The 576,716-nt window shown below is 44.6% G+C and overlaps 9 protein-coding genes and 2 long non-coding RNA genes across 33 annotated transcripts; 6 read left to right on the top strand and 5 right to left on the bottom strand.

The window, feature by feature from the left end:
• Nucleotides 1–34,379: 34,379 nt before the first annotated feature.
• Nucleotides 34,380–138,251, bottom strand: CDK15 (cyclin dependent kinase 15). 3 transcript variants are annotated; one of them, XR_014778553.1, is made up of 15 exons: nt 138,039–138,251; nt 137,221–137,370; nt 136,684–136,778; nt 130,703–130,782; nt 120,148–120,242; nt 119,356–119,418; nt 108,980–109,103; nt 106,706–106,826; nt 89,725–89,818; nt 81,831–81,894; nt 65,878–65,926; nt 60,441–60,580; nt 43,532–43,674; nt 38,294–40,732; nt 34,380–35,066 (listed from the first exon to the last, which is right to left on the bottom strand). XR_014778553.1 is itself a non-coding variant. In XM_084778710.1 (14 exons), the coding sequence occupies exons 1-13, from the start codon at nt 138,162–138,164 to the stop codon at nt 43,565–43,567; spliced, it is 1,311 nt and encodes a 436-aa protein (XP_084634836.1). In that variant the 5' UTR covers nt 138,165–138,251; the 3' UTR covers nt 37,826–40,732; nt 43,532–43,564. The 3 variants fall into 3 exon arrangements, 2 of the variants coding, with proteins under 2 accessions (XP_084634836.1, XP_084634837.1); XM_084778710.1 differs by lacking the exon at nt 34,380–35,066 and having other exon boundaries at nt 37,826–40,732; XM_084778711.1 differs by lacking the exon at nt 34,380–35,066 and having other exon boundaries at nt 37,826–40,732; nt 137,221–137,320.
• A 30,576-nt stretch (nt 138,252–168,827) lies between these two features.
• On the top strand, nt 168,828–243,278 carry ALS2 (alsin Rho guanine nucleotide exchange factor ALS2). 8 transcript variants are annotated; one of them, XM_084778653.1, is made up of 34 exons: nt 168,828–169,232; nt 187,154–187,230; nt 190,187–190,344; nt 191,572–192,491; nt 196,229–196,586; nt 197,978–198,146; nt 199,290–199,386; nt 201,364–201,441; nt 205,053–205,235; nt 208,182–208,353; nt 210,749–210,929; nt 213,254–213,319; nt 217,219–217,381; nt 219,752–219,883; nt 220,210–220,338; nt 221,128–221,198; nt 221,557–221,623; nt 222,142–222,344; nt 222,447–222,512; nt 223,680–223,778; nt 224,428–224,592; nt 227,852–227,963; nt 228,318–228,395; nt 229,104–229,237; nt 230,780–230,947; nt 231,511–231,628; nt 232,736–232,893; nt 234,644–234,766; nt 235,191–235,367; nt 237,440–237,485; nt 237,660–237,721; nt 238,216–238,365; nt 238,575–238,671; nt 242,017–243,278. In XM_084778653.1, exons 2-34 carry the CDS (start codon nt 187,211–187,213, stop codon nt 242,053–242,055), a joined length of 4,959 nt encoding a protein of 1,652 aa, XP_084634779.1. In that variant the 5' UTR covers nt 168,828–169,232; nt 187,154–187,210; the 3' UTR covers nt 242,056–243,278. The 8 variants fall into 8 exon arrangements, with proteins under 8 accessions (XP_084634779.1, XP_084634783.1, XP_084634778.1 ...); XM_084778657.1 differs by lacking the exon at nt 168,828–169,232 and adding an exon at nt 169,511–169,632 and having other exon boundaries at nt 230,783–230,947; XM_084778652.1 differs by lacking the exon at nt 168,828–169,232 and adding an exon at nt 169,511–169,632.
• Nucleotides 239,979–242,008, bottom strand: LOC311595739. The gene is made up of 2 exons (XR_014778559.1): nt 241,801–242,008; nt 239,979–241,738 (listed from the first exon to the last, which is right to left on the bottom strand). It is a non-coding gene; the product is annotated as an uncharacterized lncRNA (long non-coding RNA).
• A 524-nt stretch (nt 243,279–243,802) lies between the features above and the next one.
• Nucleotides 243,803–284,362, top strand: MPP4 (MAGUK p55 scaffold protein 4). The gene is made up of 21 exons (XM_084778679.1): nt 243,803–244,985; nt 248,284–248,373; nt 249,633–249,754; nt 253,775–253,852; nt 255,939–256,019; nt 256,618–256,749; nt 257,346–257,427; nt 259,283–259,368; nt 260,773–260,844; nt 262,261–262,457; nt 262,858–262,928; nt 264,473–264,490; nt 265,361–265,399; nt 267,697–267,717; nt 272,584–272,625; nt 274,621–274,791; nt 276,218–276,298; nt 279,636–279,729; nt 280,611–280,719; nt 281,762–281,896; nt 283,836–284,362. The coding sequence occupies exons 2-21, from the start codon at nt 248,298–248,300 to the stop codon at nt 284,052–284,054; spliced, it is 1,926 nt and encodes a 641-aa protein (XP_084634805.1). The 5' UTR covers nt 243,803–244,985; nt 248,284–248,297; the 3' UTR covers nt 284,055–284,362.
• A 532-nt stretch (nt 284,363–284,894) lies between these two features.
• Nucleotides 284,895–305,783, top strand: TMEM237 (transmembrane protein 237). 2 transcript variants are annotated; one of them, XM_084778718.1, is made up of 13 exons: nt 284,895–285,311; nt 287,787–287,818; nt 288,329–288,339; nt 289,844–289,900; nt 291,688–291,825; nt 295,698–295,815; nt 296,703–296,860; nt 299,170–299,293; nt 299,531–299,722; nt 300,926–300,999; nt 301,999–302,089; nt 302,999–303,120; nt 305,112–305,783. In XM_084778718.1, exons 1-13 carry the CDS (start codon nt 285,270–285,272, stop codon nt 305,171–305,173), a joined length of 1,221 nt encoding a protein of 406 aa, XP_084634844.1. In that variant the 5' UTR covers nt 284,895–285,269; the 3' UTR covers nt 305,174–305,783. The 2 variants fall into 2 exon arrangements, with proteins under 2 accessions (XP_084634844.1, XP_084634845.1); XM_084778719.1 differs by lacking the exon at nt 284,895–285,311 and adding an exon at nt 285,728–285,884.
• Nucleotides 305,784–311,574: 5,791 nt separating this feature from the next.
• C2CD6 (C2 calcium dependent domain containing 6) lies at nt 311,575–408,060 on the top strand. 4 transcript variants are annotated; one of them, XM_084778651.1, is made up of 21 exons: nt 316,725–316,781; nt 318,962–319,074; nt 327,610–327,696; nt 329,278–329,329; nt 330,865–331,007; nt 333,962–334,087; nt 335,384–335,428; nt 336,459–336,527; nt 338,746–338,825; nt 342,251–342,385; nt 346,141–346,246; nt 347,405–347,474; nt 351,988–352,025; nt 354,073–354,369; nt 365,429–365,500; nt 374,908–374,944; nt 381,452–381,513; nt 390,433–390,495; nt 393,377–393,451; nt 395,064–400,403; nt 404,322–404,969. In XM_084778651.1, exons 2-21 carry the CDS (start codon nt 319,069–319,071, stop codon nt 404,655–404,657), a joined length of 7,239 nt encoding a protein of 2,412 aa, XP_084634777.1. In that variant the 5' UTR covers nt 316,725–316,781; nt 318,962–319,068; the 3' UTR covers nt 404,658–404,969. The 4 variants fall into 4 exon arrangements, with proteins under 4 accessions (XP_084634776.1, XP_084634774.1, XP_084634775.1 ...); XM_084778650.1 differs by lacking the exons at nt 316,725–316,781; nt 318,962–319,074; nt 404,322–404,969 and adding exons at nt 311,575–312,041; nt 405,101–408,060; XM_084778648.1 differs by lacking the exons at nt 316,725–316,781; nt 318,962–319,074 and adding an exon at nt 311,578–312,041 and having other exon boundaries at nt 404,322–404,817.
• On the bottom strand, nt 369,323–383,515 carry LOC311595738. Its single transcript, XR_014778558.1, has 3 exons — nt 382,032–383,515; nt 375,403–375,487; nt 369,323–373,266 (listed from the first exon to the last, which is right to left on the bottom strand). It is a non-coding gene; the product is annotated as an uncharacterized lncRNA (long non-coding RNA).
• Nucleotides 407,692–430,883, bottom strand: STRADB (STE20 related adaptor beta). Its single transcript, XM_084778717.1, has 12 exons — nt 430,673–430,883; nt 427,654–427,754; nt 424,924–425,004; nt 420,305–420,404; nt 415,310–415,431; nt 414,150–414,258; nt 412,617–412,740; nt 411,278–411,449; nt 410,881–410,985; nt 410,524–410,768; nt 409,461–409,503; nt 407,692–408,501 (listed from the first exon to the last, which is right to left on the bottom strand). Exons 2-12 carry the CDS (start codon nt 427,663–427,665, stop codon nt 408,358–408,360), a joined length of 1,257 nt encoding a protein of 418 aa, XP_084634843.1. The 5' UTR covers nt 427,666–427,754; nt 430,673–430,883; the 3' UTR covers nt 407,692–408,357.
• Nucleotides 430,183–489,078, top strand: TRAK2 (trafficking kinesin protein 2). 3 transcript variants are annotated; one of them, XR_014778550.1, is made up of 17 exons: nt 431,092–431,282; nt 455,557–455,830; nt 461,277–461,471; nt 463,750–463,826; nt 466,086–466,202; nt 468,028–468,237; nt 468,744–468,822; nt 469,983–470,113; nt 470,516–470,590; nt 473,706–473,843; nt 478,218–478,294; nt 478,612–478,812; nt 479,644–479,942; nt 481,003–481,269; nt 482,963–483,068; nt 485,208–487,684; nt 487,735–489,078. XR_014778550.1 is itself a non-coding variant. In XM_084778674.1 (16 exons), exons 2-16 carry the CDS (start codon nt 455,740–455,742, stop codon nt 485,884–485,886), a joined length of 2,742 nt encoding a protein of 913 aa, XP_084634800.1. In that variant the 5' UTR covers nt 430,183–430,376; nt 455,557–455,739; the 3' UTR covers nt 485,887–489,078. The 3 variants fall into 3 exon arrangements, 2 of the variants coding, with proteins under 2 accessions (XP_084634800.1, XP_084634799.1); XM_084778674.1 differs by lacking the exon at nt 431,092–431,282 and adding an exon at nt 430,183–430,376 and having other exon boundaries at nt 485,208–489,078; XM_084778673.1 differs by having other exon boundaries at nt 485,208–489,078.
• A 4,368-nt stretch (nt 489,079–493,446) lies between these two features.
• Nucleotides 493,447–525,433, top strand: FLACC1 (flagellum associated containing coiled-coil domains 1). 7 transcript variants are annotated; one of them, XR_014778551.1, is made up of 16 exons: nt 493,450–493,862; nt 498,659–498,810; nt 499,628–499,693; nt 500,495–500,543; nt 501,747–501,886; nt 503,796–503,889; nt 505,849–505,910; nt 508,488–508,585; nt 509,528–509,580; nt 511,033–511,132; nt 512,534–512,637; nt 516,427–516,489; nt 521,700–521,789; nt 521,907–522,016; nt 522,648–522,861; nt 524,398–525,433. XR_014778551.1 is itself a non-coding variant. In XM_084778707.1 (16 exons), the coding sequence occupies exons 3-16, from the start codon at nt 498,698–498,700 to the stop codon at nt 522,772–522,774; spliced, it is 1,269 nt and encodes a 422-aa protein (XP_084634833.1). In that variant the 5' UTR covers nt 493,450–493,862; nt 495,124–495,269; nt 498,655–498,697; the 3' UTR covers nt 522,775–525,433. The 7 variants fall into 7 exon arrangements, 6 of the variants coding, with proteins under 6 accessions (XP_084634835.1, XP_084634831.1, XP_084634833.1 ...); XM_084778707.1 differs by adding an exon at nt 495,124–495,269 and having other exon boundaries at nt 498,655–498,810; nt 522,648–525,433; XM_084778708.1 differs by adding an exon at nt 495,124–495,273 and having other exon boundaries at nt 522,648–525,433.
• Nucleotides 525,434–525,572: 139 nt separating this feature from the next.
• CASP8 (caspase 8) lies at nt 525,573–567,805 on the bottom strand. Of its 2 annotated transcripts, none has more exons than XM_084778695.1 (9): nt 567,396–567,805; nt 548,191–548,514; nt 541,890–541,995; nt 540,411–540,549; nt 540,276–540,329; nt 537,662–537,726; nt 531,938–532,079; nt 528,344–528,842; nt 525,573–526,909 (listed from the first exon to the last, which is right to left on the bottom strand). In XM_084778695.1, the coding sequence occupies exons 2-9, from the start codon at nt 548,484–548,486 to the stop codon at nt 526,774–526,776; spliced, it is 1,437 nt and encodes a 478-aa protein (XP_084634821.1). In that variant the 5' UTR covers nt 548,487–548,514; nt 567,396–567,805; the 3' UTR covers nt 525,573–526,773. The 2 variants fall into 2 exon arrangements, with proteins under 2 accessions (XP_084634821.1, XP_084634822.1); XM_084778696.1 differs by lacking the exon at nt 567,396–567,805 and adding an exon at nt 559,730–559,868.
• Between the last annotated feature and the right edge of the window lie 8,911 nt (nt 567,806–576,716).

The following is a 576,716-nucleotide window of genomic DNA, read 5'->3' as shown; positions in this document are numbered from 1 at the left end:
ATACAAGATTACAGTGAGGGTAAATTGGAGTCCATAAACATGAACAGCGACGCACCGAATTGCTCCATTTAGTCTCCATCTTTTTTACCCATCTCAGCCCTAAGCGCTGTCAGTGTTGGCCAGCGAGGCACAGTCCGTGGGAGTATCAGCCTAGATGAGGATGGTTGTTCTTTTTGTCTCCTAGGCTTGCCTCTGCCACAAAGCAAGACCTGCTGCTGAACCATCTCTTGTACTTGGGAACTCTTTGGGTTCCCCTAACAAATGACTGCACCACCACTGTGTTGCCTAGATTTTGCTCAACATGACCCAAGGTAGGATCATCTGGGAGGTGCAGCCGCAACTGAGAAAAATGCCTTCTTCTGATTGGTCTGTAGGTATATATGTGGGGTATTGTCTTGATTAATGATTGATGTGAGATGCTGCAGCCCACTGGGGGGGCAGGTAGGCCTTGGTGACATAAGAAATTGTGGGGAGCCAGCCAGTAAGCAGTATTCCTCCATGGTCTCTGTTTCAGGTCCTGCCTCCAGGTTCCTTCCTGGTGCTCCTGCCCTGATGTCCCATCATAGTGGACTGTGAACTGTGGGCTGAAATAAACCCTTTCCTTCTCAAGCTGCTGTTTGGTCACAGTGCTTTGTCACGGCAACTGAAAGCAAACCAGGGCGAGCAACAATGTATGCATCAACAGGGGGGAAGAATGACTGGAAATGTGGAATCATCTCCACCTCGCTCAGACCGAGCTGTCGGAAGGACGCGCTTTCTTGGAGGCCATAGAGGAGATCTGCCATTGACCTTTACTGCTTTTGGTGGCTGCCTATATCACCGGCTCTTTTGCAGTTAGTCCTTCTACTAAGGACACTTGTGGTTATGATCATATGTGGCCCACGTAGGTTAATTGGCTAAGATTGTGAAGTTAGGGGTGGTGGTGCACACCCATATGCCCATCATGAGAGAGCAAAAGCAGGAGGATCAGTGTCAAAGCCAGCCTTGGTTATGTAGTAGTTTGAAGCCAGTTTGGGCTAACCTCCACCCATACATCCATTCTCTCTCTCTCCTCCTCTTCCTCCTCCTTCTCCTCTTCTCCACCCCCCCTTCCCCTATCCCCCCCCCCCAACCTTTCTGACTTGGTCAGAACTAAAATCACTCAGAAGTCAAAGCTCTGGACATGTCAGTGATAGAGTTTTGCTAGACAGGGTAAACTGAGGAAGGAAGGCCCACTCTAAATGTGGGCGTCACCATGTGGGCTAGGTAGGTCCTAGACTGAATAAAAAGAAGCTAAGCAGAGACCTTTGTTCACGTCTGCTTCTTCCTGGCTGCAGATGCCATGTGATGAGCTGCCTCACATTCCTGCCATCATAACTTCTTTGCCACAATGGACTGTATTTCCAGCTGTCAGGCAAAATAAATTCTCCCTCCCCCCTCCCCCAAGAGTCAGGGCTTCTCTGTGTAGCCTTAACTGTACTTTATTTGCCTTGTAGACCAGGCTGGCCTCAAACTCACAGAGATCCGCCTGCCTCCGCCTCCCTGAGTGCAGGGACGACAGGCAGGTAAATTCCTTTTGTCAGATTTTTTTTTTTTGTCATAGCAACAAGACAATAACTAATACACTATTCCAGATCCTTAACATGATATTTGCCCAAGTCCCTTTTGTCATTAGAGGTCGAATCCCAGCCTCCCTGGATTAGGACCTGGGTGTCTTTGGGGTGTACTATAGAGCCTATCACTGCAAATCATGGGGAAACCTAGTTGTTTTTAAGACTCAGGAGCCTATTTTGCTTTGCTTTGGTGATGGCTATGCCACCAGAGATGACCAAGGGCTCCATGACTGCCTCCTGTGTTGTTTTTGTTGTTAGTAGACTCATTCTGCTAACCGCTGTCATTTGTCAAAGGCAGCAGGCAATAAAAGTCCCTGCCGCTTTTACCTCCCTCTCCTCTCTAGGATGTAGGCTCATGTACATGACTGCTGCCAGCCTGGAGTAGCCTTCAGTCACACACACACGCGCACACACACACACACACATACACACACACACACACACACACACACACACACGGAGCTGGTGAAGATGTACAGTTGTTGGACTTGGCTCTGCTCCATCCATCCATCCATGGAAAAGGAGAGCTCTCCAAGTCATCAAAATCATTTCCCTCCTTGTTCGTTGGGACAGGCAGTCATCCCAGCCTATGATAGGTGTCCAAACTCCAGGAAAGTCTCTCTCACTCAGCCTGTGCTGGACTCCACCAATGAAGGGCATCCTGGGAAGGAAAACAGTAAAACCATGGTGCCTTGTACGCTGGGGCTTTGTTCAGCCAAATCCCTCAGGCCCGCCAGGGCTCCTTCCTTGCTGTGCCAGGGCAGTCTCCTGGGAGTCTGCAGGAGCAACACAGCTTTCTCTCTCAGAGGAGTGACAGATGGCTTCAGAGAATCTTCCCTTCTAGAGGACCAGGGAAAAGAAAAAGAGGAGATAATTCTGCTTAAGTGGTGAAAAAGGAAGGTAGCTCTTGCTGGGATCAGGGTTAAATTGAGATGTTGTTTTGGATGTTATTTTTGGGCGACTATGTGAGCTAGCATTAATTTTTAATAGCGAGAAGGATGTGCATAGTCTAACTACCTCTAAATAGAGTCGAGGAGGAATAACTCGAGATGCTGGAGAGTAAATGTATTTTTGGTGGATATGGGTAAGTTTGCAGCCTCAATATAATGTCTGCATGTGGGTAGAAGTAAGCTGAGCACTTTAGTGATTCACACTAATTAAGTGGACTCCTTAAGTGAGGTGCCTGAGTTACTATTTATTTTAAAAAGCGTGGTTTTATTATTTTTAAGAGCTTTCAGTAATGAAGCTAAGAAAGTGTTACCTAGGACACATATTTATGGATTTATTCTTGAGGTAGCAGAAATGGCTCTAATTTAGAATTCCAATTCTGCTATTGGAGGGGCAAGATCTGTAAATTGAAGGTATGCTCTTATTGAAAGCGGGGGTGGGGGGGGTGGGGGGTGGGGAGGAACACATTGTGGGGCACTGAATCCTAGAAAACAGAAAGTGCTAGTTTGTTTGGTGTTAATTTACCTGGGCTTTAGTGTTGAGCATTCAGTTAGACACACACACACACACACACACACACACACACACACACACACACATATATATATACACAGAGGGGGGTGGGTCACAATCATGACATACAACTCTGCAGCCATCTGGTCAACCCAGAGACTCAGAAGCATCTTAAAGGCTCTAGTGGTGAAGTGACTTATTGAGGAGTTCACCGTAGGGTGGAGAAAGGGAACTGGGATGTGATTCTCTGGCCCCTGTTGGGCATTCATAACCACACTGGGAAGGGGGAAAGAAACAGGTAAGTTAGAACAGGAAGGGTAGAGATTTGGGGTTTGGAGTGAGATATTGTTGGCCCCCTGCTAATGCAGCAGTAACAGCAATTGTCATTTACCAAGTGCTGTTCCACACCAGTCTTTCTAAGCACTTGGCGTGGATTGACTTCAGGACAGCTTCTTCAGGTAAGTACTATGATTAGTGCCATTACCACAAGTGAGGAAACTGAGTCAAGGAGTCAAGAGTGACTGTGCCTAAACTCAAATCTAAGTGTTTTGACTTCAGAGGCCCCTCCCGCCCAGCACCATTCTGCCATAGCCATTTTCCTCAATGTCAGAGCCTTTTTTAAAAAAAAACTATTTTTTAAAGATTTATTTATTATATATACAGTGTTTTTCCTCCATATACAACTGTGCTACAGAAGAGGGCACCAGATCTCATTACAGATGGTTGTGAGCCACCATGTGGTTGCTGGGAATTGAACCCAGGACCTTTGGAAGAACAGTCAGTGCTCTTAACCTCTGAGCCATCTCTCAGAGCCTTTTAATGGGTGGCACAAAATATTGACCCATCAGCCATTGCATGGCCAGGCAAGGTGAAGAGTGGCTGAAACCATTTGATTAGTTACAAAAAATGGAAGGTGTTTATCCTGAGGGGTGGGGAAATCAGACGTATTGTATTGTCATTTGCTCTGGGTGCCGTTATATAAGAAAGCCTGGGAACTGAATTTCTATTCTGTGTACCAGTCTTGATATTGATGAAATCTGTTTCTATATCACTTAGGCCATCTGACCAACAGGGTAGTGACTTAGCCTCCTACATCTGTCTTTTCATCTCATAACCGTAAGAGAGAGGTGGCCAGAGTGCGCCTAGCTACACACAAACCCATCACCAACCAGAAAGGCCTCCGAAGCTCACAGCTCAGAGTAAGTCAGCAGCTCCATGTGCACACAAAAGCTAGGACTTGGGCTAGTGAGATGGCTCATCAGGAGAAAGCTCTTGCCACGCCAGCCTGATGACCTGAGTCTGATTCCTGGGCCCTACTTTGAAAAGACAGAACCAACTCCTGAAAGCTGGCCTCTGACCTAGACACACACACACACACACACACACACACACACACACACACACACACACACACACCAGGAGGCAGAAGCAGGGGACTCCAGAGTTCAAGTGTGGCCCAGACAACATAAGACAAGGCAGTGAGAGCCTATCTCTACAAAACAAAACACAAAAAACGTTCCAAAGAAAGCGTCAAGGCTGTGAGTTACAAAACCTAAAATGGAAGGTCAGTTGCTGTTCAAATGAACTGTCATTCAGGGAAGTTGGGTTTTGTGCCGGGAAGGCCGAGATCTCTTCCTTGACTGAGAATTACCTACTCTGAGATGTCAGGGTGTAAGGAGTCAGCACTTAAGAGTTTATGAGATAATGACACGTGTGTTTAGTGCGATTGGCAAATTATACCATAGGAAACAATTTTTTAAAAAGATTCATATTGAACTATTTTCCCATATAAACTTACTGCCTCAGGAAAACTGTGGCTAAAATTATAAATTACCAGGAAACTTCAAATTTGCCCTAGAGAGCCAAAATAGAAATATAACAAGCATTGTTGAAATCATCACAAATTGGAAGCAATGGGTTATTCAATTAAAAATAAATTAGTTACATTTTGTGTTTATATATTTTCCGTTGGCTGGAGGCTCAGAGGGGAGCTCTGGTGATGCTGGCCTTCAGTCTCTTCTATTCAGAGCCCTTTGATGCTTTACTCAGTAGCTAATCATCTTGTCAGTTGTTTTGTTGCTGAGACAGGGTCTCATCCTGTATAGCCCAGGCTGGCCTCATAGCCCAGGCTCGCCTCAAACCCATGATCCTCTTGCTTCAGTTTCTGGTTGCTGGGATGATAGTGTGAGCGACCATACCCAGCTCAAAGCAGCTAATCTTCCTAGCTATCTTGGAAGAGACAGCGTCTTTTTGTGTGAACCTACTTTAGTCGACCTAGGTTTCATAATCAGGAAAGCACCTTCTAATGTCTACTCAGAATTTTCTTGTTGGGATCTAAATTTATCTATTATTTGTCTGTTGATTGATTGTGTATGTGTGCACACGTGCGCCCATCGTGGTATGATGGGTATATGGAGGTCAGAGGGCAACTCTGGGGAGCCAATTCCCTCCCTTTCACATGAGGACCAGGGATCTAAAACAGGTGTCCAGGCTTGCCAGAGCTGTTGAGCCATCTTGCTAAGCCCCAGTTATGACTGTCTAAGCTTGATCTTTCGCTTTGTTTTGGGGAAATGGCAGGTACAGTTAGCCCTTCACAGGCATATGAGAAACCAGGTCAAGCCCTGACCTCAGGTTAAACACTGACTTCCTTCCTATAGAAACAGGCAATCTTATGCCAAACAGTTTCCATCTGGGGAGGGAGAGGCCCACAGGGCCCACAGGCCCACAGCGCCCACAGACCCACAGCGATGATGCAGGGTTATCACTGGGATGCACTGTTGTCTCTGGACCCTGCTAGTTGCCACCGGTCACTGTTCCATCTGTAGAGTCATGGGTTGGCCAGTGTCTAGCCTTATGGGATCAAAAGTTGACTTTTTTTTTTTTTTGCCCATCATCCAGGAAGTAAGGCATCTGCAGGAAGAAGAGTTCCCAGAGAGTTCCCAGAAGACTGAGATGACTCTCACACACTGCAGGCTTGTCTGGTACCTTGGGCATCTCAGTGGACCCTTCTGAGTGCCACAGTGTCCCCCTTTTTATAAGGATACTGTCTGTCTCGCTGAGCCTCACAGAATAACGCTAAGATATATGGCTAGTGGTGTAGCTCAGTGGTAGAACACTTAAACCTATGGTGTGTGAGGCCCTGGCTCTGGTCCTCAGCACCAAAGAGGTGGGGGAGCAGGGGTAAGATTAAGTGGAACAAGATGGCTGACTCTAGCTGAATGAAAAATGAGGTTAAGTCTAGGATATGGCCACCCACTGGTGGGCTGTTTCCTACAGGTTGAAAAAGTGCTGTGCCTCCTAACCTTGCTACCTTCCCTTTGTTGGATGTCTCCGTTGTTTCATTGTATGCGGAAGAAAAAGATGATTGCCCACTAAGCTAACGCAAGTCTTCAAAGTACTGAGTGGAAGTTCCAGGAGGCCAGAGCTCTGGGCTATGCTCCTACGCTATGCCCTAAAGACCAGGTGAACATATGACAACAGTCACTCATGCCGAAGTCCTATGCCAACAGGATGAAGCTAAGCCATCTATTTCACCTTTGAGAAGTCAGGACCAGGCGATAACAGCTGGATTTCCTAAGCGGGACCAGTTTCAACTGGCAGGCTAATCGGATTCCCTCTGTCCTAATCCTACAGCTAACCTCAAGTAACCTGCTTGTTATGCAGCAGTTGTTTCCTATTGTTCTGCCCATCTACCCCCCACCCCCACCCCACCCCGCCTTACAAGACAAATAACATTGGTTGGTTCGCAGGGACCGCGCATGCACACTCTATTTTATGGAAGGAAGTGTTGCTCAATCCTAGACTAAGAAATAAAGGTTCTGTGTTATCATAGGTCCATTAGGGAATTCCCTCTCAGATAGCTGGGCCCAGCGACTGGGGAGGGGGTCGTAGGGGATGGGCCCAGCGACTGGGGAGGGGGTCGTAGGGGAACAGGCCCTCCAACATCTTCATAGGTTGGGCACCAGGCCAAAGGGACTTTTGGAAAGGAAGAACTTGGAGTGAGTTGCCATTTGTTTTTTTGTTTGTTTTGTTTTGTTTTAAGGTTTATTTATTTATTATGTATACAGTGCTCTGCCTGCATGTGAGAAGAGGGCACCAGATCTCATTATAGATGGTTGTGAGCCACCATGTGGTTGCTGGGAATTGAACTCAGTACCTTTGGAAGAGCAGTCAGTGAGTGCTCTTAACCTCTGAGCCATCTCTCCAGCCCCCATGAGTTGCCATTTGTAAACCATCTATCTGCCTTTGGGTCACCACTGTTGATGCACCTCTGCTTGCTTTTCCTCTTTTCCTGAAAACAAGGCACAAGGCACAAGGAACTCAGCTGAATCCAAGGATAAAGCAGCAGGCTCTTCACCTCTACACGCCAGGAAAGGAAGGCAAGAGTTGGCTAGCGTGCTGCTACTTTGATCTCTGCCGCCTGTCTCTGGATCCAGGGCCAGCAGAAAGAGCCGTAAACCTAGTCAGTTTGCTGCTGACACCACTATGGCTGCTGTGTCTTGGGGGTTATGTGCTCATGGTACCCTATGGCTGCTGTGTCTCGGGGGCTATGTACGCATGGTACCCTATGGCTGCTGTGTCTCGGGGGCTATGTGCACATGGTACCCTATGGCTGCTGTGCCTCAGGGGCTATGTGCACATGGTACCCTATGGCTGCTGTGTCTTGAGGGCTATGTACACATGGTACCCTATGGCTTCTGTGTCTCGGGGGCTATGTGTGCATGGTACCCTATGGCTGCTGTGTCTCGGGGGCTATGTGCACATGGTACCCTATGGCTGCTGTGTCTCGGGGGCCATGTACGCATGGTACCCTATGGCTGCTGTGTCTCGGGGGCTATGTGTGCGTGGTACCCTATGGCTGCTGTGTCTCGGGGGCTATGTGCACATGGTACCCTATGGCTGCTGTGTCTCGGGGGCTATGTACGCATGGTACCCTGTGGCTGCTGTGTCTTGGGGGCTATATACGCATGGTACCCTATGGCTGCTGTGTCTCGGGGGCTATGTGTGCATGGTACCGTTCACACAGGGAGTCTGGTAATAGTTCCTCAGCTTTCACTATGGATCTCTCATTGGGACCCAACACTGTGCTAACGACCTGCCTCTCTTTTTCCCAGCCTTCACATCAACCTGGTAGTAGTGATGTTATTCTGGCACCATTACTATTTATGGGGAAAAGAGGCCAGAGGGATCAAACAAGAGCTCAAGATCACATAACACTGACAAGAGTCCCTAAGATTCAAACTGACCTGGAGGACCCCAGCGCCCAAGTTCTTGGTCTTTGCTTCCATATAAATTTTTTAAGTATGGCCCCCTAAAACCATCACCATGAAGTTCTGGTTTAAACAAGAGACGATCAGATCCCCAGTGCATCCAGCTCAGTTTAAAGAGACAGCTCAAGGCTGTCCACTGGGAGGGCTAGTAGTTCTCAAATGAGAAGTGAGCATTCATCTCCATGGTGACGTCATCCCAAAGCACCAGGTCCTCATTTGGGCCATTAGTTGTTGCAACAGAAATCATAATATTTCTTTTTTTCCTTTTTCCACTTTGTTTTGTGTTCAAGACTGTTTAGCTCTGGCTATCCTTGAACTCACTGTAGACCAGGCTAGCCTCAATCTCAAAGATCAGCCTGCCTCTGCCCCGGGAGTGTTGGGATTAAAGGTGGGCATCACCACAGCCCAGACTTAGAAGTCATAATATTTCAATAAGAGTAATTAGTGGGGAAAGAAGTCAGGGGCAGCTCATGTCCATGTCAAAGGCCTCTGGTCCTTCCAGGCACCGGGCCGTTCCCTCCCATTTCAATCCTGTGCTTGTGCACTGCATGGCACCCAGCCAGCAGAACTGTTGTGACCCACACCTCTTCTAACTCAAAGGGCTTTTACTCAGCTTGCACAGGAGAAGAGGGAGAAGACAGACAACGGGAATGCAGAGTGAGTGGGATGCAAGGGCCCACTCGGACGGAATTAACTCCTTTGGCCCATCCGGTCCCCAAAGAGTAAGAGGGAGCTGAAGGGGTGGGGGTGGGGGACCAGAAGGAGACAAGCACTTTGGAGGCCCAGACATCTATTTTTAAACTCTGAGGTCTCAAGCCAGCCTTGATCTGATGTCACACGTTTCATTTAGCGCTCAGCCATCCGGCAAGTGTGACTTCCCCCATCCCCAGGAAGTAGAGACACTGATGCTTCCCCTCTTGAGGCCTCCAGAACCAGAAAGCCAACATTGTGGGTGTGCAGTTTCACACCCTAGGCGTCTACCATAAGGGGAGTGAGGGGCAGACGGGAAGGAAAACACCCCCTTACTCCGCAGGGGTTGCCTCCTGCTCCGTGGGAGGCTTGGGAACCAGCCAGGGTGGAGGCCAGAGCCAGGGGAGAGATGGGTGTTACTGAGCGGCTGGAGCCAAGAACAAATGTGGGTGAAGTGGAAGAGACCTAATTTGGTAAGAGCTGTGTCATAACTGTCTCTTCAGCAACCAGGAGGTGCAGGTTTTGGGCAAGATGATGGTGTATACGCTCAAGGTCAGTATAGATCCATATTAACAACCCAAGCAGGTTCAAGCAGGACTTCTGTTGTTACTGTTGTTTCCGTACTAAGATTCTTGGTCTTCAGATCATTACTTATGTTTAAAAATTTATTTCGTAGCTACTCGGTAAAACCCCAAATTAAAAATAACACTCTGCCTGTATCTTCCTGATTCCTCAGCTCATTTTACCACTCAGTCCAGTGGGATAGATAGTGCAGGTCCCCTTTCCTTGGCTAGAAGGGAGACGGAGGTTGTGTGAGCAAGAATGATTGTCCAGAGGTTTATCCCTAGGAAAAGGCTAGGTTAGAACTAGAACTTGGGTCTTTTGACTTCTGGTTCAGCGTTCTTCTCCACCTTCCTGCGGCGGTTAGCCACCAGCCAAGACGGGGCCTTCAGAGGCGGAGGGAGCGCCTGCAAGTGCTCACTTCACTCTGTAGTCCAGGCTGGCCTCCAAGTGATCTGTGTGTGTGTGTGTGTGTGTGTGTGTGTGTATGTGTGTGTGCGGGGGGGGGGGGGGGGAGGAAAGGGGCCGCATGCGTGCGCATCATGACACATATATGGAGTTGAGGGGACAACTTCCCTCTGTGACTAAGGTTCTCTTTCCTCTATGGGTGGTTCCATTTTGAGAGGCTTCTTCACCAGGCCTTTATTGTTTGAGCTTGCTGGTCCCATCCTTTTCTGTTTTAAGTTAAAACTTTAAAAAAAAATTGTGGCTGGAGAGAGGGCTCATTGGTTAAGAGCATTGACTGCTCCTCCAGAGGTCCTGAGTTTGAGTCCCAGTACCCATTTTTTTTTTTTTAAATTGAGACAGGATCTCACTAGGTAGCCCTGGCTGGCCTAGGACTTGCTATGTAGACCAGCTTGGTTTTGAACACACAGAGATTTGCCTGTTTCTGCCTCCTGTTCCTCCTGTTTCTTCCGGGAATACCACCATACCTCAGCCAAAACTACTACAGCTATTCAACTGTCTAGAGGAAGCTGAGTGTCTCCAGACGCACTCCTGTTCCAGCGTTGCTCATCACGCCTTGAGGTGTTTCTGGCCACCATCTTAACCTTATAGACATGCGCTCTCTGCCCTTGAGCTCAGCTTGCCCAAAAGTGTGTCTGTCGTCTTTCTTCTTTGAACTATGACCTTGACCTGAGCATGCTCAGCAATGTCCTCACTGGAGTGCTTTTCCATGGTAACTGTGGGTTGGTTCCTCAAACGAAACCTTCACCCTTCCTTTGGAGTAGCTCGGGCACCTTCCCTTCTTCACTGCAGTAACCCATCTCCCTGCCCCCCACCCCCGCCCCCACCCCCGCCCCCACCCCCCCATCACTTTTTGGCTGTTCTTGCTTTGGCTTCTCATCGAAACGAGACGAGAATCCGTTGCAGTCAGTTGCACAGGAGTCTGCAGTCACCAGAAAATTAAAGCGATTCTTAGGGCTGCCTGACTTGGTCTGTCTTTACCAGAGTCCAAAATGCTCTAAAGCAGCCATTACCAAAAACAAACAAACAAACAAACAAACAAACAAACAGAACAAAAGCAAAACACCAAACCAACCAACCAAACAAACAAAAACCCCTAAAACCACGTTTCATTGCATCTTAACCGTCACTGTGCCCACCGAGGCATCTCAGAGGCCCTTGGGGGTCTTTTCCCACAGTGATTCTCTGTCAAAGTCCTACCTCTTGCCCAGGCCTGTCTTTCTCTCTAGCTCTGGTTTTCTTCCACTCTGCGGCCCCAGATCATTCACAAGAATCTGTTCTCCATCCCAGATGTAGCCTCTGGCGTCCTCAAAACCCCAGAGCAGCCTGGAAGGACCTGCACATTTGGGGTGGATGGATAACCCGACAGGAGCTCCCCTCTGATTTCTGGGTGCTGCCCCCAACTCCTTTCACTCTTACTTGGGGGTCCGTATCTTTCTGGCAGAGGCTTGAGATGGACACAGAGTTAACACAACTCATCTCCGGCGTGTCTGTGAAGGACGGCTTGGCATTCGTTAGAAGCCTCCTTGTTGCCAGGGGCCCACTCATCAGCTTCTGCTCCCTCTTGCCAATAAAATGACCCATTTAAACCAGATTTTTCTGATTAACAAGCTTCTGAGTAAATGGCTTCAGCGGTACTTGTTGGTTTGTAAGGCTCAGGAGTGTGGCTCTGCGGCAGCCCTCCTCCTTTGTCCAAGGTCCTCCGTGAATCACTGTTGCCCTGGTGACATGGTGGCAGGACACAAGCACCCTCCGAGAGGCATCTCCAGAAGGTTTCTCTTTTCTTTCTAAAATTCTAATTGTGGACATATCCAAACAAAGAAAATTCAAAAATGACTTAATAAAACCCTTTATAAACCTGGGCGGCGGTGGCGGCGGCGGCGGCGGTGGCGGCGGCACACACTTTTAATCCCAACACTCCTGAGGCAGAGACAGAGATCTCTGAGTCCGAGGCTAACCTGGTCTACAGAGTGAGTTCCAGGACAGGTCTACACAGAGAAACCTTATCTCAAAAACAAAAACAAAGCAAAAACAGCCCAAATCCTTTATAAACCATCACCTGCGAACCATGCTTGATACACTGGCCCCTGCTCCCTAAATGGACAGCATCCTACTGAGACTATCTGAAGCATTCATTTAATCCCTGGATGTTTTAGCGTGTTTTCTAAATATGCCATCTGGACATTAACATGTTACAATACTATTACTACATCTAAAGATACCAACAATAATTCCTGAATACTATCTGATACCCACCCAGAGTTCAAAACATCTTGGTTGTCTCATCAGTGTCTTCTTGCATTTAATTTACTTAAGGCAAGGTCCATCCAGCTGTGAGCCTGAAATCCCAGAACTAGGGATGTGGAGATGGAGAGCCTGGGTCTGAGGACGGCCAGGTCTTGTCTACACATAGAAAATCCAGTTATTTCACAATTAAATTTAACTAATGCGATGACTCATGTGGTTTCTGAAAGTAAATAAATAAATAAATAAATAAATAAATGAAAGTTTCTCTTTTCATTTTTCTTTCTCTTTTGCCTCTAGGGTCATCTTGATACAGACGTTCCCAAAACATGTGTTGACTGTGTCTTCAGCAATAAGGAAACCCTGAAAGACCTTCCCGGCAGGAGACAGCCTGATACTGGGATGGCAGTATTCCCATAGGCATTGCCCTAGGTCACAGGCCTGGTACCTGTCATTCCCAGGGACTTTGTAAGAAGGCTGAGTCACTGTATGCCAACACTGGTTGCAAGGGCGGGGTCCCTGAGTGCTGAGTACTTAGTTACCCACCCACTCACGACAACTACTCACTTTTATTAACGCACAAGTGTTTACCACAAGTGCGTTAATAAACTTGCTGTGCAAGTTCTCACTTCCTGCCGGGGCCTTCCTGACGCCTCCAGGTTCCTCTCAAGCGAGGCCAGCAAGACCCTTCATGGGAGGGATCTGCAGGAGGCGCCTTTAGTCCTCGGGAAAGGCCGTGACAAAGAGGAGGCGGAGAGGGGCGGCCTCCAGGGACCTGGCGGTCTTCTGTGGAGCCCTTCGTCTGTGCTGGCCTTGCAACTAACCGGAAGGAAGGCCGTGAACAGGTTTTCCCTCCTCTCCCCTTTCACAAGTCTCCACAAATCTTCATGGCTGCACACTGTCAAGCCTACACAAATACCATGTCTACATGCCTTCAGATTCACTATACACAGTCAACATAGCTCCTTGGCTATAGGCCAGCCCCACTAGTGAGCACCCTACTATCATAGACTTGCACATACACATACATACACCATACACCACACACACACACACACACACACACACACACACAGAGGCATGCACACACACATGAACCCACACACACATATATACCACTCACGGACCCAGACACAGACACAGGTACACACAGAGACATGCATGCACACACACAGAGACATGCGCGCGCGCGTGCGCACACACACACACACACACACACACACACACACACACTTTTCTGTGTTGAACAAACTCAGACTCTAGAGAATGTGGGGGAAGGGAGGGAAGAGGAAGACTAGTGTTTGTCTCTGTGCTGGCCACAACATAAGGCTTTCTGACTTCAAGTAGAAAGGCCGTCCATCTGTCTGTCCATATTTCTGTCTATCCAGCCATCCAATTTGACATATTTTATTTTATCTTCTCTTCTTTTCTTTTCTTTTCTTTTCTTTTCTTCTTCTTCTTCTTCTTCTTCTTCTTCTTCTTCTTCTTCTTCTTCTTCTTCTTCTTCTTTTGAGACAGGGTTTCTCTGTGTAACCTTGGCTGTCCTGGAACTCACTCTGTAGACCAAGCTGGCCTCGAACTCACAGAGATCCACTTGCCTCTGCCTCTCCAGTACTGGGATTAAATATGTGTGTCCAGCAATGGTTTAAATCCTGGAAAAGAGAAACACTTTGGAGCACCTGGTGAAATACCTGGGGAGTCTGGCTGGGGCCCTCAGTAAGCCAAGCCGAGGAGCCAGCTGGTTAAATTGCACTGAATCCAGTTCTGACTATGAGAGGCTCTCATATGTGGTTCGTGATAGAAAAAACACCAACTGCTAGCAAGATAATCCAATTTCCTCCCTCCTTTGCTGGAAGAGGACTGCCTTGGCCCTCCCGCTCCAACTTCCTGCTGGGTCTCAGTCTGGCTAGAACCCTTTACCCCTCCAGCAGAGTGCATATCAAAGCCCCAGCCCCCAGGGTTCATTAGGAGGCATTTATTTCTGCATATTCTTGGAGGGGCAGAAGGCAGGATAACTCGATTCGCAATGCAAATTGCCCGGCTGTAATTTCAACTCTCCCTCCCTTCTCACGGGGAGATTTTTGCAGGTCATTAAAAATATATGATCGCCTCCAAAATAGCGGCGACAGCTGCTCTGCTGTGCTGGCCAGGTGCTGGTGTCGAAGGCCACTGCGCGGTGGAGGGTGGATTCTCTGGGGGGGCGCAAATGGTGCCAAGCCCTCACTGCCTGGTGTGCCAGCATCTGGGCTCCAGATCACAGGGCTGGTGGCCTGGCTCAGGCCGCGCTGGGATTCACCCTCTTCAGGCTTCAGTTCTGCCTTCTGCTGCTGTGGGACGCAGGGCGAGGGTTTTCATCCCGGAACCAATGGTTTCCTCCTCCACAAGGACCGGGGGTGGGGTGTGGTGGTGGGGGTGGGGGGGGATGGATAAGGGGCTGGACATAAAGTGGCTGGCACAGAGTAGGTGGGTGGTCTGCTGTGAGGGCTCGGTGCTCCCCTCCACAGGCTTGCTACCACAGCTTAGTAACCTTTCTTTATCCCTGAATCCCCACCACAGTCTCGGATACTGTAGCCCACCTAGGGGAGAAAGAACTGCTTAGGTCTTTTGGTCACTTAGTCTTTTCTTCCCCATGCTGCGTGTGGAGGGGCAGTGGCGGGGAGGGGGGCATGGGGGGGGTGCGGGAAGGAGGGGGGGAGGAACTCCAGAACTGTTTAGGCCTTTACCCTAAACCTAACTGATTCTGTAGATACCACTGTACTGGGAAGAGGGGCGGGGCTTTGTCTTAATTACTGTTTCTGTTGCTGTAACAAAACACCATGGTCAAGGCAATTTATAAAACAAAACAACCACATTTAATTTGGGGCCTCACAGTTGCAGAGTATTAGTCCATGGCCATCATGGTGGGCCACATGGCACAGCAGCAGGTTTTGGGGCACAGTTTGGAACTTACATCTGATCCACAAACAGGAGGTAGAGAAAGAGAAAGAAAGGAAAAGGAGACAGAGGGAGAGAGAGAATAAGAGGCAGGCTAACCGGGAATGGCATGGCCTTCTGAAACTGCCCCCAGACACACTTTTTAAAACAAAGCCACACCTCCTCCAGTGAGGCCACACCTCCTAACCCGTCCCAAACAGTTCCACCAAATGGGGACTAAGCGGCCAAGTACACGAGCCCACGGAGGCTGTTCTCACTCAACCACCACCGGCCTTATGGATGAGATCACTGATCACAGCCAGTAGCAACAAGTAGAGATTGCAGGGAGGAGACGGTTTCTTCCTGAGTCTGCGGGATGAACCTGGGATTCAGTAGGGCCCTTTAAGTCCAGGTCAGTAGAGTCCCAGAATGCCACAGCCTGAGCATCAGGGACGTGGCGCTTTGCCTCAGTAAGGAATCACAAAAATGCGTGAGCACATATTGCTGTGTGCAACTGTAAGATGGAAGCCAGACATTTTGAAGAGTTAATGTTACTTTTTTTTTTTTTTTTTTTGGTTTTTTGAGATAGGATCTCTCTATGTAGCCTTGGCTGTCCTGGACTCACTTTGTAGACCAGGCTGGCCTCGAACTCACAGCGATCCACCTGCTTCTGCCTCCCGAGTGCTGGGATTAAAGGCATGCGCCACCACCGCCTGGCTTAATGTTACCTTTTTAATTTCATTTTCATTTTGATTTTTGGTGTTATAAGATTAAACCCAGAATCTTATCCACATTAAAGTACTCTATTTTCCAGGTCTAATTCAGATTTTAAAGATATATATATATATATATATATATATACCTTTATATATCTATCTATCTATCTATCTATCTATCTATCTATCTATCTATCTATATACCTGTGTGTGTGTGTATTGAATAAACTGATGTCAACTTGACACAAACTAAAATCATCTGAGAGGAGGGAACCTCAATTAAGAAAATGCTTCCATGGGGCTGGTACAGTGGTTAAGAGCGCCACCTGCTCTTCCAAAGGTCCTGAGTTCAATTCCCAGAAACCACATGGTGGCTCATAACCATCTGTAATGTGATAGGGCACCCTCTTCTGGCTTGCAGGAGTACATGCAAGCAGAGCACTGTATACATAATAATAAATAAATAATTTAAAAAAATAATAAAGAAAATGCCTCCATAAGATCTGGCTTTCGGGCATCTTCTAAATTAGTGATCAGTGTGGGAGGGCCCGACCACTGCGAGTGGAGCCATCCCTAGGCGGGTGGTCCTGTGTTCTATAAGAAAGCAGGCTGAGCAAGCCATGAGGAGCAAGCCAGTAAGCAGCACCCTCCATGGCCGCTTTCGCAGCTCCTGCCTCCAGGTTCCAGTTCTAAGTGAGTTCCTATTGTGGCTTCCTGCAATAACAGACTACAGTGTGGAAGCATAAGCCAGACAAATCCTTTCTTCCCCAAGAAAGTGTTTTATCACAGCAATAGAAACTAGGGCAACATGTATAGAAAAACAGGTTGGCAGTTCTTAAAAATGGGAAACCCGGGCCGGGCGTGGCACATGCCTGTAATCCCAGCATTCAGGGAAGCTGAGGCAGGTGGATCTCTGTGAGTTTGAGGCCAGCCTGGTCTACAAAACAAGTCCAGGACAGCCAGGGCTACAAGAGAAACCCTGTTTTGAAAATTAAAAAAAAAAAAAAAAGGGCAAATACAGAACTTTCACATGAGTCACTTGTCACTTTAAGAAAATTATTATTTTATTTATTCACTTTACATGCTGTTCATAGGCCCCTCCTCCTCCTCTCTTCCCATACCTACCCTCCCTCTTTCTTTCCTTCCCCCCTTCCCCCCTATTCCTCAGAAAAGGGGAGTCCCCTCTCCACCCACCCCAGCTCATCAAGTCACACCAAGACTAAGCTTGTCCTTTCCCTCTGTGGCCTGGCAAAGCAGCCCCACCAGGAGGAAGTGACCAAAAATCAGGCAAAGGAATCCCTGTCAGGGACAGCCCCACTCCTCTTACTAGAGGATCCATATGAAGCCTGAGCTGCCCATCGGCTACACCTGTGTAGGGGGCCTAGGTCCAGTCCACGCAGAGTCACTTTTATATTTATATCAAGAGTCGGAAAAAAAAAGTCTCATGAAAGTTTGTCCATCAGCTGGGCATGGTGGCGCCCGCCTTTAATCCCAGCACTCGGGAGGCAGAGGCAGGCAGATCGCTGTGAGTTTGAGGCCAGCCTGGTCTACAAAGAGTCCAGGACAGCCAGGGCTACACAGAGACACCCTGTCTTGAAAAGAAAGAAAGAAAGAAAGAAAGAAAATTTGTCCATCAATATCCATAGCAGATTATTCAGTAGCCCCAAACTGAGGAACATCATGTATGTCCACCAAAGGACGAAGGAATGAAGTATAGTGTACTCACAAAATAGACAGTGTTCAGCCATGAAAAGAAATGAAAATCTAGAAGACAATACAAGATAAAATCTGAAAGTCTTCTATGGCCTGAAGGCCCATGACGAAGGCCACAGGTTATACAATTCTGTTAGAAGCAGTGCCCAGAATAAGCAGAAAGCAGGTTAGTGTTTGCCTAGGGTGGAGGGCAAAGGAGCAGGGGGAAGAAAGAGGGCACCACTGGAAGTGGGCATGCCCCTTCCCTGGAGGCAACGATTGCTAAAGCGTATTGTTCTGGTAGCAGCATACTGCATGTGAACTATATTAACGTGTTAAAAAACCCCTGAGCTGGGAGCAGGGGGTGTAGCTCAGCTGGTAGAGTGCTAGCCTAGCATGCATTCACATCCTTGGTTCATTCCCCAGCCTTACATAAAAGTGGGCGAGCTGAGGTGGGGTGCACAGACCAGCCCAGTATTTGGAGGTGGAGGCAGGAGAATATAAAGTTCAAGATAACCTTCGGCTACAGAGCAAATTTGAAGCCAGTTTCGTCTAAAGGCCCTTCTCACAAAAAACAAAAAACAAAAAACAAAACCGGAAAAGCCCCCACTGAATAATATACTCTTTTTGTTTTTGTTTTTGTTTTTGTTTTTGTTTTTTGTTTTTTGTTTTGGAGACAGGGTTTCTCTGTGTAGCCCTGGCTGTTCTAGACTCATTCAATAGACGGGGCTGGCCTCAAGCTCCTGAGATGCACCTGCCTCTGCCTTCACTGTGCTGGGTTTAAAGGTGAGCGCCACAACGCCTGGCTTGAATCATATACTCTTAATCCAGCAAACTCTGTGGCATGTGAACTTTATTTCAAAACAACAAAAGCAGGAAGGAAAGAGGCGGATAATGCAACAAACCGGTGGTGCTAACACCTTGCTCGGGCTTGTCTCTTGTCCCCTGATGAGTTCTTGGCTCATGACCACAGAGCCGGGGACCACTCGCTGGCCTGAGAGGGAAGCAGGGTTGAAGTAGGCAGAGAGGGGCAGAGTTGGTGGGAAACCTACACATTGCCGTGACATCCAAGAGATGTGAATTCTGAAGAAAGAACTGTCACATTCACAAAGGTTTCAACAAGTCTGGCTGACAGAGGCAGTCCTCACCTTTGAGGGGATGCCGTGAGCCTGTCAACTTAAACCAGTGATAGCTATGCAACCAGCGATCAGAAGGAAGGGCTAAACAAGAATTCCAATCTTTCACAAATGTATTCCTTACAATCTCTGGTGTTGCATTCATGCGTGTGTGTGCACACACATGCACACACATGCGTGTTTTGTTTGGACAGTTTCCTGAAGAGATCCAGGCGCTTCTGGGCAGCAGGAATGTGGAAACACAGGAGGAGAGATCCCTCTTTCTACCCTATCCTCTGGCTCTTCAACTTTCTGTAGTTCTAGAACCTTCTATCCTATTCTTTGTCCAGAACTACTTCTCTAGCCTTGTCTCCCCTAGAGGCAGCTGTTCTCTGTCACCATCTCCAGGCTGAGGAACAGCACATGGCTGCCCCTTGGGTAGTGAGCAAGCACTGGCCATATGGACTTTGAGCTCCCAGGGGTGGGAGGCTGGGGGGACTAGAGTTTCCTTATAGGATTCATAGAAGTAAATACTCAAGTAATTACGGGATGGAAGGAAAGAAAAAGAAGACAGAAGGACAAAGGAGCCTTTTTAAAAAGTTACTATTTCTGTGTGTCTGGTTGTATATGTGTGTATATGGTGTTTGTGTGTGTTGTGTTTATGCATATGTGCGAGAGAATGAGTGTGTATATATGTGTGAGTGTAAGACTGTGTGTATTGTGTGTGAGTGGGTGTATTGTGTGTGTATGTGTGTGCATGTGAGTGTGTATTGTGTGTTTATTTTATGTGTGTGTGTGCTGTGTGTATGTGTGTTTGAGATTGTAAAAGTGTGTGAATGTGTGAGTGTGTGTGTGTGTGTGTGTGTGTGTGTGTGAGAGAGAGACTATAAGATGGGGGGCAGAGGCTGATGTTGGGTGTCTTTCTTTATTGCCCTCCACATTATTTTTTGAGGTGATGGTCTCTCAGGAAACCCGAGGCTCATTAGCTCTGCTAAACTGACTGAACAGTGAGCTCCGGTCACCCACCTGTCTCCCGCTGGGGTTACAGCAACAGCAACGTTTGACCAACCCAGCTTTTCATGTGGCTGCTGGAGACCCAAGCATGAGTCTTTCTGCTTGTGCAGTACGCACTTAGTGAGCCATTTCCCTTGACCCTCAGGGGCCGGGCATGGTGGCACACACATTTAATCCCAGCACTCGGGAGGCAGAGGCAGGTGGATCTCTGTGAGTTCAAGGCCAGCCTGGCCTACAAAGAGTCCAGGACAGTCAAGGCTACATAGAGAAACCCTGTCTCAAAAAAACCAAACCAAACCAAACCCAATAATAGTTAAGAAGAAATAGTTTCTGTGAGGTATGAGTTCTGGGCTTTTGTTGTTAGTATATTGGTTCATTTGTGAATAAGACAGAGAAAGAAAGGCTCAGGCACATTTTACATGCTAAACAAACTCAAAGAGATTTGATGAATTGAAAAAGACTAGAGACTGCAGACTAGACATGGTGGCGTCTGCCTAGAGTCTTAGGTACTCAGAAGTCTGAAGTTAGCCTGAGCAACAGCAAGATTTGGATCTATTTGCTAGTACAATATGCAAATAGATGAAATAATATGTGAAGCACACATAACAAATGTTTACCGTCTTAACCACTTTCAGGTCATTGCTCTTACATACATTGACAACATATCTACTAATAGCTACTTGTATAGGCAATATTCATTTCTTACCTATAAGAAAAGCCACCTTTCTTTTTCTAGAATAAGTCCAGTTCTTACTGTTTCTGGGAAATGGGGCTTGGTTAATCTACAATCCAAGTCATGATTTCTTTTTCTCTCTGCTTAGATGGGAAAACACATACTCAAAGCTGTTTCCTTCAGAGCAGAAGGGGCTACCACTACCACTAAGTTTCTTCTTGGTCCAAACCTATCCTGCTCAAGGCTGATTGTGTACAAATGCACAAAGTATATACATTTCAGAGGGCGTTCCACACGAGTGCTGGAGATGTGGAGATACAGCAGATGGAACTGGTGCTTCTCAAGGAGCGAGCATTCACTCAACCTTTATAATCATTTACTAGTTACCCTGGTGGAGCAAGTCCCACAGGCACAGAGGAAAGTTGTTTGAACCCGGCAGGATAGAAACTGATCTTCTGACTAGGTTACTCTACTTTCTTCAGAACTGGTCAATATGAAGGGAAAAAAACCTCTGAATGGCTTCCAGTTCCATCTCTGTCATGAGGTTGCTATGTGAGCTTGGATGCTTAGGTCACCTGTTTCCTTGGCAGTTTTGTGGCTGGCTCCAATCAGGGGGATCAAACAGGTATCAGATGTGCTACCACTGCTACATTCCCATCATCTTAGCAGACATTACTAATCAATCCTAGTTCTTTTCCTAAGCCTGTCGAGAGCTGACTGAGCTTGTGAGCCTTTGCCAGTTCCCATGCCTGGAAAAATAAAGCCTTTACTGTTTCTTCCAGGGCCTCCTCCAATTTTAAGTATTGTAGCTACTTATTTTGTTGTGGAAACAACCATCAACAGACCTTATAAAACTGCACTCTTCCATTGCAGGGATTGCCAAGGAAGTTCTTTCCTTTAAACACCAATACAAGGACAGAAAAATAAGTATTACACTTTGATCCTCCAGAGGGTGAGTCTTCCTAGCTACTCTAAAAGTACCAGTCAAGACTGAAAGCTGTGGCCACTGCTGCAAACCAATTCCTAGTTCTTGCCTTCGGAGGAAGAGGCAAGTCTTTACTTGTCAAAGGGAATTCATATGGTGTGAACTTGGCATGAAAATTAATAGGGCCTTGGACATACCCACAGGAATATAAAATGGTGCCCATGGCTTGAAAAAACAGACTGGCAGTTCCTCCAAATGTTAGATGTGGGCATTCCATATGACCAGAGAGTTCATTCCTAGGTGTATTATATTAAAGAGAAATAAAGGCAGATAATATATATATACACACGCACACACACAAAAAAACAAACAAACAAACAAACAAACAAACAAAAAACCACTTGCCCAATGTTCATGGGAGGAGTCATAGTCACACTAGCCCTGAGCTGGAAAGAACCCAGAACCTGGGAGTTCAACAGTTGACCAGCAGATAAAGACTGTAGCCAGGCGCGATGGCGTACACCTGTATTCCTAGCACTTGGAAGCTGAGGTAAGAGGATGGACCAATCCAGACCAGCATGGGTTACATAGCAGGGCCCTGGCTGACAAATCAAATAAAAAAAGGTGCACACAGGATAGAGTAATATCCAGCCACAGAAAGGGGTGAAGTATTGTCCGTTCCTTATCATGGACCACACTTGAAAATACAGTGAACGAAGGAATCCAGACACGAAAGGCCACACATTGTAATACTTCACAAGTATGAAGTGTCTAGAGCAGGCAATATGAAGGCAGAAGGTGGTTGGATGAGACTGAAAGGGATAGAAGACGGGTGGTTGATAAAAAAAAATATTCTGAAATTGGGGCTGGAGAGGTGGCTCAGCAGTTAAGAGCACTGTCTGCTCTTCCAGAGGTCCCGAGTTTAATTCCTAGCACCCACATGGCACTTGACAACTGTCTGTAACTCCAGTTCCAGAGGATCTGACACCATCTCTCAGACATACATGCAGGCAAAACACCAATGCAAATAAAATAAATAAATTATTTAAAAAATTCTGATCGTGAGGTAAACCAGGACAAATCTCTCCCGCCACCCCCTCTGTGTGTGTGTGTGTGTGTGTGTGTGTGTGTGTGTGTGTGTGTGTGTGCGCGCAGTACTGGGATTTAACCTAGAACCATGTGTATATTGGGTACTTGCTACATCCCCACCCTTCAGATATTATTTAAAAGAAATTCTCAAGGGTTGGAGAGATGGCTCAGTGGTTACGAGCGAGCATTGACTGAGTTCAATTCCCAGCAACCACATGGTGGCTCACAACCACCTATACCCTCTAATGCCCTCTTCTGGCACACAGGAGTATCTGCAGATAGAGCACTCATATACATAAAATAAATAAAATCTTTTAAAAAAATTCTCACTCTGAGATTAGTTGAATGTACAGATACCGAATCTCCAGACATGAGGGCTATTTAAGTACCTACACATCCACATATGAATGTACAACCTTTGCATACTTTTAGATTGATGCATTTATAAAATTATACTTATTAATATTGAGATAAGGTCATATAATACAGCAACATTCAACCTTTTTCCCCCAGTACCTTTAAAGTATTGTTCTTCCTCCTCCTCCTCTTCCTCCTCCTCCTCCTCCTTCTTGAGATGGGGTCTGAGGTGCAGCTCAGACTACTGTGGAACTCAAGTTCTCTGGCCTCAGCCTCCTGAGTGGTTGAGTTACAGGTGTGGCCACCACACCTACTCCTTATGGGTCTTAGCCAGTGTTACCACTCCCTTCTCGCTCACCCATGTTGGAAGATCAGCCATACAATGGAGCACAGATCACAGGAAGCTCTGCTCATGTTCTCTCAGGTACGGATGGAGAAAATTAGTATCCAATGAGCTAAAGGACAAGTCCCAAGCAGACCCTCCCGGCTAGTGATTTGCTTGGGTCATCAGCAGAAAACACTTGGAGGATTTCTGTGAGAGACCAAAAGGCAGCTACAGGTTGGGCACAGCTGACTTGATGCCTAAGTTCGTACGGAGCAAATAGAAACCACCTCTCAGCCGCCTTTGGAAAATACTAGAACATGCTAGAATAAGTGTTCTGGCGGAGCACTCTTGCCTCCTTCAGTTCCTGGGCCCGAAACCTTGCACACAGCAGGCTGTGGGTTACCAGTGACCCAGCCTTCTGTGTATACGCAGAATAAGTGATGGCCCCATAAAACATAGATTTCTTTAATCTACTGAGGGAGCACCCCTGACAAGACACCACAAGGGCACAGCTGTGTTTACTCCGATGTCACCTCGTGTTATTTATAATAAGTGCTTTTGCCTTTGCACTTTGGATATGAAGTATGTTACCCCAGAACCAGACGCCGTTAATAGGCCCACATGGCTATGCACACACCAGCCGGTCCAAGATTTTATAGCATCCATCACAGGACACCAGGATCCTTATTAAAGAGGAGAACTTTTACAGCATTTCCCAGAGCACCATATTTTTTTTATTTTAGAGTCAGCCCACAGGGAGACTGCTATGGTAGAACGTATTGCACTGTAGGCCGTTAGCCGGGGTCTGAGGACATGAATTCAAGGGGAAAAAAAGTCATCAAATGGTATTTATTACGTGCTTTCCTGGGTTGACACAGCGCTAGGAGCCATCCAAGGAAAGTTAGAACACTTGACACTTTCCCCCTTAGGAGCTTCTATTTGGAAAGAGAGAGCTGAAACATAAGTAAAAATTATGACTCACTTCTCCATGTGCAGTATGGAGTAAAAATGTAATTAACTTTGATTTATAGTGTGAGGTACAAGCCCTGATCTTTTTTTTACCCACCCCTGGGCCACCAGAAGTTCTTTTTCATTTCAACCCTTGCGTAATATCTTATCAGCTTAGTCTTGGGCCCCTTTTCCTATTTAGGAAGGCGAGTTCACCAAATATAATCTTATCTCTCTCTTCGGGTCTAAAACCCTCGCCGTATCCGACGGGTGTTTGAAGCTGGCTCATGTGCTCTGTTGGTGAACTGCAGAGTCAATGGGCCAGCTTTGATGTTGAAACCTGCCCTGCCTCTTTGCTAGCTGGGTGGCCTAGGACAAACCCGCTCCACTGGTCAAAGCGATGTGAGCCCTAGTGAACTGTCTGTGCAAGGGCACTAACAGCAGTCACTCTCCTGGGACAGGGTTGGGTGATGGCGAGCAGAAAGCCCTTTCCATAGCGTGTGCTCTGTGCCAAGCACCAAACAGACGATCGCTGTTATCGGTCATATCTAGACAGAAGGGAAGCGCAACATAACATGTCAGGACATAGCCCAGACATCTCGATGGCTTGCAGCAGATGCTTTGGTTCCCAGGCAGCTCCCTGTTTGGGGCTGGTCCATCTGTAACCTGTAGCTGGACCTGTCAAGAGCCGATAGCCCGCAGCTTTGCTACGCCTGAGCGCTGCTCTCAGCCACCAGGAACTGCCCCATCAGAGGCTATGCTCTCCCCAAACTGGTAACTCAGACAAGGAGCGGCAACAATTTTTTTCTTGCTTTGGGGGCAACTAGGAGGGACTATGGCAGCTCCAGAGTTGCCTGTAAGCCTAGCTACAGCCTTAGAGGACACCGCTTTGCAAGCTGATGTCCCCTCTGTTGTGTTCAACAGTTCTTACCAGACAGACGGCTCTCCCCAGTAAACCCGTGGCCTCAGCCTGCCGGGTCAGAGTCAGTTTTAGAAGAATCCAACTTAAGCTGCGGCATAAAAAGTGAATTGCCAACTTTAATTTTTCTTGCCATTTTTATCATTTCTCCCATGAGTGATGTGCGTAAAAGCTGGTGGCGAGGAGCTGGCTAAGAGTATGCGCGGCTTTTCTATAGGCCCCACGTTTGGCTCCCAGTACCCATGGCAAGCAGCTCAGAGACACCTGCCATTCCAACTCCAGGTGATCCAAAACCCAATTTCTGGCCTCTGGGGCATCTCTACATCTGACTCATAAATAAAGATAAAATCTTTTAAGAATGCTGGTGACTATCTTTTCTGGTTGTTTAGATTTAATGAACCGTCGTCACTCGTTTCTGCTTGCTGCTATAGCAATCCACCATAAATATAATGGATTAAAACAATATATATTTACCGTATTATAATTCTGAAGCAAATCTAAAGTAGGCCTCGCTAAGCTAAAATTAAGGATTCTTCCTTGTGTTCTGAGGGTGGTAGGGGAATTAATCTGTTTCCGTACCTCCCCCGGCATCAAGTGCAGCCCCATCCTGTGACGTGTGGCCACCTTCCTCCATCTGCCGAGCCAGCAGCAACAGGCCCAGTTTTCCTGAACAATACTTTGCCTGTTTCATCTGCTTCCGTCTTAATGGTTTGTTTACTTTTATATTTTTGTACACGGGGTGTTTCACCTGCACGTATGCATGTGCAAGGGTGCTGGGTCCCCCTGGAAACTGGAGTTACAGACAGTTGTGAGCTGCTATGTGGGTGCTGGGAGTTGAATTGGGTCTTCTGGAAGAACAGCCAGTGCTCTTAAGCCCTGAGCCATCTTCCCATTTCCCCTGGCAGTAATCTCAACTAATTCCTCCTCATCAGATAATGGGACAGGGCCACAGGTGTCTAGGATGAGGACATGGGCATCTTTGGGGACATTTAAATATTTAACTGATAAAACAAATGAAGCTGGGGGGCTGGAGAGATGGCTCAGAGGTTAAGAGCACTGACTGCTCCTCCAGAGGTCCTGAGTTCAAGTCCCAGCAACCACATGGTGGCTCACAACCATCTATGATGTGATCTGATGCCCTCTTCTGACCTGTAGGTGTATGTGTGGGCAGAGCACTGTATACATAATAATAAATAAATCTTTAAAAAAAAAACAAAAACAGAAACAAATGAAGCTGATTAAAAAAACCAAGCAACAACAGCCAAGAAACCAAAACTGACAGGAAGTTATGTGAATGCAGAAAAAGCAGGACTGTGAGCAAAGAGGCCCTTACCTAGGTCCTAAACCTGGCGAAAATGCCAGTAGGCTGGGTTAGCCAACACTGCCTAACGCACTGTGTGTTAAGAGCCGAGATTGGGAAACAGTGATCGCATGTATCTGGCATCAAACCGATGACTGGGGGGCTGGAGATGTAGCTTTGTGATAAAATGTTTGCCTGACATACAGGAAATCCCGGGTTTGATACCCAGAGCTTTGTAAACCTCAGTCAGGCGTGGCACATGCCTGGAATTCCAGCACTCAGGAGACAGAAGTGGGAGGATCAGGAGTTCAAGGCCAGTGTTGGCTACAGAGCCAGTTCTAGGCTAGCCTGGGCTCCATGAAGCTGTTGTCTCCGAGGTTGTTGGGCGTTGCCTAGCCTAGGATGTCTCACAGGTTTCAGGCAACATGAGATGCATTTCATCAAGGTCAGCCTGGGGCCATGAATGAGAGATGGATGACTTCCTAAATATTCATCTCTTCAGAGACCCAGAGAACTTCCATTTCCAGCTGGGGTTCAGCGCTGGGAAACAGAGATGGGACAATAGGACGCATAGACAGCATCTCTGTTCAGGTGGGTCCCTTTCCTTAGGGGGAGCCTCTTGCTCAGGATTAATTAATCAATTAATCTTGTAGTATTGGGGATTGAACCTAGAGTCTCGCACACCCTAGGCAAACATTCTACCCCTGCGATACATCTTTGGCCCTTTTATTTATCTTCATAGTCCTGAATGAAAGTTCAAAAGTGCAGGCAAAACACAAGTCCAAAGGACGTGGCAACCTCATCCATCCCCCGGAGGCCCTGGAGGCCCCGGAGGCCCTGGAGAAGTTCCTCGTGAATCTATGTAAGGACACTGAAGGTATGTTTTAAATAAACATACCAGACGGCATGCATCCCGCGTGAGCCTCCCTTCAAAGCAGTCTCCTTGGAAGACGAATCACTTGGTCCTGAGACGCTGTTAAGCTCCTCGTTCCTCTCCTGTTAGACGCTGCAATGCGCTCCTTGGAGTGCCCTGATGAGAGCACATATCTAGCCTTTGAAGGTGGATTTGATTTTTAACAGCAGCCAAAATTCATTCAGATCAAAGCCTGGGAACTGAGGTGTACAATCACGTTGAGGAATAATACTGTTTTGAAGTAAATGATGAAGATGGTAAAATTAAAGAAGAGTCTTTTTCTTAGGAGGTTTGCATATACCTATGGGAACCAAAGAGCAGGGACAGCGAAGGTTTGGCTAGGACAACCTGGTGGGTTTTGAAGCAATCTCTTTACAAGACAATACACGTGTGAAAGCAGCGAGGTTTTGTAATTTCTTTCTTTCTTTTTTTTTTTAAAGCCGTCCTCTCAATATATCTCACTATATCATAGTGTTTGGAGACATAAGCTCTAGGGTCAGCCCTGGAACCTGTGTGTTTCCAGGCAAGTCGCCTCACCTAGCCAAGTGCTACCATCGTTCTGTGAAAAGGACAATTGTAGCATGAACCATCTCACAGGACAGCTGCATGTGACACATAAAGTCGTCTGTGTGAGGCAGAAGGCCATGTATGTAAAGTACTCAGTCTATGTTACATGACATTTAGAGACTGTTCCATCAATAGTGCTTTTTTTTTCCTCTCTCACAGTCATATTACTATGTACATATTATATACGTAATAATATGACTATGCCGTCGTGTTAAGTGTATTTGTGATATATATCCTAGGCCTAGTAACGATTGTTGACTGAATCCCCTTGGCAGGTCGGCTCCTCTCGAGTCTTACTATAAGCCCTTAGAAGTAGGTACTATTATTGGGCCCATTTTACAGGTGAGAAAGTTGAGGACTAACCCGTGCAAAGGCATTCAGCCGAGAAGCAATTGAATCCTACACTGGTGCTTTAGTCCCTCCCACACAGTGAGTGGCTCCTGATGCCTTGTTTCTACTCTTCTGTAGGGGCTAGGGGACCTCCCCCCCAAGCATGATTTGAGTGTGACTCTTGCTTATATCTAATGTGGCCCACTGATCTGAAGATGAGAAACCCCCATGTAACAGCACAGGACTGATCCCTGGGCTCAGCTGAAACCAAATGCCATTGAAAGCCTTGAGTAATGAATGGCGCAGGCTGCATGGTTTTGGTCACCCACCACCTACTCGTGAGACACACACACCCGATCGGGTGCTGGGAGATAGCACTGAGGCTGCTCTGAAAGCCTTGGTGATAACCTGAGTATGAAACACAGTCTTCCCGATAGCGGAGCGTTCTCCCGAAAGCAGGAAAAGTGCTTCTATCAGATTGTGGCTGAATTCCAGTGGGAGTGGAGGAGGTGACAGACAAGAACACTTTATGTTGCTCCTCCACCTACAAGTTGACACTCTGATCACGCACTTTTCCTAACACACGTTCCTGGAGAGTGCCCGTGTTATCTGCAGCTGGGGGGGATGCCTGCTGACCCCCCTGCTAACCTGGGACAATCCCCACCACTGTGCTTTCCCACGTTGCCATATTAGATCTGAATGGTCAAAGAAAACCTAAGAGGGTTTGTAGTTTGGTGTCTGGCTGGTCTGCAGTGTTTTTTTGTTTTTTGTTTTTGTTTGTTTGTTTTTTGTGCACATGCATTTCTCTTCTCTGTGTTCCTGGACAACCTAGTGCTGGGTTGTTCCGGGAGTAGCCCTCAGACTTCCTGGGAATGACTCGGATCTCCAGGACATGTGTCTATTGACGTCACTGGTTTTTTTTTGTTTGTGTGTTTGTTTTTTTTAATAAATTTATTTACAAGGGGTCATCTGCTGCACGCTTTTATTTGTTCTTTGCTACTGTTGGAATAACGCCTGTTGACAGCCACCCGAGTGCCTTCTGCCTTGGGAGGGGGCAGAGCTTCAGAAGTCCCAATGGGTGTTAGATACAAGGTGCCTTCGCAATGACAAGATCTGGAATTGCCAGCGTCCACAAGTGTGTCTCGAGGATCTCCCCCCTGACCCCCCCCACTTCCCCCCATCCCGAATTTGTCTCAGTCTCCCAACTTCTCATCAGGAGAAAGTCCAGGTGCTTCCTGGTTGTGTGCCACTGTGCCCTTACATCACTGTCGGTGCCACGTTTTACAGATACTGAGTTGTTGCTTTGTCAGCATCAGTCTCTAACTCAGAAATAGCAAGCTACAGCTACATGTGCAGCCTGAGGCTAGCCTGTGCTACTTAAGACCTTTGCTAAAAAAAAAAAAAAAAAGCGGGGGTTGGGGGGAGATGTTGCTCAATTAGTAGGATGTTAAAATATCTTTTATTCTCTTGATTTAGTTGTTGACTCCAAGGTTTACTGCCTCCATCTGCTAACCTAGGCCTAGTCCTGGCAGTTTTTAGCCTCCATACAATCTAATGTAGGCCTAGAATGTTCCCAGCCTCTGAGACTTACTGCTGAATAAGCTCATCCTTTCCAGATCTCGTTTTGTTTTGTTTTTTAAGACAGGGTTTCTCTGTGTAGCCTTGGCTATCCTGGACTCGCTTTGTAGATCAGGCTAGCCTTGGACTCACAGCAATCTGCCTGCCTCTGCCTTCCTGAGTGCTGGGATTAAAGGCGTGCACCACCACGCCACGCTAGACGTCACTTTCAAACATGGATGCTTCCTTCTACAAACTAATTTTACCTTCCTTGTTTGGGATTAAAAGTCTGTATAAGAGTGTGTTTGTATCCCAGCCAGAGTGGCCACGTCACTGGATTAAAATCCCTCTACAGCAGGAAGCTTGCTTAGCTAGCACAAAACCCTGGGTTCAACCTCCAGCCAGTTTCGGTTCTAGTTCAAGACCAGGGATATATGAGACCCTATCTCAAAGAACAAAACAAAAATTTATATATATATATATGGGCTGGGGAGCTGGCTTAGTGGTTTGGAGCACTTCCTGCTCTTGCAGAGAACCCAGGCTTGATTCCCAGCATCCACATGATGTCTCACAAACCTCCCCAAGTCCAGTTCCGGGAGATCCGATGCCATCTTCTGTCCTTGGGCGCGTCCTAAGTACATGTAGGCAAACATTCAGGTAGAGCACTGATACACATAAGATAAGTTAACTAAAATTTTTACATTGAGGTAAGAAGATCTCTAAAGCTGTAGCCAGTTGCCCCTGGGTGCGATTCCTAAGAGTGCCAAATGCATTCGTCCTCTACGCCTGCCCCCAAAGCACCAGCCTCTATCCTAACCCAAATATCATTTATTGATTTCATTAACATAATAAACGCTTGTTGGATGAGTGGCTGAACTCACTAATGAATTGCCTACTGTGTCCCATCCCAGGGAGCGCCTTTGTGCAGTTGACAATCTGGAAGAGGAGAAAGACATAAACTGAAGCGCCTTTCTGTTTAACTCTATTTTCATTCACTTTTACTTATTGCCATGATTAAATTTTAATTTACCTAGGGCTAGCCTAGCGCAGGCAATGAGTGTGCTCCCTTACCTTGCCGAGCAGCTATCACTGACCCCCTAATAAAGCTTATGAGAAGGCAAGCAGAGACAGGAGGGGCATCAGTCTGTCACTTATGCAGATGGGATCGCTAACTCAAAGTTCATTTGCTTAACTAGCCAGACTCTCTCCGTGTTAACTCTACAGCAAGCTAGGTATTATCTGGCAGACTGTGCATGGTTTGAGATTACATATCACCTTCTGTTAAATACTTTGTTGTAACGTGTTTAATCAGTAAACGGCTACAATGATGTCTTTTTAGCCTCTGCAATATATTACATATAGAAATATACATACTATATATTACTTACACCACCTCTCCCTCACACACACACCACTGAATATGGTTAAGTGCACTTGTGTCAGAATATTTAAACTGCCTCTTCCCGAGTTCGTCCATTGAACTTCGCCCATGACTTTTGAAAGAAAACAAACATTTTATTTCTCTCTTGTATTGACCGCTATGTTTTTTCCTCTTACTGGTGAGAAGTGCCTAAGTGACGTGCCCTAGCCTCAGTTTCCCCACGGGGTTGGGTTTAGTGACCGTCAAGGACTCTGTGACAGCTGCACGCTGAGTGTTTGCTTTGATCCTGAGCCCGTTTGGCCACAGAATCTCCAGAAGTTGGTAACACCAGGAAAGTTATTTTTTGGCCTGGTTTAATTTAACTTTCTCAGAGTACATTTCTATCAGAAAGTAGTCAGGCCCTGTCGCCAGAGATGTGTCTTAAAGGTGTTTCCAAACTTGTTTCTTATTCTCCGCTTGACAAGGGCTGTCACAGGCTCCATCACTCCTGGGCTAACAGCTACCAATAAACAGAGAATCATTTCCCACTAGCTAACACACTGTTTACTTTCCCGAAAAATTGCACTTTCCAATCTGACAGTTGATCAAGGGCGTCCCGCTGCTGTCAGCAGGAAGAAATGTTTAAACACAGAGATGGGAGTTTAAACATTTTCTCATTATCACAGAATAAGAAGAAAAACACAAATAAATAAATAAGTAAAAAATGGCAGCCAGCCTCTCTGGCCCCCTGCTGGGAGCGTAATGAAGCTGTGTCATGTGACCAGAAGGAGTGGGCTTTTATCTCTGGCCTCAGTATCTTACTCAAGTGACACCTGTCACATGACCCAACTTGGGTCTTTTTATCTGTCTTCCCCAGGCACCCTTTTGGGGAATTGTCTTTTCCACAGCCTCGTGGCCTTTAACAGCCATTGTCCTGGGCTCTATTAGAATATCTTAGATTCCCCAAGTTTAGTTTTATCATTAGTAAATGATAAAACTAAAAGAAAACCCCAAAATGGTCTGGTGGGTGGGTCAGGGAAGAAGCCGTTGTCCTTCTATTTCCTGTGAGCTTGCAGTGACTGGAGCCTGTCTGTTCAAAGTAGCATCTGTATTTTCAGATGCCGCTCATCCATTTTGAATCTGTTCATTAAAGCAGGCGTTCAGGCAGCAAACTCTGCCCGAACTGCATCTTTCTTCATCGAGGCCACACCTATTGAGGTCCATGGAGTAAACCCAACCACAGAGGCAGAGGCAGGCAAGGGGACCACACCCTTCACCCCAAAGCCCAGCCTAACTCTGGAACCCGAGTTTCTTTTTCTTTTTTCTTTTTTGAAATTTATTCAGATTACAACTCAGTTGTTATCCCATCACTTGTATCCTCCCATTCCTCCCTCCCTCTCGATTTCACCCTATTCCTCTCCCTTAGGTCTATGATCGAGGGGGACCTCCTCCCCCACTATATGGTCATAGGCTATCAAGTCTCATCTTGGTAGCCTGCTTATTCTTTCTCTCAGTGCCACCAGGCCTCCCCACCAAGGGGACATGGTCAAATATGGGGCACCAGAGTTCATGTCTGAGTCAGCCCCCGCTCTCCATGTAACTGTGGAGAATGTCTTGTCCATTGGCTAGATCAGAGTAGGGGTTCGATGTTTACTGCTTGTATTGTCCTTGGTTGGTGCAGTAGTTTGAGCAAATCCCCCTGGGCCCCGATCCACCCATCACGATGTTCTTCTTATAGAACCTGGGTTTCTTATTGTCCTCCTGTCTGTCTGCCTTCCGTGGTCTTGCGTACATCTCACTTCCTCTGTGCCCTTTATCTTCCACTTTCCTGGGCCCCTGGAACTGCCTGTACTACCATTACCACCAGCAGTTTTTATAGAGCCCGCTATGCACCACACAGTGTTTAAAACAACTCTGGGGCACTAGCTTGTTTAATCACAGGCAGCTCTTGGAGAGATTCTGCCCCTATTCATGCTTTACAAAAGAGGAAGTGAGCGGACTTAGGGCTCATGCCTGTAATCCCAGCACTCAGAAGGGTTAGGCAAGAGGATGGCCGCAAGTGTGGGGCTAGCCTGGAGTACATGGTGATATCTGTCTCTGGAAAATAAAACAGAACAAACAAATAAGAGGAAGTGGAAGTGCAGAGGCACAAAGCCCTTTGCACAAGCAGTAAGTGGCAAAGCCAGATCTGAACGAACGGAATCAGATTCTGGATTCTAAATACAGCTTAGCAGCTTAATGTCTTTAAAAGTTTTATTTTATGTATTGACATTCTGCCTACATATGTGTCTGTGGACCACATGCACGTGCCCTCAGAAGCCAGAGGGGATGTCAGATCCCTTGGAACTACAGTTATAGACAGTTGTGAGGTGCCAAGTGGGTGCTAGGCATCCAACTTGGGTCCTCTGGACAAACAGCCAGTGTTCTTAACTGCCAAGCCATCTCTCCAGCCCCATTATTAGTATTTTTGTTTGTGTACTTTTTTCCTTTGCCCCCTCCTCATAAGTCACATTTCTTTTCTTTGCTTTTCTTTCTTCCTTTCTTTCTTTTTTTTTTTTTTTTGTTGTTGTTTTGTTTTTTTGAAACAGGGTCTTTCTGTGTAGCCTTGGCTGTCCTGGACTTGCTTTGTAGACCAGGCTGGCCTCGAACTCACAGTGATCCTCCTGTCTCTGCCTCCTGAGTGCTGGGATTGAAGGCGTGCGCCACCACGCCTGGCTATAAGTCACATTTCTTAAACTTTTGTTTTCTTTTTCTTTTTGTTTGAGAAAAGGTCTCACTATGTAGCCCTGGCTGGCTTAGAACTCAATATAGTCCTGGCTCCTTCAAACTCTCAGAGGTAAGATTGCATCTGCCTCCTAAATGCTGGGACTAAAGGTTTGGGCCACCACTCCCCAGTGTTCTTAAATTGGTCCCCTTCAAACTCCAGTGCTCTAAAATTGGTCCCTTTCAGACTCTGAATCCTATTTATTTCTTATACAATTATCTTGTGAACATGATTGTGCACCAGGGAAAGTTCTGGACACTTGGTGAGGGGTGAAGCTGAGAACACAGTGGAGGCCAGAAGTGGTGGCATGCATTGCATTGATCATGCCAGCACTTGGTCTCAGCTGAGGCAGGAGGATAGTTACAGGACCCCAGCAACATGGAGCAGGTATCCCGGTGACATCACCCTAGCTGTGCTGTGACAACACAGCAGAAAAGTGGAAAGAGATTAATTACCTGTAAGCACGAATGGTGGCTCACTCTGTAACGACCTGTCCTTGAGATCAGCTTTAGTCCCTTCTGCTAGGAAAGCGGTGACCCCAAGCCCAAAGACCATGTGCCAGACCCTGCTTTTTTTTTTTAAAGATTTATTTAATTTATTTGGTGTTGGAGACATGTGTACCACATGAATACAGGTGCTCTTACAGGCCAGAAGAACTCACTGTGTTCTCTTGGAGTTGCTGTTACAGGCAGCTGTGAGCCACCCAACACAGCTGCTGGGAACTGAACTTGCGTCCCTTGGAATAACAGCAACCATCGCTCCTAACCATTGAGCCATCCGGCCTCCTAGGCCCCACTACTTAGAGTTAACATGGCACTGGGGATGAAGCCTTTCACACATGAGCCTTTGGGTAGAAGTGGGCTGGCATTCTCCTTTGCCAATTCTTCTTTCTCTCAGGCTCGTATGAGCATCTAGCATAGATCTGTGTGTCTGTCTTCTCTCTGTGCATCTTCTCGTGGGCAGCCACATCCTGGTGATTTCAAGGACCACCAATATCAGGTGATACCCAGACATGGAGATTTTATCTAATGTGCAGAGTTCTTCTTCTTCTTCTTCTTCTTCTTCTTCTTCTTCTTCTTCTTCTTCTTCTTCTTCTTCTTCTTCTTCTTCTTCTTTTCCTCCTCCTCCTCCTCTTCCTCCTCCTCCTTTCTTCTCTTCCTCCTTTTCTTCTTCAGTTAGGAGTCATCCCTGTGGTAGAGCTGCACATCTGTTGTCATGATTCTTCAGAACCTTGCCCCTCAGAAAAGGTGGGTCCCCCTCAGGTCGAAAGGAAACTGAACACTCTACAGTGCCACCACTGGCTGCACTTCAGGCGTGGAGATGAGACAGGCCAGCCACAGAGACATAAAGAAAGGCACAGACAAAGCAGGACGAGGTTGCTCATTCTTATAATCCCAGCACTCAGGAGGCTGAGACAGGAAAAGAACCCTGAGTCTCAGGCCAGCCCAGGCTACAGAGTGAGCCCCACCCCCACCCTCACTCCCACCCCAACTCCTACCCCCAACCACTGCCGCCCCTGTTTTAAAATTTAAAAAGGCATTTGGGCAGTGGTGGCACACGGCTTGTCTTTAATTCCAGCGCTCCAGAGGCAGAGGCGGGTGGATCTCCGAGTTTGAGGCCAGCCTAGTCTACAAAAGGAGTTCCAGGACAGCCAAGGCTACACAGAGAAACGCTGCCTTGAAAGATAGATGTTCTAAGTTGATAATGACGAGATGTGATGGAGATTGATTTACATTCAGAATTTTAGATGCACCAAGTTAGGAAAGATATTTTCTTCAAGGCTGCCAAGTACAAATAGCCAAAATATTAGGAATCTACATGATTCCTGATTATCTCATGGTTCTTCTTGCTGTAGGTAGTTTACTGTATGTATGTAATAATATAAATGTATATGTAAAAATATTTAATTAAAAAAACAATGATAAAAAAAGAAAAAATAATAACAAATAATAAATAAATTTAAAATCACAGTGGAGGAGATACCTCCTTGTCCCACTGGGTAAGGATGCTTCTGATGTAGCCTGGGAATGTGGCAGCATCTGAAGACGATGATGTGGACCAGCCTGAGGCCCCAGGCACTAACAAGTGCTGGACTAAAGATGCAGAGCGGAAAGAGGCACGTCCTTGTGTTGTTGGCTCACTAGTTAAATCCCACTTCTTGACTAAGAAAATGGCGATTTATTTTACATATGGGGGAGGGTAGTGCATGCATGCTGTGTGTGATGTGTGTGCGGCCATCAGAGGATGGTCCACAGGCATTGGTTCTCTTCTTCCTGATGGACTCTGGTCATCAGGCTTGCTGATGATGGCCGCCAGTCGCTGAGCTCTCCCATTCTGGACTTTCTTTTTTCTTTCTTTCTTTTTTTTTTTTTTAAACTTATTTACTTTTATTTCATGTGCATTGTATGTCTACGGGTGACAGATTTTGGAGTTACAGACAGTTGTGAGCTGCCATGTGGGTGCTGGGAATTGAACCCGGGTCCTCTGGAAGAACAGTCAGTGCTCCCAACCACTGAGCCATCTCTCCAGTCCTCATTCTGGACTTTCATGAGAGATGATACACTTGTAGGCTATGCCACTGGATTTCAGGTTTCACTTAGTCAGAAACACCCTTTTCTCCTGCAATGTCTCTTGCACAGAACCATCTTCTCATTCAATTGACTGCCTTGTAGATTTCCTCAGGACAAGGTTAACTGCCGTTTCCTCGGAGCTCTGCTATCACGGAACCTTGTGTTGATTCCGGAGAACTGTCCATTGGACTATGGGATGCTCCAAGGTAACATGTAGTTTGAAAAACAAAGAGAGAGAGAGAGAGAGAGAGAGAGAGAGAGAGAGAGAGACGGAGGCACAGAGAGTCAGAGACTCAGAGAGGCAATGTGGTGCGTTGTGAAAAGGAATATGAGGAAGTCCAATGACACCTGGAGTCCATCTTCAGGGTACTGACATGAGAAAACATGTGCTGGGGATGTGGCTCAGTGGAAGAATGCTTCCCTAGGATGTGTGGGGCCCTGGCTTTGGTCATCAGTGCTGGAGAGAGAGAGAGAGAGAGAGAGAGAGAGAGAGAGAGAGAGAGAGAGAGTTGTGAGGGTAGAGGGAATGCCTCACAAATGCTATCATTCTTGTACAGGGACCATCTTATTTCATGATCTTCTCTATATTATTCCAAATTTTAGCATCTGTGCCACCAAAGCAAGTCCCCTGAGGGGAATGTTGATTATTTTGTGTTTCTAGTTCTTAGATGTTTGTTGAACAAGTCAATAGATAGACTTGGATGAATATTTTTATACCCTGGATCATTTTGGGCTCCCACAATACCTTCCTGTATTATCCAGTGCTAATACTCACAGTATGGAGAGTACACTTGAGGTAACTCACCGCTGTGCACACCAGGTCCTCTCAGAACACACTGTCCCTCTCAGAGACAGAGAAGACTTAGAAGTACAAAACACGGGCCTCAGAGGCTCAGAGAGAATGGACTGAAATAGATGTATCTTGGGGACTCATTTATGAAATGTGTCAAGAGTAACCAAAAGATGTCACCATCATCTTCAGGAAAAGACCTTCTTGGACTGTTTGGCTCTAGGAGGCCTAATTACTCAGGGTTAGCGGTTTTCTTCTAGAAACCTCTCCACAACGTTCTCCCAGAGAGCTCACCTTTGACATGGCAGAAGTTTACAAACTAACTCTCAGGTATTTTTAGATGCACTTAGCTAAAACATTAAGACATGTTAGTAGGTATCATTACCAACTTTCATAAAAACCCTGACACTCTGCCAGCTCTGTCCAGCAGACCTCCCTACAGTAACGGAACTGTGCTTTGTGCACAAGAGGCATAAGCCCTGGAAATGTTGAGACTGAGGGGCTGGTGTTGTAGACTCGGTCACTTAAGTATTTAAGGGCTGGGGATATAGCCCAGTGGTAGAGCACTTGCCAACTATGCACAAGGTCCTAGATTTCAACCCCCAGAACCGAAAACAATGGCAAAAAGAAACAAAGAAATAGATCGAAATATATACTACACCCTGTCTCAAAAATACAAAACAAAAATAAAAGCCAAGTGTGTCACTATCAAAGGAGTCAACAAAAACATGGGAAGAAAAATGGACAAACAGCAGGAGTGCTTATTTTACGAAATCAAGGAATGCAGGAAAATTGCAATGTGCATGTGCATAATTTTTATTAATATTTCCAAAAGGCAGATCAATTTAAGGAGGGGGGGTAGCACAAACATAATTTACCTTCCACTTAGAATTAAAGACTATAAGGTTTTTTTTTGTTTTTATTTTCAAGACAGGGTTTCTCTGTGTAGCCCTGGCTGTCCTGGAACTTACTCTTTAGGTCAGGCTGGCCTCAAACTCACAGAGATCCACCTGCCTCTGCCTCCTGAGTGCTGGGATTAAAGGCATGCTCACCTCATGGCTAAAGAGGATAATTTAGTCCATTTAACAATAATAATAATAATAATAATAATAATAATAATAATAATAATAATAATAATAAATGTTTCATAAAAAATAAAACAAGTCTACCTACCCCCTCAACAATAGGATCTTACAGAAACCCGTGCAGTCTGTCTGTCACAGAGGCTCTGACGTCATGCTCAAGAAATACAAGTGCCGCTGTCCTAAGCTCCAAGCAGAATCTTGGCTATAGCTCTCCCATCATCCAGGAGGCAGAGGACGCCACCACTGTAGTGGGCTCAGTCCATACTCATGTGTGGATGGATGAGCCAGTTCAGTGAGTTTTCCTGTCCACCTAAAGCCGAGCAATCTGTGCCAATCCTTACGATGGCTGCAGCAGCCCGCCTGCCCATTTGCTTTGTGACAGTTTGTACCACAGGAAGGAGGGTCTCTGGCTCCTGTGTTTTCTCTTACAGCAGCTTGCCCCTCCTCGTGGCTTGTCCCACATGCCTTGCTCTTCCTGTTAGTCCACTTTGGAGTGTGCGGCAGTCGGTGTGCAGGGGGGGGTGTGGGAGGATGGGAGGGGTAGGTGGCAGGGGGGGCGTGGGGGGAGATAGGGTTTGTGCATCAAATCCTAGAGACTTACATCTGATCCTGAGTGTTCTCCTCTGTAAACTCTGTCTTAGTGTTGGTAAGAAGATTATGCAAGATTAGCTCTGCAAACTAATAGGCGGGCAACAAACATCTATTTCATAGGATGCTTCCTTCAGAGCGTCGCGTGTGAGATGAGGAGCTGAGCTTAATGATTTAAATGTGCCCCGATCAGAAGAGACTCTGCTGTTTTTCTTCTTGTGGGAGCATTGCCTAAGTCTTTCATTTCTGTAGCCTGAAAAGATTAGCGTTATCTGTTGGGGGGCAGCGAGATTATATAATTAACTCACCTTGTACTTAAAAGCGCCACTTTCCCCCAAGTCACAGACAGCCTTGCTTAAGTTATAGGCATTTTAAGCCTAACGTGTAAGAATTCAAACCAGATAAAAAACTGACAGGAATAAGTATTGTTTTGACTTGCAGCTGATTAGCCAGGTCTGCATCCTCTGCATCAGGACCCAGCGGGAAACATCAGCTGTCTCTTCAACAGTCGAAAAGTCTACAACTCTGACAGCCATGTGAGCTGGAAAGATCTCGGACGCTGGACACAGCTAGACCTGAGGTTTGAATCTGAACCCCGGCAATACTGCCTTGGAGAAATTACTTAACATTGCCGAGCCTCAGTCTCCACTCTTATACAGTGGAATAATAATAGATAGCGGTAGTTATTACTTCGGTGAGTTGTATGAATAAGTTATATTTCTTTCCCCTGATTTATTCAAGTAATCACTAAAAAAAAAAAAAAACTCTTTAATCAGAACAGGACTGAAGTCTGAATCCCATTCCACACCACTACTGGCATTGTTCTAGGTTGAATCGGATCTATTATTTGCACACACACCCTACCAGCCCTATCCAGCCCACACTGTTTCATCTTGCAGGTGCAGTGGGCAGGCTTTGTCAATGGCTTGTTCACATACACAAAGACAGCTTTTTGGGGGGGACTACCTGCATGCACTTTTTTTCCCCCCTCTCCCTCCTTTCATCTCAGACCCTGGGTGGATAGTTACCATTTTAAAATTCTCTCTTAATTGGTTCTTCCTTCTAAAGGATCCCCCAGTGGTCTCTGGTTTCTCGGCTACTATATTGCCTGAGATTATCCCTTGATGAAGTAATTTGAGTTTCCCGGGCTTCCTTTAGGAGGCAACTGTAAAAAGCGGTCCACGTGTCAGCTGGGCAGAGCCCCTGCTGAGGGGTCTGTGTGTGCATGCATGTCGGATGGTGCCACAGAGATCAAATTGCATCTCTGGAGCTATTGTATCTCCGCCATCAGTGAGAGCTTGGGTTGCCCGTCACTTCAGTAGCGGGTGACAGAGAGCCTGAGAGACTCAGCTCTAGCCGGCTGCTCCGTACGGACTCCTAAAATCTGGGTGGACTGAAGTGGTAAAGCACCCCAATAGCCACCAAAGGAGGAAGAATACACCCCACCCCCTCGGGGACCATCACAAATAGTCTCAAGCAAGTCCATTTGTTGACAACTTTATCCAAGAGACCACCTTCCTGGGAGACCTCTCTAAGCCAAACTAATCCTCTCCTTGCCCCAGAAGACTTTTGGTTGGGAGGAATTGTAAGGGAATACAAGCGTGGCAGGCTTCAGCAAGCACCGGCTCTGGCTCTAGAAATTTCCAGTTGTCTGTCTCCCAATCTGTCCTGTAAAGAAATGGAGCTTTTGGCCCAGGTTGAAACTGTTATGAAGCGCTCTCCTCATACCATCTCAGTTTATGTCTTTTTTTTTTTAAAGCAGCAACAATAGCAAGAACTTCCCATTGCGTTCTCTTCATGTATGACGTCATTGCCGAGACCATGATATTTTAAATATTCCAGGCAACAGGAGAGAGACAGCAGAGATCTCCCATCTAGTAGGAAACAGGGTGTGACGCATTGTAACAAGCTGACACAGTGAGACAGCATGGCTATAGCCCTGAAAGGGAATAAAGAATAAACAAATCGAAGCAATGAGAGAGAAAGCACAGAGTGAGTAAAGAGAACACATTAAACAGTGCCACAGTTACCGATGGAATCGCACATTTTGGTTTTTAAAAAGGTGACGGTAAAGGATTACATAAGCAATATCTTAAAATATTCATTTTTTTAAAGTATCTGTTATGTGCATGGGTGTTTTGGTTGCAGGTGTGTCTGTGCACCATGTACATACAGTGCCCAAGGATGGCAGAAAAGGGTGTTGGATTCCCTGGAACCTGAGTGGTAGATGGTTGCCAGGCACCATCTGGGAGCTGGGTATCAAACCTGACCCTGGGAGACAGCAGCCAGCACTCTTAAGCACTGGACATCTCTCCAGCCACAAGAGGCATCATCATGTCCGTCCTAATAAGAACCAGGAAAACTTTAATAAAAAGAACGCACTGTGGTGGTGCAACCTTTAATCCCAGCAACTGAGAGGCAGAGGCAGAGCTGGGTGGATCTCTGTGTGTTCCACGGCTACAAAGTGAGACCTGTCCAAAAAAATATTTTAAACCTCTCTCTGACTTTACAGACTATAGCTGTAGCTGACCCCATCCGTGGGTGGAGCCACACCAAGTTCTAAAGCGACACAGGAGACGGCTGTAACAATGACTGGTGTGTGTGTGGCTTACACCCAGAACACTTCAGTTTTTCTCCACGTCTTTGCTGTGGACATCAATATCTATTTAAAGGCCCCACACTGATATTTTTGTGGCTCTACCGAGAGTCTTGATTTTGAGGAATTGCTGCCAGTTGCCAAATCCTAGTACCCCACCTTACGTCTCGACTCCCCTGACAAGTGAATATTTTACCATACATCGGATTCAGAGGAAAAGATTTACAGGCCCCCAGTGTCCATACGATCATGGCTCTTAGTCTCCTTAACTCCAGCAACTCTTCCATTTTACAGATGCCAAGCCATTTATTAAATAGTTTAATTGCTCTGGCTTTTCCCAGTTGTGGTCCATCTCCAACAGGTTGCATCTCTGTGTTAGGACAGAGGTCCCCGGATTTCACGGGACTGCTCCAAGAGAGGCTAAATCTGCTCCCTCCCCCCCCCACCCCCCACCATTGCTAGCACTGAGCCATGCTATACCAAATTGCTTTTCCATTGGGGCCAATTTTACGTCTATCGGTAGCAGTTCTTAGTAAGCGTCCTCTGTAGATCAGAAGAGGAGGGTTCTCTCCCTCCCTCCTGGCTGCTTAAGAAAGACAAAATCAGGGGTACAGTGACAGCTAGGTGGCATTTGCTGCTCTTGCAGAGGACCTGGGTTCCATTCTCAACACCCACATGCCAGTTCACAACTGTCTGCCACCCCAGTTTCGGGGATCTGATGCCTTTTTCTGGCCTTCTCAGGTACCAGGTGTGCCCGGGATACACATACTTACATGCGATAAAACACTTGTGCAAAATAAAACTAAATTTTAAATAATTTCGTTTTTAAAAAATTAGGCCGAGTCTGAAACAACAACAGAAGTCAAAGCAACACTACGGTAGGCAAGCGTTTGAGGCCATTTCCTTAGTGTTATCTCTGACAGGGCTTGGGCTAGAGTGTTTGCCAAGCCCACGTCAAGGCCTCGGGTTCAGTCTATAGTTCAAGAAGGAACTTTGATAACGGTGTGAAGGATTAACCCTTCCCGTCAGACACTGCAGTTTGTTTGAATTCACCCTGCTCTCAACTAGTTAGTCTGAATGGGGAAGTTTTTAGTTTTATTTTTAGTTCTACGCGGGCAGCAGCACGTAATTGCATCGCCAATTGTAATTCCAAATTAGACATTGTCAAGACACAAACTTAAGCATCTTATAAAGTGCCCTGGTGGGGTGGAGGGGAGACACCTGTGATTCTAAACTTCCCTGTTGCTTAAAGACAAATCATTGCTGAAGAGCCAGAGGGCAGGCATCCTTGATTTGTAGCTGCCTTTACATCGTGACAGACCCGAGAGAAAGTCACAAAGAACCAGAGAACGCCAGGTGAGTGACACTGGGGTGCACACGGTGGGGGATGTGCCATGGCTTCCACTGGGAGACACGGCCAATCTGTGGCTGCCAACTGGGCCGCCCTATCATAGAATACTGTTTATGGTTTGGAGTCTGGCCAGGGACACCTAAAGGGCTGGCCGGCCCCCGCACGTGGTTTCACTTTGACTCTATCTGGATTTCTGTCCCTTCTACTCATGGCAGAAGCTCAGTGTAGGAAGAGCTCCTGAGAGGCACAGCCATGACAGCAGTCGGCTTTGGGAAGTGTCCCACCAGCCTTCTGTGCGTGCTAGCAGAACCCTTTTAGGGCATGGTGGACTGGGAAAATCTACCATGGTACCCTTCACTGCCTGAGACTGCAGGGAGAAGATCATTCACCACTAAGATGACAAAGCACCCTGACTTAGGAGCCGTGTCACTTCAGCACTCAACATCCCCGCACCCCAGGAAACGTCTCAGCTGTTGGGAAAAGTGGCTCTGTGGGTCAACTTTAGCCCTGCTATGTCTTGCCAGTGAACACAGAGGTCTAGCTAGTTAAACAATTTTACTGAAACTCTATTCCACCGGTGTTGGTGGAAACCCTCCCGGGCTGTGTGACTCGGGAACCCACCGCAGCTCCGGGGAGAAGCTGCTACGCACATCCTCATCTCTTCCCCAGCCTAGCAAGTGGGGTTCTGCAGAGGCTGCCCTAGGAGTGGGAATGAAGCGTTAGACCCAGACAGGGGTGAGCACTGTTCCCTCGAGCCTGCAGCTGCCGCTCGGGGATCTGGGACCACTCACCTGCAAGGGTCTAGATGACCTCACCTCTTTCTTTCACCAACATTTGTTAACCCCGGCTAGGCGGTGACCCCTCCTGTAAGAGGCAGAAAGGTCACACATTTCTGGCTTTAGCTTCACCCCCGAAACTGCAAACAGAGACTCCTCTGTAAGGAAGAAAAGAGAGAAATCATCACTGTATTATTTCCTGAGATCTTCCACAGTACATATATTTTTGTCTGCCTGTTTGTTGTAACATCCCTTACCCAAAGAGATGCCAAGATAGGCAGACTATTTATTCCGACTCAGGGTAATTTACCAAGTCTGTAATAGTTGTCGAGCGTTCCCCATCTAACTCAGTTTAGTGCATCATGGCCAGACGAACACTAGTGCATCAAACCGGGGAAGGGTCTGGCACCCACGGTGAAGAGTTGGAATGTCATGCCAAAGGCTAGACAACATTTCCATCAAGTCAGGCAAGGAGCATCATGTGAGGCTAGATATACTTTGGACAGCTTAAAAACATGCCAGAGCCAGGTGTGGTGGCACATGCCTTTAATCCCAGCACTCGGGAGGCAGAGGCAGGTGGATCGCTGTGAGTTCGAGGCCAGCCTGGTCTACAAAGTGAGTCCAGGACAGCCAAAGCTACAAAGAGAAACCCTGTCTCGAAAAACCAAAAAAAAAAAAAAAAAAAACCATGCCAGAGACATTAGTCTCTAATGAGAGTCTAAATAAATCCTAAGACATGACTCTCATAAATTAAAAAAAAAACTATCTTTATGTAGTACCTTCATCCTTACATATAGACTGATGTTGCTTGACTAACCACAGGACTATATCCTGGTAAGTGACTGGAAGTCCTTGGGTTCAATCCCCGGCATAGAAGAAAGACAATAAATATCACAAATCAAAACGTATTTTTTCATTTACTTTTTGTTTTATACACATGGGTATTTTGCCTACATGTATGTCTGTGTATTATGCATGCAGTGCCTGTGCAGGTCAGTGGGTGTCAGGTCCCCTGGGACTGGAGGTACAGACAATTATGTGCTGTCGTATGGGTGCTGGGAATTGAACCTAGGAATTGGTCCTCTGGAAGAGGAGCTGCTGCTTTTAACCACTGAGCCACTTTTCCAGCTCCGTCAAAAATGCACTTAATAGGGCTGGAGAGATGGCTCAGTGGTTAAGAGCACTGACCAGTCTTTCAGAAGTTTTCAATTCTCAGCACCCACATGGTGGCTCACAATGGTCTATAACTGTAGTCCCACAGGATCTGATGCCTACTTCTGGTGTGCAGACAAAATACCCAAAATAAACAAATAGAAAAATACATTTACTAAGACCCTATCTCAAAACGACGACAAGAACAAGCATTGAACACATCTAACTCATGAGACAATAGCTTAGCAAAACTGTACACTATAGAGTGCTGGTTCTTTCCTCTGCGACTGTGAGACTGGGAATATGTAACAATTTGCCACCATCCAGTGCAGAGAGAGTGCATCACTAGACCCCAAAACGACCAAAGCTTGAAATGAAGGCATCCCTTGTGCCCTGGTTCCAGGACTACTGTATGCACAAGATGCTAAACCTCTCATGTTAAGCAGTACCATACTGCATATTACACACACACACACACACACACACACACACACACACACACACACACACAGCAATGTCCTTTCAATCATCTCTAGATTACTCATCACAGTTAGTGTGGTATGTACTGTGTAAACAGTTACACAGCATCCTAAAGGAAATAAGACAAGAGGTAAGTTGGTCTATGTTAAATGTAGACACACTTTATCTCCCCTGAATATGTGGGGCTGTCTGAATCTGAAACAGTCACAGAACCCATGGGCATGCCAAGTCCATCCTATGGTTCATATGGAATGTGTATGGCTTTCACCTCATTATAATGCCAAAACAATTCTTAAATGAAAGCACTGCCCATCAGGGATAGTCTGTAGTTGATTGAGGCAGACAGATCGTTGTGAGTTTGAGGCCAGCCTGGTCTACAAAGTGAGTCCAGGACAGTCAAGGCTACACATAGAAACCCTGTCTCAAAAAACCAAAAAGAAGAGAAAACCAAACCACTGCCCATCAGGGATAGTCTGTAGTTGATTGGCTGGGCACCCTGGCAGTTTGCAGTTGCACAGATGCCCATGATTGTTACACATCCACTGGCTCTGCGTGCACTCAGTAGGGTGATGGGCCAAGCCCTTCCAACCTTAATGTTCAGCTAAGGGGCTTGTCTGCGTGAGAAGAAAATAAAATTTCCCAGCAGACTGCTGTGAGTTAAACACGAACGTGTGCAAGACGCCTTACATGTTTCCCAACACCATGTAGGCACTGAACCGCTGTCATCGCTGAGGGGAGCCTCAGGTCACGGAGGTGTGTGCACAGAACTTGCTCGTACATCCTTCCTGCTCGGGCATTGCTTTTCCAGGCTCAGTCTGAAGAGCTCATAATTTATTAGAGACAGAGCTTCTATGTTTGGCACACCAAAGGCTTAAAATAGTGTAATAAAATTGTTTGCTTGAAGATGCTCACACCCATGGGGAAGAAAGAAGCCTGTACCGACAGTCCTGCCTTGCTTGGTCTGGGCTTCTCTGCTTCCATGCTGTGGGAAATCTGTGCTTCTGACATCTTGGGTTTAAACTTAGAGATTTGCTAGGCTGGAATGGGGAGAAGGATAGATTTTTGCTGATCCAAATAAGACATTTTTTTTTTCATAGAGATGCTTTAATATGCCCTTCTGTGCTCTCCTTTTGTTCACGTCATAGCGTGAACAGTTAAAGGGCTTAAGTGAACAGTGTGTGGACTTTACAGATGACTCTTTGTCATCTCCAGGAGAAATCTCTTCTTGCCTTGGAGACAGTGGCGCGAAAAGGTAGCTTGGGTTTCCCTGAGGCTTCCTTGCCCTTCAAAAGCAGGGATAGAGGGGGAGGGGGAGGGGGAAGGGGGAGGGGAGGGGGAAGGGGGAGGGAAAAGGGGGGGAAGGGGGGAAAGAGAGAAGAGAAAGAAGGGAAGAGAAGAGAGACCGAGAAGTTAATCAAAAGGATTCAAGTCGGCCTGCCAGATTCTCCTTCCTAACTCACAGTAAAAAGTAACCGATAAAGCGGGAAAGGAGAAGATAGAAAGGAAAGGAGAGAAGCCGGGGAAGGCGGTAGACGCTCGCCCTCCCTCAGTGAGCTCAGCAAGGCAAGCCTTCCACTCCAGTGACTGCTCATTAGCTTAGCGAAGCTGACAGCGTAATTATCACCGCTGCTTTGCGCTTAGAATAAATAAATACGAAAGTGGGTGCTTAAAAGTTTTGTGTGTGTGTGTGTGTGTGTGTGTGTGTGTGTGTGTTTGAGAAGGGAAATTCAGTCATCTAGGCTGTCGGTAAGACAAGTTTATTTAAAACTTTTAGATTCTTATGTATTTAGATCATTTCAGAGGAGATAATGAGGTAGTTGTCTCTCGGGCCTAATTGAGTTCCTCAGCTCCTGGCAGCTGGCTGTCACCCTTTCAGACTTTGCTTTGACTTTCTTCCTTAGAAATCCGATCCCAGTGTCTCGGTTTACTCTCCCTGTGCTGATAACCTGGGGAAAGGCCGGTGCACTGGAGTGCAGAAAGTGATTTAATGGGATTGGGGCGCTGAGTAACCGTCACAGGAAACCAGATAATCAAATCTCCCTTGTCTGTCCTGGCTAACGGAGAGAGCGCGGAGTTACAAAGAGCTCGGAAATTAAACCAGCCTTGCAAAATGTCTTGCTGTGGATTTTGTGCTTTTCTTACACGTCATCAATTCACCGGCTAGAGCGGCTTCGTGTCTGCAATTAGACTGTTCAGAGTGCACGCTTCTGCACAAGAAGGCCAAAGTCCTGGCTCACGTGTATACATGGCAACTTCGTATCTTCAAAGCCTAAGGGATCAGAAGCTGCTGACTAGCAAGGCTCCACTCAGGCCTGACACTAGGGGCACAGCACTCACACGGCTCCCATTAAAGCAGATGATCTCTCCTTTCTAAACTTAATTAGTGCGTATTTGCTTTCCACTCCATCTTGCCTCTAGTCTCCCAGAACCACACTTACTTGTAGTCGGTGAGCTGAAGGTTTCGTAAATATTCCATTCATTCTGGGTTAAAAGAAACTAGAAACCCACTGTGCAGATGGGAAAATCAAAGCCTAGGAAGGCCTGTGGTGCATCTGGGTTTTGGGAAAGGAGGGTAAAAACAACAACAACAACAACAACAAAAAAAAAAAAAGAAAGAAAGAAAGAAAGAAAGCATAGACCTTTAGTTCTCAGTCCAGAGCCCAGAACCCTGTTCCATTTTTATTTAATTCATTTTTTAAAAATAGTTATTTATGTCTGGCGGTGGTGGAACACGCCTTTAATCCCAACACTCAGGAGGCAGAGGCAGGCAGATTGCTGTGAGTTCCAGGCCAGCCTGGTCTACAAAGCAAGTCCAGGACAGCCAAGGCTACACAGAGTAACCCTGTCTAGAAAAAAAAAGTTTATTATGTGTACATGCCTGCACATCAGAAGAAGACACCAGATCTCATTATAGATGGTTGTGAGCCACCATGTGGTTGCTGGGAGTGGAACTCAGGGCCTTTGGAAGAGCAGTCAGTGCTTTTAACCTCTGAGCCATCTCTCCAGCTTGATTTAATTCATTTTTTAAAAACAGAAAATATAGTATCACCAATATTAAAGAAAATTCTGAGGAAGGAAAATTACCTGTAATACTCTGGAATATTTTTATTCTCTATATTAACTTTCAGTTTTGTTCACATGCAAATACTTTTCACAAGCATATTAAAATATGCCATTTTGTGCTCTCATTTTTTTGTTCGGTTTTTGAGTCAGTGTCTCACTACATATTTCTGGGTGGCTTGAAATTTGCCATGTAGACCAGGCTGGCTTTGAACTCACAGAGCATCACTTGTGTCTACTTCCTGAGTGCTGGGGGTAAAGGCAGTTGGCTTTTCTCTTTTCCCTCATCTTCCTCCTTCCCTTCCTTCTTTTCTATCCTTCTCTCTCCCTTCCACTTTGAAAGATGGCATCAGTATGTAACCCGGGATGCCTCCAGATGTGCAAGCAGCATCTCAAGTCCGCTGATTAAGGCTATGTACCCTCAGTCTCATGTCTCTGGTCTTATGTAGCTTATGGCTGAGCAGAAGAGCTCCCATCATGCTGCACGCCCTGTGAGCTGTTTTAAATGGTGCACAGCACTGTGTGTCCAGGCAATACATTAACATGTAGCCAGCCATTTATAAAAAAATTAATTTATAAAAATGTATAAAAGTACATTTATAAAAAATTAATAGTCTATTTTTCACTTTGTAGTATTTAAACCATTATATGTACCACATTTGCATATATCTAGTTTTTTGTTTTGTTTTGCTGGTTGGTCGGTTGGTTGGTTGAGCAGGGTTTCTTTTGGAGCCCTGGCTATCCTGGAACTCACTCTGTAGGCCAGGCTGTCCTGGAACTCAGAGATCCACCTGCCTCTGCCTCCAGTGCCAGGATCAAAGGCGTGCACCACACCGCTCAGCTTGTTTGCTTATTTTTTAAGCTGCTCACTTGTGTAGCCAGGCAATTTAGGGATAAATGTAGCTTGATTAAAATCTACGAGCAGTTTTTTTGTAGCTCCTGATATTGATGGAAGCCGCAGTGCCTACACTTATGTCAGCAGAAAATCATTTGATCGCCACCTTACTCACCTGCACTGGGCTAAAGGAAAACTAAAAACAAAACCAAAAGACCTGGCTTAACAGTTACATGGTGTCGTCTAGCCCCCCAAAAGCTATCTTCCACGTGACGGCATGCTTCTTTCCTTTCCTCTTGAGGCAATTGCTATTTTATGCCTTTCTCCCATTTTCACTTGACTCTTGTTTTTCTTGCAAAACAGTTATGAAGTAAAGCAAAAACAATAAGTGCCACCGAGTAAGCAATCCTAAGACCCAAGGGTGTTTGTGGATATTATTATAAACGGGGAGTAACCCCTACCCAGATCTAGCCAATGGGCAGAACATTCTCCACAGTTGAGTGGAGAGTGGGATATTACTTTCTCACGTACTCTGGTGCCTCACCTTTGACCATGTCCCCTGGAGGGGGAGGCCTGGTGGCACTCAGAGGAAGGACAGCAGGCTACCAAGAAGAGACTTGATACCCTATGAGCATATATAGGGGGAGGAGGTCCCCCTCAGTCACAGTCATAGGGGGGTAAGGGAAAAATGGGAGGGAGGGAGAAAGGGGAGGATACAAGGGATGGGATAACCATTGAGATATAACAAGAATAAATTAATAAAAATTAAAAAAATAAACGGGGATTAAAAACACAGATGTGCCACCGGGACAGCGCAGCACAGGGGAGGGGCCCAGGGTGCAGGAGTGTGGGCTTCTGTGACATACGACATTGGGGACCATGGAACCTTTCCCAGAAAGACTTTAATGTAAACAGAGTGGCACAGGCATAGGGGCTGGGAATGAACCTGGACCCCAAAACAGTTTTGCTACAATGTCTTTGTGAGGTCTGTGCGTGGAGTGAATATTGGGCGAGAATGGGCTGGAAGTCTCAGGCAAAGCCAGACCGTGGGTCTGCCTCTTCCAGCTGTGTCACCTCTCTCCATCCCAACGCCTGCGTCCTAGGCTCGCACTTCTCATCCTCCTGCCTCGGCCTCCGCAGCGCTGAGATCACAGGCATGGCCCCACTAACTTTCTTTTTATTTATTTATTTATTTATTTTTTGTTATAAAATTTATTTATTATGAGTATTCATTACCATACCATTCTGAATATGTTCTACTAAACACAACTTATGCACATTCAAATGTCAGGCTAGTAATTCTTTTCTTTTTTTTTTTTTAATTTTATTAATTTATTCATATTACATCTCAATGGTTATCCCCTCCCTTGTATCCTCCCATTCCTCCCTCCCTCCCATTTTCCCTTTACTCCCCTCCCCTATGACAGGGATGAAGGAACAAATAGGCTAGGTGGGCCTTGATAGTCCTTTTCCTGCCTGAGGTCTCACTCTTTCTTGAATGATTTATCTTTCCTTAGAGACTCTTTTGGCCGGTGATACCAGTAAATTTAAACAACGTACAGGCTTGGTGGGCTGCGGGACTGGCTGGCTGAGGTACCTCCTAGCCACACAAACCTACGCAACGCTCTGAGCCACATCCTCACTCCTAATTGTGGGAATTGTGTCGAGGGCAACTTAAAAGGAAGAAAGTGACTAAACGGGCTACACTAGACTCTTCCTTATTTGCTTCTTCGATGTTTTTTTTTCCATTTTCATTACATTTGTTAATTTCGTCTGTGTGTGTGCCTGAGGGGTGTGCCTATGCCACAGCACTTGTGTGGAGGTCAGGGCACAACCGGAAGGAGTCAGTTCTCTTCTTCTCTACCACGTGGGTCCCAGGGACTGAACTTAAGTCCTTGGGTTTGGCAGGGACCGCCCTTACCTACTGAACCATCTTCCTGGCCCTCGATTGGCTTCTTAATTGATTGATTTAAAAATACTGCTCATGCCGGCTGTGGTGGCGCATGCCTTTAATCCCAGCACTCTGGAGGCAGAGGCAGGCCGATTAGCAAGGGCTATTATTACACACAGAAACCCTGTCTCGAAAAACCAAAACCAAAACAAGACAAAAACCCTGCTCAATAAAAAAAAAAATTTAAAAAGTGGAGGAAGGATGGGCTGGAGAGACGGCTCAGAGGTTAAGAGCACTGTCTGCTCTTCTAGAGGTCCTGAGTTCAACTCCCAGCAACCATGGTGGCTCACAACCACCTTCTGGTGTGTAGGCATAAATGCAGGCAGAACACTGTATACATAATAAAAAAAATTTTTTTTTAAGTGGAAGAAGGGGGCTGGCAAGATAGTTCAAGTCTATAAAGTACTTACTGTACAAGCATGGTGACCTGAGTTTGATTCCCATATCCGACATAAAAAACCAGGCATGGAGCTGGAGAGATGGCTCAGAGGTTAAGAGCACTGATTGCTCTTCCAGAGGTCCTGAATTCAATTCCCAGCACCCACATGGTGGCTCACAGCCATCTATAACATGATCTGATGCCCTCTTCTGGCCTGCAGGTGTACATGCAGGCAGAGCACTGTATAAAAATAATAAATAAATAAATCTTAAAAAAAAAAAAAAAAGCCAGGCATTAGCTGGCCAGTGGTGGCTCACATCTTTAATCCCAGCACTCAGAAGACAGAAGCAGGTGGATCTCTGAGTTTGAGGCCAGCCTGGTCTACAAAGTGAATCCAGGACAGCCAAGGCTACACAGAGAAACCCTGTATCAACCATACAAAACTAAACAAAACAAGCCAACAAACCAAAAAAGTCAGGCACAGTGGTAAAGGCCTATAATTCCAGCCCTGGGGAGACAATGCTTGAGCTTTGTTGGTCAACCAGACCAGCCAAATCTAGAGCTCCAAATCTCAGTGAAAGGCCACATCTCAACACACACACACACACACACACACACACACACACACACACACACACAGAGTGTGGACACACAAATGAATGAACAAACGAATGAATAGTGGGCAGAACAGCCTATGTTACACTGGTTTAGTTCCTGCTGTGGAGGCACCTATCTATGATCCTATCATTGGGGGGTTGGGGCAGGAAGATGGCTCACAAGTTCGAGGCTAACCTGGTTTAACATAGCAAGTTTCAGGGCACCAAAGCTACACAGAAAGACCCTGTCTCAGGAAAAACAAACAAACAAATAAAGAGATGGCGGGGGCAGGGGGAAGCCCACAAGTCTTGCTTAGAATCTCTCTTCCTTCTTCCCCACATCCGCAAACTTTTGAAACTTGCCCTTAAACATATTTTAATTAAACTTTGAGTAAACTGGATACAAAAACAATGGAGAAATGGCACCGTGGTTAAGAGTCCTGCTCTTCTAGAGGACTCTCTGGAACTCCAGTCCCAGAGGATCCAGTGCCCTCTTCTGGCTTGTATGAACACCAGGCACACACATGGCACGCATGCATCCACACTGGCAAAACACTCATGCAAATAAGACAAATATAGTTTTTTAAAAAGCAATAAGCTGGGGGAGGGGCTGGGAGGAGAAGAGGGGGTGGGAAACTGAAGTCGGAATATAAAATAAGTTTTAGGTATGAAATTTAAAAAGTCAACCGAAATAACATCTCCACTTTTAGCTGCAGCAAATTCATTGGGAGAATAAGATGGGGTCCTGGGGACATGCGTGACAGTGGGGTCTGCTGCTGCGTCTCTAATCTGCTAAATGCAAGAGTCTCAAGTGATAAACAGAAGCAGCTCCACACAGAAGCGAGCTTCCTTGGTGCATGCTTAAGCCGGCTGAGTTGTGTGAGAACGTGTAATATAAAGAGAGTGAAAGCTGTGTTGTGTCAGCTTCAAGACCCTGCTACTGCCACACAAAGAAGGCAGCTCCAGAGCTGAAGCTACTGAGGGGCAGGACAGGGGCGGGGACATAGGAAGCAGTGCTTGAGGGGCAGGACAGGGGCGGGGACATAGGAAGCAGTGCTTGAGGGGCAGGACAGGGGCGGGGACATAGGAAGCAGTGCTTGAGGGGCAGGACAGGGGCGGGGACATAGGAAGCAGTGCTTGAGGGGCAGGACAGGGGCGGGGACATAGGAAGCAGTGCTTGAGGGGCAGGACAGGGGCGGGGACATAGGAAGCAGTGCTTGAGGGGCAGGACAGGGGCGGGGACATAGGAAGCAGTGCTTGAGGGGCAGGACAGGGGCGGGGACATAGGAAGCAGTGCTTGAGGGGCAGGACAGGGGCGGGGACATAGGAAGCAGTGCTTGAGGGGCAGGACAGGGGCGGGGACATAGGAAGCAGTGCTTGAGGGGCAGGACAGGGGCGGGGACATAGGAAGCAGTGCTTGAGGGGCAGGACAGGGGCGGGGACATAGGAAGCAGTGCTTGAGGGGCAGGACAGGGGCGGGGACATAGGAAGCAGTGCTTGAGGGGCAGGACAGGGGCGGGGACATAGGAAGCAGTGCTTGAGGGGCAGGACAGGGGCGGGGACATAGGAAGCAGTGCTTGAGGGGCAGGACAGAGGCGGGGACATAGGAAGCAGTACTTGAGGGGCAGGACAGGGGCGGGGACATAGGAAGCAGTACTTGAGGGGCAGGACAGGGGCGGGGACATAGGAAGCAGTGCTTGAGGGGCAGGACAGGGGCGGGGACATAGGAAGCAGTGCTTGAGGGGCAGGACAGGGGCGGGGACATAGGAAGCAGTGCTTGAGGGGCAGGACAGGGGCGGGGACATAGGAAGCAGTGCTTGAGGGGCAGGACAGGGGCGGGGACATAGGAAGCAGTGCTTGAGGGGCAGGACAGGGGCGGGGACATAGGAAGCAGTACTTGAGGGGCAGGACAGGGGCGGAGACATAGTAAACAGTACTTGCCTGGCATGCACAAAGCCCTGGGTTCACCCCCACACTTCACACCTCTGTGAGTGGAAGACTTGCCTGTAATTCGGGAATATGAGGATTGGAAGTTCAAGGTCATTCTTACATAATGACTTCATAATGAATTCAAGGCCAGCCTGGGGTACATATGACCCTGTCAAAGAATAAAAAGAAAGAGGAGGAGGAGGAGGAGGAAGAGGAGGAAGAGGAGGAGGAGGAAGAGGAGGAGGAGGAAAAGAAGAAGAAGAAGAAGAAGAAGAAGAAGAAGAAGAAGAAGAAGAAGAAGGATATTTCTCTTTTGATTATTTTATTTTGGTCCTAGCCACCCAGACTTATCTATTTGTTTTTTTAATTTTAGGGTGTGTGTATGTGTTGTATATTCCCATATGTACACATAAGCCAGTGAAGGATGCTGGGTGCCCCAATCAATCACTCCCCACCTTAGTTTTTAAGGTAGGGTCTCTCATTGAACGTGAAGTCTTTGGCTAGGCTGGCTGGCCAAGTCTACATACGCCCAAATGATGAGGTTACAAGCCATGCCCCATTTTTTCTTTTTCTTTTTCTTTCTTTTTTTTTGGGGGTGGGGAACACTTCGAGACAAGGTTTTACTGTGTAATTCTGGTTGTCCTGAATATCACTTTGTAGGCCAGGCTGGCCTAGAACTCAGAGATCAGCCTGCCTCTGCCTCCCGAGTGCTGGGATTAAAGGCGTGCACCACCACTGCCTGACCCAGGCCCGACTTTTACATGAGTGCAGAGGATTTGAACTCAGGTCCTCATTCTTGCACTGAAAACACTCTTGCCCACTGACCCATCTTTCCAGCCCACACCCCCACCACACCCCCCCCCAAACTCATCATTGTTCAAGATCCACCCCCAGTTATCACTGCTCCCCACAGCGGCGTTAACCTCACTTTCTCTGCACATTCAGAGCACTTTGCGTATGCTAGCTGACCTGTAGCTGTTTGTGTACTAGCCTCATCGCCTTACGGACTACGCACTCTTGGAAGATAAGGTCCAAGCTTAATTCATTGTTCTGTGCTTCAGCATCACACTTAGTGGAAACTCAGTACTGTGGCATTTTTCAGACCATACAACGCACTTTTTCCTCCCCCAAAATGGGAGAGGAAATTTGGGTGCGCCTTATGGTCTGATTGCTGTTTTTACTGTTTTTCTTGTTTTACTGCTTTAAAAACTGGGTGGGTCTTATGGTCAGGTGCATCTTAAAGTCTGAAAAACACAATGAATCTTTGATGAGTGAATTGAAACATTATTTGCTCACTATGTTAGAGACCTGACGCTATGTTGGGTTCAGAGTCTTAGAGATAAAAATTGGAAGAATTTCATAATGCAACAGTAAGATTTAATGACTAAAAAAATGGGATAAACAGAATTTATATTTGATATGTATGTGGTGGGGTAATTAAAGAAACTTAACCTAAGTTCAAGTAAGGCTTGGTGGTAGAATACTCACCTAGGGTGTGCTCCCTCTTTTCTTCTCTCTCTCTCTCTCTCTCTCTCTCTCTCTCTCTCTCTCTCTCTCTCTCTCTCTCTGTCTCCCTCTCCTGGAGGAGACTGAACCCAGAGCAGCCTTGTTCTGTAGGTTAAAATCCCTCTATAAGGACTTGGGAGGCAGAGGCAGACAGATCTCTGAGTTTGAGGCCAGCCAGCTATACAGAGTGAGTCCATGAGAGCCAGGGCTATACAGAGAAACCCTGTCTCAAAAAACCCAAACCCAAACCAGCCAAACAAACAAACAAAGAAAGAACCAAACCATGGCCTACCCTAACCAGTGACCCCAAAATCCCAGTGAGAGGCCCTGTCTCCCATCTCAAAAAACAAAGTTGACAGCTTCTGAGAAATGACACCCAGGTCAAGTTCCAAAATGCACACATACACATGCACACACACACACACACACACACACACACACACACACACACACACGTTAAGAAAACCTAGACTAGAGAAGTGACTAGAACACTAATGTCATAGGATCATCAAATGTTTAATGACATGATGTTAAAAGAAGACTTGAATTTTTTCCTTTTTTTTAGCAAAGCGAACTACGGCTGTAATGTTAATGAGGCAGTAAGAGTGAGCTCAGAGTTCCCAGGATGGAGGGCTGGGAGGATGGACAGAAGGCTGAGGTAAGTGCTGCAGGCTCTTCTACCCTTGTGCAGCCTGTAGAATATTGTTTCTACAAAAGTATTTTGTAGAATATATGAACCATGGCAAGCTTTTACACTTCAGGATTTTTTTTCCTAAGATGCCAAGGCCTATTTTAAAGGAGAGGGGGATTTAGTCCAGGAAGGAATGGTAGAGACTAACTCAAACCTGGATTAGGAGAGAAAATGAGACCAACAGAGAGAGAGAGAGAGAGAGAGAGAGAGAGAGAGAGAGAAAGAGAGAGAGAACCTTTGATGTCTTGATGATCAAGAGCTGTGGCTTAAGGACCAGACTCTTAAATCATGTGGCATTTACTGGCCCAGATTTAAAAAAAAAAAAAAAAAAAAAAACCTCTGTGGGTCAGTGTATGTGCTCAAAATGGCAAGCTTCCAAAGTCAGGCTTAACATTCTAAGGGTGCCCTTTGGAAGGAAGGCTTCCTGTAAGAACTCAGGGAGCCTGTTCTAGAAGGGGCAGCTTAGTGAGTTTCTCCTCCCCCGCCCCCAAATAGTTAACCAGTGTTCCTTTCGTGGAGCCCAAGTTCATGCTGAGGGCAAAGGGAATTAAGCAAAGAAGTTGAACCTGCAGCTAAGAGAGCTGCCAAGAGCCTAATTTTAGGCACTTGCTGCCCCAGCTGACACCCTGCATTGCTGGCTCGACCGTGGGGACCACAAGCGTGGCCGGCGACCTGGTGCTGGAGTCGGGAGAGCCGCTCCCTGGCCATCTGCAAAAGCAATTAGCTTGCCGATGGGTGTGTTTTGAGAGGGACTACCAATAATTTCTCCTTCAACAAATGTTTCTTCAGGTGTTCGCGAATCTAGGAGGGAAAGCGTCAGAGCTTGGCAGACGGTCCCACAGGCTCTCCGTTCTCACATGGCCGCTCTCCCCCTAAGCAGTGATCTCCACATGGGAACCAATCCTGGAATTCCTGGGTTTTCATGGCAAACCACCCTTGATCAATTTCCTCTGGCTCGAAACTGACTGCCACAACCCAGGGCAAGTGTCGTTCCGAGACTCGGCTTGATGAAAATCGGCATAGATTGATGGGAACCGGTCTTTGATTTTTGTGGGGGAGTTTGCACCTCAGCCTTCTGTGGGGATTTGGGCTGTCCTCTGGTCTCCATATATTTTCCGCTTACAGTTTTCATGCTTAATTGTCTTCTTCAGAGGCCAGACAATAAGAGCTGGCATCTTCCAGATCAAAGGGGAAACAGAATATATTTTAAAGTGACAACTCCGTTATCCTGCGCCCAGAATAATAAGCTGATGTAAATATAAGGCCCTAAACGAGACCATGCTGAAATGCTACCAGGGAGCAAAATCTTCCTCTTAATTACAACAAAGCAGCTCTCCGCACACATCACTCATAAGAGCACGTCTTATTTATGCAATCGTGTTGCCTGCAGCAGCCCACCTCAGCAATGGAGATTTTTCTGTCCCTGCAGGTTGGGAGCTCGGCTTACCCACTGGGTCTCTCTTTCTGCAAAGCAAGCTGTTAACAAAGGCGCTTTGCCGGGGGCAATGAAAAAGCAGGCTGGCGGTGGTGCCCAGGCCTGGGAATGCAGTCCTTAGAGGAGGAAGTGCCCTTGGCCAGGGCCACCGTCGTCAAGGTGCACAGACACACACACACACACACACACACACACACACACACACACACAGAGCTCTGGGGGAGTTGGGGGGGTGTCTCTCCATTTTCGCAATACCTTCACTCTTCCTACCCTACTTGCTTCATACTCTAATGTCATCTCTGTGTGTATTTCTACACCTGCCTGAAGCACACATGCACACACACACACACACACACGGCACACACACATGCACGCATGCGTGCACACACACACATACACACACACACACAGTCTACCCCTCGTCCCTGTCTCTTGGCACTGCCCCTTTCATCTTCTCCCTCAGGGATTCGAGATGTCGCTGCAGGAAGTGCTTGTCCGCCAAGGCAGCAGCCAGCAGAGCCCTGTGGCTTTGACAAACCTCATTTAATTGGGAGGAAGCCAGGAGAATTTGAAAGAACTGAAACATCCACGAAACTCCTTTTATCAGGCATAATTTAAACTCTGCATGGAAAAACCCCTATATGTATAAAGAAAAGTCAACTCCCCCCCTGCTGTGGGCACTCCTCGTCTCCCCCCAGCACAGGCAGGCTCCTGCAAGATTCCATCTTTTCATTTTTCTCAAAGTGTCAAAGTAGATTTGGGCTCTGCAGCAGGGTGAACAGAGAAGGAATACAGATTGTTCTCTCTCTCTCTCTCTCTCTCTCTCTCTCTCTCTCTCTCACACACACACACACACACACACACACACACACACACACGCACACACACCCCTTTAGATGTTGGATGCACCAGAGTCCAGTGGTTGATAACTTTGCTTCAGGTTTCTAGGGAGACGCAAAACCCAAGTTGCTACGAGTGCATCCGTTTGGACAGTGATTACTGCCTCTTAATTAAAAAGCTCGGAGCCCAGAAAACCTCGAAGATCCCAGCAGTTCTCAGAAAAATAGCCTCTGCAGGAAGCTAACGGGACATTTCTTTAAGTAGAGAGGTGCGAGCAGGTGTGCATAGTCAAGCATGCATGCGAAAACACACACACACACACACACACACACACACACACACACACACACACACACACGGGATGTGGTAGAGTTAGGTGTCCTGAGAAGGAAGGATCTTAGGTACCGAATGGGACGAGAGGAGCGTGACAGAACAGGCAGGCTGGACCCACGTGAGGCATAGGTGCCAGGAAAGGTGGGTGCCTCTCGTTTGACCCGCCAGCCTAACCCCATCCCTCACCCCCTCGCAAACCCTCGCCAGATTCACCTCCAGGCCCACTCATCTCTCTCGGATTATCCCCGTTTCGCCACAGAGCCGCCTTGAGCACATGTAGTTTCTGAACATCTGCAGCTGATTATACGCAGATTTTAGCTGTTCTGATATGATTTGTGCTAATACGTGTAGAGGGCGCCCCGTTTCCTCTTCTTCGCCTTCTTTTCCTCCCACTCCACAAGATCCTTGAGGCCAACGACAAGCCTCTTGTTTTCCTCAACTTTTTATAGCACTTCATGTGTTCTCGACACTTAATGGCAGCTTAATAAAATTCTAATGGCTGCCTCTCCTTACAGGGTTAAGTAAGATATTAACCTCAGATGTATGATGATGGTTATTTTTAGAGGTCTTAAGTGACTCACTCAGTAGTCCCAAACTAAGAGATTTGTCCTGTTTCACAATGTCTGACATCCAGGGAAACTGTGTTTACAGAGCCTGGCAATTGGGCCAAGCTTTGCCTATGCACCCCACCCACCCCACCCCCACCCACCCCACCCCCACTCCCACCCCCACCCCATCCTCACCCTCAACCTCACCCCACCCCACATCAGTCTCCTGTTCCCAGGCTGACCCCTTAGGCCTTCCTACTTAGTTTTCTTTTCTTTGGCTTAGGACTTCAAACAACGATTTTCCATTGAATGTGGATCTTTTTAAAGAAACCTCACCTAAGGATACTGTCCCCAGCCCACCCTGAACAACCCAGGCCTTGACCGCGCCACCCACATCCTCCTCATAGCCCTTCCGGGCCACATTCTAAGAAACCCAAGTATAGCTCCTGCCACGTGACGACTCCCCCCCAACCCCCCCACCCCCGCCCCACCCCCGCCCCACCCCCGCCCAACCCCCACCCAGCAGATTTCAGATTTGGAGGATGACTCAGGCGCAGACAGCAAAGGCCACTTTCAGGGTAACCTGTGTTTGTAGTGGGCGGCCAGCCTGGGAGGACATGCCCCTTCCCCCGGCGCCCATCCTCCGGGCTTCCTTCTGCAGCATTGTGTTACCAATCAAGAAGTGCCCATCTCTCCTTCCTGCCGTATCCATGTCACCTATCGGCTTACTCTCGGTGGAAGAGGAAAGCGGCTTATTAGAAACTTTGGTTTCGTTTCTCCTGGCAGATGCTAGCTAAAGCAAACACCTCAGAGGCAACTTTCATCTCCGAGGCATCTAAGCTTACGTGTGTGTGTGTGTGTGTGTGTGTGTGTGTGTGTGTGTGAGACAGAGAGAGAGAGAGAGAGAGAGAGAGAGAGAGAGAGAGAGAGAGAGAGAGAGAGAGAAAGGTTTGCATCATTACAAGGAGGTCCCTGTCACCTTCCCCACTGGTGTTTTAGAATTTTAGAGTCTTACTCAAAGCTCCGGCGAGACTGGATCCCCGTGCTTCTTTCGGGAAAGCAAATTAATCTCTGACTCCACTTCTGGTTGCAAACTCTATGACTCTCCAGTGTGGAAGGAAAACATGTAAGATGAGACTTGATGCATATGTGTGCACGCACACGCATGCGCAGTCGCATGCACACTCACCATCAGGAAGCTGGTACAACTGGGGAGGCAGGACACTGAAGTAATCATGAACCAGTGCTTCTTGAGCTGAGACGCGGTCCCTAGGGAAGCCTTTCAGCATCTGGGAGGCCAAGTCTTCAGCTTCAGGAAGTCCACCCAGCCTGGAAACATGGAAGGAAGAAACGAAATGTCTCTAGAAGCTGCTATTGTGTGTGTGTGTGGGGGGGGAGGCGGGAGGGAAATGAGAGGGTAGGGTGGATAAAAACTGAAGAAGAGGTGACAAAGCTTGACGTATCTCAAAAATAAAAAATAAAAAATAAAAAAAAGCCCTTCCAGGGGCCACAATGACAAAGGAAAGCACCAACACACTTACACTGTCACTAGGAGGAAGGGAGATGACATCAGCCCTCACCTCCACCGTGTCACTGGGCACTACGTATAGAGGCAGAGATACATAATTAAGGTTTCTCCTTGGAGGAATGCTGCGGCCCCAAGCAAGCAGAAAGGCCTACTTGGAGAATGTCCTAAGCTCTGGGTAGCCAAGACAGAAAACATGGAGTCCTGGAGGAGAGGAGCTGGGGAGGCAGTTCTGGAGAGTGGAGATTGGGTAGAAACGTCCCTCTTAACAGGGTTTCTGAACCTCAGTCCCCGGCGGGTTATCAGCTAGGAAGTTTCCTTGGTTCCCCTCGGGATGGAGCTGGGTAGTTGCAACAATCAAGTACCTAAATTCCAAAAATGACTCGTCCTCAGGCTGCCCTTGTGCGTATTTATATATTTGGAGACGAGCAACTATTACATGTTAACAGATGGCTGGCTGTGGGAGGAGCAAGGCGAAACTGACCCCTAGTAGAGTTCAGGCACTCCCCAAGCTATCACGCAAGTGCACAGGTACATCTGTGAAGGAAAAGGCCCTACTCTGGTCTGGAGCTTTGTATTTTTGGCCTTGGGGAGCGTAGGTTATGGAGAAGGGGCCTTCATCAAAGGAACTTTGGGGGAAGCCTTCTGTTTCTTCCACCTGTGAAGACATGCCAGCAAGGCATCATGTATGAAACACAGGGACCTGATCAGACATTAAATGAGCTGGTGCCTTCACCTCAGACTTCCCAGCTTCAAGTGATCTTCTTGTGGACTATACAAATTATCCACGGTATTTTGCCATAGCAGGCCGGGTTATCCAGGGTAAAATGGTTTATTCTAACAGCATCGATCCCTAACCTAGAGTGGGAGGCAGAGGTCGGGCCCGAAGCCGGACGTTCTGCATTGAGTTGCGGGGCCACGAGTGAACCCGTCGGAAGACCCTGCTATGAAGGTCTCAGGCCACCACCATGTCTGGATAGCTCTTCCAGCTCAGTGCAAAATGGAGGACTCCGTCTCCCAGCTGGGCTTCCTCTTCTCTGCCTCACCTGACCATATGAGCAGCTCTAGGCACAGACAACTAACCTTGTTTGGAGGATGACCCTGCAGAGTTACGTGACTCAATTCACGAGTCTGGCTCCTTTGCCTGCCTGTGTGATAATTAGGTGCTGTGCTATGACCAATCAGTCCTTCCCACCTGTAACCCTAAGGATCTTTATACACCTCACCCCTAAAACAATAAAATGAGCTGCCACTCTGAAGCTGATCCCGGAAGTCTTGTCCATAGTACTCACAGGCATCCGAACCCCATTTGTTGATTCTGCTTCCTTTGTCCTCATGGGCCAGTGTCCAAGGGGGGGAAGGAGAGCCACATGAGCCAATCAAACAAAACCTAGAAAGGCTTGCTTAATGTCAAAGCCACCCATCAGCATAAAGCAAGGAGGAGCGAACGTTCTTCTTGGACATGCGCAAGGAGGGATGCAGTTGCAGGTGTCTAATTTTCCTATGAGATTTGCACAAGAAACTTCTAGAAATCTGATTTTTATGATCTAGAACTGCTTCTGCAAACAGGTTATTAGTCTCTAACTGCAGAGTCATTGCCTCATAGACAGGCTAAGGCCATTTGGGAATCCCAGGGTAGGGGGCCTGCTTACTTGCTGTGTATGAAGGATAACTGCCCTGTCCAGGCTCTGTGGCTGCATAAAGCAGTAGTTACTATCTCATCGCTGAACATGTGTAATGTACGGTTGCTCTCAGAGGAGCGAGACAACAGCTCCAATTGCTTAGCATCCCCTGGCTCTGAGTTATAAGACTCCCTTACCCCCACTGTTGCCACTGACCTTCACAGTAGGGGCATGAGGCTGCGTACCCTGCCTTCACTTGGCCACTGAGCTTTCCCCTACATCCATAGAAAGGAGTAAGCGTGTGGATAGAGTGGCCACTCTTCTAATGGCGTCAGTTGAGGACGCGGTAGACACCCACCGGAGGAAGAAACACTCATCAGGAAAGCTGTCCTACAATCGCCTGTCAGTCTGAAATGTGAGTCTATACTCACTAGGCCCACCTTAAAGGGATCACAGCAAGGCCCGTTTCTAGCCCCGTGCACAGTCCCAGTGCACCCCTGTAGGAGTTGTGCAGAAGGCTGGAGACACCTCAGCTCTTCTGGCTTTACCACACTTGCAGACTGAGTCGGCTGCCACCCTGTGAAGCGCATGACTCTCGGTTCCTCCACTCACCTTCCAGCTGACCCGGGCCAGGTGACCTAGCTTCCCCAAGCCTCAGTTCTTTCTCATTTGACACCAGAACATTACTGTTAAGAACCAGAGAGATGGCTCAGAGGTTAAGAGCACTAGCTGCTCTTCCAAAGGTCCTGAGTTCAATTCCCAGCAACCACATGGTGGCTCCCAACCACCTATAATGAGATCTGGTGCCCTCTCTGGTGGGCAGGTGTACATGCAGACAGAACACTGTATACTTAATAAATAAATCTTTTTTTAAGAAAGATGTATTATTTATTAGTATGTATACAGTGTTCTGCCTGTGTGTACTCCTGCATGCCAGAAGAGGGCACCAGATCACATTATAGATGGTTGTGAGCCACCATGTGGTTGCTGGGAATTGAACTCAAGACCTCTGGAAGAGCAGAAAGTGCTCTTAACTTCTGAGCCATCTTTCCAGCTCTTAATAAATAAATCTTTAAAAGAAAAAAACCTTAATGTCCAAATGGGCACAGTGGCGCACGCCTCTAATCCCAGCACTCAGGAGGCAGAGGCAATCGGATCTCTGTGAGTTCGAGGCCAGCCTGGTCTACAGAGTGAATTCAAGACAGCCAGGGCTACGCAGGGAAACCCTATCTTGAAGAAACAAACAAAATATCCCAAAACAAACCAAACGACCAAAGAAAACCTCAACAACAACAACAAAACGGATGCAACAACATGCAGCCTCCGTAAGCACACAGCAGGCACATAGCCTTAGCCCTCTGCAGAGCCGAGAATTTTCTCATATGCTAACACAAGCAAACCCTGTCCGGTAGAACTTTCCACAGTGGTGGGAATAGTCTATTTTTGTTCAGTCCAATATAGCAGGCCCTGCTGAGCTCTAGGAATATGGGTGGGGTAACTAAACAACTAAACTTAAAGTTGGGAATTATTTCAATTTAGATAGCTGTACACGGCTAATGGCAGCTCCAGATGCTGCTCCTTGCTCCAGAGCGGAGCCAAGCAGAGAAAAAGGAAGTCTGAGCAAAGGCCAGGAACTCAGGAGTGGGCAGAGGCAGTAGGTGATACGTGGTCAGGGGAGCCAGGTGATGCAGAGAGAGTTCAAATCCTGTTCAGCTCTAAAAGAAAGAGGTGGGGGTGGGGGGAATGTGACAGCGGGAAGCCAGTGGCAGGACTGTGGCAGCAGCACCCTAGAGTTTTGGAGTTTTAAAAAGCCAAAAGGAGTGAAAGGACACTGCATCTCTAGGCGAGGCCTAGGGCTCCCCACCCCACCCCCCGCCCCTCCCCCCTACACCTGGGAGAGGATGGTGGTACCTTTTGTGGTTACTGTTTTAGCAAGTTTAAATTGGTTCCAGTCTCGAAGTTGAAACAACTAAAATCGGGGCTGCTGTGCCTAGAAATTAGAGGTGACCTGGCTCCTACTTTAGGAGCTCAAACCACGTCACTGACATCCTAGGGACTCCAGGGAGCACTCAGGGTTAGACCGGGAGTTCCTTGGCTTTCACGTAGCTTTTGAATGAGTATCTTAAAATCATTGATGCCTAAACCTTAAAAAGTGTGTTTTTATTTGCCAGTACCACTCAATTAAATGGCTTGTAGTAGCCAGATGTGCTGGAGCATGCCTTTAATCCCAGCACTCAGGAGGCAGAGGCAGGTGGATTGCTGTGAGTTGGAGGCAAGCCTGGTCTACAAAGCGAGTCCAGGACAGCCAGGGGGTGCACAGAGAAACCCTGTCTCAAAAAAACAAAAAACAAAACAAAACAAAGCAAAAACAAACAAACAAACAAAGTCTTGTAGTAAAGATAACTTCTTATTGTAAAATGTCAGGATAAATTAAAGTGCGAGTCTACAGATTGCCGTGTTTGCTTAGCAGCGATTGTGACCAGAGGTTGTACATCCCAAAGTATATGATAAACGGCAGTTCCTGGGAACGCGCCTCCGAAATAATGGGGGATCCAAATCATCCCGAGCAGAGCGTGTGGGCATCTGGGGAGCCTTGTCTCTCCCAAGAAAAGCTCCCCTGGCAGCCCATGGCTCTATGCTTACTCCTTGTACCCTCTTTTCCACTCTACATGGTGCCTTTTAGAAGCACACAGATGGGACACATGGAACAATCAAGCCACATTTGGTTAGATTAAAGTGCTCTGCGTATTCCGGACCAGCGTTCCAGTGTCCACTTGGGGTCTCCTTCTCCCCACCTGTGAGAGTGTTCTCCTTTGACATCTGAGCTCCTTTACACGGTCTCTGATGTCCCCCTCACTGCCCTTTTGCCTCCTCACTGAAGCAAAAAGAACAGAGCCTCCGCCAGTTACTCTCAGAGCAAATAATACTGGTTATTGTAATTGGTCATTGTCCGAAAACACTGAGTTCTTCTTCGCCCAGAGGCTGCCTGGCACAGCATAGTTAGCTAGCTATTCCTGGAATGTCTCTATTATCTGTTTTACTTTGCAAAAGAAACTAGGGATTTGCTGAAAGCTGGTAATAAAAGTGCCTTGGTCTGAGCCGAGACCATGTAGAGAGGGCCTGGGAAAGCCTGACCTCCATGAATCAAGCTCCCCTTCCAATGGCCACTCAGCGATGTCATTTGGTTTCTCTGTGTCAGAGAATAATAAACCCACTAGGTTTTCTCGAGGCCAACCCTACCTCTCTCAGGGCCTGGGGCATGGCTGAGGGGCACAGAACAATTTTAATGACCCAACTCACTGAAAAGTAAAATGGTTCATAAAGAAAAACCAACACCCTACCAGGGGGCTGGCTTGCTCAGAGGCATCTTTCTCGGGCTCGGATGGAAGTGCTGGGGGCTGGAGCCCAGCAAGCTGAGCACTGGACAAGCATGTCTCTCTTCTCTGTGTCTAAAGAAAGCTTGCCGGCATAGCGCTTACCTGCTCCAGACAATCTGCAGGCTTTGAGGTTTAGGCAGCAGGAACCATTCTGGAAAGCACACAGAGAAGCATTAAACCCAAGAGTAATCCTCTAGCCTATTGCCAAAAATAGTATTAAAATTCCAAATACTTAGGCCGGGCAAGGTAGTGCACACCTCTAATCCCAGCACTCTGGAGGCAGAGGTAGACAGATCAATGTGAGTTTGAGGCCAGCCTGGTCTACAAAGTGAATTTAGGACAGCCAAGGCTACACAGAGAACCCTTGTCTCAAAAAACAAAAACAAAAACAAAACAAAAAACAAACAAACAAATTCAAATACTCTTCTTGGCTTGGGGGGTAAAGAAGATTCTAGAATCAAGCAAGCTACCTACAGACTTTCAAGGCCTCTCCTTGAGTGGTTATGAGTCACTGAAAGGTACTGTAAGGCATGATTTCCAAGTTGAAGTCCTAACACAAAGTACCATAGACTAGGACCTTATATGGAGAGAGGGTCAATAGAACATTCTCACTGGAGTTGGTGGGTCCTAATATAAGTCAACTGGCATCCTCATAAAAGGGGAAAATTTGGACAAAGAGATACATATTAGAAAACATGGCTCACTCTCCAGCCCAGCGAGATACCCAAAGGGAAGAAGGCCAAGAGGAAGGATGTGGCCCCAGCCCCCTCCGCTGTGAAGAAACAGGAGGCCAAAGTCAGGCTGAAGATGGCTCAGTGGGTAAACTGCCTGCTGTGCAAGTCAGACAACCTGTGGTCCATCCAAAGGCTCTTGTAAAAAGTTGGGCGTGGTAGCTCTCATCCATAATCCCAGCAGTCCTCCAGCGAGATGAAAAAAAGGAGGCAGGAGAAAAGAGCCGGCTAACCTGCAGTACGCAGAGAGCCCCTAGATCAACAAGATGGCACTCCAAACCCACTCTCCAAAAGGTGCCCTCTGACCTTCGCCCGTGTGCCATGGCATACGTGCAGATGCTCCACTACAGATGGTTGTGAGCCTTAAGGGGTGTGGGTGGTGGGTGTTGCTGGAGAGATGGCTCTGTGGTTATGAGTGATTGCTGCTCTTGTAAAGGGGACCTGAGTTTGGCACCCAGCACCTATCCTGGGTGGCTCACAATGGCTGTAACTCCAGCTCCAAGAAAACTCGCGCTCTCTCTTCTTGCTCTCTCAGACACCTAAAAACATGTGGCATTCATTCACGCACACACACACACACACACACACACACACACACACACACTCACACCTGCATATAAACAAGAATAATAAAAATAAATCTTTAGGGCTAGCAAGATGGCCCAGTACCCACATCAGATAGCTCATGACTGCCTGTAACTCCAGACACAGTGGACCCAATGCCCTCTTTTGGCCTTCATAGTCACCTGCATGGGCATGGTAACCTTCTACACATACACACAATTAAAAAAATAGAATAAATATTTTTAAAAATCTTTTTAAAGCTTGAGAAGTTCTAAAGTGGATAATAATAGATAGAATATTATTTGGAGCGTGCTGTACTATTTATATTTGGACTCACATTTTTTTATTCATTTTCTTATGACATTAGTGTCGACCACAGTGTAAGGGTACTTTTTAAATTTTAGAAATAATAATTAGGCTAGTTGAGTTAGCACCCAGCTCTCCTAGCTCTTGGGAGGCAGAGGCAGGAAGGTCACGACAAGTTCAAGGACTAAATACGGAGACTCGGTTTCAACAAACAAACAAGAACTCATAATTGACGTCTGGGTGTGGTGGCATATGCCCATGGTCCTCACACTTGGCAGGCAGGAGCAAGAAGATGGAGAATTCTAGGCCAGCCTAGACTATCTATGGAGCCCAGAAAAACAAGCAAACTAAGAAATAGTTGTCGTCAAAAGCCTAATGTATGTAACAGCCACAAAAGAAGCTGAGGGGGATGCCAGCTGATGGTGCCCATTAACCCCTCCTCCTTCCCGCTCCCCTCACCCCCACCCTGCTTCCCAGTTTCTTCCTTGAGATGAGGAGCTCAGGCTGTGATCCCGACTGAGGATAGACACCTTATCTCTAATTTAAAATGGCACTTCTGGCCTTTCCTTTTCTTGGACCTAAAATATGATCATCTTGGTTTTAAAAATCTCTTCTTCCAGGTTCTATGCAAATGGGATGAACCAAGATGGTGCATCGTGGCTAAGGACTGAGTTGTCCTTAGGCAACAGCCACTTTGATAATCCTGACATGTGCTTGTTGGTAGGTGCACAGAAAGATCTAGAAGACTACTCATTAGTGACTGGGGTTAGATGGGCTCACTCTTCAAACTTATGTACGTATTTTCTCAAAAAAAATTTCAAATAAGGGGTCTAAAGAGATGGCTCAGAGGTTAAGGGTATTGGCTGCTCTTCCAAAGGTCCTGAGTTCAATTCCAGAAACCACATGGTGGCTCACAACCCTCTATAATGAGATCTGGTGCCCTCTTCTGACATGCAGGTGTATCATGCAGGCAAAACATTGTATACGTAATAAATAAATCTTTTTAAAATTTTTAAATAAAAAGTAGATAAGCTAGCCTTCCATATCTGAAGATTTCTGCCCACAAATTCTCCATGGATTCAATCAATCATGAATTAGAAATGAGCATAACTTTTAATTGCTAGCCCAGGCATAGTGGCTCAAACTTATACTCCTGAGAAAGGAGACTGAGGCAACTCTGGGCCAGCTCAGGCTACATAATGATACTACTGTCTCAAACAAAAAGTTAAAAAGTAAATTGCTAGGGCAATTTGTAGTGAACACATTCAGATTTTTTTTTAATCTCTGTTCCCTAAGCTATGTGTTATAGTAATTATTCACATAGCACTTTACTCTGTGTTAGGCAATGGATTGGGGCTCTGAGGGTTCCAACAGATAACACTATTATTTTATTTCCAAAAATTAGTTCAATTAGAAGCATATTTATAATGCTGAGTTGTAGAGTAAAAAGAATGATTTTAAAAAGCTGTAGTCCTGGGTGACGGTGGAGCACATCTTTAATCCCAGCACTGGGGAGGCAGAGGCAGGCAGATCTCCAAGTTCAAGTCCAGCCTGGTCTACAGAGTGAGTTCTAGGACAGCCAGGGTTACACAGAGAAACCCTGTTTTGAAAAACAGAGAGAGAGAGAGAGAGAGAGAGAGAGAGAGAGAGAGAGAGAGAGAGAGAGATGTGGAAACTGAGTTTCCAAGGTTAGGTGTCACTAGACAGAACCATGCAGTTAATAGTCCTTGGTGGGTACTAAGGGGTCACTTAGTATAAGGTTACTCTGGTTACTAGCCTGAGTTTACATTCAAAATAACTAGTAAAAACAAGATTATTTGGCATTTGTCTAGTGTTTATTTATGAACTATTTCCAGCCTGTTTGCTGTTCTCCCCAATCAGAAAGAAGAAGAAAAAGAAGAAGAAGAAGAAGAAGAAGAAGAAGAAGAAGAAGAAGAAGAAGAAGAAAGAAGAGGAAAATGATTCCTTGTTTGATTACATCCCAGTTTCCAACCAACAAAACAAAATCACTGGGACTCCCAGCAAGTTACTTCAACCGTGGTGTCTTCGTCACTTTTCTATTGCCATGCTCGCCACCATGACATTGGCAACTTATAGGAGAGTTCCTTGGGGGCTTACTGTTTCAGAGGGTTAGAATCCGTGGTCCTCGCGGTGGGGAACATGGCCACAGGGAGGCAAGAAGGTTGCTAGAGCTGAGAGCTCACATCTTGAGATACAACCACAAGGCAGAAAGAGCTAACTGGGAATGACATGGGCTTTCAAAACCTCAAAGCCCCCTAGGCCAGGCGTGGTGGTGCATGCCTTTAATCTCAGCACTAGGGAGGCAGAGGCAGGCAGATCTCTGTGAGTTCCAGACCAGCCGGGTCTACAAAGTAAGTCCAGGACAGCCAAGGCAACACAGAGAAGCTCTGTCTCAAAGAACAAAACAAAAGAAAAACATCCTCAAAGCCCATCTCCAGTAACACATGTCCTCCAATGAGGCCACACCTCCTCCAACAAGGCCACACCTCCTCCATTGAGGCCACACCTCCTCCAATGAGGCCACACCTCCTCCAGTGAGGCCACACCTCCTAACCCTTCCCAAACAGTTCTACCAGCTGGGGACCAAGCATTCAAATACAGAAGCCAACAGGGGTCTTTCTCATCTAAACCATCACCCATGGTGACTGTCTGCCTTAATTTGTTTTGAGTATGCAATGTAAGAGGTGTTAATTTTTTTTTGTCTGTGTGGTTGCATACGTGTGTAGGTATAGCATGGTACATGTGTGGAGGTCAGAGAACAGCTTTCGGGAGTCAGCTCTGTCCTCTCACCACAGGCTTCAGCTGAACTCAGGTGGTCAGGCTTACACAGCAAGTGCCTTTGCCTGCTAAGCCATCTTGCTGCTCCAGAGATTTCTTTCCTTTTTGTTTTTGTTTTCTTTTATGTGGATGAGTTTTTTTTTTGCCTGCACATATATGTGTGTATCTATTGTGTGGTGCCTGGTGCTCACAGAGGCATCAGGGGAAAAAAGGCATCAGATTCCCCCGGAATTGGAGTTACAGACAGTTGCGAGCTGCCCTGTGGGTGCTGGGATTTGAACCAGGGTCCTCTGAAGCCAGTGCTCTTTTTACCTCTGAGACCTCTCTGGAGCTCTAGGTTATTTCTTTACTGTGTGGCTTAGTAATGTGAACACGAAATCCCAGCTCAACTCTCTCTGCCATTCAGGTGCTCTGGTACTTGGGGGTGAGAATTGCTTAACGTATCTGGTGAAGCAACAGAAAGTTTCCAGAACTGTTAATTGGGAATCATTTCCAAGTTTCCGGCAAGATTAGATAAGGCCTCTGGCAATGTAGCAGGAACTCAAAGGCTGTTGGCCTCATTGCCTTTCTTTCTTTTCTTCCTTCTGTTCTTGAACACTGTTTAGGAGAGGGAGCACAGGCCAACCGGGTCGGGTGGCCTCACCTGCAGAGCTTTTGAAAGAAGGCAGCCTGGCTCCACCCCCTAGGGAGCCTGATTTAACAGGTCTGGGAGGGGCCACACGTTCGTTAGCTGTTGTGCAGTTATTATGTCTTTAATAGGCTCCAGATGCTTCTAGTGAGGTTAAGATCGGAGGGCTGCTGACCCAGCCAAGAAAGCGGGGGTCTAGCACTTGCCAGCAACTCGACATGCTTCCCTGAACCTCACTTCCTCGTCTGCGACAACTCAAGGAGGCTGTTGTGAGAACTCGAATCATCCGTGTATATATAAAAACTGCAGAACATAGTAACATCAGACCCTGCTGAGGAAGTTTTTCTCAAAACTAAGAGGGGATGGTGACAAGGGCCAAAGAGGCTCTCAGGAATCCTTAAAGGCTGCCCATAGACCCAAGGAGGCCAACACTTTGAACTTGAGTCCTGTAGTTCCACACACACTGAAATCCTGACTCTTCCCCGTCTGTCCGTTCTGTAGCTACATCAGCAAAGTGGCCAGGGTCCATGGGGAGCGGCTGGAAAGCAGAGCCAAGCCCACAGCCTGCATGTGACCTACCCTCCCACTTGGATGCAGATACCCACACGCCAGCCAGCTGACCTTGCCTCTCTGCCATTGATTTTTTTCCCAGTAGTTAAGTTTCGTGCAATCAATGAGAGAAAGGCCTACAGACAAACAGGCATCGCACACTGCACCATTTTCCAAGAGGGTCTGTTTCTCTGGCTTCAGCAGCCTCTAAAAATAATAGGTGTAGAGGCCTTCTCCTTCCAAGGAAGATAGTAAATCATTAGGAAGGCTTTTTCCTCCGTCTCCTCCTTCAGCAGTGGCCTTAAAGAGAGTCAGCCCTTATTGGAGTTCAGATGGAACACTAGGCAAAAGTGAACTGGAAAAGCAGAATACTTAAATTTCCAAAAGAGGTCAAATTCAAATGAGGGCAGAGCAGCTGCTGCCATACTAAAAGATTAGCACAGGGTTTTATTTTGTTTTGTTTTGTTTCATCAGTGCTTAATAAAACTCATTTCACAACTGACTCAAGTATGGAACCCTTTAGTCCCCAGACATTTGTTGATGGGTCAGTCGATAAAACATCACCTGGATGTTTTTGAGCCTTGGCTCAGGGTAAAGCATTCTCTGGTTACTATAGCCGTGCTGCCGTCCTGAGGTTATCTTATAGTGCAGTCTATTGAACTACACCCCTGGAATTTCCTGAACACAATGCATTCTTGAGATACCACATATTTATATAGTTGATAAGGCTGTTAGCCTGATCTCGCTATCTCAAGCAGTAATGTTGAGCATGCACTACAAACTTCTGGGGCTCTTTCTCTTCCATCTCTGCTGCACTCGCATCCGGGTCCCCCCCCCCCCATGTCCTGGGCTGGCTGGTTTCACTCTTCCGCATGGAGCTGGCACGGGAACTTGTTTAGTCTCTGACCTCCAGGATCTCGGGGAGGGATCACCTTCCAGGCTCTAAAAGCCAGGCCACTCCTGCGTGAGGCTCCCTGGCATCCGAGGCTCACACAGGTCAGCTCTGATGCACAGCTTGTCATTCATGGAAGCCTGCATCAAAGCTCCCTGTGATTGCGAGACCACTCCCACTCTCTGAGGCGAAGAGAGAGACGTCTGACTGCTGGGGTTAGAGACCCTGAGGAAGACCCCATGCTTGGGGGCCAACTACCCTGGCTACTGTCTATCCACTCTCACAAATGGCCTTTGAGCTTGAGCACACTTCTCAGCCTTATATACCAGATTTCACAACGCGACGGTGGACATTTTCCACTCCCCGGTAGCCTCTACAAACACTTAAGGGCCTCTGAGTGCTCAGCATTGAGCACATGCCTGGCCGTCCCCAGGAAGCTTATGGTCCTGTGATTTCTGTGGCATTGTTATTAACAATTCCTTCTTGGTCCTCTCGGCCCCTCCTCCACACTCCTTCTCAGTTTCCAGAGACTCCTTTTCTGCCTTTAGCCCCATTACTTCTGGTCAGGTTCAGCCATGGCCTTTTGTTTCTCTACACCGTTGACCTAGGTATCTCTCACAGGGTCTCTCTGTGTAGCCTTGGCTGTCCTGGACTTGCTTTGTAGACCAGGCTGGCCTTGAACTCACAGTGATCCACCTGCCTCTGCCTCCCGAGTGCTGGGATTAAAGGCATGTGCCACCATGCCTGGCTGGACCTGGGAAGGAATGAGGCAAGACTTAACTTTATGTTTATTCTTTAATATTTGGCATTTTATCTTAGTTAATAAATACAAACTATAATCTATGTATAAAAGTACACTCCCGTCATCCCAGCACTTGGGAGGCTAAGGCAGTAGGATTGTGAGTCCAAGGCCAGCCTGGGCTACAAAGTACACAGCAGGCTACCCAGGGGTACAGAGCAAGACTTTGTTTTGAAAAAAACAAAACAAATAAAATACTGTATATACACACGCTCATGGTTTTATAGTAAAAGTATTTTTTACCTGCTTTCACTTGTGAGTTTTCAATTCTTAATTACTTTAAGATGACCTACTCCCACTCCATAAAAAAACCAATAATTGCTACCAAATAAATTAAAGATGAGAAAACCAAAAATAAATGTGGAAACTAGAAGAAACTATTAATTAAGATCAAAGTGGGCTGTGTATATAAATTGATTTCGCTGACTGGTGTGGGGGGCCGGTGGATAAAGATGTTAATGGAAGTCCCCAGGAGCTTTCTGCAGCGCTCCTGAAGTGATGCTGGAATGAGCATGTGCGCGGAGCTCAGAGACCCCAGGAATGCCTGTGGCTTCACTAGAGGTAGCAAGGGAGGGATGCTAGAGTTCCAGGAGAGGGGACTGCACTCAACAGTACATTCCAGAAGCCACGCTCAGCTTCAGAAATCCAGGCTTGGTGGGATGACATCATCCCAAAATGGGCCTGGAAGAGTATCGTTAGCTTGTCCCCCGTGTAGGGCACTGTTTAATTACCAAACAATTTGTACAGCTTGACAATAGTCCATGTGGAATACTGTGATGAGGACCGCCTTAGGGTCCAATGAGTCTGGATTTTTCTGGGTCAACTGCTTCCTGGCTGGGTGACCCTAGAACAGATATCTACTTCTTAAAGCCACAGCTCTCATTTATAAAGTATGGTCGGGGGCTGGAGAGATGGCTCAATTCACAACCAAAACATAAAATATGAGTGGTAACATTTGATAAGGTGGTTATGAATCAAAATAAGATGATTTCATTTCACAGTTATCTATTGGTTAATACTGTGTGTCAGCTAAGGGTCATACATAAAACTCTACTAGCAGGACTACAAGTCGCTGGCTTAGCCTCTAGCAAATTCTAGAAATCTCTTGTAACATATTTGAGCAAAATAAGCAGAGAAGATGCCGATATAGCTAATGTATCTGCCCTACTGTATTCCGCAGTAGACAGGTAACAAGGGTTCTCCTAGGGAGGGCTCCACGGGCACAGGGTGAGTAGGCATCTGATGGCAATTTAGATGTGGGGAAGAGACAGGGACAGGTTTAGCAGGCACTCAGAGACAAGTAGGTAGGTGCTCAAAAACCAAACATCAACTTTAATGACGTGGGAATCCAGGCAACATTTGGGCCCACGCAAGCCAACTTAAAAGTCAGTCCTGGTGCCACGAGGTACACCGGACAGGATTTCTAAGGTTCTAAGTATAGAGATAAAGAGGCAGTGTGTTCTTACACGCCTGTCGTGGTGTCTGTACCACGGTGGATCACGGAAGCAGCTGAGCTCCAACACTGTGACAAAGAGGATGGGGGGTAACTTTGATCAGGCTTTTCTGAAAAGGTAGGCTCTGTGGCAGATGCAGGGCAACAATTTTTCAGCACTGTGCTCCTACGCGGGACAGGGAAACAGCATGATTAAATAGAGACAGCAAAGCTGGCTGCTGACTCCATCTGTTCCAAGGAGGAAAAGCCTCTCTGTGAGCCTGGGAGAGAGTGTCCTCATCTGTAAGATGGCACAGCCTCTTCCCACCGTGACCTAGGCAAGCAGTAGTAGAGAGTAGCAATCGCACGTAATTCATTATATATAGCATATAATGTACTGTATATGCATATTATTACATATGCATACACTTATGTTAATTGCCCGCTACATAGGGAATATGCTTTAAATGATAGGATTGCTCCCATTTCATGGCTCAGAGAACTGAGAATAAATCATTCCCTCAAGTTCTCCTGGACAATAAGTGGAGGACATTGGGGCTTTGCATTCCAAAGGCCGCCCCTTCCTTCTGAGTCCAGCCCAGTGAATAAGTCTCTCAGCAAATAGCTCATGGGTTAGAGCTGATGCCAAAGCAGAGACAATGTTAGCCTGGGTTCACAGTGATTTATTTGCTCTGAGCTCTTTGAGACCCAATGCATAATAGCTCTTCGCCATGCCGTTCAGGGGGAGGGTCGTTTTAAGCCCAATCTCTGTGTCCTGCATGACTCCCACAGTGGTGAGTGGTGACAACTGCAGCTGAGCTCTTACACTATCATATATATATAGAGGGACATATTCATATATGCATATTAATGGCATATGAATAGCCAATATGCATATATATACATATATACATACATATATGCATGCATCTTCCCCTTTCTCTCTCAAAGTCATGGTCTATCCCTAAATACATAAACATAACCTGCTTAGTCAATATAACATAATGTTACATGTATATACAATCAGCCCTAAGATCATATGCATGCAAGGAATATCTTAAAGTGGTTTTAAAGTCAGAAGAAGAAATCCGGAGTGAGGCTGGGCCACTTGACTAGACAGCTGCTGTCTGTAGTCCATCCCAGTTATTTCCTGCTTCCACCTAGTGGTCGAAAGTTGCAACAGCAGGCTTACAGAAAAACAACAGGGTGTTGGCCTGTTTACCCTCGGGTCCCTAAGGCACAGATTCGGATGCTTGGGGCTTTTTTTGTGTGTGCTGCTTTCTTGCCTTTTGACTTCCACTAAGTCCCTCCAGAGGGGGGAAACCACCCCAGATGAGGTGCTCTTTCCTGAAACCGAAAACCAGCCTAATCCCGGATGCTTCCCTGTGGCTGAGCTCATGAGGCAAATCAGCCGGGCTTTCCAGCAAATATTTCTTTAAAAGTCCTAAGGCCTTGGTGGACTCTGTTCCCTTCTCTATGGGAGCAGGCATCAAAGGGACAGGAGTAAAGTGCTTTGCACGCACATCAGGAACTAATTGCCAATTTGGCAAATGCATTGACTAATGTCACGCGCTGTTATTTCTAAATCCTCTCCTGTCCTTGACCCCCAGTATCTAGATGTAACCTTGGGACCATTAGTGAAGGAGAAAGTCTTCTGGTGCCTCAGATGGAATTGAGAGGGATTTAAACTCAGCGCTTTTGAGTGTGGTGAAATGAACTCAGCAGTACACTAATGCTAGGATTTGAGCTCACACAGCATGAGAGCTTTCAAAACCCGTGTTTAAGGAAGCAAACAGAGCCCTGACAGACCCTTTTCAGGGGAGCAAAGGGAGCTGGACGGAACAATCAATGACACATTAAAAACCACAACTGGGCTGTGACCATGTGGGCAGAAGGAAACGTTCCTCTTTATCACGAGATCTTTGCATCTAACGAGACAGCCTGGACAGCCTCCAGAGGAGCGGGCCTCTGTTTACTTTAACAGAGACACGTCTAAATATTTAGCTGATTCCCTGAAAAGCCCAACGTGATTTTTGTAGCAAACAGGTCTCCAAGGTACTAGGACCTTGTCGTCTGTTGCCGTTGAAAACCTAGACAGGGGGGACTTGGAGAAGAAAATTTTAAAAGAAGATTGTGATCAACAGCACAAATGCTTAGGTTTCTTTTCCTCTCAGAATGAATTACATTTTAATGCCCTTCAAGTACTTAGAACCAACACCATGCTAGGTGTCTCTTATCTTTAACGGAGTCTATTTCCCTTCTCCTGTAGGCTTTATTCGTAGCTGAATGGGGAAGGCTCCACGGTGTGGGTGGGCACATGCCTGCTTAGTTGGCCCCAGAATGCTTGAGGTCCCCGAATGGCCCTTAGTGCATTTTCTTGTGAATGGAGGTACCAAGGCTGCAGGAACTTAGTGGGGAAACATCTACAGGCAACTGCTGCTCGAATTCACACTGCTGTCTCTGTATTAGCAGATCTCAGCCAAGATGAACATCTGGTTTGCTCTAAGCCTCTGGGATCTCCTGTGCCACAAACCCACCACAGCGCAGATAGCCCATCGGCCGGGGCTTTAACCTCTTCAGGCGCTGGGCTTGAAGAAACCCCTTCAGGACTCTATCTTTGCTTTAGGACGCTTAGGGAGGGTCACCAAAGCCTCTCCCCTCCCCCACTGCAAGAGGCCAGCAGCCTCGGTGCCCCGTCAGTTTGATTAATGTGTTCTTGCCTAATTGTGTGAAAGAGAGCGGGCCCTTTAGCAAGTGTGACCAGTTTATTGTTCAGCCAATCACAGGCACCTCAGTTAGCATGTGAAAGGGGGTGCCTTGCAGGAGGAGGCGGGTGAGTTCTGGCGGCGGCGGCGGGGGTGTGCAGAGCAACACCCACTCCTTTGAGGGGAAGTTACTGCACTCTACTAAACCTGTAAACTTTGTAGTCAAAGGCCTTTTCCTCCTCCCTCTTTTTTTCAAGATCCTTTTCCCCCATGGTACGAGCAGGCGAGGCCCTGGCTACTCTGCAGATGGAGTTCACGTTCCAGGGTTTTTAATATTTCACTTTTATATTTCTGTTAGAGGATGATCCTGCTGAGAGTCTGGGAATCCAGGCTCTCGTCAGAACCCCCTCACTGACACTTGGATATACAGCTCTGAAAGCCATCCCAGGAGGAAAGATTAAACAACAACCAAAAAAAAAAAAAAAGGCCTATTTTTCAAAGCCTACTTCTCAATCTGCCCACATCAAAATAAGACAACTGGCCCTTTGAAGGGAAGGATAGAGAGTTCTCAGCCAGCTTGCTTCAAGTGGAGAGTGGGGAAGGAGAGGAAGGAAGGAGGAGGAGCAAAGGATGCAGTCTTGAACACGATACACCCCTCTTGCCTTCCTGATTTAATCAGGCAAAAGTGGCTACAACCAGCTACAGCCTAAAGCTGGTACTTACTGGAGTCCGCAGTGTGTGTGTGTGTGTGTGTGTGTGTGTGTGTGTGTGTTAATGTCCCCACCAGAATCAGTATGGTTCCTCAAGACAGAATCCAGACAAGGCCTGGCAATGGCAGCCAACGGGGATGTAGACTGGACTGTTCACACAAGTTCAGAGCAGCCAAACACCTTTGCTTGTGTCGAGTGGAGAGTATATTAGGAATGTAACTCAGTAGCACGTGGCACACAATTTTCTAAATGAGCAAATGACTAAAGTGAATATTTCTCAAACAAAACAAAACATGTGAATGGCCAAGGAACACACACACACATACACACACACACACACACACACACACATACACACACACACACACAGTAATCAGTAATCATCAGAGAAATGAGCATCAAAACCAAGAGACTGCATCCAATGTCATAACAGACACTATCCACAAGACAAAAAGGAAGCTGGGTGTCGTGGTGCATGCCAGCTGGGAGGCTGAGGTGGAAGGGTCACTGTGAGTACTAGGTCAGCGTGGGCTAGTGAAGTGGATTCCAGGCCAGCCTGAGCTACATAACAAGATCTTTCCCTCAAAAAACAAAACAAAACAAAACAAAACTCCATACACAGATGATGATGATGATGACCATGACCATGATGATGGTGATGATGGTGATGGTGATGATGGTGGTGGTGATGATGGTGGTGGTGGTGGTGGTGGTGATGGTGGTGATGGTGATGGTCATGTGGTAGTGGTAGTGGTGGTGGTGATGATGGTGGTGGTGGTGGTGATGGTGAATGCGGGTAAGAGTATGGGCAATGACAAAATCTCACTATTCTTACTATTGGTAGGAATATAAATGAGTACAGCTTACAGCTGTTATGGAAAACAGTACAAATATTTATTTAAAAAAAAAAACCAGGACTCATTCACTACTGTGCATATATCCAAAGGAACCGACAGCAGTGTGTCACGTACACAGCTATACTCGATGTTGGCTGCAGCACTGTTTACACTAGCCAAGGCATAGGTTAAGGTAGGCATCTATTGAAATAAAAATGAAAGGAGGAGCTTGCTATACACTCATAACAGAAGACTATGTGTCCATAAAAATAACAGGATTCTGTCATTTCCAGTAACATGGGTGTGGCTGGAGGACAGTGCTCACTGAACTAAACTGAGGACAGGAAGATGAGCCTCATACGTTCTCACTTCTATGCAGAAGGCAAACGTTGGCTTCAATGGAAGGAGAGTAAAGTAGCAGCTAACCAGAGCCTGGGAAGGCCATGGGGGAGGGAAGAATGGAGGAGTGGTTGATGGGAACATGGGTACCCCAGATAGAAGGGTAAAGTTCTAGCACCCGCCTCCACCTCAGTGTTCCATAAATTATTGCAGTTCAAGTCTGTGGAAACCGTGGCAGTTCAGGAAGTGCATAGATGGACATGCGTCAAGAGAGACTTGCTTATTCATTAGACTCGCTCCTGGGACAGGAATCTCCACTGCCACTTTAGAGCACAGCCCTTTTAACTGAGTCGTTAACACAGGGCCCAGCCATGCCCAAGATGCGCTAGACTGTTAAGATTTACAAAGGTGGGGCTCGGAATCCCGGCTGTGATTAAGGTTACAACTTCTGCCCCATTCTCAGCTTGACCCACGGCCATAGACAGGAAGGAAGCAGCCCTCACTGGTGAGCACTGCAGTTAACAGCGGAGAACCGGAGAATGAGTCCAGCTCCATACTCCGGAGACTCAAGAACACACCACCTCCATCTGGGAACTGTAGCACCCTGCATGGGTCGAGCGGATAGCAAGTGCTCACAAACAGTTTTACTTCTCTGAATTAAACAGAAGGTGACAACAATGTTGACACTGGGACTGGAGACCTTTCTTTGTAAAATTTTCTTTGCGAATTTGCTTTGACGTGACAGCAAAGTGAACAGTGTGACATATTTCTCTCGTTTTTTTTTGCAGAGCCCAGTTATCTTCTTTGCATGGCATCTGGCGAGGAAGCCTTTGGCGATGTTCCTAGCTTTGATGACCATCTGTCGTGGGGCTATCTCATTATTGCCTGCACCAACCTGCCCCCCCCCAAGCATGTGAAGTCTGGGTAGCTGCCTATGCTTACCACAGCAACTTGGTGTGCACATGCGCCTAAGTGGGATTCTAAGCTTCTGCTTGTATCTGTGTTAGGGAGCAGAGGAAGGCAAGTGGGCCCATTTCCACTCAGGCAAAGGAGAGTGGATGGGGAGGGATAACAGGCTGGCTGGAAAATGATGAGGTTCTTCTGGAAACCATGACAACGAGAGCCAAGAGCTACTGCAGATTGGACCATAATTGCCATAAACAGCTTTTCTTTCTTATCTCCATCTCACACCAATGGAGAAAGATGCTATTGTACACCTCAAGACCAGAGTCTTATGCTCTTTTGAAAAAATTAGGTAGAAATAGTAAAACTGTTCTAAATGACTCTGAGTATTTCAGCAAGGAGTGCGGTCATTCACGAAGAGACTGAAAGGACTTTGCAGTTAGTCTTTGGCTTTCCATTAAGTTTTGTTTCCTGACTAGTTCACAACAGAACAAGACAAAACAAACTGATGGCTGTGCATGGCTTTTTGTGTGAAAATAACAGATGCAGAATAAAAAGGGGAAAACAGCCTTCTTTTCTCATCTCTCCTTAACTCTTCTTCTTCCTGCTTTTTATTCTCTGTCTGTCTGTCTGTCTGTCTGTCTGCCTGTCTCTCTCTCTCTCTCTCCCCTCCCACCCACACCCCCCCCCTCAGTTGGCCTTTTAGACCCAGGCCTCTCATTCTTTAGCCTCCCAAGCGCTGGGATTATGGGCTGACGGTGCCACACACCTGGATTTTTGTTTTTGTCCCTTATCACCTTTGAAGTCTCCCTGCAATGTCTTGCTCTCATGAAAGTCTTCCAGAAAAACCTCATACCAAAGTCTATAATGACAGTTTAGGAAGACTTGGGGTTTAGTCGTGGACTGCGTAAGACAGTAGAGAGTGTGTAGTCTCGAGCACTTTCCTCATCTGTTCACGGGCACCTCCCCCTTTAATCCTGCCACGGGGGAGGGGGGGCAGTAGGGGGGGGGAGGTCAGCTCCAGCAGGCCTTCGCTTGCTTCCCTGTTTCCCAGGGCTTCTGGGATGGCCCATCTTCATCCTCCGGCTCCCTGGGTGTCTCCTCCCTTCTGTCTCAGTGCCTTGAAGTGGCTTCCTGGTTATCTGACCATCGGCCATGGCTTGTGGAACCACTTCTCAAAGAGTTTCCCTGTTCACAGTGCTTCCAATGTTTCCTTATCTATGCCAGAAGCTATTCTTGAGAGACAACGTGTAACAGATACAACCAGTTGTCAGGCAGAAAGACAACTCTTGAGTGGCTTCTCACCAGGCTTATCCTAAGTCTAGTGTGCTGCTAGCTCCCTCTGTTGCTTTAGCTTTCCTTTTATACAAGGCCCAACCATGTAAGAAATATACTCAGTGACGGTTATGGGCTCAAAAGTGAGAACAATCCCTTGCTCGTGGGATTCAAAGCGTGCTGTTCTTTGGAGCCGTGAGGTCCTTGGGAATGGATGGAGACTCCATGGCAACAGTGCTTTCTAATTATTTTCACCATGCTACCTGGGTTTTATAGCATTGGGAAACGGATTTAACCTTAATTTACATATATATATATATATCACATTAATTTCAATATCTTTTTAATAAAAGGATTAAGTTGAACATGGTGATACAAGTCTGAAATGCCAGCACTTGGGAGACAGAGGTGGGTAGTTCTCTGTAAGTTCGATGTTAGCTGGCTGGGGTTGCACAGGGAGACCCTGCTCTAAACAAATAAATGACAAACAAACAAAAGAATTAGTTGGAAAACATACGCATCTAGTCGTCTGTCTTGTTAGGTTGAATGCCTGGCATTGTCAGTTCCTGGACTGTTTAGCAGCTTACCTGGATTGTAGTTGGGCAGCTTGGAGACTCCAGGCCAGGTGTCTTCTGTGGGCACACCCAGTATCTACACCATCCAGAGAAAGAGAAACAACAGTGAGAGGACACCGGGCATATAGAACAGGCACAGGCATAAAGGACAGAGCAGGGGCCATGAAGAGTTCAGTGACATCACATGGCACCAACTGAGATACAGGAGAAAAACAAATTTTTAGTAGTTCCAACATCTTTTAGTTTATTGTGCAAAGCACCGTATCTCCTCGGTCCTGAGCCTGTGTCTCCACCAACTCAATCTGCATGGCTGCCAAGTGCTCAGGCTCTGAAGCCACAGGAGTGACTGTCCTTCGTCTTCCATCACAGGCCTGGAGCTCATTGGCAGGCGATGCCCCGCTGGCCTGAGCAGTGGCTCAGCATAGGCAGTCAGCTGTTCCTGGCTGAGGTCAAATCAAAGCCGACTCAAGTTACTGACCTTTAGGCAGTGGAACGCTGGCTAAAAAAAACCGACCCCGCTCCCACCTCATCTTTCTCACTAAATTTATCTCACTTTCTTGTTCTCTCTGTGTCCAGCAGCTCGGATTGTAATTTAGCTCTTTACTGGCCGATTGTAACAGTGACATCATGTGAGATAGAACCGGTGTGTGTGTGCCGGTGTGTCAAGAGCATGGAGGGTGGAGGACAACTCCGTGGACAGCTCCCGTCATATTTATGGGGTTTCCGGGCATCAAATTCAGCTCTCCAGGCCTGCACAGCAAGCCTTTACCCACCAAGCTATCTTGTTTGTTTGTTTGTCCTGACCTATACTTTAGATGTCCAAATTTAAGTTCTTCAGGAGTATGAAGCGAAATAGAGTTTGGATGGAGCCGTGACTGAGGCCCTCTACGAACACCATCCTACCATTCTTTAAAGGTGACCATCAATCCCATAGCCAGCTGTGTGTGGGAGACTGACTAGCATGACGTTCGTGGCGTGTTCTAGTAGTTTGCTTTTGCATCACCACAGTGTGACTGTTCTGTGAAGTGTATCACAATATTTTTTTTTCTGTAAAACATTGAATTAGAGACACTGGCCCAGTTTTTATGACAGGAAGCTAATTGTCGGGCTCAATATAATTAATGAGGAATGTAAGACCTTAAGCTCACCCGTGTGGTGACAAGGTCCCTGGTGGAGAGAGGTGTGCTTGTAGGACCTTTTGTACTTGCCTTTATACAAGAGACACTAAAGTGCTATTTTCCCTCCCATAATGTATTTTGAAAAGTCATGCAACCCAGTAAAAGCTTCCAGCTTTGATCCGCTCCCTAAACAAACTGAGAAGTGACTGAGAGGATTACAGCCTTCTCCTATCAGCCAGCCCAAGCCTGAGGGGAGCACTGAGGATCCTGGATTCCATTCTGAAAAACCAACTAGACTAATTCTTCTTTTGTGGGCAAAGCCCAGAGGAGGGGAAGCTAATTCTTTCTCAGCCTACTGTCATCTGTATTTGTACAGATGCATGTGTAAACAAGTGGGTGTGACTCATGGGTACCCATTCATCTTCTGGTAGTTGGCAAAGCACAGTGGAAAGAAAGCAAGGCCCAGGAGGAGGAAACAATACAGGAAATGAATAGCAACCACAGCCATGGTTTCTGGGAGGTGAAAGTTACCAGACTTCTTGATTACTTTGTACTATGTTTAACCGAGGCCAGATGGATACCAAATTTCCTGGAAATTTTTGTGCTAAAAGCTTTTTAAGCTGAGATGTTAGAAATTTAAGCAAAAATTCAATTATTCACTTAGTAAAAAAAATTCATTTAGTGAGATACAACTTCAGAAACTTTACAATCTTTGATTTTTCTAACTTATTTCACAGGCAATGAAAGCAAAAGTAGATGAATAGGAGTACATAAAACTAAAAAAGCTCCTAGGAAAAGAGATAATGGAATGAAGACATAATCTGCAGAATGGCGGAAAACACTTGCGAATTGTGTAATTGGTTAGGGGTTACACAGCAGTTTAAGGGACTCAGGCAGCTCAGTAACAAGCAAACAAGTAAACCTCATTTAAGAAAAAATGGACAAAGAACTCCAGTAGAAATTTTGTATTGTTTTGTTTTTCGACAGGATTTCTCTGTGTAGCCTTGGCTGTCCTGGACTTGTTTTTGCAGACCAGGCTGGCCTCAAATTCACAGCCATCTGCCTGCTTCTGCCTCCCTAAGTGCTGGGATTAAAGGCGTGCACCTTGCTCTTTCTTTCTTTCTTTCTTTCTTTCTTTCTTTTAAGATTTACTGATTTATTTTATATAGGTGAGTGCTCTATCTGCATGTACACCTGCAGGCCAGAAGAGGGCACCAGATCACATTATAGATGTCTATGAGCCACCATGTGGTTGCTGGGAATTGAACTCAGGACCTCTGGAAGAGCAGATAGTGCTCTTAACCTCTAAGCCATCTCTCCAGCTCTCTAATAGACATTTCTTGAAGGAAGATACACAAATGCCCATCCTCACTAACCATCAGAGAAACTCCAGTTAGGACAATAACTACTGTTAGGGCTGTGGAACTATCACAGAAGAAGTGGACGCAGGCAGTCCTGATGAGACTTGGTAGGTCAGCTGGGAGGGGAGAAGGGCTCCCCCTCTTTGAGGACTAGGGGGAGGGGGAGGGTAGGTGAGCCGAGAGGAGACGAGGGAGGGGGCTACAATCAGGATATAAAGTGAATAAAATTTAAAAAATAAGTTTAAATGTAAAAAAAATGAATACATATTACAAAACACCTATTAGGGCTACAGAATGCCTCAGTGCAGGAGAGTATGCGGAGCATTCAGGAAGCCCTGGGGACCAACACTGAGGAAGCTGAGAACTGATTTCCACAGGTTTTCCTCTGATCGCCACACACATGCTGTGGCACTCACAGTTGTATACAGGAATGAACACGCACCCATAGACAATGCAGCAAATAAATAAATGTAATAATTAAAAAAACAAAACACTTGAATTCAAAGTCATATAGTCTTTTCCCATCTGTTCTGTCTGCTTGTACACTTCAAATACTTCCTTCCTGCCTTAAATACATACCAATTACAGCCCCATTTTGCATAAGGAGACCAGACGATTATTACTGTTGCCTAGCATTTACCATTGATTGCATATTGCTGAAAGGAACAAAGAACACCTCATCTGCTTGAGATGTAGAGCCATCATAAAGCAACCAAGCTGAGCCATGGAGCTGGCTCAGCAGGTAACGGAGCTTGCCGCCACACCTGGTGACCTGAGGAGCTTGCTGCCATACCTGGTGACCTGAGTTGCCGCCACACCTGGTGACCTGAGTTGCTGCCACACCTGGTGACCTGAGTCGCCGCCACACCTGGTGACCTGAGTTTGACCCCTGGGAACCCCCATGGTAGAAGGAGAGAACTGGCTCCCTCAAGTTGTCCTCTGACCTTTACACGCATGCTGTGCTCACATACTCGCCCCTAAACTACATGTAAAAAACAACAAAGTCACTTACTGTAATAAGTGTGCCCAGTTTCCCTCAGAATCTGGAACTATAGGTGCAATAGAGAATGCCTGAGTTAAGTGAGCCAGGCAAGTCTTCCTCGAGACAGTAAGACCCAAGAGAGCTCAGGTATAGCCGTGGTCTCTGTTTTTGTTTTATTGTTTTTTTTTAAGATGTATTTATTTATTATGTATACAGTGTTCTCTCTGCAAATACACCTGCATGCCAAAGGAGGGCACCAGATCTCATTATAGATGGCCGTGAGCCACCGTGTCGTTGCTGGGAATTGAACCCAGGTCCTCTGGAAGAGCAGCCAGTGCTCTTAACCACTGAGCCATCTCTCCAGCCCAGCGTGTTCTTTGCTATACCCAAAGTTAGAGCTGTGTTCAGAACTCATGAGTTCTGACTCCAGGCCGGTATTACTTTTGATTGGCTTGCTTGATGTAAGTTTGTAATAAGTTGTCATAAATGCCAAAATAAAGTCTCTGGTTTGCTTTAGCATTCTGAAGATAAAGACGGGCAGGAATATGGCTTTCCGGGCAGGGTGTGGCAGGCTAACTCGTCTTCCGGTACCTTATGTCGAGATTCGAGCATGGACAGAGCCTTCCACTTATGTACAAACGCTCTTCGTCACGTGGCCATGGCAATCACCAAGGACCAACAATTAGGGAGCCAGGGAAACATCCGATTTCTGAGTGTTGCGCTAAATGCAAAGAACTGGACTGTTTTCGACGCGTGTGGTTATTTAAAGAGTACCATATATCTTTTTTAAACCAGGTTTACACACAACACTAATAGAAGCTGGGACCAAACTTACATCCTTTCCGCATGTGACGGTTTCCAAGCACTCTAACAGCACACCTCACGTCAGCACTAGTTTCTGTTGGCCGTCTGCATACACATCCTCTTACCTCACACTCAGTTTGCACTTGCTCACCTATGCTGCACTGGCACAGCGGGCATCACTCCAGCCTGACTGAAAAGCACAGTCTTCATATCCCCCCTTTCCCGTTACCTTATGCTTCTCGTTGTCTCCAAAGAATATTTATATATGGCTAATGTCCGACAAATAGTAAATAACTAGGTAGAAAAAAATTTCTCAGCCATGCAAAGGGCCATTACAGGGTGCAGCCTAGCAATACTAATTGTTCTCCCGTGGTTACAGACAAGGAATAACGGAAGTGAAGGAGCAGAAGAACTGCAGCTGAGTTACTGAAACATGTCTATAACATCATATGACGGAAAGCAAATATTTACATATATGTACATACACACATATACATATACTTGAGACAAGGTCTTGCTGAGTAGTCCTGGATGAACTGGTACTTGCTAACAGCCCAGGTTAGACTCAAAATTCATGGAAATCCCTCCCGCCTCAGCCTTCCAACTACAGGGGTCATAGGAGAACTCAAGAAAGCAATTTCTTGGGCCTGGAGAGATGGCTCAGAGGTTAAGAGCACCGGCTACTCTTCCAAATGGTCCTGAGTTCAATTCCCTGCAAGCACATTGTGGTGCACAGCCATCTATAATGAGATCTGGTGCCCTGTTCTGGTGTGCAGGTGTGCAAGTGTGCATGTGGGCAGAGCCCTGTATACATAATAAATAAACAGATCTTTTTAAAAAAGAAAATAAAGCAATTTCTTAAAATTTCCCCCCCCCCCACTGCACACACAACCCTTAGGTGACTCCTCCACCATGTGGTCCCAAGGATTGAACTCAGCTGTCAGCAGCTTGACAGCTTGACAGCAGGGGCCTTTATCCTCTGAGCTATCTCTCCAGCCCTACAAATATTAACCAAGCACTCACAGTCAACTGTTTTGCTAGACATTTCATCTTACAGAATTCTCATAACAAGGTTACAACGTCATACAACTAAACTCACTTTGTACATGAGAAAACTAAAGCTTAAGAGGTGTAAGCTGGGTGCCGTGGCGCACACCTTTAATCCCAGTGCTTGGGAGGCAGAGGCAGGCGGATCTCTGTGAGTTTGAGGCCAGCCTGGTCTACAGAATGAGTTCCAGGACAGCCAGGGCTACACAGAGAGGAACCCTGACTTAAAAAAACAAAACAAAACAAAACAAAAAAAACAGTAACAAAAAAGAGGTGCTGTATGAGCTTTGTCCATTTTCATAGCTACCAAGTGGCAAGAAAATGTATCACATTAACTACCTCCAGCTTAGATGATATTACAGTAGCCATTGAGATTATCCAAAGTGGTATTTATCTCTCTTTCTAAGAAAAAGTGGTGATGCACACCTTTAATCCCAGCACTCAGGAGGCAGAGGCAGGTGGATTGCTGTGAATTTGAGGCCAGCCTGGTCTACAAAGCAAGTCCAGGACATTCAAAGATACACAGAGAGACCCTGTCTCAAAAAATCAAAAATAAAAAAAAATAATAATAAAAGAAAGAAAGAAAGAAAGAAAAAACTCTTCTCACTAGGGAAAAAAACTTTGTTTTTTGTTTGTGAGAGTTCCTATTATGTCCCATGTTTCCCATAATATCCCCCATGTGGCCAAAAGATAATTTAATGTTGTTAGTGGTCAATTTATATACAATGTCTTCATTTCTCATAGTATATTTTATTTTCACCAAAAGACAAGGAGCTGGACTGAGCATAGCAACTGATAAAAATCCCAATGTAAAGTACCTTGATGCTTATACAGTATGAATGATCCTTGAAAACATTGTGCTAAATGAAATAAGCCAGACCCAGAAAGACCAATGTTATATGCCTCCACTGGTGTCAGGTATGTGATATTTCACAAATTCGTAGAGACAGAGAGTAGAGGAGAGATTCTCAGGGCCTGAGCTGGGCAGGCTAGACAGGACCGTCTAACTAGACAGGTATCTTTCCTAGGGAAGATGGGAAGGTACTGGCAACAATCACAGAAGTGCTGACCCCACAGTGCAAATGTCCTGACTGCAGTGAAAATAGCAACATTTCCCATCTCATTTTATTTTCAACGTTCCATGGTGCTTATTGGGTGCTACGTGATTTTTTTTAAAAATTCCATTTATTTATTGTGTGTGTGTTGAGGGGTGGCACACATGTGGAAGCCAGAGAACAATTTGTGGGAGTTCTCTCCTTCCACAATGTGGATTGGAGACTGAGTTCAGGTTGTCAGGCATGGTGGCAACCGCCCTTACGCAGTGAATCATCTTGCCCTTCCATGCGATGTTTTAACATCTATGCACTGTGTAATGCTATTATCAGGGAAATTTATCTATCTTTTCAGACCTTGGCCATTTTTGTGATTTAAAAAAGCATTTAAAATTCTTCCTTGCATATATATTTACATATGATTATATATGTAAATATACATACATACATATGTATATGGAACATCATAGTTACCTACAATATACTGGGCAAGAGATGGCTAGACCTAGTTTATCAAACCTGCTGGTAACTTGGAGACATTGACCAACCTGGCAAATGTTAAGTATACCTTACTGAAATAGGAAAAGCATCATCACCATCAGAAAAAAATAGACAGTGTGGCAATATCGCTGTCTATAAAGCACAGAAAGGCAGAGCATATCAGAGTGCAAATGCAGTGAGACAATAATAAGGAAAGAAATGAAAATATACATATGCATATGCATACATACATTCACATACATGTATGCATACACATGCACACCCATTCATACAGATGTGTATGCACACACATTTGTCGCACACTTGTACACACACGCACACACATTCATATACGTGTGTATACACAGAAACACTCATACACACATATGCACGTACTACGGACACCCATGTTCACACACACATTCATACACATGTGCGCACACACCACCAAGGTTCTTAACACCTTAGGCATCATGCAGTAGCATGACCAGTTCTATACTTACCCTACGCTAACATGGGAAGTCAGTTTTATGGAGTTCTAGGAAAATTTGGTCTCTTGTCTCCTGTTGAAGATTCAGGGCCAAATACATGGTAGAATTAAAGTTAAGTAAGGCTAACGGCACAGGTAGGGTCAAGAGGTATTGGCAGAAAAGGCTGCTGGGAACAGAGAAAATCCTAATGATAAGAGGAAGCAGGAGACCCACGTGTCTTTGGTGGGGTGGGCTAAGAGGCTGGCTCGGGACAGCAGGAGTTTGTGCGGCACACTTCACACTTTCTACCAGCTTACGTACAGCTCAGAATCATTTTTTCCCCCTCCGAGACAGGGCTTCTCTGTGTAGCCTTGGCTGTCCTGGACTCACTTTGTACACCAGGCTGGCCTTGAACTCACAGCGATCCACCCGCCTCTGCCTCCCGAGTGCTGGGATTAAAGGTGTGCGCTACCACCGCCCGACTACAGCTTAGAATCTTGAGCAGATGGCTCGCTTCATCTCTGAAGGCAAATTTGGCTCCAAGCTTGTGATGAAGGGCTTTCTTTTTTCTTATAAGGAATTCTTGTCTTACCTCCCAGATCTTCTCCAGCTGTTCAAGGATGTTGGAAACCCCCGGAAACAAAGGTTGACCCTGGAACATTTCAATAAAGATGCAGCCTGCGCCCCTAGCAAAGGAAACAAGATATTTATAAGGCGGTTGTTCGCATGAAACTGAACCTCCACAGTGTCTCCTTCTGAGACAGACTCGGGATACTGTTAAATAGGGACCACGTGCTATTAAAAACCCAGAGCCAAAAAGTTCCTAAGTGAGGACAGTAAAAGTAAAGAGATCTTGTTCAAGTGGAACAAAGCCAGCGGCAGTAAGGCACTCCCTCCAGTTATAAACCTTCAGTCACCTAAGTTCACCAGCTCTCTGTTCTGTGGGGTGGGAAAGCCCCAAACCCCCAATTTAAATAATTAAACTTAAGATGCTACCACCATAAGATGTTAGGGTGTGTGCCATTAGGAGGGGCGGGGGGAGGAAGCGCATTGCTTCATAACTACATACAATTATTCTGTGTCAATTAAAATCTTAAAAATGTTTTTGAAGACTGTACCCTGGCCTTTGGTGGGCTGAAACTGGAGGAAAAAAAAAACATGGCAATCCTTACACACACACATACACACACACTCTCACACACGCACGCACACATACACACGCATATACACACACATCCTTTGTAAATACTATTATGGTGAGGCCTGTTTTATCCTTACTGGAAGGGTTGTTATAAATGCAATTAGGCATAGGTTACTTTCTAATATGACGTACTTGTACATGCAGAAATATGGGACACCAAAATGAAATACATTGGTTTAAGCGTTCCTAAAATGCCTGCACGCTCAGCATCTGGTTCAGAGTCTCTGATGTGCTAACCCGTGCTACCATCCTCTATGTAAAGAGCTGATGATGCAGCAAGTCTTAAAATAAGACATAAAAGAGCTAAGAGGCATTGGCGCTGAGCTCCTAAGTGGCTCTACAATTATACAGCTAGTTGACTTTAGACTCCTGCCTGAAGAATGTGGCTAAACGTGTCTGATTGATTCACTTCTCCCAAACATTTGGCTCCTAGAGGTTTAAAACAAAGCAAGCCTTCTTGTTTGCAGAAGGCTTGTCAGCCACTGACATTCATTCTGTAAGCTTTTCTTCTTTGAGGATTTTTTTTTTAGTTTGTATGTGTGAGTGCCTGCATACATGTATGTACACCAAGCATGTGCCTGGTGCCCGTGGAGACCAGAAGTAGGACATTGGATCTCCCGGGATTAGCGGTACAGTCAGGAGCTGCCCTGTGGGTGCTGGCAACGGAAGCCAGGTCCTCTGGAAGAGCAGTCAGTGCTTTTATCCTCTGAGCCATCTCTCTATCTTCACCCTTACTTATTCTACCATTGTTGTGTGACGTAATAAGGAAGAAATCTTAAGTAAAATATTTTATTATAAATTATCATAGTGGGCTGGAGAGATGGCTCAGAGGTAAAGAGCACTGTCTGCTCTTCCAAAGGTCCTGAGTTCAATTCCCAGTAACCACATGGTGGCTCACAACCATCTATAGTGAGATCTCGTGCTCTCTTCTGGTGTGCAGGTGTTGCATTCAGGCAGAACACTGTATATATAATAAGTAAATAAATCTTAAAAAAAATAATAAATTATCATAGTATTAAATATTTATTACAAGGTTTCATGTGAAATATAGTCTTTTGTATTATTCATATATGACTTTTTAATTTTTTTTCTAGGCATACACAGTCTAATTTATTTTTCAATGATTATGTAGGGGAAGGCATATTTCTCAACCATTAAATTTAAAACTATTTCTTATCTTGTGTTTTATCTAAGGAAAGAAAATGTGTTAAAAGAAAGGCTGAAGCTGGGCGTGGTGGCGCACACCTTTAATCCCAGCACTCGGGAGGCAGAGGCAGATGGAGCTCTGTGAGTTTGAGACCAGCCTGGTCTACAGAGCAAGTTCTAGGACAGCCAGGGGAACCCTATCTCAAAAAACAAAATAAAACAAAAATAGTAAAAAAAGAAAGAAAGAAAGATTGAAATGTAACTGTATCTGACATTAAAATAGACAAAACTATTTTTATGGTTCATTGTTTGAGCTTAATGCACTCGATTATTCTTAAGATTTTGGGGGGCCGGACATGGTGGTGCACACCTTTAATCCCAGCACTCGGGAGGCAGAGGCAGGTGGATCTCTGTGAGTTCAAAGCCAGCCTGGTCTACAAAGCAAGTCCAGGACAGCCAAGGCTACACGGAGAAACCCTGCTTGAAAAACCAAAACCAACCAAACAAGAGTTTGGGAGGAAGTGGATTAGCCTGATCTTTGCAGGCTTCTCTCCCCTTCAGAAACAGATTATTATTTTTTTTATTCTGATTTTTTTTAGAAATCAGAATAATTTTTCTAAATCAGTTTTTGCTGTACAGAAATATTTTAAATACAATCAAAATTTTTGACCAGAGAGATGAAGCCTGAGTCCGGTAAAAAAATTATTGTCATTTTAAAGCTTCTCATTAATTTATGTTTAAATATCTATGTTCTTGAGGGGCGTGGTGACTCACACCTATACTTTCTGCACTAAGAAGGCTGAGACTGGAGGATTATTGCAAGTTCAAAGTACAACCAGAGCTATGTAACAAGTTCCGTGCCATTCCAATCTCAAATTAGAAAAGAAAAAAAGAAAGGAAGGAAGGAAGGAGGAAAGAAGAAAGAGAGAGAAAGAAACATTTATCCATGTTCTTTTTGTTTCTTGTTTTTTGAGACAACAGATGTGAAAGGCCAGCAGACAGGAAAGAGCAGACATATTGGGGCGCCTGCGGCTTAGCTAAAGCCATTGCTAGCATTGGTTAAGTAGGAGGTGGGGCAGCGGAGAAGCATAGCTAGCCTCCACATACCTGCCCTAAATGAGACACCTATACCAAAGTCCCCCTCACCCTAAGGCTCAGGAAACAGCGAGGAGGAGGAGGCAGAAAGAACGTTAAGAGCTGCAGGGTGAGGAAGAATGCTGCACAGCGCCATTTCCTGGACATGACGTGGCAGTGACGCTCATAAAGCGCAGCCGCTGTGGTATCCTGCACCGGACCTGCCGGCTGAATGAGAGAGAGGACGTGAAGGTGGGATGGGCATGTTGGGGGCTTCTGGAAGAGTAAGAGTTGGAGGTGGCTACGATAAAGACACATTATATGCAATATGAGGCTGTCAAAGGTAAATTATCAATTGTTTAAAACATAAACAAAAATCAAGCAAACGAAATCCACCAACACACACACACACACAACCCTCTCAAAACCCAAAATATCTACCACCACCACAAACAAAATAACCCAACATAGTTATTCCTAGGTGCAAACCTACAGTTCACTTATTTTCCCCCGTCCTCCCAAGCTTTCATTGCCTTAAAACACTGTCTCTTTTTCATGGTATCCGCCCCACCCCCACCCCCACGCCCGCCCGCAAAGTTTCTCTGTGTAGTCCTGGCTGTCCTGGACTTGCTTTGCAGACCAGGCCGACCTCCAACTCACAGAGATCCTCCTGCCTCTGCCTCCAAGTGCTGGGATTAAAAGCGTGCGCCACCACGGGCAGCTCATGATGTCATCTTTTTGTGGTGCTGGGAGTGAGCCGTGGGCTTCTTCAGTGTTAGGCACATCCTTCCCCGACCACTGAGCCTCAGCCTGGACTGCCCAGTTTTTTACACTTATGGCTGTGAGATACCAAGAAAGAGGTCTTTCTATTAGACAATTTCATGCTATCCTTTATCATCTACCCAAGGATGATGTACAAAGTTACAGAAAGTGTACTTTGGAAAAGCCTAGAACACTTGGGCTATTATGTAAGCACTACAAAATATCACAGGGTCTTAGTGTCCTAGAGGGAAAAAATGCTAATATTTAGCTAAAATTTTCCATTTGCATTTCAAGGCAGCTTGAAACCTTAATTGAACAAATCTAGACTCTAAGGATGCTCATAAACATTATATGTTGTATATACATATTTATGTATCTACACATGCGTCTGTTTCTGTACATGCTTTACAAAGATAAGGCAAATCCTGCATCAATTAATGTTTTAGTACTTGGAAGACCCATTAAGTACCATCAGTACTTAAATAAATATATTTTTAAAGATTTATTTATTATGTATACAGTGCACATTAGATCACATTATAGATGGTTGTGAGCCACCATGCAGTTGCTGGGAATTGAACACAGGACCTATGGAAGAGCAGCCAGTGCCCTTACTGCTGAGGCATCTCTCCAGTCCTTAAATAAATATTTAATTATTTTACCTAATGCTTTCTTTAAAACAAAGAGGCTGATACTTAAATACTTCAACGAGTGCTGCGCTCAATGAGTTTGCGCTAAAAGTTTTAAAGCTGAAACATATTTCTGGATAGAACTTTTGTTTCTGAGAACAATCCAGTCTATCGTCGTCCTGTTACGCAATTTGGTTTTCAGCATCGTGTTAGTTTTTAATCTGCTTCTTCAGTTTAAGAACAATGGTCTCAAAAGCCAGCTGTGGCACCTTTAATCCCAGGATTTGGGAGGCAGAAGCGGGTGGGTGTCTGAGTTCCAGGTTAGCCTGGTCCGCAGAGAGTGGAGTCCAAGACTGTCAAAACTACACAGACCGCACCCCGCCCCCGCCCCATCTTAAAAAACCAAAACAACAACAACAAACAGAGCCTCAAAACCATCAGCTATTTTGCCTACCCTAGACTCCCCATGGGAAAGGGGGAGGGCTTTAAAATTCAACCACACCCAGGTCCAGCTAAGGAGCCAGCTCCTAAGTCCTTTTATTCTTCAGGCTTGTTTTCAGTCTTCATTCTTGTGTTCTGGTGGGTTTTCAGTCTGTGGATACTGAGGGCCAGATGGGGCGGGGTGGGAGGAGGCAGCCCCTGTGATGGGAGCGGAAGTGGCACTCACGGTGAAAAGCAAAGAGCAGGTGGCCCCAAATAGTGCGTCCCTGAAGAAGGGCGCGTTGGCAGGGGTCCGTTCATGGCTCCAAATGTGGGTCTTCAGTTAAGTTAAAACAAATAGCTTCAATGTTTTCTGTATTTTCTGGCTATCTTCCGAATTCTTCCTCCCCTCCCCCCTTCAATTCTAAGCATGAACAAATTCTTCCAGAAGAAAAAGATTCCTCAAATTCCTTCGGCAATCCCCTAGGGAAGAAAACTATCTCAGGAGGTTTTTTTTTTTTTTTTTTTTTTTTTTAGCTTTTCAGAGATGTGAGTAGTGTATAAAACTTCTGCTGGGCAAAATGAATCTATATTTCATTTTTTACTGTTGAAGTTAATTCAGAGTGACATGATACATGGCAATAACACGACATTTCCAGTTACTTTCCTTGGGCCACATTTTGTATTTGAAAGTTTTCCGAAAGAAGCCTGACAGCAGACAATCGGGCAAGGATTGCTTTCTATCATCAGAAAGGCCGCAGCCACCTGAAGTCAGCACTGAAGACAGGACGTCAAGCCGTCCTTCAAACTCAGTGGGCGGGAGATATGGCTCAGTGGTTAGAGGACCCGAGTTCCCTTCCTAGCACTCACGTCAGGGTGGCTCATTAACACCGAGAATTCTGGCTCCAGGGGATCAAAGATCCTATTCCAACTTTCATGGATGTGCATATGTATTTCTCTCTCTCTCTCTCTCTCTCTCTCTCTCTCTCTCTCTCTCCTTCTCTTTCTTTCTCCCTCTCTGTCTTTCTCTCTCTCCCTGTGTGTGTCTTCCCCTCTCTCTCTCTCTCCCTTTCCCTCCCTCCCTCTCTCTCCCTCTCTTTCTCTTTCTCCCTCTGTCTTTCTCTGTCTGTCTCTCTCTCCCTGTGTGTCTCCCTCTCTCTCCCTCCCTCCCTCTCTCTTGTGTGTGTGTATGTGCGCACACAAAGAAATAAATACACAAACAACAAATCCTAATTAAGACCTCAGTGCAGTAGACTAGGAAGATGAACCTTTAAAACACTGTGCTAAATGAAAGAACCCAGACATGCAAGGGCAGGGAAGGCTGTGGTTCCAGCCATGTGAAATACACACAACAGTCGAATTCGTAGACGTGCTGAAAGTGGAGCAGTTTCCCAGTGGCTGATGGGAAAGCCCGTGGGCACTGACTGTTCAGTGAGTACAGTGTCAATATGGGATAATGAAAGTCTCCAGAGAAGCAGGGAGCTCATGGTCACACGACACAAACCTACTGAATGCCACTGAATTGTAGTTTTAAATGGCAAAATACGTTGCTTTGTGTTATATGCATTTAACATAGCCCCACCACCACCAAAGCAAGCAAGCGAGCAAGCAAACGAAAAACCACCACATAGAGTTGTTATGATTTTAAGACATCCTTTCTCCCAACAGTCCTTAATGAGGGACTGAAAAGGTCTGAAGGGACAAAAAGAAGGACAAACAGGAGGAAGAAAGTGTTAGGAGACCAGAGCACACTGGCTAAGAACCGTTGTCACAATCCACCAGAGCCTATGCATTTGCTTTGGGCCTCTTGCTGACAGCGTGGCCACCTGTGCTCCCCCAGAGGCATGGATTGCTTCTCCTGAGACAAAAGCATTGGCTGCCTGACATCTCTTCCCTAGGAAGGCAGCTGGAGGGCTGCTCCCCGGCACCTAGCAGCTTAGAACCTCCTCCCCTCACCTCTTCTTCCTCTCTGCCCCTTCCTTCTGTTATCACCCCGCCAAGGAAAACAGGGTCTCTGTGTAAGCCCCAGTTTTCAGCAAGGGTTAACAGGAAAGCCAGGGGCAATGCCGGCCGGCCTATTTCGGTGTTACATTTTAGTTTTACTAGGCAAACAACAATAGTAGGGCGAGTAGAATTAGTGGAAGTGTTCTTAATTTATAATTTAATATTTATCTTACAAGTAGGGGTGTGTGTTTGTGTGCCATGGTGCACATGTGGAGATCAGAGGACAGCTTTGTGGAGTTGGGTCTTTCCTTCCATCTTTGCAGGGGTTCTGCGTTTCTGGATGTCAGGCTTACGTGGCAAGTGCCTTTGTGTGCTGAGCCATCTCGCTGGCTGGATAGAATTCTTTTTTTTTTTTTTAAGATTTTATTTATTATGTATACAGTATGATCAGATCACATTATAGATGACTGTGAGCCACCATGTGGTTGCTGGGAATTGAACTCAGGACCTCTGGAAGAGCAGTCAGTGCTCTTAACCACTGAGCCATCTCTCCAGCCCCTGGATAGAATTCTTTATCGCTCAGTTTCTCTGAAGATCCTGTCTAGGGCTACGGGCCAGGTGCCGGTGAGACGTCTCTGAGGCATCTTTAATCTGGAATAGTACTCTCGTTTTCCTTGGCTGTGATTCCACAGGTGGGGGCACCCAGTGCACCAACAGACTGCTTGCCAAGCATGTACAAGGCACGTGCAGGGTTTGAGTCCCAACACTACCAAAAGAAAATTACTTGAAACACACACACATACACCAGACCAAGAGCCAAAATCTTTGCTCTTTCAAAGATTACAGGCCCATTGCTTTAGTAGACTGTGTCTTGAGTTGGGCCTCTCTAATAATACTTGCTTACGGTGAGACTTGGGTAGACTTTCTTCTTGCAGGAATACCACATAAATGGCATTGGGCTCTCCTGCACCCTAATAGGAGGCACGGGTCAGGCTTTCCGTTATTCATTATATTCACTTTCATTGCTGCTGAAGGCATCTCTGCCATGGAGTTACTATTTTCCCTTTGTAACTGATAAGTAATCTGTGAAGCCGAGCTTTGTGGCTATGTAAATGTCTCATTCTCCACTAACCAGGGCCCTTTTAGTTACGCATCAATGGATCTTGTTTCAACCTAGTGCTACTGTACTGGTTGCAAAATAGTGACTTGCCAATTGTATCTTCTCCCTCTCTCTCTCTCTCTCTCTCTCTCTCTCTCTCTCTCTCTCTCTCTCTAGTTCTGTCATTAGTTGGCATTCTACTGAGGGGGTGGGGTGGGGTGGGGAGGGAAGGGAAGGGGAGAGACTTGTCTTCCCAGCCCTCTGGCTAGCTAACCAGCTGTCTCCTGTATGGACTCTTCTTTTCCTCACTAGGCTATAATTAATTTCTCTCATAATTTACTTTGATGTGAAAAGTGTCCCAGTTTGGGGCAGAGGACGTGTCTTCAGAGGGCTTCCCGTGTCCCTTTGGCACGTCTCCGTTTATTTTGTTATCATTTTGTAAGGAAACGTTTTGGCCCAACAAGCTGTTCCGAGTCCCCTTTATACTCCCCTGCTCCCACCTGAAGTCCAGACGGTCCCTCCAGGAGGCACAGTTCTCTTTCGTGGAGGTCTAGATGGGAAACCGACACCTAGGTAGGACGCATTAATAAATACCAGGCTCCCAACAAGTCTAAAACATTTTTTGGAGAGACGGCTCAGCAATTACATCATTTCCTGCTCCTTGCACAAGACTCAGGTTTGTCTTCCAGCACCTGGGCTGGCCTCGAACTTGCCATGGAGCTGGAGGTGACCTTGAACTCTTGTTCCTCCCATCTTCACGCCCTCCCTAGTGCTGGGTGTACAGGGATGCACCGCCTCACCTGATGAGGCACACAAGATGAAGGCACCGGTTTTGTGCCTGTTATAAGTAGGTTCTCTACCAACTGAGCTGCGTTTCCCACCCTAAATAAATGTCTTTAAAAAAACCATCCCCAGGCTGCATTCCAGAAGAATCCAACATGTGCTATTCCTTTGAGTTAGTGGTTGTGAAAACTGGGCTTTTATTCAATGTCGCTGTCTGTAGTGCACTAGGAATTAGACATGATGTCACTGAATATATTTGCTGTATTAACCCACTTAGAAAAATGTGGTTTGGGGCTGGGCGTGGCGGTGCACACCCTTAATCTTAGGAGACAGAGGCTGGTGGATCTCTGTGAGTTCAAGGCCAGCCAGGTCTACAAAGGGAGGCCAGGACAGCCAGGACTACAAGAGAAACCCTGTCTCAAAAAGCCAAGAAAGAAAGAAAGAAAGAAAGAAAAGAAAGAAAGAAAGAAAGAAAGGTGATTATAAAAAAAATTGTCTTGAGGGGGCTGAAAAGATGGCTCAGTGGTTAAGAGCACTGTCGGCTCTTCCAGAGGTCCTGAGTTCAAGTCCCATGTGGTGGGATCTAATGCCCTCTTCTGGCATGCAGGTATACATGCAGATAGAGTGCTTATATAAAATAAATAAATATATCTTTTTAAAAAATTCTTTTTGAAAAGATGGGTGGTGTGGTGGCATATATCTTTAATGCCAGCACTTGGGAGTCAGAGACAGGTGGATCTCTGAGTTCAAAGCCAGCCTGGTCTACAGGACAAATTCCAGGACAGCCAAGGCTACACCAGGAAATCTGTTTCAAAAATGTGTGTGTGTGTGTGTGTGTGTGTGTGTGTGTGTGTGTGTGTGTGTGTATGATAAAATAAAATTTAAACAAAATCTTTAAAATTTAAAAATTTATATTTTTAAAAAGTGTTATGTGTATGGGCATTTTGCCTACATGTATGCCTGCATACCATATGCATGTCCAGTGCCTGAAAAGTCTAGAAAAAGGCTTTGAATCCCCTGGAACTGGAGTTCAGATGATTGTGAGGTGCCATGTGCATGCTGGGAATCAAACCTGAACCTCTGGAAGAACAGCCAGTGCTCTTAATTTCTGAGCCATCTCTTCAGCCTCTGGGGTTGTATCCTGAAAATTTTGCTTCTTTTCTCTGTTTGAAACTATATAAAATCATGAAACTATAATATTATATAATGCATAAACTATATTGTTATACATAAAGATTAGTTTTAATTTTAAAATTATATGTATGATCTCTAGCATTTTCAAATGCAAACCCACTCCATCTCATTTAAGGCCACAAAAAATTTGCACAAACGGCCTTTGAGGGTCTCCATTCATGTGCCCTGATGATCTCCTGCAGATGATGTGCCATGATGCTTTCCTGCGGATGATGTGCCCTGATGCTCTCTTGTGGATGATGTGCCCTGATGCTCTCCTGCAGTGTACTCTGACCTTCTCTTTTCTATTGCTTTGCTTTAAATAAAATTTCCTTGCCACTTTTCACACACAAAAACATTACAAATAGAATTCCAAGAAAATTAACATATAATTATCAAATACCACATACTTGGAAAAAGATACCATATGCAAGGACTAAGAGAAACATTCAACAATAAAAGAGATTCATGTAGACTTTGCCTTAGATATGTAAAGCCTTAGACAAAAAGCTATAAAACTTTACCATAGAATATATATATATATATTCTATGCAATTCTAATGAACACACCATTAAGAATTTTTATGTAACTGGAAACAGAGTCTAAAATTATATAAATATATCAGAAAGGAATGGGTCAAGACATTCGTGTGTGTATGGTATTCACGTGTGTGTGTTGCCAGGGGTGGTAGGGTGGCGGGGGGACAATAGAGTCCATCAAATCTGAAAGGGGCCAAGGGGGATAGCTCATCATATCAAAGAACATGCTTCTTTTGCAAAGAAACTGAGTTCTTCTCAACACCTACATTACACTGCTCACAAGTGCCTATAGCGCCGGTTACAGGGGATCTGACACCCTCTTCTGGGCCTCCTCAGGTCCCTCGATTTATGTACATATACACACACAGACACACAGTAAAGAATACAGTAAATCCCCAAAACTTGAAAAGAAAAAAAATAAAAGGCCTTTAAGAGAATATATTAGATTGTTTTATTCTGTCAGGGAGACTTTTTAAAAATAGGAAATAAAAAAGGGGGAGCAGCAGGAAAAATATTAACAAAATCACCAATGTTAAAATTAACAACATGTAGCTGGGCATGGTGGCTCACGCCTTTAATCCCAGCACTTGGGAGGCAGAGGCAGGTGGATCACTGTGAGTTCGAGGCCAACCTGGTCTATAAAGCAAGTCCAGGATAGTCAAGGCTACACAGAGAAACCCTGTATCAAAAAAAAAAAATTAAGAATGTGTTCAAGGGCTGCAAGATGGCTCAGTGAGTAAACATACTTGCTACCAAAACCCCCAATCTGAGTTTAGCCCCAGAACCCACGTAGCAGGAGAAAACCAACCCCGGCAAGTCATATTCTGAGCCCTACATACTCACCGTGGCGTGAGCATCTACACATGCAAGCACATACAAAGCAAATAATTCCACTAAAATACAATTTAATTTTTAAAAAAATCTTTTCATTCGAAAGGATGACATCAAGATTGGAAGACAAAGCTCCTGTATTGTGGTATAAGTAGCCAATCAATTACCTAAAATATCCAGCGTATATGAAGAACATCCCTATCTACCAATCAAGACGCAGATAAAGGGAGAGGGAGAAACCAACGGAAAGTAAACAAATGACACAAATAAACAGGCCACGGGGAAAAATATGAATAACAATCATCCAGGAAAAGATGTCCAACCTATATTAGGGAGTGACCATTTAAACAGCAACATGACTACTCTGATTTACACGCTCGACTGGCAAGTTGAGTACTCTACACGGAGAGGTGAAGTTGGTGCAGACGTCTGCAAGATGCTGAGCTACGATGCTGGTGTACTGAGGACCACAGCTCCTGCAGAACACAGCTATGATGCTGGTGTACTGAGGACCACAGCTCCTGCAGAACACAGCTAAGATGCTGGTGTACTGAGGACCACAGCTCCTGCAGAACACAGCTACGATGCTGGTGTACTGAGGACCACAGCTCCTGCAGAACACAGCTACGATGCTGGTGTACTGAGGACCACAGCTCCTGCAGAACACAGCTAAGATGCTGGTGTACTGAGGACCACAGCTCCTGCAGAACACAGCTAAGATGCTGGTGTACTGAGGACCACAGCTCCTGCAGAACACAGCTACGATGCTGGTGTACTGAGGACCACAGCTCCTGCAGAACACAGCTAAGATGCTGGTGTACTGAGGACCACAGCTCCTGCAGAACACAGCTAAGATGCTGGTGTACTGAGGACCACAGCTCCTGCAGAACACAGCTACGATGCTGGTGTACTGAGGACCACAGCTCCTGCAGAACACAGCTAAGATGCTGGTGTACTGAGGACCACAGCTCCTGCAGAACACAGCTACGATGCTGGTGTACTGAGGACCACAGCTCCTGCAGAACACAGCTACGATGCTGGTGTACTGAGGACCACAGCTCCTGCAGAACACAGCTAAGATGCTGGTGTACTGAGGACCACAGCTCCTGCAGAACACAGCTACGATGCTGGTGTACTGAGGACCACAGCTCCTGCAGAACACAGCTAAGATGCTGGTGTACTGAGGACCACAGCTCCTGCAGAACACAGCTGACACTGTTCTGTGAAGTTGAACACTCACAGTCTCTGGGACAAAACACATATGTCCGTAGTAAGCATTCTAGCTGTGCACACCTGTAATTCTAGCACTAGGGGGTGGGGTGGGGCGGGTGATGAGGGATTAAGGTGGGAGGATCACAAGTTCAAGACCAGCCTCAGTTACATAAAAACATCAAGACGAAAGTCCCTGAAATCCTCAAATACAAACACCAGTTCTGCTCAAATGAGCAGAAACAAGAGCAACAGATGTATCTCGATGGTAGCGGCCTTGCCCAGCACACAGAAGCCTCAGTCACAGCTAATCACCACCACCACCACCACCACAACAACAACAACAATGACACACAAAAGCAGAGCACAAACAACACTGAAAACCAGCTTACACAGCAGACATGATGACGGACAGGAAGTGGATGAGCCTTAGAATTCACTACTTTAGGGGGACAGAGCAAGCCACAGAAGACTGACTACAACCTAACACTGGTTTTTTTGTTTTTGTTTTTCAAAGCTCAAAATTAAGCCTGGCAAGATGACTAACCTGGTAAAGGTAGTTGCTGCCAAGCCTGGTGCCCTGCGTTCAATCTGGAGGACTCAAACAACACATCTCCCACCCTCAATAAGTAATAAATAAATAAATGTAATTTTAAAATAATTTTTTTTTCTGAGACAGGGTTTCTCTGTATAGCCTTGGCCGTCATGGAACTCTCTCAGGCTGGCCTCAAACTCACAGCGATCCTCCTGCCTCTGCCTCCAGAGTGCTGGGATTAAAGGTGTGTACCACCACACCCAGCTTAAAAAATATTTTTAAAAGATCAAAAGTAGGGCTGGAGAGATGGCTTGGTGGTTAAGAGCACTGCCTGCTCTTCCAAAGGACCCAGGTTCAATTCCCAGCACCTGCATGGCAGCTCACAACTGTCTTTGACTCCAAGATATGACACCCTCACACCAGCACACATAAATTAAACAGAATATTTTTTTAAAAGATCAAAAATAGTTAAAAGGTTTTATTTTTGTTTTTGTGGTTTTTTTTTTTTAAAGAATACAAACAAGGGGGCTGGAGAGATGGCTCAGAGGTTAAGAGCACTGACTGCTCCTCCAAAGGTCATGAGTTCAATTCCCAGCAACCACATGGTGGCTCACAACCATCTATAATGAGATCTGGTGCCCTCTTCTGGCGTGCAGGCAGGATATTGTATAGATAATAAATAAAGAAATCTTTAAAAAAAAAAAAAAAAGAATACAAACAAGGCCAGATATGGTGGTGCATGCCTTTAATCCCAGCACTCATGATGCAGAGGCAGGTGGATCACTGTGGGTTGGAGGCCAGTCTGGTCTACAACGTGAGTCCAGGATAGTAAAGGCTACACAGAGAAACCCTGTCTCAAACCCCCCCCCCAAAAAAACCCCAACAATAACAACAAAAAACAAAATGAAAAATTATTGTTTTTAAAGAGGAAAGGGGATGAGGACCAAAAATTAAGATAAAGTTCCAGTACACTGCCCTTCCGTGGAGGGCAGGCTGGCAGGGATGAAGGCACACACACAACGGGATGGCATTGGACTGGGTTGTGTGCGTGGTTTTCCGGTCGAGCCTATGCTTCTGACGCTGCCTTCCTGTTCTTGGGTGTGACGTCACCGACATTTGGTGCCGGATAAATGTTTTCCTTGGGACCTGTCTTTTGCCGTACAGGACCTTAAGAAGCATCCCAAGTCCCTCCAGCTGCCAGTGCCTTGCACCAGCTGTGACACCAAAGATGCCTCAGCACACTACCAAATGTCCCCTGGTGGGTGAGGGGTGGGTTGCCCGGTATGAGAATCTACTTATATGTGTTACGCATGTCCCCTTGTTTTAAATATTCTGTAATAAGACAGTGTTTAAAATGGATGGCCAGAGGGTCCCCCACTCTGCTGAAAGGCGTCCTACAGAGCAGAGCTCGGGGGGAGCCTGCCGAAGGCCTTTGATGTTGAGCGTGAAGAGCAGTGCAGGCCGACAGCTCCCGATCGGTTGAATTGCAGGCGCCGGCTCTAGCAATGGCGCTCGGCGCTCGTTATCAGAAGCCCACAACTAGTTACACTGGGTGAGAATGTCTTACTTCTTTGAGTAATCTAAAAGTTTAACCCTGTTTTAAAATTACCTGCTTAATTTTTTTAAATATCTATTATTGGTATGTACTGCAGATATTGGACGCAGATGATCTGAGCTGGTCTGACCTGAGAGCTTCCTTTGCCGTGGAGGAGCTTTCCTGGTGGTGGTGGGTGCTATAGAGGCTGCTGAGGGAGGAAGCAAGGGCAGCCCTGCCCAGCTGGCATTCCTGTGCCCATGGCAATGACCAACAAGTCAAGCTACCCCTAAAGGTGCCACAGTGTCACGCATTACTTGCAATACGGAAACCAACAGCTCTCTGATTGGACGGAAGGCCTGCTTAACCGGAAGGAAATCCTGCCTAGCCAGCTCCCGAGGCTAGTGAGGTCATGGGTCTTAGAGGAGAGCTTACTAGCCAGCACCACGCTGAGCCGCATTCTAAATATTTATCTTGCTCGTCACAGATAACTGTAGCTCTCACCCCTCATCAAAGAAGTTTCTCTTTGCAACAGACCGAGCATTACCGAAAACCACAACCGTAAAAATGTAGAGAGCAAGCCGGGCGCGGTGGCGCACGCCTCTAATCCCTGAGTGCTGACTCAGGAGGCAGAGGCAGGTGGATCGCTGTGAGTTTGAGGCCAGCCTGGTCCACAAAGCGAGACCGGCCAAGGCTGCACAGAAAAACTCTTGTCTAGGAAAGAAAACAAAAGGGCAGAACGGCAGCTCGGGGGTGCCTGTCCCCAGTGGCTACACCGACAACGCAACTCTTCCACCTCCAGCCTGGAGGAACGGAGAGCAGGAAGACTGTGAGAGCCGGAAGCCCGGAAATCGGCTGTGGGACTGTGCGTCTCCTAGAAATGACAAGGAAGCTTCACCCGACAATGCTTCGGCAATATGGCTGCTCAAACAACACCCGAACAGAACAACCACGATGGAAATGCTAACACCGAAGAGGTAAATTTCACAGGGCCCCACTCCTAGACAAAGGACTACAGGCAACTAAGCAAGGCTGCTGAAGGCTGGAAAATCAGCCTTCCCCTGGGATTAGCCCCCTAATTGGTTATCCGATACCAAGTGGTCAGCCCAGAAGTCATGTACATACAAACAATACTAAATAGACTCAACAGTATTTATATATTTAAGATATGTATGTGTGTGTATATGTATAATACATATATGCATGCTCTTACATATATGTAAGGACAATTAAAGAAAAAGAGGCCATGCATTTGTGAGGGAGTAAGGAGAGAGACATAGGAGAGGTTGGAATAAGAACAGGGAAAGATATAATTATATTTAATAAAAATTTTAAAATCTGTTATTGGCCAGGCATGGTGGCGAACATCTTTAATCCCAGCACCCCGGAGGCAGAGGATCTCTGTGAGTTCAAGGCCAGCCTGGTCTACAAAGTGAGTCTAGAACAGCCAAGGCTACACAGAGAAACCCTGTCTTGAAAAAAAATCCAATAAATAAATAAATAAATAAATAAATAAATAAAAATTTGAAGAAAAACCACTATTATTAATTTTTAAAAGTAGAGCCCATGTTTCTATAAAGCCTTGGAAAAGGCCCACATGTTTTATTACCTCGGAGGAGCTGGCTAGACCTGTGAAGAAGTCACTACACGTCTGTGGCCCTCACGTTCCTGGGCTAGCTCAAGAAGTAAGAGCAAAGTAATGGGGGCTGGCAGATGGCTCCGTGGGTAAAGGAGCCTGCAGCTAAGCCTGATGGCTTCAGGTTGATTCCCCAGAACCCGCATGGGCAAGAGGGAGACCCGACTTACAACGCTGTCTTCTGACCTCCTTACACAAACCTTCCAAAAAAATAAGTAAAATATAGGCCCCACATAACGTGGCCTCCAGTTCTCAGGCTTGAATTATGGTTCCATTAAACCTCTGATGGGGAGAGTTTATTACTTATTTTTTTATTTTTTTATTTGATATACATTGGTGTTTTGCCTGCATGTATGTTTGTGTGAAAAGTGTCAGATTCTGGAGTTACAGACAGTTGTGAGCTACTATGTGTGTGCTGGGAATTGAACCCAGATCCTCTGAAGAGCAGGCAGCGCTCTTGCTTTTGTTTGGTTTTTTTCCAGACAGGGTTTCTGGATGTGCTTTGTAGACCACGCTGGCCTCAAACTCACAGACAGCCTCTGCCTCCTGAGTGCTGGGAATAAAGGCCTGCTCCACCTTGCCCAGCTGCAGTTATGCTCTTAACCAATGACCCATCTCTCCAGCCTCATTATCCTTAATTTTTTAAATATTAATTTTTATTACATTTGTGTGTGTGTGTGCGTGCGTGCGTGCGTGCCTGCCTGCCTGCTTGTCTGTAGTTTGAGGGTGTATGTCTGCTTCTCTGAGGAGGTCAAGGAGGGAAAGGCCAAGGAATCAAGGGGAAAGCTAGGAGGGGGCGGGGGGGGGGGCGGTGATGAAAAGAGCACTGAGGACAGAGGACACCTTGGGCAAGTCCTCTTTGGACCATTGTTTCTCTAACTCCAAAAATCCACAGAATGCAAAAATCAAGCGAGACGCGCATTACAAAGTGCCTTATGCTTCAACATCTCAATGCACAAACCTTGGCCATGCTTCTTAGAATAACCATTGAGGTGGGACACAGGCGGCAAGGCAGCCCAGCACAGCTGTCTCCACCCTTTTTGCCTCTCGTGCCTACCATATGTCCAGCTCCGAGGAGTACTCCGTGGCTCCCAGCAGTGCGTCCGGTGGCCGGTACCAGAGCGTCACCACTTCTGAAGAGTATGTCTGGCTGGGAATGGACTTGGCTCGGGCAAGACCTGTCCAAACAGGATGAAGATAGCACCCATTATACTGGGTCAAAGAGGATGGAGATAGCACCCATTATGCTGGGTCAAAGAGGATGGAGATAGCACCCATTATGCCGGGTCTTTTGGGAAGATGACACACTGTACTGAGGGAGAGTACAGACAACATTCAGGGTGACATGCTCTTACCAGAAGCTTCCAACTCTCCTGAGGTTTGTGTATATTGCATCAAGAAGATCGTCTTTTTAAAAATTTATTTATCTATTTATTTATTGGCAGGATTTCTTCATGTAGCCCTGGCTGTCTTAGACTCACTCTGTAGGCCAGGCTGGCCTTGAACTCAGGGATCCGCCTGTCTAGGCCTCTGGGGTGCTGGGATTAAACATAGGCACCACCAAGCCCTCAAGAAGATGTCTTACTTTTGGCCCACACTGTAACTAGATAAGGCAGCCCCGTGTGGTCAGGTGACTAAGTTCTTGCCTACTGCTATGAATTGAGGTGACGCTGAACTTTCAGGTCAGGCCCTTAGTAGATGGGTTGTGGCTTCCGCTTCCTCCACTGGGGGTGACAACTACTCAGAAGTATGCCTTTTGGGCAATGTCTGAAGGATGGTGGAGGCACAGGACAGGCGACGTCTGGGTAAAGTCACTACCGGGCTACCACAACAGCTCCAACTGCTCAGATGAGTGATGGTTGTTTTTAGAACACTGTACCACTACACTGTGGGTCTCTACAGTAGCAGTGAAATTACTTGATTCAGGATGAATGTCTCTGTTGTACATTTCTGTACTCTATGACCCTCTCTACCAGTTTAGCAGAAAAAGAGAGAGGACTGTGGTAGACCCTGAGGCCACTTCCTCTCAAGTGTTTCTCTGCAAAACAAGAACACGATTATGAGCTGGGCGGTGGTGGCACATGCCTTTAATCCCAGCCCTCAGGAGGCAGAGGCAGGTGGATCGCCATGAGTTCAAGGCCAGCCTGGTCTACAAAGTGAGTCCAGGACAACCAAGGGTACACAGAGAAACCTTGCATCAAAAAAAAAAAAAAACCAAAACAAAAACAACACAATAGTGAGTCAGTGGCCCATCTCACAGCAGCACCGCAGCTGGGAAAATCTTAGCAAAAAGGGCAGGTATTGTGGAGAATTGGTAAATCGTTCTCTGCTAAAGGCCCAAGTGTTGGGATGAGAACCATCACCACAAAGTCCTCCAGATGCCATTTGACATCCTCCAACAAAGAAGGTTGGCCTTGTCTCAGAAGAACCAGTGTGTCAGAGCTGGGGAGATAGCCCAGTGGCTGAGCAATGTCCTAGCATGCGCAAGGCCCTAGGTTCAATCCCCAGTATCTAAAACAAACAAATAAAAAGACCCAACCAAACAACAATAAAATACTAGAACTAGCATGTCAGCCCAGTGTGGTCGTGCAGACTTGTAATTCCTGTACTCGGGAGACAAAGCCAGGAGGATTGCTGTCAGTTCACAGCCAGCCTGGCCTATACAGTGGGGTCTAAATCAACCAGAGCCACACGGTGAGACCCTGTCTCAAAAAAAAAAAAAATTAATGAGCATTTAGTACCACAGTAGGAATACAATGATAAGCAAAAGCAGACTACCTGCTAATAAAGGAATAAAATCTAAAATTCATATAAGTGTATATGTATATTATGCATTTGTGCATCTCTGTATTACAGACCTGTGAATAGAAACTACAATACATGATAAAATGTAGAGGGAGCCTGCGTCCATTGGCTAGGAATATGCTCAAGCTGGCATTGACGTTTAATGGCGCAGAACCAAATGTCATTTCCATTTACGCAGGAGGCCATATCGCATCTGCTCTGACAGAGTTGTCATTATCCACTTAGATACGGGAACACTTCCTAAGCACAGCCTGCTCTACAGACGCCACTACATCAAAAGTGACCGTGGGATAATATGAGGACCTATTTTAGGCTTCTGGCTAGTCTTAATGGAATTCGAAGAAACTTCACACTCTCCCTCCCACTTGCCTCACGTTTCCCGTCTGTGAGCTTGACATCCACGCACAGCATCGCGCTCTTGGGCTCTGCTTTTCAAAGGCCATGCCGAGTCAATGCTTCAAACGTAGTGCGGACAAACGAGTCATTGTTCGTAGGCCAGAAGGAGACCTGAGGGGCAGCAACTCACCAAAATCAGCCAATTTGAGCTCTCCCAGGTGACTGATGAGCAAGTTCTGAGGTTTCAGGTCCCTGTGAAGAACACGCTGGTGGTGGATGTACGCCAGGCCCCGCAGAAGTTGGAACATGAAAAGCTGGAAGAAATGAACACCATGCCTAAGGACACTCGAGCCACTGTGTGTTGATTTGCCTCTAAATCAAAAACACTCCTCTAAAAGAATATAGTGAAAGTGTCTCTTGAGAGATGAAAGAAGAAGAAAAAAGAGAGAGAGAGAGAGATTTTTAGAATCATTCATAAAGAGGGGACTAGATCAAGGGAATTAAGTGGACTGTTCCCCAAACAAAGGATTCTGCTTTTCCTGCCGTCCTGTTCCTTTGATACTGAAGGGTTTGCCCTTCCTTAGAAATCTAAAGTGAAACCTTGCCGTCTCTTATGAGCACTTGTATTGACTTAGATGTGAAAAATAATTATTTCCACAGAATGAACTCAACATGGCAGGTCCAAGTTGACCTGGAAATGACAGTCTGGAGTTTACAACCACTTTGTTTTTTCCGGGCTCTGATATGAACCCTTTTACGTCTATGACACCAAGGAGACACAACTGGGAAAGGTATTTAAATGGTATTAAGAAAGAAAGGGGACAGGGTGAGATGGCTCAGTAGGCAAAAGTGGTCCCTGTGTGAGCCTGGAACCCTTTGTTCAATACCCAGAACCCACAGTCAGGAGGAAGGAGAGAGCTCTCACCTCCTGCCTCCATAGCACACACAAGTGATGGCTCGTTTTGTTTAAATAGAAGGAGGAGGAGGAGGAGGAGGAGGAGGAGGAGAAGAAGAAGAAGAAGAAGAAGAAGAAGAAAGAAAGAAAGAAAGAAAGAAAGAAAGGAATCATTGTCCTCATAAACTATTTTTAAACTCTTAAATTCAAAGTTGAAAATAAGGGAAGTACATAGTACGTGTTAAAAGGGAAGGGAGCCAGGTACTCGAGGCAGACGGAGATTCTTAGTGGGTCAGTGGAGCGCCTGAAAGAAGAAGACACTGTGCACTAATTAGTCACCTCCCACCTCCATGCTGCTCCTCTCTGCCCTTCTCAGGCTCCTCCTAGCATTTATAAGTGGAGAAGCCCAGGGGGGTTTAAGTATGATATTTCACAGCATCTTAAAATGCTGGGCTTGCTGATCCTCACCACCCCCTCACTCTTCCACCCCCTCAAGTCAGGTTCCTCCTTCAACAGTTACAGCATGGCCCAACCTGAAGGTGCTTGTGCAATTAACGTCAAGCTAGATCTTGGCTACGCTTTCCGGAGCAGCTTCCCACGCGCCAGAGTTTGAGAGTAACCAAGTCACTCTGGTGAGTGTGTGCCATCTGGGCTAGACGCCTCTTAAAGCCACAACTGGGGTCTTGGCACTTGAGAGCTTGAGGCAGGAAGAGGGCATGTCTATAAATTTGAGGGTAACCTGGGCTATCTATTAAGACACTTTCTTTTTTTCCTTTTTATTAATTCATTCATATTACATCTCAATTGTTATCCCATCCCTTGTATCCTCCCATTCCTCCCTCCCTCCCACTTTCCCCCAACTCCCCTCCCCTATGACTGTGATTGAGGGGGACCTCCTCCCCCTGTATATGATCATAGGGTATCAAGTCTCTTCTTGGTAGCCTGCTAGCCTTCCTCTGAGTGCCACCAGGCCTCCCCATCAAGGAGACATGGTCAAATATGGGCACCAGAGTTCGTGTGAAAGTCAGTCCCCACTCTCCACTCAACTGTGGAGAATGTCCTGTCCATTGGGTAGATCTGGGTAGGGGATCGAAGTTTACTGCACATATTGTCCTTGGCTGATGCCATAGTTTGAGCAAGACCCCTGGGCCCAGATTCACCTGTCATAATGTTCTTCTTGTAGGTTTCTAGGTCCCTCAGTAGAAGATTGGATAAAGAAACTGTGGTACATTTACACGATGGAATACTACTTAGCTATTAAAAATAAGGAATTCTCGAAATGTGTGGACAAATGGATTGAACTAGAAATGATCATAATGAGTGAGTTAACCCAGAAGCAGAAAGAGTCAAATGGTATATACTCACTTATATCTGGACAGTAGCCCAAGGGGCATGTCCCATGAAAGTCTTCACTTATCAGGAAAGTGGGACAGAGGGGAGGGCATCCTATTGGGACTTTAAGACACTGTCTTAATAAAAAAGACTGGACAAAGAACAGAGCAGAAAATACACACACACACACACACACACACACACACACACACACACACACACACACACAAAGCATAAAGATAGATTACACATCTGCGCAGGGAAGGCCAAGGCCCTCCTTCTTCTGAAGTATCTGTCCCTGAGCCTTGTGCCATCAGGAAGCAGAAACAGGGCCTGAGGGCAATGGCTAAGCCAGCAAAGTGCTCACTGTGCAAGCAGGAGGGCCTGAGTCTCCAGCACCCATGCGGACGCTGGGTATGGCGGCTTGCACCTATGATCGCGGTGCTAGGCAGGCAGAGACAGGAAGATTCCTGGAGCTCACGGGCAAGCTAGTCTAGTCGGATTGTGGGCTCCAGGCTCAGTGAGAAACCCTGCCTCAAAGAAATAAAGTAGAGCATGTGGCCGGTTTGAGTAACAAGGGGCCCCTCAGGCTCATACATTTGAATGCTTAGCCACCAGGGAGTGGCACAATTTGAAAAGATCAAACGGATTAGGAGGTGTGGCCTTTGTTGGAAGAAGTGTGTCACTAGAGATGGGCTTTGAGGTTCCAAAAGGTGCATTCTCTCTCTCTCTCTCTCTCTGTCTCTCTGTCTCTCTCTCTCTCTCTGTCTCTCTCTCTCTCTGTCTCTCTCTCTCTCTCTCTCTCTCTCTCACACACACACACACACACACACACACACACACAAAGATCAGAAACAAGCTAACTCCATAAGCATCCTCCGCCTTCCTTGGTCATGTCTTAAAATAACTTGAAGGTTTTCTTTTTCCGCCTAGAATCCATCTCCAGATCACTCTGTGTTTTTTTCACTGGTTTAGTATCCGTTGCTCTCTTCTTTCTTCCCTTTTCTTTGAAGACACGGTGCCTCCGCACAGCTCAGGGTGGTGCTGAACTTCCAGGCGTGAGGCACCACACCCGAGTCCTTTGCTCTTCTCTCTTGCAAGCCCATCTGCTCCGTCACGCTGATCCTGGTCCAATCCCCTCCAAAGGCTAAGCAGATGCCTCCCTAGAACATCCGTGAAGGAACATTCACTCTTCTCCAGCTTCCTCATAACTGCCATTGCTAAGACGTAGGATTAAGCTGTGATAGTTGCTCCCCTGGTCCCACTTCAGAGCTATCACTGCTCCACCCTGAATTCTGAGCATCCCTTAGATTTTTATGCTCCCTGGATGCACACTCCTCCATCCCTCTTTTCTGCTGACATCTGCTGAACTCTTGTCCTACACTCACTGAAGACGTGGGTGTCTGGACCACCGTTGTTCCCCGTGATGGCCATGTCCAGATCGGGATGCCCAGCCAAGCTTCTCAGCTCCCGGTGTCTGCTTCCCCAATCATCTTCAGCCACTAGCTCTCACGGCCATGGGCTGGATCGTATGAAACTGGACTGCTTGTCCTCTGAAATACAAGCTCACATTCCCTTAAAAAAAGGCATCTTCATACTCATTTCATTCATGTTTTCTGTCATTGTCATGATGCCTTCCGCTATGGAATTCAATGGACAATGCTCATTCCTTACCATTGCAGCATCTCTGCCTGTCTCTTTCTCTGTCTCTTTCTCTGTCTCTCTGTCTCTGTCTCTGTTCTCTCTTCTCTCTTCTCTCTTCTCTCTTCTCTCTTCTCTCTTCTCTCTTCTCTCTTCTCTCTTCTCTCTCTCTCTCTCTCTCTCTCTCTCTCTCTCTCTCTCTCTCTCTCTCTCTCTCTCTCTGTTCCACACTCTTCTAATTGTTTCCATCCACCAGTCTCTCTGGCTGTTTGTTTACAGGGCCACTTCTAATAGTGTCTAGGTTGGTGGCCACTGGGCGCTATCCTTGGCCTTCTCTCAGCATTCTTATCACTACTCTCCCTTAGCCACCTGATCCCTAGCATGGCCTCAGTTGACAATTGTATTCAGAGTCGGAGATAGTGGTTCACACCTTTAATCCCAGCATTCAGGGAGGCAGAGGCAGGCAGACTGCTGTGAATTCGGGGCCAGCCTGGTTTACAAGCCTTGGACAACCAAGGCTACACACACACACAAAAAAAAACCCCTGTCACCTGGTCTACAAAGCGAGTCCAGGACAGCCAAGGTTACACAGAGAAACATTGTCTTGAAAAACCAAAACCAAACCAAACAAACCACAAAAACACAATTGTATTCAGATTATTTCAAAACCTTTAACTACAAATCAAATTTCTCTTTTTAAATATGTGTGTGTGCGTGCATGCATGTGCATGCTCGGGTGTATGTGTGTCATGGTGCACCTGTCAGAAAATGCCATAACATGTCAGAACATAGCTCCTGCACCCTCCACAGTGGGTTCCAGGATAGAACTCCGGCCCTCAGCTTTAATCCACTCAGCCATCCCACTAGCCCCTCCACTCCATCTTTTGACACAAGGTCTCTCACTGAACCCGGACCTCGTTGCTTTGGCTAGACTGGCTGGCCAGCAAGCCCCAGCGATTCACTTGTTCTGAGTTCTCCACCACTGAGGTTACATGTGCTCACCACCACGCCTGGCTTTTACACGGCTGCAGGGAATGTGGACAGAGAGCCCCGTGCTTCTGAAGCAAGCACTTTACTCATTGAACTGTCTCCCTCAACCGCCCCAAATCCCCTTTGACTTTTAGACTCACATAGTCTGAAGTTCACTCCAACATCCCATAATGCCCCCACTCGGCTAAAGCGTAATTCACTCTATCCCTCCAAAACCCACTTCCTTCCTGTTCCTCCCGGGCTGAGCCCACCACCATCCATCTTGTTACTCAGAGCCAAAATACTCTTGCTGACTCTTCCTTCCCAATCAGCTTTGGCTGATTGATCACAGACCCAGCCACTTTCCCAGCGTCATCGACGCACATCTGTAACTGTTGTCTTAACCAGCCTCGCTGTCAAGGCTGTAGCCCAGCATTTACGAGTCAGCAGAGGAAGAGAGCTGCCAGCGTGGGAGTTGGAGGTGACCGTAGAAAGCAGATGTCAAGTCAAGGGGATAAAACACGCACGCACACACACACACACACACACACACACACACACACACACACACGAGGACTTTGCTCCTCTGACCCACATGGCACACTGTTATTAGAGCAAACTATACTGAAAGAAAAATGGAGTTCCTCTCTCCTTGCCTAATACCATTGGAGGACACAAATATTCTTATAAGGACATCACAATGGGGTCTTTCATTTTGTATGCTAACAAACTAAGATCATTCGGTGAGTCCCTCATGGAGAAGCGGGCACGGGGCCTTCTGTGCCTTCTGCTTCCTGGAGTTTTGTCTTTGACTGCCCCTAATTGCACGAGTTACAAACTCCAAATGGACTGATTAGCTTCAGTTTGGGGGTACTTTTCCCAGCACCCTAGTACTTTCACAGGTGCTTCCACCTGGGGAGCTCATGCTTGCTCCCACCTTAGATTGGACAATGTTTTGCATCCACACCCCACCCCCAATAAATCCTTCTACTTATTAATGTATTGCTAACAAACTTACAAAGTCTTTGTGGTAAAGAATATGAATTTTAATGGTATTTGTAGAGGTGGGACACAGGGACACTAAGGGACAGAAGAAGAGATAGGAACCCTCAATCTAGAGTTTGATTGGGAGAAAAATTGCTTACAGTCTTGCTCCCTTATCCAATGGTATATCTGAAATTCTCTAGAAATGTTGCCGGAAAGCTCACATAGAGCAAAAGGACCTACCCTAACCATGTTTTAAAAAACCTTAGTGCCTCTGGATTTTATCTCATCAAATTTTAGTACTATTCAAGATACTATAGAGCCACTTTATAATCTCAATTATTAAAAAAAAAAAGAGAGAGAGAGAGAAAGAATAGAGACAGAGAGGGGAAGGGCTTTTAGAAACCTGGTAATAAATGAAAAATCCAAAAGTGCTTAAAAGCCTATGTAGCTGGGCGGTGGTGATGCACGCCTTTAACCCCAACACTCGGGAGGCAGAGGCAGGTGGCTCTCTGAGTCCGAGACTAGCCTGGTCTACAGAGCAAGTTCCAGAGCAGCCAGGGCTACATAGAGAAACCCTGTCCCAAACTCAGCATACACACACCCCTTTTGGTTTTGCTTTTTTTTTTTTTTTGACACAGGGTCTCTCTGTATAGCCTTGGCTGTCCTAGACTCACTCTGTAGATCAGGCTGGCCTCGAACTCACAGAGATTCTCCTGCCTCTACCTCCCAAGTGTGTGTGCCACCACCACCCAGCCACACAATTTTTCAATAAACTCCAACACTGCCACTTGCTGTCTCAACCTGAACTTCTTTTCTGTGGCAAGGCCCAGGACCTGGTTTTACCCAAGAGGTAAGACCTCAAAGATGGAAACTAACAGTGATAAGTCTCCAGCCGCACCACTTCTGATAGCCATGATGCCTTTAGCCGTGCCCTCCTTGAAATCGTCTCCTGATTTTCACAACCAAGTGTCCCCATGGATGTCTTCCAGTCCAATAAGCAGCAGCTTGCTTTTATGCACTTCTTCTCTTACCCCTCAGCACAAGAATCCTACCACGAGAGTCCCCCTCTCTCAGTGCTCATTTGATCATCTGCTCTCAATTTGTATTCCAGACCCCACATGGCAGCAGGCTGAAGACCTGTACTTCCAGCTCCCTGCCTCCCTCCCCAGCCTCAAAAAGTCAACTCTGCTTGCTCACCCAGCCCCTTTCCTCTTCGTGGCCAGCTGGTCACCAGACCCTCACTGAACCCTCCGTACTGTTCTCCATGTCCCTTCCCGCTTCTGCCATCACTACCGTACTTTAGGTTTTCAGGGTCTTACTCGGCTCCTTGCCACTCAAAGTCAGTCTCCCCCAGAACCTCTGCATCACTGTGGATAATGCCAGAGACTCATCTAAGCGTAACCCCGGATTCACCAAACCAGACCCCCAGCCATCCATCGCCTCACCTCGCTTGCGTTTGACAAGCACCAGGCTGGTGGACAGCAGACACTTCCAACTGGGATTCCTTACTCTAGCCTCTTCTTCCTTCTGAACCTTTTTTTTTCCCCACAAAATATATTTTGGTCACCTTATTCCCCCTCCCCACCCAACAGTTAGAAGCTTGCTGCCAAGCCCGACAACCTGAGTTCAATTCCTACGCGTTCTGTCATATTGGTGGGAGGACAGAACCAACTTCCACAAGATGTCCTCCACACCTGTGCCATGGCATGTGTGTATTCCCACCCCCACACACAAAACTAATAAATAAAATGTAATGGAAATAATTAGACAAATAAGCAATCAAGAAAACACTTACTTCTTTGCATAGCTACAGGACTGGGTCTTACTTTTTATTATACTGTAAAGACTTTTAAACTTTTATTTTATGTGTATGAATGTTTTGCCTGCATGTTTGGTTTTGTTTTTTGTTCTGTTTTGTTTTGTTTTTGTTTTTGTTTTTTGGTCTGTGTACCACTTGCATGCAGTGCCCGTAGACACCAGAAGAGGGCAGCAGATTCTGTGGAACTGGAGTTAATGAGCTGCCATTGTGGGTGCTGGGAAGCAAACGCAGGTCCTCTGTTAGAGCAACAAGTGCTCTTAACCACCAAGCCATTGCTAGGCTTGCTTTATTTTTATTTATACATACATACATACATACATACATACATACATACATACATACAACATAATAGTGTCAGAGTTTATCCTCATCTCATTTAGCAGTAAGGATCTTAGGGGCAGGAATTATGTTTTATGTGTCTTTATCCTTTTCAGCATTTCAGTGTCTGGTATGTGAGCTACTCAAGCCTCAAACTCTGCTTTTCTTCAAGAGTTCTTCATTTACTTAATCAGCCTCTCTATTTCCTTTAGCAGCTCACACTCTTCTTAGTGTCCTGCTTATCTTAGCATAATGACCTGAGGCTAGACCCAGTCTACAAGCCAATGGCCCTTGCTTTAACTCCTCTCTCTCTCTCTCTCTCTCTCTCTCTCTCTCTCTCTCTCTCTCTCTCTCTCTCTCTCTTTCTCTCTCTCTCCCTCCCTCCCTGTTTTTTGAGACAGGATTTCTCTGTGTAGCCTTAGCTGTCCTGGACTCACTTTTGTAGACCAGGCTGGCCTCGAACTCAAACTCATAAAGATCTGCCTGCTTCTGCCTTCCCGCGTGCTGGGATTAAAGGCGTGCGCCACAACACCCGATTGTGCTTTAACTTCTCTTGTTAGTTTCTTCTAGACCTTTGTTCCACTGGCTGTTCCTCCCATGTCTGGCAAAACTCCACTTGTGAGTCAACCAGATTGTCTGCTTTCTTCCACCCCTCAACTGGAATTGTTAAGTATCTTTTAAAAAAAGAGCTGGCTCAGCCAGGCGTGGTGGCGCATACCTTTAATCCCAGCACTGGGGAGGCAGAGGCCTACAAAGCAAGTCCAGGACAGCCAAGGCTACTCAGAGAAACCCTGTCTCAAAAAACAAACAAACAAACAAAAAAGAGCTGGCTCAGTGGTTATGGGCACTGGCTGCTCTTGAAGAGGACAGGAGTTGAGGTGCTCAGCTCCCACACAGCAGCTCACAACCGTTTGTAATTCCAACACCAGGGGATCGAATTCCCTTTTTTTGGCTTCTGTAGGTAGTTGCAATTACGAACACACACACACACACACACACACACACATACACACACACACACACACACACACACACACACACACACACTTCAAAAAATAATAAATCAGGCAGATGCAGTGGCACACACCTGTAATCCCAGCACTTGGGGAGGCAGAGGCAACCTGACCTCTGTGAGTTCAGGGCCAGCGAGTCCAGGACAGCCAAGGCTACATAGAGGAACCCTGTCTCAAAAACCCCAAAACCAACAACCAAAACAAAATAAACAAAAAATAATAAATCTCCTAAGACAACAATAACAAAACCCCCACAAAACACAGGCATGCAGACGATTTAATATGTTTTATCCTCATGAGGGTCCTTGACCCTACACATTTCTTTTCTTTTCTTTTTTTCTTGTTTCCCTGCCTACTTCTCTTTCTTGATACCTCCCTTTCTGACACCCCTTCCCTACCCCCCCCCCACACCCCCCACACTCCCACCCCGTGGCCTTGGACTCACTATGTCAGGCAGGCTGGCCTTGGACTCACTATGTCAGGCAGGCTGGCCTTGGACTCACTATGTCAGGCAGGCTGGCCTTGGGCTCACTATGTCAGGCAGGCTGGCCTTGGGCTCACTTTGTCAGGCAGGCTGGCCTTGAACTCACTACGTCAGGCAGGCTGGCCTTGGGCTCACTACATCAGGCAGGCTGGCCTTGGGCTCACTACATCAGGCAGGCTGGCCTTGGGCTCACTATGTCAGGCAGGCTGGCCTTGGGCTCACTACGTCAGGCAGGCTGGCCTTGGGCCCACTATGTCAGGCAGGCTGGCCTTGGACACACAATCATCTTTTTGCTTCTGTCTCCAGGGCATTGGGATTACAGGTGTAAACCACTCTAACCTGGACCATCCTCCTTTATTGTGTCATGGACTTTGCTCTGTGATGCTTCTGTTGTGGGCAGGGCCAGAGGAAAACCAGACTCTTATTGTTTTTTTCCCCATGCCTCATTTTTTTTCTAAATTATTTATTTTATTTATTTTAATTTTCTGTTTTGTTTTATTTTTTCAAGACAGGGTTTCTCTGTGTAGCCCTGGATGTCCTGGTCTCACTTTGTAGACCAGGCTGGCCTTGAACTCACAGAGATCCACTTGCCTCTGCCTCCCAAAGTGCTGGGATTACAGGTGTGCACCACTGCGCCCAGCAATTTAATTATTTTTCATTTGTTCATTTTACATCCTAACTGTAGCCCCCTCCCTCATCTTCTCCCAGTCCGACCCTCCTTCCCTCTCCCCTCCCCTAGTCCTCAGAAACGGGGAGCCCTCTTCCCCTACCATCTGACCCTAGCCTACCAAGTCTCATCAGGACTGCCTGCCTGCACTCTCTTCCTCTGTGGCTGAGCAAGGCTGCCCCACCAGAGGAAAGTGATCAACAGTGGCCATGTCAAAGACAGCCCCTGCTCCCTACGTTAGGGGACCTGCATAGAGAGTGAGTGGCCCATCTACTATATCTGAGCAGCAGGGTCTAGGTCCTCTCCATGCATGGTCCTTGGTTGGCACATGGGTCTCTGCAGCCCCCCCTCCCCCGCACCCCCTCCCCTACCCGTGCCCTCCGCACCCCACCCCACCCCCACCCCACCCCAGGCTCAGACTTGTTGGAGAGCACTACTCACCCTGACATTGTGAGGATGAAGCCCTCCGGGATGCTGAGACATGTACTGGGCCAGGTCAGTGTGCTAAACAAACCAGCAGAGAAAGAGAGGGCAGAGGAAGTCAGTGGTGTTTGGACCACATCCTAAATCACACCATAGGCCTGACGGGGAGGTACAACAAAACTGTGAGCGTGTTTTACACTACAGTGTGAAGGGAATATAGCCAGATTTTTCTCATACTCCATCGTTAAGGTCACATACAGTGTGTCCTTCTAGTTGGCTGCTGGTACAAGGGAGCCTGTTTCTTGGCACAGAGATGCTCATTTGAGTGACTGACACGAACATAGCAAAGGAAAATTTTACTTTCCACATGTCCTTGAAAGCAGGGCAAGTACACTTAGCTCAGGATTTCTTTCAGTTCCTTTGACTCTTTTTGTTCCCTTTCCAAAATACAAACTGAGTTATTCTTTAGTAAGCTTATTATATGGTTTTTAAATACCTTGTGTCTTGTATTTACCCGTTTAGTCAAAGGGAAAAAATCAGGTTCTATTAATAATTAAAATAGCCTTTGAAAAGTGCAAAGTTTTCTGAGAAAGCAAATGCAAAATCCTAGTTTATTGCTGGCAGTGAGGGGACAGGACAGACAAAATCCAGGTAAGGAAGTATGACAGCTAATTGCCAGCCAGAGCAGCAAGGCCCCACTTAGCACACCAACGATCCATCATGCCTTCCACATCATAATGAAAGTTTTATCGTGCCATAAAATATTAACAGGTTCATTATTCATGCATTGTGAGAGTCTGGAGAACTCACCATGTATTCAAATACGAATGTCAGAGTCTCTTTGGTGTGAACAATGTCATGCAAAAGGACAATATTGGCGTGCTTCAAACCCTTCAGGAGAGATGCTGGGAAGATTTAAACGAGATGTTACATCAATCACTGATAATAAAAATGCCTCTTTAAACCTATTAGCCAATATTTTAAAAAAAACAAAACATTTCAAATCAGTCTTGGGTTTTTACTGCTGGAAATGAATCTCTTCTGGAAGAATATTTGAAATGACAAAGATCCTTTATTGTTTAAAAAAAAATGTTGAACCAAGCTGGGCATGGCAGGCTCATGTCTGTAATCCCAGCACTCAGGGAGGCAGAGGCAGGTGGATCTCTGTGAGTTCGAGGCCAGCCTGGTCTACAAAGCGAGTCCAGGACAGCCAAGGCTATACACAGGGAAACCCTGTCTTGAAAAACAAAAACAAACAAACAAAGCCGAGAGAGAGAGAGAGAGAGAGAGAGAGAGAGAGAGAGAGAGAGAGAATAGAGAGAATATTGCAAACCTCCTCTATGGCAATACAAACTTAAAAGAGCACCCCAAGCTTGCGGAGCCTTGGGGAATAGGAGCCCCAACAGCTCTCTCTTGTCTATTTAGTAACAGGTCATTGTTAGGTTTTTTGTTGTTGTTGTTTTGTTTTGTTCTTTGAGAAAGGGTTTCTCTGTGTAGCCTTGGCTGTCCTGGACTCACTTTGTAAACCAGGTTGGCCTTGAAGTCACAGAGATCTGCCTGCCTCTGCCTCCCGAGTGCTGGGATTAAAGGTATGTGCCACCTAGCCTACCTAGGTCATTGTTAGGTTTCTAAAAGTAACTATTCTTATTTGTTTGTTTGTTTGTATGTTTGTTTGTTGATACTAGGGATTAAGCCCAAGGTCTTGCTTCAGACATTTAGCAATGACCTGACCCCATTGCTACCTCCACAAAAACACCCAATTAAAGAGGAGAGATTGACACAAAAGCCTGGGGAAGTCTGTCTTTGGGAGTTCCAGAGAGATGGCAGACCCATGACTTCAGAAAGATGAAAACAAAACAGGAGTAAAGAGATCATAAGTCTCAGCATGAAGGAAATAGTGTCTTTGAAACTCAGGGCAATGCCCCATATGACAGATCTTGACTGTAGTGCCAGTGAGCGGGCGGCTGGGCCTGGAGGCTTACTGCAAACTCAAGGGCAGGTTAGGCTGCAGAGTGAGCCCTTGTCTCAGAAACAAACAAAAGGCTCGAAAGAATGGAACAGTATAAAACTCAAATCACAAATATCAAGGTGTGTGTATACGTAGGACATAAAAAAAAAAAAGCAAAAATATAAGGTGGGAAGATCTCAGAAGGCAGAGAAAAGGAGAACCAGGATACAGGAGCAGAAAGACAAAATATCACATATTTTTTTCCTCACGTGCAAAGTCAAGATTTTAATACACAGAGGGCTGGTGGCTCAGAGGATAAAGCGCTTGCCATACAGGTGTGTGGACTGAGACTCAGAGTCCACACTGAAAGCCAGGTAGGAGTGGCAGTCCAGCTGAAATCCCAGGAGGCAGGCAAAGAGGAGCTGGGGAAACCACCCGCATAGACCAGCTGAGTCGGTAAGCACAAGATCATCAGTGAGGGACCCAGCCTCCCTAAATACTGTGGGTGTGATCAAGGAAGGGAGCTCGGGGCTGGAGAGATGGCTCAGTGGTTAGGAGCACTGCCTGCTCTTCCAAAGGTCCTGAGTTCAATTCCCAGCAAGCACATGGTGGCTCATAACCATCTGTAATGTGATCTGGCGCCCTCTTCTGCCTTGCAGGAGTACATGCAAGCAGAGCACTGTATGCATAATAATAAATAAATAAATTTTAAAAAAAAGGAAGGGAGCTCAGGTCAACAGGCCATGCGTGGAACCAACAGACACGCACGTACATAAAAACATACATACATACACACATATATACATATCATACATATAAACATACGTATGTATTTGAAATGGGGACCGTTTGGTGGGAGGGAAGGGATCAGTGATGGGGAGGGAGGAACAGGAGAGAGCAGTGGAAAGAAAGACTCTAAGAAGACATAGTGTTATACAGGTATGAGACGGTCAGAGTGAAGTCCATTCTTTTATCCTCTAGCTAAAACCATTAGATGAAAAAGAAAGATAGAGCTGGGTGTGGTAGTGCACACCTTTAATCCCAGCCCTCAGGAGGCAAAAGCAAGCGGATCTTTGTGACTTTGAGGCCAGCAGCCTGGTCTACAAAATAAATCCAGGACAGCCAGGGCTGCTATACAAAGAAACTTTTGCCTGAAAAAGCCAAAAAAAAAAGAAGGAAAATAGTAGGCTGTAACATAATTAGCGAAGGATGGTGGGATCTGGTCTCAAGATGTAAGGATACAAAAGTCAACCGAGAAAGAGGGAATATACTAAAATCGGCGTGGGAAAGTTGTTTTCTTATTCACACCTGTCAAGCGAGTTGGATGTGGTGACTCATGCTTGCTATCACATAGGAGATGTGTCCAGTAGGACGGTCATCCCCAGCTACGTCGGTCAAGGCCAGGCTAGGCTCCATGAGACCATCTCAAAACAAAACAAATGTCCCATATGCCAACATACTTACTTTTGCTTTTCTTCAAAGAAAAAACATAGAGATAAACTGGGGCTCTAGATGAGTCTCAGTGGGGCTACTTGTTATGGTGAGGAGGAGGCTGGGGTCAAGCCACAGCCTTAAGCGTGTCTTCCACTGAGCTGTATCTTGCTCCTAAAATAATGTGATGACGATGAGGGATGGAAGCAACAAAAGCAGCTAACATTCCTACATTATTTAAGATATACCAGGCATTGCTGTAAGAATTTCACACACACTAACTTGGTTTGATCATAAAAACACCAGAAAATCAAATAAGAAAGATGAATAAAACAACTTGTTCCAAAGGGTAATGGTCAATACTGATCTTTATACACAGTGTAAAAGATAGCTAACATATTTAGCTATAATGTAATATAGTTTAACATGTTAATATGTTAAATATTGTTAGACAACATTTAGTATTAGTAATATCATAATTATCAATATATAATAAATAAATATTGAGTATATTTAAAATATATCACATTTAGATATAATAGGAGATATTTAATAATTCAGGGAAAAGATTTCCATTTCACAATGGCATACAAATATGTAGTTTGTTGGTTTTCTCTTTTGGTTTTTCGAGATAAGGTTTCTCTGTGTAGCCCTGGCTGTCCTGGACTTACTTTGTAGACCAGGCTGTCCTCAAAATCTGCCTCCCGAGTGCTGGGATTAAAGGCGTGCGCCACCACCGCCTGGCTAGTTTGCTGGTTTCCTATACTTCACTGTGACCTGCAGTTGAATGAGTTTTAGGAAAATTGATGTTTTACCACCATAGTGGTTTAGGATTCTTCGGTGTTTCTATTTAGTTTAGAAAAAGATGTGAAAGATAATAGTCACAGGTAGAGCAAGCCTGTCTCCCAAAGTCCTAGGGTATATCTGTATATCCTGGTAAACAAAGTTCTCCATCACAGGTTGGCCCAACCCCTGACTTTGCGTTTCCACCACTAACATACTCCTGGCACATGGTGCTTGTAAATGTTTGTGAATCAATAAAGGCAGGCCACTTCTAATGAGTCTATGCAGGAGTCAGTAATGGAGCCCAACCCAACTCCATTAGACACTGAACAATAAAGGATTTGCAATTCCTAATGTTTTATCTTCTCTGGCATAAGAGCCACAAACCAAGATAAGGAGTCAAGTTGTGCATCCCAAGAACCAGTATCATTTGGAGACATGTTTGGTAAGTATTAAGGCAAATGGCAGTTGAGTAGTTCTGATTTCTTCGGAAGCTAACCCCTCATCACACTGTGTCCTCTGGTGCAATAGTGGCATACTTGGGGGGTAACCAATCACTTCATGCTAAGGTTGGAAGCCTGCGCCACAGAAGGGAATTCGTATCTGGTACTATAAACCCCACCAGAAGTCTGTGGCTCAGGTACTAGGCCCTAGTGGGAAAGCCACTGTGGGTTCGCTAGGTGAACATGAGATGCCTGTTAAATTGCCTTTGAATATTTCCATTTCTATTCATAGATTAATGATGCTGTCAGCTTTGATTAGAGAGACTTCTCTTCTGTGTGTGGTGGTCAATAGTCACCAAAGAGGCTCATTACTGGTCAAAGTGCTAAGAGTAAGTGCCTATTGGATGCCCTTCCTTAAATAAGACATCTACAGTACCCTCTCCAAGGCTCAGAGAGCATGAAAGAATAGGAGAATGGAAACAAGGTAAAAGCTGGGAGAAGAATGTTGTGGAATACTGTCTTCAGGGCACAGCATGGCATGGCATGGCCACTGAACTCTCAGCCACTGTGATCACCTGGAAGATATTGGGTCTATCAGTATCCCACATGGAGGAGAGGAGCTCACAGGTCCCCATACCTCCCTGAGGATCTATGGGTAATTAATTGTTCCTAAGGGACCAAGGCACCTCTTCCCTGGTCTAGCTACTGGTAATTTGTTCATATTCCTGTAAGTGGCCTTAATTAATTTCACCAGTTCCTTCCCCCCAAGATGACATGAAAGTAAGTGTGTGTGTGTGTGTGTGTGTGTGTGTGTGAGAGAGAGAGAGAGAGAGAGAGAAATACTAGTAGGGGTGAATATGATCAAAATATATCCATGTATTAAAATGTTATAATGAAACCCATTGCTATGTATAACTAATATACGCTAGTACAAGTCTTTTAAGGTCAGTGAGATGGCTCAGTGGACAAGGGTGCTGGCCACATAAGTCTGGCTACCCCGAGTTCAATCCCTCTGACCCATAAAAGGTTGGAGAAGGGAAGAGATTGTGCAAAGTTGTCTTCTGACCTCTACTTAGGCATCATGGCACAGCTTTGAGTGTGTACACGCACATGTGTGTGTACACGCACACGTGCATGCATGCGTGCGCGCACACACACGCACACACTGAGACACACAGAGACACACGCACACACTAATAATTTTAAATAAGAGAAATCCCTCCTCTATGCCGTTACCCTGCGGTTACGTCTCAAACGGCCATAAGTGCAATGAATATGCTACGTCCTTGATGTGATCAGACTGTACGGGGGCGGAAGTCCTGCCAGCCAGGCCTGCCCTCATCCATCTGTGCTAATAGCTGACTTGAGATCCTAATCAGACTCTCTGTTGATCTTATTGGATGACCCCAGCAAGATTCCTGAACCTCTTTTTGGTGAATCCCACCCCCCACCCCGGCAAATGGATTAGGAGTAATTACTTCACAATGATCTCAAAAGGGTTTTGGCCGCAGCTGTTTCTAATTTAAATGCTGCCATTACCGGTTCTGTAGCAAGGACGGGACGGGCTGCTGAACATGCACTGTCAGATTATTTTTCTGGAGCGTGTTTGTTTTTTACACAGAGAGCATTACAGAGCAGATTTCTAATTTTCACTTGTATTCTTGCTGTGGGTGGGGGATGCTTAAATCAAGCAAGCAAGCATTTGCAGTCTTACGTAGTAAAGCAGAGAGAATTTAACTATAACGGACTTTAGTTCTAATACCCCCCCAAAAAAAGCTGAATAATAGATCTGTGACTCCAGACTAGTTACCCAGACTCTCTGGGGCTTGGATGCCTTCATTTCTACAGCACTCTGTACTTCCGGGCACGAGTAGAAGGGGTTAACCAAGATTGTGTGGGAAGAAGCAGGTTATATCCTGGTTGTCAGGCAAGGGTGGATGTGTGCGTTCTTCCTTAAAGAAGCACTGTAGACAGGCTGAAGGGCCTAGTCAAACCAAAAGCTTGCTGCTTTTAGAAAGGTATTGAAAAATAAGATCCATTCTCAGGATGTCAATATAGAATTCAATAAAACTAAGGCATGTTCATATAAATCCATTAAAAAAAACAACCCACTCAATGTCTTCTCTCCCAGTTGTAAAAGTAAACATTTTAAATGTCATTCTGAGCCAATAATAAAAGACTCTCTGACTTGCTATGAAAGTATCCCCATCCCCCCCCCCCCTTTTTTTTTTTTTTTGGCTTTTCAAGACAGGATTTCTCTGTGTCACCTTGGCTGTCCTGAACTTGCTTTGTAAACCAGGCTGGCCTTGAACTCACAACAATCCACCTGCCTCTGCCTCCCAAGTGCTAGGATTAAAGGCCTGTGCCGCTGCTGCCACCACCACCTGGCCCCTGATCTTTTTCTTTTTTTCTTTTCCATTTTGTTTTGTTTGAGACAGGGATCCAGCAGGTAGCCCTGGCTTCCCTAGAGCTGGCTCTGCATACTCTGCTGGCCTTGAGCTTGGGGTCCTCCATTCTCTGCCTCCTAAGTGCTGAGCTTACAAATCTGTATCACCACAGCTAGCTCCTTCATCTTTCAATTAGCAAAAGGATGAAGATAATATGGCCTGACCCCACCTGCATCAGGAGACCAAGGCAGGAAGGTGGCAAGATCGAGGCCACCCTGGGCTACTCCGTGTGACCCTGTCTCAAAATAAAAATTTAAAAAAAAAAAATGAAAAAGAGAGCTGGGCAAAATAGCCTAGTGGTAAAGCAAGTGCCTAGCATGGGTGAGTCCTTGGTTTTGACCCTCAATATCACAAAGAGACACAAACGAATGCCGCAGGGACTTGTTTGTGTGCTGTTGTGTATCCAGTAGACAGCAGCGTGCCTGGCCGTGTCAGACTCCCAGCACATACTGTAGTGTGGATACACTTAAAGTTACCAGTGTTGGTTTGAAAGTTTGGCTGTATGCCATAATATCTCTAAAGGTGTTAAGAGGACTGAAGGATGCATGAAAGCTTATTGAGATTTTCCCCTTAGTGCTGCTGTGCAGACTTTTGTCTGACATTATGTATCAATGACATATAATATGATGATTATCATATATGAAGATCCAATGATAACAAACATGTGTTCTATCTATTTAAGAAACTGTCCACACAAGGAAAATCCTACGTGCTAAATCCTGGGCTGCCACAGCGTCAAAGCACGCAGGCTGCTCAAGAAAAGAATTCTTGCTTCCAGCGGCTTAGAAAGAAGGCCGCCTTACTCCAGGTTTCTCTGCGCATGGCTTTGAGTTGCCTTTTTAAGCTAATGACCCTGGATTTTAACTAATGAATCCCAGCTGTTCCTGTCTTGCTTCCCAGCCCCTTCCCATTTAACCTCCGTCTCTGCTCTCGGGTCCACCGAGATCTTAACCAGGGGAAAAATGAGCCCGTGCCAAAGTTCTTAGGAGAGGCCTTGCTCTCAAGGCCGCAAGCTTTTCGAACTAGAAGAAAAAGAAGCAACCATTGTTGGGAACAGGAAGTCAAACCACCTCCTCCGATGTGTCAAAATCCTTCTGTGGTTTTTTTCCTATCGTACAAGCTAAGCTTTCAGTAAGGGCCAGACCATAAAATAAAGCAAGGACGTCCACGGTGGAATGCTAACTGTAATTGTGAACACCTGTGTGCGAGGCAGCACGAGGCCAATGCCGCAGTGCAAGAACGGCTGTGCCGATGTAGAACAGTACACACCCGGGGGCTTTGGGCCAGGCTGGGAACATCTGTTAGCAAAAACCTGCTGCAAAAAGGTGACCGCCAGATGTGGACTTGGAGAATTTAGCGATGGGGAAAAGCCTGGGGTGAGCAACCAGGGGACTCCAGCTTACAGTGCAATGCCCCGAGATGGATGAGAGGCCTGGCCCAGACCTGGGGGTTTCTACTGTGTTCAGAAATACTCTTTGGCCTCTGCACACATCTGTCTCCAGATGTGGTCATCCTCTCATTTGGACCACTAATAAGTACGCTGACTAGTAAGTGCAGCTTCCATCATGTTGACGGCTTAAAACCACGTGTTCCCTCTTTTTGCACCTGATCCTACCAAGATGAGTCTCCACTTAAAGGGATAGCCTTTTGGCCTTTCTAGTTAAATTAAAATGTTTCCCAGGAGGCTCCCGAGACTTTTGAAAATGGCATCGAATTGAGTTATAAACTCATTTTCTGAATTGTTTTTTTTTTTAATGCCCGATTGCGTAACCTTCTAAGTTCAGTCTAAAATCCGCCTCCATTAGCCACACTGGTTCGTTGTTGTCTGAGTTTACAACAGCCCCTATACACTTAGTACTTGCATTGTCTGCCCTGTTAAGCCTGAAAACAGCAGAATGAAGAATGGGGCTTTCTCTGCTCTTCTCTCAAGCGTTCGTTCGGCACTCTCCTTTGCATGCAGCGTTTACACGGAAAAAGAAGGGAAGACAAATAGCTAAGAGGAAGAAAGTAAGGCTGAGGAAGTAAGGGCCCGGTCTCTGGATTTTTTTTTTCCAGAGACAGGATAGCAATCCCATCATTCAAATGGCTCACAAGGGGCTCAGTTGTGAGCTCAGTTGATAAGAGTGCTTGCCTAGTGTGGTGACCAAAAGAGAAATATACCCCCTAGGCTTGAGTATCTGAATATTTGGTTCCCAGTGGGCGGCATTGTTTGGGGGCAGGGCAGTTTTGCTGGAGGAAGTAACAGTACTGCAGGCTCCGTTCTGAGCCCGCAGAATCGCCCACTTGCAATTTGCTCTTTCTGTTTCACGTGTGTAGTTTTGAAGGCGCCATCTCTTGGCTTCCTGTCCCTGCAGCCTTTCCCAGCCCCTGCTAAGATGAACTCTTGCTGCTTTGGATCTGTGAGCCAGATAAACTCTTTCTTTCTTTGTGAGATTCTTTTTACATTTTATTTTATGTATATTAGTGCTCTATTTTGCATGTACACCTGCCTGCCAGAAGAGGGCATCAGATCACATTGTAGATGGTTGTGAGCCACCAAGTGCTTGGCAAGAATTGAACCCAGGACCTCTGGAAGAGCAGACAGTGCTCTTAACTGCTGAGCCATCTCTCCAGCCCCAACTCTTTCTTAAGTTGCCTTTGGTCATGGTATTTTATCACCACAACAGAAAAGTAAGTAATATCCTAGCATGCTTGAGGCCCTGGATTCGGTTCCCAGCAGGAAGTATAAAATTGAGTGCTGTGGTGTAATCGTAGCTCTTGGGAGGGACAGGCAAGGGGGAGGGGTCGAGAGTTCAAGGTCATCTTCAGTTACACAGCAAGTTTGGGGCCCACCTGGGCTCTATGGAGACACTGTCACAAACAAACAAACAAACAGAAACCTCAGGTGAACTGTTGATAAACTGTGTTCTTCAATGAGACACTGTCACAAACAAACAAACCGAAACCTTAGGTGAACTGTTGATAAATTGTATTCTTCAATGTCACTATGTTAGTTTTAAGTTTATAAGTTATTAGTATTAAACTCTGTGGTATAAATCTTCTCACTGATCAGTAAAGTATAACCAAAAAGTAATAAAATAAAACAATAATCAAGATTGAAAATAAAATAGCAGGGTTCATTGAGCCCTGAAAAGAGACTGTGTTAAATATTCTCATTTGATCTTCGTAACAGCTCTGTGAACTAAATCCTATTATCAGCTCCCCCGCTGCTTCTTCTTCTTCTTTTTTTTTGTTTGTTTTTGTTGTTGTTGTTGTTGTTGTTGTTGTTGTTGTTCTTTCAGACAGAGTTTCTCTGCATAGCCCTGGCTGTCCTAGAACTAGCCTATAGACCAGGCTGGCCTAGAACTCACAGAAATCAACCTGCCTCTGCCTCTCAAGTGCTGGGATCAAAGGCGTGAGCCGCCACTTTTGAGGTACACTCCATCTTAGATAAGCAGTCAACCCAATATTACATCATTCGTACCTGGCAGCCAGATGATGCAAACTTAGATCCATTCACCTCCTTACTAGGCTGCCCAAGGTGCAAAGAAAACACAGGAAGCTAGATTTGGTGAGGCACACCTTGTAGTCCCAGCTCTTGGAAGGCTGAGGCAGGAGGACTACAAGGTTGAAGCCAAGGTGGGCTAGAAAGTAAGTAAGCAAATTATCCAGACCTGGTATAAATAAATTAAATGAGTGAATGAATGAATGAATGAATGAATGAATGAATGAGACAGCTCCAGAGGGAGAGAGAGAACACTGAAAGAACATGTCTTCTATCCACGGGCTAAAGGAGAAGAATTGAAAGTTCAAGGCCTGCCTGGGAAACTTAGTGAGACCCTGTCTCAAAAAGAAAAAGTGTGTGTGTGTGTGTATGTGTGTGTGTGTGACCTTGGACGCTTGGCTCAATCCCTAAGTACTGTAAGAAAAACAAAAACAAGAAAACAAGCTATGATCAGGCAAATTACCATCAAGAATTAGTATGCAGTTCCACTTCTCCCTCTTTTAAATGGGTTTCTGTGGGTTGTATAAACGTGGCTTAACCATGAATCCAAACCTGGAAAACGTTTAGTTTACGCTCATAGAGATCATAATATGGACAGCAGCTTTGAGCTTTAGCTTCAAGAACAAATAATAAAATAATAGTGTAAATAATCTTGGAGGATTGGCAACAAAACCAAACTTTGAAATTACATTGTCAGTTCTAGAGATAGCAGAGACACGTGCTGAGAGGGCAGATGGGCTACTTCAACAGTGTTTTTACCACATCGAGTAATCAAAACAGTCTCTGGGGGGTCTATTTCCGCCCCTCCCCCTGCCCCCCCACCTCTTACCTTCCCGGATGGCTGTGAAGGGGACCCCCTCCTCTGCATTCATGCTGATGACTTTGAGGGCTACCAGTTGTCCATTTATCCTAGAGAGGGGTGGGGCAGACACACACCCTGAGATGGTTTGAAGCAGGGAAGCAGCAGCTTACAGTGGAGACCATCGAATACGAAAAGCTCCCTTTACCACGCATTCTAGCGTCCGCTCAAAGCACAGAGCTCTTCCCTAACGTACAAAACACGTTACATACATATGTCAAAACATTCCTCTCTCTGCTAAGCTGGTGTGTTTCTTTATCGAACATCCAGAGAAAGCGGGGGGCACCAGGAGACCGCCTCCTTCACAGTGTTTGCTGATCCCCTCGGTGCCCTTCAGCCAGCCTTGTGTGTCGCCTAACTTTGCCTGTGGCTTCATAACAGCCCCCTTGCTTGAACACTTGTACACCTTCTGTCCACTCTCAGTAGGGTGGCTGGGGCATCATTCTAAAGTGAAAGGCAACTTGTCACTTACTGCCCCAAACCCAGCGTGTCTCCACATTTCGTGTCAGATTACAGCCAATTTTCATTTCCTTCCTTCCTTCCTTCCTTCCTTCCTTCCTTCCTTCCTTCCTTCCCTCCTTCTTTCCAGAGGAAGAGGAGATGCGAGTTTTCGTTTTGTTGAAATGGGTCTTGCAATACAGCCCAGGCTGGCCTCCAACTTTAATTATGGATGAGCCTGATCACAGCAGCTTTCAAAGCACAGCTGGTTTACCCAGGGCTCACCATTTTCTCTCCTATCCCTCTCCCTCCCTCCTCTCCATTTATTTCTCCAAGAAAATTTTATGCCTTTATGAAGATGTTGTCTCTGTTTCTCTCTCTCTCTCTCTCTCTCTCTCTCTCTCTCTCTCTCTCTCTCTCTCTCTCTCTCTCTCTCTGTGTGTGTGTGTGTGTGTGTGTGTGTGTGTGTGTGTGTGTGTGTTTCAAGAAAGGGTTTTTCTGTGTAATAGCCCTGGCTGTCCTGGATTCACTTTGTAGATCAGGCTGGCCTCGAACTCACAGAGCTCCGCCTGCCTCTGCCTCCCCAGTGCTGGGATCACAGGCGTCTGTCACCACGCCCGGTTGCTCATATTGTTTCTACTCCTACTTTCTTGGTTTCACGTCTTCTTTTATTGTTCTTGATATATTCTAATACACAGACTGGCTTTGAATTCATAACTATCTTCTTGACTTAGCTTTTCAGTTGCTGGGGTTACAGGCATAAGCCACCATGCCTGGCTTTTTCATTCACTCTTACAGAACGTGATATTTAATAATGTTATTTTTTAAAAGATTTACTTATTATGTAGACAGTGTTTTGCCTGCATATATGCTAGAAGAAGACACCAGATCTCATTATAGATGGTTGTGAGCCATCATGTGGTTGCTGGGAATTGAACTCAGGACCTCTGGAAGAACAACCAGTGCTCTTAACCTCTGAGCCATCTCTCCAGCCCATGTTATAATGTTTTATCACACAAATACATCACAATGTTTCTTGTCAATTCCAAATTCTTATAAATTGCAGTTTAAGGTTATTTTCAGAATGCTGTGCTAGGCATGGTGGCGCCTATTGTAACCCTAGCTCTTGAGCGGCTGAGGTAGGAGGAAGGTTGCAACAAGGTCAGACTAGGCTACGTGATGAGTTCCAGACCAGCTTGGGCTAGAGTGACACTGTCTGAAAAACCCAATCAAATGAAAAACTATGATGACCATTTCTGCAGTTAAATATTTTCCCATAGCCCCCATTATTTCCTTAAGGTAAATGTGGAATTGCTAAATCACAGGGTAGAACAGTGCATGTGTCTTTATTAATGTGAACCCCTATCCCAAATTGCTTCTCTAAAGCACTACACTGCTTGCTGAGCTACAGTCTTAGCACTATTGTTTTTAACTTTATTTTTTAAGGAATGATTTTCAAATTCTAGAAAAATTACAAAGACAGCATAAAAAGTTCCCATATCATTGCTTTCTGTTTCTTGGGTTTTGTTTTGTTTCTTTTCCTTTTCTCTTTTCTCTTTTTATTTTTTGTTTTTGTTTTGTTTTGTTTTGTGAGACAGTGTTTCTCTGCATAGACAGCCAAGGCTACTCACTTTGTAGACCAGGCTGGCCTTGAACTCAGATCCACCTGTCTCTGCCTCCCGAGTGCTGGGATTACAGGCGCGCCTGCGTCACCACCGTGCCTGGCTTGCTCTCCGTTTCTTGTAAGGCACAGTTGTTACAACTAAAGAGCCAAGCTGGGCATGGTAACCCACACCTATAATTCTAGCCCTTGGGAGATGGAGGCAGGAGGACCAATGAGTTCAAGGTCATCCTCACCTACGTATGAAGTTCAGATGGCCTGTACTACATGAGCCTGTCTCAAAAAAATCAAAACAAAACAACAAAAACCCTAAACAAAAAAAGGTGTACAATAAAAATACTAATTAATGAGCCAATATTGACGCAGCTCTTAAAGCACATACTCCGCTAGGATTTCCTTAGCTTTTCTTTCATGCCCTTCTTACTGTGCAAGCTCCTGTCAGTAGGTACCACATTTATTGCTGAGTGTTGCTAGGCGCCTCTTGCCTGCGCAGCTGTCAGATTTTCCTTGGGTTTGGACACCTTGATGGTTTTGAGGAGTGAGGATGAAGAACTTTGAAGGCTGTTGCTCTCTTAGAGCTTTTTCCTCCCCTGATTCCTCACTTTTATTTTTTTTTCATAATATTTTTATTGATTATCTGGGCACTTCACAGCATGCGCCCTGATGGCCCTCCCTTCCCAGTGATGTTTCTTTCTCTTACGATTAAACTGGAATTCTGAGTTTGGGGGAAGGGCAAGAGCCATCTTGACCATCTTGTATCATGGGAACACTCTTTCACTGTCATGACTTTGGATGTGGACTGTAACTTGCCTGTCCCAGGTAGCACTTGTTGAGTGACTGTCCCCCACCCCTAGTTCAGGGTCAGCATCACCAAGTGTAACCTTCACTTCGGGCATGGATCCCATGAGATCCACTTCTGAGTGAGTAGATCAAGTGAGTAGATACCTGGAGTTCTTTTGCATGGGAGACTTATTTCTTCTCTCTTATTTATTAATGTATTGAGCCATTCATTCGCAGCAGCAGGAACTTGTGGATATTTTATTCTTTGGGTTATAACTCAATACCACTTAATTTTGTGCCCCAGTTTTGTCAGGTTTACCCCTTGGAAACTCTTCCCTTGATGCCCATGCAGCTTTGCCAAACTCTTTGTGAGTGCAGACTTAATTTTAGTTTTGGGTTTTACCTTCACAGTTTGGTCTGTGCATGTATCATATTTTAATTTCAACTTCTTTACTTTGGGAACTGCATTTTCCCCAGTTTTTTAATACTTATTTTGTCCTTCCTTCACTTTTTTGGGTTTTTGTTTGTTTGCTTTTTGATTTTTTAGAGGCAGAGTTTCTTTGTGTAGTCTTGCCTGTCCTCGAACTCACTCTGTAGACCAGGCTGGCCTCGAACTCAAAATCTGCCTACCTCTGCCTCCAAAGTACTGGGATTAAAGATGTGCACCACCAACACCTGGCTCTTTCCTTCACCTTTTTATAGGGACATTTTTACCTAGGTGTTTTACAACTTACTCTTATTTGTCTTTCAAATTTTGAGCTTAAAAATTTTTTATGATGTTTAGTAGTTCCCAAAGTATTTTATTAAGAGCATGACTATAAAATTTTATTCCACTGATATATATATATCCCAACCCTTTTTGGTCAACTAGGTTTAGAAATGATTTGTGCTTTCAGAATTATCCCTGTCCTTTGATAATCATGGTTCACATAGGCAGTTTTGAAATGCTGAAGGCATCTATGATAAAAGATGAAATATGATTTTTGTCTGGTGTTGCCAGCATTGATTTGACTACAGCTGTTTCGATGAAACACTCCTAAAACTGTCTTGGAGTTGGTGCTCTCTGGAACATAGGTGGATGGATGGGTACCTTGGCCACTCCCACTCCCATATGGATTCTGACCTGAGTGTTATATGCATAAACAGACCTCCCAGCCTAAAGGCTGCACAAAATTCACCTTCCTACCCAGTTACTCCAAGTTTTCTTGTCCGTTTGAATCTTCACGCCACTGTATTCTTATTCCACATCCAATTTTCAAAAATGGTAAACTGTCCCAACTCTGTTTGTGGGAGTATTTTCTGTTCCCTGATGACTTGAGATGTCACCAAGTTTATATATTAAATTTTACTAATTATTTGGATTTGTACATATTTGGGGCTCTTTAAAATCCTATTTCTGCCAGGCGTGGTGATATATGCTGTAATCCCAGCACTGAGGCAGAGGTAGGAAGATCTCAAACTCAAGGTCAGCCTGATCTACATACTGAATTCCAGGCTAGCCTGGGCTATATTAGCAAGGGTTGATTTTTTTTTTTAAGAAAGTGTTTGAGGCTGGATGTGGTGGTGTATACCTTTAATCTCAGCACTCCAGAGGCAGAGACAGGCAGATCTCTGTGAGTTCAAGGTCAGCCTGGTCTACAAAGGGAGTTCAAGTCAGCCAGGACTCCACAGAGAAACCAGTCTCAAAAACAAAACAAAACAAAACAGCCCCCCCAAAATGGTTTGATCTATCTTTTATACTACCACAATTTTAATTGTACTTAGATTATACAACCAGCTCTCTGTGTCTGTGAGTTCCATGTGTATGTGTTCAACCAATCACAGTCTGAAAACATCTGGGAAGAGTATTGGCTGTGTACTGAGTGTGAATCGACTTTTTCCTTGCCATTCCCTACACAATACAGCACCCAACTATCTGTGGAGCGTTTACATTGTATCGGGTCATATGCAAATACTATGCCTTTGTGTGTGTGTGTGTGTGTGTGTGTGTGTGTGTGTGTGTGTGTGTGTGTATAAGTGATTTGAGTATCCATGGATTCCGGTTCCTTGGGGTCAGTGTGAGGCTTCCTTAAATATTTCAAGGGGCACCGTTATTTACTACACATCAAAACCTGAAGTCAGAGAGCCACGGGCAACCAGTCCTAGATTTGCAAACAGGTTGGAACACACTGCAGCACACACATTCCCACCAGCTCCTCCTACCTCACCTCCTTCCAACTTCCCCAATGATTCTGACATAGAAACTTTGTGTGTGTGTGTGTGTGTGTGTGTGTGTGTGTGTGTGTGTGTCTGTGTCACACACAAATGCTTCCCCCTGGTTGGAATTGTCCTCTGTGTCCCTCCATCCGGTTCATCTTCGCCTCCCTCAGAGTCCCTGCCCAACATCTCCTCAGCGAGGCCTCTTCTCACCTGTCTATTTGGTTTTTTGGTTTTGGCTTTGGTTTTTCGAGACAGGGTTTCTCTGTGTAGCCTTAGCTGTCCTGGACTCATTTTGTAGAAGCCACTACCGCCTGGCTTCTATGGTACTTTAAAATATGCTTTTACATCATAAATGTTCTGCCTTCATGGCAGCCTCCCGTTTTAACCACTAAAAGTAAATCTTTTGTCCTTAGACTTTTCTGTGTACATTTCAATCTGTGTAAGTACTAAGTGTTTTGTTTTTTGTTTGTTTGTTTGTTTGTTGTTATGATCCTGTTTGTTTTCCCTGAACAGGAGCCTAGAGTACACACTGTCCTGTAGGCACCCTCATCACTCCACTCCCCACTCTTCAGAACTGGGCTTTAATGGATATTTGAGGCCAGTTTTTCATTTTTATTTATGCTATTATAAACTTCTTTCCTATTCCACTATATTATACATAGTGGAAATACATTGTTCTTTTATTATATACAATACATATATTATACTTTTGTGGCAAGATCTCACCCTGACCCTGGAGGGTGCTTCTTTGTTTGTTTGTTTGTTTGTTTGTTTGTTTGTTTCAAGGCTGTTAAAATCACCACATGTACCTCCCTGTTGGCCCAGATGTCCTGCCACAGTTCCTGCGTGTGCTGTGTCACCTGGCTTTATAATGTGATGGGAGATGCCCTAAAGTCTCCAAGGAGTCACTCACCTGCTAATGCCCTTGTAAACTGTGGCGTAAGAGCCTTCGCCCAGCTTCTCCAAGTTCAAGTAAGATGAGGCTGCCCCAAAAGGGAAGCTCTTCTTCTGTTTACAGGGTGTGGGGAGAGATGGAAAGACAGAAAGAACATTTTAAAAAATGTTTTTAATGTTTTATCTTTCCCCCAGGTGTAGTGTGTGTGTGTGTGTGTGTGTGTGTGTGTGTGTGTGTGTTCTTATTTCTGTGTGTGCATGTTTGTATGTGTGCATGTACATGTGGGTCTGTGTGTGTGTGTGTGTTTATTTCTGTGTGTGCATGTACATGTGGGTCTGTGTTTGTGTATGTGTTCTTGTCTCTGTGTGTACAAGTGTTTATGTGTGCATGTTTGTAGGTATGCATGTACATGTGGGTCTGTGTGTTTTGTGTGTGTGTGTGTGTGTGTGTGTGTGTGTGTGTGTGTGTGTGCGCGCGCCTGCACGTGGAAGCCCACACAGGCATCCCTAGACACACACCCATGAAATTCTTGATGCCTGGCAGTGGCTCACTCACCCATGGCAACCCCTGCTTCAGATTCTCTTCCTGAAAAGAATCACTGTTGCTCCGTGGCCTTTTAGTCTCCAACTTCTGGGCACTGACAACCTGGAGTCCCCTGGGGTGAAAAGAAGACGTGGAACACGATGCTTCTTTTAGGTCCGTTAGCTAGAGGAGAAAGACAGTACAGGAGTCAAACTACGGTGGCTGGCAAAACCCTTTCTTTGTTTTATTTGCCTGTTTTTTTCTAGGCTTCCTCTGTTCCACAGAGGCATCTCTCCTGAAAGTCGGATCTCTTAAAGGCTACCACAGTACCAATTGCGGGAATACTAAATTTCTCCTTCACCTGTACCGTTTAGCCCAGTCTCCTTGATGGGTGTTCTCTAATTTCTCCGCTTTAACTCAGTCTCCCCATGCCTGCCCACCTTCCTACATACTTAATGTAATGTCTTAGAATAATCCATAAGACACTGCTAATAATCACGAGCTAATTACCGAGACTGAGAATCCACAGCGGACCCACCAGGACGGCAGCTTGCCCTCTGCAGTTCAGCCCTGCAATTTAGTGGCTCAGAGACGTCCAGAGAAGCATCACTTTCTCTATTTCAAGTCCAAAGAGACCGAAGCCAAGGATTATTCCCCTCTTCTGGTTTACAAGCACATCCCCAAACTTGATAACTACGTCCATAAATCCCCCATGACTTTAATAGAATTTTTCTTTTTATGAGTTTAGACCTACCGCAGAGGAATCAGACCTTGCTACAAAACAGAGTGTCTGCCTGAATTGCTTGGTTTACTAAGAAAGAAAGATGCTCCTCCTCCGGGGATACAGATACCTCGAACGCAGCAGGCTCAGCGCTCCCAGGCTGGCTTCTCGGACAGCTGTGTGCCTCCCCTCCCTCCGGACGGTGGTAGCAACTGCATCCCGGCTGTAGCCTCTTTGCACACAGCTCCTGACCCATAATAGTCCAGGTTCAAGGAGAGAACCGGCACTTGAACCTCTCCCCATCCGCCTCTTCTGTCCTCACTCACTCCCTTTTCTGCCGGAGGTCAGCAGAGCGGAGCTTTTGCATGACTCACACGAGGCCTCCGCCTGGAGCAGCCTCGTGACTTGAGCAGTTTTTGCTTATCAGTGCAAGGAACTACTTATGCATCAGGACCGCAGCGGCTGGCGTTCGTATGTGCACACCCGGAAACCAGGACCCTCTTACTGGAGAGAGTACAACTGGGTACCCTGACCGCTCTTACTCCAGCCACAAGTCAGTGCTGTGGCTACATTCACTTTTTGCAAATTTGCGTTGACACTGGTGTTTATTGGGCTCCCCAACCCACCCCACCCCCCCACCCCACCCCCCATGCTAACGTGGCCATGCTGAGGGATATTTGTCCCTTGCTTTCATCTGAAAGACTCTTGGTTTTCAAACTTTTTTTTCCCCCTCCTTTGGAGGCAACCTCTCTCACCATAGCCCAGCCAGCCTCGAACTGCAGGTAATCCTCCTGCCTCAGACTCTCCAGTTCTGGGATTGCCGATGTGAGCCAGCTGACTCTGGTTGGCTTTCCAACATTAAAACAAATTTGCAAGCTGGCCAGCTTTTAGAGTCAAAGAAACTGCAGCATGGTCGGATGGAAGGACAGCTGGGGATCCCTATTCCATCTTGGCCTTTCAGCAAAAGTACATTGGTTCAGTCATTCAATCAGATACTATTTAGTAAACTCCTGTGTTGCTAATACTCCATGGACAGTGGTGAGAGTCAGTGGTGCAGAGAGGCATCTGAGCTAGGTACGGTGGCATACGTGTAATCTCAGTGCGTTGGAGGCTGACACGGGAGGGTGGTGAGTTCAAGACTAGCCTAGACTACATATGAAGATTGCTTTTCAAATTTCTTTTTCTGTTTGTTTGTTTGTTTTTTTTTTTCAAGACAGGGTTTCTCTGTGTAACAGCCCTGGCTGTCCCGAACTCGCTTTGCAAACTAGGCTGGCCTTGAACTCACAGAGATCCAGAGTGCTGGGATTAAAGGCTTGCACCACCATGCCCGACTAATCTTCAAATTTCAAATAAAGAAAAAAACAGAAGTAGTATGTATCTGTGTGTGTGTGTGTGTGTGTGTGTGTGTGTGTGTGTGTATGCACAGGTGTAGTGGCACACACCTTTAATCACAGCACTTGGGAAGCAGAGACAGGTTCAAGGCCAGCCGGGTCTACAGATCGAGTACAAAGACAGCCAGGGTTGCACAGAGAAGCCCTGTCTCGAATCACCTCCCTCTACCCCTCCCCTCGCCAAGAAAGGTATTTCCTCCTCATTTCCTCATTCTTTCCTTCCTTTCATATAAATAGAATTACTGTTTAGTGTATGTAAATACCATATTAGTACTTGGCATTTCCAGGAATCTGGATCAAACACTTTGTAGTCTGTGATCTTGGGCGGAACTCTTTTTTTAATGTGAGAGACTAATAATATTATTGTCATTGTAATATGCCAATCTCAGGATGGAGCCTACATGTACACATATACCACGATTTCCATAGTGGCTAGGTCTGTTATCACAACAGCACTGTAGATATTTAACATCTGAACTTTCAGACATTAAATCTTAACTTATGTAATTTAACCATGGTGGTTTGAACAGGTATGGCCCCCATAGACTCGTGTGTTTGAACGCTTGGCCCATGGGGAGCAGCACTATTAGCAAGAATGTCCTTGTTGGAGAAAGTATGTCGCTGTGGAGATGGGCTTTGAGGTCTCATATGCTCAGGCTAGCCCTAGTGGGCTAGCCTCCTGCTGCTGCTTGTGGATCAGGATGTAGAACTCTCAGCTCCTTCTCCAGCACCATGTCTGCCTGTGCGCTGCCATGTGTCTCACCATGACAATAATGGGTCTGACAGGATGGCTCATTGGGTAAATGTCCCTGCACCAAGCCGGCTGATTCACCTGCAACACTGGGACTCACAGGTGGGGGAGTGGGGTGGAAAGTATTTCAATCTGTAGCCCAGGCTATATTGGAACTATGTAGCTCTCAGTAGCCTCCACCTTGTGGCAAACCTCCTACCTCTGTCTCCTAAATGCCAGAACTACAGGCGGCATACAATGCCAATTAAGTTTTTAAAAATTGGGGTTGGAGAGAGGGCTCAGAGCTTAAGAGCACTGGCTGATCCTCCTAAAGGTCCTGAGTTCAATTCCCAGCAACCATCTATAATAAGATCTGGTGCCATCTTCTGATGTGCAGGTGTACATGCAGGGGAAACAATGTGTATATAATAAATACGTCTTATTTTAAGTTTTTAAAAATTAAAAAAGGCCACCATTTGTATTAGCTGAAGGAGTTATGTAATTAACCCACAAATATGCTTGGATAGAATACCTGATTATTTTAGCTAATTAATTTCTTTTTGTATGTGTGTGGGTGTAGCTGGCTTATTTCTTAAGGTTTAAATTACTGTTTACATACTAGAGAGGATACTGAAGGGAAACTGTAAGATATTCTTTAGAATTTTCAAAAATTGAGTAATTTATGGTTTGCTGAAGGTCAAGGAAAAACATCAGATGACTTAAGATATTTTGTAGCTCTGTGTCCAAAATGGTCATCTTTGTTACCAAAGAATTCTGAATAAAGACAGAGATTGAGATGATTTCCCTGAAGATTGTGCATCGTAGCAGTCCACGCTTTAGGCCAACTAGGCTGCCGCCTTTTGCTATCCCTAGAGCCAGCCCTGCCTGCCTCAGGCATGCGCACTGTTGCTGTTGCGCCTGCTGAGAACCTTCAATACGAAGCTGATTGACAGAAAAAGACCCCTGTGCCTGCCAGCAGCCTAAATGGACCGATGGACAAGGGCTGCAGCTAGAGGGCCATGGCTGACCCGTGCAGCAAGACCCCTCACTCCTGACTGCATCGCCCACCATCCATCCCCACCCCCACCATGCATCCCCGCGCCCGCGCTCCCCCAGTTCCCTGGGCGGGGCTTGCGTTCACTGCTCCTCCTCATTCTCCTCAGTTTCTTTCCAGGGAAGCTGTTAGTTAGTTGGTTGGTTAGTTAGTTAGTTAGTTAGTTAGCTAGCTAGCTAGCTAGCTAGTTATTGATTTTGGTGTTTTGAGAAAGTCTCAAATAGTCTAAGCTGGACTTGAACTTGCGTTGTAGCCAAGGATGCAGATGAATTCCTTGTCCTCTGAGTGCTGGGATTACAGGCGTGAGCACCACACCCGGTCTGCCTTTTTGTTTTCTCTTTCCTTTCCTTTTCTTTCCTTGTCTCTTTTTTCCTTTCTTTTAGTTAGTGATAAAAGTATAGGCTGTTAATAATTTCAGGTTAGTTTCTCTATGACATTTTGGCAGTCCCCTTCTCAAATGTTGTGAATTCAAACTACTGCGTGTGTTTGAGAGTTTACACATTTCTCCTGCTCCCATTATTTTTTAAAATTAAACGTAATAAATTGGGGGTTTATGATCTAACAATTTTCCCTCAATACGGGGGTAATCACATATGTTCCATAGGGCTAACATGAAAAATACAGTCAGAAATGTTGAAAATAATCTCTAAAACCCACATAATGGAATACGAATACTCAGACATTAATAGAATGAGATCTCAATGACAAAGTGACCATCAAGGTATGTTGTTAAATGAAGAAACAAAACAAAAAACAGTGGGGCTGTCATGACTTACACCTTTAATCCCAGCACTTGGGAGGCAGAAACAGGCGGACCACTGTGAGTTCGAGGCCAGCCTGGTCTATAGAGTGAATTCCGGGACAGCCAGGGCTCCACAAATAAAACCCTATCTCGAAAAAACAAAAAACCCCAAACAAAACAGAAAACCCAAAAGCAAGGAAACAAGCATCAACAACAACAAAACAAAAAACAATGCCTGTAGTGTGTTACTCCTGTCATAAATGAATGAGACAAAAGACCCTGAGGCGGTAGCTTGTGCCTGTAACCCCAGCACTTGGGCACCTGAGACAGGAGGATTGTCATAAGATTGATGACAGCAGGGATGAATAGCAAGACCTTGGGTGAGGGATGACACAAAGGAGCTGATGGAATAAGTTTGTAACACACAGGAAAGCTGAGGCAGGAGGATTTCCAGTTTAAGGGTAGCTTGGATTATATAGTGACATCAGCCCTCTATCAAAACTAAAGGGAAAAAAGAAAGAAAGAAAGAAAGAAAGAAAGAAAGAAAGAAAGAAAGAAAGAAAAAAAAAAAGAAAAAAAAGAAAGAAAACCCAGAAATTTAATAAGACACAACAGACAAATGTAACAAGATTGATGCCACTTTGGATTCTGAGGCTAATAAATCAGTTGTAAACTGACATTTCTGAAACTAGCGTGGGAATTTAAACATGGCGCTAGATTCTTCTGAGAATGTATTTTTAATTGGCATGTTGATGAAGAACAATGCTGTCGTTAGAGATGCATCCTAAAGTACTTATGAGGGGATGGGAATTCCTAGGCTTGCTTTAAAATATTCTAGAAAACTAATGCTGGGAATAGAAAACACAAAATTGTACGGAGGATGTTCAGTGTACATGACACACTTGTCTGAAAATGTCCCTATGTGTCAGTACCATGTACAATGAATACGTGGAATGAAGACTTTCTTGGTGTGTGGGGTACATACCTGCTGATGTGCATATGTGCATGTGGGTGCACGTGTGACGGGAAGCCAGTAACCTGAAGCTCCCTGACGTGTCTGGGCTGGCTTTAATCACAGGGCTGTCTCCCTTCCTCCCTCCTCCACTCCCCCCCCCCCCCCCGGCTGGGTTTACAGGCGTGAACCACCATTTGCGCTTTTTTATATGAGTTCTAGGAATGTGAATGCAGGTTCTCGTGCTTTTAAAGCAGGCATCTTACCAGACTGAGTGAGCACCCCAACCCCACAAAAAAAAATTTTTTTTTAATTAAAGTAGATAAATAAATAAAATATCAGTAGCCAATACAATCATAAAAAGTAAGACAAAACAAAAATCCTACAAAATTGAGCAGGCAGAGACAGGAAGGTGGCCATGCCACATGTTTTAGGCTAGCCTGGTCTACAGAGAGAGTTCCAGGCCAGCCAGGGCTACATAGTGAGACCCTGTCTCAAAAACAACAAAGCCAACCAACAACAACTTAAAGAAAAAAAAAATTCAGAATACCCTGAATAAAAAAGTAAAAAGGCAATCTTTCTTAAAGTGCATTCACACAGAATCTACACATATCTACACATATCTATCTATCTGTCTGTCTGTCTGTCTATCTATCTATCATCTATTTATATTCCTGCCCATTTCTAATAAGAATGAGTAGGCTTTCAATAAAACTACAGCAGTCGCCATTGCTGTGTGTGCCCTACTCCCCAGCCCTTCCTATACACACAAAATAAAGAAAATGTAATTAAAAAAAAAAGTTACAGTCAGGCATGGTGGTGAAAACCTTTAATTCCAGCACTTGGGAGGTAAAGGCAGGTGGATCTTGGTCAGGATTCCTCACTGTCTTAGACAGCGGTCCTGTATAAATGCACTGTTGCGGAAACCAAGCCATCCATCACTTGTAAGCAGACTTCCCTGAAGTGATGGTTTTCAGGTCATTGCTTCCCAGTCATTTTAGCTTGCGGATGTACACATACGGCATCACTTGGCACTCCCAGGCATCCCAGTGTGGTTGAGTCCTGATCCACAACTGGCAAACTGTTGTTCTGGAGGTGAAGACCACGATGTGGGAAAATCCAGAACATGAGGCAGGAATCTGTTAGCCGGGCACGGAACATGGAATATGTTTTTCCTGTGCTTTCCTTGTGCATGCTAAGTAAGAGCCTATCCCAGACTTATATTTCTAGCCCCTGAGAAAATAGAATTTAAAGGTAGAAAGCTAAACATAGTCATTGGATATTTGGCATTTCTGTGCAAATGATGTCCTGAATTGAGGAACATGCTTCACATATGCTCTTTCTAAGTATTTATCACCAGTTGGTATCTTTCTCTTTTCTTTAAGGCAGTGGAAATAGAAGACAGCGAGGAACATGGCAAAATCAAGCAAATTTTTGGTCCAGCATGTGTGAAGAGGAGGGTCTTACAAGGCTCCACCCCTAAGTCAGAGAAGTCGGGGTGAGACAAGAGAATTGTCTCAACTTCAAGGCTAGCCTGGGCTACGTAGCAAGACGCTGTCTCTTGAAATGAAACCAAACCGTCAGCAGTTGATGGCCACTGGGCAAGGGAGGGTTAGTTTTCTTCAGGAGTGGCTGCTGGTAGGTTGACCGCCCCCTACCCATGAGTTTATGTGAACCATAAAGATGTGAGAATGGGAGGGGCACATGTTGTGGGGGTCCAGGAAGAGATTAAACGGGGGTGGGGGGGTTGGGGGGGGAATAGGTGGTAGATAGGATCAGATACATTGTATACTTGGGTAAAACTGTCAAAGAAGAAACAAAAAGAATTTTTGTTTTGTTTTGTTTTTCGAGACAAGGTTTCTCCTTGTTACCCCTGGCTGTCCTGGACTCACTCTGTAGACCAGGCTGGCAACGAACTCACAGAGACCCGCCTGCCTCTGCCCCCAAAGTGCTGGGATTAAAGGCGTGCGCCACCACTGCCCAGCCCCAAAAGAATATTTTTTAAAGGAACAGGAGCCTTTTCTCTCTGTCGCTGTGGATTTTGCTGATCCCCAGGTTGTGGCTTATCTGGCAGTAGGAAGAAACATTTTTTCCTGCATGAACCTGTGGGAGCAACACATCTGCTAATCTGAAAAAAGGCTAGCAACACATCGTGAGATGCTTACATATCAGGTAGACAGTGGTCGAATAAGTTTACACTGTTCAGCACAAGTGCCTGGTTGTGTCAAACAGGTGCCAGTAAGCCTTGAAAACATACAGCTTCGTTCCACAGGGTGATGACTCAAATGGTATGAACACACACGTGCACACACATACTAAATAAATGAACGAATAAATAATGTGAAAATTTTTCAGACAAACAAAACCAATAATGTCGATATGTTTGTACACTTGTTAATTGCCGTTCTTTAAGATGCTCCCGTCATCTTTGGCGTTGTCCAGAGGCTTCTGGCTCCGTGTGGGTAGAGTAATCTAGCCTGGAGCCTCGTCCCTTTCACACTGACGTGCTCGGTCCAGTCTAAGCAGTAGGGTTAGGACTGCTTTTTTAGAATATCCACTGGAAGTTATTGCTACTTTCTAAGATACATGTGTTATGGATATATAAAAACAAATAAAAGCAAATTACACACACACACACACACACACACACACACACACACACACACACACACACACAATCTAATGCAAAAGCTGCCCACCAGGGACTGTGTGTGAGATCTTTCGAGGCTGCCACTCCCATCTCATTCCCTAGGCGCCTGAGCCCCTTTTGACCCTGGTTCCTGGACGAGCACAGCCTTGTACCAACAGCGCCACTTGGTGGCTAGAACAAGAATGGACCAAGTCCAATTCTAAACTTTGTGATGTGCAGCTGACTTGATGCCACGGCAGGTAGTCCTTTTCCACATTTGTAAGAATCTACTTTTTAAAAAACAAAACAAAACTTTTTTGCTTTACTCATTTGCTTCATAATTTTTTCTGACTTTTTCAACTATCTTTAGCATGTGCAGAAGCCTGGCAGTCACGAGTGTCAGCCAAGCCAGCAGTGGCTGTAACGTTGTCTATGGCCACACCGTGCGGATGCACCCTACCAGGCCTGAAACGTTCAGGCATGAACAACGACCCTGGAAAGCAAGAATTTCAAAGCCTTGTGCAAAAAGTTCAGTAATCTTCCCTCTCTTCAGAAATCCAGCCCCTTCCAGTGTGTTCCTGCACGCCGCAGTCATCTCTGATAGCTAAGGAGGGAGACGGCAGCTCCAAATTAAGAGAAGATACAACTTGAGAGGAAGGGAGAGAGGGAAAGACAGACAGACAGACAGAGAGGAAAAATAAGGGGGAAGAAGAAACAAAACGGGCAAGAAAGAGGAGTGTGCAGAGGAAGACCGCTGGTCTTGACAGCGGGTGGAAGGTGTACTCCGAGGCCTTTCCCCACGCTTCCCAGTGCTGGAATTCTGTCAGGAGGCAGTGACACCCAGCTACTAAAGTGACTAAAAATAAACATCCAGGAGGCTAAGGCAGAAGGTTTACAGCTAGCTCCAGGACAGCCAGAGCTCCATAGCAAGATTATATCTGAATAATACACACATACACACATACACACACATACATACACACATACATACATACATACATACATACATACATACATGTTAAGCTAGGTGTGGTGGCTCACAGCTGTCATTCAGCATTTGAGAGGCAGATGCAGGAGGACCAGTTTGAGCTGAGCTAAAAAGCTACATGAGACCCTTTAAAAAAAAATCTACCAACAATACATACATACATAATCTGTGCATATATATGTACATATACAACTAATAAGCAATGTGTACCCTTTGGGAAGGCAGATGGCCAATGGCAAGGCAGACAAATGAGAGATGGTGACAGGCAGGGTGGACATGATGTAAGTGTATCACACGCATACATACACGAAAACGTTATAACAAAACTAGTTCTTTTCCACAACTAATGCATACTAAGAAAAAATTTAAAAATAATACTACACTGAAAAAGAAAACCTGTACTTTAATCTGAAAGAAATAGGTGTCAAGGTGGTTTCTGTGAAGAAGCGGTGATTTTGTAGCCTACTCCTTCACCTTAAAAGGTGACTATGAAGCTGTAGACAGACCGGCACATCACCGCTCCTCATAGGATGTGAGGCGCCTGGTTACTTTATGCTCTGGAAAGGAGAAAACCGCACACCATTTCTCTCTCTCTCTCTCTCTCTCTCTCTCTCTCTCTCCCTCCCTCCCCTCCCTTCCTCTCTCCCTTCCTCCTTCCCTCCCTCTCTTTGGTTTTGCAAGACAAGGTTTCTCTGTGCAGCCTTGGCTGTGTTGGACTCGCTTTGTAGACCAGGCTAGAATCAAATTCACAGTGATCCGCCTGCCTCTGCCTCCTGAGTGCTGGGATTAAAGGCGTGCACCACCACCACTCAGCTGGACTCATTTTAGATGTCTGTGTTTTTGGTGTCTTTTCTTTTCTTTTCTTTTCTTTTTTTTTCAAGCTATGGAGATTGAGCCCAGGGCCTTTGAATATCAGACAAACATTGTACCACTGAACTATATCCTCTTGGATGTAGATTTTATTATGTGTGCTGTGTATCAGCGTCTGATCTTTTTGCATGCATAATAAAACTTCAATGTGGAGGAAAAATAACATATGGAGGTCACGGTACGATTTTGTGAAGTCAGCGCTCTCCTTCCATTTTTACGTGGGTGTTGAGGATCGAACTTGGGTTGCCAGGTTGGTGCAGCAAGCACCTTTGCTGGCTGAACCATCTTACCAGCCCCTTAGGAGACAGTTTGGTCCACACTGAAGGAAGCACATTTTTTTCCCCTTTGGCCTCAGACTACACGGGCACTGTTCTCTGTCCCTCATCTTGTCTTAAGCCCACTTTTCTCTAAGTATGAAAATTCATGAGGAAAAAAAAGACAAATATATCACAAAACACTGCTTAGAATGACATGATAAATTAAAAAAAAAAGAAAAAAGAAAGAAAAGAAAAGAAAACCCATGTTAGCCTGAGAACGAACCGTTATTTACCTCACAGTTCCAAGGGAAAACATTTTCCAAGTTTCAAATAAGTTCACTTACCAATAAATCTTTGAGATGTGATTTGTTCTTGTTGTTGTTGTTGTTGTTAATACTTAATACTTTATACTTTAAAGTATTTCTGAAAGTTTACATGTCTAAACTTTATAACTTCAGAGTGCTAGGTATAATGTGGATTTTGTAAAACAAACAAACAAAACAAAACCAAAAAAACCCTAAGGCATAAAAAGAATAAGAGAAAGAAGTACAGATTGTATAAAAATATTTAGATATAAACTGGGCATGGTGGTACACACCTTTAATCCCAGCACGCTGGAGGCTGAGGCAGGTGGATGTCTGTGAGTTCAAGGACAGCCAAGGCTGTTACACGAAGAACCACCACTCCAATCAGATGGAACATTTTATTTAAGCACAGATATTTAAATGTTATTAAAATATACTATCTCTACTATTTGACTGTGCATATGTCATAATATAGACCTTTTGAATATAAAGTACTCTCATACAGCATATACTTCCTCTAAGGTGACACTAGCCTCTGCTTACCCACTAGTCACTCCACCCACTGATTAGACTTCAGTCTGAGATGACTAGTACTGTTTCTGGTTAAGTCAGTCCCGCCCTACCTTGAGTGTTTGCTTCTTGTCTTAGTCAGCATCCTCCTGCATAAAGTTCAGCCAGGAGGTGGGCACAGTGGCACACACCTTTAATCCCAGCCAGCACTTGGGAGGCAGAGGCTGGTGGATCGCTGTGAGTTCAAGGCCAGCCTGGTCTACAAAGGGAGTCCAGGACAGCCAAGGCTAACACAGAGAAACCCTGTCTTGAAAAACCAAATAAATAAAATAATAAAATAATAATAAAGAGAAAGAAAGAAAAAGTTCAGCCACGGGGAAAGTGCTTGCTGATGTCAGTGAGAGGCAGGTGCCCCTTGTCTAAAGTCTCTGCCACTTAGAATCTCTGTATCTATATAAAACAAAAGTCTACATTAAAAAAAATATGTTTATTTATTTTTAGTTTTTAAGGGGTCTTTTAAAATTACGAGTGTGTGTGTGTGTGTGTGTGTGTGTGTGTGTGTGTGTGTGTGTGTGTGTGTTGGGGATGTTGGGATTGGGCTATGTACATGAGTAAGTGCAGGTGCCCACAAAGTCAAAAAAGGGCATCAGATCCTCTGGAACTGGAGTTACAGTTGGTTGTAAGCCACCCAGTGGGGTCTTCTGGGAGAGCAATATGTGCTCTTAAGCCCTGAGCCATCTCTCCAGCCTTTGCCCCCGCCCCCACACCAAATTATTCTTAACCACTTTTCTTAATTAAAAAAGAATGCAACCTAATTCATTAAGAATAAAAAGTGGGCCAGGTGTGGGATCACACCCGTGATCCCTGCACTCATGGAGGCAGAGGCAGGTGGATCTCTGTGAGTTCAAGGACAGCTTGGTCTACAAATCGAGTCCAGTACTGCCAAGGCTACACAGAGAAACCACCCCCAAAACAAAACAAAAACAAACAAACAAACAGAGAATAAAAGGTGAAGCACCCAAGTAGACTCAACTATATTGAGTAAGAGATACATATGTTAGGGTCCAGGGGATCTGCTGAAGACCCCAAGGCAGTATCCAAAAGCAAAGAGCATTTATTCCAGCATGCTGGATCGCCTCTCTCCTCTAGAGGGCGACACTGAAAGGAGCACACAGGCTCAATTTGTAGACAGATGGATTTGTGACAAACTTTCATTGATTGGTCCAAATTGAGTCAGAGGGGATTCAGGATTGGCTGCTTGTTGGGTTATAGGGCGGGGGGGGGGGGGACCTTTTGAGTCATTGAGGTTCTGGCTCTTACTCAGGAGTTGGCCTTTAATTTGATTGGATGGGGCCAGCTGTGTTCTTTACCAAGGCCATGATATAATAAAACCATGGTATCTGGTCATTTTGACCTATAAGCTGATTAGGTGCCCATGAGCTGTCCATGAGTTGTGGGTTTCCCAGGAATTTGCTAGAAACTTGGCCTAGTTTGGCAGAGTGAAAAGCTGAAGCCTGTCATGGAGTTAGACTAGTTAAGAAAACTGGGGTCTTCAGAGGGTCTGGGGTCCCTGGGGGAGGGTCCCTTCACATAACCACAGTTCTACAGTAAAACCCTAAAAGATCTATGGTATTTATTCTATTTATTCACTCACTCTTGGTTTTTTTTTTTGAGACAAGGTCTCCCTTGGTAGGCCAAGTTGACCTGGAATTTACTATGTAAGCCAGGCTAGCCTAAAACAAATCTCAGCAATCTTCCTGTCTCACCTTCCAAGAGTCCTGGGATCACAGGCATGGGCCACCATGCCCAGTAACTTCTGCACCTTTTATTTTTATTTTATTTCATTTATTTATTGACACAGGGTTTCTCTGTGTAGCCCTGGCTATCCTGCACTCACTTTGTAGACCAGGCTGGCTTCGAACTCACATCAATCCGCATGCCTCTGCCTCCTGAGTGCTGGGATTAAAGGTGTGCGCCACCACTGCCTGGCCTCCTCTGTACCTTTCCAATCCTGGGTGACATATAATATCTGCTGTGAACCTTTCCTAGCTTTGCCTTCCCCTCCCCCTTGCTCAGCTCCCTAAGGTTGAACTCCTCAATCACTTCCTGGTTGTTTGGTCACTGTTTTTAGAACCAGTTGGTCACTGTGGTCTTTCAGGGTCTGATTATATATATAATATATAATAATATATAATATAATATAATTAATATATATAATATGAGCATGAATGCACATCACAAATATAGATACAAAAGAAATAGGATTGAACCCAGAGCTGGCTTTTCGTTTGGTTGTTTGGTTGTTTGGTTTTGGTTTATCAAGATGGTGTGCCATCACCACCTGGCTAGCTGTGTTGTTTCTCATTCTGACCTCTCTCTGAGACACTGCTCTGCTAACCACACTCTTCCCTTCTGTCTGTCTCATTCTTGGTTTTGTGTTTGCATGTTCATGTGTGTATACATATGTCTGGAGGGCGTCCCGCACACGCATGTGAAAGGCAATGGTCAACAACTGTTCTCCTCTTTGTGTTTTTGAGACAGGGCCCCTCACTGAGCTGGCTGATTTAGTTAGATCAACTGGCCGTCGAGTTCCAGGTCCCGTCTCCACCCCCAGAGCTGGCATCGCAGCGTGCAGCTGCTCTGTTGACCCTTTTCACACGCTACGTGTGCAAATCCAGGTCTTCATACCTCTGTGCAAAGCATTTTACCAAAGCACTGAACCAGCTAAGCCATCTCGACCCTTTCTTAGTATTAGTTCATTTTGTTTTGGTTTGGTTTTCGAGACAGGGTTTCTCTGTGTAGCCTTGGCTGTCCTGGACTTTCTCTGTAGACCAGGCTGGCCTCGAACTCACAGCACAAACCTTGAGGGTTAAAGTAGGAAGGAAACTGTAGTTAGGGAACTGGGAGAATGGATTTGTGTTCTGCCTCTTAGAAAAGTCGGACTGATTTAACAACTCATTCAATTCCTTCTGTATTTTAGTAATAAAATGTGTATTATAATATTATTAAAATTAGTCCACAAGGGGCTAGAGAGATGGCTCACCAGTTAAGGCACTGGCTGCTTTTGCAGAGGTTTGGATCCCAGGACCCATACAGTGGCTTCCAACTTCAGTTCCAGGCACCCAATGCCCTCTTGTGTCCTCCTTGGGTACCAGGCACACATGTAATGCACATATGTACGTGCAGACAAAGCACTTATACTCATAAAATAAATATATCTTTAAGATATATAAATATATAACAAAAATAAATAAATCTCTGAGAACACAGATACACACACTAATTTTCTTTTTTTAAACTGACTTATTATTTATTTTTTCTTTTATGTACATTGATATTTTCCTCCCATGTGTGTCTGTGTGAGGATGTCATAGCCCCCAGAACTGGACTTACAGACAGCTGTGAGCTGCAATGTGGGTGCTGGGAATTGAACCTGGGTGCTCTAGAAGAGCACCAAGTGCTTTTAACTGCTGAGCCATCTCTCTAGCAGCGCCCCCACCCTCCCCCCCCACCCCAACACACAGTGATTTTCTTCTTCTTCTTCTTCTTCTTTTTTTTTGGTTTTTCGAGACAGGGTTTCTCTGTGTAGCCTTGGCTGTCCTGGACTCACTTTGTAGACCAGGCTGGCCTCGAACTCACAGCGATCCGCCTGTCTCTGCCTCCCAAGTGCTGGGATTAAAGGCGTGCGCCACCACCGCCCGGCCACACAGTGATTTTCAACTACCTTTTCTTTTTCCTTTTGAGGTCAGATTCTTACTAATAGGAGCTCGAGGCATGCTATTATACTACCTACCTATTTTTTGTTGTTTTGTTTTTTTGTTTGTTTTGTTTTTTAGTGCTTGGGTTTGGGCTGTTACTGTTTCCTGGGCTCTAGAGCAACACACTTGCTGGGCAGGCTCTCTGCCACCGAGATACACTCCCTGTTCCACACTTTGACCTTACATCCTCTCCATTACTACTACTCCATTAAAAAATTATACTTTCTGCTGATCTGGGGCACTGAGTTTCTTGGGGCAAGTTCAAATTTTGTCATCAGGATACCTCCAAGCAGCAAGCAGCAAGCAGCAATCCAGCAGCCAGCAACCAGCAAGCAGCAAGCAGCAACCAGCAGCCAGCAACCAGCAACCAGCAACCAGCAACCAGCAATCAGCAATCCAGCAACCAGCAATCCAGCAACCAGCAAAATCAGCAGCAGGGGCAGCAGCAGCCACCACAGTCCCTCTCATGGGGGCTATCTCCTGATAGCCAGATTGTGCCCACTCAAGATACTGGGACAGCGTCCCATCCTGCTGCTTCCGTTGCTCAGGCCTGTGCAGCAGCAATACAAACAGAAGGGGCTCGCTTTAAGTTTGGTGAAAGGGACACTGGAAATGAGGATGCTCTAAAGGGCCCCCCCCCACCAGGAATGCCACCCTCACCCCCATCCTAACCCCTCCTCTCTTCCCCCTCCCACCCCTCCCCATCTGTCCTTGATGCCATAGGGGTTTCCACTGGAGGAGACCATCACTCCCATTATGACAAAAATGGCGAACTGCTGGAGCCTTTAAACTTAAACCAGGGCAGCCCTCAACCCCCACCCCAACCCCCACCCCCCCCCGCAGTAAGAGAGAAACCCGCTCCAATAGAGGCTTTATGGGTTTCCCAGCATCTCAGAGGACTCCCACCCAAAGATAACCATGAAAATAGGTGAAAAACCACTCAAATGCCTCATTGATATTGGAGTAAGGAATTTAAGACGAAAGGCCCAACAAGACTAGGAGCTAACTCCCAGGCCTCAGCTTCTAGGCACAGGAGGTTGTTCTCACGCCTTTACCACCGAACAAGTCTCCAAGTGGGAGGACCCTGATGGCTTTACAGGCGGGATGTGCCCTCTTGTGGCCGGCAGCAGCAGCACCGATCTTCTAGGAAGAGAGATCCTGGGGGCTCTGGAAGTTACTCTTGCTAGTGTGCAAAACGATGATGATGATGATGATGATGACGACGACGACGCTCTTAAAAACCCTCCCCCATGTTGCCCCCAATTCTAAGGGCCACTGTTAAATACAACACTCCCTGCCTTGGCTGGCTTTCCAACGAGAGCCTATCTGGGTTGACCAGGTGGCCTCTGTCAAGGGAGAAACTTGAAGGACTCACACAGTTAGTAGAGCAACTGCAGCCTCATCATGTTCAGCCACAGTCTGAGTTCAGGGGGGTGGGGCGGTGGAGACTGCTACAAGATTTAAGGGTGATTAACAAAACCATGTGGGTTTGGGGGTTCTCCCAAAGGCGGCTACCCCTCATCTCCACCAGTCCCACCCACAATCCCTCTCTTAGCAACAGATATTAAAGACTGCTTTTTCCTCTATCCCCCTCTTCCAGAGGGATTGCCAATGCTTTGCATTCTCAATACACCCCACCCTAAACAATTCTGGGCGGGCCTTATGCTATAAATGGACAGTCCTCCCCCAAGGGATGGCAAACAATGCCGCCATCTGCCAGGAGGCCCTCCTTAGAGAAAGGTCCCCACATTTATTATTTTATGGATGATATTTTGGTGTGGGGAGACTTTCCCCCTTCCTGCTCCCAACTTAAGCATCAATTAATACCATCCCTGCCCTCCCTAGAATTTAAAACAGCTCCTTGCAAAATACAGCTTATTCTGTCCATCGCATTCTTGGGAACAGAAGTTTTCATCACCTTAATACACCCTCTTACACCTGCCTTTTCCTTCCCTCAAGCCTTAACTCTTGCCTCCTTCCAAAACTTTTTTGGAAAAACTTAATTTGGTTTGATCAAGGCTTTGCCTCCCCACCGGTAGTACCCTACAGCCTCTCTTTGATCTCCTAAAAGGGGATAAAAACCTCCTCCTCCCTCGAGCTCTCTTCTGAGGTGGTTGAGGCTTTAGGTGCCATTAATTCAGCCCTAAAAGACATGGCACTCACTAGGTGTGGTCCAACAAGGCCCGCATAGCTTCTTTTCACTGCCTCCCCTACTCTTGTGGGAACACTGTATCAGCCCCAGGGAGCGCTGGAGGCTCCACAGCCTGGTGGGTGCTGCACTTAGAATTCCTAACAAGGTTGATGCGCTCGCTGTTGCCTGTTGCGATTGGAAATGGCAGGGATAGAGCTCTGCAAACGTTAGGGGAAGAATCTGATATCTGTTTCACCCCTTTTTCTCTCTCTGGTATCAATGGCTACTCAGAAATTACTCCTGATTTGCTATTAGCCTAACTGGATTCCCAGGACAAACTGATATCATTTCCTTAATAAAAGGTGAGTTTTGGGGCCTGGAGAGATGGCTCAGTGGTTAAGCACACTGTCTGTTCTTCCAAAGGTCCTGAGTTCAAATCCCAGGACCACATGGTGGCTCATAACCATGTATAGTGAGATCTAGTACCTTTTTCTGATGTGCAGGCATACATGCAGGCAGAACATTCTATCTTTTTTTTTTTTAAAGATGAGTTTCTGCCCTACTTCTTTTGCAGTGGCTACACCCTACCCCCAGGCTCTTTGCAAAGAAGCACATCATGGAGGCTCCTCAGTATTAACTGAGGGAGGAAACAGGGGAAGCCAAGGCAATAGTACTCCCCCAGGGATGAACCCTTCATTATTCAATTAAGAGAATGACCCCATCACTCTGCCCATATAAGGAACTATATGCTATTTTTTAGCCCTCAAAGAGGCCAACTGGCTCTTTGATTTTTTTTTCTTGGACAGTATAGGCTATTAATTTGCTTCCTTGGTTATCAAGATAGATCCTTTGTCAAACTAGAACCCAGCCTACCATCCACCCTGCTTCTCCATGGTCCACCCTCTTTCAGGAAGGGCCACTCCCCTCTTCAGCCAGCAAGTGAGCTCTCCAGTCCCCAGCCAAGTCCAATATCTGAGGGAAACCGCCCTCGTTGATCGCCCTCTGCAGGAACAATCACAGCCTCCATTGAGCAAGCAGATCAATTTCACTCTCACACACGAACAGATATAAAAATGCTTCACACCCATTTCCTCCATGTACCACTTGCTCAACCTCAGAGGATAATAAAAACATGCCTCTCAGCCGGGTGGTGGTGGCGCATGCCTTTAATCCCAGCACTCAAGAGGCAGAGGCAGGCGGATCACTGTGAGTTCCAGGCCAGCCTGGTCTACAAAGTGAGTCCAGGACAGCCAAGGCTACATAGAGAAACCCTCTAGAAAACAAAACAAAACAAAAACATGCCCCTCTTGTGCTGCCCTTATTACTACCCCAGTGTTGCAGCCTATGGGCACTAACCCCTGAGGCCTCAAACCCAATGCCCTCTGGTGAATTGGTGTCACCCACATTTCCCAACTCAGCAGCCAAAAATATGTCTTTGTTACTGTTGACATACACTCAGTTCCTGTGGGCTCCAGCCCAAACTGGAGAAAGCTAAAAAAAAAAAGATTAACTCTCCACCTTTATCTTCATGGGCATTTCTCAGCAGATAAAAACTGATAATGGCCCCAATTTTACTAACTGTCAATTCAAAGCCTTCTGCTCACAATGGGAGATTTCACATCTCATTGGGGATTCCTTACACTACCCAGAGCCAAGGAACCATAGAAAGAACATATCAAACTCTAAAATCCCAACTTTAAAAAAAAAATCGCCTATCCCCCTAACATGAAATTAGCAATGGCGCTAGCTACCCTAAGTATATTTAATATTTGCAAACGCTCCAGACATTCTTCTATCCCTTGCACTGGCACACACCAGGAGTTACCTCCTCCTGTCATGTTGGGTTTCAGGAATAGCCACACACTGACCACTCAGACACCAGACTCAGAATGATGAAAATTTATTGAACGCTGAACAAGAACTGACCAATCAGAGACACAGAGTGGATCAGCCAAACTGGGATGCTGAGCTGCTTCCAGAGGGAATTTTTTACTAATTTATTCATATCACATCTCAATTGTTATCTCATCCCTTGTATCCTCCCATTCCTCCCTCCCTCCCATTTTCCCCCAACTCCCCTCCCCTATGACTATAACTGAGGGGGATCTCCTCCCCCTGTATATGCTCATAGGGTATCAAGTCTCTTCTTGGTAGCTTGCTATCCTTCCTCTGAGTGCCACCAGGTCTCCCCATCCAGGGGACGTGGTCAAATATGGGGCACCAGAGTTCGTGTGAAAGTCAGACCCCACTCTCCACTCAACTGTGAAGAACATCCTGTCTATTGGCTAGATCTGGGTAGGGGTTCGAAGTTTACTGCACGTATTGTCCTTGGCTGGTGCCATAGTTTGCGCCAGACACCTGGGCCCAGATCTGCCCATCATAATGTTCTTCTTATAGGTTTCTAGGATCCTCTGGATCCTTCTATTTCCCCATGCTTCTCTCACCTAGAGACCCAATAGGATGTCCTCCCCTCTGACCCACTTTCCTGGTGAGTAAATACTTTCATGGGACATGCCCCTTGGGCTAGTGTCCAGATATAAGTGAGTATCTACCATTTGAGTCTTTCTGCTTCTGGGTTAACTCACTCATTATGATCATTTCTAGTTCAGTCCATTTGTCCACACATTTCAGGAATTCCTTGTTTTTAATAGCTGAGTAGTATTCCATAGTGTAAATGTACACAGTTTCTTTATCTATTCTTCTACTGAGGGACATTTAGGCTGTTTCCAGGTTCTGGTTGATCAAATGTTCTTGTTGTGTGCTAGAGCATCTTCTGGGTATATTCCAAGGAGTGGAATAGCTGGGTCTTGAGGAAGTCTTATTCCCAGTTTTCTGAGATAGTGCCAGATAGATTTCCAAAGTGGCTGTACTAGTTTGCATTCCCAGCAGCAATGAAGGAGTGTTCCTTTCTCTCTACATCCTTACCATCATGTGGTGTCACTTGAGTTTTTGATCTTAGCCATTCTGATGGATGTAAGATGGAATCTCAGCATTGTTTTGATTTACATTTCCCTGATGACTAAGGAGGTTGAGCATTTCTTTAAATGTTTCTCTGCCTTTTGATATTCCTCTGTTGAGAATTCTCTGTTTAGTTCTGAACCCCATTTCTCAATTGGGTTATTTGGTTTGATGGTGTTTAGTTTCCTCAGTTCTTTATATATTTTAGATATTAGACCTTTGTCAGATGTTTTCCCAGTCTGTAGGCTGTCGCTTTGTTCTGTTGACAGTTTCCCAGAGGGAATTTTTACAAGGAAAGAACCATAACCAAGCAGGAAGAACCAATTCTCCTCTAGGTAGATCGTGTCTAACCAAGGAAGAAGAATCATTTCTGTTCCAGGCACATTGTATCTAGGTAGCTAGACAAAGCATTTTAAGCTGATTGGCTGGGATTTAGGGTAGGGAAACTTTTGGGAACTTTGCAGCATTCCAGGAGAAAGGAACATAGCAGGATGTTGCAGTTTAACACTAACAGAACATACATTTATCTATAACTCAAGCAGAACATGCATTTATCATCTATTGTTTTATTCTAAGCAGCAAGTACTGAAGTACTCAATTGTAAGAAGAGGCCAGTCTTCTGTCAGGCAGGTAGAGCCCGAGAAGTTGAACTCAGTTTCACTTTATGATCAAAGGGAGACTAAAGATCAAAATGGCTTCAGTTGTGCTATAGAAGATATAGTAAGGGTATTAACAGAGGAACTACAGTTGTGTTAAAAACTAAAGTAGGTCTCAAATAAGGGGCTATAGTCATGCAAAAAGTTTAAGTAGGCTACAATATCCCCCACTTCTTGATTCTGTATCACCTTCTAGGTCTATTGGATTATGGTGAGCTCTTAGAACCACAAGTTTGATAGCAGACATCATTTTACATACAAAAGACATAAAAACATTAATGAGACAACATCCACAAATTAAGGCTAGCAGTAGGATACATAATGGGCCAATGAGAGTGATGACTAAAGATGTTAACCATGGTGACCTGTTGAATGATCTTTCAAACCAGTTGTTTGATTGCTCTCTTTCTTGTTCTCTCTTAAGAAGGTTGGTTTTAACTTCTGCCACCATGTTTCTAATTATCCCCAATTATACCCAATTATACCTATGATTGGCGTAGAAACAACATTGTTCACCTAAAGCTATGCATAGTCCACCCTTCTTGAGACATGGCAATGTTGAGGCCTGCTCTTTTTGGGTAGCATAACCATAGATATTTTTATTTCAGATGCACCAGCTCCATCATTTCAACTTATTGCTGATGTAAAAGAATCTCTATACAAGGTCAGGTTGACCGTAAACTATGTTTATCTTCAGACAAACTTATGATTCTCTGAACTCATTACTCTGATGTAGTCGCTATGGAAACTGAATCAAGGATTTGGTTCAGGTACCACTTCATAGGAGGGAATGAAGGGACCACATTAACAGGGGCCACATTAGGAGCAGTCTGACTCCATTCTGTTAAAGGGCTACCAGACTCCACTGTAACACAAAAGACCTCCGACTCTGACCCAGAAAGAACTCCCTGGATGAGGTCAAGCTGACTAAGAGCCAATGTTTATGTTCTAAGGGGAAAAAAATGTTATACTTCCATCTCTGGGTAAAAGTCTGCACCAGGTTACCTCAACCACAATTCATGTTTACGACTAAGCATATCTTTTTTCTTTTTTTCTTTTTTTTTTTTAGTTTTTTTGGGACAAGGTTTCTCTGTGTAGCTTTGGCTATCCTGGACTCACTTTGTAGACCAGGCTGGCCTCAGGCTCACAGCGTTCCACCTGCCTCTGTCTCCCAAGTGCTGAGGTTAAAGGCGTGCACCACCGAGTCCAGCATGACTAAGCATATCTTACAGCTTTGATGATCAGCAAGAATTCTCCACCCACACTTGCAGCTGTCAATGACCAAACTGGCCAGATTAGGGGTCAACAAAAGTTGCTTTGTCTAAAAAATAAAAAACAACGGCCGGGCGTGGTGGCGCACGCCTTTAATCCCAGCACTCGGGAGGCAGAGGCAGGCGGATCGCTGTGAGTTCGAGGCCAGCCTGGTCTACAAAGTGAGTCCAGGACAGTCAAGGCTACACAGAGAAACCCTGTCTCAAAAAAAAAAATAAATAAAAATAAAAAACAAAACAACCCCCCCCCAAAAAAACCCCAAAACCTAGTTCAAGTTATAGCCAACTACCCTGCTGACCACCCTGTTCCCTTGGCGACCCCTTGCTTGAGCAAATTGTGGTTTTGCCTATATAAACTAACTCTGGCAGAGGCTGGTTGTCACAGTTTCCGTGCTCTTACATTGGACTGTGTCCCCGATGTCAGTGTCTGTGTCTCTTTCTGCCTGGAAGTAAAGTGGGTTTTTTTTTTTCCTCGCCCCTCTCAGATGGGTGTCTTCGGTGCTTTGTTTGCGTGACCCCAGACCCAACAACAGTCTAAAGCCCATCTGTTTTGCGGCACCACTTCTGCCAAAGAATCTATTTGATGTTCTAGGAAGATGGTGGCTAAATGTAACTGGGCCAAGTCCTTATCTACTTGTTCACTGAAAAGTTGGAAGTTTTGTTGCCCTACACTTAGGGCAACAGTTAGGGCTGTGGTCTCCAAAGCTGCTGACCCTGCAATGTGCATCCCGATTAGTATTGGCACCGGGATGGGTACAGCTCTTTGTTGGCGAGGGAGGGGCAGGAATCCACCCCGCAGTGCCCTCATAGTAAGTTATTTGTGGCACTACATGGACAAATACACATAGCTCTGGCTGTTGATTGTCCGTAAAATGTGTGACATTGAGGCAAGGGGTAAGGCCAGAGGTGCAGGTACACCGGGTACCCCTAGGTGCAGCTAGGAGATTGTCCTTTGTCATCCCCGGGGAATTGGAAGAGTCTATTAGGTGAGTGTTGGAATTATGACACCCGCCTGAATCCGAGGAGGTAGTTATGGGATGGGGGTAAGACTTAAAACAAGTTCCATTTCCGTGTAAGTCCCCTAAAGTAATAGAAGTTAGCCAGGGTCTTGGTCTATAATTACCAGCCCTATGTATGATAGTGCTCTCAAGGGGCCACAGCAGATAAATAAAACAAATCAAGATGAGCTTTGTGTCACCAGTCTTAGCTTTAGCGGGTCTCAAGGGTAAGGTTGGGCAATCCATCGTCGATCTGGGTCCTGATGTTTCTGAGTGGTGAACCTCAAGTAAGAATGATGTCCCCAGGCTCAAACTCTGTCCACTTTCACCGCAGTGGGTGTAGTCAGGGTCGTGATGTAGAGTCCTTTCCAGCAGGGAGTTAAAGATTCTCTCTGATGTCTTTTAATCAGGACCAGGTCTCAGGGATGGAGCCCATGGGGAGTGACCAGAGGTGATTCCCAGATATAAGTATGCAATCCAGGTCGCACACTCTGGAGTGCCTGAATTGACTTAAGTATGGCATGATTAGAGAGATCAGCTAGCAGCTTTTGTGTTGGAAACACTTGGAAGGGGCCTCCTAAACATGATGTTACATGGCTTGTCCAGGGTGTTTCTAACTCTCAAGAGGGCAAAGGGACGGAGGAACACCCAGTCATCGCCAGTTTTTACAGTTAATTTAGTCAAGGTCTCCTTCAAGAACCAATTCACTCTTTCTACTTAGCCTGAACTCTGGGGACTCTAAGCACAATGTAGTTTCCAATTTATCCCCCAGGCCTTAGCTAAGCTTTGACTAACCTGTGAAATGAAAGCTGGCTCACTGTCTGACCCCAAAGCTGCAGGAGTTCCAACTCAAGGTATGACTTCTTCATTGAGCTCTTTTACTAATGGTTTGGCCAGTCTCCTTCTTGGTAGGAGATGTTTCAGTCTATCATGAAAAGGCATTATGGCACACGCCTTTAATCCCAGCACTTGGGAGGCAGAGGCAGTTGGGTCACTGTGAGTTCGAGGCCAGCCTGGTCTACAATGAAAGTCCAAGACAGCCAGGACTATTACACAGAGAAACCCTGTCTCAAAAAAACTAAAAACAAAAAACCCTAAAAGATATTTGAATGCAAAATTTTTCAAGCTTTATCTTGGTGAAGTCTGTTTCCCAATATAGTCTGGGAGGGAGCAATTCTTCTTTCTCTTTTGTTCCTAGTAACCGTCAGTGCAGGGCTAGTCAGTTGACAGGACTAACAACAGGAGGGAATGTCCCATATTTCTTTTATTAAGTTTGGAATATAAAAGTTAGGAGATATGAGTTCAGTCATCTTATTGACCCCTAAATGGACACTGTCGTGAAGTTGTTTAATTCAAGTCTGTTCTAAGGTTTTTGGCAGTATCTTTCTTCCGCCCGGAATGTGTCTCCGTTGGTCCTTGATGTAGATGTCAGGCAGACCTTGATAGATTCCATCATCTTCTTTTGAATATGCTGGTGTTTCTGATAAAATTGGATCTGGGAGAGGCAGGTGGATTGCTGTGAGTTTGAGACCAGCCTGGTCTATAAAGCGAGTCCAGGACAACCAACACTAACACAGAGAGACCCTGTCTCAAAAAACACAAAACAAAACAAAACAAAAACCCTGGGTCTAGGAGGGCTATTGGCAAGTGAGGGAGTGGCTGTCTGTCTGCCTCTTGAGCCCGTTGATCCGCTCTGCAGTTGCCCCATAGCCTCTAATGTTTGTCCCTTTTGGTGTCCAGGACACTGTAGGATAGCTAGTCTCTTTGGAAACCGTAGGGTGGAAAAGAGGCCTGAAGTCTCTTGTTTGTTTTTAATCGTCTTTCCTTCTGCTGTTAACAACCCTCGTTCTCAGTATATTGCTCCATGGACGTGGGTTGTGGCAAAGTCACAGCAGCTGTTGGTGTAGACGTTGGCTCCTTATCTTTCCCCAGTTGGAGTTGCCCTTGCAAGTGCAATTACTTCTGCTTTTTGAGTCAATTTCCTGCTCTGGAGGGGAGAAGCCCACATCGTGTGCAGTAAGTCCACCCCTGCAGCCTCCACATACCTGGTTCTATCCTCTATGAAGCTGTTCCCATCCGTATTCATGGTGACGTCTGTGTCAGGCCAAGGACGATCGGTCACACCTGCTGGATTCCATGGATCTGTTACAGAATCTCCAAGCAGTCATGTATTGGGGGAGAGCCCAGGTCGGGTGCAGGCAGCAGGGTGGCAGGGCTTAAAGCCATACTGGAAGCGAAGGACACTCAGGGGTGGTTTTAGCAACGACTGGTAATGTGTAAAAGCCTTGCATTTGAGATCCACCTGTCAGGTGGGCTCTTGAGAACTCCTTGGATGGTGTGACGAATGGTAATTGTCAGGGTTTGGCCCAGTGTTATTTTGTTTTCAGCCTTAACTAGCCAAGCAGTAGCTGTTATGATTTTTAGGCAGATCGGCCAACAGGTGGCCACTGGGTCCAATCTCTTAGGTAGATAGGCCACCGGGTGGTGCCAGGGGCCTAAATTTTTGAGTCAAAACTCCTTTTGCAGTGCCCAGGCCATGTGCCCTCCATAGGCCATTTTCTCCTCCGTTTAAGTAATTACTTTATTATTAATTCATTCATTTGTGGGAAGGTATTGTAAGCTTTATGAAAGCAGTCTTGGCAGGCTTTGTCCTTGGACAGACCACAGATTCTACCTGAGATTAACCTTGAGATAGACTGGATGGAGCCGTCCTGGGCCTGGAATTGAGGAAGTGGACCTGGGGAATCCACTTGGATTATTGTTTCTAATCGACTCTCAATGGGAGAGGGAGACCACCCCTTGCACAAACAGACAGACAGGCAGGCGGAGAGGAGAGAGGAGCAACAGGCTGGCCGGGCTTGAGCGCACATGGATCAAGGATCAGCGAACAGCCTGGACTAGCGCACCGGCCAGAGACACCTAGGGACCCGTCCTGTGGAACGGACACCGGAAGGCTCACTCTTTTTTCCCTTTAACCTCTTTTCCCTCTTGTGAAAACTAGTAGGGTTGTATAATAAAAGTTTAATTGTTACGAAAGAGAGCCGACATTCATTCGTTTTGTTTTTTTCAAGACAGGGCTTCTCTGGACACACTTTGTAGACCAGGCTGGTCTTGAACTCACAGAAATCAGCTTCCCTCTGCCTCCTCAAGTGCTGGGATGACAGGCGTGCACCACCCACCACGCCTGCTCTCCTCCTTTATTATGGCTGTCTTTGTTATTCTCCATCCTAACTCCACTGCCCAACCCATCCCTAAGCCTCCCAATTCCCACCCCCGAGGGCTTTTTGGTTTTTTTGTTTGTTTGTTTTTGTTTTTTGTTTTATTAGAGAAACCTATTACAAACACAACAAAGATACAGGAACAGGGGAATGCTCTCCAGAGGGACCCTAGAAGCCTTTGAGAACCCCAGCACATCCAGACTTTTCTGGCCTTGACCATCCCTTTGCCTGCTTTCCATATGGACAAGCAGACAGGGATAAATCCTGTCTCCAAGACCGTGACATCTACGGGGTCTGTCACTATTGAAACTGCAGGATAGAAATGGCAGGATCTGATATACTTGAAGCAACAACCAAACCCATAAATGTACCCCAGACTCCTGGAACTAATGATGGAGGACAGGAGGATTTGGCAAAGTTTTACTCCCACCTATTTGCCTGATACCCCGCTGCCAAGTCTTATATTTCTTGACAAATTTGTTCTGGTTCCACAACTAGGCCTGGTTTATCAACACGTCATAGACCAAGAAATCAAAGTCACCAAGTAGGTCCGAGTCACCCTCTCCTGGTTACAATACATCCAGTACATGGCTGACTTCCTCCTCGTAACAACCCACTCCAACTCCTCGTGGTGCTTTTTCCGTGTCTCTCTCTCCCAGCCACTGTTGGCAGGTGCTCCCATTAACATCTCCCTTCATAAGCCCCGTGGGTCCTTATTCACATGAAAGTTACAAAATATTCCTCTTTTTAATCTCTCCTTCCCCCTTTGCCTCGTAGGTCCCGTCCTGCATAACTTCACTGCGTAACATCACTATCACCAAGCCAATATGTGTTAACTACCCCCTTCTCTGGTGCAATAACATCATGGGTCCCTGTGCTAACTCCTCCCTTCAAGGTTTTTGCACCCCCATAACGATTACCCCACAGGTCTACCTGTATGAGTCGGAAGAAATTGCCTCACAGTTAGGATGGGACCAGAGAAAGAGAGAACTGAGGATCTTCCTACTTGTCAGATTTGGTGTGGCCATATCAGCAGGAGCAACAGGTGCTGCTGGGGAAGCCTTGGTACAGACAACACCTGGCTGCCGACTTCCAGAAGAAGCTTGACCAGGCCATGGCCTCCACCTCAGACAGCCTCGAGTCCCTCTCAGGGGTTGCCTTACAAAACAGGAGAGCTCTTGACCTGTTGACAGCTGAGCAGGGAGAAACCTGTGTCGTACAGGGGTGTGGGATTGACAGAAAGGGAGAAATGCTGTTTCTACGTTAATCAATCTGGGCCAGTAGAACAACACATATAGTTACTTAAGGATCTCCAGAAAGATCTTCGAGCCTGCTATGCTCTGGCTACCTCCACACCATGAAACTCAAAGCCTCTGGTAACCTGGCTTCTTCCTCTCCTTGGCCCCGTACTGGTTATTGGGGCCCTCCTCCTCCTGGCCCCCTGTTTCATCCAATCTCTAAAACAGTAAGTAAGGAACATTGCCAAAGTCACTACCAACCAAGTTCCGGTTCAATACCAAACCATTTCCAACTTAGAGGTTGATGGCTGTAAATGATGCATCCCCTTTATAAGTGAAAAGGGCTGGGGAGCTGTGGGACTGAAGGAAGGGGGCGGCTGGAGCAAGTGTGTGCTCAAGGCCTGTTCAAACCTCAGAAATCTCATCCTGAGATCATCAGCAGGAGTAGGGTTTCTCCCCATCCCACAACCTGTGTATCCCTGTGCCCCCTACCTCCCCTCCCCCACCAGGAGGTCACACTGCCAGGTTAAGCTTCCTCTCCCCTATAAGGCCATGTCTGACAGCATCTGGAATTCCTCCTTATGCAAATGAGGCACCCCTAGCATTCTAGCCCCAGCCAATGATGTACACTCACCCCAAAAGCTCCTACCCACACTCCCAAAGGTTTTTTGTTTTTTTGTTTTGTTTTGTTTTTCCAGACAGGGTCTCTCTGTGTAGCCTTGGCTGTCCTGGACTCACTTTGTAGACCAGGCTGGCCTCGAACTCACAGTGATCTGCCTGCCTCTGCCTCCCAAGTGCTGGGATTAAAGGCTTGAGCCACCATGGCCAGCTTATCCCCAAAGGTTGAAGTAGCCTTTGTTCCCTCCATTAAACAAGCTGTCTCACTGAAGCTGCCTCCCGAGAGTCTGTTCCAGTTGCACTCACAGCCTCCTGAGATCTCTTCAGCTCCCAGCTGTCCCACCTCACTTCTGTTCTTAGGATTCACTGGTCACAATTGTGGGCCAATTGTGCTGTAATGGGCAGGGAAATGGAGGCCGAATGGCAACCAAACTGTGGCTATGATGCCAAAGAAGATTAACTCTCCCTCAGCAGCCATCAACTTCTGATAGATCTCAGGCCAGGGGTGGAGCCTATGTGCTGCTTCCCAATCTGTGCTAAAATTGCTAAAAAATTTTTGTTGTTGTTTTGTTTTTCAAGACAGGGTTTCTCTGTGCAGCCTTGGTTGTCCTGGACTCGCTTTGTAGACCAGGCTGGCCTCGAACTCACAGAGATCCGCCTGCCTCTACCTCCCAAGTGCTGGGATTAAAGGCATGTGCCACCACACCCGACAATAATTTATTTATTTTTACTTTATATGCATTAGTGTTTTGCCTGCATGTACGTCTGTGTGAGGGTGTCAGATCTTGGAGTTACAGACAGTTGTGAGCTACCATGTGGGTGCTGGGAATTGAACCTGGGTCCTCTGGAAGAGCAGTCAGTGCTCTTAACCACTGAGCCATCTCTCCAGCCCCTGTGCTAAAATTTTGACTGGTTTGATCTTGTGCAGAGAGCCACGGGTTCTGTAAGTTTGTGAATGCAGCCATATGTCCAAAAAGACAGCCTTTCGCATCAGTCTTCCCCATCCGCAGACTCTTACATTCTTTTTGCCTCCTCTTCTGCACCTTGGGGTGATACAGACATCCCATGTAGGGCTGAGCACTCGATAGTCACTCATTCTCAGCACTTTGACAACCTGTGTGTCTCTATATTAACTCCTTCCCATTGCGAAGAGAAGCTTCTCTGAGAGCAGCACTGATCTATGGGCATAAACACAAATATTTGGATGGCAGCTTCAATATTTTAGCAATCAGAAAAACCACAGTAGTAGATTCCCTTGGGGCTTATGACCCCTGCAGCCCTGGGCTTTATAGTATTAGAATGAAGTCCATCTTTTTGGAGTTGACCTCAACTCAAACCAGGAAGCAGTTGGTTATACCCTAAACAGTAATGCCACTGCTATATCAGGGCCATATCTTGTCTGGCAGGTCTGTATTGAGCATGGTGGTCCAGAGATGAGTAAGACCACTGAGATCAGGGCTGGAGAGATGGCTCAGTGGTTAAGAGCACTGACTGCTCTTCCAGAGGTCATAAGTTCAATTCCCAGCAACCACATGGTGGCTCACAACCATCTACAATGTGATCTGATGCCCTCCTCTGGCCTGCACATGTACATGTAGGCAGAGTACTGTATACATAATAGTAAATAAATGAATCTTTAAAAAAAAAGACCACTGAGATATTTTCTCCTGAAGTGAACTGTACATAAAATAAAATAGTATCCTTCTGACACTATGAGAGCTAGTCACCAGGGAATAAGTTTCCTGAAGAGTTCCACATTGGTTTCTTCCTGTCTTGCAATAAAAGTGCTTAGTGTCTTCAGCCATAGGTTCTTCTCACCTAGCTATAGTGGGTGGGCAACCAAGAGCAACGCCAATAGCCTTGCTCTGGGGGACATTCTTCAACCTATTCTTTCAGAGATAAGATTTATGCTTTATAAATATGTCTTATTTATTTACCACCCTACCTAGATATCTCCCGAAAGACCACATAGGTTACACATAACTTGTAAAATAATGTAACTAGGCAGCTAGCGTCTCCTCCCATCAATCTAACTTGCAGATTAGTACATATAGGTTATCTTCTTTCTTTCTTTTTTCTTTTTCTTCTATGTGCCCTGGTGTTTTGACTTCATGCATTTCTGTATAAGGGCATCAGGGTCCCTGGAACTGGAGTTACAGACAGTTGTGAACGGCTACGTGGGTGTTGGGAATTGAACCGTGGTCCTCTGGAAGAGCAGCCAGGGCTCCAGCCCCCCAGCCTCTTACTTTCTTTTCTGTTTCTCTTCTTTTGGTTTTTCAATACATGGTGTCTTAGTTAGGGTTTGTATTGCTGTAACAAAACACCATAACCAAAAAGCAGGTTGGGGAGGAAAGGGTTTACTTAGCTTACACTTCCACATTGCTGCTCATCACCAATTGAAGTCGGGACAGGAACTCAAGCAGGCAGGGTCCTGGAGGCAGGAACTGAGGCAGAGGCTTCCCCCACCCACCTTCTTACAGAGCCTAGGACCATCAGCCCAGGATTCCTTAATACTGGGGAAGGATTCGCTCGAAAGGACAAAACATCCCTTTCCGGGAGACGAAAAGGACGGCTTCAATTGCAGGTAGATTTTTCGACAGCAACTAAGAAGAATGAAGGAAATTCGTCTCCAGGAGGCTCACTTTCCTCAGAAATGCAGATGAAGATTATTTTTATTTTTCGTTTTTATCAAAAGGGGTGGACAGGATAGAGTTTATAGTGAGACATTAGGAGCACATGAGGGTGGGGCTACCTGAGAGAACTGGGAGAGCACTTTGTGCCTCTCTCTTTGACTATTGGACTTTTAGGATAATGGACCCCAAAGAATTATAATTTCCTCAAGCATCTCTTGCTGGGGAAGGAAAAGATTGGGGTTCCCGATGCCAACCAGGGGGAGAGCTTGTTTCCTGGCTCTTTGTTTCCTAGGTTCGCTTTGCAGGACCAACCAAGAGCTGAGGTGTGATGTGTTGATAATGGGCAGGATCACACGTTGAGCATATTTCTTGTCTTCTACTTACACCTCACGTCAAGACCCCGAAGACAGACTCGGGGGTGCGACAATGGACCGACCCCTTGTTATTCCTTTTTAGTTGGTTTATCGAGGACAGGTACCCCAGGCCCACCTGTTAGGGTGGTCAGGACCCAGGCTCCGTTAAATACAGGACAGCTTTCGTTTGCGCCATTTGGTGGCGCCATTCTCAAAGCTGTGCTTTTATTTTATTTTATTTTATTTATTTTTGCTCTGGCACTGAAATGCATAACGTACTAGAGAGGCCGCTGAGTTGAAGGAATCAGTTAGGGTTTTGTACGCAGGTGTTTTAGATCCGGAAAATATAACGATCTCTACTGAGGTAAATGCGAGCTTGTAGGTCCAGCGACGCACACTGTCTAGCAGCCGATTGCGCTCTTGCTTGTGTTCCAAGAGCAGCTGTTACGGAAAATGTTCAAGGAAGGAGGACTTAGGAGTACAGCCGGAGCACTGCAAGCGCGACAAGTATGGATTGTTGTGAAACTGTGAGGCAAGCAAAGCAATTTTAACGTTGTATATTGAGGCGTATCATGTATAACATGATTCCCGCCCCACGCCGAGGGTGGGTAATTTATTTCATCCTCACTCCTCCCTATACTCTTTGGGGTGGGCTCGCGGCAAACGCACACTCTCAAAGAAATGACGTCATTCGAGAGAAAGGAAGCAATCTTCGTTAGGGATCAGTCCGTAAAAATTCAACTAGAAGCCGGGCGTGGTGGCGCACGCCTTTAGTCCCAGCACTCGGGAGGCAGAGGCAGGTGGATCACTGTGAGTTCAAGGCCAGCCTGGTCTACAAAGCGAGTCCAGGACAGCCAAGTCTACACAGAGAGACCCTGTCTCGAAAAACCAAAAAAAAAAAAAAAAAAAAAAAAATTCAGCTAGAAGACGTTTCGTATTTTCACTTTTGTTTTTCTTGAAACAGGGTCTCTCGCACAGCTCAGGCTGGCCTCGAACTGGCTATGTGGCTGGCCTCGAATTCCTGATCTTGCTGCCTTCTCACAAATGCTGGGATGCTCTACGAGGTAAGATTTTTTCCCCCCACATATCTCGCAGTTAGGGGAGGTAACAAAACTTGCAGCAGCCTCCATCTACAAGCGCAGCCTACCGCCGTTACCGTGGAAACGCTTATGCAGCTCCGTCCGTACACCAAGTCTTCGGTTGCTGCTAAAGTTTGCCCTAGGACAATTGGCTAAGTAGCTTGCCTGCAATTGCTGATACGTTCCGACTAATCTTGATCCCTGCCGGACGCCGTCCCCGGCTTCTACTTAGCCCCACCCATTTCCCGGGCCCGCCTCTCCAGCCCGCCTCTGCGGCCCCGCCCCTGCCCTGGAGGCCCCGCCCCCGTGAATCAGCTGATCTCGCGTACCCGCGGTGCAGTCGGGCTCGCGCCGGGCGAAGAGCGCGGAGCTGCGGGAGCGTCAGGTGAGCCCGCGCGGGGCCGGGCGGTCCTGGGGTTCGAAGGCGGGTCGGCCGTGGGGCGGGAGCGCTCTGCGCTGGCCTGCGGGGACGGCGGCTGCCTGTGGAGGAGCCCCGGACGCGGTGGCTCGGCCCGGGTCCCACCCTCCCCGTCCTGGCGCCACTGCCGTGGTGGTCCGGGCTGTGTGGCATTGCTTCAGGTCCTCTCTTCCCGCCTCCACCCACGCTGCTTTCCGCCCCATTGACTCAGGAGGGTTTCTTGAATGCCGAGCCTGGCAAGCCGGTGGACCTTGCTGAATGTCCAAGGTGGGTTTGCCCCAGGATGCAAGTCGTGGTGAAAAGCGGACGGGGGCTTTTGGTGGCTTGAAACAGCGTTAGCAGAAAACGAAAAAGGGCTTTGATGTTAGTAATTCGTTGTAGTTTGACCAAATCTTTTAGTGTATCCAGTGATCCATCAAAGGAGAGAATAAGCATCGTGAAGACGGGGACGAAGACAGGGGCGATCCTGAGGAAATGATACTCATGCTGATGTTGGTAGCTGTTGAGACTTCTGTGGTGGCCAAAGAGGAGAGACACTGGTTGAATTGCGGTGGCCAAAACAGCACTTTCTTTTTGGTTTAGGATGGAACAGGGACATAACTAATTGCTGTACCCACATTAAGGTTTTTATTCTACTGCTCTTAGGTTTGTAACTGTTATTTAAGTGGCTGTCAAGGGTAAACTTGCTTATTCTGAGCAGGTACAAAATGCAACAAAGCCTTAGGTCGTACCTGTTTTGTTTGTTTGTTTTTGTTTTGTTTTTTTATCATATACATGTGTTAACTAATGAGATCGGTGAAAGATTTGCTCTTTAATTTATTCATCGACTCACTGGGTAGCACAGTCTGGCCTGGAACTTCTGAAGCTCCTCCTGCCTCAGCATCCTGAGTACTGGGATTACAGGCGGGCGCTGTCATACAGAGTGAGTTGTAATAGAAGCACAGTGGTTAAGAGTCCTAGGTTTTGGATCTAGAAATACCTCAAGCACATCTTTCTTTGAGCCTCTTTGCCTCTGTTTCCTTATCTCTACACTCGGCTTTCTTGCTTTTAGTACCTTTACATGTATGGTTCACACATCACTTATTACTGTGCCAGGACCATGGGAAGTGACCAATATATATTAATTCTTTTTAGAGTCACTACTTTGATTTAGTGTATCATGAACCAGGCTACATTGTGACCTTTTGTTTTCTTTTTTTTTTTTTCAAAATATGGTTTATTTTTGTTTTATGTACATTGGTGTTCTGCCTGCTTGTATGTGAGTCTGAGGGTGTCAGGTCCTCTGGAACTGGAGTTACAGACAGGTGTGAGCTGCCGTGTGGGTGCTGGGAATTGAACCCAGGTCCTCTGGAAGAGCAGCCAGTGCTCTTAACCACTGAGCCATCTCTCCAGCCAGAGAGCTTTTGTTTTTTAAGAGTAGGAAAGATATTTTGAATGAACCTTGGAGTTTATAAAGGAAAGGTTATAACAGATTTAAGCACTGGCATTAAAAAAGTGGGAGAGAGACATCTATGAGAGTGGTGGCAAGCCCCTAATGAGGGCACAGACTTTGCTGTCTACAGTAACCAATAGATAATCGGATTCTAAAGTGGACACAGGCTTCTCTATTGACAGTTTCTGATAGAACAACTATAGTTCATTTTAAGAAATAATTTTGTAGCCGGGTGGTGGTGGCGCACACCTTTAATCCCAGCACTTGGGAGGCAGAGGCAGGTGGATCGCTGTGAGTTCAAGGCCAGCCTGGTCTACAGTGTGAGTCCAGGACAGCCAAGGATACACAGAGAAACCCTGTCTCAAACAAACAAACAAACAAACAAAAGAAATAATTTTATGATTTGTATTTAGAAGAAAAATGATTTCAAGTTGATCTTAGTAACTTTGGTATTTCATGAAGGCATTTTAATATGGAAAATATGCTGATATAATCTACACCTAGTCAAAATTTATTCTTTAAAGAAAAACATTTGCCGGGCGGTGGTGGCGCATGCCTTTAATCCCAGCACTTGGGAGGCAGAGGCAGGCGGATCGCTGTGAGTTCGAGGCCAGCTGGGTCTACAAAGTGAGTCTACGTCAGCCAAGGCTACACAGAGACCCTGTCTCGAAAAACCAAAAAAAAAAAAAGAAAAGAAAAAAAAACATTTTATAAACATTTATTTATTTATTATGTATACAATGTTCTGCCTGCATATGTGCCTCCCCACCTGACAAGGGCACCAGATCTCATTATAGATGGTTGTGAGCCACCATGTAGTTGCGGGGAATTGAACTCAGGACCTCTGGAAGAGCAACTAGTGCTCTTAACCTCTGAGCCATCTCTCCAGCCCCTCAAAATTTATTACTTCCTAAATTATGCTAGTATTGCATATTTAGAGTTCATGGTTAAATAAGAAAATTCAAAGCTGTTTCATAATGTTAAAATTTGAGAACATGGGCCAGAGAGATGGCTCAGTGGGTAAAGGTACTTGTCACCAGGCCTGATGAGTTTAGGTCAGCTCCTGAAACTCATGTGATAAAGAAAAAAAACTGAGCTGACTGCCAGAAGCATGCATGCATGAATGCGTTCACGAGAGAATATTGCTGAGTTCTGATTTTAGTTTTTGTGTAATTAGATGAGTTGAAAACAAGCAGCAGTTGTTTCTAAGTCTGGCGTCTTAGGTAGCCCAGGCTCCCCTCAAATGTGGTATAGTTGAGCAGCGGGGGTAAGTCTTGAACCTTTGGTCCTATTGTCTCCATTTCTGGAGTGTAGGGATTACAGGCCTACATCCGACGATGCCACGTTTCTTCTGACAGTAATTCTAAAATATGCCTCCATCCTATAAATGCTTTCTGTAGTTCTTACTTCTTTTAAGGGAGCAGAGGTAGCGTTTGAGAGAAGGATGCTTTGTTTTGTGACAAGCTGGTTTGTCCTGGTTTGCTCTCCCTCTCACTGTGATAAACACCATAACCTTTAAAAGCAGCTTAGGGAGAGGAGGGTTTGCATGGTTTACATCACCCTGTCGTCACTTGTGGGAAGTTGGGCAGAAATGGAAACAGGAGCCTGGCACTGGTGGCATCCTGCAGAAGGAAAGATGGAGCAGGGACAGGGGTAGGCCTGGATCGCAACACTGCAGAGGCAGAAGCTGTAGGACCCACGGAGGAAAGCTGCTTACTGGCTTGATTTTAGGCTCACCCTAAGCTACCTTTCTTTTATTTACTTCCTGGGTCCACCTGCCTTGGGCTGGCACCACCCACAAAACCCAACAAGTTCAAGGTCTCAGTCGGTTTCCCAGGTTAGCCTGAAACTCATTCTGTAGCTCAAGCTGGACTCAAGTCTCCCAAGGCTGGATTGCAGGCATGGAGCACCACTCCCTGCTCAAGAAAAGGTTTTTGTTTGGTTGGTGTAGAAGACTATTAATTCAGAACATGGCTGTTCTGGCAAGAGATCACATCCAAAGATCTTCTAGGTCTGTGTGATCCAGCTGGAGTGCAAACATGTCTTTAATCCAGGTGACAGAGGCAAACAGTTCTGAGTTCAAGGCCAGCCTGTTACAGAACAAATATCAGGTAAAGAAAAGCTTAGATCCAGGCATGGTGATACAATCCTTTAATCCCAAACAATGAAGGTAAAGTTAGTTTGTAGAAGGAAGCACCCATGTTTGAAAGTGACGTCTAATTGAGTGGCAGAAAAGGTGATGAATCAGAGAAGATCTGACAGAGCAGGATACGCCCAACTCTCACGAGAAGAGAGAGGAAAGGGAAGCTACTTAAGAGGCAGTTTTTACCAGGACAGTGATGGAGAGATGGGTAGCAGAGAAAAAAGGTGAAACAGAACAGGCCAGAAAATGAGAAGAAGCCAGAAGATTAGAGCAGATTGCTGAATTAGCTTAAGGCCAAGCAGAGCAATTCTGGGCCAAGAGAAGCCAGATTAAATAAGTCAGCTGGGAGAGGAGTTTAAGCCAGAACAGCTGAGTTGAACCAACCAGCCAGCCCAGAGCTCAGAAAGAACAAGAAAGGGTGAGCTTATTAAGCAGTGAGTCTCAGAGGCTGAAAACATTCTAGGCCTAGGTTAGATTGTATGGAGGCTAGAAGCTTTCAGGACTAAGGCCTACGTTAGCAGATGGAGACAGTAAGCCTCCCAGACAACAATTGAGCCAGAATAAAAGTTACATTTACAGGTTGGTTTGGTTTCTTTGGGGCTAGGTTTCTCTGTGTAGTCCTAGCTGTCCTGGAATTTGCTCTATAGACCAGGCTGGCCTCGAATTCAGAGATCTGCCTGCCTCCGCCTCCTGAGTGTCGAGACTAAAGGTATGCGGCATTACTGCCACCTTTAAGAAAAGATTTAGTGGAGAATCAGGCACAGGTGCTGAGAGAAAGATACCTTAGTGAGTTCAAAGCCAGCTCAATCTACAGAGTTGCAGGGCAGCCTGGTCTACATAGTGAGTTCCAGGACAGCCAGTGATACATAGTGAGACCATATCCCCAAAACAAAACACACACACACACACACACACACACACACACACACACAGAGAGAGAGAGAGAGAGAGAGAGAGAGAGAGAGAGAAGAACGAATGAATGAATGAATGAACAGGCAAGCAAGCAGCTTCTCAAGCTGGGCACGTGGTGATGCATGCTTGCAATCCTAGCACCTCAGAGACTGAGTCAGGGAGATTGCAAGTCGGAAAATAGCCAGGGCAACATAGTTCTAGGCCAGCCTGAGTTGAGCTACAGAGTAAGGACACCCCCCCACACACACACACAAAGACTTCTCAAGAGGGTTGTGTTTGTGTCTTAACTGTATCTGTAATTCTTTTTTTTTTTTAAAGATTTATTTATTTATTATTATGTATACAGTGCTCTGCCTGCATGTACACCTGCAGGCCAGAAGAGGGTGTCAAATCACATTACAGATGGTTGTGAGCCACCATGTGGTTGCTGGGAATTGAACTCAGGACCTCTGGATGAGCAGACGGGGCTCTTAACCTCTGAGCCATCTCTCCAGCCCCTGTAATTCTTTATATATTATGATATCACACACAGACACACACACACACACACACACACACACACACACACAATCTTGGTGGCTTTTGAAGTTACATTATTCAAAGGGTTAATATTGTTTTTTGTTTTTCCAAGATAGGGTTTCTCTGAATCCCTGGCTGTCCTGGCTTTGAACTCACAGAGATCTGCCCACCTCTCCATCCCAAAGTGCTAGGATTAGAGGCGGGTGCCACCACATCCAGCTGGGTTTAAAATTTTAACCCAGGCACACCTGTAATTTTAGCATAGAAGCTTAAAGGCCAGGATTTCAAGGTTAGCCTTGGCTATATAGCCCTAGGCTAGCCCGAGGTTTCAGAAGACACAATCTCAATTTCCTTGTCCCACCTCCAAATTTAACAAAAAAAGGAAGAAAAGATTTTTAATTAAGTGAGTGCATTTCCATATATTACTTATTTAATTAACTTTTTTTTTGGGGGGGGGGTTTCAAGACAGGGTTTCTCTGCCTAGCCTTGGGTGTCCTGGACTAGCTTTGTGGTCTAGGCTGGGCTTGATTTCACCAAGATCTGCCTGCCTCTGCCTTCTGTGAGCTGGGATTAAAGGCGTGTACCACCACCATCGGCCTACTGAACTTTTCTTTGGTAAATGAGATTATAAAGTGGTTTATGGTAGGTTAGCAGTTTGGTAATATAAAGAAGTTAAAAGGATCCTTTCTGTAGGCACAAAGCTGTCTAGACACATGTTTTAAACATTTTAAAATTATGCTTATTTATGGTATGCGCTTGTGTTTGCCAGTGCGAGTAGAGCTCACTAGGCAAGCTCCATTTTCTAGAGCTTCTTAGTATTGACCAGGGTTGAAGATCCTGCTCATCCAAAGATGGATGGTCTCTGCCTATGTGATCTAAGGGACTTGGAGCTCGGAGATTGGAGGACCACATCTCAGTAGGAATTTGGAAGACAAGAAGCCATTCATTCCCTGAGACATCAAAGTGTTTGAGCAACACAGCATTCGTACATTGTTGTACCTAATCCCACATCCTACCTCTGTGCGAGCTGAACAGGCAGGGAGGAAGGTAGGTGAGAGGCCGGCTCTGGTGCAGTCCCTGGGAGGAGGGCTGGGAGTACTTCCCCGGCTTCCAGACCAATTAGCTCCTTTTAGGACTTTTGCAGACTTACATCTACCACAGATTCCAGTTGTATTAAAGACAGGTTTTCTTGGTAAGATTTTTTTTTTTTAAAGACAGTCTTGCTGTGTAGCACCATGACTTCGAACTCCTGATCCTCCTGCCTCCACCTCCCAAGTGTTGTGATCATAGGTATATGCAGCGCACATAGCTTGGAATTGTGTATGTGTGCGTGCACCTGTGTGTGGGTACCCATACATGTGTATGGAGGCTGAAGGTCAGTATCTGCTGCCTTCCTCCATCCCTCTCTGCTTTATTTGTTTGTTTGTTTATTTATTTACTTATGCAATAAGGTCTCTCATTGAATCTGGAGCTCACTATTGCAGTTAGACGGTCTAGCCCCAGGGATCCCCCTGTCTCTGTGGTATGCTGTCTCCCCGCCATCCCTCCCCAGAGCTGGGTTGTGTTGCTGAGCTGGTTTCTGCATGGGTGTTGGGGATCTGAGCTAAGGCCCTCGCACTCATGCAGTGGGCACTTTACCCACTGAACGCTCTCCCCAGCCTGGCATTTCTTTTTTCAGACTTTTTTTTTTTTAAATAAAAAGTTGCATTTTCTAATGTCAGTCCTTAAAAAAATCTTGGTGACCAGCAATTTACAAATATAACAGCAACAAAGCATGAGGTTGTTCTATTTGGCCTTGCACTCACTTCCCTGTCTGGACCCCGATTCCTCTAGGCATACAATGATGATGTGCTTAACTTGTGCCTTCTGTTTGATTTTGTTTTGTTTTCGGATATGTAGTCTAGGCTGACCTAGCCTCAGCCTCCCATGTGTTGGGACTGCAAGCATGCAGCACTGCACCTGGCTAAAAAAAAGAGTTCAATCAGTAAGTTATTGAGAACTCTTTTTGAGTATATGTAATTCTTTTAAATTTAAAGAAGATACACAGGGGTTTTTTTGTTTGTTTGTTGTTTTTTGTTTTATATTCTTACAAGTAAAAGATGGAATTTTGGGCGGTTCATTTTGCTTCCAGTGAGTTATACACGGAGAGAAGATTAGCTCTAAGTCCACAAGTTGACCGACTCATCTTTCTCTTATTATTAAGTATTTATAGTTTTCTCTGGATCATCCAATTTCTTGTTCACATGACCCCCGTTAAGATGCTGATGGTGGCCCTGACCAAATGATGGCCTCTGTCCAGTGGTCACCCCAGTATTATTTCTCTTCCACCATCTAAATATTATTGAGCCAATGTTTTCAACTTAAACCTGGGGCAACTTTCCAAACAAACATGTAACAAGAATGATGGTAAATCCTTTAAAATAGCAGTGCAATAGAACAGTCCAGCTGTACACCAATAGGCAAACAGATAACCTGGTTTATTCATGCAGTTGAATGTACTTATGCCCTGATAAAAAAGTAAGTGAATCAGGTCTCTATGTGCCGAAAGGACATCATATTGAGTGAAAAGAAGCAAGGGTAGAAGGTATTTACACACAATAAGATATGTTTATGTTCTGTTGAAAATAGTAGCATGTTTACTTACGTGTACATAGCTAACTTGACAACATAAACTCTAAGAGTGAACATGGGCTGTCATTTTAGAGATAGTGGGTAACTGCCTTCAGCTCCATGAGTAACTTTCTTCTACTGTGAAATGAAGCTGACTGCGCATGAACCTCTAGGCCCAGCTGCTGGGAGGCTGACACAGAATTGCAAGTTCAAGGCTCTTCCCTAATACTTTATTTTACTTTGTAGTTTCAAAGCAGTAGAGTCTGAAACAGCGCTCCTCTCCCTGCAGGAAGTCAGGAACGTATCAGGGCAGCCCCTCTGCACAGAGCTGTTCTCTGGAGAGGAAATAGACCCTGGGTCCTGGAAAGTACTTTCTCCAGGGCTCCAGGAATGAGCCCTGTGTAAGGCTGCAGAGGAGTCACAGTGCTGGGGATTCTCAGGAGAGTGGAAACAAACAAACAACAACAACAACAACAAAAAAACAAAAACAACATCTTGAACTCTTAAAGTGCTGGGAGAAAATTCACTCACAGTGCCCTGAAAGGAATGCGAATACAGACGGAGTTGGGACATCACCAAGGTCGTGTGTGGCCATGGGGCCAGGAGCTCTTTATTTAACAGTCTGGCTTGGTTACATGGGTTAGTAAACGCACCATCCTGAGACATTGTACTTCTAATAGCTACACATCAAACCCCTAGCTGCTGCAACGACCTATGCCTCTTATCACCATGGCAACATTTAAACTACTTCATAGGGATTTTACTAAAACGTGCAGCAGGTACGAAAAGGAACTAGATGAGCATTCCCAGGCATTTCTTGTGTCATGGCTACGTACATGCCTTCACTTCCTAGAGGACTCTGACAGTCAGAGGCGTGTCAAGGGTTAGTGGGTCTAGGTTAACAGCAGCAAGCCATGAAGGGGGAGGCTCAGGGAGTCCCTTCGACCCACATGGTAGAAGGAGAACTGGCTCCCAAATTTGTCCACTGATCTCCACGTACCGCCCCCCCCACGTACACTAAATAAACAAATATTTAAAAAGTTAGCAAACAAACCATAAACTGAGTATTGGGATGACCACCTGCAACTTCAGATCAAAGCTGGTGTCTTCCATTTAGGGTCTCCCTTAATTGTGGTCAGCTTGTTTGTAATGGTTTCTGTGGCTGCGAGGTATTTTTTAAAAAAAAAGTCCGTGTGGTCTGACCTCCAGGAGCTTTAAATGAATTGGGACTTAGTAAGGGCATTATCCTATTAGTACAAAGTTATAAATCATAAGTAGGTTTCTAATCGAGGTTACTTACTGAGCTGCCCTAGTCTGGGTCATTTTAAAGGGTGTCTTGAGGAGAGGTTGGGATTTGAAGCGGCCTTGACAGTTGCAGTTGGTCAGTTCTTGCCGGCGAGTTTTCCTCAGCTTTGCATGCCCCGTAAAGGGGTCAGTGGCAGGGTATCTGGAAAGAGGCAGCTGTTGGTGTCTAGGGTATTTGTAGTCAAATACCTGTGTAAAATACCAGATTCTATTAAATCACTGGTTACTATGTCCACAGTGTGAACTCTGGTTCATTTCATCATAACAAATTGCACCTAACTCAAAAAGAAAACACTAGTCAGATGTAGCGGCTCGTATATGTGATCTTGGATTTGCAAGGTTGAGGCCAGAGGATTGCAGAGTTCAAAGCAACCTGGACTACACGGTGAAATTCTGTCTCCTAACTTCACACCACCTGTGCAGACAAAAAGAAGTAAATTGTGGATGGCTACTTGAAAATCTAGTAATTTTGTGTCCAAGTCACCAGAGCCATTAGTTAGTCTGTGAATTCCTTTTGGAGCTTATGATACACTTTGGGTTTTTGTTTTATTGCTTTGCTGTCTCTGGTTTTAATTTTTTTTTTTTTGAATAAGGGTCAAGAGGCATGTGTAGGCATAAGGTTATTGTGTAATCCAAATGCTGATTTCTATACCCGTTCCCCCCCCCCCCCAATATCTGGTTGCAATCCTTGTTCTGAGAATCTCCTGTTTCAATGTTGTGTAAACACTGCTCCCCAGTTGTCCCCTAGTATGCCAATCAAGCAGTTTGCAGCCAATTGCTGAGCAGGGGAGAGAATAGGGCTGGACTTCCTGCCAGCAGGGGGAGGAGGAGTGAGAGGAGGAAGCAGAGGATTCAGCCACTGGAGATGTCTCTGACAGCAGAAGGAACTGCATCAGGAAAGCTACAAAGTGCAAGTATGTCTGGGATGTACGCTAGGAAGAGTCGAATTAGCCTAGAGGGTTAAGACTAGAGCAATAACTGCTCAGTTATTGTGCTGTGTTGCTTATTGTTAAATATAAGAGTCTCAGTTATTTGGTTAATAGCTGGGTTAAGAGAGAGACCAAGAGTCCAGGCTACACAGAGAAACCTTGTCTGGAAAAACAAAAAACAAAACAAAACAAAAAAAGAGCAAGAAACAAGCACAGTTTTATAAAAATAACTTTAGCAGTCATATGTAGCCCAGGGTGGCTTGTAACTTGCTATAGCTGAGGCTGGTTTTGACTTTTGATCTCCTGTCTCCACCTTCCATTTGCTGGGATTAAAGGAGTATGCCACCATGCCCAGTTTACCTTCTATCTTTTTTAAGTAATTAATTAATTTGCTTTACATTCCTGTCCCTCCCTCCTTTCCTTCAGGCTCCACTCTCTCTCCCTTTCCTCCCTTCCCCCCTTCCCTATTCCTCAGAATACCTTCTACCTTAATGTATAGTCATTTTTAAAAATTAAATTACAGTACATTTATTAATTTGTGTGGGTGTGTGCATGTGTGCACATATGACATGGTGAACATGCAGAAGTCAGACGACAACCCACCTAGCCATCTCCCTGGTCCTGTTCAGTTTTAATCACTAATTACCGTTACTCTATTGTTATCATCTTAATCAAAATACCCTTTGCAGGGCTTGGGGTCAAGCCCATGGCCTCGGACTTATTAGACAAGTGTTCTACTTTGGAATTAGACTCCTGCCTCCAAACACCCACCTTAAACCATGTGGAGAGAAGCAGCATGGGATGTGGCACATTCTGGTACTCTCCAGGCAGAGGTAAGAATTGCTTCTAAAAATGTGAGGATAGCCTAGTCTCCACAGCCAATTCTAGGGCAGCCAGGCCTACACAGTGAGGCGGTCTTAAAAGTGGAGAGGAGATGGGGGGAGAGAGAACACAGCTACTCTTCTTCTGTCTTGAGGAGACTGGACTGTCTTCTCGGTAGAGAGCTATCACATTAGAAAGACATACGATAGTACAGTGGACCCTTGGGTGCAGGCGGATCACTTGAGCCCAGGAGTTTGAGGCTGGCCAGTGCCTCATCTGTCCTCATTCCTTATCCCAAATAAAACCCAGGCACATTGAAGAAGCAGAGTGAAGGCTATGGGAAGTTAAAAGTTGGGAGGCATGTACTAAAAATTATCGTGATTTTATTTCTTTCTTTGTTTGTTTGTTTAGAACCCAGGTGCCAGGTCCCTTATTTGTAGCTGTTGAGATATGTTTAAGAACTGAGATTTTTCTCTCTTCAGCAAGGTGTGTAAACTGTGTATGATGTAGCCCCTCCTCTGGGTCTGTGCCAGCCTGTGGTCATATTGATATTGATACTGCAGCAGGAGGGGTGGGGCACTGTTTGCCCTAGAGACATAAAACATCAATCCATTATTGGTTCAGGTCGGATTTTACAGTTGGCTGCATGTTGGACTTTTGCTGTGAAAAAAGAAAACATGGTAGCTTTTAGAGTTTTTGGACTTTGGATATCTGGTTCTCATATAACGGAAATACAGATGGTCCTTCTTTTTAAAAACAGGGTATTGCATTATTCAAGCTGGCCTCAGACTCAAGGCAATCCTCCTGTCTTAGCCTCCCAAACTGTGGGATTCTAGGCACGCACCACCAAGGGTGCCTATAGCTCCCCCGCCCCACAACTAGGACACTAGACCATATTCTTCTTGGACATTCCCGGATCCTGATACTAAAATAGCGTCTTAACTGTACACAGTCTGTTTCTCCCTCACTGGAAGCTGTGTAGCATCTAAGTGTCGTGCCACCTCAGTAACAACCAAGGTTCACCCTTAGTTTTAATGTGCCACCTGAGGGTTGAGTCTGTCGACTGTGAAGGAAGTAATAGCTTGCAGAGTTGTGTCTGGTGAGTCTAGCTTTGGCCTTTGACTCATAGAACTTAACAGCTAGAGCCATTGTTGTCCAGGTTGCTTGCTTTGTGGAGATCCTCTTGATCTGTGGAAGGGCCTTGAGGTAAAAGGACTCCCACAGTTTCTAACTTCAAGTAAGTGCTGTTTGTATAGTGTCTTTATCAGGGTTAGTCAATACGGTACCGCCCAGTGGGAGAGAGATACCGTGAGCAGAGGAAAGCAGCAGGGCACAGGCCTCCTGCCTCTGTGCAGCCCAAGGACCTTAGCCTTCACTGCAAGAACCAGCTCTGAGGAGCCGTTTCCACCACTTTAAATGCTTTGTGAATGGAGAGGCAACCAGAAACATCAGAGAAACTTTTTGGGGTGCGCGGGGCTTCCCCTTTTTTACTGTGTTAACGCATAATTGAGGAGAGGTGCTGATGGAGTTGGTAAATACCAGCTTTCCCTAAGTATGTGAGCGTTGGACTGCAGTCTTCTCCCTTAGATGCCACTTCTCTTCATTGTTCTGCTGGAGTTTCAGGCAGATGTGTTCCTGAAAAATGTCAAATACCTTAAAGCTATTAAAATAACATGAAGTCAGGTGTGGGTTGCACACCTATAATTACTACTTGGAAGGTTGAGGTAGGAGAGCACCAGTTTGAGGCTAGCCTGGGCTACATAGAAAGACCATATTAAAAAAAATAAAAAAGGGAAACTGTTGTAGGATATTTGATCCCATTGTGAACCCTGAGATTGTGAACTATAAAAACCTGTTTCTTGTTTGGTGTGGTTCAGCCCTAACACAAACCTTTAATCCAAGTACTTTGTGTTTATTGTAAATAAGTGATTATGGTGTGGCCCAGGCCTAGCATAAACCTTTAATCTAAGAGCTTTCTGTACACAGGGGTAAATAAAGTTAACCCCAGGTCAAAAGGCAGAACAGATGGCAGGGATTAAGTAGAAAGGAGGGACTTTGGGTGAAGAGTATTTAAGGCAGTGTGGAGAGGAAGGAGCACTTGGCCTTTTCCTCCTGTGCTGTCAGGTGAGCAAACTTTAGGCCTTGGGCTGCTTTTGGCTCTTTGGCTTTTTCCTTCAAGACATGAGCTGAGTGGGAAGGTGGGCGGGGCAGGTTTTCATCTCAGCATCTCGCTCCTGAATCTTCACTGGTAAAATCAAATGATTTGTGATTTTCATTTTTATAACAACAGGAAATGTTTCTTCAGCATTATTCATAAAGACAAATATCTATATAATAGAATTTTCTCCACTCCCCCACCTTTGAGGAGAGAGGGTCATGTGTAACAGGTAGTCTCACACTCTGTTTGTAGCTGAGGATGACCTTGAATTTCCTGTCTGAGTGCTTGGATTACAGGCATGTGCCCATTTGTATGCACTGCAGGAGATAGAACCCAGGGTTTCATGCAAGCACTTTACCAACCAGGCTATATCGCCAGCCCTATATTTTAGTTTTCTACTGCTGCTCTGACATGTTGCTACAAACTCTGTGGCTTTCAACGCAGATGTACTGCTTTACAGTTCCATAGGCTATGGGTTTCACTAGGCCAGAAAAAGTTGTTTGGCTATCTTTTTCTGTACGGTTTTAGAGTAAAATTCATTATTTTTTCTTTGCAGTTGGCAGGCACCACTCGCTCCGTCCTTGGCCTTTGCACATTTTGAGGGTCAGCAGTGTAGCATCTCTTACCCAGCTTCCATGATCACTTCTTTAATTCCTTAAATTTTTTTTGTGTGTGCTCTTCTAATTTGTTTACTTTGTGTGTTCATGTTCATCCATGCAGTGTCATGCATGCACATGTAGGTCATATGCACGGCGCAGTGATTGGACTCAGATCGAGTCAGACAGCCTCAGCAGCAAACACCTGTACCCACCAAGCCATCTTATCAGCCATGTGTGTGCGCGTGTGTGTGTCTGTTTGTCTGTCTGTCTGTCTGTGTCTGTGCATGTACGTGCAGGCAGGTGCCTGCAGAGGCAAGAAGTGTCTGGTCCGTGGAGCTGGAGTTAGAGGCAGTGGTGAGCTGCCTACCATGGGGAGGTCTGGGAACTGAACTTGGGTCCTATGCAAGAGCAGTATTTGTTTTTAAAACTTAACTGCAGAGTCATCTCCATTTTTGTTTGGATATTTTTTTGAGACAGTTTCTTACACTATACCTCAGGCTAGACCAGGACTGTGAACTCACGGCAGTTCTGCTGCCTCAGCTTCCTCATAGGTGGGAGCATAGGTGCCCTCACAGCCACTTCACAGCAGTTCTGGTTGTCAGGTAGTAGGACAAAATTCAGTCTTTATATGGCGAATCTGTTTCAGGAAATGAGCTGTGACTGTACACTTCCATGCCCTCCTAGAAGGCTCCTCTAGCCCCTGCCAGCTATTGTTGACATGTAATCAGAAGTGTACTCCTTGACCTCTGCCGAGGGCGCAGGGAGCATTTCACTGCACACCACACAGTGGACATCTTACTAAAGCTAGTCACCAGCACGAGCAGGAAGTTAGTATTGGATAATAATTCTGTTCATTAAATTGCATTATGTTTATTCAGATTTACTTTCTGTTTATTGTACCTCTCATCCAACTTCAAATGATCCAAAACCGTTCTAAATTAAGCACTTACAAAATAGAAAGTAATTTCCTCCGGATACACACATGGGAAGCAGTGAGAGCTCCAGGCAGTCTAGAGTGAGCAGATGGCCCTAGATCAGCCCGCCTGCCGTGTGGGCTGTTGCTCAGCAGTGACCACGCCATACCCTCTGCAGAAAGTTATTATTTGGTACCAGTATTATAAGATCCTATAAGAAATAGGGCTTTATTGTTTGTATTTTTAAATGAATTTTGATGCCTTTAAAAACATAATTAAAAAAATTGAAATACAGTCAACATTTCCTTTGCTTGTTTGTTTTTTTAAACATTGATTTTTAAAAAACTAATGGGCCATTATTTTCTTACAATAATTTTTATTTAGCTCTTTTCCACTGAATGATTTTTGTTACTGTGTTTTGAGACAAGGGTTTGTATTGTTTTTATTTTTTATTGTTTTTTATGTTTTGGTTTTTTGAGACAGGGTTTCTCTGTGTAGCCTTGGCTGTCCTGGAATGCGCTTTGTAGATCAGGCTAGCCTCAAACTCAAAAAGATCTACCTGCCTCTGCTTCCCAAGGGCTAGGATTAAAGTTATGCTAAAGGCTAAAATGGTAAAAATCTTTTTGTTTGTTTGTTTGTTTTTGAGACAGGGTTTCTTTGTGGATCCTTGGCTGTTCTGGACTCTTCTTTGTAGACCAGGCTGGCCTTGAACTCACATCGATCCACTTGTCTCTGCCTCCCGAGTGCTGGGATTAAAGGTGTATACCACCACTGCCCGGCTTAAAATGGTAAAATCTTAATTGTTTGATTTTACCAATAAAGATTCAGGAGCTAGATGTCAGGGTGAAAGTCCCCTAGCTCAGAGAGGCAGGGAAAGCACCCAGCTGACCTTCCTACTTACCTAGGAAGGTCGCAAAGGGAAAAGCCAAAGCCCTTCTCCTTCTCCACACAATCTTAAATACCTTTCAATCAAAGTCCCTCCTTTCTGTTTACTCCCTGTCAGCTGGTTTCTTGTTCCACCTCTTGACCTGGGTTAACTTTATTAAATCCTGTGTACAGAAAGCTCTTGGATAAAGGTGTGTGCTAGGGCTGAGCCACACCACAACCACCTGTTTACAATAAACAGAAAGTTCTTGGATTAAAGATGTGTGTTGTGGGGGCCCCGGGGAGCCACACCAAACAAGGAACAGGTTTTTCTAGTTCACAATCTCGGGGTTCACAGGGGATCAGAAATTCTGCAACAGGCTTGTTGTGTACCCAGACTAGCCTTGAACTTTGTCTTTATTACTAATTAATGTATTTATTTATTGTGGTAATGTTCGTGTAGCCCAGGCTGGCCTTGAACTCATGAGCATCTAGCATCCACCCTCCAAGTGTTGGGGTCTGAGGTGTGTGCCACCACACCTAGCTTGGCTTTGAACTTTCATTCTCCTGCCTCAGCTTTCTTAGAGCTGGAATTGTGGTCCTATGCTACTATGCCTAGGTTTTGGTGGAGGATTTTATTTTCTTTATTATTTGGGAGTACAGATACTAGGGAACTAATCCAGAGCCTGTTTGTGCAAAGTGCTCTACCACTCAACTAACGGGGACTTAAGGCGCCAATCTGAATGGAGAATTACCCCTAGATACTTAAGATTTTTTTTTTGTTTTGTTTTACCTTTTGGTCTTTCGTGTGTGTGTGTGTGTGTGTGTGTGTGTGTGTGTGTGTGTGTGTGTGTGTGTGTTGACTTGTCTCGGGACCAAGAGTTCCACTTCTCCTTAAGCTGCGTCATTGGCATTCCATGCACTTCCGGCAGCTATGTTGGAAAGAAGTAGCACTGGGCGCTGGGGAGCGGTCAGCCTGTGGCCACGGGTCCCCGGCAGACACTCCTTCCCCCAGCCAGCATGCTGGGCATCAGTCACATCACAGAGATGCTGAGCTAGCTGGTGACTGGTTATGGTGAAGGGCCTCTGCCATACCCATACTCTTAGCCTGTCTGGATCAAATGGCAAGTGGTGGACCTGGAAACAGCTCATGTAAAACCTAGATTTCTTCTACTTTTCTGGGTGTGAAACTTGTTAGTTTTGAACTGAGATTGATTTGGGGGAAATTACCATGAAAGTTCCAATAAATGGAAAATGTTGTATTTTAGTTAAATACAAAGTAATTTAATAATTAACATTTTTGTTTGCTACTGAAAATTAAAATGACTCAGATGTGGTACATTGCTGAGATTTTTAAAACTCTTTCCCAGTTGGAATTTAAGTGTTTATATGTCCCAAAAGTACTTTCAAAGTAACCTTAATCTGGGCGTTAGTTACTTTTCAATCCCTGTGGTGAAACACTATAACTAAGGCAACTTAAGTGTTTAACTGGGCTTAGGACTCAAAAGGGTTAGAATTCATAACAGGAGAGCAAAGGCTGAGAGCTGACCTCTGGACCTGTGAACAGAAGGTAGAGAGGGCACTGGCATGGCACTTGGCTTTTGAAACCTCAAAGCCTGCCCCAGTGACACCCCCAACAAGGCTAAACCACCCAATCCTGCCCAAATAGTCCCTCCACCTGGGGACCAAGTGTTCAAATAGACGGGGACAGCTCATTCAAACCACCACAGTCTATATGAGATTGTGTGCTGAACACGTAGACTTGCAGATTCATTTCCTCCTTTATAATATTTTTAAAAATTTAATTTTATGTATATGAGTGCTCTGCCTGCATGTATACCTGCATGCCAGATGAGGACATCAGATCCCAGTATGGATGGTCATGAGCCTCCATGTGGTTGCTGGGAATTGAACTCAGGTCCTCTAGAAGAGCATGCTCTTAACCTCTGAGCCGTCTCTCCAGCCCCCTATAGTAATTTTTAAGAACCTAAAAAATCTGTTGCCTGGAACAGTAGCATCTTTGCAGCTGCCTTTTCTTCTTTGATGTTACATTTGTTGGTCAGTGGTCATTTTATAAGCTCAGTGGGCAGGCTCAGTCTTGATATTTGGCTTTGGGTAGGCAGGCTATGAAATAGTTTGAATAGTTTCTCTGAATATGTATTACTCAGTGAATGTCCACTTGTTAGAGGCCTGCCTTCCCTCTCCTCTGAAAGGGCTACAGTGGCAGAGTACTCACACAGCCTCCCCTACTCTGTGTACTTACCTAGTGTTTTCTGTTTAGGTCTGAGAGAACTTTTGCTAAGGGAACGATTTGGTGATGGAGTGTTCCTCCTGACCGATGGACTCAAAGAAGAAAAGGTAAAAATCACTTTTCCTCCCTGTCCTTCTAGGAAAGCACAACAGACAACTCCACGTGGCTGTAATGAATATTTCTTGAGTTTGATTTTCTGTTCAGTGGTATTAAGTGGGAGCACATGTAAGCCCAGTTATAATTTATTTTATTTCGAGACAAGGTTTCTCTGTGTAGCCCTGGCTGTGCTGGAACTCACTCCTCCAGTTCAGAGATCAGCCTGCCTTTGCCTCCTGACTGCTGGAATTAGAAGTGTGTGTCACTGCCATGCAGATAGCCCAATTATAATTTAAGGGAATATTGTTTAGCCAAAGAAGAGACATTAAAAAAACAAAAACAAAACTCTGGCTTCCACTAAAATAGAAGAATCTGTGCTTTCTAGAAACAAGCAAACAACCACGTGTAGCTGGTATGGCAGCACACATCATAGAAGGCAGGAGGCAGAGGCAATCAGATCTCTGAGTTTGGGACTAGCCTGGTCTACATAGTGAATTCCATGCCAGCCAGGCTACACAGAGAAACTCTTTTTTCAGAGTGGCATGGGGAGAGATTGATTCATTTTCTCTCTCTCTCTCTCTCTCTCTCTCTCTTTCTGTTTGTTTTTAGAGATAGAGTTTGTGTACAGCCCTGGCTGTTCTTGCCTCTCTTTGTAGACCTGCCTCTGCCAAGTGCTGAGATTAAAGGTGTGCACCATTATGCCCAGTGAGAGATTCTTTCTTAACAGTAATAGGAAAGCATAGAAGACTGTTGCCAGTTAGAAATTTGATTCTTGGTTTTTTTGTTTGTTTGTTTGTTTGTTTTTTGTTTTTTGAGACAGGGTTTCTCTGTGTAGGTTTGGCTGTCCTGGACTCGCTTTGTAGACTAGGCTGACCTCAAACTTACGGTGATCCATTTGCCTCTGCCTCCTGAGTGTTGGGATCAAAGGTATGCATCACCAAACCCAGCTAGAAATTTGATTTTTAAAAAGGTCTAAATAATGGAAACTAATAGAGGTTCTTCAAAAATCTTGAAATAGGCAAATATGGTGTTATACACTTATTATCCCAACACACAAGAGGTTAAGGCCTGAGCAGTATGAGTGTGAAGTCACCCTGGCTACATGGACCCTATCTCAAAAAACAAATCCTTGTAAACACTGCGCCGCACCCCCACCCCCTTTCAAATGGAATTGCTATATAACCCAGCCAGCTCACTGTGGAGCATATATCCAAAGGGAAAGAAATCCATATCTTAAAAAGAAATATGCACTCCTCTGTCAGTAGGCAAAATATTGAGTCAGGTTATGTATCCATTGATGGATTACAAAAGAAAAAGAAAGAAAGAAAGAAAGAAAAAAAGAAAAAAGAGTGTATACAGTCAGTGGCCTATATTCAGCAAATAAAAAAAGCGTTAAATCTTGTCATTTGCAGCAGCATGCATGGACATTTTGTACATGAAATAAGTCAGGCATAAAAAACCCGACATCACATCTCCTTACTTACATGTGGAAGGTAAAAAGTTGATCTTTTGAAACTAGAGGGCAGAATGGTGATTTCCAGTACCTAGGAAGAATGGCCATGGTTAATGTCTATAGGGTGTCTTTGTATAGGATGGATACCTTAGGATGGTCTGTCAGACTGTAGGGTGAATGATGGATGGGCGCGCTCTCTCTCTTTCTCTCTCTCTCTCTCTTTCTCTCTCTCTCTCTCTTTCTCTCTCTCTCTCTCTCGCTGTCTCCCCCCTTCCTCCCTCTCTGTCCCCTCTCTTTCTCTCGTTCTTTCTTAGAGACACAAATCTCTGTAGCTCAGACTGACTGTAGCTCAGACTACCCTCTAACTAACTAATAGTGCTTGAACTGTAGTAGCCCCTGTGCAGTCAGGTGTCACCATACCCAATTCTGTTTATTTCTAAATAGCTAGTAGAGAAGATTTTGAATGCCCTAAATAAAAAAAAAATAATTTATGTTTGAAGTAAGGAATATGATTGTTACCCTGACCATTACAAATAAATACATGTATAGAATTAACACATTGTTGTACTCTGTATATGTTCAAGTACAAATTATAGTATTTAAAAGCTTGGTATAGCAGTGGGCTGAGTATAGAGCTCATTTGTACAGTACTTGCCTATTATGTGGGTTTAATCTCCAGCACCACAAACAAATTTAAATGGTAGTTAGATTTTTTTATTATTATTAATTCATTCATATTACATCTCAATGGTTATCCCATCCCTTGTACCCTCCCATTCCTCCCTCCCTCCCATTTTCCCCTTATTCCCCTCCCCTATGACTGTGACTGAGGAGGACCTCCTCCCCCAGTATATGCTCATAGGGCATCAAGTCTCTTCTTGGTAGCCTGCTATCCTTCCTCTGAGTGCCACCAGGCCTCCCCATCCAGGGGACATGGTCAAATATGGGGCACCAGAGTTCATATGAAAGTCAGTCCCACTCTCCACTCAACTGTGGAGAATGTCCTGTCCGTTGGTTAGATCTGGTTCGGGCTTCGAAGTTTACTGCATGAATTGTCCTTGGCTGGTGCGATAGTTTGAGCAGGACCTCTGGGCCCAGATCCGCCCGTCATAATCCAGGAGCTGGAGAGAGGCGGAGAGGTACCCAAGCAGGTATGTCAGTTAGATTTAAAGTCAACATAAAGTGCAAGATTTCTACTCCTTATATCTTTTTTCATCAAATTAGAAATTTTGTGCTGTCAAATCATAAAACATAAAATAATCTTAATCCTATTTATTGCCTAGAGGCAGGTAATTTATGGGTTTAGATTATCCTGTAGCCTTTTATGTAAATAGTTGTATTATCTTGGCTCCTGTGTCATCACCACCAAAGTGTAAAGCAAATGCTAATTAGGCTACTTGTCCCAGCTGTCTGTGCGGGAGAGGTGCAGTATTGCAGTCATACCCTTCCCCCAGCTTTGCTTTGAGTTGTGGGAATAATTGTCTTGTTTTCTTTTCCTTTCTAAATGTTTGTAGCTCAACAGAGGCAGAAGGATCCAAAGAAAGAGGCCTGGTCCATGTCTGGCAGGCAGGATCCTTTTCTCTAACGCCAGAGAGGGCGTTGCCTGGCTGGGGAGGGAAGACAGTTCTTCAGGCGGCCCTAGGTGCGAAGCATGGCGTTCTTCTGACTGAAGGTATTTGAAGGTGGCTTAGTGATGCAGCCCTCCCTGCTTGTGCCTGTGTGTGAGCTCAGGAAGGGCACCTGCTCCTGCAGGCTCCTCTTCAGCTTCGCTGTAGCTTGGGCCCTTTTCTTCTCAAAGTGTATTCCAACTCCTAGTAGACATTTAAGTATTAATGATGTTTTACATTTTCAGTGTAGGAACCAAGAGGAAAAAACCTAGAAATAGTTTAAACCTGGATTTAGAGGTGTTATGAAAGAAACATGGGCACATAATTCCTTATTGCTTTTATTATGATAAATGTTTTATTAAGATTTTAGGAGATACTTACTTGAGAACTGAACTTTTAAGTTCACTATCTGTATTATAAATCTCAAGGCTTATGATTCTCAAGAATATGGCAGTCTTTCTCTTTTGCAGTATTGAGGATTGAGCCTGAGGCCTTATGTATGCCTAAGCAAACTAGAACTAGCCCTTGTTGTAAATAAGATATCTGAAATATGTTAAGATACCTGAAGATCTGTATTCATAAGATATTTGGAAACCGTTAACAAGGTGCCTTTAAGATCTAGAGTTAGACTACTGAGGCGGCTCAGCAGGTAAAGGCACTGTCCACGAGCCAGGCACCTGAGCTTGGCCTCCCTCGTCCACTGAAGGCGGAAGGGGAGAACCAACTGCTTGGAGTTGTCCTCTGACCTCCACACATGGGCTGTGGAATGGGGCTCCTCCACAGTAATAATGATGTTTTGGGGGGGGGGGGAGTCAGTCATCTCACAGCATGTGCCATGCTTCAGACTTATATCTTCCAGGCAAGGAGATGGCACACGGTTGTAATTTTGCCTCACTATTTGCTGGCTGCCTTTGTAGCGGCCTATGATGCTGGCTCCTGGTGTGCCCTCTTCCATCCAGTTTGAAAATTCTCCCTTCAGTCCAGAATGCCAAAAGATGTACAGAGCAAGCCGGGCGTGGTGGTGCACACCTTTAATCCCAGCACTCGGGAGGCAGAGGCGGGCGGATCGCTGTGAGTTCGAGGCCAGCCTGGTCTACAAAGTGAGTCCAGGACGGCCAAGGCTAACACAGAGAAACCCTGTCTCGAAAAACCAAAAAAAAAAAAAAAAAGATGTACAAAGCAAAGATGCCGTGCCCTGTGCCAAGCCTCTGTGGTCTGCTTCTGAAGGCATCTGCGGATGGAAGAAGGTCTGGCTGGTTCACTAACCCTCCCCTTTCTCTTTTGAACCTTAGGTGGTGATGTCTACAGCTTTGGGGCCCTTCCCTGGAAAAGCGAGTCAACAGACATTTGTCCAAGCAGCCCCCTTCTAGAAAGTGCTTTGACTGGGCATCATGTCATTACTGTGGCAACAGGAAGCTTCCACAGCGGTGCAGTGACAGAAAGTGGGGTGGTGTACATGTGGGGGGAGAATGTTGCCGGCCAGTGCGCAGTAGCTAACCAGCGGTTTGTGCCGGAGCCGAGTCCTGTCAGCATATCTGACTCAGAGACCAGCCCTTCGTTAGCAGTTAGGATCCTGCAGTTGGCATGTGGCGAGGAACACACGTTGGCGTTGTCAATCAGCAGAGAGATCTGGGCATGGGGCACCGGCTGTCAGCTGGGTCTCATCACCACCAGCTTCCCAGTGACAAAGCCGCAAAAGGTGGAACACCTTGCCGGGCGGGTGGTGCTCCAGGTTGCCTGCGGTGCGTTCCACAGCCTGGCACTTGTGCAGTGCCTCCCTCCCCAGGATCTGAAGCCAGTCCCGGAGAGATGCAACCAGTGCAGCCAGCTGCTCATCACTATGACAGACAAAGAGGACCATGTGATAATATCAGACAGCCACTGCTGCCCTTTAGGTGTGACACTGTCGGAATCCCAAGCAGAAAGTCAAGCCAGCACTGCCACCAGCCCTCAGCCAGAGACGCCGCACGGGCAGGGAGAGGTATTTGAGGAGCCTCCGGTAGAAGCCGAGCCGAATGTGGAAAACGTTCAGACCACGAGTGGCAATGCCATTTCCTGCCAGCAGAACATCGTGGGCACCGCCGAAGTGTCTTCAGCCAGGACAGCCCCCTCATACCCCGACACCCAAGCAGTGACTGCGTACCTGCAGAAGCTGTCCGAGCATCCGGGGAGGGAGAGCCGTGAGCATGGAGAAAAGCCACCCCAGGGCCAGGTAGCTGCTACGTTTTCTAACAAAGGATTATGGAGTTGAAGTATTAGTGTTTCTTTAGGAGCTGAATTCCTGAGTCTTGGCAGCATGTTTTTTGTTTTTAGTCAGGCTGCTATAATTCCGTTTTGCTGGGCAAACCTAGAGAAGAAGGAGTGGATGTTAGTTCAGAATCGCTCCTTATTTGACCCTTCACAATGCTGAAAAATGCAGTGCTGGGCTTGCTTAGAAGTGGCCAAATGCTGTCTGTCTGTTTCATTGCTTGTATTTGCCACGGTGGCTGCGACCTCATTCTTTGGTAGTCTCCAGAACTTAACCAGTGTACAGTGGCCTCACAGCGGCTTCTGGATGGCACCGTGCGTCTCTTCATAGTTTCATAAAATTCTTTTTCTGCCTAGGGAGGGTACCGGGTTGCAGGGTATTTTGTTGTAGGCAGACATGTAACAACTCACAGTTTCTAGACATGGCGGTGGGTATCTGTAATCCCAACATGTAGGAGGCTGAGGCATGAGGGTTTCGGTGAGGTTGAGGCTAACCTGTGCTACATAATATCAAGCCAGCCAGGCCTACAATTAACACCCTGTCTCAGAAAATGAAAGAAAACAAAAACAGGAAGAAGAAGGAAAAGAAAAGAAACTTAAAGGTTTTACATTATGTTTCAAGTTTGTTGTATATTTAATTTTTGTTTTCAGCTCTAACTGGTCCTTACTAGGCCTTATTTGAGGTGGGGAAATGCTTTCTTTTGTCTTGTTTGGAATAGTCTCATTAGGAAATGGGTGACACTACTGCTGGAAACACATTGTTTCAAAAGGACAGTTTCCGTTTTTTTTCTTGTGATTACCTTTTGGGTAGCTTTGTGCCAAAGGTGGGGTGTGGGGGAAGAAAACAAAACCCTCTAATCATGAAAGACCTGTGTCTGCTTTCTTTTTCACTCAGGGTCTTTAGCCTGACTGTTTTCGGTTCATTATTCCCAAGCTACTCTGTCAGAGTGAGAAAGTGGGATATTTTTAGAAACAGCTCTGTTTCACACAGTCTCCGAACTTGGTGGGATTTGACTTTTTCCCCCAATTAAGATTAAGCTGTTTATAAGAAAAAATCCAAACAAAGCAACATTAATTTATCAAGAATGTTGGCAGAAAATTCTTAGACCGCACATGTTTATAAAAAATTTGACTTTGCCTGATCTCAAGTGTGACCTCAAGGCTACAGAGATCTGGTCTCAAAAATAAACACAGGAGACAGAAGAGTTTATCCTTTTAGAAGCCATTCCTCTATTAAATTAAAAGTTAAAAGCGTATTGTGTATAGTTCATTTGGCTATCAAGTTATTAAAGACTATTAAAATCTGTCTTCTAAAAGAAACAAGAGAAAATTTCCTTTGAACTTATTTTGATAAATGAAGTTTTTATTATGTATGTTGGTCTTGGCAGTATGTGGTCCTATTAAATTTAACTTAATCTTTGTAAGTAATATTTTAGCCTTACATTGAGCAGTGAAAAATTTATATGCTGTTCTTTGTTATTGGTTGACTGTAAATTCTAAAATTATGTCTTCAATCAAAATGGCTAGGAATTAGTTTTCCCTCCTTTATTCATTTAAATACAGTTAGATGGCTAGAGTGTAGCTCAGTGGTAGAACACTTGCCTACCGTGCTTTCAGCACTTCAAAATAAGGAAAAATGTAAAACCATACATACATACATACATACGCATATACATGTGCATACATGTGTGCATGCACATATGCACATATATAACACATCTGGAACAGTAGCTTAGATTTATGGGCAATGATTTCTACCTTTTCTCTACTTGTGTTAAGAGCTTCCCATAGCAGTCCCTGTCAGATGCTATCAATGCGCCTTTTGGGAGCAGTACAAACATAAACAAAGGGTAGAGGCCACAGTACTACTCTGAGCACCTTGTCATGAGAGCTGGATCATCAAAATACCGACCTGACTTTAATTGTATGTAGTTTTCAAGCCTTTGCTGACTATTTTAATTACTCATTTGCATAGAAGTAACTTCTAAATGTAATATGTGATTTGACAAACTATATTGAGTACCTGCTGAATGCCAGACGCTGTGCTAGGCACTGGGAGTTACTTGAAGATTAGAAGCCAATGTTACTCCTTTCTGTTTTGTTGTTGCTGTTGCTGACAGCGTCTCAGCGCCCAGGCTGCCTACAGCCGTGCACGTGTGCCTTGCTGGATTTGGTTCTCAATTCAGGACACATTAAGGAACAATGTGCATATATTTGGGGTCTTTGGGTATAAGAAACAATTCTTATAAAAATTATTTTTATTGTTTTAAATTGTGTGTAGGTATGTGTGTCTTCATGTGGGTATGTGCATGTGGGTGGAGCCAGAAGTGTTGGGTCCCCAGGAACTGGAGTTACACGTGGTTGTGAGCCGCCTGGCATGGGCCCTGGAGGCTGAACTTGGTCCTCTGAAAAAGCAGCAAGTGCTCTTAACTGTTGAGCAATCTTTCCAGCCCTCAGCCCCTGTAAGAAGCAATAATTTGCTGGGTGCAGTAGTGTACGCCTTTAATCCCAGCATTCAGGAGGCAGAGGCAGGTAAATCTCTTACAAGTTCGAGGCCAGCCTGGTTTACAAAGCAAGTCCAGGACAATGAGGGCTACACAGAGAAACCCTGTCTTGAAACACACACACACACACACACACATACACACACACACACACACACACACATACACACACACAAAGAAGCAATAAAATTTCAATGTAACTGCTTATATGTCAAAAGCTTTATGTTTATTAAGTATACTTAATGTTTTTTTTCTTTTTAGTAAACAGTGGTATTTGGTATTTCAACCCATTTTTCACTTGATATAGGATATTTTTGTTGTTATTGTTGTTGTTGTTGTTGAACTTTTTATATTCCCATGAAGCATGCTAAGAGCACTAGGTCCATATATTTAATTATTAACCTGTCACTTTTATCCTCTGTGATAACAGAAAAAAGGTTGTAGCATGCCCAGCTACTGTGTTGTGGGAGATAGTTACTGATGGGCCAGCCTAAGAATGTAGTGTGAAGGATGGTAGGTCAGAGCCATAATCTTCATTATAAAGTATTTTAGAAAAAGCCTTCTTTTCTTAAATTCTGATTTCCTCTATTTCTTAGTAGCAAGCAATCAGTTTAAATTTTCTTAAAAGTATTTAAGTACTAGAGATTAGAAGTTTTCCAACCTTCTACCCAGGACACCCTGTATTTTTTATTTTCTTCTGTCTGTCCAGTTTCTGGAGACAGGTGTCACTGTGAAAGGCTGTACTTGCTGGCCTTGGCCTTGGGCTCCTTCCTCTTGCCTCCCCCTCCCAAGGGCTGTAGCCAGGGCCCTTCACACCTTCTGTGCCTCGCTCTCCCTTTCCCATGCTTGGTTTTATGGAGCAGCTAGAGATCATTTTAACATCCTACTAAACAACATGACACTAAGACAAGGGGAAGGCATAGGTCAAGAACTATATTTCAAGTGCCATTTCCACATAGTGTTACCTCTGCAGTCGGGAGGGGATGGCTGGAGACTGAAGCCAAGCGGTTCTGTTGTTGTTGGCCTGGACTTCGCTGTGTTGCCCAGGCTGCCGTCATTCCTCCTCCTCCTCAGTCTCCTTAATGCTAAGGTGAGGGACAGGCACCTCTACTGGGTCTGTTTTAGATGTTTTTATACAGATAGCTATGAGCATTAAACTCCTATTAACAACTTGAGTTTTTCTTACTGTGCGTGTTAGCCTCTTGCAGAAGAAGCAGTTCCGGATCTTCACAGTCCACCAACCACAAGCACATCAGCCCTCAACAGCCTGGTGGTCTCCTGCGCATCTGCTGTTGGTGTGAGAGTGGCTGCCACATATGAAGCCGGGGCCTTGTCTCTCAAGAAAGTTATGAACTTCTATAGCACTGCCCCCTGTGAGACGGGAGCTCCGTCAGGCAGTGCTTCCACAGGCCCAGAAAGTCTGAAAGATCTCAGAGAAGAGCAGGTGAAACAGGAATCGATGCAAGGGAAGAAGAGCTCAAGTCTCGTGGATATCAGAGAGGAGGAGTCCGAGGGAGGGAGTCGACGGCTGTCTCTGCCAGGGTTGTTGTCGCAAGGTAAGGAAGGGTGGATTGGCTTCCGGTGAGCCCTTGGTCCTCCCGGCACCACATGCTGTATTCTGATTCTGGAGTGTCTATAGTGGTGGTTTACTAAAGTGGCAGCTTTCTCTTAAAAAGCTGTTTCTCTGCTCCAGAAATAGTTACAAAATATAACTCCAGTTTCTTAGTGACTTTATTTAAGGTTTGTCCTGGCACTAAATTGATGCCGGATTTACATCATGTTACATATTGTTTTCAACACCCTAAAAGCTAGTGGCATTTTTTCAAAAGTCAACCTGGAAGGGTGTAGTGACCCACACCTCTAATCCCAGCACTCGGGAGGCAGAGGCAGGCAGATCTCTGTGAGTTTGAGGACAGCCTGGTCTACATAGTGATTTCTAGAGCCACATAGTGAGACTCTGCCTCAAAACAAACAAACAACAACAACAACAAACCAAGAAAAGCAAAAAACAAAACAGTAGCCAATGATCTTAACTGCTGAGCTGTCTCTATGAAAGTTGTTTTTTGTTTGTTTGTTTGTGTTTGTTTTAAGACAGGGTTTCTCTGTGTAGCCTTGGCTGTCCTGGATTCACTTTGTAGACCAGACTATCCTCAAACTCACAGAGATTCGACTGCCTCTGCCTCCCAAGTGCTGGGTTCAAAGGCGTGTGCCACCACGCCCAGCTTTTCATGTGAAAGATTATTGATAACTCTCCTTTAGAGCTTTCTTCCCATCGTAGAAGTTTAAAATTTTATGCCTTAAAATTAATCCTTTAGTACAGTTATTTGTTACATATTTGAAATAAAGACTTGGCTTGGAAAGCATTAACTTTTAATTATGTTTTAAAACAGGAATGGTATTTGTTAAACTTGTATTTTTTTTTTTTTTGTAGCATATTCTGTTTTTGGTTTTCATTCATTTTCTTGAGACAGGATCTTCCACTGTAGCCTAGGCTGGCCTTGGAGCACTGTATAATTCAGGATCTGAGACTCTTAGCAGTCCTCTTGTCTCAGCAGGCAATACAAGCACAAGCTACTACACCCGTTTGTTTAGCATATTCTTTAGGCTATAAGCTCTCTAGGATGTTGATAAATGTTACACAGAGAAGGGTTCTGCAGCAAACTTTTGGCAGTGTGACAGATTAAACTTTTAAACAGGCTTCTAACTGCAGGTCTCATGAGCATTTTCCTCAGGCTAATGTGTGAGACTGTGCAGGTGGAAATGGCAGATGCAAAGTAGTAGGGTGCATTTCCCAGACTCCTTTGACCAGTAAAAGCCACGTTTGCAAAGACGCTAGAAGGTGTTTTAAAAGACAGTGTTAGTGCATTGCTTTGGGATGTGCACTGTGACAGCATCACGTCTTCTCCCTTGCACCTTGTCCCTTACCCCATCTCGTCTTTGTTTACAGTTTCCCCTAGGCTGTTAAGAAAGGCTGCAAGGGTAAAAACTCGGACAGTGGTTCTGACCCCTACATACAGTGGAGAAGCAGACGCCCTCCTGCCTTCCCTGAGAACAGAGGTGTGGACCTGGGGGAAAGGCAAGGAAGGGCAGCTGGGGCACGGAGATGTCCTGCCCAGGTGAGTGCCACCAGCAGGTTCTGATGGGGGTCAGCTTTTCCTTGAGGTCTCCACACACCCATTTCTTCCAACAGCATAGATTGTTGTGTGCCGTTAGTGCTGATAAAAAGCTGTCAGCTTAGTCCTCAGTGCCTAACAGTGCAGGGCTGGAGACTGGGCATGGTGGCACATGCCTTTAATCTTATCACGAGGGGTGGGGGGCAGGTGAGTCTCTATGAGTTACAGTAGACCAGCATGGTCTGCATAACAAATTCTAGGCCAGCTAGGGCTATAGAGAGAGACCCTGTTTCAAAACAAACAACAAGAAAAACAATATAATGTGATCTGATGCCCTCTTCTGGCCTGCAGGTATACTGTATACATAATAATAAATAAATCTTTAAAAAAAAAAAGAAAAACAATAAAGGATTGGAGTATCTGTGCACACTTCTCCATGTCTGCTCTGATGTTTGTTTATCTGGGGATGCAGAAGATGATGTTAGGGATAAGGTGGTATCTCATGGAAACATTTGATAGTTACATTTTAACTTACAAAGAGGAGCAAGATGTAGCCGTGTTCCTTAAAATAACTATCACTAAAGCATTAAAATCTGTGTAATCAGGGAAAACTATCCTTCTGTTTACTAGGCCTTCTCAGAATATTAATATGCTTGATTTGTGAAGTTTGAGGCTGTGTAAATAGACTGTCTAAAGCAATGAGCTGGAAGCCTCTCAGCAGAGTGAAGGGAACTGAAATTCAAAATTACCTTACTTCTCCCTGTGGTCCTCTCTGTTTTACTGACCCATTCGTAGCTTACAGTTTTTATATTTGTATTTTATCTTCATATGAGATAGGGTTGTACTGTAGGTCCTAGTTAGTGACCCTCCTGTCCCCAAGCCCTGGGGTTTAGGCCTGTGCACCACTTCCGGCTCAGTTTTATGGCTCTTAACAGATTCTGAGCTACAGGGCTTAAGTAGTGATGATAGACAGCAAGGAAGAGCTGACGAAACTTAGGGACAGTCTTTAGAAGTATTTTGAGCATATGCTCATGATTTTTGACATTTCTTTTTGTTTAACAGCACTGGCTATATAACTTGAGAAAGGCCGTGATTCATACTGAAAATCCTTTGAGTTTATGTGTGTGCGTGTTTGTTTTCTTTAAGGCTTCAGCCACTGTGTGTCAAGTGTCTGGATGGTAAAGAGGTGATCCACCTGGAGGCAGGTGGGTCCCACTCGCTCGCACTTACTGCGAAATCTCAGGTAAGAGGCAAACTCTGGAGTGCTACTTTTGCTCTGACGGGAAGCACTTCCGGTCAGATGGTCTCTGAGCGACTCGCTGTGAGGGAAGGCAGCTGTCTCCTTTGAGCTGTTCGGTTTCCCAGGGCTGTGTTTTCATTATAGATGAGGGGAGGAGAGAAGAGAAGTTAGCCAGCTCTCTCAAAGGCGCTCCTTTGACTGGAGTAAAGCTTCCATTGAGCCCTAGCTGCCAGACGAGGGCCATTCTTAACTGTGTTCATCTTGAAACAGAACTCACGCCTCCAGGTAGTAGTAGAGCCTCAGCTCATTGATGAGGAAGATTCTTAGTGTGACACTAAGGAAACAGGCCTTTTTTGTTCTGAAATCCAATGTATACAAAAACCCTAAGAAAAGAAAATGCCTTAAGGTATTAAGATTTCAGTTGAACAAAAATACCTGTATATGATGCTTTTGGTTGCCATCAAGACAGGTGTGTCATGACAGTTTAGGAAACAAAACCAAGTATTCGGTAAATGCTGTTGGAGTCATTGGCTTTTTATTTGTAGGGAGAAAATTAGAACTTTGTATATTCTATTTCATTTTGTTTTGTTTTTTTGTTTCTGTTTTTGTACTTGAGCTTTCAATTTTTCTTTATTAATTTATTCAGATTACAACTCAGTTGTTATCCCATCACTTGTATCCTCCCGTTCCTCTCTCCCTCCCACCCCTACCCTATTCTTCTCCCCTAGGTCCATGCATAAGATGTGCGGGTGTCTGTGTGATGTTGGGGTGTCTGCATGACATAGGGGATTCTTTGATGTGGCTGTGGGTGTATGATGTAGGGCTTTGTACATGCTATGGCATGTGTGGAAGTCAGTTCTCTCCTTCCTCCTGTACTTGGGTTCTAGTGAGCCATCTTGCTGGCCCTGTTCAAGGATTTACAGTAGCATTTACCATTATTAGCCCACCAGTAATCCTGTAGTTATTTAGCCAAGGCCTGCCCACGATGGAGTTTTATGTTGAATGCACTGGAGCTTTATATTGACAATACTGGGATGCTTCTGCCTATCTCTCTGCATCAGGTCAGAGTGGAGTCTCACTCTGACCCACAGCAGTCTGATTCAGCCTCCTGAGTGCTGAGAGTACAGGTGTGAGCTACCACAAAACACCCGTATAGCCAGGGTGATGACACAGTGCCGGCAGTGTCAGCCCCCGGGATGCTGAGGCAGAGCTGCCTCGACTAACGAAGAGAGATGGTTTTCTAAATATGTAGATTTTGGTTTGTTTTGTTAACATATTTTATACAATAATGGGTCCTCGACATTTTCATTGGACAGAATGTATTGCTCCCACTCCCATTAATCCCCCTCCTTTTGCCAACTAATCTCCCTTCTCCTTTCACATACATATGTACATACCTACATTCATACATAACATCATACATACATACATACATACATACATACGTACGTACATACACACACACACACACAGATCCCAGTGTGTTTCAGTAGGGTTGTCTACAGGAACACATGCACCTTACTGGCGGCTACACCACTGAGGAAAAGGTGTCTGAGGGTGGACCCTGTGGCTTTCTCCCCATTCTGTGAACTCTGTGCAGGTAGAATAGTCTCAAACTTGAGATCATCCCTCAGCCTCCTGACTGTGCCACGCTTATGTAAGCTTGTACCACACCAGGTTTCATTTCTGTTTTCTTTTTCTCCATCTCCTCCGTCCTCCTCCTCTCTTCTTTTGCAATAGGATGAGACAGGCTCTCACTTTGTAGCCCACACTGGCCATACTGACAATTTAGTTCAGACTAGGAGCTTCTGCCTTATCCTCCTGAGTGCTGGGATTTCCAGGGCGAGCCACTGTGTCCAGCTAATCTCTGTCACTTTAAAGAATGGAAAATTACTGTGAATAATTATATTCTTATAAAGACTCAGAGTAAGCATACAAGATTAAATTCACATGCCTTATGTATTCTGTTGTTTCTGATAGGTTTATTCCTGGGGTAGCAATTCCTTCGGTCAGCTTGGGCATTCTGAGTTTCCAACAACAGTTCCTCGACTCTCAAAGGTACTTTTGTGAAATTAATAGCAATATATTCTAGAATTCTGTGTTATAATAGTTTATATGTTTAGGAAAATTGTTTTGTAGCCATATTTAGTTTATAAGTATAATCTTACTAAAAATTTTTGATTTTTTTTTTAAAGGTTTTATAACATGAAGCCACTCCTTTTCTAGCTAAATGTAGTGAGGTTTGTTTTTGTTGTTGTTTTGTTTTTTGAGACAAGGTTTCTCTGTGTAGCCCTGTTATGGACTTGCTTTGTAGACCAGGCTGGCCTCAAACTCACAGAGATCTGCCTGCCTCTGCTTCCCAGAATCATATGCCACCACACCCAGCTTAAATGTAATTTTTAATAATATTTTTACTTGATAGTTTAAATGTTCATTGTTTTTAGTATTTCTGTATTTTTTTAGCCCCCCCCCCCCAAAAAAAAAGGAAAGAAGAAGACAAGTGCCTTCATTTAAGCACATTTTTATTTCTTTGGCATGTTTTAGGCTATATGCCATCAAATAATGTCTACTCTGGCTTCTCTTAAGCTTGATTTTTGACTAACCATAATTTTCTGGTGTTGTATGTGTTTATTTTAGAGCTTACATCACAGTAAACCTTGTGTTAACCCTTTTCAAAGCCAAAGGTTTAGGTGACTCTGTTGTATAAATTGGTTTTCATTTATGTAACACTGTCAAGAGAGTCGTAGTTTCTAGTCCCTTCTATTTCATTCTAGGTCAGCATTTCCCAACCCTTCCCCTGCTCTGACACCTTGAAGACATGCCACTGGGCAACCAATACTACGGTTCCTGCTCTGGTCTTTAGAGGCAGGATGGATTGAGCCAGGAACACATGAGCTTGGGACATGGTACTGGGGCTGCCCTTTCCTGTCCAAGACAGACCCACTGCTAAGAGTGACAGAACAAGAGGGGGATAGCTGCCTTAAACCTGGGATCATGGTTCAGGTGTAAACTACAGCAAATGAGCAACAGAGAACCCCTGCATCGCTGCCTACAGTCCACACGGGTGGCTCTCCCTTCCGTGACTTAACTCTATCTGAGCGAAGAAACTACAGAAACCATGTTAAGACATTACCACTTCTAGTTTCAGTAGTCACTGTTTTCCCTTTTAATTAGAAATTTCTTCATTCTGCCCCCAGAGCCCACTGGGGCCATCTCATCTCCTGGGGCTTAGTTACAGTTAACTGTGAGGTGTCTGACATGGGTGCTGGGAACTCAGGTTGTCTGTGCACGCTCAGTGCATCCTCGGAGCTGCTGAGCCATCTCTCCAGCGCTGCACGTAGCATATAACACTTTCTCCATATGTGGCCCAGTTACTGTCACTTAAACACAAAGATTCATTTGTTTGCCATATTTAAAAATAAAGTGGAAAGCCCCCTTACTCACATGTGGGAAGGGTTTTGAAGCCAGACCTGGTGGCACAAGCCTGCAGCACCAGCACCTGGGAAGACAGAGGCAGAAGGATTGAAAGTTCTGCCTTGGCTGTAGAGCAATTTCAAGGCCAACCTGCACAGTGCAGGAAGACCTTGTTTCAAAATGTGCTCCAGAAAGGGCTGGGGCTCTTCCTCGTTGTTAGGTCACCCAGCAAGTGTGAGGAGGCAGCCTCCATCCCAAGATTGTGACACAGAGCAACAGCGGGAATCCTACTGAAGAGAGCGCTGTCCTGTGGAGTCAGAGAGCCTGAAAGTCAGGCTTGCGCTCACCCTTTGGCACCATCCCTGTTGCAGGCTAGACCTTCCAGCTCTGAGCTATACCCCTGCCACAGCCCGAGCACAGATGGCTTTTACATCATCTTCAGTTATCTGTGAAAGCTACAAGTTGAGTGAGATTTGAGTCAGAGTTTTTGTTTTGACTTGACTGAGATGTACTCTTACAGATCCCAGGCTGCCTTAAATGCCTGATCCTCTTGCTTCAGCCCCCAGGCTCTTGGGGTTACTACTGGTGTGCGCCACCATGCCTAGTCCACAATTGGGTTTATTTTTATTTTTACTTTTATTTTTAAATTTGGTTTCCTGGCATTGAGCTCAGGTTGTCAGGCTTTGGGGGCAAGCACCTTTGTCCTCTGAGCCGCTGCACAGGCTCTCTTCTCCAAGTCTCTTTAAAATTAGTTATTTTATGTTTTTGAATGTTTTGTTGGCACATATGTAATGCATCATGTCTCAGATCCTCTGGAACTGGAGTTACAGATGGTTGTCAGCCATCATTCAGGTGCTGGGAATTGAACCTGGGTCTTCTGCAAGAGCAGCAAGTGCGCTTAACAGCTGAGTCATCTGTCCAGCGCCCTAACTTGGTTTTGATTGGGAATTATGTGGTCAACACTTGTGGGCTTGTTGGATTTGATAGTATCCCCCTGAAACCTGGCACTCAGGAGGGGGGAGGCATTACGTCAAGCCTAGGCCACATAGCAGAGACCCTGTCTCAAATACAGGCTGGGTGATTCTTTTTGTAAATGTTTTGATTTATTCTTCTCACAGTGAACTGGAAGTTGGTTATTTGGACGGCTTGATTTTTGAGAACAGAGTGCCATGTCACAAGAGGGTAGTTGAGAAATAGTGGAAATGTGTGCGCGTGCGCGCGCACACACACACACACACACACACACACACACACACTCTCTCTCTCTCTCTCTCTCTCTCTCTCTCTCTCTCTCTCTCTCTCTCTCTCTCTCACACACAGTCACCTGCTGTATAAGCCTGGCTAGATGCAAAGGGCCTCTAAGTCAGAGGCTTTGTTTATCTGCATAGGGGTTGAAGGGAGCTGGAGGCCAGGGCAGTGTTCTGCTGTAGCACTCTTTCTTAATGAAATCGTAGGAGGAATGCTGTGTGTGTGACAGGACAGTGGGGAATAGTATTAAGTGGTGGATTGCAGGGTACCTAGAGCCCTGGCTACTGCCTGTTGATGGGAGCTCCTGGATCCCTCTGTGGAGTCCTAAGGTTTGAAAATCAGAAGTTTACAGCTTGGATGGAAAGCATTTGCGGTTGTCAGAGCCACCTGGAGGGCCTTTTGAGACAGAGAGCCAGATCCCTCCTGGGCGTTCTGTGGCTGAGAGTTGCATTTCTAACATGTTTCCAGGCAATGCTGCTGCTGCTGCTGCTGCAAAGACCTCTCTTTGAGAGCCACTGGCCTAGGCCCACATAGGTGGCTTCTCAGATGTTTCAGCATTCCTGGGAGTTGGCAGAGTGAAGTCACATCAGAGAGATAGTGAGTTACAAGTGGGAGACTGAGTCTCAGCACCCGAGGGTTTAGCTGGCAGCAGCGGGCCTTATGGTGCACAGCTGAATGTGGAGGACAGAGGTGCGTTCTAGGTGCTGCTGTTAGAGTCACTGAAAAACAGGCTGCTTGTAGAGACCTGGAAAAGTAGCCAAGCGCTGGGCCTTTTCCTTTCCATATTCTACTTGCTCAGATTTTTATAAAAGTCCAATTCAAGTTTAAAAGCTGAACATTAGGCTCCTTCACTTCTGTTCTGCAGTAATTGGGTACATTGCTGGGTGAGGGTCACTCTTAAAGGTATGGCTGGTTGGCCCATGCCTGCTTAAGTAATGTGTTCTGTTCCACACAACCCGAGTTCTCCTCGGTCGCCTTGGACAGAAGGCATCGATCTGTTGTTTCAGGTTAGCGGTGAAAATGGAGTCTGGAGTGTAGCTGCAGGCCAGGATTATTCCTTGTTCTTAGTGGACACTGAAGACTTCCAGCCCGGGCTGTATTACAGTGGCCGACAGGACCCCGCAGAAGGTGACCCCCTGCCAGAGAACCTCAGTGGTTCAAAGATGCCAGTGTTTCTACCCTGCGGTAAGGTGAGCAGCGCTTGGGTCCTACAGCCCATGTTCTGTAGCATGAGTCTTTGAATATTGCTGTGACTCTAAGTGAACCTGATTGGATTATGAACTCTGACTACCTCATTTAAAGTTGCAAGCCCCTTCTCATCTCTCTCTCCCGCTTTATTCTCCCCACGATCCCCTTTATTCTCCCCACAATCCCCTTTATTCTCCCCACAATCCCCTTTATTCTCCCCACGATCCCCTTTATTCTCCCCACAATCCCCTTTATTCTCCCCAGGATCCCCTTTATTCTCCCCACGATCCCCTTTATTCTCCCCACAATCCCCATCACCGTGTAATATGTGATGTTCTTGTCAGCTCTTAATGGAGGTCATGAGTGTAGGGCTTTTTGACTCCCTCATGCATCGATGTGTTTGCATAGTACATATGCTGTTGTCATTATCTCCTTGAGGCCAAGTCTTGATAGGCCTGCAGGCCAGGCCAGCCTGGAACCTGCTGTGCTGACCTCCTGCCTCCTTCTCCTGAGTACTGGAATTACCGGTGTGTGCTCTCCAGCATAGTGCAGACCTTACAGGCAGTTGCTGAGGCAGCGCTGTCATGGAGGGTACGGTGCCTGTGCTTTCTGTAAACGTACTGTGGGCGGGTGTGATGCTGGGTTTGAACTCGGGGCTTTGAATGTACTGGATAAGAACTCTCCCACTGAGCCACCCTCCAGGCCCCAGAGTCCTCAGGTGAATTATAAAAGAATGATTTCTAACTGAGGTGAATAGTGCTAACTTGAGGGTCCTGAGGGCACTGGCAGGACTTACCTCTGCCCCTACTTCTCGGCTTTTCACTTCTGTCAGCTTAGCTGCTTCTCTCTCTTGAAGATCTAAGTCTGCTTTTCTAACTCCTGCCTCAGTTTTTATACACTTAGACTTAGCTTGTCTCTCCCGCCCCCCCCCCCCCATGAAAGTAGCTCACGCCCTCGCAGAGCCGTGTCAGCAGGGGCAGCCCCCAGTGTTGGTGCACTCTAGATGTTCCGTTCTCATGGAAAAGTGTGTTTCATGGACTGTAGTCAGTCTCTGGCTCCCTGCTTACTACACTCTGAATGTACTGAGACCAGGCCTTAACTGCCAAAGGCAGCATTGGTCAAGGTTTGGCTCTTGACCTCCATGTAGCTTGTTTGGGGCATGCTGATTGGCTCTGGGCAGGAGCTGGCCCGTCACCGCATGGCCTGTGAAAGACTGGAGGCTAGGTAAGGGATGAAAGGGCTCTGCCGTGTGTCACTGATTTCCTTGGAAGGTTAGTATCCATAGAGTGTACAGCCCGCCTGCCGGGCTTAATAAGGAAGTGTGAATAAAGACAAGGAGTGTTTTTGTTCTCAGTGGGAAGAGAAAATGTAAAGAATAGTTCTTTTCAGAACGTTCTTTCCTTCTTTCCTGTTGCACCTGTGTGCGCTCTCCATCTCTCCAGCCCCACCCCCTTTACGGTGGTTTGTGAGGTCACACTTTGTGTTTCTTCACCTGACTTTGTTCACTTTCTGCCCTTTGGTTCCATCCATGTTGTTACGAATATCAAAAGTTTGCTTCTGTGTCTGAATGGCGTTCCTTTATATACACGCTACCTCTTTTCTTTACGCATTCTTCTGGCAAAGGGCACCTATGTGATTCCATAGCCTGGCTGCTGTAACATGTGACTACAGATGTCATCTTGACCTAGTGACTTTGGAAATGTTCTGAGTAGTGAGGTTGCTGGATCATGTGGTGGTTCTGTTTGTTTGTTTGTTTGAGGGACCAGCATTCTGTTTTCTTTGCTGGCCATACCAGCTTACATCCCTATCAGCAAGGTGTAGGGGTCCCTTTTTCTTCATATCCTTGTAAGCACTTAATTTTGGTATTTTTGGCCATTTGGGTATCCTCTTTGAGAAGCCCTACTTAGGTCAGTTTCCTGCTTTTCAGTTGGATTACTTGGGATGTTTTGCTGCTGAGATTTTTCAGTTCCTTTTGCACTCTGGGTATTACTCCTTCATTGCTTGAAGAGTCCGAAGGCATTGTCTTCTGTAACAGCCTCTCATTTGTTAGCTTTTCTTTTGCTGCTTGTGTTTTAGTTTGTGCAGACCAATATCCTGACGCATTTCCCTTGTGTTTTCCTTACTTTGTTTTTTTATTTTGATTTGTGAAAGTCTCATAGCCAAAGCTAGCCTCAAATTGATCTTTTGCTTGGGATTGCAAGTGTAATTTTTGTTTTTTTAATCCCTTGGTGCAAGGTCTTACACTGTAGCTCAGACTAACCTAGAACTCACTGTATAGCCAGCATGGGCTTGAATTCCCAGCATTCCTTCAGCTTCAGCTTCTGAGTTGCTGGAATTATAAGCATGAGCTATCGTATCTGGCCCTATGCTTTCTTAAAATCTCCTTATGTTGTTTTTTTTCCCCCCAGAGACCCCTAAGGGTTTCTCTGTGAAACCTTGATTGTCCTGGACTCACTTATGTAGGCCAGGCTGGTTGGCTCTGGTTTTTCGAGACAGGGTTCTCTGTGTTAGCCCTGTCTGTCTGCCCTGGAACTTACTCTGTAGGCCAGGCTGACTTTGAACCCACAGAGATCCCCCTGCCTCTGCCTCCAGAGTGCTGGGATTAAAGGGGTGCGCCACCACCGCCTGACCCTGAGATGTATGGTGTTATCATTTGGGTCTTTGTATGTCTAAGGTATCTTGGAGATAAGTACAAGCAGGTATATATAATTATTCACAATTACCAGTGGTTTGTGAGTATACCAGCCCCAAAATAAACAAAGAGCTCTGACGTGCAGTGCTTGTAAATCTTCACTTTTAAGCTACTGGTAGTTAGTAACCTGCTTACCAGCTCCTGGGTATCTTAACCTGTGGCCCCTGCCTGCCACCCTAAGCCCAGGCAGTTATACTAGATTGCTGCTCATAAATTATATTTTATCTTTAATCTTTTTATTTTTCTCTCTTTTTAGCTTGGATATATAAGCAGAATAACAGCAGGAAAAGATAGCTATCTAGCCTTGGTGGACAAGAACATCATGGGGTATATCGCCACTCTCCATGAGTTAGCTACCACGGAAAGACGGTTTTACTCAAAACTAAGCGAAATCAAATCGCAGATACTTAGGCCTCTTCTCAGTTTAGGTAAGTTGACCCTCCATCACCCACATCCCCAGATCATCAGAGCTCTCGTTTTAGCTGTTCTTCCTGTATTGTCAGGAAGCCTGTGTGTTTGTTTTTTAGATAGGGTGGGCCCAACTCGCTATGTAGGTGAGGGAGATCTCGAACTCTTGATCCTTTTGTCTCCACCGCCCAGCTGCTGAGACTGCAAGTGTGAACTACCACACCTGCTGCTGCTGCTGCTGTTTGTTTCTTTAAGGCCCAGGCTGACCTCAAACTTCTGGGCTCAAACAGTCCTCTAACCTCAGTCTCACCATGACTTACATTACTATAGGAGTGTGCCACTGTGCCTTGCTTAAGAAAACTGTTTGCGCTGATGGCTTATTCCTTCCCTTCCCTTCCCCTCTCCCTCCCTCCCCTCCCCTCTCACACTCGCATTCATATTCTCTCCCACCCCAGCAGTTCACACACTGTTTGCAGTTCTTTGGGAGCCTGGCTGCCCCAACCCTGTCTTCATAGTCCCCAAGCTCCTCCTTCCTGCACTTGTAGAAACTGGATGTGGCCAAAGAGAAAAGTATATTCTTTGGGAAAATTGTCCCTGGAAACTACACTTGAGCAATACTTCTGCATCCTGGTCCTTAGATATTGTATAACTTCCATGGGTTTTTTTCCCCTCATTTTTTTTTTCTGACAGCTCTTAGAATTGTATCATCCATATGTGAATGAATTAACCAAATGTTTATTCAGCCACAGAGAGGAGGGAAGTGAGCCAGTAAGCCAGAGGAAGTAGTCCCCATGGTTCCCAGGGGCTGCCCCCATCTCTGTGTCCAGGGTATCTGAGGTCTCGAGGACATTAGCAAGGACGACAGAGTGGGGGGTGGGGGCTACAAAGTAAGACCCTGTCTTAGAAACACTCCCCTCAAGCAAGACACCATCACCCATCCTTGCAGGATTTCTATTTTGGCCCTGGACTCGGAAAACAGAGATGGGATTTTTTCTTCTCTTCTTTACTCCTTGGCTACTGTTAGGGCTCAGGATTTAGCCTAATGGCCTAGCACATTGCTTTTACCCTGGGCTGTGTGGTGAGTTCAAACACCTACTTTAAACAGCTAACTTAGCAACTTTTTTTTTTCACTTATTTGGATTTTGTTTGTTTGTTTTCTAGTTTTTGAGTTAGGGTCTCATGTAGTCCTGGTTAGCAGTCAACTCTCTATGTAGCTAAAGATGACTCTGAACTCCTGTTCCTCATCCCTGCCCCCAAATGCTGCAGTCACAGGCTTGGACCACCAGTCCTAACTAATTTAACCATGTTTGGGGATACAGTCCCTATGTAAGTTGAGGCTTTGCATTTTTTGTTTTTAATCTGTTTTGCTTTGTAAGGGTTGTGGAGCCCTGTTGTGTAAATTCTCCCCTTACGATGGGCTCAGAATTACGGAACTTAGGCAAGAGAAGGAAGCAACTGCGTCTTCCTTCGTTGTTCTGAGGGAAAGTGGAGTCTGTCATCTGACCAGGTCTTGCTGGCTCTCCTCCTTAGCCTCCCTGCTAGAAGTGAAGAACTGCAGGCTGAGAAAGGCAGGTGGTCTGCTGATGCCCTCTAACCTGAAGCTTAGGTTCCCCGCGTGCTGACGAGTTGGGCTTGTCCATGGCAAACAGCAGCCAGTGAAAAAAGTTCAAAATGCTAGATAAGGGCTGACTCTGAGCTGGGCATGTAGCTCAGTTGCTAGAGTGTGTACCTGACATGCTCAAGGTCAGTTCCAGCACTGCAAAACACATGGCATGGTAGCACACTCTTGTACCTAACTCTTGGGGGGTAGAAACAGGATATGAAAGGTCAAAGTCATACTGGGTTATAAGAAGACCTTATCACTATTTGTAGAGATGAATTTAATTCCTGGCTGCTATCCTGTTATTGTTGTGTCAAATTAAATAATTCGTTTCCCTCTTTTTGTTTTACATTGCCTGTTTTCAAAACTTAGCAGGTATTAGCCAGTCTCCAGTTTGGTTGTTACTTTAAAAAAAAAAAATCACCTGGGAAACTTTTAAAAGACACATCCATTCTGAGCTGGTACTATCAAACCTACTGGATCAAAGACCTGACAGCTTCTGTAGATAAGGTTGGGAGTGTGGCTTGTGTGTGAGCGCACGGATCCAGGGAAGAACCCTGGCTTCTCCATCACTCTCCACCTCACTCCTTTGTTTCAAGGTCTTGAGCTGAACCTGATGCTTACCATTTTTTGGCTAGGCTGGTGGCAGCAAGCCCTGGGCTCCTCGTGTTTCCCAACACCCATCCAGGTTTTTGTAACATTTTTGGAAGTGATTTGGGTTCCATAGATGAGAATGCCAACAGAGTAAATGTTCTCAGAAAGGGGAAAGTCATAAGAAAGCACTTGGTTTTCATGTTATTATCATTTTGTTGCAGAAAATTTGGGCACTGTGACTACTGTCCAGCTGTTACAGGAAGTCGCAAGCCGGTTCAGCAAGTTGTGTTACCTCATTGGGCAGCATGGAGCCTCACTGAGCAGCTTCCTGCAGGGAGTGAAGGAAGCCAAGAGCCTGGTCATCATGAAACACTCGAGTCTTTTCTTGGACAGTTACACAGAGCAAGTATCAGTCCTTTGTTATGTTCAGTCTCAGCAAGGTAATATTGAAGGGGGAGCAGCTCCTCAATCAGAGAGCACACGGGGAGCCCCTCACTCGAGGAGACACACGGGGAGCCCCTCACTCAGAGGAGACACACAGGGAGCCCCTCACTCAGAGGAGACACATGGGGAGCCCCTCACTCAGAGGAGACACACGGGGAGCCCCTCACTCAGAGGAGACACACGGGGAGCCCCTCACTCAGAGGAGACACACGGGGAGCCCCTCACTCAGAGGAGACACACGGGGAGCCCCTCACTCAGAGGAGACACACGGGGAGCCCCTCACTCAGAGGAGACACACGGGGAGCCCCTCACTCAGAGGAGACACACGGGGAGCCCCTCACTCAGAGGAGACACACGGGGAGCCCCTCACTCAGAGGAGACACACGGGGAGCCCCTCACTTAGAGGAGACACACGGGGAGCCCCTCACTCGAGGAGACACACGGGAGCCCCTCACTCAGAGACACACGGGGAGCCCCTCACTCAGAGACACACAGGGAGCCCCTCACTCAGAGGAGACACACGGGGAGCCCCTCACTCAGAGGAGACACACAGGGAGCCCCCTCACTCAGAGGAGACACACAGGGAGCCTCCGAATTAGAGGAGACACACAGGGAGCTCCTCACTTAGTGGAGAGCACACAGGAAGAATAGCAATGTTTAATCTTGGCCAACCATAGATCTGTAGTGCTGAAAGTCAGTTTTCCTTAAGGGAGAAAGGGTTAACAATTACGAGTTTTCATATGCCTTTCTGTATCCAACAGATACATACTTTATTTACATACAGTGTCCTGTCATAAGTCTGGTTATTTTGTTTACTTAAGTAAATTCTACCAAAATATGAGGAAATCGAGAACACAGTGATTTAAAGAGCAGCTGTAAGTATGCAGCTGTTTTTCCTGCTGTGTGATGGAACACTAGCTACATTTAACATAACAGTGTCTTTTGAATAGCACCACAGATGATTAGCAAAGTTCTTTTCATGTTTTGTAAGTAAAATATACCAAGTTTATTTGTAAGCTTAAACTATTTCTTTTTCTTGATTTGTATTTTGGTATCATGTTTCAAGATATTAATTTAATATTAATATCAGTTTAATGTAGACCAGGTGGCACTGTTGATCTGAAGTATGCGTTGTTTTCATGTGTAGTTTATTCTCCATCCATCTGGCAGGAGTTGACTCAGTGCCACCAAGTGCCAGGCACTGTGGAGAGTTACAGCATGGGGCGGGCCAGGAGGAGACACCTGTTGCCAGAGAGTTCCTGCCATGCCTAGGGCCAACCCAAGGACTAGCGTGTGCTTATTATCACAGGCTGCAGGCAATGCTCACCAAAAGGATATTTAAGGTTGCCCTTGTCCCCACCAGTCAAAATAAGCTCCTGCAATCACTCTAGTGTTTTCCTTTCAGACTTAGTATGTGACTTCAGCCCCAGGCAAATTAAATATATTGGAAACTGCTGTCTAGGAAGAAATACCTTTGCTTTACTCTTCTAGCTCATCAAAAATGAAGACTAATGAGAGGGCTTGACACTGGTTTATTTTAAAAAATAGATTTTGTTATTTGTGTGAAGGTTTCAGCTTTTATTAATGGAAGTTGCCTCATTTGTCTTATATTTACCACCCTACCTCCATTTAGTTTTTTCTCTCTCTCTTATTCATGGCCTTTTGCTTTCAGATGCACTGTTTGATGTGTTGGGCTACTACTTTAAATCGAGTAGTTATTCCTATAGATAGGGTAAAGAAAACTACTTTACATTTTTTATAAGTCTCTACCACTATGGTTCTTTTTAAATAAGAATTCCCTTTCTCTATCAGTATCAGTTCTTGCTAGCCCAGGAGTATGAAAGGAGCATTTCTGCCCAGAGCAGTTTGTCTGCGCTTGCTTCAGAGCACTGGAGCCTTAGTAGGCATGTTCTAATCACAGTCTTGCTCAGCCACCTAAATGGTTTTTTAACTTTCCCTGTTGGTTTTCTGAAGACTTAATTGGAGAGCTTGGAATGATTAAGTTTTCATTAAGAATCCTACAGTCTGAACCATGCTTTCTCCAGCTCCTTAGGTTAGCGAGCGCCCCCGCCAGGCAGGCCACGTGGACAGGGCCTTTGAAACCCCCTTTATGCTAACATCCCTCCCGTACATGCACCCCACTCCTGCTGCGTCCATCTGTCCGTTCTCTTCCCCGTGGCTTCATTAACCCTGATGTCGCTGAGTTCTGAAATTCAGAAAGTGTCTAGCTATGCATTTGCAACTTCACCACTGATGCTTCTGTGTCTGTTTTTCTACCTAAGGTACTGCACATCAGTTTCAAATTTCCTGGTCATGGGAGGATTCCAGCTTCTCGCCAAGCCTGCCATGTAAGCAATCTACACCTTCCAGTTAGCCTTCTAACAGCCAGAGAGCAAAAGTTTTGAGTTTTTGTTTTGTTTTTCCGGTTTTGTTTTTTTCTGCTTTTGTTTATTTTTTGAGAATTTCATACAAAACATTCTTACCATATTCTTTGTTTTCTACAAGCTCCTCCCAGATCCTTCCCCCAAACCTATTCATTTCATGTTCTTTTTCTCTTAAAAACAAAACAAAACATGCCAGGCGCACGCCTTTGATCCCAGTACTTGGGAGGCAGAGGCAGGCGGATCTCTATGAGCTCAAGGCCAACCTTGTCTACAAGGGAATCCAAGACAGCTAAGGCTACACAGAGAAACCCTTGTCTCGAAAAATCAAACAAGCAAACCTAAAAAACATGAAGGTTTTTGGGTTTTTGTTTTTGTTTTGGTGGTGGTGGGGAGGGCGTTCTACTTCTGAGCACGAGGCCTACCATGGGGTGTGGTTATATACCCAGTGTCACTACATTGGAGGAAACGGATTTTCCCTCTCCCAGGAGCTGTCTATTGCATATAGCTTCTTGGTCAGAGGTATGACTTGTGTCTACCTCTCCTTCTCAGTGTTGTGATTTTGTCTGCTTTGAACCAGTCCAAGTTGTGTACATGCTGCCAGACTCTGAATTCATGTTTTATCAGTCCTGTTACACCTGGAAGATAGTGTTCCCTTGATGTCGCCACCCTGGGCTCTTAAAATCTTTGTGCTTCCTCTTCTGCATAGATGCCTGAGCCTTCAGGGTCGGAGTGTGCTAAAGTCATCCCACTTAGGGTGGAGTGCTCCAAAGCCTCTTATTCTCTGCACACTGTCCACTTGTGGGACTCTAGGTTACTTCCCATCTAGTGAAAGAAAAAGCTTCATTGATGAGGGCTGAACAACCCACTGATCAGTGGGTACAGCATATGATGTCTAGTTGAGGTATTGTCTCCCCCACTATATGGTAACTTCACTTAAACTCCTTTTATATATATCAGGAAGCTTCTACAGCCATAGGTTTCCATATGGTTTTCAAAGGGCCTTAGATATGTTACAGTGTGGGTATTCGAGAATCCACGGGAAAGTATTGGCGTGGCCATTTACCCATGGATCAAAGTGTAGAGGTTCATTAACTCTCTGGACACTGGATGACTATCACTAGGTGCAGTAGGGTTCTGAAAGAGATCTAAAGTGAAAGGTGCAACATCTGGATCCTATTCAGTACTACTTTTCGTTAGACCTGAGGCTTTGAGCAGCTCTTTGCACGGCAGGAAGCCTACTTTGTTTCCATCTGAAAAAATGTTTTCTCCTCTGTTAGTAAAGAACAGATAATGTCTGCAGTGGCCCCAGAAAAGTATACCTCACACAGATAAAAAGTATCTGCATCTAGCTTTTGGATGGATGTGGAACATTGACCTAATAACAAAGGCAAAGTGAAAACTTCCTTATTTTGGCCAGGCTTGATTTTTACTCTTCTATGCTAATAGGAATGGTGGGTTTTGTTTATCTAGTCATTCTTTTCTGAACTTGGCCAGTTTTTAGTAAAGGGTTGCACTAGAAGTTCTGAAGTGAGTTGAGGTGCTTTCCGTCCTGTTGTGTTTCCTGGAGCAGTGTTCATGAGTCGGGGATTGTCTGTATCTTGAAGATTGGGTAGACGTAGCTGTAAAAACCTGTGCGCCCTGCGGTGGCAGAGTTCCTGTGGGATTTCAAACTCCTGTTTGGTTCTGTAGTGAGTGGGTCTGCCTGACCTTATTTCTTATGGCTTTAGCCGTTATTTGTTTATTTGGAAAGTTGTCTATTTCATCTGTTTTCAGTTTTATTAACATTTCTAGTACTGTCTTCAGTTGTTTTCATACAGTTATTCCCTGTATGTTTAGTGCGCTTACTTATTTGGGCCTTTTTTGTCTTTTATTTATCTGGGTTTGTTTTTGTTTTTGAACCAATGCTTTTTATTGGAATTACTTACAGGAATATGGCTGAGATGTTCCTTACAGGAGCAGAAACAACTCAAAGACAGCTGCATCACCGAAGCCCATCCCAGCATGGGCGACAGCTCACAGAACTGGGAACCTGGAGCTCACTGCTCCCAGGCTGGAGAGTGTCCCTTCCAAGTGACTCTGGTCTAATTTCTTCCAGGCAGCCAGTCTGCTCTCAAGAGTCCACTTCGCAGCTCGTCTTGCTTGTTCTTAGGAAGAAGGGGCCTGGAGATGCGGGCAGGTTTCAGGACCTCTTGAAGCTGCTAAAGAGCTTCCTGCAGGATGGACTGCTTTTTTGGTTTTTGTGGGGTTTTGTTTTTGTTTTTGTTTTCGAGACAGGGTTTCTCTGTGTAGCCTGTCTGTCCTAGAGTAGCTTTGTAGCCCAGGCTGGCCTCGAACTCACAGCAATCCGCCTACCTCTCCCTCCCAAGTGCTGGGATTAAAGGCATGTACCACACTTTTGCACAACACTTCACCTCTTCTCCCAGCTCTTAGAGTCTTCCTGCCCCCTCTTCCTCAAAGAGCCTGAGCCTTGGAGGATGGCTGTAGCTGTCCACTTGTGGGTAAAAAGTAGGCCACCATGGCTCATGTCCACCTGTGGGTAAAAAGTAGGCCACTGTGGCTCATATCCACCTGTGGGTAAAAAGGCCACTGTGGCTCATGTCCACCTGTGGGTAAAAAGGAGGCCACCGTGGCTCAGCAACAGTCTCAGGAACTTCACCAGTGCCTGTGAGCTGAGGTTGACAACAACAGCCTCTGCTTCCCTGGCTGGAATCTGGGTTATTTATCTTAAACTTATAATCAGTCCTGTCAGCACTTTGCTGCCTTTTAGTATTTTCAAAGATTGATTACTGTTTCTCATTTTATATGTTATATTAGCATATATTAATTATACATAATAACAGCTCAATTAAAGCATTTACATACATGTCTAGAATATATTTTGAGCCCTCTCTCCCCACTTCCTCTATCCCTTCCTCTTTCGTGTCTTCTTTCTTTGTTTGATGTCCCAGTGTTGTTGTTAGGGTTGCTTACAGTATCATGGGTAAGGGGTTATTTACCAGGAGCATGGTTATTTCAGGGCATCATAATACTGCCCACACCACTGACGAAAATGCCTCTTTTTTCCCCCATTAATTATTAACCTCTTAGAAGTCCTTAGGGAAGGTGGAGACTCTTGTTTTTTATTTCATCAATTCCTGCTGTCTCATTTGTGTTCAGCTATTACTTTTTCAGATTCATAAGTTACACATTTCATTAATTTTTCTTCTTCATCATTATCATTATTATTAGAGACAGGGTAGCCCAGGTTGGCTTTCAATTTTTTGTATAGCTGAAGTTCTTAAGCTCCTGACCTTGCTGCCTCTACCTCCTGAACACTGGGATTATAGGTGAACGCCACCACACTGGCTTGTCTTATTCCTGAAAGTAAAGTTCAGTGGTTGGCTTGTGTTGACAGTCGAAGGGAAGGAAGAACTTAGAAGAATCCAGTTCCACACTATTGCTTGGAGCAAGGAGCTCTGCTTTTCCTCTGGTGTTTCTATTCTGCACAGCTTAGCAGAGTGGCCAGACCTGCCAGATTCCTGTGACTTTGAATTGTGAAAATAACAGAATGATGTCATTTATCATTTATCCCTTGAAAGTGAAATGCCTAATCATTTCCTAGATCACGAGGGAAGGTCTGTTACAAACCATTTCTATTACAGTTACTGGTGCTACCATTGCTTTATCTTGCACTTTAAAGTCTTTATTTTATAGGTTAAAAATTATAATTCTGTTCATTATACCTGGGTCATTTTACTGTATCTGTATTCGTTTTCATACCACCTAGACTGTGCATGCTGAACAGTCACTGCAGTGAATCCTTCCGTGTAATATCACTCACACTGTCCATACCACATGACCAACTGCGTCTTTCTTTTTTCCAGGGATTTCCTAAATAAACACCAAGAACTCTTGCAGGCTTTGTCAGACGTGAATGATGAGAACGCTCAGCTGACGGAAATCCTGAATACGCTGTTTTTCTTGCCCATCAGACGTCTTCATAATTACGCAAAAGTTTTGCTAAAGCTCGCCACATGCTTTGAAGTGGTAGGTTCCCTTCGTGCCCCATCGATTACTGGGGAAGCCAACAATCAAAGCCGTTGGTTTGGACTAGGTCGCATTACGATGTTGGGCCCCATTAAATTAATATTTATGTGTCCAGCTAAGATGTCATTCTCTGTCAGGAAGCAGAAGGAAGGGAAGGTGGGCTAGAGCGAGCTTGTTTTTCACTCTGGATTCTGTTTCCACCAGGGCCTTACTCACTCAGACCATATTCATTCAGTTGTCTGGGCTAGAGCGCCCCTGTGAGTAGTGTCAGGGCTTGTGGAGTGCCTGCTGAGTCTGGGTCACATAAATCCTGGAGAGTGGCTCATACAACCACGGCAGTGGAGCTGCCCAGCTCCTGGGTACTCGGTAGACTCCTGCCAGGAAACGTGATTTCCTTTTGTTTCCAGAGAAACTCTGCCAACCCCAGAGCTCCTCAGAACCTTCAGATCTTGGCCTGTCTCCTGATGTAGGCAGACTTCAGACCACAGAGTGAGGCCCGGCAGGGTTTTCCATGTGATCTTGGTGGGTTTTGCTTTTGTCTAATGTAGTTTTAGCTATGCAAGTTTGAGCCCCCAGAAAACAGTGGGCTACAGACTTCACCTCAGTCAGTGAAGGAAACAAGCGTTCCCAGATCAGACTAGAGTTGTTTGGGGAAAGTGGGGCTTGGGGGCACACGTCTGCAATTCCAGCACATGGAAGGCTGAGAGGAAGGAAGATGAAAAGTTTGAGGCCAGTCTGGGTTCACCTCGCATCCCCCCCTCCAAAAAAAGGACTGTATCCGGTGTGAAGGGCCAGTTCTGGGGAGTGATGTGGGCCTGCCCTCTCCTGGCTTTAGTCTTTGCCCTCCATCTGACACATGGCTTCCCATCCCAGGGAGTCATGTTCAGTGCCTGGCCTTTCCCTCTGGAAACACAGCGAACCTTGTCCTCTGTCTGGAGGCCTCCAACGCCTGAGTCCACGAGCACTGCTCATGAGGTCAGGGGTGCCGTCCACTGCACGGTCTCCTCCTGCCTGCCCGCCCCCGGGTTACCTCCCTCCTGCGCCTTGCCAGCGCTTCACTTCCTCAGTTTCACTCATGCTCCATCCTTGGTCTTCGTCCTCATCATAAATCATCAGCCACCTTTGGAAGCTTTGTTAGCACACAACACACTCACATTCCATCACTGTAAATTATAATTTCCAAGTCTGAGGTATAAAGTAGATGGTATGTATGTATGTATGTATATGCATATGTGTGTATGCATTTTTATCTAAAATCAGTTCAGGCTGGCCTTGAACCCGGACATGTGCCTGCCTCTGCCTCCCCAGTGCCGGCATTAAAGTCATGCACCATCACACCTAACAGTCCAGCTGCTGTTCTGAGCATGCTCCATACTTTGATTTGATCTACACAACAGCTCTGTAGAATAGATGTGGCCATTCTCTCCCTTGTGGATGAGAGGGTCGAGGCACACTTGAGAAGTGACGGGCTAGAGTTCACATCCAGGCGCTCTGACTTCAGGCTCTGTTCTTAGCCACCCTCCTTACTGTCTGGTTTGTGTGTTTCTCTTGTGTAAGTTACTAAGAAACAGTTGCATTGTCTTGGTGTGTTTCCTGTCTCTGTGTCTTTATAAGTTCCCAGAAGACAAGGACCACGGCCTTTGGTCACTTAGGGACTCATTAATCTTTCTTAAGTGAATACTGTGAGGACTTTGGGCCGTAATTATCACGAATGGGGAGAACTGGCCTTTCCCCTCTGCTCATTTACTCATACACAGCAGTTATACTTTCACACAGTAGTTTTCCTGTTTTCTTTTGATGGTTTTGGTTTTGGTTTTTCAAGACACGGTTTCTCTGTATAGCTCTGGCTGTCTTGGAATGCACTCTGTAGAGCAGGCTGCCTTCAAACTAAGAGATCTGCCCGCCTCTGTGCGCCACCGCTGTCCGGGGTTTTATTTTGTTTTTTAATTTAAAAATGATGTATGTGTATGAGTATTTTGCCTGCATGTATGCATGCACACTGTGTGCCTGACTGGGAGCTGTGGAAGCCGGGAGTGGGTGTCAGGTTCTCTGAAACTGAAGTTACAGATGGTTTGTGTTGCTTGTGAATAGACCCTGAGATCTTTTTGAGAGTTCACAAGGTCAGAATGTTTTCCTGACACACGAGGACGTTTGCTTTCTCTCCATGATATGTACACTGGTGCCTTTTCTCCACGGTTTGTACTGTAGTGGAGTATGAGATCAGCGTGTGTGTTCCCCGCTTCCCTTCAGTGCGCCGCTGTGTTCGCAGGCTGATTTTCTCCCTGCGGTGACTGTGACATACCTGAAGCGCTCATAGCTGCAGCTTGTGGACAGTGTTTTATGCCCCCTCCCTTGCTTATTGGTCTCTAGACGTCTCCAGAATATCAGAAGCTGCAGGATTCCAGTTCTTGCTATGAGTCTCTTGCTCTCCATCTCGGCAGGAAGAGGAAGGAAGCAGAGTACACACTGGGCTTCTGGAAGACCTTTCCTGGAAAAATGACGGTAACCCTGCCCTCTGTCGCCGGCCCCAACAGCCGTCCTTTCTCCGCTCTTCCCTTTATTTCATAACAGTAGCATTTCAGTGGTGCCCTTCTGACGACTGTAGCCGTGAGTGTTCTGAATCCTAGCGCCTTCCTTTGTTCCCAGGGCTCCTCTGCAGACTTCAGCCTTTGGTTTTAGTCTCCTGTGGGCTCTAATTTTAGGAAGTGTCTAATGCCACAGTAAGCCATGACTAAAAGGCTCCCCTGACTACACCCTGAGTCCAGTTCATCCGCCTTCGCACGGTAGGGTCATGTCGCTAGTTCACTGACGTTTGTGTTCGCTCGTAGGATTCCTTGAGGAAGCCAGAGCGCCGACTGCTGTGTGAGAGCAGCAACCGAGCCCTCTCGCTGCAGCATGCTGGCAGGTTTTCTGTGAACTGGTTCATTCTTTTCAATGACGCCCTGGTCCATGCTCAGGTAGGCTGAATTCCTAGCTGAAAAGAAGCTTTGGAAAGCGGACAGTTGTGAGCTGCGTCATGATGGGTTGTGTTGCAAGAAATGTAGTGCCGGGCAATTAATTTCGTTGTTATGTAAGTGTCAGTGCACCCGCAGAAATCGAGGTCTAGCCCAGTGTATGCCCCAGCTGTCTGGTATGACTTGCATAGTGGGTTACTGTACTGAAGACTGTTAGCAGCCATAGCATAATGGTAAACATTAGTGTATCTGAATAAACAAACATGAGTGGACCATAGTACTATGGTAGCTATGAGATCACTAGGTGAAAGGAATTCTCTGTTGTTGCTTTGGGGACTCATTGTCTTGTTGACCGATAATGTCACTCATAGCACATGACTACGTACTGTCAATTTCTGTTAAGCATTGTTGCGATTTCTTTGTAATCACTGAATAAAAGAGAATGTTAACTACCGCCTCTGGTGTCAGCTGCATTTGAGAGATTATTTTCTTTCTCTTTTGGTTTTTGTTGTCGCTTCTCTGGGGGTTGAATCTAGGACCTCTTAACTGTGAACGCCTCCTCTCTCCTATTAAGCTGCACCTGAGCCAAGATTCTTTTTTTCTAGCTTGAGACTGAGTGACAGCCTTGTGAAGGGTCCTTGTAGCAGAGATGGGAAGGCCCACCAGAGGCGGCAAGGCTGTGGTGATTGTAGCAGAGATGCTGCCTCCCACCTGGCCGTAACCATCTCAAGGGGCTTGTGCTGAGGCTGGCCTGGGCTCCTCACAGGTGTGCCTTCTTGTTCTCTGTTCCAGTTCTCCACACACCACGTGTTCCCTTTGGCCACACTCTGGGCAGAGCCACTTTCAGAGGAAGCTGGTAGCGTGTAAGTGTGCCTCCTTTTCCTACTCCTTTCATTTCCTTAAGTGGGGTGGTGGGAAAAGTGGGAAGGGGCTTAGGAAGCTGCCTTCTCATCCTTAACCGCCCAACACACTGGATAGGAAAGTGCCGTGTGAAGGCCATGGCCAGTGGCAGATGGGCATCTCCGCTGCTCCTATGCCGCAGTGACACTGAGCTCTGTACTGTGCATCTTCTCTCTGACACGGAGCTCACATTTACACTTAGGCTAATTGTCTTCAGTGTCCCACGAGGAGATGGGTGGCATGGAGGCATGGGGGACAGCGTCTGCTATCAGAATGAGCGGTTGCCGTGTCTACTGGTGTTTCTCTTTGTGAACATTTTAGGAATGGCTTAAAGATAACCACACCTGAAGAGCAGTTCACGCTCATTTCTGCAACACCCCAGGAAAAGGTTAGTTCTCTGTGTTTTCTTTCAACTTCGGCCTTGTTTGTCTTTTATGTTAGTAAAGAAAAAAATAAATGTTGTTGCTTCACTAATAACCCTTAAATCAAAACTAGGTTTTGTCTTTTTCTTATGTTTTTCTGAAAGTCTTGCCGTGTAGCCCTGGCTAGGCTTGAACTCATAGAATTCTTTCCACCTTAACTTCTCAAGTGTCAGGATTGCAAGAGTATAACGCCTGGTTGTTCTTTGTCATTCATTCGCTCATTCATTTGTAGGTAGAGTCTTGCTCTGTGTTGCTAACCTGGAACTCACTGAACAGAGCAGGCTGGCCTGGAACTCTCACAGCGCTCCTTGCTTTGTAAACCGTGACTTAAACCAGAAGCGATAGATTCTAAGAGCTGCGTCACATCCGTCTGTGTGAAAAGCCATAGGCAATAGAAAATCTACAGCAGAAAGGCCAGCTTACTCAGTGCAGTGCTGGATGGGTTATTGCCCTAAGCTTGCTGACACGGACTGTTTGCTTCTAGACCAAGTGGCTTCGGGCTATCAGCCAAGCTGTGGATCAGGCTTTGAGGGGGACATCCGATTTCCCGCTTTGTGGAAGTGGTACCAGTGTTCAGAGGCAGGAACCACCCATCTCAAGAAGTGCCAAATACACTTTCTACAAGGATCCTCGCCTAAAGGATGCCACTTACAATGGGCGCTGGCTTTCAGGGAAGCCTCATGGCAGGTGGAGAGTGCTTAATATTTGTTCCCGAGTAAGGAAGGGTGACAGTGACATTATGGAAAAGCATGGTTATCTGACAGTTTGACTTTTCGCTTATATTTACAGAGGTGTTTTGAAGTGGCCCGATGGAAAGATATATTCTGGCATGTTCAGGAATGGCTTGGAAGATGGGTAAGGACGTTGTTTAAAGTACAAAATGAGTTTCAGTTTGGTCACAACTTACTTCATGTTGGTTTCTCATGTGTAGCGCTCGGGGCTACTTTAGGATTCATGCAGAAGACATGGGCGGGCTTGTAGACAGCGAGGATAATACTTGCGCGAGTCACATGACAGTGCCACCCTCACACACAGGGCATAGAGCAGTTTTATTTTCAGTGGTTTTACAGAAATAGTTCCACCTCATCCCCACCCAACTTGCCATGTTGAGGAAGGACTCTAGGGCCTTGGGAATGCTGGGCAAGCTCCACTACAGCTTTGCAGCCTCAGGCGGCTTCTCAGTAGTTTTGGATTTGTTTCCCCGTAAAAAGGGAAAATTTGCAGTGATATAATTGTAACAATAATCTACTGACATCAATTTTGGATAAGCTTGTCCTATCTTCTTTTTTTATTTCATTCATTCAATCATTCATCAGTCATTCAGTATGTGTGTTTGTGTGTGTGTGGGTACACATGCACCCCATGTGTGGCCAGAGGACAGCTGTAGCAGCCAGTTCTCTCCCTCCACTGTGTGGATACTGAGGATTTGAACACGGGCCACCAGGCTTGACAGCTTTTACCCACTAAGCCATCTCATTACCCATCTCGTCATATTTTCTAACACTGCAAACATATTTACAAGAAAATTTTGTTAAATATTTTTTATTCTATTAAAGAAGAAATTTGTCTTTATACACACACACACACACACACACACACACACTGAAGAAGTTAATGGACATGTGTGATAATGTCAAATTTTGTGATTCAAGCTCATAAATAGGTTTAGAATAAAAGGAGACATTGTACAATCTGCTTTACCCTACTTACTAGAGAGGTGTGCATGAGATGTTGTATACTGTGACTTACCCAGAGAAATGTTGTGAATTAGTGACAGAGAGAGGCGAGGGCACAGATGCCCTGCTTCCCTGGCTCTAGAGTAAAGCATCACCAGTGACTCTGGAGCAGGCCTGGGCTCCACTCCTCCCAGGCTTTGCAGGTGGCTTAGCAGCCGCTGCCCCGCTCAGCCCTTTGCTGTAGGTGAGCCCTCTCTGCGTCCTCCTCATGGCAGCGCTTGCTGGCTACTTACAAAAGGGGCGCGTGCCCTCTGCATCTCCTAATGCTTCTTATTTTTCTTTGTAGCTATGGCGAATACAGAATCCCAAACAAGGCCCTGAACAAAGAAGATCATTACATAGGCCATTGGAAAGAGGGGAAAATGTGTGGCCAAGGAGTCTACAGGTAATGACAGGCACTGGCAAGCCTGCAGCCTCGTGTTGCCTCTTCAGAGAACTGTGTAGAGCTAAAGCTTGTGTGGACAGGACTTCTAAAGAGTACATTTTATTTGTCTTTTTTAGGGGGTAGGGGTCTTAGAGACAAGGTTTCTCTGTATAGCCCTGGCTGTCCTGGACATACTTTGTAGACCAGGCTGGACTCAAACTCACAGAGATCCACCCGCCTCTGCCTCCTGAGTACTGGAATTAAAGGCGTGTATCACCATACCCAGCTTATTTGTCTTTTTTAATAACCAAAATTGTGTGCAAATTTCCTGTACCTACTGAGTAAACCCTGACTTTCTACACAAGTCTCACCTACAACTCTAATTTTTTTTTACTTGACTTTAATTTGGACAAAACTTTTTTGCATTCTTGCTTCTAATTGATAGCTCATTATTTCATTTCCCATAAGAGACTAAACACACCGTTGTTCATGTTAACACAAAATATTATTCATGTTACTTTAAATTTTTGTTAGTCCTTCAAACTAGAGGATTTTCAATTTTTCTTAATGTTCGATAATAATAAACAAATAGTTATAGCTACCCGTAAAGGCTAGCTCTGTGTTTCCTGCTCTTTGTAACATAGCTGTTACCTTTGTTCTTTCCCCACAGCTATGCCTCTGGTGAAGTGTTTGAAGGCTGTTTTCAGGACAACATGCGTCATGGGCATGGTCTCCTCCGCAGTGGGAAACTGACGTCGTCCTCTCCCAGCATGTTCATTGGCCAGTGGGTGATGGATAGGAAGGCAGGATACGGTGTCTTCGATGACATCACGAGGTGTGGTGCTCTGCCTCTGTCTCAGCTTGTCTAGTGAGAAGACCATGTTCCTACCCCACCATGCTATTTCTTCAGTTTTAATTATTAGAGCACAAGCACACACACACGTGTGTGTGTGTGTCTGTGTGTGTTTGCATGTGTGTATGGACATGAATGCAGTGTCTGAAGAGACAGAAGAGGACATTGGGTGCCCTGGAAGTGGAGTTGCCAGTGGTTGTGAGCTGCAGATGTGGGTACTGGGAACTGAACTTGGGTCCTCTATAAGAATAGTACAAGCTTTTAATTACTGAGCCATCTCTCTAGCCTCCCAAATCATAATACTTTCATGAAGACTCGAACATCTTACACTTAATCTTATCCAGAAGACCAAGAAACATCTTAAGTTGACGTTAAGAAAACCTTTCAGTGTGGGATGGTGGCACTCAGAGATGTGTGCCTGTAATCCCAGCTGAGGGAAGTTGTGGCAGGAAGATTGAAGTTTGAGGCCAGCCTGAGCTACATAGTGAGACTTAGGTCAGTTTACCCAGCACACCAATGAAAAAGAAAGAGAAGTTACCATAAGGAAACAGTTGTCAGAAATCTTTGTTTTCTTTTTCTTTTTTCCGAGACAGGGTCTCTCTGTGTAGCCTTGGCTGTCCGGGACTCACTTTGTAGACCAGGCTGGCCTCGAACTCACAGAAATCTGCCTGCCTCCTCCAGTGCTGGAATGTGCCACTGCACCCGGCTTCTTTTTTTTCTTTATTTTTATGGACCAAACAATAAGCTACTACTTAACAAAGTCAGGATGATTCAGAATTCACATGGGTACTGTTTTTTCTACATTTTTATACATACAAAGGTTTTACTACCTCAAAAAAGCCTAACAAGTATTTTAATTATTTAATTTATTTAATTTGAGATCAGCCCTATAGCCCAAGGTGGTCTCAAACTCCTTATATAGTCAAGGACAGACCTAGATGTCAGATTCTCCAGTGTGTATCCTCTAAGTGCTACCATGCCTGGGTTATGCAGTCCTGAGGCTCACAATCACAGCCTTGTATATGCTGGGCACACACGGCTTTGCATACGCTGGGCACACACAGCCTTGTATACGCTGAACACACACGGCTTTGCATACGCTGGGCACACATGGCTTTATATACACTGGGCACACATGGCTTTGCATACGCTGGGCACACACAGCTTTGCATATGCTGGGCACGCACAGCTTTGTATACGCTGGGCACACACGGCTTTGCATACGATCGGCACACACAGCTTTGTATACGCTGGACACACACTCTGCCAACCGACTTACATCCTGTGCTTGCAGATCTTTATCATACAAACAGAACCTTCTATGAACGTCAGCAGAAGGTGGGAGGAGCTGCAGGAGAAGAGTGACAGATAGTGCTCTGGGAGCTGGAGATAGAATGGGGTTACTAAATACAGGACAGCTTCCTGTCATGCCCACAAACCAGGAATTAAGGCTAACTATTTAAATTCTGGTAATCAAGCCTTAGAGAGCAATATCATGTATTTTGCTCTCATACTGGATTTGGTCTAGTTTACTTTAGATTTAATGTACTACTCCCCCTTTTATGTTATGCACCATAGCTTCCATGATATGGGGTGTGTGTGTGTGTGTGTGTGTGTTTTGTGTCTCTTTGTTTGTTTATGACACACGGTCTCATATAGCCCAAGCTGGCCTCCAGCTCACTATGTACTTGAGGATAGCCTTAGAGCTAGGCCTTGAACTTGCAGGCATGGTGGACCTTGCCCCCTGTGCAGCATGCTCCCAGGAAGGCCATGAACATCAAGTCACCACAGCATACCGTGGGGCACTGTGGGGTTGACAGGAGGGATGAGGAGGGTAACCCGAGTCCAGGCTCATGGTACTAAGTTTCCTCGGGCACAGTCTTCTCTTCGATGCTCTCCTTCTGCCTTCTCTAGTGTGCATGCCGCCATCACTTACACGGTGATTGGAATGGGTTTGAGAGTCATAATTTATAATAAAGAGATGATGGACTCTTAAAAAAAAAAGAACGAAAAGAAAGAATAAAAAAAAAAAGCTGGCCTGGAGTTCCTGATCCCCTCTCCCCTTTTCCTCATGTGCTAAGACTAGAGGCATGTGCCACCAGGCCTTGTCATATGTGAATTTTTTTTTTAATTACCTTTATGGTCCAGCAAGATGACTCAGTGGGCAAAGGCATTTGCCACTGGGCCTAAGGGCCTAGTTCTGCCCAGGTGATGGAAGGGGAGAACTAACTACAAATTACCCTCTGACCTCCTAACACGTGCTGTGGGATTCATGCACCTTTCTCCCCCACCCCCCAAACACGCGAGTTGAATAAGTGAAATGTAAAAAATTTTATGTATTTTATCTCTAAACTATAGATTTTTTTTCTGTTTTCAGACAAGATCTCACTATGTAGCCTTTGGTGACCTAAGACTTACTTTGTAGACCAGGCTGGCCTCGAATTCACAGATTCTCTGCCTTTCCAGTGCTGGGATTAAAGTTGCGTACCACCATGCCCAGCAAACTGTATGATTTTCTCTGCCTCCTTCTTACCCTGTCTTCACTCTCTACCTGGGGCTTTGAGCATGCTCCATGAGCTACGCTCTGCCTTGTTTTATCTTTTCTTTTCTCTTTGAGACAAGATCTTGCTCTCCAGCCCAGGTCTGACTAATGTGACCCTCCTGGCTTTCTTTCAAAAGGCAGGATTGTAGTAATGGACCACCATATCTAACTCAGATTTTATCTTTTTGGTGGCGATTGTAAGAACATCCTGAGTTTAAGTGTGCAAAAATTAAGCCTTTTGTGACAAACTTTAAGGAAGGAGGTTTGATTCAATTATAGTTTAAATTTTTGGTATTCTTTTTTTATTACACATTTTATTTTGAGACAGGGTCACACTGTGTAGCTCTGGCTCATCTCGATCTCCCAGATTGGCCTTCCTCTGCCTCCTGAGTGTTGGGATTAAAGGTGTACTCCCCCATACCTGGTTTAATAACACATCTTGAAGTTATCAAGGAAGCACATAGAGTGTGTTCAGTCTGGTGGCTAAGGCACAGCACCAGATTCCTGTGTGAATGCTGCTCTGACTGAGATATCTTTCGCTATCACACTGTCTTCTGTTTGAGGAGATGAGCCACTTTGACTAGAGTAATGGAACCAGTTCAACCCGAGGTATATCTCAGGTCCCGTGTAATAATAGTTTTTCTTCACTTTGTCCTTGTTTTATTAGGGTTTCATCTTTCTTTTCTTACTTCTATGCAGGGGAGAAAAGTACATGGGAATGTGGCAGGATGATGTATGCCAAGGGAATGGGGTTGTAGTTACCCAGTTTGGGTTGTACTACGAAGGCAACTTCCACCTTAATAAAATGACGGTGAGCACAGTGTTTATGTGTGGCTCATATGGGCTTTTGCAACCTCCTCCATCTTTAAAGTCTCTTGACTAATGTCGCACTTTGTTTTGGCTTCTTCGAGATGAGGTCTCACTCTGTAACCCAGGCCAGGCTGGGATCCACGGTGTAACTACCTGCCTGGCCTGGAAGTCATGGAAAAACTGCCTCTGCCTCCTGATCCAGGGATTCCAGGCCTGAGCCACCATGCCTGGCCCTGTGCGACTTTCTTAGTACTGTTTTCCTTCCTTGCCAATTGTGGGAGGCTTTGGGGGTGTGGTTGTGTGCACATTAAGGTTTTCTGCAGTCTGTTGTGATTTGTTTTGCTTTTTCACGCAGGGAAATGGGGTTTTGCTTTCAGAAGATGATACTATCTATGAAGGAGAATTTTCTGATGACTGGACTCTTAGTGGAAAGGTTGGAAAACCACTTTGTTTTTTCTTTACACTCTTTCTCACTTATTTTTCTTGACTTTAAAAATCTCCTAAAGATGTAAATTAGTATTCAGTTGCCTCAGCACCTTCTCCATTAAATCTCTGATGCCTCTTGGAACTAATGAGCCATGAACTCATTGTATAGCCCAGGATGACCTTGGACTTCTGGTCCTCCTGCCTCCATCCCCATGTGCTAGGATCAGAGGAATGTACCACGGCACTCAACTTAATCTTCTGTGTGTTTCCAAGAACACAACTTTGATTCAATGCAGTGTGTGTTTCCCCTCAGTCCTCCATTTTCTGTTTCACTGATGTCTGTCCTGGTCTTCCTGTCCTTCCTTCTTGTGTTGGGTTTAATTTGTTCCCTCAGCCTACTTTCCTAAAATAGAATTTCAGATTACTGACTTAGGCTCTTAAGTATTTTAAGACAGATGGTAGCAGCCATGCTGTCCCTCATATGACTGAAAAGACTTCCCACTGCCCTCTTAATCCTTGCTCTTTACCCACACATTGTTTTCCTACATTCTTCCTGGGCATGTGCGTGCGTGCACTTTTTGTTTGTTTATCAGACTTGAGGCTGTCAAAGAGCAAGTTAAAAAGGAAACTGTTAAAAGTAGTTAGTGCTGGTTTTGCTCTTAATTTTGTAAGTTTAAACACTTTTCTAATTTCACTTCTTTTTTGCCCTACCCAGGGAGTGCTGACTATGCCAAACGGAGATTATATCGAAGGTTCCTTTAGCGGAGAATGGGGATCTGGGATAAAGATCGCTGGAAGCTACTTCAAACCTAGCCTGTATGAGAGCGGTACAGACAGACCCAAAGCCTTGTGAGTGCTCGCTCTGCAGTAACGACTGAGTGTTCTCAGTTGCCTTGCTTTCATCAGAGCAAGTTAATATTTTCAAGCAAATTTAAAATGTAAGATCGTTCTTTATAATCAAGATATAATGAACTTAGGTTGGTTGTCACTTATGTAGATAGATGATGGCCACATCTGTTGCCCTGGCTTAAAGAGTATGCCTTAGTCACAGGTGCTTAAAAGTTACAGGTGTGGAAATAAATGATCCTGCTGGGCAGGATGCAGATGCAGGGACAGGAAAAGCATTCTGAATTGAAGTCTCAGGTAAAGCTCAGACACACACACACACACACACACACACACACACACACACACACACACACACACACACACAGTACAACCTGCATCAGTGAAGAGAAAGTAGAATCTAAGTATAATTTGTTCTTCCAAATTTAGGGTTGTCTTTTCCTTACTGATTGCATCTTAAGCTTTGGGTTTTTGTTTGTTTGTTTGTTCATCTGGGACAGGGTTTCTCTGTTTTAGCCCTGGCTGTCCTAGACTTGCTTTGTAGAATAGACTGGCCTTGAGCTCACAGAGATCCATTTGCCTCTGCCTCCCTGAGTGCTGGGATTAAAGGCATGTGCCACCACACCTGGCTAAATTTTGGGTTCTTAATCTTCCTGCCTCAGATTCGTGAGGACTAGAATTACAGCTATGACAACACATTGTGTTGCTGGTTTTTTTGTGTGTCAGGTGGGGTGGGGTAGGGATGGCTTTTTTAAAAACTTGCTTTTATATTTTGGTGTTTCCCACTGTAAAGGTGGTAGGGCCTGGGAGAATGGAGCCAATAAATGAGGTAGCCCACTTCATTCAGCACATCACAAGGACAGGCTGTGCATGGCAAGAGCATGGTTTTCCATAGAGGCATGCACACAAATAACAACAGCCCAGTTGTGACGAGTGATCTGAAGTAAGCTCGCTCCTGCTCACTACACCTGGGAGAGGCACTAAAACACATTCCAAAAACAATTTTGTGTTATTTTCTTGGAGTTTTCTCACAAGCACCCAGAATGCTCACACGTCTCCATTCTTGGGCCACGTTCTGACATTTTGGTGTCATTTCAGTTTTTCTGTTAATCTCAACAAGAACTTACTATATTTCATGTTCTTGTTGGCTTTTTGTTTTTGTTTTTTTTTTTTTTTTGTCTTCAAAGTATTTTTAGACGCTCATGTGTAATGCATTTCACATTTCTCAGCATAAAATGTTTGAAGTACAGAAAACCATTTTAACAGGAGTCTGTTTTCCAGAGTTGGTTCTGTGGAAGTGTGGACAGCAGGGTCAACATGCATAACAACCCACACATGCTAGTACCTGGTGAACACAGCAAACACAGTTAGCGGCAGGAAGTCCCGTCTAGAGCGCCCTCCAGATATTTCAGATAGAACTCCCACTGGTGTGTTGGCAGTTTGGCTCTCAAAAGCATCTTTCGTTGTGTATTAGAAAGTTTTTATTCTTGGGGATCATTTTTCACAAAAGTAGTGGTGAATAAAAGGTTGGCGTGCCTTTCTCAGCAGGAAGCTGGGGAGCCTGGCAGTGGCCGCAGATGAGAAATGGAGAGCAGTGTTTGATGAATGCTGGCACCAGCTGGGCTGTGAGAGCCCAGGCCAAGGGGACGTTTGGAAAGCGTGGGATAACATTGCTGTGGCCTTGACCACCAGCCGACGCCAGCACAGAGACAGGTGAGCAGGCAGTGCACAGCACATGGCAGAGAGTGTAAGTCAGAAGCTCGAAGCCACCTTTGCTACATTCAGCTGCAAACATCATAGGTAATATGATTTGAAAGCCAATGAGCTGGGAAGCTCCTAGCCAGAGTGAATTGTGGGTAGCTCGGACTGGTTTGTCCCTAGCAGAACTTCATTTAAAAGGAAGGAAACGGTGTCAGTCATGCTAAAGGTGATCTAGGGAAGGGGGCACAGTATGGCCATAGATGTTACCTAGAGCTGCTTTGCTTCACTTCGAGTTCGTGTTATGGATTGCCCAGTGCTGTTCCTTAGGTCCAGCAGGGTACAGTTTTCATATTTCTTATAGTTGGCGTGAAATAACGTCCAACGCCATTTTGAATAGAGTTACGTAATAACAAATCAGCTGCTATTGATGAGTGGTTGGGCCTGGGCTAGGTCAGCAGATGCTCTGAGGAGCAGGTCAGCCCTGGTGAGCAAGATGGGTCTGTGCCAGGCGCATTTACAACTGTTGTGCTTTCTCACGCCCCTCTCTCCCCCACCCCACCCCACCCCACCCCCAGCCCAGAAGTCCTCAGCCGTTCACAGACGCAGACCCTGGAGAGTCTGGAGTACATTCCCCAGCACGTCGGTGCCTTCTCTGTGGAGAAATACGACAACATCAAGAAGTACTTAATAAAGGTCGGCAAGTCACAGTGACCAGTGCTGGGGGTTAGTGCTGGAACGGCGGGAGAGCTGCTCACGCTCACCTCAGCTCTCAGCACGTGGGAGGCCCAGGGCTTCACTACTAAGAAGTGTGAAGTGAGCCTGAGCTACATCAATCCTATCTCATCCCCACCTTACCCCCAAACCTTCCGGAACAAGCAAAATCATCATTCAGATGTTAAACTAATCTTTTTCTTTTCTTTCTTTCTTTTTTTTTTTTTTTTACTTCTCTGATTTGTTTGCTAAATCTTTGGCTTTTTCTTTTTCTTTTTTTAACTGGCCTCAGTGTGTAGCCTAGCTTGGCCCTGAGCTGAGGGCAATCCTCCTGCCTGAGCGTTCCAAATGCAGAGGTTATAGGCTTTAGCCACTACACTTGGCTCTAGTTTTTTGTGTTTTTGGTTTTGTTTTTTTTGGTGATTGACTGATGATAAAGGACAAAACAGAATTCCTGATGTAGACTACCAGCACATCATAAACTTAAGAAAAAACCAGCCAGGCACAGTGGCTGGCACACTTCTGTAATTTTAGCCCTGGAGAAGCTAAGGCAGGAGGATCACACGTTTGGGGCTAACCTGGGCTACATACCAAGACCTCACCTCCAAAACAAACAACAGTAAGAAAGAACAGGTGCTGGCGAGCTGGCTTCCAGCACCCACTCAGGCTGCCTGCAGCTGCAGCTCCAGGGCTCTCAGGCGTTGGCTCCATGAGCGTCTGCACTCAGACGCACACACGTAGCTTTTAAAAACCTTTAAAAATATCTAAAAAGAAAAACAAAAATAAAGCTGTCACAGAATGTATATGGAATGCTACGTTGAAGGAAAGCAAATATTGACATTGCTCTTACTGGGCTAGAGTGTCAGGCCTGTCTCAAAACAAGTACTCACAACCCCAGCTCCTTACAATTCAGAGAGACTCATGGCTTAGAAAGTTAAGGCATTTGAATTTTCCTGACTCCCAGTGGACTCCCAGTGGACTCCTGGCGTCGTGGACGTTGTTTGTTGTTTGTGAGGGTTTATTACAGACTGTTTCTGCTGCTGTTGTTCTTGCTGGACATTGACCAGCCTCCTTGCTTCTGCTGCTCAGGCCTGTGACACCCCTCTGCACCCACTGGGCAGGCTGGTGGAGACCCTGGTTGCAGTGTACAGGATGACGTATGTGGGCGTGGGGGCCAACCGCCGGCTGCTGCAGGAGGCCGTGAAGGAGATTAAGTCCTATCTGAAGCGGATTTTCCAGCTTGTGAGGTAAGAAAGCGCTCACTGATGTTTGAAAGCTGTAGAATGTCCTCTTAATACAGGGCTCTCTTCAACCTAAATCTAAATGCCACAACTTTGTGAGGTGCCTAAGTGTCCCCCTTTATCATAGCAAGTATTCATCAAGAAAAAAGGCTTTATAAACAGACTAAATTGTAGAAGCACATTTTTAATTTGCTCCTGCTTAGACATTTAAAAAGATAAACTCTAGCCATTGACATTTACTACCTTGGATGTGTTCTCATTAAGTGCGACTGAAGGCCAAAATAAATTTTGGTTTTCCAAGTCTAACTTGCTGTAAAATATAGTAGTCTCTCTGATGTGTATTTAACTTCTCGGCTAAATCATGTCTCCAAAGCCTAAGCAGAGAACAGACAGAGTTCACTGTGAGGTTTGGTCTCTGAGGCTGTGTCCAGCCCCGCCCCTTCACAGCAGCGTGTGTACACTCATTTACTCAGCAGGAGCCAGTTGAGCGCGCCCGTCTCTTAACCAAGCAAAACACTGAAAAATGAAAGTTACTTTCTTCAGCTTATGAGCTAGTGTAAGGAAGAACAGACAACACATTCGGTACATTAACATGATTCACTCTTTAAAGAACAATAAGGAAGGACGATAAGGCAGGAGCTAGCGTGAGGTGCTTGCTCTCTGTGCAGGTCTAGATGCCGGACTGACCAGGAAGAAGGGAGAGACTAGGAGAAGGGGTTAAGTGAGCCAGCAGCTGTCATAGAGGAGACAGATTCAGGCAGCAGCCAGTCGGAGCTTGTGAGCGGGGTTTAAATCAACAAATGAATCTCCTATTGAGTCACTTGAGGAATTTGCCCCAGAAGCTTCCTTATGTTACTAAGCTCACAATTGCTAAGCGCACTTGCAATGCTCAGGTTTGGAGGCGCAGTGTGCCTGCTGCAATGGGAGTGTTTCAGCCCCAACCAGAGCTAGGTAAGTGTGATGAAAAGAACTTCCTTTACTTTGTTTTGTAGTATTCCCAACTACAAAATTAGAGCGTGGTTGGGGGAGGAGGCAAAATATAACTTTGCAAAAAAAAAATAGACAAAATTACAAGCTGCCTTTGAAAGGTCAAGATTTAAGTCTCTGAAATAAACAGGACAATAAACTTACTTATGACAAACCCCATCAACATACCAGTGGTCACAGAAAAAAATCCTAAGCAGTGAGTGGTTCCCAGCCTTCCTAGTGCTGTGATCCTTTAATACCGTGCCTCATGTTGTGGTGACCCCCAACCATAAAATTATTTTGTTACTACTTTATAACTGATCTAGAGCAACAATCAAGGTATGGAGGAAAAGCAAAACCAGGAAATGTTCAATAATTCAGTCCCTTATCATTTGAAGAATTCACTTTCAAAAAATCTGCATTTTGGAAAAGAGTTTTGAAATTCACATTGAGACCTCTAGTTCCCTGGGGGTTCTGTTCTAAGACTCATGGTCAGAGTCACTGCAAGTTCCCGGTTAGGGTCGAGGCAAATTGGCCCCAGGTAGATGAAATTCCTTAGTCGCTGGACAGACTGTTGCCCTGCCTGGGGCGCTTTTGGAAGTGTCCCCCAGTTGCCACATTCCCATTCTGTGGGAAGCCTCACCCGAGACTCCCAGGGAGCTAACATAGTTAACTATCGATAAAGTTTGCTTTCATAGGCCCTTGGGTACACCAGCTGCACAGGTTGGTAAGTACTCCTTTAGCTGCTCTCGACTTAGACCGGTACAGTTTGTTTCCGCTTCTCACCTAGGTTCTTGTTCCCTGAGCTCCCTGAGGAGGGCAGCACAGTCCCTCTGTCTGCTCCTCCACCCACTGGCAGGAGGTCCTTCTGCACTGGGAAGTCAGATTCCAGATCTGAGTCGCCAGAGCCGGGGTAAGCTGAGCTGCGTGAGGTGGTGAAGAGGTGGGGTGAAGGCTGAGCGGACTCCTGAAGAGCCTCAGAGATAGCTGCTTCCCAGGCCTGGTTCCTCAGTTCTTCAGCGACCTCTCTCAGGTTGCTCGCGGTTCTAGCCGCGCTCCAGGAAGGAGCCACCCATGGCCAGGCACACAGGCTGCCGAACAGAGGCGACTTGTGCTGAAGTAGGTGACCCTGCAAGAGCAGCCTAAAGATGGAGGCAAAAGAGAATGTCAGTTTGATTTCCAGCATCCAATAGAATCAGCAGTTGGTTCAAGACAGTCAGTGCCACAGTGTATAGAGTATCACTTTGCGAAAACATCTGGTCAGCCTTGTGTCTAGAAGAGGAAGCTGCGTCCCTGACTCCCACTGATGGGCCTGCCTTCTCACTGCTTGCTCGTAGTTACGTGGTAACAAGTTGCGGCTTACTGCTTCCCGTGCTGCTGCCTCGGCTCTACCCGCCGCTGTTCATGCTCTACGCCCTGGATAATGACCGGGAGGAAGACGTTTACTGGGAGTGCGTGCTTCGGCTCAACAAGCAGCCAGACATTGCTCTCCTGGGCTTCCTTGGAGTGCAGAGGTGGGTGCTGTGGTCATGAGCAGAGCCAAAGTGTGACTTGAAACTCTTTAAGTACTGCCAAGAACTTACCGTCGTGTGTGTGTGTGTGTGTGTGTGTGTGTGTGTGTGTGTGTGTGTGTGTGTGTGTGTGTGTGTGTGTGTGTGTGTGTGTGTGTGTGTGTGTAGGTTCCCAACTTGTTCATCTGCCCTGTTAGCACAATAGTGGTATTAGTAGTCTTCATTTCTGAGAATATTCAGAAGTTGCTTATTCATCTTAAACATGTTTTTCTTACACTATATATAAACTTAAATGGCCCATCCTACCTAATAAAGATGTATAATTTATATTCCTATTCATTAGAAACAGTTAGTTGCTTTAGATCTTTGGTGTCCCTTGCCTTTTTATCCTTCCCTTCTCATTTGCAATTTAAATTTCCAGACTTTTATCTTGGGCCGTTGGCTCTGGTCCTTAGGGACCCTGGACCATCCTTTCTCTCCAGCGTAGTGTTAGAGCTGATCCACAGCCCAAGAATTTGCATTCGTGCTATTAAAAAAAATGTAGGCACTTTTATTGGGAAGTTTTTTCCAATAGAATAATTTAGTAATAAAAATGTGATAAATGTAAATGAAGGAAATATTCTGGGCTGTTTTTGGGATATGGAAGGACAAAACCCCCTTGGGATATAGTAGATGCCATTGCCAACATAAAAACCACAGCTTTCATCTTAAGGTAATAAGAGTGTTTATTCTGGAGCCACGAGTGACCGTGCCTTAGGAACACAGGTTTGGGTGACCCCAAATTCCATGTTACAACACAGAAGCAGCTCTATAGGGTTTTTATAGTTTTACGAACGAAGAAGGTCGTAAATCAAGGCCAGTTTAAAATGCACTGGTGAGGACACCAGAGTGGCACATACATTAAGATTCTACAGGCTCCAGATGCTATTTCATGACATCCTTAGCTCTTGGATTGCAGGGAAAGTGTTGTTCTAAGAGGTTTTATTTATTATCACAGGGTGTTATTTCAGATGCAGAGCAAGGGGTGGCTATTCCAGAAGGCTAAAACTAGTCTGAGATAAGGTAATTAGCCATTGTACCTGCAGCAGCACTGAAACCCCAGTCAGCCCATCACTCTCTGCAGAGACTGACTCCTTCCAGGAGTTTCCCTTCACAGCCAGACACAGCTTCTTTTCAGGCATTTTCTTTTTTTTTTTTTTTTTTTTTTTGTTTTTTTATTTTTTATTTTTTATTTTTTATTTTTTTTTTAATACATTTTTATTAATTTATACATATTACATCTCAGTTGTTAGCCCATCCCATGTATCCTCCCATTCCTCCCTTCCTCCCACTTCCCCCCTACTACTCCCCTCCCCTCCCCTAAGTCTGTGTCTGAGGGGGACCTCCTCCCCCTGAATATGCTCATATGGTATCAAGTCTCTCCTTGGTGACCTATTATCTTTCCTCTGAGTGCCACCAGGCATCTCCGTCCAAGGGACATGTTCAAATATGGGGCACCAGAGTTTGTGTGAAAGTTAGATCTCCTTCTCCACTCAACAGTGGAGAATGTCCATCGGCTAGTCCGGGTAGGGGTTCAAGGTTTTTACTGCCTATTTTTTCCTTGGCTGTCGCCACAGTTTGCAGAGGACCCCAGGGCCCAGACTCGCCTATAGTTTTCCAGGACCCACTGGATCCTTCCATTTCCTCTTTCTCCCTTTTCAGGCATTTTCATTCACACTATTAAGCCATTTCCAGGATGTTTACTAAAACTTGGGGGGGGGGGGAGGTAGAAGTAGCTAAAAACATGAAACTCAGAACCAATTTGTAGAGAAGTTATTTTTACTGGGAACAAGGAAGCCAAGATAACATCACATTTTTTTAAAAGATATGGTATATCTACCGTAATGATACCTTATATTAACAATCTTTTCTGAGACAGGGTTTCTCTGTGTAGCCTTGGCTGTCCTGGACTCACTCTGTAGACCAGGCTGGCCTCAAACTCACAGAGATCCACCCGCCTCTGCCTCCTGAGTGCTGGATTACAGGCGTGAGCTACCGTGCCCGGCTTCATGTTAACATTTATGGTTTCATTGTAGGAAATTCTGGCCAGCAACCGTGTCAGTCCTTGGAGAGAGTAAAAAGGTATGGTGGCTTTAGTTTCTCATCAAGCATGCTTTTCCTCCCTGTAAAGTATCCCACGGCAGCAGCGCTCACGTTAGTGTCAGTCACCCTCAGCCATCTGCGTCACCAGCAGGACCCTTCATTTCTCGTTGCCGAGGATGTCTCTCTTCTCTGACGTGCGTTCTCCTTCTGCAGGTTTTGCCGACCACAAGGGACGCTTGTTTTGCATCTGCAGTGGAATGTCTGCAGCAGATCAGGTAGTGCCTCTTGATGAACAGTCACACGAATGTAAGCAGTGGTTAGCGCACCGGGAGAGGAGGAAGAACACACGCCCCTCCCCCTTTCTCTCCGTGTGCCCCAGACAGGATCTTGCTATGCTAGTTTCCTTTCTACTCCTAAATGTTGTCAGAATTATTTGTGAAGCTCAGACAGTCTCTCTGGAAACACTTGGCCTGTTTTACTCTAAAGTGCTCCTGTGTTTGCCAAGGAGTAGAGAGCCTGCCTGGAGATTTATTGATGTCCAATGGAAATTAACAGACTCCAGTGGGTCAAAGGAAGCACTCTGTGAGGCTCCTCCTGTGGGAGCCTCGGGCAGCTGCAGGACCGCAGGCCACCCCCTCCACACTGTGGTTGCCTCGTGCATCTGATTTGGGGCATGTAACCAAGAGGGACTGCTTTTTAAAAACCAGTAAGAGATGGCTTTATTAGGAAAATCATAGGATATCTTTTTTACACTTTGTTTTCACAACAGCACAACATTTACCCCATCAGACAAACTTAAAGTCATCCAGCAGACCTTTGAGGAGATCTCCCAGAGCGTCCTGGCGTCGCTGCAGGAGGACTTCCTTTGGTCCATGGATGACTTGTTCCCTGTCTTCCTGTATGTGGTGCTCCGGGCCAGGTATCCAGTTGTTCCTGACGTCATTGTTGTTGTTAATTCTGGCACTGTTTGCCAAGTCTGCTTCTCTTGACTTGATGATCGTGGGATGCTACCACCAGAACAGGATCTCACTTGGTTAAGCTATTCTTTCTCTGCCATCATCAGTTGGTTCACAAGGAGGGTCCATTTGCAAGCAGAGTGAACTTCCCATCTTTTTCTGTCTGGGACAGGATTCGGAATTTAGGCTCTGAAGTTCACCTCATTGAGGATCTGATGGACCCCTATCTCCAGCACGGAGAGCAAGGCATAATGTTCACCACATTGAAGGTGGGTGTAGCGCTGAAGAGCTCTTAGTAAGTCTGTCCTACCATGTTACAGATCACTCGGTAACCACTTTTCTGCACTTTCTTCTTTGTTTATTTGCGGGGGTTGCTTTATTTCCAGGCTCACCTGCCACTCTTAATCATCTGCCTGCCAAGGACTGTAACTGCAGGTGTGAGCCACCATGCCTGACTTGCTTTCTTCTTTATGGAAACATTCAGTGTAGACTTTTTCTTTTATTGGAGATAGATTTTTTTCCACACAGTATATTATGATTCTGGTCTTCCCTCGCCTCTTCCTTCCAGGCCCCAGCCCCCTCCCATCTGGATCCACACCTTTTCTATCTCTGATTAGAAAACAAGCAGGCCTCCAAGGAATAATAATAAAATACAATGAGATAAATAAAAAGCAGGTAACTTGGAGGATGCCAAAGCAACCAAACAAGGAAAAGCACAAGAAACACACACAGACGAAGAGACACACTTGTTCACACACACACTATCCTATCAAAACACAAAGCCAGAAGCCATAATATTACTAGCTTTGGCCAAGGTCATATTAAAAATCACCTGTAAGGTTTTTGTTGTTTTTTTGTTTTGTTTTTAAAAAGATGTGACATAAAATTATGAGACAAAGAACCTCCAGTGATACTATGGCATTTGTTTTGTGTTGACCATCTACTTCTGGGCATGGGGCTTGCCCTTAGTTGTGGTTTGTTTTCCCTGTGAGACTGCCATGGAAAAAACTGATTTTTCTTTGGCAAGTGGCTCTCAATTGGAGTCAGCCTCTGGGTTAGGGATGGAGGCATGTGACCACTTCTCCTTTCAGCTCTAGGACCCCATCTAGTGCAGGCCTGTGCATGCTGCCTCAGTCTCTGAGTTTATATGTGCATCGTCAATGTTCTGTGTAGAAGGCCTTCGTTCCTTGGTGTCTTTCATCTCTCTGGCACTTAGATGCTTTCTACCTCCTCTTCTATAGAGTTCCTGGAGCCCTGAAAGGAGGCATTTAATGGAGACATCCCTTTTATGGCTTAGTGTTCCAAGGTCTCTCACTCTCTGCACATTGTCTGGCTGTGGGTCTCTGTATTTGTTCCCATCTGCTACAGAAGGAAGCTTCTCTGATGATGGCTGAGCAAACCACAGACTTTATTGCTACATTCCTTTAGCAGAGCAGTTGCATTTGGTTTTCCCCTGGGTCCCTGGCCTATGTAGGCTCAGGTTCTTGGCCATGTTGTGTATGGATTGGGTATCATGGAGTGGGCCTTAACTCAAATGAGATATTGGTTGGTTGCTCCCACAAGCTTTATGCCACTGTTGCACCAGCATATCTTACATATGGGTCACTCTTGTAGATTAAAGGCTTTGTAGGGTTTGGTGTCTGTCTTTCTCCATTGGTAGCATGCAGAGTACCTTCCAGTGCCCTGAACACCAGTCACAGGGGTGAGGGCTCCAGCTAGGCACCAGCTCAATGTCTCCGTCCATGTTCAGTGGCTTATGTAGGTGTTATCTTCAGCATAACGCATTACCATCCATTTGTGAGGAGTAGCCAATAGCCTTGGCAATAGCCTGAGTTGTTTGGGGGCTCCCAAGGGTGTCCCTTTGGCTAAGAGTTCAGTTAGATGTAACCCATTCCTGGTTTTGGAAGCTTCACTTGGTGACAAGAAATGTCCAGTTGGGTGTGTGTCTCCCCCCCTCCTTTTCCCTCCCTCCCTCCCCCCTATTATTTGATGGTTTCATTTAAATTGCATACATGTATGTTTGGGGAACCTTCTGCTATATTAGGTTTTTATATGACTCTTAAACGGCCCTTAGCTTTAGCTGTCCTTCTCCATGTCCCTTTCTCGCTCCCTTCCATCCCCTACCTGCTTGATCCTCCCGTCCCAGTCCTTCCCCACCCCATCTACCCACAACTGTTCTATTTCTCTTCCCAGGGAGACCCTCCCTCCCCCTTGCCTCTTCCTCTGTGGCTGTGTGGATTGTAGCTTGTTTGTCAGTCACTTAACAGCTAACATCCACGTATAGGCAAACACTGTATTTGTCTTTCTGGGTCTGTATAGCCTCGGTGTAGACTAAAGACCTTTAGAATACATGTTGTCAGTTCTAAAAGCATGGCCATGTGTTAAATTAGGGCAAGTCAGACCTACACTGTGAGGTGATAAATTGTCATTTTTAATATGAAGCAGTGTGCTATGGTCACATGACTAGACAGCCCCCCGTGGAAAGGATAGTGTTCATAGTGACAATACAGCAGTACAGTTTTCACATCAGAAATGAAAGATGCAAACTAAAATTGGAAAATAAAAATTATTTATTAAATGGATTTTTTCAAAAGTGTTATTGTAGTTGGTAGCAGTTTTGGAGATAGGCTGAGGTTGAAAGTATAAGGATTTGTAGAGAGAAGATGAGCAAAGCAAAGGCCAGCCTGTTAAAATGGGCAGAAACCTTAGAACTGAACATGAGGTTGTGGCCTGAGTTAACTTTTTAAACTTTTTAACATTAATATTTCTGTTATATAAACTGAAAAAGAGAAGAAACTAAAGATTAAACTGGTAGTAACACATCTACAAATTACTCTATCACTATTTCTGTGAAGAACTTTAAGCGTCCCAAGGGGAGATTAATAAATGTACTGAGGACAGATGCTCAGACTCACCCACAGTCATAGACGTCGAGACTGAAGCCCGTGCCTCAGATGGCAGCAGAGCTGTTCTGGCTCTGCCTGGTGCTGGCGGGTCTATAGGGAGGCCCCTTTCCCACAGTGCGGACAACTGGTGGACAGCGGCCAGGCTGCTCTTGTAAGAACGGTTATTAGAGGTTCTTACTCACGTGGCAGAGGCTGGCGTGTTTGGCTCAGGATCCCGCTCCCTGGAATCTACCCTAGAAATCAAGAGTGGGGTGCGTGCATCAGCCTGGCCTGGCGTTCATTGCAATTTGTCATTCCTAAGCACGCGAGCACATCAGGATCACTGAAGACGCTTCTCAGAAATGCAGTGTTGGGAACTCTGACTTGTGTGTGCTCGGGTCCCTTGCCTAGGGAGCGTCTGAGGAGCACTGGGCATGGCTGTCCTTGTCGCCTTCTCACTTCCCACGCTCCAGTGAGCGTCTGAGTAGCGCTGGGCATGGCTGTCCTTGTCGCCTTCTCACTTCCCAGGCTCCAGTGAGTGTCCCACTCTAACCAGTAAAGACTAGAGCACAGCTGATGACATAGGGGCAGTATGGGAAATTTGTTCTTGTGAATTACAGCTCGGTGACACAGCCATTGGATAGAAGAACCTGGGAGGCCATCTAATACGGGTGTGTTCTTTTCCTGGTCTTTAAAAAAAAGGATTTGAATTTGTTTTGCCTTTTCCAGGCATGTTACTACCAGATCCAGCGTGAGAAGCTTAACTAGGGTCGCTGGCAGCCTGAGAACTGGATGATCTGCCGAGGACGCTACCATGCCATCTGGAACCGTCTGACGGTGGCAAAAAGGAACCGTGTTGACGCTGGAATGGCCTTTACGTTGTCTTGCTTGTGATTTCTGAGCCTTACTAATAATTAGAGCCCTGAGCCCAGGGTGGAAAACATACTGTATCGTTCAAATGGAGACTGGAAAAGGAAATAGGAATCAGACTAGACAGTCTTTGGCCTGTGCTGAGGTCCACACACCTACTTAGAAAAGGAAACCAGTTCCCTCCCCTATAGGGAAGGCACTCAGCTTCATGAAGTTACAGGAATTTTTTTCCAAGAAAGCTGCCTATGGGCAGGAACTTGGTACTGACTTTCAGTTCCTGGTTTGTCCAAATCCATTTGCGGTTACCCCACATCCCTTGGCAAGGAGCAGGTTTCACTTGAACCTGAGGTAGCCAGCTATACCTTGCCTTCCTAGACCCTCTCCAGCCACATGGGCAGCATGCTACTTTGCTGGGGGTGGGGCAGGAGAAGTTTTAAACTGCATTTTAACCTTTTATAAGCCAGGGCATTTGTGGTGGGAAAGAGCCCATGGGGTGACTACAACACCCTGGTCCCAACATGGAATGCGTCCAAACAGGATCTTCTGCCTCCTGATTTAAACGAACATAGGAATACACTGGAATGCAAACACTGAGCTGCTACAACCCTCACTGGTGCGAGGCAAACTCTTCCCAGGAGGCCCCTGAGCTTCTAGCACAAGCTTTGTGGGGAGACCGAAGACTGGGAGGTGTGGGAGGAAGCAGGGAGCTGCAGCGGCCCCCAGCCCGGTGTGCAGGTCTTCCCTGTACCTCACCCTGAACTCAGGACGGAAAGAGAGACTCACTTCAGCATTTCCCACCTCAAAAGTATTGTGACGCCACAACATTTTCACAGTTTGCTTTTTTACAGACATCCTGTTCTAGGTTGCTGGTTTATGCTGTAGCAGTGACACTTGTAGCTGTTTGGATAACACAGGTGCTCCTCCCGTCTCATCCGCTGTGCTCCGTGCTGAGCACAGTGTCCTGATTCGTGGGAAATGACTCAGCAGGTGTCCGTTACTTTTGCAAAGGATCATGATTTATGAGCTACTTTATAATCAAGACAAGCATTTGTTAAAGTACTGTTTTGGAATGTTGGCTGTAGCATAGCAGCAGTTTTCATAATAAACGACACTCATCTCTATGAAGTGGCTCTATGACTAGAGGGGGTGGCATCGGGCAGACTCAGCTTTAAATGGTGCTCAGCTCACAGGACTTCTTCGTCCACAGTGTAATCCACACTCTGACCTCAGGGCCCCCTGGGGTTTTAGTTCACTTAGCTGCAGCCTGTTTGCTGACAAAGAGCAAGTTAGCTCTGACCCTGGTAACAGGAGACAAGAGTCTTAAAGGAAGCCTTTCTTTGCATAAAAGGCATGTGGTACTTGTTATGTTTGTTTCTCTTTAGGGAAGGGTAGAGCGCGCATCCTCAGACTGTTTCCATCCTTGCACTCACTGCCTTGTGCCAGGTGAGCCCGCACCCTGTGGGAAGGGACCAACCTCACTTCCTTTTGAGCATTTTCCATGCCTGATACTTCTCTCTTTGTGGACCAACACACAAATGCCACATTTGGCTAGTAAAGACAAAATAATTGAACATCTAGCTGGGAAAGAGGGAGGGAGGGAGGGAGGAAAGGAGGGGGGGGATGATAGTGGCAGTGGATGAAAACGCAGATACTAGAACCGGAGCATGCCATCACGGCTCTGCTAGCACACTGCAGCTCATCCTTCTCGCCCGGTCCTGAGTGACGCCGTCCAACCACTTTATGTTCTTCATTCTATACACTTTTTGGGTTGCATGCATTATTTTTTGTTTTTGTTTTTGGGAGGGTTTTTGGTTTGTTGGTTTGGTTTTTGGTTTTTCAAGACAGGGCTTCTCTGTGTAGCCTTGGCTGTCCTGGACTCACTTTAAAGACCAGGCTGGCCTTGAACTCACAGAGATCCACCTGCCTCTGCCACCCGAGTGCTGGGATTAAAGGCGTGCGCCACAACTGCCACCATCCCTCCCCCCACCCAAATGAGTTGCGTCTTAAAACAATAAATCTTCAGGTTGTGTGTGTATAAAATCCTAGTCTCCAGGCCACTGACTCAGACTAGAAATGCCCAGCACCCGTGAACAGGTAATGAAGATCTCCACAGACGCTCACGGCAGCCTCACAGGCCAGTCAGTCCCAGCTCTCCCCGTCCTCAGCAATGAATAGCCGCGTTCCGCTCTGTGTCTGAGCTGGGACCCCAACTCCAGGCTTCCTGATTCTCATCTATTCTTTCCTAGCACAGGTGACCCTTCAGAGCTGAGTTCTGCGTTAAGACTTGAAAAACTGCAGTTTAAAAGAAAACTAAAAACCTCAGATGGCTGTGGGGCACACCTTTGTAATCCCATCCCTTGAAAGGAAGGCAAAGGCGGGATGAGGAGAAGTTCAGTCACCCTTGGTTACACACAAAGTTTGAGGCCACCTAGCCTACATGAGACTGTCCCCCAAAAGCCAAAAAGCCAAACACAAACAGCAAACAAGCAAGAGCCCAAAGCAACAACAAAAGATTTGAAAAGCAGAAAGGAAAAGCTCATGTGTCTGTTACTCTGAAACAGCAGAAACATTAATGACCTGAAGTGGAATGTGGTGGCAGTGTGAGAGAGAAACTGTGGGGTGGAGCACAGGGCAGATGAGGGCAGCAGGGGCTGGTGGGGACGCTTAGGAGTGGCTCAGCCACTGGGCAGCAAGGTCAGGATTAAATCAAAGAGGATGTGCAGAGATTTTTATCTAGCGCATCAGGTGACTTTGGCAGCTGAGGCCGGCTGGCGTTTCCTGCTTGCTTTTCTTGACAGGAGTGACGCTGTCCGTTTCTACCCTTGAAGGTAAGAAACTCCTTGCCCCTGTAAGAAGCCTCCTGCAGCAGGGTCACATACAACTGAGGGTCGTGGGTAGGCTATTTCAAAGTGGTTGACAGTCATACAGGACCATCTCAAGTGTGGAGCAGTGTGGTGTTACAGAGTTCTGGGAATCTGAGTGTTTGTCCTATGGTCTCTGAGGGCCTTTGATGCAGAGGAAGCCGGCAGGCTATTTCTCATGGTTGCAGGATTTCCATACTGGAAAGTATTTTAACAGAAACATAATGGATAGGAGATCAGGACTTTGATTAGCAATTTGTTCCTTTTTTTTTTTTTTAAGCAGAAGGAAATACTGACTTAAAATATTTTAATTACGTGTGTGTGTGTGTGTGTGTGTGTGTGTGTGTGTGTGTGTGTGTGTGTGTGTACGTGCTCGTATGTTTGTGGGAGCCCTTAGAGCCACAGGCTGCTTGTGGAAGTCACAGAACAACTGAAAACAGTTCTCTCCTTCTACCATGTGGGTTCAAGATCAAGCTCGGCAGCAAATGCCTTTCTCTCCCTGCTGAGCCACCTCGAAGCCCAAAGCTGACTTACAGGATAATTCGCAAGTTCCAGGTATCCATTGTGACCACTTGCTTTGATAGCACAGCTTTCAATGGCTTTTTCATATTCCCTGCCTCCTTACCCTATAGATTACCTTTGTTTGATTTTGGGGAAACTCAAACCAAGGCACTTATAAGGTTATTTTTTAAATCTACATAATGTCCAGCCAGTAATAAAAAGGACAAGTTAAAGAAAAATACAGCGCTGGGCAATAGCTCAGCTGGTAGAAGGCTTGCCCAGTGTATGTGAAGCCCAGGGTTCAATCCCCAGCACCCATAAACCAGATGTGGTCACACAGGGCTGCGATCCCAGCATGTGGGAGGTAGAGACAGGAGGCGGAGAAGTTCAAGAGCACCTGCTCATCTTGACTACATAACAAGTTTGAGGCTGGCATTGGCTACATGGGACCCAAAAACAAACAAATGCAGAAAAAAAAAAATCACAATCATAAGATACTGTGTGAATGTGAAAACGTCGCCTTTAACACACAGTTGAACCTACACAAAACCCTGAAAGGATGCAGCAACTTTGCATGCAGGCGCAGATACAATGCAACAGTCGTGTGTTGTGATTCCCTGAGTCACAGCAGGATTAGCACTTATGTCCTGTTGGGGTAGACTACTTGGTAAGATTTAGAGTGCAATAAATTAAATTAATTCTCCCCATTATGGCTTTTATGTTTAATATTAGATAATGATAAGAGATGAGACATCAGATATTGGATTATATGAGATTTATTAAATGAGCATGGGGGGGGGAGAGAAGGAAAAAGGGGAAGGGTACCCCAGAGAGAGGGGTACGGGAACAGAGACAGAGGAAGAGAGAAGGGGTAAGAGGTAAGAGAGGGAGGGGTGAAGCAGGTCTGTCCTTTTGTATGCTGGGCAAGGCCACACCCTCATGGCAGGTAGGCAATGACACCACAGGTAGGCAGACTGAAGCAGAATTCTAACTACGGGTGGTAGCATCTCCTCAAAGTCAGTGGTTTCAAAATTGCAAACTATTTTGTGATTATAAAAATAAAAGTTGAGTTGCTTGTTTTATTTTTTGAGACAGGGTTTCTCTGTGTAGCCCTGGCTCTTCTGGACTCACTTTGTAGACCAGGCTGGCCTCAAATTCACAGCGATCCACGTGCCTCTGCCTCCCAAGTGCTGGGAGCATGTGCCACTGTACCCCACTTGGAACGTCGTGTTCTACGTTCAGATCATTCTGGGCTTGATTTGTGTTTGTTTCTCCAGTGACGTGAAAGTCCAGAGAAACACTCACAGGACTGCTGCAGGCGTAGTGCAGAACCTACACTGTTTATCATGTAGAATAACTTCTAAAGCTTTCCTGAAGATCCCACCTTCCCTTTGGCCTGTTGTCTTAACCCTGTCTTCACCTTGCTGCTGAAATGGAGATGGGATGTGGATGTCACCATGCTGGCATCTCGGAGCAGGTGGATGAGAGTGTGTACACCCAGGGGTGGGATAGTGAGCTGCTAGGTCCCTGCAACCTCAGTACGTGAGTCTGACCTACTAAGCCTGGATTGCCTCTGCCTCTGAGTTGCCAAATAAGCAATGCAGAAACTTCTACTCCACTAGGTCACTGTTTGGATTTCTGGTTTCTGAGAGTAAATATATTGAAAGCAATGCTTTTTTAGAAACATTAAATTAGGGGCTGGAGAAGTGGCTCAGATGTTAAGAGCACCGGTTGCTCTTCCAAAGGTCCTGAGTTCGATTCCCAGCAACCACAGGTGGTTCATAACCATCTATGAGATCTGGTGCCCTTCTGGTGTACATGCAAGCAAAACACTGTGTATATATGATAAATAAATCTTTTCTAAAAAACATTAAATTAAGCAATTCAAGTTGGATGCTAAAGAGTGTTGAAACTGAAAGGGTTAAGATACAATGAGCTACCACGATTTGCACCTATGCAAAATCTACAAAGGACTGTTGTCTAGGATTTAGACAGGTTATAGGGTGGACCAGGAAGGCTGTCTGGAAAAAAAGCCAGATCACTGTTATATTGTTTCTAGGTCAGAAGATACAGTAATCTGTATCACACAGTTCCATCCCATCTTCTAATAGGGATTGTGCGAGGGATCTGTGAGATCCAGGAAAAGCTACAGTGTCCAACATACAGAATGGAACATCAGTGTGCATTCAGGCTGGGGTGGAGGTGGGGCTCTGTGCACCCAACAGTGGGTAGTTAACCTAGGCAAACAGATCGAAAGCAAGTAAATACATCATGAAAGGACGGCGAGGCTGGTGAGATGGCTCAGTGCCTAAAGGCACTCCCCATCAAGGCTGTCAACCTGAGATTGGTCCCCATGGCCCACATGGTGAAAGGAGAGAACTGACCCCTGCAAGCCATCCTTGGACCTCTAAACCTGAACTGAGGGGTGTGTGTGTGTGTGTGTGTGTGTGTGTGTGTGTGTGTGTGTGTGTGTGTAAACACAATATAAAAGAATTTATTTTAGAAAAATGAAGAGCAGAGGACTGTCTTACAGAATAATAGCTTTCTCTTTCATACAGCTGGTAGCACCCGATTTGGAGAGGAAGTGTCCCAGGACAAGGGGGTGTGTATCTGATGTGTCCTAGTGTGCGTGGCCCAGTGGTTGGCCTGCAGAATAACTGCTGTTGGAAATATAGTCGAGCGTGCTGAGCGCTGTGTGGTGGTGTGGCCGAGTGACGCATGCCATCTGTTGACCCACTTCCCATTCCTGACTTCCCTTCCCAAGCTCCAGCAGGGAGGATGATACAGTCTGACAGAGGAGCAGAGCCGACGGACCAGGACAGGCCTCTTCCCACAGCACCCAATCCTGAGAATGGTACGTGTCACCGGAGAAGACGCAGAGTAATATCTATAATATCTGAACACGTGACCAACTACACAGGGTGACTTGCTGTGATCCTTACAGGGCCTTAGTCTACGTCTTTGCCCACCACGCTAGTATTGATGACTCTGAGGACAGCTGTCAGTGAAAGGGAGACACGGCCACGGAGAGTCGGAACCCCACCAGGCCACCACGTTATATAGAAAACCCAGAACTTCCACAGCATGTTCACATCCAGAGTAACACTTGGAAGAGGTGTTTGTTTGTTTGTTTTTGGTTTTCATAATGAAAAAAGCCAAGGATTTACTGTGTATGTATTTCCTTTCCTCAGTAGAATATTGAAACTTATATTAGGAAATCTAATGGGGGTGTGTGTGGCAAAACTGCTCAGTGAGTGAGGTACTTGTCATTAGAGCTGGTGACCTGAGTTAGAAGGAGAAAGCCAACTCCCTCAAATTATCCTCTGATCTACACACATGCACACACACACACAGATGCACATAGATGCACACACATGCACACACACATGTGTACACACACATAAAATGTAAAAAAAAAAAAAAGTCTAATGGGAGGGCCATCCAGATGGCTCAGTGGATAAAGACTCTGGCTGCCACAACTGACCCCAGTTCTACCCCTGGGACCCACAGAGTCAAAGGAGAGATCTAACTCCCACAAGTCAACTTCTGACACTCACCTAAACGCTGTGGCATGCGTTCCTCCCTGCCTCACACGAATAACTCGATGTAATTTTTAAAACTCTGAAGCTTAATGGAAGAGGTTTTCAGTAACACTTTCAGTAAATCTTTTCAGAAAAGGGCAAAAATAACCAACTGTGTTGGTTTGAGATGGAGAAAGAAGGTCCAGAAAACAACTGGATGGTCCAGGGATAAAGTCCCGTCTGCTAAGGTGGGAGAGGGAAAAGCAATTGCGTTATTTTCATGCTGTGTCATGTCTGCATATGACCACTATTTCACCTAATGTTAGTCACAGCCCTGTGCGAAAGCTAGCTTATATGCAGTTTGCCAAAAGGAGTTTGTTGTTGTTGTTGTTGTTTGTTTTTTGTTTTTGTTTTTGTTTTTCTTCACATAGTCACGTTGGTCTTCTAAAGTTTGTCACATAAATGATGAGACAGGGTATAGAGCCAGCCTTAGGCCTTAAGTCCAGTGCTGTCCCCACTGGTACAGAGTGTCTAGCAAGCCCAGCAGTTCCGGCTGCCCCAGTCACGCCAGCTGGCCTCTGTCCTTCCCTAGGCCTCTCTGGAATCCTGCGGCTCCTGCTGCAGGAGCTGAGTCTTTTCTACAGCCGAGACGTGAGTGGCCTGTGTCTCTTATACGACCTCCTCCACTCCCCGTGGCTGCAGGCCCTGCTAAAGGTGAGTGAGTGCTCAAAGCCTTTGCTTGCTGTGGCTGCCAAAAGCCAGTGTCCGGTCCATCCGGGTTTCTGTAAAAGCATGCCAAAAGTGTCGGGGTGTTTTTTTTTTGCTTTGCTTTAAAAAAATAATCAAAATGACACCTTCTTTATTTTGCATGCTCTTAATTTGAGAAAGAAAAATAAAACCTCCATAAAACCCAAATTCATAACGTCCGACCTTGCTGTCAGGGAGGGGAGGATTTTCCCCATCTTCATATACAAGTACAGGAGAGGAGAAAACATCAGCAGAGCCGTGGTGAATCAAGGCCAGTCATGGCTGCCTGAGGAGCCATGGGAAAAACTCTGCCAAGTCACAGGCTTCCCAGGAGGACTCTAAACTGCTTCCGTGTGCGATGCTTTTGCAGCATCCTGAAGTAAGATGCTGGACTCCTCCACTGTCGCTCCTTTTCATCAGTGCTCAGGCCCACCGCGATCCCTGCTCGAGTGGCTCTGAGGATCCTCAAGTGAGAAGCCAGAAAGGAGAAGTGCAACTTCTAACAGCCGTGCCACCAGGTCCTTGATTTTGCCAGTCCCAGTCATTTGTGGTGTCTCCACAGTTGGGTGGTCAGGGTTGGTTTCCGAGTGCTTCTTGGCCATGACATCATCTTGTTAGAGTTTCCTCATAGCGCCTGGGCCATCATGAACGGCTCTGTGTTTACTGTGCAGTCACCGGTGCTCATCACAGTGCAGCAGAGTGAAAACACACGCTTAGCCAGGCGTGGTGCCCTCACCAGTGATGCAGACTTCTGAGGCTCCTTCATGTCAAACGTATCCTCTGACTCTGAGGTCATCTCTTCTCCAGACTGAGAGGTGTGGCAGCTCAGGGAAGCACCATTGGTGGCTGGAATCTTCGCAGACTCCAAGTTTTCGGATTCTCGGAGTTTACCTCATACAATTTCTTGTAGCTTTCATTTGCCTTCAAGCACTCGAGGTTCTTCTTCACAAGGTGTTTTGAGGATGACTTTCAAGATTTTGCTCAGCTGGAGCAGTTTTGGAGGCCTTCAAGGGCAGGTCCTCAGAACCAAGCATGCTGCAGCTGACATTGAGATTCTTGGGTATCACCTCACTGTGGCTGGCCGTGGTGAGCTCATGACGGACGTAGTTTGATGTCATGCCTCTTGTTCTCAAAGCGGTCAAAGGGAGCTAGCCAAGGAAAACAGCAGCGTCCTGGATTCTATCTAGCCTTCTCCAGAGAAGTGCTTGATGTCTAAGTGTCTTCTCCGTCATTGGCAAGGCTTTTACAGATTTCCGCATATTCCTCCTGAGTGACGTCATCAGTGTTTCTGGTCCAAATGGGGTTGGCCTTGTTCAATTCTTCTGATCAAAGTATTTCTCCTCAGTGTTCTTCCCCCCCCCCCCCTTCCAGTTTCACCTTCCTCACCTGATCCCACATTTTAAGCTCAGGCTTTTTTTTTTTCTCTCATCATTCTTATTTTTTCTTCTTTCTCTTTATCTGCCTCATTGTCACTAATCTCCTCCTCCGACAGAGAGTGATGGGGTGGCATCTTTGCCACTTTTGACTCCTCCACTCTCCCGTTTGGTGTAACGGGAGGCGAAGGATCACTGTTGGTGCTACGACAAGCTCTGTAACGTGCCTGTCTGACATGCGCAAAGCCGTGCGTTAGATCCCGTTGCTGTGTGTTAGTCACTGCTCTATTGCTGTGAGGAGACGCCATGACCGAGGCAGCTCGTATAAAGAAGGCACTTAACTAGGGGGCTTGCTTACAGTTTTTAAAGGATTATTCTAGCATCTTCATGACGGCAAACAGATGGGCACGCCACTGGAGCAGGAGCCGAGAGCTTTATATTCTGATCGGGAGGCAACTGGCAGAGAAGGAGACCCTGGGCCTGTCCCATGGGAGTTGAAACCTCAAAGCCCACCCCAGGAACACACCTTCTCCAACAAGGCTACACCCACTCCAACAAGGTTACACCTTGTAATCCTTGCCCCAAAATACTGCTCCCTGGTGACTAAACTTCAAACACATGAGGCTATGGGAGCCGTTCTCCTTCAAACTGCCATAGTGGGCGAGATGACGCAGCCCTGTAATCCCAGCACTCAGGAGATAGTGGTAGGATAGTCATTAGTTTAAGGTCATCCATGGCTACAAGGTCAATCTGAAGACAGCCTGGAATCAATGAGACCCTGTCTCCAAAAAAAGGAGGCAAGAGAAGAGAAGAGAGAGAGAGGGAGGTGAGGGGAGTGGGGGGAGGGGGGGACAAGCAGGCAGACAGGCAGACACACATACACGCAGAGAGACAGAAATACACACAGACACACCCCTGTTAGCTTTAGAAGCATTTAGGCATGTAAAACTGTGTCTACTCCTTTCTCTACCGTCCCCAACTTAGTTTTTCAAAGGCCCCTAGTGTCACAAACCAATCACCACAATGGCCACCAACAACTCCATATCAGCTTCCCACAATATCCTTTGTCCTTAAGTCCAACAAGTCTGGACAAATAGAATGCTTTTATAAAAAGCCAATCGTAGCCCAGCGTGGTGGCAGGAAGCAGAAGGGTCTCCATGAATCAGACAAGTGAGTCACATGTCTACACAGTGACAGTCAGGGATACCGAGTAAAACCCTGTCTCAAAAACCATGACAAAACAGCATTCCTCTCTCTCTTTTTTAATCAGAAAGTAAACTATGCACAGTTCTGGTTGGAACTTTTCCTTACCCTCATAGAACCTTCTTTTATTTGTTTTGTTTTTTGAGACAGGGTTTCTCTGTGCAGCCCTGGCTGTCCTGGAACTTGCTTATAGACCAGACTGGCCTTGAACTCAGAGATCTGCCTGCAGGCCTCTGCCTCCCAAGGGCTGGGATTAAAGGCATGCACCATACAGAGATGTTCTGAACAAGGGTTCTTAAGAAAGATTCTTTTGAAGTTATTTTTGGGGACGTGGGTGTTTGAACTGAGCATGAAATATGGCCAGCCTTACGATACATGACAATATTATATTCTTTAGAATTGAAGGGGTAACATCTTCTGTATAACCAAAGACACATCACTTGTTTTAGAGCTCTTGGATCTCACTATTAGGCCTGGCTGGCCTGGAACTTGTTATGGAGACTGTGCCTAGTGAGCCCTTCACACCTGCACCCCATCCCACCGCAGCCCTCACCCAACACCCGCCATGACTGGGGAGTTTCGGTTTCATTATAAAAGTACTTTGTGCCTAGTGCTCCCGACAGCCATCAGCCAGCGTAGATCACCGCCACATACCCTTGAGTACCAGCCCTCTGTACAGCTGGAAACATGCTCATCACACACACAGATGGGAAAGGCTAAGCTGCTTCTTGGACCTCTTTTCTCCATCTGTTAAAAAAAAAAATTTGATTCCCAAAATAAGGTGACAGGCAGCACTGTGAAGCCAGGCAACTTGTGCTTACTCAGCATGATTCTTAATCCCATGTGGAAGAGTCCCCAGGGGCCAGGAGAGACGAAACTGGAGTTTGCGCAGTTGAATTTGCTCTGGAGGATTGCCTGAGGGAGGAGGAGTGACCGGCTTCAAAGATCAGAGTGTGGATGAGCATGCTTCGAATGTCTGGCTTCTTCCTCAGGGCCCTTGGTGGGCCATGAACCACACAGTTCATGGCCTGCATGGTTGCCCATCACAGAGGTCCTAGGGGGTCTCTACCCCACAGACCCTCCCTTGAGAGGCCCCACGTGCACTATGTATAGGTAGAGCCCTGTTGGTGTCGACCCCAGAAATCTTCCCTTTACTTCCCTCACTTTAACAAGAGAAACATTTGCATACTTTTTATTAATGAACTTGCTCTGGGGCTATTAGCCTCCTGGTAGCAGGCAGAAGTGAAGGAAGGTTCTAAAGTGCAGGGCCCTCCAGGGGAGAATTCACACAGTGCAACCTCGCACTGCTGCCTTAGGGTTGCCTCGGCTGTTTCTTCCTGTGACAGCCTTTGCTTTCAAATGTTGGTGGTCACATCTTCCGTATAGTTCTCCCACTTTCGCCCATCTGCAGGTCTATGATTGCCTCCAGAAGTTTAAAGAGAGGAAGCTGGTTCCTGCTACAACCCATGCACAGGTCTTATCCTGTGAGGTAAGCTGGCTCCATCCAGAAGAGCCATAGAGCCCCCGCTGATGTCCTCTGACCTCTAGTGTTTATTTGAATGAATAGAGGTTTCTTCTATGGAAACTTGGGCAATAAACGTTCTTAATTGAACTTAATATAAAAAAGAAAAATGTTTTCCAAAATTACACACACACACACACACACACACACACACACACACACACACGCATGTGCGCACACATTTCTAGCACATGACCATCTTTCCTTTTTGCCCATCTGTCTTTTACATTCAACTGACCTTATGTAAAGAGTCACATTACAAATGATTCTCCAGTTTCTAACATGGATCCTGTTTGTAGTCCAGACTTTGTTCCTCAGCTTCCTCCTCCCCATCTTACTCAAAGTTGGATGGCCACCTGGAACTTAGCATGCCCCCAACATGTCCCCTTCAGCTCACCCCCCTCATGGCCTTTCCTGTCTCTGTTAATGGCAGCTCTGTCACTGCAGTGCCACTGCCAGGCCAGAATCCTGGGGGTAACCTGTGAGTCTATGCTTTCTCCCACATCTCACCCAGTCTGGATGTTCGCTCCTGTCAGCTCCACTTCCAAACACATCTGGACTCTCACCAGTCCTGTGCCTCCTAACACACTGCAGAAGAAGCCATGAGCATGCCTCACATAGGTAGCTGGCTGTCACTTCCACTAGCTCTCTCAGCTCCACGTTAGCTCCCCCGTGCCTGCTTCCAACAGAGAGGCATGTCAGACCATGTCATTTCTCTGCCCCAGTCCTTCTTATGACCTCCCATCTCAGGACAAAATACCAAGGTTGTTCTACTCCTGGGCATGACGGGGCCTGTCTGGTGGCTTTACACCTGGGCATGATGGGGCCTGACAGGTGGCTTTACACCTGGGCATGACGGGGCCTGTCAGGTGGCTTTCTTTCACACTTATTTTTTTCCACCTGTTCTTTCTGCTCCAACCATGTTGGTGTCATGGCTGGCAGCCTCCTGTGGCATCCTTTGCCTATGCCCTCCCCTGACCCACTCACGAGCCACCTGTTCCGCTCAGTCACAGGCCACATTCCAGGAAGAGCTCTTCCTGGCCACCTGTTTAAACTTGGGTTCCTTCCTAAGACTCCCTGGCCAACTTCCTTGGTTTATTTTCCCTCTTAACTCTTTATATCAGACGAAATCAGTCTTCTCTGTTTTATTTATTGCCTAAGGGAGTGACAATTTATGCCTGCCTGTTAACTATGCTACTATCAACTGAAACAGTGTCCAATTTCTAAAACGTGTTCAAAGTCATAGAAGAAATCAGAAGTGGGGGGAGTGAGGGAGGTGAGAGGGAGACAGAGACAGAGACAGAGGAGAAGAAAGAAGAGACTGCACCCCACCCCACCCCAGCAATCAGCAGTTCAGACTGTCCCAAGTTGTCCGCAGGATAACATGGCATTTCGCTCGCTTGGAACCCAGTGCACAGTCGTGAGGCCTGTGGCCCAGGTGTTTTATCTGGCTGTGTGCAGTGAAGCTGGCTGCCGAGCGGTCATACTTTGGAAGACATCACGTCTTCTGGGAGAGGGGGTACAGTTCAGCCCAAGCCATTTTACATTTGCAGCAAGCCTCAAGAACCCGCTGATAAAGTGATATGCTTTTAAATAAAACTCAGCATTCCCGTTTTCTAATCAACCAATGGAGCTTCTCATGAAGCCTGAATTCTGAGGTCACCTGTAGCTCAGCCTCAGCTCTTATAATGCATTGATATTAATAAAGAGCCATGTCAGCAATACCAGAGGAAAAGGGCTTTGCTACACAGACTGTCGGGGTGCAGGGAATCAGATATGGGTCCTCTAAAAGAGCAGCAGGCTCTCATAACCCCAAGCCATCTCTCCAGCCCCAAGGCAATGAAGATTTTAAGCATTTTATTTTATTTCATTTCGCCTTTTGGAAACAAGATCTCACCTGCAGGCCAGGGTGGTCTGTAACTCACTTTATAGCCAGGCCAGTCTCAGACTTTTGGTGACCCTCACATCTCAGGCTCTCAGGGGCTAGGATTGCAAGCGTGAGCCACTTGGCTTCAAATATTTTATACTGTGTATTTTTCCCATCATGAATCAGGTCTTGGAGCTCTTACCCAAAGCCTCCAGTTCCCCTGAGATCCAAGAGCTAAGACAAGTCCTCCAGGCCCCTCACTGGAAGGTAAGTAATTATTAGGGTAAAAGAAATGATCCCTCTAGAATTGTGAGCAGTCATCAGGGTACCTTCTGGCTACAGAGAAATAATCTATATGCTTTCTCCCATATAGGAAAGATTTCAAATTTTGAATACAGTGTATGAAATTATTTGGGATATACACTTATTTGCATATATGCTTGTGCCTGTGTGAGTTTGTATGCAGTTGCCTGTAGAAGCCAGAAGAGGGCATCAGATCCCCTGGAACTTAACAATTGTAAGCTGCGTGATGTGGCGGCTGGGGACAGAGCCCAGGCCTACTGAACTAGCAATGAGTTCCTTCTTACCCTGTTAAGCCCCAAGGTATCTCTCTGAAAGAGATTACTGTAAAAAATTTTAACCTCTGTATTCCTGACCTCTAGTTTCCTCGTCTATAAAAGAAAAAAAAAAGGGACAATGAATATACCTATCTCACAAAGTGACTGATTGAATTTGCTTAGAACTGTGCCCGACATGCAGGTGTGGTGTTTTCTGGCTACGTGTCTTACACAATATGGAGTCACCATCTCTGGGATGCACGTGTGCCGCATGTGACATGTGCTCACCTTTTCTTTTCTGTCCCCAGGCTTTGCTCAGGACTCATGACACAGTGGCTCAGAAGGATTTTGAGCCCCTTCTCCCCCCGCTGCCAGACAACATCCCTGACAGTGAAGAGGCACTGCGGATTGTCTGTTTGGTGAAAAACCAACAGCCCCTGGTAAGGAAATCCTTTTATCTTTTGTTAGGGGTACACCAGGGTTCATTGCGATGTAAGTTATATCTAATAGTTACTTGAATGGCAATTTTGTCTCCGTCACACTTGAAGCAAAAATAGAGGTATAATAGTATAATTTTCCCTGTGGCTCAAGTACACTGCTGGTCATAATGTTTTCATCTTTGAAAGGTTTATATTTAGTACTTTGAAACATTTATATTTATTATTCTTTATGAGAATATAAGATATTAACCTTTTTGATGCCAGGCGTGGTGGCACACACCTTTAATCCCAGCACTCGGGAGGCAGAGGCAGTCGGATTGCTGTGAGTTCAAGGCCAGCCTGGTCTACAAAGCAAGTCCAAGACAGCCAAGGCCACACAAAGAAACCCTGTCTCAAAAACAAAAACAAAAACAAAAACAAAAAACCACAAACAAACAAAAAAAAAGTATGGTGAAAACACCACACCTGTATTATTTATTTTATTTGCCCTTCATATATTTTACTCAATTCTAGTACACTGGCTAGTACATCTTTCTCTTGTTCTACTAGGAAGCTGGTAAGAATTTAATTGATTCTCTGTTGTGTTCTCTCCTCAGGGAGCTACCATCAAGCGCCACGAGATAACAGGGGACATCCTGGTGGCCAGGGTCATCCATGGTGGGCTGGTGGAGAGGAGCGGTAAGCTGGGGTGGCAAGATGTAAGGGAGACGCAGAGAACACTGGGGTCTGTGGCTTTTCCAGGGGCACAGAAATCCCTTTCTGCACTTAGGTCATAGCCTTCAGTTGCCCCTTCGCTTGGCTAGAGTAGTAAAGAATCAAGGAACAGATGTTCATAGGGACTCCAGCACCCTTGTTTAGAGAGCCCTACATGCTAGGCTCTACAAGGATGCGTTCTTGGTAGCATTCTCAAGGCTCCCAAACCAAGCAAGCATTATCACGCCGTTTTGCAGATGGAAGAACCCAGCTTCTTCCGCTTCCAAAATGGCAGAGCTCTTGTTCGTCTTGAACTGCCTCTTGTTTGTGTTTTCCACCTGCCACGCACATCTTCCTTTTATATCTGTGCATTCACACCTGCCTCATGTCCTTGGTCCCCACAGCCTCCGGGAGCATGTGGCTGGCGCCCTGACACCCTCCTGGAAAATCCTAAGGAGTCTCTCCTTGCAAGTCCCCTGGCCCTTCTTTCATCTTTTCATCTTTGGCTCTTTCCCGATGGGCCAACATCATCCTCAATTTCTCTCTGGATGGTCATCCTGCTTCTGCCTCAGCTCTCTGAAATCTCTTGTGCCTGGAAGATTCTGTTTCCTTGGCGTCATCCATTCCCTCTGGCTCACACTATGCTTCTGCCTCCGGTTCCTTAGGTTCCCTGAGCAGCCCTGAGGGGCGGGGCCTGATGGAGAAATCCCACTTAAGACCGCGCTTCAAAGCCTTGCCCCCTGGGCACATTACCCGGTGGTGGTGGGTCTCTCTATGGTTCCCATCCATGGCAAGATGAAACTTTTCTGATGATGGCTGAGCACAACACTGACGTGTGGCTATAGGCGTCATTTTTATTGCCTTCTTCCTTTAGCAGACTATATATTTGGTTTTCCCCGAGGCCCATGGACAATTTCCTCCCAGGTTCTTGGTTACCCAAGCAGTGTCAGGGATGATATTTGAATTCTATTTGTATTGGGAATCGAATAGTTCTCCTCTCTAGTTTTTAAACTAAAATGCACAATCCAGTATTCTGGAGTACAAACATCCTAGATAGTGCTTTAAAACATGAAGGGCTTTAGCTTTGTCTGTATACATGTGTGTATGCATGTATGTTTGTATGTATGTGTGAATGTGTTTGTGTATGCGTGTGTGCATGTGTGTGTGTGCATGTGTGTGTGTGTGTGGTTAGGGACCAAACTCAGGCTTTGCACATGGTAGGCAGGTGCTCTACCATTGAACTGTGACCCTGAGCTTGCCATCCCTGGCTTCCACCTCTCTGAAGCTGGCATTATAGATGTGTGTCTCCACACCATGTTCAAAGCTTCATCTTATCCACCAAGTTCCTCCACACTGCATCTTTTTGTTTGTTTGTTTGTTTTTTGTTCTTCATAACAGGCTTTCTCTGTGTTATCTTAGCAATCCTAAGCTTGCTCTGTAGACCAGGCTGGCCTTGAACTCACAACGATCTGCCTGCCTCTGCCTCCCGAGTGCTGGGATTAAAGGCGTGCGCCACCACACCCGGCTTCAACACTGCATCTTTTGAAGAACAGCCTACTCCTCCTCCTTTTCACAAGTCATTCACCTGCCACTCTGACGCCCTTAGTGTTCTTATGGCCAGCACTTGGATCCGTTTTACATCAAAGTAGCAAAACAAACAATTCGCTCTTGGTTAGGAAATGGGGTGCTCACAGACAGTTGTGGGGGTATAAGTTGTGGTACACATTTTATTTTCTAATTTAAAAATGTTCAAACATGTTTGGGGTCATGAGCTTGTGGTTGAAATAGCAGCCTCTGTTTTATTCCTCTGGGCCCCTCTGTTTGTGTTCCTGTTACCTAGGGCTGCTGTACGCTGGAGACAAACTCGTGGAAGTTAATGGAATTTCAGTAGAAGGGCTAGAGCCTGAGCAAGTGGTCCATATTCTGGTAACTGTCCTACCTCTGCCTTTTGTTAGTGAGTTAGTGCCATGCTGTGCCCCAAAGTGTGTGTGCTATGATGTGATGGCATTTGAGTCCCTCCGGCGGCTTTCCATCTCTAGCCCTAGACCTTGTCTGCTGCCATGTAACTCATCAAGTTTCCTGTTAACCACCTCTCCTACCCCCGGAAGTTCTAGGCCAGGCTAAGAACTGTCCCCCCCACCCCCTCACCCCCTCACCTCCTCACCCCTCCCTCATCCCCTCAACCCCACCCAAGTCTTTCATGCTCTGTGCTCAGTAGGAAATTGAGCCTGGGGAGAGTGAGGTTTTGGAGACAGTTTGAGCCTGAGAAAACCTCCCCTCACTCCCTAATATGGTTCTACAGACTTAGGTCTGCTCAACCACTTTCTCAGAGCAGCTTCAGGTGCGTAGAGAAGGTCACCGGAAGGCAACAAGTGGGCAGGAAGAATCCTTGCTTTGCCTCTGCTCTTGTTCCATGGTGGCCGGCGCTCAGAATTTTAGAAATCAACTTGGTTCAAGCTGGCTCCAGCATCTGTCCAGCCTGGATGCCTGCGTACCAGCCTTTTATCCCCAGCTCCCATTCTCATCTGTCAGGCTCTCCCTAGCACCAGCCACTCAGCGCTTGCTCCCCACTGAGGCACAGCAATGCCCATCTCCCCCACGGACACGCCAGGTAGTTTTCACAGTGATGGCTGGGAGACCCAGGTGAGAAGTAATAAATACAGCCAGGACTCCTACTGCCCCAAGATTCCATGTGCCATGGGAGGGTCTGCAAAGGGAATTTGGAGTATGTCTATCGTGGATAGCAACCACGCAGGTCTCTAGCTCAGCCTCCTGGCCTCGGTTTTGGAGTGGTCAGGATGATGCTCATGGGCTCAGAGCTCAGCATTAAGCCCCGAGGGTCTCTTTTCCCCACTCATGTGAAGGGTCCCTCATTTCCATTTCTAGTTTGGAAAGTTCTGGGGTCTACCAGAAGACTTGGGGGAGCACTTTGTTCTTTCCATCAGGCTTAGAAACGAGTGTTCAGGAAAGGCTCACCGGGTGATGGTGAGAAAGGCAGTCAAAGATGTTGTCTTTTCCCCAGGGTGTGTGGGAGAAAGATCTTGCTGGTGAGGTGTCCATCAGGAGTACACTGAGGGTCCTGGGGAGAGGCCACCTCAATGTAGGCTTTTGCAGCAAGTGACCCCGTTACTGTGGACTGAGTCAGAGATAAATTGCTTCCCAGTTTCCATTTTTGGGTAGTGACAATTATCTGTTGACACCCCACTACCCCACCCCCACCCCATGGCAGTTGCTGTGGCAAATGTTGTCATTAGACCTGAACATGTTCAGATGTTAATAGATCTGCTGCATCTTGGAGCTCATGCTTGGCTACTCTTTGCTGTCCTCCAGGCTATGTCTTGTGGGACGATCATGTTCAAGGTGATCCCGGTGTCTGCCCCACCTGCGAGCAGCCAGACGCTGGTAAGAACATGGAGGGACAGTGGCTAGATACGTCAGACAGCAGTCCTCTCCACTGGATTGTTTTGGACAAGGGTTCAGTGTTCGGGGTAAAGGAACAGAACAAAGGGGGCGGGACACCATGGGATTAAGAAGTGGCGTCAAAAATGGTGGAAATGTGAACAAGAATATTTCAGAAGTAAAAGACGGTTTTGCAACACATGTTAAGATATTTTAGTAGCATGTATTAACTATACATAATAATAGGTTTTATTGTGATATTTCATACGCATATATAATGTGTTTTGATCATCTTCAATCCCATACCCATTCATCTTGTTATCTTTCCAACTAACCCCATTTCTACCTCCATATCTTATCTATGTCTATGCATGCATGGTGTGTGTGTGTGCGTGTGTGTGCATGCATGTGTGTGTATGTATGTGTGTCTGTGTGAATGAGATTCATCAGAGTTCTAAACAGGAACACGGAAGCAAATATCTCAATCTTTCCATCCACCACTGATGTTTTTAAATGCTGAGGGGATAGTAGTGGGGCTCCACAAGCCCTATGACAGAGTGTTGACCTGCCCAATATGTAGGTGATCATAGTGGCTGTGAGTTCAAGACTGCAACAGCTACATCAGGCCTGTAAGTCAGTGTCTACACTGCTCTTCCCACTTCGTCTGGCTCCTACACTGTTTCTGTCCCGTCTTCTACAATGTTCTCTGAGCTTTGGAGTAGATAATATAGCTATCCCATTTATGACTATTCACTGAATAATTATCCATTCTCAATACTTTGACCACTTTAGAGGCTTTGCAGTAACTGCAGGCCACTGCAAAAAGAAGCCGTCTGACCAGAGCTGAAAGCATCACTAATCTATGGGTATAATAAGCAGTTATTGGGAAAGCAGTTGGACGGGCAGATCATGCCCATTTGGTAAAACATTATCAGTAGTTTCCCACCCGGGCCTATAACCTCCTCGGCCACAGGCTTTTGACGGTGTTCACAGTACCAAATGTGAATTCCCTCCTATGGAGTAAACGTCATATCCCACTGGAAAGCGTTGGTTATGGCCCGAATAGACTTGCCACTGTTGCAGCAAAGAGCTCATTTTGCCTGGCTGGTTGGCAGATAAATAAGGCGATTTCTTCCCCAGCAGCCTGCATCGCACCTTCTAGCGCTAACCAGGAGGAGGAAGCTGCCAGCCTAGTTCCAGGCTGATTTCTCCGTACCCTGCGGCCAAGACGCCAGCAGCAACCCGCCCTCTGGGCCCCCCTCCCCCCAGCATTTAGATTAAAAGAACAACTCTCCTTCTTGGTGAGGGTAGACAAGGAAGATGAGAGCAGCAGTCGGAGGAGAAGGGGGCGGCGGTTTTGAGTTGTGATGGCTACGGACAAGCATCCCTCTGACGGTACCCTTATATACCTGCTGTCAGATTTATGTTCGCGCCATGATTGATTACTGGCCCCAGGAGGATCCCGACATCCCCTGCATGGATGCTGGACTGCCTTTCTTGAAAGGGGACATTCTACAGATTGTGGACCAGAATGACGCCCTCTGGTGGCAGGCCCGGAAAATTTCAGACCTTGCTATCTGTGCTGGGCTGATCCCTTCTAACCACCTTCTGAAGAGGTAAGAGGTGGGGTGGGGAGGTGGGAGATAGGAAGGTGGGAGGTGGGGAGGGGGGAGGGTGAGGAGGTAGGGAGGTGAGGGATGAGGGGTGGGGGGTGGGAAGGTGTGGAGGTGTGGGGTAGAGGGGTGGGGGTGGGGAGGTAGGGGGTATTGGGGTGTGGGGTAGGGAGGTGTGGAGGTGGGAGGTAGGGGTGGGGGGTGGAGTGGGGTGAGGGGTGGAGTGTCACTCTTGGCATCAAAATTAGGCCACCAAGCAGTGCTTGGGACACCAAGTTTCTGAACGTGTGATAAAAACACAAGCAGATGGAAGAACATGTGCACCCTGGTTCCCAAAACACACCATCAGTGCCGCAGCCCTGACTAGAAAAGTCAGCCCATCTTTGCTTTCTTTTCTGCCTAGGAAGCAGCGGGAATTCTGGTGGTCTCAGCCATACCAGCCTCACACCTGCCTCAAATCCACCCGGCACGAATGTGCGTATGTGAACGTGCACAGAGACCTCAGACTCGGCATGCGCATCCAAGAAGGCTGCTCCCCGCCCCTCAGGCTAGCTTCCTGCCTGAGAGACGGGCTTAAATGTCCTCTCCCACCAGCAGCCATCAGAACTCCTACCATAGGCAGTCATCCCTTTAGTTTTCAGTTGATGAAAAGGAGCCTTAGCGAGCACACCCATGGCCAAAAGCCATGTGGCGAGGAGAGGGTTTATTTTGCTCACACTTCCACACCACGGTCTATCATTGGGAAGTCAGATAGGAAAGTGGAAGCTGGTACTGACACAGAGGAGGAACACTGTACCGGTTAGTTTTCTTATGGCCTCTTCAGTGTGCTTTCTTATACAAGCTGGGACCACAAATCCAGCCCAGGGATGGTACCACGCACACTGAGCTAGACCCTCCCACAGCAATCAAGACTATACCTCAACAGACTTGCCCGTCTGTCTGATGGAGGCATTTTTCTCAATTAAGACTCCTGCTTCCCAGATATATTTAGGTTTATGTCTAGATTACAGAAACCAACCAGTGCAGAAGGCAAACACATCCTTTGGTTGAGGTCTGCTTAAGTCACACACACGCCACTGCCACTACCACCACCAACGTCAAGTCCTCTAAGACCCCTGCCGATCTGTGCGTGCCATACCTAGACAGATGCTTGCGGCTGTGCAGTTGCACAATCTCCCTTTGTGTCTTTTGTTTTGTAATGTTAGGATTTATTTTCTTATTGTTACGTTGTGTGGGGGGCGGGGTGCAGGGGGCGGGTGTGTGTTTTGCCTGCATGAAGGAATGTCTGTGTATCACATGCATGCAGTACCCCAGGAGGCCAGCAGGGGGGTATCAGGACCCCCTAGGACTGGAGTTACAAATAGTTGTTAGCTTCCTTGTGGGTGCTGGGAACCAAACTCAGGTCCTCTGGAAAAGCGGCCAGTGCCGTTAACTACCAAGCCATCTCTCCATCCCTCATTTCTTTTGTTTTTTGTACCGGGGATCGAACCTAGGACTTGATACATGCTGAGTAAACCGTCTCCCACTGGGCTATACGCTAGCCCATCCTTGGCCACCTTGACTAAGTGTGAGACTGAGTTGTTTCTTAAGGAATCCAATGTGATCATTGTGCAGTGTTCTTCATATGGTGGTAGGGGGTGCTTAAAAGAGGAGTCCTTGGCCCCTTGGCCCAAAGTGCTTGTAAAGTGCTTAAGGTCTTAATAAAGCTGCTGACAGTGGAAGACAGTAGTCAAGGAATGATGACACACAGCAGAAGGCAGCTGGAGCCTACTGAATGGTACCTTCAAAAATGGCCCTCTGACAGCCCTGTAGGGGCTAAAGCAGGGGAGAGAGGGGACATAGGGAGACAGGAAGGGTACAGAGGAGACTCAATATAGGCGGTTGTTAGGTGTCTCCATGAATCCCCAGGATACTAATTTGCAATGTTGGTGCTTTGCTCTCTTGATTGTAAATTAACCTGAAAAAAAAAAAAACCCGCAAGAATATGAACCACTATTTCCTTTTCTCCCCATCTCCAGCATTTTCTATGGAAGAAGGTAAGAAACAGGATTCAGGAAAAAAAACACCCTTACTTCCAAATACTCCTAGGAATTTCCTCTAAGCTTCAAAATTCACTTGGCTCTGCTCAGTGATATGAAGCTGTTCCTATGTATGTGGTCACACGTTAGCATAGGAAGGGTGTTTACCTTCTTCTAAGAGATCAAAGAGGGGGGTGTGATGTCTATACGGAGCTCCAACAGAGCACAGGCTAAGAGCTCAGTGGGAGGCAAGTCAGCGGGCTTTGTTTTAACTGTTTTATATAAATCTTATGGCATTGTAAAATAGCATTATTATTATTATCTTATATATGAAAATTTGAGGTCCAAAAAAAAGAATTATTGCCTGAAATTGCATTATGTGCATTAGTCTTAGTGTATAAACATAAATATTTAGGAGGCAGTTTGGCCACATATCAGTAGTAAGTCATGCCTGAGGACCTATGGCATCCAAGCCGTAGGTTTGGTCTAGGTTGTCAATATTCGTTTCGTACTTCTATCCATGGATCGGGCTTCAAATCCAATCAGAAAGGCATTGCTTAACCCCAAAACAACTGTGCTGCTGGCTCAGCAGTGGGGCCGCCTTGCCAGGCTGGTGAGGACTGTAGTTGCCTGGGTCCCCAGTGGGGCAGCGCTGTTGATGCCTTTCCAGCAGGCTGCACACTTTATCTGGCACCGTGAGCACTAGCCGGCGCCTCATAGGGTCCATTGTTCACAACCTGCATTTTTCTCTGATACAACAGAATTTATCTTCTCTCTCCAAGTGAGCAGTAATTCTGAGAGTAATACTGAAAGGAGGTCTGAGTTTTAGTGACATGTTCCCAAAAGGATTTTGCTAAGTGCTAAGCCTCCGCCTATGCTCTTTTGTAGAGGATAACATGAAGATTGACGAGAAGTGTGTGGAAGCAGGTAACAGTCCCTCCTCCTGATTGGTTAGCACCAGAAGCAACACAGATGACTGGAAGCAGAGGTGTCAAGGGGCCACAGGCTCTTCCTCTGGAAGACTTCCATAAAACGAGCCCAACCCGTGTGCCTTTATTGTGGTTCCACAGTGGAGGGAGAAGCAAAGCTGAGGGGTGTGTCTAGGGTTCCCTCTTGGCAATTAGCTCAGGACACGGAGAGAACCAGTGTTTCAGGTCGTGAGATGACAGGAAACACTTGTGCTTTTTGTAGTATAGATGAAAAGGTTATGATACCAAATATTTAAAATGCAAAATACATTTTTGCTATTACATTTAATGATTCCAGTCCAGGCAGATAGTAATAGGTTCTAAAGCTTGGAGAAATAAATAAGATTATCTTATATTTCTCCACTTAAAGGTTTTTGTAAATTCCAAAAAGATTTATCTCGAATGCAGAAGAGATACTAGGACTGGCTCACGGACCGCTAGGTTTTGTGGGGAACTGGTCTGATAGGTGGGTTTGTTTGTTTTCTTTTGAGACAGGCTCTCCTCTAGATCCCCAGGCTGGCCTGGTACTCAGCACATAGCCTAGGCTGGCTCCCAGTGCTCAGCAGTCCTTATGACTCTGCCTCCTGTATGGGCCACCGTGTGCAACTCTGGTGGGTGACTTTGTTGTGACGTTATGGGCTGTTGTAGTGTTCGGAAAGGAAAGAGCTGTGCTTGAAAGACTCACTTCTATATTTCTCAGACCAGCTACAGAATAATGTGGGCACTTTTTTTTTCTTTTTTAAAGCTGGGTTTTGCAATCTTTCTTTTTAGACTTTCAGTGTTATTCATTATCCTACAGTTTAAGTTAAAATTAACAAATACATTGCCATAGCTCAAACCCCACAAAAGCATATTCATTTCCTCTCTGTGTGTTTGCCTGTTCAATTTACTTCTTACAAAAATGATGGTGATGATGTAGTATTTGTGAGTGTGTGTGTGACTACTCGCACGTGTATACCCTCGTGCATACACAAACATTATACGTAGGGGGCCACACATGCCGTGGTGCGTGTGTGGAGGTCAGAGGGCAACTCCTGGAGTTCTCTCCTTCTACCTTTAACAGGGTCCCAGGGTTCGAACTCAGGTTGCCACGCTTGTGCAAGCGAGTTTTACTTGCTGAGCTGTCGCGTGGGCCTCAGTTTCTGGTTTCTGTTCTAACCCTCCAGATGTACTTTTTGAAGATGTAAACAATAGTGTGCATTCTTCTTCCTGCCTTCCCCTCCGCTTTTCCCCGCCCCCAAACACAAATGCACACATCCTTTGACTGTGTGCTGTGTACAGCTCTTTGTGCCCGGCCTCTTATCTCTGTATATCTTGAAGATGATTCTGCCCTACGTAAACAACCTCTCTGTGTTTTTTTTTTTTTTGACAGCTTCCTGAGTTTCCATTATATGCACTGTTACAGTGAATAACTCTACAATGTGTACTCCAGTTGTGTGGGCATCCTTAGCGTCAGCCTTGCCTGATCTGAGGGTACCTAGTGGGTCACACAGCTGTGTGTTATGGTCGTGCTATCACACTCGTGATAGTTTCTTCCTCTTTAATTCCCCTTTTAAAAAGATAATAAGAGGGTAAGACGAGGTGGCTCAGCAGGAAGAGTTGCTGCTGCACGTCCTCTGACTGCCACACGTGCCACGGCATGTGCGTGCTCGAACATTCTCCTCTCTCTCTCCCTCTCCCTCCTCCCTCACATAGAGCACTAAGTAAATGCTTATGAGGTGTTAACTTTAGGAGAATGACAGAAGTTGTTTTAACTACTGAGGGAGCTGGTTTATGTCAGTTCTCTCAGTCACTTGAACAGCCTACTCAAGTCGGCCATTTGTAAATGAATTCTCCTTGCCCCACCCTCTGGTGGGGGGTGGGGGGGTGGGGGGGTGGGGGGGGAGGACGGGGGACACCCTGACTCCTCAGGGAGCACACACCCCTCCACACTGAGGAGGCCTGGAGCAGCCCCCTGCGCCACACCTGACGGTCTGGAGGAGATTCCTGTGATGGTCCTTTCTCTTCTCTCCCATTATTTACTGTATTGATTTGGTGGTCCTGTTGGCAGTCACAGCCCAGCTAGTGAATGGTCTCATCTCACGGGACAGATGTATGCCCTGGAGCTAACACTGGCTTGATCTTGAGCTAATACAAACATTTTAAAGGTAGTGTACGGACAGATGCATGGACCAGGCTTGCACTGCGGAAAAGTAGGCTTGCTGTAGACAGTCATGTAATGATAATTTTGCTTTTCACCTCCACTGAAAACCACAGATGAAGAAACTTTTGAATCTGGTAAGTTTTTTTTTTTTAATGCTTACTTAGTAATAACTTTTAAATGTATACTCCATGTTTTAGTATAATATAAACTTATTTAGAGGTATAACAAAGTCATTGTTTAAATTAGATAGTAAGATAATAAAAATCAAAAACATGTGAGATGACAGTTAGTCTCAACTGCTTTACTACAGTAGCTTTTTACTAACTATGCATATCTCCAAATATGTTTTAGACTTCAGATATGGACCAATACTATATTTACTTAGGAGCTGCTATAACTTTCATTTAACTAGTCACTTCTCTTAGGACACGGGATGTGCTGGGTGGTGCGGGAGAGGGGTATTTGGATTTCTGTGGGTCAGTTTTGGATCGCTTCATATACTAAGAGTAGTAGTAAGCTGGGCGTGGTGGTGCACGCCTTTAATCCCAGCACTCGGGAGGCAGAGGGAGGTGGATTGCTGTGAGTTTGAGGCCAGCCTAGTCTACAAAGTTAGTCCAGGACAGCCAAGGGTACACAGAGAAACCCTTTCTCAAAAAACCAAAAAAGAAAAAGAAGAAGAAGAAGCACAGCTCTAAACTCACATATCTTCCTACTGGGCAAGAATAATTGAAGATACAAGTAGGTAGCTCTTCAATATATGATAGTGATGTAAACTTTTATAAGCCATATATGGAGAAGGCTCCATGGATAAAGTACTTGCCCTATAAGTGTGAGGATCTAAGTTAGAGGCCATGTAAAGCCAGGTGTGCACAGTGGTGTGCGTCTGCAATCAAGGGCGCCTATGCTGAGGGCTGAGGCAGAGGCAGAGCACCAAAGAAGCTTGCTGGCCAGGTAGCCTGGACGGACAGTGGAGAACAGCAAGGAGACTTGGCTTCAAACAGGGTGGCAGGTGAGGACCTGCACCTAAGGCTGTCCTCAGACATTCACACATGGCTGTGGACACACACACACACACACACACACACACACACACACACACACAGAGAGAGAGAGAGAGAGAGAGAGAGAGAGAGAGAGAGAGAGAGGAGAGAGAGACAGACAGACAGACAGACAGACAGACAGACAGAGCAGTTATTCTGTTGGAAGACACATAGAATAAAGACATTGTCCTGTGGTTTCTGAAGTCCTTGTTTCCACACTCTATTCCACGTGGATCGTATGTAAGATAGAAAGCCCAGCGTTTATGCTGAAGAAGCTTTCTTTTTTGTTAATATATTACTTGTTATCATAATGGCACTTTTCCAGTGTCTACTCTTCAAAATATCATAGACTTCATTAGTAGCAGAGCAGATTCTATACCATCTCTGGTTTGCTTGTTCAAATAGGAACTTGTCAGGCATGCTACTAGATTCCCAGTTCTCTTCAGTTTCTCCATTTTGTAGTCTGAAGTTTAGAGTCTCAGTGCTCTGGAATATTGTCTCTACTGTGAACGAGGCAGTTCTCTTCTTCTTCTTCTTCTTCTTCTTCTTCTTCTTCTCCTCCTCCTCCTCCTCCTCCTCCTCCTCCTCCTCCTCCTTCTTTTCCAAGACAGGGTTTCTCTGTGTACCCTTGACTGTCCTGGACTCACTTTGTAGACCAGGCTGGCCTCGAACTCACAGTGATCCACCTGCCTCTGCCTCCCAAGTGCTGGGATTAAAGGTGTGTGCCACCACACCTGGCTGGCAGTTCCCTTCTTTATCATGTATGCACAAGCTGCTATCGCTCAGCCAAGCACTCGAGTGTTAAAGTCCACCTGCCCCTTTGCTCTTCCGGGTCTCTGTACTTCTATAAGGAAACCCTCCTGGCCCTCTCAGTTCTTTTAAACCCAGTTCCTCATCATGGGAAGTAATGTCTAGTAATTTCTTCTATCTTCTAGAAAAGTCATGCCTAAGAATTTATATTTTGATATGTGTACATTTAAAAAAAATATCAATCTTTTAAAATGAAATGCATGATATGTTATTTATCCCATGAATTCATTTCATTGAATAGAGAGATCTGAGAGATCTAGGGCGAGAGAGATGGTTGCTGCTCTTGTAGAGGATCTGGGTTCAATTCCCATCACCCACGTGATGACCCATGAGTTCCAGGGGGTCTGATGTCATCTTCTGGCTTTCACATTCACCAGAATTGCACATGGTGCACATGCATACATGCAGGCAAGCAATCATATACATAAATAAGTAAATCAATTTAAAATAGCGAGGTCACTATAAGTATTCGTCATTAAAAGACAACATGAAGACTGATGACGTTGAGACCACTCAACATATTTATACTTTTTTTCGCCTTAATGCCTGCTTCCTATGAGATGGTTAGCCCATTATGGATTTCATTGTCTGTACTTGGCTCAGCATTTGTGGTTGGCTTCTTGTTAGTATTTTTAGATTATACCCATCTTTCTTATTGTTGTTTTTTGTTTTGTTTTTTCAAGACAGGGTTTCTCTGTATAGCCTTGACTGTCCTGGACTCGCTTTGTAGACCAGGCTAGCCTCGAACTTGCAGATATCTGCCTACCTCCGCCTCCCTAGTGCTGGGATTAAAGGCATGTGCTACCACTGCTTTGTTCTGATCATCTCATCATTTCTCCGGAAAATGCTCTGTACTCCACACTGATACCTGAGAACCAGAGATACTCATGGAGGGTCTGTGAAAGGAGAGGCAGTGAGTGTTGTGCAGTGGGTGCACTAAAAACGAGCCCCATGGTCCAAGTATGATTGTTGGCTCTGTGGCCCTTCACGTCTTCCGGTCCCGCATCTCTAAAATGAGTAACACCCACCATACATAAGGTGTTCAGAACAGAGCCGGGCATACAGTAAGCACTGGATGAGCATTAGCTGGTGGTGTGGTTATGAAATGGCTCATGGCGGTAGCCAGCTGTTGGCTCTCTAAGCCAGCCCTATTGAGGAAAGCACGCAGCCAACCCAAAGCTCTCAAGAATGTTTTTAATGCGGCTCTCTTAAGAGCTCAATTAAGGAGTCGTTAGTACCCAGCTGGCATGTTTTCTGAGTAGATAAGCCTTGGCAGTTGTTCAGGATGCTTACTCCTGTTACTTGGACAACTTACTGAATGGTTAAACGGCTCTCCAGTTTCCGTCTCTGCCTCGGAGTGAAGTATAATAATGACCTTCTTGAGTTTCTCCAGGGGCCACTGATACAATCTATTTAACTAGGAAAAGACATGTGACAACAGCAGCTGAGAATCCAGCCTCTTGAGTATGTCTAGATAACAAAAAGGAAAAAAATCCCCAAACAACCGCCAACCCCCACCCCACCACCTCCAGTGTTCCCAGGACCATCTGGAGAAGAAAGTGTGCATGTTAGGCCAGCCAGTGGCAAGCAATGAGGATGTACGACTGCTGTAGAGTGTGCCCACCTGCATAGCATCCTTCCCAGGAATGTGGCAGCATGGCTCTGGGAGAAGAGAGAGAAGGCCCAGCCATTATTCTGAATTATATAAAAAGTCTTCCTTCATTTTCCTTCAAGCACAGTTTCGTGCCAACCAGTAGTCTTCACGGAAAAGACCACCCCAAGGATGGTCTTGTCACACAACTTGCAGGACAAATTACTGTCCCCCAACAGTAGAGTCAGATCAAATATGTTTCTGAGTCCCAGCTGTGTGGTTTTCATCTGCCATTGCCGAGTTACAAGCTTTGCCGATGGTGGCATGGCCTCCCTGCTATGCCTTTGGCATTTCTTTAATGGTTAATTGGATCTTTGCCAAAAGCAATTTTTTTCATGTCTCTTTTTGTACTTGCTCAAATGTCCAGAGGAACTTGCAGAAGGTAAGCGTTCATGTTTATCTCCTGTGTATATCACTTAGTGCTATGCTCAAGGTCCTTCACGGTCACAAAGTGGCAGCAGAACGTTCTACAAGAGATGACTCTTTACACAGGAACTGGTCTGTTTCATAGAAAACATTTTTAAATGAGTGATGAAGGCAATTAAACTTTATGAATCTACATGCTAGTGAATATTTCCTTGTGAATATATTTACATAGCAGAAAAATGTAATTAAGTACTAGAAAACGGAGTTGATACTGGTACCTTAGTTTTTGCAGATTTATTTTAACTTTTATTTGTGTGATATTCCTGTGTGAGTGTGTGCCACGTATATATTGGGAGCTTTGGAGGCCAGAGGAAAGCATCAAATCCCTTGGAGCTAGAGTTACACAGGTGCTGGGAACCAAACTCACGTCCTGTGGAAGAGCAGCAAGCTCTCTTACCCACAGAGCATTTCTCCAATGCCTGGAATTTTCTTTGTATTTTCAAATGTGTTCTTAAAGCCAGGTTCAGTGGCTTATGTTATAATCTCAGCACTTGGGAGGTGGCGGCAGGAGAGTCACCCTCAGCTACCTAGCAAATTTGATGCCGGCCTAGACTGCATGAGACCTTGTCATAACAAACAAAACAATTCTTCAAAATAAGGTCACAGAAAGCAAGTTGTACATGTGAGTTCATACTACAAACAAGTGTTTGTTATTCACTGTATCAATAATCAGAACAGATCTGTTTAAATTGCAAGGGGTTTAAATAAAAATAATTTGAAGCTGATAGTTTATAAAAATTCCCAGAGTTTGTAATTGTATTTCTGAGTTCCAAGTAGAAGCAGAAACAGGAGCCTTAACTAGCCCGAGGGCCTATGAGGGTTGGGCATTGTCCCCTCCTTTGTCTCAGGGGTTCTTGGCCACCTTAGAGCAAGTGCTGTCTGTGTGTGTGTGTGTGTAAAGGGACTGCGTAAGAGCAGTGGGATGGAAAGTGCAGAGAACAGGCCTGGCAAGCAGCCAAGGGTAAAGTCGGCCTTACGGAGAGCATCGCCTGACACTGGAACGTGATGCCAAGCATTTGCTTGTTGTATTCCTGCCTTCGTCCTCACATATTCTCCCATTCTCTATGTTCCAGCTAAAGAGGACTTCGTTGGCAACGGGCAGAAGTTGTTTATCGGTAGGTGGCAATTGCTGAGAGTTGTGCGTTTGCTGCTGTTAAGTGCTGTTCCTACTATCAATGTCTTGCCCAAGCTGCCTTTGCTGATGGATCGCTCTAACTTGTATCTTGTTCTCGCTTCCCTCTGTCTGTTTTTCCTCATTGATAATCTTATCCATCTAATTTCACTTGGATTTCTTCTTCTTCTTCTTCTTCTTCTTCTTCTTCTTCTTCTTTTGTTTTTTCGAGACAGGTTTTTTTTTTCTTTCCTGTATAGCCTTTGCTGTCCTGGTCTCACTTTGTAGACCGGGCTGGCCTCATATTCACAGTGATCCGCCTGCCACTGTCTCCCTGAGTGCTGGAATTAAAGGCGAGCACCACCAGGCCTGGCTCACTTGGGTATCTTTTAATTATTTGTCACACATACATCTGAGACTGTTCTATAGTCCATCTGTCTTCATCTCCTATGTCCACATTTCCATAAGCTGTCACCCGAGCAGAACTCTCTAGAGGAGCAGACCTCCCTGATTAAACTCACCCAGGACACCCCCCCTTCCCCCCCCCCCCCACCTTTCTCCCAAGGCAGGGGAGAGGCACAGAGCTGCAGTCCAAAAGCTAGAATGTTGGCCCCAGGCCTGGGTGTACTTCGGGATCACTGGAGGAGAGTTCAAACGGAAGGGGCTGCCTTTGTGCCTTGCTTTCAGAATTAGTGACTGCAAAGCCATTCAGTAAGGCTGAGCAGACTAAGGGAGTGCACAGCGATGGTGAATAAGGACCCCAGGCAGGGCCACAGGGGATTCTGTGGGCAGTGGTGGCCTAGTGGTCAGGGCCAGAGGAGACAGGGAACGGCAGATGCTTTGTACAGGCCCTAATACCCAACAACCTCCACCAAGGGGCGCCCTAGCCCCGCGTCTGCCGCGTGGTCTAAGTGACTACATTAAGGACAATAAGAGCCGGGATTGGGAAGAGAGCTGTAGATAAAGGGAGGGGATGTTTACAGTGAATCCATAGAGTAGCGATTATATTGTAGGTGCCGGTGGAGGCCCGTGCTTTTCAGTATAGATAGATACAGAATAAATGTGTTGTGTGTTTATGGATATATATATATATATGTGTGTATATATATATATATATATATATTTCCCCCCCCCCCCGGCTCTGCCGTCAGAGAGGACTTGCAAACAGCTGCTTTTGATTCTGTCAGGATAAGTAGACTAAGAATTCAGCCAGAAACGTTTAACTTTGCAGAAGATGCCACCATCCCATGTGACCACCTTAAGCCGTCTGTACCCTTCTGAAAAATGGGAGCGGTAGGACTACCCAGTGTTCCTACCGCGGCCTGAGAGCTGCTGCAGGAGGCTCCGAACTGCTCTCGCCCAGGCTGTGTTCTCCTGCTTTCAGTTTGCACCCTCACTGCAGCAACGCAGGGAATTCCTCAGAAGCTGGCCGGGCCACAGCCTTAGTTATAGAAAGGCCCCTTCACACATGGGTCACCACCCGGCACGGCATTAAGGTCCTGTGTGATCCGGCTTTGGCTTCTTCCTCAGCGCCGGGTTTCACCACCTTCCTTGCCGCTCTTCAGAGTTCTTGGTCCTTCCTTAAACACCCATTCGCTGTATCTTGCGTTTATCCTATTCTGCAGATGGCACCGTAGCTGGCGCCCTTATGCGCTCAGGGAACAGCTCCTAGCCGGCTTTTCAGGTCCTTTCACCAAACTGCCCATCCTAATGAACTACCGTCGCCCTCTCTGCCTCTCACCCTTCTCCTGGGTGTTTACATTTACTGTTCTTGTTGAGCTTTTGTGTTTCCTCCTGCGTGAATTGTACATTTCATGAGAGGATGTACCTGGGTTATTTGATTACTGTATCCCCAGCACCCTCGACCTCCCAGGCGCTGGGATTAAAGGTGTGTACCACCCTCCCCCCGCCCCCCCCCCCCCCACTCACTATCTGCTTCTTGAACCGGTTACGTGTCCTGTCCTGGCCCTAAAGTTTTGTGCGTTTCCTTCTACTTCAGCTGGTTTCCGCCGCAGCATGCGCCTCTGCCGCCGGAAGTCTCACTTCAGCCAGCTGCACGCCAACATGCGTTGCACCTGCAGCTGCTATGGCGCAGCGGGTGCCCCTTACGAAGAGGTGGTGAGGTACCAGCGGCAGCCGGCAGACAAGCACCGTCTCATAGTGCTCGTGGGTACGGCCTGCCATGCTCTCTGCTCGGCTCTGGGAGGTTATCCTTCAAGATTTAATGTTCTGTGTTGGCAGTAACAGCAAAAGTAGGACTCCTTATCGATCTCCGCACAGATTTTTTTTAAAGCCTGTTTGTTTATGTTTATAAGGCAGCTTTCAAAGACAAACATTCTTTGCCTTCTCTGCCTCCTCATCTCCTTTGACCTGCAGTTGACCCTGGGTTGCCATGACATGAAAGGACCCGTGTATTAGCAAGCTCTCATATGATGAGGCTACACCCGATTTTTACTTCTCTCTGTTTAGAATGTGGTCTAGAAGCATGCGCGGTCTACCGTAGCCTGCATCACTAGCTCATATTAGGAAAACATCCTTAAATTTCATCTTTCTAAGAAACAGTTAACCATTTACTTTCTAAAGTATCTAAATCTTCTGGATTTTATATATATATATATATATATATATATATATATATATATATATATATATATATATATATTTTTTTTTTTTTTTTGGATTTTGTATTTTTTAAAAGTTATTTCTTTATGTGAGTTCTCTATTTGTATACACTCCTGCATGAGAGAAGAGGGCATCAGATCTCATTATAGATGGCTGTGAGCCACCATGTGGGTGCTGGGAACTGAACTCAGGATCTCTGGAAGAGCAGCCAGTGCTCTTAATCATCAAGTCATCTTTCCCCGCCCTTGAATTTAATATTGTTGGCACTAAAGAGATTGAGCGATTTGGTTTTGTGAGCCAGGTCTGTGAAGGCGGCTCCCTGAAGCAATAGAAAATTATAACCTGCTGCCACCGTGGCTTGTTGAGTGGTGAGCAGGTCAGGTCCATGCAGAACGAAACGGCCCGTCAAGCAGCCCAGCTGCATCGCTTGTGGCAGATGGTGCAGTGAAATGATAAAACCCTTGACTTCCAGGCGGAACAGCAGGGCACCATTCTGAGTACAGAGTCCTTGTAAGCGTGGGCTCTGCATAACTGCGGGTTCTCTGCCCATGCAGGAAGTCCCGCCTCCAGACGACATGAGGGTGCTTACTCAGTCGTCTGTTAGAAATGCTCTGTCATCCACGGATGACAGAGCTGCATTCCAACTGAGACTTTGTTTAAAGAAGGGCTGTGTCCCAGATTATCCGAGGCAAGCCCAGGGAAGTCTCAGGGCACCAGCCGTAGCGGGATTATGGGGGGGGGGTGAGGAGGGGGTGACAGATCCCTGCAGCTTTACACCTTGTCTACTTCATGGGTCAGCTGCAAAATTCTCAAGAGTTTTCTGGGTTTGTTCCAACCCATAAGAAGGGTCGCTTCCGAATTTCCCTAAAAGCGCATTATTTGCTCTGAAGTTCCTGCGTGAGGGACGGGCGGTCGCGGCATGTACTCCTGTGCACTCCTACCTAATTCCTTCTGCTGCGTCTTTCTGTATTCAGGACCTTCTGGCGTCGGGGTCAATGAACTCAGGAGACAACTCATTGGATTTAACCCCAGCTGTTTTCAAAGTGCTGTGCCACGTATGTTACCTTTTCTTTCAGAAACATTGTCTCTGAATGATTAACTGCCATGTAGTGTGCTCGGCTAGGTTTTTAAAAGATGATTCTATATCCCTTCCTTTTTAAGTGGAAGGCAGTGGACAATGTGTGGGAATCAGTTCTCTCTGCCTACTCTGCTTCTGAGAATCAAACCCAGAAGACCAGGCTTGGTGGCAACTGTCTACACCCACTATGCCATCTTCCTGGCTATCTTCGTTTCTTTCTTTCTTTCTTTCTTTCTTTTTTTTTTTTTTTTTTTTAGATAGGGTTTCTCTGTGTAGCCCTGGCTGTCCTGGACTCCCTTTGTCGACCAGGCTGGCCTCGAACTCACAGAGACCCACCTGCCTCTGCCTCCCTGACTGCTGGGATTACAAACATGTGCCACTGCATTTTGTTTTTCTTCCTTTTCTTATTAGCCATATCCATGACTTTTCAGGATATGAAATGTTTTGTTTTGTTGTTGTTGTTGTTGTTGTTTTGTTTTTGCTTTTGTAATAATGGCCAACACTCATTTAGTATTTATTATCTTCCTGGCATTATGCCTAGCTTTTATGTTATTTCTTTTTATCTAAAGCTTTAATATTTCCATACATAATTTTAAATAAATTTCTAAGTATTAGTATGACATGCCTATGGCCTTTTAAAGTCATACATTCTTGTTTATTTAAGATTTATTTATTATGTGTAGTGTTCTGCTTGCAGTTGTGCCTATACTCCAGAAGAGGGCAGCAGATCTCATTATAGATGGTGAGGAGCTACCATGTGGTTGCTGGGAATTGAACTCAGGACCTCTAGGAAGAGCAGTCAGTGCTCTTAACCTCTGAGTCATCTTTCCAGCCCAAGTCATACATTCTTACTTCCTTTTACTCATAGTTGCTTTATTTCTACTAAGTTTCCAGTTTGCCAGTACTCTAACGTCTTCAAGATGTTCCTCAATTACCCATGGAGAGTTGTATGTGTTTTTAAGCTTTAAGACATTGGAAAGCTGCAATTCTAATATGTTAATGTTTATTTTTTAATGATTTATTTATTTTTATTTTTTGTACATTTCTATTTTGCTTGCATATACATCTGTGTGAGGGTGTCAGATGCCCTGGAACTGGAGTTACAGACAGTTGTGAGCTGCCATGTGGGGGGCTGGGAATTGAACCCAGCTCCTCTGGAAGAGCGGCCAGTGCTCTTAACTGCTCTCCAGCCACAGTATTGTGTATTTCTACTAGGACTTAATTTTCCTTAATTTAAAAAACCATACCAGAATGCTTACTTTATTGTAAAATAGAGAAGATCTGGCTCAAGATCCCTCATTTTTGGGCAAGATGGAGGGTTTATAATGATGCACAGTCTGTGTTTAAATTTCTGTCAGATCTAAGGAAGTAATTGGCGGCTTTGGGAGCAGGCAAGGAGAACACTTCCTGCCCTGTGCTCTCCTCTCCTGCCCTCTCGTCTTAGAGAGGGAAACACTGATGGAGGAATGGAGGAAATGAAGAAACGGAAAGAGGATCGTGGGAATTGTTAGATGTTCGTAGGGAGGAAGGTGGAAGGGGCTTGCCTGAGGGAAGGAAGGCCGCCCTTGTTGCGTGTGACCCCTTCCGATAGCCCGTGCTTCTGACGTACGGTGCACATACACAGTGATGAACATCTGTGTCAAGAGGAAAACTATGAGTGTTATCACCACGCTTAGCAGTCTAGTTAAAAGTAAAAACCCACAAAATGTAGACATTGGTGGGCATAGATATCCATCATCAAAACTGGCTTGTATTCTGGGTTGGTGTGGTCTTTTTTTTTTTTTTAAGTCATTCGAACAGTTTTAAAAACGGACACCAGTTCACACAGCATCCTACTTTAGGAAACAGCAATCCAACCAGGACAATGAAGGCATCACCCCAGGCACACTAACATAATCACTCCTTAGGGGACTTTACATTTTGCTGCTTTTTCTTGTTCTCAGTAGGAAACTGCAGGAGAAATTGCATAAATATAGATAGACCCCTAAGGACACAAAGAGGAGTTTATATAAATAAAAAAAACAAAGATGACCCCAAGGTGATACCTGCTTCCCAATCTCGTTGGAGGTTGATCACTGAGGGCCTGTTTCAAGCTCCTTGCATGTCATTTTCGTTGCTCTAGTTCATCCTTGAACTTTGCCAAGTGCAAGAACAGATTTTTTTTTTCTTATTGATACGGGGGACTTTAGAAACAGAGACTAAGGAAGAGCAAGCATCTCGCATGTAGAATAGAGACTTAGAATGGTGTGTTACTCCTGAGTTCTAGAGCCCAGGCTACTCCCTGGAATAGAGTAGGCTCATAGCATGTGTTAACTGAATAAATAGACAATAAATAAGTCACTTTCAGGTATTTGGGGGGATTTGTGTATTTTGTACCAGATGCCATTGAAAGATAAAATTGAGGAGTCTAAATCTAAACTAATGATTCTCAACCTGTGGTCAAGATCCCTTTATGGGAGTTTGTTGAATGACACTTTCACAGGGGTTACCTAAGACTATCAGAAAACACAGATACTTGCATTGCAGCTCAAAACAGTAGAAAAATCACAGTTATGAAGTAGCAACAAAAACAATGCTATGGTTGGAGGGGGGGTCAAGCCAACATGAGGAGCTGTACTAAAGGGTCACAGTGTTAGGAAAGTTGAGAACCACGGGTCTAAATTAAAAGGGCCAAATCAAAGAAATCAAATCGAACACAGATTTGGCCAGTTTTCCATTTTCTTTATCTCTAAACCTCTTATTTTGGTGTTAATGCTTTGCAGAGTGCAGAGTGACATGGGCTTTCTCTCTCCTTCAAATCTGAGACATCTCATGCAATCCAAAGCCATCTAGGAGGAATTGTTAGCCTTACAATGTGAGCAAGTTGCTGACTCTCCAAAAGTGCGGTTACTGATCAGCAAAGCAGTAACGCGCCTGGCGAGCAGTGTAGGATGTCCAGCGATACAATCAGAAGTGCAACATCTAAGCAAAAGATACTGTTGGCACTGTTATGAGGAAGCGTACATGCATTTTGGGCTTCACATTTAATCAGTATTACCTAAGTAACAACAGACGTTCTTCTGTCTGATATTTACGATACACTCTTTCTCACACTGTGAGCAATCAATAAAGGTTTGTAATTAGTGGGATTTGACACAGGGACTCTCAATTTCTTGTCACCGATTCGGGGTTCCCCTCTTTGGTCCCAGTGTCTTATTTGTCTATCTACGCGCTCATTTATTTGGTTTAGTAGGGAATCTACATCCAAGGATATATTCGGTATCAAATGAAAACATGTAGAAGATTCTGAAATGTTTCCTTCTCTCCTTCGGTAGACACCACCCGTTCCCCAAAGAGCTATGAAGTTGAGGGGCGGGAGTACCACTACGTGTCGAGGGAGACATTCGAAAGCCTGGTGTACGGGCACAGGTGAGGTTCAGTTCTTAGTCCTGCTATTTGACAGTAGTCCATTTTCACGCAGTAGCCAAAGCTCTCGGCAGCAACCCCTCATTTCTGAAGACCTGAGAAAGGAACACGCATCAATGAACTAGAGCCAAGCAATTAGGTTCAGAGAAATTAAATCCTTGGTTTTCTGCTTCTTTTCTCTCCTGAATACCCGTGCATTCTTTTTGCGCTGGCAGGATCGACACATCCCATCCTTTCGGAGTTCACATTTGTGGCCTAGTTTGCTGTCTATTGCTATGAAAAACACCATGACCAAAAGCAGCTTGGGAAGGAAAGAGTTTATTTGGCTTACACTTCCATGTCACAGGCAAATCACTGAGGGAAGTCTGGGCAGGAACTCAAGACCTCAACTTGGAGGCAGAAGCTAAAGGAGAAGTCATGGTGTGTGTATGTGTGTGCGTGTGTGTGTGCATGTGTACATGCGTGTGAGTGTGCGCACACACATGTGCGTGTGTGTGTGCATGTGCACATGCGTGTGTATGCGTGTGAGTGTGTGCACACACATGTGCGTGTGTGTATGTGTGTGTGTGTTTGTGTACGGAGTGCGTACTGGTTTGCTCCTCCTGGCTTGTTCCGCTACCTTCTTACACAATTCAGGACCACCTGCTCAGAGGCGACACCGCCCATAGTGGGCTAATCCCTCCTATACTGGTCATTAACTTTGAAAACACCCTCCCAGAATTGCCTGCTGGTAATCTGATGGAGGTCATCCCTCAGCTGAGAGTCCCTTTCCCCAGGTGACTCTAGCTTATGTCAAGTTGACAAAAAACAAAACCAAAACAAAATCTACCATGCCCAATTCCTAAAGGCACTGCTAATGTTTGGCTTGTGTCTTACTCTCACAGGATGCTAGAATACGGCGAATACAAAGGCCATCTGTATGGCACCAGTGTGGATGCTGTGCACGCGGTCCTAGATCAGGGCATGGTCTGTGTCCTGGATCTGGAGCCTCAGGTGGGTCTGTGGTAGGCTATTTCCCATCACCCTAAGGTGATGCACATAAGTGCATGTAATGTAATCTATGCCCTGCTCATGCCCCAGGCTGTAACTGAGACGTTTTATTCAGCTAGATTTTTAGGAGTAAGACCACCTCACCTATCTCCTATCTCCCTGAAATGTAAATTGGCAACATTTTGCTTTAGTTGGGGAGGAGGTTTTACTTTCCACACTCAGAACCAGAGCTTGAGTGGCTAGCCACAGAACGGTTCCCGTCTTTCCTGCTTTGACACTGAGCGCAAACTTGTCATGGTAACTCCTTGTGGAGGACATGCTCTATGTAGGCACAACTGTGCTGTGTGCCAGAACCACGTGTGGAAAAGAGCAGGGGTGAGCTGGCTAAGGTATAGCTAATAGTATTTGTGTAAACCCAGTTTTTCTGTTCCATGCATTATGTATATTTATATGAGTGTACTTGGTGTGCTAAAGAAAATGAAGGGAAAAGCGACCTGTTCTTCCCCGAGTCTGAGTCCGTGGTCACGAAGACGGAAGTTGTGCTGTGAGGTGCTAGCTACAGGAAAGGGAAACAAAGACAAAACAGAGCTTTCCTGGGTTTTTCTTTGTTTTTGTCCTATGAGGTCATGTAGAGGAGTTGACTCTTAGTAAACAGCATTTTGTCATATATAAGACTAATTCCAACATTTTAGTAGCTAGTCATATTGAGAAACAGGAAGGAACAGTACTCCAACTTAATTTTGAATTCTAGGACCGTATTTATTAATGAAATGTTTAGATGTTATAATTGAGACCACAGGGGCACACGAGACTGTGATCCCATTGACTATAAGAAGCTAGGACTTCTGTTTTTAATTTTTAAAAACTGTATACTGTATATGTGAAAGTGCTTGTGTAGAAGCCGAAAGAGACAGCTCTCCTCTACTGTGGCCGCTGGGGATCGGGCCGGGCTCCTCAGGCTTGACTGGCAAGCGTTTCTACTAGCTGAGCCATCTTGCTTGCCCACTTTTGTTTTTTAAATTGTGCGCTTAATTTTCCTGTGCAGGATATTCAACTGACTCGAACCCATGACCTGAAGCCCTATGTCATATTTATTAAGCCACCTAACATGAGCTACATGAAGCAGTCTCGGAAGAACGCTAAGCTTATTACTGACTACTTTGTGGACATGAAGTTCAAGGTAAATCAAGTCAGATCATGGGACTACTTTCAGTTATGGCTAGGTGGAAAGTGGCCAGGTCGGCCTGGGCTGGGGACCTTTCATTCTTTTTTTCTTCATTTGACCCTCTCCCTCAGGAGCACTTCAATAAAATGGTTTAAAAAAATAAAAATCATTGTTATTTCCACAGATTCCTTTGAAAGCTTTGTGGATTTTTTTTTCCCCCAAGATAGGTCTTCTCTGTGTATCCTTGGCTGTCCTGGACTGGCTTTGTAGACCAGGCTGGCCTTGAGCTCACAGAGATCCAACTGCCTCTGCCTCCCGAGTGCTGGGATTACAGGTGTGCGCCACCTGCTGGCTGGAGGTTTTTAATAAGCAATGTCTTTACAGTTTATCTTTTTTTTAGCCTGGCAGTGGTGGTGCACACCTTTAATCCCAACACTCAGGAGGCTGAGGCAGGTGGATCTCTGTGAGTTAGTTTCAGGATAGCCAGGGCTACACATAGAAACCATGTTGAAAAACAAAACAAAATAAAACAAAAAAGACTCCAAAAACCACCACCAACAAAAACCCCAACAATTTACCTTTTTTTATTAGATGTCATTTACAGATATTAAAATAAGGGTTAGTAAACACTGTGATTCTATTTTTTCTTAGCTTAGCAAAAACAACAACAAGAAACAAACCCATAAGCCACAATTTGCAAAGCCAAGCAAATTGTTGTTTGTATATTTAAAATTACTTTTACTTAAATACTTATTTTTAAAATGCTGTACTGGGTATATCTCATTTATAAGATATTTCACAGAAAATGTTTATTAATAATGATACAAAAGAAGAAAGCCAGATGAACTTATTCTTGGTGAGTTTTTCCTTTTATGTGTGGATATGTGTATTTAGATACATATTTCTATTTTAATATGTATTCATTCATTATTCTGCCTGCACACCAGAAGAAGGCACTAGATCTCATTATAGATGGTTGTGAACCACCATGTGATTGCTGGGAATTGAACTCAGGATCTTTGGAAGAACAGCCAGCGCTCTTAACCTTTGGGCCATCTCTCCAACCCTTAAATACATATTTACATTAAGCCTACTTTAGAAATTATAAGCCACAGCACATGCCTTACTAAGGTGTATAAATCTTTAGTGCAAAGCTCAGTGAATTTTATTTATGCACCCAGATAATCGTCATCCCCCAGACATTGCAGGTGTGTGTGTGTGTGTGTGTGTGTGTGTGTGTGTGTGTGTGTGTAAACAAATAAGATCTACTGTCTTGGGCCAGTGAAATGACTCACTGGTAAAAAGTACTTATCACCATGCCTGATGACATTTGATGCCCTAAGACCCACGTGGTGTACTCTTACCAGTTGTCCTTTGATTTTTGCACACACACACATACACACGTAAATAGATGTACTTTTAGAAATGAATTACTATATTAAGTATACAGTTCAGTCGTATTGACGTTTATATTGTGAAATAGAATTTTTGCCTTGAAAACTAAATAAAAATATGACTGTTAAGCAAATCTGTGCGTCGCTCGAGCACAGCGGCCATGCTGAGATCCGTATTGTTCGTTTTAGGATGTCCTGTCAAATCAAGCCTAAAACACCCTTATATTATCCCCTATCTCTACGTATTTTTCTTTTCATACTTTTCAATTACCATGGGCACAATAGTGTATTTTCTAAGTCTTTGAGGCTTTTAAGTGTGTGTCCTTGTTGGGCATGGTGGCACACACCTGAAACCTCAGCCCTTGGATGAGTCGGGAAGACCACAAGTTTAAAGTCAGCCTGGGTTACACAGCAAGACTCTGACTCAAAAATCCAAAATAAGGAAAAAGGAGGGGAAAGGGAGAACACAGTTTTTATAAACAGCCTCTCACAACTGTCAGTATAACACCTGATATCTTATCGCCTGTGCCACTCATACTTTTTCCATCTCTCTCCTGAAGGATGAAGACCTACAAGAGATGGAGGAGTTAGCCCAAAAGATGGAGAGTCAGTATGGGCAGTTTTTTGATCACGTGATTGTCAATGACAACCTGCAGGGTGCATGCGTCCGGCTGCTGTCTGCCATACAGAATGCTCAGGAAGAACTACAGTGGGTACCGGAAGCCTGGGTTTCCCCCGGCGCCGAGTCTAAAGTCTCCCATTTAAAACTGGAGGCTTAGTGTTGTGTCCAAAAGATGCAGAGCAGCAGCTGCCATTGAAAAGAGCAATATTCGATCCATTAGAACAGCAACCGTGAAATGCAGCAGTTCATTCTGCGGCACCACTGTATAATTATATGGAGCTACTAATTTGGCTCTTTAGCAATTTTTCTGTTTCCCCATATGAGCTAATGGTAGGAACATGAATCATGTTAAGTCTCTGAACATGAGAATATTCATGTAAGAAGTACAGATTTCATATGGTGTTTGTAAGATTTAGCTTTTAAAAGTCTCTTTCAAATAAACCAGACAATAGTTAGTGACGAAAATGCACTTTACTTTGTAAGATATTTTATTTTTACAAAAGCGTCTAGTTGACCAACTCAGTGAGAATGGTTAACGCACACATCTTACAAGGAAACCTATGACGCTGTTACTTCCAAACCAGCGAAGGGCAATGCGCTGGTCCTGGAGGCCTGTCTATGAGCAAACTCCAAACTGGGGACGTTGGGAGAGACTTCCAGCGGTGCCCCCTGCACCCACGTCTGTTCGTCTTCTCTATACCCACACTCCTCTCCGTTCTACCTATTTTTAACTATAAAATGATTCAAAAAGCTTGTTCTTTCTTACAGTGAACACATTCACACACACACAAAACAAACGTGGTGAAAACGAAGTCGTTTTCCTGATACTTATATGAGCAGGGATTTGCGCACAGGTTGTGGTTGTGAAAACTTTTGTGAACCCGTTTTTTACAATGACCCGACTGAAGAAACTATCAGAACTGCACATAAAACTTACACTCCTAGCAGACAGGCCCGGTGTGCGCACGCCTGTGATCCCAGCACTCAGGAGGCAGAGGCAGAGTTACAAGGATCTCTTTTGAGTGCGAGGCCAGCCCCGTCTACATAAGTGAGCCCTGGACAGCTAAGGACACAACGGAGAAACTTGGTCGTGAAAAATCAAAAAAGCTGCACTCCTAGACCAGCAGGGTATCTAGGAATCTGGGCCTGTCAGTGAAAGAAATCCTCTCTACCCCAGCTGTTGGGATCGCCCTCCTGGCAGCGTCCTGGCAGGCTGGAACCAGGCCACGGGGTGGTGGCCTCTCCAGGCTCCGCAAAGCCGCCGCCGCCGCCGCCGCCGCCGCCGCCCGCAGGTCCCCGGAGGCCCAGGCGTCACGGGGAGCTGGCCTCGGGATCGGACGGTTGCGCCTAGGGAGCCCCGCAGGAAAGCATCATGAGGGTTGACTCGGGGCCTCCGCTGGAGGAGGGCCATGCGGTGAGCGATGGGGGTCGCACGACCCGGAGTGGGGGAAATGGGGGTGCCCTAACCAGTAGGGAACACCGCCGAGCCAAGGATCGGGGGACAGCTCTACCCGCGGGGTGCGGCGGGGCCGGGTCGGTGAGGTAACTGCCTCCTTCTCCCAACCGGCAGAGTCCAACCCAATAACCCAGCGCCTTAGTCTGCGTTGCCATGACAACGTCTCCCCGCGAAGCCAGAATGGAGGCTGTTTCCGGTGGGGAGTTTGCCATCCCCCGCGCAAGCCAAGATGACCTCCCGGGAAACTGTGGGTGAACCCTCTCCACTCCTGGACGTCCGCCGACGCTCAGGCTTTCTCATTAAGCTTAGTTTGAAAGGACCAGGCCGGGTACGGTCTCGGTCACCCCAATACTTCCTGCGCGAGGAGTAGGGGCGCTCGGGGCCCAGCAGCCCGGGAGGCAGGCGCAGCCCGATGACGCTCTGCGCCTGCGCCTGGGAGGCGGGAGCGGGCGGGTGCCGTGCGGTACCCTGCGCTCCGCCAGGGCCCCTGGAGACGCGATGGGGAAGAAGCAGGTGGTTGGCGATCCTCAGGTACCGTTGAGCTGCTGGGACTTAACTTAAGCCGTCCTGTTCTTGAGGGGCTTAGAGTTGCAGTTTCTAGATGGGCGAGAGGGGTCGTTTTTGCAGGACCTTTGAAATACCAAGTGGACTAGGTCCACTTCGTAGCATCTCGAAAGTAGTAGCGCGTTCGTAGGACCACCGTTCTTTCCCAGCCGTCTTTTTTTTGACTGCTGGGTAGCATTGGGACATCTTTCAGTTTCTTAACTTTGTAGCATTCTCACGAATCTGTTTGAATAAATACAACAGTGGATTGCTAAATGGGACAAGCAAGAGTATCTAAAATGTAAGCCTTCGCAATCAGTGCCTTCTATAAGGCGCGAGACACTTGGGATGTTGAATTGACTTGTAGGCACCGCTGTTAGTATTCAGTTCTTTTTAAAAGATTTATTTGTTTTATGAGTGTTTTGCCCGCATCTATCTATGTGCACCACTTGTGTGCCTGGTGCCCACAGAAGCCAGAAGGGCCTGTCCGTTTTCCTGCAACTGGCTGTGAGCTGCTTTGTAAGTGCTGGGAGCTAATCCCGGGTGCTCTTAAATGGCCAAGCCATTTCTTCAGTACTTACTATTCTATTTTGAAAGATTTCAGAATGCTTCTTAACTAATGCTCCCTGCACTTGCAAGCATGACTTTTCTTACTTAGGTAGAGTGGTGTAAGTTATACCCCACCCCTCCCCAATACTTTCTGTTCCAAAATATGTCTTCTATTTCTAGTTAAGGTAACTTTTAAAACAGCATGTTACTTGGTGGTGCGAAACCTTAGTTGGCTTCCTACTTAATAAAGCAAAACCCATATCTGCCCTTGGTCTGCAAGGACCTAATTAACCCGGCTTCTGCCCTGCTGTCTCTTGTCACTGAGCTCTAGTCTTGCAGCTCTTGTTTTACCTGGAGCACTTCGTGCCCATTCCTTCTTGAAAGCCTTAACAGTTGCTCCTCATTTCCTGTCATTTTTGGTTCCTTTATCACGAAGGTCTCAGCTCAAGTAACCTCAGAGAGACTTTGCATAACTAAAGTAGTACTTTTCATTCTTCGTATGTAGTTATCATATCTACGCACACGTGTATGGGACGGTCTAGCTTTAAATGCATATGTAACACTGTCTTCCAATACTTAACCACTAATGGGAGGTCTCTGAAGGGAGGTGAGCTGTGTTTCGGTCACAATAGGCCAGACTGGTTGGCTGACATGTAAAAAGAAAAAGAATTTTACATGTGTTGGCGGGTGGTCTGATGTATTTTGGTGCTAATAATTAATAAAAAGCCATCCCACCTGGGCAGGGCAAAGGAGGTAGGCGTGGCTAAGGGTCCTGGGCTTGGGGGAGAAAGACAGAAGAATCCTGGGAAGAAGGAGACCCGAAAAGAGGGAAAGGAGAAGGAAGGTGTCCATGGGTTAGATGGAAGAGAAGCACGTGGCCGGCATTAATGGGGATTTGGTCCAGATGAAGAACATTAGCAAGTATGAGGGATTATGGACGGAAGGTAGCTTGATAGAAATTATTAGAAGCAGATGGCATGGGAGGTGGTTTAGAGGATTGATATCTGCCCTGCCCCAGGTTAACTAAGGCTATTTTAAAATATAACAAGTGTCTGTGTCTTGATTGATTGCTAGCCAGGCCTACAGATAATACAGATAATTCAATACAACACATGTGGGTTGTAGAAATGACAGACCAGCTCAGCAATCAGCTTACGTCATCACCTGCCAGGTTTCACTGATAAACAGATGTAAAAGGTCTGAAGATAAGTACTGATCCATGTGTCACAGCTGCGCAGTGGGCTTTTAAAAGAGTCGCTTTTTGGTACTTGACGTAAATGAAGGAAAGATGCACCCAGCTTTTATTGATGAGGTTTTTGCTTCCCCCCCCCACCTCTATAGCGTCCTCCACGAGCCCTTCCACCTGTGCCAAGGTAAAAACGATTTAGTCATATCTTTTTTTTTTTTTTTAAAGAAAAGTCTTCCCAAAAATTTAGAGGCAAAAATTGAATTTGAGTCATGGGAATAATTGTTATAAGTCATTATAGAAAAGCTTTAACCCAGCATCATGGGAATATTGGGTGTGTTGTGAATGTGCTAGCTTTCTGTGGGCCAGAATTCTCCCGAGGCCCTGTGTGTGGGGGGATAGTTCTATCAGAGTGTTGGCGGATTATAACCCCTGACAAAGATGAGGTCTTAATCTGCTCAGTCCCTTTAATTAATAGACAGTAGAGAATATGTATTTGTGCTTTCAAAATATTTTTAGTAGTGCTATTAAACAGCATACTACTTAAAATAATAAGTTAATTTATAAACTAGCAGAGAGTATACGTAATGATGTTGTAATGATGTAAGTAGATTTTCAGTCAGACAGTAAGATATCTAATTAAATTTCTTTCTTCCTTTTTTCCCTCCTGACTAAATTTGATCGGGGCCATGTGAAGTGCCATTCAAGGTGAGTTAGTTTACTATTAGTGCCCCCCCCCCCCCAAAAATCCTAAATGTAGCATTTGGTGTTCTAAAGTAAGTGTGAAGATAAATATAGTGGCACATACCTCTAGTTCTGGGCAGGCGGAGGCAGGGAGGCTGTGAGTTCGAGGCTTCCCTAGATCGCATATGGGGAAAGGCAGGATCTGGGGCAGTGACTTACGCCTGTAGTCCCTCACGTACAGGCTGAGGAAGGGGAGCTGCTTGAGTCCAGAAGGCCAGCATGGGTAACGGTCACTCCTTGTCTCATTGTTATTATTTTATTTGATTCCTTAGTTCTACTTAGACTTGAACCTGAATGTATAGTCTATAAAGTTACAGTACCCACTTGTTATCACAGTCCCCTGTGACTGCCACTGTAAAGTTATGTGTGATATACAGTAATAGATTGCTGTTTGCTGTCCCCAAAGTGTAACCCTTGACTCGCTTATAGCTCTATAATAGACTGTGTGTTTTCTCTTCTCCTTTATTCAAGGTAGGCAAGGCTTTGCTACACTACCAACTCCACAATTTTTATTCACTTAATATCTTGCAGGTTTGTTAGAAATAATGTAAGATTGGCCCAGCACACTCACACAAACACATATACCAAATAAATAAATGTTAAGTTTTTTTTTCCTTTGAAGAGAAAAACCCAACTAGGTTAATTGCAGAGTGCACTGGACAAGAGTCCAGAGCAATTGTTGTTGTGTGGTGAGACCGAGGCTGCTTTTGTCACATGGTTCTGCCATCTTAATATGTAGGATGTGCAGCTGGCACAAATGTGACACATAGCACTTCTCCCATCTAAGTACTGGTGGGGCGTCACCCTGCTTGGCACCTTCAGTGTTGCCAGAATGAGTCTAGAGCGTACCTCAGTGCCAGGTGCTGGAGACAGCACTGGACCAGGTGGACATTTCTTCTTTCTTTTTTTCTTTCTTTTCTTTTTGAGACAGGGTTTCTCTGTGTGGCCTTGGCTGTCTTGGACTCGCTTTGTAGACCAGGCTGGCCTCGAACAGCGATCCACCTGTCTTTGCCTCAGAGCACTGGGATTAAAGGCGTGTGCCACCATTGCCCAGCTTCTTTTTCTTTTCTTTTTTTCTTCTTTTAGGTTTTCAAGACAGGGTTTCTCTGTGTAGCCCTGGGTGTCCTGAATTTGCTTTGTAGAGCAGGCTGGTCTTGAACTCATGGAGATTCACCTGCCTCTGCCTCCCAAGTGCTAGGATTAAAGGTGTGAGCCACCACACTGGGCAAGGTAGACATATCTTGAGCCCACTTGGTAAGTCACAGTTGTAAACAACACTGAGCAGCAGTTTACCACTGACACCATGCTGTGACCAGCAGTGGCTGGCTTTGGCCTCCTCGGTTTCTTACTTTTCCTCCCCTCATAGGCAAACACTGGTTGACTCCAGAGAAGGGAGGGAAGAGCCTTCTTCATCGAAAGTTGTGTTCCAGCTGACTCTGCCTTTGTGGTTGTCCTTTTTGTTTTATAGATGATATTCCGCTTAGTCACCCTAAGAAAAAGAAATCCAGAACGAAAAGCACACTAGGTAAGATGCTGTGTGTGACAGGAGGTCACAGGTTTCCCAGGAACCTTAGCATGGTCAGCATCACAAATTACAGAAGTTCTAGGGCATCAGATCACTAAGATGCTGGGCACAGGGATCAGGGCCATGTGTTCAGAGAAGAAAGTCCTGTGACTCCTTTGACGGTAGTGCTGGGCTCTTCTGGTCTTTGTCCCTAGATAACAAGTGGTTTGGAGCTCCGCTCGGCTCTGGACCCGTGAGCACATGATGGATTTAGAGACCTGGGATCCTTAACTTCCCATTCTGGGTTAGAGCGAGACCCTGAAAGCAGGGTCGCGTCACCCACGTCTTCCAGCTTTAATCACAAGCAGGCCCATGAACCCCTGTTGCCACAGTTGCCTAACGGGTCGCCCTGGGTGGCCTGGGAGTAACTTAGACTCAACACATGGAGAACTCATCAGTTTTTGGTTTTCATTTTTTTCCCCCGTGGGCTTGATGTCTTAATTTTACTCTTTCCTTAGCCCCGATCACAAGCCTAAAAGGTCTGTGCAGTGTTGTTTTGTTTTCTTGTAAAAAAGGAATCATTCTGTAGGTACTGCCTTGGCTCTTTATAGAGCATTCTAGGTGTCCCTAAGTAGTGACTTCGTAGTATTATAATATGATTTAATCTATCTCAATATCATTTAATTTACTTAAAGATTTCATTCCAAGGAGGGTTGTAGTTCTGCATACAGTAGTAGGTGGTGGGGCAAAGGTAAAGCAAGGCTTGCTAGCAATGGGAGGATTTGTACTGTTGATAATATGGGTCCTGAGCTGGGTGCGGTGGTGCACGCCTGTAGTCACAGCACTCGGGAAGGCAGAGGCAGGCGGATCTCTGTGAGTTCCAGGCCAGCCTGGTCTATAAAGCAAGACCTGGACAGCCAAGGCTACACAGAGAAACCCTGTCTCAAAAACAAAAACAAAACAAAAAAATGGGTTCTGTTAACTTGCCTTCAAGGAGGTTTCTGTTATTTTCTGCCATCATAAAGATTGGGAGTGTCACCTTCTCTAAATCCCTAATAAAGCATGACAATGTCAGTCATTAATTCACTGAATTATTTTCTATGTACATTTCTCAGCCATTTTTCCCAGCGCTAGGAGAACCCAGGCCCTCCCTACAGGCTTTGCACATGGTCTTCCACTAACCTGCATCTGGAGCGCAGACTTAGCCTCCTCTAAACACTAGTGAGGCTGGGAATATCCCCCCCCCCCCTTGTTTTTCAGCTTTTCTTTTTCTTTTGCAAGGAGTAGCAGTAGGCAAGAGAAGATCGTCAAGAATGATTCAAATTTCCCAAATGATGTTGAAATTTGGTTAAAAGATTTCATTGGGGGGGGGGGGAGTTGAAACTCCCAAGAGATCTGTTAACCCCAGTTAATGATTCCCGATGACGTCACCATGTGCTGACTGACTGTGAAGGAATAGACTGTAGAAGCTGACACAGTTCTTAGGGCAGGGACAAGAGCGATGTCTGTATCAGTTTTAATTTCTTTGCACTTTGCTGAGTGTTCTGAATGTCCTGAGGCAATCTCCCCTCTGTTATGTTGGTCTTCTCTTTAGCCCTCCTCTTTTCCTCAGCTTTCCTATTTCCATGTTATTTCTTTTCAGCATAAAGCCCAAAGTTAGAGGTGAGGGGGTGTGAAGTCGTTACTGAGGTACACTTCAGAAAAGAGAAGGTGGTGAGACGCAGAAAACAGTGCAGGTACCCCCGTCCCATCTTTCTAACTCGGTGGTCTCTGCTCAAGTTGACACCTTTCCCCCTGTCCTCCTGTAGCTACGGCTTCTTTGGAAGGTGTTGCTGAGCCTGTTGCCGCCAGGCGGTCTGAGAGCAGTGAGCCACCAGCTGCAGAGCCCAAGGCGTACCCAGAGGCTGCTGGTCAGAGGAGACAGAAGAAGATAAGACCGCCTCCTGGTACGTGAGGACACCAAGGTTAGGCTGCGACAGGGCCTGTGGTTCTGAACCTTGTGCCCGTAGGCAGGTTCTGGCTTTCTTCCTTAAAATACCCACCACTTCAGCCCCAATGATGCAGACCCCTGTTCAGGCCTCTTTGGTCATGTATATGTAGTATATGAGAGGAGAAGGAAAAATAAATAAAAAATTAGGCCTAAAGCAGGAAGCTCAGATCTCAGTGCGTGAAAGAATTTAGCAAGTGAAGTGGACATCTCTGATGAGTAGGATGAGCTTTGTACTAACAATTGTCAAATAAAGCAACAGCCACCATTTATTGAGTATCTGTGATTCAGGAAATGCTCTCAATATAAACAAGGATATGGGGTGTGTGTGTGTGTGTGTGTGTGTGTGTGTGTGTGTGTGTGTGTGTGTGTATCAAATTGGCAATGCTATTTGTTTTTTTAAATCTGAAACTCTAGTGTTGAGCTGCGCACAGTACACATACCTGTAATCCCAGCACTTACAAGGCTGAGTGAGGCAGGAGGATTGCAAGGTGTAGTATTGCATAGTGAGTTTCTTGTCTCAGGAAAGACCAAAGTACCCAACTGAAGTCCAGTGTTGATGGGAATGGGTCACTCATACAGAAACAGGAGCATAATTGCCTCAGCCTGTCCCAATGTCTCGGGGTAGAAGCAGCTACAGTAATTGATACAGTCAAAGGATGTTAGGCTAGAAGTAGACACGGGCACCCACCAGAGCACTGTGATCCTGGCCAAAAAAGCCCAGTGTCACTAAGTCAGTGTGGAGCAAGTGCAGGTTAGGAGGCTAGGATAGTTCAAATGAACCAGGGTCCTGGGAAACCATCCGCAAAGTGTTGTTGAGTTAGCAATGGCGATTATAAAACAGTACGCATTGAGGGGGGGGGGGTCTCACTTTTATAAAAATATACTTTCTTGATTTCCTGTGGCTGCTATAACAAGTTGCCATATGCTAGGAGACTTCAAACAACCAACTTTTGTTTCTCCATGGTTCTAAAGGATAGAAGGCCAAAATCAAGGCGTCCACGAGGCCAGCCAGACTACCTCCAGAAGCTCTAGGGAGGTGCCTTCCCTGCCCCTCGGGACTTATGGTGGTGGTTGCTGGTCTTCAGCATCCTTGGCAGTGGGCGCCTAACGCCAGGCTCTGCCCATCTCCATCTTTTTCACTGTGTCTGTTTCCCCAATCCTCTTTGTGTAAGGCACCAGTCATTGGATTTGGGGTCCATCCTCACCCGGCACAACCGCGTCTTAACTTCTTTATGTCTGCGAACACTCCATTTACAAATAAAGCAATGTTGGCAGCTTCTGGGGTTTTTGACTTGCATTTCTGCAGCGTAATTCAACATAAGTCTCAGCACAATAAGTCTCAGCACACATACACAGTGAAAACACTGGAAAACTTAGTAGTGCTAACAGGGATTAGAATTTTTTTTTTTAAACAGGGAAGAACAAAATGAATTTTTTTCTTCACATATTACTTTTATAGTAATTAGAAAAGGACAGTGGACTGTCTTTATTAACATAAAACAAAGGGAAGGAGTAAATACGAGGTTAGCTGTGCACTCTTAACACAAATTAGCCCTTGAGGAGACTCTAACTCGAAGCGTTTTCCCTGAGTGATTAATTACTGCGTTCCTGGAGAGCAGCAGGGACTGGTCATAGAGAAAGACTCCGGGAGCAGAGCGGCAGGAGTGAGAAGCGAGGAGAACACAGCGCAGTTCTGGGAGGCACCGGAGTGGGTGCCACAGTGCCTGGGACACTGGAAGGGCAGAGGGAAAGCCCCGATGACACCCATGAGCTGGGCTCGCTCGATGCGACCTACTTAATCACCCGAATTAGATGGACACTGATGAAAGCAAGGCTTTAATCACATGTTCAGGATACAGATTTGAGAGTCGAGATGATACTAATTCCTAGTTTGTGAAGGGCATCTGTATGAAGATGGCTTAGCCATTTTCAGAAAGTTCTGGGGCCAGCTGGCTGCGGTGGCATGTGCCTGTCTTCTCATCACTTTTGTGGCTGAGGCAGAAGGACCATGTGGTCCAGGTCACTGTGGGCCAAGTAGTAAGACCCTGTCTCAAAAAGACAAAACAAAAGAAGAGAAAAACAAACAAACCAACCCAACCAGCGGAAAGCCGAAAGTAAAACAAAACCACCGAGAAGAGTCGGACCAAAGGAGCGGTCCACGGGAAGCTGTCGCTGCCGTTTCTCAGATGCACTCAGCCCTGCGGGGCCCGTGTTTTAGTGCTTTCTTTTCTTCTGAGACAGGGAGTTGGGTAGCCCAGACTCGCCTCGCTCTGTAGCTGAGGGTGGGCCTGACCTTGTGGTCCTCCTTCCTCACCCCCTCTGGCTGCTGGGTTATAGTCTCCACACCTGGTTTTTGCAGTGCTGGGGACTGAACCCAGGGCCTTGTGCATGCTAGGCGAGCACTCTACCAGCTGAGCTATGTCCGTCCTTCCGTAGTCCTATATTTTTAGGACTTTACAGCTCTGGTTCTTGCTTTGTTTGACTGAGAATGACCACTGTGTACTGTTCTGCCTATATTGCCTTTCTAGCCTAGGCTTTTGTTTTTCCTAAAACAGAATTTGAGGCGTTTAGTTCATCTTGGGGAACTAGTATTTTCAGATGGGAAGAAAGCTAGCGGTTAGATGACCCCGTAGTTGACTTGTTTGAACTTAATGGCTCCGCTGGATGGAGACAAGGTAAGGCCGTATGACCTCTGCGCTCTTAGAAAGAAAGCCTGCTTGTCTGATTGGCCCATTGCTTTGGGAAACTTGGATGATAAACAGTTCCCCATACTCAACACAAAACCGTACTAGCCTGTAGGGGTGGCTCACTGTGCCTTTGTGCCTGTGCTGTAATTTATGGTGGGCACGTGCTTCCCTTCTGGGACTCTGAGAGTTTGGTGACTCTTAATTTGTGTAACTAGTTGTCAGTAAAACCCTGGGTACTGAGTCTGTAGTCAGCTTCCCTGCAGAAACTGCACCTCCTGCGCTGTGAGCACTCGCTGCTGGACTAACAGGCACTGTTTGGTTCCACTGATGGAGGACTGTTGGGCACTGGGCCTGTTTCTCCTGGGTCTGCTCCACGACTGGTTCCTTTTGCTGATTTTGTTTTTGTTCTTTTCCTGGACTAAACTGTAATTGTGAGTGTGATAACTTCTGCGTCCCATGGGTCCTGTCAGCAAGTTGCCAAACCTGGAGGTGCCACAAATCTGGGGAGTAGTGTTTTGGTTTGTTGGATATTGCTTGAGACAGGCTCTCACTATGTGGCCCTGGCTGGCCTGGGGGTTTGCTATGTAATCCAGGCTGGCCTCAAATTCACAGAGATCTGCCTGTCTCTGCCTTCTGAGTACTAGGATTAAAAGCATGCACCGCCACACTGGCCAACTTTTTCAGTAAAATAATTCTGTACTAGCTGGGCATGGTGGCGTATGCCTTTAATCCCAGCACTTGGGGAGACAGAGGCAGGCAGATCTCTGTGAGTTCAAGGCCAGCCTGGTCTATAAAGTGAGTCCAGGACAGCGAAGGCTACACAAAGAAACACTGTCTCAAAACAACAACAAAATGTACACTTCTGTACTTTAAATATATAATGTCAAGTTTTAATGCCAGCCAATATGGGAAAAAGTTAAGAAATCTAATCCTAGCTGGGCATGGTGGGTTAAGGTTAACCTGATCTACATGGGAAGTTACAGGGCAGCTGAGGCTACATAATGCCACCCTGTCTCACCTGACTACACTGCCCTTAGAAAAGAATGGGTCCAAGTGAAAGTCTTCAAGTGCTCTTGTCTCACAAAAGTCGTGTATTGCTTTTATTTCTACCCTGTGATCATGTGACACATCTTATTTTCAGAGTTGGAGACTCCCTTCACTGAAAAGCCGTCTGGTCCATCTTTACTACAGAATGAAAATGGCATTGACGTGGAGCCCCGTGAGGAGGCAGTGCTTCCTAAACCGCGAAGGAAGGCAAAGTAATGGTCCACTCACCATTGGAGCTAGTCCTCGGAGCTAGTGCAGGGGTTGAATTTGGAGATCCCAAGCAGTAGCTCCTCACCGGGTCTTAGAAGACGCTGGATAAGTAGGGTTACAGAAACAAACCAGTGTGATGGGAATTTGACAAGACTAGAACACTAAAGAGAAAAGAAGAGTGTGCGGAAATAGCCTATCTCTAAATCACCATTAGGCAGAGTATTTTCATATAAGTGGTCAAATGTGAGAGAAAGATTAATCACTAAAGAGGAGATGTGATTGTTTTTTCATTTAATGGAATTTGAAGTATTTTATAATAAGCATCACCACTGTTTTCATATAGGAAATTAGGTCTCCTATAAAATACAAGGGCATACTTTAAAAATATTCTGCAAGTTATATAACATTAATGTTTGTACTTAAAAGTGACTCTACAAACAATAGTTACATTTAGAATTTTATAATTTTTTAAAAGATTTATTTATTATTATGTATACAGTGTTCTGCCTGCATGTACACCTGCAGGCCAGAAGAGGGTACCAGATCTCATTATAGATGGTTGTGAGCCACCATATGGTTGCTGGGAATTGAACTCAGGACCTTTGGAAGAGCAGCCAGTGCACTCCACCTCTGAGCCATCTCTCCAACCCAGAATTTTATAATTTTATGTGAGGAGAAATCTAGTCCAGCCAATGACTTTTCTAGATGAGATAACCGAGGTCCACAGAAATGTGGGTCCTTAATAACAAGTCTATCTGAGTAGACAGCATATCTTTTTTTTTTTTTTTCTTACTCCACGTTCAGTACTCTTTCCATTATAGTCATGGGTAATTTCTTATGTGGGTCTTTAGGAATTACCAGTTTTTCTGAAGATTGTCCTTGATTTCAGGAGAACCCAGCCAGCAGAACCACAGTATGCTAATGAGCTAGGAGTAGAAGAAGAAGACATAATTACTGATGAACAAAGCACCCTAGAACGTTACTCTAGGTTCACGGCACCCACTGGAGTTAGCCAGCCTGTCGGCAAAGTGTTTGTGGAAAAAAGCCGTAAGTAATTTCTGGTTTTGGAATAAAATTGCTCTAAATATTGTACATGGATAGATTATCTTTAACCTGGTGATTATAGTTTTGATGGCCTAAATGAAGGAAATAATAAAAATATCAATGCAAATTGACACATAAAACTTATCATTACACTATTTCTTTCCAACTGGATTTTCTTTCTTTCTTTCTATCTATCTATCTATCTATCTGTGTTGTGTGTGTGTTTGTTTTTAATTGAAAATATATATTTTTTCTAAACAATACATTCTGATTTAAGTTTCCTCTTCCCCAGCTCGGTGTAACACTTAAGTAATACCCCCTGCCTCCTTTGAGACAGGATCTCTCTTTGGGCTGGAGCTCAGCAAACTAGACTAGCTGGCCACCAGGCCCTAGTAGCAGCCTCTGAATGCTGGGACTCCAGGCATGGCCAGCTGCATAGCAGTTTTAGGTAGGCTCTTGGGATTAAAGGGTCGGGTCTTTGTGCTTGCAAGGCAAGGAGTCTGCTAACCAGGCCGTCCCCTCACCCCCTACATGCTTTTTTAGAGCCACGTGACCCAGTCAGTCTTATTCTTGTTTCCTTTAGTGTAAAAACTTTCCTATTTTAGTAACTGATCATTTTTGAGAAAATTAATTACTCTTTCGTCCTTTAAAATATCTGCGCGATGGGCTTTGTGAGGGTAACTGAAATGCAGTCTGGTCTGCTCCTGGTCCAGTCCTAGATCGCTGCCCTACAGAAGAAACCGCCCAGCCACACTGCAAGTGTGACGTCCCACCCCCACTCCGAACCTCAGAACCTTGTGGAGTGCCCCACTTCTTCCCTCCAGGACAGAAAGCTGGGCTGCACACTCCAACATCTTCCCCAGAATTCCAAAGACTTTCTTCAAATAATAGCTTGCCTTGACAGTATAATAAGTATTTAAAACACTAAAACATGACTTATTTTTAAAAACCTATTTATTTTTTATTTTATGTGTACGAGTGTTTTGCCTATGGGTATTGCATTTGTATCTTGTGCCTTCAAAGATCAGAAGAGGGCATCTAATCCTCGGAACTAGCATTACAGTGGCTGTGAGCCACCATGTGGGTGCTGGGAACTGAACCCAGGTTCTCTGCAAGAGCAGCCAGTGCTCTTAACCTCTGAGCCATTTCTCTACTCCCAAACATTCTAATGTTAATATACCTAAAGTCTTTAAATTACTTTTATAGACTGTCATGCTAGAGGCTTTTAAATTTAATTCTGAGTTGGAAGTTTATTGTTGTATTTTATTAAGTACAGTTAAAGTATTAAATACAGTTGATTCCTAAACTTGTTATTTTAACATTAGCTTTGGATTGAGAGGAAAGCTTATTGGCATTGCTTTTTTTTTTTCCTTTTATTTCTTTCATTTATTTATTTATTTATTTTATTTTTTCAAGACATGGTTTCTCTGTCAGGATCCACCTGCCTCTGCCTCCTGAGTGCTGGAGTTACAGGGGTGTGCCACTATCCCTGGTTGCATTATTTTTTTTTTAAGTTGAAGAAATTATATGTCTAAGTGGCCAAAGAAAAAGAAGAAGAAAAGTCATAGTGAAGAATAATTCTTAAGAGTACAAAAAATGAGCTGGGGGTGGTGACACACGCCTTTAATCCCAGCACTCGGCAGGCAGAGGCAGGCGCATCGCTGTGAGTTCGAGGCCAGCCTGGTCTACAAAGTGAGTCCAGGACAGTCAAGGCTACACAGAGAAACCCTGTCTCAAACAACCAAAAATAAATAAATAAATAAATTCAACCTTACTGTCATGCCTCCTTTTAATTTTTTTTAGGCATGTGTACCTTGTGTGTGATGTAGATCAGTGACACGCACGTGAGTTCAGGATAACTTTGTGGAGTCAGTTCTGCCCTTCTGCCTCTGGGTGGGTCTAGGGACCACGCTTAGGTCAGCAGGCTTGGTCTGAGGCAGCCCTTTACCTCAGTAGCCATCCTGCAGGCTCCTTTTTTTCTTCTAAGATTTTATCTTTTATTTCAATTAATTATATGTTGTGTGTGAATCTGTGTGTGGGTATGTGGATGTATGTGCAAGTCCCTGTGGAGGCCAGAGGTGCCAGATCTCACTGGACCTAGAGTTGCAGATGGGACCTGAACAAAGGCTCCTGGAAGATCACTCTTACCCATGGAGCCCAGCGGCCTGGAACTCCCGACCCTGCTGCTGGTGCTCCCCGTGCTGGGGCGACAGGCTCGCAGCACTGTTAGCCTGGCCGAGGCTCTTACATGCAGAGTGGGTTCTTTCTTGCTGGCCATTAGTAATTGTGTTCTTTCTGCTCTGCACCCCCAGGGAGATTTCAGGCGGCGGATCGTTCAGAGTTGATAAAGACCACAGAAAACATAGAGATGCCGATGGACACGAAGCCATCCTGGACCACCCGTGATGTGGCCCTTGTGGTACACCGAGCTTTCAGGTGGCCTTCTGTTGACGTTCATTAAGCAAATGTTAATTGGATTTCACTATGTAAAACAAAAGGAAGAGTCTTGGCCATTACATACGTTAAACAAAATTAAAATGTTACATGGATTTGTTTTTGTAGAAGTTCTACTTGTTCTTTCCATAATATATTAAATTGTATTATATTTGAAGGGATTTAAAAAATACGTTAGCATTTTCTTTTAGTGGCTGACACATGACTTTTTGTGTGCAGGATGGTCGGTCTGTTCTCGCACGGCTTCTTGGCTGGCTGTGCTGTGTGGAACATCGTTGTGATCTACGTTCTCGCGGGAGACCAGCTGTCTGACCTCCCCGGCCTTCTGCAGCACTACAAGCCCTTGGCATACCCGTTCCAGAGCCTTCTCTACCTGCTTCTGGCGTTAAGTACAGTTTCGGCATTTGACAGGTGAGGCTGGTGACCGCGGGGCCTTCTCACCTTCCTTCCTGTAGAAATGGTTCTCACCTTCCTTCCTGTAAAAATGGTGAACAAAATGTGTCGCGAACTCTGACTTTCCCAGATAGGTCGATAGAATACTAATGCTGTCAGTTTTTAACCCAGCCTTTGGGTTAGCATGGCCTTGTCTCGGCTTCACTGTGTCTGCAGAGACCCTGATTCCAAGTGACGTCACGTTCACCACTTATTTTGGGGAACCCAAGTCAACCCTATTTTTAAAAACTCGCCAGGGCTGGAGAGACAGCTCTGGGTAAAGAGGCCTGCCGTCCTGAGCTTGCTACCCAGGACCCCATGGTGGAAGGAGACAGCCGATTCCTACAGTTGTCCTCTGCCTGAACATGCACACCATAGCTCATGGTGTGGGGGTGGGGGGCGTACATGCGTGCGTGCACACGTGCCCATGTGTATACACTCACCTGCCTACATTAAAGTCACACACACACACACACACACACACACACACACACACACACACACACCACGCACACCCTTCCTAGTTATTGTCACAGTTTGCTTCTTTGTTTCTGTGGTAAAACCCTGAGCAAACCACACCCACAGCAGGAACTCAGCAGGGCGGGGACCTGGAGTCAGGAGCCTTGCTGCCTGCCCCAGGGATGCCTGCCCCAGGGATGCCTGCCCCAGGGATGCCTGCCCCAGGGATGCCTGCTCCAGGGATGCCTGCCCCAGGGATGCCATCACCCACAGTGAGCTGGACCCTCCCGCATCCATTCGAGAAAATGCTCCCATAGGCTTGCCTGCAGGCCAGTCCTATGGAGTCATTCATTCAGAGTGGAGTTTCCCTCAGACTCTAGCCAGTGTCAGGCTGACAGAAAGCAGCCCGCACTGCAGCCTAACAGTCTACTGGGAGGAGGAAGAGGAGGAGGAGGAGGAGGAGGGTAATGATTTTGCAGATTAGGGTTAAATTGTTTATTCATGTGTTGTAATACTAAATAGTCTTCGTGTTAGACTTGTTTTTCCATGGCCTTTGTAAATAAGGTAGATGGTCTTTCATGTTTAAGGTTAAACTTGAGCTTCTTAGAGACTGGTAAGGGACAGCGGCCCGGCTGCCAGAGAGCAGAGGAGGGAAGCCAGCGCGGGAGGTAAAGGTGTGCTGTGTTCCAGCCGCAGTGACAAAGCTTTCACGTCTCATCCTAGGACCGACTTTGCTAAAACATCAGTAGCAATCCGGAATTTTTTGGCCCTGGAACCAACAGCTTTAGCTTCTTTCTGTAAGTAATACTTTGATAACTATGGTAAATCTTTAATTAATTGGTTGATTGTTTGTACAGTGGTCTGCCTGCAAGGCTGCCTGCTCGCCAGAAGAGGGCAGCAGATCTCTTCATAGATGAGCCACCATGTGGTTGTGGGATTGAACTCAGGACCTGTGGAAAAACAGACAGTGCTCTTAACCTCTGAGCCATCTCTCCAGCACCTACTATGTTAAAATTGAGGAACAGTTCTGTCATTTTGAATCAAGAAAACTATTTTTACAGAAGTTTTATATTATTTTTTTCTTATAAACCATTATTTACAGATCAACAAATTTGCAACTTAAATCATGGTAGGAATAATTTTGATAGCGCTCTTTTTGCTTTCATTTTGAGGCAGGATTGCTTACATAGCTCAGTCTGGCCTGTGTGGCTGAGGATAGCCTTGAACTCCTCATCCTCTTTGCTCTCCCTCGAGTGCTGGGATTTGCAAGCGTGCACCGCTCTGCCTGGATTACAAGTCATCTAAACGACTTTCAGACGTTGAATTTATACGTGAGGTCCTGGGTTTAATGTCCTGCACCCAAAATAACAAGTACAGGTTGTTGGCCTTTGTTACGTATTTATCGTCTGTGTTTTCAACTTGCCGTTAGGCCGACGTCGCTGGCGTGGCCAGTTAGTAATGAGTACCACTGTTTGTATTTCTGGCAATCTACAATACATCTTGTTGTAGGTTATAAGAATTTTATTAAAGTTAGTTTGAGGACCTTGAACAACTCATTTAACTCCTTAAAAGACCTTCTAGGCTCCTTCTCGCCAGTTCTAATGATCAGGTGGTGCCCATCTGTTACACTCTGTACCGTAGTCATGCCCAAGTAATAAAAAGCTGCCGATTGAAGTTAAATGAATTTCTTTTACATAACCATTCACCAAAGTGTGGATTATTTTGACCTTAAAGGACTTATAAATTCAGTATAAGCAGGAGTTAACATGATTTGTAATTTTACTTTTCCTCCTCAGTGTACTTTACTGCTCTCATACTTTCTCTGAGTCAGCAAGTGACAAGTGACAAAATCCACCTTTACACACCTTCTGTTAATGGGAGCCTCCGGTAAGAATTCCTAGTAATATTAGCAGTTGTTATGGTAACAGTAGCAGTGGGGGTGGGGGTAATGATACCTTTCCATATTTTCAGCCATAGATCATAAAAAGGCCACATTTCTGTTTATAATGAGCCATGACAAGAAAATACCTGTTCTGTTGGCTAATGGATAATGACCTTTTTATATCCTTGCTTTTTTTTCTTTCTTTTTTGGTATGTAGTTCAAGTAGCTCAAACTCCGTATGTAGCTGAGGCTGGCTTTGAACCCCTGATCTTACCGCCTGTGCCTCCTAAGTGCTGCGATTACAGGCACAAGCCACCACACCCAGCTTATGCCTGGATGTCTACATGAAGTATCTTCTTTTCAAACATATTTTAAACTCTTCAAGTCATCCTATGATGGACTGGAGGTGTTCTCTGCCTTTACCACAGGCCGAGAGCCAAATACCACCGAACGGTGGTGGAGAATAGAGCCCAAGAAATGACTAATGCTAGGAAGAGAACGTGGAAGAACTAGCATCCACAGATGAGTGGCCAGCTGCTGGGTTGACCAGATGGCTGAAAGTCCAGTTTAAATGAATGGAAGTCTCTTTTGAGAGAGTGGCTAGAAGTGGGCTAGGAGAGAAACAAGTGTGTCCATTGAAGAATATTGCCATGACATCGTGAGGGAAATTGTTGGGACTCTTGCAGGGGATACTTACTTGGCTTTCACACAGATGTGCAGAGGTCTGTTTAGACTCTACAGGCGAGGGCAGGGTTTCTTCTGTTGTTGTTTGCTTGCTTTTAGGAGCATCACACTTTATTTTGTATTTGCTATTCTCTGGGAGAGGACTGCTTTTTGAATGTTTAGAAAATATTTAACATTTGGGCATGGGAGCAAAAATGAAGGCATTTCTAATGAGCATTTCTCTTCTCCAGGGCAGCAGAAGTTGAGGAACAGATTCTTATGCCCTGGATCATAGTAAATCTGGTGGTGGCCCTTCTGGTTGGATTATCCTGGCTCTTTTTGTCTTACAGGCCAGGCATGGATCTTAGTGAAGGTATAAACTAAAAAGATATAAGTGTGCTGTGGCTTCTCTCATAATTAGTCTTCCAATACAACAACAACAACAACAATAATAACAATAAATTTAAAATAAAATACTAGGACAATGGAAACAACCAGGTCTCAGAATGACAGAAGAGACAGACCTAGAGAGTTGGAGCCTGGCGCCACTACTGAGGGTCCTTGTCCTTCTGGAAGGTGTGCCTTCTGGCAATGCTCAGATGTTGCTGACTCTGCTTTCGTCACACTCAGTCGTCTTCACTTTGATGAAGGCAGATTCATCAGTATGGCTCTGTCACACACTAGTGAGTGAGTCTCATCTCCTCAGCGCAGACTCTTGTTTCATCAACTAATAGTGTTTTCTTATTTTACCTTTCATGTGCCCAGTGCCCAGTGAGGTCACTAGTCCCTAGACCCAAGGCTCTTTCTAGAACACCCAAAGAAGGACGCCCCTGATAGCAGACAGCTGGCGCATCAGCAAATGCTCCAGGACATCGGTACCTGCGTGATGTGGTACTTTCTTGACTGGGCATCCACATTTTCACCCATTCACCCCTGAGCACTGTAGTTACAGCATTTCCACCCTTTCTTTCCCCCGCTAACTTCTCCCCTGTCCCTCCTTCCAAATTTGTGACCTTATGTACATTTTTGTTACACTTATAGATGTAAAAATATGTATATATGGGTATTACATAAATACGCAGCCTATTGGCCCAGTTGTGTTTTCCATATGTCCGTGTTACCATAGTCTAACAATCCAGAATATATTCCTCTGTATTTGTTCAGGAATGCATGTTTCTGCGCTGTGAGTCTCGTGCTGTTCCACTAGTTACCCTGCTGCTTTCTTCAGTTTGCTGTATCTTGGGCTCTGGGCCTGGGAGCTGGTCAGTTGCCCGAGGGCTTGTTATACAAATGCGAGGCACTGAATTTAGATTTCCAGGACCTGCAACCTGCGACCTGCATCGCAGCACAGGGAGGCAGAGGCAGGTGGACCCCTGAGCTCACGGCCAGCCGGGCCAGCCGGGCCAGCTGAGCTGACAGGATCCTGGTCCCCTAAGAGACCCTGTCTCAATAAGAGACCCTGTCTCAAAAACAGTGTGGGGAGTGACAGAGGAAGACACCCGACACCAACCTCTGCTGTCTGCATGTGTGTACATACACGCATAGGAACATGGACATACTACACATCTACTCATACACAAAATGTTGCACGTTATGTATTTTGCTGGTTTTGTTTTTCTCATGAGATACAGTTTTGGACATTCAAATAATTTTTTTTATCTAATGTCTTATATCTGAGGACTTTTATTTTCTGTATTTTTAAGGTTTCCCTTTTTTATATTTCTTAGCAATTTAATAATAAGTTCTATTTCTTTGTGAAATAATAGTTTAGTTATGAAAATGTCAACTGGTGGCACTCTGTATCGCTGCTGGGACTGACTACTGGCCGTCTTGTGCCGGGTTCTGTCTCCATCATACTGTGTATAATGCATAGCAAGAATTCCAGGAACCTGCTGCCTTTTAAGGGTATAATCTAAAAAGTGAAAACAAAATGACGTCATACCTAGCTCATTGGGCCTTCTGGGGGTGAAATGGGGTAGCCCTAGTAAAGGACACACAGTGTGAGTTCTGGATCCTTCCACTTCTCCCCTGCACTTTAAACTACCTGATCATTAGAGACTGAGCTCTTCTAATGGCCCTAGTTGACTTAATTTTCTTGGTAAGATGTGTTGTATTGTCTTATGTGTTATGCATATTTTGTTTTTAAGAGGCTTATAATAAATTTAAAACTTGAATTTCTAAAATTATAGAACATGTGCATTTGCTACCAGCTTAGCTTTTAGATTAAAACCTCCCTGAATAATTCGTTCTTGTACTTGAGTACTGTGCATGAGTCAGTATTTCAGCAGACGGTGGCTAAGCTGCAAAACTGTGTGAGGAGCCGGGGAAATGTTTTAAGTATAATATGTTCATTTTCTTCTCCAGAGTTAATATTCTTCTCTGATGTGAACGAGTACCCTGACAAGAGAATCCAAGCACCCTCATAGTGCCGACCCCTTCGCCTTAGTAAAGGCCTGGGAGCACCCCAAGAAAGGAACCGCGAGCCTCTACCACAGTGACCATCCGTATTTCCCCACTTGTGTTTTCAAGTGTATTTTTATAAGATATGTGGGTGTGTTTATAATTGAGCTTTTGTTATATGATGCTGAAATGCTTCTGGAGATTATGAAAAGCGTTTAACTTATGTCTTGTCTTTATAGCAAACATTACACTCTGTTGTTACCACCTTAGTGGTCCAGGGATACTGGGCTGAAGGAAGCAGCTGAAAGCGCTTGTTTCCTGTTCTCTCCAGTCTGCTGTGTTCATAATCATTAACTAAAAAGCACCAATGTAGAAAAGCCTTAACTCCAGGGTTAAAAGATATACATCATGTTTGAATGTAAATCTAGAGACTAGGGTAGAAGGAAAAATGCCCTTGTTTTATATTTTTGACATCTCCTCATTGAACACACTGCAGCATAGAATTCATGATCTCTGAATCTGGCTAGTGTTGTGTATCATGTAATAATTATGTTGTAATTATGCTGTCATTGACAGATATTTTACTTTATGGCTAATAAAGCAAATATATCTCTTTAAGAATGTTTATACACTGAAGGTGTTTCCTTTTTAAAGTCTGTGCCATCTGGTTGCACATCAGAGTCACATAGGGAGCTTTGGAAAAGCATCTGTAACAGCTAGGAGTGGTGGTGTGTCTCTGTAACCCAGCACTTGGGAAGTGGACACGGGAGAATCAGGAGTTCAGTGCCACCCTCAGCCACTCAGCAAGTTCGAGTCTAGCCTGAGCTACATGAGAGCCCATTTTAGAAACCAAAAACAGTAATAACAAACTCAATGTAGCATGAGCCATGAGCTAGCTCAGGCATGTGATTTGGGGCTAACCTCTATAGGGTCTCTCCCAACCCCTGCCCTTTCTATAGTTGATGGATTTAAACCTAGGGTTATTGAGTCACACCCTTTAGTCCTTCTGTTTCTGTTGGTCTGCTGAGAAAGGGTCTTGCCCAGTCTCCTGGACTGACCTCAGACGCCTGGTCCTCCTTCCCCAGCCTCTTGAATGCCGAGATTGCAGGGTCCTAGTTCTCCTTGTGAGCCACAGGAAACGTGGGTGGAAGTTCGCCATTCTCACTCTCACACCCTGTCAGATGTAATCAGGTCTCTGGGAAATTCCACTCTTGGCATGGGCTCTCCACGGAAGCTTGTCTCCACACACTTCCAATGGTTCTTCAGCTAGCATCTGTGAGGCCTGACAGCTTACGTCAGTGGGAAGACCTGTTAGAAGAGAAAGCTGACCCAGAGCCTGTTGGACACGTCCCTAAAAGTACTGGGCTCCCCAGATTAGCACACAGCCGAGTGTTGTAGAGAAGGTGATTGACACTCTGATGATTGAGGGGTTGTTCGTGAGGATTAGGCTATGCCAGCACCGTATTAAAACCTTTTACTGTCTCTAAGGCCAGAGTTGCTAAGCAGGTAATCACTTGTGCCATAGGATTTAACTACAGGCGATTCTGATTGGCTGTGATTCTCATGTTGGGGGCAGCTGGGAGTGTAGGAGTTCACAGTCTGCGTAGTGGCCCCTAAGGACATCCATATTCTAATTAAAAGTGGTGATTAGGGATAAGAACTTTGAAACGGGAGGAGTGTCCTCCACTATGCAAGTGGCTAAGTGTGGCCCAGTGACAGTCTATAAAGAACTGAACCTTATTCTATCTCATCAAAGAGCTGTTGGTTCATTGTGACTCTTCTGCTTATGAAGATGGAGGGGCCTTCAGTGTCACCGAAAGACTGGGAACAGACTCTTACCCAACAGCCAACAGAGACACCACCATCCTGGCCCCATGAAGTCTACCAAGGATAAGCACGGAAGCAATCCTCTAGAGCCACCAGAAACCAATGCAGTCTTGTGGTACCTGGATTTGGACTCAGTTATGTCTCTACCAGACTTGAACTACGGACATGTAAGATGGCAGCATTGTGTCCACTCAGTTGTTTGCTCCAAGCAGCACAGAGATGGGGAAAGCTAACTACGTTAATATCATCATAACTGACACTGGAAGAGTGGTGTCTGAATTCTGTCAGGTCTGGGAGTATGACTTGGATTTCAAACCCCCTGATGTACCCCAGCAGGGACACAATCCCTGAGCAGCTGATGGGACCTACAAATCTTTTCATCAGCAACGACCCAACTACGCATGTCAAAGATTCTTTTGATGATTAGGAAAGTTCACTGGAAGCTCACTGCAAATGTCTCGGTGATTAACTCAAGGCAGATTGCTAAGGCTATAGGTGAGAATATCAGACCTGTCAAGTCAGAATCTTTGAGGATGAAGCTTAGGTTTATGGGAGCAGTTGGTAGGGAGGCGGAGTCATACTGCCTGCCTCCTGGAGATCTGGGAATGGAAGGACCTAGGAAAGGTGTGTAGGTGAGGTCAGATGTGAGCAGGAGCTTTGTAAAATGGATACAGTTTTCCTGGTAGAGATGGGCACAAAAAGAGCACTCACTAAGGTGAGTGAGCTTAGAACTTAAAAAAAAAAAGTTCCTCCATCATCATCATCATCATCATCATCATCGTCATGTGCGTGTAAATAAGGGGGGAGGGGCTCCTTGCCACAGAGTAAACGTGGAGGTCAAAAGGACAACTTTGTGTAGTTGGTTCTGTCCTTCCTCATTTACATGGGTTCTGGGTATCAAACTCAGGTCACCAGGCTTGTGCAAGGATCTTAACCTGCTGAGCCAGCTTACCCAGCTCAGCTTAGCATTTAAGAAATGAAAATTTTATCTTTTATTTACATGAGTGTGTGTCTATGTCACAAGCATGTGGGTGCCCGTGCAGGCTAGAAAAGTTATCAGACTCTTTGGAACTGGCGCTATAAGGAATTGTAAGCTATGCAATGTCAGTGCTGAGAACTGAACTCGGTTCCTCTGAAAGAACAGCAGAGCTTTTTGCCGCTGAGCCATCTCTTCGGGCCTTTAGTGTAGCATTTTTTGAGATTTTAAGACTCAGTGTTGTGAGGTATCAGTCTAGGTTTAGCGTTAAATTTTTACCTCATTTGTTTTTTCTTTGTATGCCTCCTTTTTTTCTTTCAAAAACCTCTGAAGGAAAGTTTATTCTAAGAATTAAAGACATTTGTCTAGGAATGCACAATATCGTTAAAGCAACCAGAAAACATAATTCCATAATATCTAATATCCAGTCCATTTTTGAATTTTACTAGCTGTCCCTCAGATGAAATAATATTTCATTTGGTTCTTATCTCTCAATGTAAAATATGTATTTATGCTTTAAATTTAAATTTCTTTAACATCCCTTTATTTTTCATGTGGATGTGTGGATGTGCAGAGCAAGGTCAGGAGAAACTGTGGAGATCAGTTCTTCTTTCACCGTGTGGGTTTTGGGGGGATGTTCTGCTGCATTCTGAGCATCATGTCCTGGCCACGCCTCAGACCCAGGCAGGTGAGATTCCTGTAGGATGCACAGGATGTCATCAGTCTTGCCTTCCGCCCTCTGTCATGGGAGCGCAGTGTTCCTCATCCAGAGGACTCTGTTCAAGGCTCTAGTCAGGAAGCATAGACCGTCAGCAGACAGTAGTCCTGCTGGCATTTAGATCTTGAGCTTGCCAGCCTCCAGCACTGGGGGAAATACATTTCTGTTCTTTTCAAATTGTGTAGCACTAATAGACTAAAATACTTAGAGATATGAATTCATTGGCAAGACTTCACTTCCACCCTGATAAGGACCATTGCTAGTTGCCACCATCATTAGGTTCAAATAAATTTTCAACCTTGGTAACAATTCAGAAGAGTCAGACTTTCCCTTGTTTTTCATCTATTTCACTGTAAGCCAATAATGCCATTATTTTCTGGCAGAAAGTGTTTCTATACTTAACCAGAGGTTTCAAATCCTGACAAGCTTGTCCCTTACTGCACAGGCCCAGGCCAGAAACATTAAACACTCTGGAAAACGCATAGAACTCATTGCTAAACTGTCCTGCAGACTTGGACTCTCCTAAGGAGCATAAGGAACCAGGAAATGGAACATGGTAATAGGTTTGGGGTTTTGTTGTTGTTGTTGTTTGGTTGGTTTGGGTTTTTTGTTTTTTTAAGGCAGGATTTCTCTGTGTAGCCTTGGCTGTCCTAGAACTCACTTTGTAGACCAGGCTGGCCTCGAACTCAGAGATCCACCTGCCTCTGCTTCCCAAGTGCTGGGATTAAAGGCGTGCACCACCTCTGCCCAGCAGTCATAGTTTTATAATACAAGCAAAACCATCTCTCATTGTGTAATGAAACAAACAAAACTCAAGACTGCTTCCTCTATGGTGCTAGGTATACTTTATGCTGCATTACATGAATCCATCCTCAGGAGGTCAGAACAATCTGGCAAGACAAATTTCATTGGAGTGGTGACTAAATACCGTGTGCCACAGACCCGCACTGACAACACATAGGAATTAGGGATCTTGGGATTTTTGTGTCATGTAGACTGAAAGGGAAAGGCAAGCACCAAGTTATTGTCCTAAAGAATTCTGCTTACAAGGTGTGCAGGGATAAAGATGGAACAGAGATGGAGAGAAGGGCCCAATAATGACTGACCCAACCCGAGTCCCGCCCTACGGGAGTGGGCCAACCCCTGAAATTATTAACAATACTCTATTATGCTTGCAGACAAGAACCTAGCATAGCTGTCCTCTGAGAGGCTCCACCCAGCAGTGGATCCAAACAGATGCAGAGACCCACAGCCAAACAGTGGAGGAGCTCAGGGAGTCTTGTGGAAGAGTTGGGGGAAGGAAAGAGGGACCCAGAGGGGACAAGAACCCACAAGAAGACCAACAGAGTGAACTAGCCAAGGACCATGAAGCTCACAGAGACTTAACCACCAGCCAAAGAACATGCATTGACTGGACCTGGGTCCCCTACACATCTGTAGCTGATGGGCAGCTCATGAAGAGGAGGGTCCCTTAGCCTTTACAGCAGGGGCTGTCTCTGACGTGGACTCTGTTGCCAGCTTTTGGATCACATTCCTCTAGCTGGACTGCCTTGTTGGGCCTCAGTGGAAGATGATGCTCTTCGTCTTGATGCGACTTGATGTGCCTGGGTGGGTTGAGGAGGCTCCGCTTTTCTGAGGAGAAGTGGAGAGGGGGAAAGGGAGAAAAAGGAAAAAGGGTGGGAGGGCAGGACTGGGAGGGGAGGAGGGAGGGGGTACGACAGAGATTTAAAGTTAATGATCATATTAATAATAATAGCAATAATAATGACAGTAATAAAGAATTCTGTGTAATGTGAGCCCAGCATAAGGGATGTGCTGAGCAGTAGGTTAAAGACAGCAGTTAGCTGTGTCTTTGGGGCATATGAGAGCACATGGTAAACATACTATCTGCCTTCTGGAGGCGCTTAATCTGCTTAGAGAGAGATGGAGTCGAGTGTGGTAGCACACACTTTTAATCCCAGCACTCAGGAGGCAGAGGCAGGCGGATCGCTGTGAGTTCGAGGCCAGCCTGGTCTACGAAGTGAGTCCAGGACAGCCAAGGGTAACACAGAGAAAACCTGTCTTGAAAAAACCAAAATAAATAGAGATGGGAGGCGGGTAGGGAGAGAGAGAGAGAGGGAGTGGAGAACCGAGGACAGGTGTACAGGTGAGATTGGACGTGAGTGGGCAGGGGCTGTGTGCAATGGGGTTTCTGGTGGTAGAGATTAACTAAGGACCAAATTGACTTTTGAGCGGACTCTTGCTGAAAAGAAGACTACACTTCAAATATTATAGCAGTAAATAATGGCTCTGAGGTAGGAAAACATTTAAAATGTTTTATATTTTTGTTTTTAAATGTATTTATTATGTATACAGTGTCCTGCCTGCATGTACAGGCCAGAAGAGGGCACCAGACCTCATTATAGATGGTTGTGAAGCAGGCTGGAAAACCGTATTAAGTCACCTTACTTTTCTGCATGAGAGATGTCCTAGAATAAAGAGAAGTAAGGTTCTTGTATGAACGATACAATTTTTTTTTTAAGGGTCAGAATTTTGTGAGTGTGGCATTAGTACATCAAATGAATTTGGAGCATACAGGAGGTAAGATCAATCTATGAATGTGTCTTGTGTTTATGGAACAGTCAAGTAGGTTGCTGGAAATATACATTTGGCACACAGGCGATAGCGCGCAGGAAGTGGCATCTGATACTATAAATCTAGGAAGCTCTGGGGTGCAGAGAAGATGGTTCCCGAGACATAAGTAGTTATTATGTGGAGGCGGGTGCCCACCAGCGAGCTCTGACTTCCAGAGGACACGGAAACTGCCTGACAAGTAACCACAGCAAGTGACCCAGCTTGCTAAACCCTCCAAACACAGGCGACAGAAACAGTCCAGGCGTTCTGCACGTGGTCCAGGAAAGCGCGGGAAAGGCAAAGGTGCGCGTGCGCAGCAAACAGCGGTTAGGTTAGTGGCAGACTGGGCCCCGAAGAGAATGCAGCAATGGAGTTACCGCCTCCTCCGGGAACCCGGAGGGTTTCCATCAGTAACCCTCAGGAGACATCTGGCAGTCTTTCTGTCACCCAAGCCGTGCTTCCCAGCCACCCACCTAGGCTCTCTGTAGACCCCTCCAAGGTCTCCGCCTTTCGCGAGAACTACAGGCCTTCCTTCGTCAGCAGCGGCCACAGCGGCGTGCGGGGGCCGACCTCCATCCTCCAGAGGAGCTCCCTCAACCCCCCAGAAGGCCTGCAGGGCAAAGGATCCAACGTCTCCTCGGTCCATTATGCCGAGGAGGAAGGCAAGACACTCTCGGCCAAGGACAAAGATAAGGACAAGGAGAAGAGCAAGGGCAAGAGCAAGGGCAAGAACAAGGGCACAGGCAACCGGCTGCTGAACGTGAGTGGGCGTGGGCGTGGTGGGGTGGGCCGAGGCTGGGAGGCTGGGGTGCCCCAGACCTCCTTCATTTGGAAGGTGGTGACCCTAGGCAGGTCATTTATCTTCCTGCGGAGTCGTTGTACCAACTAGTACATGAAAGACTGATTAAGGAGATGAAATGTAATTACTTTTTTTTTCTTTTTTAATTTTATTTTATTTACTCATATTACATCTCAATGGTTATCCCCTCCCTTGTATCCTCCCATTCCTCCCTCCCTCCCATTTTCCCCCAACTCCCCTCCCCTATGACTGTGACTGAGGGGGATCTCCTCCCCCTGTATATGCTCATAGGATATCAAGTCTCTTCTTGGTAGCCTGCTATCCTTCCTCTGAGTGCCACCAGGTCTCCCCATCCAGGGGACGTGGTCAAATATGGGGCACCAGAGTAAGTGTGAAATGTAACTACTTAACTTAGCAAAGAACAGTCCCTTCCTGCTCCCGGCAGTCAATACCATTGCTGAGAGGTCATTTATCTGGATGTATACTAAACCCCAGAAACTTTATTTATTTTTTTATTATTTGGGTATTTTGTTACAGAGGATCCTTACTTGGTTTTGTTTTGCCTTACTACATAAGCCTTGGCTGACCTGGTACTTGCTTTGTAGCCCCGTCGGTCTCATACACTTGGCCATCTAAGACAGGAAGCCTTATATGCTTAAGTGGTGGGATACTGGGGCGTGTCACTACATCTGGATGTTCCCAAGGCCCTTAAGTTATAAGTCTGGAGGATTCATTCAAGTCTCCAGTGTTTAGAGGTACCAAGGGCAGGGCCATGTAATGGCAAGGGAGAACCAAGTTGTAATTGCTTTTTATATAAAGGTTATTAGAGGGTTACTAGGAAATTTACATCCTCTGTTGGCTTTACATTATTAAGAATAAGTGCAGTTAAATTATCCAGAAACATGGTAATGGTGGCATGCATCTTTAATCCCAGAACTTGGGAGGCAGAGGCAGCTGAATCTCTTAAGTTCAAGGCCAGCCTGGCCTACAGAGTGAGTTCTGGATGTCCATGCTTACATGGAGACCCCTGTCTCAAAAAACCAGTAATAATAATGATGATAATAATAGTATGAAAATAAAAACCCATAAACAAATGGTACATACAAAGAGATGAGCTCCATCTCTGTAAAATTAATTTGAGCCTACTAATTCCAAAATTTAGCATGCTTTTAGCACATCGTTACGACAAATCGAAAGTACATGAAAGGTTAACTAAAGGAAAAGTTTTTAATGTATACTAAGTTTAAAATCACAAAGATTTGTAAGAGATGTGCTTCGAAATCCAGACCATGGCCTAAATTTATTGTTTATGATCCTAAGGATTTTGGCCTTTATTTCTCAGGATAGTGGTTTCTTTTTGTTTGTTCTTTTTGTTTTGTTTTGTTTTTGGTTCTCCAAGACAGGGTTTCTCTGTGTAGCCTTGGCTGTCCTGGACTACCTTTGTGGTCCAGGCTGACCTTGAACAGACAGAGATCTACCTGCCTCTGCCTCCCCAAGTGCTGAGATTACAGGCATGTGCCCTGTGACTGGCTGTGGTTTCTAATATGTTTTTAACATGCTGATTCCTTTTCAATGTAAAATTTTCCTTTGCATGAAAATAACTGGTCCTGGGCTGGAGAGATGGCTTAGAGGTTAAGAGCACTGTCTATTCTTCCAAAGGTCTTGAGTTCAATTCCCAGCAACCACATGGTGGCTCATAGCCATCTATAATGAGATCTTGTGCCCTCTTCTGGCATGTGGGCAGAATACTGTATAAATAATAAATCTTAAAAAAAAAATAACTGGTCCTTATTATTCACTGATTGGGTAATTATATAATCACAAAAATGAACAGATAGGCCTGGTATTATTGATAGAGTTCTCTCTAGGTTGTTCTGTTTGTTTGTTTCTTAGTTTCTTGTTCATCTGTATCCAGATCTTCTGAGGTGCTCCTTAAGATGTTGATTTGGGGGTGCTGGGTTATGACTGACTCAGGAACATGTACTGCTCTGACAGAGGAACCCAAGTTCAGTTCTGTATCCGTATCGGGCAGCTCACAGCCACCTGTGAGGGGATCAGGCCTCCAAGGTCATTTACACTCACATGCACACACACATCCACAGACATAAAAATAAATCTCTAAAATGTAGATTTTTGAGCCTCCACCACAGTCCTCCCGAGTGAAAAGGGTAAATGTAGGAATGTGCTCAAATGTAAAACAACTTTAACTGATTCTTAGCTGAGAGCTTGGGGATCATTGCAGGGGGAAAAGAGAAGCATTGTTAGGGTGACTGGAGATTGAAGGTGCAGCAGGAGGAACTGGGTAAACTGTGGGGCGTGGCTTAGTGGGGGCGTGGCTTAGTAGGCGTGGCTTAGTTCATAGAGTGTCTAAGGAGTTCAAGCCCCAGCACTTCAGAAACAGTGACTCATGCCTGTAGTCGCAGTATCAGGAGCTAGAGGCAGAAGGATCAGAAGTTTAAGGTCACCTTTGTCTACATAGTATGTTTTTTATTTTTTGTTTTTGTTTTGTTTAATGGACGAGGGGCTGGAAAGACGGCTCAGAGGTTAAGAGCACTGTCTGCTCTTCCAGAGGTCCTGAGCTCAATTCCCAGCAACCACATGGTGGCTCACAACCATCTATAATGAGGTCTGGTGCCCTCTTCTGGCCTGCAGGTGTACATGCAGGCAGAGCACTGAATATATAATAAATAAATCTTAAAAAAAAAAAAAAAGGAAAAGAAAAAAAATGGACAAATTGACTAAAAGCAGATGGAAGGATTAATGACTGGAAGACTCAATTATTATTATTTTTTACTTTAAGTTTTTATCTATTATAGTACCTATTCTTTTTTATCTTTGTCAACTAGAGGCACTAGGAAAAAAAGGAACCTCCAGAAAGGCCAGTTTGGAAAAGCAAAATAATAAAAGTAATAATTACAAGTATCTAATTGTGACACAATAGGGGTGATTCTAAATTTCTGTGATTACACCCTTATCAGTAGAAAATATATGAGCACCTACAACCAGTGTTTGTTGTGTATTTATACATTGTGTGTGTGTGTGTCAATTTATTTCTAAATTCTAAAACTCCAAATTTTTAAAATGATAGACTTGGTGACACAGGCCTATAATCCCAGCTTCTCTGGAAGCAGAGGCAGGAAGTTCACATATTCAAGGCATGTCTAGGAAATTCAAGGCCACACTGGAGAACGTTGGGAACGTGGTATCAAAACACAGAGTAAAAGTATGGCAGTTATTAGGCTGGAGGTGAAGAAAGAAAGGAACAAATGAAGGAACAAAAGAACCGAGGGAAGGAGGGAGATTTCTAATAAATATATTCCAATATAATATGACATAATAGATTCTAATATATTTTATTTATTAATACAAAACCAAACCACTACCATATTTGAAAAGCATGTTTTGAAAGTCCAGTTTTAATGTCAGTTTATTTCATTTAATTTTTTGGGTATATGTTTCTGTGAGTATGATGTTTGCATACACACATAAACATGTATGTGTGTGGACACATGCAGAGGTCATAAGACATTGAGAATACTGGTGTTTCCGCTCTCTTACTCTCCCCCATAAGAAAGAGCCTCTCACCCCACCTGGAGGCAGGATGACAGCCAGCGAGGACCAGGCATCCTCCTGTCTTTCCACCCTTGCACTTGCTTTTTTTTTTTTTTAACCAGAATATATTATATTTTTCCACATATGCCACCTTAAATTTTTCCCATGAATTTTTTTTTTTTATCATTCCTTATCCATCTGTGAAATCAGACTTAGTCCTCCAGTAGATAAGGCCAAGCAATTGACTGGTCCACTTAGCTGGCAAATACAATACTCAGGACTCAAATGCAAGCCTGTCACCCTGCTGTGCCCACTGAGTGCTTCGTGCTTTCTAGGATGTTCATCTGTTCCCCAGAGTCAGTCGTTTATGTCACCGCCTGCCTAAGGAAAAATGGCAGGTCATGATATTTTCTCCTGCAACTCCAGAGATAATGCCTGGGGTTTGCTTTGTTTTGTTTTGTTTCTGTGGTGGTCCTTGTTTCATGGGGACAAAGAACCCCAGAAGGTAAAGGCAAGCCATTGCTCTTAAACTTGGCCAGGAAAAAGAACATTAAAAAAAAAAAAAGACACTTTGAGTTAGCAATTCCTTGCGCAGTGAAGACTAGGCTGATGACAAAAGTCGAGTCTGCCTGGTGATGATGGGCTGGAAGGAGCACAAAGATGAAGCCTTCCCTTCTTGGGGGCAGTGCCACACATGTAGATGTGTCACCATATGGGTCATCACTAATAATCAACGTAAGGATAACGGGGGTTCGATTAGGACTAGGAAGTAAAAGTATTCTGGGAAAAGGTGACTGTGTGGGTTAACGGCTTTCAAAGAGATCCATGGACTGGAAGAGAGTGGGTAAGAAAGTCTCGCACCAGAAGACGGAGTGTAGACATGGGAAGACTGTGTAGACTTTCTGGTAGAAGTGTCACAACGGCTTTCTCAAAGCGGGGCTGAATTCACCAGGTGACAAGCCCACTGGAATTGTCTGAACCCCAACTCTCCCCAGGCTCAGCAGAAATTCCAGATCGTATCAGAATTTCTATGTGATGTATTTAGAACCTTTGCCTAAGATTCTGATAGGAATTCGGCAAATACATATTTTGCTCATATTGCTGCTGTTCAAGACAGCGGTGCTCTGTTGAGGGAGGAAAAGCCCAGAGGTAATCATGTGAGGAGGGCCAGGGTCACTGTCAGGTCTGAGAAGAAGCTGAATGCGAGCAGTCAGTACAGAGGTTTCTTAAAGGACCCAAATTATCTTTTATCTGCTGAAGCGCACATTCAAAATTGACTTCCCAGCCAGGCATGGAGCGCTGCCTGTAGCTGCAGCCTTTGAATGCTCCGGGGGCGGGGGCATTCCTGTAGTTTTGACAACTGCTTAGGCTACATAGTAAACTCTACAGTAGGCTGGCTCAGAGCAAAACAAACTGCCAAAATAAAGAACATAAATATTATAATAAATATGAGGCTTCACTTAACTACATGCAGAATATATCATAGTTTGACATATTTTATGATATGGTAATTGTAAATAGTTACCTTAAACTACAGTTAGGCAACAGATGATGATGATGATGATGATGATGATAATGATGTATGTTAGATATATTGAATACTTTTTTTCAATCATTTATTGATACCTATTAATTTTTTATGGAAAAATTTGGCGGAACCAGATTCCTGGGTCCCATGAATACCAGGCACTTTTGAGATATACAGTATATTATTATTAGCTATATTGACTATGCTATTCAGTAGACACTTAAAAGTTACTTAGCTTATCTAACTGAAACCACATACACTGCAGCCACCATCTATCTGCCCTACCCCGCAGCCTCAACGCTCTAATCTTTATTTACAAGGGCTTGACAGTCTCAGATTTCATATATAAACGAGGTCACTACAGTCTTGTCTTTCTGTGGCCACCCTGCTCACCTAGAATAATAATCTCTAGATTAACCTATGCCAGGCAAAGGACAGCAAAATATCCTTTTTTAAGGCGGAAGCATATTTTATTACGAGTGTAGACTGGATTTTCTCCCATCAGCCATGCACATTGAAGTTACTTCTTCCTTAGTGACTCAGGATGGTACCACAGTAGGTCTTCAGCATGCCACGTATGTGTGAAAAGCCACAGCGGACTTCTTACTCAGCTGTGGAAAACAAGAAGCTTTCCTTGTGAGGTCAGGAGCATGTTTAAGATGCCTGCCCTTAGCATTTGTATTTAAGGCAGTACTGGAAATCCTAGTCACCGCAATTAGACAAGAAAACAGAAATCAAAATTCAAATATGAAGGGAAAGAGTGAAATTTTCTGTGTTTGTTTTACACATTTAAAATTTTTTGTGTGTCTTGTTTTTTTGAGACAGTATTTTTCTGTGTAGCTGCAGCTGTCCTGGAACTCGCTCTGTAGACCAGGCTGACCTCGAACTCACAAAGATCCTCTTGATTCTTCCTCCCTAGTGCTGGGATTAAAGGCGTGCACCACCAATTCCAGGAGTAAAAGAAAAAAAATAATCGTAATTACAATACCAGAAACCTGTTAGAACTGATAATGTTGTAGAATATAAAAATCAATGTAGAAAAGTCACTGTGATTGTTAAATGCCTTTTGAGTATGACAGAGCACCATATAGCCCAGGACGGCCTTAAGCTTGCTCTGTGGCTGAGGTTAGCCCTATATTCTTTTTTCTTTTTTAAAATATTTATTTATAATGTACACAGTGCTCTGCTTGCATGTGCACCTGCAGGCCAGAAGAGGGCACCAGATCACATTATAGATGATTGGGAGCCACCATGTGGTTGCTGGGAACTGAACTCAGGACCTCTGGAAGAGCAGTCAGTGCTCTTAACCGCTGAGCCATCTCTCCAGCCCCCAACCCTATATTCTTGATCCTTTCGCCTCTGCTTCTCAAATTCACGTGGGAATTACACGTGAATGCCGCCACACCCAACTTTTAAGAACTTTAATTTTAAAAAGAAATCAACCAAGAATCTGTTGTACATTTTAAGAGCTGAACAAGTAATTCTTGAGAAAATATCTGACCCTAAGCCGAGAAGACCATGATTGTGAAGCTGTACAGAGTCAGCAATGGTGGGCGTGCAGACAACTGCCCTTTAGGTTAGATTTCTAGCCGACAGCCTTTCCCCGTGCTCCTTTGCCAGCTCCTCCCCGGAGCTGCTTGACCGTGTCCAGGTGCGGGCCAGCCGGTCAGAAAGAAGCATGTTGTTTAGTTCCCACGTGTTGCTACTGCCTCTAGTTTTAGTTCATCGCAGTAAGAAAATGCAGTTTGCATCAGAGTTGCCTTGTAACTGCTGGGTGATGAAGAAAGTTCTCGCACTCCAGCAGGCCTCCTCAGATACCACCCCAGCAGGGAGGCGAACTGTACTCCAGTACTGCCGAGTGTGGGGTGGAAATCCACGCCCTGCGTGTGCTCAGTGTGCACTGATGCCATGTGGGTAAGTAGGCTGTCCTGTGTTGTTTCTAACAAAATCTCAAATGTTCAATTGTACCAATAAAGCCAGACGTTGGGGTGAAAGCCTGCTAGCTTAGAGAGGCAGAGAAAGCACCCAGCTGACCTTCCCCAGCCAATGTCCCTAAAGAAAACAACCTCAGAAACCCCTCAACCTCAATGTCTGTCCCTTCTACTTCCTGTGTGTCTCCCTATCCAGCCTCCTGACTTCCTGTTACCCTCAATGGTTTTCTCCTATGTTCACTCCCTGTCAGCTGGTTACTTGCTCCACCTCTTGACCAAGGGTTAATTTTATTTAATCCTGTTCACAATACTCAAGCAGAAAGCTCTTGGATTAAAGGAGTGTGCTAGGGCTAAGCCACACCACAACTAGAAACAGGCTTTTCCAGTAAAAAAAAACCAAAACACAGTCTCAGGGTTCATAGTGTGATCAAATATCCTGCAACTTTTTTTGTTTTGTCTAACTAAGAAGGAAAGATTTACTCTCTAACACAGCAAAACTTTTTACAATAATAAAGCTATTTCTACCAAGATTTTCACAATGTCAAGCTTGGTTGTATTTGGCAATTTTAGGGTTAAGTATTTTTTGAGTTTAAAGTTCTGTAAAATGTTTGTGTCAGTCTCGTATGAACTCAGCAGTTTGAATGTCCTGGAAAGTCTGTAGTCTGCAGCTGATCTTTGGGTGGTGTCTGTCAGCTCAGCGGCGATCCTGGCTAGGGAGAGCATAGTAGTCAGCCCAAAGGTGTCCACTGTTTGCGCAGAGCCTGACAGCAGACAAGGCAAGGGGCGGTTTCCCCAGGGGTTAGCGTTACCTCATTCCAGATGGACTTGTCATTGCAGGGCCCCATCGTCTCCTTGGACACCTCAAAGGTTACTGTTAGGAGTGGTAGAAAACTTGAACAGTTTAAATGCCATATTTGGCAGATGTCCAAAAGGCTTGAGGACCACGGTCTATTAAGTACAACTGAAGCACACAAATTTTGTTCCTAGTTACCTGCTTCAGACTCAAACCTGAAAACTCGTACAGGAAGCTAACTGAAGCTTACTTCTAGGTAGTTAGTACTCTATACGACTACTAGTATCACAATGGAAGGCGTATATATACACAATAATCTTATAGTTTTGGAGATAATAATTATGCCTTAAAGTTTTAGAGTGTAAAATAAAAACCAAAAGATTATGAGGTCAGTGGCAATAGAACAATCCCTTATGTTTTGTTTTCTTCTGCCCCATACCAGGTAGTTCTCCTGATATGAGACAGAGATTTTGGATTCTTCTTTAATAAGCACACGTGGGTTTAGAGAAGGAAAGAGCCATGCTCCAACTCCAAACCCAGCTTTAATTTTTAATTGGATTTTAGGCCAGTCAGCCTGGTGGCTGATACCACTTGGCCAGTTTACTCTCTTTCTTGGGACACTTTCTCCTGACGATCTGTCCTTTTTCTTCAGATTCATCACTTGTCCAGTGGTCTCCAGATTCCTTAGTTGGATGCTTTTATTCTCTGGAAAGATCACAACAAAACCCTGCTCCACCTCTAACACTAGAGAATTCCTTTTTTTTTTTTTTTGGAAGGCTATAACTTTCCTAAGGCAAAATGATTTTTGGTAACAGAAAAAGTATTATGTTTCACTTGAAAAATTTAAAATGTTTTTGAAAATTTGAAACTAAATATACCTTAGAATGTGCAGATAAGTAATTCTATACTCCCTTTCTCTTGATATAAAAATTCAAGGTTTAAGCATTTTTTTTTAAGATTAATTTATTTTGTTATGTATACAATGTTCTGCCTGCATGTGTGGCTGCCCACCAGAAGAGGACATTATTAGATATCAAAGGACATTTACTTTGAATTTCAGCCTGCCTTTAGCAATCAGACTTTAAATTTAAATCACTGTAATTCCTATGTGCCTTCCTCTGCCTCCCAAGTGCTGAGATTAAACGTGTGAACCACTGCCAATATGTCCACTACTTCATTATTTTTACCCATTTTGTCTGTCTTGCCTGTATGAACTACATAAAAATTTAATGTCTTTGCTGGGTTTTTGCCATTTCCATCCATGCCTGCCATGACCAGATCTCTTTGCCATTTACCTGCCAGTTAGTGGTTTTCCATTTTGATGACCATGTAGCTATTCCACTGCACACGCACCGTGAGTTGGAAAAGATGGGGATTTCCCCTTTTGCTTTCCTGGATGTCTGTCCTATGCCCAACAGTGCTGTGCTGACTCTGTGCTTCCTTCCTCAGTGTTGGCTGCTCCATCCCCGGCCTATTGGCTCCTGCTCTCCATCAGTTTTGTTTCCATCAGTGGTTGATGAACCATCAGTAAACTATTACTAGCCAAGGGTTGTGACCATTCCTTTAGTCCCCACAATTCGATAGGTCCCTTTTTGGGGAGAGGGGTGAGCAGTTTAGGGATGGGGATTATAGGCAACTGAGCTATTGCCTCATTGAAGGAAGGCACAGACCTCTTTGTTGCCACACCCTGCAGTTCCACTGTAACCCTCTCCTTCATGGCTAAGCCTGCGAAGGACTCTGCCTTTGAAGGGATCTAATCCATCATTACAAGAGGGGCCCTTATCACCATAGGGTGGCTGGCAATGACTGAGTATGAGTCTTCATGCCTCGTAAATTGTCCAGATTTGTTTCTCAAAAAGAAAAACAAATATTTAATCTCCATATATGGAAAGTGTTTGCAAACAGAAGCCAACAGGCAAAGGTTGGTGGACTCCCTTTTGCTTTATGAAGAGTCCCCAGTTGCCAATTCACCAATAAATATGATCACCATGATTAGAGTATCATCTGGTTCAGCATCGGTCAGGGTTACACGCATGGAGATGACATTACCTGCAGTCGCAAAGGATTCTGTTTGCTCCTGTCCCCACTGGAAATTAGCTGCCTCTCTAGTAACCATGTAGAGGTTTGTTTGTTTTTTTTTTTTTATAACAATCTGTAAATATGGAATGTGACTTCTCTGGTGTGCAAACATACCAATTAAGAGTTGTATCTGAGTGCCGGGCGTGGTGGCGCACGCCTTTAATCCCAGCACTCGGGAGGCAGAGTTGGGCGGATCGCTGTGAGTTCGAGGCCAGCCTGGTCTACAAAGTGAGTCCAGAACAGCCAAGGCTACAAAGAGACCCTGACTCGAAAAACCAAAAAAAAAAAAAAAAAAAAAAGAGTTGTATCTGAGTTTTGTCCCTGGGAGGTAGGATTAAAGGTGTGGACCACCACCACCTTGTTCACTGTAACTTTAGAATTTAGGAAGCAACTAACCTGTAGAGATCTACTTGTCTCTGCTGGTATTAAAGGCACTGGGCTACCACCATCCTGCTCCAAATCACTCCAACTCTTAGAGATTTAGAAAATAAGTTTGAATTGTAGTAAGTCTTTGAATTTACTTAAAACATTTTAAACCAATCGACTGTGCTTTTAATACCAAACAATGAAAATATCCTTTTTATTTAAGAAGAAAACTCAAAAGCTGATGTCTAAGATGGTGTGGGCCAAGTGGCAATCTACAGTCTAACATTCTAACATAGAATTAAGACTGTGGTTCTTATTTTATTAATTTATTCTTATTACATCTCAATGGTTATCCCATCCCTTGTATCCTCCCATTCCTCCCTCCCTCCCATTTTCCCCTTACTCCCCTCCCCTATGAGAGAAGCATGGGAGAATAGCAAAGTAGAAGGATCCAGAGGGTCCTAGAAACCTACAAGAAGAACATTATGATAGACAGATTTGGGCCCAGGGGTCCCGCTCAAACTATGGCTCCGGCCAAGGACAATACAGGCCTTAAACTTCAAACCCCTACCCAGATCTAGCCAGTGGTCAGGACATTCTCCACAGTTGAGTGAAGAGTGGGGTATGACTTTCACATGTACTCTGGTGCCTCATATTTGACCACGTCCCCTGGATGGGGAGGCCTGGTGGCACTCAGAGGAAGGACAGCAGGCTACCAAGACTGTGGTTTAAGAAAACCCAATTTTATTTCATGCCAGTAAGGCAAGTATGCCTTTGTTAAATTATCATTCAAAAATATTGTTTTTTAATGCCTGGTTAACCATTTTAAAGGTAGGGCCGTTGGTACCTTTGGAAGACCAACAGCTGTTGTGTCCTGCTTATGGACAACCTGGACAGTTACTTTTGTTTGTTTGTTTGATTTTTCCAGACAGGGTTTCTCTGTGTACTCTGGCTGTCCTGGACTTGCTTTGTAGACCAGGCTGGCCTCATAGTCACAAAGATCTGCCTGCCTCTGCCTCCTGACTGCTGGGATTACAGGTGTGCGCCACCACACCCGGCTGTGACTGTTCTTGATAATACTCTTTAATATTTTTCTCAGAAGCATTCTTTATTTTATGGTTTGTTTCTGAGATTAGAGGAATATTAATCTGTGTTTTCCATTGCTGCAACAAATCACCTCTCCATAAATTCATAACGATATTAGTCAAACATGGCTTGAATTTTCCTATTTGTCTTTCTGGTTTTACACCCTTGACCCATCTTGCACTTTGCTTTACCTGAGATAAAGTTCCAATCCCAGCCAGTTATGGTGGCACACACCTGTAACCCCAGCACTTGGGAGGCAGAGGCAGATGGACCTCTGTGATTTCAAGACCAGCTTGGTCTGCAGAGTGAGTCCAGGACAGCCAAGGCTACACAGAGAAACATTGTCTGGAAAAAAAAAGTTCCAATCTCTAGAAGCTGAATATTTACCTCCTGAAGAGGCCAATATGGATGCCAAGATTTTGGTGAAATTGTTGTTATATCTGCTCTGTGTCTACTAAATCTTCTATTTTAATGCCACTTATTTGTATTTTCAGCTTTTGTCTCTGATCATTTATAAGCCATATGTCAAAATACTTGTTTTCTGGTCTCTCCTGAATTTTTTGTTTTATCTCCTGAAGCTGTTCAGTACTTGATATATCCAGAGAAGTATTGGTTTTTTTGTTTCTGTTTGTTTCGTTTTTGTTGTCTGAGGTATCGTTTTTAACAATAGGCACTAACTATTTTAATTGTTCTGTGGATGAGTTTCTCTGGTGCTGACAGGGAATGATTGAGTCACATTTGACTTGAAAACCTTTGGGAGATCCCTAGGACATTTCCTGAGAGCAAAGGGTTGCCTTACCTATCCCTGTTGATCTGCATTCGTTAGCTCAGTGCAGCCTTTGCCATGCTTTCTGCATCCTCCAATGCCTGGGGCCTTTTTGTGGGGGATTATTTCTAGGAATGCTTTGCCTACACTTGCTTTCCAAATGACCTGGTTTAGCACAATTAAAGCATCTGACATTTTGATTTTTCTAGAAACTTTTAGATATTACTTCTGTCAGAGAATTATCATAAACGTGAGATCTAATAGCAGCTGTATTTCTCCTCTATTGGTGCTAATCTTGCCTTTAAAGGTCTAATCACTCTTTTGCATTCTGAATTAGCATTTAAAAAAATATATATATATATATATTTATTTATTTATTTATTATGTATATGTGTATACGTGCAGGCCAGAAGAGGGCATCAGATCTCATTATAGATGGCTAGGCATGTGATTGCTGGGAATTGAACTCAGTTTCTCTGGAAGAACAGCCAGCGCTCTTAACCTCTGAGCCATCTCTCCAGCCCTGAATTAGCATTTTAAAAAGCCAACAATTTGCTTAATATTTGTCTAACTTCTGAATCTGATATTACTCTATTTACAGCTGAAGTCAATCTTTGCAAAAACTCAGTGAAGGCTTCTTTTGGGCCTTGTATAATTTTAGCAAACGACTCAGACCTCTTTCCTGATTCTTCAACCTTGTCCCAAACATTTAAAGCTGCTAAATGACATAAAGCCAAGGTGTGATTATCAAATTCTAGCTGGCTTTGTAACTCAGCATATTGATCCTGGGAAATATTAATACCTCTCGCCTTGTGTCACTGTCCCATGGCCCTAGCCTCCTCTGCCCATTGTGTTCACAATTGTCACTGAGGACCAGCCTCCAATATTGCTGCTGCCAAATCTTCCCAGTCTTGGGAGATGATTCTGTTCTGAGTTGCTCATGAATATAGGGTGAATGCCTACCATAGGGAATGATTGCTTCCCTAAGTCTCCTCAAATCTAATAAGTCTATAGGCTTCCGTTTAACTTTGTCATAGCCTTGGGGGTGCCTGCCAACTTCTGGCAGGTCTTGTATAGTGACTGGATAAGCTAAGGTTGGTTTGTGCTGCCCTCTTCAGTTTCATCATGCGGTGATGAAGGAGGTTTTTTGTCTAAGTTCCTTTGTCTGTGTCTGAGTATTTTTCTCATTTTTATTTATAAGTCCCTATTTTTGTTCTAAAGCTTATATCTTATCAATCCACTTTTCATATTTTTCTTTTTCCTGTATCTCTAAAGCTTTTTTTAAAATTTGAGTTCACCATTCATCCACAATTTAAAAAATCTCAAGAAATTCATCCCACGAGGAATATGTAAACACAGTAAAGGACATATATGACAAACCCACAACAAACATTCTGAATGAAGACGAAGCTGAGGCCTTTTTTCTTAGCTATGGGATGAGGTAACGACGCCCTTCTGATTCACACCATACTGAAAGTCCTGGGCCAAGCAATTGTGTAAGAAAAAAGCATCCAGACTGTAAAGGGAGACATCAAGCCATCACTATTTGCAGATGACATGACCCTACAGATGGAAAACTATACCACAAAACTGATGGAGCTGCAAGCACTACACCACAGACCAGAACCTCAGTATGTTTGTTACTTACAGCATAGGGGACAGGAGTTGTGAGGCTTGGTAGGAAGTCTCTATACAGTGAGCAGTCTCAGGCTGTAAACATTGAGGAGGAGGAAGCTACAGTTGCTAGTGTTTACACATATGGCAACATTCACACTCAGAAGACAGGAAGGTCTTGCCCACCCTCTCAGCCTGATCCAGGGTAAGGCTTTGCTGGATTCCATGGGTCTGAGGCATCCATTGGTCCCTGACATGGCCATGTCTGTGCCAACAATACAGATTCACTCAGGATTTCATCTGTTCTTTACTCATTCACTCAAGGCCTCCTCCGCTCCTCAGAAGGTGTTTTGGTCCTCGGCTTTATCAATTTTCTTCTCCTCCGTGATTTCCCCTTGGGTGTATGGTGGCACTGCAGATGTATCCGTGAGTTCGGGTAGCCTATTTTGACCAGTTGTGCATCTCTGCAATAGGCTCCATCTATTGCAAAAAAGAAACTTCTTTGATGGGGTAAGAGATACATTCATCCTGGGTATAAGGATAGATATTTAGATTATAGTTAGAAATTATATTAGTGTAAGAAGATGGCAGCTGTAGGTTCTCCTTCAGTGTCCGTGACTTCTCCAGCTACAGGCAGTTGGCTAGGTTTACAGTGCTGGGCATGAGTCCCCTTCCATTAAGCCAGCCTTGGTCCAACTAGACAGCGGCTGGCTACCTGCGAGGTGGAAGCTGCACTGCTGACCTGGGGCTGTCTTGCTCGGCTCGTGATTACTGCAGTTCACAGGCGTCAGCTGGGTAGGACTGATGCCTGCTGTTCTCCCCTGGCAGCTTGCACGGCACCTCCACATACTATGAGAGCCAGAGGCTCTCCAAAGGGGGCTTTCCAAGGGGGAAGGATGACCACCGATGAAAATCTCTCCCAATTTCCTTCTTTTTACACATTATTCAAGTGTGCCATGCTTTTAAAAAAGCATATTGAAGTGCAGTTTATGTGAGGTGGGAGGTGAAAGGATGTGAGTGTGATTAGTGACTCTTAGCTGTTCTTCCGATATCATCAATCCCCACCCCCTGCAGCGTCTTCCTTTCTCCTCACTGTCATGCGTTCAGGGGACCCCACTTCTCTGTCTTCTTTCAGGAGGATCAGCTTCTCTTCTTGGGAGGCCACCCCTAGATCTAGTCCGTCACCGTAAGGGCTCTTCTCTCAGCCAGCGTGGTCAGAAGTTTTGCAGTATTGGACTTTCTCCTTGACTTTGTCTCATCTGTTGTCCCTATTCCTCTCTGCTATTTTTTCAGTCTCTTCAGATTTTTTTTTTTTTGTCTTGATTTCTGTTCCCACAGGTCTGTGCTGGAATTTTTATTTTAATTCTCTCCTTATAGGAAACCTGGAAATTGTGATGCCTTTCTCTAATGTATTCTGTATTTCACCTGTGTTTCTCATTTTGACATAATTATTTTTTAATAGAAGTTCTGGCTCAGGTGATTGTCATACAGGTGGCAACTGGATGGAGTGATTTTACAAGTGTTCCAAGGTACTCTGCTTTGTCTTCAACCCATTAACAAGCCGATGCCCGTTGCTCATATGCGTATGTGCTTCTGTTTCCAATTTCCTTAATAATCCGTATTTGATTATGTACATTTTTATTTCTTTCCTACCTACTGAAGATAGAAATGAGTCTCTTATTCACAGTTATGTCCACTGCCTAGAGCACCGGCACTTAATAGACACCCAGGAAATACTAAGTTGAAGTAATGTCTTATTCAGTTACATTCTACTTTTTCTTCTGAAATGTTAAATTTGTTTATCTTTATTGTAGATGCTAAAAAAAACTCTTCAAGGGTCTGAGAGTGAAGAATCGTCAGTATCACATGAAACAACAAATTTGATACCATTTGGAGATGTGGTATGTATGACTTCACTTTCAATAAGCCTGTGCAAATTGTTTCTAATTTGCTTTGAAACAGTTAATATTTATTATCTGGTAATTTAAAAGTATATGAAGGAAATAGTCCTCTATGATAAACATGAACATGATTTTTTTATTTATATGAGTCATAAAACCATTCAATATTTGCCAAAATTATGGCAAACATTGTAGTTCACAGAAGTAGTGTTTCCCGTAGCGCAGACTCCCCGTTGCCTTACAGCACTGTGGGGCATTGATTGGGGCCTCGTCTGGCATCTGCTAATGTTGTCTGAACTGGCATTTTTGTTGAGCTCGTCAAATGGTTATACTTATTTCCAGATTGACCTATGGCTTGAAAATTGACCCTTCCTCACTCCTTCACGCCTCCCATCCCTGCCTCCACCAAGCCTCAGAAGTAGCAGGGTTCCTGCGGCTTCGTGGGAGTTCTTAGAAGAACCATTGCTTGGGCTGGTGAAGTGGCTCAGGTGGATAAAAGCACGTGTCATCACTACTAAGCCTGAGAGCCTGTGTTTCAATCCAAGACCCACATGGTGAAAGGAGGGGACCAGCTCCTGAAAATTGTCCTCTGACTACCACACATGTGCCATTATGCACATGTCTACACACACACACACACACACACACACACACACACACACACACACACATACACACGCACCATTAGGCACATGCCGTCTATGCACACACACAGTCACACATATCCATTATGCATATGCTACACACACACACACACACATGCCATTATGCACATGTCTGCACACACACAGACACTCATGCCATTATGTGCATTTCTACACACACATCATTATGCATATGTCTACAGACACACACACAGACACACATACAGAGACAAGCATACACACACAGGCACACACACATGCCATTATGCACATGTCTGCAGACATACATACACAGAGATAAAAACGTATACACACATTCCATCATGCCCATATCTACACCCACGCAGAGACCCACACACACATGCCATTATGCATGTCTACACACACACACACACAGAGACCCACATACATGCCATTATGCACATGTCTACACATACATACACACACCTATGCCATTATGCACATGTCTACACACACATGCCATTATGCACATGTCTGCAGATACAGAGAGACACAGACACACATGCCATTATGCACATGTCTATACACAGACACACACAGAGACAAACAACACACTTTTAAACAATAGTTTTTGAAGCTTTTTCTATTGTATGTGTGTGTTTCAGTACTTACATGTATGTATGTGCACCACGTGTGCACCTGGTACCCTTGGAGGCCAGAAGAGGCCATTAGGTCTCTTGGACCTGGCCACCTGATGTGGGTGCTGGGGTCTGAATCTGAGTTCTCTGCAGAGTAGGCTGTGCTCCTTCCTAATCACTGAGCCATCTTTCCAGCCCTAAGACTTTATACTGCTAATTAATATGTCTAAAGGGAAAACCCAACACAAACGTGTTCAACAATGTAAATAACAGTTCAGTGCAAAGTGTAAGAAAGTTAACATAAAAACCAAACCGTGTTTGCCTTGGTGTTTTTGCAGGTTGGCTGCCTGGCTGTTCACATAAGGAGCTGTAGACAGTTTTCTCACAGATGTATCCTTTCACAGAATCACCAGATCTTGCTGTTTTGGCTGCTCCCAGCTGAGTTACTAACCACTGGGAAACGTTGCTGCCTGCAAAGCTAACCACACTATTGGCAAAGCCTCCACGCCCCATTGAGTGGCCTCCTGCTCCCCAGAGTCTTCGCTGTGGCTGCAGGTTGCAGCTAAGGGGACTAGGCCCTTCAGCGTGGGCTGGGCTGGGTGCTGGCGGTTACCGTGATTACCGTGAAACCACTCATCTTCAGTGTAAAACACTGTTAAACAGCGTAAAATGTTTTTTTTTTTAAATCTTGATTACCATAGTTTCTATGTTCACTTAAGTTCTTCACTTTGGTGAATGTCTCTCTCGTCCATAGTGATGCTATTTTTACTTACATTCATTGAATTTATGTTAAAATGATCATAGATGCCTGCTCAGACTAAAGGACAACAAAAATAACCCCACTCTTTAGTGTAGAAGTGAAAAAAAAATTTAAAGCTCTCTGTGAATTTACCTCAATCTCCATGTAAGTTAAAGGAAAAATATGTCCATAAACATAATGCTAATTTATTTATAAGCAATAAACCTCCTTCCCTTAAACTTTTTTTAATAAGAATTTTCTTAAGTGGGTGCCTTGTCTTTGGTTCTTTGAGTCTGTCTTCCTATGTAGCCCAGGCTGCCCTCAAACTCTCAGCCCTCTGGTCCCAGCTTCCCAAGTGTGGAGAACTACCATACTCCTGTATTCTAATTTTTAAAGCAATCTCTCTCTCTCTCTCTCTCTCTCTCTCTCTCTCTCTCTCTCTCTCTCTTCTTTTTTTTTTTTAATTTCTATAGTAATGTTTTAAGGTACTTAAACCTTGAAAACAATATTTTTAATTCATGAAGTACCATGAAAACAACACAGTACAGTGAAAATGAAGACATAGTGAGGTGAACTAGAATAGACCACTTTCCTGTAAATTCTAACTTTCAGGTATCTTTTAAAAAATATTTATATTTTACATACACTTGGTGTTTGGCCCATGTGAATGTCTTTGTGATGGAATTGGATCCACTGGAACTTAAGTTACAGACAATTGTGAGCTGCCATGTGGTTGCTGGGAATTAAACCTGGGTCCTCTGGTTTAGAGCAGCCAGTGCTCTTAACCTCTGAGCCATCTCTCCAGCCTGTATATTCTATCTTAAGATTCAATTATTCTCAATTTATGTGCTTATTTTAAAACTTTTATACATAATTACACACAGAAAATAATGTTGACTATATACTATAAATCTTAGTCACCTTAAAATTAACATGTGGAAAACTTGTGGAGGAATTATGGTGAAATGTGAGAATAAAGCTGTGGAGAAGACTAAGCATTCTGTTGACATTGCGCATAGCAACGAGAGGCAAAAAACAGAATTTCTATTGTTTAATATGCTCTAAGATTACCTTCCCTGTCTACTTGATTGACTTTTATACTTTGGCCTAGATTGCTTAATAAATTTTACAATGTGTTATTTGATCAATTACAACACAACTTATTTCCTAAATATTTTCTTTTCAGTCATTATACAGCAACATATTAATTTGTTCATTCGAATCTCTGTAAACAACATTATAAAATGCACAAAACTTCGTAACTTGAAAGCTATTAGTGAAAAGAACTATGTACTTAGGTTTGATGAAGTGAAGTATTTTTCTGTACAGGTAATGTTAAAATTCTCTCCTCAATATGATGATGTGTCTTTATAGTTTCAAATATTCTAACTACTTACCTCTTTTGGGGGGAAAGGTAGATAAGAACCGAAAACTTTTTCGTCTGGGGTTCGGCAGTGTTTCACTCCGCTGCCATGGCCTGTGGTGTGCGCTGAAGGGCTTGGCCCCAGCACACTGCTCCTGGCATGTTGGTGGGTGAGACTCTTAAGCATTTATCATAAATAAGGTTTTCTCCCTTGTGTTGCCTTTTCTATCTGCCTTCTTCTACCCTTTCTTTTTTCACCCTGTTTCTTCTCTCCTCTTATATAGTCCCTTAATATACACTCCTCTAATTGTTTACACATAGATTGCAGTCTTTGTAACAATCCCACATATCTCCCTCTCACCCCCTCACAGACAGACAGACAGACACACACACACACAGCACAGACATGCACACATGAGTGTGCGCACACACATGCGCATGCACTTGCTCACACAAACACACATGCACACTTATCTTTTTGGATGAAGAAAGTGAGTTACTATGAGGTTAAAGGACTTTGCTGTGGTCATAGGGCTGGGACATGGACGAGCTGGGGGTGTGTACACACTGACTTGAAACCCTCGTCCATTCAATTGCCACTCAGCTGGAACTTGCTATGCTCCTGTTTACAGTTAAACCTGTTTGTTTGTTTGTTTGTTTGTTTGTTTGAGACAGGGTCTCTCTGTGGTAGCCTTGGCTGTCCTGGACTCACTTTGTAGTCCAGGCTTTGAACTCACAGTGATCCGTCTGCCTCTGCCTCCCAAGTGCTGGGATTAAAGGCGTGTGCCATCATGTTCAGCTATAGTTAAATCTCTTAAAAGCTAAAATATATCTCAAAGATGTCACTGGTCAAGAGTACCTACTGTTCAGATGGCCCTCCTTGGCTTCTTTGCGTCTATGGGTTGGTTATCCTGTACATTATGGCTAATGTCCACTTCTAAGTGAGCACTTCCATGCGTGTCTTTCTGGGTCCGGGTTACCTCACTCAGGATGATCTTCTTTCCTTCCTTCCTTCTTTCTTTCTTTTTTCTTTCTTTCTTTTCCAAGACAGGGTTTCTCTGTGTAGCCTTGGCTGCCCTGGACTCACTTTGTAGACCAGGCTGGCCTCGAGCTCACAGAGATCCACCTGCCTCTGCCTCCCAAGTGCTGGGGTTAAAATGCACCACTATGCCTAGCTCAGGATGATCGCTTCTTTTCTTCTCTTTTTTAATTTTTAAGATTTATTTATTTCTTATGTATACAGTGCTCTACCTGCATGCACACCAGAAGAGAGCATTAGATAACATTACAGATGGCTGTGAGCCACCATGTGGTTGCTGGGAATTGAACTCATGACCTCTGGAAGAGCAGACAGTGCTCTTAAATGCTGAGCCATCTCTCCAGCCCCCAGGATGATCTTTTCTAGTTCCATCCATTTGTCTGCAAATTTCATGATGTTGTTGCTTTTGATAGTTGAATGGTATTCCAGTGTGTAAATGTACCACAGTTTATCTATTCTTCAGTTGAGGGACAACTTCCTGAACAGAACACCAACCCCTCAGGTTCTAAGGTCAACAGTTAATAAATGGGACCTCATGAAACTGAAAAGCTTCTGTAAGGTAAATTACACTGTCAATAGGACAGAACAGCAGCCTACCAAATAAGGAAAGATCTTCACCAACCCTACATCTGACAGAGGGCTAATATCCAAAATATAGAAAGAACTCAAGAAATTAAACACCAATAAACCAAATATCCCACTTTAAAAAATGGGGTACAGAGCTAAACAGAGAATTCTCAACAGAGGAATCTCTAATGGCTGAGAAGCACTTAAACAAGTATTCAACCTCAGAGAAATGCAAATCAAAATGACTCCAAGCTTCCATTTTACACCTGTCAGGATGCTAAGACCAAAAACTCACGTGGCAGCACATGCTGGCAAGGATGCGGGGTCAGTGGACCACTCCTCCACTGCTAGTGTGTGCACTTGTACAGTCACTCCGGAGCTGCCTTTCCTCCTGCACGGATTGGATGTTTGTGCTGGCTCCTCTGAAATGTATCTATTCAGCTCATCCGCTCATTTCTTGATCGGGTGATTTGCTCTTTTGGTGTTTACTCTTCTGAGTCCTTTATATATTTTGGATACTAATCATGTCCTGCCAGATGAGCACCAGGCAAAGAGAATTTTTTTTCCTGCTGTGCAGAAGCATTTTCCTCAAATCGTTCCTGCTTGCCCGTTCTTGCTGTTGCTCCCTGAGCAGCTAGAGCTCCGTTCAGAAATGATTGCCTAGAAAGCTGTCTTGAAGTGGTTTCTTCTAGGCTTTTTAAAGTTTCGGCTCTTACATGGACTTCTTTGTTTTTATACAGGGTGAGAGGTCAGGATCTTAATTATTCTTCTACATATGGGTATTTGGATTTTTCCCCCTAGCACTGTTTAGTGAACTGTCTTTTCTCCAATGTGTATTTTTTGTGACTGTGGCTGTGTGGGCTGTGTCTGGCCCTATATTTGATTCCACTGCTCTGTGCCTGCTTTGCTCCAGCGCCATGCTGGTTTTGTTACTATGGCTCTGTTAGAATAATTTGAAATCAAGTACTATGATGCCTCCAGCACTGCTCTTCCTGCTTAAAGTTCCTGAATCGCTTCATCTGATATGTAACTTCAGTAAGTGTTGAGGGCAACTCTTTACGTATAATTAAAAAGACAGGGCAGGGAATAGATGATTCAAAAGGTCATAATTAATATTAGACATAAACACATCCCAATGTTGTTGATATTAGAATATGTGGAACGATGAAGTTGAAAACTCACAAAGCTAACATAAAAACTAACAACCAGTGACACCCGTGATCTAGTGTAACTTACGGATACATTTACATAGAAATCATGTCTGAAATTCAGACTGAAAACTTAATATTTCTTTTCCTATATTTTGATATTGAGGTTCCCAGACGTCAGGATGATGAGCGGAATAATATTTTCTTGGAATTAATGAAGGATGGAGGAGACGCAGCCAGGCCCGCTCATGCCTTAGGCAGTGCCGAGTCACATCTTTATGAAGTGATACAGGTAGGTGCGCAAACACCAGGGCTTCCCAGCTAGGTGGGGACACGGGCCTGTAACCCTAGTGCTTTCAGGGGACAAAGAAGACAGGAGCTCAAGTTCATCCTCGGCCACACAGCGATTGCAAGGCCAGCCTGGGCCACACAGTGAAACACAGTCTCAAAAAGACAGGAAGTAAAGCAGAACCCAGTGTTTGTGTTTTTAAACCTTAGCACCATGCTGTCTGGCCTGTATTGTCAGTGTGGTTCCTGCTACCTAATGGGCTCCTTTTGTTTACCATGTGCATAGCAAACTAAGTGCATTCTGAACATATGAAAAATATTAGAATTGCCAGCATGAGGCTTAAAATAAGAGAATGCTGAGTTCCCAGACAATATCATGTAATTTGGAGCAACCTAGGGAACGGAGAGGAGTCGGCATTACTTTCTGACCTTGGCTGGTGTGTGGGCTCATGTGGAGCGCCTCTGCTTCCATAAGAAACACACTTCATGGTCATGGTGAGAACTAAAAAGAATGCCCACTGGGCTGCCTTGTCTGCCCTCAGTAGGCTAGGATGCACTTAGTCCTTGCTTTCCATCCCTTGGTACAGCTTTTAACAGTCCTGCTGGGACTTGATGTGCCAGGGTATGTTGGACCCATGGAGGTGAGGACCTCCTCTTTTCTGAGGAGAGAGAAAGTGGAGAATGTGGGGGGAGGGGTACCTGAGGGGTGGGACTGGGAAGAGAGGAGGGAGGAAGCTGCGATTAGGCTCTAAAGCGATTCAATAAATAAACTAAGAAGAAAAAAAGGATGCTCACTGAAGTACATATGGTGTGCGAGGTTCCTAACTGTGAACTTGACAGTAGTGAAAGTGCTGGAGGGTTGGGCGTGAATTACCCATGGGTGTTGGATTGGGTGTGATAACTCACAGCACAGCAGACGTCACCATGGCTGGGAGCCAAGGAGGGAAGGTCTCAGATCTGGTCCACACCCTTGGGCTGTGAGGACCTTCCACCTGACTGGGAACTTGCTTTGGAGACTTATGCTTAGCCCTCAAGACCAGAATGGGGGTGGATTTCTGGAAAGGGAAGTCCAGCCAGCCGAGCATCTCCACCTCTGTTAATGCTAATGTCTCCAGTTGCCTCTGCCACTCACAACTGCACTTCTACTGAACCTTCACTACATTGGTATCTTCATTAAGTTAAAACTATATTGCACTTGTGTTTTAGCTATTGAATCCATGCGTAGTTTAACTTGACTACCCCCTTTAGATAAACTGCAGATGTATACACGAATAATTCATTTAAAACTTTTTTTTTCTAGAAAGGCTGCTTTACCGAAATACTGCAAATGATGCATAGAAACAGTGTAAGCACTCTATAAACCTTCTTAAGATTTATGCATGTGTGATAGTTTAACACTAAAAAGAACTCATTCTATGGTCTATAGACTAAATATTTAAATTTTTATTAACCTAACCATAGCTGTTTGAATTATCAAAACTATAACATATAGAAAAATCACAATGTTTGCTCATAACTTCTTTACTTGTTTTATATAAAAGTTGGTATCATTTCCAGACTCAATTTAACTTTTTTATGTTTGTTTTTATGATACTTTTAAAATTTCAATATATTATTCCTCTTTCCACTTTCTCCCTCCAGGCCCTCCCATGTTCCCCCTTGTGCTCTTCCCCCCCCCCCATTCATAGCCCTTTTTCTCTAACTGTTATGTATACGCATATATACATATTTTAAAGCTTTGACCCTTCTAGTCTATTGTGATAGGATTAGAAATCGCTGGATGAGACAGTAAAATGTCTTGGCTGCTTTCTCCAGCCTTGCTGGAGAGTCTCTGAAGAGGTGTTTACACTTTCTAATTCTGAATGCGCTTAGATGTTAGTAATTTGGTTAACTGAACAATCCACAACACTCCTGCTAGCTCAAGTCCAGAATGGGGTAAAAGACCATATAGTCATTGACTTTTCCCTCCACACCTGGTCATCCTAGGGTTGAGAGGTGGGATTGCTTGTTGCAAACAAAATTTGATCTGGGGTGGAGATGAAAAGCAGACAAGTAAATAATTTGAAATATATGCATATATACCATATGTATGTGTGTGCCAATGCCTTTGCATCATCCTACTAATAATTCTAAGTTACAGTTTTGCACATTTGACCATTATCACTGTTTAATTTTAAGCTGAAAGGGTTATAACTTCCTGGGACTTGAATAGAACCCTCTTTTGGAGTTCTTGTGTAAACAAAGCTTTGTTGTTGGTGGTTTGTTTTTTTTTTAACTAGAAGATTCATTCTGTATAGATTTATGACGTTATCACTTTGACACTTTTATAACAACCTCATTCTAATCAAGTGATGAAATCAATCCGCTGCGTTTAGGTCATCTGCAGGGTGGAAGTGGAATTTATGTTCTCCTATGGAAGCTTTGGTTATGGATTCTCACATCAGGTCAGTTCCCTTCTTTAAAAAAAAATGTGTTCTGCTTTAGCTTACCAGTCAAATTATTGTCCTTTGAGCCTGATGACCCACCTTCAGTCACCAGGGCCCCACACAGTGAGGGAGAGAACCATCTTCCACCAGCCGTCCTCTGGCTCATGCAGCTCCCTAAAAAATGGATAACGTGTTTAAAAAAATAATCGTTTCAAAATAAATGCAGCTTTACATTCTGATCTTGAGATATAAGGGCTTTTTTTCCAGAGACAAAGTAAAACAAAAGGCTTCACCATGTGTTTGAGTATACATTTTAAATGATGATATTTTATTCAAAATGCCTTTACTGTCTTACTCGTCTCTACACACTTGTATTACTAAAACAATGTTTTCCTAGGTGTTTCACTGAGTATTTTACATCTAGAAATACTCATCGGAAATGGGACCACTGATCATACACGCATGCCTGTGATCCCAGCATTCAGACCTAAGAAAGCATTGTTCTAGAAAAATATTTCAGTATAGATAAACACTGTCACCTGGTGAGTGACAGAACCCTTGATATCCCTGGATCATCAGAACCAGGCATGTGTTAACCTGGCCCCATTAATGCTGCTGCTGCATCGGGGACCTCTCATTTCAGAGTCTTTGATTAACAGATTTTGGGTGAATTTTGATTAGTAATTGAGAAGAAGGGGATTAATCTTCCTAAAGAAGTCTACTTCTGGGTTAGTTAAGAAAAAATCCCTACAATACGTTTAAATTTTTATCCAAGGTAGTCATGATTGTTAATATATTTGCAGATGATAGCCACAAAGAGCAAGCCTTTTTTCCTTACCTGACTTTACTGTTGTTTCCATTTGTTTACTTATTTACTTACTTATTATAATGCTGGGTGCTAACACAGAGCCTTGGGTACAGTAGGCAGATGCTCTGCACTGAGTTACATGCCCAGCACATGGCTTTTAGAAACAGAGACTTCGTATGTAGCTCAGGCTGGCCCTGAGCTAGCTGTGGGGCCCAGGCTCCCCTCCCTCAGAGTAGTGAGTGCTGAGGGTACTACACTAGTGCACTGCCATGCCCAGTTCTCTCATTCTCTGTGTGTGCATGTATACATGTTAGGGTACATGTGTGTATACATTTGCACATGTGTGTTGAGGGTCATTTCTCAGGAGCCATTCACTTTGCTTTTTGAGACAGAGTCTCTCACTGGGACCTGGGGCTCACCAGTGAGAATAACCCAGGGGCCCTCCTGCCTCTTTCTCCCCAGCACTGGGTTTACAAGCACACACCACTGTGCCTGGCTTTTTGTATGGGTTTTTGGCTTTGAACTCAGTTCCTCTTGCTTGCATAGAGAGCACTTTGCTGATTGAGCGATCTCTCTAGCCCTTATATTCTTTTCTTGTGATGAATTTTGCTTTATTACAATTCCCATTGTCATCGTTTCTGCAAGTTAGGTTTAGCAGTCATAGCTTATGAGTATCAACTATAGAAGTCGGTTTGTGTCCAAATATAAGCATGGCATTTAAGAGTAACTATCCTTAAAGAAAGAGGTTACTTTAAGATTTGTAATCCCAGCACTGGAGAGGCAGAAACAAGATCCTTGGGGCTTGCCAGCCAGCCAGTATAGCATACTTGATGAGTAATGGCACCTGAGGTTGTCCTCTGGACTACACTTGTGCACACACACATGACACGAGTGAGCACATACATGTCCACATGGAGAGAAAGTGATAGCTTATTTTCAGATAAAACTAGGCAAGCATTGTTTTATGTAGGTAGACCTTACTGAAAACATAAAACAAAGCTATTATATGGGGGGAAAAACCAGTCTGTTCAATAAAAGCGCAACTTGACCACTAGTCTTTCAGTCTTTCAGGCCCCTACTCACCTATCATGATGATGTGAAAAGAAGAGGCAAAAGTATCTACACTCATGCCCCCATGTTGCACACTCATTCCTGATGTTGCACACCATTCTGTAACTTTGAATGAATCACTGATCTTTAGTGTGGTCTATAAAACATGCACACTTACATCATGTTTGATCAAGAGGATTAGAGAGAATTAACGGTATATAATGCGTGTTACATGTTAGTACCTGACAAATTAGGTTTCGGTCTTCATTACTCTTCTCCTTATATACATGACTTAAGAACTGTATCGGCCTTCAGGGGCTGGGGGGTGTTAGTCCTATTTCAGTCCGTTATAACTAAATGTACTTATATTTTTATCAGTTAAAACCTCTTCAAAAAATCATTGAACCATCCATGTTCATGAATATTGCACCTCCTCCAGAAAGAACAGATCCTGTCACGTAAGTGTCGTTACTATATTAAGGTCAAGTGGCATCTTAAAGGGGTGATGGAACATATTATTTATCTTAAGGAACCCTGGGAATGTAGCTGAGATGGACTAGACCCTAAGACAAGGGAAGCACCGAGTTCCTCTGCTTGACAAGACGAGAGAGAAAGAGCCAGGTGTGATGGCTCATGCCTGTAACCTCAGCACTTGGGAGGAAGAGGCACAAAGATGGAAAACTCATGGGGTTACACAAGGCCTAGTGATGAACAAGCAAGCAAGCCAAAAGAGGCATTGGCTTTCTCTGTGTCACCCTGGAGAAAAGCGCTGAAGTCTAGAGAGGAGAGGAGAGGGGTGCTTAATGAGGAACTTAGCCAGCAAGATCCTCCTGACGGAATGAAAAAGAGGGCTTCCAAGACCTCTGTGTCTGGTGGTCGCCAGTCTCCACTCTGTAGGACGGCATTGTTAGTCTCCTCCACACCACCCCAACTGTCACTTATAAATGGGCTGTTAAAAACTGTTATTAGTGGGCCTGGGGGGTAACACTCTGCCAGCTGTATTCAGTTCTCAGCATCTATGCACAGATGTGGCTAGAGGGACCTGTAACCCCCAGCTTCGAGAGACAGAGATAAGCAGACCCCAGGAGTTCACTGGCCAGGCTGGCTGAAATGGTGCACTTCAGGCACAGTGAAAGAGCCTGTCCAAGGGACAAAGGCAGAGAGTGATAGAGTAAGACACTTGCAGGCTTGGGGCAGGGTTCTCCAGATGGTTCGCCATGCTCTGAGTCAGTCACCAGTGTCTGATTCATCTTCTCCCATAGCCAGTATTGAGTGGTCCATGAATCAAGGCATGAACATGAAAACTGCTCCTTGCCATCACTCCCAGTGATTCAAGAGCAATCCTTTCTCTCCTGTTCTTGCAATCTTATCTCCTGCTGGCCTAGAGTTATTTCCAAAAAGGTAAATGCTTCCGCTGAGAGATTGCACTGAACTGGAAGTTAAGACTGCTACACACCACTGGGCTCCTCATGACCCAGAGTCAACAGGCGAAGGAGGAGTCACTGCACTGGTAAATAATTGATCCAGAAGGCCAAAGAGAGCACAGACGACTCCTTACAATGCACAAAAGGAAGGGCGTGTTAAAACACAGCAGACACTTTAGGTCATCTCATAATACTGCCATTCCCCGTGATTAAGGTTGGATGGGGTTTTTTTTTTTGCATTAAAAATTATTTTGGGGGCCTAGAAAACTAGTTCAGTGGCTAAGAAAACTGACTGCTCTTCCAGAGGACCAAGGTTCAGTTCCCAGCACCCACATGTGCCTCACAACCATCTGAAACTCCAGGTCCAGAGCCTTGGCACTCTCTCGGTTTCCATGGGTACTGCATGCACGTGGTGCACAGGTACACATGCAGGCAAAAGGCAAATACAAATGAAACCTAAAAAAAAGTGTAAGGAAAAAAATGATTTCGGGTGGGGCATACAATGGCATGCATGTGGATGTCAAACAACAGCATGTGCAAGTTGACTGTCTCCTTCCTCCATATGATGCTGGGGATAAAACTCAGGTTCAGTTTTGGCAGCAAGTACCTTTACCTACTGAGCCATCTCACTGGCCCTGAGTCAGAATTTAATAGAAAACCACACCTTAACCCGCACGGGACTGTTCATGGCCCTGAAGGATGAAAGGATTAATCACAGCACCAGGTAAGGCACCAGCTAAGGTGATTGCTAAAGCAAGGAAGGGCAGAGTCAGCAGTGGAAGGAAAAAGGATGGCAAGTTCAGGGTCAAGGTTGTGCTTGCTCTGAGTGTTTCCTCACACATTGCTTATGAATATGTTCGTGTGTATCTATTCATATATGTAAATGGCATGGTTCCCCCTCTATCCCTGTATCACACAGCATCACAGTATTGGCATTCTGGGATATTGAGAAGAGTAAACATCACCTGACACTTTATTTCCTCTTCTGGTCTGTTGGCAGAGGGCAGTCACATCACATTAGGTGGACTATGATCATGTGATTGTCTTCATTGGAGGTTAGCAATGATCGAAGGAGATGCTATGTTGACAGGAAGTGGATTTGCGATTATTGTTCATGCATGTGTCAGCTTTCATGGAGAAGTTTTTGATGAGGTTTAAATAGATATTATAAATAAAGCATGCCCTAATGTGGTCACTCTCCTCTAATCAGCTGAATGCAGCAAGACGCCGACCCTCTGCCCAGAAAGGGCATTCTTCCTGTCTAAGCACCTTCAGTCTGAAGTACCAGCGTATCCCAGCTCTGCTTTGTTCTTGAGCCTGTGTGCTTTTAGCAGGAGTTGGGCAGCTGCCTCAGTCATACTATCGGCAGATCCGGGTCATCGGCCAGCAGACTCACTCTACAGATCTCAAGCTTTGATAGCTTCATGGGCCAACATAATACAACAATCTATTTTTACATGTGTACACCCCACTGTTTCTGTTACCCTAGACAGCCCAGGCTGATACAATGGGAGAGATGACTACATTAATTTGAGAAAAATGTAGGATTGTTTAATTATATTCTTGAAAGTTGGGAATAATAGATCAGAGATGGAAGGTGACAGAGAAAGGGGAAGACACGATGGTAGCTCACATTTCTGGACCAGTGGTACCTATGTGTTGCTTCTACTCCCTGAGCCAGGGAATACGGGAAAGAACATATGTAGGGAAAAGTCATGCACTCTATTTTGGACATCTTAAATTTAAGGTGCTCTTCATTATATATAACGAAGACTAATCAAAAAGACACTTGCTAACTGTTAGATGTGTTAAGGAATTTACACATCTTTCTTGTACGTCAAGTGAGTTCAATATTCCCCCTTTAAAATTATTTTTCTTTCATATATTACATCCTAAGCATAACTCCCCTCCTTCCTCCCCTTCCTCCTCCTCTCTGTCTTCTGCTCTCCCCCCACCCCTGCTTCCAGTGCCTCTCCCCTCCCTCCCCTGATCCACTCCTCCGTTTTTCTTCAGAAAATGATTCAATAATTCTTATCCCGTGGGTTTGCCTTGACAGTGAAGTAAGACAATCAATGCAGACAGACACATGAACATAGTGCCTGGCACAAAATCTAATCCGTAGGATTGGTTCTTTGAAAGAATGAGGGAGTCTGAAGGCGGATTTGCCTATAAATGGCTACTAAAAGACCAGGGCTCAAATACTTTCTATTTATCCTTCCTTTGGGACTCCCTCTTTTCCATCCCTGCTGCCCACCATCTTGATAGGACGAGTAACCAAGAAAGCACTTCTCCCAGGATTCTGAGTCCTGCCTTCTTCCTTAGCTCTGTCTCCGTGATGGCGCATGGTAGTGGGTGAGCTGGAACAAGAGGAAGAACAATTGAAAACAAGAGTCACCACACTGCCCTTAGCCGTGTCCTTTTCCATAGTGTTGGCATTTAACTCTATTGCCATTTTTCAGAAATGTTATTACTCCACAACGAATAGAATACCCAGCGTTCCTGTCTCCAGAATTTAATGTCACCGTCGGGGCTGCTGAAACCAGCCAGGCAACCGTGGTGCAGCTTGAAAAACTCCGTGAGAAACCCCGGGAAAGGTATGGGGTTCCTTTTATTTACTTGTGGTTTAGATCATTTCAAATTCCTTCAATTGAGCCACGAGCTTTCTGCTGGCCTAGGAATGCTCACTGTGACATTGTTCCCTGTGTTCATATGTCTCCATAAATTAGATACTTTATCACAGCCAAAAAGGAGGGGAAAACGCGTTCACAAGAAGGAAAGCCACTTCCTTCACTCGCCTGCTCTGTAGTCTCTAATGCTGTTTTTCCTCGTCATCTTTTCTCTGCCAGTCTATGTGTTTCCTTCTCACGTATAGCCCACCTTGCTGACTCTTTCTTTCTTTCTTTTAAATCTGTTGCTGAACTAATTCAAACTTGAATTCTAGTTATTTTCTTTCTCAGCTATAGTTTCCATTTATTTGTATGGCTCCTTCCACTTTGCCCAAATCCTCAGCCATGTCTTCAAATTCTTCAATCATATATGAATCTTTGTGTTAAGTAGTCCAGAGCTTGGTTTGGTACAGGCAGCATGGCTTAATCTGTAGATGTTTATTTCTTCTCATTCTGGAAGCTAAGATGCCCAGCAACATGACACTAGCTGAAGCCATTTCAAGATTTATAATTTAATACGTATTTGTTTACCCTTTTCAGTCTTTAACCATTAGATTCTTATGGTCTTTGAGAAAAGATAGTATGGTTCTTAAGCCATCCCATTGTGTAGTTGGTACTTAGAGAGCACCTGGCATAAAATGCGAATTTGACCAGCCTTTGTTAATAGCAGGCTGTCCGATGGATTACAGGACAAAAGTGTGCTCCCTGGCTGCCCAGCTCACACTAGTGAGGAGACGGAGATGGAGAGCTAACATGTGCACAGACTCACTTCTACATAGGCTCTCCTAGATTACCTCAGACCATCACACTGCACAACAGCAGCCAAGTCTGGGGGAAATATGTCTTGAAATTTTCTTTGAAGGCAATGTCATAAAAGCAGCTAGCATTCACTGATACCAGATTCCAGGAAACCCAGAGGCCCAGAGCTGTTGAGTCCACTGTCCAGTGCCATATTTTCAAGGGACTCAGTGGTAGTCAAGGTGGTCAACAGCTGAGCAGAGCTAAGATTGATGTACAGAAAAGAAGAAACAGAGTTCATTGTACCCCAAAGTACAGTGTAGTCCACGGATGGCAGGCTTCATAAATACCCAGCCTTCTGCTGGGTCAACCACGACCTATGACAGAGCAGCTGCATCTTTAAATACATGCCCTAGCCGCCATGGGTGCCTACTACTGGCTCTCTTCTGCCATTAGATGAGTTGACTGCCAGACGTAAATGCATGCTTTTTCTAGAGGGAAAAATACACTAGAGCCTCAAATTAATTCTACAAATTTCCAAATACAGTGTCTTGTACCCAGAAAACAGCTATATGCAAGAGGATGTAATATTTCACACACGCACGCATACAAATACACACACACACACACACACACACACACACACACACACACGAGCTCAAAGTGAAAAAATACACTAGGCACAGACTTAAGGAGAACCAGGTAGCAGAGATCTAAGCTCTGAGCAGCCATAGTAGCTACAGATAAAACATTTAGGCTTCCCACTTTGATATCACACGTTGACGCCACTACTCCTTATGTGATGGAGGTTCAGGGCTGGACCTTGCGTTGTGCTGACTATATCCTCATAATGAAAGTTAATGTGTTCTGTCATATGTGTGTCCCCAAACTGGATACACGATGCAAGAATTGGTTCAATTTCGTTTAATTTCTTTGGTAAGATTCTTTTGTCATAGGGCATATGATATTTGCCTTTGCATGGTTTTAATTTGTTAGTTTTTGTTAGCATCTATACTGCATTTCTGGGAATATAATATGAAAATGTTATTCTAATTCTACCATTTCATTTTCATTCATTACGTGGAGTAATTTAGTAACTCTCCTTCCTGACTGCGCAGTGTTGCATCCCCTATCGGGAAGAGAGGCGAATGACTCTTTCTCCTTCAGTCACCTAGTTTTCAGAGTTGGTTTCCGATTATCCTTCAAAAGCCATGCCACTACTTGCCTGTTGCTGTATTAAAAATCACCCTAGCCTGGTGTGGTGGCACATACCTTTAATCCCAGCACTCGGGAAGCAGAGGCAGGCGGATCACTGTGAGTTCGAGGCCAGCCTGGTCTACAAAGCAAGTCCAGGACAGCCAGGCTACACAGAGAAACTCTGTCTCGGAAAACCAACCAACCAACCAACCAACCAACAAACAAAAAAACAACAAAAACCCACCCTAAATGCAGGCATATTGCATATTTCTGTAGACTGACTTTTTATTTTTTGCCTATTGGCTGGGCTCAGCTGTGCAGTCAGATGACAGCAGAACTAGAGGAAGCACGGAAGCCTTTGCCCGTCCACATGCCAGCTGGTGGCAGCGGGCAGCTAGGAGGACCTGAGTTTCCCAGGTGGCTCCTGGTAGGCTGTCCTGGCTTCATTACAGAACGCCATTCTGAAAGCAGCAGTGATGGGGGGCACGCGCCACTGTGCAAGTGCCCCTCATACTTGTGTTTATGTCACACTGATGCCCTTGGCCAAGGCAAGTCTCATGGCCATCACTGGGAATGCCTACCTGAGTTCTAGACTCAGACTTGTGAGGAGAAAAGTAGCTAAGACATTTTGTGGTCAAAACAGTGCTCCCTGAATTCTTATATGTATATGGACATCCTCATTTCTGATGTTTTGGTTTTAAGGGAAGTTTTACATACTTTGCTATAAGGTTTGTTATAAAGACCACCCATTGGACTTTTGGTTTCTACTTGTAGTCCATCACTTTCTGCAGGGATTTATGCATCACCGTCTTGAGCTCAAGCAATGCATTGCAATTTACCAATATAACATGCATTATATAAGTTAAGAAGCAAAAATCTTTTTAAAAGAAAAAAGTGCATTTTCTTGATAAAAATGTTATTTATACATCCAGTGACAAAAAGTATGGCTATCTAGGGCTACAGACCAGGTGTGTCCCCACCACCCCAGGCTTTGTTCCTGTTATCTGTGTTGCTGGGGGTTGAACACAGGCTCTCAAGCATGCTCGGCAAAATCACAGCCTTCTCCATGAGTATGTTAAAGTGTGACGTAACAGCGTTAAAGTGGGAAACACTGGGGTTAGATTAGGCTTGAGGCTGAGGCCCTCATGATGCCATGCGTGCCCTTAGAAGAGCTACAGAAAGAGGAGAAGACACAGTGTCCAAGTGTGTCTGTCCCTCCACTGTGAGGCTATCACATGATGACCACCTGAAGCCAGGAAGACTCTCAACAGGATCTGGGTCTCAGACAGCCCAGCCTTGAGAATTGTGAGAAATAAGTGTGTGCTGTTTAATCCACCCCATATATTCTGTTCAGTTATTGCAGCCTGAACCAACCAACCAAAACCAGCGATTTAAAACACAGAGAATAATACATGGTTGAATACTTCCTGTAGTATGTTTATAAAGCTTAAATAGTGATAATGGAGCTATTACCTGATTAGGATATACATCATCATCCCCAATGTTAGAAATGCATGTGGGTGCCTTTGTGAGATGGATCTTGTCCCTGATCACTTCCCATAACTGTGGCCCTTATTTCTGTTGTAATCATTTCTTTTAACTGTATCCTTAGATAACAAATTGTTACTTTGTCACTTTTGAAACTTTATATGGATGAATCATATTGTATTACTTTTCTGTGAATTTTACCATACATATTCTCGCCTGTTACTTGCTTTTTCTCATCTCTAGCTCATTACTTTGTTTAGGTTGGAAAAAATGAAAGAAGAATATAAAAATCTGAACACGTGGATAGAAAAATCCGAGTATTTAAAAAACCTTATTAATCCAAAAGTGTCAAACAAAGATTCTAAGGTAATTGAAAAAGATACATTTTTTCATATGTAGTATGCAATGCATATGTTTAGTAGAAACATGCACTAATAATTAAAATGTTTAATCAAATAATGGCTTAGTACGTTAAATAAAATGCAATTCACAGTTCATATTCTTTTCTATATTAACAATGTACCATTCAGTGTTTATCCATGACTTATAAGGTTCAATTAATTGGGCTGTTTAAAGCTGGCACACAGTGGCATTCAGCCTGCCCACCAATTGCATATCCATTCCCACAATCAATTTTAGAACATCTCCACTGTTTAAACACAGGGAGCCCCACAGCAGGAGCCAGTGGATTTTCAGTTCTTCCTTTCCCTCTAGCCCTCTGCAGCAGCCGATCTATTTTCTTCTGTATAAGTCTGCCTACCCCAGACGTGTCTTAAGAATGGAATTACGTAGAGACACGTGGTCCTTTGTAGCTTGCCCCTTTCTCTCTTACCACAATGTTTTCCAGTTGCAGCATATGCCAGCACTTTGTTTCTGGATGCACCTCTGTTGTATGTATATACCCCATGTGTTTCTCTGCTCAGCTGCTGATGGCAGGCAGTTCCTTTACGCTCTTGAGTTAGGGGGAAGGGTGCTGCTGTGAGCACTCGTGCGCAAACCTTTGTTTTTCTTGAGAAGGGACCTCTTGTTAGTGTTCCATAGTGTCGTTGTTGCTAGTGCTGATGCTCCTGGCACCCATGTGAATCAAAGGGCTGACTCACTGCATTCTGGGTTTACATTTCTCTAATGACAGATAGTGTGGACATTTTTTCATACACTCACTGACTATATGTATATCTTCTTTGGAGAAATAGTTATTCAAATCTTTGGACAATTTTAAAAGTGGGCTTTTTGTCCTATGGCTGAGCTGCAGTGGGTTTCTCTGTGTAGCCCTGGCTGTCCTGGACTCGCTCTGTAGACCAAGCTGTCTTTGAACTCACAGAGATCTGCCTGCCTCTGCCTCCCCAGTTGTGGGATTACAGGTGTGCCACCACTGCTCCTCTTGAAATCATGCTCCTTGCATTAATTTTCTCACCAACTCTTTCTTATCCTCTATGAAAAACTATGAAAGCAGAAAAAAACATTTTAAAATATTTTAGTATTTTGCCAAATATGTTTTCTTTTTTTCTTCTTATGTGTGTCTAGGAAAGTAATTCGAGTGAACTAAGTGAATCAAGTTCTAATTCACTGGAAGACCAGCACAGTAAAACACATGGTAAAAATCAAGTTAATTTTCATGTTTATTATTAAGATTATTAAAACAAGGTGGTATATTATAAAAGTTACTTACTTGCCGTAAATGAATTTCTCTTTTGTCATAGATCAAATACACAATTTATTGTTGCACCAATTACATTTGTATTTTGCAATAATCTCAAAGAAGAGGCTTGGTCCCTATTAGGACTTTTTTTTTAACTTTTAAAGTAGTATTTACTTTATGTGTTTAGGTGTCTGTATATCAAGTGTAGTCCTAGTGCCCCCAGAAGCCATCAGAGAGCATCACTTCCCCTAGGAAGAGAGTTAAAGGTGGTTGCGAGCTGCCATGTGGGTGCTGTGAACTGAACCTGGACCCTTTGCAGGAACAGCCAGTACTTACTGCTGAGCCATTTCTCCAGCCCCAGGAGTTTAAAAAAATGTTTTTTTTTTTTGCTTCTTTAAAGATAAGACAAGGTTCAATCTTAACTGTGATATTATAGAGATATTTTTGTTAAGCACTTTGAACTGTAGAACTATTGAGGTAGAATTGTGTGTGTGTGTGTGTGTGTGTGTATGTGTGAAATAGAGAGACAGAGAAACAGAGAGACACAGAGGGAGGGAGAGAGAGAGAGAGAGAGGGAGTGAGAGAGAGAGAGAGAGAGAGAGAGAGAGAGAGAGGAGACAGAGAAACTGTAGTAGAGGAAACTCAATTAGTATCTAATTTGAGAACGTACTTATTAATTATTAATTACTCCTTATTAATTGCTTATCAGTAAGAGATTTAAGGAATGAAAAGTGGTGTTCACACAGTCTCCTAAAGATCTCTCTCAAATTTACTTAGAAAGCAAGTTGAAATCTACCACTGTACTGTAAACACATGCTTATATATCTTGAAAGTCCTTAATTCAAGTATGTAATATAATTTGTTGCAATATTTTTGCTGCAACTTAATCAGCTTTTCATGCTATTTCCATTTCCCCGGCGACATCAACCATCTATACATATGTGTATCTCTGATATTTCTGTGCTAACTTATGTAGCCAAGCCGTTATATCCTCAACCTACTCTACATGAAACACACACGCTTCTCTTTAGTGCTGTTTTGACTGTTTGGTTGCCAAAGATCAAACCTAGGACCACACATAAACCCGCAAGCACTCTGCGGCTCATCTCCCTCCAGCGTTCCAACCCTCATGCCGTAAGTAAAAGACAGCACAGATCCTCTCCTCAGAATCCCACGCTGGGAAGAAGTAGTAGCTCTCCCTCTGTCTCTCTCTCTCTCTCTCTCTCTCTCTCTCTCTCTCTCTCTCTCTCTCTCTCTCTCTCCCTCTGTCTCTCTCTGTCTCTCTGTCTCTCTCTGTCTCTCTCTCTCTCTGTCTCTCTCTCTCTCTCTCTCTCTCTCTCCTTTTTGTGTTCTCTTTTACACTTCTCCACAGGGTTTTTGCATTCCATTTTTTTTCACATCTCCAGTTTGTCCTCTAATGACTTGATTCTCTTTTGGTATTTTTGAGCCTCCAGTGTCCCAGCACATACATGTCCCAGAACTATGTTCTGGCACTTTTCTATCCAGGACTTTTATAGACAAGTAAGCTGAAAGCTAAACAGATTAAATAATCAGCTAATTAGTGTTCACAGTCATTAACTGATAAGAGTTGATTTTGAGCTCAGTCGGCTTGACCCTAGAGCTCAAGTATTAATATTGCTATTTATATAATATCTTATGCACCACATTCATAAAATAATCTGCTATGACTTATTTTATATCTGAGACAACACATCTAGGAAAAACAAACTCAGGGAGGAATGCCATCAAGACATAAGTCCTGAGACCTTTCTGGTCATCTACACGTACTCCAATTCCAACAGTAGATAAAATAGTTCGTTTTATATGAAATCTAGAAACTCACTGATAGGCTCTCGCATCCTGCTATATTTTACACTTAAGACACATACGGTGGAAGTTAGGAAAGGATAAGATCATCAGCTAATATTATTTCCCTCAGGGCATCCTAAGACATGGGCTTCTGTCCTGCACTTAAGACTTAGCACACTCTAGATGCTTGAGGCACACTAAGAAGAAGAACAACAACAACAACAAATGGAGCCGGGATGCTGGCGCATGCTTATAATATGGTCATTTGAGTGGATAAAGCAAGAGGAATCAAGAGTCTGGAACCAATTTCTGAGGCCCTGTCTCAAAAATGAAGCAACACAATAACCCCACCCCCACCCTCCGGACAAGGAAAGCATGTGGCTTAGTCCCACTTCAGGCTCAGTAGAGAGTGACTGGCAGCAGCAGTGAGGGGATCCAGCTCCCAGCTTCTCCCTGAAGAATCAAGTGATGACGCTGCATGTCCCAGTGCTCTGATCCTTCCACAGGACAGGCTAAGGCCCTGGCTTTTACCTTGCTTGTGTGGCTGCACTGATGGAACCTAATACTTAGGGTCACTGAGAATAGAATCTCTGACCAGGCCTGTTGGTGAAGGTCTGCTGTACAGTGTCCGTAGTTAACTACAGAAAGATGCGACTGTTTGGTCTTATGTGAAAATCAACTCAAAGTCGCATGGAAAATGGGCCCATCAAGATGAGTTACCAGGGAAAGGTGTTTTCTGTCATGCCTGACAAGAATCTAAGCTATGTTTGTATCATAAAAAATATTAGTCAAAACTTTAATGGAACTAATAAGTTTATTATATGATGACAAAAGTGTCAATACACCGATAAGTAATTGTAAATATATGCAACCAGTGTCAGAGAACTTACCTATATGCAAAAGGAAATAAAAAGAGAAACAGATAGCAGTACAAAAATAATGGGAAACTGAGCTCTATAATAAATAGAATGGGGCTGGAGAGATGGCTCAGAGGTTAAGAGCACTGTCTGCTCTTCCAGAGGTCCTGAGTTCAATTCCCAGCAACCACTCGGTGGCTCACAACCATCTATAATGTGATATAATGCCCTCTTCTGTTGTGCAAGTGTAATTGCAAACAGAGCTATTGTATACATAATAATAAATAAATAAATCTTTAAAAGCATAAATAGTATGGCAAGACAGAAATTAACAAAACAGAATTTCATAGCACTGTAGTCCAAATTGACCTAATTTTAGCCCAAATGGGTATATGTACAAGATTCTACATAGCAGACATAGACTATGCATTCTCTTCAGGAATACATAGAACATTCTTCAAAGTAAAGGTCACTAAACAAGCCAACAAATTTGCAGTGGCTTACACCATACCAAATATCCTTTCCAAATACAATAGTTGCCTTCTTTTTTCTTATTTATTTATTTACATTTTATTTATTTATTTATTGGTTTTTCAAGACAGGGTTTCTCTGTATATCCTTGGCTGTCCTGGACTCACTTTGTAGACCAGGCTGGCCTCGAATTCACAGAACTCCACCTTCCTCTGCCTCCCAAGCGCTGGGATTACAGGCGTGCGCCACCATGCCCAGCTCCAAATACAGGGGAATGAAGGTAGAACTGATAGCGGAAGAAAGTGAAAATTCTCAATATGTAGGAATTTAAATTTTCATTTTTAACAACCAGTTAACCGTTAAATTTAGGGTTTTTTTCCCTACACCTGCCCTAGCTCCCAAATAATGAGATGGAGATCTGTTACATTTATTAATAGGCTTTAAAGCACTATAGCTGGGCAGATTCTTATCTATTCTAACCTGACTGTGCTGGCTTGGCCTACTTCCCAGCCACATGCCCTTTACCTGCCAACTAGTCTCATCCTGCCTGCTCCTGCTTCATCTTTTTCCTCCTGGAGACTCTCTCGTGGCCACTCTTCACGCCCTGTGACCTCCCTCTGCCACCCCCACCCCTACCCCATCCCCCACCCCTGACCTCCCTGGTGGGATTGCAGGTCCCACTTTAACTCTCTTGCCAGCTATAGGCTCTTTATTGACCAGAGATGATAGAGAACAGTTTTAGACAACATTGAGACAGCAGATTCTTCAATAGTAATGACAATATCATAACGTCAGCATTTAGCTCACGGAGGGTTCAGCAATTAACAATGGAATATACAGAGACAATAAGAATGAAGGCCACCTCTACAGTAAACCGCAGGATAAATGCAAAGAAAGATTAGAAAATGCCCCAGATACATTCAGTGAAGCAAAAGCAATGTTGAAAGGGGCATTAATAGTAAGAGGTCAGTTTTCTGCAATAAAGGCTGCCATAGGGGAAAAAGGAACTAGAAGGAGAATAATAATACAAAAATTGTGGGGTTGTTGGTGGAATGTAGATTGCCCTCAGGGACTTTGGGGACAATAAAAAGGCTACACAACAACTCCTACATGCTCCAATCCGTCATCTTATTTTTTTCATCTGCTCCCCTCATATTCCCAGAGACTTGTCAGCATGTTTTCACTAAGGTAGTGTTCATGTTTGAATAGCTGCTTTAAGTTACCCTTTATTTGAGAGGAGAAAAATGATAATAATAGTTTATCAATGTAATACATGTAAGAATTGCAATGTTATTTAAATAAAACAGAGTACTCATTATTTTTTTAAACAGATATCCATCACAGAAAATCTGAATCTACTTCAAATGAGGTAAGAGAATTTCTTTAAAAAAAAAAAAGATTTATTTAATTTTGTGTTTTGCCTGCATTTTCCAGACACATTCATGCCTGATTCCCACAGAGGTCAGAAGGCAGCATAGGCAGTCTCTTGGAACTGGAGTTAGAGATGCTTGTGGACCACCATATGGGTTCTCTGCAAAGGCAGCCAGTACTCTAGCCACTGGGGCCATCTCTCTAGCTCCAAGACAATTTTAATAGCTACCTGGGCCTCCTCTTCCCTGGGGAGCTGTTGGCCACCAACCCACGAAGGCAGGAGAAGCAGAAGGCAGAGTGCAGGGTGTGGAAGGCTGTGAGCACGATGGAGAATGACCCTCCGGAAACCACTTCAGGAAGATAGTTCAACTTTATTATATATATGGCCCTTGGGATGTGGGGGTGCACATAATTGGGGGGTGGGCACTTGCAGTTGACAGCATGATCCTATCATATGAATGGGAACACAGTACCTAATCATCCTATAGGTGCAGGAAGGGGAGAGCTAGCAGGGAGCTGTGTCAAGGGCCGTATGTCAAATGTGGTTAGGAGCATCTATGCCTAAAGATGCTCTCCAGATGAGATCAGGCAGAGAGGAGGAGGCCCGGCTGGGGAGAGGGAATCCTGCATCTATCGCCGAGCTCAGAGTGGCTATCCAGACTGGGAGGACTGCAGCCTCAAACGGCAGGGTCCTCCAACACTCATTGTTCTACGAAGGATGGAAGGACAGAGATACAAATTAAAACGTATCCCTAAAGCTAGTAAATTATCTTTGTTATGATAATATCTAGCCGGGTGGTGGCGGCACACGCCTTTAATCCCAGCACATGGGAGGCAGAGGCAGGTGGATCACTGTGAGTTCGAGGCCAGCATGGTCTACAAAGCAAGTCTTGGACAGCCAAGGCTACACAGAGAGACCCTGTCTTGAAAAACCAAATACATAAATAAAAATAAAAGATAAAAATGACAATATCTATACTGCTAGTTTTTTTAAAAAGATTTATTTATTTTATGCATATGAATGTTCTATCTGCATGTACACCTGCATGCCAGAAGAGGGCATCGGATCCCAGCATAGATGGCTGTGAGCCACCATGTGGTTGCTGGGAATTGAACTCAGGACCTCTGGAAGAGCAGACAGTGCTCTTAACCTCTGAGCCATCTCTCCAGGCCTGTTAGATATTTTTAAAAGTTAAATTGCTCTATGGAAACAAGCTTGAGCACAAAACAGTAACAATTTAGAGGGTATAGCAAGGAAGATGGGTTAACAGTGTTAAGGAAGAAAAGGAGAAAACCCTTTGAAATTTTACATAAGGTTTGAAAAACAGATGGCCTAACCACACTTTTACGTTCACCAGAATTGATTACCATCATGTGAACATTGTCCATGTACTAACTATACATTTCATAACAGAAATCAGTAAAAAAATGGAAGTAACTTACTATAATTTTTCATTCTATTAAGGAATAAATCCCCATGTAAATCAGTAAAAGAATAAAAGCTTTGTCTCTACTTTTTGATGCTACTCCCAAATGCCATGTGAAGAGACAGCACGTGCTGTTTTCCCCAAGGCTGGGGAAGTCAGATAGAGACTTTTATACAACACTGAATGCCTTTAGCTTGAGAAGCTAGCCTTCGTTTCCCCCTTCTTTGTATCATTTCACTATTACATTTTCCTTTACTTTGTGATGTAGTTGTGATGTTGTCCCCTGTGTTACTTTGGCACTGAAGTTTTCCTAGTTTCATGACATTGGGGATAGTGTGATGGTAAAACCTAACCCCGCAGATGTCCTCAGCGTGCCAGTTTCTGCAGTCCAGACACATGCAAGCCAGTGCTTCACAAACCGCCGCTTTATCGCATTGTGAATAATGGGCTGTGTACAGGCCAAGCAAGATTTCTCCGTGCCTTATTGAGAAACGTAATAACTTACAGATATCAGTGGTAGTATATAAAGGAGAGACATACCATGGATTTTAATTTATTGACTTTACTCACTAGTGAATAATGACTAATTAGGTTTATTCTGTTGCTCTTTTCTTTTAGTGGGTGCAGAGTGGTGAGAAGGAAGGCCTGGTAATCCCAGTTTTGAGGCTGCTGGACCAAGGTTACACAGAGCCTGCTCTTTATAAGGGTGGTGAATCGGCACAGCCAGCAGATGCTCTGCTGCCCCCTATTCATACCCTGCAGATAATAGAAGAGGATGAAGTACCACGTTTTCAAAGAACTTTTGAATCAGAAGACATGTTATATGAAGACAGGAAAAGTGTATTGTTTTCAGCGGATGAAAACCTAATCCCCAAATGTCCAACCATTTCTAAACTAGCCTCATCTCTACAAGAGGTAAAGTTGAGACGTTTACCCGTAAATCCTGAGCAAATAAGGAGGAGGAATTTAGGTTTTTTCTCCAACACAATGAGGTATCCAAGCAAATATTTTAACAACAACAAAAAGTAAGAGGGCTAGTTTGGGTTCCTGAGATTTGAAATGAAAAGGTGGCTTTCAAAGGCAAGATCCAACAGAAACTTAGCTAACTGTGTCTCCCCACAGCAAAGCTTCAGACAGAAAGACCCAAAATAATTATCTTTTAAATAAATTAAATACCAATAAATTCAAGTTTATTCAAATGCTTCTAAGTAGAAATGTGTCTAAATATATTAAATGTTTCTACTCTGTGTCTACTTATCAATTAAGGGGGTGGGGAATCTTTTGAAAGGAAAGCTGTCAATAGTATCTATTAATCTCCTGGGTTAGTGTATGATCTGCTAAAAAATGTAACCATTATACATATAAACCCAAAGGACATGTAAAAGCCTGAAAAATTATTTTAGTAGAATGAAACAAAACATTTTGCATCACAAAACACAGCACTCGTGTCCCCTTGTTTCAAACTTGTGTAAGAGTAAGGCACACTAGGAGAGCCTGTGTCACGTGGTGCCTCCTTTGCTGCAGTCTCTTCTCTCTGTCCTGTTTGAATCACTGTTGCTGACAGCTGTTTTCAGAGGCCTCAGTCAGGCTCTCTGACCCTGAGCACTCCGACAGGCTTTTGACATCCAAGTGTCTAAGCTGTGTCTCTTTATCCTTGATGGAATCAAAACATTGCTAAATTCCCTCTGAAATTTCAAAAGGTATTGATTGTATTAAATAAGTCTAGCTGGGAACTTATTCTTAATTACTTTATCAATAGCTTAAAGGAATATAATTTGAACAATGTTCTTCTTTACTTGCTGTGAAGGTAGAAGCCAACAGTAATACATGCTCATAAAAAAGTTTGGGAAAATGGAAAGCATCAAAGACCAGTTAAACTGGGTGGTGGCGGCGGCAGTGCACGCCTTTAGTCCCAGCCCTTGGGAGGCAGAGGGGTCTCTTGAGTTTGAGGCCAGCCTGGTCTACAGAGTGAGTTCTAGGACAGCCAGGGCTATACAGGGAAACCCTGTCTTGAAAAACAAAACAAAAAGACAAGCTAAATCCAAGTAGTTAGAATTCCTGTACTATGCTTTCTTTCAACCTTAGTTATGCATATATACTTTATTTTTCATACTTGAATCAAATTTATTTATTTCATTTGTATTCCTTCTTTGAAAATTTCATATACCGGACTTTGAGCATATTCACTCCTCTCCTAATTCCTCCGAGATCTACACCCCTTCCCTGCACACCCAATGCTGTGGACTCTATTCTTTTAAACCCGTTGAGTATAATTTGCACTGCTAGTGTACTCCTGCATGTGGCCTCCTACTGGAATGGGGTCAGCCTGTCAGGGCTTAAAAGACAACTGCCTCTCAGCGGGTGTTAGTGTCCAGCAGCTCTTTAGGTGAGGTGGGGCTCCATGCTTATCGCCGCCTAGGATGGGATGTTGTCTGATTGGAACTGACCTAAGTCTTCTGCATGATGCCATAACCTCTGTGAGTTAATATGTGCAGCTTCCCTGTTGTGCCCTAAAAACCACTATTTCTCTGTGTTTATCCACTGCCTCTGATTCTTACTCTTCCCACCTTCCCTTGTACAATGAGCCTTGACCCTTGGGAGGAAGGACCTGTGGTAGAGGACTGAACAGTCCACCGTCTGCTGGTCTTTGCACCTGGTCAGTTGCAGCTCTCTGTGTTAATCACCACACAGTGGAAAAAGAACCTTCTCCAATGAAGACGGAAAGATATAGTAATTTATGTGTATAACAACAAGACGTGGGGGGTTAGTTTAACACTGTGTTCACTTGGCAGACTGGTACTGTTAGGGTCTCTGCTAGGGCCTATGGACTCTCTCGGTGACTTGGTCTGAATATTAGTACCTGGTTTGAGTTTCAATTTATGGATCATTTTTTTTAAATCAGAAAGTTGGTGGTTACTCGTATAACATTGATGTCACTATCTTCCCAGTGGGCATGGCTAGACAGCTGCTTGTTACTATAGCTCACAGGGTTTACAGCTAGTTAATATCTCAATAACACTTCGTGTGCACAGTACCTTCTAACACTGAAAAGGAGAACATATACACGTACACATGCACACACTCACGCACATACACGTACACACACACACACACATGTACATGTGCATGCCATGCTTTTTATGACTCAGCACTTTCAACATGATGCTTGAATTTAGTCCCAGAGAATTTTAAGATGGATATTCTGATGATATTTTACATTTTCACAAAAAGCACATAAATATTAATGATCCTTTGAATAATGATGAAATTTTTGTGCTTAATAGTCATTCTTATTTTCCTACTGTGAATAAATAGGTCATGTTCTTTTTCTACATTTCACTTTTGAAGACTTGGAGGTTTTTCTTAGATTTTAAAATGAGTCCTTTTTAACTAAAGAATATTAACCATTTTAAAAGTCTGTAGCTTTTCTGGATGGCAATGGTGGCACATGCCTTTAATCCCAGTACTGAGAGACAGAGGCAGACAGATCTCTGTAAGTTTGAGGCCAGCAAGTTCCAGGACAGCCAAGACAACACAGAGAGACCTTGTCTCAAAAACCAAACTAAACCAAAACGAAAAGTCTGTAGTTTCCCATGATTCATAGTTTTCTCTTTGATTTATGTAGTCTATTCAGTCTGACTCCTAAAACATTCAGTTTGTGTGATAAGCTAGTCAGTTACTGCCGCGTGACAAGTCACTCCAAACATCAGTGGTTTAAAATAACCATTTCCTTATCTCTCACTGCTCAGTGCACTTGACTGGGCTGGAACTCACGGTGGCTTGCATACATGGCTGACACTCCAGGGGAAATGTGTAGGCTGTGGAGTCCTCTGCTTTGGTAGTCTCTCATATTCAATACTCTCTCCCTCACTGGCTCCCTCTTCCTGTACCATCAGGAATTACCCCTCACTCTCCCCAGGTGCCTGGTCATATGGTGTTTCTACATAGTCTTTTAAGAAGGCAGTTGAACTTATATGGCAATGCAGGCATTCTAAAACACAGAGGCAGAAGCCATAGGACTTTATAAGGTCTAGGCTTAAACTTAGTCTAGATTCACTTCTTCTGCATCCCAGGCTGATGAACCTTGGGCAGCACTGTCACCAGGGATCACATTAGAATGTGTTGCCATAGATTAGCTTCCCAGGAGGGAGCATCCCCTTTCCATGTACTCTCCCTTCCCTTCCCAGACCCTCACTCTCATGCTATTACTCTGAAGAGACTCAGGCTTGGAATACAGAATTTTAACATAAAAACCAGAGACACATGACAGGGTCCTCCCATATGGCTATTCTCAGTTATCTGCCTACCACACACAGTAGGGAATCAGGAACAGCAAGCCAGAAGACCCTCCGTGTCTCAAAGGTAGAGTGAAATGTGATGCACAGACTAGCCAACAGGTTAATGTTGCTCGTGTTCTCAATTGTATCCTTGGGTCTTGGCTGTATGATTTTTAATAAGAACTGACTTTTTTATATAGGTCAATGTCTGTGTTCAGTGTCTTTTTTGGAGGAAGTTGTTGGTTTAAGTTCTTCCATTCACTTTAAACTATTTCAGTTTGAGATACTATAATTCATATAAAGTGTGGGTTTCTGGGGTAGCAAATTATTTTCAAGAGTCAAATACCACACCCCATGTGTTTTAAGACAGGCCAGCATTTCCTTGGGCTGAGCATTCGGTTGTGGCAAAGTAGCCTGTGTTGATGAGCCTGTCTGGCAGACAGGGCCTGCGTAGCCACTTCAGAGCGTCCAGATAATGTCTGTTAGGCATCCGATGGCATCTTTCTGAGGTTTTAAATAGCATTAAAGCCTCATTGTCTTGGTTTTGACATCAGATTTCACCAGCAATGCTCTGGATTTGATCTTTGCCATGAGATCATTTCTTACTTTGAGACTCATTGACTGACTAGAAGTGTAAGCGCAAAACTCTTTTATTTTCCAAAACCAGTGAATTATGGTTCAGGGTTGTCTTCTGTGGATGTTGCTTCAAGAAGCAACAGTTCATCTTCTAGTTCAGTTATCTGAAGAATTTCGTAATGCACTTTCAGTATGAAACCTAGAGCTCTTAGGCAAATACTTCAAGTCTGTTTGTCACGTGACCAGGGTAAGCAGTGTTACCAGACTTGCTGCCCCTATGAAAAGTTGGTCCAGTAAAAATTACCTTCATATAATTCTCTTATCATCTAACTATTTTCTTGGGGACCTTTCAATTTTTTTTCACTAAGATGTACCCCCCAAATAAATTCCACATTTTGGGGCTTTTGCTATGTATCAGCAATCCATCTCTTGGTACCCATTTCTAAATAGTTACCTAACAACTATCTGAAAATTTAATGTCTGGAACCATTTTTACTGTCAAGACTTGATTTGTACTCTATACTTACCTGGGAAGTCATGTTTCGCCCAATGTCAGCTGAAGGAATGGCATCCTAGGGTTTGTCATCCCCGACAGGGCTGTTCCCTTGTCTGGTCCCTTATTGGAAATGGCTAGAAGATTGGCGCACTTAGGATCCTGGCATGGCTGAGCCCGGAACTCTTATGTCATCTCAGAGTCTCTCCCTTTCCACAAGTTTGTTTATAATAGGGAAGGAAGGCTTCTGCCATAACAGCTTAACTTTTTTTTTATTAGAGGCAGCTCATCCATGTCCATAATATGAATATTAGTCATCCTTCCATATGTGTATGTCACACCTGCATTTCAGCCAACTGCACATTAAAAATGTTCTGCAAAATGTGTCTGTATGAAGTGTATATTTCCCCTAAGCAATGCATATAACAATGATCTATATCTTAATATTTTGAGTGTTATTAACTGCTTAGCAAGATATGCAGAGGTTATATGCAAACACCATCCTATTCTGTCCAAGAGACTTGGGTATTTGAGGATTCTAGTATTTTGTGAGGGTCCTGGAACCAATCTCCTATGGATACTAAGGGACAATCATTTGGGTTTAAATATGCTGTAGTAAACTGACTAGTAGTCCCTAAAGATAACAAATCTTGATCTTTGGATCCTGTAAATATTAATCTTATATGACAAAGACTTTGCGAATGTGATTAAGGATCCTAAGGTGGGAAATAATGGTGGGTTAACAGAGTGGTCCCTAAATGCCATCATAACATCCTTCTAAGAGAGGTCAGATGGAGCCTGACACTCAAAGAGGAGGTAATGTTAAGGTGAAGCAGAGGGATTTGGAGACATCCTGTATCAAGTCAAGGAACACCTGTGCTAACCAGAAGCTGGTTGGCACGAGAATGGATTTTCCCTGCACCCGCCCTCCCCAGCTTCTACAAGAAGCATGACCCGCCTTATCTTGCTTTCAACCTTGAAAAACTGATTTTGAACTTCTGACCTTCAGAACTGTGAGAAAATAAATGATTGTCTCAAGTCACCGAATGTGTGGTAATTTGTTATAGCACACAAAACAAGTAGTGTATGTGTTAGTCATGTTTTCCATTGCTCTGACAAACTACCTGAAAAAAAAAATAGAGAAACTATGTACTTGGCTTATAGTGTTGGAGGTCCACAGTTGACTGGCTTCATTGCTTTGGTTCTGAGTCTCATGTCATTTATGACACTGCTCATCTCATGGCACAGCCAGGATACTAAGATGGGGGATGAGTTCAGGGATAAGATGCACCCTTCAAAAGCATGCTCAGCAACTGTCTTCAGTCAGACCCCAATTCTCACGGTTTCCATCACCTCAAAATAGTTCATTCAGCTGGGAATCAACACCTGGATGAGTTCACGTATTAGATCAGAGTTCTCATGACATAATCACCTCTCAGTGATGGGAGCTACTAGCTGAAGACCACACCTCAAACATTAAAGCCTTTTGGGAAACACTTCATAGCCAACCCATAACAGTGCTAAAGAAAAACCTTCTCTAGAAATATGTGCTAGAATTCAACCTTCCCTTCCATCTCTCCTTTCTTCACTTTGTTTACATAGAGAGCTTTTAATGTCTATGGTCTTTGGTTTTAGTATGACTGTGTTCATAGGTCACATCTTGGCTGTGTGGCAGATTGTAACCACCTTTTGACAATAATGGGTCTCTCAGGTACCAGTTTTCTTCAGTCTAAAAACAATCTGACTTTAAAGAGTTTTCTATAACGCTAAAGTCTTTATGACCCTACAGGATTTGGGAACTTGCTGAGTTTGGAGAGATTGGTCTACCAAGATAATTAACCAGGATAAATGTTAGTGTTTTGTCCTTTGTACCTCTGGTACGGATACTGATGAACCCTACATTTTTACATGTCGATAATTTCCTCTCTTGAGCGTCACAATAGTAAAGCTATTAGTGAAGAAAGGTTGGGCTTCTATCCAATAGCCCCCTAGACATTGCCACTCGACTCTTTTGTAAGCCAGAAGATTCTATCTGCTGTTTATTGATTGTAATTTATCTTTGTTTTTAGAAATTTTTTCTTTAAAAACATTTTTTTGAGTTTATAATTACATCATTTTATCTTTCCTCCTTCTCTCTCTGGACACTGCCATGTATGCCCTCCTTTATCTCTCTTAAATTCCTGACCTATTTTTCATTAACAGTTATTACATATGGATATTCTTATATATCCTTAAATATAACCTCAATCAGTATAGTGTTACTTGCATGTATGTTTTTAGGGCTGACCATCTGGTATGGAGCAACCAATTGATGCGCTGCTCCCTGGGGAAGACTGTTTCTCCCACGCAGTATTCCTCAGTATTGCCTGTGGTAGAAAACATTCTCAAGTTGCCTAGCCTAACCTAGGGCTCTTGTCACTTCACTTCTGAAATTCTTGAGTAGGAATGTGTGTGAGATTAACTTTTATTACGGAACCTCTACATACATCCTCATTTTCTTTTTATATATCTTGTCTTCTGTGGTCTTCAGTTTTAGTATGACCTTTCACATAAGCCTAAATTTCCTTCCCTCTTTATGTTTTTGAACAAACAAGTATAATAAAGCCCCATTTTGGCTTCTTTTAATCCATTGTTACAAAACTCTATCACGTAATTATTATTATTATTTTTCCCCTCTCCTCTGTGCTTCAATCTCACCTTTCAAATTCTTCAGAAAACCAGGTTTACTTCCTACTTACAAATCTTGCTGTACTGCACTTTTTCTTTGGGTTTGGCTGGGTGGCTTGGTGGAATGCTTAGTCCCATGTGGCCTTTAGACTTCATTGAATGTTATTTTTTTTAGGGCCTTCGGATAAGGTTCTCTGTAATGTGATCACAGCTCTTGCTTTGGGGGCAGTATCTCAAATTCGGATTTCATGCCAGTGTAATTTTTTTTATCTGTGCGCTTCAACACTGGTCAACTAAAAGCTGCAGTGAACCTAAGAGATGGCAGTTCTTAAACTATATTTTGTCTACAGTGCCAAATGCACGGAATTGCAGCTGACCTTCACATACAGTGAGGATGTGTGCCTGTTTTTTGGGTGAGGGGTTTGTTGCTGTTTTAAATCTAGGAGTATGGTTTTTTCACAATTTTTAAAGGATATTTTTGCTACATATTTAATTTTTGGTTGACAGTGTTTGTTTCCACTCTATTGCCCCTCTGGCTACCTTCTATTGTAGTGAGAAGTCAATATTAACTGTATTTGGTTCCTCATATATTGAGTCATTTTTCTCACCAAAATTCTCTTCTCCTTTCTGTCTTTCGATAATTTTCCAGCTTTACTAAGTTTGGGCAACAACAAAATGTTTATATGCTTATCGCATTTAAGGTTTTCATACATGTATAGTAATTAAACCAGGCTAATTAACATGCATGCCATTATTTCACATATAGCTTTTCATTGTATATATTTACAGTATAGAACCTACTGTTAAAAAATTTTTTTAAACCAACCAGCCAACCAACCAACCAAACAAACAAAAAGAACCTACTGTTATGGGACATATAATAGAAAGTATAAAGGTTATTGTTTAAAGCACTTAGCATACACTTACATAATTATCTTTTGTGGCAAGAGTAGCCACTCAGCATAGATTTCATGTGCAGTATCATATTTTCAAAGGCATATGGGGTTTTTATGTGTATGAATGTTCTGTGTGTGTGTGTGTGTGTGTGTGTGTGTACGCCCGCGTGCGCATGTGCTACTTGTGTGCCTAGTGCCTGCTGAGGTCAGAAGAGGGTGTCAGATCCCCTGGAACGAGGGTTAGGGTAGCAGTTGTGAGGCAGCTTGTGTATCCTGGGCGCTGAACCTGGTCTTCTTCAAGAGCAACAAGTGCTATAAATCCGCAAGTCATCTCCAGCCCCTGCAGCATAAGCTGATTATTTGCCTCTTGCGCTGTACTTTAGATTCCTAGCCATGTCGCTCTTCCATATCTACTACTATGCGTCCTCTCCTTACATCTGCATTTCCCATTCCCCACAGCCACTGCTTTATTCTCTAACTCTGTATATTACAATTTTTATTTTTTAGATTTCACATTAAGTGAGATCATATGATACCTTTCTTTGTGTGTTAGACACATTCAAAACTATGTATTTTAGGCTACTTCATCATATGGCAAGTGAAAAAACTCTTTTCTCAATGGGTGTGTGTGTGTGTGTGAGAGAGAGAGAGAGAGAGAGAGAGAGAGAGAGAGAGAGAGAGAGAGAGCACAAATCAAGTTGTTCATTTGACAGAGCCTTGGAAACTATTTTCCAGGCAAAATATGCCTTAAATGTCCAAAAATTTATGAAAGGACTCCTTTTAAGTTTGTGTGTGAGAGAGAGAGCAGGGAGAGGGAAAGAGAGAGGAAGAGGGAGAGGGAGAGGGAGAGAGAGAGAGAGAGAGAGAGAGAGAGAGAGAGAGAGAGAGAGAGAGAGAGAATGCACATAAGCTTATGTATACTTGGGCATGCATGTGTAGAAGTCAGGTGATCTCAGAAACATCATCCACTTCCTATAAGACAAAGCCTTTCTTTGGCCTAGAATTCACCACGTAGGCTAGGCTGGCTGGAAAGCAAGCCCAAGCTGTGCTTCCCCAGGACACAGCACTGTGCCCTGAATTTTTCTTGGGTTTTGAGGACTGAAGTCAGATTCTCATGCTTGTGTGGCAAGCAGTTTACTGAATGACCCATCCTCCCAGGGCCACATAGAACTCTCCAGGCTTCTATACGGGCGCCCTTCCCACTGTGCCTGGCTGCCTCAGTGAGAAGCAGCATGGGGGGCGGGGGGCGGCCTTCTTGCGTCTTCCTATATGATAAAGTCCTAAGAGGACATACTATATTATTTCCATTTTGCCATTCTTTTAAAAGTAAAAATAAAAACTACATAACATTCAGGTTTCTTTTCTCTCTAGTATATGATTGCATTTACCATTCTTGACCCAGTGATAAACACTATTATGAATTTTGTGAGGTTTCACTGTATAGAAACCTGTGAGAGGCGGCAAATATCCTGGCAAGCCAACCAGGAAACCTTGAAGGGAAAAAATATTAGAAGACAAAAGCCAAGGAGGTGTGGGAGTAGAGACATGTGGACGGGGCACAGCGGAATGGGCACAAAGTCTAACGGTAATGCCCATTAGCAGCCGTCTACCATAGAAAAGCCATTGAGCAGCCAGGTATACAAAAGACAGCCAGCTAATGGCACCTCCCTTCTGTCATCAGATACTGCAAGCACGGCCCCATAGAAGAAGCAGTAAAGTGGCAGCTGTGCTGGCTACAATAAAGACCTGTAGTGCTCAGTAGCCTGAATTCCCACTTGCCAAGGTTGATTGAGCTACTAACTGTCTAATGTCTGATCTGCCAGCAACAATGATCAGTGCTGAACCTCTCAAGACCGTGCCGTCTGATGAGGCTACAGCTGGTCACTTGACATAGGTTGATTATTTGAGAACTTCTTCCTCCTTAAAAGTATTGATAATTTAACACATGCAAATACTCAAAGAATGGACTTTCCTTTAGTTCCTAGTGGACCTAATCAGCAATGTTATTCAGGAAATTGCTGGGTGTGATCAAGTAGCTCATAATATCATAAAAATATTTAATCAGACCCAATTTATGGTGAAGAAGGTACAGAAGTGGGTACCATGTCTATAATCTAAGCACTTGGGAGGTTGAGGTAGAAAGATCACAAGTTCAAGGTCATACTCAGCTATAAAGCCTGCTAGAGGTGACCATGAGCTACATGAGACCCTTATCCTAAAAAACAAAACAGTGAACAATGAAATGTGAAATGACCTGTTAAGACAGTACAAATGCCAATTCATAGACGTACCTCGCCAGGTACACTTTTCTTTCTATAAATCTGTAACTACAATCAGTAGAGTACATGAGTCTGAGAATGAAAACAAAAGTGTCCATTTAGAATCATTCCCAGTGGCTCACTTGTTGAGGCTGTGTTAGAATTAGAAAATAGAAATCTGGTTGCACTTCAAATGGACAATTTGTCTCATACAATATTTAAGACATACTTATAAAATAATGTTTACCTGAAATTCATTTTAGTTAACCTTCCCACGTTTCATCTAGCAAACCTATCATCCGGATAATTTTTACTATCCCAGGACTCTAGAATCTGTAGGTTTAAAGTTCTTGGTTCCCAAATGGAGGACACTCCCCTCAGGAGATGAAAGAAGAGCTCCATTAAACTATAAGTTATGGCCACTACTTAAGCAATTCTATTATGATAAAGTGCCAGCAGGCATGGGAAATAGTGTCCGTCTTTGATATCAGGGCAGTGAAATTGACTAGCCAGAGCAGACAAGGCTGCTTACATATAGCGGGAGTGTAGAGGAAAACGTCAGACCTAGAGGAGGCAGGCTTTAATGTCCAGGAGCCTGTGCTCAACTGTGATAACAGACGAGCCGATTTGCCTCATCCCAGAAGGAGTCTGGCCTGAGGAGTAGATGGATGAGAGTGAGGTGACAAGAGGAGCGCGAGGCGGAGGTTAGGGATGTTAGAACAGCTAGCAAAGGAGACTATGATTCTGTTGAATTGGGACCAGCTGCAATGGCGGGAGCTACAGTTACTCCCACTAACTTTCTTCTAGATCTCACCTAGGAAGAAAGATCCTTTGGACATCTTGAGGCTCTGTACTCAGTGGATTCCCAAAATAAAAGAGGTAAATTTTTGTTAGATATTACAATTTGCCATCTGCATCTGCCTTTAGGAATGCAGGACTTGTTGCCAAGCTGATGGCATGCTTTGAGAAGAAAGCCTTCATCTTTCAGCCCTCTTTGGGAATTATTTTAGCTACAGAAAACCACTTTGTTCGTGCATTTGCTTATCCCCCACCATTTGCATTGTTTCTGAGGATCTACCCTATCTGAATACTTAATATAAACAAAGCTATTCAGATATTTAGCATTTTGTTTCTGGCCTTTAGCATTTTTATATGCAGATAATTTTTAATCTAGGTTCTTCATATGAGACAAGGCATGTCGTATGTGTCTTACTGGGTCTGTCTTATTGCATTCAGCCTAAACAATTTCCAGTTCTATCCATTTTCCTGTGAATGCCACGGGTTCATTTTTACTTTGTGAGTGAACAAAGTTCCATTGTGTATATATGTACCACATTTTCTTTTCGTTATCGTTGATGGGCATCTTGACTGGTTCCATTTCCTGACTTCTGTGAACAACACAGCTGCAATAATATCCGCAGATAAGCAAGACTTTTGTGGTATGCTTATAGAGTCTTCAGGTGAGTCCCAAGACAGCATGTAATGCTCAGTCGGAAGGTCATTCTGCTCTTCAGTTTTTGAAGTTTGCGTTTCTACAGAAATGTATACAAGGTCCTCTCTCCCCATGTCCACTGCAACAGTTTTGGTTGTGGTTTCTTGGCATTTACTGTTCTCATTTGAGTGAAGCTGAATCTCAAACTTGTTTTATTTTGCATTTTCCTGATGGCAAAAGAGCATGATTGCGCTTTTTCAAGTATTTGTTGGTCACTCATGTTTTTTCCTTCCTTCTTTCCTTTCCTTTTTTCTTTCTTGCTTTTTGTTTTGTTTTGTTTTGTTTTTGTGTTTTTGAGAACTGTCTGTTTATTGATTGGATGATTTGCTTAATATAAAATTTTAAAAAATACATTTCAGCTGTTGGTCTCCTGCCTTGTATGTAGTTGGCAAAAACTACATGCAATCTCTTCACCCTGGTGACTGCTTTCTCTGCTCTGCAGACTTTTCTGTTTAATGCAATCCCATTTATCAATTCTTGAGGTAATTTCCTGAGTGATTGGAGTCCTTTTCAGAAAGTCCTTGTCTATGCCCATGTCTTGAAGTATTTTCCTATGGTTTTCTTTAGTAGGTTCAACATTTCAGATCTGCATTAGAGTCTCTCATCCTTTTTTATTTTATGCAAGATTAGAGGGCCAAATTCCATTATTTTCCATGCATTCTCCCCAGCACCATTTGTTGAAGAAGCTGTCTTGTATGTTTTAACACCTTTGTCGAAAATTAAATGGCATTTGAGCTGGAGATGCTCAGCACTTAAGAACTCTTGTGCAGAGGACCTAGATTCAACCCCCAGCACCCACCACTGTCTGTAACACCGGGTCCAGGAATCTGAACTCTACTTCTGGTCTCATGAGCCACGCATATATGCAGGCAAAACACACACACAAATAAATAATTTTTTAAAATAGGTGACTATAGCTATGTGTTCATTTCTGGGTCCTTTGTTCTATTCCATTAGTCTTCATGTGCGTTTTTGTGCCAGTACCATGCTGGTCTTTCATGTAACATGTTGTGATAACTTCATCCTTGGTCTTTTTGCTAAGGATTGCCTTGGGTATTCAGACTTTGTGCTTTATGAATTTTAGTACTTCCCCCCACTTCTGTGACTAATGGTATTGGGATTTAGACGGGGGCTGTGTTGAATCTATAGATCACTTTTGCTGATATAGCCATTTTTACAATATTAATTTTACTAACACGCAAGCACTGACAGTCTTTCCAACTTCTTAGTGTCTTCAGTTTCTTCTGTGTCTTGAAAGTTTTCGTTGTGGAGGTTTTTAACTCTTTAGGTTTATTCCTAGATATTTTTAAGCTATTGTAAATGAGAGTTTTCGTCTCATTACTCTGCAAGTTTACTATTGGTATATAAAAGGCTACAGATTTTGTACGTTGATTTTGTATCCTGCTTTTTGGCTAAAAGTGGATAACAGTTCTAAAAGTTTGTGGTGGACACTTCGGAGGTTTTTGGGGTTTTTTTTGTTGTGGTTTTTTTTTTTTTTTTTAGAGTAGGATCATGTTCTCCACAGAACCGATGCTTTGACATCTCCCTTTCCTATTCATAACTATTTTCTTTGTTGTCTTACTTCTTTAGCTAACACTATGAGCACTATATTGGATAAAAGTAGAGCTGCTGGGCACTCTTCTCATCACAGATTTTAGAAGTGAGGGTCTCAGGTTTTCTCTGTTTAGTCATAATAGCGTTGTCCTATGTAGCCATTAGTATGTAGACCTGTGTTCCTTTTATTCCTACTTTCCTGTATGAATGGTGAGTCATTACAGACATCACAGAGGATACCTGAAAATTCTTATAATCACATGAAAGTAAAAGCAGAACTTAGTAAACCCCTTGAGATACAGCTTCTTTCTAAAGTTCAATGTCCTTGTTTAGACTCTGTTATATTTGCACAGTTACAGAGCTTTTTTCCTTTTGGCCTCTGGTGTTATTTTACTGTACTTTGATAAGATACAAGAAACCGTTTCAACTGCTTTGTATATGATCTGTAGCCCAGGGTGTAGGAGTTTAGGGAAAGTTCCATAGGGTTCTGAACAGAATGTGTATTTTATGTCTGTTGGTTAGAATATTCTGTATACATTTGCTAAGTCCATTTGATCTGTCATTAGTATACCTCTGAGGTTTATTTGTTGATTTTCAATTTTCAAGATGAGAACTGGGGAGTGAAATCACTATTATCATGTCAAGAACAATATGACCTTTTGTGTCCATTATATTTTTTTTATCAAAGTGAGAGCTGCAGAATTTGGTGCACAATTACAACTTCTTGAGAGTTATTGCCTTTGTTACTAAATAGTTGTCTTTATTATCTCTCCTGATTTTGAAATCTACTTTATTGGATATTAGAATAGGATAGTCACCAGTTTGTTTTCGGATGTTATCTTTTTTTAATTGAAAATACTTTTTTCTCATACAATTTGTTCTGATCAGTTTCCACTTCCTTATCTCCTCCTAGATCTTCCCCCATCTCTCTCTCTCTCTCTCTCTCTCTCTCTCTCTCTCTCTCTCAGCAAACAAGCAAAACAAACAAGAATAGATCTAGGTGGTGGTAGGACTGGAGAGACAGAGGCAGAGGCAGGTGGATCTCTCGAGTTCAAGGCCAGCCTGGTCCTCAGAGTGAGTGCCAGGACAGCCAAGGCTACACAGAGAAACCCTGTCTTGAAAATCCAAAACTGAACAAACAAACCTACAAAAGTATTATTTTCCCCAAATCAGCCAGGAAAAAAAAAACCTTAAGAGTACGATGCCCCATTTCCCCTAAGGGGGATTGGGCAGGTTTTTGGTTGCTTTCTTGGGCTACAGATGTTTCATTGGGAGTTGGTTGTAAGTTATTATTGATCTTATTCAGAGAGCAAATGAGGTTGGACTCAGGGATGCCTCTCTTTTTCTTTATCTTTCTTTGTTTATGTATGGAGATATGGGTTAAAAAGAAGAGGGAATATAGAAATATATAGGCATGATGGGACAAAAAGTAGATTATTGAATATACTACTCAACTTAAGGTCTTTAAGTTTGTTACTCACAGCCGGGCGTGGTGGAGCACGCCTTTAATCCCAGCACTCGGGAGGCAGAGGCAGGCAGATTGCTGTGAGTTCGAGGCCAGCCTGGTCTACAAAGTGAGTCCAGGACAGCCAAGGCTAACACAGAGAGACCCTGACTCGAAAAACCAAAACAACAACAACAACAACAACAAACAACAACAAAGTTTGTTACTCACAAATAAGGTTATTTTGAAATCATTGTTATAGAATTTTGTATGATGCAAAATAAGTTTAATTTTGATACATTGGTATAGAACTCAAATTTAAGATTATTCTTCATATATATTATATATATTTCTACTCTAATAGATATTGTATACATACAATCCAATTATAATACAAGGTTTACTTTCAATACTTTGAAAGTGCTTTTTCAGGATAATTAAGTAATACAAGCTAATTATTGGTTGATCAAACCATGGCCATATCAAATACTAATCTATTTTTATCACAAGAATATATATCCTAGGTTTTAAAGATAGATATGATTCTATAGATAAGGTAAAATAGTTAGGTTAGGTGTTCAAAATCCTCAGAGACCTACAGAATATGGCATTTAAAGCTGTTCTTATTATTTTAAAGATTCTTTCACTACAAGACAGGTTAACTCCTGGCAACACCCAGCCTACCTCAAAAAAGATGATGAGCATCAAAGAATCTCCTTATGGAGATGGCTTCAAACGTGGCAAACCAGCCACTGGGCAAAATGTCCTCATTTTGGCCACAGACAGAATTCTGTCTAAAAATGGGCAAGCTTAGATGCAGGCAGAGTTGACGGCCAAACTCTGCCAAGACAGGGTAAGCAAGTCCTCACTAGTTCCTGCCTCACAAATACATGTCAGATATACTGGGCCAGAAGGCTGAAGATGATGCTCCTACGTTATTGGGACAGCAAACTGTCTCTGCCATATTTTCATTTTGGAAACTGTTAACCTGAACTTCTGGTTTACTCAGGTAATTAACTTTTATTCCTTCTCAAGTCTCTGATGGGGTTGAAGACCAGATAGTTTAGTTTTAAAATTAAGCTTAGCTGTTTAAGGGTTAAGATGTTTTTAGGTCTAGATAGATGTTTTAATTTGATATAGATGAGACATGATAAATACTGATTTACATTCAGAATTTTAGACTCACAAAGATAAGAAAGATGTTTTCTTCAAGGTTGCTAAATTCAAATAGCCAAAACATTATGCATGTAACATTTTATAATTCCTGATTGCTAAGTGGTTCTTGCTATATGTACTTTATTGTATTTATGTGTAATAAGATAAATGGATATGTAAAAAAGAGAAAACTAATAATTAAAAAAGAGGAGAAAAAAGAGTAGGCTGCATGCCCAGCAGTAGATGACCAACAGAAAAAAAAAAAAGAACTAAACAAACAGATAAAGCAAGAGAACATATACATGCAGAAACATATGTCCACACAAAAAAACTCATAAAAGCAAAAAAAAAAAAATCAGAGAGCATAATAAATAAGAAAAAGACAAAAATCTCCCCCCAAATCATTGAGTTCATTTTGAGTTGGCTACTCATGCCTACTGCTGGCATGGGGCCTGACCTTGAGTGTGGTTTGTATACCCAGTGAGGCTCCATTGGGGAAAAAAACCTAATTATTCCTTTGCTAACAGTTGTCAATTGGAGGTACCTTCTTGGTTAGGGGTTAGGGGATCATGTTTACTTCTCTCTCTCAGTGCTGGGACCATGACTGTCTTGGGCCTGTGCAGACTGTGTACATGCTGACCTCATCTCAGTGATATGTGTACCAATTCTGCTGTGGCTGGAAGGCATTGGTTTTTTGGTGTCTTCCATCCCCTCCAGCTCTTAAAATCTTTCTGTCTCCTCTTCAGCAAAGTGTCCTGATCCTTGAGGTGAGAGGTTTGATGGCGACATCCCTTTTATGGCTTAGTATTCCAAGGCCTCCCGCTCTCTGCATATTGTCTGGCTGTGCGTCTGTATATTTGTCCCCATCTGCTGTAGGAGTCATTTTATGGCCATGTTCTTTTAGGAGAACAGTTGTGTTGGCTTTTCCTCTAGGTCCATGACCTCCTTAGTCCCAGGTTCTTGGCTACCTGGTCAGTGTCAGGCATGTCACTCATGGAGTGGGCCTTAAATCCAACCAGATAGCGGTTGGTTACTCCCACAAAGTTTGTGCCACTATTGCACCAGTGTGTTATATAAGCAGGTCACCATTGTATATGTTATAGCTGGTTTGGTGTTTACCTTTTTCCTGGTAGCATTCAAAGAAAGATAAGAGCTTGACTTTTCCATGTTCAATCATATATGCAGGTGTTGTCTATTAAAACAGAGCCTTGCCACCAGTTTAAGGAGAGCGACCAATAGCCTTGGCAATACCCCGAGTTGTCTGGGGTTTTCATGGGGCCTCTTTGGCCAGCAACTGGATTGGATGTAACCCATTCCCAGTACTGGAGGCTTCCTTTGGTGGTGAGAGATTTCTAGTTGTGTCTTTCCCCTGTTCTTTGATGATCCCATTTAAGTTTCGTTCATTTGTGCATATGTAATAAGAAGCCCCTGTAGTAGATTTCTATGTGGCCCCTCAGATGGCTCCTAGTTTTAGCCATCCCTCCCCTTATCCCCCCTCCCTGCCTCTTTGTACAATCCTTTCATTACAACTCTCCACTCTACACCATCCCTTCATAACTATAAACTCTATTTCACCTTCCTTAGAAATTCTTATCTGGTGGGTGGTGGTGCATGGCCGTTCTTAGTTGGTGGAGCGATTTGTCTGGTTAATTCTGATAACGAATGAGACTCTGGCATGCTAACTAGTTACTCGTCCTCCAAGAAATTCTTATCTGACCTTATGCTAAGGTCTTTGATCCATTTGCAGTTGAGTTTTTTCCTAGGATGATAAATATGGATCTATTTGTATTTTTCTACATGTAGCCATCCAGTTTTGACCAGCACCACTTGTTAAAGATGCTGTCTTTTTTCCCCAGTGTGTATTTCTAGCTTCTTTATCAAAAGTCAGATGTCCATTGGCGTGTGGACTTATGACTGGGACTTCAATCCAATTCCATTTACCAATGGGATTGTTTTTTATGCCAATACCATGCTGTATATAAGTTGTTAGTATGAGATCTCACCAATGTTTAATATAGGCATTTAGTGCTATGAACTTGCCTCTTAGAACAACCTTCATTGTGTCCATAGGTTTTTTTTTATGTTGTGTTTTCATTTTCATTCAATTCTTAAAAGTTTTTAATTTTCTTAATTTCTGTCTCGATCCATTTTTCATTCACCACTGAGTTGTTCAATTTGCATACATTTATAAAGTTGCTGTATACAGCTTTAATCTGTAGTGGATGCAGGGTGTTATGTTAGTTTTCTTGTAAATGTTGAGGCTTGCTTTGTGTCCAAAGATGCAGTGAATTTTGAAGAAAGCTCCATAAACTGCTGAGAAAGTAAGTCCTTTGATTTGTGACATTATTTAACTTCAGCATTTCTCTGTTTAGTTTTTGTCTGGATGGCCTAACCTGTCTATTGGCAAGAGTGGAGTAGTCACTATCAATATGTGATTTTTAGTTGTAGTAATGTTTCTTTTATAAAAACAGATGTTTTGGGGTGCATAAATATTTAGAAATGCAGTATCTTCTTGATGAAAATGTAGTACCTTTCCTTATCTCTTCTGATTAGTTTGGTTTGAAGTCTAGTTTTTCAGATACTAAAGGGGCCACACCCACTTGTTCCGTTGGTCCAATTGCTTAGAATAAATTCTTCCATCTTTTACTCAGAGGTGATAGCTATCCTTGTTAATGTGTGCCTCATCTGTGTTGCTGACTTCTGTATACAGGACCTGAACTGCCTTTCTTACTTTGTTTATCTGTTTTACTCTCCTTTGAAGTAATTGGTTATTTTTAAAAATAGATTTAAAAAATTTCTTGTTCAACATTTCAACACTATCATTGATTTCAGTTATCGGGGAGTTATGAGCTTGCTTTTCACATTTTCTTCTTGTGTGTTTTTCTTCATTGTAATTTGTTCATCTGTTGCAATGGATATGTCTATTTTTCCCATACACTTTTGGTGGTGGTGGTTGTATTATATTTTCTTAGTGGTAGTCTTCTTTTGGACTGATGCTTCCTGTCCCACACAGAACAGAGAAAGATGTCAGAAATAGTGAAAACAATGAGATGCAGTAAATTAGCCACTGGGTACTTTACTTACAACCTCCCAATGGTGTGGATCTAAACAAACAAGAACACTAATAGGTTAAACAAGGATTTTAAAGAGTATTAAAGTAAACAGTATTCATAACTACGAAATAAAAAGAGACTGAAGAGTGGGAGAGATGGCTCAGTAGTTAAGAGTACTTGATGCCTCTTTAGAAGACCCACACTAGCAGCTCACAACCTTTGTAACTCGAGTTCCAGGGAATCTCCTAGCCTCTGGGGGAAACACCTGGACATGCACAGATAAACATGCATACACTTAAAAGTGTTCTGGGTTTTGTTTGCTTATTTTTTATATTTTAAAGAGAATTAGGCGGGGTAAAAGAAAAAGGCAAAGCAAATGTGAATGAGAGGAAAAGCATATGTAATGAAGGCATAGGAAAGAGCAAGGCTGGGCTCAGTGGCTGTAATCCAGGACTAGGGAGGCTGAGGCAGGTGGATCTCTGAGGATTCCAGGCCAGCCTGGTCTACAAAGTGAGTCCAGGACAACTAAAGCTACACAGAGAAACTCCATCTCAAACAAACAAAACAAAACAACAAAAAGAAAAGAAATAGCAAGAGAGAACTCAATAATACCAAACCCAAGCTGGCAAAAAAAATTTAAACATGTAAAAATAAGAATAAAAGTAGCATACTGCTGGTCAATATTTATTTTCTTTCTGGGATGACTATGGGATTCCTCGTGCCCAGGCTTTACTGGGATGTGGGTATGTCTCTACTTTGCCTTCTCTGAGTTCCTGGTTCCTTTGAGATTTCTGGGCATCTTTAGAAAAGCTGCTCTAAACCACATGCCTATTAAGCTCAAAGCTTGGACTTCCTCACAGCTGTTCAATTTTTTCTTTGGGTTATATTTCACATTCCTTTCTGATTTATTATTTTATCTGTTTACTCACTTTTCTTGTGTGGGCCATATTTCATACATATCTTGTAACTTTTTGTTAAAAATGGGTATTTTAAATATACTGTGTTAACTCTAGGACCTAATCTCCACCTTCTTCAAGAGTTGCTGTTGTTGACTGTTGAAGGATATGTTTACTGACTGATCAAAAGTAATTTTGAATTAATTTTGTAGTGATGATTTCCTGAAACACCAAACTTGTATTTAAGAGCCCCTCCTCCCCCGATAGCAGTCTGTTACCTGCTGTAAGTTTTGGGTTATATTCTAGAACTCTAAAATAGTTACTCCATCAGGGTTTGACTGCCTCATTTCAGTGGAAGGATCAGCTCTGGTATATATTCTATTTTCTATTTTGTTTGTTTCTAGTTGTTTTTAAAATTATTGTTATTTTTGTTTCTGAGACTTGGAAAAATAAAAATATGTAAGAATAAATGTAATATCATTTATTTTCTTTTAATGCTAGGCATGCTAATTAGCAGCCTATTTGTACATGGCATGTATGTTACAACCCCTAATTGCACTAGTAAACTTATTTTAATATAACATAGAGCCAAATGTTAAAAGTTTCATTTATTGCCATCAATAATGCTATTTTTTAAGTTATATTGATATTTAATTGCTTTTCTACCCATTTTCTGTTCATTTTTATTTTAGGTTAAGACAAAAAAAGAAAAAGTTCCTCATTTTTCAGGTAAATTATTATTTACAAATTATTATAGTTTTCAAATATTGTGTTATTGAAGTTTGGAACACTAATTCTCATAAAATAATGATGATCACAATTTCCTTCAAGATATAAATTATACTATTTTCTCCTTAATATAAAAAACACAGCCTTCCAGTAATGGTGGGAAATGAAAACAAAAATATAGAAGTACTTAAAAGTTGGAGTCCAGAGCCAGGCAGTGGTGGCACCTTTAATCCCAGCGCTTGGTAGGTGGATCTCTTTGAATTTGAGGCCAGCCTCGTCAACAGAGAGAATTCCAGAACAGCCAGGGCCACACAGAGAAACTGTGTCTCGAAAAACAAAACAAAACCAACAACAAAAAAGTGGGAGTCCCAGATGGTTTTCATTGAACATATATATATGTTCTGATGTAACTAAGAAATCACTTATTACATGTGTCTGTTTCTAAAGTTTTTGTCTACCTTATAGATCTTCCTATGAACACATTTTCCTACTCCAGAAGCTTCTTTTCTCAGTGGTATCATTAAGAAGACACAGCCAATATATCTGCAAACCAAAAGCAATAACGATTAGCAAGTATATTATTATAGACAAAAATATTTAACAAGTAAACAAAGAAAACTATGATCATACAATACTGGTGAATTAGAGTTCCAGAGGCCTCCTGAGGAATTATGCCGAGTTGAAGGAGATGGAAGATTCCCAAGGAATCAAGGTACCCAACACAATGTATATTAAAAGTGGTACCCGGACATCACCTAACAACCCAAACAGTCAAAGTTGTACAGTGACTACATATTCCTTCAGAAGAGACAACAGTCATTAATCAGACTGAAGATAAAATAACAAGATATCTGTAGTGCATGCTACAGACAGAAGATGAGCAAGTAATTGTGTCTCTTTATACATTTGTGGGGTGCAAACAATAGCCTTCATTTAAGGGCTTGTGGAGGAAAGAATTAAATCAAAATGTGATTAACAAGTTGTCAAAGTTTCTATTGCTGTGATAACACAACATGATCACAAAAAACTTGGGAAGAAAAAGGTTTATATTTCATCATCCAAGGAAGTCAGGGCAGATACGTTGGAGGAGTGCTGCTCACTGGCTTGCTCCTCATGGCTTGCTCAGTCTGCCTTCTTACAGCACCTATGGCTGCCAGCCCAGGGATAAGCTGGGCTCTCCCACATCAATCAAGAAAAGGCACTCCGAAATTGCCCACACACCAATTTTCCAACTGATGTTCCCTCTTCCAAAATGACCTTGGCTTGTGTCAATTTCACAAAACACTAGCCAGCACGCAGGTATATTTCTAGAACAAATATAGCAAATGGGAAATTTTGTTTGGCTTGAATACCAGAATGTAGTAAAACGAAGGCTTTAAACATGGTTATAACAGTGATTCAGCCATGTATGTGTTTATACATTTGTTCTAGGCAGGAAGCTATTATAGAACACAGGATATCAGTTAAATAAAACTAATTATTTTACATGATGGTGAAATTTTAAGGTACATTTAAAGTGTTTATTCTAGAAAAAAACCAACTGTTTGAAAAATCATTCAGAATGAATAAGACATCTCATCTCGGGAGATTTGGGTATTTGGTTACCTGTAACATGATACTGCTATGACTTGAATGTGTCTCCCCCAAAGCATGTGTTGGTAGCTTAATCCTCAATGCAGCAGCATAGAGGCCTAAAGCAGTGCGATACACTGCAAGGTGAGGTGAGGGGAGCAATGTTATTACCTCAGGAGTGGGTTGGTTTGGGGAGTCTTTTCTCTGTGAAAGGGAGGAACTTAGTTTCCTTCTTTCCTCTCCCTCTTTCTTCCTTGCTTTTCTGCTCTCAGCCATGGGATGATGTAGCAAAAAGCCTTTTCACTAGATGTGGGCCCCTTGACCTTGGACTTCTCAGTTTCTAGCACTGTAGGTTTCTGTCCCTTATAAATATTACTCAGGCTTGCATGTTTTATTATCATAGTATATGACAGACTAAGGTTTACTATGGATATTGATGAGTGGGCTTTTATTCCAACAAGTACCTGAGAATGTAGAAGCTGCTTTAAAAGGGACAATGGGAAGAGATGAAGAATTTGGAGTAGCAAGCTATAAAAGGTCTAGACTGTCAGAGAGGGACTAGTGTGGGTAATTCTGGTGAGGGCTCAGAAGAGGAAAGCTGTTCAGTAAGTCTGAAGCTTCTAAGGGCTTTACTCGAGTGGTTGTGATCTGAATAATTGGTAAAGATAATGATGATAAAGGCAATTCTGAAGAAGATCCTTATGAAGACAGGGAGCAAAACAGTAGGACAAGAGTAAACCCCTTGGCTGAGTAGTGTTGCAGCCCAGCAAGATGTAAGAACTAGCAAACCAGGATATCTGACACAGTTCAAAGCAGAATACTCAAGCTGCTGCATAGCTACTCTTAATAGAATATAGCGAAAGTGCTAAAGAAGAGAAATGAGTTAGAGAACTTATCCTCACAAGGGAAGCCGACTGGCAAGATTTGGAACATTCATAATCTGATCATGTCAAGGATGAAAAGGCATGCTTGTGAGCAAACGAGATCATAGCAAACATAAAGGAACTCTTTCTCTCCGTCAGGATAATGGGGTGAGAGCTCAAAAGGCATTCTAGAGAATTTCGAGGCAAGCTAGGACCTTGTCAGCAAGGTTTCCAGAGAGCCACTTGCTTCCCTGTGCCACCACAAATGTCTGTTTCCCACCATGTAGCACAATGCTCCTCAGTCACTCCAGTCATGAATGACTCAACCATCCTGAGTATGGTCTGTGCCAGCGCATCAGAAGGCCAAAATAACACCCTGGTAGAAGCCACAGGATGCTGATTGTGAAGGCACACACAATTGGCAAGCTAGCTGGGGAGGGGAATCCAGGCAGGGACTTGTCCTAATGGCAGCAACACTGACTGCAGAGATTCCCCCACAGTAGAACTGAAAGAACCAGCACGCAAGATCAGCCCAGAAGAACAGAAGGCACAAAACTGGGGGTGCTGATGTGTAGGCTGAAGACAGGCCTCGGGGTCCCAGCACTCCCTCCAGAGTACCCAGAGAACAGGGCACGAAATCAAAGACTCTTTTGGGACCTTAGTATTTGATGCTGTTTTTCTTCTTGGGCTTTAGGGTGACTAGAGACTCATGATCACATTCTTGTGCTATCATTTTATTTATTATTTTATATCATTTGTTTCCTGGGCTTACAGCTAGAAGGAAGTTTGCCACAAAACTTACGTCTTACGTCTCACCCAAGTCTGATTTAGACAAGGCCTTGGATTTTAGACTTTTGAGTTGCTGGTGAAAAGAAGTTAAGACTTTAGGGCTAACTGGATAGAATAAATGTATTTTTCATGTGAGCAATGCCTGCATTTTGAGGACCAGGTACAGAACACTACGGCCTTAATGAGTTTCACAGAAAGCATGTGTTGGAAACACTATTCCCAAGACAGAAGTTCTGGGAGATGGGCCCTAAGGAGAGATGATTCCGCCATGAGAATAGGGTGAACGATTTAATGCTGTTACTCAAAGAGGGAGCTTGCTGCAGCAGGCACGGCTCTGTCGTAACAGAGGGAGCTTGGTCTGCTTTTGTCTCTCTTCATTCCCCTCTCTTGCCCTTCTGCTTCCTGCCATGAAGTGATGCAGCAAGAAGACCCCAACTAGATCCTGGCCCTTTGATCTTAGAATTCTCAGCTTCTGAAACTACGAAATAAATTTCTGTTCCTTATAATTGTTCCAGCCTCAGGTATTTTGTTCTAGTAGCACAAAACTGATGGATATCTCAAAAAGCTCTATTTTGGATTCTCCTAACCATAGAACTTATGGAGCAAATTGGAGAAAGCAGATTTCATAATCCATTATTTTCTACTGCGTCAGAAAGAGGATGTTATTCTTTTGTATACAATGAGATTATGAGGTAGATTTTATCTCAGCTTTGCCACTGCGACTATAATCTTAATTTTGTAAATACTATACTTTTTCAGGGCCTCAAACATGCTAAGTCAGTGCTTTATCACTGAGCTAAATCCCTATCCCCTCAGTTTTTCCATTTTTAAAATGAAATAGTGGGTTAGAGATGATGACGTAGGTCTACAGTCCTAGGTAAGTGGCAAAAGTAAAAGAGCTATAAGTCCAGGCTTGGTTACAAGGTGAGTTTCAGGCTAGCCTAGGCTACCTAGCGAAATTCTGCCTGAAACAAGCAATCAAAGCATGGAGCTATATGCTAAGACTTCTATGTTTCTGTTGCCTTAAACTGACTCAGTCAGTATCCTGAGCTCTGTAAGCACTTCACACGTCTATCTTATCTACTGAAACCCGTGAAGCTGACACTTATGTTTTCAGGTAAGGTCACTGAGGCTGGTGATGGAATCAGTTTGGTAGAAGGCTTACTGAGCATGCAGAATCTTGAGTCATTAAGATTCCTGAGTTCATAACCCTGTGCTCAGTCCTCAGCACAGCATAAAATGGGTGTAGTGACACACACCTGTGATCACAGCACTTGGGAGGTAGAGGCAGGAGAATGAGAAGTTCAAGGTCAGCTTGTTCCATAGGAAGTTTAAGACTAGCCTGAGTTACATAAAAACTTGTCTCAAAACAACAACAACAAAACCCTGCTTAAGTATGACTTCTAATTATGTGTTAAAATTGGCTTTAATAGGGATGGAGAGATGGCTCAGCAGTTAAGATCATTAGCTGCTCTTCCAGAGGACCTGGGTTCAATTCCCAGTAGCCACATGGCAGCTCACAACTGTCTGTAACTCCAGTTCCAGAGGATCTGACACCCTCAAATAGACATTCATGTAGGCCAAATAACAAATGTACATAATAAATAAATAAATAATTTTTTAAAAGAGGCTTTAATAGCTGCTGGGTGTGGTGGTACAGATACAGCTAGTTAAGGTAGAGGCATGAAGATCATTTCGACTGTTCTCAGCTATGAAGCCAATTGGAGACCAGCGTTGGCCTACATAAGAGTTTGTCTCAACTCCCCACCACCACAAAAAGAAGTAAATAAAAATTTAAAAATCAACCAGTTGTACTAGGCATGGTGGTACACACCTTTGATCCCAGTACTCAGGAGGCAGAGGTAGGCAGATCTCTTTAATTTCCAGGTCACCCTGGTCTATGTAGTGAGTTCCAAGCCAGAAGAATGGTCTCCATAGCATGTTCCAGGACAGCCAAAGCCACATAGAGAGAACCTGTCTCAAAAACCAAAGACCTAACAACAACAAAATGTGGCTTTGCTATACCTTGTATTATATTTCAATTTGTTCATGCAAACCAATCTTCTATAATTATCCTAATAATGTGCATTATTATTTAGTAAAGTTCACAGGACACCCTTGTTAATTTCCTTACATTATCATCACCTGTGGATAAATTAGAAGCGTGGAACTAGCTCATTACTTTGTGTGTTTGTGTGTTTTGTTTGGTTTTGTTTTTTTGAGACAGGGTCTGTCAACAAAGCCCTGGCTATGCTGGTACTCATTGTGTTGGCCAGGCTGGCCTGGTCACACAGACCCACCTGCCTCTGCCTCCTGCGTGCTGGGATCAAAGGTGTGAATCACTATGCTAGGTTGGGCTGATTACTTTTAAGCACTTTCCCCTGAGAGCTCCCGGTTACTGGCTTCTGTGCACAAACGTTCCAGGCAAGAGGGTAACTCATTGGAATTCACGGTCAGTCCACTCCCCACTTGTAATTTTCTTGGTTTCTAAAGAAGATGCTTCTCTAGCACCACAAATTGAATTATTAAGGAAATACATTATCGTTCATAAACTGTATCTGGGATATAGATGGTCTGCCTAGAATTGAGTATGGACAGCAAACAAGAATGGAAAATTACCCAAATGTGTGTCAGAGAACAGGACACAGCTCCAAAGAATGTGTAAGGGCTGCCTTTTAAACAAGCCATGCAGCACAGCTGTGTATCACGTGCCTCGTGTCTAGTAACTAGTATACAATGGTATTTTAAATTAAGTTAACTAATACTTTTGAACTGCTATCAAGAGCCAGAGTTAAAAGTGGAAATAGTTAACATAAACATTTTCTATAAGCTAAATTCATCTCTTACAGATGTACAGAGCATGGTGATATATAACTTCTGTTTCTCAGCACACACACACAGAGTAGTAGGTGAAGACCCAAAGGTATGGATGTACCCAGGAACCAGGTACAGAGGGCGCTAATGATGGCTAAGGATATCAGTAACACATTACTTTCATGCTTCTTATACGTCAGGCACAGGGTTAGATGTTTTAGACACTGCATCACAAGACACTCCTCCAGAAAAGGTCTCAATCCCTTCGCAGAGCAGGACAACAAGGCCCTAGGAGGCCAGTTTACTTGCTCAATTAAACAGCTAGTTGTACAAATTTGTGGAGCCCGAGTCCTGTACTTTTGACCACTATGCTTTCATTTATGGCCAAGAGATGTATTTGTAACGTCCACTTCTCAAATGCTACAAGTGCCAAGCAATGTATATGACTTTTTCCCCCATTCCTTTTCAGATGCGTTAATAATACCTGATAAATCCTTAGGACAAGAAAACACAAATATGAAAGGGAGACCTGTAAGTAGATGGGCATATCCTTAAAAACTATCGTCATTTCTATTATCTCTAGATAATTAATTATCTAATTAATATGTATTGATATTCTTCAATATTTATTTTTAAAGCACACATTCATTATTAGTTCTAGGGTTTTATTTATATATTTATAGCACAGTATAAATGTTCCATTAACTTCAGCAAGCCCTACAATTCAACTCATTGTTTCTGCCTTGCTATTTTTATAAGTCAGCCACAGAGCTAGTAGATGGTATTGGCCCATCTTTTGTGATGTGAACATTTTAAAAGGCCATTTTCAGAGCCCGAGAAAGGCTCAGCAGTTAGGAGCACCTCCTGCTCTTGCAGAAGAGTTGAGTTGGGTGCGTTTCCAGCACCCACAGGGGGGCTCACAGCTGTCCATTATTCCAGCTCCAGGGGACTTGACAACTTCTGCTCTCCCTGAATGTGGGGCACATGCATGTATACATGTGGGCATAAATAAAATAAATAAATCTTTTAAAAAATTTAAAGGGACATGCCTGGTGGTTGCAGTGGCGGACATGTCTGAGAAGACTTTGCAGGTGTGGTTCTAGCGGCTTTCCCCTTTGGAGTGGTCCTGGGCTGGCAGGCGAATAGGCTGTGGAGGCGTTGCCTGGACTGGAGGAAGCAGAGGCCGCAGGACAAGCTGGTGATACCGCAGAAGAAGCCGGCCTGAGCTCACACGGCAGCCAGAGTCCGCAGGGTTCTCACTCCCCAAGCCCGGATTGTGGTGAGCCCCATGACCACAACAAGCCATTTGTCGAAGACAGATATAAAGCACTGGAAAGAAATCATTTCTTGTACTTTATGAATCTATTCTTAAAAGTAAAAAGAAGTATATAAACATCTTTGAACCTTTTCCCTCCTCATAAAGGAAAGGAGTATTTTGCTGCTGTAAGAGATCTGGTTCCCGAAAACAGACTTCCTCGTGCAGCCACGCACATCCTTGTTACAGCTGGAGGCAGACTTGGTCATTATGGATTATTTTTCTAGACATACTTAGAAAAGCTAGGAACTGAACTGTGTCAAATGATTGAAGTAAAAATATAAATGTAGGATATTTGCACTTTGAAGAATGAAAGTTTACTGCAAATGCAGAGAGTAAAAACCAACCAACCAAACAAGCGATTTAAAGGCCATTTTCTTATCCCAATTGCCCATTTACACTTAAAGTTCTCCATTTGGATTTCTCTTATACACATGTCAGACTAACAGCAACAAGTATTTAGAAATAGAATAGGAACTGTGTGGCTTGGAATAAGGAATAAGAAATATCTAGATGAAAGGCTGGCACAGTTCAGGATACATGTATGGGAAAACCTTCTGTGTAGCAGGCCCTGGAAGCTAACGCTTAATGAGATTATACTATAATACAGGCACCGTTTTAAGCTGCTGCTGAGCACTACTATTATTTAATGGTCACCAAGTAGGAATCTTTACTATTTTTAGTTGCAGGCAAGGACACTAAAGCTGCCTTTAGATAAACTGCATAGGGACTTGGGGATTTGATCCTAGAGTGTATATGGCTAACCACCTCCTGCCTGCCCACCTTGAAAAGTTAAAGATACTCAGTCACATCCCATCTAATGATGAGTATACACCCTAAGGAATGCAACTTGTTGTAAAAACAAAAACATGTATGAAGGAGAGATAAACATGTTTTTGTTTAGATCCCCAGTGTGGCATGAGAAACAGACTTGTGAGAGAACAGGTGATGTTTATCCCCTTAGAAGTCAAACCACTTTGTGGGGGAGCTTGGCTGTTACCAGCTGAAAAACATCCTTGAACAAATCCTGAGAGGAGATATAAATGTGAGCCAAAAACAGGAAGCGTGGTCTTTGGAGACTTGGGATTCAGTAGCTGCTCATCGCTGGCTTTTGATGCTCCTCAAGAGAGCCACTCCAATGAAGGCGTTGGGGCTCCAGGCTTCTACGGTTGCTGCTCTGGGCTCCGGCTGAGGTTCAGGTTCCAGTTGCTCCAGGTTCCAGCAGAAGAAATCCTGAACTAATACCCAGAAGGTTTCATTTTTGTGTTCTGTAATCTTATTTTCCTTAGGTTTATGCTAGTCAGGTTATAAGGGAGGTACACTCATTTGAAAAGTTCATAATAAAATATAATTGTTAAGAAAATTGAGCCTACACCTATAGAGTATACTTATAAAGACAATGGCATTGCTGGGATATATAATCTTGAGACCACTGCTGTGTACATGGTTAGTTACTGAGCAAAAGGTGTAGTTAACAACCATAATGCCAGCCACAGCACAGAAATTAAAACGAGTCATCTCCACCAACTGATAGATAAGCCATCAAGGAAGAATCAGCAGTGAAAGGGAGCAAATTATTGACACATAAAGTAATTCTGTTATTGTTTACTTTTATAAATGTGTATGTGTCATAGTTTCTCTCTTAACCTGGATAACATCCAAATAATCTAGACTGGACTAAGTTATTTATTTGATATGCTTTACAGATACAACAACTGAGCAATATAACTCTATATTATTAACACTCTAAGCTAATCTGGACTTCTCTTTGTCTCTTCTGCTTTCTCTCCTGATGTCTCCTGGACCTTTGCTCATGGCTGAATCTCCACTTCCTCTCTGTCTTTTCTTCTCCCCAGGCTGGCAGAAAGTTCAGCCCTGTTCCCTGTCCTCCTTGGTAATTGGCTGTTAAGATGCTTTATTGATATATCAAGGGACAATTGGGGAGCAGTGTTTACACAACACTGAGACAGGAGCTTCTCAGAACAAGGACTGCAACCAGATATGCAGGGCACAGAACCCAGCATTTGAATCTTTACACAGTATGCAATAATAGCATTACACCTACAGCTCCCCCTTTTAGTCAAATAAAAGGCTATTTTTCTTACCATAATAAACTACATGCAATAAACAACTATGAAAATTATTAGGATTTACATTTATGTATTTGGCACCCTTGGATAAAGTATTCTATTATCTATCCTACCTTGGTGACTTTAAAGTTCTGTACTTAAATCAATGTCGTCTACCATCTGAAACACTTTAGTTGGGAGACTGTTAACTATCTAGTCTTCAACCCCACTAGAGACTTATGAAGGAATAAATATTACCTGAATATGTAGGAAGTGTGGGAAAGCAACTTCTAGAACTATAGAAATGACAGACATAGTTGGCTGCTGGAATAGTGCACCCAAGTTTCTCTAACATTGGATGATCATCTTCAGCTTCCTGGCTCAGAATATCTGACAGACTTTTCTTTGAAGCAGGAATTATGAAGGACTTGCCTACCTTGTCCTTGAAAAGCTCAGCAGTTGACTTTCCTGCATCTAATTTGTCCAGTTTAGACAGTATTCTGTCTGTAGTAGAAGCAAGGACATTTTTTCTCTAGTGGCTTCCTTGCCACAAATGAAGCAAACTCCATATTCAGATTCTTTGATGCTCTTTTAAGTGGAATGGGGGTTCTGCCAGGAGCAGACCTGCCTCGTTGTCAAAAAAGCCTTAAATTAGTAAAATATCTATAAATACCATATTCTGTAGATCTCTGAGGTTTTTGAAGACCATCTATCTATCTATGGTATATCTGAATTGTTTGTTTTTAGCTATTTGTTATCTGTTCATATTTTTGTAATTAACTAAAACTAGTATCTAACATGGCCAAGAGTTTGAATGTCTGATTGCTAATTTGCACTTCTTAATTATAAGAAGTTTGTAATTGCAACTTTCAAAAGGACTAGAACATTGCATTTTTAATAATTACAAATACCTTAGTATGCTACATCAAAATATAATTTTAAATCTGTATTAATACATAAAGATCTATACCAGCATAAGATTTTGGCTTATTTATGTTCCTTGGTCTAAAAGTAGATTCAATAATCTACCCTTTTACTTATCATTTCTATAACCAACCACCTTAAAATTATAAAAATATCCAGCAGCTATAGAACAAACAAAAACCATCCACCCCAGCTCTTGGGAATGGGGTATAGTTCTCTTAAAATTGCTTCCTGCTGATTTGCGGTGTTGTTTTCCTCTTGGGGGACCAAGAAATTTGGCATATTGTTCAGTCTTAAGAAAGCTAGATGTAACATTTGCTGTCTAGTCTCTGCACGCTGAGAAAAGTTTAGGCCTTAATTGGAAGTCCTTACTGGAATAGTCTGTGAGGCTGGATGATCTAGCTAGCTGTATTGAAATTGTCTCAGATGCAGATTTTTGAGGAAACAGTTATTGAAGCCTTCTGTTGAGGTAGGATCACCTGGGATACTTGTCTTTTTTGGTGCCTGGTCCTCTTGTTCGGCAAACATATAAACTTTCAAAGATATTATACATTTCTGCATTATTATATGTATGGAATGTGCAATGAACACAGTTCAGTTAAAGATGATTCTCTGTTCTTTGTTCAAACAGATAAGGCATTTGTTTTTCCTTATCAGTTAGTTTGGACTGTAATTTAAATTTTTATCTATGCCATTTAAAAGCATGGCATAATAAGTCATGCCATGATAATTTTATAGCCAATGGTTTATTGGCCATGCATAGCTCAAGTTGTGGCTGGAGACATCTTCACATCCCATTTAGTCTCAGAGCTGTTCTCACGTGGAGGATTCGGTAATTTATGTTACCTGTCTTGATTAAAGTATAATATATATGACTGTCTATATTCAGGCCTTAATTTTTCTGTTTTATCTTTTGGCCCTATGCATTTACTTTGTTTTACCCAAGACAATGCCCCATCTCTTAGGTGCTGCATAGATACCCTTTGGCGTTGCCAAGTTGGATTCCAGGAGTTTTATGACATTATTACATTGGCTCCTGTATCCATTACATCTTTTTTTCTCATCTGCTTGTAATTTTAACTTTGGACTCTTTTATTTTATAGCAGTCTCCCAAAATACTTGGTTTTATTTTGTATTTGTCTTTCCTGAGTTTTCTGCTCTATCTATTGAAACTGCTCTGGCTTTGGTAATTTGGGTCATTAAGGTCAATATTCAGAGCAGTGTTGTTTAATTGTTCTCTGGATGAGTTTTTCTCCTGTTGACCTGAGATGGCTGATTTGAATTTGGTATCAGGGCTTTTTGGAACTTCTTGACAAGGGGTTACCTCATTTGTCCCTTGTTGATCTTCATTCATTAGTCCAATGTCAGCCTTTGCCACACCTTCTGCACATTCCAGAAACTAGGAATATATTCCACATATTCCAGAAAGCAGGCCCTTCTTTTTGGATTATCTCTAGAAAAACCATTGTTTCTAGGAACATCTTATCTACAATCCCTTTTGAAATGACCTTGCTTACCACAATTAAAACATCTGGCAGTTTGAGCTTTGCTAAAGTTGTACTGTTATAATTTTTTAAATCTAGGCTTTTAATAAGATGTCATTTAGATTCTTTATAACGTTGGGAATGTCCAGCATCTGCTAGCATTTGTTGCACACTAACAGGATAAGCTAAAGTTGGTTTTCTAGCAACCTGTGGCTGATTTCCTCTGTCTCTATCTTAGTTTCTTCCTCATTTTTGGTTACAAACTTTTCTAATTTTTCTTCTGCTTGTTTCCATATTTCTATTATTTTAGTATTCTCATTTTTGGTTACAAATTTTTCATCTAATGTTTGTCTCCATTTCTCCTATTTCTCCTTTTCGTCCTCATTTTTAATTATAAATTTCTCTATTTTCTTCTAAATCTGTTTTAGTTTGATGTTTCTTAAAAAGGGATACATAGAAGTACACTTATTATAATTTGTATGTTAACAATCAAAACAAAATTATATGGGGTCAAATGCCCTCTTTTAAAGTGTTTTCCATCTTTAATATGGAAAATATTCCTTTTTTAATTCTAAGTCTTTCTGTGGAGACTTTTATCATTTAACTCTGCTATTTTTTTATACTGTAATGTTGTTTGTTTATTTATGTATCTTTTTTAGCATCTATTTATCTTTGAAAACATTTTTATCTACTCTTTTTCTCTCCTTTAGAGACTTTATTTTTTTACATGCTTTTATTTCTCTTGTGCCACTTCTGTCTTTTCATCATTTAAAAGAACATTTTATAGAATCCAGACATTCTGTGTTACTATGCCTCTCATACCATCTATCTATCTGTGAAATTTCACCTCCAGTCTCTTTTGCTTTTTAGCATTTAAAATATCAGAAGTTTTGCTCTCTGGCATGTCTGGCTTTGGGAAGCTTGCTTGTGTTAAAGAGCCAGTTGTGGTTCTTTGTTTTCTGTTTGTTTATTTTCTCAGCAGGGGTCTCTTAAAAGAACTCCCTCTGCTTTGCCTGGTTTTGTTTTGTTTTGTTTGTTTTTCTGCAGCAGACTGTGGGTCTTGCCGACCATGGTGGGTGGGGTGGGGAGGAGGGAGGGCCTAATCAAGGAGCCGTGGGCTGTTGACTGAGAAACTGCAGATGCTAAGTCACTGTTATTTGTTTTTGTTTTGTTTTGTTCCTCTTTAAGGAACAGAACTAAGAAAATGATCTAAGTTTAGATTCTATGTAAGTTCTTGACACACTTGGTATGCCAAAATGCTAGTGTTAGTTTTAAAAGTGTGTGTGTGTGTGTGTGTTTTGCAGTTTCTCTCTAAACCCAGTCAGCACCCAAATAATTGAGACTGGACTAAGTTATGTATTTAATACACTTTACAGGAACAACAATGGAGCAATATAAATCTGTAGCAACCTTCTAAACTAGTCTGGCTTCCTTTTTGTCTCTTCTGCTCTCTCCGATCTCTTCCGGACCTCTGCCCGCGGCTGAGTCCCATACTCCCTGTCTCTTCTTCCCTGGCTGGCAAGTAGTTCAGCCCAACTCTCTTCCCTGCTCAGTGACTGGCTGCTAAGCAGCTTTAGCGCCTACCAGGGGACAATTGGTGAGGAGTGTTTACACAACACGGAGACAGGGGCTTCTCAGAACAAGTAGTTCAACCAGATATGGAGGGCACAGAAATCAGCATTTGATCTTTACACAGTATACAATAATTATGCCTCCATAACTTCTTCGATTTTTCTGGAATTATACTAAGTAAAATAGGCTATTATTTCTATGATTCCACCTTCATAACATTCTTGAAATAATACAATTATAACATGAGAACAGCTAAGTGGTTGTATACGGAGGCAGGAAGGAAATATGAGTACAGAAAAGACTTCCTGTGGGACATTCTATATCTTATCAGTATAATGGTGATGTCTTCATTGTAAAATTATACTGTAGTTGGGTTTGATGCCACTACTGGGGGACTCTATTTCAGGGTACACAGCCTTTCTGTTACTTCTTGTAACTGTATGTGAACCTACCATTAGCTCAAACGATTTTTTAAAAGGCTTTTTTTAGGTAAAAGAAAACTTACCTTAAATGTCTTTCTTAATGATGATAAATCTATACACTCACATAAAACTAAAATAAAACCAAGAGAAATTCAAGTGATCTTTATAAGACAGATTACATACCTCAGATTTAGAAGTTTGAAAGACTCCATCACCGGGGCAACAGATTTATAAATTGAAGACATTTCAGAATTCTAGAACAAATTTCTAAACAGCTAAACTTCACAAGCAAGTTGCAAAATCCTCAGAAGTCTATGGAAAAAATACGCTTTGAGTAATTTGAAGTTGAAAGAGGAGGTTTTTATGAACCAAGGTGGACGGTGTGTTAAAGAAATGCTCTATTTTGAGACCAACGCCTGGAGTACAAATCTGAACTGGGAAGGACTGACCGCATCCCTTTCCACGCCCAGCTTATCCAGGTGGCCATCTTTCAATAACCTTCATGTTTTTTTGAGCCATTCATAAATTAAAACCTTGACAACATGGCTCAACTAAATTCCATTTCAACACTGCCATTAACTGGTCCTAAAGCCTTCCCCAAAAGTCAGGATGCATGAAAGGTCGGGAGGGATGGAAATATGTCTTACTTCACCAAGAGAGTATTTGGTAATGACGAAGAAATTGGCATGGTGTGGTGTAGGATAGTCTAAACAAACGTAGAATAAAAAATGTATAGTATATACTAAGTATACACAGTGATTGATGTCCTTATATTTCCATTCGCATCTATAAGGTGTTTTGATCATACGCACTCCCTGGTCCCCCTCCTCTTGCTGACCTCCTGCTCCTCCCTCCTAGTCCTCTTCTATTTTTCATGTCTGTGAATATTTTTTGGTGGCTCTGTGAGTTCCCTACAGGAACCAGTGTGAGGCTGTTTACAGGGGAATAAGCACCTTACCAACCACGACACTGTTGAAGAAAATGTCTCATCTCCAGTGACCACTAACTTCCCGTCTCCTTAGGAAGGAGTGCAGCTTCACAGATGTTGGCAGGCCCAATATTTTTAAAAAAGAGTTTTATATTCAGCATCTTCAAAGTGAAGGCATAATATATTTTACTTTCAAAGCAAAGAATGACTATTTAGGCATATGTTTCAGTCCATAAAGTCTTGTATTGTCAAATGATTCATGATGGCTGCAAATTCTCATCTAATTAATATAAAGTAATATGAATGGGCTGGTACAAACAAGCATTACATGAAGTATGTTCAGTATGAAAAGAAGAACTCTACAATTTTAAAGGAAAGACCGCAGTCCCAAGAACTTCTTATTATCTGAATATCTGCACATACTCAAAACCAACCAACAACAATAAAGCAGGTAGAGAAGTCAACAAGAAAGTGATGGTCTTATGTCATTCTTACTAGCCCTTTAGTCTTTTATCTTCTAACTTAAATGGTCTTTAAATGGCAGTAGACTTATGCTTTGATCACAAATGTAATATAAGTATGAGTAAATATACACATATCATCCTCCCCTTCGTTGTCCCTTTTAAGTAGAAAAAGATGCTAAATGTCTCTTCATGGCCTGCAGGGCCACAGTTGTCCCACCTATGGTTTTAAACAGATTGTAACTTGATCTTCTGAAACCTTTCTTGAACTACAGTCCATCCAGTTAAAGAAATCTTGGGAAAGACGTTCTACTGACTTTACCGGTGGCCTCCGAAAGGTAAGGATGATAACTGGCTGGAAGGGGTCTTCAGCAAAACGCTAGCGACGGGAAACTATGCCGGCGCAAATCTTGTCTACAAGACACCACCAGCTCCTTCAAGTCAAGCTAGGGGAATGCATTGAAATGGACCCAACCATGGCCACCAGCGCTTTTCTTGCTGGCATTACATCTCGTGCTAAGGTACCACTAGAGATGGAATCCCAGGGGTTCTCTTCTCTCCATGGAAAACAATTCCCTCCAAATTTCAAAACTACCCCCATTAACTGTAGATCTCTCATTTAAATAGCTGCTAAACTCCTTTTAGTATACTATTTACAATTAAGAATTTGAAAACCAGGTGGGCGTGGTGGCACATGTTTTTAATTCCAGAACTCAGGGAAGCAGAGGTAGGCAGGCAGATCATGGTGAATTCAAAGCCAGTCTTTTCTTGTCAAAGCCAAGACTACACAGAGAAACCCTGTCTCAAAAAAACCATAATAATAATAATAATAATAATAATAATAATAATAATAATAATAATAATAATTTTTGAAACTTCTGATAGCTTTAAAGATACAATTGCCATGGTGTCCCTGGTAAGAGGCCACACTGCAGCCATGCACGTGTTATCAGGGTCAAGGCTCCCTTATACCCTTCCTCCAGCTCGGCTCTACTCAGAGATGTCAATAGGTCTAATCTTGTGCAGGTTTTGAACAAGTATTCACAAGGAGCTTGGCAGAAATACCTAGATTCAAATCCACAGTTTTCTATTTTTATGGTCTTAAAACCTGAGTAATTTATGCCATATGCTACAACTTATTTCAAGGGACTTCAATGGACTTGGAAGTTGATAGGCATTTGTTGAATGGTTAGTACCCTCTGTCCCTTGTATGAGTGTAGAGCGCAGGACGGGAAGTGGGAGTGCTGTACCAGAGAATACGTGCATATTTAATGTTAATAGGCACTGCCACATTTCCCTTAAACCAGATGTACCAAGGCACATGTATACTCAGTGGTGGAAAATACCCACTATACTCCACGTTTTAGTTCTTCTTCATTTGATGAACACAAATAATATTCTACCAGTACTTAAATTTCATTTTTGACTATTAGTAAGAGTGAAGTTTTCACATGGGTGTTGTCTTTGTGTGTTTCTATTATCTGATTGCTTATAATTGTCCTCGTTTGTAAATAATGTTATATGCTTATTTACTTACATGTGAAATGGTTTTTAATTTTATTTATTTTTATCTTTTAAATGTACATTGGTATTTTGACTGCATGTATGTCTGTGTGAGGATATCAGATCTTGGAGTTACAGTTGTGAGCTGCCATGTGGGTGCTGGGAATTGAACCCAGGTCCTCTGGAAGAGCAATTGGTGCTCTTAATCACTGAGCCACCTCTCCAGCCCCTGTGAAAATATTTTTATATTCTAAAATACAATGCTTTGTTATCTATGCTGTTTATTGTTTATGGTTTTTAATTTAAATGTTGGCATGGTCAAATTTAGTAGCTTTTCTTCTGTGGCTGTTAGTTTATAGTTTAGAAAATATTTCTAAGATGACATCAGTATTTTCCCAAGATGACATCAATATTCTAGATTTTCTATTGTGTGCTTTTATGTTTTTTTCCTTGTGTGTGGTGCTGGGGATTGAACCCAGGGCATTACACATGCTAGGTAAGTGCTCTACCAACTAAGCTGTGACCCTAGCTCATGCTTATCTTTCAAACAATCTGTATTTTTCTGTATAACAAAAGAATATCATGTCTCAATGTTATTTAAAAAAATTGTCCATGTAGCTGACATATGTTTTGCCTAATAACAACTAAAACCCCAGTCTCTAATGGAGTTAGCAATCTTTGACCCTTTCTTTATGCTATCACCAGGACAAACTGATGGCATATAATTTATACAAGCATGTTTAAAGGGCTGGAGAGATGGCTCATCTGTTAAGGCTAGACTCACAACCAAAAAAAAGAAGAAGAGAGAAGTTTAAGAGCCTTATTCTTTTATATCAGTAGCTAGTGGTGATTGATTTCCTACCCAATAAAGAGAGAATGCCTTTAAGAGCCAAAATGGGAAGACATGGATAGAGATCTGATTACATGGGGTCCCTGCAATGAGCCATGCTTAACCCTTAGAACTCCTAGTTAAAGGAACATTTCTCATTTTTAATGAAGTATATTGTTTGAAAGCAAGAACCATAAAATTCATTTTTGTCTTCAAAGTCATATATAGATAATGTTAAAGTTAGTTAATACTAAAACATTATCCCACTGTTAGAACTTAGGAGAGTTCCTTATTGCTTAATGTTTGAAAATAATTAAGTTAATGAATGACAAAGTAATAGATTCACAAAAAGTCAGTAAGAAATATCTGAAGGGAGCTGGAAAGATCGCTTAGTGTTTAAGAGCACTTGTGCCATCATGAGCCAGTTTGAATCCAAGGACTTATTTAACAAGTCAGGTGCCTTGCAAACACCCATCACCCCAGCTCCGGAGTTAGTGCACACATTTTAACAGCAAACCTAGGGGTAAATTGCCTTAACTCTAATTAAAATATGCAGACTAAGTGGTTTGCTATCTTCCAGAAAACTCACCTCAGTGGCAAAGACATACACAGATAGAAAGTAAAATAATTGAGATTGAAAGTAATAGTCCAAACAAATAGAATATAAAAGCAAATAAGAGTAGCTATATCTGACAATTAAACTTCAAGCCAAATAAAGAAGGTCACTGTATATCTGAAAAATCTCTAAAGCAAAGTAATTAGGAGACACAATTCTTAGTTAGCTTTAAGCAACTTTTATCCCTTTAGGGACTACTGAGAGTAAAATGATCTTGGAAAATATTTCTGTATTACAAATTGTCTAAAATTAAAACTTCCTCTTTTACAAGGTGGCTTTTGCACAAAGGGAGTACACAACCCCAGTTTTCAGAGCAGACTCGACAGAATTCAAACCAAAACACCAGGTAAGTCCTGTTATCCTAGTCTGGTACTAATTATATTCTATTACTTACTAAGCTTCTCCAATATTACACATACATGTATATGTGTATGTATATATGTGTGTGTATACATAAATATTATATGAATTTCCCAATAATTTCATTAGAAATGCCTGGCTACCTTTAAAAAATATTTCCAAGCACATCTGACCTAACAAATTTCAATCTGAAAATGAAATCATGGAATATGGTTTTCTGAAAAGCAAAAACAAGCAGAACCCCAGGAGATTCTTAATATTTTACCCGAATATCTCTTACCATCTGAAGAGAAATTATAATACATTATAACCACTAAAATACACTTTGAATTGAGTTGAAGTGAAATATTAGGCTGATTATTTCAGATGTTGCATTTTTTCCCAATTTGACAATGTAGTAGTTGCACAGAGACTAAATAAGAGGCTGTATGCATAAAGCTTTAGAAAGTAAAGCTTTTAACAGCTGAGCTATCATTCCAGCTCAATAGTGAAGAATCCTTGCTACTCTCTCAGAAGACCTGAGTTTGGGTTTGGGGTACCCTCATCTGGTGCCTCCCAACCATCCATAATGCCATCTCCAGGAGAGCTAGTTTCTCTTCTACCCTCTGTGGGCAACATATACAAACAACAACAACAACAAAAAAAAAAAACCCCAACTAAATATATATATATTTTTAATGGAGACATGTTTCATTTTAAAGATAACTTCAGTGATTGACTACATAAATCTCAGTTTAGTATGACTATTATCCTGAAATTTCACTGTAAACCAGAGATTTTTACATTATTCTCTTAACTGTGTCTGAGTCATAATACTGTATACTCAAAAAGCAAGATTCTACTGTGGCATATTAAGGATTGAGTGGATTAAGGATGCCCCTAAGATTCCTTTAAAGAGTAATGTCCTGGACATTTACTACTTGTATGCACTTTTTAAATTTCTGAAATTACTACTAAATGGTAAATATTTTTAGTAGATGAGATTTTTGACCTTGCGTTTTATCACTTACTGTTTATGCAGATACAACTAAATTTAGCATACCTGTAATCCCAGCCCTTGGGGAGGCAGAGGCTGGTGGATCCCTGTGAGTTCAAGGCCAGCCTGGTCTACAAAGCAAGTCCAGGACAGCCAAGGCTACACAGAGAATACATGTCTCAAAATAAATAAATAATTAAAAAATTTTCACTGTAGACAGGGTGCATAAGATAAGAAGATGGATCACTTGAACTCAGGAATTTGAGGCCTGCCAGGGCAACGCAAGAAAATGTCATCTCAAAAATAAGTAGGTAAATAAATAAGAGAAAGAAACATAATTTTAAAAGCTAGCAATGCCAGTGCCCCACTAGAGAAATTCCATGTAGCAAAAAAACAAACAGATAATAAATAGTATTAGAATTAGGAATTTAAATTTTTTCACTAAAAATTTTCACTCAAACTTAAAGCAGTTTAAAATAAAGTTGATTTTTCTCCCATTATCAAATAGGTGGGAGGATGCGTCAGTTGACAACGTGCTTTACAAAAGCTGACTAGAAACATCATTATACTTTTTTTTAAAGCGCTAAGGAATTTCTTTTTTTCTTTTATATTGCAATTTCAGAAACCCAGCAAGGGTGGTCTTGATCCTTTTCTAAGGAACATAAACAGCAAAATGTCATTCAAAAAGAAGAAAGACCAAGATGCATGCAGATATTCAAGCGCTTTCAGTACAGAGGTTTTAGAGCATGAAGATCAAGATCCTCCTTACCCAGAGCATTTAAGATCTGCAGAGTCTAACATACCCTGGGCTGAAGAGTCTAACCTTATCACAATCCAGACGGCAAACAGGAAAACTAGCCTGCCTTCTGACCCTATTGCCAGCGCAGTAATGATTTCAGACAGGAAGAATAAGTTGTCACATGATCCTACCATCAACACACCTAACACTTCAAGTATAAAGAATATATTTGCAAGTGATAATCCTGTTGTCACCTTAACAAAGCTTTCAGATTCTGATAATAAACTGTCAGCTGATTCTCGTTTTAATATAACAAAGCCTTCAGATAGGAGGCTGTCCAGTGACCTGAGCTCCAGGACAACAAAACCTCCAGCTTCTAAGCTGTCCAGTGATTCCAGTTCCAGTACAATACAGCATTCAGATAGGAGGCTGTCCAGTGACCCGAGTTCCAGGACAGCAAAGCCTTCAGACACTAAGTTATACAGTGACCATAGCTTCAACACAGCAAAGCCTTCAGACACTAAGTTATACAGTGACCATAGCTTCAACACAACAAAGCCTTCAGACACTAAGTTATACAGTGACCATAGCTTCAACACAGCAAAGCCTTTAGACACTAAGTTATACAGTGACCATAGCTTCAACACAGCAAAGCCTTCAGACACTAAGTTATACAGTGACCATAGCTTCAACACAGCAAAGCCTTCAGACACTAAGTTATACAGTGACCATAGCTTCAACACAACAAAGCCTTCAGACACTAAGTTATACAGTGACCATAGCTTCAACACAGCAAAGCCTTCAGACACTAAGTTATACAGTGACCATAGCTTCAACACAGCAAAGCCTTCAGACACTAAGTTATACAGTGACCATAGCTTCAACACAGCAAAGCCTTCAGACACTAAGTTATACAGTGACCATAGCTTCAACACAGCAAAGCCTTCAGACACTAAGTTATACAGTGACCATAGCTTCAACACAGCAAAGCCTTCAGACACTAAGTTATACAGCAACTCTAGTATCAACAAGTTGTCCCAAGATCCTAGTAGCAATGCAACACAGCTTTCAGATCCTAATAGGCTGTCACATGACCCTAGTATCATTTCAACAAAGTCTTCAGATCCTAATAGGCTGTCACATGACCCTAGTATCATTTCAAGAAAGTCTTCAGAGACTAATAGGCTGTCACATGACCCTAGTATCATTTCAAGAAAGTCTTCAGAGACTAATAGACTGTCACATGACCCTAGTATCATTTCAACAAAGTCTTCAGATCCTAATAGGCTGTCACAAGACCCTAGTATCATTTCAAGAAAGTCTTCAGATCCTAATAGGCTGTCACATGATCCTAGTATCATTTCAACAAAGTCTTCAGATCCTAATAGGCTGTCACATGATCCTAGTATCATTTCAACAAAGTCTTCAGATCCTATTAGGCTGTCACATGACCCTAGTATCATTTCAAGAAAGTCTTCAGAGCCTAATAGACTGTCACTTGACCCTAGTATCACTTCAAGAAAGTCTTCAGATCCTAATAGGCTGTCACATGACCCTAGTATCATTTCAACAAAGTCTTCAGATCCTCATAGGCTGTCACATGACCCTAGTATCATTTCAAGAAAGTCTTCAGAGCCTAATAGACTGTCACATGACCCTAGTATCACTTCAAGAAAGTCTTCAGATCCTAATAGGCTGTCACATGATCCTAGTATCATTTCAAGAAAGTCTTCAGATCCTCATAGGCTGTCACATGACCCTAGTATTATTTCAACAAAGTCTTCAGATCCTAATAGGCTGTCACATGACCCTAGTATCATTTCAAGAAAGTCTTCAGAGCCTAATAGACTGTCACATGACCCTAGTATCATTTCAAGAAAGTCTTCAGAGCCTAATAGACTGTCACATGACCCTAGTATCATTTCAACAAAGTCTTCAGAGCCTAATAGGCTGTCACAAGACCCTAGTATCATTTCAACATCTTTAGATAGTAAAGATAAACTGATAAGTGGTAAAACTACTGTCTATTCAGATGCTACTACCAACACAGCAGAATCTCAAGTTACTATGAATAAGTTAGCACTGGATCCCCCTATCCTCACAGTAGACTCTTTAAACAGACAGAGTCTATATACAGATATAGACGAGCAGCTCCCAAACGTACCTTTACCAACTTTCCAAAGAGAATCGTCAGTGACTGGAAGTTTAAGCTTGTATTGTTCTTCAAGCTCAGTAAGTTTTACCTCTGATACTGAAAATTTAAAACAGTCACTAGTACTCAGATCAATTTTAAGTAAAAATCTGCAAGATCTTTCACACGAGTTACTTTCTAAATCAGAAGTCTTTACAAATGCCAGGGTGACACAGGGAAGCTGCTCTCCTCCAAGCATGTACACCAGGCCATCAGATGGTACAGATGACAGAGTATTTGAAAAAGTCCAAGATATACACAGCCGCCTATCATCAAGAGACATTCTAAATTCACAGACTCTTCTAAGTCCTGTAATTAGAAGTGCTCAGGATTTACTTCTAGAAGATGAACCAGGAAAAGCGTCAGATGCAGATTATGCTTCTGACAAACTCTCGGAGGCTGCTGAAACAAAGTTCCCAATGCACAGAAAAAGTAGTTTAAAAAAAAAACATTTAGCAAGTGAAGCATCTGGCTCTGAACAGGATTTAAACGGTGGAATATATGACTACATTATCAAGCAAATATTCACTGCACCCATATTCTCACAGCTGGGGATAATACCAAAGACCCTGAGTGAGGCACAGATGGTCTTACAGGATCAGATGCTTACACCTTGGGAGAGCAGGGAATCTTCACACATTGTTAACTATGAAGAAAAATACAATAGAGTTTATTTGTCACAGTCCAAATCTGTAATAAGCCAAATAATACAGTTGTTTTCAGCAAACACTTTTGTAGAATCTGGGATAATCAATATGGTAGACCTAGATAAAGTACAGCAGCGCCCTCTGCTGGACACACAGAAAGCCTCTCCTAAGGAGGAGCTGCAGACTTCTACAGAGCACCTCTTTGATGTCAACAGCCAAAGCAAAGCTCCTTCCAGACAGAATACACCTAACAGCAGTCCCCAAGACGCTTCTTGGAGTGGAGTTGAATACACAGAAGGCTGCCAAAGTACATCAAAATATCCAACACCAGATGGAAAGCTAGACTCACCAACTGACTACCAGAGGTTTGATGCAGAGGAGATGGAGCTAAGGTCCGCTTTTGACAGTTTAAGCAGCTCACTGAGTAAAGTTAAAGTCACAAACACAGTAATGTTAAAAGCCTTCCTAAAAAATATTTTCAAAGTTTTCCTCAAATATAGTCAGTCCAATGGAAAATCAGACACAGAGTTAGAAGGACCAAGTCAGCTTTCTTTTTCACATGATTCAGCAGAGCACTTAGAGAATCTTCAAGAGACTCCTGACGAAGCAGACAGGAAGCCCACTTTGAATCCAAAGCTGAGTGTGTTTCTAGAGAAGCTCTCAGAGTTAGAAGTAAAAAATCTGAAGTCTGAGTTAAGTAAACATATTCAACATTACCTTGTAGAAAGACTTTCCGAATCAGGCCACATCACCAAGGAGGACTTACCAAAAATACACCAAAATCTCTATCAGATTAATGAGGAACAAGAGGAAAAAGGACAAAGTTCTTTTAAGGAGAAATACTCAGAAACTGTAGAAAAAATCATGTCTTTTGTAAGTAATTTTAACCACTGTTTCATAGACAAACACTTAGAAGCAAAGCTTAGATCTTTTCTAAGTGAAATTCTCCAGAATTACTTCCTGAAGAATCTACCAGTGAGCAACTTATTTAATGAGAATGATGCTATGACTCCGCATCCCAGCGTGTCCTCTATGGGAAGTGAGTGCACCCTGAGGCTTCTCCATGGGCTGGGCCATGACACTGAAGGTGAGAGTTTTGGTTCAGAGGGTAAAATAAATACGAATTACCCTTTCAGCAATTCTCTACAAAATTACCTTAACACTTTATCAGAAAATGAATTAACAAGTATAAAAGGTGACTTGAGCAAATACCTTCATGCCCTCTTTTTAGAAAAACTTTATAAATCAGGATTAGTGACAGAAAGACAACTAAAGGAGATCAGCCAGAAAGCTAGCCCACTGCATCCACTCTCCACACCATTAAAGTTCATAAAAACAGATCTACCTTTTAGAGATGAAAGTTATTTTATGAAGGAGAACTCAGAAGAGCAAAAGAAATATTCAAAAATTGATCAAAATACCACTTTACAAATATGTCTTGAAGATATGTGTGGAGAAATAGAAGTGACCAGAAGGAAAGAAAAGGGAAGTTGTTTCTCACACAATTCAAAAGAAAATCAATCAACAATTTGGGAACAGAAAAATATTTATAACAGGGAAAGTAAACCACTCAGTTTTGTAAAAGTACAACCTTCTCCCAACAAAAATATCCAGGCAAATCCAACAAGTAAGTCACCAGAAAGACCTGCAGACGTAGCGCTTAAGAAACACAAAAAAGAACATTATTTCACACAACTTCCTCAAGCAGAAAATTCTGTTTATAGAACGGAGATTCAAGATCCATACATTTGGGATGGCGGATCAAAAACAATTCAATCAAAAACTTACTTTGAAAAGACACTGAAAGTGAAGACACTTGACAAAAGGGAGAACCATAACATTTATAAATTGAGTATTCTGGAAAAACCTGATACAGGATTTTCACCGTATCCTAAGCTCCCTGCTTGCAAAGTACCAAGAGAAAATGAAAACGGTAACAGGCTCTCCTTTCCTACCTGGGTTACTCACGTTAACCCCGAGAATGGTGAACAATCAAAATTAGACCAGTATTGCCAGAAACTGAAAGGAAATAATAATAACAATAAAAAACACTTGGTTACATTTGCACAATTCAAAAACGAAATGGAAACTCTTTATAGAAACCCATATGAAGCTTGCAATGAAAAATGTACCAAAATCTCTGACTCACGGTCATTTAAATATAAAGACAACGAGAGAAATCCAAGGCCATTCTTCTTCCCGGAAGTATTGAAGAGAGAAAACATGAAATCCAAAAGAAAAGAAAGAGACCACCCCACCAAACCAAAAAGGCCATTTCACAAGATAGTTAGAATTCTACCAGCCACACTGCCCACTACAAGACCTCATCTTCGGAAGTCTGTGCCAAGGACTTTACTTCACTGGACTGCCAGGAGAACTGTCCATGTAATATTGCTTTTTCTATATATTTTCTTCTGTAGCTGGCAAAGTTTTGTAAATAATTTGCCTTCAAATATGTATGCATTCTGAATGCAGGGTGGTGTGTGTGTGTGTGTGTGTGTGTGTGTGTATAACTTTAATAGTCCCAAGGTATATAGACCTCCACATTTTAAAAATATCTTGTGAAATTTAAATAATCCCAATTGATTCAAAATACAATTACAAAACAAGAGTGCCTTTTATGAAGTAGGAAAAGGGCACCTTGTTGGGACATGACTTAAGAAAGGATTTTTTTCTCTAGGAAAGCCCTCTAGGCTGACAAGTCTGAAGCCTAGGCACACAGCCCTTCTCTTTGGAAGCCTACCTGGCTGACCACCCTGACTGAAATTAGCCTAGGACTCTGTGCAGTATAGCCTGCACAGCCATGAGTGGTGGCTAGACACCATGGAAATGTGAGATTTTCTTCTGCCAGAGATAAAACTATTTACAGGGCTTTTCCAGATAGCTAGATTATCTCTTTCAACAAATAAATATGCAGATTTTACTTATTCTGGTAGGAAACTGTAACACACACACACACACACACACACACACACACACACACACACACACACCTAAGATAGGTTTCCATATGGCTTTATTTTTGAGAAAGGGCTTTAGTGTTAATTACCCTTCTCATATTCCTCCTCTACTGTCCCAACCCTTCCAATTCCTGTGCCATGATTAGGATGTTAAGCTGCTTACTAGGCTCTATGTGTTCATTCTAAAGCAAGAAAATCTAGAAATGAAGGCTTTTCTTTTGGCTCTTCTCCATTAATTTGTACCCTGAACATGACTCATAATTTAGAAAACTATTAAGATCTAAAATTGATTTTAAATCAGTAACTTGATGTGCATAAATCTAATTCAGAAATAGTTACTTTGAGATTGTTTTATACAGTAAAGCAAACTATTACCTTTATAGTGGCAGGGCAAACAGCTCTATATTAAATGTAATATAAGTATCCTAACATTTTTGTAGTGACAGGATAAGGATTTATACTTTTGTTTGTTTGTTTTTTGAGACAGGGTCTCTCTGTGTAGCCCTGGACTTGCTTTGTAGACCACCTGCCTCTGCCTCCCAAGTGCTGGGATTAAAGGCTGCGCCACCATGACCAGCTTAAGAATTTATACTATTAATTTTAGATTTTTCTAAATACAGTATTTTTTAAATTGAGCTAGAGTGTGTGTGTACATGTACACAGGCATGCACATATTAAGAAAAGAAAAACATTCAGTTTGAGTTTCTAAAGAACTATCCAGTTCCTTCAGATATTTTTTCCAAATGAAGAACTTGTGTTCATGTCAATGCATATATGATCTCATAACCCTCTGTGTATGTATGCCTGTATGTGCATATATGTATGTGTGTATGTGTCTAGGCAGGTGCTTATGTACATATTTAAGAGGCCAGAGGTCAACCCTGACTGTTGCTCCTCCCTGCTATCCGTTTCTCATTGGTATGGAATTTGACAATTAGGGTTTGTTGGCTGGCTGGCTAGCAAGCTCCAGGAATCCTCTGATCTCCCCATCCCACGCCTGGGATTCCAAGCGCTAATGCTTGGGTTGTTTGTGTGTTTGTTTGTTTATGTGGATTCTGGAGATTGAACTCAGTTCCTAATGCTTGCAAGGCAAGCACATTTACCAACTGGGCTCCTCCCAGCATTCACAACCCTTTGTGTAAGAGCAAGGAAGGGTAGTTTATAGTTACTTCCCTATGTGAGGACTAAGTGTCCCCAAACCTTTATCTCTGATGGACAACGGAGAATTGAATAGAACAGGGGCTTTTTGTTGGCTCTGTTTATTAACAATTAAACTTTATTATACAACCCAACTAACACACACAAGAAGGAAAAAAAGGTTAAAGGGACAGAAGAGTGAACCTCCGGTATCCGTTCCACTGGACGGGTCCTTAGGTGTTTCTCCGTCCAGAGTGCTGGTCCGGCCGCTCGCTCCTCTCCGCGCGCTCTCCTTCTCTCTTTCTACTTCTTCTTTTTTCCTCACCAATTCAGTCATATGTAAAGGGCGGTCCCTTCTCCCTTCGAGGGTCAATTAGGAAAACAATAGCCACGGTGGGGTTCCTAGGTAGGCTTCCTGAATTCCAAGCCCAGGAAGGCTCTAAACAGTCTCTCACAAGGTATTCATGGTGTGCCCCAAGGGTAAAGCCCGCCAAGACTGCTTCCACCTGTGACAAAGCTTAATCTTTCCCACAGCTTTTGTCAAATGATCACAAAGATGTCCTTTTATTTTCTGAAATCTAAGAATTTCTAAAATGAGTCAATCAGAATAGATAAAAGTTGTGTTTGGGGCCTGACCCCCAGAGGACCACGCCTTACATTTGATTAGGTTTCAGCTTCCTTTTCCCCCCTCCTTTTGAAGCAGCAGGTGTTTTTTTTAAATCTAGGAGCGGGAGGCACTTCTTTTGACCCAGTGCAATGGCTCTCATGTCTTTCCACTGATACCCTGGCTATCAGCTGTGGAGCTAAAGTTGTTAATAATTATTAATGCAGCAGAAATTCTCTTTAGAATGAGACTGGGCTCGCTCCACCTACACTAGAGGAAGAAGAATCACTAGGCAGGGTAGCTTACGCGATGGACACCAAAGACCAGATGATCTCAAGTTTTACGCCAGCCTAGGCTACACAGTGAGCTCCAAGCCGGTGGGTTGCAGACTAGTGTGGGCTAGAATGTAAGATCCCCTCCACCCACCTCAAAAATAAATAAATAAATAAATGAGGAAGAGTGTCTTCCTGTCATCTCCACACCCAGGCAAAAAGTCAAGTAGGTAGGACTGGTTTTCAGACTCTCAAAGCAAACTTTATTTTGTAGAAATCTCTCTGGTTGTCCAAATTCTTACTAGGCCTACCTAACCTTTGTGACCCTACAATTCAACCAGTCCACTCCTACCTTCTCTCTCATCAAAGCAGTCCTTCCTGTGGGTGGCTATCACACTCCCCCTCCTCAAATAGTTGTGAATAAACTAGCTTAACCACTGTATGGCTAATAGTGCCATACCCTTTTAGGGGTACATATAGATCTTCATATTCTTATTTTAAAATAGACATAAAATATGTAAACAGGAGAACTGTTCTTGAACTAATAGTAATTCTCCTTCCCCTACCCTTTGAGTGATAGGACTACACTTGGCAAGTTATTTTTAATGTAAATATTATAATAATCAAGCTGGGTGAGGTGATGTACACTGAGAGCCATAGCAATCAGGAGACTGAGATAGGAAGACTGAGTGTAAGAGGCCAGCTTAGTCTACTGAGATTCAGTCTCATACAAGCAAATATTACAATCATATTATTGGATGTTATGCTGTATGATATATATATGTGTGTGTATGTATATATATACATATACATATATATACACAAAGATGGTTATTAATTAACTTGTTGAGATTAATCGATAAAAGTTTAGATGATATAAAAGTGAAATATCAAAGTGGATCATTTAAATCTGAGGTTGTGAGAAAGGTATTTAGGAGCAAGGAACTCTTGGCCAGGCTGTCCAGCTAGCTCTGCCTGGGTCTGACCACAGAGGGTAACTTTAAGTGTGTCTGGGTTTCATGTTCATATCTTTCACCCTTCTGAAGCAGCAAGTCCTCTAAAAAGGTAAGGTTGTTTTGTTCTTGTGGGTTTTGTTTTGTTTTGTTGTTGCTTTTGGTTTTTGTTTTGTTTTGTTACAAAAACCATGATTTCTAAGGGAGTATCTTGTGGAAAACAGCAGCTATGAACATAGCATGCCCTGGGACTACCTATGAAACATTAGGGCATTAATTTCTTGACTGTTGATATTACAAACATTAGTCCTTACAGCGTTACAATGTGTTTTTAAGAAGCCTAACTTACCAATTTGACGTTTTGTTTCAATATTTAGGATTGTTTCGATAGATTTGAAGAACGCGTACCCTCAGTTAAATGTCCTAAAAAGTCAAAATCAAGAGCAAGACTTTTAGGCAAGAGTCCAGATGATCCTCATAACCAGGCAAAACACTGTGCACGACCATACACTGCTCCAGAGCCTAACAAACGAAGAGAATGTGCCACCAGGAAATTTGCAAGTCCTCACATGGTTTCAGCGGGCTTAGTTCACATACATGCCACCCCAGAGTATGAGATACGTAAAATGCGCTCCAAAAGAAAATTAAAAGAGGATATTGAAAAACATTCACTCATTTGTGATATTATGCAGATGCTACACGCTGCACAATGATACGTGAGGCCACCAGTCAGAATATAATTTCTCCATTAACAAAATGGTTCGGAGATCTATACTTGTGTATATGACAGAAGTCAGCAACTAAATTTCATCTTGTTAGACCATTTTGTTATAATTAAAATGAAAAATAAACACATTCTATGTAAACGTGTTTTTGTTTTAACCCATCCAGAACAGACTAAAAAATGTATATTCAGTTGGTATCCATTAGCAAAGTTCTGCACCCCCTTTTTCCTCTTCTGGGGTGAACTAGTCTAACTTCCTAGCATTTAGGTCACTTGGTTATCCCTACCCACCTAGTTTGCCAGTTGTCCATCTGTAGCTGTCTGTGCTGAGCAAGTAATCTTTACTTAGCTGCTACATTTCTAGATTCAGCAGTCTTCTTCCATGGGTTGGCAGAACGTGTGTCATATTAATATCATCTAATGATCTTACAGGTAGAAAGAAGGCAGGGATTATTTCAGAGTGATGATCCAGGCTCAGAAGCCAAACGGAACAGTGAGAAAGGCCAAAGGTAGCAAAACCAAGAAAGGAAGGCAGTGCACCAGCCTCAGTCTTTAAAGACTCCAGAAAACCAAGGAACAGCCGCTGCCAGGAGTATCAGAGATGGGGCCTACTGTGAGAACTGCCTCCCTCACCCCACCACTAAGAATAAAACAACAAAAAGAGTCTTGCTGTCTCTGCCCTTGATGCCAGAAGAACAAGGTATGCCTAAGAAATGTAGTTCTGGAGTTCATGTCAGAGTCAGTCCCTGCTCTCCACACACCTGTGGCGAATGTGCTGTCCGTTGGCTAGATCTGAACAGGGGGGTCTAGGTTTACTGCATGCACTGTCCTTGGTTGGTACAGTAGATTGAGCAGACGCCCCCTGGGTCCAGATCCACCATCCCTGATGGTTTTCTTGTAGGGTTCCAGGACCTTCTGTGTCCTTCCATTTCCCCATTCCCCCACACCTCTCCCGCCTGGAGTCCCAATAGGAAGTCCCAGCATCTGTCCCAATCCCCCACTGAGTGAAGACTTTCAGGGGACATCCCTGTTGGCCTAGTGTCCAATTATAAGTGAGTATATACCATGTGTATCTTTCTGGGTCTGGGTTAACTCACTCAGGATGATCATTTCTAGTTCCATCCATTTGCCTGCAACTTTCAAGATGTCCTTGTTTTTAATAGCTGAGTAGTATTCCATAGTGTAAATGTACCACAGTTTCTTCATCCATTCCTCAACTGAGGGACATCTAGGTTGTTTCCAGAGTCTGGCTATTACAAATAAGGCTGCTATGAACATGGTTGAGCAAATGTCCTTGTTGTATGGTGAAGCATCTTGTGGGTATATTCCGAGGAGTGGAAAAGCTGGGTCTTGAGGTAGCCCTATTGCCAGTTTTCTAAGAAAGCACCAGATTGACTCCCCTAGGTGGGGAGGCCTGGTGGCACTCAGAGGAAGGGGAAGCAGGCTACCAAGATGAGACCTGATAGGCTGTGATCATATGGTGAGGGAGGATGTCCCCTTCTGTCACAGGCTTAGGGGAGGGGGGAACGGGAAGATACAAGTGAGGGGATAACAATTAAGATGTATTCTGAATAAATTATTTTTAAAAATACAAATGCCAAATATTCTCATTAAAAAAGAAAGAAAAGAAAAGAAAGAAATGTAGTTCCAGGGAGGCAGAGGAGAGTGAAGAAATGAACTGAGATCAACGGCAAAGAGGAAAACCCTGGTCTGGCCTCAGCAAAAACAGTATTTCCTAGAAGGAAATCTCAAATTCCTGTGCTCCACGAGAATTTTTTTTACATTGCCACTTTCAAGGAGTATTTTTAAAACACTTCACCATGATATCTCTGAAGGTTTCCATACAACAAAAATGCTAACATCTCTGCCTGCCATTAAACAGGGATTCAGCTTTTCACAGCCACTGGGCTCAAACTCAGTATTGCCTTGTTCGAGATCTTAAGCCTAATAGCTTTTGGACTAGAACCACACTATGAGCTCTTGTTTACTAGCTCATATGTCAGACCTTGAGGCTTCTTAGCCTCCACATTTCATGAGGCAATTCCTTAAATGATTGCATGTGTATATTACAAGATATATATACATATATATACATAACATATGCACAAACACATTTTAATTCCTAATATACCTACAGTAGGTGCTCTGACAAATGACACTTCATGACAAACTCCATCCACCTTTGCCATTTTACACTAGCAGGATCTTTGCAGATTGGGAGATGCTAAGGCACTGAGTGGGATGAACTACAGTTCCCACTATGACAACTGCTCTCTGATTCAGTGGTCCTGCTCTTCCCTCCTCCACTGCCCACTCTAATTTCTCTCACCTTCACTTTCCACCTTGTCAGGTCTTGGTGGCTGTATTGATGGAGAAGCCCTAACATTCATTCTTGAGGCAGCGGTATAGGCAACAAACATAAACAGAATTGCTTCAAACTGCCTAGTCTTCAGACAATTACTTTACAGTAACTACCAATGTAATATAGTCACATAAATTAACTTCCTATGTCATATAGTTAAAAAAAAAAACCCAACTGACATAGACCCTAATTTTATTACAACTTCAACTACAAGCTATTTTTGAGACTGCTAATTTAGATGAGGAATGTGCCCTATAGGCTCACACATCCAAACGCCTAGTTGGTGTTGGTGATCACCTAGTTGGCAATGCTCTCTGGGAGGTCACCCTTTCTGCTTGTGCCTGCTGCTCCTACTGCCCTGCCTTCCCTGTCATCATGGACAACTGGCCCACTGCAACTCTTCCTTAAGTTACTTTGATCGTAGTATTTTATCACAACAACAAAGTAATAAATACAGCATCTCCTGCTAGGGCAGCAATGCCCCACTACAGGAACAATCATATAATAGGCCAGAATGTCGCCTGTCTCTATCATCTACTCAAATCGCTTGCAGTTTACTAGGTTACATAAATTAGTTTTGAAAAAGAGTTTCTCTTGGCAAGCCAAATTAGAAATCTGTGTTCTAGCTTTGTTAAGCCACATAAAATAAATAAAAGATATGTTCCATTTACTAAATCTTTATTGAGCTCCCACAGGGTGCATGAATTAAGAATATATAATTTACACAGGCAGAAAAATGTTATGTTAGCCCCCTCCCTTTTAAAATGCAAATTGCATCTTCTCTTTATAGTTCAAGTGAATTATTTAGTGTGAGCAAGGCTTGGTTTGATGTTTCCATATGTAAAACGAATAGTACAAACATTTTTCCTTCTCCAAAAAAAAGGGCTTTGTACCAGAGTAAAGCAGTCTGTTCATCTAACAGTAGCTGATGAAAAAGGCTAGAGAATCTGGAAGAGAAGATGTTCTTGGAAGCACCGTCCTCCAAGAGAGGGCTCATTGCCCAGAGGACAGCAAAGTAGAAGAAAATTAAGTGGCTCAAAAACTACACTGAGTCCCAGAAAAGTACCAGTCACAGTGTGGGGGTGGGGTGGGGGGGCAATGACACTGATTGTAGCTGGATTGTAACTCTGACAATTGCAGTTGTGACGGTACTCTGAGCTAAGCAGAGGGGATACATCTATGCCCCACGAGCAGAGTGGTTTTAACTGATGGATTCTCCAGTGCACCAACTGTATTTTCAAGTATAGATCTGGCATTTGTACCTAACAATACAGAAGACAAGCAGCAAGGAGAAACTGTCAAGTATAGAGGACATGCTTTGGCAACCCTAAAATTCCCAGTCTAGGTCTCTGTCATCAGGAAACTCGCATTCCAGCTCACTCCAGGGAGACACTGGCAGCGGTGCCGCTGATGGCCTGTTGTAAGCAGGTGGCAGCAGTGAGAGTATGGAGTCCTGGCTTTCTTCTGTCATCTGTTAAAGAAACTGAAAACAGTCATGTGGGTACATAGATTCAACACAAATTTTATTAGCAACAAATAACTTTTAAAGACTAATTAGGTCTCTTTTTTCTACAAATGCTTCTAATTCTGATAATCAGAAAGTAGACTTAAAAGCTAAATAAACTAATTTTTAATCAGAATTATTCTGCCCTGTCATTATTTCTAAGTAAGATAGACAACAGTTTTAAATTAATAAAAATAGAGAGTGTGTAACATGATATGCTGCTTTTACTCTTCTGGTTTAGATATTTAATAACTAGGGCCATCAGATGGCTCAGCAGACAAAGGTGCTAAAGATGTTTGCCACCATAGCTGAAGACCTGAAGTCCATCCCTGGGGTCATATTGTGGAGTGAGAGAATGAATCCTGCAAGTTGTGTACACACACACACTCTCTCTCTCTCTCTCTCTCTCTCTCTCTCTCTAGAATGAATCCTGCAAGTTGTGTACACACACACACACTCTCTCTCTCTCTCTCTCTCTCTCTCTCTCTCTCTCTCTCACGCACACACACACACACACACACACACACACACACACACACACACACACACACTAACTTTAAAAGTACTAAAAATGGGGCCGGAGAGATGGCTCAGAGGTTAAGAGCACTGCCTGCTCTTTCAGGGGTCCTGAGTTCAATTCCTAGCAGCCACATGGTAGCTCACAACCATCTATAATGAGATCTGGTGTTCTCTTCTGGCCTGCAGACGTACATGCAGGCAGACCACACTGTATACATAATAATGAATAAATAAATCTTTTAAAAAAAGAACTACTGAAAATGTTTTCTTGCTTTAACTATTTTTTAGTAGGAAAATTATTAGTAAAATTCTTGGTAACCCAAGTGCCCTAAAGTCAACAACAAAAAAAAGGCTTTTAAAAATAATATTTTAAAATATTTAAAATAATAGACAATGGACCAGCTCACCTGCTTGAAGAATACATGGGACAACAAACTGCTTGCTGACGGCCTGAAATTTTTGAAAAAGTTTAGAAAATAAAACCTAATATTAGAATGTAATATTTTTAAGTATATAATTACATTAGAAATGAGTTTTGGGACTCTAAAACGTAATGCTAAAAAATTAGAAAGAAAAAAGAACATAGACTAGAAGCAATAGCCTTGACTGATGGGAAAAAATACTTCTGGAAATACTCTTAAATTAATCCATACTCAGCTGAACGGTGGTAGCATGAGCCTTTAACATCAGCACTTGGGAAGCAGAGACAGGTGGGTCCCTGGGAGTTCAAGGCCAGCCTGGTCTACAGAGCAAGTTCCAGGGCAGCCAGTTCTACATAGAGAAGCACTGTCTTAAAAATAAACAACAAGGGGCTGGAGAGATGGCTTAGTGGTTAAGAGCACTGCCTGCTCTTTGTAAAGGACCCGGGTTCAATTCCTAGCACCCACATGGCAGCTCACAACTGTCTGTAACTCCAAGATCTGACACCCTCACACCAACACCCATAAATTAAAATTAAAAAACAACAACAAAAACCCCACAAAAATCATACTTAACTTTTATTGTGCACATACTATTTATAAAGAACAACAGCAGGATGAAGGAGCTTAAAACAGGTTAGATTTCCTAACTTCTTTGTAAAATGCTAATTGCTTGCATAGCATTATTTATAATCCAGATAGATAGATAGATAGATAGATAGATAGATAGATAGATAGATATGTATTGGCAACAAAGCCGTCTTATACTGCTTAGAAGTTTCTAGGTGCCTTAACAGATACTCTAAGAACTGATTTGTACAAGGTGGCTTGGCCAGGTTCAGTACCACCGAGAAAGGAGCCCTACTCCTCTGATTTTAAGCCTGGTGTTCTTCAAACCTGCCCATCACTTTGACTTATTCTTAGCATTGATAGTCTCCAGATTAAGTTTCTAATCAAAACATGTGAATTTTATAGGAAGGGCAATATCACAAAACTACTATAAGATACAAAGCACATATATTTTGTGCTATTCAGAGGTGACTGATATTACCTTTTCTCAGGATCTTGCTGCAAACACAGCTGCACCAAGCTAAAAAAGGCAGGAGAGAACGTTTTTGTGGGTGGCGTGTGGAGCCGGTCACTATTGGCTGTGTGCGCTCCAGTTGAGACGAGCACACTTTCCCCAATTCCAGAGTCTACTCCTGACTGGGACTTTCTCATTCTAGAGTCTGACTGTGAAAAAACACTGGCATCCAGCGGGCTGTATGGAGGGCCTTTCAGTTTCTGTAACAGCATCTAGGAAAAAGGAAAACATTTACAGATGAGAGTAGCCGTCCAGGGTCTACAGCAACCATGTTCAGCGGAGGGAATCTAGACCTAAGTACTGCAGGGGGTTCAGAAGCATTACCTGAGTCCTATGCATGTCCTGGAAAGGTACCTGCCCACTGGCTAATTCACAGGCTGTGATGCCAACACTGTAAATATCTGACTTCACATTATATCCATGCAAGTCCTGTAAACACAATTTGAAGGCCTTAGTACGAATAACCGAGAGTGGCATACAGGTGCCCTCCTGAGAAAGGATGACGAACAATGGGAAAAGAACCCCATAGCACAAAATCAAGATCTACCCAATAGATGCTTTCACAATTTAAAATTCCTAACATGATTTTGAGAAATGGTCTTGTGGCAGACACACACACACACACACACACACACACACACAAAAGGACACAACTGTCCTTTAGTCAAACTCAAAGACATTTGAGACACACAGACAACCCAATGCAATAGCCACACCTGACCTGTCTCAGTAGTTCTGGACTCAGCCACGGCTGCACTGATGTGCTGAACTGTGGAAAATCAAACACAGCCCTATGCCTCTGTCCGTGCTTAACCAAACTATGCAGATGGGACAGGCCAGAGAGGGTCACCAGGCCATCACCAGAAATGAGGATATGGCTGGCTTTAAAACTCCTAGAACAGAAAGAGACAATCCTAAGTACTAGAAATCTGGCCGATGAGGAGTGAACAGATGTGGTGAGAACACACCCTTAGCTCTCTTGGAAAGTAAAACCCCTTTATACAACAGCAGTGCACAGCACACATTTAAGGTACATAACATTTCCAAGGAGCCAGGGAACCCCTGAGGGACTTAACAGGAGAGATGTCATGGAGCCAGGGCCCCTGAGGGACTTAACAGGGGAGATGTCACAGAGCCAGGGAACCCCTGAGGGACTTAACAGGGGAGATGTCACAGAGCCAGGGAACCCCTGAGGGACTTAACAGGGGAGATGCCACAAAGATACATGTTTGGAATTGGTAGAATTCTTTAAGAAATGAAATCGAATGACCAATTTTGCCATTTTCGGATGCACTGAAGCATACTGTCATTATTTAAAGTTGAATGCAAAACAATAGAAGCCTCTGTGGGGTAACATCTTTTATAAAGACATGTCATATTAAAGTTCCTTTAACTGTCCTATAAATTATGCAAGAGCCTTATTTTTTCCATCTAAAACACTAAATTTGGACACTAACAGAGTGAGACAGTCAATAACCTGGTAAGGCGAAGAAAACCCCAGTTTGAATACAGTCAGGTTAGAATCCTCGTCAGAAGGCTACTGAGAAACCAGCAGCCATCAGCAAGCATTAAAGAGATGAAAACATCAACCAGCAAGTCTCCCCCAAATGAAACCACAGAGACACAAGCTCCAGAAGAGCACAGCAGAATTGTCTTTAGTGTGGCACTGTGCAGGGCTGACGGCCACAGATGTAAGGACTGCCATGACTGACACGAGGTAGAAACATGACAGAGCTGGAAAGCAGGTAAAGAAGCTCTTTATTTTTCTAAAAAGAACAATGAACCCCCAGCTGATAACCTGGACATGTGAGTCCTCCTGCCACCTCCCCACTACGACACGCATGCTGCAAGTGCCACACTAGGGCGCACACTGTAGTATAAACATTTTTGGTGAATAGATATGAATGGCAGGCACCACTGTTATCTGCTGGTCCCTTCTTCTATTTTCATTTATAAATTTCTTATCCCTCCTTTCAACACTTGACTGCTCTTTACTAACGTCTCCTGGATGATATCTTTTAAAATTCTTTCATTTGTGTAGAATGTAAACTAGCAAATACCTATGGATGCAGCCATTTTGGTGTAAATAGTTCAACCCTCGTATTGCTCCAAAGAGGATGTTTCTTATTAAAGTTTCACTCATCCCATCAGGAAAGTAGGTCCTCAGGAGCTGACTTGCTGAACCTGAAAGAAAGCCCTGACATATTGAGATGAACACTTGAAGCGATTTTACTTTCAACTATGCTTTAAATATTCTTTCCAATTATAAGGAGACAAACGCATGTCTGATAGCTTTGAGTCTAGATGTTTTCCCATGCAAATATAATTTTCAAGAATCATTATCACCACCACCACCATCATCACGACCACTATTACCATCACTACCACCACCATCACCACCATCATCACCACTACCACCACCACCACCATCATCACCACCACCATCATCATCACGACCACCATTACCATCACCACCACCACCTCCATCATCATCACCACCACCACCACCACCATAATGTGGTACTGAGGCTTGAATCCTAGGTAATAATAGTGCTACTATGCTACAACATCCCCAGCCCTCTATCCCTTCTTTAATTTTGAGGTAGGATCTAACTTAAGTTGCTGAGGTTGGCCTTGAACTTACTCTGCAGCTCAAGCAGGAGTTGACTTGTGATCCTCCTGTCTCAGCTTCCCAAGTAGCTTATAGTTCTGTGCCACCTGGGCCACCAGATCTGGCTAGAAATCTTTAATCTTAATCCTTAATTCACTCCCTCCCTCTCCCTCTGGCTCCTTCCTTGCTTTTTTTTTGGAGGAAGAGCTGGGAAAATAACTCGAAGGTTGAGCACTTGCTTACCTTGCTCAAGGCCCTGGATTTCACCCATAGTCATAGTCATGCCACACGCATGCATGCATGCACCCATGCACACACGCATGCACATGCAAACACACACACACTTTTTAAATGACTTTTTAAAGGTTAAAGGAATATTTTTTAGTATTTCTGAGTAAAAATATGTATTGTATTGTATATGTCATACTCTAAATCTAGAAGTAATTCACAAGAATGTTCTAAAGACCAAAGCGCTAGAATCCATTCACTGATTTAGTCAACACTTACGGAGCACTGTGTTAGGCTAAGCACCTGGGGATATCAAGAAGCAAGCATAAATGACCACCTCCGTTAGGAAGCACAGTGAGGGAGCTGGGCACACACACAGGTGTTCACACTTTAGTGGCATCAGCTCATAGTACAGCGAGGCAGAGGCAGGCAGTGTGCGTGTGTGGGAACCACCTCTGCTTGCAAAACAGTGGCTACTGTCTATTTTAAAGAGAGAAGAGTAACTGAGGGGCGGGAGAATGTGGCCAAGGCATGGAGCCTACACAGAGGTATTGGTGGTTTCATGGATCACAATATCCATTCTACTCTAAAACTAAAAAGAAAAATGAAGCAGAAATATATTATTAAATCTAGGATTGGTCACTAAAATTATAAATTAAAAGTAGTGAGTGATAGATGCAAGACCTCACTCACTTTTACAATGATAGCATCCAAGTTAAACAACCAGTTATTTTTCTTAAAATGATTTTCTTACCATAGGCCATAAATGGAGAAATAACCCAAAGCCAGCTGCCAACAGTGAAAACTGTCCAGTAAGTTGTAATATTGGGGTGTTGGAAAAAGTGCGATAGAGTCACCGCTCTCTAGGATAAATGTACAAGAGAAAAGGCATTTAAAAGTCACCCTTTTCTTTCCTATAGCAGTGGTTGTGGCTAATACTCAAGGGGGCATGTGAGCTTTTGTTTCTAAATTTCATAGCGGATCCAGAAAATATATGACACTGCTCTGTGTTTTATAAAGCATTTGGAAAAGGCCAGAAGCTCTGTCCAGAGCACACAGTGGAAGAGATGTGACTTAGTTTTCTACCAAAGGGAATACATTTAACATGTTTTTGTTGTGGAAATGTTTAAAAACATAAAAATGGGGACAGGGGAAATCAATGCTAACACCACATCATGGAGAGAACCGCTGCAAATATTCTGACAGCTTCTTCCAATCTTTTCTCCTTATGCCATCTACCTATCTACCTATCTATCTATCTCCTACTTATCTATCTGCACATATAAATGTTCTTATGTGTATGGAGGGGAGGGTGCTGCACAAGACACAGTACACAGGTGGGGGCCAGAGGACACCTTGCAAGAATCACTCCTCTCGTCCCATCATGTGGGCTCCAGGGGTCAAACTCAGGTCATGAGGTTTAGAATAAGCACCTTAACTTGCTGAGCCATCTCCTCAATCTCATATATTTTAAAATTTGAGACAACACTATAATTAAAAAAATTCCCCCTTTATAGAAAAAATTATTAGAAACAAGAAAATAATTTTATATGCTTGAAATATCTTATTAAAATTTCTCAATTCTGAGGTTAAATTTGCTTAAATGATAGAAAACTCCTTCATTTTCCTGTTTCTCTATTTGTCATTAGAATGACTGACGGTGCTGTCAGTCTCCAATGTAGCACTGAAACACCCCATTCGCTTGAAGAATTCACAGTGTTTCCCGGAGTGTGAATGCATGTGAGCTACCAGCTACCGCACCTAGCTTCCATGTAGTATTCCCAATCTGTTAACTGTGCGATTTAGTTAAATCTTTCTCTAACAGAACAATCAGGTGGGGACAGGAAATTTCCTACAGTCGCAACCTCCGTAAATAGACATCACGGCCAATACTTCCTTCCTTCATAGCATTACCTGTAAGGCTTTCAGACGTTCTTCAGTGCAGTTTTCCAGGTTTGTAATTTTTATAGTTACCAGTGTTCCTGTAGGAGTGTGTCGTGCGAGGTGAACAGAGGTCAAGTTGTCAAACCCTCTTCCTGCAATCAGATATAAAACCCATGGTAACAATCAAAGCAGAAAAAAAGGCCAACTGTGTATTTCAGCAAAATTTAAACTCCCTGCCCTTCAAAAACCACTAAGACAATGAAAAGGCTGGAGCATTCTCAGTATCAGAGTGGTAGCCTGGAACTCAAACACCCGACTCACCAACATTTCCACCCGGGCCATTCCCAACTACCCAAAAGAAAGGGCATTACCATCAGCTAGGGCCAGTCCACACTGCTGCTCAGGAACATGGGCCCTTCCCAATCTTGGAGATGCAGCTTCCTTATCAGCCACATACAAATCTCCAGTCTCGAGCTTCAGGCCTTAAATTGCCACAGTGGTGCAGTATGTTCCTCCTTGAATTTCTTTTTTTTTTTTTTAAAGATTTATATGTATGGATATTTTGCCCACATGCACACATATGTGTACCTAGTGTATGCCTGGTGTCATGGATCCCTTGGAACTGGAGTTACAGTCAGTTGTGAGCTGCCATGCGGGTGCTCGGTATTGAACCCAGGTCCTAGCTATAGGAGTAGCCAGTGCTCTCAACCGCTGAGCCATCTTTCCAGGACCCAACTTTTTTATATTTTTATTACTTTTTTGAGAATTTCTTATGTATATCTTGGTCATATTTAGCCTCACGACTCCTCTTCTGTCCACCTCCAGAAAGACACTGAACTTTCTTTTCTTTATATCACCCTTACTTGCCTGTCCACTCAACTTTGAGGTCTCTCCTTGACTTTCTAGTCATCCATCTTAAGGAAACTTCCTTGGAGGAACTAAAGGAGTTATACAACTTATTGGACAGGTTTGCATAAAAGATCCTATGCCATACACTCTCAAGTCTCACATTTTCCTTCTATGGTATGGACCTGCTCAGCCTCACTGTCTCACAGAAGGTCACACAGCAGGCCACGGAAAGGCTCTCTATGAGCTTTTATGAAGACACCTCCACTCCCAACACAGACACTCAGAGAGTGACAACCAGAACATGGTGATGCCTGGCAAACCTGGATGAAGGCTTGTGTGTCAGACAGTAAGTACTTACTATGTTCAGACTCTACTCACTGGGTCTGTGCTCACTTTATCAAGGCACTTTCTTTTGTCATTATTAAAGGTTTACTTAGGTACTGAAGTGGTGTTTTTATATTTATTTAACTGTATTTTAAAAAGAGCAAGATGTTGGCTGAAAATATTAAGAATGCCTCTATCTCCCAATTTTAAAATGGGGTTCAAAGTTAAACAGAGAATTCTCAACAGAGGAATCTCAAAATGCCAAGAAACACTTAAAGAAATGTTCAACATCCTCAGACATCAAGGAAATACAAATCAGAACAACTCTGAGATTCCATCTTACACCTGTCAGAATGGCTAAGACAAAAACTCAAGTGTCACTAGATGCTGGTGAAGATGTGGAGCAAGGGAAACAGTCCTCCATTGTTGGTGGGAGTGCAAACTGTACAACCAGTGTGGAAATCAATCTGGAGGTTTCTCCGAAAATGGGACTAGACCTACCTCAAGACACATTTATTCTACTCCTGGGCATTTACTCAAAAGATGCTCTACCATACCACAAGGACACTTCTCAATTATGTTCATAGCAGCTTTATTCATAATAGCCAGAGACCGGAAACAATACAGATCTCCCTCAATTGAAGAATGGATTTTTTAAAATGTGGTACATATACACAATGGAATACTCCTCAGCTATTAAAAACAACGACATCATACAACTTGCAGGCAAATGGATGAAGTAGAAAAGATCATCCTGAGTGAGGTAACCCAGACCTAGAAAGACAAGCATGGTAGTACTCATTTATAAATGGACATTAGCCATAATGTACAGGATAACTATGCTACAACCCATAGACCCAAAGAAGCCAAGGAGGGGCCAAGAGAGGATGCTTGAGTCTTACTCAGAAGAGGAACTAAAATAGACATCTTAAGTAGATAGAGGGAGGACATAGGGTGAGAGAGGGGTGGAGAGAGTAATGAATGCGGACCAGGTGGGAAAGTGGGGTGGGAGGGGTGGGTGGAGGACTTGCAGAGAGAACAGAAGGTGGGGGCATCTCTGAGACAGGGGAGGCTCCCAGGAGTCTATGGGGGTGACCCTAGCTTAGACTAGGGTCACCTAACAGAGGACACAGAGCCTGAAGTTGCTACCTCCTATAGCCAATTGGGGCTTCTAATAATGGAAGCGGGACACTACCCATGAAACCTTCAACCCAAAATTTGTCTTGCCCATAAGATGTGCAGGGATAAAGAGAGAGCAGAGACTGTGGGAACGGCAACCCAATGACTGACCCAACGTGAGACCCGCTCCATGGGAGAGGCCTGGCCCTATTATTAATGACACTCTGCCATGCCTGTAGACAGGAGCCTAGTATAACAGTCTTCTGAGAGGCTTCATACAGCAGTGAATGGAAACAGATGCAGAGACCCACAGGCTGAGCTCCGAGAGTTGTGTGGAAGAGTGGGAGAAAGTACTGAGGGACCCAGAGAGGTCAAGGACACCACAAGAAGGCCTACAGAGTACATGGGGGCTCCTCACAGAGACCCAACCACCAACCAAAGCGCATGCACGGCCTGGGCCTAAATCCTCTGCACATACACAGCAGATGTCCAGATGGTCATCATGCAGGTCCCCCAACAATGGGAGTAACAGGCTGTCTCTGACTCTATTGCCTGCCTTTGGATCCCTTTCCCTTAGCTGGGCTGCCTTGTCTGGTCTAAGTGGGAGAGGATGCACTTAGTCCTGCTGTGAACTGAGGTACCAGGGTGGACTGGTATCCCTGGAGGGCCTCCCCTTCTCTGAGGAGAGCAGGAGACGGGGAAACAGAGGGAGGAGAGCATGAGGATGAGGCTAGGAGGACGGAAGGGAGGGGGCTGGGATCAGGCTGTAAGGTAAACAAATAGAAGAAAAAAAGAATGTTCTATATCTGAAAAGATTTTCATTCAGAACATATAAAGAACCCTTAGAATTCAATAAGATAGCAAGCAATTCAGTAAAAATAGGCAGATGTAAAGATGCTTAAGCTAAAGAAAAGTACATTAAAGCCATATTATACCACATATATATAATAATTGCCAAAATTAAACTTGACAAGCAAATTGTCATATAGGCAAACAATGGAATGCTGTTCAGCAGTCTCCAGCCTCTACTTAACAATCCTTGGCAATTACTGATGTGCCTGTTGTTTATCACATTTGGGGCAGGGGATGAGCCTTTTGTGCATAGCATCTTTCATTTAGCCCAATACTTCAGTGATTCACCCATGCTCCATGTATCCGATTTCCCCTGTTGCTGAAAAATACATTATATGGATATAGCACAGGCATTTCATGCATTTAGAGGTGGTGGGCATTTGAGTTAAATTCAGTCTTTGGTTACTAAATACAATTTCTCCAACTATTCCTACACAAGTCCTTAAGAAGACACATCTTCCTTTCTTCTGGGCACACACCTGCACATGAAATTGCCAGGTTATGTGGTAGATACAGGTTTGAACTTATGAGCTGACAAACTGTTTCCTGAGACAGCTGCACTATTTCTGTCTTCTTATAAACAATGCATGAGACTTGCAGATGCATGGCCCATTCACTCCCCAGAGCCTAGTGTGCATCAGTCTATAAACTCACTAACCCTTCCATGAGGTCTGAGTCCTCGTGTTCAAAAGCTCCACCCCTGGTCACTGGGAATCATGCCTTCTTCAACAGAATTTACTCAGGACGGCCCAGTGTCTGTGGCAGAATACCCAAGCATGTGGCAATGCACTACCAAGGCTTTGATTCTGGTTACTTGGCTTCTTTTGGTTTCTTCTAAGCCTTTCTTCTGGCTAACAATTCTGTGCATTAACCACATTGTTCCAAACTTCCTAAGACAGGCAGGATTATTCTTCATGGTTTGTATTTAAGAAACAACAGCGAGGCTAGAGAGATGGCTAAGCTGCTAAAGGCTAGGCTCACAACCAAAAATATAAGAGTTTGGTTCCCAGCACCCGACGCTGTCTCTCCTGCCCCTCAAGCACCTCACACCCCACCACCCTCAGAAGCCAGCCCTCTGTGCCATTATTCTCTACTCCCAGAGCTGCTCCTCGGGTGCCCTATCTTCTCTACTCTGCTGCTGCACCATGAATTAAAATTAGTTAACTGGTTTCCATCCACTACACTAGGGGAATAATCTTTATACTAAAAGGCACGTGTGCATTGTAAATCAGTATTCAAAGCTTGAAATAGACATCTTCAACAGGTCCCCTTAACATGTGCTACTCCAACGCCCTCTAGTGTCTGAAAAAGCACTCTTCTACGTGTTCACCTCCCAGAGAGGACGGGCCTCACTCAAGTCAGTTTTTTATGACCTCACACCCAACAGTGTCACTGGTTTTTAGTGATTAGTAAGTGTTCCTGAATGTTCAGAGCAAATGTTTCACAAATATAAAGCTATAAACAGGAACTGATTTTGTTTTGTACTTAAATGAGAATGATTTGTACAACAATTTGGATAAAAATATAAATATATAAAGGAATTTGTGTTAACTTCATATGACTTGATTTAAATTCCTGCCCTGTAAAAAGTAAATCCATAAAAATCCATAAAATAGAAACTTCCTGCAAAATGATACAACTACTCAGATTATCTAATGTTCTTTTTTATAAATGTACTTCAGTAGAAAAGTAATACTAGACAGAAATCTTCAAATATGAGCTATTATTTTTAGACAGACATAACATATATTAGATTCATCTAATAGACCCAGTAAAAATCCCGTTTATGCTATAGGTGACAGCATAGAGAGGCGTATCTATAAAACAGTCTTTGTGCCACCAATCTCAGTTGTGGCAATGACTTGACATCCAGGACCTTACCTATTTCCACTTGCAGTTCATAGTGAGAAACATTAGTGGAACCTATCACTTCATTCGCTCTAGCAGATGGAGGTGACCAGGAAATGGCTGGCTCATCAACCTGCATTTGTTTTACAAGATAAAAATAAAATAGAATACACATAATTAGTCTCTAGGTTAGTCTCCTTATCCCACTAGAAAACATTAATAGTTATCAGGTAGGTGCTGGTAGGTTTCTGAAGAAATTATCTTAAGATCTAGAAGAATTTACAACTTGCTAATTGATGTCAAAGAGATTTCAGCTTGAAGAGGAAGAGCAGGAACATTAGATTTACAAAAAGCAAGAAATATTTTCCCTCCCAATTTTCAGTAAAACTTCTAGAAGGTGCTAAGAACAGATGATGATTGTAAAGTGTTTAAGGGAGGACCTGCAAGGGCCTGTGAGGGATGCTCCAGGCTTGGGTTCCGGCTTTGAGTCTATGTTAACAGTCAAGAACAATTTCCACATCACAGTCTACTAAAATAGCTGAACAAGTCTTTCACATGATGAAATGAATTAAGAGGAAGGTTAAGAAGAGAAAAAAAATTAAGGAGATGGGAGTTCAGGGTTACAGGCCTCCCGGCTGAAGGTGCTCTAGCAAATATGAGGTCTCATAAGGTGTTCTGGAGTCAGAGTCAAGTTTGCATCTAAATTTAGCAGCAGTGAAATATCACTCATGAGGCAGACAGAGGAGGCCTAATCCACTGGCATAATGTGATATCCATGAGGCTCTCCTAAAGGCCATCAGGACCCCAAAGGACACTTAGAACCCTTTACAGGAACTAGCAGGTGGCAAGAATCTTGTTACTGCCTCCAATGAGGCGAGAAGGACGGTGGAAAACAACATTACTATGTGTTAGAAATTGTGCTAACTCCTTTTCATACCCAACTCTTTAGTCAGGAGAAATAGGTGGAGTTAAAGCTAATAGATAGGGTTATACAGACTGAGGCAAGTATGTTTCCTAACTGGAGAGCAGACTGATATTTATTTATGGTTAAGCATTAATAAAGGTGGTGATATCCAAGAAGAATCAGAGTAGAAGAGAAATTCTACAAGTGAAAACAAGCCCAGTGTAGGGTAGGGTGATACCATAATTCAATTTGGTTTCTTTAGGTCAGGGAGCATTCAGATAAACAGATGTAAAGACAACAAAATAAAAAGAATGTTTAATGTCTTAAAATTTTTAAGGTGACAACAATCTGTAAGTCTATTAGAAATGCTAGAGACATAAAGTACCAAGGTTTATTTTCATAACTTGGAGATGGCTCAGCGGTTAAGAGCATTCACCGCTCTTCTAGAGGCTCCAGGTTCAATTCCCAACACCCACATGGCAGCTCATTTTAACTGGGATCACATCTGTAGCTCTAGCTCCAGGGGATCCGATGCTATCTTCTCTTCTAGCCTCTGCAGGTACCTCATGCATATGGCACAGGAATACATGAAGGCTAAACACCCATATACATAAAATAAACATTTTTAAAGGAAGGAAAATGGCATCATGTTACTGCATGATGGGCTGCAGTCAGCTCACCAGCCTGCCTCTAATTCTCTCCATCTATTGTATGAGGGACAGTCTTCTTAAAACAAGATGGACCACAGATGTTACAAGCAAATACTCAAAAGCTGAGGGTCTTGTTTGTTTGTTTGTTTGTTGTGTTTAAGACAGGGTCTAGTGTCACAGCCCAAACTAACCTTGAACGTCCTCTCCTCCTGCTCCAGCCTCTGTATTACTATGATCATATGATCACATCCTGAACTGCCAAATCCTTACCCAAGAGCAACCATTCTTACGACACACGTCCCTCCGTCTTTCTTCAGTTTTGTTTTCTCTTCCTTCCCTTCTTTCTTTTTTTCTTCACCCCCCCTCCCCCTTTCAAAAGAAAGGTCTCACTCCCTAGCTCAGCCTGGCCTTGAACCTGTGGTAATCCTGCTGTCTTTGTTTTTTAAGTATTAGGATACAAATATGAGCAACCATATCTGGCAACAGACCCAGTTTTCAAAAAGTGGACTATTACAGATCAGCAAATTTGATGTTTCTGCCCTGAAGAGGCTGAGATGAAATTAACAGATGAAATATGAGCCATGAAGCCGGGCGTGGTGGCGCATGCCTTTAATCCCAGCACTCGGGAGGCAGAGGTAGGCGGATCGCTGTGAGTTCGAGGCCAGCCTGGTCTACAAAGTAAGTCCAGGACAGCCAAGGCTACACAGAGAAACCCTGTCTCGAAAAACCAAAAAAAAAAAAAAAAAAAGAAATATGAGCCATGAAGAAAACAGCATGGTAATCCCAAGAAGAGAGCATGAGCTTATAGAGACTACATCACCTCCTACAGCTCACTTCTTCTAGTGATCTGAAGACTAGAGCACTAAAAAGCAGAATGGTGGCAGGCTCCTTGTACTAGTCTCATTTCTGATGCTGTGATAAAATACCCTGACAAAAGCAAACTTGGGAAGAAAGGGTTTACTTTGGCCACCGCAGCAGCAAAAGCAGGGATGCAGAAGCATGAGGCCAGTGCGTCACACGAGGGCAAGCAGGAAGTGAGGCCAGGCCATAAAGCCTCAAGGCTCACACTGGTGATGTACCTCCTCCATCAAGGCTCTACCTCCTAAAGGTTCCATGTCCTTCCCAAACAGCACCACCAGTTGAGGACCAAGTGTTCAAACACATGAGCTTACGCAGATATTTCACATTCAGACCATAACCATCTTTATCCCAAAAAGTTGTTTAATGACTTCCTGGAGATGCAAAAGGTCTAATTTAAGAAGGAAAATCTGGTCAATCTTTCTAAAAATACTTCACAGAAGGCTGTTCACTGGTGTGGTTTTTAAACCACATATTGAGCTCTGCTCCTTAGTTACCCCAGAGTCAGAGCTGGAGTGAGCCCAGCAAACCTACACTCTTATTAGCCACACCGTTTAGACTAATGTATCTTTAGCATCGTCAGGCTAACTTGTGTCATAGGAAACAAAATCATAATTAGAAATTTTAGAGTCTATAATGGGAGACTAGTGTCAGATGTGAAAGTTCTTAAATTTGTATCATTTTAAGCGAACATTTGATGTAGTGTACAGTCTCCAACCTGACAAACAGCTACAAGTCCCCAACGGAAGACAACTGATAGTGCTCTTAAGCAGTGACTCAGGGAGGGCCCAAGCAGGCTTTTGTAAGCACCGTGAACCAGTTTTCAGCAGGGCTCAATTTACACCACAAAACTTCTCAAGTTTGCTTTTCCACAGGAGGCTTCAAATCACGCCTCTGCTTCCTTCACTTAAGATGTTTGTCTATCTTAAAATACAAAAGGGCTCCAAGTTGGAAGAACACTAGCGTGGAAATTCACAGTTCCAGGTCTCAGTAACAGCACAGAGACAAGTCATGTGACTGAGTTACTCAATCTGAAGGGTGGCAACGGTCGGAGACCATCTCCTACTACACAAACAGGCAGGCAGCTTGAAGATAGAATTTTGGTGAATAAATATGGCCATGGTTAAAGGCAGGCCTGAGATAAATTATCAGCAAACCAACTGGAATTATCTTATGTTGTAACAAAATTTTCAAAGCAGTAAAAAATTTTAGTATAAATGAAGGATTAAGAGGAGAAAAGATTTCAGAGATATATTACCAAGTATATCCCTTTAAATATTACTTAGTATGTCAGACACTGCTTAGGAGAGACAAAGGTAAGACAAGGCTGTCCCTTGCGTGAGGACCACATTAAGGCTGAAGAGATGCAGATCTCAATCACTGTAAGATAGTACAGTGACAACTGCTTCATGAGCATGTCTCAGACAGGTGACAGCACAATGAAATAAAAAGGACCTAAGAGGGACAAGTTTACAGATAAGCAATCTGAATTAATTCTTTATGGATGAGGAGAAATTTCAGGGGAGGGCAGAAACAGGGTATTTCAAGCAGAGAAAAGAGAACATAAGAAACTCAAAGACTGGCCATACACAATATCATTGAGAGTATCCACTGTGCTGAGACTTGGACTGTACCCATTCAGCTTCACAGTGACATGAGCAGGCATCTTAGAACAGTACTGAAGGCTGGTGCGAGCACTGTGGGAGAGGCTGCAAGTGTACACCACAGGTGGCAGAGGACACTGAGTCAGAGGCCCAACTCCTGAAGGGAGGGGTACAGGCCCCAGTGGAGAATTCCCATGTTTCTAGTACGGCTATGTTTCTAGCAGTATGTACTAGGCTTTCATTAGCCAAAATGAGAAGCGCAGCGGCTGGTGAGATTTGGAAGCAATGAAAGCTTTGCTCTGATCAGTAGGAATACCCAAGAAAGTAAATGTAATCAGATGGGGTCCACAGATATCCCCAGGGCCCAGGGAAGAGAAAGCCTGGTAGTACCATGCTCCTGAGAGAACACCCAAGAAGCTCCAGGACAGCATGAAACCTCAGCATCCGGAACCATAGGAACAGATGACGTTGCTCAGAGAGAGCGGGTTAAGAAGAAGCCAGTTACAGATTCTTGGAGACCAGCAGGAGGAGGAAGAGGAGGAGGAGGAGGAGGAACAAACAGTGAAAATAGAGGTATAAGGACGAGGAGTAATACGAGAGGGCAAAGGAACATTAACTGCCCAAGCATCAGCTTACCAAGTATTGATGGATGCTGGTTTCTGACTGTTTTTCGGGTCTGAGTGATTCAACTCGTGTTCGTGAAGCACAGAAACAATCCTGGAAGTCAGAAATACATGAGACAAGTGAAAAGTGCAGCACACACGCAGGGTGGGCTTGTGTATACAAAAAGAGCTGGCATCAGGGCTGGAAGCAGAAGAAAAAAAGCCATGCCAGATGGAGTATTGTGGGATGGACCAGACGAGCAGCCAGGTGTACGGAAGGCACAGTTGTGCTTAGCGCCATCTCTGCTTCTTGGCTTTACTTTTCTTGAGGTTATGAATCTATTTTAACTGTTGGTCTTACTTTCTAAGTCTTTTAGACCTCAGACTTTGCCAAATTCCTGAATATTTGGCTAAAGTTTATCGTCTTCTGACTATTAAGTCAAAAATTATTCTGCTGTATCCAGTATTTTTATTTTTTCCTCAAACTGTTTTCCTAAATATAGGAACCATGTTTTACTACATTAAACCATTTATTTAATCATGAACACATTGAATATATTTGTTACCAGTTTTGTTTCTTAAGTTGACAAGCATGTTTGACTCAAAACAAATTAAGAGACTTGCTTCTATTACCAAAATCTATATTTTTCTGAATATCAATTCATGGTTCTACTATCAGGTATTGGCTATAATGAAATATAGTTATCTATTCCACCAGCAATTAATGGAATGATGCTGATCTATTTAGGAGGGGAAAAAAATCACATTGTGTGACAGACTTTTTGTTTGTTTGTTTGGTTTGGTTTTGTTCTATTTTTTGAGACAAGTAGCCCTGGCTGCTCTGGACTTGCTTTGTAGACTAAGCTGTCCTGGAACTCACAGAAATCACCCTGCCTCTGCCTCCTGTGTGCTGGGATTACAGGCATGCACCACCACACTGAACTTTTTTTTTTATTAATTTTAATAAAATTCACAATTGCTGAAAACATAAATAAGACGCTCAATCACTATAATAGACAGTTAGGAAAATTACATATTCAAAAATGACTCACTGAGGTTACAACTACATACATTTAAATTGCTTGTAAACTTTTTTGAGAGTGATTTCAGAAACATTTATAGCGTTAGTGAAGGAAATTTAGTATTGAATATTGTTTCCATAATGATTAGGTGCCTAAAATATGTCAGTCTGCCATATGTTTATAAGAATGACATAACACATAGAGTGTACCCAGTATGTTTCAAAAATGGTATTTTTAATTATCCAAATAAGACTGAAATTATATTAAAATACTTAAAAAGGATTTGGATACCTTGAAGGGTTAGAAAAATTAGCATTAGTTAAATTTATTTTGTGACATTAAATGAAGAAAGATAGATCTGTACTATTGCCAGGGTCAGTTTTCTGTGTTACCTCGTGAAGGGAGAATAGAATTCACTGTGGTGTGCGGTTTTGTTTATCAAGATGTTGCACCACACTGAACTTATGAGAGACTTTTATAATAAATGATTTCTAAGTGTCTCATCAGCATTCCTATGTGTGAGCACTGAAACACAGTATCAAGTGAGCTTCAAAGTCTACATGTCTGATAACATTATATTGTGAATTACTTAAGAGTAATCACATTTCTTTCTTCTAAAATATACTAAAACATCTCAACAATCAAACTCCTGTTTTCCAGCTAGGCCAATCTACTAATTATCTTAAATTGAATTTTGCACTCTGAATCCCAGAATTGTCATCACTCAGACGAAGGGACTTGTGAAAAGGACATCACACATCTTTTCTCACTTGCAACATGATGTGAAACTGTACATCTTAAAATTCTTTTAGGACAGGGATCAACAAACTATGGTCCAGTACACATTCAGGGTTTTGGTTGTTTTATTTTTCATTTCTACACTGCTCGTGGCTGCTTTTGAGCTACTACGGCAGAAAAGCAGCAGCACGTCATCATCTCCTTGCCTTTACAGAAAGCATTTGCTGACCCTGCTTTAAAGAGTAAAGCATTGCAATGTCTCTTCCAGACACACACATTTAAAGCAAATGTGTTATATATCTTGCATGTAAAGCAATGATAGACTCCTAACCACCCAGCCTGGGTGGCTGGTACAATGCAACGGCAGGTGTGAGTCTGAATACTGGCTCTCACTTGCGGCAATCACAAGCAAACTTCAATGAGGATGCTGCTGCCTGCCCTGTCAAACTCCCATAATTTTAAAGAGCAAGATGGCTCAGTTAATATTAACACCACCCCCACCAACAGCCCTTTTAAAATACTATATTCTATATAACTGAAAGTCTCTAGGCTACTTAATCTAAAGTGGATGGCATGGATCTAATATACAAACAAATATATTCCAGCTGTAGCTCACATAATGCAATGATTCAAACATTTGTTTTCCGATTAAGTCAAAGGTTTATTTTAAATGCTATCTTACCTGCTTTGGGACACATGGACGTTTATTTAGAAAAAGGATTTTTTAATTTTTAAAAGAAAATGAATAGCTAATTAGATAGGAGTGGAATCTAAGAAAAATATATAAGAAAAAATGGGTTTGGGACAAAGAATTGGAATAATGTGTACATTTAAAAAGAAAAGTGAAGAAGAAACTCATTTTGAAAAAGACAAAATTCACTGAGAATTTACATCATTCTCAAGACCACACACCATTCATGTCAAAACATCTCAAAGCTTAAATCTGAATCTCTTTCACTATAGATCTGACCACTCTGATGGTAAAAAATTATAACAAAACTTACCAAAAGAGACATTGAATCGCTTTAGTTCACAGAAAGTGGCAAAATTCCATCTATTCAAAGGTGTTTGCTTTATCTTCCCTTCAAGTTACAGATATATCCCACTATAAAACAAAAAACAAAAAACAAAAGCAAAATTGTTTAGATTTACATAAACTCCCTGAAGAACTAGATGTCATAACGTATCAGAAGCTCAGGCCGCTGCTTTTTGACACGAAGACTAGTGACATCCCCAAGTATCTTTAAAAGCATCGTTCTGACATGGCTCCCGAAAGGCAGAAAGCTCGAGTTCCTGCTTCTACAGACTCCAGCCTCTGCGTCTCCCCCCCCATCTCCTCCTGCCTGCACAAATATGAAGGCAACACAGAGAGCAGCTTTCGGACCCTCTTTATATAAGTAGTGCCACTTGCAAGCCACTCCTAGGACTCTCTAATGACTCCACTTACAAGTAAACTTTGAGAATCTTCAAAGACTTCTCACTAACCACCTACTAAGTCATTTGGGGTCCAGGGTTCACAGGATTTGTGATGGGCTAGAATGATTAAACTCTTGTTGCCGTGTGTTTAAAAAAGAGACTTCTTAGTTTTCATGAAAAATGAGTTTTTTCACAAGCTGAATCTTTTACCTTATGAGTTTTTAGTTTTCAACTATATTCAACTTGGAAGGTGTTGACAGACACAAAATTATGCACATTATTATGCAAGCAACCCCTGTCCATTGTCATTCATAGGTTATGAATTTTAGTACCGTAACTTCTTCAGATTCAAGGAGCTACAAAGCCACCATCCAAATCCTATGGGTCTTCTCTACGAGTGAGGGCAAGATTTGCTAGTGGTAGCGGTTCCCTTCTAAACATCATCTCCTGAAACTGGGTTTCATTACTTTATTACAGTCAAAGCCCATATTTGATCGAGGCATCCACAAATAGTTAAACAAAATGAGAAAAGGAAGATTTTATAGACCATAGATGTTATAAAGTACTATTGCTGAAGGAAGAAGTGAATTTTCACAGGGTGCCTTCTATAAACCAAAGGTAGAGGAAGGGCAGGAAGGACCAGAAAACTTATTATTTTGTCACCTGCCAGGCATTACTGTCAACTTAAGGCATGGGGGGGTCAAGGGCTGGGTATTGGGTGAGGAAAGCTGTGGTTTACTGCCTACCCTCTGGGATGACTGAGATCAAATGAATGTGTACAACATTTTATACACACTATGCATAGAGAAGACAAGAGCAGCCAGGTGGTGGTGGGTCACACCTTCAGTCCCAGAACTCAAGAGGCAGAGTTCAAGGCCAGCCTGGTCTACAGAGCTAGTTCCAGGACAGCCAGGGCTACAAAAAGAAACCCTGTCTCTAAAAACAAAACAAAACAAAACAAAACAAAACACCCAAAAGACAAGTGCAACAGTTGAGACAAAATATTGAGGCTCATATGGAAAGCAAGCTGACACCATCTGAATGACACTAAGAATACTTAACAGCTTGTGACCCAGGAAAAGCTCACTTTTACTAAGCAATTCTAAGGAGATATCAAATACCGAAAGAAACCACACACGGGAAGTTTGTATTCACACATGCAATGAATAGCCACCATGAGACAGGCCCTGTTGAGCACAGAAGACAGCCTTCCCCCCCCCCACCCCCCACTGGTAATCAACACCAGGCTTTGACCTGATGCCTGCTTAACCTGAGGCAGAAAGCGACTGTGACTAACCTAAGTTTTGTGGTCATCATAATTCTGCACCTGCTTTTCACTTAGTATCAGCAAGTTGTTATTGAGTCAACAAAACAATTTGAGGGGGAAAAAAATCAGGTCACAATCTTCTAGAACTGTTACTACGAAAAGGATTGCCTCTTGCGATGGGGTGGCTTAATTTGAGTTTTGTCTTGGATATACCACACTATTAGCAGATAGATTTGAGACATTTTGAGATCAAGGCAGCAGTTTTGTCTGGCAAAGGAGTGGAGTAAAAGATCTGCTGTTAGTTTTTAATATCACGCTATGATTATAAAGCCTTAAAAAAAAAAAGCTTGCTTAGGCTCTGTAGAGCATTCCTTTAATTTCAGCATTCAGGATGATCTCGGAGTCCTAAACCAGCCAGAAATAGCAACACAGTGAGACCCTGTAGTCCCTTGCAGTTGTGCCTAAAAAGCTAATTATAATAAAGCTTTATAATCTAATTTGCTCCATAATATATTAGTCATCTCTGAAACATTTCATTTGATGGACACCAAAGGGGCTATGTACATACAGGACTTGGGTTTTGAGTTAATCTAGGCATTCAACAGTCTACTGTTGGAGGAAATGCTAACAAAACAAAACAAAACAAAAATTTATCAATTCTCTTTGTTGGGCTTCAAAATTACTGTAATTCTCAAGGTGATCTTGAAATCTCATGAAAACTTAACAAAGATCATAGCGATGCACACAGCTCCGTAGAATTCATGGAACTTACATGACTCATGGTTTCAACAAATATTTAGAGTGCCAAGCGCTGTGCTATATAGGTGCTGTCACACAAATCGTGACCAAGTCGGGAGGAAAGGTATTTGACATAACAAAGCCACGAGGTGAAAACACAACACCAAATGTAAATACTGAAGACAAAACGACGCCTGGACATTTAATTTTGGAAACGGTCCCTTCGAAGTCTCAGAGCAGAAAAGACTAGGGCGAGAGGGTGTTTTTCAACTTGGAAAGCTGCCAGGCCTGTGTGCACCACTAAAGGTGAGAGCCGGGGGTGGGGTGGGGGGGGGTGTGTGGAGAATTTAGGGGGATGGGGGCGGCGGCTGGGCTCCTGCACCTGGCACCACCGCTGGACACCCCGGCGCCTCGCCCGGGTGCTCCGGGGCGTACGGCGCGGGCTCCCGCAGAGACTCCGAGGTTTGGCCGGCAGTGCCAGCTCAGCGGCGGAGGAGCCTCGCAGCCTTCCGCCGTGCACCTACCGAGCTGCGCTCCCTGTCGCCCCCCCCGCCCCCCCGGGTCCCCGCACCGTCCCCTGCCCGCCCGCCTCCCCTCATTACCCTGGCGGCGACCAAGGCCAGCGACTGACTCTTCGGGCGGTGGGCGCTGAGGGGAGGCGACACGCGCGAACCCCGGGACCTGCCTCCCCGAGGAGCGAGGCGGGAACACTAGGCCCGCTTCCAGCGCGGGCCTCAGGGCACACAAGTACAACACGACAGCCACAGGGCCCGTCGGCCTGAACTTCTGGCCCCAGCCCGGGGCAACCGGCCGGGACGGGATCCGCCCCACCCCGGCGGGGTCGGGGCCCGCCGCTCCGCCCCACCTAGCCTCCAGCTTCCAGCTGGGTAGTGAGGAGGCGGGTCCCTCAAGCTGTAGGCGGGACAGAAAGGAAACTACATTTCCCAGAGGGCCGTGCACTAGGGCCGCAAAGGCTGCTGGGAGAGTGGGTCTCCTGGCTTCTGTAGCCGGGCGGGGGCTGCCATTGACCCGGCGTCGCTGCAGCTCCAAGGTCGCCGAATGATGATGTGAAGTCGCCCGCCAGTCTCTGCCACGCCCGGGCGGCTAGCTGTGGCGGCGGCAGCTTCGGCTGCTGCTCGAAGGCTGCCGCAGTGTTAGGGGCTTCTTCCAGAGTGAGTCCGGGCGAAGGAGCGAGGACGCCGGGCCATTCCCGTGAGTAACCTCCCGCGTGCGACTAGGAGTTGCCCTTGTCAACTTCTCTGGAGGGCAGAGTAGCCTTCCTGTCCCCTGTCCCTCCGGTCCCCGGAGGTCACTTGCCGGAGGACCCCGCCCCGAGATGGGAAAGGGATGTTTCTCAAGTGTGGGTCCGAAGTGATGTGAGCTGGACGCTAGCCTCTGGATTCACCCCTTTTACGCCTCTGAAGATTGGCAGCCTCCCATCCTCTGCCAGACAGCATCCATCTGGAGCGCCGCCGTTTTAGGATGAGTGGCTTTAGTGTCTGGACGTTAAACCCTAAGCTCTCGGTGGCCATCTGTGATGTAAGGGGAGGAGAGGACTGCAGAAAGAGCTTTCTGTGTCGGGCTTTTCTTTGCAATTGATTTGGAGCCAGGCGCCCGTGTCTTTTAAAAGAAAAAAAAATGGGGGAGGGGGTAGGTAGACTTTAGGTTGAAGCTAAAAGAATGAATATTGGGAATATTGGCAGATGTCCTTTCCAGTGCCAGCACTTTTGAGTCCCAAACACTTTTTTTTTAAATTACAATTATGGTAATGAAGTCAAGTACCTGCTTATGCACCTTTTTATGTGTCAGGAAAGATGGTAATTTTTCACTGGAAATTCGCCTAGCTTATATGGACCACGGAACAAAACGAACTCTCTACCTTAGTAAAGAATTTTTTGTGACCTTCAAATCTTTGCTGTCGTATTAAAAGTCTGAGCTACAGTGATCTCCAAAAGCATATTAATGGTGGTGACATGACACTTGAAAACAAATTGTGAAGGACATTTGGTGGTGGGGAAGGGCAAAATTAAAAGCACTTTATCATCTCAGCAACCATCCAGCTTTCTATTTTTAAAATTAAGTAGTATCCAACAAGCCTCAGACCTTTAACCACCACACACACACACCTATGTGAAAGACAGTGTCGTTAATCCTACACATCTTTACTTATGTGATAGAAGGAAGGAGGAAAGAACCAACATCTGAACACTTGAAATCTGCCAGACACCCCAGTCCAGGCTTGTGTGTATATGGTTCATGTAATCACGTTAGCAAGCCAGGTGCTCATAATGCGAGGCTCAGAAGACTTTATGTAACAAGGCGAGATTTGCATCTAGACCTGCTTTGCTTCAAAGCTATGGATCAAGTATCTTTTATTCTAAAGGCTGGATGGTTAGAAAGAATTTTCCGTCTTCTTTCCATTTCCTAGTACTAGTTCCGTCATACCTTGGATATGGGTAAGTCCGTAACCCCTACTTTAGTACTCTGAACAAATTGCACGCTGTGTTTGCTAGTCTCATCCCTCACAGGACTGCTTATTAAGGCACTTAAGAGCTCATTCCAAATCTTTATGGATGCACATATGTTAAAAAAAAAAAAAAAGATAGGGTTGGAGTTGTATCACAAAGGTCCTTTCCAGTTCACAGTCTTTATGGTTCTGCGGTTATTCTGTGCATGCTTTACATCCACAGTCACAAGGCAGGGTTACTCTTCACTATGAATACTTAACATCCATAGTCATAAAGACTATGAAAGTTTGCCTTTTAAAATTTTTATTGCACTGCCCAAAATATGTGAAAGCCAACAGAAGGGATGTGAGACGGTAGCATTGTAATTCATACTCGTTTTTATCTTATCTTCAGCTCATTTACATCATCTGTCTGTTCCCTTTTTTTCCCCGCTTTGGGTTTTGTTGTTTTTTTTTCTTGTCTTACTTTTTTGGGACAGAATCTCACTATCTAGCTCTGGCTGACCTGGAACTCACAGAAATTTGCCTGCCTCTGCCTCTGGAATGCTAAGATTAAAGTTGTGTGTTACCATGTGTATCTGGTTTTTAAATTAGGTTTGTTTGTTTGCATGTTATTGCTGTGCATGTGTGCCTGGGAGCATTCATGCATGAGTGCATGTGGTGATCAGAGGATAACTTGTAAGATTTGATTTTCTCTTTAGACTAGGTGGGGCCTGAGGAGCAAACTCAGGTCGTTGGTCTTGATGACATACATCTTTATCTCTCAGCCACCTTGCTGGCCCTGGACCAGTTTTTGAACCTCACTAAGTTATTCTATTTAGTTGGAGAGAAACCCGAGTTATTGAAGGGTTAGTCGCATTGAGCATCCACTCGTATCTGTTTGGGCCTGTTTTGTTCTTGTAATAGCAAGACTAGAAGCTTAGAAATAATACAGTGTGCCGCGGAGCCAATCGAATGTGTTACCTAGTTACTGTTGCCGTAATAGCACCATCAGAGGGTGTTTTGGTTTTTATTCTTGTTCGTTTTGGGTTTTTTTGTTTGTCTGTTTGTTTGAAGGCAGAAGAATATTAAATGTACCCCAAATCATTTAATTGCTGAATGGTAGAAGTGGCTATCACGACCAAAACTTTACTTCAGCATCTAACTGCGTAACAAAACCCTATCTGAGTAGTCTTATTGTCATTCAGTTGTTTATTATTACAACCTCCGTATTTTCTTTAGAATGGAAATTCAACAACATTAAGTGACTTTGAGACCTTCCTGGGGAAATAAGAGAGCCAGGATTTGAACCTGTGCGTCTTTTACGTCAAGGCCCATGTTCTTCCCTCTAATCCTCATCAAATCTTTATTAAATACTTTCTGTAGGCTGTTGTCCTGGAGGATAAGGATAATTTTCACTGTTAAGAAATTTATCCTAAAAAAGAAAGAAAGAAATGGGCTGGGCGCTGTGGCACAGGCCTGTAATCCCAGCACTCAGGAGGCAGAGGCAGGCGGATCCTTGTGAGTTAAAGGCCAGCCTGGTCTACATAGTGAGTCCAGGACAGCCAAGGCTACACAGAGAAACCCTCTCTCAAAAAACCAAAACCAACCAAACAAAAGACACAAAAAAGATACACCTACATAGGAAGGCGCAAGTAAAATTTATCAAGAAGGCCAAGAAAAAAGGCCTCAGGAAAAACTAAACCTTTTAATACTTTCGTACCAATAGCTTCCAGCTCCCTGAACTAAGAGAAAATACGTTTCTGGTGTTTAACCTGCCCAGTCTGTGGTACTTTGTCCTTGTGGCCCCAGCAAATAACAAACAGGTGTTGCAGGCAAAGGGCATGGTGTACAAAAAGGCTTTGAGATGTGACTAGCTGATTCAGGTCTCATGGGGAGCCTTGAGAGATGAAGCTGGAGACCGGGCTGGGAAGATTAGGACGACTCTGTGTGAGGTTTAAACTGGAGGAATAAACTGGAGGGGTTTGTAGCAATGGGGCGGCAGTGCGTTTGCATTTTAGAAAGACTGTCCCAAGCGGGAGACCAGCTGAAGCAGGGAGACCAGTTCGCGTAAGTTCTCAAAATATGAGGTAGACTATAGAAGTCACAGCTGGATGTGTAGATCCGGCTCAGTGGGTAAAGGCATCTGTCTCCTGAGATTGACCCCTGACACCCACATGATGGGATTTCTGATTCCACTGACTCCGTGGATTGCCCTGTAGCATCACATGTGCACCATGATGTGGACAAGCACGGACACACACCAAATAAATACACAGAGCAAAAAAGTCGCAGCCAACCTTAGGCCAGATGATTTAGGAAGAATTTGCCTATACCTATTTTTACTTAAACTTTGGCTTTATGTTTGATTTTTTTTTCTTTTAACTTTGCCTACATAGATTGTAAAGCTTTACACAGTTGTCACAAAAATATTCTGTAGTTTGCTACCCTAAAAAGTGATTTTTATTTTATTTTATTTTATTTTATTTTATTTTTTAGGTATCTTTTATCTTTGGGACATTTTTATAGTATTTACACTCTTGTAATCCCTACTTCTGGCTGCCTATGAAAAATTACTTTAAATCTCAATGTATACAGAAATATACTGAAATAGAGGCTAAGTAGTTTCTCCAGCTATGCACAAGTAATGAGCCAAAATGCAAGAACTTAACCAAGGTCTTCAACCACGTGTGGCAGAAAGCAGGGAGGAACTGAAATTCAGACTTCTTAACTTGAACTCGTCCAGTTTAAAGCTCCAAACACTTTGCTGATGATCCCTCCCCCTCACATTAATAGCTAACATGCTTTGGGACCTCCCCCTTTCCTTTTCTGTTGGGTTCCGGTTTTGTTGTCCCTTTGTTTGTTTACTTTGTTTTATAGATGCCCTTGTTCTCAGCCAAATCTTTCATACTTAAGAAACCCACTAAAATCTTAGATCTATGTGAAGACAGCCATTTCAGCTACAGTGACGTCCCCTCCCCTGGTCTCTGTCTATGGGATAGAGATGTTGTAATGCCCACTAAATATCTATTATCTTGTTTCCTTAGATTAGATCATACGGTCTAGCGCTCATCTAGATAACAAGGTCACCAGCCCTGTCCCTGGGAGAGCTCAGAGGCCCCGGCTGTTAGTCTCCTTTTCAGCGGAGACTGTTGTATACTATAGTGTATCTACTTTGAATACCTTTAGTTTAATTCAAGAAGTATTTATTGGAAGTTGTTAGATATATAGCCTACTGGCTAGTTCTTAATAGAATTATTTTTTGAAATTATTTTATAGTTAACCACTTACTATGTAACATGCCTACATCACTCCTAGCCTTACTGCTGACACACTTGAGGACATCCTGTTCAGTCTCACAGAACTGCAGGTTGTCCACCCTAGGAAACACATGCACAGACCTGTCGGTGTTGGAGAAGTGGAACCGACTCACTTTGTAAAGATCACTGAGGCCTTGGGAGTTTTTCTATGTGTGTATCTGTTTGTGTTTGCCAGATGCTGAGTTCTTTTTCTTCAGAGAGCTTTTCAAAAAGTCAGATAAAAAAGGAAGAAACTGTTTAATGTTTTTTAAGGGATATAATTTAAGAGTTGATAAATTAGCTGGGCAGTAGTGGCACATGCCTTTAATCCCAGCACTCAGGCGGGCAGAGGCAGGTGGATCTCTGTGAGTGCAAGTTCAGCCTGGTCTACAGAGTGAGTTCCAGGACAGCCAGCTAGGGCTACATAGGAAAACCCTGCCTTGAAAAAAACAAAAAACAAACAAACAAACAAACAAAAGGTTGATAAATTATGCAAGACAGTGGGGAAAGAATTTGTTCAACAATTTAGTTAACTAGTTCATCCCAGGCCTGGAGATAAAATAGGGTACTTACAGGAGACACCAGATTAGTCCCCCACACTGAAAGAAACAAGACTCTAATTTGAAACAACAAAACAGGCCTCTGACAACTTATCTCATCAAGTTACTGAATTGTTTGAGGTCCTATCATTGAGTTTCCATTCTGGTCAGTGAGGACAAAGGGAGGTAGCACCTCCCCTTTGAGTCAAATGTAATGCTTATGTGAATGTAACAGACCCCACAGGCGGGGAGGCTGGCTAGATCGCAGGAGGTCTCGGGCCTGCAGGGGAGAAGTAGTTAGCGATAAAGACCTGAAAGAGTGTTCATACAGCGAACCAGTGACAGAGGCTGCGATAGGACAGTGTGGTGAGGAGGAGAAAGGAAACAAAAGACCCGGTTCTATGGGGGAGTACAGTGTGGAAGAGAGTGAGCTACAGGAGGCAGGCCTTTATTTTGTAGGGTTTTTAAAAACTAATTTTTAAAATTGGTATACAAAGTAATGGGCTTCATTATGGCATTTTTATGCATATGTGCATGCCTATGTATGTATGTCTATATATACACATATGACTAAAGCCTGCTTTCTTTGCCACACTCCTTGCTTGTCCCTTCCCCCTATGAGTGGCTCCCCTTCTGCTTTCATGTCACATCTATTCCATTACCCTCTTTCTATCCTTAGGATTTCTTACTCTCTTCATAATATCCTTTCTATCGAGCCCCCCCCCAATTACTAACATATTAATTTAAATCTAGATTCTGCATATGAGAGAAAGCACAGTATTTATCTTTCTAAGTCAGTCTTATCTTAATGTATTAATCTTCGTTTTCCCTGAGATGTCATGATTACATTCTTGACGGCTAAGTAAATTCTTTTGTATAAGTGGTCCATCTTTTCTTTGTCCATCTACCTGTTGATAGATATTCACCTTGGTTGTGCTTCTTAGCTACTGTGAGTACTGCAGCAGTAACCATGGATGCACAAGCATCTCTGTGATGTGTTGATTTATCCTTTGAGTGTTTACTCAAGAGCAGCACAAGGAAGTAACCCTAAGAATTATCACTGGGATTACATGAAATCAAAAAGCTTCTGCACATCAGCAAAGAAGAGACAGACTACGGATGGAAGGGACCCTTTGCCCTACATATCTGACAGGGGGTTAATTTTAGAATATATAGAAAACTCCAAAACCCCTTTAGGATCAATACATGTGTTAATGAGCCATATAGACAGTTCTCAAAAGAAGGAATAATAATGGCCAAAAGTATTTTAAAAGTTATTCAGCATCCTTAACCAGCAGGAAATACAAACTTAAAACTGCTTTAAGAGTCCATCTCACCCCAGTCAGAATGACTGTCGTCAAGAAAGGAAAAAAACTAATTTTTTTAAGGAGTTGGGTTTTGCAAACATGCATCTTGCTGCCTTGTAGAGAAGGAAGGGAAGCAGGGGTTCGTGCTGGAGTCCTGGCCAGAGCCCGGAGGGCGACAGGGTGACGGTGATGGCTTGAAATACGGTGGAGGAAGAAGAAGGCACGGGGCACAGTGGACAGATCTGTAGATTTTCCAGGATTGCTAATGGATCGGATATGGTGAGAAAGGGAAGAATCCCTGAATCCACTCTAATCAAGGTGGAAGAAGTAGGACCAGAACTCAGGAAGGGGCTGAGGAGCTGGCTTAGTGTGACGGCGACGGGCTAGCACACAAGGGGATGAGAAACAGAAACAACAACAAACACACACGAAAAAGGTTCCAGTCAAGCTTGACCAGCTCCAGATCTGAGGCTCTAAAGGAGTTGGAGTCATTGCATTAGGGACTTTTCTGTTGCTGTGGGAAAAAAAATCTTGATTTATTTTAGCTTATAGTTCCAGAGGCACAGAGTCCATTGTGGCAGGGGAGGAGGCAGAAGTGCAGGCCAGGCAGCTGAGATGGGGGAGGGAGAGGAGGAAAGGAAAGACACAGGAAGAGAGGGAAAAAAACAGGAACTGGAATGAAGCCATAAAACCTCAAAGCCCATCTCTCCTTAGTGACGTATTTACTCCAGTAAGCCCTCCTCCCCACCCTCCCACCCCCACCCCCCATTTCAAAAGTTCCCAAACATCACTACTATCTATGGATGGAGGATTCAAATACATGGGCTTCAGAGGACATTTTTCACTCAAACTACCAAGGTAATTCGTAAGAAGTCTGAGAATAAGCATGGAAGGGAAGAAATAGGCCACAAGAAGGCCAAGGAAAGGTGTCAGTGCTGAACTAGAAATGATGTAGTGACTAAAGATGTCTAAAGACTGGGTACCAGAGGGGGCGGTAGAGAGGGCAGAGCTGTTTCTGGAGGACTCGGGTTGTGCCAGAATGGAAGGAGGTACGACTGAGAGATGAGGAACTGAAAAATGACAACAGATGCTTTCTAAGAACCTTGAATGAGCGTCTCCTGAGAGGACGGAGGCTGGTGAGAAGCTCCGAAGCCCCCAGGAAAGGAGCTTTTTACACTCTTATCTGGTTCTCATAACAGAAGATTTTGACTGAACATGAGAATCACAAGCTGGAGGCCAGCCTGATCTACATGTGAGGTCCCAGGCCAGCCTGAGCTACATGTGAAGTCTCAGGCCAGCCTGAGCTACATGTGAAGTCCCAGACCAGCCTGAGCTACATGTGAAGTCCCAGGCCAGCCTGAGCTACATGTAAAGTCCCAGGCCAGCCTGATCTACATGTGAGGTCCCAGGCCAGCCTGAGCTACATGTGAAGTCCGAGGCCAGCCTGAGCTACATGTGAAGTCCGAGGCCAGCCTGAGCTACATGTGAAGTCCGAGGCCACCTTGCGCTACAAAGAGAGACCCTGACTACAAAATTAGTAAAGAAGATTTTCAGTATGTTGATAAGCCGAGGAAGATGGTGAGGTTGTAGACAGGGGTGTCCAGTGGACCACAGTAAAGAGAAGGCAGGAGTGAGTCCCAAAGTGACTTACATGTAATTATTTTATAATAATGTATGTACACACACAGCAGAAAAACTGGAAAGTATCTTTTAAAAAAAATTATTAAGACAATTTTGCTGTATAGGCCAAGCTGGCCTCAAACTTGGGGGTCCTCCTGCATTAGCCTCCCACTTGGGATTTTAGGGTCTGGCCCCTCCCTGCTGCGGCTCCTCCTTTCAGGGGTGGTTGCCTTTTACCCCATCAAGTGTGCACGGAGGGGTAGGAAGCCACAGAGCCCAGGCTGTTGGTGTGAAAAATGAGAGGCGCTGAGGATGGTGGGGGGGGGGGGCAGGAGGGACAGGTGTGGGATAGCCTCCAAAGAAAAAGGGCGTCTAAGCAGATCGTGGAGGGCATGCCTGTGGCGTGATGCCCACACTGGGTGACTACCTTTGCAGGAACCCCACACCATGTGGCTTTGTGGCACTTCAGGAGAATTTAACTATCTTGTGTTTAAAATGTAGTCAGTTTCAAAAAGTAACCTGTTCAAAGACTGATAACTTATTTAAAGTAAATGGCATTTGGGGTCCTGGCACCTAAGCTCTGCACGCATGTCATGTCCAGGGCTGGGAGCCGCCTATTCAGGCCAGTGCTATCAATCAAAACAAAGGGAAGCCTGTTGCGTGAGAAAGAGCGGTCTGTCTGGAAGAAGAGAGGAGGAGCCTAGAAGCCGGCGGGGATGTGTCTGAGGCGGCACTGCTCTTGCTAAAGCATAGCTTTATCAACTGGAAAACAGTAAGACCCAACGCAGCAAACCGTAGCTTTTTATCCTGCTAAGTTACTGGGTTTGATTTTGTTTTCTCTTTCAGTCACAAAATTAAAAGACCACAAGCGAGGCTTACATCAGCAGCTGTGAACGTTTTAAGCTTTCTGGTTACTTTTTGACGTGTGTTTGAAATGGTTTGTCCGTTAGCTGCACATGCTTAGTGGAGACCATAGGAAGTCTAAGCAACGAGCCAAAACTGGCTTTTTTTTTTAAAACTATAAGAAGAGTAGGTACTTTGGTGCTGTTAATATTATAAAACAACAAGTCATTCTACACCAAACCCTTTTATGTGAAGTTGGAGCTTTTAATAAGTCTTACCGTGTAGCCCAGGCTAGCCCAGGCTGATCTCCAATGTATAATCTTCTGGCCTCACCTCAGACTGAGATTATAGGCTTACACCACAATGCCCAGGCTGATACAGTTTTCCTAAAGCCAATACAGTGTCTGTTTAGAATGTTTAATCCCAGCTTGGGTTTGCTTTTTAAGGCAATTCATTTAATTGTTACTGTACTAAAATTGTTTTTGTAATCAACTTTGTTAAACTACTTATATTAGATTTCTGCTTCAGTCAGCTATCTATGATGTCATTGCTTACCTGCCACGGGGGCGTGGCCCTGCCCAGGGCCATATAAAAGGACAAACTGTCCGTGTGGCCCCTTCTCTTACCCCCTAATCTCTCTATTCTTCCTCTATCCCGCCTCTCTCTCCTTCCTCTCTACCTCCTTAACCCCTCCTCTTACTCTTTCTCTGTCCCCTCTCTTCCTCTGTCTCTGTCTCTGTCTCTTCTTACTCTTCCTGTCTTTGTCTCTGTCTCTCTGGAGAACTCCTCCCCCCTTTCCTTCTCTCCCCATGCTCATTTAATAAACTCTGTATAACATAATATCTCGTATCTTGTATCTATCATTATCTTATTTTATATATAAAAACTTCTAATAGCTTGTTTAGTTGTTTTTTGTTTGTTTGTTTGTTTTTTGTTTTGAGATAGGGTCTTTTTGTGTATTCCTGGCTATCCTAGAACTTGCTGTGTAGACTAAGGTGACCTCGAACTCGTGCCTCCAGAGGGCTGGGAGACCTGTGCCACTACATAGGGCTGGCTTACTTACTTTTAATAGTAATCCAGTAGGTTCACATTGCCATCTGTTAGGTTTGGGTCATGCAAAATAACATGTGTCAAAGAGCTATGAGTGCAGAGAGGGAAAGACAACACGTGAGCTGTCTTCTAGGGTAGTTTTGTCTGCAGTAGGAAATGCTAGCAAATAGCAATGATAAATTAAGATTTTGTGTTTATAATCCACTCCTGGTCTCTGCTGATTAACAGGAGAATTCTTACAAAGGGAGAAAGGAGGACCTCCCCTGGGAGGCAGTGGAGAAGACAGAGTGTTCATAGCCAGCCTAGGAGAGAGAACGCCAGGTGAGAAAAGCACTTGGTGACAGTGCCAAAGGAAGAGAAGGCCGCCCGCCAACTAAATCCCTGGTGCTCGAAGGGTAAAAACAAAAACAGGCACTTGAGGAAGTGCCAGGTGTAGGAAAACAGGTCCTGGGGTTCAGTCTCAAACAGCAACCTTGTGGTTTCTCTGATAACCTGGCTATCTGGTTTCTCACCCCAACATCGGGCTAGCAAAGGGAGAGGCATGCTGGCAGCAGCATGTATAATGATTAATAGCCTCACAAGGAACGAAGAAGCAAAATTAGAAGTGAATTTTAAAACCTAAAATAAATAAATAAGCAGTTTGGGCATTTGGTACGGAGAGAAGTCTTTGAAAGCTGACTCTGAGGCCTGCACATTACACAGGTATGTGCACATTGCATATACAATAAGTGTTGCTTACAGTAGCGACCTAAGTCACCAAAGGACATTTCCCCCTCTCTTAGCCATTATTCTTAGCTATAAATGGAAATTATCTTATCACCTATGCTTTTATTTATTGCTGTTATTGTTATTAGTGTGAGTGTGGATGGGGGGCACATGTGGCCATCAGAGGACAACTTTCAGGAGTTTGTTCTTTCCTTCCACTTGCCTTGGCAACAAGCACCTTGACCCACTGAGCCATCTCTACAGCCAAATAACTTTTTGTTTGTTTGGTTGGGTTTTTTATTCAGGAATCAGTGTGTGTTGTTTTTTAGGTGGGGAAATTGTTTTACAGTTATCTCTGAAACCCTTTCAGATGATGTACACTTAATTTGTTTGTTTGTTTGTTTGTTTGTTATGTGTACAGTGCTCTACCTCATATACCCCTGCATGCCAACAGAGGGCACCAGATCTCATTATAGATGATTGTGAGCCACCATGTGGTTGCTGGGAATTGAACTCAGGACCTTTGGAAGAGCAGACAGTACTCTTACCTTCTGAGCCATCTCTCCAGCCCATGATGTACACTTCTTATCCTTTCTCCCAGCCACTTGTCAGACCTCAGAGGTCAGAGGTATCAACTGTGGAATAGGCTTGGGTTCCATCCCTGACTCTCACTAGCTTCCCCATGGTAATCAACTAGTAAGCCTTGGAGTCCTTGTCTATAAAACAGTGTCAGCAATATCCACATCATGGGGCTACTGTGAGGATTAAAGGGGATTATGGGTAGAAAGCTTTGAAGTCAGTACCAAGGTGTAGTATGTGCTCAGTCTACACTAGGTGCTGTCTTAGGAAAGCCAGTTTTGGGCAGAAATGTGAATACAAATTTTCATTGAAACTCAGGAAGCTCTTATACCATTATTATGAATTGTTTCCATTAGAAAATGACCTTAGAAACTTCTGAGTCTAGTCTCATTTGACATATTCTTGAGAAAAGTCTGGAATTTCAGGGTCAAAGAGCTAGGGTTGCTCAGAAGTTTCTTCCTTTCTCCAGCTGTGCAGGGCTGGAGACTAAAGTTGCCTGCCTGTGCTCAGTTTCCAGGTCTGGAGGCCATGTCACAGTAAACAGAATAATGGGCAAGCTTGTAAGATGGATTACATATCTGTTCCCCACACTTAGCACACTTTCCTTTATAGGAATATTTGCCTGAGCACCCAAGCTGCCACAGGTGTAGAGACTGAGGACGTTGACGGCATAGGGATAGGAAAGCAAAGAGAATGGGTGGGCGCAGAGCAGGCAAATGGCCAACTGCCGCAGCAGTCACTGAAGGGAAGGTGTGACCTAAGGCGGTGGCCGTGTCTTAGAGAATACGCTCACGGGAACGGAGACCAAGTAGAGAGCAGAGAAGAGGGGAAGATGACTAAGTTTGGGGCTGTGTAGATGAGCTTGAGATACACAGATAATTCTAGAGTTACATGTGCTGATAAAGTGAAGCCGGTAAAAACTAATAATAACAACAAGGCTGGTATCATGAGAGAGTGGAGAAAAGCCGAGTTTAGGACGCAGAGGTTTTATGGTACCCATATAAGTTGATAATGGCATTTTCAGCTTCAGTTTATGAAATGCCAGTTTGAGCTAAAGATAGAAACTTGAGGTGTGGCTGTCACGGAGTTGGAAAGGAAGGTCTTTGAAGCCATGTGACTTGTAAGGGGAGAAAGAAGAGGGCTCATAGGAAAACCTTGAAAATGTGGAGAAAGACTTGGTGACTTTCCTCAGCAGCCCAGTTACTGCATCCTTCAAGCGTGGAATCCAATTGTTTCCTGAGTTACAGCAGCCATAGCTCAAAAATTATCTATTCTTTGTTCCCTGAATTTTATTGATAAACAAATTACATATAAAATTTCACTCAAAAAGTAACCATGGGGACTGGAGAGAAGGCTCAGCAGTGAAGAGCACTTGTTCCTGCAGGGACCTGAGGTCCATTCCCAGCACCCACATGGTGGCTCACAGGAGTCTGTGACTCCAGCTCCAGCAGATCTGTTATCTTCTTCTGAACTCCCCGGGCACCAGGCAGGCATGTGGTGCACACCACAGGCTAAACACTCCTACACATAAACAAAAAATAAACCTCAGAAAAGGTAACCTTGCCTTAAAAGTCCTAGGATGCTTGTGACAACTGGCTTTGAAAAACAAGGCTTAGGTCTATGACAAATCTAATTGAAAATTCTTTTGTGTGATAGAATTACCACTTTCATGTCTTAGGTATGCAGATAATTAATTCCAGAGCTACATTGCTTATGCATACGTTTGTAATAAACATCCCTTCATCTGACTGTGACTCAGTCCTCTTTAAGCTGCCCCTATCCCTGGCCGTTTGTGAGCACAGCATGCCTTGTCTGCGGAGCCATGGTGCCTGCAGTTTTGCTTTGGGCGCCTGACGTATGGGAGCTTCTGCTTCTGAAAGCTCTAAGTTCTACAATTTTTAAGCAACTGAAGGATTTTTGATGGCTTTAATACCAAGACCAATTAATTTTTTTTGTTAAAGGCATATAGGGACTATATGAGCCTAAGTTTTTTCCTGCTGTTGTTTTTAGAATTTTAGTATTTTTTACTACTGCATTGAACGTGCTGTTTCAAGGGCCTTAGCTGTTTGAAGAGCAGGTTTTACAGGAATAGTCCTACATCTGACAGCATGGTTGCATCTTTTTAGTTAGTTCTTAATATTCTGTGGATATAGAAACTCGATTGCCAACCTCTTGTTGTAATCTGGTGTCTTAATTTTACCACTTGTGCTTTCTGGCTTGCTGGGATGGTTTGTTTCCTCCCAGAAATACAGACGTATTTACAATATATTCAGAACCTGTTACATAAAATGCCTCCGTTAAGATAACAGGAAATCCACAAAACATGTTTATACTACTCACTCTGTGTTACCCACTTAAAGACCTCTATTCATTTTTTTTCCATTTTATCCATTGCTGTAGTCATATAGATGTTCATTTTTCTTGTTTAAAAAAGATTTGAAGTAACTGATGGTTTTATTAATATCCTGAGATGTAAATTTTTGAGAGCAAGTACCCCATGAGCTAATGTTTTAGTGCTTCTGTAACCCACATGACAGCAGAATATGTAGACCATTGGTTCTCAGCCTTCTTAATGCTATGACCCTTTAACATATAGCTCCTAATGTTGTAGTGACGCAAACCAAAAATTAGTTTTATTGCTACTTCATAACCAATTTTGCTACTGTTGTGAATCATAATGTAACTATCCTATACACAGGATATCTGATATATAACCCCTATAAAGGGCTATTCGACATCCCCTACGAAGGGGTCACGACCCACAGGTTGAGAACTGCTGCTCTAGACCCTCCAAGACTCAAGAGATGGATGGCCAAAACCCTCCTAAGGGCTCTGCGGCCTCGGCATTCCTGTGGCCCTGAGCTGCTGTCCTCTGCTCCCTCTCCTCAGGAACAGGAAGGCCTGTTGCTCCCCGGCCTCCCTCGGAGCAGCTTAGCTTCTTTGACCTTCCACTCTGAGTGACTTGTCCACATATTCCCTGGTGGTTGGGCTGCGGCCAGTCCTGGCCCACGTGCTTACCAAGCATGTCCCCACAGCCTCCTCCTGAGGGAAGCTGTTCCACCTGCGGTTTAGCTGAGGACAGTGTGAACTTTACTCTGGGAAAATCCAATGCTGCTTTTAGTCACACAGTTTCTTCAGCTATCAAACTTTCAACTATTTAAATATTGCATATTAAACTTGTAAGAAACCTATCATGGAAAACATTGATTAAAATGTTTTGATTTTTACATTATATACCTTTATCTCTTTTGCCAAGTGACATAGAGAAGATAATGCTTATTTAACAGGATAGAATTTAAACATCAAATTGTTTTTCTTAGAAAAATGATGCACCCCGTTTGCTCATTTGGAGTTTATATTTAGCATTGTTTTCTATCCCATTTCTTTTGAGTAAACTATCATGTGACTAACCCTGAATGACTTTTGACTGCCGAATAGTACTGGTTTGTCAAGTTTCTCACCATCCATAACAGTGAGACTGGGGGAAAGAGGGTTCATGGAGGGAAGAAAGGCCTGAAACTAAAGATACATAAACAGCAGGCAAGCCTATTTTAGTATCTTCCTCCCGCCACATCCCCCGCCCCGTCCTCTGCCTCCTGAGTGCTGGGATCACAGGCATGTACCCCACATCCTGTTCTTTTAAGCATTTTACTATAACTCTTCTGTCCTTTACTATTGTTACTCTGAGACATCAAGCACCAAATGAAATTCCTGTGGAGAAGCATAGTTTTACCAGCGCAGCTTCCTCGGTTTACTTGCACGTGTTGTGTTCCGTGTTGTGTTCCATGTGGTATGGCCTTTTGGTCTTGTAATGTGTGTACAGACATGCCATGGCAGCCAACAAGAGCTTGGGTGTCATCAGCCAAGAAGGGTGGTGTTGTGCTGTGGTTGGTGATGTTTCAAGGAATCAACAAAAGAAAACAACAACCTTGTGCAACAGATGGCCTCTGGCTTCACTAAAACTTGTAGGGCCTGACTCTACAGAAAATGTCCGCTGAGTCTTGTTACAGATGCTTGAGTTTTAAAGTGAATTAATAACCTATTAACTGCCTGGAAATCATTGATGGAAATAATTGGTGATTATGTAATTTATATTCTAAATTCTGGATAGTCATGAGTACATCAGCTAGATAGCTAATATGTTAACATGGAAAAATAAATAGTTTGCTAACAGCTAAATATTGTATCTTGTGAAGGAGGGTGAAAGTCATGAGTAATTTTTATTTGATACTTTGTATGCTGTCTTAAATTTTTAGATGCACTTAATCATATTTATAACGAGAGACAAAAGTACGTACATGAGTATGTGTGTGTTATGTTTTCTCTTTGCTTCGGAAAAGGTAAAACAACTGAATAGAAATGTGCTGTGCAGCCTGTGGCTGGTCTCGGCAGATGAAATGGAGGAATACGCTTCATCATGCACCGTGCTTGAACTTTCACCATGTTTGCCCCTCACCGCCGTGTGTTCTGATGCACCTCACCGCTGTGTGTTTCCCAGCTTAGCAGCCACACTCCATAGGAGCATCGACACTGAGGCTTTTCATGCTCTTACCCTTCTGTTTGTTGAACCTGCATAGCTCAGGAGCAACGGTTAGGCTCCAGCAGACACCATGATGGCGGAACTGTGCCACATGGGTTTCCCTCAGAGCACTGCAGTGATCAGGGCGTCCCACCCGGCACTTGTGGCCGTGCCTAGGAGCAAGCTTAGCCTGTGCAGGTGGAAAGGCTGCAACAATAATTACACAGCAAACTGCCAAACAGCAACAGGTCTTGAACATCTCAGGGGCTTTTAGTAGTCCTTTTAAAACCCTGTAACTTCAGAGTTTCACTTTCTTCACACCAAAGGCAAACATTTGAATATATTTATAAATACTAAGTATGCAAATTAAATGTGGAGGATATTTCACTTATCCAAGTGGTATTGATAGTTGCCCTCTTCACCTGGCATTGATTCTGGTGCATGTTGCCCCGCGGTGTTTCTCTACTGCATTTCACCCAGGCTTTAAAGGGAGTGGGTCCCTGCTTTCCTGTCATGAACAGTGCTACAGGTGGTGTCTCTATAGCTGACATCACATTTCTTTGGAGTAGATAGTTCTTGGTCTGAGGGTACCAAGTTGTTGCTCCTGAGAGCCTTGGAATGGCTGCGCCAGTCTGAGATTTTTATTGGAAAAGAACTGTGTATAAGAAGCTTTTGCAGTGGTTACAGAGGCACGGCACTTCTCTTAGCGCCCCTCCCACATCGTGGCTAGTGGCAGCTCCAGAGACTCCTTAGCAGGCTGCTCTAAGAAGGGCCGTCAGCAAGGCAGGAAGGCAGAGCTGCCTGAGCTATGTGTCCAGATGGCCAGGGGCTGTGAAAGGTTTGTTTGTAACTGTCATTTCTACTCTAAGTACTTAACTTTTACACTATATTTAAAACATAATAATGCTTATTGAGCCAGGAGATGGCTTAGTGGGTAAAAGTACTTGATCAGCGAACCCCACGATCTGACTTTGACCTCCAGGACTCATGGTTTAAGGACAGAACTTACTCTAGCTGTCCTTTGACTTTGGCATGTACACTCCTGCTCACTCTCTCTCTCCCCTCACCCACCTCTCGCTCTCTCACATACACACACACACACACACACACACACACACACACACACCAATAGTTTAACATATTAAATAGGTAATGCTCATTATATATTAAATACGGTTACATATGTTTTATAAATAAACAGTCCTGTAAGGGGTAAATACTGTTCCCATTTCCAGTGAGATTAAGTTAAACAGATGTGATTATTTTCCAGTTTCACTTCCTTAGAAATTAAGGAATATGGAGAACTAGTGAGAAGTGCAAAGTGTCTGAGAGTGAGTTATGCAGTTTGCACTGTGTCATAGTCCCTCACAATGAAAGGAGCTGTTTCCTGTTTCTCACCCTCAACTCTTGAGTACCAGTGTATGCATGTACTGACATGCTTAGCTTTCATGGTGCTATAAAAATAAAATCCAAAGATAGTGATAATCCCTATTAAATGCTGTATTTAGCACCCAGCATGCCTGGAATGTAAATTATCAAGGTGGAGAAAATATACTGTTTAAGTACCCAGTAAAGACCACACTTTGCTTTCTTGAACAAAGTTCATAATAAATAGCTCTTTGCTTTGGGTTCCTGCTCCACCCCACCCCCAATTCAGATGAAAAGGGAGTGTGGAAAGTAGACCCCAGGCTGGAGAATACACTCCTGTTCTGTGAAAGTGATCAGCTCACAGTGGCACCTCACCTACCAAGACTTCTTCTCTGTTGCTCTTAGATCTTTCAGCTGTATTCAGGACGGGGTCAGCCGAAGGTCTTGAGTCACAGATACGGATCAGCACTCTATTTTCTTCTCATTCCATTTGTTGAACAAAACACAGAGACACAGTATCCATTGCTACCTCAATAGGGTGAGCAGGACACCTTCAAAACTACAATGAACACACGTGCCTTTGCTCAGCAGGTACCAGGCAGACTTCTCCAGGCTTCTTGAGTATGTGCCAAGCAGTCCCTCACCTGTTGCAGTGGGTGGGCTGAGAAGCCTTGTCTTGGTCTTATGTAGTAACTTTCTTGCAAATCTTCTGAAGCACAGACTCTCCTTCAAACTTATAACTGAGGTTTTGAATGAAATTCATACACGCTTGATGGGCGTGTATGAAAGCCCTCGGCACCAGCCCCAGCACTGAGTAAATTAGACATGGTGGCACACACCTGTCATCCCATCGTTCAAGAGGTGGAGGCAGAAGGGTCAGAAAGCCATGATCATCTTCAGCTATAGCAAGTTTGAAGCCAGCCTGACCGTGTTTCAAAAAGTACATAAGTATTACAAATTCCGTTTTGCCTTAAAGCAGCGGTGGTGGGAGATTTGGGGATTCAAAGTGCATTGCACGTATGTCGCTAGATAATAGAGATGTTTATGAAAGACAGTTCTGTGGTGTGTGAAGAGAGCCGCCTCTGCCACTAGTGATCAGGCAGGGGTGAAGAAACATGACGTGATGCTCTGAAGTGGCTTGGGCAGAGGACCGCTGTTCACGTGGACTGCCTCCTCGGAGGGAAACTCAGGTACAGCTTAGGAGTTAAGAGCGTAAAGGCTGAGTGTGTGGAGTGGGCGATAGAGGGCTTCTGTGGAAATTTATCAAACCACAGCCAGCACCCAGGGCTCAGGCCTTTCTTATCTTCAAGTGAAGCTCTGCTGTGGGGTGCCGTCCTTGCCAGGGGTGACCTCCCTTCTGGCGGTGGAGATTGTGGCAGGGAGGAGTCACCTGCTTCCACAGATGTTGGTGTCGGCACACAAACAAGCCCAAAATATGTCACGTGGGAGGAAGTGTTGGCCCCCAAAGCCTAAATCTTATTTATGGGTTTGGATGCTTACCTTGTGGACATAACAGCCTTTTGGGTCCAGTTTGTCTATAAGCAGAAGCTGCCTCTGTGTATTTCATATTCTGAAAACACTACTGGTTATTAAATTGAATGGCAGTTAGGAAACAAAGGAACATGGACAAATTGCTGTTAGAGCTGCTGTACTGGATGTAGCCCATTCTCTGCTACCTCGCCACTGGGTGCAGTGTGTGATCTCCACCTTCAAGATGTCTACTGGCATAAGGTTATTGTGTAATTCAAATGCTAATTTCTGTATCCCCCATATCTGGTTGCGAGCCTTGTTCTGAGAATCTCCTGTCTCAATGTTGCATAAACTCCCCACGCCTTTCCATGTAGCTCTTAGCATGAAGGGCATAGCAGTCTAGATGTGGCACAGTAGTTCCTGTGAAGTTTTGGTAAATTTTACCTAAGGTATAGCCAGATTTAGTTTTGTTCAAACGTTAATCATCTCATGTAGAAGCAAGATATGCTTCTTTCGTTTTTTAAGAGCCTGCCTGAGGTCGGGCTAAGTTTGCCACAGCCTGGGGAGCTGCTGCAGATCGGTGGGGGGCTTTGTTCCCACTCTTTCACACAACTCAGCAGCCAGCACATGTGTCAAGGAAATCCCCACAGTATTGGTAAAATGAAAACTTAAGATATATTTTCAATGTATTTCATTAAATGTGCATTTACTGTAATTCCAGGCTCTGCCTTCCCATAAGGTGGATTTCCCTGAGTTTCTAGTCTTTTCCATGGGGCTGTTTTGTCCAACGTCTCCTGTTTTAAGGAAGTATCAACTTCTTTTTCAGGCACAGTGTCTCCATTAGGCTCTCACTGCCAGCTGAGCCAAGGAACTAATCCTTGTCATGATGTCTTGTGCCAGCAATGATTATAACAGCGACACGCTTTGGTGGTTCCGTTTAATTCCCATTCTTATTGAAACAAGTTAGTTGGTTATTTTACTTGATTTTCTCCTAAATGTGCATTTTTACAGAGGTCCGTTTCTTGTTAAATATGCAGTGCTTGGCTTGGTAGCTAAAAAGATTAAATAAAGAACCAGCAGAGAAAGGAAGTGACACAGAAGAGGGACAAAGAACTGTATGGGAGGTGCTTGCCGGAGTTTAGTTTCCGAGAGTTGCTTCCTGTTTATTCATACATTAAAAGAAAAAAAATGGCTGCCCCCAGGCCAGATCTCGGTCAGAAGACACCCAGGAAGCACGGCGTGCTGTGCTGAGAGAAGATGCCATCCAGCCGTGGGTGGTAAGCCTTTCCACTGTGCCAGCCATTGGGAAAGGCTAGATAACACTGATAATAATCACAATAAAATAACACTTTGGTGGTGGTAGAAAGATGAGTGCACTATTTACATAGCAGTTGCCAGCCTTTCCCTCGGTCTCACCACTGCCCCAGTGGCCCTGAGGCCACCCTCACAGCTCCTTTATCCTCATCACAAAGCCCGCAAGCGGGTCCTGCTGTTGAGCCCAGTTAGCAGATGGAAAAACGTGTTAAGTAGTTTGTGCAAAATTCCACAGCCAGGGCCTCCGAGAAGGCTCAGCAGGAAAGGCACTTCACCCAGCCTGTGGATCTGAGTTCCATGCCCTGGCACACATGACGGAAGGAGGTGACACACTGTGCAACCAGCATGTGGCTGCCCTGGGATTCAGATTCTTAGCCATTGTGGTCACCTGAATCACAGCCTTTAACACCATCCAGCTCCGAGTCCTTGGAACCTGTGAATGCTACCTTAGGCACAGGGACTTTGCAGCCAGGATCCTGAGAAGGAGTTTATCTTGGAGTATCCACTTGGGCCGTAAACACTGATTATAGGATCCTTATAAGAAAGAAAAAAAGAAAGAAACAAAGAGAAGCAGAGGAAGATCTGGCAGCAGAAGCCAGCAGTGTGACACTGGAAACAGGAAGAGGTTGGAAGGCGCCATGCTGCTGGCTTTCAGGATGGGAGCAGAGGCCCAGAGCCCTGAAGCATGGCCTCGCCGACACCTTAGTGCCTGGCAGCAGAGCTGGTTCATGCCTCTGACCTCCATAACTAGGAGGTCACGTGTTGATGGTGGCTAAGCTCTTACCGTAGCTTGGGATAGCTTCAGGGAGAGCTTTCTCGGTGGCTGTCACATTGTAGACTTGGAAGATTTCCCATCACAAATGAGCTTCCTGCACGTCCGCAGGGTATGAACTCTGCTGCTAATCCTTCTCAGTGGCCCCAGCCTTAGGCCACTTGTTCAATCCTCTTGGTTCTTGTCTCTTTCCGATAGACAATTACTCAGCTGACCTTCAGGTGTGTCTGTGCCGTATTCAGACAGGCCAGCGACTTAAGAAATAGTTTTCCTTGGGCTTACAGGATAGAGAAAAGCTAAAGAGTGAGCATTGAGTGCCTGCTGTGTCTCAGATGTCGGACTAGGAAATTTTATTTTTTGTTTAGTCTTCATATCTGACCCCTTTTATTTGTGAATGCCCCCATCTTGGAAAAAAGAAATAAAACTCAGAAATGTTAAGTAATGGGCACAAGGTCGGAAGCACGGTTAAATGAGATTAAAATTCTGACATTAACATCAATATCCGTAAACTGCTGCAGTGGCTGCTGCCACCCCCAAATGGCCTTGACTAAGGAGATCGAGTTTAGATTGCGGCCTGACTTCTGGAGTTCCCAGGAACACTGCTACACTACTAAATCAGCCCTGACCTGGCGTACCATGTGCAGGCGGGGCAGCTTCCTGAATTGCCCTGGAGGTCTGCATTCTTTCTGTGTGACTCTTACCACGGGCTTAGTTCTAAGTTCAGTCTAGTTTTCTCTATTCTTGTATGCAAGTGTTCAGACCAAATCATCAAGAAAACTCCAGAGAGAATATAAAAGGCAGTTCTCTAGAGCAAAGGTGTGAACCCCTAATCAGAACCTGCCCATAATTTTCTGTATTCTTAGGTGATATGTATAAATATTAAGAAGTAAGGTTAAAAAAACAGAAATGGAGGACTGGAAAGATGGCCCAGAGGTGAGAAGCATGCTCTTCAGGACCTGGGTTTGAGCCCAGCCTGGTGGCTCACGACTGTCAGTACCTTCAGCTGCAAGAGATCTGGCACCCTCTTTTCGCTTCTTCAGACACCAGGCATGCACATAGTACACAGATGTGCAGGTAGGCAAAGCACTTATAAACATGAAAATTAAAAAAAGAAGAGGAAGAGGAGGAGGAGAATGAGGAGGAGGAGGAGGAAGAAGAAGAAGAGGAAGAAGAAGAAGAAGAAGAAGAAGAAGAAGAAGAAGAAGAAGAAGAAGAAGAAGAAGAAGAAGAAGAAGAAGAAGAAGAAACCAATGGAAGCCAGCATGGTGACTCAGCCCTGTCATTCCAGGGGGTGGAGGCAATATGAGAAGTTCAAGGTCATCCTCATCTACAGTGTAGTGAGTTCAGGATAAGCCAGGAATACGTGCAACAATCGCTTTAAAAGAATGGGGGAGGCGTACTGACAGCATCAATGTAAGAATAAAACAGCTGGTGTGTTACAGATCGATAGGCAGATGGTCTCAAGGTTACAGTTAAATTTTTCACAGTGGTCTTTGATCAAGTCATGATTTAGAGGAGGAGGAGAAGGAAGAGTCATCGTCATCAACTTGAACCAGTTAGAGATACTGTAATTCTCGTCATTTTTCACTTTCCCTCTTTACTACCCACCCTTTACCTTCCTTCAGGGGCAAATTTGTACTTCCTATTTGAATAAAAGGCTTTCTTAGAAATTGAAAGTTACTTTTCAATGCACTTACGGGGTTAGAGAGTAGACGTCTGTTTCTGTAGTCTAATTACAAGTCTGTAAATGGAAAAGGAAACCCAGCTGTCAGAAGTGGATCTTGCAAATCGTAGTTTTACATTCTAGTATTTTGTTGACTGAATTTTTATTTCACTTGATCAAGGGTTAGGAAGCTTTTTCTGTCAAGTATCTCTCTCTCTCTCTCTCTCTCTCTCTCTCTCTCTCTCTCTCTCTCTCTCTCTCTCTGTGTGTGTGTGTGTGTGTAGTGCATTGCCACCTTTGTTTGTTTTTGTCTTAATGTTTCTTTATGAGAACATCTCACTATATAGTACTGGCTAGCCTCAAATTTACAGAGATCTACCTGTCTCTGGCCTTCCAAATGCTGGGATTAAAGGAGAGTGCCACCATGCCTGGCTCTTTGATTCTTTGAAACCAGGTCTCATTAAGCTGTGTAGGTTCCCCTGAAACTCTCTATGTAGCCCAGGCTGGCCTCAGACTCACTCTCCTTTGCCTTTCCTTCCTGCGTGTTGGAATTACAGACACCTGGCTTGGACTGTGATTTTTTCATGCACATTACTAAAGTATTAAAGCATTATGCATTGCATATATGCATTACTACAACATATCATTACAGACATCCACTTGTGTGTGTGCACTTTTGAAAAACTGTTTAGGTCAGTACTGCCTGGGCATCCTTGTCTCTGTGTCTCACATGCTCGGTGACTATCTGCATTATGTTAGTTTTGTTGGTGGAATTGAGTTGCAGTTACCGTGCAGCTAAAAGCTCAGTAGACATTGGAAAAGCCCTTCTAAAATCCTATAGCAATGTACACTGCTGTCAGCAGAGCTTTGAAACAGTCTCTTTTTCATGCCGTGTCTATTCAAGAATGAGTAAAGCTTAGCATTTGATAGTCTAGCAGATAAAAATACTTTATTTACATTTTCACTTATTTTAATTGAGTGATGTTGTTTCTTTTATATCCGGGGTTCTCAGTTCAGGGCAGTTTTGCCCACAGGGACACCTCTCAGCAACTGCAGACATTTTGCCTGTTGCATCTAGAAGGCCTGGAAAGGAGGCTCTCCTAGCACCTGGTCAGGCCAGGCCAGTGCTGCTAAGGTGCATTCAGTGTGTTCCACACAAATGACCTGAATGCTAGTAGTGGCCAGAGTTGAGCAAATCATTTCATTTTTTCACTTTTATTGGTTTATTATCTATAAATCTTGAGTTATTATGTTATTTGCTTCCTGGTTCATCAGGTACATCTTTCCACTGTCACAGTTTGCCTTCAAGTAGCATCTCACAATTCCATATACAGTATAAGAACCCGGCGAGCGTGTGCTTCCTCTCCAGGCCTTGTGCTCCTGTATCTACTCTCTAATAGGCGACTATAGTAATGAGTTGATTTTCTGTAAAAGTTTATAACTATATTGAAATGTGATATGTACCAACTTTATACTTGAGCTGTATAATTGGATTACATTTGACATCGTGGTTGTGCACTTTGAAGCCCCAAACTCTTCCCCTGTGCCTGAGTCACTTCTGATCTGCTATTTGGTACCATATATATATATTTTTTTTTTCCCCCTAGAATTCATATAAGAATGGAATCATAAATGATGAGCTGATTTTTTTCCCCAGCTTAATTACGTTGAGATTTACTCATGTTGTTGTGTATATCATAGAAAAACATTCTTTTGTTTGTTTCATTGGTTGGTTTGGTTTGGTTTTGGTTTTTCGAGACAGGGTTTCTCTGTGTGGCCTTGGCTGTCCTGGACTCGCTTTGTAGTCCAGGTTGGCCTTGAACTCATAGCGATCCGCCTGCCTCTGCCTCCCAAGTGCTGGGATTAAAGGCGTGTGCCGCCGCCACCACCCAGCTAGAAAAACATTCTTAATGACAGGCATGCCAGGAAATTAGAGTCCTGTTATTAAAGAGCATGCTGAATTCTAACCTCCTGGTCTGTTCTTTGTTTTAGACCATGACTGTCCAAGGGGTGATAATCACATGAGAGCGCTGCGCTTGCGGCTGCACATGTCATTCGACTAAGAAAATAGCCACATGACCACGCCCATCTCTTTACTAGATGGCTTAATGGATTTCCTTGACCCTGAGTCATACCAAGGCTGCCCCTTTCAACCAAAGCAGGAACGGATTCTGCATGAGTCAATCCCAGAATGCCATTTTCACCTCACCAACAGCTAAAGAAAACCTCATGAGCAGCAATCACAGAGACTCGGAGAGCATCACTGGTGAGTTTCAGCGTTACAATGTTGACGTGCCATTTCCTACGGGATAGCATGCACATCCCCCAGTGTGACCTGTGTGACCTCCCTTTGCAGCCTAGTGGTCCTGTAACAGTCTACCCTCACTCTCCTCTTGCCTTATCAGAGCCTGCCTCCTCTGTAGTTCTTTATCTGGGCCCAACCCCCGAATACTCACTGAGCCCCTGTGAGCAGGAATTGTATAAGTGCCATGTGTTTGTCTACCTACAAGCATCGGACCACAGTGCCAGGCACACAAGAGGCTCTTGGGACTGGGGAGGGTATGCAAACAGAGTGGTAGGCACTTGATGTTATATCTGCAAGAATAAATAATTTGACAAATTAAATTAAATTTTAAAAAAGTGGAAAAACCTCAGGAGCTGGCAATTGGTTTGTTAGTTAAGAAACTTGCTGCGCCATCATGAGGACCAACGTTTGGACCTCAGCACCCATTTAACAAGCTGGGTGTCCTGCACATGCCTGCAGCACTGCATCTGAGTGGGGCAGAGACAGACGGTCTCTGAAGCTTCCGTGGTTTCTGGTTCAGCCCTTGCCTCAAAAGAACAGGAGGAGAATGGCAGAGCGGGGATGTAGTGTCCTCCTCTGCTCTCGTCATGGACACATCTGCACACACATACACTCACAAAGACAGAAACAGACAAAAATAGGTTTTAAAAAATCCTTTTTACAAACTCAGAATACTCAGAAGTATATTTTCCCTAAAGTTTTGTTTTAAAACTCACTACATGGAGCCAGGGAGGTGGTTGAGTGAGGAAAGCAGTAGCCACTCAAACCTTTCAACTCAAGTTCAACCCCCAGATCTCGCATAAAAGGAAAAAAGCTGGACCGACAGAAGCAGCTGTAATGGCAGCATTCCTGTAAGGAGCGGGAGGCGCAGGCAGAGCTGCGCCAACTAGTAGCGGAAATAAGAGAGACCCTGCCTCAACAAGGACAGCGGCAAGAACCCACTTCTGAGCATTCCCTTACATACCTGTTGTGACACACGTGTGCCAGCACTCACACACACACACACACACCACACACATCATCATCATCATCGACTTAGTAATAAGTCATTAGCTCACAATGCCTGGCCTGTGTAGCCTTTTCTAGATCACCTCACTTGTTAAGACTTACATTTGCTAAGGATACATTAATGTATTGTATTTCCTCAGAACCCATCAGTGTGTGGTCCTGCTTTTCTAAAAGCCCAAGTCCAAAGAGAAGCCAAGGCTGCTTTTCATTCAGCTGTATTATCCCGTGTTTACTAAGCTAGAGAAGGTGCCACCCATTTGACGTGTACTGCTTGAGTGTTGACCAGTATGTGACTGGTGCAGTCGAGCTCCAGGGCTGTATAGCATGCCGTCCAGCTCTCTCACATCCAGATCTCCAGGCCTCGCCTCCAGCTGCGGGCTCCTCTCAGCCCGCTCTGCCCGTCTGTGGACAAAACTTGCTTGCACTAGAACGTGAGATGAATTGAGTTTGTCCTTTTGGTGGCAAGGTGCTTTTTCAGATTTTTCTTTTTCTATTTCTTTTTTGTTTGTTTGTTTGTTCATTTTGCCTTTTTTCCCCCCTGAGATAGGGTTTCTCTGTGTACCCTGCCTGTCCTGGAACTCACTTTGTAGACCAGACTGACCTCAAACTCACAGAGATCTGCCTGCCTCTCTGCCTCCCTTAAAGGCATGCACTACCACGCCCGGCAAGATTTTTTAATTTGTGCTTTTAAAATTATTTTTATGCCAATAAGTTGGAACTAACCTTCTTTGCTGTGATAACAGCCATAGAGTCTGTGAAAGAATGAGCGTGATTGTGCTCTGATAAAACTTGTCCTTAAGGCCAGCAGAGGCTTCAGGCTCTGCTGTGCCAACTGCTGCCCGCACACCATGAGCACCTGGGAGGCCAGCCCATGGCTGTGAGCTGTTCCTGTAGTGGGCTCTGCAGCCTCTTGGGGTCTTCCTTAATTCCCTTGGTGACTAAGGCCATGGAGCAGCTGTTCATGTGCAGTGATCGATCATTTCTAGATTTATGTTATTCATGCAAAAATCAAATGTTTAAATGTTGAGCCATGAGCTCCTGCTGTATTCTAGATATGTGATATTTCTGTCGAGAGCTCAGTTTTGTTTTGAGGAATCATTTGGTGATAAAGGTCTTGTTTTAGGGTCATGTTTCATCTTTGTTAGATTGGTCCATACTTTAGTATTCTTTCTTTTTTACGATTTATTTATTTATTTATGTATTATATATACAATCTTCTGCCTGCATGTGTGCCTACATGACAAAAGAGGGCACCAGATCACATTATAAATGGCTGTGAGCCACCATGTGGATGCTGGGAATTGAACTCAATACCTCTGGAAGAGCAGGCAGTGCTCTTAACCTCTGAGCCATCTCTCCAGACCAGGATTTTTTTTTTTTTTAATGTATACAGTGCTCTGTCTGCATGTACATCTGCAGGCCAGAAGAGGGCATCAGATTACATTATAGATGGTTGTGAGCCACCGTGTGGATGCTGGGAATTGAACTCAGGACCTCTAGAAGAGCAGTCAGTGCTTTTAACCTCTGAGCCATCTCTCCAGCCCAAGCGCAGAGATACTTTAATTGCCTCAGGTATTCAGTGAGGTAGAGCTCTGTGTGTGTGTGTGTGTGTGTGTGTGTGTGTGTGTGTGTGTGTGGTGTGTGTGTGTGTGGTATGTATGTATTCCGGAGAGATGAAATTCATGCCTTTAAATAGGAGAGTCCTATGATGAAAGTTTGGAGGATGAATTGAGTGTGTTAAGGGCACTCAAGCTCTGGGTGCCCAGTTCTGAAGAAACCAAAAAGAACCTGTGGATGTAAACGGAGGCAGTGTGACTGGAAGGGGGCGAGTGTGTGGAAGGGAAGGGAATGATGGGCATTGCTTGCATTCGCATCTCCATCAGCGCCTGGCGTGCTTTGCTGTGCATGACTTTGTAGTCCGTTTCTCTTATGTAAGTGCTCAAATGGCGATCTGTGCTGCGTGTACAGCAAGCAGAACGTGCACAGTCACTTGAGCTGGTAATGGTGAAGCGTGGCTGTGTTCTCAGGGCTCAGGCAGCAGTTCTGCCAGGGCTAGACGCCTCCTTAGGGCTGACTGAGGCCTAAGTGCCCACATCTCCTCTTGTGCTTACGAGGCCGCTGCCTCTCTTCCTGCTGATGGGGATGTGCGATGGCGCAGGCCTGGTGCTGCACCGATAGGAATGTACTCTTTCAAAGCGAATTTTCTTAAACGGTTCTTCTTTGCCAGCTAGAGCATGTTTCTTTATACTCCCACAAAGGAAACGCCAGATCTCCTGAAGGTAGGAGGGCGGCTCTGACATCCTGGACTTCCTCCATTTTAAGCCCTGGTATTTTAATTGTGCTGAAAGAGATAACTCTTGTTTGTAAACACTAACTTTGGGAGTTGCTAAATGCTGGGTAATCTGTAAACATGAAGCCGGGAGTAGACACCTAAGAAAGCCCCAGCTGTGTCGGGAGACTGCGTGTGAGAGACTAGTGACAGCTGCAGTATTCACTGGATGTCTGCTGTGTGCCAAGTATGCCCCTGGGCGTACTAGGCAATTCTCCTCATCTTGCAAATGTGTGGGGAGTGGGGCTCAGGAGAGACGAGGCTTGTGACGAGTAGCCCCTCACTAATGGGCGGAAGAGTCAGATTTGACGTCAAAGCCCATGTACTTTCTAGTATTAAGAGTGAAAATAGGAGAGTGGGCACCTGCAGAACTCAGGCCCTGGGTAGAGGTTTGTATGGTAATGTCAGCTGTTCGAGAGCCTGCGGTGGGTCTCCCCACCTCCAGTCACATAACAAAGTAACCCCACTCCATTTCCTGAGGCCCGTCTCCTAGGTGACTGTAGATCCCGCCAGGTTGACAGTTAGCGTAACCACTACAAGGTCTAAAGGCATGGTTGTAAAACAATAACAAAAAGAGCCAGGCTAGGGTGCTGGCTCGGTGGATAAAGCACTTGTCACGCACCATGACATACTTCAGAGATGAGAGCTGGAGACAGGAAAGTCCCGAAGCCTGCAGGCTATCCAGCCTGGCACACCTACACAGTGGCAGAAGCCACTCCCTGCCTCAGACAGGGTAGGAGGTGAGGACCAGCACGGCAGGTTGTTCCCTGAGCTCCACATGCACAGCTTGACACGCACACACAAGAGGAGGAAATACAAAGAGACCGCTAACATGTAGGCACTGTCTCCACCTGAGCCAGGCACTGTACCAAGAAATAAGTGGTTTTCATGGTTTATTGCTTTGTTCACACAACCACCGTGGAGGTCAAGTGCCTCCAGTTACCGGCTCAGTTTTACGGATGGAGAAGCGGAGGTGAGAACTGAGCCGCCTCGGTGTCACTGCAGTGTGAGAGCCAGGCCTCAAGCAAGAGCTGGCGGAGGCGAGAACTGAGCCGCCTCGGTGTCACGGCAGTGTGAGAGCCAGGCCTCAAGCAAGAGCTGGCGGAGGTGAGAACTGAGCCGCCTCGGTGTCACTGCAGTGTGAGAGCCAGGCCTCAAGCAAGAGCTGGCGTACAAGTTGGTGCTCAGCCCCAAGTACCATAGTAAAGGCGAGTGCTGGCAAGGGAGGATTTAGGTGGAAACTACTTTTCCCTCCGTTTTTATATTTTCTTCTTACATATTTAGTGCTTTAAGCATATCCCCATCTTCAAAGTAAAAAGGACAAAATGTGTATTCCACTAGCAGAGCCTGATGAATGTTAGCGTTCTTCCTGTTTGTGGGTGCTGCGAGAATACAGTAAGTGTAACGTTTCCAGACTTTGAAGAGTCCTTCCACAAAGTCCAAACGTTGTTATTAAAGAAAATACAGTTTCTATCCCTATGAACAGACTGTTTTCTGCTGCTTGTTCTTGTTCCCTTCCCCAGCCCCAAATATATAAGCTAAAATGGATTGCTTTTCAGTAGTACTAAAGTAGATAAAAAGAAGGAAATAAAAAATGATTCTGTTTGTTTTAAATTTTGAAAACATGCTCATAATCACTAAGCAATATATTTTAGGCAGCATATGATTTAAGTTTGTAATATGATTTTTAGTTCAGAAGTTCTCTTTTCAAGGCACTGGAATATATTAATAAAAATCAGGGGAGAAATTACCTTATCTAACAGTTACTTGATTTCCTGATTTCTTTTTCTAAAAAAAACAAAAACAACAAAACAAAAACTTTATTTTATTTTCTGTACATTGGTGTTTTGACTGCAAGTATGAGGGTGTCAGATCCCCTGGAAATGGATTTACAGACAGTTGTGAGCTGCCGTGTGGGTGCCAGGATCTGAGCCTGGGTCCTCTGGAAGGGCAGCTCTCAACTGCTGAGTCATCTCTCCAGACCTGGTTTCCTACTTTCAGAAAACTAATTTCACCGGAGCTTGGTAGATGCAACACACTAGATTCACTTCCGGGGACTCTTTTTCTTAGATGTCTGCTCCAATGAGGATCTCCCTGAAGTCGAACTGGTGAACCTGCTAGAAGAACAGCTGCCACAGTACAAGCTAAGGGTAGATTCTCTCTTTCTCTATGAAAACCAAGACTGGTCCCAGTCATCACACCAGCAGCAGGATGCGGCCGAGACCCTCTCTCCAGTCCTTGCTGAAGAGACCTTCCGATACATGAGTGAGTTGCCTTTGTTTGTTTGTTTGTTTTTAACCTAGCCAGAGTCTGTACATGGAAGTAAAGGTCAGGGGTGTTTTAGTATTGCCTTTTAAGACACTTAGCATTTGGCAGCCATTGTTCAGTGTTTATCTGACCGGACACGGAGAGGTTACAGTTGTCAGGTCTGAGAGGCCTGGTGCCATGCTTTTGACTGAGCTTTGCAAACAGTTTACACTTCTTCTGTCTTTACTTAACATTTTCCTCAGGGTGAGGAGAGAACAGAACTGTTTTCAAAGTAGTGCAACACGCCTTGAATGCCAGCACTCGGGAGGCAGAGGCAGGCGGATCGCTGTGAGTTCGAGGCCAGCCTGGTCTACAAAGCGAGTCTAGGACAGCCAAGGCTACACAGAGAAACCCTGTCTTGACAAACCAAAAAAGAAAGTAATGCAATTACTTGTAATTGTATATTGGTATTTTGTCTGCCAGCATTTATTATCCCAGTACTTTGGTATCTTGTGTGATGACTTTTTGGTTCCTACCTCTCCTTATTAAACACAGTCACGGAAGCACACCGCCCCTTAAAGAGCATAGCCCTTAGCTGCATGAGCTTGTTGTATTTTATTTTGAAAGACAAGCTGTTATGTAGCCTGGGCTGCCTTGAACTCATGTGCATCTGGCCTGAACCGATTGCTCATGCTGCCTCCGCCGCTTGAGTGCTAGGGACTACGGGCATGCTCCTGCGTACGTTCAGTCACCCAAGGAGAAGCACATGTGAATTACACAGTGGGCCTCATTTCTCCTCAGTCACCCTACAGTGGAAGGCCCGAGCCAAATTTGTCCCAAGTACAGAGCCCTATTTCCATTTTATTTTAGTTTGGTTTTTCTTCTTGAGTTTTTTAAACTTGTTTTACTATTATTCAGTATAAAAATGTTTTTTATGTACACAGTAGCTGCCAAAATATGTAATAAAAGTCTCTAAGCTCAGCATTGATATGTTTGTGAAAGTCCTATCATTTGACTAGCTTAGGTTATTGCATCAAATCCTATACATTTTCCCAGTGAGCGAGCACTTTAGGTTTGTTTTTGTTTTTAATTACATTTGTTTGTTTGCTTGTTTATGGTAGGGGCACTTGTACCATAACATATATGTTTATCTTAATTACATTTGTTTATTTACTTATTTATTTATGGTGGGGGCACTTTTACCATAATGCACGGATGGAGGAAGTCAGGGGACAGCTTGTGAGAACTGGTTCCCTCCTTCCACCAAGGGGCTCCAGGGATCAAACTGAGGTCACAGGCTTGGCAGCAGGCCTTAGCCCAGGCGAGGCATCTCATTTTCCAGTCATTTAATGACAGACTGTTGTTAGAGAATGGTGACTTGTTTCGTTTGGAATGCTTATTTTCTAGTAATTATTAACCTGCTCCGAAGTGTGTGTGTGTGTGTGTGTGTGTGTTGGTGTAAATATTGTTTAAACTTGAAATATGAAGAAGGCCAAATAAAGATGTATTTCTGCCTTAATATTTTAAATAGCTGAAGTAAGTTAAGGCTCTCTAAATTGTCTTTTTTATTAAAAAATATTAAATGATTTATATTATTTCCACCCCTCCCTCTAGCCTCCTTCAGTCCTATACCCCCTCAAGTTTATGACCTCATAGTCTGTAATTTTTGTTACATTTCTATGCTAACATACTTTAGCTTACGTATAATATAATTTAGCTTTACATAATATACCTTAACAAGGTATATTTATATTACATTTATATATACATATGTGTATCTATACCATACTGAGTCCATTTAGTGTTCCTTTTATTGATTGTTGATATTTTCTGGGAATTTTTATAAGGAAAACTATTTCCTATTCGCCTTTCTCTTTGTTTCTTGAGTTTTAAGTGGTGAGGACTTTGTAGCTCAGTCCTGTGATAGCAGCATAGGCCTCAGCAGCTTTAATTCATGAAAACATACAGCAGTTAACGTCCTCCCTGAGTGCACCCTCAGCCGTGAGCACGCCAAATTCACCTCCCCGGCGCAGAAAGAAGTAGCTGTGACTTAGTTGCCTTTGACCACTTGATACTTTCTCAGTTTATTGTAAGTGTGCACTTTTTTGTAATGGTTGATGTATCTTTGGGGCTACATTCATGAGCACTTGTTCTTCTACTGTTTTCACGTGTATTTTTATTCTTCTCAATGACTTCTGTAAAACGGGTAGGGCTTGTTGATCCTTTGGATTTGGGTGGGTAATTTAGGTTACCTGACGTGTTTAAAGCTTATAAAGAGTTGTTTTAACTGTCTTAGTCCTAGGCACAGACAGAGTGGAGCAGATGACCAAGACCTACAATGACATTGACATGGTTACACACCTCCTGGCAGAGGTAGGCATGCATCTCTTCTTTCTTCCTATGAAAGCCTAAAATGTTTAGAATGAGACGTGACCCCCAGCCTGAGCCGTGGGCTGTTGGGCGTTGACTGTTGCAGCTGAGCAAGTGATGCGCCAGCTGGCATGCCAAGTGGCAGGGCTCCTGCGGCTCTGGGCGGACATAAAGCTGCCTGGCCTCCGTCTTCGGAAGAAGTAATTGTTTTAAAAGGCTTTACTTTTCATTTGGGGGGCAGGCTCTTGAGTCAGTGCCCTCGGAGCCCAGAAGGCCCTGGGTCCCTGGAAGCTGCAGCCATGGGAGCTGAGAGCTGCCTAATGGGAGTGCTTGGAACTGGGATTTGGATCCTCTACAAGGGCAGTACAAACCCGTAACCAGTGAGCCATATTTCCAGCCCTGAAAAGGTCTCCTTTAAGTTGTCCCTGCTGTTACTGGGCCAAGTTGCCCATTAAAAAAGCAGCTATAGGGGCTGGAGTGATGGCTCAGAAGTTAAGAACACTGACTGCTCTTCCAAAGGTCCAGAGTTCAATTCCCAACAACCATATAGTGGCTCACAACCATCTATAACGCGATCTGGTGCCCTCTTCTGGCAGGCAGGTGTACATGCGGATAATAATAAAAAAAATTTTTTTTTAAAGCAACTATATTTCAATCAACACCTGCAGTTTGGGGTATCTCCTCAATTTACTTCCAGCTTGGGCCGTTATTTGAGCTTACATTTATTTGCCTGTGGAAGTTTTAAGGTTTTTTTTTAATATGTATGGGTTTTGGGGTTTGTTGTTGTTTATTTTGCCTGATTGGGGGGGGGCGTGCAGTGCCCGCAGAGGTCAGAAGAGGGTGTCCAGTCCTCTGGAACTGGAAGTACAGATGGTTGTTAGCCACCACATATGTGCTGGAAACCAAACTTGGGTCCTCTGCAAGAACAGCCAGTGCTCATAACCACTGAGCCTTTCTCCAGCCCCATGTGGAAGTTTAACATACATACCGTAGCTTTTCCAGCTGGCATGCAGCAATGCCTCTCCTATAGTTCAGTTTCAGTTGGTCTTATGGAAGCCTTCCTCTCTGACATGCCGGTCTACCCTCAGAATGCTTTCCGCATGTGCCACTTAGCTTACACTAAAGTAAGGCAAATTGCCCTGAAGTATGGGCGTAATTGATCAGTTTTCATGTATTAGAGAAAAGCTTATTTTATTCATCTAGTATTAATATAAACAGAACTCATATTCACATAGAAGGCAACTAAAAGTATATTAACAATTTTTCATTCTACAAATGAGGCCTTCATTATCACTGAATAGGATCCCCACATGCTTTGCTTATAACCACCAGCTTCTCAGACTTCCTTCTCCATACTCAAGGTAGAATCCTATGACCTCATAAATTCCAGTCCCTAATTCTGTCATTCTTCCTCTAGTTCTGAACTGGGCTCTAAGGCCATGGCTTCCTCTAAGCTACTGATTCTGAATGCATATGCAGTCTCCCCTAAATGGAGCTTTGCAGTATACTTACCTGACCCATATCCTGAACACCTCATCTGTGCCATTGCCATACTTGAAATATTCAACAAACGTTGGCTGGCTCTACTGTACTGGTTACTATACGGGCTCTGTCCACTTTAATTTTTCTTTGTGTGTGGGGGGGTTGTGGGGGTGGTACTGGAGATTGACCCAAGGCCCCAAACATTAAAAGCACGCTCTTCAGGCTAGGCACAGTGATGCACGCCTTTAATCCCACTACTCAGGGAGGCAGAGGCAGGCAGATTGCTGGGAGTTCGAGGCCAGCCTGGTCTACAAAGGGAGTCCAGGACAGCCAAGGCTACACAGAGAGACCCTGTCTTGGGGCTGGGGGTGGGGGGAGCACACTCTCTCTATTGAGCCACACCCACCACCCTCCTATCTCTAAAACTCATGCTAGTTTTCTAGTTTCTTAACTACAGAGTTAGATTGGGAGGCCGCAGTGCATGGGACCTCAGTGAAACCTTACCTAGTACCAAGAGGTGACCTCTTGTATTCATCACCACATAGTGGCCCATTTGACTAAGATTTACTCAGTGTGCCTGGCCCCGTGTGCATTCATTTAGTAAGGCCATAACATGAATCTCTGCTTTACAGGAGATTGTCTCTGAACATTAGCAAAGTCCACTTCAGAATTTCTTATCTACCATCTGCTTTTTTAAAAAAATGTATTCATATTACATCTAAATTATTATCCATCTGCTTTTTTTATACTCAAAGAAAATCTGTATTTGTTGCTTTACAGAGGGACCGAGATCTCGAGCTAGCTGCCCGGATTGGGCAGGCTCTCCTAAAGCGGAACCATGTCTTGTCTGAGCAGAATGAAGCCCTGGAGGAGCAGCTGGGACAAGCCTTCGATCAGGTAAACATTTGGCCTTGTTTGGAATGGGAATAATAGTAATGGGGTCTTACTTAGTGGAGAAATGTATTTCCTTGGATATTCCTGAAATATTGACAGTAGGTAAATGACACCAGTCCCTATTGACTTTATGTATTTCCATATACTGCAAAATGAGACTTTTCTGGTGAAAGTATACCACTAGGTCATTAGGAGTTAGTTTAGTACTATATCTATTTAGCAGAATAATATTAGTAAGTCCTCTCTAGGGCCTATGACCTACCTAAGCATGAGTTCTTGACCCTAAATTAATGCTGTCAAATATGAGTTATATCTTGTGGACCAAGCTTTAAGTCTAATCAGCAAGTGGTTGTTTATTCCTGTGACATTTGTGTGCCACTATTGCTCCAATGGGCATATCTTGTTAAGCTGGTTTTTGTTGTAGATGTCAGGGTCCTCAGCTGTGTAAAAGGATAATTATTTTTGTGCCCCAGTAGTGTGTATAGCACCTGCCATTACTGTGAAAACTAGCCAGGGATTAAATTTCCAAGTGAGTACCAACTTGATTTCTTTGGGTTTGATGACTCAAGTATGTAGTGTAGTATCTTCATCAATAGGGTCTTACCATCAAGTTTTAGAGGGTGGTTAAGAGCAGGGGCTACAGCCCAAAGTATTTGAGGGCTTACAGGGCCCCATTGACCAACAACTCCAAAATAGTTAGTGGGCTTTTTATTTGACAGCCTTTGGTGTCAAGATACCCAAATGCATCTTACTCAGAAACCAAAACAAATGTATATTCTACATCAGTAAGTGTAGTAAGTACTTTACAAAGTACTTATTTTAACTCATTGAATAGTTAAATTTCAAGTTTTCTTAATTTTTTTTCAAGAGACAAAGTCTTACCATGTAGCTCTAACTGGCCTGAAACTTGCTATGTGGATCTGGCTGGCCTTGAACTCACAGAGATTCACCTAACTCTGCCTCCCCAGTACTGGTATTAAAAGCATGCACTACCATGCCAGCAGTAATTTGTTTTTTATCTGATTTTGTTTGTAATTTATGAATACATTTGGTCCTTTGTGTTGAAAATAGTTATTTCCTAGAAACGTGGTCTTCTGTGCTGGGAAGACTTGCGGGGTTAGAGACAGCTTAAAATACCAGTCATCACTGAGCTTGGTGGCACAGGCTCATAATCAGAGCTACTCTGAAGGCTACAAGTTCAGGGCCAGCCTGGACAAGTCGTCAAGAAACTGTACCTCGAAAACTAAAATATAAAATAAAATTTAAAAACAGAAGAAAAGCTGGGCACAGTGGCACAAGCTATAATCCCAGCACTTGGGGAGGCAGAGGCAGGTAGTTCTCTGTGAGTTCGAGACCAGCTTGGTTTACAAAGTGAGTCCAGGACAGGCAAGGCTACACAGAGAAACACTGTCTCAAAAAATAAAATAAATAAATAAAAATAGAGGAAAAGGTAGGGGCCTGTAGGGATAGCTCAGTGGTTTAATGTCTAGCTTGTTTAAGGGTCTCTATTCTCCCCAGTTAGGTGACCAAAAATTACAAGCCATGGGGATGAGTTTTAAAGTGGATCTGTTGAAAAATTTTGAAGATTTTTATATTACTGTTTTGCAGAGTATGAAAACTGGCTCTCTTCATGTGTGCTCTAGGAAAGGCTGTTTGTTGACTGCCTAAATGGGTAGCTTGGGAAACAATGTGTAGTGTTCAGTAGTCTGCATACACTTGTCTAGAGGCTGATGCGGTGGGAGGCTTCCATGGGGGAAAGCAGCTTCCGTGAATGGGACGCCACGTCGCAGGTGAACAGTGTCGGATGCTCTGCTCACACTGTGTGCAGGTTAATCAGCTGCAGCACGAGCTATCCAAGAAAGACGAGCTGCTTCGAATCGTCTCCATTGCTTCCGAGGAGAGTGAAACTGACTCCAGCTGCTCCACGCCGCTGCGGTTCAATGAGTCCTTCAGCTTATCCCAGGGCTTGCTGCAGCTGGACATGCTGCACGAAAAGCTCAGGGAGCTGGAAGAAGAGAACATGGCCCTCAGATCCAAGGTCTGTCTCCCTTTCCTTCCCTCTAACCCGGTCTGCTCAGGTCTGGGCACCATGGCGGTGATGCAGCTTAGCATCCCAGCCCCCGCTGTGCCTTCCACTGTCACCTAGGGCTTGCTGAGAACAGCTCGGAGCAGATAGCAGCAGCAACTGTGTACATCTTGTGTAGTTAACAGAAACTGACTGAGAAGAATTATGTCAGAAAATTATAAATTCCTTTGGGTGAGTCAAGCAGGTGGCCATCTCAGCTGAGCCTGGAGGTGCATCACACAGATGGAGCGTGTGGGCAGGCACGGGCAGAGGCCCTGCAAGGAGTGAAGGGATGTCTTTGTCTGTCATACTTTTTCTTTTCTATTGCAATGAGAGATTAAACTCAATGGGATAGCTTTGTTTCCTTTATAAGTAATGAGCTTTATTCTCCAAATGGCAAAGCTTTTTGTAGCGTTTACTGCAAATCCATTAGGAAATGTTGTCACCTTGGTTGTTGTCTCTCCCCTCCCCCCTTGAAGGCTTGTCACATCAAGACAGAAACCTTTACCTATGAAGAGAAGGAGCAGCAGCTCGTCAGTGACTGCGTTAAAGAACTTCGTAAGCAGTGACATACTCTGCTCTTCGGGTGGGCTATCTCCAGCTCAGACGCCATTGGCGTCCACAGAACCTGTTTCCAGTGGATGCTGTCTTAGTCTGCTCTTGTGTCAGTAGAACCTGGGCCACCTAGAGTCCAACAGCTAGCCGGCTCACCATTCTGTGCCATAGAGCTGCATCCTGCTGAGGGCCCCTAGTGGCTAACATAATGGAGAAACAGAAAGGGAATTAGCCGTATGGAGAAGGAGCCAGCCACATGAGATAGTCTTGTTCAGCAGCTTGCTGCTTAGGGAGCTAGCCCTCTCAGAGAGCCGGTGTTGATCCTTCCTGAAGGCGGTACCCAGTGATCTGAATTCCTCCTGCTAAGCTCTACTTTCAAGCCTCCCATCACCTCAGCGCCACCACATTGGACACCAAGCTTGGCCAGAGAACAAGTTCCTCAACCAATCGTTGAGGAGCAAGCCATAACAGTTACTGACAATCAGAATAGCACATTATGCCCACACCCCTAATTAAGACACATAGGTGTTTTTAAGGTACTTATCTGCTCAGGCTACCATCGTCACTAGGTAAAGACCTGACTTCCTATAAATAAGCTGTAGCATCTTGGAGAAAAAGAGAACCAGAGCTCTCACTTTGTTTGCAGGAATAGTCAGAGAGGGCACATTGTGCTGAAGTCAGAAAGCTAGTGCATAGAGCCAGAGCCTAAAGGGTGGCACACAGCCTCACCATGGGCGCTCAGTGCCAGCTCTGTCATTAAGGGATGTGCTTTGATTGCCAGTAATGTGAGCTAAAAGAAATGTTGAGGCCTGGAGAGATGGCTCAGAGGGTAAGAGCACTGGCTGCTCTTCTAAAGGTCCTGAATTCAATTCCCAGCAACCACATGGTGGCTCATAATCATCTATAATGAGATCTGGTGTGCAGGTGTACAGGCAGAACACTGTATATATAATACTTGAATAAATCTTAAAGAAAAGAAATGTTGAAATCATGGAAAGACGTTGTCTAATCACCCTGTAAATATGCATAGCCTTCTCTGCTGACAGAGACCTAATGTCACAGCAGTTCGCTGTAGTGTGGGTCTCAGAGTGACATGATGCCTAGATCAGTAGCATGGCAGAGACCCAGAGAGGACTCGCTCTAAACCTTTGCTTTGCTCCCAGGTGAAACCAATGCGCAGATGTCCAGAATGACTGAAGAGCTGTCCGGCAAGAGCGACGAGCTGATTCGATACCAGGAAGAGATCTCTTCCCTGCTGTCTCAGATTGTAGACCTTCAGCACAAACTGAAAGAGGTGAGTCATTCGACTGCTCAGCCCAGGGTTAAGTGCTGACCTGGTGCGCTGTATCCTGCCAGTGCTACACGCCGAGCAGAGTAAACCTGCCTCTACCCCTTTTAAATGGTTTGCTCTGTTGTCTCGGGGTTGCTCCTCTGCCAGGGTACCATAAATAACTCCCAAGGCACTGCTTATTTTTGCAAGTGTATCAGATTGTCCTGAGAAGGTCATGATGTCCAGACCCTCTGAACACATGCATTTTGTGTCCTCCTTACATTATTACTCTTAGCTGGCTTCTGACAGGTTCACTGCTCTAGGCTAAAACTGTGCCCAGACAGACACTCTTGGTGTGTCTCTGAAGGGAAGGGGAGTTACGCTGCCCATGTGAGTGCCTCACGTGCCCCTCTTGTATGTTGTTAGCACGTGATCGAGAAGGAAGAACTGAGACTCCACCTGCAGGCTTCCAAAGACGCCCAGCGCCAGCTGACCATGGAGGTAACGAGCGCTTCCTTACCTTCGTGGGGCAGGAGGGGGGAAGGCGTTTCCCTCATCTTCATAAGAGTTAGAGGGCTGGAGAGATGGCTCAGTGGCTAAGAGCACTAACTGCTCTTCCAGAGGTCCTGAGCTCAATCCCCAGCAACCACATGGAGGCTCACAACCATCTATAATGTGATCTGATGCCCTCTTCTGTACATGCAGGCAGAGCGCTGTATACATAATAATAAAAAAAAATCTTAAAAAAAAAAGAATTAGAGAGAACTGCCAGACTTGGAATGCAAATACAGCAACACATAGTTGAGGTGAAATTAATGAGACCTAAGAAATAAAGCTTTGGAAAAAAGTCTTGCTTCCAAGGCTAATCACAGCTTTCCTCCCAAGTAAGAGAAAACCTTGACTTTCTTTAAGAAAATAGAAGTTTAATTTCTTTCACATAGTATATATCATATGTCAAGCATATTACCACTAAAACCCCACCGTCATTCCCCACCTTCTTAGTCCCCTTTGCCCCTCTGAGTAGTTTTACCTTTACTTTTTTTGTCACATAAATGAGCATGATTTTATGTAGCTATATAAGATTAAAAAAACAAAAACAAGAGAAAACAGGTTTGTCTTTGAGGCCCTTTTAATTCCCTCAGTACAACTGCCTCCAGTTGTACGTGTTCTTCTGCAAGTGACATATACCTTTGTACTAACTCGTGGCCAGAATGAATGTCATCGGTACACCACGTCTTCTCTACCTGCGTCTGTTTTAGACGCTTAGGTTCAGTCTATAATGTCTCTGCCGTGCCTAGTGTTGCAGTAAACCCTGGGAAGCAAGTATCTGTGATGTGCCGCCTTGGGGTCTGTTGGCCAATGCATAGGATTGACAGTGGGGACAGTGGAAGGTCTTCCTGGGGTCTTTTGAGGAGCCTCCATGTTGGTTCATAGTGGATGGACTGGCTTACATTCCGCCATCACTGCTAAAGGGTTCACCTTTGTCCACATCCTCCCCAGCGTCTGTCACTTGCTTGCCTATGGCTACCATAGGGTAAGGTGGAATCTCAGTATTGCTTTAACTTGCATTTCTTTGGTGGCTAGTGAGCTGAACAGTTTTCATGTGTGTATTGGGTATTTGCGTTTCATATTTTAACAACTGCTCTGTTTCCTCAGGTCCTTTATTGATGGGTGGCTTGGTTTCTTGTCTAGGTTCAGTTGTGCTCTGTAGACGTTAATGCTCTGTTAGATCTGACCTGGCGAGGGTCTTCTCCCATTCTGTGGCTGTCTCCTCATACAGTAACTTTGTGTTACTGTGTGTCCTTGCTGTGCAGAAGCCTTTTGCTCACACAAGGTCCCGCCTGTTGACCTCCAGAGAGTGACTGGGCACCTGTCCCAGGAGTCCTTGCCTGTGCCTGCGCCTAGAAGTCTCTTCTCTGCTTTCCCCTTTAACAGTCTCAGAGTCTCGGGTCTTACGCTTTGGAGTTGATTTCTGTGCATGGTGATAGATAAGGGTCTGTTTCAGTCTTCCACGTGTGTACACCCAGCTTTCTCAGCACCATTTTTGTCAAAGAATCTGGGATTTTTGTAGTTGTTTTTTATTTTCTTCTATAGCTATGTTGGTTAATATCTGGGTCTTCCATTCAATGTAGGACCTTTTTATCAATATATGTTAACTAGCCCAGTAAGATGATTCCTGATAGGAAGTATTTTTGTATGTATGGAAGCAAAATAGCAAAAATTTCTTCCGTTCTGTCATGTACTTACATACTAGATTTAACTTAGTGGCAGTCCAGCATTCACAGTAATCACTGGGTACAGTGAGTTTGAAATAGATCCCTAGGTACCAACCTGGGTTTATACTCAGCTAATCAAGTAAGAGCCGCATGTGCATTTTTACTTTAATTTACTTACCTTTTTAACTTTGAAACGCAGTTTTCTCTGTGGCCTAAGGCTAGTATGGAACTCTCTATGTAGCACAGGCTACCCTCTACCTTGAGAACCTCCTACCTTGGCTCCCAGTTCTGGGTGTGACTCCACCTCAGTTTCACATGCACATTCTATTTTAAGAGGATTTGTTAGCATTTAATGAACCTCCCTATGTGGACACAGGGGCCCCCAGCAGCTTAATCGCCACAGCCTTTCTGCTGAAGCATTTAGCTTTCACCAGACAGGCTGCTTAAGGAGCTTTCCCTCCCCCAGAGCTTTGTTGTAGCCCATCACACCACACTGATGGTGAGAGCATCTCCAGATGTGCTTGGGCAGCATTCACCCGTGTCCGCTCACTGACTAGTGTCCACAGTTACCTCGGTTGACAGCTGGGCAGCAGCTCCGGTTCCTCTTTAAGCAGGAACGTCTCACACCAGCTTTCCCAGAGTCGCCAAATGATGTTTGTGGAAGTTGACGGTATGGTGAGGCATGCTGCTAGTGTTCTCACACACACACATACACACACACACACTGCCCCTACCCCAGTGCTTGGTGTTTCTGGTGTTTACCGATGCAGTAGTGAATGTGGGTCACATGTCCCATAAGTTTCCAGGTCTTCCTCATTCAGGATGGCTTTGCAGCACATGGAAAAGAAAAAAGGGGGCCTCTGCCAAGTGTCTTAAATGGGAGGCAGGGTAATGCACATTTTAAATAAGATCCCCCCAACCCTGGTGATCCTGAAGAATTGGATACATGCTACATGTGGAGAAATGATTTCAGTTCAAATAGACTCTGCAGTGTGTCCATTTGTCAGCCTGGGGAGGGGGGTTAGGTTGTTGGGATACCCTGATACTAAGTGAGTCATTTTCTAGACTCTTGATCATGAGAAGATGTACTATTGTGCTCAGCCTGACTGGAGAGCGCTTTCACGTTCCCGCCCTGGGTGTTTTGGGCATGCGCCATCAGCTACTGAATTGAATTGACAGCCTAGGTTGTCCCCGGCCGCACTTGCCCAGACTTCTCAGATCCTGGCGGCTCAGCGTGAAGATGCCCTTACTGAGTTTGCTTCAGAGTCTGTTTTGAAGTGATATTTATACAGACTGCTGGGCCCTGAATAAAATTAATGCCCCCTCAAAACTCTATAGCCCCGGGGTTCACGGTTAACCAGGGTTGTCTGAGGTAACCAAGTGTACAACTTTCTCTTCAGCTTCACGAGTTACAGGACAGAAACATGGAGTGCCTGGGAATGCTGCACGAGTCCCAGGAGGAGATAAAGGAGCTGCGGAGCAAAGCCAGCCCTGCTGCTCACCTCTGCTTCCCCCAGTCTTACGGAGTCTTCACAGGGGTAAGAAACCAGAAAGAAGCCTCCACTCTGTTTTGCACAGTGTGGTTTGTAAGCTAGCTGGGAAAGAGAGAACGTGCTTCACTCTTATTTCTGAGACACAATTACTTCGTCAAGATTTAATTTGTGTATCCACATCTTCCTTAGCGCGCTCTCTCTCTCTCTCTCTCTCTCTCTCTCTCTCTCTCTCTCTCTCTCTCTCTCTTTGTTTTTCGACACAGGGTTTCTCTGTGTAGCCTTGGCTGTACTGGACTCGCTTTGTAGACCAGGCTGACCTCAAACTCACAGTGATCACCTGCCACTGCCTCCCAAGTGCTGGGATTAAAGGCGTGCGCCACCACGCCCGGCTTCCTTAGCTCTCTTTATTTTCACAGTTGATCTTCTAAACTTGCTACAGTATCTGAGGTAAATGCTAAGGAAATTGGGTTCTGATCTATGTACACAGATCACTCAGTTATTCTAGAGTAGATCCATTATCTACCACTTATTTAAGCCGTACTTGTTTTGTTTTTGTTTTTGTTTTTTTTTTCTAGACAGGGTTTCTCTGTATAATGTGCTGGGATTAGAAGTGTGCACCTCCACACCCGGCTTTAAGCCATCCTTTTAAGTCTTTATATCTTTTTGCTTTGTATGCATTTGATATGCATGATCCATAGCACAGGTGTGGAGGTCAGAGAACAATTTGTGGGAGTTGGTTCTCCCTTTCCACCATGATGTGGGACTCAGGGATTAAACTCAGGCTGTCAGACTTGGAAGCAAGCCCCTTTGCCCACAGATCTATACTCTTTTTTTTTTTTTTTTAAGATTTTTCTTTCCATTTAGTGTATGTGCATGTGCCTGCTCCTGTGTCATATGTGTGCACATATGGAGGTCAGAAGGCAGCTTCCGTGCTGGCTGGTGTTCTGTCACTGTGTCACAGGCTAGGGTAATTTGGGAAGAGAGACTCTCAATTGAGAAAGTGCCTCCATAAGACAGGCCCGGGACAAGCCTGTTTTCCTAATTAGTGATTGACGTGGGAGGGCCCAGCCACTGCGGTGGTGCCACCCCTGAGCTGGGGGTCCTGAGCTATGAGAAAGCAGGTGCAGCAAGCCCCTGTGGCCTCTGTCTGCATCAGCTCCTGCCTCGAGTTCCTGCCTAACCTCCCTAGATGATGGACGTCTAATTTCTAAGGCGATATGAACCCCTTCCTCCCCATGTTGCTTTTGGTCACAGTGACTTGTCACAGCAGCAGAAGCTCTAAAACAACTTTCAGAGTTGGTTCTCTCTGTCTGCCATGCCAGCTTCAGGATCTCATCAACCTTACAGCATACTTTAAACATCCACGCCTCTGTCTATAATTCTGAGGTTTCTTAGTAGGCTTAACTCTACTTAGAGTGCAAGTTTCTTGAAGGAATCTTGAATTTTTTTTTAATTTATTAATAAGTGGCATTTGGGAAATGGTAGAACTCAACTAAAAATTTAGTTTATGAGAATTTATCACATTGCTTCAAAGAGCTATTGTGACAATTGGTTCTTACAGACACTATGTGCAACTCTACTTTAAAGACTGTCACTGTTTAGGCTGCTTCCAGCTTGCTGTGTAGCACAGACTGGCCAGAGTCTATTCTCCATGTGTGTGTGTGTGTGTGTGTGTGTGTGTGTGTGTGTGTGTGTGTGTGTGTTGTGTGTGTGTGTGTGTGTGTGTATCAACACCTATTAGCAATTGTTTTCTTTCTTTCCTTTCCTGTTAATTCTTTTTCCTTACACCATTCCCTAGGCATCTCTTCAGGAATTACCTTCCTCATGTCTCCCCATGTCCTTTCCTCTCATAGTTGATGGAACAGCCTTCCAGGGTCAGTTCTTTCTTTCCACCATGTGGGCCCTGTGGGTTGAAGTCAGGTCGCCAGTCATGGCCGCGTGCTCCTTTACCCACTGGACCATATCATTTATTTACCAGTGTAGGCAATTGAACTCAGGTCCTGTGCATGCTCGGCAAGTAGTCTACAGCTTACATCCTCCACAGTTTGCTTTTTAATTGTAAATTTTGAAATACTTTGTAACTTAGAATAAAATTTCAAAAAGTAGTACAAAGAATTTTTATTTATTCTTCACATAGCTTCCTTGGTTTTTGACATATCGGTTAGTGTGTGTGCTATTTCCTCTCAGTGTCTGTTTGCTTGACTGGTGTTTGCTTTTGTTTTCCTCAACTGTTCTATAGCAAGTTGCAGATATCCCTGTTAGGCCTTAGTGCTTGTGTTGATGCTTACAAAGACAGGGCAGTGTTTAGTAAAGACCAGGGCGGGCCTGAGTGATGGCAGTACCGCCATCTGTCATCATGAAGGGGACGCCATGCAGCATTGTGGTCTCATCCCCAGAGCCCACGCAAGTGTTCCCAGTTCTCCCAACAGTGCCCCTTAGTCTATGACTTGTAAACTATGGTGTGTGTTTGTTTCCTTACTTATTTGTTCGTTTGTTTGTTCATTCATTCATTTTGACGGGGTCTCGCTACATTACCCAGGCTCGCTTCAGCCTTACAGGCTCAAGGGATCCTCCTGCCTCAGCTTCATGATTTCTTGAGATTACGTGTGCAGGCCACTGCACCCAGCTCCAAAAATGTCCTTTGAAGGATGTGTTTGGGGGCTAACAGGATGGCTCAGTGGGTAAAGGCCTTTGCCGCACAACCTGGAGACTTGGGTGTGATACCCAGAACCCACATAAAAGTGGAAGGAAAGAACCAACTCCATAGAGTTCTCCTCTGACCTACACACACACACACACACACACACACACACACACACATACACACACACACACACACACAGAGACCCCTGGCTCTGTCCTGGACTCTCTTTGTAGACCATGCTGGCCTTGAACTCAGAGCATCCGCCTACCTCTGCCTCCTGAGTGCTGAGATTAAAGGTGTGTGCCACCATGCCCAGCCAGGATACCTTTTGTATGTAGCTATTTCAGTGTGAAATAATGTGTTAGTTCAGGAGGTACAGTCATCCTATTGTCAATGTTTATTAATTTAGAATTTTTGGCTAAAGTGTTGTCTGTAGTTTTTTACATTTGAGAGTTACTATTAAAAATTAATAATTAATAATAAATAACATTACTAACTATACATGAACGAAAGCTAGTAGACGCTACATTAACCACGTGGTCAAGGGTAAATGTCTTCATCAAACTCTCAGCCGTTGGTTTTAGCTCTGTCCGGGATTCTTTGGTAACTTCTGTGAAAGCTGTTGTTCTAGTTTCATTGTCATTGCTGTGATACAGTTCTCTGACAAAAAACAATTTGCGGTAGAAAGAGTTTATTTTATCTCATAATTCTAGGTTTGCAAGTCTGTTGTGGGAAAGTCAAGGCGGCAGGAACGTAAATCACCTATTCCTATCACATCCGCAGTCTGAGCAGAGAGGTGACATTGTGAGCCGAGACCTGGGTGCCAGATGTGCCAGTTGCCACTAAAGTGTCCTGGCTTCTAGACTCTCTGAGTAGGTCAAGTCAGGAGATATATGAATTTCATACACACCCCCATGTATATGTCTCTTTACATCTGTGCATCTGTGGATGTTAAAAATCAGGGTTACCAGGCATGGTGGTGCACACCTTTAATCCCATTACTCAGGAGGCAGGCAGATCTCTGTGAATTCAAGGCCAGACTGCTCTATAAAGCAAGCCTAGGACAGCAGGGCTATTACAGAGAAAAACCATGTCACAAAAAACTAATAATAATAATAATTTTTTTTTTTAAATCAGGTTCATACCCTTCCCTTCAGACTCAGTCACCCTCAGCATGACATCCATGCTAGTTGAGCCCTCACCTCTGAGCAAATGCTCAAAGCCATATAAGTACATTAACATTATATCAAAATTACAACAAAGCAAGAAGAAAACGTTTTTCAGATTCACCTTGCTCTTTGGCCTACTGGACCTTCTGTGTTTGTCTGTCTACACACATAATGTTGTCCATTGCCACCTTAGAAAAATGCTTCATGAAAAGATAGTTAGTTATTGTTTTAAAGTTTTATTTCCAGGGCTGGAGAGATGGCTCAGAGGTTAAGAGCACTGACTGCTCTTCCAGAGGTCCTGAGTTCAATTCCCAGCAACCACATGGTGGCTCACAACCATCTATAATGTGATCTGGTGCCCTCTTCTGGCCTGCAGGTGTACATGCAGATAGAACACTCACACATAAAATAAATAAAGAGGTCTTTTTTTAAAAAAAAAGACATTGTTAAAAAAAAAGTATTTCCACAGTCTTACTCTCCCCTTAGAATTTTTGTCCTGGTTTTCTTGTATTCCTTTATTATAACATAAAGAGCATGGTATTGCGCAGGCTTCTTTAGCTCATTCACGATGGCAACCACACGCAGATCTTGACCTCCCTTTCTTAGGAATCGCTGGCCGCTGAGATTGAGGGGACCATGCGCAAGAAGCTGAGTTTGGATGAGGAGTCTGTGTTTAAACAAAAGTAAGTACAGGTCACAGGGCTGTTACTGCACCACTGGAGCAAAAATCAAAAGCAGCGGCCGGCCTGGGAGTGCAGGGTGCTGCAGGGTGGCGGGCCGGTGACGTCCTGGGGGAGAAGCCACGGTACAAGTGACAGGAATGCCTGCTGCTCAGGGCGTGGTCTCCTGAGGGGCTTTCCTGGATGAAACATCATTTTCTCAATTCCCCCAAACAAGAGTGTTCAGGTGGCGTTATTTCTGGCTCTGTCTACACGCACAGCTCCTGTGAAGCACTCTAGTGGGCGACAGTGACAGCACTGAATGCTTCCTTTCTTGACAGGGCCCAGCAGAAGCGGGTGTTTGATACGGTCAAGGTTGCCAACGACACTCGGGGACGCTCTGTCACATTCCCAGCCCTGCTACCCATCCCAGGCTCCAACCGTTCCAGCGTCATCATGACAGCAAAACCCTTTGAGTCTGGTGTCCAGCAAGCAGAGGACAAAACACTCCTGAACCAACGGGTCGGCACGGAGGTTCCAGGGTAAGGCGAGGCCTGGCGTGGGCCTGCACTCCTTATGTATGCTGTGGGCAGAGCAGACCCCAGCGACTGTCCACACTGCCCGGGACGGCTCTGCAGCTGGCCGCTCTCACTGCCTTCCTGTGCCCTCCTGTGCTGACACAGTTGCGTTAGGAGAGGTGTGTGTGTTCACCTGCAGTGTCCTCCCCCGTGAGTTCTAAAATACCTCCCAGTTTCAGAATGCTGAAACGTGGGGAAAATCTGCATCAGAGACAGATGAGAATGCAATGTTTTGTAGTTTATAGTCCTTGCTGTCTTTTATTCTGCCTGTTTAGGGAATGTTTGTAGCCCAAAGATAAAACTTTTTCACAGCTTTTTCAGCACTCATTTTCAACACCTCATTTTTTTCCTTTTCTTTTGAAGATTAATTTATTATGTGTACAGTATTCTGCCTGCATGTACACCTGCACACCAGAAGGCATCAGATCACATTATAGATGGTTGTGAGCCACCATGTGGTTGCTGGGAATTGAACTCCCGACCTTTGGAAAAGCAGCCAGTGCTCTTAACCTCTGAGCCGTCTCTCCAGCCTCCCTGCCCTCCCCCGCCTTTTTTTGAGACTGGGTTTCTCGGTCTAGCCTTGACTGTCCTGAACTCTCTTTGTGGACCAGGCTGGCCTCGAACTCCTAGCACTCTGCCTGCCTCTGCCTCCTTGAGTGCTAAGATTACAGGTGTGCACCGCCATGCCCGGCTCAACTTAAGGTCAGTCTTTTCAATGTCCAGCACTACAGGAAGGAGAGGTCTAGATTTTGCTCACAGTCTACAGTCTCGTCAGCGAGTGTAACTTTCCCACAGGAGCTCTCAGCTCATGAGCCACCCGGGACCCCCTGAAGATAGTGATTTGGCTATGGCGTTGCATCGCCTCAGCCTGCGAAGACAGAACTACTTAAGTGAGAAGCAGTTCTTTGCTGAAGAATGGGAACGGAAGATCCAGGTTCTGGCTGAGCAGGAAGAAGGAATTAGCAGCTGTGACGCCCTCACAGAGAAGCTGGCCTCATCCTGCGCTGACCAGTCAGACACCACAGACCTCGGCAGTGCCAGCTGCCTTCGAAGCTTCATGCCAGAAAAGCTACAGATTGTAAAGCCCTTGGAAGGTAATAAGTCAGTAACAACGTTTAGAAGCCATGTGTACATCAGCCGTCCCTCCTAGAATGGAGGCCGCCTGTGCAGCAGCTGTGAGAGCCCCGTGCGCACAGGCTGCCTACTGGACAGTTAGTGCGTGATGGGGCCTTGTCAGCAAGTCTTCAGCCATGCCTTCTTTTCTGATGCTTTGGTGTCTGGAAGAGGGAAGTGGGAAGGCTCTCATCCTGGCCACTGCTATGGCATGCCACAGATAGCAGTCGCCGTGGTAGGACCAACAGGTTGTGACAAATGAGAAGGGTCCACAGGAGGAGCGTCCTCAGCATAGAGACACACAGGGTGTCTATATTGTAACATAGGTCTAACATGCAACCTAAATCCAAGGAAATGCCTGGTTTATGGGTGTTGACGTTATTCTCTGAGGCTGTGCTAAAAGCTCCTTATTAAGCAGAAGTTTGAGCAGGTAGCCCGCAAAGACTCTGGTTTGATGAAGGATTGGTCAGGGTTGCCAATTTTAGGATGAAATCACCATAGTGGCACATCTGGTACAAGGCCATCAGAGTGCTGTAGGCTGGGGCCGAAGGGATGTGTTCTCCTCTTTATCACCTACGTTTTCCTGTCCTTCTGGGATTTCAGAGAGGAGAGCCATGAGCAAGTAGAGACGTGCACTAAGAAATAAAGATTATTGCCCAGTTTTTGTTTCCAAGTTCATAGGCTAAGCCAGGTGAATATTGATTTTCTGCCACCTGGGAAAGTGCAGCCATCCCTGAAGAGGGCGGCCTCCTCCCTGCCTGAGCTGCCTGGGTCCTGTTAAAACCACGTTATAGGGGGGTTTTCTCCTCTTTAGACATCCTTTTGAAATTTTTCTTTTGAAATAGAAAACTTATTGCTCATGTGTTTAGCATCATGGCAGTTTTCTACAGAGAACTTAAATTTACGAATTTTAACAAAATATCAAAACCAAATATGTGTCTCTGTCTTTATCATTACTGTTCTTACTCACGTAAGGCTAGCTTCCTCAGGGTTGCGGGTTTGCCCACAATGTAAAGCACGCCTCTCTGCTTGCCTGTTCAGGGTCACAGACTCTACATCACTGGCAGCAGCTGGCCCAACCAAACTTGGGGACCATTCTTGACCCACGGCCAGGCGTCCTCACCAAAGGCTTCACCCAAATGCCCAAGGACATCGTCTATCACATCTCAGACTTGGAGGAGGATGAAGAAGAAGGAATCACTTTTCAGGTTCAGCAGCCTCTTCAGGTGGAGCAGAGCCCTGTGCCACCCACGCCTGTCACAGGGATCTGCCTCCCGCCCATCACCTCAGCAGGCCGAACAGTTACAGGTGAGAAGAGGGCACGCTTGCCCATGGCCCGTAACCATTCCGTGGTGCTGTCTGTCTGTGGCTATCCAGCTCCCCCTGCATGCTCCCACCAGAGTGTGCACAGTAGGGAAATAAGATCATAAGAGCATCCGGCATTACTGCCTTTCTGTCCCTTCCTTCTGCCCTGCCAGCCTGCACAAGTAGGAAGAGTAAGAAGTCAGATCACTCAGGGGTCTGCAAGCCTTCGGTCTCAGGTCCCTGAGAATCCCAGGTTTTTCTATATGGGTTATGTCTATTGACATAACCCTAATTACATTAGGATAAAAACTGAGAACTTAGAAAAAATTAACTCGTTGAAAAATAAAAGTTCTGTTATGCAAATACCGTTTTCTGAAGAACAGCTGTATTGTACATAGTAAGAAAATGGTTTTGTGTTACAATTTTGCAAGTCTCTAATTTCTGACTTAATAGAAGATTCTTGTTATGAACTCTGCTTTCAGTGTGTTTTGTATGAACAGAAAATTCACTCTCAGATGAAAATGTAGCTAGGAAAGGAATTTTTTCTTTTTCTTTTCTTTCTTTCTTTTTGTTGTTTTTGTTTGTTTGTTTTCCATGACAGGGTTTCTCTGTGTAGCCTTGGCAGTCCTGGGCTTGCTTTGTAGACTGTAGACGAGGCTGGCCTCGAATTCACAAAGAGTCTCCTGTTTCTGCCTCCCGAATGCTAGGATTAAAGGTGTGTGCTACCACCATCTGGCTAGGAAAAAGTATTTTAATAGTCTTTTCAAGAATTACAGATATTGATTGAAATTGGTTTTTAAAAACTTGGTAAGTGGTAGTTTCTTTCCTGGTTACAGCACTGTGGAATCTGAAGCCCTATTAATGAATTTTCATATGTGTTTTTATTAAAGTGTGTTTGTCTTTCTCTTGGAACAGTTAAGGTTCTTGCGTGGGTTGTCACCTGCGTTGGTCATTCCAACACTACGCATATACCCACATGTTGACACTTCGCGTTAACTGGTGGATTGCTGCCCCTGCTAATTACCTCAGCATGAAAGGCTGTGAGGATTGGGGTGTCTTCAAGCTCTCTATAGAGGATTTACGTTTTCCAAAACTGATTTTCACTTGAAACTTATATTTGTCATTGGTGGAAAATATTGGCAGCTTTTTCCCCAAAGAAAATGCCTGCCAGATTCCCAAGTCTGAATAATTATAGCCTGGGTGTTAATTGTACATTTGAATAAATGCTGTTCCCTGATACAACTTCAACTTAGCTGCACAAATGCTTTTCTGTTGGTAACTGCTGTTTGAGGACAGCAGGGACTCTGAGTGGCCCTTCTGTTTCCTAAGAGGCCTCAGTGTCACATGTAGAAAACTATGACACACGACCATAAGACCAGGGAAGTACTTTAACCTAGGTGCCTACATGACTATATCCTAATTTTTTTAGTGTGTGTTTCAGACTTTCTTTTTCTCTCATTTTTAAGCTATTTTTACTCATCTTATTTATAATTTTAAAGTACTGAAAGTTGAGTTATATACTAATCAGTTAATACTAGTATACTCTTTATATTTATTTCTTTCCTTATTTAGGAACATTCTACTACAAAAGGCAGTTGATAAATGCTGTAATGCTAACAAAATAATGCCGAGCCTTTTATGTTATTAACCTGGTCTCTCAATTCTGTGTTTGGCTTTCTAAAAATCTCTATTTCAGTTGCAACTTCGAACCCAGGAAAGTGTCTGTCCTGCACGAACTCGACCTTCACCTTCACCACCTGTAGGATCTTACACCCCTCTGACATCACTCAGGTCACCCCTAGGTAAGAGGGCCTGGGGACCAGGGCCTCACACACGGCTTCTTTTTAAATTACCTTCAGTTTTAACTCCCAGGGTTCTGGTTAGTGTTCTATGACTACTTGTCTTCTGAATATTTAGATGTTGTATTTTTCTCATTTGCTCATAACTCTTTGAAGTAGGCAGAATATGCTGGATAAAATGGAGAAATTGAGGCATAGAAAATTAAGGTGATGGTCCAAGAGCACACAGCTAACACAGATGACCCACCTGAGGCTGTCCCCAGAGTGACTCAGGCTGCAGGGTCTGAGGTACTGCACTCTCTACAAGACCACCTCCACTCCTGACGTTCATCAAGCACGGGAGGCTCCACACCCTCCAGATGTGGTGCTCTACCAGACCCACAGAGAGCTGGTAACTCAGGCTCTGCTCACTGCAAGAGAGGGCACACACGTTATAAGGGTGTGAACAGACACTTTAATAAAGGCTCTGGGTGTCCACCCATGCAGCCTGTCTTGTTCTTAGAGCTGTTACTTTTACCTTCAGTTCCTGACAGTGTACTTGGAATCCTGCCAACCAGAACACCTCCCTCAGCACCTGTCTCCAGAGTTGTTACCAGGGTTTGGTTGCGTGGGCATCGTTGGTCGCCCTTGTGGTGGAGCTCCAGTCTCCACACCAGTGCATCCTCATCCTAAGCCTCACGGTGTGGCTCTTTCTGGCAGGGCCAGCCCTAGGCCTGTCTAGCTTACCCATCTCTATCCAGAGACATTTCTATAAGTTATTACATCAACTGCCAATGCCGAATTATTAACTGCACAGGCTTTGCGTCCTGAAGCAAACTGAGGCTGGTGCTAGCCTGCCAATTCTCCAAAGAACCTGAGGTGGAACTCAGAGATACTTTGGGCTTTGTAGGGAAAACATAATCAGAAATAAGAAAAATGATGCAGAGGCAAGTCAGTGGTAAGAGCGTGTGGCTGGTAGAGGAGTAAAGTCTAGTGTGTGAATCCTACCAGGAAGATGAGCACACATAAGGCGATCCTTGCATTTGAGCCTGAAGTTTCTAGCTGCCAGCAAGGAGAGGAGTAAGTGACGACCATTGAAAGCATATGTAAGATGGAAACAATCCGAAAACACGTGGGTGGTACCCAGGCAAGATCCTAGTAGAGGCTCTCTTGAACATATTTGCAGGTTGCCTACATTTGTTACACGCTATATAAGCCTTAGAAAATTGTCCTTACAGGAATGTTTAGTAGGTACACAGTTTGGGGAGGGACAGGAAACTGTGGCCTGAAGTGGGAGTCACACCAGAGATTCTCAGTTGAGCACTTTGACCAAGAAGTCAGACTTTCATGAATGCTTTTGTACAACTTAGTGCTCTGGAAAGTTATTGGCTCATGTATTAATTTTATACTTGTCTTTAGTTCATAATCTTTAAAAATCTTGATACTATGATACGTGTGATCATTTTATACCAGTGAAAATATATTAAATCCTGGTAACATTGGTTCATGGAGGAAAGCTGACTAAAGACGGGCCTTCCGTTCCACCATGACCTTAAATATATTGTTTATTTAGCTCTTTTTTCTTATTTAAGCATAGAATAAGAAACAAGATTTAATAGCTGTCAGAGCTTTTCATTGTTTTTAATTTCTTAAGAATACACATTGGGGGCTGGAGAGATGGCTCAGTGGTTGAGAGCGCCACCTGCTCTTCTAGAGGTCCTGAGTTCAATTCCCAGCAACCACATGGTGGCTCACAACCACCTGTAATGTAATCTGATGCCCTCTTCTGCAGATAAAGCACTCATATGCAATAAATAAAATAAATAAATCTTAAAAAAATAATAATAATACACATTGGAAGACAAGACTGACCAGGCATTTCATGAGTATGCAGATGTCGCTGTCGTTGGAGTTAACCCTGCTTAAGGAAATGGCAGTTTAACAATTGGACATTTACCCTTTTTTAGTGAAATACAACTGGAAAGGCTGTCCTTAAGAACACAACTGGTTGGCCGCCCTCCTGCAAAGGAGGGGTTGCTCTGCATATGAGCCTGGACATTCCCTGTTTCCTTGGTGTGTTTTCTTCATGGAACAGAGCAAGGAATAAAAGTAAAATGCCGGTGTGGGTTTCTGACTCCTAACCCCTTTCCCTCTGTCTTCCAGCTCTGGTTTCCCATCACTGTCCTGTGGAAGTAGTGGGAGCAGCTCCTCCAACACAGCCGGGAACTCTCCTGCTGCGTCCTATAGACTCAGCATCGGGGAGTCCATCACAAACCGGCGAGACTCCACCATAACGTTCAGCAGCACCAGGAGCTTAGCCAAACTCCTGCAGGAGCGGGGCATCTCTGCTAAAGTGTACCACAGCCCGGCTGCAGAAAGCCCCCTCCTACAGCCTCACCCCAAGACCCTGGCCACCCCTTCCACACCCCCAAACTCCCCGTCGCAGTCACCGTGCCCCTCTCCCTTGCCCTTTGAGCCCCGAGTCCATGTCTCTGAGAATTTTTTGGCATCTCGACCAGCTGAAACATTCCTACAAGAAATGTACGGCTTGAGACCTTCGAGGACCCCTCCTGATGTTGGCCAGTTGAAGATGAGCTTGGTAGACAGGCTGAAGAGGCTGGGGATAGCCCGTGTGGTCAAGACCTCTGATCCCCAGGAGAACGGAAAAGGCCGAGAGGCAGAGATGGGTCTGCAAAAGCCAGAGCCTGCTGCTTATTTACCTTCAAGTGGCAGTTTATTGGGTGGACTGAGGAGAAATCAGAGTCTCCCGGTCATGATGGGCAGCTTTGCAACCCCAGTTTGCACAACCTCACCCAAAATGGGTGTCCTGAAGGAGGACTGAGGCGCAGCGTGAACTGACCTCATTTACACATTAGCACACGCAGAATAAAGATGCACTGGAGAATGGGAACCCGCCTGAGAGAAAAGCAATGTCGCAGAAGGGCTGTGAATGTGGAGAGGGTGTAGTGACGGGGTGGACACACGAGGGCGAGGGCTTGGAGGTAAACAGAAAGTGGGCACGTGAGTAGTTTGGAGACAGAAACGGAAGAAAGTTAGTTGCTCCTTCAGCTGAGTTTCCTTGCCTTGAAAATAAAAAGTGAATAGAAAAATAAATCTAATCCTATGGAAAATGACAGTAATACTGAACTGCTAGTATCTGTGTCTCGAGAATTCAGTACAAGAGCCTGCCTCGGAAGGAAGGGAGCCAGGAAGAGCCGAGGCAGTGGCTGGGAAGAAGCTGTCCTAGAGGGTCGGTGTCACAAGCTGTCTGTTACTGAGCTGGTAGGAGATGCCTCCCCTGTTGGTGCCTGGTCAGATGCATCCACCCCGGGGCACTCATGGCTTAGCAGAACAAGGGGTTCTATCCTGTTCTTTACGTCAGAAATGGAGACTTGTGCATTTCAGGACTTTCAGGCACTGAGAACCCAAACACACCAGGTTAGATCCCTTTGTATTTATAGTTAAGTCAATTTTGGTTTGTTTTTTTTTAACTTGTATTTTTGTACAACACAACAAAAAGTTTTTAAATAGTAATGTGAGTGGGCTTGGGAGGGATTTAGGAAGGAAATTAGGGGATTAAATTGGAATCAAGAAGCCGGGCGTGGTGGCGCACGCCTTTAATCCCAGCAGAGGCAGGCAGATCACTGTAAGTTCGAGGCCAGCCTGGTCTACAGAGTGAGTCTAGGACAGCCAAGACTACACAGAGAAACCTTGTCTCGAAAAACCAAAAAAAAAAAAAAAAAAAATCGGAATCAAAAAAGTTTTTAGGATATTTCTTCTGGACAAAACGGTGGCCAAGGAATGCAGACATAATTGCATGTTTCTCAAATTTCCTTGGAGGCCGGAAGAGTTTAAACCAGAAGTGCAATCAATCAGTAGGGCATTAGATTATCTTGTATATTTATATATGTACATTTTAAAAGAAAAGTTAGTTGTAACATAACTTTTTCCAAAGTGTGCTATTGCATATTTTTAATGAAAGATGACATGTATTTGCACAAAAATTCTCAGGCACATTAAATTATAAACTGAAGTAAAACCCAGGTGCTTGCTTCAAGAGTATTTTTGTTGGATTTTGTTGTTTTCCTTATGTACAGTAAAGCATACCTCGTTCTTGGTGTCTGCAGAGGTAGAGAAGGCTTGCTGAGAACCAGGTGAGACACAAGATGAGGTTTGGACATTCAACAGTGTGATGCAGGCCTTTAGTGGGGAGAAACATGTGCTTTCTGAGGTGGCAGGTCAGGGTCTGCCTCTGCAGATGACATGGCCCTGTCTCAGGAGGTTGTTCAAGAAAGAATACCACACTTGGGGTTAAGATGGGCGTGGGGACCACTTGTTTTGTTGGTGAAAGCAGGAAGTCTTCTACTTGGTCCTCTTGGTGCTTAACTTGCAAATATTTTGCTTGAGGGGAATTCATTTCTGCCCGGGAGTCCCTTCCTTTCTTGAGCCTCCTCCCCAAGCAGAGATGCTCTCAAAGGGTTCAAACCAAACATCCAAACAATGGTGGGAACAGATGGGTTTTCTATATTTCTAGAACCTTTGATAAAACTTTTCTAAGTACATTTCTCAGAAACAAAGGGTAGAGAGATGTCCCCACCCTCTACCCAGTCTAGCTGCTGTCACCAGGTCATTGCGCACACGTGTATGAAGGGCTCGGGGTCACCGACCCTGCACGACACAGGTGTTAAAGTGGGATGAAGGACCCAGGGTCACTGACCCTGCAGGAGCAGGTGTTAAAACCGGAATTCCTGGTGTTTGAATGTCCTAACTATTCCAATTCTTTTTTTTTTTTTTTTTTAAGAGCATTTGCATTTCTAGTCTATAAATAACTGGGTGCCTCCCTCAGCAAAACCTCAAAGCTTTGTCTTGGTTCCTGAAGAAAGGACACTTCCTGTTTGTTGCTTAGGCATTTACAGCCTCCTAGGAAGGAGCAGCCTGAAGTGGGGAAGGGTGGCTGCCGGGTAGGAAGAGGTTAAATAACCAGGTTTGCATACACACGTTACATAAACCACTACAAGTTAAGCTAGGTTTTTGTGGAGTTCTTTGTTGAGACTAGTTCTGTACTTTTACCTAAGTGGCCACTGGAGGCAGAGTGGTGCCTCAGCACAGATGAGCACATCTGGTTTTTAAAAACCAAAAACAAGACAGACTCGGGTTTTTGAAGATTAACTTGATCTTGCTGTTCTGTCCGAGCATAGTAATTGCACCCGTGCATGCTTATCTGCCAGCGAGTCCTGTCTTCAAACTGGGTTTTGCAGATCTTGAAGTTTTCACCTAAAATTAATTTTGGTACAGCCTTCCAGCAAGTTCTTCCTCCACGGAACTATTAAGCCTTGATACTGCTTACTTTTTGTTTTGTTTCAGTATCAGCCGATTCGTGCTTTCATGCTTGCGTGGGAAAACCCAATTGTTTTCTCCTTCAGGAGTTTCTGTCATGATGTCTCAGGTATTTCTGAGTATCCTGTTACCTAGTAGGACAGTCTTCTTGAGCTCAGAATTAAAACTGCCCCGAATTTTGAAGATCCCAGATGCCATGTAAATAGCTTTAGGTTTACATCTTTAGTCGTTCATGACCATTGTTAATTTACAAGGTTTTGTTTTCTGTCTTTCTGCTCGCGCTTGGTCTGCCATAAATGATCAGACTCTGGCAAGGGATGTGAGAGGAAGCCCACAGGAGCCTATCTGTTGCAGACATAGTTTATGCGGTACTCCAGGCTCCTAGCGCACAATTAGCAGTGGGTGATGGCCCTCACATCAGCTTGCCATCTGGAGCTAGGGCTGCCTGTGTCTGGGGCCTCCTCTGCTCCCAGTGCCCTCCCAGGCATGCGCAGTGCCACTCCCTGACTAGTCCACAGCCACGTGTGGCCACAGGCGTGGCATGGGGTCCTGGGAGCTCCAGGAAAATACTGCTGTGTCATATCTAGAACTTAACTTTGTCAAATAGCTCTCTATGCACCTTCTTTTGCTCTATCAATTGTAAATTGATAATAAATTGTAAATCAAATAATAAACACAAGTGGCTTCTTAAACTGTCCTGTGTCGCCCTGTGAGTTTTGTTTCAGCCCTTTACAATCCAGCATGAAGTCTTTATGTTGATTCTTATTATAAAACATCCCATATTTGTTGAACTAATACAAAAAATGCAAGTCATTAATAGTCAACTAGTAATATTTTTAATCTTTGAAAATTTATTAATGTGAGGATCATATTGGGGGTCAGAGACAATTTGCTCGAGTCTTTTCTCTCCTTCACCCTCACAGCTTCTGGGTGTGGAATCCTGGTGGTCAGCCTTGGCATGGGGCACCTTTCCCCACTGAGCTACTTGCTGGCCCTCACAGGCTTTTCTAGTACTAGGCTTCACCAGGAATATGTGTATTCATACACTAGCCCCATACCAAAGTAACACCAACCAACAAACCATTGCTCAGCAGATAGTAAATACTAGAAGGTTAAGAGAGTATGTACAGTTCTGTTATAGTTCACAAGTTTTGCGCTCATAGCTATTTAGAAATTGTTTCTAAGTTTTGGACTCAATGGAAAAGATCTTTCAATATCCTTGTTTCTCCTTTACAGCTTTGCTTTTGTGTTGTTTATGGTACTGGGGATTGAACCTAGGGCCTCCCTTGGAGGCAAGTGCTCTACCATTGAGATATATGTGGCCCCCTACTAGCCAGGTGTGGCATGTGCCTTTAGTCCTAGCGCTGGGGAGGCAGAGGCAGGTCGATCTCTGAGTTCAAGGCCAGCCTGGTCTGTGATTCCCATAAACAACTAGGAGTATGCTTTCTTTTTCTTTCCTGAGAAACTCTCAAAAACAAACAAAAAACAATATATCCCCTGCTGTATTTTTTATCGAGAATAAAGTATAAAACTTTTCTTTCTTTTCCTTTTTTTTTTTTTTTGTATTTTGAGAAGAGTTTCTCTCTGTAGCCATGGCTGACCTGGAACTCACTTTGTAGACCAGGCTGGCCTTGAACTCTCAGAGATCAGCCTGCCTCTGCCTCCTGAGTGCTGTGATTAAAGGCGTGTGCCACCAAGCAGGACTGAAACTCCACTTTTTTATATAAAATTTTTGTAACATTGTCAGTATCTTTCACAAATAAGGATTAGTCAATATTCATACATCCAAAAACACAACAAGATTGGAGAATTTGAGTGCCGTGTTGGCTTCTGCCTGTTTTCACTGTGTTAAGTTTGATTTACGCTAATATCAAGGGTGCTGTTGTTGTTGTTGCTGCTGCTGCTGCTGCTGTTTTACTGTTTTACATGAAATGCCAAATGCTACAAATTTTTTAAGTGAAAAAAAAAAGTCTAAATACAGACTGGCAAGTGGTGTCACTAGCAATAGCTGACATGTTTTGTTTTTTCAGCCTGCAAAATGTGCCAAAGAGGAGGTGTTAGTAAAAAACATGTAAATCCAAGAAATATTATTTTACAAAACTTAATTTTTTTTTGTTATTTCACTGAAATTGCTAAACTGTTAAAGAACAGAATTTTCACATCACATTCAGACATCATATATAATAGGCCAGAAATTTTACCAAGTGCAATTAGAGATGAAAGCATTAAAAGAAGAAAGAAAGGGGGAATGAAGCCACGGGTGAGCCCTGCCTTTGACAACTTTCCTTTAGCAGAATTTTGCACAGCTGCCATGGCCACTCCAGCCCCTCCTGTGTTCTCAGGCGTTATCCGCCCCTGACCCTGCTGCCAACACAAACCTTCAAAGCATCCGAACTTTATCAGCTTTCCTCTGAAGGGGCGAGAGGTGGGGAGCACTAGCTATGGTGGTGCATGCCTGTGGGCCCAGCACTTGGAAGGCAGCAGCGGTGGGACTGTCAGCAGGAGGCCCGCCTGTACTCTGTAGTGAGATCCTAGCTCTCCTCTTCAGTGAGGGGGGTGGGGAAAGGCGGAGGGAGAACAAATGAACCTGCCCTACCCCCCAGCAGTGCTCCCTCCAGATGTGATCACAGAAATGCGAGCTTCGTACATCTGTAGCTCTGCTTGGAACCTCTCAAGACTAGTTCAGCCTCCTAAAGTCAGACCTGGGAAGTCCAGAAGTGGCCAAAGACAACTGAGTACCCAGGAGATCTTTGCAAGCCCCTCTCCTCCCCCTCCTCCCAAAAGAGAACCTCCTTGCCTTCGCTTCCTCCTTGGACCAATTTTCACAGCAAATACACTGACACTAAATGCAAAGCTCCTGGCTCACTGCGTTTGCCACCTCATGAGGGCAGCAGCGTCACACAGGAAAGTGTCCCTTCCCCAACCAATTCTGGCAGCACAGCTGTCTGGAATATGATTCCATTCCCTGTCCTTCGTTATACTGGCAGTGCTCTGGTCCCCCTCTGCTGTGTTGGGGGTGGAGGGGTGGCATGTAGCTCAGTTGGAGAAGTGTGCCTCTGTCTGGCCACCACAAGAAGACAGCTGAAGTCACACTAGAAAAGCAGCGAAGGGGACAGGTGACTGGGGTTCCCCTCGGCATCTGTTTTCTTTCTCTCTTCATTTTCAGCCACTGCTCACTCAAAACTTAAACTCTCCTTCTAATTAGTCACACACATACACAAAGATTAAATATAAAATTACACGACGAACAGAGGCAAAGTAATCCGGTTGAATCTGTCCAATTTCCTCTTCCCCTCCTACAGTCTGAAAATCTGTGTCCATCTTGTCTGCTCATGACCTTTGGAGTTGTAGAAGCTTTGAGGTTTCTCTCACGTGACACAATGGCACTGGCGTAGCAGAACTCGGTTCCCCAGGCACAAGGCTGAGTCCTCCCACTGACTGACCACACACTGCCTCCAGACTCCCTGCCTGAAGCTGACAGGCATCCTTGCCTTAAGCCACTAATAACTAAGAGCGGTGTGCACTTGCCCTGGCCGGTTTGAGAAACGGTTGCTGTTAATACTGGTGTTCCCTACAGCTAGGTTCCAGGCCATCTTCTGTCCCCTATGTGCTCACCCACTCCCTAAGTTGACCACTTAATCTGTTGCTAGACCCTTCTTTGACCCAAGGAACTTTTTAATAAATTCTCCAGTAGACGTCACCACGTAGGTGTCCTCTTGGCACCTCAACATGTCCAAAACTGGATGTAAGGCTCTTCCCAAATTTTCATCCCCAACATACTCCTCCCAGTGGATGGAACCAACAGCAATTCAGGCACTGAGCTGGAGGCCCAGGAGTCACAATGCGTCTCCTTGCCTCGGTCCACATCCCAGCCCACCTTGTCATTTGAACATCTCCACAGCTGGCCCAGTCTAGGACTCACCAGGCTTCGGAGACACCCCTACATGGTTTCTCTATTCCCCCCCCCCCCAGGCACACCCGTTTTCCCCACCCTGCAGTCACCATAATCTTTCTTCCATGTAGATCTAGTCAGATTCCTTCTCCGGTTAAAGTTCCCATTGATGCATGAGAATGAAAAGGTGACTGGGTCTCTTAGCATAAGATCCACTGTGCTTTTGTTGAACTGATTCCACACTGGCCTTTCAGCTCCATGGAACTGAAAGATTGCTTCCCGTGCCTAGTCACCGAGCCCGGCGTTCGGGAAGATGCCCAAAGCCTTTGGAAACTGTAAGATGTGGGCCATCACAGAATCAGGAAGTCAGCCTAATGGATTAGAAGCAGTCTTGATTTAGAAAAGAAAAACAGAATAGTAAGCAATGGGGTATTGTTTGTGAACCTTGATTAGAAAATATGTCTTTTTAAGCTGGGTGTGGGGGCGCATGCCTTGAATCCCAACATTCGGGAGGCAGAAGCAGGTGGCTTGCTGGAAGTTGGAGGCCAGCCTGGTCTACAAAGTGAGTCTAAGACAGCCAAGGGTACAGAGAAACCCTGTCTTGAAAAACAAAAAAAAAAGAAAGAAAAAAAGAAAAAGGAAGAAAAGAAAAGAAAATGTGTCTTTTAGTGAGTTGTAAAATCAAAATGAATAGGCAAGCACTGTTTTGGTTTGATCGTTCTTTTTTTGTTTGTTTGTTTTGCTTTATTTGGCGAGATGAACTTTGTTCAGGGGAGAAAAAAACTGAAGCTACAGGTACCTGAAAAATTGCCCGTTTCTGTGGACTGTCACAGGTCTCAAAGGCTGATCTTCAAAGAACCAAGTGGCCACTGTAGAGTTCTAGGTTTTTGAGAAAACAGAATTAGTTAAAATCAGTTACAAAAATCCCAGAGACTGTGGTCACGTGCCACTTAGGCCTATGGGTGCCGCCTAAGTAAGTCTGTTGCCCTGGAAATTACGCTACTTCGGCCTCAAGTCTGATAATGAAGTAAAAACCTTGTCTTAATTCCCTGCTGTTGAGACACTGACTTGAGTGTGGGCAGATTTAACCGGTTGCTTCTCCAACCTTCCCTCCTTAGGAACAGAGAGCTTTTGAGCCAATGAGGCACCACCACTCTGTTTCCATAGTGACAAAAGAAACAAACCCTCCCCAGCAGCCATCTCTGTGGAACAAACCTAGCAAGTCAGGCTCAGTCAAAGGACTCTGGGTGGAGGGTGACCTTCTCCTCAAGTGTGACTGTCACTGTAAGACCTGGGGACAACCGACCTGTATTCTAAGCGAAGCTCCTGGTGTGTGTGCTCAGCCCTTCTGAAAACTCCTGGCTGGGCTTGCGGGTCTTCAAGGCAGTGCTGGAGATTTCTACCTTGGCGTCTCAACCGCTTGGAGATAAGCGCTCTAAAGCCACGAGTTCTGAAACATCTTGATTTGGTGTGAAATGAACCCAGATTTCTTGCTGATGGGGTTTTGTTTCCCTAAAACATTATGATTTCTTTAAGACTCTCAACTTGGGAAGGAGCCGCGTGGGGAATGAATGTTTGAAAGAATTAAGGTAAGAGCTTGGCAAGATTTTCTTGCTGGCCGATTACTAAAGCTCTTCTGGCTTACACCCAGCCCTCCAGGGGTAAAACACCGGGGAGAAAATACAGCAAAGGAAAAGAAGGGGAAACACACACACACACACACACACACACACACACACACACACACACACACACACACACACACACCATTGTTCAAACACTCTCAAAGTGCCCCTTACCAGCTTGCTTGCTTGCCCCAGTTTCCCCCGGACACCCTCAGACCCAGCTGACGGTTTCCTGATAGGCCAAGTCTGCTCTGATGACACGTTAAGTTTTGTTTTACTGGTTTTTAATGCTTTGGCCGTGGCTCCCATGGATGGAACGAGAACTTTTCTTTTTAAGAGCAAATTGATACACGTCAAGGCATTTTTCTTAGAATGGGGGCGGGGGGGAGGAAACAAACATTTATCAATGCAAAGCTGGTTAAAATCTAAGTAAATGCATCCATAGAAGTTTAGAGTTGTGAGCCAAAAGAACTGGCTAAGGGATTGAGGGTGCTTGCTGGAATCCCAGAGAACTCTAATTTGGTTCCAGTCAGCCACATCCAATGGCTCCCAACTGCCTGTAACTCCAGATCCAGCTTCTGGCTTCCGTGGGTCCCTGAACATAAACAAATAAAAACAAATCCTTTTTAAAAAATGTTTAGAATTGCAATGATATGGAAACTTATCTCAGACTTACCTGAAAGGTTAAAATGTGCTTTCAAGTAATCTGAAGGGGGAAGGTCAAGTGGAATGGAGGTGTGGCATAGACAAGACCAGTCACACTGACAGTTGTTGAAACTATAGGACAGGTGAATTTGTTATACTCTTTCTCTACATTTGACGTATTTTTAAATTTCTTGATTGTAAAAAACTTATGTTTTGCTGGGCATGGTGGCGCACGCCTTTAATCCCAGAGGCAGGCGGATCACTGGGAGTTCGAGGCCAGCCTGGTCTACAAAGTGAGTCTAGGACAGCCAGGGCTACACAGAGAAACCCTGTCTCAAAACAAAAGAAAACAAAACAAAACAAAACAAAACAAAACAAAAACCAAAAACCCAACAACTTATATTTTAAAAATGATGGTGTAAAAAAATAAATAAATAAAAATAAAAATGATGATGTATTTCTACATAATAGAAACTCATGACTCTCTAATGCCTTAGCCACACACACATACACACACACACACGCACACACACACACCTCCAAAGATGGCTGTGGCATGCTCTCTCCTTGCTTCCACTAGTTCAAGAGAATTCCATGGGATTTGTTGTGGCCATGAGGATGTAACCAAGAGGATTCCAAGCCATGTAAACGCTGTCCTGCTTTCTAGAGAGTGCAGCATCAGAAGCACAATCAGTTACTGCGTTTTTAGAAGTCATCAGAGAAATGGCAAGTTCTAGGAATTAAGCATGACTTTTTGCAACCCAGAGCATGTTAAATTCTGGGAAACTGTATTTTTGGTTTCCTTAACACTTTAACTAGGTAGGGCCTCTCTCTTTCTCCTCCACTCCTCCCCCAGTCTCGTTGTCCCTTTCAGTGAAAAAAAGTGGGCACTCTGAGAGCTGTTTCCTGCCCCCACTGGACTGTATGGTACCCTCACCCATCCATACCAGTGGTTCTAGGGGCTTTTTTTTTTTTCATGAAGCAATATAAATATAAAATACTTATTTTTTTTTTCAGAGTTTAATGGGTTTCATGAAATCTGTCGGCAATTGCTTTCCTTGTTCCCCACCTAAATTCTTTGTGTTTTGGTTTATTTTTACCTTGTATCCAGAGGACTAAAGACTAGCACAGACATTCTGATGTTAAGTAAAATAGTGTGTCACAGTAGGTGGTAGTGGTCTTGGTTTTCTCCGTTAGTAAGTTGTTAAAGAATGTATGAATATGGTCTTGAATGTACAGTGTTCGAATCCTGCTCTAGTTCACGTGGTCACGTCTGTTTGATGATAAATGTTTATCAGGGAATAAGTGTCTAGTGTCACTGCGCTCAGTGCCTTCCCCTTCAGAGCAGCAGCAATGATCAACCGACCAATGGGATCTACTTAGTGGTGACTGGATTTGGCCTGATCACACCACAACATGGCCACTTGGGGTCTTATAAAGATTGCCTCAGTTTCTACGATTCCCCTGGTGATTGCCTCTTGCCCGATCCAGAAGGACCTGGAGACTCCTGGTTGGAGGTCACTGAGTCATGCTGAAGTAGGGGTGAGGGCCCAGGGGCTGCTACTGCTGTGGGAAGTCCTTGCCTCTTGTAGGTCCAGCCTTAATGTCTGACATCCCAGGAAGAGCAGACCCTGCACAGAGTGGATATCAGAGTGACTACTGTGAGGAGTGAATGCCGAGAACAGTTTTACCAAAGAGAACGAGATAGCACATCGCGTCTGCCTGTTACGTCGACTTGCGTGCGCCCTCAGGAAACTGAATGTCACACAAACCCAGGACAGTTTTGGAAATTGTACGCTCTCTAGCAACTTTGTGTGGATTTTTAAACAAGCATTGTTTTATTAATCATATAAAATATAAAAATAGAAACTCATGCTATTGTCATTAAAAAATATATACCCAGGATGTAAATATAGTTTGCTCCTGTTTATAGAAATTTATGTAAGTCTGTTTTGTTTGAATGCAGAAAATTCTGGAAGGCATTCATTCAAATATTTTAACTGGTCATCTCCAGATGTTGTCTTTTTGATACTTTTGTTTTTTTACTTCCTTAGTCCTTTCTGTTGTGAATGTCTCTGTAATGAGCTGATTTCAACTTAATACACAAATAAACCTATATTCCTTTTTTTTTTAAAGGGGGGGGCAGAAAGAACAATTTCTAGGTGCAAAATGCCCCCTGCAGTTCATGGCGTTCTTTCCCATGCGCTGGACCACACTTTCCTAGAGTGGTGTAATCAGACCACTGCGAGGCACAGCGAGGCAACGCTGCATGAACTGGAGATATTTGTAAAGGGGCTCGCTTAAATTTTAAATTTTTAAAAATTTAAATTCATAGGCTCAGAAAAGCAGGCTTCCTGCAGTCCCATGTCTCATGTGTAAAGTCAGGCCCACCTGATTTCAAAACATCCCCAAAATTGTCATGACAGATTTCCTGTGGGGAACAAGAAATAAAATCCTGACATTCTGACCTGATTTTTAGTTGTTGACGCACTGAGCTACAAAGTCTCTTTTCTCTACGCACGGTCATATGTGTCACAGGCTCTGGGGATGCGGTAGAGACAGGTCTAGTGCTGAGACAGATGGCAGACACTATTCACTGTAGCACATTACTCCATCACATCTGTCGACTCCCTACCTGTCAGAGGCCTGGGACCACCCGGGCGTTATCTTCCATGCTGCAAGCATGAGGGCCTTCGTTTTTTAGTTTTCTTCTGCAGTTCGGGGAGGTGACCCGTATTGAGAAGCAAGGTCACGTGCTCTAGTTAGAGAAGCAGAGCGAATGTCCCAGGAAGTTCTGTGCAGGATCCGCTGTGGGAATCTCTCTTTATGTGGAGTGAGAGCTAATGTGAATCTAACAGGGATCAGGGTGTAGGAGTCGAGGGAATACTCCGAACTCTGCATTGTGTTCCCCTTTGGGACATCCAGGTGTCACCTGGAAGCCCAGGTAGCAAGAGTTAGGCAAGGATTATATACTTGGGTTGCAGTAATAACTCAATTATGGAAGATACTTAATTGCTTTTTTGGTCAAGAAGCAAACTGAGAGGCATCATTCTACCATGAGAGCCTACACCAGCTCAGCGTCCATCAGTGCTCCTTGGGCTGCCCCTTGGTCCTTGGGCTGCCCCCTTGGTCCTTGGGCTGCCCCCTTGGTCCTTGGGCTGCCCCTTGGTCCTTGGGCTGCCCCCTTGGTCCTTGGGCTGCCTCCTTGGTCCTTGGGCTGCCTCCTTGGTCCTTGGGCTGCCCCCTTGGTCCTTGGGCTGCCCCCTTGGTCCTTGGGCTGCCCCCTTGGTCCTTGGGCTGCCTCCTTGGTCCTTGGGCTGCCCCCTTGGTCCTTGGGCTGCCTCCTTGGTCCTTGGGCTGCCCCCTTGGTCCTTGGGCTGCCTCCTTGGTCCTTGGGCTGCCCCCTTGGTCCTTGGGCTGCCTCCTTGGTCCTTGGGCTGCCCCTTGGTCCTTAGACTGCCCCTTGGTCCTTGGACTGCCCCTTGGTCCTTGGGCTGCCCCCTTGGTCCTTGGGCTGCCTCCTTGGTTCTTGGGCTGCCCCCTTGGTCCTTGGGCTGCCCCTTGGTCCTTGGGCTGCCCCCTTGGTCCTTGGGCTGCCTCCTTGGTCCTTGGGCTGCCTCCTTGGTTCTTGGGCTGCCCCCTTGGTCCTTGGGCTGCCTCCTTGGTCCTTGGGCTGCCCCCTTGGTCCTTGGGCTGCCTCCTTGGTCCTTGGGCTGCCTCCTTGGTTCTTGGGCTGCCCCCTTGGTCCTTGGGCTGCCTCCTTGGTCCTTGGGCTGCCCCCTTGGTCCTTGGGCTGCCTCCTTGGTCCTTGGGCTGCCCCTTGGTCCTTGGGCTGCCCCCTTGGTCCTTGGGCTGCCTCCTTGGTCCTTGGGCTGCCTCCTTGGTTCTTGGGCTGCCCCCTTGGTCCTTGGGCTGCCTCCTTGGTCCTTGGGCTGCCCCCTTGGTCCTTGGGCTGCCTCCTTGGTCCTTGGGCTGCCCCTTGGTCCTTGGGCTGCCTCCTTGGTCCTTGGGCTGCCCCCTTGGTCCTTGGGCTGCCCCCTTGGTCCTTCCCCATCTCGGTTTGCTTTGATTCTCAGTGGTTTAACATTCTGCGGTTGTTTTCTCGTCTCAGCAAGAGCCCTGACCTAGCAACCAGACGGTGTCTGACCTTGACCATGAACACCAATCCTCTTATCTACTGCACCTGCTGGGACCCCTGGAACCTGGGAAGACGGAAGCTAATCAAGACCCCCAATCCACTTCCAAAGACCCACACAGGGAAGCCCAGGTAAGAATAAGACGGGTCAGGCTAGGCAGAGGAGGTGAAGGGGTTTTTGTAGTCCTCTTTGTCTTACAAGATGCACCAGTCAAGAGCTTGACACAAATTTCCCACAGAACAGGAAGCCCTGCCTCCCTGCCTCCCTGCCTCCCTGCCTCCCTGCCTCCCTACCTCTCTGCTTTCCCAGCCAGCCTGGATGTTGCTCCATCTGGCAGGCCTGTCTGACTCAAAGGCATTTCAATAAAGAGGACTTAACTTTGCATACATGTGCCTCTGTGTGCCTGTGTATGTGTCCATGTGGGTGCCTGTATGTGTAGACATGCACGTGGTGTGTGTGTGTGTGTGTGTGTGTGTGTGTGTGTGTGTGTAACACCCAAACACAGCTTTGGTGGCAACTGCCCCTCCCCAGGAACAATGGCCTTGCGGCTTGTGCCTCCAACCGAGAGTTCTTCGAAACAGTGGATAAATATTAGCGCCTTGGACCTGAGGTCTTCAAGGCCTCAAATCTCCATGATCCCAGTTGTCACATCATACATTCCAATTTGGAGTTGCCATGGATACACTCTTGTGGGGGAGTATTGAGACAGGCTTGGGTTTGTTTTTGTTGTTTGTTTGTTTGTTTTATTGTTTTTTGTTTTTCCGAGACAGGGTTTCTCTGTGTAACCTTGGCTGTACTAGGTTCACTTTGTAGACCAGACTTACCTCAAACTCACAGAGATCTGCCTGCCTCTGCCTCCCTAAAGTGTGGGATTAAAGGTGTGCGCTGCCATGCCTGGCTTGAAACAGCTTTTTGAATTTCCAGTGTTTGTTTGTTTATTGCTTTCAGGCAATCAGTTTCAAGAGAACGCAACTACCTCTTGTCCCAACCGACAAAACCTGTCGTTTCCCCAAAGTAAGTACTTCTAACTCCGTGCGGCAATGGATAAAATGACACCACCCAAGGATCAGTTCGCCCTGAGAGTGCCATAGTACAGTCCTGCCCACATCTCCCTTCCCGAGGCACTGGGCACATTTCCCAGCTTCATGTGCACTCGAGCATACATGCTCACGATGGAGAGCACATACATATATATGGACACACATGCGCACATATATGCACACACGCACGCACACATGCACACAACCTTCATATCCATGCCTGAGTGAACTAATTTGCTACCAAGATTGTCAGAAAATTACCAGAATTGCCAAAACCATGATGATTTCAGCCCAGAGAAGGTGAGGAAGCAATAACTGGCCAAAAGAGCATAGACTTCAGAGAGGTACCAGCCCGCAGCCCTGGGGAGTGGGAAGATGGAGCTGTGGGGCAGAGGTTAGAGGTTGTCGGGTTGAGCTGGCTTGAGATGTTCCGTCATCTGTACTCTCCGAGTAGGACCAATGCAGTTACGGAAAAGGAAGGGTGTCAGTCAGAGAGATGTGAGCACTGTGCCGATAACCACTGGGGATGCTGGTAGCCTCTAGAAGCTCCCAAAGGCAAGGAGTCCATTTGTCGTGAGAGCTCCAGAGTGCAGCCCCCTCACTGAAATTCCTCTGCCAACGTATTCTCCAGCTACCCAGGGGTCCCCCCAGAAGGTCAAGTGACTGGCCTAGGAGAACAAACGTCAGAGATGGCAGCATCAGGGGTGGGGCAGCCCCTGAACTGACTGGCCTTTCTGCTGTTCTGTTGCTTTCCGGGTGCATTTTTCTCTTGTAGAGACAAAAGCCAGCCAGGAAAGCCGGAGGAGGGCATCAAATCATTGTCTGTGAGTAAAAATGGGGAGAGCATCATTTATCTAGCAGCCCCCCATGTGCAAGGATGGGGGTTTTACACACTCACTCTGCTGACCCTTAACAGAGAGCCTAGGAGCAGCCCTCATACCATTAATGATACACATTTTATGTAGCTGGTAAGTGAGCAAACTGTAACTAACCCCGGGTACTCTCCCCCTGCCCTGTGCCCTAGGACATTCCGACTGCCCTTCTGTTTTGTCACTTTACCCATCCCTCCCCGTTCCCAAAACAAGGATCGTGCAGGCCTTTAAAGGGCTTTAGTGGTCAGGAGCAAAATAAGCAAAGAGAAGCACATCACCCTGTTAGGTGGAAAGGTGGTGAACATTGGGAGCACAAGAGTGTACGCAGAGAGACCAGCCGGGACAGGATCATGAGAGGCCCAGGACAAGATGCTAAGTGCTTGATCGAGGATGCAACAAGGCATAAAAGGAGATGAGGCAGAGATGCCTGCTAGGAGATGTGCCTCATTGGCCTGGATGACTTGTGGTGTTTCTGAGAGAGCCGCAAATCTCTAGAAGCTACGATAATCCCCATGTTAGCCAATAATATTTATTCTAAAATATTTTATTTGTTCATTCATTCATCCATTCATCCGAAAATGCCAGAATTCAGACTTGGCCTCTAATGACGGAAGAAGGTTTAATTCACTACATGTGTTGTGTCCATGCTAATTATGCCCTTGTATACTGTTTTGGGTGCCCCCCGCCCCTGAACCCTCTCCTCCCCCCCCCCCCCCGCCACCTTACAAAAGCCCTTTGGAGAAGTTATTATCTCCAGTTTTCTGATGAGGAAACTGAGACACAGAAATGGCTCCAGGGCCAAATAAACTTTGGCCACGTCTAATTCCAAAAGTTGAGCAGTTCCCACAATGCCCAGCTACTGGCCACAGCAATGGAATGTGGAGAGAGGGGTCAGAGTGATGGCAGTGGATCACTTGGCACTGTTGAGTTTAAGGGCTCCCTGGGGCCAGGTGAGTGTTGAGATTGGAGCTGAAAGATTTGAGGGTAGTGCCTAGAGGAGAGCGCAGAAGGTGTCAGGCCCTAGAATCTCAGCAGAGTGTCTCTCTGTGTATAAGATGTGAGGAAGTGCACAGTAGGTTGTGAGGAAGCCCACAGTAGGGCAAGGACTCTCAGCTCCTCCGGGTTCACAGCTTCCCTTTGCCTTTCCACCTTGAGACCCAGGAAGTGATTGACGTGTCACCTGGCTATAAACTCATTCGAAATCGGGAACAGATTTCGGTCACCTTGGGAGATGAAATGTTTAGTAGGAAAAAGGACTTGGAATCCAACATGCTGAGCAAAGTCAAATTTTCCAGGTAAAGTCATTGGTTCCTCCTGCTGGCTCTGCCCAGCTGGTCCGCCCTGCCTGGCTCCGGTTACGCACCTGACACCCAAGCCCAGGCCACACGTCCCTGCTCACAAACAGCTACAAGGATGGGGGGGGGGGGTCCCAGTTAACGTGACTTACACTAAAGAGGAGAATGTTCCTGCCAGGGAGGGAGAGGTGAAATACTCAAAACCAGTCTGGATTCTAAGTGTGGGAATTAAGAACGAAGCCAGGGTTTCTGGCAAAGGTAACATCTAAATTGTTGGCAGCGGCTGCCTCTGCGAAGGGTTGACATGAGGTCACGCAATGGAGGCCTTGCGGTTACTAAGCTCAGATGGCTCAGAGAAGTCAGAGCCGTATCCCTGACTTCCCATCCAGTCAAGGCTGAGGTAGGGATTAAATCCCCCCATCTTTTTTTTCTCTTCTCACTTCAACCCACCACCCGCTGCAGAGAGAGAATGGCTGATATGCCCCTTAGTCAAAGTAGTATTCCTAGCTACCTCTTGGTCTCCTAGGGAGGCTGTCATCAGTGGCAGAGTGAAACTGCCCAAGCTCATTTTGTCCCCGGGTAAACGGTGACTATTGTTTAAAGTGAAGATCATGCTCGCTCTCTCCTCCTTCATCCCTGCTCTTGTTTTCTCACCTGATGCCTTGTCTATGCCAAGAGAGAAATTGGCAATGCCGAGGAAACAGAACTGTTAGTTATTTTTACAAAACTGTGTTTGTTTCTCAGTTTCTCTCTTAACCCGGCTCTCACACAAATAATTGAGACTCTTATGTTTGTTTAATAATAAGCTTCACAACACAATAACTGAGCAGTTATTACTCTATTCTTAACCCTCTAAGCTCATTTGGCTTCCTCCCAGCTTACATCCCAGAGATACTTATGCTTTATAGCTTTCTTTGCTGAGCTCTCTTTCTTGGTCCCTCCAGGACATCTGCATCCCCTACTTCCTCCTCTAACTCCTCCTCCCCTGGCTGGCAGGAAGTTCCGCCCTATTCTCTCTCTCTCCGGTCAACAATTGGCTGTAAGCTCACAACACTGAGACAGGAGAGTCTCAGAACAAGGGTTGCAACCAGACATTGGTGGTGCAGAAATCAGCATTTAAGTCACACAATAACCTTATGCCTAAACAAAACCTCTTGACCTAAGAACTGCATCACAGTGCTACCACAGTGTCCCCTCCCCGGCTAAATAGTTCACAGATATCATGGAGCCCTCCCCCCCCCCCGTGACATACAGCCATTATGTGTTCTTAAAGCACTTTTGAAAAAGCCCTCCACCCCAGGAATGGTTAGGCACACCTTTAATCCCAGCTCTTGGGAGGGACAGGCAGGCAGATCTCTGTGAGTTCGAGGCCAGCCTGGTCTACAAAGTGAGTCCAGGACAGCCAGGGCTATATAGAGAAACCCTGTCTCAAAAAAAAAAAAATATATATATATATATATATATATTAATACTAAATTACTGTGTAACTCAAGCTGGACACAAAGTCACCATCTTTGTGTTCATTCACTTAAGCCTTCTCTCTGTCCCATCCATGGCCGTACCTTGTCTATGGTTGGCTGTCAGCATCAGTCTTCCCAACTTTCTCACTTCCTAGTCCTCTGCACTTCTTCTCCCTCTTGTGTTCAACTATTGATAAGCTCTGATAAGTGTCCAATGTATTCTTATTTCTCTTCTGCTAAGTAGGGTACCACACCACACCCTGATCACCTTAAGGGCCAGGTACAAGGTCCAACCGCCCTACTATGAAATGCTTCATTCAAGACCACCCTCCATGCATCCCATGCCATAGTGGCAGAGCAGGGCCAAAACAGACCAGAGCCAGGCAGCTCGGAGGCCTGGCTGGTATGAATAACAAGCTTCGTTGGTGATGGCAGTGTTTGTCCCACAGGACTGATATCATTTCTGATCTTGAGGAACAGATCTCTGAGTTGACGGCAATAATAGAACAAATGAACAGAGACCACCAGGCCGCCCAGGAATCGGTGAGTGATCCTCGCACTCACCACGCTCCCAGGACTGACAGTCTCAGATCCTCTAAGTGCCAGGCGCACGCCAGGCACTTCACTGTAGTGAACCATGCTATCCAGCTGCAGGACTCGACAGTGTTTCCCTGCGATGTCCCCATCCAGCACTGTAAGAACTCACAGGCACTCCATTCCTGGGGATCTCCAGGTGGTCACACCGTCCCCTCCATACTGGAGACACTGATGATCCTCCTCCACCCCTCCACCCCTGCTCTGGCCACTGTCATGAGATAGGCCAGTGTCAGAGGTCGCCAGGCTAGTGCTGCTGACCCCAGCATGTGGATGCCTCCCGTGTTGTGCGAAACCTTCTAGAAAGCCCCAGAGTCCACTCTCTGTGGCTATTAAGCTCTCAGAGCCCAGACTTGAGAGTCAGCTGGGGTCCTATCACAGTCTTGAACCTTCTTTTTTTTTTTTTTTTTTTTTATTATCTCGAACCTTTTTAACGGGTGACGTTTTGAACATTTTGGTCATCAGGTCCAGTTTGGACTCTTTCTTCCTCGGCTCAGGCAGGTGTGCCTGGCGACCATAGGGATGGAGTGACAGACCAGAGCCGTGCTCAGAAGCATGCACCCTGCTGTTACTGAAGTGAACCTCTCCACAGCAGCCTCTCGTGCTGGTTTGTCTGAGGCTGTCTGAACCTCTGATTTGTTATTGTATTTTCTGCAAAACACTGCTAGGTTGATGTCATCTTCTATAAGAAAAATTGGCATGAGCTTCAAGCAAATTCACATTTTTTTTCTAAAGATTTATTTATTCATGTATTTTGTGTATGAGTGCTCTGTCTTCATGCACACCAGAAGAGGCCATCAGATCCCATTGCAGACGGTTGTGAGCCACCATGTAGTTGCTGGGAATTGAACTCAGGACATCTAGAAGAGCAGTCAAGTGCTCTTAACCTCTGAGCCATCTCTCCAGCCCGCAAACTCACATTTTGACTCACCAGCACAGGCCATATAGAAGGCAATTTTTTAGACTGTCTTTATGAAGCTGGGGAGGGGATGAAAATATCCCCACTTGTGTGACCTTTGAAAGGTCTCATTGCATAATCCAGGAAAACACCGAGATGGCTTGTTAGGGGTAAGTTTTTAGAAGAGTTATTAACACCGTGGACAGACAGACCACAGCGTGGCAGAGACATTGAGGGGTTCACATCCCAACGCTTCAGCGTGCTGCGTCAGGCCCACAGTGTGGAGGAGGAGCCTGGAGCCAAGCTGTTTCCCCAGCAGAGGGCAAGGAGGACAGAGGACTGTGTGTGTGACCACCGGGAGCCCTCTGGTGTGGCTGCAGTCTGTCTGTTGGTTCTTTTTGACTCTTCCAGCCAAGTCTCTTGCTAAATAAGCGATTCCCAAGTGTGAAAGAATCCAAAGGTCACAGGCTCAGTGGGTAAGAGCCCTGTCTGCTCTTCCAGAGGTTCTGAGTTCAATTTCCAGCAACCACATGGTGGCTCACAACCATCTACAATGGGATCTAATGCCCTCTTCTGGCCTGTAGGTGTACACACACGCAGAGCACTGTATACAAAATAATAAATAAATCTTTAGCTGAGCATGGTGACATATGCCTTTAATCCCAGCACTCAGGAGGTAGAAGCAGGTGGATCACTGTGAGTTCAAGGACAGCCTGGTCTACAAAGTGAATCTAGCTCAGCCAAGGCTACACAGAGAGACCCTGTCTCAAAAACCAACCAAACAAAAACCCATAGAAGGAACCAGACCCAGTGGCAACGCAGTAGAGAACTGGTGCCTGTGCACCACCGACATGCTGGACTGACTAGGCACCACCGCTGTGTGTGCTCACTACAGAGCACGCCCAGGAGAGGTGGCACAGGGTGTATCCCCTGAAGGGAGGGGCTTCAGAGATGTAGATCAGAGCGGGCAGGGGTGCAGCATGCTGTGTTAATGTTGGCCTCCTTTCCAGCTCTCCAACGAGATGGATCTCCGCTGCAGCCAGATGAAAGAAAAGTTTGAGAACGAGAACAGGTACGCTCCGCAGCCCAGGCCCGTGTGCCGTGTGCCGAGAGAGCCCAGGCTCCTGTGCCCTGGTGGGATTCCCCTTCCCCGGGGACCTCTGGGGGGGCGCCAAGCGCTGCTGATTATGGTGTGTGGGAGCCGCGTCCTCAGAGAGCAGGCCTCCTTTGAGGCCACTGAGATGAAGCGTTTCATGTTTTGTGTTCCTGCTTTTGTGGCATTCGCTCTTTTCATTTCCATTTGTAATTTTCCTTCTTACAGGTTGCTGAGAAAAGGCTATTTTGTTCTCCATGAAGCCTCTGTCATTCATGATTTGTTTTGAGGATGTTCTCCTCACTCCTCCTCCTCCTCCTCTCTTCCTTCCTCCTCCTACCTCTGCTTTCCCTGGATCTTAGATCAGGGCCTGGGCAACCAGAGGAGGAAGAGGTGGGAGTGGGGGAAAAACTCTTTTAAAGCCCCGAGGCTTCCTGTCCAAGCTGAGCAGCCCAGGAATCCTGGTGAGACACAAGCACCTACTCACTGCACCATCCACAGCCACTTGTTCTTTATTACTTTCTGATTTTTTTTTTTCACAACAGTTTTGGGTTCTTGACAAAATAGAGTCTGAATTCCATGCTTAACGCACATTACGCAAAATAACCTCATTACAGAACAGCCTGTGTAAGCAGATGAGACTTTTTAAAAAAAAATGGTGCTGTCTCAAAAAAGAAAGAAATCCTCTCAGTAGTGAGAACACGGGTGGAGCGGGAGGCCATTGTGCTAAGTGAAATAAGCCAGGTGAGGACAAGTTCTATGAGTTCTCATTTATAGTTGAAATCTAAAACTCACAGAAAACAGAATATAGATGGAAGGTTACTGAGGCTGCTCAGGGAGAGGTGATGGTCAGAATTTAGGCCAGTGCTTCCACCAGGCCTGATGCCCTGGATTTGATCTCCAGGGACAGAACACTGAGTCTCTCAGGTTATTCTCTGGCCTCCATGTATGCATATACACAAGTGCACACGCGCACAGGCACACGCACACACACCATGCACACTAAATAAATAAATGTAATAAAAATGTTTTAAAGTGTATAAAAATCTCAAACCAGGAGAAATAATTTTTCAAAGAGCTTGGCAGACCTTAGGGCAGTAATAATATTGTGTTCTTCAATTCTGATTGCATACAAGTAAGTTTTAAGGCTGGAGAGACGGCTCAGTGGTTCAGAGTACATGCCGCTCCTGCAGGGGGCCTGAGTTTGGTTCCCAGGCCCACAACTGCCTGTCCAGCTCCTGGGGATGCAATACCTTTTTCTGGCCTCTGCAGGCACTACACTCACTTACACAAACCCGTGAAGAGACACGTATGTATAAAAAAAAATTAAGAAACAAAAAACTTTTTTAAAAGGAAAAAAGTGAGTTTCAAATATGTTTATTACATTAAAAAAATTAATCACTGAGTTGAGGGTTGTGTCAGCTACATTGATTTAGTTATTCTACATTTTTATTCATAAATTAAAACAGTGTGTTTACTGCATAAGCGTTTGTAATAAAATAATCATTTATAATAAAACGGAAATCCCAGGAGAAACAGCATCCCTATTTGAGCCACAGTATTTTAGGCATTGATGTATTTACTTGTTTCATTGTTTTTTATAATAGTTTAAAGTTTGTAGCAAAATTACCAGAAAGGCACAGAGTGCCCACATACCCTGTGGGTCCCACCGTATAGCCTCCCTCATTTTCAGCATCCTTGAAAGATGTTACAATTTGTTACAATTGTTGATACATCGTTATCACCTGTTTGGGAGTCGCCCCTGAGGCAGAATATCCTTTGTTTGTGTGGACCTGTATTCACTGTGAGACAGCTGCACACAGTAGGTTTACTATCTTACTGTGCTCCAGCTATTAGTCTCTCCAACCCCTTTCTAAGGCAAAACCTAGAAGCCACTGATTGGTTTTTATTGTCTCTACAGTTTTTGTTGCTTAATGTTGGAATACTGCTTTTGCAAATCAGCCTTTTCCCCTTTAGTAACGTGTGTAAGTTTCTCCCCTATGACTTAAGGCCTGGAGGCGCTCACTGTCATACTCCAACGCTATCAACATATGAATCCTGGGACGGGGAGGGAGGGGGGAGGAAGTGGAGGGGGGGAAGGTGGGGGGGTCGGTGCTGAACTTGGAGTCCTAAACTTATTCTGGGTGCTTCTACAAAAGAGCTGTAAGCAAAGATTGTTGACTATTGAGGGGAATCTGAGGCCCTTGCCCAAGCCCTATTCAAAGCAGTGACTGCAGGAAATGCCTCACTCAGGATAGAAACCAGAAGAATGCTTCAGGAAGCGAGGGTGAGGATAGAGGGGGAAGGGCAGGTCAGTGCAGCAGCTCAACTCCGGACTTTGTGTTCCTCTACATGGGGGGGGGGGTGTGCAGGGGTGGGGGTGGGGGGTGGTGGCACCTGCTCGCAGTGTTCCTGTGGCCCGTAGAAGAGAGCTTTGGGGAGTCAATTCTTCCACTGTGGGTTCCAGGGATTAAATTCGGGTTGCTAGGCTTCCGCAGCAAGCACCTTTGCCTGCTGAGCGCCGTTTGCTGACTCTTTTCACCAACTGTCCCACAGGGATCTCAGAAAGGGTCACAAAGTGGAGCTTGAGAAGTTAGAGAGCAGTTACAAAGACGCCTTGAAGGTGGAGAAAGCTGCTGCCCAACAGAAACTAGGTACTGCCTGGCCCCCGGGGAGGGAGCCCAGGAAAGGTGGAGCCTGGGCCCTGGTGCCCGTGGCCATGGCTTGGCACAGGCAGACCTGTAACATTTCCGATCTGAAGCTCAGGGGGTGAGAGTGACTAAGAACGAAACTGGAAAGCGAGAGGACCATGTCCTTGCTTTTCTCTGAAAATGGACTTTTTTTTTTTCCATCAGTGAAGTGAGAATGTGACATTTTTTAAAAGTGCATTTTAAAGCACTAAAATTATATCATTATGATTTCTTCGAGGTTATCGCTCATGTAAAATGTAAAATGGTGGTGTTTTATTAAATCCTAGCTGGTGGACTGTGATTGCAGGGCTCTGTAGGATGCAGGGCTGTGCTGACCGTATGGCACTGCTTACACTGCTGTTGGGGAAAGCAGAACATGTTCCCTTCAGAAGATTCTGGGTTTATAGACTAATGTCCAAGGGGAGAAATAGAAACTCTAGGCTTCTGACTGGATTTTAAGTTAGTGTCTTAATTATACTTTGCTTGTTTTCCACTTTCCTAAAGAGAATGTGTAGCTTTCCTAACCACTGTAAAGGGGGAAATGTTACAAAAAGGAGAAGCAGACGCATGCTGGGAGGTTTCCAGATGCATGCTGGGAGATTTTGTTCCTCCTTCACACAGGTTCAGATTACCCCGGGGGGGGGGGGGCTTTTATTAAAATGGGCTGAGCACAGCATTTGAGTTTCGAAATCTCTTGAGAAGCAAATTTGTCAGAAAGTACCAGGCCCTGCCCCAGAGGCCCTGTGTCAGTTGGTGCAGGTGGGATCCGACATCTGGGTTTGGGAGTCCTGTGAAGGTTTCGTCACCCCAGGGAAGAGCGTGGGTGTGGTGCTGAGGAGGACATGCGAGTTTTGGAGAGTGTGCCTGTTGCAGGACTAGTGATGACCTTGTTTTCTTTTTGTCCAGAGGAGCTGAGCAAAGAATATAAGTATCTGAAAAATATGTTTCACATGTATCAGGTGAGAGTCTGAGAGGAAGAGAAGTAAGGCGCATCCCTGGCCGACTACCCGGGGTTCAGTCTAGACCTGTGGAGAAGTCTACACCGTGTCACTCTTGTAACCAGAAGGAAGTATGAGCCCAGTGGCTTCCATGCTTGACAAACCAGCCATGCAACTCTGAAGAGGCCTATTGAAAAAAAAATGTGTTTGTGGTCATGAAAGTAATAGCTGTTCCTTTTTTTTTTTTTAATGAAGGGGGCAGGGATAAGGGCTGGAGAGATGGCTCCTCAGTTAAGAGCATTTGCTGCTGCCCTTCCAGAGGACCCTGGTCCGGTTCCCAGTGGCCACATGATACATGATGGCTCAAAACCATGTGTAACCACGGGGCCAGGGGTATCCAGTGCCCTCTTCTGGCCTCCTTAGGAATCAGGCTCATAGACATCCATGCAGACAAAACACTAATACACATAAAACAAATAATGTTTGTATTTTTTTTTAGTGGAAATAGCAACAGTAACACCGAAAAGAAAGGATTGCCATTCCCTATAGGGAACCCCTGCAAACACCTGGGCTTCATTAAAGCTTTCACTGAGAGTGGGCATTTTGGGGGGGCACCTTTGAGAGCTCACTGTCTCCTCCCCACTGACCATGTGCTGTTTCAATCACCTGCTGCGACAGAAAATAGCCCTTTGAACATAGTTGACCCTAGCAGTGGAGTGCTGCTGAGAGGGACGAACGGATTTGAGGCCTTTCACAGATAGGGCCAAATTGCATTCCAAAACGTCTTTCCTCCTTCCCCCCTCCACGAGCTGAGCGCTGGAGTCATTCCCCTTGTCCCTGCGCTGGCCGGGTTTGTTGTCCACTTAACACAAAATAGACCCACCTGGGAGGAGGGAAGCCTCCTTTAAGAATGTCTCCATTGCCTGTGGACACGTCCATGGGGCATTTTCCTGTTTAATAATTGATGTGGGAAGGCCCGACCCACTGTGGGTGGGGCCACCTCTGGGCAGATGGGCCTGGGGTGTATAGGAAAGCAGGCTGAGCAAGCCACAGGAGCAAGCCAGTAAGCAGCAACCCCTCCTCCCCGTGGCATCAGCTCCTGCGGGGGCGGGGGAGGGGGTTGGGGAGGGGGGAACGGGGGACGCAGAAGCTAAATGAGACAGTTTCCTACCCAGGTTGCTTTTAATCAGACTGTTTTATCACAACAATAGAAAGCAAAATAGGACAATTCCCCAAGCTTGAGGAAGTCCCAGAGTTACAGCAGGCTGCCTTACAGATAGATGCAGAACCAGATGCGATTCTGTGATACAGAGAGCCTTACCCATCGTCTTCAAAAGGTGTCGAGATCCAGCAACAGAGGGGGCCCCCTCAGTGCGGCCCAAGTGAGGGGAGAGCAAGGCCCCAGGTACCGCGGCCACCTCGGCAGCGTTCCCGTGTCATCGCTCTGTTCACGGTTCCCTCGTGCCTCCACAGGACAGCATTTACGACGAAATGGAAGATAAGTGGTCGCGGCGGAAGGCGGAGTGGGAGAAGGACGAGAAGATGGAGAGGGAAAAGATCCTGCTCCAACAGAGTGAGTGACGCAGCAGCTGCTGGCTCTTCTGATGACAAGAGTCAGAACGCAAAGACAGACGAACCCTCCTGTCCACCTTGACCTTGACTTGAGGGAAGGGGCCTTGGGTTTACCGAGGGCGAAAGGCCAGATGCTGAAGGTCTGAATAAGAGGTGCCTGGAGTCACTAGGAAACAAAGAAGGGAAGGCTTTTTTAAAAACAAACAACCAGACAAACAAAACTTGTTTGCGCATCATGGGCTGCAACAGATACGGGTATCGTAACCCATAAGGAAATGTAGAAGCTGGGCGTGGTGGCGCATTCCTTTAATCCCAGCCCTCGGGAGGCGGAGGCAGGTGGATCGCTGCAAGTTCCAGGTCAGCCTGGTCTATAAAGTTAGTCTAGGACAGCCAAGGCTACACAGAGAAACCCTGTCTTGAAAAACTAATTGTGTGTGTGTGTGTGTGTGTGTGTGTGTGTGTGTGTGTGTGTTTCAGTATTTCTAACACTTGACTAGTGCATAGATCATGCCAAGTGTTCCATAGATGCAGCTCACGCCCACTGAACTTCCCAAGAAATAGGAAGAGGTGGAAATTGTCACTTGGTCTAGAGGAATAACTGAGACAGGATGGGGCCTTCTGCACGCCTGTGCCAGCTCCGTTCGGTGGTTAAAATCCAATTGATGACTGGAATGCGAAGGCTTCTGGGAAAGTCAGCTCCCCTAGTAAGGACGGCCCAGGTAGGGCAGTTGAGGCTGGGAAGGAAATGTGACAATGCATCTGTTCAGGACTTTGCACCAGAGGAGTCCCAGACTGCAAAACGATCTAAGTCCAGGTAAAACCCTAATTTGAAAAACCAGAATTTAGCTTTACATCATGTAGGCCCAAGACCAGAGTGACCCAGTCAGCCCAGAGACACCCACCCACCCCTGCGGCTGGGCACTGAGGGAATTTGTGTTTGGTCTTCCCTTCCTCTTGTTTGGCACTGGGGCTCGGCTGCCAGGTTTTCCAGTCCTGGGAGCCGGTGACCCTACCGCTGCCCCAGGCCTAGGCATGATACTTTATTATGAAAACGCTAGCTAGCCAGGAGCTTTAAAGAGGAAAATGCCCAAGAAAGCACAGAGAAAACAATGGCAAGTAGTAGTCAGAAGCAAAGCCATCCACCACATAACCGAGCTACTGCCATTAAGCCTACATGGCTCCTGTCACTGCCTCCCTGCCTGTCAGGAAGGAGGCTGGCCTCACCCCAGGCATCTCCCCAGCTGAGGGTCAGAGTGGTCAGTCCCAGGCTGAAAGGCCCTTAGGTTCTGTCCCGTCTGGAACCTCTTCTGTGTTCAGTTATTCTGGCTTTGCTCTGGCCTGCCGTCACCTACATTTACAGACAAACCTGCTTTCTCTCTCTCTCTTTCCCTCAACTCCACAGAATATGAGATAATAAAAAAGTTTGAGTTAGAGTCGGAAGAAGAAAAGAAGAAAATGAACGAATCCTTGGGTGCTATCTTTGATAACTTCGGTCGAGAGAAAGAGGTAACAGGATGCTCGCTGGTTGAGATGTGGTCCAGGAGGTGCCGCTGAGCCTGGGGGGCCTGCATACCTAGGTGACTTTTTCCCCCCTGTGAACATATTCCTCCTCATTCCACCTTCCTGGAAATTTATGCAGAAAGAATGACTGTTCTGGCTTGCTTTGGGTTGCTATGGTAAACCATGATCAAAAGCACACCAAAGGAAAAGGATTTGTTTCATCTTAAAGGTTGAAAGCCACCCTCAACTTCCAATGCAGGAAAGCAAGGCAGGAACTTGAAGTGGAAACCACAGGAACGCTGTTTACTGGCTTGCTCAGCTGCCTTTCTTAGACTGCCCAGAACTACCTTGCTAGGTAGGGATGGTACCACCCACAGTAGGCTGGGCCATCCTACATCAATTGGCTGTCAACAAAATGCCCCATAGGCATGCCCACAGGCCAATGTGGTTGTGGTGATGCCCAAATTGAAACTCTGGTGTCAACTAATCAAGCCATGTTGACCAAGCCCAGTCCTAAAGGCCAAAGTAAGACAGGATCCGATATACACCTGCTGCTAGCCAGGAAACAGAGGGAGACTGACTGTGTAACACATCTGTGTTAGCATGCCAGCCCCAAACACTTCACATGCCAGATCTCTGAGCTCTTGGATGCACTAAAGGTTTCCTGGCAGCCAATGTAGTCGCATCAGAAAGCCAGAACTCTGTAGCTAGCCATTGTCCCCATCAGGCCTCCCAAGAGACTAGAGGACCATTCTGGGGTCAAGTATTAGGCGTCACGCCTAATTAGACAAGCTGTAAGCTTTCTTGGATTCCTCCATCCTTTTCATGCAAAATGGGGTGTTTGTAATATTCTCAATATTTTGAATATTTCACTTATGTGTGCATTTCTAACCATCTAATTCCTCTTCCATTTAGCCCATCTCCTTCACACTTGCCACCACAGCCACAATTTATCAGTAGTTTTTGTTTTGTTTTATTTTGTTAAAAACAAAAACCCTGGCCAGGTGTGGTGGTGCTCACTTTTAATCCCAGCACTCGGGAGGCAGAGGCAGGCAGATCACTGTGAGTTCAAGGCCAGCCTGGTCTACAAAGCGAGTCCAGGACAGCCAGGGATACACGGAGAAACCCTGTCAAAAACAAAACAACAACAACAACAAAAAACCAACAACATGTTCTGATAGCATAATTTATCATAAAATAGCCGCAAACACAGTTGTTAGTCATCCTGCAACATGAAAATCAACCTTAAAACATTTGTTGAAAACCAAGTGTAGAAAACATTCTTCTCCGTGAACCTCTAAGGACAATGCAGATGCCAAGTCAATCGTCACATGATGATTGAGCAGGTTTTTCTTTTCTTTCTTTTGTTTGTTTGTTTGTTTGTTTGTTTTTATTCTTTTAAGTTTAAGTCGCTTCAGGTAAAAGAATGTCGTTTCCCACACACACCGTCTGTGAGCTCTACCCAGTTTCAAAGCAAAGGTGCTTTGTCCTCCTGAGCCACCAGAGAGGATGGCTTGGCCATTCCTCTTTCTGACAGGTCCTTGGCTTCTTCGGGAGAGCCATAAGGATGGGCTTCTATGGAACTGAATTGTGACAGTGTGATGGCTAAAGAGACTCCATTTTATGCTAGGCATCCATCTTGGTACACACTAGGTGTTTGTCTCTGACTCCAGTCCCTCTGACTCCCAGCTAGACGTGCACAGCTGTGACCATGGACTTGTTAGGATATGAGTGACGGCTTTGTGCCTTCTACAACTTGCTCTCTTCTTTTCATGTCTCGCTACTTCCTTCCCTTTCATAGTTGATGAAATTCTGCCCTGAGTTTTCTCTCGGCAGGATCTTGTTCTCTTTTCTTGGCAAGCCTCCCTTCCTGTGTGGTCCCGTGGTTTTGTGGGTACCCCGTTTCTGTCCTGATCACTTTCTGACTCAGAATATCTGACTCAGCCTGCCAGCGCCATTCCCTGCAGGCACCCCATCTGGACCACTGAGTCACCCGCTGCTTTGCCTCCAGCTTCCTCATCCTTCTTGATCCTTCACCATCATCTTCACCCAACAGAAAGCTCTGGTGGCCGTGGGGACGTCACAGCAGCATGATGGGATGGTGGGGATCCTGCACCAAGCTACTCTTGGCTTTGTTTGTTTGTTTGCTGTTTTTTCAATATAGGGCTTCTCTGGTTTAGCTCTAGGTGTCCTGGACTCACTCTGGCTGGTCTTGAACTCACAGAGATCCGCCTGCCTCTGCCTCCCAGGTGTTGGGATTAAAGGCATGTACCACCACTGCCTGTGCAATGTCCTTTTATGTACTTTCCCCTGGAAATAACCAATAAAAGTATTTGTTTTTCAAATTCATAAGTTCCTTTGTAAAACTGTTTTGAGGCAGTTCTCCCTTTGTAGCCCAGGCTGGCCCCCAGCTGATATGTAACCCAGGGTGACCCTGAGTACCTCATTTCTTGCCTTGGCCTCCCAGCACTAGGACTACAAGCATGGGCCATATCCAGCTCTGTTCCTAGTAGCACTCCTTTGTAGAAATGTCATATAATGTGTATATTGTTTTCCTGGTTTGGACTATTAGGATTACTTCCATTTGTTGCCTTTTAAACAAAGCTTCTATGAACACTTGTATAAATGTATCATAGATAAATGCTCCTACTTCTCCTGCCATCAATAAAGCTCCAGGGTGCACATAGGGAATGTGTGGCTTCCACAGCAGAATTGTTGTTTTACTCTGAGATCATAAATATGTGGATTCTGAGTGCACCGAACCCCCCATAGTGCACCGAACCCCCCATAGTGCACCGAACCCCCCATAGTGCACCGAACCCCCCATAGTGCACCGAACCCCCCATAGTGCACCGAACCCTCCATAGTGCACCGAACCCTCCGCAGCTAATGCACCAGTCTTCAATTTTGACCGTTCTAGTGTGTATGGAGGAGCAGTTCCCTTTTTCCTTTTTTAGTCTCCCTGATGACTAAGCACACTGGCCAGTTTTTCAGATGGGGGGTAGGGTTGCCATATTACTATCTTCTCTGATGTGTCTCTTTAACTCTTTTATCATTTAAAAGACATGAATACAAATATTGTGTGTATATGTTGCAAATAGTGGTTTTCAGCCTGTGGTTTGCGTTTTTCATTTTGTAAATGTTATCTTTCAATGTGCAGTAATTTCTAATTTCAATCTTTTTATAATTAAAAGCCTTTTCTCTCTTCCCTGTACCACTACTGCCTATCATAAGGCCATGGATATTCTCTTTTTAGAGGATTTTAAAATTATATAATTTTAGCATTTCCAATTCTATGATCCATGTTGAATTATTTTTGTTGCAAGTGATGCAGAGGTCATAGATAATTTTTCTATATGGATATACAATTATTCCACCATCATCTTTAAAGAAGAAAGTTTCCTTCCTCCCTGGGTTGTCTTGATGTCCTTGGATGAGGACAAGATTCTTTTCCCCACTCTGCTTAATCATTTATCTACACCCATGCCAACAACGTGTCTCTTAGAACCGCTTAGTGCATGCAAATAGTCTGACTTTGCTATTAGTTTTTTTGTTTTGTTTTCCCTCCTGTTATTTTATCCTAGTTATTAAATTTGGTATTGTTTTCCAGGATGGTTTTTATTTTCTTCATACTTTTTTGTATCTCTGTGTAAATTTTAGAGCTTGTCATATACCTAAGTCGATAGTGCCTAAGTTGATTGAGTTTTCTATTTCTGAATCTTCTGTGGCTTCTTAATTCCCTAAGAGAATATCCAGGACCATGGTGCTAACCTTTCCAAACACAATTGTTCTTAGGAGCTCATGAAACGCTGCAATGAAGATGCCTTGAAAATACAGGAGCTGAAAAAATCCAAAGAGGTGGGCATTTCCATTCAACTCTATGAAACTAGTGTCTCCCAAATGGCACAGCCTTGGGGAAATGAAATGCAATTTTACCCACACCGGTACAATTAACGGAGCACCTGAATCTAAGTGCTGAACTCGGTAAGTCAGAATCAGTCTTGAACTGTATGTAAAACAAATGCATCCTGTCTCAGAGCCAGCTGTGAGCAGATGCCTCAGCATTAGACTGTATGGTCATCAACCCTGAATAACGTATATATAACTAACAAAGCTTTAAACGTAGGGCTTTGAGTTACGAAGCCTCATCGTCTTAGTTAGGGTTTTATTGCTGTGAAGAAACACCGTGACCAAGGCAAGTCTTATAAAGAAAAACATTTAATTGGGGCTGGCTCACAGTTTTCAGAGGTTCAGTCCATGGCGGAAAGCATGGCAGCGGGCAGGCAGACATGGTACTGGAGAGGGGCTGAGAGGTCTGCATCTTGATCCGCAGGCAGCAGATGGAGACTGTGTATCACACCGGGCATATGACCTCCACAGTGACACACTTCCTTCAACAAGGCCACAGCTCCTAATAGAGCCACTTCCTTAAGGCCAAGCATTCAAACACATGAGTCTATGGGGGTGGTGGAGGCATGCCTCTGAAGCCAGCACAGTCACGGTTCCTCCATGTTCTTCCAAATGTCTCCTGCAGAACTTCATCTCTAAGCCTCTCCTTCGGGTGTGCACCATACACATGGTGGTTTCTGCAGGGCTCCCTTTTGCTGGAACCCGTAAGGCCATTTTTGAAGGCAGATGGGGAAAAAAAAAATCCATTAGACAAAAGTAACTTGCGTTCCCCCCTTTCACTGGGAAATTTAGTTTGTATCCAGAATAGACATGTCTGAGAAAAATATCAGTCACTGCACAGACGTTATGAAGAAATCATATTTTCAAGTCCTGGCGGGGCCGGCAACTTAGGGGCCAAACAAACTGCAACATCCCACAAGGCAGAGGTCGTGGCCTCAGAGACAGGGAGTCCTGAAAACAGTTCTGGTGAGCCTCTCTGCTAATTCTGTCACAGATGTAATTTCTGAGTCTGTCCGTCTGATTCATTTTGTCTGAAAGCTTGCTGAGTTTTTCAGTCAGTGCTAGGTGTTGTAAAGCTTGCCTTGTTGGATATCGGATACATTTTTTATTTCTTTTTTTAAAAGATTTATTTATTGTATTTATTGTATATGAGTGCTTTATCTGCAGAAGAGGGCATCAGATAACATTATAGATGGTTATAAGCCACCATGTGGATGCTGGGAATTGAACTCAGGACCTCTGGAAGAGCAGGTGGTGCCCTTAACCACTGAGCCATCTCTCCAGCCCAGTTTTCTAATTTTTTTTTACGTGCTCCAGACTGTCCTGGGACATAGCTGAGCAGTTTGGAAGCAGTCCAATCCTGTCAAGTCTTGCTAGCTGGAGTTAAAGCTCGGTGTAGAGCAACCCTGTTCTGAAGGTCCTCCCGGCTCCTCTGCCTCAGGTTTGCTCCAGCCTACCCCATGGAACTGCAGGTTGATCTTAGCTCTACCTGTGCCCTTTGCTCCCTTAACTCATCGCCTTTATTTTTGCCTCCCAGCATTCCTCTCCAGAGTCTTTGGACTTCTTGTTGGCTCTTTAAAGGGATAGAGTGTCCCACCTTGGAGGTCTTTGCCTTTGACAGTCTGTCTTCCTAAACATGTCTTTCCCAGAAATTTCCATGGCAATTTTCTCCCTTTTTCTGTTTTTTGCTTTTTGGTTTTGGGTTTTTTGTTTGTTTGTTTGGTTGGTTGGTTGGTTGGTTGGGTTTTTTTTTGGGGGGGGGGGTTTAGCAAGGTTTCTCTGGGTAGCCTTGGCTGTCCTGGACTTGCTTTGTCGACCAGGCTGGCCTTGAACTCACAGGTACCTGCCTGCCTCTGCCTCCCAAGTGCTGGGATTAAAGGCATGCGCCACCACACCCGGCTCCTTCATCTGGTCTTTACTCAACTGGCAGCCTCAATTTAAAGGCTCAGATCTCTGTTCCAACACTTCTTTTTCTCCGTTTTGCTTTTCTACATTAATTTACTCATCCAAGTAGATAAATTCAGGGAAGGCCTTTCTGTATGTTTTCTCTACCATTAATTCTTAGCTCCTAAAATAGCACCAAGCTCACTATAGGCTTTAAATAAACACGAGTTAATCCTTGAATGGATAAGTGAATGAAAGAATGCAAGCGTGGCTGAGAACAGTGCTGCGCTCAGTGTGGTTGTACTCTGTGATGGTACGTGTCCAGTCCACAGATCATGGGAATATGCATGCTACATGGGAATTTCTCTAGGGGCTCTGAGGACATGGAGAGACTAAGTGGCCTGAAACCTTGTCAGTGCCTGACAAAATACACATAATAACTGCTGGGTGCTCACTGTGAGGCACTAGAAGTTGAAAGAGAGATGTATGTGGATCATCTTGGTTCATTTGTTTTTGCTGCCGTTATCTCTAAGACAGGGTCTTACTGTGTAGCCCTGGCTGTCCTGGAACCTATTATGTAGACCACGTTGGCCTCCAACTCACAGAGAGCTCCTGCCTCCGCCTCTTAAGTACTGGGATTAAAGGCATGTACAACCATGCAGGCATAGAAAAATACATTTATGATAAAGTATAAGCATGATATCATTTCTTCAGAGCAAAGAACCACTATCCCTGTTTGGTGGGTGCACAACGGCGACACGTCAGCAAGGGTTACCGTGCGGTATTTGGTATTTGGATACAGATAGGTATTTCTGAGTCTCAGAATGTGCACAAGGCGGAGATGGAGTTCCAGTCTGACATAGTGAAAGAAGCTGGTGTGCAGAGAGAGAGCAGCGAGACCCGAGGACAATGTCAGGAGCATCATCATCATCCATAGCGCCTCAAGACAGGCTATGGGGCCTCTCACTGCAGGCGAGAGCTGATTTACACAGCCCCACAAAAAGCAGCACAGGTCAGTGCAGTAGTCTGGCCACCACATCAGGGAATCTGGGTTGTACCAGGAGAGCCACCGGAAGCATCTGAGGAGGAGAAGGCCACCTGAGGAGAGGACGTTCTACAAGATGGAGTTATGGGAGACAGGGCCTGCCACTAGGACACACCCTCTCCACACCTCAGCCCAGCATCTGTTTCCATCCACTCTGATTCTGTCTTGTTGAAATCCAAGGCTGGCACTGCCTGCATCACCCAGGATGAGCTGAGCATCATTAGCCATTCCTTCCATGCGCCCCGCCTCTTGGCTTCCCTGAGCATCTGGTGCTTCCTTTACTTGGCTGCCTGCCCCTCCAGCTTCCTGGTAGGTTCTTCTTGTCCCCGAGCTTCTGAGCCTTAGAATGCTTCTTTTTTTTTTTTTTTTTTTTTTGGTTTTTTGAGACAGGGTCTCTCTGTGTAGCCTTGGCTGTCCTGGACTCACTTTGTAGACCAGGCTGGCCTCGAACTCACAGTGATCCACCTAGAATGCTTCTTTTTAAGAAATTATTTTTGTGTTAACGTACATTTGGAGTTTGGACTGCGTGTGTGTCTGTGTGATGGTGTCAGATCCCTTCAAACAGGAGTTACAGACAGTTGGGAGCTGCCATGTGGGTGCTGGGAATTGAACCTGGGTCCTCCAGGAAAGCAGTCAATGCTCTTAACTGCTGTGCCATCTCTCGAGCCCACCTTGGAATGACTTATCTTCCTTCTTAGGCTTTCACTCTTAGGTCCCCTCTGGGTTGCTGCCTGGGGTTGATTCCTTGGCCTGACCTCACCTCTGATCTCCGAACTCTAGTATTCTCCCTTCGACCTCTCTGAAGCTCAGCTGCCCTAATCCAGTCTATTGCTCCTCGCCTGAGCTACAGCGGCGCCCTCTCCTCACCCCCGTGTTCCGTCCCTCCAGCCCATGCTCCATGGAGCAAGATGAAGACAGTGATGCCTGCACAAAAAAAAATGCATGTGCCTAAACCCTTGGGTGGCCCCTGCTGTCCCCAGATTATAATGACCTCCAGGATGGCTGATTCTGTGTGCCTTCACCTCGCCTTATTGCTCGCGCTCTGTATTCCAGCCACACCAGTCTTCCCACAGACACCTGAGCGTTATACTTTCTTGGGGCTTTTGCAGTGCTTCCTTCGGTATTTTGTTTAGTCAGTGGACTATCTGTGAGAGCAGATTTTGGTGGCCGTCGTCTTGAGAGTCCCCGTATCATCTCCCATCCTCCTCCTCCTCACACTCCTCCTGCTGGCAGCTTGCACGAGGGTGATGTGTTAGTTACTGAGCAGCCAGTAGCAACGCACTGTTAACTGGGGTCCCTACTTTACCTCGTGGGCCGCTCTTCATGGAGCACATGCTGTGGGTTTTGGTTGATGTATCCTGTCAGGTGTCCATCATCGCTGACTCAAACAAAATACTTTCGTGCTCTCAAAATGCCCTCTTTCCCATCATCCTCCCTTCCACCACGCCCCTCGCAACCTCTGAACTCCCGACATCTTTACAGCCTTCAGTGTTTCATCTTTTTCAGAGTACCACAGAGCTGGCGTCAGCAGGAGGAGGAATTGTAATAAAGACTATGCAACGTGGGGCTGGCGCGATGCCTCCATAGCCAAGAGCATTTGCTCTTCTTCCAGAGGGCCAGAGCGTAGGCCCCAGCATCCAATCACAACTACCTATAACTCCATCTCAAGAGGACCTGATGTTTCCTTCTGGCTCCTGCACACACACACACACACACACACACACACAGAGAGAGAGAGAGAGAGAGAGAGAGAGAGAGAGAGAGAGAGAGAGAGAGAGAGAGAGAGAGGAGAGAGGGAGGGAGGAGAGAGATTAAATAATACATTTTTAAAAGAGGATACAAAATTGGGAAGAAGTGGGGGTGTGTCTAGTTAGGGGAAAGTGAGAAATCAGTATGATCAAATGCATTGTATTCATGTAAGAATTTCTCAAAAAAAATCATAAAAATACTGTATTAAAAAAAAAAAAGACCATGAGGCCGATGACCACTGTGGCTACCATTTGCACTCTGATGAAGGCTGCTGGGGCAGCCATGATGGTGAGGCTAAAGAGAAAGGTAGAAATGACAGTATGGTGGCTGGCTGGCTTTAAGGGCTCTAAGAGGAAGTAGCTGAAGTTGGCGCGGTGCATTCTATTCCAAGTGCCAGGGAGAAAGAAATCGTCCTTGAGTTCTCTCCTGTCTCGGGGACATGGCATCAACGTGACGTCACGAGGGATTTCCTCTTGTGCAGATCTTGGAGGCTGAGTTGCGGGCACAAGCTGTTGTCCTGGAGACGCTGAACACGAACCTTTACCATACCCAGGTGGAGCTCCAGAGGGAGGTGAGTCCTGGCTGGAGTGAGGACGGGGCTATCAAGGAGTCAGGGCACTGCTGTTCTGCCCAAGAGCTTTGCCCCAAGGACTGTGTCTGAAGACCGCTATTCAAATATGTCTTTTAGAAAACTCTAGTGGGAAATCTGGAGAAGCTGTTTCAGGCGAAGCTTGCTGAAGCTGAAGAAAAGTACAAGTACACCATACAGACCCTGACAGAAGAAAATGTCTGCCTCAGGTACTGCGCTTCTGCTCAGGGGCACTTGGCTGAGTTACCTCTGTGAGCAGGTGGATGTTCAAGTGAGGACTAGGTCAGGACAAACCAGGCACTCAGGCACTCCTTGGAGGTGCCATGGTCCTGATCACATGGGAGGAGGTATATTACTGGGCCCAGACACACTTCCTATGGAAGTAGATTGTGGTCTGAGGTGGGTAGTTTGTTACGTACCGAGCCTTTGCTCCTGTGTGGTGTGTGTGTGTGTGTGTAAAACAGGAAATTTGGGTCTGGGTTTCTGAGGTGCTTCATCCTGCGAGTGAGGGTGGGGTTTCAGAGCTTTAGCTCTCAGACCTGGGCACGTCTGGTTCCTGTTGAGGCCAGGGGCCGATCAGCACAACCGTTCCCAGAAGGGCCTTTACAAACCACTAAACTAGAAGATAGGTTACCCAGCGCATCAATTTCCACTGGGAATATGATCATCCAGACGCCACGTTTTACCAGATTTAAAGCAGTTGCAATGATGAGAGAGACCGACGACTCCTCAGACAAGAAGAAAGCAGTGTTTTGCCTGCCCACCAGCAAATATCCTGGTGGCTATTTGTATAACCCTCTGAAGCTATAGTGATATAGTGATGCGTCATTTGTTTTACAGACAGAAGCTCGCAGCAAAGAACGAGGACACTTCGGAAGAAAGATATGAGAAGTCAGGCTCCACTACTCCTTGTGTGTATGAGTCTGAGCCTCCTGAACCCAGTAACAACAAAAACCAAGCATCTTAAGAAAGAAAACTGTGCTCTGGTGTCTGGAGCAACACTGGTGGAGCAAGGTTTTCTGCAAGGGTTTTCTGGAAGAGACGTACACAAAAGGTTGAGTTCTTGGGTGGTTCTGACTTTATTTTTGTCTTTTTTTTTTTTTTAAATACGATTTGCTTTCTTCAGAATGGCTAGAAATGTTTGAAGTCTTATCGCAATTATATATTGACTCTTCATCGAGAACCAATGTCCTCTGTCCTGGAGTCAGACCTTCCGTGGGCTGTGCACTGTTTTCTGCTTTTCGCATATTTTTATTGGTGACTAGTCTGAAGGCTCTTCTTTTTGAGCGATGCCTGCGTTTTGGGAGTGTGACTCTTTTTCCCGGAGAGGGGGACAGCAAGCAAGACAATTCATTAATTTAATTCCAAAAGCTCATGTATCATATTCCTTAGCTCAGTGATGTGGTAACATTAACTGGCTATTTGCCCAGTCTCTGGACAATATTAGAATCCAAACACCCACAGGACAGATAACACCTGCACGGAAATGGGGTGGACGCCAGGGACCCAGTCACACAAGCTAAAGCCTCAGTGGAGACTGAGGCAAACAGAGAGGGTTAGTGAGCTCAGAGCCACACCCCATCTGGCCACACCCCATCTGGCCACACCCTGCCATGGCACTTGTTAGACTCACTGGATTGCCTGCCATTTAGGTGCATAGGGTCACTAGGATTTAAAAAAACAAAACAAATTCTGATTTTTTTTTAATGTGGAAGTGTTCCTTTTTTAAGTGTTGGCAACGAATGTTAAACAGTGGTAAAGGCAGTACTAGAAGCTGAATGTTTCGTGTGCACATTTAAAACAAAGCAAAACAGAAAACAAAAAAAAAAGCAAAGGCAAACCAAAGGATCCTCTAGGAACAGTAAGGTAAATTTATAACTTCTATTTTTTTTTTTAAATGGCCTTTTCTTCTCACAGACAGTTTATTTAGGAGGGAACAGAAAAATATAAAATTCTGTCAGTACAAGTTCGGTAAAATATATTCTAAAGAACAATGCATAGGACAAACAACTGTTTCTTTTAAAAAGTTATATGAAAATATAAAAAAATGTATACATTAATATGTAATCTGAAATACAAACAAAATTCAAGATATAGATCTTTTGTATCCTGAGTCATACAAACTGTAAAAATGCAAGGCTGTCAGGGGATTCTGACTACCAGTATTTGATGTTTAAGAAGGCTTTAGCTATCTAAGAAAGACCTCATTTTTATAGACACTTGGGTATCTAAACTATACGGATGTGAAAATATTCCACTTCGATGGGACTCCAGCCAGCAGGGACACAGTGGGGACAGGCCGCAGGACAGCTGACAAAGCAAACGGATGTGAACACGTGTCTTCTATGTGCTACTTCTTCATTCTTTACTTTTTGTATATGTGTGAGAATTTTCATAATAAAATAACATTTTAAAAATGAATTTTTAAAAATATCATTCTCCTATAAAACTTAAATAAAATCTTCTTTCACAAAGACTTCCAGGACGAAAATAAAATTTTCTGATGGACCATTAGCTAGAAATATATTAATTAAAAACCTGTACGTTACCTATCAACTAACAAAAATATCATTTTTATTTTTTTAAACAGGGTCTCATGGAGCCCAGGCTGGTCTCAACTCTCTATGTAGCTGAGAATGACACTAAAGACCCGATCCCCTGGCCTTCACATTCCAAGTGTTCAGTGTGGTCCACCACAACTGCCGTCATTTTTACTTAAAATGTGTTTGCATTTATTTATCCAGTCATGTGCTGTGTGTATGTGAGAGAGTGTGCTTTGGAGGTCCAATCAGATGGGACTCACTTCTTTCCTTCTACCATGTTTGTCCCAGGGATCAAACCTTGTTGCCAATCTTGGCAGCAAGTCCCCTGGCCCAATAAGCCATATCACCAGCCCTCATTTTGACTTTAAAAAAAAAAAACATTACATACGTTTATTGAAGATATAACAGCAGTGTGAAAACTGACAAGTTTAACTTTCATGTGTATGCACATGGGGGGGTGCTTGCATGTTCAAATGTGCATAAACAGCACGAGTGAGGGGACGCATGCTTTCTCGCGCACGTGTGTGTGTGTGTGTGTGTGTGTGTGTGTGTGTGTGTGCGCGCGCGCGCGCGCGCGTGCATGCGGTCTTCCTCCAGTCGCCCTTCATGGAAGGCATGGAGGCAGCTGATGCTGCAAGTTTGGCTACACAGCTTGTTCCGGGGATCTCATCTCCCCCTCCAAGTGTGGGAGTCATAGGAGGACCAGCATGCCCATCGGCATTTACGTCAGTTCTAGGGATCAGTACTCCGGTTGTCACATGTGTTTGGCAAGTACTTTAATGGCTGAGCCGCCTCCTCATCCTGGTTAAGTTTAATTCTTTTTTTATTTTATATGCCACGGCATTTTGCCTGCATGTATATCTTTGTGAGGGTTTGGGATGCCCTGGATCTGGAGTTACAGACAGTTGTGAGCTGCCATGTGGGTGCTGGGAATTGAACCCAGGTCCTCTGGAAAAGCAGACAGTGTTCTTAACCTCTCAGCCATCTCGCCAGCCCCTCAAGTTCAGTTCTTAACTGCACTAAGTAAACTTAGCCACATAAGTGTTTTTACAGTTACTCCCTCCAAAACCGAAGGGAGCCCGTTTCTTTTTATCGTCACGTGCGTTTCCCAACAGCTCTTTTCTCTGAAGGGCTTTCAGTTGGTCATGAAATTACCCTGGAGATACATTATGAACTAGTGTCCACAAACTAATGAAAATTAAGGCGGAGCAATTACATGGTGCACAGAAAAACCTATTTTAATAATATTTTGTTGACTCTGAGAATGTCATACAATGACTGCTCACCTCTGCCAACTTGTCCCTGGTTCACTCTCCAGCCTAACCTACTCACGCAACTTCCAGGTTTTTTTTGGTATTTGTTGTTGTCTCATTTGTTTTTTTTGTTTTTCAAGACAAGGTCTCTTTGTGTAGCAGCCTTGGCTGTCCTGGACTCGCTTTGTAGACCAGGCTGGCCTCGAACTCAGGCCTTCCCGGGAGTCACACCATTTAAAAACAAAATAAAACAAGACTGACCCAACCCCCTCCCAGCAGCTGTCAGATGCTAAGAGGTCCGTGGCCTCACCTCCCCACTCCATGCTGGCATTCTGGCTGGCTGGAGCCTGGAAGGGCTTCTGTGTTGCCACAGTAGTTGAGTTCCTATGCGCCCGTTTTCACACGTCTTTAATCCCAGCACTCAGGAGGCAGAGGCAGGTGATCTCTGAGTTCGAGGCCAGCCTGGTCTACAGAGTGTGTTCCAGTACAGCCAGGGCTACACAGAAGAATCTTGTCTTAAAAAAAAAAAATGGCAAATGTGCATTTGAGATAGGACATGAGCATTTAGCACATACCATACCTCATTAAGGGCTTCATTGATCAAAGAATTTTTGCGCTCCCACCTTACAGACGTGGAGCCTAATGTTTACAGAAATTGAATGCTCTGTCAAAAAAAACATTGTGCTAGCGAGTGGAAGGCAGCAGAGCTAGACTACCGCCTTGCTTTGCTCCAGTGTCCCCACCTTACTTAGCACTGCCAGAGATTTTGCTTGGAATTAAAGGGGAACTTAAAAGAAATGAAAACACACCCAAAGCTTATCCAAAGAACTACAGATAACCAAGGAGTGTTGAGAAGGGGAGAGATGGGAAAGCACACCAGTTAGTCGGTCAGTATCAAATGGCCAGCCGTAAAAACATACATCTAAGTAACAGTATACAGACTGAACAGGCACACAGGTGCACGTAACATTAATAATAATAATAAAAAAAAGAGGTCATGAGTTTGAAAGAGAGCAAAGAGGGGTGCGTGACAGAGTTTGAAGGGAGAAAAGGGAAAGAGGAAATGATATAACTATAAATTAAAAAAAAACAAAAGATCCTTTTAAAAAATAAATTAAAAATCACTTCCCCTAACCAAAGGTACACAGCTGTCAGCCCTGGGCCCTCGCATCAGTTGGGCGGGAAGAAGAGCTTCTTCCGCAGCGTGAAGGTGGGCTGCGGCATCTGCTTTCCCATGTTTCTCTTGTCGTCTTTAGTGCTCACGTCATAGTTCACGCCAATCAGGATGCTGAGAATATCGTGGCCTCTGTAAAACAAAGCAGTGTAAAGTGTCCATCAGGGTAGCACACTGCCCACCGGCTCGCCAGCTGCGCCCGAGGGAGGTGCTCTAGCTCCGTCTCTCAGAGCGGCAGGCCTTGGAAGTCACCGAATGAAGACCTCCCACAGCTGTCCCGGCAACTCCGGGTTTTCTCAGAGCACACTGAGTGAATTACCTATTGTTTGCTCAGGGTCTCCCGATCAGATTTGATTTTCCTACACACACACCCCCCACCCCCACCCCCACCCCCCGCCCCTTCTATGTGTTCCTCACTGTGTCCCATGCACTGCCACTTGGAACTGACAGATGCCTCAACATCAGCCAATACCCTCTGCAAGTAAAAGTCAAATGGTTCCCGCATCCACCTCCCCGCCTTTGTCACCAGCTGTCTTGAGTAATCTCATTGGGGAACTCCTTCATCTGTGCCACAGACACAGATCCTGGTTACAAAATGAAGCCACCACACTGATGTTCTTCTGGTCTACTCTCCACATGCCATGAGACACCCTGACTCCTCACACACTCAGATCAACAGATCTAAAAGGGTCCTGTAGACACGCGCCACTGTTCAGCTGGGTGTGCGCGTGGGAACCTGGACTATGAAGCCCTGGTTTAACTGAAGACGGCCCATAGGATGCAGGGCCTCCTACCCTTCAGGGCTCTACAGTTTCCTAAGAAGAGTCAGGGTGGATAGCTAACTATAGGACTTCTTTCCTAATTTTTAATTAGTTACAATGACTTATTTGTATGTATGTGTGTGTCCACACGTGCCTGTGAGCGCACACAAGTGTGTACCCGTGTGATTATGCACGTGTGTCTGCGGGAGTGTGTGCATGTGTTCACAAGGGTGTGGGCGTACGTGTGTGTGTGTGTGTGTGTGTGTGTGTGTGTGTATGTGCATATGCACACCATACACATGTAGTGGTCATAGAACAGCTTGGAGGAGTTGGTTCTCTCTGCCACGTAGGTCTTAGGGATCTAACTCAAGGCTTGGCAGAAAGTGCATTTACCCACTAAGCCATCTTGGCAGCCCTAGAATATGACTTCTAACAAAGGTGAAATGTTAAACAAAGCAGGTTTCTTCCATCTTGGAAGACTCCCCAGAGCAGCTGAGTTGCCTCGGTCATGTTACTACCCAAAGGCAGAGAGCTGGACTATATGATATTAGCATCCTTTCAGCTCTGTGGTGCCCTGGTTACTGAATAAAGGAAACGCCTCAGTAAATACATTAGTGCCATCTCTCCCACTTTGCAACTGACTTGGCAAATACAGCTGTGTGAGCTTCAGCTAGAGCTCAGAGGTGAAACACCTGCAGTGGGTCCTTCTCATTATCTGAGCCATAAATCACTTCCTAGTGGGCTGTGATTACAGCACTGAGTAAGGCCGAATGCCACTGAGAAGGACCCCATAGGCAAAACTTACTGAGGACATCTTTCCCTCAGGCTCTGGCAAAGTGATTGGATATACCAGGTTCCATGCATGGGATCTCGGTAGGAAACACAGTTCTTCACGGTAGCCATCCCCAGCAGAAAGTCGGCCTCATTTGGAATATAATTCCTGAGAGACGAGTCCATTTCAAAATAATCGTCATCCTGTTGCGAGTCTGTTTCAATGGGCACAGCCTTTTGGTAGCTATCCCCTTGACAAGCCTGAATAAAAAAGATTTTGGGTTTTCCAGCTAGGGAAGGGCACTTTAAACCAGTGAAATAGGATGTCAGCTCGTGGATGGAGGCTTCCTTCCCATCAGTGCCGTAGATGATGCCCTTGTCTCCGTGGGAGAGGATACAGCAGACGAAGCAGTCTTTGTTTGTATGGTCCAGACTTTGGTAGGATCTTAGAACCTCACGGATTTCATTCGCTGTGTGGTCTCTGTAAGACTTTATCTCAAAATGAAGCTCCTTAAAGGTCTCGATCAAAGCCTCTGAAAAGTACAACAGGAAAACCGTGTATTACAATAGTTCCCAGAACACAGCCCAGAGATGGATAAAACCCTGCAGGCAAGAATTAGAACCCGGCCAGGCCAGTGGCAGTGCACACCTGTAATCCCAGCACTTGGGGAGGCAGAGGCAAGTGGATCTCTCTGAGTTCCAGGCCAGCCTGGTCTACAAATCGAGTCCAGATTAGCCAAGGCTACACAGAGAAACCCCCGTCTCAAAAAAACCAAAAACCAAAACCAACCAACCAAACAAACAAACAAACAAAAAGCATTAAAACCTGAGTGAGGCCTTCTGTATTACCAGCTGGGCCCTATAGGCTTCTAATGTTTATTGCTGCCAGCTGAAAGCACCGTGCACAGGTACATTTGTTGAGTTCTTGCACACTGTGGATTCGTTTCTGCTCTCACTCTTTTATTGGCATAATGTTCTCGTGGACTGTGTAGAGTTTGCCCTTGTTCATTCAAATGCTGATTTCTCTACCCCACGATCTGGTTTCAATCTGAACACTGCATTGTGATGTTTATTCTAAGTATCTCCCGTCTCAAGTCTGTGTAAACATGTCGACGTTTGTTCTCTGTGTTGCCAATAAAAGCCAACCAGCCAGTGCTGAGCAATACAAGGAATAGGGTAGGGCATCCTGGTCCAGTGAGGGGAGGAGAGAGAGCAGGAAGGACAGGAAGGATGCACGTGGAAAGGATCAGGGAAACGCCAAGAGGAATGAGCCAGAGCCAGGAGGTGAGTAAAAAGCAAGTACAATGTGGGAAATCTGAGTGGGAGGAAGCCGTACTAGTGGGGACATTTAGGATGGAGTAATTGTTGCTCAGTGTTGTGCTCTAAGCTAATTAACTCTATCCCAGTCTCTCTGTAGGGTTATTTGGGTATATAGCTGGTTAAGGAGTAGCTGTTGATTTATTAAAATAATTTATTTTATTTTAATAAATTTATTTTAATAAATCAATAATAAATAATCATTCAACATTCTTTTTGCTAGTTTGGCTAGATACAGAGTGTTCTTTTCAAAAATCCCCTTTGCTCTGAGTTTTCATCTTTTAGCTTCCAGATTCGGTGTCATGAAATTCAATGACATTTTGATCCCTGACTGGTTTACATATTTGACTTACCCCGACCCTCATTCCTTCCCTTCCCTTGTCTTCTTTTATGGGACTCATGGTCACAGATAGGTATCTTTGATGAGTTTTCACCTCTTTGTTTTGTTTTTTGTTTTTTAACCCTTTTGCTCCTGTTTTCCATTGTCTTTTTTTTTTTTTTTTTTTTGGTCCAACTTTCTGAGACTTTTTACCTTCCATACTTTTATTGTTGCTCACATATTTTACATTTTTTAAAATTATCATTTTGCATGTGGGGGTGTTCTTCCTGCACGTATGTGTGTGCATCACATGTATGCCTTGTGCCTACAGAGGCCGGAAGAAGACACTGAGTCTCTTGAATTGCAGTTACAGACAGTTGTGAGCTGCCATGTCGGTGCAAAGAATTGAACCTGGATCCTCTGAATGAGCAGACAGTGCTCTTAACCCACTGAGTCATCTCTCTAGCTCAATGTTTTTATATACTCATTTTTAAATGATTCCTTCTATTCTGTGTCTTTTCACACCATTTTACTAACCTTTTTTACTAATCTCTATGAGAATACTAAATTCTGTTTTGTTTTGTTTTTTTGAGACAAGGTTTCTCCGTGTATCCCTAGGTGTCCTGGAACTCACTCTGTAAGAGCAAGCTGGCCTCCAACTCACAGAGATCTACCTGACTCTGCCTCTTGAATGGTGGGATAAACCACCACAAAGCTAAATACAGCTTTTTAGGTTTTTCCCCCCTGCAATATGTTAGTTTCATTAACATTGTTGCTTTTTTTTTTTTTTTCGTTTGCATTTCCTTTCTTTGATATTAACTGACTGGCTGACTAAACCATTGAGAGAAAACTTTGAATCTGGGAGTGTGTACTTTGTTCCCTGATGAGTCTGCAGCAGGGAGCTTGGAGGGGGGCTGCCCCCCTCCCCCTCCCCCGTCATCAGGAGATTCCCAGGTCTCATAATCCGCACAAGTGACTGCTATGTTTTAGAAACAACTCAGGTTAGAAATCTGACTTCCTGCATCCAGTGCATTGAATTTTCTTTGCTATCTTTTTTTCTTTTCTTTTCTATCTATCTTTTTTTCTTTCTTTTGGTTTGTTCGTTTGGTTGGTTCATTTTTGGTTTTTCAAGACCAGGTTTCTCTGTGTAGCTTTGGCTGTCCTAGACTCTTTTTGTAGACCAGGCTGGCCTTGAACTCACAGAGATCAACCTGCCTCTGCCTCCCGAGTGCTGAATCATAGGTGTGCGTCACCACGCCTGGCTGGAGCTGCTCTTGTAAGAGACTGGAGTTCAGTTCCCAGTTCCAGCTTCCAGCTCTAGAGGGTTCTGTTGTCCTCTTCTGGATCTAAGGGCTCTCCCTGCTCCTCACTCTCACTCCCTCCTCTCTCTCACGCACACACACACACAGATGCACACAGAGGCACATAGACATAAAAATTAAATAAAACTTAAAAAGTGTTAAAGATCATGGATGCTCCCCATTATAAACCTATTAGTAGTAGGAGTTGTCACTTTATCTTGATGAACATATTACTTTGATTTAAAAGCCTAATTATTTAAAAAAAGCAGACAGCTAACTGATATGTAAGAATGCTCTTTACCTCCACAAAGAAATATAAATGAAATAAATGAGCCAGGCACAGTGGCACACGCCTGTAATCCCAGCACTCAGAGAGGCAGAGGCAGGTGGATCTCTGTGAGTTCGAGGCCAGCCTGGTCTACAAAGTGAGTCCAGGACAGGCAGGGCTACACAGAAAAACCTTGTCTTGAAAAACCAAAGTGAGAGAGAGAATGAATAAAAAAAAAATGCTTGATACATATTCTTGAACTATGAATCCATTTTCTCAAAATAAAGAACCCTTTAGGTAGAACCATTGCTCTCTCCCTTCTAATTGAAAGGAAGAAAGAAAGAAAGAAAGAAAGAAAGAAAGAAAGAAAAAGAAAAAAAAGAAGAAAGAAAAAGAAAGCAGGCCCATGGGATTCCACTGTACCTTCATCGCAGTGTGTTCCTTTTCTGTCCTTCATTGTGTGCAGCTTGGGTACGGTCTCCCGCGCCTTGCTGAAATCATTATTGTTGAAGATCAGACAGTATCCCCGAGGTTTGCTCTTCATTTGGTAAGCTTTGTCTGATGTCTGGAACACAAAAGCCCAGCTCAGACAGCAGCTACACAACTGCCCAGGAAGAGGCTCTGCTGCCTAGCGCCACTGGGAAGCAAGCCCCTGCTCCTTCCATCACAACAGCCAGATTGGGGGCCATTTCCCTGAAAAACTACTTTCCACCCCTGCCCTTGCACAGCTAAGTGGGCCTGGGCCTGCGGAGTACCCTGTGTGTACATCACCGCGGTCATCACGGTCTATTGCCGTTGTGCCTGTTTCAGCGTCTCTCACCACACAGGCCAGATACTCAGATCCTGCCTTTCTTGGCAAACAGCTGAGGGCCTGCCCTTCACGTGGGACACAGTGCGGCCTCTGGATGGTTAAAGTCAATGCCTTAACCCAGTGCAAAGGAACTGCACGACGGGTGGAGAGCAAGGAGCTGGTCAAGGGGTGCTTACCGAAGCCTGACAGTAAAAGCCAGAGGGCCTGGATTCTGACTGTTATGGCTGTTTCAGGCTCAGAGTCTCAGCGTTTTAGGTAGAAGCCTGTGCTGTCTCCTGAGGTACAGAAAAGGACCCCAGGGTAGCATGACAAACACCAGCTTTTATGGCTTGAAACTTTAAGGCTCCGGACAACTCACCTAATCTTCTAGTAGTTTAATATGCTTTATAACACATTACAGTTTCTCTTCGTGTTGTACAAATCCTTCACCTTTTAATACGTTTTCTACGGCATAAAGTACTTTATTAAACACAAAATATATTCAGTACATAAATGTATTCTGATACTGTGATGCTAGCAGTTACTAAGATAGTAACATTATCTTCAGCCACTTGGTGAGGACATAGCTGTAAGATAACAGGATGTATGCCACCCAGAAACACACAGTGTTGACCTGTCTTTGATTTCCCAGCCAAAAAGGCCTGAGGCTCTTCTCAGGTACCTGCCTTAATCCAGATTCTTTTTTTTTTTTTTTTTTTTTTTTTTGGTTTTTCGAGACAGGGTTTCTCTCTGTAGCCTTGGCTGTCCTGGACTCGCTTTGTAGACCAGGCTGGCCTCGAACTCACAGCGATCCGCCTGCCTCTGCCTCCCGAGTACTGGGATTAAAGGCAAGCACCACCAACACCCGGCTTAATCCAGATTCTTTCTCAAGGTGTGCAGGGGCTGCTTTCTGACACAGGGAGGTTCCTGGGCTGAGCTAAACTTGGTGAGCTACTGAAGACTCTAAGAGAAAGCTGTGTCTAAGAAGGGGTTCTCCCTACAGACTTCACTGAGACAAAACCTAGGACATGCTGAGATCCTGTTTGTTGTCTAACACAAAGGAGAAACCTCTCTGCAGCATCAGGCTACAAGACAAGGCCGGGAGAGCCACTCCTGCTGAAGCTCCCGCCCCAGGCCTGCTAGAAGAGGAGGGAGGCCGCACACACCCTCTCCCCTTCAACAACTCCTGTACCTCTGCCGTTGCTCTTATGATAAAGTTACAGGCCGGTGTGGGAGCCCATGCCTATAAATCTTGGGAAGTAAAGGCAAGGGGATCAGGATCGGGAGTTCAAGGTCAACCTCAGCTCCATACAGAGTTCAAGGCCAATTTGTGGCTCTGTTATAGTAAAAATGTATCGGCTCGGCCTAAGATTGTTAATAAAAGACACAGAGTCTGAAGGGTACGTTAAAGCTGTTAGCACTATGTGCCAGGCAGAATCTAAACTGATACAAATCTACTCCTAAACTAACATAAATTACCCTAAACTTAATAACATACATATCTTCCAAGCACTTGCCACTATGATGCTTGGGCCATTTCTCTGCCCCGACTCATGCTCATCCACATCCACTGTCAACCTTCTCTCCTCAACTGCCCATCCTTGCTCCACCCTCTCTCCAAGAAGCCCCGCCTTCCACTTCCTGTCCTTCTGCCCAGCTTATTGGCTAAACAGCACTTTATTGACAGTTGTTACACCCATTCAAGACATTCCTTTTAGTCTAATTTTTTTAAAAAAGCCTTTTACCTATACGTTTATATTATTACATCAATATACACACACAAGAACCACAAAGCAATCGTTATATTCATGTTATACTCATAATGTTTCGCTGTCTTCAACCCCATCAGAGACTTGAGAAGGAATAAAATTAATTAGCTGAGTAAATAGAAAATGCATGTTAGCAGCTTGCAAAATGAAAAAAAAAAAATGACAGAGACACCTCGCTGTCTGAACATTCACCAAAAACTTTCTAACACATTGGAGCATCATCTTCAGCCTTCTGACCCAATATATCTGACAGACATATTTGTGAAGCAGGGACTATTGAGGACTTGCCTACCCTCTCTTGGCAGAGTTTGGCCGTCAACTCTACCTGCATCCAAGCTTGCCCATTTCAGGCAGAAATCTGTCTATGGCAGAAAACAAGGACATTTTTTCCCAGTGGCTGGTTTGCCACATCTGAAGCCATCTCCATAAGGAGGTTCCTCGATGCTCATTACCTTCTCTGAGGCAGGCTGGGTATTGCCAGGAGTCAACCTGTCTCATTTTCAAAGAATCCTCAAAACAAATAAAATTTCCTTAAATGCCATATTCTGTAGGTCTCTGAGGTTTTCAAAGACCTTATCTAAATATTTTACCTTATCTATTAAACCTAGGATGTATAGTCTTGTGATAAAATTGAACAGTACAGTGAATTAAAAATAAACTTACTTCACATCAATATCTAATATTGTATACCAATGAATTAAAAATAGACTTGTGAGTAACAATTAAGGCCTTAAGTTGAAGATTCAATACTCTACCTTTTGCCTTGTCACTCCTATATATTTCTCTACTCACAGTGAAAAATCCCTGAGTCCAACCTCGTTCTCTTCTGAATAAAACCAATAATAACACAACCAATTCCCAATGAAGATAAACATCCATAGCCCAAAGCCTTACCCAAGCCCCCTTTAAGGGAAATGGGATGGTATTCTCCTTTAAGGCTTCTTCAGTCTGATTTGGGATGAATAATACCTATACAAGGGCCCAAATAAAACTAGGAAAATGGTTAAACAAGCTGAGATCGCATTTGTGGTCCAATCTTTAAGTGTCGAGAAATTCAGGCTTAATAAAAGTCCTGTGTGGGGCAGTCTGAAATGCTGGACCAATTGGAATCAGGAGCTTTCCTCAAAGCTGCCCTGGGAGCTGTTCTGTTCTGATGACAACAGCAACCAATGCACTTATGGATGGAACATGAGGAATGCAGAATGTCAGCATATTAGCATGCTGGAGGATGAATCCTGTCAGGTCTGATCCAGCATCAGTGTCTGGTACTTTTGTTCTGAAATTATATAATTTCTCACAAGCATTATACTGTTCTAAAACTATATAAGTGAATGAGGTGTGCAGGATGCACAGAACAATCGAGGCTAGTTGTGTAGTTTGAATTCATGTATGTATAGACTGACTTAAGTTAGCAGTCTCCTTATCTTCCAGGTCTGTTTTATTTTGACCTCTTTCAAAAAGGAAGTATAATATTACCATTACCAAAGAACATACAATCATTATTTAATTGAAATCAAAACAAGATTGTATAGTTCTAAATGTCCTTCTCTAGGCTCTGTGGTGCTTGATGTATAGGCCAGCCCACTACCTGTCTCCCGAGACAATGTATCCCGTTTTAGAGATGAGCCGGTTGCCCTAAGCAAAAGAAGAGGCATTAAGCCTTAATTAAACTTATGCACACCCTAGGCATCTGTACCTGGGTTTTTACATTTATTAAGGGTGTTTTTGTCTCACTCCTTCTCTCCATAGGGGATGAACGCTTCCACCTTTTAAACTTTATATAAATTCTTATTTCAGAGTTTATGCATACCCTAGGCATCTTGTACCTGAGTTTTCACACTTAAATAAACTCCCATTTTTGAGTTTATGCATAACCTAGGCACCATGCACCTGGGTTTTTACATTTGTTGCAGGTGTTTTTTTTCTCACCCCTTCTCTCCATGGGGGGTGGACACGTCCACCTTTTAAACTAAATGTCCTTCTCTAGGCTCTATGGCGCCTGATGGATAGGCCAGGCTGCTACCTGTCTCCCAAGAAAATGTATCCCGTTTTAGAGACAAGCCGGTTGCCCTGAGCAAAGGAGAAGGCATTAAGGTTACCTTTTTAAGTATATGAATTTTAGCCTTTGAGTTTTGGGGGATCTAACTAGGCTGATGTGTACTTTGTCACTCGTAAGTCCTCGGTGTCCTTTTGAATTTGGTGTGACCGCCACCTGTCCCCCGCGAAAGTAGCTCATGCTTAGAGGGATAAGCCAGCTACCAGAGCAGTGACACTTTAACTCAGCATACAAAGGCTTTTCAAAGTCGGAGGCATGCAGTTTGCATGTCTGTTAAGGAAAAATTTGTCAGTTTAAATCTAGGCTGTTTTTGTAAGTGACTTATCAGCAGGGGATCACACTCTGTGGAGACCAGGCTAGTCCAGAACTCACAGAGATCCGCCAGTCTTTTTCTCCATTGTGTTAAGATTAATGGTGTGTGCCAACCACTGCCCTGCACAAATATTTCATCCCAATTCCAGTCAAAATCTACAAAATTTTCAAGTAGTATTCAAGAGTTGACGGAAAATTCTAAGTCTTGGGTCAGTTGTGCCAATTTAGGCTTCAGTAAGCGAAGCCCTGCCCACCATTCTTTTGAATTTAGTTATTGCTAATTTGCAGAGGTGGACCCTTTCCAGAGAGAGCTGACAAACACCTTGCAGCTAATAAGTTCTGAATTCCAGGCGCTATCAACTCTATGGAAAAGAGTTTGCAACCTTCTTCCCTTCTCATTGTTGGTAACTTAGCCTGGCATCTCTCAGCTTTTGGCCTTTCTCCCTGAATAACAAAAGAGAAAAAAAAGCCAAAAAGGATCCAGGAGCCTTCTGCCATAGAGACTTAGCTCTTAGAGAGCTATCTCCCCCTCTCCCACCAAACCATAACAAAGTGTCTTTTTTTTAAGAGTGTGGATACAATAAGCACATTGGGCACCAATTTGTTACAGTAAAAATGTATGAGTTCGGCCTAAGATTGTTAATAAAAGACACAGAGTCTGAAGGGTGCTTTAAAGCTGTTAGCACTATGTGCCGGGCAGAATCTAAACTGATACAAATCTACTCCTAAACTAACATAAATTACTCTAAACCTAATAACACACATATCTTCCAAGCAGTTGCCACTATGATGCTTGGGCCATTTCTCTGCTCCCACCCATCCTCACCCACTGTCAACCTTCTCTCCTCAACTGCCCATCCTTGCTCCACCCTCTCTCCAAGAAGCCCCGCCTTCCACTTCCCGTCCTTCTGCCCAGCTTATTGGCTAAACAGCACTTTATTGACAGTTGTTACATCCATTCAAGACATTCCTCCGCAATTGTCTCAAAATACAAACAAATGAAACTGGTAAATAATTAATGAACAGAAAACTGGAGAGGCTACATCTTTAACTGGGTTCTTTTGTAGTTCGCCCGCCCCACCCCCACCCCCACCCCCACCCCAGAGTTCTCCAATTTTCCAAAAAGTTCTGCCCCTTATTGGCTTATCTGGCAGCTTAAAGGGAGCCAACAAAAACAAGAAACAGACTCTTCAATGCAAAGAGGAAGAGAGGAGGTGTACCTGGGACTCACTGTCTTGTTCTCTTGGGGAGTCCCACATTTCCTGCGTTCTGTAGTACATCTCGCCTGCAAGCGACAAAGAAAAACATGCAGAATGAGAGGCTTCGGGCAAAGGTTGTTTGGCAAAGATGTACGTAACACTCAGGACAACCTAAGGACCGTAAAGTCATTTTTCAGGGTGAACGTGCACATACATTCACATGTACACAGGTGTGTGTGCCTGCATGCATGTGCACTCGCACTTGTGTGTGAGCATCTGTGCACATATGCCTGATGTAGGGGGCGCTCATGCTATGGCACATGGAGACCAAGGAGGACTTTTCAGAGTTGGTTCCCTCCTTCCCCTTAATGGGTTCCAGAGATGGACCTTACATCACCTGGCCTGTATGGCAAGCACTGGACCCTAAGGTATTTAAAAACAATGAACACTGAGGCCAGGCATGGTGGCACAAACCTTTAATCTCAGCACTCAAGAGGCAGAGGCAGGCAGATCGCTGTGAGTTCGAGGCCAGCCTGATCTACAAAGAGAGTTCCAGGATAGCCAGGGCTATGACACAAAGAAACCCTGTCTCCAAAAACCAAAAAAATAAAATAAAGTAAAAAATAAAAATAAATAATAATAATAATAATAATAATAATAATAATAATAATAATAATAATAAAAAATAAACATTGAAACTGCCTTGCACGTATTTCAGATACACAGATCTTGCAGGAAGGGCACTCAGCATGCCTCTAGAGAACGAGGCGGTCATTGAGAAAGACATGAGCTCAGGATGGGTCATTGACTCAAACATGCTGAAGGAACTTGGGAACGGCTGGGCTCAGGCAGGCATGGCCAGAGGAAGAATTGGCTGCCTTGCTCACACATGGGCTTGAAAGGAGAGTGATCCTCCTCAGGGCAGAGGACCAGAGAGGTTCCCAGCACCCATGTAGTGACTCCCAACCAACTGTAACTCCAGTTCCAGGGAATCTGATGTTGTCTTTCTGACTGATCCAGGCTCCCGCACAAATGTGGTGTGCATAAACTCACTTTGTGCGTGCGCACGCACACACACACACACACACACACACACACACACACACAAATTTAAAATAAGAAGAGTGATTCAAAATGCATCACACAGCAAAAGCAATAGTAAAAACAAGATATTACCAATATTAATATTTGCAGAGTGGTGGTGATGCTATTTAAAAATTGCCCCCAAGGGAGTTCTTATAATTTTGTATGTTTGATTAATCAGATGAGATCAGGCTCATTTGGGGTGGTATAGCCTTAGACATGGTTGATTAATCAAAAATTTGGAGGAAGCTGGAGAGATGCTCAATAGTTAAGAGCCCTTGCTGCTCTTGCAAGAATGAAGATTTGGCTCCCAGCACCCACACAGTGGCTCACAACCATCTGTAACTATAGTTTCAGAAGATATGATGCTCTCTTCTAGCCTTCATGGGCACCTACATTCATGTACACGTTCCCACACATACACATAGTTGAAAAATAAAAATTTAAAAGTAAAAAATTTGAAAGATACTGTTGTTATGGTGCAGGCCTTTAATCCCAGCAGAGGAAGGCAGAGCAAGTGGATCTCTCTGAGCTGAGGTCAGCCTGTTCTACATATTAAGTTCCAGGGTAGCTAAGTTTACATGGGGAGACCCTGTGTGATGGTTTGAATAGGTATGTCCCCATAGACTTATGTGTTTGAACGCTTGGCCCACAGGGAGTGGCACCTTTAGGAGCTGTGGCCTTGTTGGAATGGGTGTGGCTTTGTTGCAGGAAGTGTGTCACTGTGGAGGTGGGCCTTGAGATCTTATGTATGCTCAAGCCACGCCCAGTGGCACAGTCTCCTTGCTGCCTGCCAACCAAGATGTAGAGCTCTCAGCTCCATCTTCAGCACCATGTCTGCTCTGTAGCAGTAAGCCAGCCCCAATTAAATGTTTTCCTTTATAAGAGTTTCTATGATCATGATGTCTCTTCACAGCAATAAAACCCTGAGACAACCTGTTTCAGAAGAACAAAAAAATTGAAGAAAACCTTCTGTCTGTTCTATCTTTCCTTGGTAAGAAAATAGACAGAGGTCTAGACAAGTTCCCTTCTGGGATGAGCTAGGCAACTTGGCTGTAGCATCACAGGGTAAGGCAGGCACACTGTGGAGAAACTCAGGTGCAGTGTAGACCTGGGAGCCTGGACTTAACAGGAGACAGAAAAGGACTTGGCCAAGGGGCCTCTTGCAAAGCAGAGAAATTTGAAGAAACTTGATCAAGAATGTTCTATGGGAAAAAGGCATGTTGCGGTGCATGCCTTTGATCCTAGCACTCAAGACAGAGGCAGGCAGATGTCGAGAACTATGTAGAAAGACCCGGCTCTCAACAAAACAAAACAAAAGAATGTTCTGGAAAAAAAAATGAATCTAGTGCCTCATGACTCTTGGGAAAAAGCAAAGAAGGCCAGACTGTGTGCTCATTTCAAATGTTCCTGTGAGGCTTTCAGAGAGCTTCGGAGGTGACAAGCAACAAATTCAACTCTGCTCTTGATCGAGATGTGACGGAAGGTAGTGGGAACAGGCCAAGAGAAAATCAAGCAACTGAGAATCTAGAAGTGCATCTGTAGGCATTACCATCTGGAAGCGAAGCTGAAGATCCTGCCCCTTCTTCAAGGCTCATTCTTCTCTCTGAATGAAGAAGAGAAAAACTTGATCAGAAACAGCTGCTGCCCCGAGGGCCTTGCCGACTCACAGCCGTTGGCTGTCTACCTGGGCTCGAGAGCTCGTAGTTTTCAATCTTCCCCAGCAGGCTCATGTTGACCTGTTTACAGATGAATTTCAGTGTGTCCAAGTTTCCTTCGGCCAGGATGACCCTCTTCTCCATTTCTATGAAAATATCCAGCAGGCTCTGGGGAGGAGACAAACAGATTGAGTGCACAGGCCGGCGGTGGGGGGGGCGGGGATCAGGGTTTTTGTGTTGTTGACTTTTTGTGTTGTGTTGGTGTGGTTGGCTACCAAACCAAGGGCCCATGCCCTCCCACCTCTGAGCACATGCTGATCTCTCAGAGGTGACGGTAATCAGGAAGGCCATTCTGTATTTTCTGGCCTAAAAGGATTTAAAAAAAAAAAAAATGAAAGCTAGAGTGTAGCCATGCATGTCAGATGCCACTCGGTCCCCAGCCTTGTTCTCAAGCAGTATGTGGATGGGACAGCCCTGGAGACCATATTATACCCTGGCATTGCCCCTGGTACGTCAGCCACCTCTAAACCTCAGTTAATACACACAGAGACACGTGCACTACACATACACGCAGAGATGCCACACATTTGTGTGCGCGTGCGCACTAAACAAATGCACAGAGATACATCTGGACAAAGCATACTTCAAAATTAGACCATATACCACACAGCATGCAAACACACAGAGAGAGAGAGAGAGAGAGAGGGAGAGGGAGAGGGAGAGGGAGAGGGAGAGAGAGGCAGGCAGAGACAGAGAGACAGAGACAGAGAGAACCCCACATACACGGGTACCACACACATAAAGTCTCAGCCCAACAAAGGAGTCACACAGAGGCACACACAGAGGTACATACGCCATACATGTACATAAGAAACACATACACAGTATGCACAACATCTAGACACAGACATCACACAACCTACTCACAAAGACACATAAGCAAACATGAGGCATTTTGTTGCAAGGGCAGCAGAAGTGGGGAAGATGTGACCCCAAGTCACCTTTTCTCCCTGGCTCTGCTGAGTCCCATGCGTTGTCAAACTGCACAACTTGCTTTCTCTGGCTCCTGGCTCTGCCCCATGGCTAAGCAGTAACACTTCAGTGTACAGAAACACAAGAGCCATACCTACTAGTCCTGTCTAACTATTTCTCCCCACCCCCACCCCACCCCCACCCCCAGGTAAGAAGTGAGAACACAGAGGCTAGGGTGCAGCTCAGCTGGCAGAGTGCTTGTCAAACACATAGAAGGTGCTGCGTTCCACATCCTGGGACCACATAACCAGGGACGAGTGGCACACGCCTGTCATCCCAGCACCCAAGAGGTGAAGGCAGAAGATGAGAAGTTTAAAGTCATCCTTGGCTACATAGCAAGTTTGGATTCAGCCAGGGCTACATGACACCATGTCTCAAAAACAACAGCACACAACCTTGAATCCAGTTTGTGGTGAGCAGTCCTGTCTGGTCTCAGAAACCCGGTGTGACCCATCTTAGGAGATGCCAGGTCTTACCGAGTCATCGTGCAGCTTACATTTGGGGATCTTTTCGTTCAAAAGAAACTTAAATTCTTTCAATGCCGACTTGTCCACTTCTTCTGAGAGCTTAAAGAGCATGACCCTGCCGCGGGAAACAGAGACACTTTAGAGACACGTTCTAGATCATGTCCCATCACCACACAGTTAACAGCAGGCCTCACTCCCAGGACCTCCTTAAAATAACCAGGTAATTCTGACTGCTGAGCCTCAGGAGGACACTGGCGTCGTCGTGAGAGTCTACTGAGTCAGGACCATCCAACCCACCCTGGGCAAAGCCCTGCCACCTTTGTCTTCCAACTAACTTTGAAAGAAGCTCGCCGCTCCTGCGTTGTTATTAAAAAAAAAAAAATTAAGGTCAAAGTGCGATGACTTGGGGAAATTATATTCTCTGCAGTGCACATTAGTGCTGACTCCCTTCTAAGAACTGGTCAGTGTTCTCCCGGCCATCTCCTTCACGCACGCACGCACGCACGCACGCACGCACGCACGCACGCACGCACGCACGCACGCACCTCCCTCCACTCTCGCCAATGCCAAAGGCTCTCAACATAACAGCTGCCCCGTGTTCTCCCACCCAACAGCCCCTTGTTTGGGTGCCCACCTGCGATGACATCACACCGCTCTTTCATTCCCCCAGAAGGAGAACTCACATATTATACTGGTCTGTTTATAAACTGCCCAAGTCCCCTGACAGCCTGGCCCGTGCCTTTTTCACTTCCATTAACCTGAGGTTTGTGAGGTGCGGTGTTTGAGTGCAGGGGCCCCAGACTGCCCTTGCTATAAGTCTGGGCCCACCATCTTGGACCTCTGCGACTTTAGACAGGTTACACAGTTTTTGCTCGTTTGTAGGTAGACGATAAATGCATATTGACAAAGTAGACAGGTGTGGATTACGTGAGGCTCCCTGGACTACAGTCACATGTTACTTTGGTGGTTGCACAGTCTGAGATGCTCATTCAGGCAGTTTCTTCATTTTGTGACCATCACGATGTGCTCTTAAACTAGGAGTCCTATGGTGTCCGTCACTAGGCAACATAACCTCACAGGACCAGAGTCACTTATACAATCCATCACGGCCCAAACTGTTAGACAGCACATGAAAGCACACCAAGAGTTCAATAAGTCACAGAAACATAGTTATTTCCTGGCACATTTAGGATCTTGGAAAATGCTTGCCAAATTAAAAAAAAATGTTTTAGAAGTCAACAAAACTTGGCATGAGGAGGTCGCTCGGCAGTTAAGATACTTCAGGAACGCATTCTCAGTTTGGCCAAGATCGGTCCAGCCCCAAGCTACTAGGGGTCTTTCAACTTTAGTACAAAGTACCCTGACTCTGATGTGTAAGAGTTTCCTCAACATGGAGACTTTCTATTCTGCAGGGAAACCCCTTAGGCACAAAGGTAAACAACTCAAAATAGCTTCAGGAAGTCCCTGAAACTGAATAGATTCACTAGCGTAAGCAATAAAAGCTAAAAGTCCCTCTCAGTAAGAAGGATGCTGAGCTGCCTGGAAGATGCTCAGACCAACTGAGGCACCTAGAAAGGACCCTCTCCAGCCTGCTGAGCTGTCTGCAGGCTGCACAGTCAGCTCCAGGTTCCTAGCACCATGAGCTGTCACCCATGCTGGGAGGGGCTTTGGTGCTACAGCTGTCGTTGAGTCATTTCTGCTCCTGTAAGTAATCTGTCACCCATATTCCTGTAAATAATCCCAATAAAACTCTTTGGTTCACTAGGCTGGACTTTGGTAATGTTGGTATTTTGGCCTGGCATGGGCTTCTTGTTTGGGGTGAGCAAACATATGTGAAAAAGTTTTGTCACACAGCAGCCCCTTTTCTCCCTCATCACTGAGGGACTCTGGTTGAAAGGATTCTGGCCAACATGGTTCTGACAAGCCTTGCCCTTCTCCCCAACTCCCTCTGCCTTGCTAAAACCATTAGATGACATTCCTAAAGCTAGCCACCGAGGTCTGTCCCCTTATTTGGCTGCTTCGTCCTCCTGAGGCTGACCACCAAGGTGCAGCTATCAAAGTGATGAAGTCCAGCAATCAAAAGCCCCGCTTGGATATCCCTCTTAGCATGTTTAATTACAACTAAACACTTCATCCTAACACAGGGAAAACTGCCATTTTCCCATGGGCCATGTCTGTCTCCTCTCTATCCAGAGGCAGTCCTTTGGTCCTCAGGGACAAATCCTCCCCCTCCCCCTCCCCCTCCCCCTCCCCCTCCCCCTCCCCCTCCCCTTCTCCCTCGTCCTCTGTCTCCTGTCATTGCCCCGCATCCCTGTCCTCTGTCCCTCTGAGGCAAATAAATCTCCTTTGTGCTGAGTTCATGCTGATCACTTCATTGTTAGTAACAAGCAGGAAAAGTTTGACAGATACTGCATAGGCAGAAGTTATAATTTAAAAATAAAACACCAAGCCGGGCAGTGGTGGCACATGTCACTTGAGAAGCAGAGGTAGATGGATCTCTCTAAGTTTGAGGCCAGCCTAGTCTATCGAGTGAGTTCCAGTACAGCCAAGGCAAAAAAAAAAAAACAAAAAAACAAAAAAAAAAAAAACCCACAAAAAAACAAAAAAACAAAAAAACAAAAAGCAAAACACCTACAGTTTTCTTATGGTGGTAAGTCACCACACATGCATATTTTTTATGCTCCTGGTTCATATTAGAAAATGGTGAGCAAGCCTTCAGCGGTGGCCCTGCTGTGTGCAAGCAAAGAGTTTAAGCCTCTGACAGGTCCCGCCCTAGTCAGGGACCTTAGGATTCTGTGCTAGAAGGGGTGAAGATTCCTGTCTGGCATTGTGGTTTGCCTCAGCCTAGTTCACAGGGGAGGGATGACGGCACGAGTTGAAGACACACACACAGATACACACCACTGACTTCCCTAGTCCTGGGGTCATCACTTCTTATGATGTATAGGTGCTTTAATGAATAAACTCCTTATATAAAAAAAAAAATCAAAACTCTGGTAAACCCAAACAATACAGCATTCCTGGCTGACTCACATCCTTTAGTCCCATCAAAAGTCTCTGTCTACCTACTGTGTGAGGAGGTGGCCTAATGTGGTCAAAGGGTGTTTGTAGACAACATCTTATTAAATTGAGGTCATCCTGGAAGACCTAATCCAGTGTCTGGTGTCCTAACAAGAAAAAGAAAACACTGAGACCAACAGCTCAGATAGACACTTCTGTAAGACAGGAAACAGAGGCAAGAATTGAGTGTTCTTCGGCTCTCCAAAGAGAAGCCAATCCTGCTAGTACCTTGATTTCTGACTTTGAGCCCCAGAACTATGAAAAGAATAAGGTTTTGTATTTGTTGTTGTTGTTGTTGTTGTTTCAAGACAGGGTTTCTCTCTGCGTAGCCCTGACTGTCCTGGAATGCTATGTAGACCAGGCTAGCCTGAACTCAGAGATCCATCCAACTGCCTCTGCCTCCTGAGTGCTGAGATTAAAGGTGTGCACCACCACCCTGGGCTAAGTTAATGTTTTGAACACTGGGTTCATGGCACTTTACTGTGACAGACCTAGGAAAATAACACACCCACTACCAATATCACAGCACTCAAGCCTGAAGTAGGAAGCCAGTATGGTAAGGAAAGAGAGTGGCTGCTAACGCTGGCCAGGCCTTCCCATGCCACGGCTCCTAACAAGGAGAGATGACGAAGAAAGCCAAAACTAAAACGTACATCAAAGAGTGCTGAGCACAAGACGCGTTGAAGAGAAGAGGAGGCCAAAGACCTTGTCACAGAACCATGCATGATCTTGTCACGGCACAGAGCTTGTTTCACAGTGCCACTGTTAATGCTGCCACAGGCATCCAGAGTGACTGAGAAGACAGATCTCTGGACATGTCATTAAGGGGGGTTTAGATCGGACTGACTGACATGGGAAAAGGCTGGCATCACTCAGCAGGCCGTAGTCCCAGACAGCGTAAAGGGGAAACTGAGCAGAGCACTAGCTTTTTGTCTCACTCTGCCTCCTGACTGCACATACAACATGACCAGCCAGCTACCTCCATCTCTGTTGCCATGACTTTCTCATCACGATGGACCAAATCCTCAGATCATAAGCCAAGATTAAACCCTTCTTTCTTGAAGTTGCTTTTGCCACAGCAGCAAGAAAGGTAACAAATACACAAAGCCTGTTCTCCTGAAGACAGTGCAGTGCTGGGCTTCAGTCTGGCTCACCAGAACTAAGCAGTGTGTGTGAGAGCAGGCCCCATGAGAGGACCCTGTCACCTGAGTCCTGAAGCCACAGAAGGGCTCCATCTGCATCACAAGCAGGCGGGAAGGGTGGTCAGGGTGGTAAGCGGTGAGGCCCTAACTGTGGACAAAGTAAACACATGCTGTGGGTGTCAGAAAGCAGAGCCACCAAGATGAGAGTGTCTTCTTATCAGTCCAGGCCAGTAGTCTCGGTTTTTAAGTTCCTGAAGAGAATTCACCCTGAGGCACAGGCAAAAGGAAGCATTTCAAGCAGGGGAGAAAAGACAGCTGAAAGTGAGCGCACCTCTAGACTTCACCATTTCCCCTCCCCTTTGCCCAGCCCAGGGGCAGTCTGGCTTCCTTTCCTCAAGTAGCCTGAGACTCTCTTAGAAGTCATCATTACCGGGGCCGGGTGTGGTGGCACACGCCTTTAATCCCAGCACTCGGGAGGCAGAGGCAGGCGAATCGCTGTGAGTTCGAGGCCAGCCTGGTCTACAAAGCAAGTCCAGGATAGCCAAGGCTACACAGAGAAACCCTGTCTCGAAAAAACAAAAAACAAACAAAAAATAAGTCATCATTACCCACAATCCAATCTGTTACAGTGTGTTACATTGGATGCAAGAACAGTACATAAGTGTGTGGCCACTTACAAAGTTACTGCTTCCCAAGGGGAAAGGGCAACAGCGCTTTGTTGGTTTTCCCAGAGCCCAGTCCTTAGCTGAGGGCTGTGGCTGGCTACCTCATACCACAGCTGGCACCCTCCTTTATCTTTCTCAGTGTTTCCACACTCATCCATTTAAACTCACAGTGTTTTCACTTTCTTTAACAAGAAAGTAGAAGAAGAAGAAAAAGAAGAAGAAGAAGAAGAAGAAGAAGAAGAAGAAGAAGAAGAAGAAGAAGAAGAAGAAAACTAGAATATTTATTTAAAACCCTACTCCAGGGGCTGCAGAAAGGGCTCAGTGGTTAAGAACACCGACTGCTCTTGCAAGCACGCAGGTTCAATTCCCAGCGTCCACATGGCAGCTCCCAACTGTCTGTAACTCCAGATCTGGGTGATTTAATGCCCTCTTCTGGCCTCTGCAGGTACCATACATGCAAATGGTGTACAGACACATGCAAGCAAAATACCCATGTCATAAAATAAAAATAAATAAATCTTAAAAAAACAAAAGCCTATCTCAGTATCTGCTTACCTAACAGGAATGATTTATTTTGAAAAATGAAAAATTTTAACTCACTTATTCTTTCTCATATGTTAATGCATGTTGTGGTGACTTGAATGAGAAATGCCCTTCATAGGCTTATATACCTGAATGCTTGGTCCTCAGGCTGTCTGGAGAGGTTATGGCATTTTTAGAATATAGAGCACTTGGGGAGGCCGAGGCAGGCGGATCTCTGAGTTCAAGGCCAGCCTAGTCTATAAAGAGAGTCCAGGATAGTGAAGGCTACACACACACACACACACACACACACACACAGAGAGAGAGAGAGAGAGAGAGAATTTACACACACACACACACACACACACACACACACACACACACAGAATGTAGAGCCCTGCAGGGCAAAGTACATCGTTGGGACAGTCTTTGAGAGTTTTGCCTTTTCCCACTTGCAGTTCATACTTTCTGTTTCCTGTATGCATGAGAGCTCTCAGCTTCCTGCTTCTGCCACCAGCCTGCTTGTTGTCATCTTCTCTCTGCCATTATCAGCCCTCTGAAACTGTAATCCAAAATATACTCCTCTTCTACAGATTGTTTTTTGGTCATGGTATTTCCCCACAGCAGCCGGAAAGTAACTACTACACACGGGCTTTGATCATATCCGCATCACTCCGGCCTCTTAGGCTTCTCCCCATAAGTCCCTTTCTGTGCCACGCTGCATGAAAAGAATAAATTATTTAATGGCCTTTGCATTTCTTTCTGAATTACGCATTTAGCCCCTAGATGTCCACATTTAGCCCGGAGTCTCACAGTCACTTCACACAATGGACCCCAGCAGCAGCAGCACCCACAAATGCATGTCCCTAGGCCCACACTTCCCGTTGCCCGTGCCCCCACCCCCCCAGCATCTCTACCTACCTGTAGGCAGAAACCTGGGCTTTGTCCAGAAGCTTCACCATCTCGCTCTTGCTGCTGTTTAGGACATTGGTCAGGAGGTCCAGGCGATTGATGCGGAAAAGCAGCTCCTTCAGGAAGGATAGGTTGCCTTCCTCCAACATGCTCTTCTCCTGAAGCCTCTGAAAGAGCATCAGAGCATCGTTGATGGGCTCCTGCTTCTTCTGCGGGATGTGGTCCAAGCACAGAAACTTGAGGGCAGCCAGTTCTTCACTGCCCAGGTTCTCAGCAATTTGGTAAAGACAGCTGTTGAAATCCATTCTTGTCAAGGGGTAGGAGAGCGGCAACCTAGGTCAACACAGGATGCTATGATCAAGGGAGGAAGTAAAGTGCCAGCTACCAGCTGTCACATGAAAATTACATCTAGGCTATCCCAGACACTTTAGAGGGAAGAAATGGGCAATAACATGAAACAAAACAGGAAGTTCCTGCATCTAGGAGCTTTTGTTTAGGGAGGTGGACATACAGAAAACCACTTGTTTCCTTCCAGGGTGCAGTAACAGTCTTATGAATAGGGGTTCCTGCAGACAAGAGACCTTCGGGGAGGAGGCAAGAGAAGCAGTTCTTGAAGGAGAAGTGCATGCAAAAAAAAAAAAAAAAGTGGAGACAAACTGGACAGACACAAGGGCTCAGTAGAGAAACCCCAAAGGGTCTAGAATGGATTGGAGGTTGAGTCTGCCTTGAGAAACGGCTTCCTCAGAGTATTGTAAGTGTCTTTGTGGGTAAAGTGGGGGGTAAAAGGCTCCCTTTCTCCTGACGTTCTGAAGCTGAGATAACATGAAACAATGCTCAGCTACTAATACCAAAACCACTTCAACCTCTAAAATCCTGGTCACGAGGCCTGTCTCAGTTTCTTTCCATGGCTAGGATGAAAACACCATGACCAAAAGCAACTTGGGGAGAGAAAGGTTTATTTACTCTTATGGCTTGTAGAGTCCTTCATCCAAGGAAGTCGGGGCAGGAACTTGGGAGCAGGAATCAATGCAGAATCCATGGAGGGATGCTGCTTAGTGGCTTGCTCCTCACGGCTTGCTCCACCTGCCTTCATGTAGCACCCAGGACCATCAGACCAGGAGTAGCTCTACTCAGAGAGAGCAGGGATCTCCCGCACCAATCATCAGTCAAGAAAATGCACCACAGACTTGCCCACTGGCCGATCCAGTAGGGGCATTGTCTCCATTGAGGTTCTGTCTTCCCAAATGACTCTGGCTCGTGTCAAGTCGACATTAAAACTAGCCAGAATAGGATGCAAACACCCAGGACCTGGGGTGTTGAATGCTTTTCCTCACCTCCTTCCTTTTCCTATTTAGTTAGAAACTGAGGAGATCTTTGCCCTACTCAAGAGACGCCTTGCCCTCAAGAGGTGAGTCCGGATGGCGACTGCCTGAGACCCTTCAACGAGAAAACCTTCCACCCCAACCCTGCTCCATCACTTCCAAGCTATCTCACACTGCCCTCCTCCCCTACAGCAAAGAGAATTGTTTCTGAGTCTTTTTTTTTTTTTCCCCTCCAAGACAAGGTTTCTCTGCGTAGCCTTGACTGTCCTGGACTTGCTTTGTAAACCAGGCTGGCCTAGAACTCACAGAGATCCGCCTGCCTCTGCCTTCCAAGGGCTGGGATTAACGGCATGTGCCACCACCACCACCTGGCTTGTTGCTGAGTGTTAAAGGATGTCAACGGTCCTTCTTGAACATTCATGGCTGGAAATGCTAAGCTGGGTCAGTGCTAGGAGACAATGACAGATGGAACACACCCCACGGCCTTCCGTTGCACACCTGACACTAAAATCAGAGTACTTTTAGCTGGGCGCAGTCACTCACCCTGTAACGCCAGCACTCAAGATGCAGAAGAAGAAAGATTGCTAAAAGTGCAGAGTTTACTTGGTTCACATAGTAGTTCCAGGGCAGTTAGGTCTATATAGCAAGACTCTGTCTCAAAGCATTAACACAAACGCATGGATACATAATAAGCTAAATATATCTTTTATTTTCATATTAGAATAGGTTTTTTTTCCTTCTTTTTTTTTTTTTCAAGGGCCCAAAAAGACTTGTAATTTTCCCTTTCAGAAATGGCTTTCCTCTCTGTGGTTATAGCAACTGTTGGTTTCTGTATGTAAAAATTCAAAATATAGTAAACTAGAACATGGTCACATTATTGCTATCATATGCCACTCACATGTTCACATGCGCACACACACACACACACACACACACACACACACACACACACTACACAGATACAAACACTGGAGTCAGACTACATATTTGGATACACACACCCATTGTTGGAGGTTTATTCTCTTGATATTCGTAGTGAACACTAATATTCTACACAGCACATCTTGTATTTCTTCCTTCATTGCATGTAGATATAGTGGGACTTACTGGAAACAACTGCCTACTGGGTTTTTTGTTGTTGTTGTTTGTTTGTTTTTGTCCTTTGTTTTCATTTTAAGAGACAGGCCCTTTACCTGCCAGTAGTGAAGTGTTGTTCACCGTCTGAGTGGCCCTGACTTCTGTGTTTGGCAGGTCCATCCAGGCGATGCTTGCTTCCAGACAAGAACAGATGAATGTCGAGATCAAAGGTCCTGTTTCTCGCTCAGGGGCATCTTAGAGCACTCAGGGCAAGGCCAGGGTGTTACAGTTAGCGGGCTCTTTTAGAATGACATTGCTGGTATCAGACAGCAGTGGAGGCACGGGAGCTCCACAAACCAGTGACAATACCAAAAGTGTTGTATTGACTCCCCTGGGTCAGGCTGCTGTGCTAAGCATAGCAGAGAGTGTGGGCAGATGCCCAAAACCAGCCAGAAGACAGGTTCGGTGAGACCTTCACAGGCCGTCAGCACCAAGCTAGCACTGATGGAGTGGGCTTCAGTGGCTGCCGAGGCAGGGCTGCCGTCGCTGCCTTCACTGCCTTTGCCAGCTGTCAAGCCCCAGGCACCTAGCGGCAGGTTCTTCTCCAGAATAACATGGTGTCTCAGATGCTCATGGTGGGGGAAATGGCGCAAGCATGAGAGAGCAAGCCAACCTTTAATTTTGGGAATCAGGGATGTATAAATCGTGGGCAATGGGGAGGGATTTTTTGGGTGAATGCGGTTGATTCACTAGGGCTGGGGGTGCCAGGATACTTGATTTACACACAGTGGTGTGCAGTAGTACCTCGTTTACATGCAGTAGCACAGAGTCCCATCACAAGAAGGAGAACACAGTACTTAATTATGCTATGAGTGGGGGAAGAACTTCCAGGTACGATTAAAGGTCATTTGCTGAAGGCTAGGATCTTCTTAGCATAGAATAGGGGTATTTCCAGGAAACCCCCAGTGCTTGCTGAACAGGTTCTATCAGAAAAGGGTCAAGCCTGTAGTCTTCCCTGGGGGCTATGTGACGCTCCTTACAAGATTTGGGGTTCCCTACATTACGGGAAGAGAGAATCCCGCTGAGAAAAGGGAGTCTATTATCATAGACCCAGCACAAATGGCTATCTGGAAATATCAGACTTTGACCTTAAAAATAGGGTTCCACAGTAAAGTGCACCTGTAATCCCAGCACTCAGGAGACAGAGGCAGGTGGATCTCTGAGTTCAAGGCCAGCCTGGTCTACAGAGTGAGTTCCAAGTCAGCCAGGGCTACACAGAGAAACCCTGTATCAAAAAACAAAGACGGGGAGGAGAGTAGGTCATGACAGCTACCAGAAATAGAGACAACAAAGACCAGAAACCAAAGAAAAAACAGAAACCAAGGAAGAAAACACCCATCCCGAAAAGACAAACTCAGAAATGGGCACCCAGACCTCTAGTCATCCCAAACCCAGACACCTGCATGCCAGTGTGAGAGCACAATCAACAACAGCCAGGGCCATGTGCCCCCTCTGGAGCCCAGCCACCCTACGTCAGCCACCCTGACTACTCCAGCACTGCTGAAGCACAGGAAAATGACCTTAAAACCAATTTCATGAAGACAATAGAGGTCCTTAAAGAGGAAATGAGTACATTCTCTAGAGAACTCCAGGAAAACACAAACAATGGGAGGAAATGAATTAATCCCTTAAAGAAAGCTAAGGGGGTAAAAAAGAAAAACAGGGGAAGGAAATGTATAAAACCGTTAAAGACTTGAAAATGGAAATAGAGACAATTAAAAAAAAAAAACCTGAGGCAATCCTGGAAATGGAAAAGGAAAACCTAGGAAAAGAACAGGAAGGACAGACTCAAGCATCACCAACAGAATATGAGAGGGAAGAGAGGATCTCAGGCATTGAAGATACCATAGAGGAAACTGAGGAAACTGAGACACTGGGCAAAGACCAGACTTTTTAAATCTTTAAAAAGTCCTGGCACCAAACATCCAGGAAATCTGGGACCCTATGCAAAGACCAAACCTAAGAGCAATAGGAAGGAGAAGATGAGTCCCAGTCAAAGGCCCAAAATATGTTTAACAAAGTCATGGAAGAAAAATTTTCTAACCTTAAGAAGAACATACCTATAAAGGTACAAGAAGCTTCCAGAACTCCAAATAGATTGGATCAACAAAGAAAAGTCCCCACCACCACCACCACCACATAATAATCAAAACACTAAAAACACTGAACACAGAAAGAATATTGAAAGCTCCAAGGGGGAAAGACCAAGTAACATATAAAGGCAGACCTATTAGAATTACACCTGACTCCTCAATGGAGACTCCAAAAGCCAGAAAGGACTGGACAGATGTCTTGCAGACTCTAAGAGACAAAAGAAAGGAAGGAAGGAAGGAAGGAAGGAAGGAAGGAAGGAAGGAAGGAAGAAAGGGAAAGGAAAGCCAGTTTTCCTGCCTCTTTTCCCCCTTGGGTTTTCCAGACAGGGTTTCTTGGTGCTCACTCTGTAGACTAGGCTGGCCTCGAACCCACAGAAACCCACCTGCTGCTGCCTCTCAAGGGCTGGACTAAAGGTGTGCGCCACACTGCCTGACCAGTCTTCCTTCCTTTCAAGAGCTAGGATTAAAGATGTGTGCCATGCCCAGTACATCTGCATGTTAATTGTTAGAGTAACACCACACTCAGACACTTCCTTTATCTTCTACATGTTCCTGATTATTTTCCCTTTTAAAATTAAACTGAACTCATTATTATTGTGCGTGTGAGTGAGTGAGTGTGTGTGTGGGGGAAGTATAGGCATGTGTGTGCCTCAGTAAGTGTGCAAAGGTCAGAGAACTCTGAGAAGTGTTCTTGCCAGGTGGCCAGCCTTACACACCAGGCGCTTTTACTTGCTGTGCTGGTCTTCCCTCCTTCTTTTCTTACATAAACTGTTAGGACTGGAGAGAAATGCTGACTTGGGTGAGCTCAAGCATTAAAGGCTGTACAGCGTAGAAGACAGGAAGTAGACTTCTGGGAAGTCCAACAGGAGAGGAAGTGCCTCTCACACCAGGCATCAGCACATGAGCACTCTTAAAAGAAACCAAAATACCAGAACCCAAATTATTGTCTCTTTTCTTTCTTTCTTTCTTTCTTTCTTTCTTTCTTTCTTTCTTTCTTTCTTTGTGAGAGAGGGCTTCTCTGTGGAGCCTTGGTTGTCTGGACTTGCTCCGTAGACCAGGTTGTCCTTGAGCTCACATCCGTCCGCCTGCCTCTGCCTCTCGAGTGCTGGGATTAAAGGCATGCGCCACCACGCCCAGCTAGAACCCAGATTCTTTTTTTTTTTTTAAATATTTTATTTAGTTTTAATCTATGTGCATTGATGTGAAAGCATCGGATCTTGGAGTTACAGACAGTTGTGAGCTGCCATGTGGGTGCTGGGAATCGAACCCGGGTCCTTTGGAAGAACAGGCAGTGCTCTTAACCACTGAGCCATCTCTCCAGCCCCAGAACCCAGATTCTTAAGAGAAGTGGAGTTGTGCCTTCCTCAAGACAACAGCAGCTCGTATCTCTCTCGGAGAACCCAAGGGGCGAATAGACAGACCGGCACAGACGCTAGCGCGCTCTCTGTCTCTGTCTCTGTCTGTCTCTCTGTCTCTGTCTCTATCTCTTACACACACACACACACACACACACACACCCTTCCCAAACCCATGAAACAATCACAAAAGTGACCAGAGGAACAAGTAGAATGACCCAAAGGACAGCTACCTTGACAGGGGTTTTTTGTTTTGTTTTGTTTTTCGAGACAGGGTCTCTTTGTGTTAGCCTTGGCTGTCCTGTGCTCTCTTTGTAGACCAGGCAGGCCTCGAACTCACTGCGATCCGAACGCCTCTGCCTCCCGAGTGCCAGACAGGGCTCTTTTTTAACACACGGTGTTAGAACAATTACTGAAACTTTAACGAAAGAGAAGGCAGAGGGAGGGATCCTAAATGAAGTCCTCACGTCAAAGCAAAGTGCGACTGGGTGAAGAGTTGAGCCTTTGACAGCACTAAGTGAGAGCACAGGCCGCAGCTGATGACGTGCTTGGGGCGTGAGAAGACGTCTTTGCGTTATTGCGTCTCTCCCTGCACCTTTCCATGGGTTCCGGGGATCAAACTGAGATCGCCAGACTCACTCATCCAGCAGTCTTACTGGCTGAACCATGTCACCACGCCACAAGAAAATTGTAAATGATCCTGTGGTGGTGAAAGAAAGAAAGGAAAGAAGGAAGGAAGGAAAAAAAAAACCCTGAAAGCCATTAAAATCAAAACAAGAAAATGTTCCTTAATAAGTAAAATATGCAACTAAAAGCAATCCAAGTACGGACAGGCTAGGGGAGAAAAGGCATCAACATCGACACATACGAGAAGCCAGTAGGCACACCCCACGTTTCTGCCAATTTGAGTGTTGAAAATTGGCCTCTTGCTATAATTGTGAATCGCGGTTTACTTTTTTTGTAAATGAAATTGAGCATTTTTTTTTCAGAAGAGTAGAAAACTATTGGTCTTAGATTAGTCACTGGGGTATCTCTGAACTGGCTGCTCTGCTCCATACCTGTTTGTACACAGCGTTACTGATCTGTCTCGCCTTTTGACTCTAGATCTTGCTGTGAAGCTTAGGCTGGACTCAGCAGTCAGAAACCTCAGGTGGGAGTGCTGATGCTCAGGAGGAACACAGAGTCATGAGGCTGTCCCCACCCTTTGGAACTGTCCCAGAACAGTAACCTACTTCCTCCTGCAGCAGTGTTTTTCTCTTCTGTCATACACTTAAAAAAAAAAAATCACAATCCACAATGCAGTTCTTTGTTTACGGACAGGGCACAAGACCCTCAAAGTCTCAGCAGGTGCCTCTGAGACCTCGGACCCTCAGGCTCACACCTACAACACAAACACAATTTTAAAACAAACTTGATAACGGAAGCGAACATTGATATTATGATTTTCAAATGGTGGAAGGGATAATTTTCTTCTTTCTCATAAGTCAATTTAAAGAGAGACAGAAATGGAACAGGAACCCCGGGCATGGTGGCACACACCTATCAACGGATCGCAGACTGCAGTCCAGTCTAAGTTACACAGCAAGATCTGGAGTCACAAAAAAAAAAAAGGTGACAAAGGTCAGCAACCCAGTGTATAAACAGGTACAGACCAGAGCAGGTCAGAGATAACACTGTGACTGATTTAAGATCGACAGCTTTCTACTGTTCTGAAAATAAAAAAATTTAAAAAAAAATTTAAAAGCTCAATTTCATTTACAAAAAATGAACCACAATTATAACAAGAGGCCAGTTTTTCAACAATTGAATTGGCAATGGTGGAGGTGGTGGAAATAAAAACAGGTAGGTGGGTAATTTCGCCATCAAACTGTAGAATACACTTTGACCACACAAATTAATTTCCAGAGGTTTTCATGCTTAAATGTAGATGACTTCAAAACTAAATATAGGTGCGATAAATACGTGGTAGCCTGGCTTGAAACAACAGAGCAGAAACAACGGTCGATGGATGTTCAGGTACCCAAGGGGCCATTCATGCCCTTGGAACTCAGCTATTGAAAATGATGGGGAAACCCCGTGTCTTGCTGTGAGCCGACAGATAGCATTAGTAGGTGTGCTCACACAGGGTTGTGTAGCCGTGCCTTCACAGAGGGCCCAGACCCTCACTAAAAGCTGCTTCTGTCTTGCCTAAGGAGAGTGAAAGCACGGACCTGGCAGTGGCAAAGGAAGGATGGAGGAGACGGTCCAGCCCTTTAGCAGTTCGCAGTTTTACCACAGTCCCTGCATTTCCTGTTCTGTCTAAGCCTTCATTTAAAGACTCCCCCTAACTTAGGGCCAGCTGTGTTTATTAGTGTGCGGCCAAACATACTTAAAAATTTAAAGCAGTTTAATCTGTTAAAATGCCATTTAATAGGGAAACAAATCCACAAGAAAAAGATTTCCTTCTTTATCTTTTTTCTGATGAAAATAGTTATTTTAGAAAAAAAATATATATATAAAGAAAAATTACCAACCAGGGGTGGTGGCGCACGCCTTTAATCCCAGTACTCGGGAGGCAGAGGCAGGCAGATCACTGTGAGTTCAAGGTCAGCCTGGTCTACAAATTGAGTCCAGGACAGCCAAGGGTACGCAGAGAGACCCTGTCTCGAAAAACAAAAATCAAAAAACAAAAAAACAAAAGAAAGAGAGATTACCTGTAATTCCACCAACCAAAGATAAACATCCAGTAATAATTTGCTTCTTTCCCTGCTTAATATTTTATTCATACTTATTTCCCCACTAACTATATTGAAAAATACATTTGATGTCTTTTTTCTCTATAGCACAGATTTTAAAATCTATAAGGTATCTACCATAAGGACATAATTCACATAACCAGCCCTTATTAAACTCAAGATGATCTTAAAGTGCAAACCTCTGAACGCATTCCTTAGAATACTTTCCTGAAAGATTATATGATCAAGGAATTAAGTTAACAAGTCTTCTCAAATGTCACATATTATTCAACGCGTTTCTTGGAAGTGGGGAGGAGGGGCTTTGAGACAAGGTTTCTCTGTGTAGCCTTGGCTGTCCTGGACTCGCTTCGTAGACCAGGCTGGCCTCAGACTCACAGAGACTCACCAGCCTCCGTCTCCCCGAGTGATGGTATCAAAGGGTGCCACTGTGCCCGGCTGCGTTTCTTTTATTCAAAACTTTTCATTGTTTTGATGGGCTAGGCTTCTTCTTCGACACTTACGTCTGCAATGCTTTCTGTTTACCCTTGACGTCTCCACCCTCTCTGTCGCCCTCCCTCCTCCTTACAAGTCCCTTTCCCACATTCATGTCCTTAAACCCAGCCGCCCATTATGATCGGAGGCCAGGAGGGCAGTGCGTCCGTCTGGGCAGCGTGTGACTGGCCCCCGAGCCTGTGACCATGGCCGCTCACTAGTGGCTTCACCTTACTGATACATCGGTGCTTCTGACGGAGTTTTCTGTCAAGCCATAACTGCTGACCAGGCATCTTTCTCAGCTCCCAGGCCACTCCATGGCCCGTGATAGTCTTGTTTGGTTGTCACAGCACCCAAAAAGCAATCTTATAAATTTCATGGAATTTATAAGACCATAAAAAACACTGCTAGGCCACCTGCTCTATATGAACAGGGGCCACGCTGTGGTCTTGTTTTATGGGTCCTAGACTGGGGACTTGAACTCATGGGAAATTAACATTGTTAATTTTTAAAAAATAATGTTTGCCCTTACATTTTCCTGTTACTGAAACCACTAAATGTAAAACACCTCACAGAGAAAGTGTAGAAAAGTATCAAAATAAGATCATTTAAATCTTAGCATTTTGAAACAATTCTCAGGTCATATTTGGCATTCTGAAATTTATTCACATCTCTCTACATAAATATATATGCATAAACAAATTTGGGGAGTTTGTCATATTGTGTATATATTTTATTGTTGCTGTCAAATAATTTCAGTAAATATATTTCCGCTATATAACACATAGAGACATTCACTATCTTATGTGTGACCTAAAATATTTAAATGTAAATCAGTGTTTCTATTATAACATATAAGTGTTCAGAAGCAATCCATAGCAACTTAAAGCATCTTTTGTATCTCATTTTACTAGAAGCCTCTGGAGAAACTGTTACTACAGTCTCCATTTTCCTATTGCAGTAAATCGCAACTTAGATCAGCTAGTCAGACAGATTCATAAGTGTTACTCAAGGCCTCCAACAGCACACACACACGAAAAATGTGGAATTTCTGTACCACCAGGCACCCTGCCTCGGCCAGCAAAAAACTCAAGATAGACAGCGCCTGAAGAACAGGCACAGACATACCCACAAACATGCACACACATGCATAAAAGTTGTACTGTTTTATTCTATTTAAAGTCAGTGAGGAATTCAACAGAGAAAGATAAATAGTCTATTTATTTATTTTCAAATGGGCACAACTGCCTAAAATATTAAAAGTTGAAAAAGAAAAAAATAAGGAAAATGCTGCACACAAAAAATGGAGGATGTTAAAAAAAATTTTTTTTTAAAAATGGAGCATGTGACCAGCCCACTGTGGAGGAGGGGCAAGTCGGCTATTAACCCCTGAGCACCGGGGTGGGAGCCATCACAGCCTCCCCTTCCAGGTGACTGCGTCTAATCACAGTCTTTCGATAAATAATCAGCCACGTCCGGCTCCTCCCATGATTTAGATAACTTCCTTCAAGATTGGGGTAGGGGAGTGAGGGTGGGCGCATAAAATGAAACTTGCTAGAACTTTCCAGGAATAAAAGTCACCACGTCATCCAAAGCCATCCAAAGATGGAGAATCTGAAAGGCTCCATCAGGCCAAATCCAAACCCTTTAGTGCTGCCTCTGCCTCCAGGCAAGGTTGCTCCCAGAACTGGGCTACCCTCAGCCACCCAGGAGCCCAAACAAGACACGGCAGGCAGGAGTTCCATTCAATCAAACTTACAAGCAGCCCAGTCATTTTCTAATTGAAAGTAACTCGTAACTTGCCTTGTGAGCCGCTTAACCTCGCCGCCGGTACAGACTTCTGGGTTTTTAATCTGTGCTTCCTAGTATTTCATTCTATGGACTGGCTTGTCTCTTTTTAATTTCTCAAAAAATAAAAATGATAGGCCGGGGAGGTAGCTTGATGGTACAATGCTTGCTTAGCATGGGTAAGGCCCCGGAGTCAATTCCTGGCACTGTAGACTTAAAAAAAAAGTCAAATCGCTAAGATCGTGCCTGTGTTTGTTGCGGAGTGTGCGTGTGTGTGTGTGTGTGTGTGTGTGTGTGTGTGTGTGTGTGTGTGTGTCAGAAGATACGTAGTTTGAGGGGTTAGTAAGATGGTAAGGAGATGGCACAGCCAAGTCAATTGAGATTTACATTTTGGCTTCTGTTCAAGGAGGGGGCCTTGAAATAAGTGGCTGTACTAACAACGATCCAGAAACACCCAGAAGGACAACACCTAAGCACGCAGGCCCCCAGAAGACACGCAGCGGGAGGCTGCTCACACGGCTTTCCTCTCAGGTCAAATCCTGAATCCCACTAATGGCCCCGTGGACTCCAGATCCCGCACTCCAAAGCCTACAAAGTTCTAGAATCAAGATCCTTCTCCCGACCCCCCTCCCAAAAGCCCAGCTGACCTGATCAGAAACAAATCCCGGGGTCCTCAGGAGCTACCCTGGCCCTAAGCCCCTTCTCTGGGGTCTGTGGCAGGCAGCAGGCAACAGAGAGGCAACTGGGGGGCAGAACTTTTTATACTTCCTGCTTTCCGGACCGGAAAGGCAGGAGGAAGAGGGCTGGCCTCAGTAGTCGAACGACACTGGCTAAGGCTGTTCAAAGTTCTATACGTGTATACGCTATATGTTGGGCATAGTCTCCCTTTATACCACCCCCCCCCCCCCCGCTTTCCTGTTAGTCCCTTTGTCCCCCAGACAGTTTCACTTCTGCTTTCACGTCATATACATGACTTTATGTGACTATATAAAATCTAGGAAGCACAAATGATAAAAAGCAAATGACATGTGCCTTTCTGAGATTGGTTCAGTTTACTTAATATGATTATCTCAGGTTTTGTTCATTTTCTTCCAAACAATATAACTCTGTTCTATTGTTGTTTCGGGGGTCTTGGTTAGTTGGTTGGTTGGTTTGGGGGTTGCTTGATTTTTAGAGACAGGATTTCTCTGTGTGGCCCTGGCTGCCCTGGAACTCACTTTGTAGACCAGGCTGGCCTCAAACGCAGGGCTCCACCTGCCTCTACCTGGTCCTGGTTGCCCTGTATTCTCTTTGTTAGACCAGGCTGGCCTCAAATTCACATCTATCTTCCTGCCTCTTCCCCCTGAGTGCTGGGATTAAAGGCGTGCACCACCACACTCAGCCATCGCTCTATTCTTTATAGCTGAAATTTTCCGTATGTGTGTGTGTGTGTGTTTGTGTGTGTGTGTGTGTGTGTGTGTGTGTGTGTGTGTGTAAAAGACCACATTTCCCTCATCCATTCATCTGTTTGGTTGCTTGGTTTTTGTTTTTGGAGACAAGGCTTCTCTGTGTATCCTTGTCTGGCCTGAAACTCACTCTGTAGCCTAGGCTGGCCCAGAACTCAGGGACCCTCCTGACTCTGCCTCCTGAGTGCTGGGATTACAGGGGTACGCCACCCTGCCCTCCATTCATGTGTTTTTAGTGGCTGGGTTGGTTCCATAATTTGGCTATTATGAATAAATATCGATGTGCAAGTGTCTCCGTGACATGCTGACTTAAATCCTTTGCATGACTACAGCTGGGTCACATGGAAGAGCTAGCGTTAATTTTTCAAACAACCTCCATGTAGACTTTACAGAGGCTGGCCCAGCTTACACTCCCATCAGCAGTGCAGAAGGCTCTCCTCTGTCTACTTCCTTGCCAGCATTTGTTGTTATTTGTTGTCTTTATGACTGCTATTCTGACAGGGATAAAATGGAATCTCAATGTACTTTAATTCACATTTCTCTGATGGCTAATGATGTGGAGCAGCTTTCATTGTTTTTACCTATTTGTATTTTCTTAGCATTTGTTTGTTTACTGGAACATAAGGAGCAGTCCTGACACTTGTGGAGGTCAGTAGACAACTTTTGGGGTCTGTCCTCTTCCATCATGTGCGTCTAGGGATGGAACTCAAGTTGTCCAGCTTGGTGGCCAGTGCTTTTGCCCCCTCAGACAACCACCTGGACCTTTATTTCAATTTTTGAGAACTGCCTGTTCATTTCATTAGCTCATTTATTAATTAGGTTGTTTGATTTTTTTTTATTTGTGTGTTTGTTTATTTGTTTTTCAAGACAAGGTTTCTCTGTGTAGCCTTGGCTGTCCTGGACTCACTTCATAGACCAGGCTGGGTTCGAACTCACAGAGATCCACTTGCCTGTCCCCCCAAGTGCTGGGATTACAGGCGTGCACCACTGCGCCCGCCTTGAACATATTTCTTAAGCAACACCTTTCAGTAGTAATTCTGGGTACTAGTGGTCTCAGTATCACAATCAAAAGACACAAACTGCAGATTGGATTAAAAAACAAAAACAAAACAAGAAAAATAGGACCCATCTATTGTTTCAGTGGGTGGGGGTGGGGCTTGGGGGAGGGCAGGGGCCACGGGGGCAGGGGGGAGGGCAGGGGGCCACGGGGGCAGGGGGAGGGCAGGGGCCATGGGGGCAGGAGGGAGGGCAGGGGGCCATGGGGGCAGGGGGGAAGGCAAGGGGCCATGGGGGGGGGGCAGGGGGAGGGGCCGGGAGACCTTGACATCAAAGATGAAAGAACACTGCCTTAAAGGTGAAAGGGTAGAAAACAGTATCTAAGAAAATGAATGTAAGAAACAAGCAAGAGTCACTGCTCAAGTATTTGACAAAAGAGATTTCAAGCCAAAACTAGCCAGAAGATACAGGTCACTTCATATGGATTGAGGAAACAGTCTGTCGGGAGGACATTGCAGTTCTAAACACTAATGTGTGCATTAAACAAATTCTACTCAGGATAAAGTCACAGACTGGCCCCAGCACGGTAAGTGGGGGACTTCAATTCCTCACTTTTGTCAATAAACAGGAGACCATCTGAGTGAAATGGGGCCACAGATCGAATGCACTGCAGAGCACACGTTCTTCTCGTAGTCCCTGGACCTCGCTCTAAGATGTCGGAGGACAAGAAGCAAGCCTCTACAGATACAGGAAAACGGAAGTAGTGTCTCGTGTTCTGTCTGACAACAATGGAGTAAAGCTGGAAATCAGCAGCCAGAGAATGTTTTTAAACTATTCAAATCCACGGAGAATTCAAATCCATGGAGATTAAACAACACAATACTGAATGGTGAGTGGTTCACCGAAAAAAAATCAAGAAGAAAGTTAAAAAAAAAAATCCCTAGATTCAAATGAAAATGAAAACACAACATACTAAAACCTATGGGATACGATGAAAGCTATCCTAAGAGGCATATTTATAGCTACAAGTGTCTACATCAAAAAGCAGAGAGAGGAGCAAGAGAGATGGCTCAGCGGTTAAGGGCCCTTACAGAGGACGAGAGTTCAATTCCCAGCACCCACATCAGGCAGCTCACACCCACCCGTAACTCCAGCTCCAGGGGACTCAACACCCTTTTCTGGCCTCTTGGGCACTGCACTGACTACATGCACATACCCATATACACATACACATAATTTTAAATGATAAAAAAAAAAAAATTAAAAACAAGAACCTGGAGATCGACTGGCAAGATGGCTCAGCAGATAAAGGTGCTTGCCTCCAAGCCTGAGTGTGACCCCCTGGGACCCACACAGTGGAGGGAGAGTACATGCCTACACACATGGCTACGGTGGCATGCACATGCCTACACACATGAACACACAGTAAATAAATGGGAAAAGTCAGAGAGGTTTCAAATTAGCAACTCAATGAAACACCGCAAGGAGGCCTCAGAAAAACAAGAGCAAGCTAAACCTCAAAGCAATCGACGGTGTGGTGGTGGTGTGACTGAGAACAGCCCTCAGAGGCTCCTGTGTTTGAATGCTTGGTCTCCCTTTCCTAGAACTCTTTGAGAAGGATTAGGAGGTGTGGTCTTAGCCAGGCATGGTGGCGCACGTCTTTAATCTCAGCACTTGGGAGGGCAGAGGCAGGCAGATCGATGTGAGTTCGAGGCCAGCTTGGTCTACAAAGCAAGTCCAGGACAGCCAGGGCTACACAGAGAGACCCTGTCTCAAAAAACCAATAAATAAATAAATAAGGTGTGGTCTTGCTGGGGAGGATGTGTCACTGGGGGTGGTGTTTGAAGTTTCTCATTCTCTCTCAGCCAGAACTTTTGCATCATGGGAGCTCTCAGCCACTGCTCCAGCACCATGCCTGCCTGCCTGCCTGCGCCCATGCTCCCCACATCACGATCATGATGAACTAATGCTCTGACACTGAAAGCAAGCTCCCAATTAAATGCTTTCTTTTAAAAGTTGCCTTAGTCAGCCCTGCGTGGTGGTGCACACAATTTAAATGCAACACTCAGGAGGCAGAGGCAGGTGGAGATCTGTGAGTTCAAGGGCAGCCTGATCTACAAGAGAGTTCCAGGACAGCTGGGGCTATTACACAGAAAAATCCTGTCTCAAAATAGCAAAAAAAAAAAAAAAAAAAAAAAAAGTTGCTTGGGTCATGGTGTCTTCTCACAACAACAGAACGATAACTAAGACATATGGGAAATAATTAACATCGAGGCAGAAGTTAATGAAACACCCCCTCTAAAAAAAGATTCACAAAGAATTAAAGAAATAGAACTGATACTAAGAAAAGATTAAGAAAACAAAAACATAAAGCAAAACAAACAAACAAACAAAAACCTGAATTAACCAAAAGACAGAAAACCAGCATTAAAAGGTTAGAGGTGGGCTGGAGAGATGGCTCAGAGGTTAAAAGCACTGACTGCTCTTCCAGCGAGGTGCTGAGTTCAATAACCAGCAACCACAAGGTAGTTCACAACTATCTGTAATGAGATCTGGTGCTCTCTTCTGGCCCTCAGGTGTACATTTAGGCAGAGCACTGTGTACATAATAATAAATAAATAAATTAAAAAAAATAAGTTAGAGTTAACAACTGAGTATGGTGGCCTGTAACCCCAGCATTTGGGGAGGCAGAGGCAGGTGGATCACCATGAGTTCGAGGCCGGTCTGGTCTATAAAGCGAGTTCAGGACAGCCAAGGTTACTAAGAGAAACCCTGTCTTGAAAAACAAACAAACAAGGAAACATTACAACTGATACTTATGAAATTTAGAAAAATCTGAATATGCCCTAAACCCTTTTATTCTATGCACTTTTAGAAAATAAAGGAAATGAATGAATGAATTTCTAAAATTTTATCAACTGGCAAAAATAGAACCCAGGTGTGCTAGGCTCTGGCTATGAGACAAGGAGGTGACTCTGCTCACCAGATCCCACACCACACTCAGCTGGGAGACTTTAATGCCATTTTACCAACTAGAGCCTCATTTCTTTAGTCCAAATGAGAAATATGGACAAGATGATATTAAGAAACCTTTCTGAGGCCAGGCGGTGGTGGTGCACACCTTTAATCCCAGCACTCAGGGGGCAGAGGCAGGTGAATTGCTGTGAGTTCAAGGCCAGCCTGGTCTACAAAGCTAGTACAGGAAAGCCAGGACCAGAGAAAGCCTATCTCAAAAAAGAAAAAGAAAAAAGAAAAAAGAAAAAGAAAAGAAAAGAAAAAAGAAAGAAAAGAAAAAAGGAAAAAAAGAAAAGAAAACCTTTCTGTTCATGCTTCAGGATTTTAAAGCTTTTGGAGAATTAGTCGTTATGACAACATTTTCACTTCATAGCTATTGATAATATCACTGATGGGCCTGAAATCCTGGGCTTCTAGGGTCTACAAACTTCCACTGCTAACTCTTACTGTTAAACAAGGATGTTACGTTCTCTTTGGTCCTACTTTGACAGTTTCCAACTCCAGCTACTTTAAAGAACTCTGAAATTGCCAGGCAGTGGCCCATGCCTTTAATTGCAGCATTTGGGAGGCAGAGGCAGAAGCAGGTGGATCTTTGTGAATTCTAGACCAGCCTGATGTACAAATCAAGTCCAGGACAGTCCGGGCTACACAAGAAAACCTTGTTTTGGAAAAACAAAAACAAACAAACAAACAACAACAACAAAACAACTCTAAAATCACAGGCAAATCCTGTGCCCTTCACTACAAACCAACATACAAACACATGAGCTCCTTGATGTTTAATAGTTCAAATCTTTTCTGGTGTTAAGAGGGGAAAAAAGAAAAGAACTTTGAAACGGCGTTTTCTGCTATCCAAAATAGAATGTAAATTTTCAGTGTAAAGAGCCCCAACTTCACAGCTGAGACAACTGAATGGGGTGTCTGAAAGCACATCTACACCCAAGAGGGCTGGGCAAAGGTGACACCATAGTACCAGTACCTTTAGCTGGCATTTGCTTCTGCCCACGAACCTGGGCAAGACCACAGGAACAGAGTCAATCCCGTTTGTGGCCCAATCCACTCCAGGAGTTACCATAGTTTTCCCCAGCACCCTACACAACCTCTACCCCAGTTCCAACTCCCTCTTTTCTGAGAATTTTCTGTCCAACACCATGAACTTCCTGAAAGCAGCTTTCATGGCAATGCCTGAGCCACAGAACCACAGCCTGAAAAGATACTCCAGTAAAGGGGCACTGGTTATAAACACCATGGGTGCTAAGTCCGCTAAGGCATGGGAGGCATATTAAATGAATCAGTAAACCTGAGGAGTGCTAAGTAAAGCCAAAGATGCCTACTTTCTTAGTAGAAAATTTCAAGTTGGAAGCTACAATAAAAACAAAACAAGCAAGCTGGTAGGGTGAAGCAGCCATGCTCTGCAGCGGCTGGAGAAACCGTATTAGTCCCTGGAGTGGACTTCCCCACAAATCAAACAGGATTTGATTACCTCATTGAGGCATCTCTAGGCAAAATCAAATACCAGCGGAATAACCTGTACAATCAGGTCACCTTCTCTCACCTGGGTGAAAAGACACAGAAGACACACAGCCATGACCAGCAACTCTTCTGTGTCCACACACAAGTTCTGTGTCGTGTGGAGTTGTAAGAAGCAAGCGTGTAAAAAAGAAGAAGAAGAAGAAGAAGAAGAAGAAGAAGAAGAAGAAGAAGAAGAAGAAGAAGAAGAAGAAGAAGAAGCAAGCGTGTTCGTCATCCTAATTTGATCACTACCATATTTATAAAAAGAGATCTGTTGGGGCTGGAGAGATTACTCAGCAGTTTAAAAGCACTTACCACTCTTGCAGAGCACCTGGGTTCCCTTCCCAGCACCCACTTGGTGGCTCAAACTGTCTGTAACTCCAGTTGGAGGGAGCTGTGACCGCCCTGGACACCAGGTGCACATACATACACGCAGGCAGAACACTCATAGACATAAAAAACGGAAATATAGCATTTTTTAAAGAGTGAAACTGAGACCTAGCCAAAACAGAAGGAACTTAGAGGGCCCCCTTAAAACAAAAAACAAAACCAAAAAAAAAAAAAAAAACAACTAAGAAACAGAAATACGACTATGTGATAATTACTTAAAGCCAGTCACTGTAATAACTGCTTAACACATATAGAGAAATTACTGGCCTCAGGGGTGTGTGTGTGTAGTCTTGTTTTAAGTGCAGAGCTGGTGCGCCCCCTCCTCCCCTTTCAATCCCCGTGTGCTGCCAACGCTCGGGAGGTGGAAGCGGGAAGATCAGGAGTTCAAGGTCTTAGCTACTTAGAAAGTTTGAGGCCAACCTGAGCTGCAGGAGATCTTGAAAGGGAAGCTGGGCGTGGGGGTGGGGGGTGGGGGGAGCGGGCGAAGAGGAAGAGGGAGAGGCCAAGGAGAGGAAGTGGGGTGGGGAGAGATGGACGGAGAAGGAGGAGGAAAAAAGATGGAGATGGGGGACGGGGAGAGTTGGGTGGGTAGGAGGAGAGAGAGGGAGAGAGGGAGAGAGAATTTGGGATTGGGATTGGGAGGTGTCTTTTAAGAGTTGGGAGGAGCCCCTAAAACACGGGACGAGACACCCTGAAGCCGGAGGACTTGGCACAGTGTTATCACCCGACGACTAACTCTGCTCCAGGCTCCTCAGTTTATCTACAAGGAAAGTAAGCCTAAGAAGTTGAATAGAGTTTTCTGGAGAGGCGACGAAGAGGGCGCTGAGGGTCCCGCGGGCACGGGTGGCACCTCAGCGGCTGGGTTTCGGGCAGTACCACGCGCGATCGCCCGCCACCCGGAGGAGCCGCGTGGCCCGCTGGTGGGAGTGGAGCGAGGCGGCTCTGCAGCACTCACCTGTCCGCCGAGTCCCTGCTCTGCCGCCCTGCACCGCGTCTCACAGTTCCCAGCTCGGGCGAGCGCCCCGCGGACGAGGTGTGCGGCGCCCCACCGGGAGCTTTTGCTTTCTTCAGAGCGTCCACCCCGCTGCCCCGGGGAGTGCGCTCACTTCCTGTTCCCACGCGGAAGGGCCAAGGTTTACTAGAGATTTCTAGAAGCGAAACTTTAAAACTTGGTCACCCGAGGTCAGGGAAGGAGAGTCTGTCAAGTGGTCTCCAGCCTTCAGGAAGAAAAAGGCAACTGAAAGAACTAGGCGAAAACTTTACCCAGGGAACAGAAATGACTCATATAGAGGCGACCAGTTAATCATTAAGTGGCATCGTGTGCCAGCGCAGCAGTCCTTGAGGCCGTAGGCTGCCTCTCTCTCTGCTCCCGCCAATTCTTGAGGACACTTCCTTGTTCCCCTTCCCCCCCACACCCCACACCCTTGCGTGCCAGAAAGCCTATACCACGTAAAACCGTAAAACCGGATGGATGGGTAACCTGCCCTGGTGCAGTGCTTTCAATCTCAGCAGGAAGAGTAGAACTGGCAAGTTCCAGAGAAATTTCACTTGTGAACCACAGCCTAAGCTCAGCAACGAACCCTTCCCCCAAGATCATATTTTAGGCCTGTTCTTGAAGGGTTACAGTGGCCTGCGGCTGAACTGTTAGGTAGCACACGCAGAGGAGGAGGAGTCTTGGCTCCTAACCGTGTTCTAGGAAATCGTAGTGTTCTTGCAGCAACTGAGCCAGGATTATGGAGCCGGGAACACCACACAGACGGACTAAAATTTCATCTACCACACCCTAGCTCCCTTTCCCAACACACTTGTCTGAAAAGAAGTCGGGAGAAGTCGGGGTAGGGGGAATGTGGGGGGGGGGGGGGGAGAAGAGTAGATAGCAACTGTGGTTTGACTATAAAACCTCAAGGCTGCTCCGGGGAACTCACTCCCACAACCTTACCCAGGGAGCCACCAGCTGGGACTAAGTGCTCAAACACGAGAGCCCCTGAGATAGATGCAGGTTTATTGGAAGCAGTGCTGGGGATGGGGGAAGGGGAAGGAAGGCAGGAAAGTGGGAAAAGGGCGACAAGGTGGACGAAAGGGGCCTTGAAACCAAAATGTCTGGTTTACATAGTGAGTCTCAGGGAGAGGGGAAGCTCCGCCCCCAGGTAGTCGACAGGGCTTTCCAGCCATGGCACTACAGCAGGACCTAATAATCTATCCCACCCCACATGGCGGGTATTGTTGTGTATTGCGGGTGAGCAATTACAGAACAGGGTCAAATGGCCGGTGAGAGGAAAAATACCACCATGGACAGCACGCACCAGGCACGTGGTCTGGGTCTCAGTGTCTGGAAAGGTATAAATCATCTGCCCTGTGCATTTGTCATGTTGTCCGATTGTCTTGGTTAGGGTTGCTATTGCTGTGAAGAGACACCACGACCATGGCGACTCTGATAAAGACAAACATTTAATTAAGGCGGGCTTGCGATTTCAGAGGTTTAGTCCATGATCTATTGTCGTGGTGCGAAGCAAGACTCAGTGCAGGCAGAAATGGTGCTGATGTAGAAGGCAGCAGGAGGAAACTGAGGCAGCGGGATTTGCTCAAGCATCTATGAGACCTTAAAGCCCGCCTCCACAGTGACATGCTCCCTCCAGCAAGGCCACATCTCCCAATAGTGACACTCCCTATAGGCCAAGCGGTCAAACACTTGAGTGGGTAGGAGTCGTCGCCACTCAAACCACCACACTGACCTTTCCTCCATGGTATGGCCTCATTCTCATTCTTCAGGGAATCCATCAAAACCCCTGCGTTCCTTTTGAAGGCCCGGTTGGATCTCTACTGTTCAACTCATGGTGTTAAAATCCCACGATCAGTTAGCCAAGCATGGTGGCGCACGCCTTTCATCCCAGCACTCAGGAGGCAGAGGCAGGTGGATCTCTGCGAGCTCGAGGCCAGCCTGGTCTACAAAGAGTCCCAGGACAGCTGGGCCTACTACAGAAGGAAACCCTGTCTCCAAAAAACAGAAACAAAAACCCAAACCAAGATCCCAGTATCAGCCACTAAGTCCCACCCAAGGATTTGAAATAGAACAATATTTGAGGGGAGAATAAAAGATGACATTAACTCCATTTTGTGCTTGGTCTCCATTATAGGAACAGGCCTGACCTAGCCTGACTCCAAGAAGTCATCAGTTCTCCGAACAGACCATAGAAATCCCCCACCAGAAGAGCAGCCTAGAAGTAACCACAGGAATGTGGAGAAATCTTTTCTCAAGACTGGGTATCTGTGCTTGACACCCTTATATGATTTAGGTATCTCTCATTTTGTAGTTAAAAGTTCATGACCCAAGAATGTGGTCTGCTGGGCACCTGGACACGGGCCAATCAAAAACTGACCCATGTAACTGCCTTGCTGCCCACCAGTCAGGTTTTAGAGTACCTAACTCTTGCTGGAATTCCCCTCTTTACCCATAAAAAGGCTTGAGAGCCAATATCCAGGGTCGCCATTTTGTAAAGTGCAGGAATCTTGCTTTCTCGAAATAAAAACACTCTTCCCCGATTGCATGTGTGAGTGGTGGTCTCCGAGCATCTATTATAGACTTAACGCCTTTCAGTACTGTTCTGGAGACTCTCAGAGATAGGAGACTAAAACATTTATTAAACAACACACCCAGGGACAATAAGCCGCCGCCACCACCACCAACCCCCCCCCCCCCCCCCCGCCCCGTCCCTGCCTACACTTACCGCTCAGGTGCAGAGCATGCATGCTTTTTTCCATGAGAATGTCAAAGATCACCATCAACTTGAGGTTTCTAACCCAACGCTGTCCTTAAGGTGGTCATGCTCCCTGGCCTCTGTTATCCTCATGGAATAGAAACCAATATGCTGAAGAAAAACTTGGGTCACAAGAGGGATTGAGCCAGAGTTATTCATCTTTGTGGGATGGATAGAAGAGGCCATCCTTGCCAATGCCGTGGTCAACAGGGGAATTTGCCCCCAACCAATGGAGCATGAGCATCTTGGAACCCAGGGGCCATGGGGGAAGAAGCCATCAGATCATTCCCTGAAGAATGAAGCTGTGCAGAACTCTTGCCCTGTTCTCCTCTACAGACTTCTCAGGCACCAAACTCATTAAACACCTTGCTAGATGCCATCTTGCTCCTATGGTCCGATTGCTGTCCATCGGGCATCAACAAAGAAGTCTCCTGCAGGGAGAAACCGGTTCTGAAGCGTCTCTATGGGTCACTACCCCCACCCACCCCTACTTCCAACCCCCTACCTCCCCACCCCAAGGCGATGATCTGAGCTGAATGCCAATCTTAGCCTGCTGAGTAAGCAGGTGCGTGCTTGCTGCAGGGTGCAGGGCAGGGGGAGTGCAGTAAAATGTGTAGCAATAAGGAAGCCCTAGCTATCATTTCTCTCTCCTTGACTCCAGCGGGGCCACATTTTGGAGTTTCCAGAAAACTAGAAAAGTGCTTGAGTCTCTAAGTCTTTCCTCCTGCTAACTCTGTTTAATATTACCGTATTTTGTTATATTTTAAAAATATTTTATTATACTAGTACTAATTTGGTTTAGAATATCTTTTTTCTTGTTTTACTGATCTAAAAACTGAGTGTGTCTTATGATCTGAAAAATATGGTACACATTGCAAGTGGTTGCATTGTTGTTGTTGTTGTTGTTGTTGTTGTTGTTCTCTCATATATTACATCCTGACAGCAGTTTTCCCTTCCTCCTCCCCATCCACTCCTCCTCCTCCCTTCCCCTTCAGAGAAGAGCAGTCCTCCCATGGACATCAGCCAAAGACGGCATATCAACTTACAATAAGACTAGGCACCTCCCTTCATGTTAAGGCTAGATGAGGCAACCCTAGTAGGAGGAAAAGGGTCCCAAAAGCAGGCAAAAGAGTCAGAGACAGCCCCCCTGCTCCCACTGTTAGGACTCTCACAAGAAAACCAAGCTACACAACCATAACATATACACAGAGAGCCTAGGTCAGACCAGTGCAGGCTGTCGGTTCAGTCTCTGTGAGCCATTATAAGCCAAGGCTGGTTGATGCTGTGGGTAATTCTGTGGGTGTCCTTGACCACAATCCTTCCTCCCCTTCTTCTGCAGAATTCCCAAAGCTCTGCCTACTGCTTGGCTCTCAGTCTCTGAATCTGTTTCCATCCGTTGCTGGATGAAGCCTCTCTGATGACAGTTACGTTAGGCTTCTGTCTACAAGTATAGCAGAATATAATTGGAATCATTTCATTGGCTTTTTTTTTTCTCTGGTTGCATTTGGTTCTATCCTAGGTCTCCGGGCATCCAGCCTCTGGTTCCTGGCCTTCCAGGCAGTGTCAGGCATGGGTGAGGATGGAGCAGGAGGGATCAGGTTGGGGGAGGATGGAGGGGGAGGTTACTGGGGGAGACAACTGGAATTGAGAGGCATCTCAAGGACAAGCTAGAAACCTAGTGCAATGGAAACTCCCAGGAATCTACCATGGTGACCCTACCTAAGACTCCCAGTAATGGAGGATATGGAGCCCGAACCAGCCGTCTGCTGTAACCAGGCAAGACTTCCAGGGGAGGGATTGGAACACCAGCCCAGCCACAAAACCTTTGACCTACAAGTTGTCCTGCCTACAAGATGTGCTGGGGTATAAAGTGGTACAGAACTTGTAGGAGTGGCCAACCAATGACTGGTCCAGCTCGAGACCCATGCCACTAGTCTCTCCCTCCATCCTTTCCCAACCTGATCCCTCCTGTTCACATCCCCACCTATCCCCAGCCCCCTGCTGAATCTATTGGACTTCCCCTTCCCAGGGAGATTCATGCATCCACACTTGGGCTTCCCTGGGTCTGTGGATTAGAGCATGATTGTCCTTTACTTTACAGCTCATATCCACTTATAAGTGAGTACATACCATATTTGTTTTTCTGAGTCTTGGTTACCTCACTCAGGGTGAATTTTTTTTTCTAGTTCCACCCATTGGCCTGCAAATTTTGTAATGTTACCTATTTTAACAGCTGAGTGATACTCCACTGTATAAATGTACCACATTTTCTTTATCCATTCTTTGTTGAGGGACATCTAGGTTGTTTCCAGTTTCTGGATATTATGACTAAAGCTGCTATGAACATGATTGAGCAAATGCCCTTGAGATAGAATAGAGTGTCCTCTGGGTATATGCACAGAAGTGGACTAGCTAGGTCTTGAGGTAGACCGATTACCAATTTTCTGAAAACAAAACAAAACACCATATTGTTGGGGTTGGTCTGAAGTATTCTGATGCTAATTAATAAAAAGCCATTGCACCTGGGCAGGGCAAATGGTATAGACGTGGCTAAGGTTCCCGGGCTTAGAGAGACAGAGAATCTTGGGAAGAAGAAAGACTGAGTCGAGAAGAAGAAGATTGCACCATCATGGGTTAAGTGGAGAAGCACATGGCCAGCATGGTTGGATGGGTGGGAGGCAGCTGAATAGAAATTATTAGAAGCAGATGGCATGGGATTGGGGCAGGGATCCCATACCTACCCTACTATGGGAAGTAGTTTACTCAATTGATCTGCCCTGGTTAACTAAGGCTATTTTAAAATATATTAAGTGTCTGTGTCTTGATTGGTTGCTCGTGGGTTATATTGCTGTAATAATAAGTGTAGACCTAATAATAAACATCATTAGACCATATTGGTAATTTAACAACAACATTTGGCACCAACATGGTAGGCCTAATAAAACTGATACTTTAACAACACCACATTGACTACCAATGTGTCTGTACAAGTTTGTACTCTCACCACCAGAGAAGGAAGGTTTCTTTTCCTCCACATCCTCACCTGCATGAGCTGTCACTTGTGGTTTTGATCTTAGCCATTCTGACATGTATAAAATGGAATTCCAGAGTTGTTTTGACTTGCATTTCTTTGATGCCTAAGGATGTGAAACATTTTTGTGTTTCTTGGCCATTTGAGATACCTTCCATTGAGAATTCTCTGTTTATGCCTATATGCCATCTTTAAATTGGATTCTTTGGTTTATTGATGCTTAGTTTCTTGAGTTCTTTATATATTTTGGAAATTAGCCCTCTGTCAGATATGGAGTTGGGGAAAATCTTGTCTATTCTGTAGGATTCTGTTTTGTTCTGTTAATGGTGTCATTTGCATTACAGAAGATTTTCAGTTTCACGAGGTCCCATTTATTAATTGTTGACCTTAGTGCCTGCACTATTGCTGTTCTGTTCAGGAAGTTGTCTCCTGGGCCAAAGCATTCAAGACTAGTCCTACTTTCCTCTTCTGTCAGGTTCAGTGTATCAGTTTTATGTTGAGGTCTTCAGTCCACTTGAACTTGAGTTTTGTGTGGGGTGATAGATATGGATCTATTTGCATTCTTCTACATGCTGACATCCAAATAAATTAGGACCATTTGTTGAATATTTTTTCCCAGTGTATATTTCTGGCTTCTTCACCAAAAATCACGTGTCCATAGGTGTATAGATTTGCGTCTGTGTCTTTGATTTGGTTCCATTGCTCAACCTGTCTGTTTTTATGCAAATACCCTATGGTTTTTATTACTACAGCACTATAGTAGAGCTTGAAATCAGGGGTGGTGATACCCTCAGAAGTTCTTATATTGTACAGGTCTGTTTTAGATATCCTGGGCTTTTCAGTTTTCCATATGAGGTTGAATATTATTCTTTCAAGGTCTGTAAAGAATTGTGTTGGAATTTCAATGGGGAGTGTGTTGAATCTGTAGATTGCTTTTGGTAAGATGGTCACTTTTACTATGTTAATTCTACTGATCCATGAGCATGGGAGATTTTTTTTTCATCTTCTTCAATTTCTTTCTCCAAAGGCTTGATATTTTTGTCATACAAGTCTTTTGTAAGATTCCAGGTGGCCTGAGCTCAGCCACCTTAACAATAGCATTGTAGGCTGATAGCGAGAACAAACAGAACAAGTTAATATTGTCATTCGAGCCAGAGCCCTCCACCTCACCATGCTGGCTCAGAATTTACTGCTTCTACTTCACCCTGCTCAACATTTACCAGCCTTCAAGAAAAGGCCACATTCACATATTTCACCTCAAAAATCTGCCAGAATCAACTGCCCACAACCCCCAAAAGGTTACCTTTGTTAGCTGATCAGTTGTTAACTAACCACTGTTGCTGAGTTCTGCTTCTGCAAAGGGTATTTAAACCCTCAGCTTTTGCAGAACAGAGTCCTCAACTCTTTGCAAGCAGGAAGGGATGTCCTGGTAGCACCTGGGCTTGGAAAGTGCAGAAAGCAACCACTGGAATCATGAGCCAAAAAAAGTCGAAAAAGCCAGGAATTAAACTTTATTGTGTATTCTAAGCCTCGTGCATTCAGTGCAGAAGAGGAGTTGAACCAAAAGCTAAAAGATCAAAAGGGTGGACAGGACAAAAAGGACCACATGAGGCCAAAAATGTTCAAAAAGGCAGGATGAGAAGAAAGGATGCAGAGGAGCACAAAGGCTGGAAAGGGAGGACCAAAAAGGTGACCCCCCCCACTCTTTAACCTGGAGTATTTAAGCCCTGGGAGTTGTAAAAAAAGGGGAGCTCTCATGATATGGCTTCTGTTTATAGTAAATATCTTGAGAACCTTATCTTGAGAAGGAGAAAACTGCCCTTGGTAATCAGAGGAGGCGTTAAAGTTTTTATCAGAGCAGGACCAAGCCTGTGCTACCTCTTACCAGATGGGATCAAAAAGGGAGTCTTCTCTTTTCCAAGCATGGTAGAACAGCCTACCAGAGGGAGTGGACTTCGACCTTGCCCAACAATGCCCCATCCCGCTGCATCTCTGGACGAAGCCTTTGATAATAGCAGATGATCTTTTCAATGTGTTTTTGGATTTGGTTTTCAAGGATTTTGTTGAGTATTTTTGCATCAATGTTCATGAGAGAAATTGGTCTGTAATTCTCTTTCTTTGTTGAATCTTTGTTTGATTGGTTATCAAGGTGACTCTGGCCTAATAAAATGAATTTGGGAATGTTCCTTCTGTTTCTCTTTTATGGAATAACTTGAGGAGTACTGGCATTATTAGCTCTTCTTTAAAAGTCTGGTAGAATTCTGAGATAAAATCGGCCTTGGGCTTTTGGAGCAGGTTGGGAGACTTTTAAAGACTATTTCCATTTCCTTAGGGGTTATAGGTCTATTTAAATAGTTTATCTGATCTTGAGTTAAGTTTGGTAAATGGTATCTATCAAGAAAGTTGTCAGAGCTGGAGAGATGGCTCAGTGGTTAAGAGTGCTGCCTGCTCTTCTAAAAGTTCTGAGTTCAATTCCCAGCAACCACAGGATGGTTCATAACCATCTGTAATAAGATCTGGTGCCCTCTTCTGGCCTACAGGTGCACATGCAGGCAGAACACTGTATACATAAATAAATAAATACATAAATAAGTAGAAAATTGTCCATTTCTTTTAGATTTTCCAACTTTGTGGAGTACATATTTTTGAAATATGAACTAATGATTCTTTGGATTTCCTCGGTGTCTGTTGTTATATCACCCTTTTTGTTTCTGATTTTGTTAGTTTGGATATTCTCTTTCTACCTTTTAGTTAGTTTGGATAAGGGTTCTTCTATCATGTTGATTTTCTTGAAGAACCAACTCTTTTTTTTTCATTAATTCTTTGTATTGTTTTCTTTGTTTCTATTTTAATTTCAGCCCTCAGTTTGACTATTTCCTGCCATCTACTCCTCTTGTGTGTGTTTCTTTCAGGTGCACTGTTAAGCTGCTAGTATGAGATCTCCATGGTTTGTTTTGGAAGGCATTTAGTGCTATGAATGTTCCTCTTAGCACTGCTTTCATTGTGTCCCATTAGTGTGGGTATGTTGTGCCTTCATTGTCATTGACTTCTAGGAAGTCTTTAATTTCTTTATTTTTGCCTTGACACAGTAGTCATTCAATAGAAAGTTGTTCAATTTCCATAGTTTGTAGGCATTTTCTTATTTCTGTTGTTGAAATCCCACTTTAATCTATGGAGGTCTGAGAGAATAGAGGGATTATTTGAAGTTTCCTGTATCTCCTGATACTTTGTGACTGAGCATGTGGTTAATTTTGGAGAAAGTTCTGTGAAGTACTGAGAAGAAGGTATATTCTTTTGTGTTTGGGTGAAATAATGCTTAGATATCTGTTAGGTCCATTTGGTTCATAATATCTGTTAGCTCCATTATTTCTCTGTTTAGTTTTTTTCTGAATGACCTGTAAATTGGTGAGAGTGGAATATTGGAGTTTTCCACTATTATGTGTGGGGTTTGAAGTGTGATTTCAGCTTTAGTAGTGTTTCTTTTACAAGT

This window comes from Acomys minous, assembly GCF_964271855.1.
Source record: "Acomys minous genome assembly, chromosome: 4".
NCBI lineage: Eukaryota > Metazoa > Chordata > Mammalia > Rodentia > Muridae > Acomys > Acomys minous.
This window is presented reverse-complemented; position numbering and strand designations above follow the sequence as displayed.

Bases quoted from the DNA above. Each gene is read 5' to 3' on its own strand.
- CDK15 (XM_084778710.1), bottom strand. From the start codon at position 138,164: ATGGGTCAGGAGCTGTGTGCAAAGAGGCTACAGCCGGGATGCAGTTGC. The intron at 81,895-89,724 runs GTAAGACAAGAA...TGGATGGTGTAG, and splicing joins AGCTGGAGAAGATCTGGGAG to ATACTGGGTGTGCCCACAGA. The intron at 65,927-81,830 runs GTAAGCTGCTAA...TGTGCTTTCCAG, and splicing joins GCTGCCCAACTACAATCCAG to AATGGTTCCTGCTGCCTAAA.
- ALS2 (XM_084778653.1), top strand. From the start codon at position 187,211: ATGGACTCAAAGAAGAAAAG. The intron at 210,930-213,253 runs GCAAGTATCAGT...TTTCTACCTAAG, and splicing joins TTCTTGGACAGTTACACAGA to GTACTGCACATCAGTTTCAA. The intron at 221,624-222,141 runs GTTAGTTCTCTG...GTTTGCTTCTAG, and splicing joins CTGCAACACCCCAGGAAAAG to ACCAAGTGGCTTCGGGCTAT.
- MPP4 (XM_084778679.1), top strand. From the start codon at position 248,298: ATGATACAGTCTGACAGAGGAGCAGAGCCGACGGACCAGGACAGGCCT. The intron at 253,853-255,938 runs GTAAGCTGGCTC...ATCATGAATCAG, and splicing joins CACAGGTCTTATCCTGTGAG to GTCTTGGAGCTCTTACCCAA. The intron at 279,730-280,610 runs GTGAGGTTCAGT...TTACTCTCACAG, and splicing joins AGCCTGGTGTACGGGCACAG to GATGCTAGAATACGGCGAAT.
- TMEM237 (XM_084778718.1), top strand. From the start codon at position 285,270: ATGAGGGTTGACTCGGGGCCTCCGCTGGAGGAGGGCCATGCG. The intron at 299,294-299,530 runs GTGGCCTTCTGT...TTTTGTGTGCAG, and splicing joins GTGGTACACCGAGCTTTCAG to GATGGTCGGTCTGTTCTCGC. The intron at 301,000-301,998 runs GTAAGTAATACT...TTTCCTCCTCAG, and splicing joins AACAGCTTTAGCTTCTTTCT to TGTACTTTACTGCTCTCATA.
- C2CD6 (XM_084778648.1), top strand. From the start codon at position 311,649: ATGGAGTTACCGCCTCCTCCGGGAACCCGGAGGGTTTCCATCAGTAAC. The intron at 329,330-330,864 runs GTATCCTTTCAC...TTTTCTTTTCAG, and splicing joins TAGACAGTTTTCTCACAGAT to TCATTATACAGCAACATATT. The intron at 342,386-346,140 runs GTATGGGGTTCC...TACTTTGTTTAG, and splicing joins CGTGAGAAACCCCGGGAAAG to GTTGGAAAAAATGAAAGAAG.
- STRADB (XM_084778717.1), bottom strand. The intron at 411,450-412,616 runs GTATTTGCTAGT...TTTCTGTTCTAG, and splicing joins CAAAATGGCTGCATCCATAG to GAGTTTTAAAGCCAGCCATA. The intron at 408,502-409,460 runs GTGAGCTGGTCC...TTTCTTTAACAG, and splicing joins CCCATGTATTCTTCAAGCAG to ATGACAGAAGAAAGCCAGGA.
- TRAK2 (XM_084778674.1), top strand. From the start codon at position 455,740: ATGAGTCAATCCCAGAATGCCATTTTCACCTCACCAACAGCTAAAGAA. The intron at 455,831-461,276 runs GTGAGTTTCAGC...TCTTTTTCTTAG, and splicing joins AGACTCGGAGAGCATCACTG to ATGTCTGCTCCAATGAGGAT. The intron at 478,813-479,643 runs GTAAGGCGAGGC...ACTTTCCCACAG, and splicing joins GTCGGCACGGAGGTTCCAGG to GAGCTCTCAGCTCATGAGCC.
- FLACC1 (XM_084778704.1), top strand. The intron at 499,694-500,494 runs GTAAGTACTTCT...TTTCTCTTGTAG, and splicing joins AAACCTGTCGTTTCCCCAAA to AGACAAAAGCCAGCCAGGAA. The intron at 500,544-501,746 runs GTGAGTAAAAAT...TTCCACCTTGAG, and splicing joins AGGGCATCAAATCATTGTCT to ACCCAGGAAGTGATTGACGT.
- CASP8 (XM_084778695.1), bottom strand. From the start codon at position 548,486: ATGGATTTCAACAGCTGTCTTTACCAAATTGCTGAGAACCTGGGCAGT. The intron at 541,996-548,190 runs GTAGGTAGAGAT...TTCCCGCGGCAG, and splicing joins GCCCAGGTTTCTGCCTACAG to GGTCATGCTCTTTAAGCTCT. The intron at 540,330-540,410 runs GTAGACAGCCAA...TTCTTCATTCAG, and splicing joins CTACGAGCTCTCGAGCCCAG to AGAGAAGAATGAGCCTTGAA.